At 43.1% G+C, this 576,716-nt stretch overlaps 4 protein-coding genes and 2 non-coding genes across 11 annotated transcripts; 2 read left to right on the forward strand and 4 right to left on the reverse strand.

The window, feature by feature from the left end:
- Window positions 1–40,620: 40,620 nt before the first annotated feature.
- On the reverse strand, window positions 40,621–56,485 carry LOC145347675 (uncharacterized). The gene is made up of 2 exons (XM_080195363.1): window positions 56,225–56,485; window positions 40,621–44,487 (listed from the first exon to the last, which is right to left on the reverse strand). Exons 1-2 carry the CDS (start codon window positions 56,250–56,252, stop codon window positions 43,247–43,249), a joined length of 1,269 nt encoding a protein of 422 aa, XP_080051489.1. The 5' UTR covers window positions 56,253–56,485; the 3' UTR covers window positions 40,621–43,246.
- A 23,634-nt stretch (window positions 56,486–80,119) lies between these two features.
- Window positions 80,120–93,592, forward strand: plk3 (polo-like kinase 3 (Drosophila)). The gene is made up of 15 exons (XM_080195364.1): window positions 80,120–80,376; window positions 83,352–83,459; window positions 84,293–84,409; window positions 85,015–85,144; window positions 85,558–85,645; window positions 86,225–86,320; window positions 86,633–86,831; window positions 87,283–87,409; window positions 87,960–88,069; window positions 89,248–89,350; window positions 89,806–89,889; window positions 90,258–90,426; window positions 90,725–90,854; window positions 91,381–91,497; window positions 91,853–93,592. Exons 1-15 carry the CDS (start codon window positions 80,239–80,241, stop codon window positions 92,048–92,050), a joined length of 1,914 nt encoding a protein of 637 aa, XP_080051490.1. The 5' UTR covers window positions 80,120–80,238; the 3' UTR covers window positions 92,051–93,592.
- A 7,259-nt stretch (window positions 93,593–100,851) lies between these two features.
- Window positions 100,852–364,446, reverse strand: dynlt4 (dynein light chain Tctex-type 4). The gene is made up of 2 exons (XM_080196543.1): window positions 364,364–364,446; window positions 100,852–102,347 (listed from the first exon to the last, which is right to left on the reverse strand). Exons 1-2 carry the CDS (start codon window positions 364,370–364,372, stop codon window positions 101,628–101,630), a joined length of 729 nt encoding a protein of 242 aa, XP_080052669.1. The 5' UTR covers window positions 364,373–364,446; the 3' UTR covers window positions 100,852–101,627.
- LOC145347677 (BTB/POZ domain-containing protein 19-like) lies at window positions 114,951–291,502 on the forward strand. 6 transcript variants are annotated; one of them, XM_080195368.1, is made up of 9 exons: window positions 114,951–115,173; window positions 129,092–129,317; window positions 134,776–134,829; window positions 200,267–200,326; window positions 255,186–255,254; window positions 263,128–263,259; window positions 268,811–268,936; window positions 272,998–273,043; window positions 285,160–285,233. In XM_080195368.1, the coding sequence occupies exons 1-8, from the start codon at window positions 115,082–115,084 to the stop codon at window positions 273,034–273,036; spliced, it is 798 nt and encodes a 265-aa protein (XP_080051494.1). In that variant the 5' UTR covers window positions 114,951–115,081; the 3' UTR covers window positions 273,037–273,043; window positions 285,160–285,233. The 6 variants fall into 6 exon arrangements, with proteins under 6 accessions (XP_080051494.1, XP_080051493.1, XP_080051495.1 ...); XM_080195367.1 differs by lacking the exon at window positions 285,160–285,233 and adding an exon at window positions 279,659–279,810; XM_080195369.1 differs by lacking the exons at window positions 272,998–273,043; window positions 285,160–285,233 and adding an exon at window positions 279,659–279,810.
- On the reverse strand, window positions 121,936–122,134 carry LOC145348724 (U2 spliceosomal RNA). Its single transcript, XR_013887972.1, has one exon. It is a non-coding gene; the product is annotated as a U2 spliceosomal RNA (small nuclear RNA).
- LOC145348803 (U2 spliceosomal RNA) lies at window positions 125,757–125,948 on the reverse strand. Its single transcript, XR_013888022.1, has one exon. It is a non-coding gene; the product is annotated as a U2 spliceosomal RNA (small nuclear RNA).
- Window positions 364,447–576,716: the final 212,270 nt, after the last annotated feature.

The following is a 576,716-nucleotide window of genomic DNA, read 5'->3' on the forward strand; positions in this document are numbered from 1 at the left end:
TTGAGAAAATATAAAATAAAGGGAAAAGATCTATTTTAAGTGCATTAAAGAGCAAATGAATGTGGTTGGAGGACTCAAAACTGTGAACGTAATGTGTTAAAAACTAAATAATTTCCCTTCTCTACAGCAATGTACTGAATCATAAATTATTGTAATATATTTCTTTTGGTAGCATTTATTGATTACTAAATGCATGAAGGAATAATTGCTGGGATTGAATCATAGAATTCCTACAGTGTAAAAGGAGGCCATTCGGCCTATCATGTTTATACTGTCTCTCTCAACAGACCCAGCCTCACCACCCTCCTGTCCTATCCCCATAATCTCACACATTTACCTCGTTAATCCCCCTAACAACATGTCTTTTGACACCAAGGGGCAAATTAGCATGGCTAATCCACCTAACCTGCATGTCTCTGAACTGTGGGAGGAAACCGGAGGAAACCCACGCAGACATGGGGAGGACATGCAGACTCCATATAGACAGTCACTCAAGGCTGCAGTCGAACGCAAGTCCCTGGTGCTGTGAGGCAGCAGTGCTAACCATTGTGCCACCGTGCCGCTCGACATTTTGCGAATGTTGGCTGAGCTCACAGACAGATTTCAGTTTTTTGCCATCTTCAAACTTGGGTTGGTATGGGAGGTGCAACATTCACCTGCTGTAAAAGCTGAATCTGAACCTGTTCTTGGAATTCTGATGGGTGTTCAGCAGAAACTCTGGAGACACAGCATTGTCTTATTGGAGTGGGTGAGTGAAGATTGAGAGATCCCAGATGAAATTCAGAGCGCAGATGTCCAAGGCAGTTTTAGTTTGTGGGTGATACTAGCAAGGCTCCATTAATCTGTTTTCTGGATACATCTGTGTTTTGCTAGGTCTCTTCAAAAAGCATTAAGAATCGCCCAGTGGAGCCACTCATCATTCATGTCAGGTAAAAGGAAGAGTTTCTTTTCAGTGAAGAACTGTGATGAACTAGTTGAAGTCTTGCGACTTTCACTGTCAAATCTATTGAATTCCACAGCTTCTATGAGCTCTGGATGTTTGTGCAGTAAAATAATCACTGTACAACCATACATAGAAATTAGAAGCAGGTCCTTCAAGCCTGTTCCACACTATTCATTATGATCATGGCTGATCATCAAATTCAATACCTGATCCCACCTACCCCCATATTTAAGTTTAAGTTTATTTATTAGCAAATAGGCTTACATGGACACTGCAATGTAGTTACTGTGAAAATGCTCTAGTTGTCACATTCTGGTGCCTGTTCGGGTACACTGAGGGAGAATTTAGCATGGCCAATGCATCTAACCAGCACGTCTTTGGGATAGGGGGAAAGGCAGGATCAGGGTATACCCACATTGAGGAGAGTTTGTACAGTTAGAAGCAAGGCGGAAGTGGATAGGTAAAGCTCATCAATGAGTTTAATCGGATTGCAATTGTTTCAAATATTCAGACTCAGCCTCAACATGGAGTCACTGGTAAGAGAGCAGAGTTTCTTGTCTGGGAGTGGAATTAGTTGCTTTGATCAGTCCAATGTTCAGTTGCTCTCTAGGTATTAGGTGGACAATCTGAGAGGTAGTCATGGGGTCCAGTGCTAAAGTAAAGCAGGGAACCCTCTGCGTATCACAAATGGGCATTATATAGATGAGCAAGAGGAGGATTTTGCAGGTGGGGTGGTAGGCGCAAGCCATTGCTGATAATGTGTGGCTGTGTTTCTACATGAAGTGGCCTCATTGAGATCAGAAATGGGAAAGTATGGTATCTGTAAGCATTGAGAAAGGTGTGGAAAACACTAGAAGCACAATGAAAGATAATGTGCCACAGTCACACAGAGTGATATTGGTGATGTTAGCAGAAGTGCTCTTGTGGCTATGTGCAGAGTGGACTGAAGGGATCCAAAGTGGGAGAGATAGGGACAGAGGTATGAGGTGAAGACAATTTTGAGAACCTTATAAAGAGAGGTAGGAATAAGTTAAAGAGAACCAATGGATCAAAATAGAATTTTTGAAAAAGATTGCGGAAGTGTATTTGAAAGGGACAGGACTGGTGAGTGGGCAAAAAGCATTTACATTGTTATCAAGCATGAAGTTAGCAAGTGGAGCTGGGTGGTCAGGAGTTCCATTAGGTGACATCAAGGGATAGGGAGATGAGTCTCAGGGGTAAGATGAGCTTTGAAGGAAAGGAAGAGAAAGCGTGTGTTATGGAGGAATCTGATACCTAATTGTTGGTAGCTGGGGAAAGATCAGGATAAGCGGAGAAAAGGAAGGTGATGAGATAACAGCAGTCTAAATCTTTCAGATTGTCTCATGATGATACAGTGCCTTTAAGAAATGTATTTGATTGATGTCTCTTGAGCAGGATCCATTCAATGCATTTGGAGCCATTTTGTTTGGGTCCAGCAGCACAGTATTGCTACTGCAGCAACATAATGGATCTTAATTAATGCAGTGTTGATCTAAATTAATGTAGGGTTCTTTTGTTTTGTATTTTCCCCTGGGATATTTCAGAGCAGGGCTTGATTAGGTAGGGTCATGTAACTGGGTACACTTAGGCTTTCACAGAGAACTCAAGACAGTCTGCTTTTGGGGATCTTTAAAGAGAGGTTGCTTCCTCTGTATCTGTCTAAATTGTTCTGTCTAAAGTGGAGACTAGAATCTGCCAAGAAATAAGCTTTTATTCCCTGAGATTCTACTGTTTGGGAGTGGAGCTGGATGTTGTTGGATAAGAATTAGAAGTGTCAGTCTGGATTACTCTCCAGAAGTGTCAAAAGGCTGAAAATCTAGTTCGCATATTTAGTTTCTGTGCTAACTGATTCTAAAGAAGTTATTTGTGTCTATGGGGATACTGCTAAATTGGAATAATAAAGAGAGATAGCGGTTATGATTACATAGAAATCTTGAAGCTAGTAGCAGGCAGGGGCCATTTGGCCCTTTGAGCCTGCTCCACCATTCATTACGATCATGGCTGATTGTCCAACTCAATAGCCTAATCCTGCTTTCTCCCCCTAACCTTTGATCCCATTCACTCCAAGTGTTATATCTAGTCACCTCTTGAATACATTCAGTGTTTTGGCATCAACTACTATCTGTGGTAATGAATTCTACAGGCTCACCACTCTCTGGGTGAAGAAAGTCTCCTTACCTTTGTCCTAAATGGTTTACCCTGAATCCTCAGGCTGTGAACCCTGGTTCTGGACATCCCCACCATCAGGAATATCCTCCCTACCCCTACCTTGTCTAGTCCTGTTAGAATTTTATATTTTAAACTTTGTTTTGTTTAAGTATTTTAATTGGTAAATGTTATGTTAATTATTTTTGTTACATTCTAACTGTGTTATTAAATATTTTGATAAAAGCTTCCTAGTGGACCACTTGAATCATACCTGGAGTGAAACACTTTATGTTCACCCCAATGCCAAAATCAAATGTAAAAGTTAGGGTCCAGGCTAACTTCATAACATACATTAGCATTTCTGATCTGGTCCTTAATAATCAACATCAATGTTTATTTATTTTGTTATTATTCACTGAACTGATAATGTTCCTGGTTGCTCAGTGCAGGTTTTCTGTCATTTCAATAAGCTTCTAAATGATAATTGCACACAGAAACAACTGTATCAAACGTTCTGAATTTCAGGCCAACTAGCCCCATAATTGCTGCTCTTTCAGCTCAGCCATAGACATCTTCTTGGGTTCAGTGTCATCAATCAGTCCCATCTGAGTATTTTACCCTAATGTCAGTTGACTCATGCTGCCCTCCATCTACTTGTAATGTGATAGCACAGAAAATGGATCAATGATGCTCTATTGGAAGCTGAACCATGTATTTATGTCTTTTGTGTGTGTACTTCAAACTCTCCGAAGGTGTGAGAGACAAAACCAGCTACTAATTACCAAGTTGCTAAACATACACAATAGTGGTTATGATCAAACTCACTTAATTCAATCAGAACAACTTTGTACAAAATAAAGAACATGCCACACTTCCCCGACATTAGTTGATTTACTCGACTTCTAACTGCCAAGCAGTATTTCTCTACAAGAAGCTTTACAGCTTTCAACTGAAAGCAACCTACATGTTTTACCTGTTCACAGCCAACCAGGGATCAAAGATTTTTTTGATGTAATGGGGTGAGGTATTTTCAATTTCCAAGATAGGCTATTGAATTGCTTATTATTTACAGATTGTAGAAATATTACACTCATCACATGAATTAAACTTAACTCACTTTTAAATTTACAATGTTTTAGGACTCCGACAGAGTAGCAGGGATTGTGCCCAGGACTTCCCACTTAATGAAAAGATCCATACGGATTAGAAGAGTGCCAAGAATAAATGAGGGAATGCAGTGCCACAGAGGGAAAGTAAATCTGTGTCAGCCTGTAATCTCACACCTCATAGCAACCAGTGAAATGAGAACATCATCAGAACTTTGAGTTAAGGCCAGCCACCTGTTTTCTAGGCTGGATACACAATACAACGTTAACTCAGCATAAGGAGATTTGAGGATAGGAGATTATAAAGCAAAGCAAAATAATGAGCAAAGGGAATTAGACAGTAATGGTTTCTCACCTGCTGAAGGGCACAGGAGACTGTCCACATCAGTTTGTTATGCAGGGGAAATTTGAGGATTTGGTCTCCCTTTTTAAGTGTAGGCTATTCATACACAATCTCCTCATCACTGATTTATTACTCCAGTATCACCATAGATAATTCCACAATCTCTTACACAATGTGTTACACTCCTCCATGTATTGCCACACACACATAGACAGACATGTCACTCAACAAGGACACATCTGAGAACCAGCACATTTGGTTGGTATTTTCACAGATTATTATTTACAGTCTGCTCTCCTTAAGGGTATAAGAGAATAGCAGTTGCTTCTGTAAGATCCCCTACTCCTGCACACGTGTATATATAGGATTAAGGTTTGGTATAATCTCACATGAATAAGATCTTTGTTTTCACTTTAACTAATGGATGGCTTGTGGATTTTAGATTGGACAATGGAGCGCTACATCATTAATAATCTTAAAAAGCAACATTCAGAACTTCTCATCATTTTTGATAAGGTGAGATTACTGTAAGCAATAAACACAGACAAATTCCTCATTTGTGCTTTGTACCAATATGGCACCACATTTTCCATGCCTCTTAGTTCAAATCAGTAAAAGACAGGAATGTCTCTTCCTCCACTCCATGTTCTAAGAAGGCTCCTTTATAATACACACCTGCTGGAGCCTAGACATAAGCAGAATAATTTATTGCACATATCAGTTGGTCCAGTCAACTCTTGTTCTCCATTCCACGCAGGCATTTGGAAATAATTAGGGCAGAATTTTCCCAGAGTTGGATGAATCAATAAATTTCAACTCTGCAGTCCAGTGGTGATTCATGAAATCTCTTATCAATGTTTCCCATGGAAAGCATTGCTTTTTTTCTACTGGATTTATGATCTATCAATAAATATTCTTTATTTACAGCCCTTTCACCTTTCAGAGATGGTTCTACAGCATAAATCATTGGTGTCAAAAGCACAGCTCTGAGTCCAATTCACCAGAACTTTATTTGCTTTTGATGGTAATAACATGTGAGAAATTTAAACCCATTTGTATTGATTTAAAGGTTCCAGTAATGTTGATATGAATGATGGTTTCATTATGGATACAGATATAGTTCTCAATCAAAAGTGTTGTGTGGCACTACTGCCATGCTAAAAGGGTAGATTTCAAACAGATCCAACAACCCCAGACTGAGCATCCATGAGGCACTGTGGGTCATCAGCAGCAGCAGAATTGTACTCAACCACAATCAATAACCTTAGGAAAAGGGTGTGTATATAGTTTGAGCCATGCTGAGATCAAAAAGAAGGAGGAATTGAGGTTCTTGAGAAGCATTAAGGTAGACAAGTCCCCAGAGCCCAATGGGATATTGAGAGATAAAATACTGAGCGAGTCAAGGGAGGAAATTGCTGGAGTCTTGAGGGAAATCTTTGGATCTTTACTGGCTACAGGGGAGGTTTCTGAGGACTGGAGAGTAACTAACGTTGTTCCTTTGTTTAAGAAGGGTAGCAAGAATATCCAGGTAATTACAAGCCAGTGAGCCTTACATCAGTGGCAGGAAATTATTGGAGAGGATTCTTCAAGACAGGATTTATTCCCACTTGGAAATAAGTGGACATATTAGTGAGACGCAATATGGTTTTGTGAAGGGGAGGTCGTGTCTCACTAACTTGATTGAGTCTTTCGAAGAAGTGACAAAGATGATTGATGAGTGTAGGGCAGTGAATGTTGTCTACATGGACTTAAATAAGGCCTTTGACAAGGTCCCTCATGGCAGACTGGTGCAAAAGTGGAGTCACATGGGATCAGAGGTGAGCTAGCGAGGTGGATACAAAACTGGCTAGGTCAAAGAAGACAGAGGGCAGCAGCGGAAGAGTGCGTTTCTGAATGGAGGGCTGTGATAAGTGGCATTCCTCCGGGATCAGTGCTGGGAATTTTGCTGCTTGCAATATGTATAAATGATTTGGAGGAAAATTTAACTGGTTTGATTAGTAAGTTTGCAGATGACAAAAGGCTGGTGGATTTGCAGATAGTGATGAGGACCATCAGAAGATACAGCAGAATGTAGATCGATTGGAGACTTGGGCAGAGAGATGGCCAGTGGAGTTTAATCTGGACAAATGTGAGGTGATCTATTTTGGAAGATCTAATACAGATAGGAAATATACAGTAAATGGCTGAACCCTGAAAAGTATTGATAGGCAGAGGGATCTCGGTGTACAGGTACGCAGGTCACTGAAACTGGCAACACAGGTAGAGAAGGTAGTAAAGAAGGCATACGGCATGCATACCTTCTTTGGCCAGGGCACTGAGTTTAAAAATTGGCAAGTCATGTTGCAGCTTTATAGAACCTTAGTTAGGCCACACTTGGAATATAGTATTCAATTCTGGTCGCCACATGATCAGAAGGACGTGGAGGCTTTGGAGAGGGTACAGAAAAGATTTACCAGGATGTTGCCTGGTATGGAGGGCATTGGCTATAAGGAAAGGTTGGAGAAACTTGGTTTGTTCTCACTGGAATGATAGAGATTGAGGGGCAATCTGATAAAAGTCTATAAGATTATGAGGGACATGGACAGAATGGATACTCAGAAGATTTTTCCCAGAGTGATGAGTCAATTACTAGGGGGCACAGATTTAAGGTGCAAGGGGCAAGGTTTAAAGATGTACAAGACAGATTTTTTTGCAGAGGGTGGTGGTTGCCTGGAACTTGCTGCTGGGGGAGTTAGTGGAAACGGATATGATAGGGACTTTTAAGTGGCGTCTTGACAAATACATGACTAGGATGGGAATAGAGGGATATGGTCCCCGGAAGAATGGGGAGTTTTAGTTCAGTCGAGCAGCATGGTCGGTGCAGGCTTGGAGTGCCGAAAGGCCTGTTCCTGCGCTGTAATTTTCTTTGTCTTTTTGTTCTTTATAGCCTGGCATATCCCCCGCTCAACCATTACTGCCAAGCTAGGGGATCAATACTGGTTCAATGAAGAGCCCAGGAGGGCATGGCAGGAGCAGAACCAGGCATACCTAAAAATGAGGTGACAATCTGGTGAAGCTACAACATAGGACTTGCATGCCAAACAGCATAAGCTGCGATAGTGTTGAATGTATGGAAAAACTGGAGTAAATCACGCTGGTTTTTCCAGCGGGACTTTCAAAATGAGTCTCCCACAGTCTGTGCACTGCAAAGGGCACTAGTGTGAAAGTTGCGTTCCCACTACTGCAGAGTACATACAGAATGAGTGCCCTTGCTTGGAGCTCCTGAAATGATGGGCCCTCAAGCAGCACATGGTGCACCCCTTCTTCCCCCCACCCCAACACCACCCTCCTTCACCCCCCCCAACACCAGCTAAGACTCCAGCACTCAGTCCAATCCCCCTGATAAAACCCCAGCACTCAGTCCAGTCTCCCTGATTAAAACCCCAGCACTCAGTCCAGTCCCCCTGATTAAAACCCCAGCACTCAGTCCAGTCCCCCGATAAAACCCCAGCACTCAGTCCAGTCCCCCTGATTAAAACCCCAGCACTCAGTCCAAGCCCCCTGATTAAAACCCCAGCACTCAGTCCAGTCCCCCTGATTAAAACCCCAGCACTCAGTCCAGTCCCCCTGATTAAAACCCCAGCACTCAGTCCAGTCTCCCTGATTAAAACCCCAGCACTCAGTCCAGTCTCTCTGATTAAAACCCCAGCACTCAGTCCAGTCCCCCTGATAAAACCCCAGCACTCAGTCCAAGCCCCCTGATTAAAACCCCAGCACTCAGTCCAGTCTCCCTGATTAAAACCCCAGCACTCAGTCCAGTCCCCCTGATAAAACCCCAGCACTCAGTCCAGTCTCCCTGATTAAACCCCAGCACTCAGTCCAGTCCCCCTGATAAAACCCCAGCACTCAGTCCAGTCTCCCTGATAAAACCCCAGCACTCAGTCCAGTCCCCCTGATAAAACCCCAGCACTCAGTCCAGTCCCCCTGATAAAACCCCAGCACTCAGTCCAAGCCCCCTGATTAAAACCCCAGCACTCAGTCCAGTCCCCCTGATTAAAACCCCAGCACTCAGTCCAGTCTCCCTGATTAAAACCCCAGCACTCAGTCCAGTCCCCCTGATAAAACCCCAGCACTCAGTCCAAGCCCCCTGATTAAAACCCCAGCACTCAGTCCAGTCCCCCTGATTAAAACCCCAGCACTCAGTCCAGTCCCCCTGATAAAACCCCAGCACTCAGTCCAGTCCCCCTGATTAAAACCCCAGCACTCAGTCCAAGCCCCCTGATTAAAACCCCAGCACTCAGTCCAGTCCCCCTGATTAAAACCCCAGCACTCAGTCCAGTCCCCCTGATTAAAACCCCAGCACTCAGTCCAGTCCCCCTGATTAAAACCCCAGCACTCAGTCCAGTCCCCCTGATTAAAACCCCAGCACTCAGTCCAGTCCCCCTGATTAAAACCCCAGCACTCAGTCCAAGCCCCCTGATTAAAACCCCAGCACTCAGTCCAGTCCCCCTGATTAAAACCCCAGCACTCAGTCCAGTCCCCCTGATTAAAACCCCAGCACTCAGTCCAGTCCCCCTGATTAAAACCCCAGCACTCAGTCCAGTCCCCCTGATTAAAACCCCAGCACTCAGTCCAGTCTCCCTGATAAAACCCCAGCACTCAGTCCAGTCCCCCTGATTAAAACCCCAGCACTCAGTCCAGTCCCCCTGATTAAAACCCCAGCACTCAGTCCAGTCCCCCTGATTAAAACCCCAGCACTCAGTCCAGTCCCCCTGATAAAACCCCAGCACTCAGTCCAAGCCCCCTGATTAAAACCCCAGCACTCAGTCCAGTCCCCCTGATAAAACCCCAGCACTCAGTCCAGTCTCCCTGATTAAACCCCAGCACTCAGTCCAGTCCCCCTGATAAAACCCCAGCACTCAGTCCAAGCCCCCTGATTAAAACCCCAGCACTCAGTCCAGTCCCCCTGATTAAAACCCCAGCACTCAGTCCAGTCCCCCTGATAAAACCCCAGCACTCAGTTCAGTCCCCACCACAGCCCAGAGCCAGAACATCCCAGTGGCTGCAAACAGCAGCCTGGACAGCACTCAGTAAATGTCCCCAGTCCATCCCACAAGTGAATATCCCTGTGATTGGGAACAGCATTTCCAGCTCTCCAGGAACTTTTGCACACCAAGCAGAAATTTTCCAGGCCCTGCCTCCAACCTCCCCTGCAATTTGGAGGCTGCAGCCCCGTTAAACATACCTCCTTACTCCTGTTCAATGCTGCCACGCCAGGTCCCAATTTTTATAGCGCCATTGTAAACCTCGCCAGCATGACATCACGCCAGAGAGGGGGGAGACGCTGGTGGTGTTGGAGATTCTAGTCACGGACCCACTAATGGCATGCTTGGGTATGTTAACGAATGCAAATCACCACAATTTTCAGCGTGGATCCATCACAGCGATAAAAATGTAGGCTGGGAGATGCCCGGAAGCCCAGCGTCAATCCTGCAAATTGGCCACCGCTGATGTGTCCTGGCCCACAAACATAAAGTGCTGGAAAAATTCAGCAGATCTAGCAACATCTGTGGAGAGAAAATAAAGTTAAATAGGACTCTTTGGAACTGAAGAAACTGATCCTTTGAACGATGATTTTCTTGAACCCCGATTTAACATGACCCCGCTTTTTTCACTATAACATTTTATGGATCCCAACCATCGCATTATAACGGAGCCACACTGTAATGGGATGAAGCAGATTTTCTCTGCCTCTCTTTCACTGCATACTCACTGTAAGGAAGAGATGGGATGGTTCATGGCTGAGATTCATCATTGAAACAGCAGGTCAGAAGGCTTTAGTTTGGCTCTATTCGAGAGCCATGTTCTATTTTTGGAGTAGAGAGAGGCCTCCCTGGAAAGCAGTTAAATTCCAGGGATAGTTTATTGATACAAGAGTAATGATGCTGTTTTTCATGATGTTAGACACTAGGGGGCACCTTCCAATAGGATAAACAAATCAGGCAGTGGAAAGTAAATATTAGGAACATAGGCCAGTATTTTTCCAGTCATCCATACCCCATAGCCACTGCAAGCAAGGACAGAGAATCTGACGCACAGCCAAATCTCCATTCACTTCAGCAGGACCAGAGAGTTCCCCTGGCATGAGCAGCCAGAAAATTCTGGCCAAGAAAATAGTTGATTAAAAAAAGACTGCGGTCTATCTAGTTCACCTTGTACCATCCTTGTGGACATATGACACAATGATAGCGGCAATGACAATCCATCAACATCAATTAATCTACAAAAGGTCCAGCCGTAGGATGAGGAAAACCTTAACAGTAGCAAGTATTAATGTTTAAATTTTGCATCTTTATTTTTCTCCTGTTTCCTCTATGTGATCACCCTGCACTATGGCACCTTCTTCAGGCTGGACACTAGTTTATGAGCCTTTCTGAATGCTGTGCTTTGTCTAACACTCCCAGGAGGGACACTTCCTCTCTGCTATTTCCTTTTTGCCTCCCCGGGGGAACCAAGTTCCCCTCATTAACCTATCCCCACAATGGCAGCTTTGATCAGAAAGTTACTGAGAATCTCTCTTCCGGATCAGGGATTGATCCAAAGGGAAGGGAGTTGTGATGCAGAGCAGCAAGGTCGCTGATTTGATCCCCTACCTATGTTCAGTTACCTGATCTTGCCTCACCATTATCTTCACTGTAAAATCTGGACCATTGTTGTAAATTCACAGGTCCCTGCTTTAGTCTTCAAAGGGGAACCGTAAATCAAGGGATCCAGGGAAAAATTGAGGCTGCTTAACTTTCCTAAATAGTCATGTTCATGGTCTTCCTTCATGAAGAGCCCTCCTTGAAAGAGGTGGTAGTGTAGTGGTATCATTGTTGGATTAGTAATCCAGAGACCATGGGCAATGCTCTGGAGACCAGGGTTCAAATCTCACCATAGCAGATTTTTGGGGCAGCATGGTGGCACAGTGGTTAGCACAGCTGCCTCACAGTGCCAGGGACCCAGGTTCGATTCCTAGCTTGGGTCACTGTCTGTGTGGCGTTTGCACATTCTCCCTGTGTCTGCATGGGTTTCATAGAGTCATAGAACCCTACGGTGCAGAAAGATGCCCTTTGGCCCATCGAGTTTGCACCAAACACAATCCCACCCAGGCCCTACCCCCATGTCCCTACTAATCCCTCTAACCTACGCATCCCTGGACACTAAGGGGCAATTTCTTAGCACGGCTAATCAACCTAACCCGCACATCTTTGGACTATGGGAGAAAACCAGAGCACCCGGAGGAAACCCATGCAGACACAAGGAAAATGTGCAAACTCCACACAGACAGTGACCCGAGCTGGGAATCGAACCCAGGACCCTGGAGCTGTGAAGCAGCAGTGCTAACCACGGTGCTACCGTACCACCTTAATCCTCTGGATGCTCCAGTTTCCATTCACAGTCCAAAGATGTGCAGGTTAGGTGGATTGGCCATGCTAATTTGCCCCTTAGTGTGTGGGGGACTAGCTAGGGTAAATACAATGGGGTTATGGGGATGAGGCCTGGGTGGGATTGTGGTCGGTGCAGACTCGATGAGCCGAATGGCCTCTTTCTGCACTGCAGGATTCTATAATTCTATCTATCTAATTCCTCGATCAGACTGAATCCATTAGTGTCAAACAGGACGGTCAGCCTTGGATCATAATGTTCCTATTTGTTACTGCCTTCCTTTGAGGGATCAGCTTGGTTTCAGACTAATCATGAGTTGTCATTTTCTCTTTGTTGGTCAGCAGCACATTTTTCCATCTGTTTAAGAAACTTGGTCAAAGTCAGGCATTAATAAAATATGAACCTGCCAATATAGTTTTTCCACTTGTTCAGCTATAACCTTGTCAGTGATATATGTCAACAATTACTCTGGTAATTTATTTTTTAAATTTTACATTTGAGGTTGCTGTGTAATAGATCAAGTAAGCCTTCAAATTCAACCTCAAGGTTCTGCTGACGGCGATAATCACTCCTGCTGTATCTTCACATTTTGACAGCATCAGAAACAGATTGATTTACAAGCCTTGTGATGCCCGCACCGTGGTCATTATCTCGAGTTGCTAACTTGTAGACACCGTAGTTCTGGGATTGCAACTGTGTTGGCTTGGAAGGCGAAAATTCCATTTTGGGGAATGTCATTTTACAATCATGTTATTGTGTGAAAACTGCTACAGAGTAATAAACTCGGAAAGATTATTTGTCTCGTTGGCACTGTCAGCTTTTCCGTGCTAGAGGGGAAGTAGAGGTCTCATTAAATAGGAGAGATGGATTTCATGTCTTCTATAAACCATCAGGCTCATGCATTCTTGACATTAAAAGGTGAAATTATTTTTTATTTGAAATGCTTTTGTTCTCTGCTCTGCTAAGTAAAATTAATTTAATCATAGCAGTTTTGAAGAGAAATGTGTGTAAAATTATCAATATCTGTGTCCTTTTGATGCCAATTTCACCAGTTCTCATTAAGGAGTGAAATTTATGATCAGTGGGAATGACAGACACAAGCTGCCAACCCATCTATCTATATAGCATTTTAGACAAAGTGGGATTTTCACAGTAACTTCATTGCGGTGTTAATGTAAGCTGACATGTGACAATAATAAATAAACTTAAAGTATATGGGAAAGAAATGGTAGCTAAAGTAAGAAAGAACAGGAGGAGTGGCTAATATACAAATAGAAAATACTGCAAAAACTCAGGGATGACTAAAATTTGATCAAAGAAATGATTTTGAGGAGGCTGCTGAAGTATGAGAGGCAAGGGGAATGAGTTTAAGTTTGGGATTAGAGGACAGGGTCTAAAAAACTGAGATTATGCCTGTCAGCCAAAGGATAAAGGGAAGGCCATGTCCAAGAGCCCACTATCAACACAACAGAGAGTTTGGGGTGGGGTGGTTGTAAGGGATGGAGAAGATTATAGAATTTGGGGAGCGTGTTAATGGAAGGATTTTCGTGCTCGAATAAAAGTTTTAAATTGCTGCTGACAGGGGACAGGAAGGTAATGTAAGTCAGCAAAGCACAGGGTGGATGTTCGGTGGGGAGGGGGGATGTGTTTGGGGAGCGGGGTGGTGACGGGCGAGTGATACCTATGCCGAGACTTTCCGGCCCTGCTGCAGCAGGTTTTCCTGCAGCAGATGCAGCGATCCAGTTAAATGCCTGTCGACTTTGCCAGGACCAGAAGATCCTAGCAGCAGATCCTGGCCTTGGAGTGGGAGAAGAGACGGGCACTAGAGATTTGGATGAGCCAAATGGAGGATAGGGGTACAGCCAGTAGAGATGTGGAAGGGTCAGGTCTACGGATTGAAGAAGGCATTGGCATACGAACTTAAATAGGGGCAGAATGGCACAGGTAGGTGGTTTTTGAATAGAGAGGATTTGAGGCCAGAAGACACAGCTTCGAGTCCCAATGGATGTAAAGTTATAGATGGTTTGGTTCAAGCCTGAGACAGTGGCCAGGGAGGGGGACAGAGTCAGTGACAAAGTGTTAGAATTTGTGGCTGAAGAGGATAGGTTTGGTATTGCTCATATTTAGCTGGAGTCATTTACAGTTCATCCAAAGACGGGATAACAAACCACAAAGGCAGTAAAGGTCTTGAGAAGGTGGTGGAAACTTGGATGTGATTATTGTACACATGGAAGTTGATGATTATGTCTGGATATTGCTGCTAAGGGGCACCATTAGAGGTGGAGGACAAAGAATAATCATCGAATCCTACAGTGTAGAAGGAGGCCATTCTGCCCATTGGGTCTGCACCGACCACAATCGCACCCAGGCCCTATCCCCATAACCCCATGTATTTACCCAATCTAGTACCCCGGCAGTAAGGAGCAACTTGGCATAGCCAATCCACCTAACCCACAGATCTTTGGATGGTGGAAGGAAACCCACGCAGACACGAGGAGAATGTGCAAACTCCACACAGCCAGTGACCCAAGCCGGGAATCAAACCCGGGTCCCTGGCACAGTGAGGCAGCAGTGCTAACCACTGTGCTGCCATGGAAACTCACAGTGAACCCTTCAAGGATTCCTAAACTGATGATAAGGGATAGAAATGAAAGCCACTGTTAGAGGTAGTTTGGCTACAATAGAATCGGTGTTACAAGTGGATCGGTAAAGGTGAAGCAAATGAGACACACCCACCAACTGGGCAGAGGAAATAAGGCTTTGGAGGAGGGAAGTATGGTTAACCATGTCAAAGGCTATACAAGGATGGATAATGCAGCATGATCATAATCAAAGAGAACATCATTCATGCATTGATATACTGGGAAGGGCTGGAAACTGCTTACTCAAGACGCTGTGGGAATCTCAGAGTATGTTAAAAATCTGTAATTTGATCTGAAGTTAAACCTGCAGAACGGATTGTGCTGATCTGCTAGTCCGTACCTGCAAGACCTTCAGCAGTGCTAACAAATGAGAGTCTGCTTATTTGCTGTAGTCTTGAATGACATTTTTGAACTTGATCCAAGCCATTGTTCTTGAGGAAGAGCTTTCAGCACAGCACAATGTTTTGATTGTTGGAAACGTCGTAGGTCATTTTTCCTTCAGCTTACTGCGTAGTTACAGACACTGGAAGAAGATTGGAGTTATATCTCATACACATCAACTAATGGAGAAGTTGGCACTTCACCAATCAACTCCTGAATTTGTTATTAGTAAAGCTTTTCTTTTTACATTTGATTCAAGACTGATTTTCCAACATCCTTTCAGTTCAGTGTTGATATGGCTGTTCAGGAGCACATTGTGACACAATAGTTAGTGCTGCTGCCTCACAGTGCCAGGAATCTGGGTTCGATTCCTGGCTTGGGTCCCTGTCTGTGTGGAGTCTGCACATTCTTCCCATGCCTGTGTGGGTTTCCTCCCGGTGCTCCAGTTTTCTCCCACAGCCCGAAAGATGTGCTGGTTAGGTGCATTGGCTTTGCTAAATTGTCCCTCAGTGTACCTGAACAGGCGCGGGAGTGTGGCAACTAGGGGATTTTCACAGTATCTTCATTGCAGTGTTAATGTAAACCTACTTGTGATGATAATAATAAATAAAAAGCAAATGAATAAAAAATAATAATTTTTCCCAGTTCCTCAGTCAGTAGGTTAGAATAAAAGGCCCACTGTAAAGAATGAGCATTCAGTTATCTCGTGGCTAATCCTTACACTGAGGGTTGTATTTGCTTTAACCACTGAGGTGTAACGTAACCTACTCAAGTCACAAACACTAAACCAGTGCTCGTGTACACTACAGCAACTGCAGAGATTGGTTTTATACTGGCCCTGATATGTCAATATTAGTTGACATTTTAAACTAACTCCAGCAGTGATACCAGATCTTCCCTCCTTCGGCTAGCTGTACCATTTCTTGTATCACACATGTCCCCTGCCCACCTGGCCTCACTTTTGAGGCTGGCAGGAGGTGATCATGGGTAGGTAGTGGGAACCCAGCAGGTCACCTGTCTCAGTCAGAAGGACAGAGGGTACGCCACTCTCACTGGCACCTTTCCACAACAGATGCCCCCAAGATCTCCCACCAACCACTGCTGACCCTGGCCCTATCATCCCCCAAATACTTCTTCCTCCCAGGGCCTTTCCACCAGTGCATTAACCTCCTTTACCACACCATTTCCCCCAACCTTGTGGGTCTCTCCTTCATCCCTGCTGGAAGAGCCTCCTGACTTGCACCTAACCTGGCTCCAGAGCACAGAATCCTGGGATAGCTTATACTCCCAACAGTAACCAGCACTCTCAGTGGCGCTGCTGAGACGTGTGTGGCAATTCTCTGAGGTGGGACATCCAGCTTGGCTGGGCTGCATTACTCACAGACTCCTTGAGTGGCAGGGCAGGAAATCCCACCACCTGTGTAATTCTGTCTATAGAGTCTGTTATAGAATCTAAGGAATTCTGAAAATTTAAAACCAAAGAACCCATTATCTCTCATAGTTGCCACTTTGGGGACTTAGCAACTTTATTCCATTAATTTTTCCAGCACTTTTTATAGAATTATAGAATCCCTACAGTGCAGATGGAAACAATTTGACCCATGAGCCTGCACCAACAACAATCCCACCCAGGTCCTATCCCTGTTACCCCATTTACTCTGCTAGTCCCTCTGACACTAAGGAGAAAGTTAGCATGGCCAATTCACCTAACCTGCACATCTTTGGACTGTGGGAGGAAACTGGAGCACCCAAAGGAAACCCACATAGATACAGGGAGGACGTGCAAACTCCACAGTCACCTGAGGCCGTATTAGAACCATGGTCCCTGGTGCTGTGAGGCAGCAGTGCTAACCACTGTGCCACCCTATGTTTACTAAAACTTCAAACCTCCTTTCTCGCAGCAGCATGGGTGTATCTACACCACGTAACTGTAGTGGTTCAGGGCAACTAGGGATGGGCATCGCCAACAATGCCCCAATGCCCACATCCCATGAACAAAATTTTTAAAACCCTAAGTTCCTCATTTCCGCTAGAACATTAGTGACCTGCAGGACTGTATGCACACAAATAGCTGCCACAACTCTTCACATTCTAGCAGACTCTTTTGTCTCTGTCTTATCTATGCTATACTCATTCCGGCAGTTTAATGCTGATACTGGCAGCTAAAAATGGAATGTCATCTACTATTCCTAGTTTTAATGGTGTGATATAATCATCATCCCCCTTGATAAACAACTGTTTTGAAATTCCTTCCACACATGTGACTGAAAACATTCACCTTTTGTGTTGCAAAGTGTATCGAGCATTAAACTACACATCTTGTATCTTGCACTAGTTATTTTCTCCTAGTTTTTTTATTAATCTTGTGAAAAAGCAGAATGAAAAGGAGAGGAGGACGAGAAGACCAATAGTGATTCATTAGTTAGGGGAACAGGCAGATGTTTCTGTGTTTGTAGATGTGATAAGTTGCCTCCCTGGTGCCAGGGTTGAGGATATCACAGAGTGGCTGCAGGACATTTTTCTGAGAGAGGGGAACAGTCCCCTGGGAGGGTGAGGGTGGTATGGTGGCACAGTGGTTAGCACTGCTGCCTCACAGCTCCAGGTTCGACTCCCGGCTTGGGTCGCTATCTGTCTGCGGATTCTCCCTGTGTCTGCCTAAGTTTCCCCTGGGTGCTCTGGTTTCCTGCCACAGTGCGAAAGACGGTTAAGTGCATTGGCTGTGCTGAATTCTCCCTCAGTGTACCCGAACAGGCGCCAGAGTGTGATGGCTAGGAGATTTTCACAGTAGCTTCATTGCATATTAATGTAAGCCTACTTGTGACACTAATAAATAAACTTTAAAAAGTAGACAGACGTTGTGGTCCACATTGGTACCAATGACTTAAGTAGGAAGAGGGATGAGGTTCTACAATCAGAATTTATGGAACTAGGTTGAAAATTAGCAGGCAGGACCACAAACGTAGTAATCTCTAGTTTACTCTCAGTGCCACATGCAAGTGAATACATAAATCTGAGGATAGTGCAGATAAATGAGTGGCTGGAAAGATAGTGCAGGAAGGAGGGCTTTAGATTCCTGGGATACTGGGGCTGGTTCTGGGAGAAATAGTACCTGTACAAAGTGTTTGGGTTGCACTTGACTAGAGCTGGGATTGAGTTCCTTACGGGACAATTTGCTGCTGTTGTTGAGAAGGCTTTAAGTTAACATGGTAGGAGTGTGGGAATCAAGAGAAAATGTTAGAGAAGAATACCAGGTGCACAATGTACTGGGAGAGGCAGAAAGCACTAGTTTAGAGAATAGTAAGTTAACATGCGAATTCAAGTAAGGGAAAAAGTAATGAATTGTGAGTCAGGGTTACTGTGCATGTATTTGAATGCACAAAATACTGTAACTAAGATTGGGGAGCTACAGGTGCAGATTGCATTGTAGAAGTATGATGCTGCTGCGACTACAGAAACCTGGCTTAATGAAGGGCAGGACTGGGCGTTAAATATTCCTGGGTGCAAGGTATTCAGAGAAGATAGGAAAGGAAGAAAAGGAGGAGCGATGACAGTGTTGGTTAGGGAAAGCATTTCAGTGCTGGAGAAAGAGGGTGTCCCAAAGAATTCAAAAACAAACCTAATTTGGCTTGAGTTAAGGCAAAAAAACAATTTAGACAGGGACAGTGGTTGTAGTGTTGAGGAGGCACCATGACGCAGTGGTTAGCACTTCTGCCTCAAGTGCCAGGGACCTGGGTTCGATTCTCAGATTGGATCACTGTGTGGAGTTTGCACAATCTCCTCGTGTCTGGTGGATTAGCCATGCTAAATTGCCCCTTAGTGTCAGAAGGACTAACTTGGGTGAATACGTGGGATTATGGGAATAGGGACTGGGTGGATTGTGGTCGATGCAGACTCGATGGGCCGAATGGCCTCCTTCTGCACTGTAGGGATTCTGTGATTCTAGTGTAAATGATGGAGAGGGGCAGATGTTCCTAGATGGTGTTCAGGAAGACTTTCTGCAGCATTATGTGTGCAGTCCAACAAGAAAGGATGAACTGTTGGACCTGATTCTTGGAAATGAGGTGTGCCAAGTAGACGAAGTGTCAACAGGGGCACACTTAGGAGACAGTGATCATTGTATCCTAAGATTTAGAATGATGTCAGGAAAGCACAATGAGCAAGCAGAGTAAGAACAATTAACTGGGGGACAGCCGACTTCAAGGGGCAATATTGAGCGGCATGGTGCACAGTAGTTAGCACTGCTGCTTCACAGCTCCAGGGACCTGGATTCGATTCCTGGCTTGGGTCACTGTCTGTGTGGAGTTTGCACATTCTCCTCGTGTCTGCGTGGGTTTCCTCTGGGTACTCCGGTTTCCTCCCACAGTCCAAAGATGTGCAGGTTAGATGATTGGCCATGCTAAAATTACCCTTAGTGCCCTGAGCTGCGTAGGTTAGAGGGGTTAGTGGGTAAATATTTAGGGATATGGGGGTATGCCCTGTGTGGGATTGTGGTCGGTGCAGACTCGATGGGCTGAATGGCTTCTTTCTGTACTGTAGGGTTTCTATGATTCTATGATGATTTAATGGAGCTGGGCCAGTTAGATTGAAATTCTGTTGCTAAACAATGGGCTACCTTCAAAAAAGAAATGGTCTGGACATAGTCAAGATATATTCCCTTAAAAGGGAAAGGTGGGACACACCAATCCAGAGCTCCCAGGATGAAAAATGAGACATAAATTAAGATAAATAAGAAAAAGTGATACCAGGTAGAAAATACAATTGAGAACCAAGAGAGTACAGAAGGTTCAGTGGGGAGGTGAAAAAGCACATTGGAGAAGTGAAGAGGGATTATAGGGAAAGACTGGCAGCCAACATAAAGGGGAATCTTGAAATCTTCTGTCAGCATATAAATAGTAGAAGTGTGGTAAAAAGAGGAATACAGCTGATTAGAGACCTAAGTGGGAATTTATACATGGACACAGGGAGCATGGCTGAGGTACAATATTAATATTTTGCAACTGTCTTTACTAATAAGGCAGATGCTATCCAGGACATAGTGAAAGACAAGGAAACACTGTTCCTAGAAGGCTTCAAACTTGATAAGGAGGAAGAGTTGAATAGACTGTTGGTTCTTAAAGTTGACAAGGAAACAGGACCAGATGAAATCCAAGGATGCATAATGGAGATGTGCAGGATACAATTTTCATGCAGAGAGGGGTGGGTGCCTGAAATACACTGCAAGAGGAAGTAGTGGAAGCAGGCACATCAGCAACATTTAAGAGGCATCACAACAGACTTGTGAGAAAAATTAAAGCTCATGGAATAAAAAGGACAGTAGCAACATGAATACAAAATTGGCTGAATAATAGGAAGCAGGGAGTAATGTGAATGGATATTTGTTGGGCTGGGGAAGGTTTATAGTGATGTTCCCCTAAGGTCAGTATTGGGACCCTTTCTTTTTCTGTCAGGGTTCTCTTCTCAATTGAGTTCAAATGCAAATAGCACTACTTTTGCCATCAGTTTGGTTGTAGGAGTTGCCAGAAAGTTGAATATTTAGACATCAGTCTGCCTTTGATTATTAATTCCAGATTATTTGACAGTGTTTACTCCCTTAGCTTTCAACTCTCCTGAGATATCCGCAAGGCAGTGAGCTATTTGCCCATAGCTGGGAGTTTAGTTCAATGCAAGGTGTGTTCACATGCTAGTGGGTCTGCATGGTGCATGTCTGGAGATCTAGCATCCTCAGAGTTCATCAGAAGATTTAGTTGGGGGCCAGAGGGACCCAGTTTCCATGTATTGGCTGTGTATTGGCAGGGAGAGACTTAACACATTTTGTTCTTTATTTTGCATTATAAGCTGAAAATTAGAAGCAAACTAGCACACAACAGCAGAAAGCACACTAACTTTCTTCAGCCACACACTGGACACACCACATCGACCTGTTGGACATACAACATGTTTACTCTGCATACACAGAACTGTTTCTCCCTAAACAGTTTACAGCACCAAGCTCAATACTCCAGTCTACTTGTGCCATCTCAAGGTCACTTGAGCTCTGTAATATTCCTGTTTATAGATTTATAAATTAGATGCCGGCGTGAAAACTATCAAGTTAATGCCGTAAGTGTGTCAGAACATAATCTCACACTGCTTGAGCCCTGATTATTATTTTGAAGGAATACCAAATATTGTTTCCCAATAGTCATTGTTGGCTCCTGTCCCACAATCCTCCATTACCATTAAATTTGGTTCATTCCCACAGAAGGAAAGTCTTGTATTTATTCAGCACTTCTCATGATTTCTGGATGTCCCAAAACACTTCACAGTTAATAACGCTCTTTAGAGATGTAGTCAACTGTTGTAATGTAAGGGAAACTTGGCTGCCAATTAATGCATAGCAGGATCCCACAAACAGCAAAGCAATAATGACAGATAGCTGTTATTTTGGTGATGTTATTTGAGGGATAACTTTTGTCTAAGACACTGGGAGAGCTAACCTATTCTCAATATTGCCAATTAAAATTTGACATTGAATTAATATCTTATCTGAAAAACTACTGAATGTGCAGCATGCCCTCCCTCAGTGTTGCATTGATGCATCAGCCTAGCTGATGTGCTCAAGTCCCTGGAGTGGGGCTTGACCCACATTCTTCTGACTTAAAGGTGAAAGCCCTATCACTGAGTCAGAGTTGATACCAACTTTGCTGCCCATTCTATAGTTTATTTATTATGTCACATGTAGGCTTATATTAACATTGCAATGAAGTTACTGTGAAAATCCCCTAGGTGCCACACTCTGGCACCTGTTCAGGTACAGTGAGAGAGAATTTAGCATGGCCAACGCACCTAACAAGCACATCTTTTGGACTGTGGGAGGAAACCGGAGCACCCGGAGGAAACCCACACAGGCACATGAAGAATATGCAAACTCCACACAGACAGTAACCCAAGCTGGGAACCGAACCCAGGTCCCTGGAGCTGTGAGGCAGCAGTGCTAACCACTTTGCCACCGTGCCACCCACTTCCTTAACTTGCATAAGTCCCAGCACACTTGTATTCGCTAAATTTGGATCCTGGCCCAAATTTGTCCTTCCTTATATGTGTAACCTCCTTGAATCATGCTACCCTTAGATGCCTCTGCACTCATATCCTGATTTCTTGCCCATCCCCAATTTTCATCACTCTGTCATTATTGATAGTGCTTTGCTACCTAGACCCTAAGCTCTGGAATTCCCTCCCTAAAATTCTTCTCCGTTCTACATCCCTCTTCTCTTTTGGACAATTTCTAAGTCCTATCATTATGAACAAGTATTTTTGGCACCTGTTCTGGAATTCCTTTATTTGACTCAGTGTCAGATTTTGTTTAAGAACACTCTCATACAGTGCCTGGGACATGTGACCATATTAAGAGGAATAAAAGAATGTTGTTGTTGAATGGTGCTGCTGAATCATCAGTGTTGACACAGCAATGAAAGTCAAAGGAAGAGTTTGGCTGAGGTTTATTGTGCCTCAAATGGAACTCTTGTTTCTTCAGACAAAAGTTATGAAGTAAAATCTGTTCCAGTTCTATGGCTGCATTTGAATAGATTAGTTGTGACTGTGTAAGTACAATCAAATTGCACAAATAAATCTCCCACTGTTTGGGTGGGCTGTGCTTTGTAATTTTTCTGATGAGGGTGGTTCTGTAATAGAGAGTTCTGTGCTGAATTCATCCCATTGGCTGATCTAGTAACGTCACTGGATTTGCTGTTACAGAATTCGTGTCTCTTATTATTGACAAATTGCATTTCCAACCTGCATCATTGTGGCCTAGGCCTTCTTTGATGTTCTCGGATGTTTCCAAAATCCAACATATTAAAAGCCAACATTGCTTATAGCATATGCTGGGGTGCTGCAGTGGGAACCGGGCAAGTAGATGCGTCCTGGCCCTTTATCTGCGTCCATCTGCCCACCCTGCCGAGGTTTGGGGACCAACATGACAAATTTTCTTTTTTCCCTCTCACTCTCTTTCTTCTCTCTTCTTCACTGTCTCCCTTTCTTTTCTCCGTTCGCTAGTTTATAGCCTGGGCTGCATGGGCACTCAGTTGGTTCTCCAACTACATTCCTCTGCCTCTTTGTTTTTTATATCATTACTGTCCTTTTCAGTGCAATTAGATGGGACTTGGGCAGCTTGAGTGCCAGGGGTATCAAAGGCTTGTTCCCTGGCCACGGGGAGCCCTGTTCCCAGTCGCATTGGAATGTACGTGCAAGTACTGTGTAGATCTGTATCTGTGTTTTTTTGCAATGTAAGATTTAAGAAAATTTTCAATAAATATAGAAACATAGAAAAACTACAGCACAATACAGGCCCTTTGGCCTACAAAGTTGCGCCAAACATGTCCCTACCTTAGAGATTACTAGGCTTACCAGTAACCCTCTATCTTATAAGTTCCATGTACTTATCTAAAAGTCTCTTAAAAGACCCTATCAAATCCGCCTCCAACGTCATTGCCGGCAGCCCATTCCAAGCGCCTACCACTTTCTGAGTGAAAAACTTACAAAGAACAAAGAACAAAGAACAAAATCAGCCTGGGAAACAGGCCCTTCGGCCCATCGAGCCCACGCTGCCATCTCAACACCACCTCTCTACCCATAACGCCTATCTAAAGTTTTATGGCCATCCAGATTGAGGGAAAACTGATTTAGGGACAATTTATTCCTGCCAATCAGCCTAACAGCACATCTTTGGGGTGTGGGAGGAAACCGGAGCACCCGGAGAAAACCCACACAAGCACAGGGAGAATGCGCAAACTCCCACAGACACCGGCCCAAATCCATGTGTCTGCACAGCAATCAGTGATAGTCACTGAGCTGTCGTCTTGCCCAGTATCTTGTCCAGTTTAGGCACACACTAACGACATGAAGCACTAGGCCAATCTCGAACAACCAAGAGCAGCCCCAGTACGACCCATCGCGTGTATGCCCCTCGTTGGACACGAGGTGGACCGACTTAAAACCTGTGAATGAAAGGAGAAAAACATTATTATCATACTATACCCATTTACATTTCTAGGGACACCCCAATGCTAATGACCCTTATTTAGAGGTTCTCCTATATCCACCCATCTCCAACTCAGTCATGTGCCTGTCTAAGTTACTCTTAAAGGACTCTAGTGTGTTTGCCTCCACCACCTTACTTGGCAGAGCATTCCATACCCCCACTACCTTCTGCGTGAAAAACCTCCCTCTAATATCTGTGTTATACCGCTCCCCCCTCACCTTAAGTCCTTGGCCCCTTGTCCTACGTGTCTCTATTATAGGAAATAGCTTACCTCTGTTTACTCTATCTATACCCTTCATAATCTTATATACCTCTATTAGATCCCCCCTCAGTCGGCGTCTTTCAAGGGAAAAGAGCCCCTGACATCTCCTCTGTACCTACTCCCCTGCACCTTAAATCTGTGTCCTCTTGTGGCAACCATTTCAGCCCTGGGAAAAAACCTCTGACTATCCACTCGATCAATACCTCTCAATATCTTACACACCTCTATCGGGTCACCTCTCATCCTTCGTCTCTCCAAAGAGAAAAGGCCGAGCTCGCTCAACCTATCCTCATAAGACATGCTCCCCAATCCAGGCAACATCCTTGTAAATCTCCTCTGCACCCTTTCTATGGCTTCCACATCCTTCCTGTAATGAGGTGACCAGAACTGAGCACAGCACTCCAAGTGGGGTTTGACCAGGGTCCTATACAGCTGCAACATTATCTCTCGACTCCTAAACTCAATTCCTCGATTGATGAAGGCCAGTACACCATACGCCTTCTCAAACACAGCTTCAACCTGTGCAGCCGCTTAAAGCGGCTCAAAATAATATATTAAAAAAAATCAAAAAAAGTATATTAAAAAAAGCCAACATTGCTGGCTTGTTTGAGTGGGTTGAGAGCTGCACACTTCCACAACCAGAAGACATCAGCTCTTGTTCGGTGGTAACATCCTAGGGAGCTCAGAAGACATCAGCTCTTGTTCGATGGTAACACCCTAGGGAGCTCAGAAACCTCCGAGCCTTACGAGTGTGAAGTTCAAGACCCTACTCCAGGAACCTGAACACAAAATCTAGCCTGGAATTTTAGTTCTGTTGGGAGGTACTGTCTTCCAGATACAACATTAAACTGAACCCCTGTCTGCTCGCTTGGGTGGGTCATGTCATGGTGCTATACCTAAATTGAATGGGGGATTTCATCCCAGTGTCCTGGATAATTTTTATCCCTTATACCAACACCTTAAAAAGAGATCTTCCGCTCATTTCCATAGTGCTGTCTGTGGGATTGTGCTGTATATAAATTGAGTGTTGCATTTCCTTTACAAGAACAAAAGCAATAACTTTCCTTCACATAATGCCTTCAATGTAATAGCACACCCCCAACATGCATACCAGTGCCATCAAACAAAACTTGATACCAAATTACACAAGAAGGCACTGGAACAGGTGACCAGAAGCTTGGTTAAATTTGCCTACTTCTGCTCTTCTTTGAACAGAAGTAGGCAAATTTAGCCCTTCAATAGATCATAGCTGATCTCCCCTGGTCTCAAATCCACCTCCGAAATGGTGGCACACTGCTTAGCACTGCTGCCTCACAGCACCAGGGACCTGGATTCGATTCCCATTTGAGTCAATGTCTGTGTGGAGTTTGCACATTCTCCCTGTATCTGCGTGGGTTTCCTCCGGGTGCTCCAGTTTCCTCCCACACTCCAAAGATGTGCGGATTAGGTGGACTGGCCATGCTAAATTGCCACTTAGTGTCAGGGGGACTAGCTAGGGTAAATGCATTGGGTTATGGGGATATGGCCTGGGTGGGACTGTGGTCGATGCTGACTCGATGGGCCGAATGGCCTTCTTCTGCACTGTCGGATTCTGTGATTCTATGAAGTCTCTGTCTTCAATCTTTAGTTACAAAAAATAAGCTGTCATTTGTGAATTTAGAGAGAACAACTTCATAACTAAGGAAGGATTTAAACATGAATTCCAGGAAAGAACAGCAAGGGCAACAAGTTCAAGTACTTTAAGGAAAGTTGGAGGTGGGTTTGTAATTTGCAGGAAATGTTCTCCAACCAATATTCCCTCTGAGCAGGGCTGCTTGCTGGGAGCATGGGATCAATTATTTTATCCTTGTCTTGGTGGAATAAAGTGGTTTGAAAAATATGTTTTGTGTTTCCTGGTCTGATAACTGCTTTAACTTTTCTCTCTCCTCTCTCTGCGTCAGTGAGGCCATGCTTCTTCCAGTGGATACTTCCGTCTTCTGATTCAAAGCTACATCACAGCTCAATCCCGTCTGCTGTTTATTTTCTAACCTGCTAGAATATAAAAGGATAAGGATTTCATCTCAAAGTCTATATTACATGAGGAGGCATCGAAGGGTGTTCCATAGAATGCACTTTATAGTCTATTCGGCCCAAATAGTCCATGCTGTTATTTTTGCTCCACACAAGTCTTTTCCCATCCTATTTCACTCTATTCTTAATATACAACATTTCCAAATTGTTCAGTAAATTAAGGGTTAAAGTTTGCAAAAATGATGTGTTCCTACTATTTAGCAAGGCCAATGTTTCAATGCTTTATACTTTAGTTTATATCTTACCGAATCATGTCGAGAATTAGACGTGTTTTGTTTATAAAACACACATAACCTTAGCAACATTCCACTCTACATTCTAGGTTGGTTAATAATTCTGCCAAGTAAATAGCATTCAGTGACAAACAAGTTAATAAATCAAAAGGTGCTGCTGTTTGAACAGAAGCAGGTGTGGAGAGAGCTGTTTTTGTCATATTTAACCCCCTAGAGCCTATACAGTGGTTTGCATGCAAAGAGGCGTCTGAGTGTAGATGGCCTTGTGTTCAAGGGTTCTGGTCTTGCTTTTGGAAACATGCACCACTCTTCATATAAAGAGTTGTGCTGGGATTAGAGGAGGGAGCTTAGGTGCATGCTGTCGGCTTTGCTTCCCACATCCTTCCTTGTGCGTACTGAAAACATGCTACTTGGAAAAGAGTCAGCCGGGGGAATGGATTAACAGACATATACACACCCCAAACCGGCTCATCGATTCAAGTCACTTAAGACAGTTTTATGAATCAGCTTTGAATTGCTGGCCTGCCTAAATTGAGTAAACAGGATTATTGGCACTAAATCATGGGTGACAGGGTCAATGTACATCTATATCGAGGGACATGTGGCCTTTCCTGTGAGTCAGGAGAGTTACTTTGTACTCTGTGGAAATGTGCTTTAAGGTCACACACAGCATCAGAAATGTGCCACAATTGTCTGGGTATTATATGGACACAATACAAGTGACACAGATCAATTAACTGGGAAAGCATTTTTTTTAAATGAACTATTAACAGTTGTTTCAGAGCATCTAATACTGTTTAACTTTACATATTGATGAGCAAGGGAAGCAATCAAAAAGACCCAGAAAAAGGCAAGCTATCTCTTTGGAACAGAAGTAGCTCTGACTCTCTTTCCATCTGTTAACATCTGTGGAACACAGACTTCTCGTGGATATGAGTTCATTGCGCTAGTTGCCCATAACAACAGGAATAACTTAATTTATATAGCAACTTCAATGCAACAGCATACTTCAAGGTGCATCTTGGGCTGAATTCAGGTAAAATTTGACAGCAAATCCAGATTAGAATAGGTGACCTCATGTTAAAGAGGTAAGGGCAAAGCAGAAAGAGAGAGAAAGATGGAGAGGTGTAGGGAGGAAATTTGGAGAAGTTTGGACCTAGACAACTGAAGATTTCGTTTGGGTGAATAAAATGCGGGTTGGATCTGAGGAGTGCAGAGTTCTCAGAGGATCGTAGAGCAGGAGAAGGTGCGGCAAGGTAGCTTAGTCATTGATTCAGATGAGATCATCTATTACATTCAGAGATGCCATAATGAGTGGGAAGCTAAAGTGCCAAGCCGATGCAGTAGAGGGTGCTCTTCTATGGCTGTTGTTAAGTACATTGTTGGGGACAGGATTAGTGCAGTTTCCCACACTTTTCCAGTCACAAAACACTTCTGACCTCCCAAGAAAACTGACGGAACCTCAAAGAAATATGCTTATCATGTTGAATAGTTAAATCACATCAAATGATTACTGTGCAACAGGTACAAATATTAAAAATATTATAAAAGTCTTTTCTATATCTTATATCTATACATTTATTATAATTAAAAAGTTATTTTATTCAATAATTATTTCCAAGTCTTAACTTCTCTTTCATGGGAGCAGTGATGCTGACCTTTTGCTCACAAATTCATTTAGGACAGAGAGTGCTGTGGGAGAGCTGGATTCTCATTTCAGAGATGTGCACACGCACACACAGAACCATACCAAGAAGAAGCTCAGCTCTCACTCACACACATTCACCTCTAATTCTCACACACACACACTAGCCTCTCTCACACACACACTCACCTCTCACTCTCACACACACTCACCTCTAATTCTCACACACACACACTAGCCTCTCTCACACAGGCTCACCTCTCTCACACACACTCACCTCTCTCACACACATACAGCTCTCTCACACATACCTCGCACACACCTCTCACACACACACTCATGTCTCTCATGCACGCTCACCTCTCAGTCTCACACACACACTCGCCTCTCTCTCACACGCACACATTCTCACACACTCGTTCACCTCACATGCACACACTCACCTCTCACTCTCACACACACACTCACCTCTCTCACGCACACCTCTCTCTAACACACACATTCATCTCATTCACACATAAACGTTCACCTCTCTCACACATACACACACATAAACCTCACTCACACATATGAACCTCACTTAAATACTCACTTCACTCACACACGAACTTCACTGAACACTCAGCTTTCTTTGACATACAGACACAGACCTCTGTCTCTCTCTCTCACAAACACACACACACACAAACACACTTTTTCTCACACAAGAGAGGTCACATGACACCAGGTTCTGTCCAACAGGTTTATCTGAAATCGCAAACATCCACTCCCTCCACCACTGATGCTCTGTAGCAACAATGTGTATTACCTACAAGATGCACTGCAACAACCAGTTCCACCTAGAAGGACAAGAGCAGCAGAAGTAATCACCCAATGACTACGAAGTAACAGAGATAGTTCGCACACCTCCTTGTGGAATGTGCCTTTGCAAAGAAGGTCTGGAGTGAGATGCAGTGGTATTTGTTGAGGTTCGTCCCGAGCAGCTCAGTGACACAGGACTCTGTGCTCTACGGGCTGTTTCCGGGGCCGCACACCAAGACAAATATCAACTGCTGCTGGAAGGTCATCAACTCGGTGAAGGACGCACTTTGGTCCGCCCGAAACTTGCTGATCTTCCAGCTGAATGAACTGTCCTTGGCTGAGTGTTGCAGACTGGCACACTCCAAGGTCCAGGACTATGTGCTGAAGGACGCGCTGAAGCTTGGAGCAGCTGCCGCAAAGGCACAATGGGTAGAGGCCACACTGTAAGAGATTTTTATGAGTAAAGTATATTTTCGGAAAAAAGGTGGTTTGGGAAAGGCCACACTGTAAGACCTATTAACGGAGGCAGACTGAGGGCCTGGGAACTTCAGAATACCCTCGACCTGCGCAACTGTGTGCCAATCTGAGAAATAGCGGCACACAGTAATTTTTGAGGCATGTATATAGTTTTAAGGTTTGAAATGTTATGACTGTAATTTGTATAGAACTGTAAAAAGGTTTAACTCTGCACTGCTTGCAATTCAAAGACATATACATTTGCAATGGTTTATTTGAGATTTTTATGAAGTATATTTTTGGAAAAAAAAGTAACTTTGTAGTCATTGGGTCAAAATCCTGGAATTCTCATCACAATGGCATTGTGGGTCAACCCACAGCCTGTGGACTGCAGCAATTCAGGGAGGCGGCTCACCACCACCTTCTCAAGGGCAACTAGGGATGGGCAATAAATGCTGGCCAGCCAGCGATGCCCATGTCCCATGAATGGGAATAAAATTCACCTCTCTCTCACATATACACACATATCCCTATCTCTCACATATACACACACACACACACACACCTCTCGCCCTCACACACTCTCACCTCTCACTCTCTCACACTTACACACTCACACGCTTCTCTCTGTCACATATACACACACTCTCACCTCTCTCTCACACACAAACACATACACACACATACATCTCTCTCTCTCTCACACATACACACACGCTTACACACAGACCCATCTCTCACTCTCTCACACACATTGACTTCTCTACCTCTCTGAGACACACATTCCCCTCTCTCTGTAACATACACCCTTCTCTCTCACAAATTCACCTCTCTCTTGCATGGATACACACACACACACACCCCTCTCTCTGTCGCATACCCCTCCCTCTCTGTCACACCACTATCCCCTTCACTGTAAAACCTTTCAATACTGTTTTCTGACAACTTGAGGCGTGTTAGTGTTTAAATGAGGGTGTATTGTCAACAGTTGGAACATCTGATGCAGTCAACTGCAAAAGAAACTACAGCTTGTGCTGAAATGGTGCAACCCTTTAGCCTATAAGCCAACCTAATGCTTTGATCAAATTTATTCTCTCCATTTTAAGGCCCAATATAAATAATTACTGAGCATTTCCTTTGTTTAGAAAATTTCCCATTAATATGTTGCTATTTGCACATCATTGCCACATGGGAGCGAGGCCACATGTTGATTTTAAATAAACGTACACTGAAATAATATTCTGAATGTGTTAATCATCAGCTGCAGAGGGAGGTTCACCGATAGTGTCTTAAGGGAAATTTGGAATGGGCAGTAAATGCTGACCTCTCCAGCTTTTCTCGACAATGAATTCAAACAAAGAACACAACACACATCATAATTAAGCTATGTTTTGCTTGTTTGATAATGTTTTATGTTTACTATTGTGGAATTTGCATTGGCAATGTTTATTAATGTATCTGTACTGAGCCAGCTAATGGGGAAATTGAAATGATCCCAATTTAGATGATAAGAATACGTTATCTGATCTCTTGATTGTAGATGGAAAGTTATGGGTTTTAATCTCTTGTCAAGGTTCACCTCGTCTTCTATTTGATGAGTGCCATTGAAATGAATACCATTGATTTTATCATGGAAGCAATGAATCAGAGAATGATACAGTGACCATTCAGCCCACCATGTCTATACTAGCTCTTTGAAAGAGCTACTCAATTGGTCACATAATGGGCGACACGGCTAGCACTGCTGCCTCACAGCACCAGGAGCCCAGGTTCAATTTCTGGAGTCTGCACATTCTCCCCCTGTTTCTGTGTGGGTTTCCTCCAGTTGCTTCAGTTTCCTTCCAAAGATGTGCTGGTTAGATGCATTTGCCATGCTAAATTCTCCCTCAATGTACCCGAACAGGTGTTGGAGTGTGGCAATTAGAGGGATTTTCACACTAACTTCATTGCAGTGTTAATGTAAGCCTATCTGTGACACTAATAACTAAATTTTCCCCAATTAGCCTGCGTTTCCTCCTTCCAAATATATATCCAATTTCCTTTTGAAAGTTACTCTGGGGCTAGCCAGATGAATCAAAAGGCCTTTTCTGCTCATGTACTTTGTAATAGTTTATGGATTCACCTCATGCAAAATGCCAAATTAAAAGTTACATTTCTGGAAAAGCTGCATTCTATACAATATATTGATCTGGATTTTGAGGTTAGAATAAAACTGAGCTGTCAGCGTTCAGTGTTATTAAGTGGTAAATCTGATAGCAACTTCTGTTATTTGCAGCGAAACCTGGGAAATAACAAGTTGCTGCCAAATTTGTTAACTCCTCCAGAAACTTTACTATCCTTACCTTGTGAAGGGATTCAGCATTTAAACACATGTAGTTGCTGTACTCACCCATTTGTTCCTGCTGAACAAAACCAAACTGGTCATGCTTTGTCCATTCAAGTGCTGGTGTATTTTTAACAGAGTAAGTTTTGACCTCTCTCGGGCATGGAAAATGTAGTTTTAGCAGTGTGAAATCTTAATCCTTCAGCTTTCAATTTACATTGGAAATCTTGTAAAAATAATTTCATTTTTACTTTGCTGTGTTTTTGGTCCTGATACCTTATGGGATCAAAAGGTACATAAGCACACACAGGAGGTGAATAATATTGCAACTGTTCTTTATTGCTGTCACAGTCAGACTAATAAGGAAGAAAGGATTTGTGATCGCACAATGCGGTGGCTTGCAAAGTACAGCAAGCCAGACAAAGCATACAATACATAACACATTTCCTCTCTCATCGTTCTTAGTTCCATTTTTTCTTCCCTCTCTTTCTTAGCTTTCTATACATGATTTTGCAATGAATTAACTAGTTTAGCTAACGTTTCCTGGCTCAGACTCTGTGGGCAGAGTTTTTTCTTTTGGGACTGAGTCCTGTGGCGGGGGCGAGAACAGGGGGAGTTTCTCACAGAATGCTATCCTGATGAATTATGCAGTCCAGGATTTCCTGATGTATCACGTGGCAGGGCAGGCTGGATGTACGTGATTTGCTGTCATATCCCGGCACCATATTTAAAAGTTGCTGGACAGTGACCGACCCAATGTTGAAGATTGAAGATGGATCTCCTGGAAGATCCTGAAGTCAGAAGACCCAGGTTGTAGTTGCTCATCTAATTTGGTGATCCTATGTCTGGTCGCTGAAGGCCTCCATCTTCTTGTCTGATCTCCACAAGCAGCATCAGGCATTCTTCAGGTAAGTGCTGACATGTTCATGCCATATTGAGCCAGATGTGTTCTGGTTCTGTGTCTTGCTGCCGTGTAGGGGGTGGAGCGAAATGATTTCAATCAGGCCTTCAGCTGCCTCTTATTAATAGGATGCAAATCGGTTGCATGCCAGGCTCTGGCAGGAATGGTGACCCACTATGGCAGGTGACAACTTGCTCCCACCACTTTGTTTCACCTGCATTAAATCCACTGTGGGGTATTGTGTGAGGGGGAAGGGGGGGAATGAAATTCTGCCTTGCATGTCTCAGTAAAGATTCTTTGTTTCGACTGGTGAAGAAAGACATGGTAGTTTGCCCTGTCCACAGAGGCTCCCTTCTAGAGCATGATGTGATGCACTGGACCCCTGATGATGGTGGGTTGCTTGACATGAACCCTTAGTTGGATAGCAGTAAACCTAATGACTGAAGACTACCATTCTGTCAATATTGAGTATGAAATCTGAATCATTATTCAAAGAGTAGACAGTCTGGGACAATGTCACGAGTTAATTCAGATCAGGGCATGTTATTTAACACATATTCAGAAAAGTCTGAAATCACCTCCCATTGCAGCATTCGGCTCTGAAGTGAATGCAGAATTTTCATCTCAATAACTATATTGGAAAATCCATTTTGTATGTTGATCAGTGTTCGTATGGTATCAGCTCTGAACTTGTCTTCCACACCTTGAACCCTCTCCTTTTGTTCAAATCATACAACGTGTGATGAGGTAATTTTCCACAATTACTTTTTCCATAACATTGCCATGCACTGGAGGTTTATATGGCACACCAGGTCTGCGGTACCTTCCGGCTTGCCATTCACTTTGGAGAAGCTTCATCAAGCTTGTATTGTTCCTTTTAGTAACCAGGAAGGCAGGCAAATAACAGAGGAAATGACCAGAAACAACCTCAGCCAGAATGGTTCAATTATTCTCCTGCAATCAAATGGCTCATCAGCAGTTAGAGATTATTGTACAAATAATTACACAATTGGATTTTAGACAAGATTCTGTGCACATGTTTGGAGAGCATAAGTCCTCATTTATAAACCAGACAGTGAGGCAGAACATTATCCATTTCATATACTGAACTGTCCCTTTTTATATTTTTGCAGAGTATTTCTCTGCCTGTTAGGTATGAGGGAAGGGAATAGAATATTTTCCAACCCAGTATTAGCACTGAAGTGCTTTCAGTTATGGGTATTTGCAAGACAAGACATGTTACGCTTTTCCCTCAGATGAGCCTTTGTCTCAGACTCAGAAGAGAATGCCTCCAGTTTGGGGATGTTTAGCATCCTATAGAAGTCAGGGAAATTCTTCAGCACTGGATGTTCAAGGCCACTGACTGGGAATCTACACAGACTTATCTGCATCTCTGAATTTGCATATGTCTGCACTGGAAACACAGAATGCTTTGTATGCAGTTGTCAGGGAGTCAGGGAAGGCTTTTTAAGCTATCCAGGCAGAGAGCTACGGTTGACAGCTCCCAAATTTTGATTGGTCAGACTCTTCTCCTATATTAAAAACAAAATGTGAGAAATCTGACATAATAACAGAAAATGCTGGATAAACTCAGCAGGTCTGGCAGCATTTGTTGAGAGAGAAACCGTATTGTCTGCAATTTTATGGCTGCATTGAGGGTTTGGGGCATTATTGTTCTGGTGATGGGGGTGAGCAGGGGCGAGGTTTGGGGTTAAGTGAGTGATGAGGCTAACAGTCCAGGATGTTGGTTAATGAGGGTCTCCATGGCTCTCACTGTTGGGATTGACTGGTGACCTGCAGGAAATCCTGATTACAGATGGGGAGATAAACTCCCTGTGGGAAACAGGTCAAAGACAGAGGAGTTGTGGCTTTGAGGTGCAATATTCTGTAATGGTGCACATTTACATTGACACTTATCCTATCCCTAACTATGGTGTCTGCTTTCACCCGTACCCACTCAGTGATGTTAAGTCTTCTTAAAATTTTGTGACCTAGCCCAAATGTCTAGGTGTTTCCCCAGCATGCACATCAGGGCTGCGATTCTCCCAATGTGATCCGCAACTTTTGTCAGGTCATGGTGGGAGACGCATGTCTGCGGCCTTGAACAAGGATTTGTACATGTGCCAGAACACGTGCATCTCCCAGAGCCGGTGAACAGTCACCGGTCAGACCATGCTGGAAACCAGCAGGAAGGCAGGTCAGTGATTTAAATCTGTTTTTAATCTGTTTTAAATATGCATATAAGTTAATTTCAGTTCCTGATTGAATCTCCCACCCCACCAGGAGTATTTCATATCAGCAGGGTTCAGACTAGCTCCCCACGTTTAGGGAACCAGCGGGAGACCCTGTTGTAATGAAAGGTGGCAATGGGGGCCCCCAGGAAGTTGGGGCAAGGGGCAAAGTGCCCATGCCTGGGGGCACCTTGGCACTGCCCACTGCACACTGTCAAGGGGATGGGGCCTATTGTGGGCAGGGCCTAACAGCAATCATTGGGGTGTGGGGTCCTGCTGCCACTCTGCATTGGGATTGGTCTGGCTTGGAGGGAGGGCAGCGACTGGGGCAGGCTGGGGTGGGGAGGGTCTGCCAGGGGGCGTCTGCCACGGAAGGGGGTCTGACCCCGGGGAGGAGGGAGAGGTGTCAGAGGTAGGGAGTGGTTTCTGCCAGGGTGAGGAGGTATGGGAGGATCGCCACTGCTGGAGCGTTGGGGCCTGGACATTGAAGCACTCCGAGGCTGGACCAGGAACTGTTGTTGGAGCCGCGATCGGGCTGTTGGGGGGGTGCTGGATGGGCAGCACTGCGGGGGTCCCAGGCTGGTCAGCGGTCGGGCTAGTCTGCAAATGGGAGGTTGGCAGTTTGGGACGACTGCGCATGTGCCGAGTTCCACAGCTGTCAATCTCCAGTGCGAAAAGGCCTCACCACTGCCTCCGCCCCCCCTCTCCCCCCGCCAGGTTTTTAATGAGATTTAAACTAGTGCCTCTTCAGTGCACAGACTGTGGCGATTCAGGTGACACCGGGACCTGGAGGGGATTTAGAACAATTTTCCTCCCAGTTCAGCACTTTTGGGAGAATTGCGGCCCTCAAGTGGAGGTGATCAACTGCTGTCTCCTGCACCCTATAGGCTGTGATGCCCTTAGGGGGTGGTCTCCTCTGGAGGGTCGGGACCTGGAGGGCCCTGCCTAACTTTCAGTGTCACTGACAGAACCATACCACCCTGCTCAGCCGGCTGCCCTAGAGATGCATCGGTGTCAGGAAGAGGGGATTCAGAAGGGCTGGAGGCCACCAGAATCTCCTGGGCGGATGACCCCAAGATGGGGTCCAGCGTTTCCTCCTCCCTAGGGTTGCTCGTGGGCCTTTGGTCACTCCCCGGGATGGAGGGGCAGCTGCCTCTGCGTCACTCGGTTTTCTTTGGCTAAGTAACCATTGAGACAGGAAAAGGTGGGTGTTTCCTGCCAGCTCAACTGTCGGCTATTCTCGCCAGATTTTCTTAAGTGAATATAAAGTAAGAAACAGGTCCCCTGGACACAGAATACATCCACAGAGACAGGCCTCATGGCACAGCCCCCTGGCAATGCTAACATGAAAGGACAGTCTAACTTAGGGGGACAATCCATACGTTATGAATTAAATATAAATGGCGTTTCTGATTTGTTGAAGGTTGGGCACAATTAAGCAAGAAAATCCCACCGGCACAGAAGCTGATCTTGTTTCCTCTTCCACCAATGTAAAGAAAATGACAGGAACCATTCATCTGGATTTTCACCTGGTCAGGGTGACCCAGGAGCCCTTTAGAAATGGCAGGCGGATACCGATTCTGGAATTCCCAATCCGATTCCCAGGCTGTCTGATTTTCAGGAAAGGTTGCGGGTTGGTTCCTGTCGAAAGCCCACATCCGGCACTCCTGACCTGGCTGGCTTCATCGCTGAGATCGGCATGTCTAACTCCTTCTCTGCAAGTTTTATGGTGCAGAATTAAAGAGACCCCCAGAGGAATCAGGCAAAAGATGAGTTTATCTTGAGAGATAAGTTATCAAGAGAGCTTGGCATAGGAGGCATGAGGTGGCATGGAGGAGGAATGTGGAGTGTTTGAGGGTGATGGGGTGGGAAGGTGAGAGCCTAAGGCCCTTTGTGTTTGTATTTTAACTGGGCTGAAGTCCCACAGTACTGAGGCAGGAATTTAAACAGCCTGAGTCCGCATCCGAGCATCTTCCTGAGTAGTCTGATCCGACTCCAGTCAAGAGCCACCCAATTTATTGGACACTTTCTCCTGAGAAGGACAGACAAACTGAGAATTTTCCTCCCTCCTGCTACCTGACTTGAGGAAGAAAATGCAGGCCTACATGTTTATATTCATGCACAGAGTAATTATTTCACTGTAAGGGTGTGCTTAGGGTGTTTACTTGTTACTTTAAGATGCATCATTTTTCCAATTCTTTTGTTTCCTGGGGTCTTTTGCAAGATTCCATAATATCAGATACATTCGCCTCATCATAGCGCTTATATCCAGCCAGTCCCTCACATCATCAAACTGTTCCTTAATGAACTTGCGATTGATGTCATCAACACAGCATCCAGCACTCCATTCCTTCGTGTTGATCGCACTTTGCATGACAACTTCGCCTGACATCAATCTTTTACTAAATATTTTACTAACATACTGTAGGTACTGGAAACCCAATCTAAAAATGGAAAATGCTGGAAATACTTCAGGTCAAAAGAAAGGCCTGATAAGCTGGCTAGGATTTTCCAATTGCATTCGCCTCGGCACTACTGCCAGCGAGAATGGAGAATTTGGCACTCAGCCAAAACTCCACTCACTGCAGCGGGACTGGCAAATCCCAGTCACAGGCGAGATCGGAGAACTCCGGCCGCTAACTCTGTTTCCCTGTTTGCAGATACTCCCTGTCCTGCTGAGTATTTCCAGCAGTTTCTGATTTTATCTCAGCCCAGTTTGAACCTGTGACCTCATCCTGTTGTCACAGTGCAGTTTAATTTCCAGCCCAACATTTCTGCATTGCTTACAATGTTACATAAGAACAAAATCAGCCCGGGAAACAGGCCCTTCGGCCCAACGAGCCCGCGCCGCCATCTCAACACCACCAGTCCACCTCTCTACCCATGACCCCTGTCTAATGTTTTATGGCCATCCAGATTGAGGGAAACTGATTTAGGGACAATTTATTCCTGCCAATCAGCCTAACAGCACATCTTTGGGGTGTGGGAGGAAACCGGAGCACCCGGAGAAAACCCACGCAAGCACGGGGAGAATGCGCAAACTCCCACAGACACCGGCCCAAATCCATGTGTCTGCACAGCAATCAGCGATAGTCACTGAGCTGTCGTCTTGCCCAGTATCTTGTCCAGTTTAGGCACACACTAACAACGTGAAGCACTAGGCCAATCTCGAACAACCAAGAGCAGCCCCAGTACGACCCATCACGTGTATGCCCCTCGTTGGACACGAGGTGGACCGACCTGTATATGGTCATTTCTCAGTGATGAATACCCCAAGTTGTCCTGCCTTTTCACTGATATTGGAGAACAACCATGTCGATCTGCACTGTACAGTATCAAAGCTTTCAGTATCCAAAATAACTGCAGGTTTTTATTGGCACGTATTCCTAACATTGACTAGGAGGGCATGGAGGACAGAAAATCACCCAGGATCCAGAAAGATTAAGTTGGCCAAAATCGTCCATCCTTGTTTGCAGTTGGAATTTTCTGGAGCTGCTGAAAGTTAATGGAGTTTTGGCTGGAACGCCAAATTATCCATTCTCGCTTACAATGGATCATGCCACAGACAAGACCGAAGAATCCTGCCCACAATGTGAGTGGGGGCGTTGCAGGATCTGTGTGCCCCGGGTACTGGAGGTGGTTAGGCTCAGATAACTACTCCCCACATCAGGAATCCCCTCAGCTACCGCCTTTCATCTGCTGAGCGAACAGTAGACTGGGATCAGCTAGGAGGTTGGAGCCATTCTTATCAACTAGGTATCAGAAGGGTAGTAAGGGCTATTTTCACCCAGTTACATGGTGTCTGTACAGTGAGATAAGGTATGGATTCCTCAAGAGGTGTTTGCAATCTTCTGAACATTGGCAGATCTCACAGGGAGTGCATTCTAATGTCTCTATTACTGTCCATGCTGATTTCAAATGAGCTAATGTGACTGCAGCCTCAAACATCTTTGAAGTTTTTCAAAAAGCAGCATACACGATAAGTAAACTCCATATCACTGTGGTGATGCCGGAGTTGAGGGGGTTGAGCTAAGAGGAGAGGCTGAATAGATTGGGCTTGTACTCGTTAGAGTTTAGAAGAATGAGGGGAGATCTCATTGAGACGTATAAGATGATGAATGGGACGGATAGGATAGAGGTGGAGAGACTCTTCCCGCTCAGAAAGGACAGTAGGACTAGGGGGCACAGCCTCAAGATAAAGGGGGGGCGGTTTAGAATGGAGTTGAGGGGGAACTTCTTCACTCAAAGGGTGGTGAATCTCTGGAATTCTCTGCCCGTTGAAGTGGTGGAGGCTACCTTGCTAAATATTTTTAAGACGCGGGTTGATGGGTTTTTGATAAGAGAGGGGATTAAGGGTTATGGGGAGAGGGCGGGAATGTGGAACTGAGCCACGACAGATCAGCCATGATCTTATTGAATGGCGGGGCAGGCTCGAAGGGCTAGATGGCCTACTCCAGCTCCTATTTCTTATGTTCTTATGTTAATTGCTGGGGGAGATGGTGGCACAGTAATGAATTTAAAAAAACTCTTTTCTTTCCTGGCACTAACGAATGACAAACCTGTTCATAAATTAAGAGAGTCTTGACAAAGTTATCATAAGCAGAGATTAAGTTTAAAAATTGGAATATATTGGCAGTGTTAAAAGCAACAGTCTAAATTTTGCAATTTTCCTCACATTATATTAATTTCCAGATCACAATATCAGGCAGCAGTGTTTAGAGAAATTTATAATATGGAAAGTCCATTTTTAATAACATTTACAATACTGAAAGCAGATCTGAAAATCACATAAGTATTTGTTGCTACTGAAACAATGCAGCAAAAGTAACAGTTTTACTCCAAGTATAAATCATAAATCTTATGAATAAAGAACAATATAGCTAATCAAGAACACAGATTACATATATTAATCTCATCTACCATTAAATTAAATGGTTTTATTAGGTGCTAATAATAGACCTTCTTTTCTTCATTTGGGCAGCTATGTCGTCCTGGTGTAACACATCAAAGTAGTCAGTCACATCATTGCCAGCATGGTAGAATTGATACAGTGAGCAGTTCCTGCCAGACAGAACATCAAATAAACAGCATAATCATAGAATCATACAGTGCAGAAGAGGCCCTAATGCCCCACTGAGTTTGCATTGACATGTGAGAACACCTGAACTCCCACCTAATCCCATTTACCAGCACTTAGTCCATAACCTTGAAATTTATGAGGTGCCAAGTGCTCATCGAGGTACTTTTTAAAGGATGTGAGGCAACTTGCCTCCACCACCCTCCCAGGCGTGTATTCCAGACCATCGACACCCTCTGGGTAAAAAGGTTTTTCCTCACATTCCCCCCTACATCTCCTTGTGCCTCACCTTGAATCTGTGTCCCCTCGTAATTGACCCTTCAGCTGAGAGGATCAACTGCTCCTTATCCACTCTGTTAATGCCTTTTACAATCTTGTACACAATAATGCTCACCCACAAAATCGTGCTCCTCTGTTCAAATGCACAATTCATTTTCTTATTTGTGAAAGGTAAGCAAAACATGAAGGGATTCAGACCAAATTGAAAGTACAATGATTAACATCTATTCTTCTGTATAGCTCTGAAATAATCTCAGTGTTGATACTCAGGTTATTGCTTGGATTAGACTGAGTTAACAATAAGGCACCATATTTTCTCTTCATAAAGTCAGGAAGCCATAAGCTCTTAGTTTTCCAACCTTGATTGTGGTCAGTTGCTCTGATATATTAAACAATGCTTTAAAATTCACAAAATAAGCAGGAAAGGCAAAATTTGTGCATTGTGTTTTACTACAGAAATACAGTGAAGTATTATTAATGCTAGTTATAGTATCATTATAATAAGTTTACTTTGAAAAGCACAAAACATACTTGGTTCATGAAAGCATCAAATGACACATTGTTCAAAAATAATAGTTACAGGTGAGTGCAGTGAAACCAATGCTCCCAGATCACAGTTCCACTCTTAATGACCTTTCCAACTGCTGTTTGGAGCAATTGCTTTTGCCCACATTCTCACAATTCTACACCATTCTATGGTGTAAATGTTGGTGTCTGAGAGTTGGCAATGTATATTTAATATACATTCCAAAGGGCCTCAATGGATCGCTGTGTAAATACATCAAGTAGTGTGCTGCTAGATACGCAGTAGAGGCAAGCAGTTCAAATCCTGAACAGTAATCCTGATCCCAGCAGGAAGGAATAGAAGAGCTACAATTTGGCATTGTTGTTACACCCTAGGCTAGAAATAGTAAAAAAAACAATAGAAAGGTTCCACACAACCTGACTATTCTAACAATAGACAATGGGATCAAGGTGGTTTTGGGCTCAATAATATTGACTGCGTAGTTGAATATTTTGTTTACCTTCAAGCCTGAATTTCAATTGGTGCTTTGACCCCACTATGACTCCAGGTGAGTATCCTGGTTTGGGATCATTCATTGTGTAGGGGCAGGATTTCCTGATGGAATTCCTCATTCATTATGTAGGTTAGGCTCTCAGCCAATGTTCCCTCTAAGCTGCATGGGTGGGCACCTATGCACCTATCTTATTGTTAATGCACATGTGTAGCATTGTAGTGAAACTATGCTTCAGTGCCCAAAGAAATGGAGTCCAAATGAAAGGGGATAGAGGGCTCTGAAATTCACAGGTCATCTTGAATGTTAAACCTCAAACTGAGTTAATTGCTTAAACAGGGAAGGTTTTGGGACTGAGAGTGACCACTCACTACCTGGTCATATCCTTCTATAGTGACCTTCTATCTCTGCCTCAGGGACTATTACCAACCTGTTATAGGATGCCCGGGAGTGGCAGTGGCCTGGGTGAAAGGCTGATGGCCTCACTTCCCTGTTACCATTTACACATTGTAGATAGTGGGGGGGATGCTTGGTAATCAGTTTGATAGGGAAAGATGGAAGCCGGCCTCACTGACCCATTTTCTTTCAAGTACCTGCCTGTCCAATATGACTTTAGTATGGCTGCATGGATGAACTTAAAGCTCTGTCAATACAACATATATTCATGATGCATGCAGACAGGAAGTTCACCCAAAAATCTTGCCAAACCTGCCAAGCAAGAGGTCACACTTGTCAGTCCAGTATTACGAGTAATGAGAGAAATGAGAAATAATGACACCAATCCTTTCTTTGTACTGATTGTTTGAATTTAACATTGAACTGCAAAAAGCTTGATTACAGAAGTCTGATAAAATTTGTGGGCTTCAATTTTCTCCAAAGTTGCCTACTGGGTTCCAGTTGGATGTATACCACACACCCAGTCCAATTTCTCCATTCATTTCAATCAGACAGACTATAAAACAGGCATCCAACCCAATCCCACCCAGTCTCTGCCAGGTTGATTGTTAATGCACATGTGTAGCATTGTAGTGAAACTATGCTTCAATGCCCAAAGAAATGGAGTCCAAATGAAAGGGGATAGAGGGCTCTGAAATTCAGAGGGCACCTTGAATGTTAAACCTCAAACTGAATAGAGATTAGATTAAGATGAGTTAAGTTAGATTCAAATTCCTACTGATCTCTGTCACAGGCAAAACAGACTTTTTTCCAATTGATGTATTTTTTAATACTGAATTGTATTTGGGAAATAAAAATTATCAAGAGAATGATAGCAGATGATACAAGTGGCACCATTTTGGGTCCTTTCTCTCCTCTATGACTCCTCTGAATTGTTTCTATACTTACTGTGATAACCCTGGGACTTGCATGGGGAATCACTGATTGACCTCCCTGTGGGACTTGTTGAATACAAGCTCCCTGGGAATTGGTAATTAACTCAGCAGGTGGAGATCGTAAACCAAGCACTGTATAAAGCAGGCCCCTGAGTGGGTCCATTATTGTTCAGTTCCAGTTGGGACTCGTTTGCGTTCACCACAGGCTTGTGGTTTTGTTTCACTTTATTTTGTGCAATAAAGCACTGTTCCTTTACAGCTGACTCCTGGAGTTATGATATTTACCTACTGCAGGTTTGCTTCTCATAAACAGAAACTGCAGATGGGAGAGCATTTGAACTTTGCATTGCACTGAGGTGGGAACACTACTTTGACATTGCATACATTAACATCAATGGTAATGTCAGGAGTAATATCCCAATAGTAAGCCTGCATTTTAAACTCAGTAATGTACCCTTTCTGCACCAATCATTCCATTTTTATTCTTCACATGAATGTGCTAAAAGAGCTAGTCCTCTGTCCATTTTCACCAGTGCAAGGCAGTTTTTTTATACTGTCAAATGTTTTGACATAGCTTTTGTGAAGTCTCCAATACAAATGACCCTGGGTCACTAGGATAGGTCAATGTTTTCATATTCACCATGGTCAGAGTCATCTAATTCAATGCCAGGAACTAGGTTGTAGTAGTTTGAGGACTTATTCATGTAGAGCCTTTGACGATCTTCCTCCTGTAACTCCTCTGTGACACTCACCAATTCTGGCTCAGCACGGACTGCCTCAACAGCATTTTCGTCCCCCACTTTATTATTGGGCATATCGAGATAAATCTTGTCAGTGCGTGCGACTGAGTCGACAGAGCTGCCGAGCTTTATCTCCACCTCTTCATACAAGTCACGGTTGCTCCCGAGCAATGCAGTTGAGGGACGTAACATGAGCTGATTTCTGGCTAGCATGCTGTTTTCATATCCTGTGGGAATGGGGGTTGTCTCCGGAGTCCTGCAAGTTATATAGTGATGGTCCCCTGCATTCGAAAAGCCAGACTTCTCGATGGTGCAAATTTGATTGTCTTGTCTCATCACTTTAAAATTTGACCTCTTACTTCTCCAGCAGTAACAGCACAACACCAGAACAAGAGCTGCAAACAATGGCAGGCAAATGAAGAGAGCTGTGAGACCATGGGACCTGCAGATATCTGAGCGATGAATGGCGATGATATTCAGACCTTGCGGATGCTTTGTTGTGTAGCACATTAGCGCATTTTCTGATCCGCTGATGCTTACATTTACAGTAATATATTTTGCCAAACCATCATACAAGGCACATGTACACTCCAAGGTGTTATTGAAAAGAGACAATATCACAAGGCTTGGTTTAAAGACACTATCAGGTATAGAAATTAAACTATTGGAGTCTAGGTACAACTCCTGAATCTGGTCTGAAGCCTCTAAGATGTTCTCTGGTAACTGTTGAAGCTGGTTTTTCTCCAGGTGAAGGACTTTTAAGCTGGGTGCGTTTGTGAGGAAGTTAGAAGGTAATTGTTCTAACTGATTGTGGTCCAGATACACGACCTCCAGAGAGTTTGGGGTTTCGTCCACTTCATAGATCTCAGATATGTTGCAATTTGAGAGGTCGAGGACCTTGATTTCTGATAAGTTTGTGAGGATGTTCCATTGAAGGGCACCAATGGAAGAACCAGAGAAGTTTAGGCAACATTCTTCTCTCACCTGGCTAAACCTAAAGGTCCTGAAATCAAGGTTGCCATCACATATGCAGACTCCATTCACAACTCCAGGACTCCAAACAAATGCTAGTAGTAGAATCCACTGGTGGAGCAATTTGCAGGACCTTGAACCTAAGAGAAACAGATCAGCACATAGTCAAATGACAGAAGTATGCCAGTGGAAAATAGAGCCATGAGTATAAGTGACATATTGTTATGTTCTCCAATGACTGGGTTAAATCTGGTCGATAAGTTAATACATTCTAACCCTGACCCTATTGCCAATTGGTCAGGTAGTGAAGCCACCACAACTCCTCTGCTTGGACCTCAGGTTCAATTCGCAGAACAAGCCTCACAGACATCACTGCAGTTGTATATTTAAAGAGAACCCCGCCGTCACCTGCAGTTTGAAATCTCAGCAATAATCTGCTCACGGATGTTCAGTTTGGGTTCTGCCAGGGTCACTCAACTCCTGACTTCATTACAACCTTAATTCAGACACGGACAAAAGAGCCTAAACCCAAAGGTGAGGTGAAAATGACTGTCCTTGACATCAAGGCAACATTTGACTAATATGTCATGAAGAAGCCTTAGCAAAACTGCTGTGACTGGGAATCAGGGGGAAAACTCTCCACTGGTTGGAGTCATATTCAGCACAAGGGTAAATGATGGTGGTTGATGGCATCTCAGTTTCAGGACATCACAGCAGGAGTTTCTCATCAGTGCCTGAGGGCCAACTATCTTCAGTTGCTTGCTTTATCAATGACCGTCCTTCCACCATTAGGTCAGAAGTGGGGATGTTCACTGATGACTCATTTGCGACTCATCAGATTCTGAAGCAGTCTATGTCCAAATGCTGCATGACTGGAACAATATCCAGACTTGGGCTGACAAGTGGCAAGTAACATTTACATCACACAAGTGCCAGGCAATGAACCATCTCCAACAAGAGAGGATCTAACCATCACCCCTTGACATTCAATGGCATTACCATTGCAGAATCCCCACTACCAATATCCTGGGGGTTACCATTGACCAGAAATTGAACTGGACCAGCCATTAGGTGTTGATGTGATCGGCGCAACTCGTGGGCCGAAGGGCCTGTTTGTGCTGTAGTGTTCTATGTTCTATGTTCTATATAATACTATGGCTACCTTAGCAGATCAAAGTCTAGGAATCCTGTGTTGAGCAACTCACCTCCTGGCTCCCTAAAAAGCTGTCTGCTATTTATGAGGCAGGAGTTTAATGGAATCCTCTCCAAATGCCTGGATGAATGTAGCTCCAACAACACTCAAAAAACTCAACACCATCCATGACAGAGCAGTCCACTTGATTGCTACCCCTTTCACAAATATTTAATCCCTCCACCACTGGCAAATAATGCTAGCCATGTGTACCATCTATGAGATGCACTGCAGGAACGCACCAAGGTTCTTCTGGCATGACCACCACCATACAGAAGGTTAAGAGCAGCAGACACATGGGAACACTGCCACTTTCAAGTTCCCCCTTAAGCCACTCACCATCCTGACTTGGAAATATAGCACCATTCCTTATTCATATACCACCATTCCATATTTTCCAGACGTCGCTGGATTCCGGGTAAGTGCCGGAGGATTGGAAAATGGCTAATGTTACGCCATTGTTTAAGAAGGGTGCCAGGCAAAAGGCGGGGAATTATAGGCCGGTTAGTTTAACGTCTGTGGTAGGTAAAATGTTAGAATCCGTCATTAAGGAGGAAATAGCGAGGCATCTTGAAGGGAATTGCTTGACAGAGCAGACGCAGCACGGTTTCATTAAAGGGAAGTCGTGTCTGACAAATTTACTGGAGTTCTATGAGGATGTGTCTAGGGCGGTGGATAGAGGAGAGCCGGTGGATGTCGTCTTTCTGGATTTTCAGAAGGCATTTGACAAAGTACCTCACAAGAGGTTATTGCAGAAGGTCGAGGGACATGGAGTTGGGGGTAGGGTGTTAGCGTGGATAGAGGATTGGTTGTCAAATAGGAGGCAGAGAGTGGGGGTCAACGGGTGCTATTCGGATTGGCGGATGGTGACTAGTGGAGTGCCCCAGGGGTCGGTGCTGGGGCCTCAGCTTTTTACCATTTATATAGATGATCTGGAGGAGGGAACCGAGTGTAGGGTGTCGAAATTTGCTGATGACACCAAGATTGGGGGAACGGCAAATTGTGCGGAGGGTGTGGAGAGTCTGCAGAAGGATCTAGATAGGCTGGGTGAATGGGCCAGGAAATGGCAAATGGAATTTAATGTTGGCAAGTGTGAGGTGGTCCACTTTGGTAGGAATAATGGTAGGAAGGACTATTACTTATGTGGCGAAAAACTGCAGCAGGCGACGGTGCAGAGGGACCTCGGGGTCCTTGTGCATGAGTCGCAAAAACCCAGCTTGCAGGTGCAGCATGTGGTCAGGAAGGCGAATGGGATGCTGGCCTTCATAGCGAGGGGGATTGAATATAAAAGTAGGGAGGTCTTGCTGCAGCTGTATAGGGCATTGGTGAGGCCGCAGCTGGAGTACTGTGTGCAGTTTTGGGCGCCGCACCTGTGCAAAGATATTTTGGCCTTGGAGAGAGTGCAGAGGAGGTTTACTAGGCTGATACCGGAGTTGAGGGGGTTGAGCTATGAGGAGAGGCTGAATAAACTAGGCTTGCACTCGTTAGAGTTTAGAAGAATGAGGGGAGATCTCATTGAGACGTATAAGATGATGAATGGGATGGATAGGATAGAGGTGGAGAGACTCTTCCCGCTCAAAAAAGACAGTAGGACTAGGGGGCACAGCCTCAAGATAAAGGGGGGGGCAGTTTAGAACGGAGTTGAGGAGGAACTTCTTCACTCAAAGGGTGGTGAATCTCTGGAATTCTCTGCCCGTTGAAGTGGTGGAGGCTGCCTCGCTAAATATTTTTAAGACGCGGGTTGATGGGTTTTTGATAAGAGAGGGGATTAAGGGTTATGGGGAGAGGGTGGGAAAGTGGAACTGAGCAGCGACAGATCAGCCATGATCTTATTGAATGGCGGGGCAGGCTCGAAGGGCTAGATGGCCTACTCCAGCTCCTATTTCTTATGTTCTTATGTTCCTTCACTGTCGCTGGGTCCAAATCCATAATCTCCCTTCCTCACAGTACTGTGGATGTACCTACATCACAGGGACTGTAGTGGTTCAAGAAGACAGCTCACCACCACCTTCTCAAGTGCAATTAGGGATGGGCAATAAACGTTGGCCTAGACAGCAATGCCCACATCCTGTAAATGAATAAATTTACAGGATGTAAATTGAATGACTTTTAAAAGTCAGCCAGTTTGCAGTAAGATAAGCATGGATATGAGTTCCCCATCCTATTTTAACTGTTTCTCTGTCCCCACCTCACCCTCCCCCACCTCCTCTACCCCACCAACCATCTCTGGACCAGATTTACACCTTCTCAGCTGGGATATGTTATGTGGCACAAGAATAATAATGAGGGAAGGGGAAATTACAAAAGTATAATTTTAATATAAAGACGTATAAAATTAAAGCTTCAAAGCTACTACAATCAACCTCGTCATTAGAAGGCATGGCAAACATTTCTGGCACCATCTCTTCTCTTACTATGTTAACATCATTGGCTAAGATCAAATGTAGTTTCTGATCCTGCGTTTGGTCAAAGCCAATGAGTTACACTGAGGCTTCACCTGAGGCAATTTTTTAAAAGTCATCTCAGCCTTTCGGTTAAGATGAAGCTCAGGTCAAGCCCAGGAGGGGGTGAAATGCCTCATGAGTCCAAGACAGGAGGTATTGTCAGTTTGGATCTCTCTCTTGCTGGGGACTGTGATTGGGCCAAATTGGATTTTTGATCAGGAATAATGATTTTTTTAAGAAACCATCACAGCTTAGGTTATTCTAAACTGTGAACATTATTCCACTGTCTTCCTTGCATTTCATGGTGTTTGCAACACTCTTAAAAATTCATTCATGGGTTATGGGCATGACTGCCCATCTCTAGATGCCTTTGAGATGCTGAACCACTTGCAATTCTTGAACCATCGCAGTCCGTGCCGTGTGGTCACATCCACAGTGTTGTTAGGGAAGAAGTTCCAGGACTTTGACCTAATAGAATGAAGGAACAGTAGCGACATGGTTCCATGTCAGTATAATGTGAGATGTCCTTCTAGTTGGTAGAGGTCATGGGCGGGACTTTAAGGCCTCGCTTGTCCCAAAACCGTAAAATCCCACCTGACATTAATGAACCTTTCCATTGTCAACCTCTCTGCCCGTTCTGATTCCTATGGCAGGCGGGATGGTAAAATTCCAGCGCATATGTTTGGGAGGTACAGTTGAAGAAACTGGCTTAAATGATAAGGTGCCATATAAATGAAAGTCTTTCTTTTCTTTACCCACCATTGCTTGCAGAACAGCACATTAATATAGAAATACCTTTGCTGTAGTCTATTATTTTGACTTCAAATTTTATTAATTCAAATGATTGGGGAAATGCATTTTTTCATGCATAGTTTGGCTAAGTTATTAGACAATAGATGGTGGAAATGTATCATTTCAGTCATGGTATTGTTCCAAAGGACATATATCTACAATGTCCAATGTTGGCAACCTTTTAAACTGCCCTCAGTCATACCAACACTTCTTATCATTATAATAATATTTTTATTATTGCAGTTTGCTTTAAAAATAATTGAAACATTGTACTTTTCTTCCTGCTGCTTTATCAATGCCTGGATGATCATTCAACATAGTGCAGCTCTATTACAGAGCACCAATAAATGATGGTAAGTCCCTAGAAAAATCATTATGATACCACTATGTCATAACAAGGATTATGTGTCTGATGTTTGTCTATATAACCCAAGCTTTGATCTGCAGTTGCCATGTGACTGGTTACGAGGGCCCAGTCAAATGCCAGTGCAACACTCACTCTACTGTGCCTTAATCCCTGAACACCTATGATTTACTTCTCTGCCTTGTTGTCTCCTTGTTGCAGGTCCTAACCTGCTTGGTTCTTTCCAAGTCTCAGTTTTTAGGGAACCCATTATCTCCTAGGCTGGTCTAATTCAGCTTCTAGTCAACGGAGACCCCAGGAAGTTGATCATGAGGGATGCTGCAATGATAGTACCATTCACAGTCAAAGGGAGATGACTGCAGTTTTGAGATCGTCTTTACCTGATACTTAAGCAACAACAGTGTTATCTGCCTGCTGAGATTTTCCAGCATTTTTTCTTTTGGTTACCTGCCATTTGCCTCCCTAATCCTGGATGTTTTCCACATCCTGTTGTAATCTGGTCTGGGCTGCTACATATTCAGAAAATTTGTAAATGGAGCTGAACACTGTCAATGCATAGTCCTAGTCATGACCTGAGTGGAGGTGTGTCATTGATGAAGCGACTGAAAATGGCTGGGTTGAGGCTGCTTCCCTTAGTTGAAGGGTCAGTCACATATGGGGACATAGGTTCAAGTTGAGGAGCAAGAGATTTAGGGGGAATGTGAGGAAAAACCACATGTGAGGGTAGTGACAGTCTGGAATGCGCTGCCTGGGAGGGTGGTGGAGGCAGGTTGCCTCACATCCTTCATAAAGTATGTAGATGAGCTCTTGACACATCATAACATTCAGGGTTATGGGCCAAGTGCTGGGACATGGGATTAGGTGGGAGTTCAAGTGTTTCTAATATGTTGGTGGAGACTCGATGGGCCTCATGCCCTCTTCTGCGCTCTATGACTCTATGATAACTCTTGCAGCCCTGTCCTCGGCATGTGATAATTGCCTTTTGATGTCACAAATAGGAATGACTCTCTTTAAACCCCCAATGACTTCAGATTCATTGGAAATCCTTGGTGCTGATGGCCTCCAGTGAAAAAAAAATCTAGTGGCAGCAGAAAGTATCAACCAGTATTCTTAAATTTAAACTTATGATTTAGCCAACATGATAAACCACACTGGCATTTCTCCACCAGATTATTCATTGTACATATTTGTTAGTGTGCATTTGGAGGGTAAATCAGCAATTTGTAGCCTCTATAGAAAGATAACTGTATTGTGTTGGTAAGGGGCTTGTGGTATGGGCAGGATAATGTTTCCACTAGGTCTGGTCCAGTCTCCATACATTGATTCAGTCTGTATAAAATGTATTGTTTTGCAATTTTATTGAAACCAGAAAAATGCGTTCTTTTAAAAAAAAACACAAATAATATTGTTTGAGTTTGTCAAATCCTTTGTGTGAGTCCAACTTAATAACAGTGTGATAAGGGCCCGATAATAATAGCACATTGAGTAAAACCTCCCTTATCTTAGCCCAACTCCCACTAAGAATTCCATCTGTACCCACACCCTTTCCTGAGGCCCACAGAGGCACTGACGTGCATATTTCCCATAATAAACTATTAGAAACAGTTTGAACAACTCAATAAAGAAAGAGACACTAAAAAAAAATCCTGTGAAACAGGAACTGGTAATATTTAATTATTTTGGTGATCTTCAAGTCAAAATATTCTGCTACCCTTAAAAGTATTTCAGAGGAGAGGGCAACTAGGCTAGTGAGTGGGTCACGTGAGTGGCCTTCCTTCACCTTCAGTGATAAAAACAAAAAAAGTATTTCCACTTTGGATGCAGAGGGACCTCATGGCTCCCGCAGCCAATGTTGTGTGCAATCAGCATGCACCTCACTTCACTTGCCCTTGCCTCACATGCATATCATGTCAGTCATACTGGTAGGAAAAAAAAGCACCTGGACAGAAGTCAGCGAAATGTGGCAACCCTGCACATGCGCAAAGGTCTGGACTGGACTCAGAATGCAGGTGGGTGGCATGTGGCCCCCAGGCCTCAGGTTGCCCACCACTTTACTAGGTGTACATAGAGAGCAGAATACAATGATATAGCACTGCTTCATTGATTGTCTGTGGGTCCCAAGGAAAACTTGTACCTCTCTAACCTTTTATTCTTTTAGCCACTTCTTGGTGTCTCAATCTCATTTCCTATACAATGGCTGAGAAGTCAGTTAGGTCACCTGTTTCTGCTAATCTGTGCCTGTAACATGCCTATGACCAGATCAATCTGATATTTTGTTCTCGCTAGCGAACCTTGGACTGTGCCCCACAACTGTCCACACACAAAACCTCTGGGTTCTTCTCATTAAAGTAATATATGCTCTTGGTCCATAACTCTCCAACTACTTAAGTGTTTGCATAAGACGGGGGGGGGGGGGGGGGGGGGGGGGGGGCGCTGAATTTGTAATTGATGCAACAAAGTAAGATGCTGATGCAATTTAATGGTAAGTGACCAAATATCAGGTGCAAAAGTAAATGAATGCAAAAAAATGCATCTTGATACAAAGTGAGTTGCATGGCAAAAATAATTCGATGGAAGCAAGTATCTGGTCAGACCAAAAATTACAGGAAACAAAGTGCTATAAACTGATTCTGAGTAAATGATAGACAACAAAATGGAGATACTGTTACACAGGGTGAATACATGGGGAGTTGCCATAATTATCACAACAGAATATCCAATCCAAACAAGCAGAGTGTGCCATGCCTGGCAGGAGGTGGGAGAAATATTGAGTATACCGCAAATTCTAAAAACAAATGCTACAGTTACAGTAGGTCTGAAAAAAGTTGTCAAAACTGAGACTGCAGAACAGTTCTATTTATTAAATTGATGACCTAAACACATACCACCAAATACCTGACAACCTACTGGACATTTACTGATGGCCCATGCAAAGTCCTCAGCTCTTTCATTGCTTATCAGGCAGATCCATATTCTAGTAGGTCTATCAATCAAACTGCCACTTCCAACTAAAACCTTAGCATTTTAAATGAGATTCACAGAGACAATGGATGTAACAATATCCATCTATATACTTTAAGGGCAGAACTTGCACAAACTCAAGATAATTCAGGATAAACCCAGGATAGGGTGGCACGGTGGCATGGTGGTTAGCACTGCTGCCTCACAGCCCCAGAGATCCAGGTTCGATTTCCAGCTTGGGTCACTGTGGGGAGTTTGCACATTCTCCCTGTGTATGCGTGGGTTTCATCCGGGTGCTCTGGTTTCCCCCCACAGTCTGAAAGACATGCTGTCTAGGTGCATTGGCTAAATTCTCCCACAGTGTCCCTGAACAGGCGATGGAGTGTGACGACCAGGGGATGTTCACAGTTCATTGCAGTGTTAGTGTTAGCCTACTTGTGACATTAATAAATAAACTTGTAAAAAAAACTAATTCAAACCACTTTACATCAGTTAAGAATGTCTGAAGTGTAATTAGTAATTAAATATAGTCTACAAAGGATTGTAGGCTATTATAATTTATCAGCCATTCAGGGATATGGGTATTTATTAAATTATTTCATGGGATGAGAGTGTTACTGGTTAAATTGTCCTTCAGAAGGTAATGGTGAGTCACTTTTCTGAACCATGCACTCCATGTTTTGTAGGAACAGCCACACTATTGTTACAAAGGGAGTTCCAGGATTTTGACCCAGTGATAGTGAAACAACAACAATTTAGTTCCAAGTCAAATCTGCACTGAAATATCAGGATGCACTATGCTCAAGTGTTTAGGGTGGGGCTTGAATCCACAACCTACTGACTCAGCGATGAAAGTGTACATGTTAAACAAGGCTGTGACTTGTACTCAAATGCAATGTGGTGAAATTAGGGCTGTTGTGGCATGTCTTTATGTTGTCAATACTATGATACATCAGTGAATAACAAATTGACATGCTTAATGATATGTCTGTGTATATATCAATTCCTTTATCTTTGACACCATGCAAATATTATCATTTAAGAAGCCAGGGGATTGTAGTTTCTCTTTCAACTACACAATGGCACAGTGGTTAGCACTGCTGCCTCACAGTGTCAAGGACCCGGGTTCAATTGTTACCTCAGGTCACTGTCTATGTGAAGTTTTCACATTCTCCCTGTGTCGGCATGGATTTCCTCTGGGTGCTCCGGTTTCCTCCCACAGTAAAAAGATTTGTGAGTTAGGTTGATTGGCCCTGCTAAATTGACCCTGGTGTCAAGGGATTTGCAGGGTAAATATGAGGGATTATGGGGATAGTGGTCAGTGCAGACTTGATAGACCGAATGGCCTCCTTCTGCACTGTAGGGATTCTGTGATTCTATGGTCAGTTGCAATTCATTTCCTGATCTATAGTTTATATGTAAATCGAGCACCTCCCAGACAGCCAGTTCCAGAGAGCAATGATTGTATTTTGGAGCACTGATGAATTTGTTGAAGTGGTGCTTGGGTTACAATGGGGGAACCTCATCAATGTGTTCATTTATCAGGAACTGCAGCTTTCAGCATGATTTAAGCGGAGTTAAATGTGAGATCCCAAACAGCTTCAAGCAGACAAAGTTGGTACAGTACTGAGGAGACAAGTTATTAGTGAAAGGTCTGAATATGCAACTGTCATTGTTGCTGTAAAGGTCATATTTGTTGGCCAGTGCTGACTTGTTCCTTGTGAGCTGATCTTCACTTTTCTGCCACAACTCTTGTTTTGTCGCCACGATTTGCATTGTAACCACACAAAGAGCACAAAAAAAACACCTACCAATGCATAAAGTGCACACATACTGGTCAGTAGTCAAAATACCTTCCACAGAGACTTGAAAAATGAAAGTGTTTTTTTTAATCGTCCCAGGGAGATGGTAGGATCAGTTAATTCTCATCTAATCTTGGCGACAAATTTAAAGAGGAAATTGCCTGTCTGTTCTGCGAGGGTCTGGGAACAAAGTCCCTTGGGCCATGGGACAATGCGTTTTCAAGTGAGGCTGTCTGAACCTCTTCCAACGCAGTTTGTACATAGTTACCGTAAAGGTGGTGAAAATAATGAACTTGTGGCAGTATCAATAGCAAGACCTGGATTAAAACAGTGACCACACTTCAAAAAGCTTCAGTTGTTGACATCCAGGGGTCATGAAAAGCACCATAGGGCAATGCAAGTCTTTCTTTCAAAATAATTTACAGTGATAGATTTGATTTGATTTATTATTGACCTGGAGATGCTGGTGTTGGACTGGGGTGGGCATAGTAAGAAGTCTCATAACTTGGTGTTGTGAGACTTCTTACTGATTTATTATTGTCACGTGTATTGGGATACACTGAAAAGTATTGTTTCTTGCAAGCTTGACACTCAAAACATGCATAAGGGAGAAGGAAAGGAGAGGGTGCAGAATATAATGTTGCAGTTACCGATAAGGTGAGGGAAAGATCAGCTTAATAAAGTTTAACATTTAATTACTAGTGTCACAAGTAGGCTTACATTGTAATGAAGTTACTGTGAAAATCCCCTAGTTGCCACACTCCAGCACCTGTTTGGGTACACTGAGGGAGAATTTAGCATGGCTAATGCACTTTTTTCAGACTGTGGGATGAAACCGGAGCACCTGGAGGAAAGCCACGCAGACATGGGGAGAACATGCAAACGCCGCACGGACTGTGATCCAAGCTGAGAATCGAACCTGGGTCCCTGGTGCTGTGAGGCAGCAATGCTAACCATAGAGTCACTCTAGTGAAGCCAAGTCAACTGGTGTTTCTCACTCAGTCCAATTTGCACGTTGTTTTCTGCTGTGAAAGGACTGCATCCTGGGAATAGTTAATACTGTCAATACACACACACACACACACACCACCCTCTTACTGAAACACTGACAATGGGGAAAGTGAAGAAAAACAAGCAGACTCTGCCCAGCCTGTTTCCCAGCATCACTCCCTCCCCCACCCCCACCCCCGTCTATCTCCCACCCAAGTTTCAAACCACACAATGGTTAGTACAAACCGGGGAGCACTATGTGTAGAGATGCCTTTCAGTACAGATTGTGGCACCATCCAGCCGAACTCAGTGTTCCTGACTGTCATTCTCTACAGTTCCATTCTCAGTCAATCCAGTTTTGACATGGATTGCAGCCCTTTGAATATATTACCATCCCAAAGGGGCCTATGTGGGCGGAGGGTTCACGCTGTCGTCCGTTTCCTGGACTACAGGGTAAACACTTCCATTACTGGCGTTAACTTCGAATTTTCCAACTAATGCTAATCTCAACTAAATAACGTTGTTTCAAAAAAATATATATACACATATATATCCAAAAATGAAATAAGCACCAAGCAGTGACCTAAAGTGAAACCACCTATCTGCCCTTTGATAATAAAACTGGTCTCCGCTTTTGTAACCTGTAGGTTTCCCAACATGACCACTGGTACATTCATTACTATTCATTGCAAGTTATTTAATTTGATAAGGCAAGTGAATAGGGAAGTCGACACTTGCGAGAAAAAGAGCAATCCTTCAGTCGAGTGAATTTCGAAGGCTTGTTAGATCTTCACTTTAATTCGAATTTTAATGTAGGTTTGATTCGGATCGAGAAACTAAGTGGAAATTGACACCCCGGTCCCTCCCAGAAGTCGTTACAGTGTTTGTCCCGATAGTAAACGTATTCAGAAAGGCCAAATGCTCCCCCCCGCCCCCGCCACCCCCAAACCCTGGGCTTGCCTGCAATTTTCTCAGTCTGGTCACTTCTCTGTTACAGTCTCAAACACCCCTCCCCAACCCTCAGATCTAAAACCTCCAGGTCGGAGTTTAAACTGACACCTGACCAAAGCAATGCAAGAAACATCTAATCTCGCAATGGGATGATTTACAATCCATCATTTCTGTTTATATAATAGCAGAGTTGGAGTGGCAGAAGTTCCTCCCACGAGAACCCGTAATCCATAAATATATTTATTTTACTGTCCTTAACATCGTTACTTTGTTTAAATAGTTGTAAATTTCGATATTTATTCTTGATGAGTTAAGATTAAAGTACAATACAATCGACTTGACGGGAAGATTTCGGTTTCTAAACTCACGGTCACTACTTACCTTTAGTGTCTGTGCCGGACTCTCCCATCCCCACTGTCAACAAGTTCAGGCAGGAGCGATCTCGTTAATATATGTATGTGTGTGTGATTAGTTCTTGGTCAATGTGGTTGTTACGGTTTCACAGCCTGATTTGAATATATTTTACGATGCATTTCCTGATTCAACTGATGTGGGTGTGCTGTTCCTGGTGGCTGAAGGATATTGAATGATCCAATTCAGTTGCTCTCCTCTGTGCAAGTCCCTTGGAAGTGAGCAGGTAAAGCAAATGGAACAAACATAGCCTTGCGCTCCCCTCCTCCTCCTCGCCAGCCCAGTACCTGCTGCTCCAGTGAGACACCTACAGCCAAACCTCGGTACATTCAAAGGACGCAGCACGCCAGAGGATATTGAATCCGGTCACCTCCGAGTGGTTTTATACCCGAAAGACCGCCGCCCCCCCCCCCCCCCCCCTAGTGGTTTTATCGGCAGACTGTTAATTCAGAAACTCAGCTCATGTACTGGTGATCCGGGTTCAAATCCCACCACGGCTGATGGTGGAATTTGAATCCAATAAAAAAAATTTGGAAGTAAGAAGCTACTGATGACCATGAAACCAATGTTGGAAAAGCCCATTTGGTTCACTAATGTCCTTTAGGAATTGAAATCTGCCGTCCTTACCCAATCTGGCTTACATGTGATTTCAGAGCCAGAATCACAGCAATGTGGTTAACTCTCAACTGCCTTCTAAGGGCAACTAGGGATGGGCAATAAGTGTTGGCCAGCCAGTGACACCCATGAATTTGATTTGAATTATTATTGTCACATGTATTAACACACCGTGAAAAGTATTAGTTCTTGTGTGCTAAACAGACAAAACATACTGTTCATAGAGAAGGAAATGAGAGAGTGCAGAAAGTAGTGTTACAGTCATAGCCAGGGCGCAGAGAAAGATTAATTTAATGCAAGATAAGTCCATTCAAAAGTCTGACAGCAGCAGGGAAGAAGCTGTTCTTGAGTCGGATTGGTACATGACCTCAAACTTTTGTATCTTTTCCCGAAGGAAGAAAATGGAAGAGAGAATGTCCTGGGTGCATGGGATCCTTAATTATGCTGGCTGCTTTGCTGAGGCAGCAAGAAGTGTAGACAGAGTCAATGGATGGGAGGCTGGTTTGCGTGATGGATTGGGCTACATTCATGACCTTTTGTAGTTGCTTGTTGCCTTAGGCAGAGCAGGAGCCATACCAAGCTGTGATACAACCAGAAAGAATGCTTTCTATGGTGCATCTGTAAAAGTTGGTGGGAGTCATAGCTGACATGCCAAATTTCCTTAGTCTTCTGAGAAAGTAGAGGTATTGATGGGCTTTCTTAACTATAGCACCAGAATGGGGAGATCACGACAGGTTGTTGGTGATCTGGACACCTAAAAAACGTCCAATGAATAAATAAAAAAAGTATTCATGCTGGGTTTGAAATAAGTGACATTTTTTAAAAACGCATTTCACCTCCCTAAAAGGAGTTACAACTTCTACATGGGATCCTCCCTTATTTACCCAGAGAGTGGTCAGCCTGTGTAATTCACTACCTCAAAAAGTAGTTGAAGCCAAAAAAATGAATGAATGTTTTCAAGCAGCAATTAGACACAGCAACAGAAACAGAAAATGCTGGAAAATCTCAGCAGGTCTGGCTCTATTCTCTCTCTACAGATGTGTCAGATCTGCTGAAATTTTCCAGCATTTTCTGCTTTTGTTTCAGGCTCCAGTATCCACAGTATTTTGCCTTTATCTGAGTGTCAGATATAGCACTTGAGGCAAAGCAGGTCAAAAGATATAGGGGAAGGTGGGATTGAGTTGGATGATCAGGTTCAAAAGGCTGAATGGCCTACTCCCATTCCTACTTTCTACGTTTCTAAATTAAGAACTACTGCTGTGAAATGCAGAGTCGCAGACAGTGTAGGGACAGGAGTAGGCCATTCTGCCCCTCAATTAGTTCCATCATTCAATCAGATTATTCTCGATCTGTATCTCAACTCCATTTTACTGTCATTAATTCTTATCCTCAGAAACTCTTACCAACCAAATATTTATCCTTCTCAGTTTGAAAAAAGACAATTAACCCAGTATTTCCAGCCTCTGAGGGGTGAGGATGTTCAAAATTGTGTAAGTGGCTCAGCGAGCTGTCATTTTTTGAATGGCGGGGCAGGCTCGAAGGGCTAGATGGCCTACTCCTGCTCCTATCTCTTATGTTCTTATGTACCTATGTTTTGGATTTCTCCACCAGTGGAAATAGTTTCTCTGTATCTATCCTATCCCATGAATGAAACCTAATCCATCACACAACCTCCAATCCATTGACCCCGTCTAACCTCCCACTGCTTTGGAAAAGCAGCCAACATAATCAAGGACCCCACGGACCCCTGACATTCTGTCTTGCACCTTCTTCCATCGAGAAAAAGATACAAAAGTCTTAAGTCACCAACTCAAGAACAGCTTCTTCCCTACTGCCACCAGACTTTTGAATGGACCTATTTTATATTAAGTTGATCTTTCTCTACACCCAAATTATGACTGTAACATTACACTTGCATCCTCTTCTTTCCTTCTCTATGTACAATATGCTTTGTCTGTATAGTGCAAGAAACAATACTTTTCACTGTACACTGATGCATGTGACAATAATAAATCAAATCAAAATAAAATCAAATCTCCATATAACTTTTACACCTGTGAGGAAACATCAATGCCTTCAGTGCCTAGCTGAAGGTTCACAATATCAAGGCATCCGAACCTGCTTCTGTGAAGGTTTCTCTCATCTGCCTCCACATCTTCACCTTGTGTCTTCATCAGACCCATTACTGGAGTCATTCTCACTGGCCTGCAGAATTGTTCACTTTCCCCAGCCTTCACTGGATTCCCCCTTGCCAGGGGTAGATTGTGCAGGATACAGTATGCCATGACTATGAGGGATGCACATTCTGATAGATGCGGATGATCCAGGCATCTGAAGCACATCTTGAGCAGCTCGATGGTCCTCTCCATCATCACCCTTGTGGAGGGATGACTCCTATTGTATCTCTCCTCCGCCTCTGTTCTTGAGTATTGGAGTGGGGTCATGAACCATCTTTTCAAGGGATAACCCTTGTCACCATTCAATTATGCAGAAGCCACGAATAGACTTTGTACTTGTGAGTTCAGCAAGATGTAAACGTCATGTGATGTCCCAGGATAACGGACGCAATCTTGGAGAATCTGTGTCCTATGGTCGTGGATGATCTGAACATTCATTGAGTGGCAGTCCTTTTTGATCACAAAGGCTCTTTGTTGACCTACTGGCACTCTGATAGCCTCATGAGTGCAATCGAAAACATCCTGGATGCGGGGGAACCCAACCATCACCGCGCAGCCCCTGGCTCTTTCCGCCTGGCTGCCCTTATCCTCACAGTAGTGGATAATGTGTGGACATGTCTGAAGATAGCATCAGTCATGAGCTTGATTGTGTGCAGTTGATTGGGTCACACCACACTGATCCCCCACTAACTCCTGGAAAAGACTGATGGAGTACAGGCTGAAGGCCTTCAAAGCCACTAGCATGGGGTATCCACCCGCACAGACAGAGGGGATTTCTGGCCCAATCATCTGGCATATTGCTGTCACTGTGTCCTCATAAATTGGGGCCTCCTGTGGCACTGGACCTCAGGGATTTGGAGGTAGTTGGAGCATTGCCTGAGAACTCTAGCCACTGGGTAATGGTGGTTGCAGCTTCCCTCCCCACCTTGACCTCTCTGTTGGACCTGCACCAACAGAGTCTTTGCCTCTTCTCTCACAGTCTCTCCCTGGGATGCTGCCCACGATCAACTGGCCTCCTCTCCCGCCTGCCCCTTTCCTCCTCTTCAGAAGATGTCTTGGCAGCTGCATATACTATCCCCATTGGATCAGATGCACAAGGAGTGCACTGTGCTGCAATCCTCAAGTAAATCTTCCAGGGAAGATGAGGCCCTCATATACAGCTAGGCAGGTTTAAATAGCTACAGCAATTAAAAGGAAATCTGGCAGAACTTTGAACTAAGACAGCAACAAATTTGCTAGGAAACTAGTTGATGACAAGTTGATAAAAATATGCTGGCCACCCACACCTTTTGCCCATGTGATGAGAGAAAACTCATTCAGGCAATGCAAAATCATGTTCAAGAGACTTGTTAATGACCTTAATTAACCCTTTAATTGTTGGCTAGCTTGAATCTGAGTTGTTTGTGTGCCTGCTGACCTCAATATTGTATGTATGTATGCACAATGACATTAGTCAAGACACATGTCCAAAGTCATTTTGCAGAATTTTACATTCATTCCTGTCGAGTGTATACTCACCCACAGATCAATAACTTCAGGCCCTGGTCTGACAAACATTGAGTTACTATCAGAAAAAGGGGCCTCTTTATTCTCTCTGGAGTCTGGTGGTCTTCAGCCGCCATCTTGAATTTTAAGATGGAGCTTTTAAAAATTGAGTTTTTTAAAGACTCACCATCATGCCAGTATGGCCATGACAACAGTATGTTCCTGCCGAATCCATCTTCTCAAATGCTACTTTTCATTCATCCTGCAATCTCTTCTCACAAGCTGCTGAAAGTCTAAGCACACACCCCTTGCTTGCCTCACTTCTCTTCACTCTAATCCTAACTTTGTATCTTTATTCTTCTGGTTCCAAGGGGTCAACAATTGGTGCAAGAGCCTGAAGGAACAAGTCACCGACTAAGAGGGAATACTCTCACCCTGTTTTATACTCAGCCAGTATACTCAAATACTAGCACTGTGTATACTTTAGAGGTGACACGGAGGCAAGGTCTGCCCACGGTTAGTTACTGGACACAAGTGGGTTTCAACCAGAGCAGCAGGAAAGGATGGCACAGACGCCAGCTCCTTGGAGGTCCAGGCTGCCGATGAATCCTGCTGCAGAGGAGACGACTGTATTGGGGCTGCTTATAGGCAGAGGCAAATAGGCATGCACACAGAAACGCCTGGTGCATTGGTAGGCATGCCTGAAAGTTGCTGTCATGGCAAAGACATATGGAGGAGTCCAATTCTAACTTTGCACAAGGTTTTGCAGAGAGCTTGGGGCCCACCTTCTCCAGCATGCCAGTGGTGGCCAACTCCAGGAGTAGAACATAGAACATAGAACACTACAACACAAACAGGCCCTTCGACCCACAAGTTGCACCGATCATATCCCTACCTACCAGGCCTATCTATAACCCTCAATCCCATTAAATCCCACGTACATCTGTGAAGCTGAACATGATGCAGCATCTGATGTCTGATCTCAGCTTCCGTTACAGCTCCAGCAGGAGTCACCCAGTCTGAGTGCTGCGGTGGCAATTCAGATTGAGGTTACGCAAGTTCAGACTGCTGCCACCTCAGCTGCAAATATCAGTGCTCAAAAAAGGCTTTTAGGGTGTTGCAATAGTCTAGCAATCTGTGTTTCAGCAGATACTCAGATTGCTGAGGCAGTGTTGAGGAAGAATGACAGTAAGTCTATGGAACCTAACCTCACGACAGCAACTACAAATCCACAACCACTACCACCTAGAAGAACAAGGGCAGCAGACACATGGGGACACCGCCATCTGCAAGTTCACCTCCAAGTCAGAACACTTGGGACTATACCACCACATTCCTTCACTGGGTCAAAGTCCTGGAACTCCCTTCCTAACAGCACTATGGGAGTATCTACACCTCATGATCTGCAGTAGTTCAAGAATGTGGCTCACTACCACCACCTTGAGGGCAACTAGGAATTTGCAAGTGCTGGTTTAGCCAGCCACCCTCACATCGCAAGTATAAATTAAACAACTATTGTACGAAAGGGATCTGGGGTTGGATTCGTTGGAGTCGAGAGCGTCACTCATGGATAGCCCAAATGGAATGCATTAGTGCCAGCTCAATCCTGCCTTCCTCCTCCTCCGCTTTTCGGGCTAAGCCATGTGTGTGCTCTGCCTGCTTCACTCTGTCATGATGTGGGTATGCCGGCGTTGGACTGGCGTAAACACAGTAAAAAGTCTGACAACACCAGGTTTTAGTCCAACCTATTTATTTGATAATATACTCACAAGCTTGTGAGTATATTATCAAATAAATAGGTTGGACTAAAACCTGGTGTTGTCAGACTTTTTACTGTGCTTCACTCTGCTCAGAGAGCATACAATGAAGTCCTCTCTCTGGGCAGTCTGTGATCTCTCTGATGGAGCAGTGAACTGGAGATGTTAGAAATGCCACCTCTTGCAGCCTGGAAGGATCCCGATGTGAAGAAACTCAGGAGGACTCACAGCGACTGGCAGTTTTACCTTGCTGCTGTTTTGAAACTGTAGGTCTGAATCCAAGAGGTGACAGAGACCAGTCACACCTCCTTTGTGACTCACAGATGATGCACAGACTGATTCTGGCTTAAGTTGAGGGAGGAAAAATGCTCCTGGAGGATTAGAGGTGAATAAATCCTCCTGGTGAGACCCTTTCCCCTCCTCTGTGAGCGGTTTGTCCCCTTCTTTGCTCTCTCCACACCATCTCCCTCTCATTCTTTGATTCAAGGAGAATTGCAACTTTAGCATCCAGGGACCCAGGTTCAATTCCCGGCTTGGGTCACTGTCTGTGCAGAGTCTGCATGTTCTCCCTGATCCCATTCTGCGTGGGTTTCCTTCGGGTGCTCCAGTTTCCTCCCGAAGACGTGCTGGTTAGGTGCATTGGCCATGCTAAATTCTCCCTCAGTGTACCCGAACAGGCGCCGGAGTGTGACGACTCGGGGATTTCCACAATAACTTTATTGCAATGTAATGTAAGCCTACTTGTGACACGAATAAATACACTTTAAACTTTATGATGGAAAGTGAGTGGTGTGCCCAGAGCCATTGCAGTCACTACAAGCACTACTCCTTGCAGACGTCATCAACAAGCATCCAACACATCCACAAACTGCCACTAGCAGCAGCTACCCAACTTACACTTTGTTGATGGTCCCTTCAGATAGTGCTAGTGGGGTGAGCAGAGGGAGATTTCCCTCTACTGCACACAATTCAACTCCGTGCTGTTAAGAAATGGCTTTAGCTGGAGAGACAAAGTCTAAAATGGTATCAAATCGGCATTACTCATTGTGCATTTTAATTTTGGACACTTGCTTTACAATTCAGTCATGGCTATTGGCATTAATGCTCTTTTTCACTTATAATCGTATAAACTCATCAGGTTATTCTACCTATTTCTATCATGTATGCACAGTACAAAACTGCCCGCAATCTACATCCTTCAGAGGGATGACAGGATAGCTGGAGTGGGAAGTGGAAATGTCACACTGGTGTAGTAGGAAGTTCTTTTTCTGAAGCTGAGACTAAGGCACTTGGTTTATGTGGCACAGAGAAAAGGTCTGCGTGTAGCTCTTTTCTTGTTATTTTGAATTTCATAACATGTGTTGCTGATCATAGGAATAAAGAAATGGGAGAATATTCAATTCCCCAAAACTAGCATCTCTTTGTTGGTCTGGCACAAAAACTCACTCAAAATTAACACAGACACACATATATATATGGCGAATGCTGAATGGAAGATCCAGAGGAGCAAGGACCTGAGCAGAAAAAAGCAGTAGGTCGAGATGCTGCTGAACAGGATCCACTGCAATAGTGAGGAATAGCCCAGCCATGGGTGTATCGCTGGCAGTGCTCTTATCTAGAAATGAGTGAAAGGCAATGTCGGACGTGTCCTCTTCTGTCCCAGAATGTGATTGCTCTCATCTGCCAACTTCCACAAGGACTCTGGAGGAGCAGTGTGGAGCTCCTGGCCTGCAGTGAGTCAACAGTTGCCTGCGTCTGTTTAAATATGGCACCGGGACTTTCGATCCAATGAGATAACAGAGGGGTGAGTCACTTCCTGCCCGCCCCACCACAAGATTTACTGTGATCCTCCTGATGTATAATGAATGAGTTAAATAGCGCATGTTCAGCCGTCCCAGTGGGAATCACTCCAACTTACCCATCCTCCACCGGAGTTAGATCCAGAATGGAAGATTCTACCCCCAGTGACTGAAAATTTCTTGGGAATGTGATGAGCCTTATTGATGTTATGGAATGGGAAAATACAGATTTGACACTGATGCATCTTTTCCACAGTGGTGATGGTCCTGAGGTTGTCATTTGCCTACGACACATTTGCTCTGTAGACTGTGCGTGTCCCCTGAGTTAGCTGGGAAAGCAAAACAATCATGAAATTCAACAGTGGTAGCCTTCACTTCTACAAGAAGAGTCATCTTGATTCATTTGTTGTTTGCAGGCCTCTGTGCAAGCAGATGATACAGTTCTTTTTAACAGTTTGTCTTGTGAAGTGAAGGTTACGTGTCTGGGTAGTGATAGAGATATCTTTAAATATAGGTCCTGAGATGGTGATGGATGTAGGGCTAAGAGGTAATTATACTTTGTGTTTGTTGGCTCTTAATCAACACTTGCGTTTTTTGCTAATTATGCAGCGCATTTGAACCCCAAAAGTAATGTTATTCTCTCTTTGTAGAGTGCAATGGCAAACCTAGCAGCAACTAAGAATAACGAGGCAAAATGTTGTCAGTTAAAAGCAAATATGTAAAATTTGAGCTTGACTCAACAGAAATTTTCCAGCGCATGGAGCTAAATACGATTAAATACAGAATGTGAACCAGGGTCAGCTAGATCTGTACAAGCTCTCCTCTGGACACACTGATCCTTATCCTTGTGACTTCCTGAAGACTCACTACTTGGATGAACAAGTGAAGATGATCAAAAAGCTTGGCGATCACATCACTAACCTGAAGAGACTGGGAGCCCGTGGGAATGGCATGGGAGAAACCTGTTCGACAGCCTCTGATTCAAGTGATGCCCTGGACAGATCTTTCAGGTTGTTCACTGGAGAGAGCAAGACGAAAATTGGGGGGTGGGCGGTTAGGTGGGGGGGGGGGGGGGGGTGCGTGGGGGGAATCTCTCTCATCCCGCCGCGTTAATTTTTTACTGCAGCGGGGGCTGGGATAATTGTGTATCGGTTGATTCACAGGATTAGCATATACGTTCCTGCCATCTGTGAATCTCCCAGTGCCACATATCCAGTGTTGCCTGATTCGTCCTAGAAAACAGCGGGAACACCAGTTAAGTTATTTTAATCTCATTTTAATATAATTCAAATGTGAATAGCAGGCCCGGGACTGAATTCTCCAGGCCTGCTAGCATTTCCCACCCCGCCAGGAGTATTTCACTCCAGTGGAGTTCAGACTAACTCCCCACTTTCGACCCAGCTGGAATGAAGGGAGGGCAATTGGAGGCTGCTGCCCCCTGGGCATGGGCACCCTGGCAATGCCAGCCTGCATTACCCGCCCAAGAGGCTAAGTGCCCATGCCCAGGGGACACCTTGGCACTGCCCATCAGGCATGAGCAATGCAAAGGGGGCAGGGCCTGTGGGCGCGATCGGCATGGATGGGGAGGATCTGGCTGTCATTCTGTCATTGTGATCGATGGGGGCTGGAGGGAGGCCACGATCAGGGTGGGCTGGAGAGAGGCCCTGAACTGTCTGCCTCTTGGGCGGGAATAGGCCCTGCCTCCTGAAGTTGAATGATAATCATGCTGGTGACTTCAGCATTGCACAGAGTGTGGGAGATTTGAGTGTGAACTCCCACTGAAAATAAAACAATGAGAATTACTCCAGTTTTCCTGTGAATTCAATACTTTGAACTTTTCTCGGAGAATCCCAGTCTAAGCTGCCATGTCAATATGATATTACGAAATGAAAACTACCTCCCATGCAAAGCAGACACCGCTGTACCGAAGCCAAGCCATTAAAGGTATCAGAACTGTTTTCTAAGTATTAAATTACACAAACTAATAAGGTAAGCTGCAGGGTAGAATACAACATATGTAGAAATAATATACATGAAGAGAGGTTGCATAGGCTTAGGTTGCTTTCGTTGGTGTGGAGATGCCGGCATCGGACTGGGGTAAACACAGTAAGAAGTCTCACAACACCAGGTTAAAGTCCACAAAGTCTTTATATGCCCTGTTTGAGACCAGGACTCTCCACTCACCTGACAAAGGGGCAAACCCCAAAAGCTTGTGGGTTTACTATCAAATAAACTTTTTGGACTTTAACCTGGTGTTGTGAGACTTCTTACTTGTTTTCATTGGAGCAGAGAAGACTGAGGGGCAACCTGATCGAGGTGTGCAAGATTATGAGAGACATGGACAGAGTGGATAAGGAGCAGCTGTTCCCCTTATTTGAAGGGTCAGTCGCGAGGGGACATAGGTTCAAGATAAGGGCCACGAGGTTAGGTGAGATGTGAAGAAAAACTCTTTTACCCAGAGGGTGGTGATGGTCTGGAATGCGCTGCCTTGGAGGGTGGTAGAGGTGGGTTGCCTCACATCCTTTAAAAGTTTTCTGGATGGCACATCATAACATCCAGGGCTATGGACCAAATGCTGGCAGATTGGATTAGGTAGGAGTTCAGGTATTTCTAATGTGTTGGTGAGGCCTCGATGGGCTGAAGGGCCTCTGCTGTATGACTCAATGATTCCATGACATTTATATAATGCCTTTAACCTTCTCAGGATGTTCCGAAATGATTACCGGCCAACAAACTTACTCTCCAAAGCAGTTTCGATCATTGTGAATGCAAACACAGCTTACACATTGTACACAGTAAATTGCCAAAAACCTCAATGGTTGCCTTTGGCAATGTTCATGGAGGAAGTAACCTTGGGGAAACACCTTACTGGTCGTACTATTGAATCTTGTAATCCATCAGAGCGGACAGGTTGAGTTTCGGTGTACTGTTTGTTTGGAAAGGTGCCACATTTGGCAATGCTTCAGGGATGCACAGGTGTTTAGCCTAGATTATGTGCGCAGGTCTATCGTAGAACCTGACTAAAAATCTTCTGCCTTTGATGCTGGAGTATTACCAACTGAGCCAAGCTGACAAAGGAGGGGATTTACTGGAAGTTCCATCAACTTCTATCACTATCCCAAGGACAATCAAGGTAAATCATTCCACAATAGTTTTCTCCCGTAGTGGTGGTACCATTTGCATCCCATATAACCCACCATGCCTTTCCACCGCTCCGGACAGTGACTAAAAGTAAGCTTTTACTTTTCTTCCTTTCTAGAGATGTCATATTGACAGGAAATGGTGACTGAGTGAGAGCTATCTGCAAGTTCACTGGTTGAGCACAGATGGCAAGAGGTCAGCGAGAGCATGCCCTCCACCCTGGAAGCCCTGGATGAACCTGTATCTGGGCTCATCATTGCAGATGTCAGAACAGCTTTCTTGAAAGTCAACCCATGAGAAACAACTGTCCCAGATGGCGTACCCGGACATGCATTCAGATCCTGCGCGGATCAGCTGGCGGGGGTGTTCACAGACATCTTCAACCTCTCTTTACAACAATCTGAAGTCCCTATCTGCTTCAAGTAAACAACCATCATCCAGGTACCTAAGAAACACCAAGCAACGTGCCTTAATGACTATCGGCTGGTGGCTCTGACATCCATCATTGTGAAGTGCTTTGAAAGGTTAGTCATAGTATGAATCAATTCCAGCCTCCTGGACTACTTGCATCCACTACAGTTTGCCTACTGCTGCAACAGATTCACAGCAGACACGATCTCCCTAGCCCTGCACTCAATCCTGGAATATCTAGATAACAAGGACACCTATGTCAGACTCCTATTTATTGACTACAGCTCAACTTTCAACACTATTATTCCCATGAAACACATCTCCAAACTCTGTGGCCTGGCCCTTGGCATCTCCCTCTGTGACTTCCTAACTCACAGACCACAATCAGTAAAGATAGGCAACAACACCTCCTCCACGACCATCCCCAATACCGGTGCCCCACAAGGCTGTGTTCTCAGCCCCCTACTATACTCCTTATACATCTATGATGTGCTGCCAAATTCTCCTCCAATTTGATGTTCAAGTTTACTGACGACACCACCTTAGTGGGTCAGATCTCAAACAATAATGAGACAGAGTACAGGAATGACAGAGAATCTGGTGAATTGGTGCGGCAACAATAATCTCTCCCTCAATGTCAACAAAACGAAGGAGAATGTCATTGACTTCAGGAAGTGTAAGGAGAACATGCCCCTGTTTACACCAACTGGGACAAAGTAGAAAGAGTCAAGAGCTTCAAGTTTTTAGATGACCAGATCACCAACACCTGTCCTAGTACCCCCATGCCGACACTGTTGTTAACAAAGCCCACCAATGCCTCTACTTTGTCAAAAGACTAAGGAAATTTGGCATGTCAGCTATGACTCTCACCAACTTTTACAGATGCACCATAGAAGACATTCTCTCTGATTGCATCATAGCTTGCTTTTGCTCCTGATCTGCCCAAGACCACAAGGAATTACAAAAGGTCGTGAAGATAGCCCAATCCATCACGCAAACCAGCCTCCCATCCACTGACTCTGTCTACACTTCTCGCTGCCTCGGCGAAGCAGCCTGCATAATTAAGGACACGATGGACATTGTCTCATCCACCTTCTTTCTTTGGGAAAAAGAGACAAAAGTCTGAGGTCACATACCAACCAACTCAAGGACAGCTCAAGAACAGCTTCTTCCCTGCTGCTGTCAGACTTCTAAATGGACTTATCTTGCATTATGTTGATCTTTCTCTACACCCTAGCTATGACTGTAACATTACATTCTGCACTCTCTTGTTTCCCTCTCTATATTTTGTCTGTATAGTGCACTAGAAACAATACTGTTCACTGTATGTTAATACATGTGACAATAATAAATCAAGTCAAATCAAAAAAAAACAGGAGGGGGAGAAAACATGGAGTCATCTAAAACACTGCTGAAAAAGAGCAGAAAGTATCTTTTTCTCTGTTTTCAACCAAACTGCAGACCTGAAGAAAGTCAACTCCAGAATTCTACAGGAAACTACCTCGCTTCAAGTGACCGCAATGTTCAATAATCTGTGCCTCAAAAACTGGCAAAGGGCTTAATCATATATTCTTTAACTGTTTATTGGACTCTTTCTTATACCTGATATCTGTGTGTGTGCATCATCACATCTTTATTATTTTTTCTTGTATTTACCAACTCACAAACTTATAGGCCAGGATTTTCAAGCTCACCATGCCATGTTTCTCAGCAAGAGGAGGTCCACTATTGGCCAGCAGGAGTCATAGATGTTTACAGTATGGAAACTTGTCCATGCTGTCCAGCTTTTACCATTAAGCTAATCTCAATTGTCTGCATTTGGCCCATATTCCTCAATACCCATCTTACCCATGTAACTGTCAACTGTCTAAATGCTTTTTAAAAGACAAAATTGTACCCACCTCTACTACTGCCCCTGGCAGCTCAATCCAGACACTCACCACCCTCTGTGTTGCCTGGTATGGTGGGAAGGTCTTATGAGGAAAGGCTGAGGGACTTGAGGTTATTTTCATTGGAGAGAAGAAGGTTACGAGGTGACTTGATTGAGGCATACAAGATGATCAAAGGATTGGATAGGGTGGACAGTGAGAGCCTTTTACCTCGGATGGTGATGGCTAACACAAGGGGACACAGCTTTAAATTAAGGGGTGATAATTATAGGACGGATGTCAGAGGCAGGTTCTTTACTCAGAGGGTAGTAAGGTCATGGAATGCCCTGCCTGCAGCAGTTGTGGACTCACCAACTTCAAGGGCGTTCAAATGGTCTGTGGATAGGCATATGGATAACATTGGAATAGTTTAGGTTAGAGGGTCATTAGATTCGTTCCACTGATCGGCGCAACATTGAGGGCTGAAGGGCCTGTACTGCACTGTAGTGTTCTATGTTCTAAGATATTGCTCCTCTGAACCCTGTTATATCTCCCCGCTCTCGCCTTAAATTTATGCCCTCTGGTTTTAGACTCCCCTACTTTTGGGAAAAAATATTGACTATCTAGCTGATCCATGCCCCTCATTATTTTATAGGCCTCTATAAGTTCACCCTCAGCCTTCTACACTCCAGTGAAAAAAGTCCCAGGGTATCCAACCTCTCCTTATAACTCAAACCATCAAGCATTCTAGTAAATCTTTTCTGCACTATTTCTAGTTTAATAATACCTTTGCTTTTAAACGGTGACCAGAACTGTACCCAGTAGTCCAAGTGTGGCCTTTCCAATGTTTTATATAACTTCAACAGGACGTCCCAACTCCTGTATTCAATGTTTTGACCAATGAAACCAAGCATGCTGAATGCTTTCTTCTCCACTCTGTTCACCGGTGGCTCCACTTTCCTTTCCCCCTTCCCCTCCCCTCCTTCCCCCCTCCCTCCTCCCCTTCCCTCCCTCTCCTCTCCCTCTCCCCTCCCGTCCCCCCTCCCCTCCCCTTCCCCATCCCCTCCTCCCTCCCCGTCCCCTCCCCTCCCCTCCCCCCTCACCCCCCCCAAAAAAAATAAAGTGGAACATTTTATCCACGTAGGCCCTCGTGGTATTGGCACATGTGTATAAAGTGCCTGAGCTGTTTTTGTGGTTCTGATCATATAACAATGTGGTAGTTGTTCCTTCCAATGTTCTTACGTATTCCTTGCATTGGTCAGGCTGATAGCCAATCTTAAATGCAACTGTGCAAAGCAAAAGCTATGCAGCTGTGAAAATGTCATCACTACAGACCCTCACAAAGCTGTGCAAAATGATTAATGTGCACCCTTCAACATGTTCTCAGTAAAGAAAATACACTGGACTGGATTTTGCCCAAAGAATAACAGTGAGTGAGGCTTGATCCTCACTGTAACAATTGGACAGCAAACCCTGCCTTCCCCAATCTGTGCCCATCCTTTTGAAATTCCATGGATGGGATTTGCCAGCCATGCTCGCTCCAAGGTTGAAAAATCCCATCTGAGGTCAGTAGACTTTTGTATGGTCCGTGTCCCGCCCGCTATGATTCCCAAGGTGGGCGGGGTGGGGAAAATTCTGTCTCATGTTTAAAATCTCTGCAATCAGATTTCTGCCCCTGCCACAGCGTTGAAACAGCTCTTACCAGACTCACCAATGACATCCTATGTGACTGTAGTACTGAGATAGAATTCCAGGCATTGAATTATCGGCTGTATATGGTCAAGTCAGGAAGGTGTGTAAAATCTATTATCATACACTGGATGTATATCATAACTGTGTTTGACTGTAAAAATTGCAGATAATGATCTGATAACGCAAATAAAAGCCACTGAGTAATCCATTTTCAGATTACTAGAGTTAATCAGAGACCTACAAGTCAGGCTACAATTCAAGCAATAAACGCCGTAAAATATAGAATCTAGAGAGGTATCATTTTAATTAGATTTTCAATTGCCACTGGGTTCATTATCAGAGAAACTCCTTACTGTTGTTTGCTGTGCTTTAACCATGTACTTGCTGGGCTACATTGGCTCCAGGTTAAACTGTGTTTTTAAAATTCACATCCTTATTTTCAAGGCTTTCTGAAGTCTTTCCCCACCCTATCAGTGCCAATTCCTTCAGCGACGCAACCCGCCAAGGTATCAGCATTCACCTAGTTTTGGGGATCCCATGATTTTAAACACTTTGCTTTGGCCTAAACTCGAAATTCCCTCCCTAACCCTCACCACCTCTCAGTCACTCTTTCCTTCTTCAAGACGCTCTTTAAAACCCATCTCTTTGTCAATGTTTTTGGCTATCTGCTCTAATATCTCCCTACGTGGCTGGGGTCAAATTCTGTTCCATAAGGCCCCTGTGACATGCTTATTGTGCTTTATTAGATGAAAGATGTTATATAAATGCAAGTTGTTGAGGTTGCCAGTCACTCCAGCGATGCTGCAGTAAAGGACTCATTCTCTTGACTTTACATTAACTTAACAGGTGATCAGTTATTGTTTCTGCTCTTGTTTCTCTTTCATATCAGTGGCCTTCCTCATTCATCGCTGAACCCTATCTGCTCTGTAGGTAATGATTATGCCAGATTCTGTGATTTCCCTGCATAATATCGCAGGCCTCTGAGTCTTTACATTGTACGATTCATCAGCCAAACCACTAGACTCTACATTAATCATTAATGGCTCCAAAAACAGGTCAGAGGCTGGGAATACTGTGGCAAGTAACTTACCTCCTGACTCCCCAAAGCCTATCCACCACCTAAAAGACACGAGTGGTCACACAATCATAGGTGTATAAGGAGTATAGTAAGGGGCTGAGATCACAGCCTTGTGGGGCACCGGTGTTGAGGATGATTGTGGAGGAGGTGTTGTTGCTTATCCTTACTGATTGTGGTCTGTGGGTTCAGGATCCAGTTGTTGAGAGAGGAGCTGAGCCCCAGGCCATGGACTTTGGAGATGAGTTTCATAGGAATAATGGTGTTGAAGGCTAAGCTGAAGTCGATAAATAGGAATCTGAAATAGATGTCTTTGTTAGCTAGGTGTTCCAGGATTGAGTGCAGGACCAAGGAGATGGCGTCAGGTGTGGACCTGTTGTGGCAGTAAGTGAACTGTAGTGAATCCCGACAATCTGGGAGGCCGGAATTGATTTGTGCCATGACTAACCTTTCGAAGCACTTCTTAATGATGGCTTCATAACCAGCTGGGTTTCTCCGATATTCAACAATGGTTTCAAAGTCATTCTTAATTCCAGATATTTTCTATTGAGTTCAAATTCCACCAGTTGCCATGGCAGGATTCGAACCTGGGTCCCCAGAACATTAGCCAAGTTTCTGGATTAATAGTCCAGCAATAATACCACTAAGCTATTGCCTCCTACTTTATGTATAGTCACTGAGAACAGGGGTGGAGGATGGGGTGTTCTATTCATTTCACAATGAAATTTCAAAAGTTTTGATTGTAGATCAACGTGAGGACAAAGGTAAATATACAGCTTCTTATGCTATTCTCTTTTAAGTAAAGAATTTCCATTAGTATATTGCTGCTCTTGACCTCGGGTAGCCCAAAGCAGTTCACAGCCAATGAATTACTTATTGAAGTGTACTCGCTATTGTATTGCTGACAAATGCAGTGACCAATTTGCATGCAAGATCTCATAAGCAGCATTGAGATAAACAACAGCATTATCTGTCCTTGGTGGGAAATAAGGAAATTGCAATAATAGGGTAACTTTCTTGACCTCAGGATTTTCCAAGGTGCTTTACAGTCAATGTGTTACTTCTTAAGTATAGTCACTGTCAAGGCAACAGGAGAAGTGCCCTCCTCTTCTTCCAGCCATGCAATGTTTCACATCCACCTGTAATTGCAAACATGGCCTTAACTTAATGTTTCTCATTTTATCTCATCCTATCTCAAATTTGTTTTGCTGCCTCAGTGGCCATATTGACAGTAAATAATATGAAGGTGTAATATGGTTTCTAATCAGCAGGTGGCAGTCAATGACAGTCAAAAGTCAATTGTAGGGCTATTTATTACCACCACTAGAGGGTGGGATGAATTTCAGGCGAATAAATGATGTTACAAATTTAATAAAGCTGTAAAATGTTCTCCTGAATGACGCTTGCAGTTTTAAATTTTTTTAATATTCTATTTCCCTTTTTAATTCTGCACCCTGCTCTCTGATATACTTCTTTAAAAAGAAAACAAGCATATTCACATCAGAGAACCGCAGAAGAATCCCTATAGTGCAGAAAGAGGCCATTTGGCCCATCAAGTCTGCACCAATGCAATCCCATCCAGACCTTATCCCCGTAACTCCACATATTTACCCCCCAATTCCTCTAACACAAGCTTCCTGGGCCACTAAGGGACAATTTAGCACGGCCAATGCACCTAACCTACACATCTTTGGACTGTGTAGGAAACTGGAGCATCCAGAGGAAACCCACGTAGACATGGGGAAAATGTGCAAACTCCACACAGACAGTTACCCAAGCCAGAATTGAACCCGGGTCCCTGGTGCTATGAGACAGTAGTGCTAACCACTGTACCACCGTAATGATGAGTTATCATTTGGCCCACCTGCATCGGCCACAATCCCACCCAGGCCCTATCCCCATAACCCCTTGCATTTACCCTAGCTAGCCCCCTGACACTAAGAAGCAATTCAGCATGGCCAATCCACCTAACTCGCACATCTTTGGACTGTGGGAGGAAACCGGAACACCCGGAGGAAACCTATGCAGACATGGGGAGAACGTGCAAACTTCACACAGACAGTGATCCGAGGCAGGGAATTGAACCCAGGTCCCTGGTACTGTGAGGCAGATATATATATATATTTTTTTGAAATTCCAAGATGCTTTGTAGCCTGTGAAGTACTCTTGGAGTACTCAATATGTTCTATTAGGTAGGCCTTATGTTCTATTAGGTAGGCCTAGTAGGGAGGGATATGATCAGCGCAACTTGTGGGCTGAAGGGCCTGTTTGTGCTGTAGTTTTTCTAAGTTTTTTCTATGTTCTTGATCTTGCAGTCGCAATAACAGCAGCTAATTTTTGCACAGCCAGGAATTCAAGAAATTAATTATGACCCGCAATGCGCTGCCTCATGGTAGCTTTCAATAGGCAATTAGATATACATTTGGAAAGGGAAGTGGGGAGTGGGAGAGCAGGGCAAGAGGAAAAGAACGCGGATGAGGGACAAATTGGACAGCTCTTTTCAAATGACAGGCGCATGCATATAGGGCTGAACAACCTGCTTCTGTGCTGTATGTTTCTACGATACGATGCAATAACCAGATTTTAGCTGATAAATAATGGGCAGGATTCTCCAGCCACGCCTGCCCTAAAACCGGAAAATCCCGCCCAAGGTCAACGGACCTTTGCATGGTACGGCCTCAGCCCTCTATGATTCCCCTGAAGGGTGGGATGGGAAAATTCCTCCCAATGTGTTTTCATTGTTGGTGGTTGAGTTATGAATGTTGGATACAACTCCCCCACTCTTCCTCAAGATGGGACTTGAGGACTGCACTGAAGTGTGAGCCGCAGGTTTTGTATGTAAGTCTGTGCTGGGATGGAACTTTGAACCTACACACTTGTAAGTCTAAGGCAAGCATCATAACACTAAGCCAATGACTTACTTAATTACATTAGAGAACGCTAGAGAGTGAACGGTCCTCTGAGAGTTTGACTGTCTCAGGCTAACAAAAACACTTCCTGCAAATCAGCATCGGATCAGAAACTTCTGGAAACGCATCACAATCTCTGTGCTGAGAGAAAACAGAGTTAACGTTTCAGAGTCTAATCCTGCACTCTCCCCTTATGGGGACAGGGATAGGGCCTGAGTGGGATTGTTGTCAGTGCAGGCTCAATGGGCTGAGTGATCTCCTTATGCACTGTAGGGATTCTATGATTTCTCCTAGTTTTGACTAGTGCTGGGATAAAAGGCAGCAGATACATGGGAACACCACCAACTGCAAGTTTCCTTCCAAGCCACTCACCATTCTGACTTGGAAATATATTGCTGTTCCTTCCCTGTCACTGGGCGAATACTCTGGAACTCCCTCCATAACAGTGCTGTGGGTATACCTGTACTACATGGACTGCAGTGGTTCAAGAAGGCAGCTCATCACCACCTTCTCAAGGGCAATTAGTGATAGACAATGCTGGCCTAGCCAGTGACACACACACCCCTTGAATTAATAAAACCATAGCCACAGAGTCCCTACAGTACACAAGGAGGCCATTCAGCCCATCAAGTCTCAATCACACACAGGCCCTGTTCCCATAATCCTACACATTTACCCTGCTATTCCCCCTGACACTAGGTTCACTTTGACATGGCCAATCAACCTAACCCACACATTTTTGGAGTGCGGGAGGAAACCGGAGCACCTGGAGGAAACCCACACCGACACAGGGAGAATGTGCAAACACCACGCAGAAAGTGACCCGAGGCCAGAATCGAACCTGGGTTCCTGGTGCTGTGAGGCAGTAGGGCTAACCACTGTGCCACCATGCCACCCATTGTTTAACAGGATAGCCATTCTACATGATTTTGACGTGGTAGTGTTACCTGTCCCAGCAGACCCTGATGCTGTCTTCAGTAAATGTCCTCACATGCTCATTGCCAGTGAACAATTGCATTTTCATCATAAACAGGAAATATGGTCACTTTTCACCAGTCCAATTCATGGGTACTTCGGTCGAGTGTAGTTCTCTAATTTCTTCTCTGGGTGACACCAGTGAACTCAGCGCAGGTCAAATAAAAGCTATGGTTTGTTTCACCATTTTAATCGAGTGTCAAATAGTGCATTTGCCCACTGCGTCGTTGTTGTGTGATTAGTCACTACAAAATGTGACTTTCTCATTGGGATCAGCCATGATTGCAAGCTGCTTTGACATAACCAGCTAATTTTCCACATGGAAAAAGAAATCTGACATTGACTTGAGACGTTTACCGGGATAACCAGAATGAATTTGCTTTGCAGAAAATCATGGGCGCTGGCTATGATCCATCAGCTCTACAGCACAGCATTTTGTGTCACCATTTGACCGCGTTCTTCTTTACTCTAACTTACATACCTTTTAATTTTATTCGCCACTGTTAATGTGCTTGACAGTAAAATGTTAACTTTATGGTTCAATTTCTGAAGGGAGAAAAGTAGCAACCAAAGGAGGGCGCTCCAGAGCTATCCACTGTCAAAAATGGTCTCCATTCGAGAACAGATCTTAAAGCCATCCACAGGAGAAAATAAATGATGCTGAGATTTTATGCCGGCTGGCAGAGGTCGCTGAAGATTTGGCCAAATTTAGGCACTTGAAAAGCTCTTAACAGCTGTGACTTAGGAGATCAAGTGGCAGAAGTGTTTATGGAGAGAATCCAGAATGTTCATCCAGGGAGGTTAAAGGCCTTTGATAGAGGATCTACATCAACCGGGGTGGCACAGTGGTCAGCACTGCTGCCTCACAACTCCTGGGACTGGGTTCAATTCCGGCCTCGGGTAACTGCACATTCTCCCCGTATTTGCGTGGATTTCCTCCGGCTGCTCCCGTTCCCTCCCACAGTCCAAAAGACATGCAGGTTAAGTGGATTGGCCATGCTAAATTGCCCCTTGGTGTCCCAAAAGATGGATTAGCCATGGAAAATGTGTGAGGTTACAGAGATAGAGGGCTTGTGTCAGAAAATCAGTGCAGACTCGATGGGCCGAATAGCCTCCTTCTGCACTATGGGGATTCTATGATCCATGAATTGGGAGAGAGGTTCTCGGGAGGATGGTATCAGAGTGCAGCAGGAAAGTAGCAATAATAAGATTGGAGGGAATATGTGGAAGGATCAGCTATTACTAAAAGGAAAAAATTGCACTTAAGTAGCACTTTGTCACGGAGCTCAAGAAATTTACCTTACTGTTAGATAGGAAAAAGCACTTTATCCATTTTGGACACAGATTGCATCAATTAGAAAATGACCATAAATCATTCCTTGGCGTTTGTTCAGGATAACAACTGTCCTTCAAATGGTACGTGTGCTTTTTACACCCACATTAAACTATTTAGTGCCTCATCTAAAGGATTGAAGGATTCTGACCATGCAAAACTCTCAGTGCAAATACAGTATTATCAGATTAGATCATTCAGTAAAATCCTGGACTGAGACTGAAGTTTAACACCATCTGACTCACAGACTGAAGTGGGCCAAGTTGATACATACTCCTGGCTCCGGTATCAAGCTGGCCCATTCATCATCTTAAAATGCAGCAGTGAATTTGCCCTAACAACTCGTTGGTCAGCGAGTGAGCCACAGCGACGTGGAGGGTCTCCGTTTCAATTTCCAGTCTGTGTTGGTTACTGTAGCTATGCCGTATGTCGTGCTGAGCCATTCAAAGTCAGCTGGTCTCAAATGTGGAAGCAAAATTGGCCTCAGTATCTTAGGCTAGCGAGAGTAAATCTGGCTGGGTTCCCACCCCAATCTTTCTGGTAGTGCGTGTGAGTGAACATCCGGTAAGGAAAGTGTCGGGTGTGACTCCTGCAGTTGAATAGTCACCTAATAACCACTGTCTAGTCCAACATATGAAGAAAGGTGGTGCGGGAAGGCTATTGCCATTTATGGAACTATACCCCGGCATTGTTCAGTGTTGTCAGCGGAGAGGAAAATGCGAGAAACTGGGAAAATTATGCAAAAAATATGAAATTGCAATTCCCTCCCCAGTGTATGGAAATGATTTTATAAACACCCCGGTCCGGTATCCCTGTAACAATCCTCCACAAATTCCAACTAATTCGAAGCAACCTATTTTTTGGGGGGTATTTCTTTAACGGCCTTCGATTAAATGATTTCCAGTTTAAGGTACCTTTTCTATCCAAGGACACGCTATTTGTGGACTCCTGTTCCACCAACTGTGTCCCCTCAATCCGCAACCAACTCCCTGTCTGCTTCGTCACTCCCTCTCTGCCTTTCAAAAGTCTCACAGTTTCTTCTTGAGGTTCAATCTCTAGTACACACTTGTCCCCTTTCCCATTTATTTCGTTATCTGCCTTGATGTGTAAAGGAAGGGCTTTCAGACGTCCTGCACATGATGACAGCTAAATAAATTAAAGGCAAAATACTGCGGATGCTGGAATCTGGAACAAAAACAGAAACTGCTGGAAAATTTCAGTTGGGTCTGACAGCATCTGTGCAGAGAGAATAGAGCCTACGTTTGGAGTCTGGATGACCCTTCGTCAGATCCTGGCTCCTAACGTTGGCTCTATTCTCTTTCCACAGACGCTGTAAGATCAGCTAAATAAATAGTCAGTTAACTCCTGCCAGTGCAATCTCTGAAAACGGTACACACGTGAAATAACATGTTGCATTTTTTTTACTCCTCTGGCCTTGATAATATTGCTGGAGTGTGATATGTTTCGTCCTTAGGACTAATCTGGCTGAGACATAGAAAGTATGGGGAAATTGAGGAGGAAAAATATGAGCCATCAATTATTGAAAGAATAATAATTTCGGCTGCTAAAGTCCCCCCCTCCCCCGCCCCGGAGCTGAAACTAAAGCCTAGTGGCAGAATGGGCTATCTGATTAGATTCGACTTAATGAATGTCACATGTATTGGGATACAGTGAAAAGCATTGTTTCTTGTGCGCTACACAGACAAAACATACTGTTCATAGAGTATACAGGGGAGCAGGAAAGGAGAGAGTGCGTTACAGTCATAGATAAGATGTAGAAATGAGATCTGTAAATGATCTGGCCAACACAACCCATATTCCTGAAGCCAAAAGAGAAAATGCTGAGAAGTCTCAGCAGGTCTGGCAGCATCTGTAAGGAGGGAAAAGAACTGACGAGTCCAGCTGACTTTTTGTCAAAGTTTTGTATAAGCTTTGTATAATTCAAAGCTTTGTCAAAGGATCATCTGGACTCGTCAGCTCTTTTCTCTCTTACAGATGCTGCCAGACCTGCTGAGATTTTCCAGCATTTTCTCTTTTGGTTTCAGATTCCAGCATCCGCAGTAATTTGCTTGTATCCATTTTCCTGAAGTCCTAGGCAGGAGAAGGATTTTTTTTTCAACATTTTTTTAACTGGATTTTTAAAGTCACAAAGCCAATGCTCGTAATAGACCGCGTAAAACCCAAATCCATTGCTTGCTGCAAAAACCAAATTCAAAATCCAACTGAAGTTCCCCACAAGGGAGACAAACAAGATCCAAGCTGGCAATACAAGGCATTGCACCCCCATCTTTGGGTTTGATCTGACGTTTGATTTTAATCGAAAGGCCGAGGAGCAAGAAAAGGAAATTTGCTGATGTTCCGTGTGATGAGCAGGCGGATGTTTGCCTTAGCGACCTGACGGCACTGACACAAAGCACATTGAACAGAGAGAGCGGCGCCGCCGGCAGCGCGACACGGGCAACAGGGCGGGGCTGGAAGGGGACGAGGGCCAATCAGAATGCCGTCTACAGTCTAACCCCGCCCCAAAGGGGGGGTATCCTGCCTCTGTGACGTCAGCCGGCGAAGTGTAACACTATAAAGTAGCGGCAGGGATTCCCTGCCCACGTGTCTGCTCTCATTCTCAACTCAGTCTGGTAGCGAGGGGCAGTGGAGTTATCGGGCGGTCAGAACTGGGATTGCTGTCTCTCTCTTTTCCCACCCCCCCCCCTCTCGTTTTCTTTTTGTATATTTGATAGTCATTCACAAGAATGAGTTCGGAAGTTCAGAAAGCTTCGGGCGGTGGCTGCCCGCACTCTAAAGTTACCCGGGAGAAGCCTGATTTGTGCCGGACGGTTACCGCTCCCAAGACCGGCAAATGTTACTGTCGAGGGCGGCTGCTCGGAAAGGTACAAGCTTTGTGCTGAAAAGCATTTTCCACAACAGCATAAAGAAGGTTGGGGCAGTGGCTGTAGTAGTGCAAGAGATTTTTTTTTCACTAAATTCTTTATTGCGCCCAGGGGCTGAAAGTTTATTGCTTCTGTTCGATTTGTGAGCGGTTTATTCAATCTTAAAATCTCGTGCTTGGAGTACAAATGGTGACATTACCTGTAAAGCAGGGGTTTAATGAGGACTGTTTCCACTTTACAAGTGACCTTGAGTCTACTAAATCACTTTTTAAAATGTATTTTTGAATAATTTTAAAGGAAATAAGGTTGATCTTGTTTCTAAAATGTAGCATAATTGGTTAAAACCCGCAGTGTCGTAAGGAACAAGCGGCTCGAATGTGCGTGTCTAAAATACTTTTCTTAATCTCTAAGTGACATTTCCCTTTGAGTAATTTAAAACCAACTGTAGCTAAGTAGCGGGGGGTCGTTTATCATTCATTGTACTTTAGGAAGTGGCTCAATTGCGTAAAGCCAGGTGTGAATGTGGGTTAATAGTGGGGCTTTTACATTCAAGCTGAATAAGTAACTCGGAACTTCTAAATTAATAGCCCCTGTTGTTAATTGTCTGGACTGTTCTCAATGGGCTGGTCCCAACCTATCACTGAGTCTTTAAGATGATGCGAATTTGGATGGGGCTGGTATTCCGAATCGTTGCTTAGGTTCTGCATGACCTCACTGATTTCTGCGCTTGCAGATTTTTGGGGTTGGGAATCTTTTAAACATCCCCGGAAGGAAAAAACGTTTGGCCTCTTTGTATTTTTCATTTTAAAAAAAAACCCTAGGAAGAATTTTCCAGTAAGTTCATAATGCCACGTGTGCCGAATTCCTACCACTGGAAGCGGAAACGTCTTTCCATCACTATTAAAGATTGAAGGGGGAAAACTCAAAATATTCCAGCTAGCGTCTTATTTGACTTTCCGCTTTAGCCAAAGAACAACATAACAGAGCTGGTTGGGGGAGTTCCTATTTATCTAATATCTGACAACTTGAATTTAGTAATTTTTTTAAAAGTCAAAGATAACTTGCACTTGTATAGCGCCTGTAAATCCATTTAACATCCCCTGGTGTGCTATCTGAACAAAAGCTACCCTATTCTGTGCTGCTCTTCAATTTGAGTTGCTGTCCTCACAGCTTGCTTTCACTAGCTCGTCCTTAACCATAAATGGGAAGACTTCGCCGCCTTTCTCCCGCCCTCCCGAATTTTATTTTGACAACTAAATACAAAGTGAGGAAGGAGTTGTCTAAGGACCTGTGAATCTTTTGCTCTAGTAACACTATATATCACTTTCCTATACAAATGAATACTGGTGAGCTTCATACTTTGAAGCTGTGCATGAACCAAAAGCAGGAAAAGAAATTAAAAATTGGAATGACAATAATTTGACATGGGTTGATGCCTGATGCTGATTGCTTGAAGGCTATCTGAGGCACTGAATATTGCCATGTTTCCCATCTAGCCATCCTTCGGGGCTATCAAAATAAGGGGAAGCAGATTTTGGACTGAGTTGAGGAGGAACTCCTTCTCACAAAGGGTTGAGAATCTGGAATTCCTGACCCAGTGAAGCAATTGAGGCTATCTCATTGAATGCTTCTAAGGCAAGATAGATAAATTTTTGAACAGTAAAAGATTTAAGGGTTATAGTGAGCAAGTGGAACTGAGTCCATGAAAAGATCAGCCATGATCTTATTGAATGGTGGAGCAGGTTCAAGGGGCCAGATTGTCTACTCTTGCTTCTAGTTCTGATTTCTTATAAATTTTGGAAGTGGCAAGTGTTTGCCAAGCCACAAGGCTGGAGGAGTGCTGTTAGCGGTGTACTGTTTTTCCCCAAACTTGGACAATATTAAGCCCAGCTGCTTGCAGAGGTTGTCTTGCTCTCTCAATCTAAGGAAAAAAACAACAATCCCCCTTGAAATTATAGCATGTTTCAAGTTGCATGACCCTAGTACCTTATCCAAGCTGTGTCTGCACTCAAAGAAAGGACCTTAAACTAGAAAGAGTGCAGGAAAGATTTACTAGGATGCAAGCAGTGCTTGGTTTTTTTAAGGAGAGGCTGGATAAACTAGGACTTTTTTCTCTGGCGCATGGGAGGCTTAGGGGTGATCTTGGGGACCTATAAAATGAGGGGCATAAATCAGCTTGATAGTGAATATCTTTTCCCAAAGGTAGGGGAGCCTAAAACTAGAGGGCATAAGTTTAAGGTGAGAGATACAAAATAGTCTGGGGGGGCAATTCTTTTCAGAGAGTGATGAGTGACTGGAATAAGCCACCAGAAGTAGTTGTAGAAGCAGCTACAGTTTTTTAAAAAGCACTTCCTTACATGGGTAAGGTGGATATAAAGATATGTGGGCAAATGGGATTAGCTTTGGGGCCTTTCAAAAAAAAGGCAGCATTGATATGTTGGGCCAAGGGCCTGTTTCCATGCTGTAAACCTGACTGAGACAGTTATAAAGATCAGTATGAACCATTGCAAGCACTTGTGTTGCATGTGGACAATCATCTTCACTGGGCATTCTGTATAGGTTGAGGGGAATGTCTTCTGCATAATCCCAGCTTTAGAATCTATTTGAAGAAATATCCAATAGCTTTGCACCTTTTCAATATTGATCCAACGATTTGTCCAATGTGAATAAGCTTTATACCTTCTGAAGCTGCTTCAATCTTCATGAAGAATTGATTTAAATTTTTGAATTTTAAGAGTTGATGGATTAAAGAATATACACCAAATAAAGCTACCATTATGACTAGCTTGCTGCATCATCTTGTAGAACCTTATTCTCCATTGTAGTTATCCATGATTTATTCAGATAGCACAATCATAGTAACAGTTCATTTTTACAGATCAGGTGGGCTCTACATCTCTTATTACAGATGAGGGTGGGCATGTTACTCAGTTGGGGTTGGATTTACAATCTTAACATCAAGTTTCTTTCCTTAGGGTGGATTTGCAAGGTGCTATGAAATGGTCGATCTCGCCAATAACAGGGTATATGCAGTTAAAGTTATTCCACATTCCCGAGTGTCAAAACCTCACCAGAAAGATAAGGTAAAAATTGCTTGTTCAACTGCCATAATCCATCATTCATAATGTACTATATCTTAGATGCTTCAGTGGTTTTAATAAAGCTCTACCTCTTCTCCTTGGAAGAGAATTGCACCTAGCGTGCAGCAGTTCTGCACAACTGTAGGATTCTCTGGTTCATAGGCTCTGAAGCTTGCCCCTCTATGGTCTTGTGGAGCATGTCTGTTTCGTGTCTTAGTTTGCACTCCCTTTGTTTTTCTGAAAATCTTTTATTGTTGTTTTGTTTGCACTTCAGTACCACACTCCTGATCTAAGGACACTTGGTGCAGAGAGGGGAGGGTCAGGATGCACCTTCTCACAAACCTGCTCCTGGGCCTGGCGAAACATGCCATTTACAGGTCCAGGCAGCAGGTGATCGAGGGGGCTGTCCATCCTGACTGTTTGCCCCTCTACCGTGGCTACATTTGTGGCCAGGTGTCCCTGGAGAGGGAGCATGCAGTGTCCATGGGTGCAGTTGACCTCTTTGGCATTTGTTGGGCACTGCAGGAATGGAGTGGATTATTGACCTGAATAATCACATTTTAATTTGATGTTTAAGGTTCCTTTGTACTTTGTCTTTGTTTGGGCTGCTCCCTTTCTTTTGGGGAGCTGCCCCTTTTTACTTGTCCTAATTTAGTTTGAGTTTGTTTATTCTCTTTGACCTTAAGAGGACCACCAGTCATGAACCTTAGCCAGTGCACATCTTAGGATGGTGTGGTTGTGGTCTGGCATTTGTGTCCCAAGATATTGGTGCTTGCTTCAAGCTGGAATTATACCTATGGCAACCTGGAATCACCTTTGTTTTTCCTCTTTTACAGATTGAAAAGGAAATTGAACTCCACAAATCCCTGTCTAACAAACATATAGTGAAATTCTACCATAACTTTGAAGATGATGAAAATATTTATATTTTTCTAGAGCATTGCAGTCACAAGGTGTGTAGAATTGTGTTGATGACTATATACCATGTTTGCCAGTTCCCCCAAAGTGTGGAATCCCAAATTGTTGCACAATTGAATTGCCCACTGTCTGAAGTCTCTCGAATGCACTCTTCAATAAAAAGGGCATTGAGAACCAAGGATAATATAACACAATTTCTCAGGATGTGGATGTCACTAGCAAGACAAGCATTTGTTGCCCAGCCCTAATTGCCCTTGAATGGAGTGTCTAACTCGGCCATTGCAGGGGGTTAATTGGGTTAACCATATTGTGGGTCTGGAGTCACATGTAGGCCATACTGGGTTAGGATGGTAGATTTTCTTCCCTTCAGGATATTGATGAACCAGATGGGCTTTTACAACAACTGATAGTAATGGGGACCACAAAATTACCAAAACTAGCTTTCAATTGCAGATTTTAGTAATTAAAGTTACCAGCTGCTGTGATGGAATTTCAACCCATGCCTCTAGAGTATTAGCCTAAGCCTCTGGACTATGAATCCATTAAACCATATCACTGTGTCACAACTTAGGCTAAACATGAGTGCATATTGGGCCTATCTTGCAAGTAGAAATCTCTTATCATTCTTTTTGTCTTTCAGTCATTAGCACATATATTAAAAGCAAGAAGAACTTTAACAGAGCCCGAAGTCCGGTATTACCTCAGACAGATTATCTTGGGCCTCAAGTACCTCCATGTTCGGGATATCCTTCACAGAGACCTCAAGCTAGGTTTGTATAATCAATAAATATTCTGAAATTGATTGGGCCAGTAACTCCAAGCTCTGAATGCTATACCTAGTTTTGGTGTCCCTGGGTTAGGGAAGGAAAAATTCTCCTGATAGAAGAATGCATCTATGAATATTGGGGTAAACTTGTATGATTAGACTATTGCTGTCCAGTTAAGATGATGGAATGCAACTAAATCTGTAGAACTGTATTTTAGTTGAGAATCACTTCTTCTGGAAGTGATTTCTCCGAACAGGCCCACTTCAAAGACTAGTCAATACATCTGCCTTCTGAAGAGGTATAAATTGTCATCCACTGGGTCAGGTCATTGACAGGCACTAAACCAGCTAAGTATGAATGCAATTTTGGTGGTGCCACATTTTTTTAAACCACTTTTTGTTTTGCATCTCCTATAGGTAATTTTTTTATTAATGCGAACATGGAAGTGAAAGTTGGAGACTTTGGTTTGGCAACAAAGCTTCTACCAGTTGACCAGAGGAAGAGGTGTGTGATTAGTTTTGTACAAGTTTGCCTTAATGTTACTGACATGATCTGACTTTGTGTCCAGTGGGCAGAGTAAGGAGTGTGAAAAACACAAGGAGGGAGTCTAAATTTCTAATTGTGGCAAGTTGTAAAACAACTGCACAATTCTGAATCGACTCATAGAATCTCTACAGTGTAGAAGGAGGCCATTCAGCTGAGTCTGCACGAATAGTGATCCCACATATTTACCCCTCTAATCTACACATCCCAAGTCACTAAGTGGTCATGATAAATTGCCTGTCAACCTATCCCACACATCCTTAGACTGTGGGAGGAAATCCACAGACTTTTGGACAGTGATCCAAGCTGAGAATTGAACCCAGCTTCCTGGAACTGGGAGGCAGCAGTGCTAACCACTGTGCCATACAACTATTGGAGTACAATGTGGATTGTGCACACCTTGAATATGACAGTCCTAGAAATATCAAGTGCTTTTTTTTAACAAAAGCTCCCAACTTGCAGAGAAGTTGTAATTTCAATTGGCTTTGCTTGGTTACTCCAACTGGTTGAACAAATTGTGACGTCTGAATTTTTTTTCAGGACTATCTGTGGTACTCCCAACTATCTGGCCCCTGAAGTGCTAAACAAACAAGGTCATGGTCCTGAGGCTGACATCTGGTCTTTGGGCTGTGTAATGTAAGTTCTTTTCTTTTCATTTTGTACAGCAACCTGAGGTTGTGGAATAGTAGTGAACCACCACAGAGAATTAAGACTATTTTTAACTAAGATGTTGATCAAGTTTGAGCAAACAAGGTTTATTTGCATTAACAGCCAAACCACTACTTCCTGCCTTGAATGCTGACATTAAATGTTGAGACTTAAAAATACATCTGAAGTGTGAATGTTCAACAAACCCTAGATCTGCTCATCCCATCCTGCAGCCAACTTTTACATGAATTTTCTGAGGATATGTGCTCTTGATTATAAATGGTATTCTCTTGTTTGTAGGTACACTATGTTGTTTGGTCGGCCACCCTTTGAGACCTCTGACCTCAAAGACACCTACAGATGTATTCGAGCGGTTGAGTACACCATGCCATCATCATTTTCAGTTGCTGCTAAGGATCTCGTTGGCAGTATTTTGAAGAAAAACCCAGAACAACGGCCTACTCTGGATCAAATTATGAACCATGATTTTTTTACAAAAGTAAGGAGGTTTCTGAAATTGGGATTATATACTGAGGTGGGGGTGTCTATTTGGGAATAGTTCCAGCACTAACTGCAAACAGTGGTGCTGGTTCCTAATTGTTCTAAAATGTAGATCTATTGTGAGCATAGACTGATGTAAACTAGTCAGTCTCTTTGAGTATTTCGATATCTTCCCTCCCACTCGGCTGTGATATGGGAGAATTTCCTTGTTCAAGATGCATGATCTTGGAGATGTGTTGGGTGGGGAGTATAAATGAAGTTGTCTGTCACTATTATCTGAAATCATCTATAGCTCAAATTGAATACCTAAATCAAGAGTTCATTCTAAAATAGGATCTTGGGCTGTTTGCATTGACTTTGCTCTGTTCTGATTTTTTGTTTTGGAACATAATGATGCACGTTCACCTGGAAGTGAGGATGTTTCAATTCTTTTTCTTCCTCTTGTTCAGGGCTTTATACCTGATGTGCTCCATCCTAGCAGCTGTCTGATGGTTCCTGAATTAAGTAGCCCAACACCCACTAAAAACTTCTTCAAAAAGTTTACAGAGGCTTTCTTTAGGAAAAAGAGCCCAAAAGGTTAGTGTGGGAGTGTTACCATGTTAAAGTATTAAGGTCTGGTCTTTAATAACTTGAAGTCAGAACAAAACCAGCTACAGCACATGAGAAATGTTTATTGACAATCTCTAGCAGTTCATCTGCTTAATGCTTCAATTGGCTTGGCTATATTGTTTTTAAAATAGAGTCTTTAAGTTTTTAGAAGTAAAATGATCCCTTCTGTCTTCCTGAACCACATGTTGATTTGCAGTGAATGCATGTGACCTGAATATCCAGTTACAAAGACTGGATTTCTTTATCTCTGCCAGTAAAGCTGTATATTTTACAGGTCTGATTCTTGAGGGCAGGATTATTTTAAGTGTCACAGTAATTGTTTCCAATGTGAAGATGTTTTAACAGTGGGGGAGGGAAACTTGGTTTCTGATGGTATCATGTGCACTTCCGTCTGCATTTTGGCTTGTTTCAGATTCTCCAATGCAGAATGCAAATATCTCTTTGCGATCTGTATTAAATTTGCTGGCATAGTTGGATTTTTAAAATTTTAATCAAGATTTGTATGCCTGAATTGCAGATACTAAAACCATCTGTGTGGAAAAGGATGATATTTCCAAGCTTGCTGCAGATCTTATGAAGACCTCCATCCACAGACAGATGAGCTATAAGACTGAAAATGCAACAGAGGTAGGAATAAGTGTTTAACTTTCAGTACTAACTTCAAAAGTGTAAACCCACAAAAATCAAATGCATGAGAAGCCTTAATTATCATGGATCTCCCAGTAAGTGACTCCAGTTATAACTGAGCCTTTAAATTTTCTTTTTTTTTCTCCCTGGTAGAAGCAAATCTATTTGTCTGTTCCTCAATTACTAGGTTTTCTGTAGCTGTAGGATGGCAGTGGTTAGCACCAGAGACAGTTTTGATACCAGTCTTGGATGACTGGAGTTTACTTGTTCTCCATGTCTAGGAGTACCAGTTTCCTCCCTTAGTTTAAAAGGTGCAGATTAAGTGACTTGGCCATGATAAATGCATGGGGTTACAGGCGTGAGTGTGGGTGGGATGCTCTTGAATTTGGTGCAGACTTGATGTGCCTAATGGCCCCTTTCTGATTCTGTTTCAGTTGAAGCACTTGCATTTAAACTAGGAAGATTCGGACTTCCTGACACACTTTTTAGTGGTGCTTTGCCCTTTTGATCATAGTAATTCCAGTCTTGTTGCATCACTCTGTGGTAGCAAATATTTGGTACACTTAACATTTTTCAAAAGCAAACAATCCAATTTTTGGGAGCAATTTTCATGGCTCTTACAAAGAACAAGATGTATTTCCTATGACATATCATCAAAACTTGAGTATTGAGGAATGCATTTCCTTATCTCATTTTGCATATAAAATTAGTCATTCTAATCGCAAAAGAATGATTAGCACTGTTTATGTTCATTACAGCATTTAACATTTGCCATTGCAACTGTGCAGCACTGTTTTTAAAACTTGAGTAAACTCAAGTAAATGTTAAATGCTGTAATGAACATAAACAGTGCTAATCATTCTTTTGAGATCAATGACTCAAATTAATTTTATATGCAAAATGAGATAAAAGGAGGAATGCATTTCCTTATGTTGGAATCTTCTGTGGCTTCCTGTATGTGCACTTAACCTACTTAACTGGTGTTGCAAACAATTTATTTCCTGTTCTTGCCCAAGCCTTTAATCAGTATATTGTAATTTCTGCAGGAATTTGTCACTTTTTTTCCAGCCTAGATGCTGGCCACAGCAACCTATTTCACAGATTGTATTAGTATCTTTGCTAAGTGAGTCACTATCTCAAAGATGAATTGATACCAATTATATTTGTCTCCTTTTTAGCGCACATTTCCAACTGGTCAAACAGCAAACTCCTTCCCTAAGGAAACAGCAGAGGAAGGGTCACAAAAATCTACCGTTGGGCCTGCTGGTGCTAACTGTGAAAGTGAGTTGGTCCTGAAGTAACTGAACATTCTTGCATATTGGAAGTTTAGGTTCAAATTGAGCATAAATATTAACATGGACCAGGTAGGCCAAATGGCCTGTTCCTGTATGTCCCATGTGAACCTGGTTAATTGTTAATCTCCCTAGATTAGCTTTCTTCCTTCCACATTAAGTGAGCAATAGTATAAATGGATAATTGGTTGGGACCTGCTCAACAGTGAGCCCCATAATTGGGATTGAAGCTGGACTGTGTTGAATTGTTAATACCAGTGAGCATAATTGGATGGTCCTCAGCTTGATAAACTTTTGAAGATTGAGTCAGCTGTCTAACTTTTCCAGTAAAATGTACCATTTCTATGAAGAATTATTAATAGTTTGCCAAATATGGCTACTGCCAGCTACACAATGGATGAAATATCAGCTTAGTGATTGAATGTTAATGTACTTGTTTTTCAGCTGCTGAAGAGGGGCCTGTAACTCAGCAAATAGCAGATGCTGCTACCCATGTTCTCAAAAGCTGTCTTTCATCCATGCCACCAGGTACATTTACATCTTCAACTTTGTATCCACTGAACAAAAACAGCAGGATTTAAAAATCTGAATCCTTTGGTTTCCAATGGTGTCTATTCAGCTTGCAGAGTGGCAAATAAAGCCTTGTAATGCAGCCTTCTAGAAATGAATGAATGCAAATTTTCCTGACCTTCCCTGTGAAGTAGATTGGACAGTAAGCACTAAAGCATGGCAACGACTTGTGCACAAGTACAAGTACTATAAAGTGTTGGAACCCTTGTCACTTTGTCAAATTTGGCTGAAACCTACCTGTATCTTCTAGGGTGAAACATTGTTCCTCTTAATTAGCTTGGATATTGTGAAGCCCTACTAAATTAGTGTACTTTGTTCTCTTGCAGTGAAAAAGAACCCAATAGGGCACAGTCTACATAGGTCCAAACCCTTCTTGTGGGTTACTAAATGGGTTGACTACTCCAATAAATATGGCTTTGGTTACCAGTTGTCTAATCGCAGTATTGGTGTCCTGTTCAATGATGGAACTCATATGAGCCTCTCTGCAGACCGAAGGTGAGTGTTAATATCTTGCCCAATTACATTGTTTTGATTCTAAAGATTTATCTCCCCTTCAGGAGATCGAAAGAAGCTATGTCCAGCCAACTCGTGTTTTGAACGCTGCCTAATGTATTAAGTGTTGGCTTTTGCACATGTTGAGATTAAACCTTCTTGCGTTGATCTTTTGTTGCACCAATTCTTGGTTTCTTTCACTTTTTAGATTTGCAAAGTAATTTGTCATGTCTGTGAAATTTCTGTTATCTTGAGCATGATTCCCAGTCACTGAACTTTTTTTTTCTGTTTCTCTTCACAGGAATGTGTATTATTACCTCAATAGCAACCAGCATTTTTCCTTCTCCGCCTCTGCAATTCCAGAACAGCTGGTGAAACAGATGACAATTGTCCAATACTTTGCCAACTACATGGAAGAAAATTTGATGGAGGTGAGTTGTGTAACATCATTGAGATATTTTGGTCCACAAAACCAGTATTTCATTTTTGTAATGTACATGCTTTTGGAGGTGAGGCTATTGGTTTAAATTGCAGTTACAATTAATTTGAATAGAAGTTCTGTATCTCCAACTCCAAAGGATGGAGTTTTCCCATGCCCCTGCCAACAGGTTCAAGGCAAGGCTGGAAAGAATTCAGCAGGAGGCTGGTGTAAATTTCCCACAATTTTCTGCTGGAGGCTGGCATGAAAGTGATTTTTCAACCTGCTGACAAAGACCTGACTGATCACACCTGATTCTCAGCAAAGCTAGTGTTCCACACTAGCAATGCCAAGAATCAGGAATGGCAGTCAGGCCTTCATCAGGTTGTGGAACGCTAGCATGCAGATGTCAGGACTTGCTGAGGCTGCCTGTTGCTGTACTTGCTCTCCCCATGGCTTTAGCAAGTGCTTGAATCAAATCTTGATGCAGTAACTACTTTAAATGTACATATCTTTAAGCCTTTCAATTGTTTCTGCAGGGAGGTGACTTGCCCAAGACATTCCTTGAGGAGTGCCATGATCCATCTTTGTTCCTGTTGCAGTGGGTTAAAACTGATTATTCCCTATTGATGTTGTTCAACAATGGCACTTTACAGGTAATTAATGGTTTTAAATATAGTTTATATAATTTAACTATTGGTGGCTGTTGCTTTGCCTACTTCTACCCCTCCTGGGCTATGGTTTAACCATCAGTCACTTAACACCACTTGATACAATGTACTAGTGTTTCATATAGCTTTGGTTAAATCATTGAAGCAAGAAGGCAAAAGGATCTGAAACTTGAGTGAACTTGGCAACTAAATTCTCATTGTATGAAATGAATCTGATGCTGGTATGGTGCCTTAAGTTCAATTTTAAAATAAGCACTAGAAATATTCTTTCCAGCTTTGGGATAGAATGCTCATATGCAATACGTACTATTGTACTAAACTGTCCCTTTTCTCTTATCAGGTTAACTTTTATCATGATCACACAAAGCTCATTCTATGCAAAGATGACCATTTGTACCTGCTTACATACATCAACAAGGATCGTATTGCCTGCACATACAAACTGAGCACCATAATGGAACTGGGCTGTTCACAAGAGCTCTACCATCGTCTGACATATACACTGACATTGTTACAGCAGCAGAAGACAGCCTCTTAAATATAATCAAAAACCTTGGGAGGGGAGACAAACATTGATATACTTCTGCAATGGAGTTTTTTTTACAGAATGCAAGATACTGAGCTATTATCAGGCCAGTGCCTGGCAACAATTAGCTGCTGTTATTTGCAGGGGGATGTAGAATCAAGTCTAACTATTGGTGCTTTATAATCTTGCATCTGTTTAAATGTCACTACTGTAATGAGAAGGATGTGTACGCACAACTGAGCTGTTATTGAAGTTATTTTTATTTGGTTTTCCACTCCCTCCCTTGTACTTAAGGGTTTGAAAGATTTTTCAGTGAGCAGTGATGAGATGAGGATGGTTTACTAATTACTACCCTGGAATAAGAATTATATTAAAGCTGCTACTCCAGTGTAGCTCAGTTAATGATCATCTGATCACTGGCATGGAAAGTGTCTAATGTGATGACTCCCACTTACTGTCAAAGGCAGACTTGTGTTTTTAAAACTTTAGACTAAAGGAAAAATCCTTTTCCCATCAGGATATCAGGCAAAATGACTGTCATCTCAACTGGAACAGTTTTCTGCTAACATGGAATCAAACTGTAAACCTGCCATGAGAAAACATGAACAGTGGGATCTACATTGGCTTAATTAGGGTAGGGTGCAAGACAGATCAACAGTCTACTTAATTCATTTAAGCCAGGGTTTGATATAGTTGAGAATGGATCAATGTTCCCCCATTTGTTTCTTCCTGGTTTCATTTGAAATATTTGAAATCAAAATCCTTGTTTGAAATTGTAAAGGCCAATGCTTAGTGGTTTTGCACAAGTGACCTTTTCACTGCCTCTTGTAAGTAATTGGAAACAGCAGTTTGGTATCCTCCAGAGGTTGAGATCCAAGTGCCTTTGTGGAGCAAGTTTGTTTTGCTACAGCACTGTCAGCTTGGTGTAGTGGTGATTGTGTCTAATATAAAATGCTCCATGTACAGTCTCATTTAAGGTAAACTTGTGGTACTAGATATTTCTCCACTCTGCAGACAATGTATGCAGTCTCTCTTGGTAGGAAAACTTGAGCCATGTTGTTCGTAGTATGGGATGTGGGTGGGCTGTCTAGTATCTTGTCTGCTTTGTTGCATGAGGAAGGGGAGAGGGTTGGTTGGGAGAAGCAAGACCACATTCTAATGTTTTTGTATAGATCAGCTGAATATAGCTTTTTCCTATGTAATAGAAAAAAAACTGTCATCAATAGGAAATGGTTAAATTGGAGTAATTGAAATATAAAAGATTGTCTTATTACCAAGTTCAGGGGAGAGTGACAAAGGAAAATGTGGTACAACTGAGACTTAATTGATCAGCTCACTCATTCCTATATTTATCTATGCCTCTAGTGAGGCTTCTCAATTTCCTCCAGTATTTAATAAATCTGGTCTTATTTATGTTTATGCAAGTATTAAATGAGCCTATTTATTTTTGTATTTATTTATTTTTCTTTTAAAAGGACAGAATGCAACTGATTCTGTAAAAGTGTTGTAAGACTTAAATTTTTTTATTGAAATAAAGTTTTTCCTAAAAGCAAACACCTGTCCTTTCATGCTATTGAGGTGAAAAGTTTCCAAGTGTCTGCAACTAATTTGAAGGATGTAATTTTGTTCTTGAAAATTTCTAATGGCTGAAGATGTGAAGAAGACCAGAATTTTGCTTCTGTGGCTTTCCATGAGTGGAAGAACCACTGCAGAGTAAACTGGCAAAACCATGTATACCTAGTCTATTCCTAGCTTGATTCTATGGATGAGGTCCATTTTCTTTTACTATGCCTGTGCAGGAGTTTTCCAAATCCCCTTAACTACAGATCTAGCTTCTATTTATCCCTTTTTTAACCATTACAAATTGCTGTTTTTATTTTGCATATTGTACTTCAGTTTTATCCATCTCTAAATCTGTAGCCTTTAGCTGAAGTCAATGGAAAGGGTACCTTTTAATTTGCTCAATTTTAGTTTCTGTCCCACTCTCATCATAAGTAGCAAGTTTTCTCACCTCTTCATACACCCATAGTTCTGTTCCAGTAGTCCTTCACTCCTAAACCATTGGCAATGTAGTTGACAAAATTGAACACTCCAACTGATGGCTTACTTAGTATGCTGAGATTCTAATGAATTGTTTTTTGAACATTCTGCTCCTACACAAGTCTGTACCAATTTTAGTAGTAGGGGTACAAGCAAGAGGATTGCAATTGTCTGTGAATTCAGACAATCTTGGAAATTTTTCTTGATGTTTGTTTGCCAATTAATTGCCTTAAAGCTTATTGGAAGATGGATACTTTACAAAAGCAGCATGGAATATTGGCACTGTGCCTTCACAATGGACCAGTGTCCATGCCTTTTGTAGTTTTTGCACAGAATTTCAAATATTTGACTAATCATAACTGGAATATTAAGATATATCATTTTTTTCCAATTCTGGCAACCTGTTGCATAGGCAAAGGAAAATGGTTCCAATATCATTTCTGATCAGACATATCAAAGTACTTCTAGTCCACAATGTCTATCCCGTAGGTTAGTTTGGGATAAGAGAACCATTTCTTATTCAGCATGGTGGGGGAGGGGGGTGGTGGGTGATCTGCCTCAAGATTCACCAGAGGTAGAGAATTGAAGTTTAATCACTTTACCATCCAGAGTATAGTTATAGGAGCTTGACCAACTTTGATTATAAAATCAGAAGCTTACAGTTACCAGAAACTTCTGCCCTGAATATTTGTGTATTGAGGAATCCCCTCAGCCTGCAACATTTCAACCACCATCTTGAATTAGTGACATGTTTCCCTATCCTTTAGCAATTTGAGTGCCTGTTGCATTTTTAAATGTTTTAAATTTATTTATTCTCAAGTAGGCTCACATTAACATTGCAATTAAGTTGCTGTGAAAGTCCCCTAGTTCCACACCCTATTCATGTACATTGGCTATGCTATGTTCCCTCAATGCCCCTGACCTGCACATCTCTTGGACTGTGGGAGGAAATCCAGACATGGGGAGACTACAGACTCTGTACAGACAGTGGCCCAAGATAGGAATCAAACCTGGGTCTCTGGCACTGAGACAGCAGTGTTTACTACTGTGCCACTAATGTGTATCTAGTATGTTGCAATTATACTTCAAAATCTCTTCCTTTTGAAGAGCCTGTTGTATCTTTTGTTTAACGTCATACATTTAAATGTTAAACACTCCAAAAATACATCCTATTGCAGTCAGCCAGGAGATGAGGAGGGGTAAAATTATCCCACATCTCTCCTGAATGTAATTGAAAACACATTTTTAAGAATACTAAATGGATGTATTTTTGCAAAGATCCATGTTTTCAAAAACCCTGACTAGTGACAATTTTCCAAGATGTCCTTAAGTGACTTTTTAAAATAAAACTCCCAAATAAGCATGCAGGCACCTGCTACAGGCTTCAAGTCTTACAGCCCAAAAGGAGGACCCTTGGCTAATTGTATGTATGCTGACCAAGCACCAATCTGCTCTAACCCCATTTTCCAGAGTTTCGTTTATAGCCTTGTCTGCAATGGTGTTTCAAGTGCTCATCTAAATGCTGTTTAAATCTCACTTTCAGGCCACTTTCGCCTGGGTGAAAATACTTTTCCTCTAAATCTCCTGCCCAATACCCAAATCCATGCCTGTTTACCAGCCCCTCCTAAGAGGAAAAGTTCCTTTCTATTTGCACTCACTATGTCCCTTGTAATTTTGTACCTGTTTCTTCTGCCCACCCGTCCACAATAATGCTTTTCATTTTGGTAGGGCTATAACAACAGCCAGAACCCTATTTTATGTATGACTGGGAATTAAATTGAGGAACAAACTCTCCCCTATTTTAATACTCAACAATGGTGTCATGTATTGGTAGCAGATAGCTGTCATGGAAGTTATACATACTTGGTAGCTTAAGCTCCTCATCCTAGTAGATAGGTGGCCTGACCCAACAGTCATTGATTAGAGGCCAGGTTTGTGTCTGCAATAAGTAACCAATACATAATGTTCAACTAATGTTTGCTTGTTTTGCTCTTTGCACCACTGCCCTTTTGATGGGAAGCCATGACCTTTTGCAAGTGCTTTACACAACTGAGTCACTTGCCAATAGTAAAGTATGGATTTCTTACCTCAGGATTCCTTGTATTGGCCAAGTATTTCATTATTACTAGATGATTTAGGGAATATTAATTTGGGTGCAACTTAAGGGAGTGTTGTCTTCATGGAAAAGCTTGTGCAGGGGGTTGAGCTATGAGGAGAGGCTGAATAAACTAGGCTTGTACTCGTTAGAGTTTAGAAGAATGAGGGGAGATCTCATTGAGACATATAAGATGATGAATGGGATGGATAGGATAGAGGTGGAGAGACTCTTCCCGCTCAGAAAGGATAATAGGACTAGGGGGCACAGCCTCAAGATAAAGGGGGGGCGGTTTAGAACGGAGTTGAGGAGGAACTTCTTCACTCAAAGGGTGGTGAATCTCTGGAATTCTCTGCCCGTTGAAGTGGTGGAGGCTACCTCGCTAAATATTTTTAAGACACGGGTTGATGGGTTTTTGATAAGAGAGGGGATTAAGGGTTATGGGGAGAGGGCGGGAATGTGGAACTGAGCCACGACAGATCAGCCATGATCTTATTGAACGGCGGGGCAGGCTCGAAGGGCTAGATGGCCTACTCCTGCTCCTATTTCTTGTTATGTTCTTATTGCTGGTTATAAGTAATACTATAATTGAATATTTTAATGTAACTCCAAATAAAATGTAATTAGGCAAGCTTTTGTGGTATTGCATAGAGTTACAAAAAATTTAGAAAGCAAAGTAATGTTAAATGATTTTGTTTAAGAACAGTTGCTTTGTACTTGCATACTAGAAACTTGTTTCATCTGGGATTTACTGCCAAAGTTTAATGTTTTATCTGTAGATCTGTTTCTATACCAGGGTTGCTTGGTCTGAGAGTTTGATAACACTTATCCTATCATGGGCTGAATCTAACACTTCACCTCAAAAAGGCTGAGATGGCTTTAAAAAAATTAGGTTGCAAACTGTAGTGGGATATGTAGGAACCCTAGTTGAGAAATCCCAATGTAATGTGTGACAATTATTTCTTATTTAAACTTCCTTTGAGTATCTCTGGGATATGGATCTTTTGATCAAATTGAAATGGAAAATTGATGGAAGAGAAAAGCTCAGAAAGATAAATTTTAAAAGCATTCCTCATTGTACATGAATTATTAATGGATTTCCACCCACTCCACTCTGGACGTTCTTTTCTTCATCTTTTTCATTATTGATTTATGCCCTCAATTCACTTATTCCAAATCCCAAAATGGCTAATAGTTTACTAATATGAGACATACTGCAAAATCTGCACAAAATACAGGCTGAATTGAAATAGATGTTTTGTGAATCATAGAATCCCTACAGTGTAGAATGAGGTCATTTGTTCCATTGAGCCTGCACCAACAATAATCCCACCCAGGCTGTAACCCCATATATTTACCCTGCTTTTTCCCTGACACTAATTTTACTGCCCCGCCTACCACAGGAATTGGAGCAGGTGAGGGGCGGACAATGGGAAGATCTGTTGACCTCCAGCAGGAATTTATTTTTTTGGGACAAGTGAGGCCATAAAACCCTGCCCTAAGGGTGAATTTAGTTTGGCCAATCAATGTAACATGCACATCTTTGGAGTGTGGGAAGAAACCAGAGCACCTGGAGGAAACTCACGAAGGTACAGGGAGAATGTGCAAACTTCATGCAGATGGGCACCTGAAGCTGGGATTGAACATCCCTGTGAGACAGAAATGCTAACCACTGTGCCACCGAATATAGAGGAATAATTTGTATAAAGAAACCTCTTGGGTTGTAATTATAGAATGGCGTGTGCTTGACCCTGACAGTCTTACTCCCATTTCACGCTCTAATGAGCGTTAATTGTACCTAATTAGAGGAGAGGAAATTTTGACATATCGGACAGACAGGAACTCTAATTATGTCACTTTCCCAATAAGTTGCTACAATGGTTTACTAGTGCAATACTAGGCTTTTTAATGAGGTGAACATCTTAGTGTTTCCAAGTCCTGGCCTGGAGTCAACAAAGTTCAGAAACACACAATAGATAGAAATACACAGGAAAGATCTTTAATAAAATGCCAACAGTAAAACAATGGAATGGATGTAAAGTACTATGCACAGGTGTAATATATGCACCAGACTCATGACATCAGAAAAGCTACCCTCTTACTCGTGAAGGTTATATTTTAGTATCAATGGTTTCCTCTATGTATTTGATATACAAACATGAGAACACATTAAAAGCAGAACACCTACCAGTCTCTGAGGTTATTTCTTGTTAGGTATGCAATATTTCACAATATCTCAATCAACATTTTAAAAATGATCGTTCAGCTTTCCCGATTCTTTGCAAATTTTCCATAACACGTTTTTGCAAATGCTTTGTGGTGAAAATGTTAACTGTACAGGGAAAATCTGCTTAATCATGCAGAAAATATTCTGTTCCCAACAATCAATTAAATCCAACCAGTGCCCTTTTCCCTCAGAATACTTTATCAGCTGTTGGCATTGTATCTGGTTGACACTCATTAGTGTGTTGGTAGAGTTCTAGAAAATTGTCCACTCTGTTCTCTGGAAATTATGTATTTGATCAAGTGAGAATCTGAAACAAGCAAAAACTGTAAACTTTTGACTCTTGTTGATATGCATACTTTTAACACCCCGCCCCTGCAAGCATTTCACTTCTCATCATACACACAACAAAACATTAGAATATATCCGTATGATACACAAGACACCCATATAGCAACTCGTTCAGCAAAGCTACAGTTGAGCAGTTTGAAGCAAAGCATTGTTCATAAAATCATAGAATTCCTGCAGAAGGAGGCCATTTGGCCCATTGAGTCTGTACTGACTTTCTGACAGATTATTTTACCCAGTCCCAACACCCCACCCTATCATTTACCATGGCTAGTCCATCTAAGCTACACATTTTAGGAAACTAAGGGACAATTTAGCATGGCCAATCTACCTAACCTGCACATTTTTGGAGTGTGGGAGGAAACTGGAGCACCCAGAGGGAACACAAGCAGATAAAGGGAGTACGTGCAAACTCCACACTGACAGTTATCCGAGGCCAGAATTGAACCTGGGTCCCTGGTGCTGTGAGGCAGCTGTGCTAACCACTGTGCCACCTGCCGCCCTGTTGTTCTGAGAATATTTTGTACACAAAAAAAACTGCTGACAGCAGTCTGATAGCCTGGGAAAATTGGGGTGCAAATGTGTGCTTTTCATTATTTCCAATTGTAATTGCTCTTTCTAAAGAAGATTTTGAGAAGGACAAACTATTCCAATGGATGAAAGATTGGAAACCAAAAGAGTAAATGCTGGAAAATTTCACCAGGTCTGGCAGCTTTGACAAAAGGTCATCTGGACGCGAAACGTCAGCTCTTTTCTCTCCTTACGTCTGCTGCCAGACCTACTGAGATTTTCCAGCATTTTCTCTTTTGGTTTCAGATTCAGCATCTAGTAATTTGCTTTTGTCTGATGGAAAATTGGAGACTGGGTTACTTTAGGCTAGTTTCTACTTCCTAGTGGTTGATTACAGTATGCCAGTGGCAAAACTCTAAGTAGGTTGCTTGTTTACTATTGTAAAAAATGTTTAGCAAAGCGTGATCGGGGAACAAAGAGCTACTGCCAGGAATTTGCTGCAAGTGGGATCTCTCTAGAAAGTATTTCCCAGGTGTAGTTCAGGTTAACATTTAGAATTTGACTTGAAACACTAAGACTGCAAAATAAACTACAGGCTAGTTAAGACACTTATAGTTAAAAAAATTCTGTCAGGGATGGTGGCAGTTAACTGTCAATCAGTTGAAAGTGGTCATCTGAATCAGCGTTAATTATTGTAGCAAGAATCTGCTTTAGGAGTTGTAACTTGCAAGTGAGTCATTAGCTCTCTCAAGTAGGGAGTGTTAGCTATTGCATAGAATTTGAAGCACAGAATGATTGAGGGACAGAGTACTTCATTACTGAATGCTAAAGTCAGGAATTTAGTGCAAGTGCTAATTTGGGGGAAGGAGGTGTGCTTTTCATCTTTTTGCCTCTCATAATTGGTGTCTCCAAGTTGGGAGACAGTAACTTGATATTACTAACTAATCAGTTAAAGCACTCCAAAAGCTTGTGCTACCGAATAAACCTGTTGGACTTTAACCTGGTGTTGTGAGACTTCTTACTGTAATCAGTTAAATGAATAAGGATAGACAGATACTTGGAAGCCCTCGCCAAGAGAATTTTGTGCAGTTTTATCCTTATAAGGGAAGATATATTTGCCTTGGAGGTAGTACAGCCAAGGTTGACTCAAATGGTTCCTTAGATGAGAGAATTGTTCTTGATGAGAGATTGGGCCAATGAGCTGAAAGGCATCTTTGTGAGTTGAAAAACTCCATAGCCAGAATTTTCCAGCCATTCATGCCAGCAGGATTCTCTGGTTCCCCTGCAGTAAGAAGTCTCATAACACCAGGTTAGAGTCCAACCAGATTATTTGATAGTAATCCCACAAGCTTTCGGAAATGGTGTTCCTTTGTCAGGTGTGTGTCTACATCATAACTCCCCTGCAGTGAACAGAGGTTTGGCTGAGTGCGTTTGACAGTAGTGGCGGGGTGTGAACGATTGGAAAATTCTCCCCATGACTCTATGCGGTTGAATAAATTGGGCCCATATTCTCTAGGGTTTAGACGAATGCGATGTGATCTCATTGAAGTAGCTTGTTCGAATAGACAATGAGAGATTGTTCATCCTGGCTGGGGAATCTAGAGCATGAGAGAAATTTCTTTGCTCAGAGGGCTGTGAATTATTGGACTCATACACTCCAGAGGATTGTGAGTACTCCATCATTGACAACTTAAGTTGATAGATTTTTGATGTCTTGGTGGTCAAAGAATATGGCGAGTGAGTAGGAAGGTAGAATTGAGGTAGAAAAATCAGGCATGATCATATTGAATGACAGAGAATGCTTGAAAGACTGTACAGCCTCCTCAATTTTTTATGTTTATCTTCTTGGTCTAAACATGGTATGAGGTAGGGACTTATAATGATGATTTCAACTAATCTACAGGTATAGCTTCCTAGAATTCAGAATTTGTCAGGTCCTTATGGTTACCTTCAATTAAGCACACATATTTATGCATTGGATAATCACTACTCCATCCAAAAAAACAATTTGCTTTTGGTCCTTTCTCCTTGCCACTCTTGAAATACTCAGGTTAGCCTTTCTTCCAACTTTTCCACTTTCTTTTCCCTAAGATCTATGCATGTCCATAACTGAGACATAATAATAGTTTTGCAAGGAATCTACCAACTTCAAGCAGCAATTTACTGTGCCATTTAACTATTCACATATATAACAAAGCATCAATCATAATGCAAAATTGTGGGTCACTTGAGCATTGTAATAATTGCAATATAATAATCTTACAATTAAATATAACTTCATTAATCAGCATCATATGTAGGGTTAGTCTTTAGGCAACTCAATAGATCATTAATCAAATAGTCTAATGTAGTTGGCTGTTTAAGTAAGTTAGTCACTCAAAATACACACCATACACAGTTGCAACAGCAAAAAGTGAAGAGTTCTTGAAAGTAGCTGTTGCAAAATTGTCGGTCATTGTATCCCACAGACACCGGCTGACGATTAGCATTCCCTGATTGTTGATCTGACCCAGCATCACATTGCAGACCAGCTTATATCTAGGGACATTGATATCTTTCACTTTCAGCCTGATATGGTCTGTCAAACTCTGCACTAGTTGTACACATGTTACAGGATTATATTTATTGTCAGCTAGGTAGCTCGAAAGAGTTTCCTCCAAGATCTTCTGGACCTTGTAGGGATCAAACTTGCAGCCTTCGTCTGGCTGGGCTTTATAAGTATTTTCACATCTCACTTCCCTGATAGGTTGATACAGAGGCAATCCAGAGAAACTGACTTGACCAGAAGTCATCCAGCTCATGGAATGCCTTTTGCCTTGCATCACCGAGCCTTTGTGAGAAAAAGGCACATTGACATTACTTAAAATAGAGTTCCTTCTGGATGGGATATGTGGCCTTCCATCCATGTTCTTCAGATTCAGATGGTGTTTGCCGGCATGAACATCTATGGACTGGGAACTTCTGCGAGTAGAAATGGAGGTTGCATGAGGACGCAATCCCAAAACATGTCCAGACAGAGCCTGATTGAACTGAGCTAAAGCCTCTTGAGATAAAGGAATCTGCTTGGCAGTCATGGTAAACTGTATATCGATCTGTTTAAAGGATAAAAGATAAATCAACTTTCATTAAGATCAATAGCTCTCATCTTTTATTCCTTACTTTAAATGCACTTTTAGCTCCTCTATTATTCCATCCCTGAAAGGATTGTGTTCCAAGATCTCTTCAGCCTGTTTTTTTATATAATGGTGACACAGTGTGAATCACTCCATTCTTTGTTCTCAGCCTTCACTCCGCACTTCCTTGTGTCACAGGGTCTAACTTTAGACATCTTATGCATTTCTGCTTTTCCCTCATTGGCTTTTAGACTTGAAACATTGGTTTTGACCTGTATCTAAATCACTTGGGTAGAGGTCATAAAAGAGGAACAATCACCCCTCTCAAGCAGAAAAGGAGAGAAAAGCAAACCAGATGGACAAAATGAACAGATGTCTAATAGGGAATGCATTTCTACACTCTCCATATAGGTTCATCTGCACAGCCTCTTTATACAGAGAACTGCTATTTCTCTGCCATAAAAATGGCTTGCTAGTAATACATGTAATGTTTTACAGATTTAAATTGTAAATCGCATGGTTGCGTACGAAGTAAATAAGCTGCCCTTGTGGTCGACACTTTCCATCCTGATTTTCCCACCTGCTGTGCCACTCTGAGAATAATGAGAAAATTCCACCCGATGAAATTATCTGAAGACATTTAGGAGAAACCTTCCAGGTTAGTATTTATCAACCATTCGGGAGAGAGATTAACTGCTCCTTATTTCCTTTCAATTTTGTGGGGCATTTTTTGCAGCCAAATTGATTTCTGTGCTTGCCTACAAATCAACAGTGACTCTACGTCAGAAACAATTCATTGGCTGTAACACACTTTGGGATGTTCCAAGGATGTTAACAGCTTTACATAACATAAGAAATAGGAGCAGGAGTAGGCCATCTAGCCCTTTGAGCCTGCCCCGCCATTCAATAAGATCATGGCTGATCTGTCGTGGCTCAGTTCCACATTCCCGCCCTCTCCCCATAATCCTTAATCCCCTCGCTTATCAAAAACCCATCAACCCGCGTCTTAAAAATATTTAGCGAGGTAGCCTCCACCACTTCAACGGGCAGAGAATTCCAGAGATTCACCACCCTTTGAGTGAAGAAGTTCCTCCTCAACTCCGTTCTAAACCGCCCCCCCTTTATCTTGAGACTGTGCCCCCTAGTCCTACTGTCCTTTCTGAGCGGGAAGAGTCTCTCCACACAATTTTTTATCTTCCTAGCAGTCGGCTGTTGGAACAAAGCAAGTACTGCTTTAAAGTGGTTGAGGTAGAAACAGTATCAGGTATCAAAATTCTTACCCCCCGCCCCCCTCCCTTCTGTACCTGGGAATCAGCACACTAAATTAAGTCCGTCAAGTGATGAAGGAGACAAACTGTGTCAGTCGTTTCAACGTGGATAATGAGGTATGCTGATGAAACATGATAAGCATTCTCACTATTCTGTGTTGTGTTGTGGTCAGTCTGGGTCAGCGTTATCTGATAGTACACTCACTAGCTTTCGGGTTAGTCCCTTCGTCAGGTGAATGGAGAGTTCTGGCCTAGTGAGTGTACTATCAAATAAATCAGTTGGACTTAAACCTGGTGTTGCCAGACTTTTTACTGTGTTTACCCCAGTCCAACGCCAGCACACCCACATCAGTGTTATCTCTCAGGTTTTGTCTCCCCGCCCCATCCCAATATTTCTTTTCATTTATTGTTCGGTAGTTAGTTTACACACACAAACACACACACAAAAGTCATCTCCCAGTTGTCTTGAATCATGTGGGCCTATGTTTTGGAGAGACCCTGACTATAAGATTGTATTTTGTCAAAACTAGGAGAATGTGTGTGCTTGGAAGAAGATAGGATGATAATTCCACAGGCAGCTTCCAGGAAATGTTGGCAAAATATATATAAGCAGCACTCTTTTGATCTGCCTAAAATTCTCAAGGAAGTTTAGCTTAGAAGAATAAATGTTGATATTGTAATGATTAAAGTAAATGTATTAAGCCACGTCGAATGTGTACGAACCAAGTAACGGAACATGTGAATTATGGGCCTAGAAACAGGACTGTGCAGTATCTATCTAATCTCCCAATGTGGAGGGAAGGAATCTCATGTACACTAATGAGTGGAAGTGCATTGACTCCCAAATTGATTGAAGAGGTCACATTGGAGTGAGAGTGCATGTTGGCAATTTTCTATAAGCCCTGTATAATGTATTCAGATTAGGTTCCTGCATCCATTGCACTAAGTTGTTGTAAGCATGCCAAAAGGAACATTTTGAACAAACAATTGGCATGCATAAACAATGCTGCTGCTAGACTATTCAAGGGGATCTTTGCAGTCCAGTGCTGAATGGATGTAGGATGTAGATTTGTTGTTTGCTGCATGCCACACAACTTCTTCACCATACTGCATCAGTTCTTACAACCACCTGAACACTAAGATGTGCGAGGGGGGACAGTGTAGTGACCACCAGATTCAGTATCTACCTGTGATCTAAGAGATAAGCTCATCGAGGTTAACACTTCAGCTTAACTAGCATTCACTGCACTTTCATATCCTTATTGGTCTGTTCAGAGTCATCATCCAATTGTCTTCCTTTCTTCAAACTTATGGATCTTGCCCTCATTTCAGTGTGAAAACACCAAGACAAAATTCAGGTCAAGAAACAAATTTTGATTTATTATTGTCACATGTATAGGGATAAAGTGAAAAGTATTGTTTCTTGCATGCTATATAGACAAAACATACTGATCATAGAGAAGGAAAGGAGAGGGTGCAGAATATAGTGTTACAGTCATAGCTAGGGCGTAGAGAAAGATCAACTTAATATAAGGTAGGTCCATTCAAAAATCTGAAGGCAGCAGGGCAGAAGCTGTTTTTGAGTCAGGTGGAATGTGGCCTCAAACTTTGGTATCTTTTCCCCAACGGAAGAAGATGGAAGAGAAGATGTTCAGGGTGCGTAGGGTCCTTGATTATGCTGGCTATTTTTCCGAAGCAGTGGGAAGTGTAGACAGAGTCAATGGCTTGGAGGCTGGTTTGCATGATGGACTGGGCTCAATTGTAGTTTCTTGTGGTCTTGAGCAGAGCAGGAGCCATATACCACATTTATAAAACAAATTACATCAGCATTCATGCAAGAAGGCTGATCTTCCTTTTGCAAGCACTTAGCACCTGTTTTGTGTGCTCATTTCCATATACTGGAGATTTTATGAGATGCTTCCACAAAGTTGAGTTGAGCGCTGCTAAGCTTCCGTTGAGAACACATCAGATGAGCTTGGAGGATGTCTTTGAGCAGCTGTGGACCTGGATGACCAAGCCATAGACTGCAGCATCTCAATGTAAGCTGCTGCAAGCTGGCAGTCCAATACGGCAAACTACCATGGAAGCTGTCAGATTTGTCATTAAATGTGCTATCATGGTGGATTCCACTGTGGTGCTAATGGATCTGACCACTGTTAGTCAGGATGGTTTCCATAGGGCTTCTCCATGCTGTGTGACATTATTCACAAACTCTTTGGCACCGAGTATTTGGCATATGTCCAGAAACCTTCAATAAGCCGAGGTCTGAAAGTCAGCACCTGAGTCCTCTGCAACAGAACTATTATGTAATCTTTCCTCTAGTGAGCTGGTGCCCTATGCTTCCGGCCAAACTACTGCACATTTGCACTTGTCATCACATGCAGATTCCAACTCATACTTAAACTCAAAGGTTCAAAAGCGTGTGCTGGCTGGCCAGCATTTAATTGCCTTTCACTAGTTCCCTTGGGAAAGTGGTGGTGAGCTGTCTCCTTGAAGTACAACTGAGTAGCTCGTGTGGCCATTTCAGAGAGTCAACTACATTTCTGTGGCTCTGGAGTCACATGTAGGCCAGACCAGGTGAGGACAGCAGATTTCTTACCCTAAAGAACATTAATGAATCAGATGGGTTTTCTTCATAAGAGTGCCTATGTTCACCTGAGAGGGCAGACAAGGCCTCGGTTTAATGTTTTATCTGAAAGACAGTGAAGCTCGATACTGCACCAGAGTGTCAGATAGGATTTTTGTGCTCAAGTCTCTGCAGTGGAACTTGAACCCACAACCTTCTGATTCCGAGGTGAGAAGGCCATGCCTGACACTTATAATAAATGATTACCACCTTGATAAAGAATTTTATGTTAGCCTTCAATCCTGTAAGGGGGAGACTGCTCAGAAAACTCTGATACATTTACATGCCAGCTGCATAAGTTTATGTTACAGTGGAGCCCAGAGAGATCACCTTCACTCAGATGTAAAACTAATATTGCGGATCAGCCATCCCATTGTAGAAACTAATCAATTTTTATGTAGTTTCTATAGCCGATCTGAGCCACCAGTGTTACTGAATAGCAGAATCAAAGAATATTCTGGTGCAGAAGCTCTTTGGCCCATCAAGTCCAGGCTGATATGTGAAAGGTGCTGACCTGCCCACTTAATCCCATTTGCTAGCACTTGGCCCATAGCCTTGAATGTTTTAGCATGTCAAGTACTCATCCAGGTGCTTTTTAAGGGATGTGAGGTAATATGCCTCCACCACCCTCCCAGGCAGTGCATTCCAGACTGTCACCACCGTCTGGGTAAAAAAGTTTTTCCTCAAATCCCTATCTAACCTCTCTTAATAATTTAAATGTTCCATCCCAGACAACATCCAGGTGAATCTCCTTACTCTTTACACTTCAGGTGAGCAGCTACTTTACTGATTTAAAGCTAATAAATATCCAAACTAGTGGTAAAAAATGAAAACCTCTCTGTTGTATGCTGCAGTGCAAACTTTTCAATGAGAAACAGCACCATAGGGATGACAGGAATTTCAATCAAAATGATCCCATGAAAGTTTCAAAAAATATTTTCTGGCTCTACATTTGAATTTACAAAAATTAGAAGTTGTAGAATAGCTAGCTAGAGATCTTCTCTATCTAGGTCCATATTGAATTTTCAAAAGCACTCATCCACCAGAATTAACAATAAGGGACACTGATCTGCACTCAACACATTGGGCAAAATCTGCCTACCTTTGAAAATATTCATCCATTGGGAACAAATGCAGGTTACAATCCTGAAGTTTGGATCGAGGTAAAAACTGATGAGATGAAGCTCAAAGCAGATGGGGATCGCCATGGCTGAATCATTTGGAACATGTATGTGGTCTTCCCTGCCTGCAGATCTTCACGGGATATGGAGCTTCCAACCAATGAAAGCTGACCAATGACAAATCTCTCTTCTTCAATCATGTCAGAATTCCTGAAAATTCCCCTACAGTTTTAAGATTAAATAGGTTTCCTGAGACGACAGATGTGGTCCAACTTGTCCTCGCCCACACATTTACACTTCTAAGATCAGATTTGAAAATCCTGGCCGATATTCTTTTCCATGTCCATAGGGTCCCAGCTTGCAGGTGGTCAGGAAGGCAAATGGGATGCTGGCCTTCATAGCGAGGGGGATTGAATATAAAGTAGGGAGGTCTTGCTGCGGCTGTATAGGGCATTGGTGAGGCCGCAGCTGGAGTACTGTGTGCAGTTTTGGGCACCGTACTTACGCAAGGATATTTTGGCCTTGGAGGGAGTGCAGAGGAGGTTTACTAGGCTGATGCCGGAGTTGAGGGGGCTGAGCTATGAGGAGAGGCTGAATAAACTAGGCTTGTACTTGTTAGAGTTTAGAAGAATGAGGGGAGATCTCATTGAAACGTATAAGATGATGAATGGGATGGATAGGATAGAGGTGGAGAGACTCTTCCCGCTCAGAAAGGACAGTAGGACTAGGGGGCACAGCCTCAAGATAAAGGGGGGGCGGTTTAGAATGGAGTTGAGGAAGAATTTCTTCACTGAAAGGGTGGTGAATCTCTGGAATTCTCTGCCCGTTGAAGTGGTGGAGGCTACCTCGCTAAATATTTTTAAGAAGCGGGTTGATGGGTTTTTGATAAGAGAGGGGATTAAGGGTTATGGGGAGAGGGCGGGAATGTGGAACTGAGCCACGACAGATCAGCCATGATCTTATTGAATGGCGGGGCAGGCTCGAAGGGCTAGATGGCCTACTCCTGCTCCTATTTCTTATGTTCTTATGTAACTGCAGCTGCCTCATTGCCTTGGTTAAACTCAATACACACCAAGGCTTGAACCCAAGATTGGTAGATCCATGTACACTTACTTCATTTAGTTAAAGTAATGAGCATTGCCAAGAATATCACAATCTTGTGTATGTCAAAGGAAACTAACATGTTCCAACAGGTGAATAAAATAATGTTTCAACTTGTTTATTTGTTCAGCAACCTTAATTTACTGATTACAATTGCACTGAAGAAAACATCTTGGCTTAATGATTCTTGCTGGATCTAACTGTGTCGGAATGTCTGGCTGCCAACTGACCCTGATGCTGATCCTAACATAAATCCCAAGATTAGTGCATTTGTGTACTGAGTAGGAGATAGGGAATATGAATATGTACATCCCTAAGTCTTTCTCCTCCCACGTCTCCTTTCAGACGACGTCAGTTAGCCCTGATGAGATACAGTTACTTGGTGAAGCACTAAGCATAAGGGAGCTGGGATGAGGAGTGAAAATACAAACCTTCTGAGTTCAGAGAAGGTTCAGGGGATGACAGCCCCTAATGTAGAGCCTTCTGATTCCAATCTCAGAGATTGTGTTTTGTGTAGAAGAATGTTGAACAAATCTCACAATCCTATGGAGGTATTGAGGTCAACCTCAGAATATGTAAGGCAGATGGCATGGGTCACAGTGGAGTTTGACACCATTCATTGCCATCAGAATATATAATTGGAAAGAGAAAAGCCAAGGTTACCCAGACAGTTGATAAAGCAGCTCAGCCTATTATAGAGTCATCTCCAAAATACGCTAATTCTGGCTTCTTGATCATTCTGATTTTAATTATTCCACAATTGGCCACATACCTTCAGCTGCTTTGCCTTAAACTATGGCGTTCACTTCCGAAACCTCTCCACCTCTCTATCACTCTTTCCTTCTTTAAGATGCTCCTTGAAACCTACCTCTTGACCAAGCTTATGGCCATCTCTGTATATGGCTCAGTGTCAAATTTTGCTTTCTAACTCTCCTATAAAGGTGTTATGTAAATACAAACTATTGTTATTACCTCAAGAGGGTAGCCACGTCAATATCACCAAACACTGCATTTTAGAAATGCATTGACTATTCAGGAAAATATGTCAGTCAATTTGCATACAAAGCAAATGAAATGTATGATCAGCAACTCTGCTTTCATGGTTTACTTGAAGCATGAATATTGGTCATGACACTGCGACCTTATTTAAACAGTGATATGGGATCTTTTGTATCTTTTGAACAGGCAAATGGAGAAATATCTCATCCAAAAGAAATGAATTAGCATCAATGTACAAATACGTCAACCTAAACTTTGTACTCAAATCCAGGACAGGGATTTGACCCTCAATCTCTAGTCTCAAAGGCTACTGATCATGCCGTTTTATCTACTATTCCCCGTACTAGCCAGTTTATCTATTCTTCAGGCTTTTGGCAATGATTACATTTGATCTAAAATGTTAACTTTAAAATGGTGCAATAATTTACCACCACCGAGATCGATATCATCCAATTTTTCCCAACCCTTTGTGTGGCAGGTATACCTGTACTCAGCCAATTGCCCTGACAATACAGGTGAAGTTTTGAACCTGGCTGAATTGTGGTGAGTAAGAAAGGACATTGCGTCTCCACTTTATCTTAAAAGTTACATATCAAAAATCATAAATTATTCATGCTCATTGTGAATGTCTGCATGAAGCTTGAAAGTTGTATTGTCTTCCTACAACAACCTGTGTTTCAACAAAATTAAATTGTAAAACGAAAAAAATACTATAAGTCATCAAAAGCAATTTATTTTTTTGAACTCTGTCCTATTGATAACACCTTTCAAAAATTTTTTTGAGGTCCACTCCTCACTTGAGATGAAATTTTTACTTTAAAAATAGCACTAATTGGGTAGGAATTATATACAATACAATATCCAACTAATTTTAGTAACTTGAAATAAATGTTTACCAGCAAGGGAGTCAAACTGTCTTACCCTAGAAAGAAAGTGAAGGCAACAAATTTCTGCTAATTTTCTGCAGTCCAAGTCAAAAGCATTAAGACTCTCCCAAAACCTTGCTTGCTTCTGTGACCAACCTAGAAGCTGTCCTGATAAAAACGTTGGTTTAATGTTTTACACTTCCATGGGGATGTTATCATCTCTCCTTGAGCCTCCCAAAATGAATGCAAGAAGAGAAAAAAAAGGCTTAATCATTCTCCCAGTGCCTTTCCCACCTGATAAAAGATTGACCATTGATTGAAAGGCTTATTGCACGACTGCACTGTATGAAGGAAAGCAGACTCAACTATTGAGGCAGCACAGATCTGGGCAGCTTGCCACCCGTACACGTCTCCAAGGTGACAACTTCAGCCCTGTGACAATTTTCTCAAACAACATTAACTTTTGTTCACGTCCAAGTCATTTTAGGTATAAGTTTTATCTCAATGTCTAACATGTTTGCCATCAGCCCCCTTACAGTTTTCAAGTCATTAGTATTTGTTAGTCCTTGGCATATTTAAGCAGTTCCAAAAACATCTCATTACTAGGCTGGCTCTGTTTCTTCATAACTATGTTTGTAGTCACTTCTTTAAACTAAACATTATAACATCTCTTAGCTGTAATTGAAGTTTTTCTTATTCTTCTTAAAGTGGTCATTGTGCCTTCCCTTACCAACAGGTTGGGCAGGAGAACTTTACATTAATAAACATTAATAAATGTAATGAACATTAATACCGGCAAGACAAATCAAATGTGATGTGGAGCACTTAAGCCTCTAATTTTGCTTTCTGCCATGCAGAGGTACCTAACCTCTGTCTCATATGTTCCAAAAGGTCAAGAACTCACTTCTCTGAGAATCATGCTTCATCTAAATGACCATCAGTGGGTTTTGGCAGGTTCTCCACTATATCAGTCAAGTCCAATCCTATCTTCAACCTGTCTCCACACAGTTTTACTTTCCAGTAGGAGTCATTAAACAACAATGCCTAGTAATATTAAGGCCAAATATAATACCACTGCTGATTCCTCAGCTGAAACATGTCAGTTCATTGATAAATAGCTTGTAGACTTATACCGTAGCTAAAAATAAAATGCTTCAACATGCTCTTTCTCAGAATGGTTCAGGGTAGGGATGATACTTGACAAGGTAAACACTGTCGGCAAGAGGGTGTCCATTGTTTGCAAGTATTGTGTAGTAAGGGATCGATAATCTCTCAACTAGATAACGTGGCCAAGTAGGTTGACTATCAACCTGCAAGTCCTTCCGATAAACATATGATAGGCAATAAGTTTGGGTCACTTTTCTGGTCAGTCAGAACCTGCAGAAAGCAATATCAAACAATTGCAATACCTTGCCAAGGACAACCATGAACCAACACATGGAAGTCCTTGTTGGCACTGTCCTCTTAGGGCATGGTACCTGATGAGGAGGAGGAGTCTCTCAGATAGAGATGCAGCTGACAATCACAAACAAACGACACATTGATCAAATGATCAGTTTAGAAAAACTAAGAAGGCACTTTATAAGGGATGGATGTGAGTGACTAAAGCCCATTAAGATCTTAAGCTTCCCTTTACAATTCATAGAGAGAATAAACAAATTGATGTTGGTTGTATCTCTACCCAGAGCAAAAAATAGCAATGTATTTATCTCTCTGCATATAAATACAAGTCGTTGTGATTGTCTGACTACTGTGAGATAAAGTCAATAAAGATTTATCTGCAGTCAAGCAACTGGTGTTACATTTAGGAATCTTATATCATGTTGAGACATCCCATGCTGTAAATATCAGAATGTGAAGAGAAGGTACTGGACATAAAAGTAGCAGAAAGACATACTCCATGCATTCATTAATACAGCCCAGGATTTTCTCTGCCTTATTGATGAATTTCACAACCAGCCTTGCCATCTGAATCACGTGTGTATTTCTGTCCACAGGTCACTTTGCTAAAATTGTATCCTTTATTTTCATATTTCCTTTCCATGTTCTTTCAATGCATCAGGAGGACTAGCTAGGGTAAATGCATGGGGTTATGGGGATAGGGCAGGGTGGAATTGTGGTCAGTGCAGATCAATGGGTCGAATGGCCTCCTTCTGGACTGTAGGATTCTATGATTCTATGAAAAATTTCATACTTCTTTGCGTTAAATTTCAGTTGCACATGTCAACCCTGTCTATGTTCTCTTAAAGTAACTATCTGCCTCACAATTCATAACACTTCCAACTCGGTGTCATCTGCAAATTTTGAAACTGTGCCTTGCACACCCAAGTTGAGGTCAGCAATATAAATCAAGTAAATCAAGTTGTTCCTAGCACCAACTGTAAGGGAACACTATTTAGCACTGCTGCCTCACAGCGCCAGGGACCTGGGTTCGATTCCCAGTTTGGGTCACTGTCTCTGGAGTCTGCATGTTTTCCCCGTGTCTGCGTGGGTTTTCTCCAGGTGCTCTGGTTTTATCCTACAATCCGAAAGATGTGTTGGTTAGGTGCATTAGCCATACTAAATTCTCCCTCAATGTACCCAGATAGGTGCCAGAGTGTGACGACTAGGGGATTTTCACAATAACTTCATTGCAGTGTTAATCTAAGCCTACTTGTGACACTAATAAAGAAACATAAAAAGAACAACCACACAGGAACATCATTATATTACTTCCTCCAGTCTGAAAAACAACAATTCACCATTATTTTCTGTTTCCTTTCACTCAACCAAACTTGTACTCATAAATAAAAGCAAATTACTGCAGATGCTGGAAGCTGAAATCAAAAGAGAAAATTCTGGTAAATCTCAGCAGGTCTGGCAGTATTTGTAAGGAGAGAAAAAGCTGATGTTTCGAGTCCAGATGACCTTTTGTCAAAGCTTTTACTTATGTTGTCATTGTCCTTTTTATTCCAAGGATTTTGATTTTGCTGATAAGCATGTAATGTGGCCCTGTATTACATGTCTCTTGGAAGTTGTCGCATGTTACAACAACCACGTTACCATCATCAAATCAACTCTATTGCCGCATCTAAAAATTCAATCAAGTTAGTCAAGCACAATTTTCCTTTGACTCCTCATTGCTGGCTTTCCTTAATGGACCTCCTATTTGTCCAAGTGACTGTTGATTTTTTTCTGTATTATTGTATCTAAAAGCTCTCCTACTAGGTCAAATGAGCATTTATCTAGGTCCGGTGGTCAGGTTTTTATGCCAGTTCTCCTGCTCTGCGCTGTCCTGAAACTCCAGGATGCTGGGAGTTGTAGTCTTCGCTGCCATCCTGAAAACAGACAAATCTGAAAAGATAGTTATTCAACTTGGTTCTCACTTTTATTATCAACCTGACAACTGTCAAACACACTAGTTTTCTGTTTCATTTTACTTTCTCTCTCTGTTGTCACACTGGAAACTCTTGTTTTTTTTCCTCTACCATCCTCCAAGTGGGAATGCACCTTCACTACATCTGAATCATCTTGTTAAGGCAGTCCATTATTCAGTTATGGTTTTGCCTGACAATATCAGGCTCCTATTTACCTGGATCAGATTTGTGCCCGCTGCGTGAAATGGGCCTTCTCTGATTTGATTTTTCTATATACTCTGGATTGCTTGTCTTTTTTACTATAGCTATCTTAAACAGTGATCATTGTCCCCTGTGGTAGCATGGCCCCTTTAAGGGGTGATTCTTCAGGGGCTTTATGACCAGGTCGAAGCCACTGATGCAGGAACCTGGGCCACAGGTGAGCATTCTGGGGCTGGAGGGCTTCAGTAAGAGTCAGGACATTGTTAGGAGTAGACTTGTATTCAAAGAATCCCTACAGTGCAGAAGAGATCATTCAGCCCATTGAGTCTGCATTGACTCAAAGACAGAGCATCTTTCTAAGGCCTATTCCTGCCCTATCCCTGTATCTCCATGTATTTATGCCACTAATCCCCCTAACCTCCAAATCTTGGGACACTAAGGGACAATTATGGCCAATCCACCTAACCTGCACATCTTTGGACTGTGGGAGGAAACGGGGGCACCTGGAAGAAAGCCATGCAGACACGAAGAAGACATGCAAACTCCACATAGGCAGTCACCCAAGGCCGGATGGAACCCAGATCCCTGGCGCTGTGAGGCAGCAGTGCTAGCCATTGAGCCACAGTGCCACCCAATTAGTTGTGCTGTATTAGTAGTGCTGTTAAAACCTTAGTTGTACATAGTTCTTATCAATAAATCCTTTGGTTAGTTGTTTGCCACGTCGAGTTACTACGTTCCCCAACTGAGGTGGTTTCGCTTGGCAAAGGAGCAGGGTTAACACATGTTTTGCCAGTATCCTGCAGCTGGGCACTTTTGGAAAGTTCAGCATTCCTTTTTGTCCTCCTAGGAAAAATCATCTTCCTGACCATGGGCTGACTCATCATCAATCACAGCAAATGAAAAACAAAACATAAGAAAGAGATGCAAAGTGCAATCTTGACCAAAAGATGAGAGAGTTTGATCCTAGTTTCCAGCAATGTTTAAATTTGGCTTTCCTCAAGTGAATGCACATCTTCCTCTTTTCTTCCCCTCCTGGTATTTTATGTGATGTGTTGGATTTCCTTCTCTTGCTGTTCTACCCCTCCCTCTCCCTCTCTCTTTCCCTCCCCTCTCTATCATTCCCTGTCAGGGTGCCGACCTCCAGCCTCCTCCCTTCCTCACCCCGGCTCGGAGACATGTCCGACCCGCCCCGCGCCGCCTATCTGCGGGGAAACCTCGGCTCCTTCGCCGCCGACATGAGGAGGATGATCAACGCGCCGGAGTTGAGGTGAGAGCGGCCGGCAGACGGTGAGCAGGAAAGCTCGGGGATTGGAAGAAGAGTGCTAGGCCTCACGTTGACTACCCACTCCTGTCAATGACACAGTTTGTGGATAACCTTGGGGGAATTATTTTTAAAAACATGAAAAGCTGCATCTCAGTAAGAATCAGTCACGGAAAAAAAAAGTTTGTCAAATTATCTAAAAAGCTTCATTAATACAACTTCAGGTGCATAAACTGTCCTCAATACAGAATAATATTACAATAAAAGCTTGTTTTCCTACATCACAACAATGACCACACTTCAAAAGTATTTCATTGGGCATGAAGTGCGTTGGAACATCCTGGGGGTTGTGAACAGTGCTACATAAATGCAGATTCTTGTTCAAAGTTTGTAACATAGACTGCACTTTTTGAATAAGCAATTGCTTAAGTTTATTTATTAGTGTCGCAAGTAGCCTTACATTAACACTGCAATGAAGTTACTGTGGAAATCCCCTTGTCGCCACACTCCGGCGCATGTTCGGATACACTGAGGGAGAATTTAGCATGGCCAGTGCACCCAACCAGCATGTCTTTCAGACTGTGGGAGGAAACAGCAGCACCCGTAGGAAACCCACACAGACACAGGAAGGATGTACAGACTCTGCACAGTGACTCCAGCCGAGAATCAAACCCGGGTCCCTGGTACTATGAGGCAGCAGTGCCACTGTGCCGCCTTGATATTCAGATTATATTCCTGCACTGGAGTTTATTCTAGCAACAGATCACTTTCCATTTAATTTCATTTTTTTGCAGTCACACACCACTGGAGGTTGCCACTATATGGTTTTTGATATTTCCAAAATGAAAACCAAAGGGGTTTCAGATGCACAATAAAACCAGAAGACCCAAACTTCAGCAGTCACTAAATGCTACATCCAGCACACTCTGAGCTGCAGCCAGTATATAAACGATTGGGGATGTGTTTTCATATCCTGCTGTTTGTAGTGTGATTTGTTGCTTGAGTATTGCAGTTTTGAATTTTAAAAATCCCAGAGGAAGTTCCCTGAGCAGATTGGAGAAATAACAAATTACTATCTCAACAAATCATATGTCCTAGCCTATTTTTATAAATAAGATAATAGCTCTCACATCCAAATTGTTAATGAATGATGAAGCTGCATTGAATGATTAAGAACTGTGATGCAATCACTATATGACTTAAGGTAACAATAGCTGATTAATGTAAAATAAAGGATAGTGCACACTACAATACATGCAGTATATTACAAATTATAAAACTCTAAGGTTATCAAAAAACATATGTTACAAAAGCAACATATGAATGCCATATGACTCTTAATAAAGTTGCAGGCAGGTATGCTTAGAACATTTAAAGAATGACATTTATCTTCCTGATGTCTCCCTAGATACTGAATTGGCGAAGGCTATTTTGCCAGGACTTTTCCAATTATGTATATTTATAAACCAACGTTTGTGATCACAGGGTGATCCAAAATGTTTTGTTGCCAGTGAAATACTTTTGACATGTTGCTTTGTAATGGAGGGAAATGCTGTCTTGTAATTGAGTGCTACCTATCATCTTGGGGTTTCTGTTGATTAGAATCTGAGCTGGACCAGTCATAGAAATACTGTGGCTCCAAGAGCAGGTCTGAGGCTAGGAATTCTGCACAGAGTAACTCACTTCCCAACTGCCCAAAGCTTGCCCTCTACAAGATAAAATTCAGGAATGTGATGTCCACTTCTTTGGATGAGTGCAGCTCCAGCAAAACTCAAGAAACTTGACACCACCCGAGACACAGCAGCCTACTTGAATGGCACTCCAACCACATCTTCAACGTTCATTCCCTCCACCGTTGAAGCAATATGTATTATCGATAAGGTACGCTGCAATGACTCGCTAAGGCTCCTTCGACAAGTGACTTCTAACATCTGTAAGGACGCAGACGTAAATGCAGCAGATGTATGGGAATACCATTACCTCAATGTTCCCCTCCAAGTCATGCATCATCCTAACTTGGAATTATATCAGCTTTGCTTCACTGGGTCAAAATCCTGAAACATTCTTCTGAGCAACACTGGGGGTACTGACACCACATGAACTCAAGACCGGTGTAGCCCTTGTAGACCTGTCATCAGCCTATGGCAAGATCTGGATTAAAGGCCTGATGCTGAAACTCCTGCCCCAAAACACTATGACTGCTTTTGGCAATGCTGAGTAATAGATGGCTATGTGTCCGTCAAGGCAGCTCAGCGCACCTCTATTGGTCAACAGCAAACTGCCACAAGGATCAGTACTAGCTATGAAGAAAACAGTATTTGGGGATTTATTGTGTTATGCTGTGAAGCAGACTTGTGTCTGTGTGTGAACATAACTAAATTAAGCTGGGGACTGGGTGTCTGCAGAGTTGAGAATGTTAACGGGTCTAGGTGTGAAAGGCAGTCTCTTGAAGTGAATATGGGCAAGTTGAATCATCTATAAGCTAATAAAACATGGGTAGAAATGTGCATTAGGAGATAAAGAAAGTTTGTTGTTTTCAGTTGTTAAATTTCAAAAGAAAGTAAAAGAGGGTTTACAACTTGGAAAAGATTATGAATAAATAAGGCATAAGAACATAAGAAATAGGAGCAGGAGTAGGCCATCTAGCCCTTCGAGCCTGCCCCGCCATTCAATAAGATCATGGCTGATCTGTCGTGGCTCAGTTCCACTTTCCCGCCCTCTCCCCATAACCCTTAATCCCCTCTCTTATCAAGAACCCATCAACCCACTTCTTAAAAATATTTAGCGAGGCAGCCTCCACCACTTCAACGGGCAGAGAATTCCAGAGATTCATCACCCTTTGAGTGAAGAAGTTCCTCCTCAACTCCGTTCTAAACCGCCTCCCCTTTATCTTGAGGCTGTGCCCCCTAGTCCTACTGTCTTTTTTGAGCGGGAAGAGTCTCTCCACCTCTATCCTACATTTTATTTTACCCAAATATAGTGGCAGTAGGGAAAATATAAATTACTTTTATATGCAAAGAGAGGTAAGTTTCAAAGAAGGGTAAGGGCAATGAGAAAAGATAAAAGAGGGAAAATATATTTAAGGAGAGGTTAGAGAGCTGTGTTTGAAAGCGACCATGTGAAACTGCTGAGAGTGTGCTCTGTGCTGGGAGAGAGAGCTGAGAAAAGAAGCAAAATGAAGCAGCTTTTCAGCCAGCCTGGAAAAACGCATGGTTTCTAAAGCATGCTTTTGGTTTAAAGATTGTAACTAAAAAAGAAATGAGCTGTGATAGCTTGCCAAGTTTCCCTTTGGAATTTGGATTGCACGGCACTGACCATAACCAGATCATAACCCTGGCATTGATCCCTTTCAATGTCCGCATGAGTGAAATTCCACTAACAAAGTCATGCAAACTTGCATATGCAGGTGATCTTGTCTTTGCAACACAAGCAGCCACTTTCAATTACATTGAGTGCACTTAATGCCCATAAAACAACAATCTCTGCATTTCATTTTATAATAGAAATAGCAGAAGGAGCTATTTGGCTCAACAAATCTGCACCGACCGCAATTCCACATAGCCCCTATCCCTATAGCCCCGCGTATTTACACTGCCAGTCCCTCTGACACACAGAGCCAGTTTACCATGGCCAATTAACTTAATCTTTGATGTGCGGGAGGAAACCAGAGCACCTGGAGAAAACCCACGCAGAGATGAGGAGAACATGCAAACTGCACACAGTCAGTGACCCAAGCCAGGAATCGAATCTGGGTCCCTGGTGTTGTGAGGCAGCAGTGCTAACCACTGTGCAACCGTGCCGCCCATGATAACAGATTGATAAATGCACCTCAAAATGACCTTCTGTAACAACCTTGTAACACATGATGCCTTGTGTATTCTGTAGCTGAATACTGTGCACTAGTGTAGACGAGAAGTAACCAACATTGGTTGATGTTCAACTGAACACTACAATGAGATGCACGATTGGAACCCCAAATAAATCCTAACGCCCTGGTTACACTTGCCTCCACGTATTCCCTCTGGTGTAGGTGCCCACAGTTCTGTTAGGGAGGGAGTTCCAGGATATTGACCTGACGATAGTCAAGGAATGGTGATATATTTGCAAGTCAAGGTGGTGTGTGTCTTAGAGGGGATCTTCCATGTGATGGTGTTCTCTGTATCTGCTACTCTTGTCCTTCTTTGTGGCAGTGATTGTGGATTTGGAAGATGCAGTCTCAAGAGCTTGGTGAATTCCTGCAGTGCGTCTTGGAGATGGTACAGACTGCTGCTACTGTGCATCAGTAGTGGAGGGAGTAAATGTTTGTGGATGGGGTACCAATCAAGTGGGCTGCCTTGTCTTGGATGGTGTCGAATTTTTTGAGTGTTGCACTAATCCGGACAAGAACAAAGAAAAATAAAAGAACAAAGAAAATTACAGCACAGGAACAGGCCCTTTGGTCCTCCATGCCTGCATCGACCATGCTGCCCAACATAACTAAAACCCTCTATCCTTCCGGGGATCATATTCCTCTGTTCCCATCCTATTCATGTATTTGTCAAGACACCCCTTAAAAGTTGCTACCGTATCTGCTTTCACTACCTCCCCTGGCAATGAGTTTGAGGCACCCACTACTCTCTGTGTAAAAAATCTGTCTTGTATATCTCCTGTAAACCTTGCCCCTTGCACCTTAAACCTGTGCCCCCCAATAATTGACTCTTCCACCCTGGGAAAAAGCTTCTGACTATCCACTCTGACCATACCTCTCATAATCTTGTAGACAAAGGGCATATGGGGGGAATTCACAATTCCATCACACTCTTGACTTGTGCCTTGTAGATGGTGAACAGCTTTGGGGAGTCAGGAGGTGAATTACTTGCTGCAAGATTCCTAGCCCCTGATCTGTTCTTGTAGCCACATGGACTGCTTCGATATCTGAGGAGTCACAAATGGTGCTGAATGTAGTGTAGTCATCAGCAAACATCCCCACTTCTGACATTATAAGGAAGATCATTTAACAGTTGAAGATAGTTGGGCCTCAGACACTCCTGTAGTCATGTCCTGGAACTGAGATGACTGACCTCCAGCAACTACGGCCATCTTCCCTTGTTCATGGTATTAGTCCAACTAGCAGAGAGTTTTCCCCCTGAAAACAGTTTGCGACTATAGTCACCCAGAACAGAAAATGGATTACATAACAACTCAATGCCCAACTCATAAATCTGAAGGATATATTAGAGTGATACACACCACCACACCTGACATAATGTCTTGACTTGACCACCTTGATGTATGTTGCTATCCAACCATATGAAAGAAGACGATGGACTGCAGTGGCTCAAGTAGGCGGCTCACTACCACTGGTTAGCATTGCTGTCTCACAGGGCCAGGGACCCGGGTTCAATTCATTATCTGTGTGAAGTTTGCACATTCTCCCCATGTCTGCATGGGTTTCCTCCTGGTGCTCTGGTTTCCTCCCACAATCCAAAGATGTGTGGGTTTGGTTGATTGGCCATGTTAAATTAACCCTAGTGCCAGGGGATTAGCAGGGTAAATGATGAGGGGGTTACAGAAATAGGGATTATGGTCAGTGCAGACTCAGTGGGACGAATGGCCTCCTTCTACACTGTAGGGATTCTATGATTCTGAAGGGCAATTGGGGTGAGCAATGAATGCTGGGCTAGCCAGTGATGCATACAAACCATGAACACGTTTTTAAAAATATGTTCTTCGTAAGTCTGACAAATGTGTTCTATATTGACAATTTCAGTAAGTGGCATGACAGTGATTGACAACTCACTGTATGGGTGCTAATTTGATTGTGTAACACACTGATGTTGCAAAGTGTGAACTATGATGCAGTCCTCAAGTTTCACATTTTTATCACTAAGCTTTCTAGTTTAAAGATAGGAATAGAATCACCTGGCAGTTGGGAAGTTCTTACTGGAAGATGATATACAGTACTTTCTTGGCTCATGGTGCTCTTAAAATATATTACAGTCTAATAATAGTCCAAAACTAAATGACAGAAGAAAAACATTTGGCAAGCATCATGTGAGACTTGGAAATTAAAATTTCCATGGGTCCATTTCGGAAATCATTTCCGATCAAGGACAGTTTTATGATAATTAACTATCTTTTTAAAAAGTAGCTGGAGTAGCTTCTGGCTAAGACAAGGCAGAAGGGTTAGGTATAAATATTGATGAGCGGATGCTCTATAAATATGCTGGTTTCAATCTGAGAAGCATGGAAAAATCATCAGCTAGAATTGAATGGTGCAGATTATAATGGTAGCCAAGAACAGGTTTTCTTGGGATTCCAAGTATACAGCTGGTCTAATGTGTGGCATTCAACTCAATCAACTGAGTTGGGCCATGGAGCGATAGGGAGGGTGAGCCACGAAGCAGGAATGGTCATTGGAGGAAGGATGAGAGTAGGCCATAGAGTAAGTGGCGTAGAGCAGGATGTGGAGTAAATGGAGAGCAGGGTTTGGTAGGAGAACAGTGTTCTTCAGTAGGTAGGAGGTCTGTGTATGCGCGGGTGGTGTATATGTGTGAGAGAGGAGTGGGTGTGTGAGAGAGAGAGGGGGGGCGATCACTTCTAATATTAAACAAATTTGTGAGCAAAAGAAGCACCATCATTAAAAATGACAAAAAGGAGGAAGCCTTAAATACTTTTTTTTTGTTTTTGTTCCAATTCAATCCAACCACGTCCAATTCAGAGTCTGAACAAGTTGAGACATTCCCGATCCAAGCTGACAAGACAGGACTCTCACCTCCTTTCTTGGGCTTGATCTACATGATCCAAGCTGATTGGAGTAGGCGTAGCTCCTCTTCCAAGGCTTGATCTCATTTGCATCTTAGCCAAAAGGCTGAGATGCCACTTTTAAAAATTGCTTCAAATGAAGCTGAAATGTAACCTAATGACTTCAACCAAGCACAGCATGTCGACACTACACTTGATCTTAGCCAAAAGGCCGAGAAGTTGACTAAGATAACTTTTTGATTATGATAGATTGTTACGATCCCAACCGATGTTACTGGATAAGTTACATCTCAAGGTGGAACCCAGCTGGATAAATCCTAAGTTTAATTTTTTGTTCAGAAATATGGATGGTAGCTACTGAACAAAATCACAGTGGTCCGCTGATGAACTTTAACAAAAGAATAAAACATTTAAACTAGAAAATCTCCTTCACCCTCAACTATACCTTTACAGATATATACAGAGTTCTAAGAATAACAACATTTGTAAAGCCACCTTATATTCTGCTGTTTACCATAGGTACACAGTCCATGTGAACCATTAGGTGACCTGTGGTCAGACACATTTTGATAACCAAATGACAGGTGCCACCCCAAAATTTCCTATGTAACTCTCATCAACTACCCCCAAGTGCTTGTCACATTGTGAGCCAACCAGTATCCCTTGACTCTGTCTTTCACATGAGTGTTTCCAATCTCTATTTGCCAAGAGCTCGCTTTGGAATCTTTCCCCAAGTGATACTTTCACTTGGACATCTTCAACAAGTATCCACCTCTCCTTCTAATGTTCCTTCACCCTGGATCTCCACACGCATTCAAGCTGCGCTTTTTATCCACTCTGTCAGGTATTTGGCTGAAGCAGAACACCACTCCTCCAAAGATCTCTAGCAGTAATTCGCCAATCTTTGGCAGTCTCTTCAGCTCTTCTTGCCCACTTTGCACTTATCTTTTAACTTGGAGCCTTTTCCTCTGCCCCTCACATTTTACTTCACTTAACAGGATCTTTTCAAGATTCCTGTTCTTTCCCTTGACTAAAAGATCTTCATGGACCTTTCTCCTGTTCCGCTCCCTGGTTTAAAAACTGCAGCAGGCGACGGTGCAGAGGGACCTCGGGGTCCTTGTGCATGAGTCGCAAAAACCCAGCTTGCAGGTGCAGCAGGTGGTCAGGAAGGCGAATGGGATGCTGGCCTTCATAGCGAGGGGGATTGAATATAAAAGTAGGGAGGTCTTGCTGCAGCTGTATAGGGCATTGGTGAGGCCGCAGCTGGAGTACTGTGTGCAGTTTTGGGCGCCGCACCTGCGCAAGGATATTTTGGCCCTGGAGGGAGTGCAGAGGAGGTTTACTAGGCTGATACCGGAGTTGAGGGGATTGAGCTATGAGGAGAGGCTGAATAAACTAGGCTTGTACTCGTTAGAGTTTAGAAGAATGAGGGGAGATCTCATTGAGACGTATAAGATAATGAATGGGATGGATAGGATAGAGGTGGAGAGACTCTTCCCGCTCAAAAAAGACAGTAGGACTAGGGGGCACAGCCTCAAGATAAAGGGGAGGCGGTTTAGAACGGAGTTGAGGAGGAACTTCTTCACTCAAAGGGTGGTGAATCTCTGGAATTCTCTGCCCGTTGAAGTGGTGGAGGCTGCCTAGCTAACTATTTTTAAGAAGCGGGTTGATGGGTTCTTGATAAGAGAGGGGATTAAGGGTTATGGGGAGAGGGCGGGAAAGTGGAACTGAGCCACAACAGATCAGCCATGATCTTATTGAATGGCGGGGCAGGCTCGAAGGGCTAGATGGCCTACTCCTGCTCCTATTTCTTATGTTCTTATGTTCTTATTCTTTGGAACATGCTTTCTGCTGTTCTCTCTCCTGTCCAGCTTCTCCTGGCACCTGCTTCCAACTGAACTAAAACCGCTTTTCTGTTTCTCCTTGTCTGTGTGAGGCAACACCACAGTTTTGGTACTTTGTTTTAACTTCCCTAAACTACTCACCTCTTGATTACACAGCTCCTCACTTTAAGGTCATAGGACCTCATTTGAAATGCAGATTTTTAACGTCCACAAATCCACTTTACTTAAAACTATTTGCAATTCCTAACAAAGCATACACATTATCAGAAATAGAAATGACTTTTGTAAATTTGTTTTATTATGTTTGTACCCATTGCATAAATTTTTTTTTGTGGTTTATCTCAACAACATAATAAGAATGTTTCTTAAGGGTTCAACCAACGCCTTTGGGAGGTCAAGGGGCCAGAAAGGTTCAGGGAAACACTGGCCTATGGTTTAAGTTGATTTCCAGCAGTGACGGATAAGTGGAGGGAGTGGTGTGGGTTGGGGAGTGGGCAGTGCAGAGAAGGGGGTGGGGGGGGCGGATGATTTTATTTTGATAACCTGCGATTATTAGCTGCCAACATGAAATTAAATAAATTGTTGAACGTTCTGCATAGTAGAGATTGCATCCTTCTTCTAGAAGGAAAAGCCGTGATGACTGAATCATCTTTACTCATTTGGCAGTTATTTTCTGACTTGTTTTTCCTGGTAGTCAACTGCAGATTGTTTCTCAATATGTTGCTGGTGACATTGTTAATCATTTTAATGTGATGCTGTCATCATCATCCAGAACAACTGGGCATTTATATAAAATTCCCTCCTTGCTGCAAGATATTTGGATGTATTTTACAGCCAGGAGGAAAGCGATTTGATGGACAGAGAAAGGTGAGGGAATGGAGACCAATTGAAGAGGATTTCTGGAAAGTTGGACGAGAGGCAAGGTGGTGAGAACTGGGAAGGTAATTCAAGAAACAGCACTGCAGCGACTGTGTGAGTGGACATTTATAATGGCCACTTCATCCAAAATTGATTCATAATTCTATTTGCTTCACAGCTGAGTCTGTAACAATGATATTAAAAGCAAAATGCTGGAAATAAAAACAGAAAATGCTGAAAAAGTTCAACAAGTCCAGCAGCATCTGTGGAGGGGGAAGCAGTGGGCAGGATCTTGAGCCCGCATTCTCTGTGCCTGAGATTATCTCAGGGGGCTCGAAATAGGTGAAAATTGGAAATCACAAATTTCGCTGGTGATATCACAACGTCAAATTTTCACTGCACCTCACTGGTGACATAATCAGGTTCATGCTCATAATGAACTCAATTTTAATATATTTCAGTGAATTTAAAAATAATTATACAGCACTCTTGCCAAAGTTTCACACCTCACCGACGAGGTTCTTGCCAGGTTTATCTACATGTATACATGTTGAGGGGATCCTTCTGGGAGTGCAAAGGTTGGTATAGCCCCTGGGCGAGAGAGACATGGCAAGTCAGTTCCCCGGAAATGCCCCCGACCTTGCCCCCGGCACAGTGCTGACCTGGCAGTGCCAGGGATGGGCCCTAGGGGGAGCCTTGTGTGGGAACTCATCTGTTTGTGATGAGGGAGGGGACAGAGAGTGGAGTGGACACCGAGAACAATGTGGATGGCGGGGATGATCGGAAGTGTCTAGAAGGTTGGGTGAGGATGCTGGGGATGATCGGAGCGGGGTTGGACCTGGATACCAATGTAGTGTGAGGGACAGGCTCCAGATACCTCGATGGAGGTGGGGGGAATAAATTCTTATTTGTGATTAGAACACCATTTGAAAATAGTGCCCTAATTTCCGTGGAGCAGGTTGTTGGCTCTAAGAGTCCCTGCCCCACCAGAGTGGGACCCACTGTTGTTTTAACTGTTTTTTTTAAACTTTATTCCAATCCAATCAAGTCAAATTAAACCCAATCCAGAGTCCCAACAAGTTGGGACATTCCCGATCCAAGCTGACAAGACAGGGCTCTCACCTCCTGTCTTGGGCTTGATCTACATGATCCAAGCTGACTGGAGTAGGTGTAGCTCCTCCTCCAGGGCTTGATCTTATTTGCATCTTAGCCAAATGGCCGAGATGCCGCTTTAAAAAATTGCTTCAAATGAAGCTGAAAAGTAACCTAATGACTTCAACCAAGTGCAGCATGTCGATACTACACTTGATCTTAGCCAAAAGGCCGAGAAGCGAAAGTGCCAAGATCTGGCAAGAAAACCAACCAGTGAAGCTGAAGAGTTTCACACTAGTTTTCTCACTGACACTTTGCCACATTCTGCTAAGATTGCCCCCAGTGTTAATGTTTGGGGTTTGTAGAGCTGGACAGGGTAGAAGTGTGGTGGATTACGCGGTAGAGGGAGGGGAGTGGCGATTGTGGTGCAGAATGGCAGGTCAAGGATGATTGCCAAAAATGTCATGGACAGACAAGAAAAGGGAGAGATAATGGTCATGTTAAAAAATAAAGAAAGTGCCAATAATGGCCTCAAGATAAGGTAGGAAAATGTATTAAGAGCAGAAGGATCATCACTCTATGAATGGCCTCGAAGGGGAGGGGATGGAGATGTGGGAATATTAAGGTGAGAGTTCATGGTCTGAAGTTATTGAACTCAGTGTTATGTCCACAAGGCTGTAATGTGTAATAACCATGTCAGCTGAGTTCTTCGGTGTCATAAGCAAAGTATCCTTGCAACATTTCTAGTTTCTCTTCCTGATAGCTGATGTGCTGCACCACATTTGGCATGCCCACAGCTACATTCTGCAAGGAGTCTGTCCTACTTTTCAGCGATCTCAGTTTTATTTTGTTCAACTTCAGGTTATAGGTAGCCAAAAGAATACTGGAACCAACTTTAACTAGAATCACAGTGGAAAGTTATGTGGCAATCTACGTGCATTAACTAGACTTAATTCCGCATACATTTACATTTTCAAATCTTTCCTAAATCTGACCATGATGTAATACCACACCTAATAAGATGTATCAAATGAACTTTTGGAGTTTGGCCACAGCAACTTGTATTTATATAGCACCCATATCGTAGTAAAATGTATCAAAGCATTTCTCAACTTGCTATAATCAGACAAAAATTAACATTAAGCCAAAGGAGACATTAGGAGTGGTGACCACAAATTTGTTTAAAGAAATTTTAGGCTGCCTTTTGTGTCCTTTTAAAGTTTATTTATTAGTGTCACAAGTAAGCTTACATTAACATTTCCCTAGTTGCCACACTCCGGTGCCTGTTCGGATACACTGAGGGAGAGTTTAGCATGGCCAATGTACGTCTTTCAGACTGCGGGAGCACCCGGAGGAAACCCACACAGACACAAGGAGAATGTGCAGACTCCACACAGACAGTGACCCAAGTTGGGAATCAAACCAGGGTCCCTGGCACTATGAGGCAGCAGTGCTAATCACTGTGCCACCTTGTGACAAAGGGCAATCTTTATTGTTACATTTCAGTCTTCACCATTAAAATCACTGCCAACCTGCAGAGCTGGAGGATGAGTAGATGAGTAGAACACTTGTTCAAAGCTGAAATGAAGGTTGGAATGTCATAGTTCAACAGAGTCAAGGGACATACAGCAATAATTGGTCAGAGAGGTGGGACAACAGCTGGCCAGCATGGCAAGGCAGCTGGTATGTTATAAGGTTTTTGTTCTTTAAAATAATTTTTGTTTAATTCTCAGCCAGAGTGACTATATGCTTCAGTATTTAGCTCTATGCTAAGTTTAGGGAGGGGGAAAAGATCCCTCCTGAAGTATGTGGACTGGATTTTCATCTCCGAGGTGGCCAACAGGAACATGGAAATTTCCCAGCTCAGTGTACTCACTTTGGGAGGAAGTGGCTGAAAAGATGGGATTTTCATTGCAAAGGGGCAACTGTGAGCTGCATTTGAACAGGAAAATAGCAGAAAAGAGTTTGGAGGCAGCCACAGCCGCTGGGTCTGTCGGGTGTGGCAGTGGGATGTTTAAAAGGCTGCCTTGATGCTGTTGGACTTTGTCCCAGTGACAGTAAAAAGCAGTAAGGCTCTGAAGTGCTCACCACTCATTCCCTCCACATCCTCCCCATGTCCCATCCATGCCACTTTATGCCCCTCCAACCAACTCCCCCCATGGTCCCTATCACACACATTGCAGGCTATGCATCTCCACCCACTCCTACTGCCCCTCATATCCGCCATTCCAAATCACGCCCCTCAACTCACCCCCAGTGGCTCCTCATACCTCCCATGCCATCCTATGGCACTTGCATACTCATTCTCCACTTTATGGAACCAATTAACCCTACAGTGACAAGAGGACATGTTAAAAAAAAGCTTTTTAAAAGAAACAATCATTCAGTCATAATTTTCCACCTTCTTAAAAAAGAACTCAGGTGAGGATATTAGTGAACCGGATGGATTTTTACCCATCTATCAATAGTGTTGTGCCATCATTACTAAGACTAGCTGTCAATTTCATATTTATCAATTGAATTGAAATTCCACCAGCTACCATGGTAGGATTTGAAGACATGTTCCAAAAGCATTAGTCTAGTGACATTACCCTTATGACACAGTCTTCTCGTGTTTTACCAGCTGAAATTGTAAGCGCTTGAAACCTCTTTATTTTGTGTAAATAAACAGTGATAAACAGTGTGCAATTGACAGAAAAGATCAGAGAACGAGAGCTGTGAATCAAGCAATGCTTTCTCTGGGATTTGACAGTATAATGGATGCCTGGGTTCTCAGCCAAACCTCATTAGACAGCAATGTTAGAAATCAGAAATCTAGGGATTGGAGTCAGGAATCCCAGAACTGGGTCCTGGTCACGTTTTTCACCTGTCCACAGAGTCTCCCCAGCTCCATGAAGATCTAGTCCTGTTTGCCAACTTGCACGTACACTTCAGATGGGGTCAGCTTTGATTTTGGAAGTTGATAGTTTGTGGGAAGAATGAGTACTTCAGCATCTTATATTAACTGATGACTGTGGAACTAAATCCCAACAAGGAATCAACACTTAGAATACGAGAAGGGAGAAAATCATTTTTGCTCATATCATGAGAGCACTTTTTCTGTTGCATGCTGTGATTCATAGTCCTTGTATGGTTCTGATTTTTTGCTGAATTGCCTTTATGAACTTCATAAACTTTGCAATATAAAGCATCGTAACCATGATTTGGCACAGTCTTTTGAGGCTTTCTATCTATGTAGCAATTGAGTGTTTTAAATGGGCAGTTATATTATGCCAATTATATGGATTTTCCATTTGTTTTGCAGGGTAAGCATTTAAAAAGTTTAATTTTTGCGTGTGTGCTGTGAATAGTTTGTTTTAATTTGTGTGTGTTTTTTTTTAAACTAGTGATGTGAAATTCATTGTTGGAGAGGAGAAGAAAGTGGTGTATGCCCATCGGTGCATCTTAGCTTATCGCTGTGAGGCATTTAGTGCGATGTTCGCCAAGCAACATCTGTCGTGTGATGCAAAAGAAGCTGAAATACCATTTGATCTCTCAGATGTGCAGCCAGAGGTCTTTCTGGCTGTAGTTGAATTTCTCTACACAAACTGTGTGATGCTGAGCAGCAAGATAGTAAGTACATGACTCCTTGGGCCTGATGGATAGATTTTTACTTGGGTGGTCGCCTGGCTGAGAGAACCAGCCGTCTGCATCTTGCATAGCATGGCCCAGGCCTCGTGAAGTTACAATCAATGTGCTGTGAATATCTAAACGGTATCCAGTGCAGTTTATTAATTTTGGAAAAGGAGGAGGAGGGCACAGTTGCAATCACAGTTTTAGAGGAGCTGCGGCAAGGGGTGGTCTTGATTGTATTAGGGAGTTGAGGGAGAACAAAGGGAGGGAACTGCCCAGGTTATCTTCATGGGGTCCTAACTCCTGGCTCCAAGAAAATAATTTAGAAGTTTCCCTTTTGGGACATCCTTGCTGAACACCAGTAAATAGGCCAGAGTGTGCATTGAGTGTGCAATGGTCTGTCTTTATATGGCAGTTGAAACCCTATTCTTGTGGGATCTTAATTTTCATATGAAAAGGAGCTTATTGCCTCAAACAAACGAATACCTTGGCATTCTACAAACATTCAATCCCTCTATTACCAACGCTCAGTAGCAAGAGTATGTACTATATACAAAATGCACTGCAGCAATTCACCAAAGATCCTTAGACAGCACCTTCCAAACCCACGACCACTTCCATCTCGAAGGATAAGGGCAGCAGATACACAGGAACACCACCACTTGCGAGTTCCCCTCCAAACCACTCACCATCCTGACTTGGAAATATATCGCCATTCTTTTGCAGTGGCTGGGTCAAAATCCTGGAATTCACTCCCTAATGACATTGTAGATCAGCCCACAGAACATGGACTGCAGCAGTTCAAGAAGGCAGCTCACCACCACCTTCTCAAGGGCCGCAAGGAATGGGCGCTAAATACTGGCCAGCCAGCAACATCATGTCCCACGAATGAATTAAAAAGTACACCAGTAGGCCCCTATTATGGTGGCATGGGGATGTTGGTGTTAACAGGATAGCAAGTCTGTTGATCCCCAATGTGAGGCCAATTATTGTCCTTGCACTGCCGACTTTGGCAGATTAAAGTTAGCCATTAAGTATCATTTGCACTGGTTGGTTTTGTGCAGTGAAACAATCCAAAACAGCTGCTGAGAATGGTTCTGTTTTTGGCAATTGTTTGCAACAATGGAAATTTGGCCTTTGTAATGTATTCATGATTAGAATCATAGAATCCCTACAGTGCAGAAGGAGGCCATTTGACCCATCCAGTCTGCATCGACTTCCCGAGAGCATCATAGCCAGGGCCAACCCACCTTCCTGCCCCATCCTGTAACGCCTTGCATTTACTGCACTAATCCCTCTAATCTACATTTCTTGGGACACTAAGGGGCTGTTTAGCATGGTCAGTCCACCTGCACAGCTTTGGGGTGTGGGAGGAAACTGGAACACTCAGAGGAAACCCTCACAGACATGGGGAGAATGTGCAAACTCCACACACAATCTTCCGATATAAACTTGTTATGTTGTAAGTACATCTTCCTCTTGACAAGAAGTACATGCAGTTGTGAGTTTTTTTACATCTGTTAAGTGGACAGTTAACCTATTAAATTTGGGGAGCATTGAAGTAGAATTGGTTGGAACTGAGAAGGTTTCCCTGCAGCCTGATGCATGGGAATACCACCACCTGTAAGTTCCCCTCCTAAACCACACACTATCCTGACTTGAATGGCGCTATTCCTTCACTTTCACCAGTCAAAGTCCTGTATCTCCCTTCCAAACAGCGCAGTGCATGTACCTACACCATATAGACTAGCAGTTCGAGAAGGCAGATCACCACCACCTTCTCAAGGTCATTTCAGGATGGGCAGCAAATGCTTGTCTCAGCTTGGTGGAAGAATAAAACAATGTTGAAGAGCTGAGAAACACAAAACTAAGAAATTACAGCATCAGCACTCCTGGCAGGGCTGAATCACAGACCAGTTTGCATAGACAGGTTTGTTATAGATGTGGCCATGAGAATTTATGATGAAAAAAATTGGAAGAAAATGCCAATAGATTAAAATTTCCTTTATGTTTTATAGACGTGCTTGTGTGGAACATTGTAGACAAAGTTGATAAATGAAGCAAAGCTTTTGTTCTTTTGGAAATTATCATGTCTGGATCTGATGTTTGTGAGGTGTTTTCACATCCTCTCCATGTCCATGTGGGTTTCCTCTGGGTGCTCCAGTTTCCTTTCATAGTTTAAAGATGTGCGGGTTAGGTTGATTGGCCATGCTACATTGATCCTAGTGGCAGGGTAAATATGTGGGGTCATGGTCGGTGCAGACTTGATGGGCCAAATGGCCTCCTTCTGCACTGTGGGGATTCTATGATTCTGGGTCAAAATAATTCTAGTGACTACTTTCCAGATTTTGTTTAATGCTGCAATTTCACTCCAAGTGTTTTGTTCGTAACTGAAAATTAAATATTTGTAACGAAGAGAAGGATACCAGTAACAAAAACATTTTGTTGATAACATTTGGCTAATTTCTGCATTGACTGAGAGAAGTGGACTGCTTTCAGACTGCCCAAGAGAAGTTGCGTTTTCAGCCTTTGTAACCTGTGCAGAACAACTTATTGCAATATAATCAATATCTTTCTTCAATTTATATGACATTGGAATTTTTAGTTTAGGTGAATCTGGATGCTGCATATAACAGTAAAATCATTAACTCAGGGCATTTGGTTTGGCACATACTACCCAAAAATCTACAGGTCTGCTTATTCAGTAGTACTTGTACTGAGGTGGAATTTGAATCACCATCCATCAATTGAAAAATATAACGTTCTTCTTCTTTGGAATAAGTGAAGGGGTGATACTCAACGTGAGACAACTTGATTCGTCTCTCACCTGCCACTGGATGTCTGTAGGATTCAAAAACTGTTCTGAAGGACAGCCTGAAGCTTAGTTTTCACTAAATTGAGCAACACCTTCCAAACCAGAGATTCGAAGTCAAAAACTTATTGGGCATAATTTACCCAAAGAATTTCTAAGTGTTATGACAGTGAGAAAAATGGGATGGCCCGGATCAGTCTCTCAGGTGGCTCTGGATCGCAATTGTCCCACATTCAGCCACTGTTTTGGAGTGTAGTGGGTTGTATGCTGCTACTGAGGGAGCAGGACCTAAACATGCTAATGATCCTGCTGCAGAGAGCTTGGGCGCCACATTGCAAGGGTGCACCGAACTCACAGTGCTCTGGGAGACCCCCTCACACCCTTCCCACAGACACTGGGACCCACCTCTCAATGACAGCATGTTTCCCCCATTCCTCCCCCTCCCTCCAACATAGGTCACCCACATTGGGGCATCAGAGCCCTACATTGGGTGCCCCTGCCAGAACCCCAGCATGCCTCCGATTTATGATCCCGATATGCCTCGTCATCATGACCACCTGATATGCCCCCCATCATGACCCCCTCCACAACGCAACCCTGTACGACCTACCTCCCCCATCATGCCCCCGCCTGGGCCCCACCTTCCCGCCCTGCTCCTGTCACACTGGCAGTGCCCAACAGACAATGATGGGGTGCCCGATGGCGACTGCCTGCCCTGATCATCTGGGGGGGCTTCAAGGTCCCCTAACATGACCATTGTATCACGTCTGTGCTAGTGGAGACCTGTACTGATTCTGGCCGTTATGGCAGTGTGTCCAAAGGCCAGAGGATTTTGTGCATGGTTTTGAATGGGCTATGCACATTTAAATACTACTTTAAATATGCTAATTAGTTTTGTGTCCTTTCTGGGCCTGAAGCAATTTGTGCAGCTGGAGAAGGGCCGGGCACATGGCAAACTGTTTGGTACTGGGCGCCAATCGAATTTTTAGCTTTCTGGCTCGCCACACTGTTTGCCAGGCATGGCATGGGGGTAAAATCGCACTCGTTGTTTTGCTCCACTAAAGAAATTTTTTTTTGGCCATAGTATTTTTTGCACACATTTCCCAGTTGAATTTGAGATCAAAATATCTTCTCACACAAAGCATTGAACATGACCTATTCTGAGAAATCTGGAATCCTTAGGCATTTACAGTGGAAAAGGGGTGCCTTGATGTGCTATAAGCTGAACAGATTGTGCCCCAGAATTAAGAAAATCAGTGTACAGATGTTTTTTGGATGTGATTTATATCCATGATTAAACTATTTTGTTTATTTTTTCCCCTCTTCTGAAGATGCGGATTCATGTTGGGGTATGATTTTGTAAACACTGCAATCCCCTGAAACCTTGCTTATATGGCCATTCTTATTTATATGTTTAAGTATTGAGGCTCTTTGACTGTAGGAGCATCACAATTAAGCTTCAAACCACCCACAACCAATATCTGATCCAGTGGAATTTAGAACAGGGAGAGGCATGTGGATTAAGGAGTAGCATTACGGAGTAGCATTTTATTGCCTCCTCTACACTCATTTTCCTAATGGTTAAATTTACACAGATCAGGAATTGGGTCTTGGATTTCTGTGGTTGAACTGCATGCTGATTTTACTGATTTGAGTTACTTGGGAGCAAGGAATAAATGCTCTTATACTCGCTAAGATTTCAAAAAGTAATTATACCAACAAACAGAGAGCATTAGTGAGTCTGATATGTAAGAACATGATTGAAGTTATCAATGCACTAACCTTAATATAAAAAGTCAACATAGCAATGGAAGATGAAAGCAATAAATGAACATTAGTCTGCTGCCATATGCAAAATCAGCAATCAAATTTGCATCAGATCATGGAAATAAAACGATATTAAACTTTGAGTGATCATAAATGGACCAATGCATTAGACCAATGCATTCAAAATTTGACATTGTTCTAAGAAGTCCTAAAACAGTTTAAAAAATCATTTCCATAATGTTTTAAATATGTTCCTCTTCTCCACCCCCACACCGTATACTGTCCTCAGCTGAATGGTTTGTAAGTCAATCACTTCTAAACCTTTTCTTAAGCTTTTTCTTAAGCAATTGCAAAGAGAGATATTCTAGTGTAGTGCCTTGCCTTTTGATATTTTTCATTTTTACAGTTTTTTCCCTTTTGTCTTTGTGATAATATATATCAAAATAGCAATTGAATAGAGGCCATTGCAAAAGCATTATAGCCAAGGGGAGCAAAGGAGTTATCAATATATATTTTCAGAAGGAATTCTTTTCATTCCCAATGGAGTATTTTTTACCCTTTAGCAGCAGAACTGAAAAAAACACAAAGAGACCATGACTGGTCTGTAACCACACAGCTGATGCCATTCTTCCCAATAATGTAGAGTGAATATTCTCCTAGGGAATCTGTTTCGCTACTTCATTATACGCAGTGGAGCACAAATGGAAACTGGCAGCATCTTGCTGAAAGTGATTAACACTGACATAAGTACACATCATTTCTTGCTTCAAGATTCAAGCATCCATTAAAGTAAATAGGTCAATGCGAATCCATGGTCATGGTGATCTTTGTTAATTTGTTTGCTTCAATCTTCTGATAACTTTTTTTCCTTTTCTTCAGGCTCTGGATGTACTTACATCAGCGGTGGAATATGGGCTGGATGAACTTCAAAAGGTAAGACTTTCTGATAAATAATATTTGGTTAACAAGATCAAAAGGACAAAGTTGCCTGTTGCAGTGGGTATGTAAAAATCTAAGTACACAGTTTAGTTCAGTTGCAGTCATGGGGATGGGCAGTGATTCATAAATTCTTTCACATACAACTTCCTAATTTCATAATCCTCGCCCATATTGTGACTCATGCTTGTTTGTGGAATTTGCACAGAGGCTTGAGGAAGGCACTACACAATGCATTTATATTTTGACGATTTTGGCATCCAGTGATGATGTATTTTATAAATCAAGTTACTATTTTGTGCATACTTTTAGGTGTTTCATTTTAAATATAAATTTCCCTTACTTCAGTGAATAGCTCTTTGTCCCCTTCCTGTTCGTGCCACTCTGATTCAATGTATTAAAGTATGAGAGGGAGGGGGAGGGGAGCACTGAGGGGTGACCCAATTTATTTTGTTGTAAACTTTTCAAATAGATGAATTTAAGATTTGAAAATTACCAAGAAAGTGCTGTAATTATTTGTGAGTATGTTGTATTCCTTCTAATGAGGTGAGTTCCTTACACAAAGGGAAGGAAATGTCTTTCGTTTTGCCTTTACCGCAATGTGAATTTGGATGTAGATTTTAATAGAAATTGTCAAGGTGACAGCCACTGTGCATTTCTGTCATGTGTAATGGCAATGTTGATATAACTTCTGAAATGTTTCTTCAGTTAACTTTTCCTTTAGAATGCCGAGAGCCCTACATTAACTAGTCTGTTCTTTTTGAATTGATGAATTATTTTGGATAGTTTCTCTGCTGTCAGTGCAATTTAACCCCACTACAATTGGGTGGATTTGAAGGTGGAATGTTTTAGCACAAATAGCTATTGTCATAAACACAATTTAAAAGGGAACTGGATCAATATTTGCAAAAGAGAAACATTAAATGTTTACGTAGATAGGGCAGGGAGTTTCTCAAATAACCTTGCATATTAAAGTGATTTATCTTTGTCCCTAATTAGTGTGAATCATGGTACAAAATTCACTGCTTGTAAGCCAAAATGTTATCTTCATGATATGATTCAGGCTAGTTTTCAACCTCAGAGGAAATATATTTCATGTGTAAACACAGTAATACATCCTGGATATGCCCTTTATCAGCGTTTGAGAAAGATGCAAAGGAAGTATCAAACTTTGACAGTTTATCACATGGGTTTATCATCAAAAGAAGCATCACCATAGTTACAGTGGGTATTAAAACTCTTGCAGTACACAAGCATGGCAAAAATGAGCAACAAGTACCATTTATTTAAAGATACTGATAACCTATGAGTCTTATACACGCGTTGGAGGTGCTATCTGCCTGTCTTTAGCTTTTGAACTCTCACTACAACATATATTTATAAAATTTAATTTATTTCCTTAAATTTTCATTATAGTTATATATCTACTGCCAGACTAACTCATGTCAGCTAACTCAGCATATCTTGTGGCGTGAGCCTGGAAGCTCCCTGGTTAATGACTTACTGACTTGGCCAGTTTAACTAAGTTATTTCTATCCAGTTTTAGGACCCTTTCCTCACATCTCATTTTTTTCCTGACTGAGAAGGCAAGATGTATGGAAAAAATTTAATATCTTCTTCCAGAGCTGTTTTACAACCGACCAATAAGAAAGAAAGACTCGCAATTATACAGTGCTTTTCATGACCTCTGGATGTCTCAAAGTGCTTTGTGGCCAAAACAATACTTTTGAAGTGTAATCAATGTTGTAATGTAAGAAATGCAGCAACTAAATTACGCACAGCAACTCCCACAAACAAAGTGATAATGACCAGATATCCATTTTTGTGATGGTACTTGAGGGATGAATATAAATCAGGGGTCGGTTTAGCTCGGTTGGCTGGATGGTTTGCTTGTGATGCAGAGCGATGTCAACAGTGCGGGTTCAGTTCCTGTACTGGCTGAGGTTATTCGTGAAGGCTCACTTTCTTTACCTTGTCCCCTGCCTGAGGTGTGGTGATCCTCAGGTTAAATCACCACCAGTCTGCTCTTCCCCTCAAAGGGGATAACAGCCTGTGGTCATCTGAGACTATGGTGACTTTGTAGACCAGAATACCCAGGATAATTCCCCTGTTCTGCTTCAAAATAGTGCTATGGAATCTCTTACGTTCATTTAGAGCAGATGTAATCTCTCATCCGAAAGATGGAACTTCTGAAAATGTAGCACGATCTTGATACTGCACCAGATTGTTAACCTTAGTTTATTTGTGCTGAATGTAGGAGACTGTGATTTATTCTTCTTAGAACCATTACACCCATCCTTTCAATCAGATCAAGTTGGGAACCATGGGTTGTGTGGAACAATCACTGTCAGGAAGTTAAAACCATACATAATGTGCATAGGTAGTGGAGAAAAATGTGAAGTTCTTGATATCAAGATTCTAAAATAAGGCACAAAATAATGGATTGTAAATTCTCTCCAAGAAAAAAAGCATTATTTGCTGGGAAAGCAGTTATAGTTTGATATCAAGCTTAACAATCCATTCAGTGGTTTCAGCTGACACAGTGAGAATGTTTGTGATGCCACCAGGAATGGATCTCGGAACAGAAGTTCAGGATATGGGTGATGATCTCACTTGGATGGCCACAGTCGCCCTTTGAACTCTTCCTCATGTTCTACTTGTGGAGCAAGTGGTCACATCTTTCCTGGCCTGTCCTTAAGTTGTCTGCAGGTGTCCAGATTTTCTGTGGCAAGTTGAAACCTGGAACTTCACTACTTGGATCAATCGTCAAATTGCAGTCAGTGACGCTTGCAATCAACCAGGAGATGTGCCATCGGAAGATGGGACTGTCTTCAGATTGTAGGTGTGAAGTGTGTTGTAGTAAAGACTATGGGAATTTCAGGCGACCTTTGTGGGATTTTTTCTTTGAGGATCTGTGTCAGTGGGAGTGTTGTGTTAGCACAGGGAGCCACGGATGTGAGGACTGATCCCTGCGGGAGCCCGTTATTGGTTATGCATGGGTGTCTGCTTTGATCCCCCAAGGTGCATGTGGAACTGTCAGTTACTGATCACAAAGTTGATTAGTTGTAGGGTTTTCGCACAGCAGATGATTTTGGAGTGTTTCAGCAGCATGCCTGTGAACCCCATTGTACAATTGGCACAGGATAATTCAATAAAGGTACCTTCTGCCTTCAAGATTTCCTGGAAGTTGGCCTGAAAAGGTGAGGTTGGTATCAGGACTTGCTCAGAGCGGTTGCAGCCTGTGTGAAAGCCTGTCTGTTGGGACCAAAAGGAAACAACAATAAAACTTGGAAATGAAATGTACCTGTAAAACTTGTGCAAACTGCTCTTGTGCACCTTAAAATGGAACTCCAGTATTATGCGTGCTAGTGTTACTGGTTTTTATGGGGAGTTGACCGTGTTTTACTGTTTTCTTTTTCCGTTGCTGCTGCTCCCAGAAAGGGGAAACAATCAGTACTTATTGCCATGTTGGTTAAGAGGTTAAGCCTGAATATTATGCACAACCAAACCCTTGAGAAGAAAACTTAACATCTGTTAACATCTGAGTTAAAATTTTCAAAACCCAGTTTGAATAAGCTTTGGTTCCAGAATATAGAATTCCTAGTTCAATCTAAAACTAAAGTCACAAGCTGACTAACCATTGAATATTTCATTTGCATTTGTAAATGTGTCTTACTGGCTATGATCACAAATGATTAAGTTTCCCAGTGAAATGTCTGTTAATATTATTTACCCTTTGCTGAGACCTGGTGCCTTGTGATACAAAGCTTGACCGTGCTGTGGGCTCCCTGCAGGCCTGGACCTGTCTTTTGAACCCATTCCAGCAGTTCACCTGAGTCTAGGTTGCCACAACCTGAAGCTTTTAGGAAAAGATCACATCTTGCATTCCTTCCCTGATATCAGTCAGGATGTTTAACTCATTTCTTTACAAAATCAAATCGCATTAGTCTGGAGATCTGAGATTCGAGGAGAAGCTATACACTACACACATGTTTGTGTGGTTTATTTGTTCAGAAGAGAGTAACTACTTGGCAGAGGCGAGTGTTTTGAGTAAAGGTCATGATATGTTGAGCTGTGCTGTTTTGAGGAGTGTGGAGTGCATTGGAGAGATTCCAAATTTCAACTGAGGGATTAGAAGACTTCAGCGCAGTGTAGAAAGTGTTGTGTTTGATGAGAGTTCTTCCTCCCCACCAAGTAGTCAGTGTCTGGAACAAAAGGCAGGATTTTCTGGCCCTTCCTGCTAGGGGAGTCTTCCGGTCCCACTCTGGCAGCAGGATGGGCGAGCCATGCAAAGTGCTGCGGATATTGGTAAACATAATAAGAACATAAGAACATAAGAAGTAGGAGCAGGAGTGGGCCATCTAGCCCTTTGAGCCTGCCCCACCATTCAATAAGATCATGGCTGATCTGAAGTGGCTCAGTTCCACTTCCCTGCTTTCTCCCCATAACCCTTAATTCCCTTGCCTACCAAAAACCTATCTACCCGTGACTTAAATATATTTAGCGAGGTAGCCTCCACCACTTCAACGGGCAGAGAATTCCAGAGATTCACCACCCTTTGAGTGAAGAAGTTCCTCCTCAACTCCGTTCTAAACTGCCCCCCCTTATCTTGAGGCTGTGCCCTCTAGTCCTGCTGTCCTTTCTGAGTGGGAAGAATCTCTCTACCTCTACCCTATCCATCCCCTTCATTATCTTATATGTCTCAATAAGATCCCCCCTCATCCTTCTAAACTCCAGTGAGTACAGACCCATGGTGGGTTGAAAAGAGGAGGGGGAGTGGCGCTGTTAGTTAGGGAGCACATCACAGCAGTGCAGAGAGAGGATAATATAGAGGGGTTAGGAATTGAGTCTCTGTGGGTGGAGTTGAGGAATAGGAAGGGAGCAATTACTATGCTAGGGGTGTACTACAGACCGCCCGACAGCCCGCGGGCAGTGGGAGAGGGTATATGTAGAGACATTTTGGATAAGTGTAGGAAGAACGGGGTTGTTGTAGTGGGAGATTTTAATCTCCCTGGGGTGGATTGGAAGGTGCCTAGAGCTGGGGGTTCGGACGGGGAGGAATTCGTAAGATATGTATTGGAAGGATCCTTGGAGCAGTATGTAGATAGCCTGACTAGAGAGGGGGCTATACTGGATTTAGTTCTGGGCAATGAGCCGGGTCAGGTGGTTGAGGTTGTAGTAGGTGAACATGCGGCTAATAGTGACCACAACTCTGTCTACTTCAGGATAATAATGGAAAAAGATGAGTGCCGTCCTAAGGGGAGGGTGCTAAATTGGGGGGAGGCTAGATACAGCCGGATTAGGCAGGAGCTTAGGGATAGAGACTGGGATAGGCTGTTGGAGGGCCATGTTAGGCATGTGGGAGTCTTTCAAGGGAAAACTGAAATGGGTGCAGGAAAGGCATGTGCCGATTAAGAGGAAGGATGGGAAAGGTAGGATTAGAGAGCTGTGGATTACTAGAGATATTGAGGACTTGGTCAGGAAGAAATGAGAGGCGTACGTTAGGTCTAAGCAACTGGGAACGGAGAGAGCGGTGGAGGAATACAGAGAGAGTAGGAGGGATCTCGAAAGGGGAGTTAGGAGGGCAAAAAGGGGGCATGAAATGGCTTTGGCAGGTAGGATTAAGGAAAATCCAAAGGCGTTTTACTCCTATGTTAGGAACAAAAGGGTGGCTGGGGAAAAATCGGTCCCCTCAGGGACAGAGGAGGGGAATTGTGCTTAGAGTCCGAGGGAATGGGGGAGATCCTGAATGAATACTTTGCGTTGGTATTCATGAAGGAGAGGGCCTTGATGTCTGGTACAGTCCTCGAGGGAGCTGTAGACCAATTGAAGGAACTATCCATTACGAGGGAAGAAGTGTTAGGGCTTTTAGGTAGCATTAAAACTGATAAATCTCCAGGGCCCGATGGCATTTATCCCAGGCTGCTTAGGGAGGCGAGAGATGAAATTGCTGGGCCTCTGATGCAAATCTTTGTCTCTTCTGTGGACACAGGTGAGGTCCCAGGAGACTGGAGGATAGCGAACGTGATACCGTTGTTTAAAAAGGGTAGGAGGGATAGCCCTAGTAACTATAGGCCGGTGAGTTTGACATCAGTGGTAGGCAAGTCGATAGAGAGGATTCTAATGGATAGGATGTATGAGCACCTAGAGCGTTGCGATCTGATTAGGGATACACAGCATGGCTTTGTAAAGGGGAAGTCTTGCCTTACAATCTGGTAGAATTTTTTGAGGAGGTGACAAAAACGGTCGATGAAGGACGAGCTGTTGATGTCGTCTATATGGATTTCAGTAAGGCGTTTGACAAAGTCCCTCATGGTAGGCCGGTTGCAAAGATTAAGGCTCATGGGATACAAAGCCAGGTATCTAGATGGGAGGAGAATTGGCTTGCTAAGAGGAGACATAGAGTAGTAGTGGAAGGGTCCTTTTCTAGCTGGAGGTCTGTCACTATTGGTGTGCCGCAGGGCTCAGTACTAGGATCTCTTTTTGTAGTATGTATAAATGACTTGGAAGAGGGAGTAAGTGGTGTAATCAGCAAATTTTCTGATGACACCAAGATGGCTGAATTGGCGGGCAGTGTCTGTCAATACAACGGGATATAGATAGGCTGGTATATTGGGCAGATATATGGCAAATGGAGTTTAATCCTGATAAATGTGAGGTGATGCATTTTGGCGGGAATAATGTAGGGGGGAGTTATATGATAAAGGGTAAGCCTATAAAGAGTATAGAAACCCAGTGGGACCTGGGGGTGCAAGTGCACAAGTCTTTGAAGGTGGCAGTACAAGTGGAGAAGGTTGTGAAGAAAGCTATGTCAGCCTTTATAGGAAGGGGTATAGAGTGTAAGAGCTGGAGTCTAATGTTGTAGTTGTATAGAACGTTGGTTAGGCCGCATTTGGGGTACTGCGTCCAGTTCTGGTCACCTTACTAACAGAAGGATGTGGAGACTCTGGAGGGAGTGCAGAGGAGGTTTACCAGGATGTTGCCTGGTATGGAAGGACTGGGTTATGAGGAAAGATTGAGCAAATTGGGGCTGTTTTCCCTTGAAAGACGGCGACTGAGGGGGGATCTAATAGAGGTAAGATTATGAAGGGTATAGATAGAGTAAACAGTGGTAAGCTTTTTCCTATGTTAAGGACACACAGTACAAGGGGCCACGGGCTTAGGGTGAGGGGGGAGAGGTATAACAGGGATATTAGAGAGAGGTTTTTCACACAGAGGGTAGTGGGGCTATGGAATGCTCTGCCAAGCAAGGTGGTGGAGGCAGGCACGCTGGACTTGTTTAAGAGTTACTTAGACAGGCACATGAGTGGGTTGGAGATAGGAGGATATAGGAGATTGTTTTAAATAAGGTTCATTAGCATTGGGACGTCCCTGGTAATCTATAAGGATGAGGAATGATACTAATGTTTTTCTCTTTTAATTCACAGGTTTTAAGTCGGTCCGTCTTGTTGTCCAACGAGGGGCATACACGCGATGGGTCGTACTAGGGCTGCTCTTGGATGTTCGAGAGTAGCCTAGTGCTTCATGTCGTTAGTGTGCGCTTAAACTGGATCAGATGCTGGGCAACACGACAGCTCAGTGACTATCACTGTTTGCTGTGCAGACACATGGATTTGGGCCAGTGTCTGTGGGAGTTTGCGCATTCTCCCCGTGCTTGCGAGGGTTTTCTCCGGGTGCTCCGGTTTCCTCCCACACCCCAAAGGTGTGCTATTAGGCTGATTGGAGGTAATAAATTGTCCCTAAATTAGTTTCCCTCAATGTGGAATCATAGATAAGGGTCATGGGTGGAGGGGGGACTGGTAATGTTAAGATGGTGGCGCGGGCTCATTGGGCCGAAGGGCCTGTTTCCCGGGCTGTTTTTGTTCTTTGTTATCCCGTGAGTGGCCTGTGCTGCCTGAAAGCACACTGCAGAAGACTGAAAATTGTGCCCAGAGTTCCATCAGTATTAAGCAGGGAATTGGGAAAATAGTTAAGTATAGGGATGGCTATAAATACGGATAAATAAATACACACCAGTTGGCTGGATGAATAGACTGAATGATCCATAACTTCTGGCTCAAATGCTGGCTTATGCAGATTGTGCTCCGCACATGTATGCCGGGACATGTTCTTATGACAACATAGATGTCCTGTTGCATGCATATGTGTGCTGAACTTCCTATTTGAACTTCCAAGTTTGAACTTCCTATTCATGTTTGGAAAGCTGCCGGTATTGAAATGCTGAGTTGACCTAACTTTGATCACTTGCGCTGATGATACCTGAGTTTTTGCCTTTATTCATTTGCGCATTTATTTTTTGGTCTGTCTGCAGTGATTTTTTTGGATGGGTTAATTATTTTTGTGAATGTTTTAAAAAGATGTTTAACATGTATGTAACACACCTAAAGTGAAAGAAAGTTTTTAAAAAATATACAACTTTGTCATGACAATTGATTCCAGTAAAACAGTGTGTTCATATATAACAAGGTGGATGTTAGTGTCTGGAATAAAATTCAGCTAAAGTCCATTTGGATTTTGCGATGTATTTTAAGCAGTGTTTAACCCAGTTTTAGGAGTCTTCTTGACGCAATGTTGATCCTTATGCAAATTGGCTAGTTCAAATGCTTTAGGAAATTATATTCCTTCAGTTGATATATGTAAGCCTCCTGTAAGCTGATGTGAACTATCTCTCTGATAGGTTTGCAGAACCCATTGCGGATTGAAAATCTGGAGTCATGTACCACTGCCGCTGGTGCATCATGCATTTAGCTTGGCTTCTTAACTGAATTTCTTCTTGAGGCTTCGACATAAGTGCAAAAGAGTTAGGCTACATGTAAAATGTATAGTTTTTATGTCCAAACCCTTCCCCTCTGCCCCTTCTGTTCCCTCCTTCCTCCCCCACCCTCCTTCCTCCTCCCCCACCCCCTTCCATCCTTCCTCTCCCCCTCGACCCTTCCCCGTCCCCCCTCCTCCCTTTTTTCCCTCCTCCCCTCCACCCCCTCCTTCCCCTTTCCCCTTCCCAGCTTGGGCCACTGTCTGTGTGGAGTTTTCAAATTCTCCCCATGTCTGTGTGGGTCTCCTCCGGGTCCTCCAATTTCCTCCCGCAGTCCAAATTTGCACAGATTAGGTTGATTGGCCGTGCCAAATTGCCCATGGTGTCCCGGGATGTGTAGGTTAGAGGGATTAGCGGGATAAATGTGTGGAGTTGTAAGGATGGGGCCTGGGTGGGATTGTGGTTGGTGCGGAATCGATGGGCCGAAAGGCCTCCTTCTGCACTGTGGGGCTTCTGTGATACTGATTTCACCTCTTAAAACCATAAGACTTGGTATTTGTTTAAAAACTATTTTAGAGGTTGTTGAGTTTATCTAGTGCAACCGAGTGGCTAATTGGACTAGATTAATATGTCCAGAAACCATCCAGTTCACATATTTATAGTAAAGTTTATTTATTAGCCACAAAAAAGGCTTACATTAACACTGCAATGAAGTTGCTGTGAAACTCCCCTGGTTGACATAGTCCATTGTCTGTTTGGGTCAGTGCACCTAACTAGCATGTCTTTCATATGAGAGGAAACCGGAGCACTTGGAGGAAACCCACTCAGACATGGGGAGAACGTGCAAGTTCTACACAGATAATGATCCAAGCTGGGAATAGAAGTTGGGAATTGAACCCAGGTCCCTGGTGCTGTGAAGCAGCAGTGCCAACCACTGTGCTACTGTGCCGCCCTATTCCAGACTCCAAAGATCTGCTGGTTAGGTACATATTCTGGGCCGAGAGACCAGTTACTCCAGAGCGGAAACAAATGAGCAGGAATTTATAGTGTTAATTGTCCTGGTGATGCCTTGGGGCAAAAATGATCTAATGGGAAACATTTTCATGAGAAGTATTCTTTTTGAGTACATTTTCTCACAAAGATGAGAGGTTTTCTGCAGTAATTGTTATGCCCTTTTAACCATTGGCAACAGCCGAGTTTCTGGGGATACTGGAAAATTAGTCACCATTAGACATTTTGCTGATGCGCCTAAGATTAAAATAAGGAGTCAAAAGGTCAAACTTTCATCTTTACAGGATGGCTAATGTGTCTGTGTGGATGTGTGGGTGTATGGTACTGTGGGTGTGTGTGATGTACTTCACTGCAGACATGCATCTCTTATCTCAGATTTTTTACTTTCCCTTCATCAATACATTTCCCTTCTTAAATCATTTATACTTTGCCCTTGACAAGTTGGAGGGAACTGTCTACAGCAATATCATCACTGGTGTTGCTCACAGCTGCTCACAGAATGAATGGAAAAAGAAAGACATGCATTGACATAATACCTTCCCTGACATCAGGTACTCCCAAAGCCAACAAAGTACCTTTGATGTGTAGCTGCTGTTCTAGTATGATAAAATACAGCAGCCAAGATGCATACATCAAGGCTGCCCAAAAAGAAATGGGATGAATGACTGTGTAATCTGTGTTTGGTGGTTTAGAGTTTATTTATTGGTATAACAAGTAGGCTTACATTAACACTGCAATGAAGTTACTGTGAAAATCCCCTTGTCGCCACATTCCGGCTCCTGTTCGGATACACTCAGGGAGAATTTAGTGTGGCCAATGCATCTAACCAGCATGTCTTTCGGACTGTGGGAAGAAGCAGGAGCACCCAGAGGAAACCCATGCAGTCACGTGCAGAACGTGCAGACTCCATACAGACAGTGACCCAAGCTGGGAATCGAACCCGCGTCCTTTGCTATCCACCATGCCATTGGACAGAACATTTGAGAATTCCCTGCTCTTTGAATAGTGCCGTGGGATCTTTAATGTTCATCGAATTTAATGTTGGTAAGTGCGAGGTGGTCCACTTTGGTAGGAATAATGGTAGGAAGGACTATTACTTACGTGGCGAAAAACTGCAGCAGGCGACGGTGCAGAGGGACCTTAGGGTCCTTGTGCATGAGTTGCAAAAATCCAGCCTGCAGGTGCAGCAGGTGGTCAGGAAGGCTAATGGGATGCTGGCCTTCATAGCGAGGGGGATTGAATATAAAAGTAGGGAGGTCTTGCTGCGGCTGTATAGGGCATTGGTGAGGCCGCAGCTGGAGTACTGCGTGCAGTTTTGGTCGCCGCACTAACGCAAGGATATTTTGGCCTTGGAGGGAGTGCAGAGGAGGTTTGCTAGGCTGATACCGGAGTTGAGGGGGTTGAGCTATGAGGAGAATAAACTAGGCTTGTACTCATTAGAGTTTAGAAGAATGAGGGGAGATCTCATTGAGACATATAAGATGATGAATGGGATGGATAGGATAGAGGTGGAGAGACTCTTCCCGCTCAGAAAGGACAGTAGGACTAGGGGGCACAGCCTCAAGATAAAGGGGGGGCGGTTTAGAACAGAGTTGAGGAGGAACTTCTTCACTCAAAGGGTGGTGAATCTCTGGAATTCTCTGCCCGTTGAGGTGGTGGAGGCTGCCTCACTAAATATTTTTAAGACGCGGGTTGATGGGTTTTTGATAAGAGAGGGGATTAAGGGTTATGGGGAGAGGGCGGGAATGTGGAACTGAGCCACGACAGATCAGCCATGATCTTATTGAATGGCGGGGCAGGCTTGAAGGGCTAGATGGCCTACTCCTGCTCCTATTTCTTATGTTCTTATGTTCTTATCTCAGAGGCCGGATGGAACTCTCTTTATTGTTGTCCCGTCTGACTGATGGCACCTCCAATAGGGCAGTACTTTAGTCTGAGCAGGAGTGAGGCTTGAACTTACCACCTGCTGACTCAGAGACATTAGCGCTACCACCGAGTCAAGACTGACATGAACAGGTTGATCAGAACGTCACTTCATCTGTTTGTATTACTCATTCAGAACATGCCTGGGGCTCTGTTTTATATCTGCCTGCACTCACTGTGTGCCTGAGTTTGGATACTCAGCAGATCGGGGCTTCTGTCCATATTTCGCTGTGACATTGTGCTGCGCTCCAGTATTCCACCACAAGAATTTCTGATCTTTACAGAAACTTACTGCTAACAGAATTTATGTTGTAAAGAAGCTGCAGTCAAATTCTAAGATTCCACACAGATCCAGCAGTAGTAATACTTTTTCTGTTCCTATTATATTCCCCCTTTTACTTTCCTGAAATAGTTTTCCTTTCAGGGTATTTATTGAGTTAATTTTGGGAAGACTTTATTTGTTTCATTTACAATTTTTTATGTTATCTGTGTTTGCCCTTTTTGCTCTCCTGAGGGTGGCATGGTGGCACAGTAGTTAGCACTGCTGCCTCACATTGTCAGGGATCCGGGTGTGATTCCCAGCTTGGATCACTGTCTGTGTGGAGTCTGCATGTTCTCCCTGTGTCTGGATGGGTTTCCTCTGGGTGCTCCAGATTCCTCCCACAGTCCGAAAGACATGCCGGTTAGATGCATTGGCCATGCTAAATGCTCCCTCAATGTACCTGAACAGGCGCTGGAGTGTAGCGACTAGGGGATTTTCACAGTACCTTCATTGCAGTGTTATTGTAAGCCTATTTGTGACACTGATAAATGAACTTAAAAAAAACCTGAAGATACTTTTAGTCCATATTGGAAATAGTTCCATGGCTGCAACTTTTCTTACCTAAGTGGCAATTGTGAATGTGTGAAACTAAATGGTGGTCATTAGTAGGCTGGTAGACTGTTGTGTGATCATCATAGCTGAACCTGTCATACATGCACACTATTAGGGAGTTATTGAACTGTGACCTGGAGTGGGAATCCTTGGTTACGCCTTCAGTGTTCTTGCTCAGTAGCTTTTGTGACTAGTTGTAGAATGTTTGTCAATGTTCTGGTTCAGATCAGATAAATTGACTGGCGATCAAATTTGGAATTTTCTGGTCTGTACGGTATAGCTAGATGTACAGCAAGTAATTGAACAATTGGAGGAATTTGTAGCTGGTCTTCTGTATTTTTCCTCGTCACATTTTTGGAGGATTAGTGCTGCAAGTGTTCTTGATCCACACTGACCATGCATTGAGGGATTAGGTGTTACTTAAACATTAGGTTTCTGTGCGTATTTTCATAGCCAGTTACTGGGAAACAATATTGAATCAATTTTATTTTCAACTACCACATTTTATCATCAATTAAACTTGCATCCAGATACAGTGAAGCCTCATTACAGTTCACAGAATTGTTACGGCACAGTGGGAGGCCATTTGGCCCATTATGTCTGCAGTGACTCTCCAAATGAGCACTATGACTTAGTGTCATTCTCTTACCTTTTCTGTTCAAGTATTGTTTCTATCCAAGTAATTATCTAATGTCCTCTTGAATGCTTCAATTGAGCCTGCTTCCACCACACTTTCAGGCAGAGCATTCCAGACCCAAACCACTCGTTGTGCAAAAATGTTTTTTCTCAAATCGCGTTGTCTTCTTTTGCAAATTATTTTAAATGTGCGCTCTCTCATTCTTGATTCTTCTATAGAAAGGAACAATTTTTCCTTATCTACCCTCTGCAGCCCCGTCATGATTTTGAACATCTCTATCAAATTTCCTGTCAGTCATCTTCTTTCCAAGGAGAACAGTCCAACTCAAGATGGAAATGAGGAGCAACTTCCTCTCAGTAGGGATTTGGTCCTTGGAACTCTCTCCCACATCCAAAGCCATTCAAGAATTTATTGTAACAGGAAATTTAAACATTTTTTCCACAATCTCAGTGCTTCAAAAGGAAGATGCAGGAGTTTAGTTTTAGAAACCTGTAGCAGAGGAAATGTCTACTTCAGAGGTGGAAGCATCAGGTAAAACAGGGAACATAGTAAATGGCTTGCTATTTCCCCCTTCCTGCTCCAGTGGGAAACATTTCAGAGTGTTGGAATTTTTTGCAATTAGTTATAGAACACAAATGCAGCATTTTGAATTAGTCATTGACAATTTTAATAAATTGTTCCTGGGTCTAAGTTAAAATAAGTCTATGAACAGGAGCATTTTCCTTCAAAAGTTACGTATTTATAATAAGAACATAAGAACATAAGAAATAGGGGCAGGAGTAGGCCATCTAGCCCTTCGAGCCTGCCCTGCCATTCAATAAGATCATGGCTGATCTGTCGTGGCTCAGTTCCACAATATTGGCATTCATATGTTTTAATAAGATTATTTATTTTTAAAATTGTATTCATTTTCCTTCAAATACCCAAAATGATTTAAAAAAGGGTTACATTCCCTACACTGAGATAGGTCATCAAGACAACCATTTACCTCAGAAGAAAGCTTTAGAAGATTTTGGGTTACATTTAACACCTTCCAGTGCTTTTTAAACCTCATCATATGGAACAGTGATAATGTTCAAGATCCCGTGATGGAACAGAACATAACATTATGTTTTTATAAAAACATATCCTCATTTCAATTTCTTAGTTTTAAATTGACCTTTTGGCTGAACAAAGACCATTAAGATAGCTGAAACTGTGTCTGTGAGTCACCAGAACAAATGAAGCCACTTTACAGTTTCAGAGATATCACACCTCGTGGCATCTCTACTGTGGGGTGTCGGGGGGAGGATGCACGTAGCAGGGGTAACATACGGGAACAATGCCAGGACAGGATGGATGCTCTTGCTGCCTGAATGAGGTCATTCATCTTGCTGCACTGGTGGCTGCTCCTCCGTGCTGTGCACCGCCACTGCTACCCAGACCACTCTGCCTTGCCTACCTCTGGCTTGATGCCCGTCTGGGGTGGGGGAAGTATCCCTCCTCTCCTTCACCGGGTTTGGGAGAAGTCCCAGCTCTCCCTCTGTAAATCTTGAAGCAGTCCTTCTAGCAGCCATCTCCCTGCCGCGCCTGCCTGTGTGTCCATTGTTGGAGGTCTCCCATGTTAAGGGCACTCAGCTATAGGCAGTTTGGGTGACTCACATGCAGGCTGCTTAATTATAATGAGGGGGAAGCCAAGGGGAACTTTGCAGGGGTGCAAAAGGGGGAAGGGGAAATGTACTACTGTGGTGATCGGGGGAGGGGGTAGAGAGAGTTCATTATGTGTGGGGGGTGCGGGTTGCTGAATGATGTCTGTGAGGGGTGCTGTTGGCTGAGGAGGGAAGGGAGTCCTATGTCTGCGCAGGTGTGGGAGGGGTTGGAATGCTGACAGGAGGGCTCCCATTTCGCTGGTTTCAGCGCGCATACGTAATAGTGCCTTCTGGGGTGGGGTGATATGCTACTGTGGTGATCAGGGGGAGAGGGGGATCTCTGCAATCAGCGAGGGGGAAGAGGGGGAAATCTCTGCAATTGGGGGAGGGGGTAGAGGGAGAACTTTGCAATCAGGAAGGGCAGGAGAGGGTGTAGTGGGAGAACTCTACAATCAGGGAAGGAGAAGGGGAAGGGGGAGAGTGGGATCTCTGCAATCGGGGGAAGGTGTGAAGAGTGAGGACTCTGCAATTGGGGAAGGTGGGTGAAAGGAGAACTGCGCAAGGGTGACGTGGCAGGGTGATGGGTTGCGTCCTTGTGGAGGTAGTTGTGTGTGAGATGGGCAGTGTCCATGAAGTTTGCCGATGCCTGTTGAAAGGGGGAGGCCTATGTCCCTGGCAGAGGCGGTCCCGACAGGAGAGCTCCAATTCCTCTGGTTTTGAGGCCCATGCTCCAAAGTGGGCAGGCGGCTCGAGGGCGGGCTTGCCCAACTCCCTCTCCCTATTGGTGGGAATAAGATTGTGCATCATTTTTTGCATTAAGTGGTGTAAGATTTCATTTGTTGCCTCGCCAGAAAAATGGGCCTGAAACTCCCATTTTCACGGTCAGTCGGCGCTTAGAATTTTTTGGTAAGAGAGCCCCAAAATCTCAGTTGCCCTTGGCGACAGCTCTGTTGCAGATATAGAAAATCAACTGAGCCTTTTAAATCTACCGCGTTCCCCTGAAAAGTAGGGAAATAGGTTTAGTCCACCCATGTAGAGAAATATGCTGCTAGCATGGACTTAATTTGACGTCTGCAGTGCTCCATTTGTTATTGTCCTTTCTTATTGTTCAGTTTTATTTATTTATGAAGGCAAAACAAATTATTGTCACGTGATGAAATGTTTTCCCGTTCTTGCATCCAGCCTCAGCACCAAGAACTCTCAAGCCAGCTGTAGGATGGAATTTAGTTGCAGAGTTAATCTTTACTCCAACAATGAGTCTTAACGACAAACTTGACACAGCATTCGCCATTATTCTAGCGTAACGTTTGAATTTCCTACACAACCCATGACAACATTGTGATGTGACTAGAAGATGTCACGTGTGTAAAGGTGTGTCTCACATAATCCAAGGTATAATGCAATATTTTTACTATGTATTTAAACTAAAAATGTTTCTTAAAATTTACTACAACTTGCTGCATCTTAAAAAATAATTATTTTGATTTGATTTATCATTGTCACATATATTGGGATACAGGAAAAAGTAATGTTTCTTGCGTACGATACAGACAAAGCATACTGTTCATAGAGTACATGGGGGAGACGGAAAGGAGAGGGTGCAGAATGGAGTGTTACAGTAACAGCAAGGGTGTGGAAAAAGATCAGCTTAATATTAAGTAGATCCATTCAAAAGTCTGATGGCAGCAGGGAAAAAGCTGTCTTTGAGTTGACTGGTACTTCAGACTTTCGTATCTTTTTCCTGATGGAAGAAGGTGGAAGAGAGTATGACTGCGATGCGTGGGATCCTTGATTATGTTGGCTGCTTTTCCGAGGCAGTGGGAAGTGTAGATGGAATCAGTGGATAGGAGGCTGGTTTGCCTGATGGACTGGGCTTCGTTCACGATCCAATTCAGTTTCTTGCGGTCTTGTCTGATGAAGTAATATACAAATCTGCATGCAGTGGCTGTTCTTGGCAGTCTGGGGAAATGAAGAACTGAGCGTCCCCCTTTCCAGCACACAATATATTTCTGTAGCATTTCATTCCAATTCACTTCAGCATAGGAACTTCAAGTCTACTCCTGGAGAATACCTTTTGCTGTCAGTGAAAATTAAGGGATTTCAGAAACAGCCTAAATTATAACTTTAAATTGCGGATGAATTGTGGGTTCTGTGCCCTGAAGCATATTTGGCACTGGCTGAGATTGCCCTAATTTACTTCTTGAATACAACTGTGCAGGGGCAGAGATTCCACCTTATCAGCCTGAGAAGGGTTGGAACCTAACTCCCAAAGCTGAAACCGATGGGGCTACATGGTTTCTACCACCATCCCCATGCCCCCACCCTCCATCCACCTTTGATGTCCTGCTTTTTGAGCTATTTGTAATACATTAAAGGTGAGTGCTTTAGGGATACATTAAGTGGATTACTGCTTTGGCAGTGATTTTAAATATTTGTGTAATTGAATGCACATAGCTACGAGATATGTGAGGCATTTCCTATTGACTGGCCAAAGTTGTTTAATACTTGAAATAGCTATCACTGTTTGAGAGTGCAGACTTTCATTTGATCTTATCTTGACTGAGTTTGAAACCAGGTCTTGGATGCTAATAGCATTCCAAAACATTCTGTGCCCTGCAATTTAATCTTTGCTCTTTAATTAAAATTGCCCATTAACTTACTCTACCCCTGTCTGTCAGAATCAATCTATCTTCTTTTCTGAAGTATGGTTCTCTCAACGTTACAATTTGGAAGACAAATGAGAAACGTAGGATTTGACATGAAGCTGTTTTTGTGTGTTGATGCCTCAGTATTTAAAATACACTGACCTCAGGTTTGGGTGTGGTACTTCACCGTCTGGCGTTTAAATTCTGCTCTCTTTGTTCCTTTTGTCTTGCTGCCAAGTTTCGGTGATACTGGCCAGCAGTGTGATTTCTGCTTCGTCGATCTGGGTGAAGCTTTCTTTAACATAAATAAGGGATGGCCCACAGAGAATTAAACCCATAGCTGCTGCAACCTGGCAATTGCACACAAGGTCGTGCCTGCAAAGCTTTCTTTTCGGTGGACCCGCTGGAAAAGCTTAGCTCTCTGCAAAACTTTCATTTGTGAGTTAGTGGATGGAATTTTCCAAAATAATAGCCAAGTGTCAGGCTCTGACTAAAAACTGCTGTATTTCTCCCCAGAAACAGCCAGGTTTTCACTCCAGGTCTTCTGACACTTCGTGAAAAAGAAGTATGGGGGGGTTGCTGTTTTATGTCTCGCAGGTTGGGACCTGATAGAGCCAGCAAGGCCAGCTCCACAGAGACTGTTGTGCCGTTTTTAAAGGTCGTTCCAATCAAAATGTCAAGTTAAAATTTCCCCATGGACGTGGCGGTACCGACACAGGCGGCACAGTGGTTAGCACTGATGCCTCACAGTGGCAGGGACCCGGGTTGAATTCCAGGCTTGGAACACTTCATGTTCTCCCTATGAGCTTTCTTCCAGGTGCTCCCACAGTCCGAAAGACATACTGGTTAGAAGTATTGGCCATGCCAAATACTCCTTCAGTGTACCAAACAGGAGCCGGAGTGTGGCGACTAGGGGATTTTCATAGTAACCTCATAGCAGTGTTGATGTAAGCCTACTTGTGATGCTAATAAATAAAAAGAAATGCAGGCATAGCACCCCCCCTCCTCCCCACAATACAATGGAAAGACCTCCATGGGGTACTCTAGAGGCCCTGACTCCTCCATGGCAGTGCCAACCAGGTTAAGTGTGCCAGAACAGCCATGTCACTTACCACCCGGGGGCTAAACTCATCTCTGTGCCCCCCATGGTCATCACGACTGCTTTCCATTTTTGTCACGCATGTGGCAGCGGGTTGGGGGGGGTGGGGTGCGGGGGGCCACAGAGGGAGAACCTGACTTAACCCAAAACAATGATGTAAAGCCATTTAATCATATTGAAATGCATTTTAAGGGCATGAACCTGGAAAGGAAGTGAACCTGATCACATCACCAAGGAGGGCCCGCTTAGAAATCTCGCCAACGCAAATCCTGGTATGGCTCTTATGCACTTTAGTGGCCACAATGGTAATTGCGTGCGTGCAAACAGGCTCAGAGAGTCGTGCTGACTGAATCAGAAGCGAATAACCAAAATCGTGGACATTTGTTTGTGATTACAAGTTACAACTTTTGTGCTAATTGCATCTTTATGTTGCAGGGCTCATTTCTTGGAAGTCTGTAATCTGACAGTGGCTCAGTGTTTGATCTTTAGAGGCAGACGCAATAAGAGGGTGCTTACTGGCTGTAATGTAAAAACAGCTAATGTGAAACACCACATGAAAGAAACTCCATAATTAATATTTGAAGTATTAAAAAAAAGCCAGTGCAGAAGTGTATTATTTTTGTATTAGTTTTGCTTATTGCTTTGATTCAGCTTTTGGTGTCTTCTTTTTCAGCACGTTTTTATTTTCTCTGCTCATTCTTTCCCTGTCTCCCCCTGCCCCATTTATCTATCTCTCATTACCCCTGTGCCTCGCTCACGTTTCCTTTATTTCCCACCTTACCCGCTGCCATTTCCTTTTCACTTATTAACTTTGCTCTCTGCTGCTTTGACTATCAGGGTTTCATGCGCCACTATATTATGTGATTGTTTTCATGATTGTGCAATATTTCTGTTGGCAATTCTCCCGTTATCCTCAATCTCTGCTCCTATCAGTAAACTAATTTACATAAAATCAGCATAAAGCGTTTCACATCTGGTCTGAGATTACTTGACAAACTGCTGGCACAAAATGTGGGAAAATAATACTGCCTCCCAGTTTCAGCAGCTCAATAAATCATTCTGGAAGTGATATTTATTATAGCTTATTCCTGTGAATCTGTTTTTAAGATAAATTGAATCCATATTAGGAAGATTGCTATAACAGTTGAAGAAAGTGAATCTGACTCAATGCATGGTATTGTCTCGCTGAAAGGTCAAAGATGTTGAATGAAGGAGCAGCTCCTGGGGGGATCTGTCCGAGCATTATAAGCTTTGATGAGAAGTGCCATTCTTTGATCTCGAATCATTTATCAGAGGTTTCAAAATTTTTGGTAATTTTTCTTGTCATGAATTGTGACCTTCAGTGGGTCACAGTCTTCAGGAATTTTCACAGGTTTGAATTGAATTTTTAATAAAATGTGCAGTCACGTACCAAGTGACTCAAGGACAGCTTCTTCCATCAGACTTGCTGCTGCCGTCAGACTTTTGAATGAATCTACCTCATATTAAGTTGATCTTTCTCTACACGCTATGACTGTAACACAATGTTCTGCACCCTCTCCTGTCCTACTCCCCAATTATTCTATGAACAGTATGCTTTGCCTGTATAGCATGCGAGAAAGAATACTTTTCACTGTATAGAATCATAGAATCCTATAGCAAAAGGAAGCCATTTGGCCCATCAAATCTGCACAATCCCACCCACGCCCTATCGTCATAATCCCACCAGTTACCCTAGCTAGTCCCTCTGTTACTAAGGGTAAATTTAGCATGGCCAATCCACCTAACCCACACATCTTTGGACTGTGGGAAGAAACCGGAGCGCCTGGAGGAAACCCACACAGACACAGAGAGAACGTGCAGACTCCACACAGACAATGACCCTAGCCAGGAATCAAACCCGGGTCCCTGGTGCTGTGAGGCAGCAGTGCTAACCACAATGTTACCGTGCCATCCCAATGTATTATTATCCCAATACATGTGATAATAATAAATCAAATAAATCAAGGTGCATTGGCTCAAGAACCCAAGAGCCCTGCTGCTGGAAGCTGCTTGACACCATAACCAATTTCATTTCAATTTTTTTGTTAAAAATGATGTGGAGTTTCTCTTCCAAACTTAAAGGCTTTCTATATTTCTGCATTTTTTTAAAAAAGAAAATATTTTTTCCTTTTCTGCTCTCCCTATGTCATGCCTATATAAAACAAGCACTTACTCTCAGGTTCCTAACGATGACCTGTTTTGAACAGACACTAAAAGTGCATGGTTCACTCCCTTTTTATTCAATTAGATAAGCCATTTTGCTGAAAAGACTGATGTCCACTTGAAGGGTAAACAGTTGCTGAGGTATTGTCGCTGCTTTCCTCCCTGAACCTCTGCACAGAGCCATTTCTCAACCTCAGTGATCTCAAACTCCATCGCAACTCATGTTCACTACCCTCTAATAGTCTTTCAATCTTCCCCTCGATCAAAGCTCCCCAGTTCATTATCACAGCCACCCAATGATCTAAGCGTCTCATGTGACCTCACTACGTCCATCATATCAATCATGTTAAGGCCATCTCTGACCAGCCCCTTGTATTACACTTCACCAACACCACCATTCCACGTCCTGTTCCTACTTCTCTGTGTCCATCCCTGGGGAAAAAAATCTTTAAAAATTAATCTACAGCTGCACTTTCAAAATTCTAATAGGCTAACCGATGGTCCTCAGCTCAGATTTCTGCAGCTGCTAATTTGCTCAACTGCACCCTCATTTCCAGTATGACTGTACACCATTCCAGAATGATTCTAGAGGGCAAAAAGTAGCCTGCAGACACATATCTCCCCCTTACCTCTACCAATAAGTCAAGGAGCTCATTGACTTACTGGAATCTAAAAGAATCCAGAACCCTACAGTGCAGAGGGAGGCCATTTGGCCCATCGAGTCTGCACTGACTATAATCCCTCCCCAGCCCTATCCCCATGCATTTACCCTAGCTATTCCCCCTGACACTATGAGGCAATTTAGAATGGCCAATCCACCTAATCTGCACATCTTTGGACTGTGGGAGGAAACCGGAGCGTCCAGAGGAAACCCAAGCAGACACAGGGGGAACAATCACCAAGCCGGGAATCAAACCCAGGTCCCTGGCACTGTGAGGCAGCAGTGCTAGCCACTGTACCACCATGCCGCCCCTACTCAGAAAACATTTGATAAATCAATTCCCCCTGGCACCTTCCTCCCTTCCTCCTGAAGTTGAATGTTTCTCTTGTTTCCCTCTTGTCTCTCCCCTGCATCCCCCCTCCCCAAAATGCCCTTCTAAGCTCATCTTATCCTTGAGACCCATCTCCTGCTGCCTCAGCCATATTCGCACTAAACTGTTGACTCCCTCACCTGTCCCTGCATGAACTGATATTGTTGATGCTCCTATCTCTTCAGGTACTGTCCTTTTCTCCTTTACTTCTATCTTCTCTTAAAGATATGCCCTTCATATTCAACTCAGGTACTGTCCTTCACTCCTGTATCTTTACCTTCTCTTAAAGATATGCTCTTGACATTCATGATAGCAAGATCACACTTTAGCTTTCTGTAGAATGTAGGTGTCAAGACACAAACTGATTTCAGGAGCTTCATTGTGATGTGTGAAAATGGTTTACCAGAAGTAAACAGAAGAGTTACTTGCAGATACTGTAACCAGTTTGACAGCTGCAGTTGTGGGTGTAAGGAATTGTGAAGCATTGCAGTGTATTCTGCTACACTAATAACTGTTTTAGTTCAGTCTACGGATTGCTTTTTGATCATTGATAACATAGTTGAAGTTAATGAATTGTGCCTATGGAAATTACTTCTCTGTCAAGTAAGAACTCACCTGATGGAGGGACTAACCCGAAAGCTTGTGAGTTTACTATCAAATAAATCGGTTGGACTAAAACCTGGTGTTGTCAGACTTTTTATTGTGTTTACCCCAGTCCAATGCCGGCATATCCACATCAAGTAAGAATATCTCAGGTTGGACTTTTTTCCCCATTTGCTGGTTACATGTTGATACTGTGGTTAGATCAGAGAAAGGTCTTCCAGAACAATACTACACAATTTACAGTGTCAGTTTGAAAACAGCTAGACATTATTTTGTTTTATTCTTGTCTGTTCTATTATATAATGGTTCCACATCAGTGCACAAAATATTGGAAAAGTGAAATTAAACCTGCAATACATGTTGCAGTGTTCACCTTGTCACCTTGTTGTTTACAGTGCACAGTGTACAATTTATACCCTGCAATGCAGAAGGAGGCCATTGGCCCATCAAGCCTGCACTGACAACAATCCCACCCAGGCTCTGTCCCTGCAACCTCACCTATTTACCCTGCTAATCCCCCTAATACTAAGGGAAAATTTAGCATGGCCAATCAACCTAACCGGCACATCTTTGGGGTGTGGGAGGAAACCCATGCAGACTTGGGAAGAATGTGCAACCTCCACACAAACAGTGACCCAAGGCCAGAACTGAACCCGGGTCCTTGGTGCTGTGAGGCAACAGTGCTAACAAGCATTAATTTAGGAAATATATGCCTCTGAGCATTGTATGTGAAACCTGAGAAGCGCAAGTAAATGCATTTTCCTCTATTTTTGCAAAACTACACATCTACCACTTGAATCCTCTTCAAGTATCTGATCAGATTGCCTTCTGATGGTTGTAGGAGCTACAGACCTATTCTGGGAGTTGTTGGACATGTAACTTAGAGCTAGTGTGAAGCTTTGTCAAATGAACATCAAGAAATTCTCCTCTGGTTGTTAAATGTATTGCACTGCAATTCTGTATTTATAAAATGCAGTAATGTTGCTTTAACAGACCAAACTGTTGTAGCATCAGCACATGTGATTTATCGCACTTTCTGTTAAACCATTTACTGGAGTCATGCTCACTGCACAGCATCGTTAGGAAAGTTTTGCTGATTTCAGCACTTTTAAAAATCCTCTGCAGCAGCATTTTTGCAGGTGTGTTTTGAATGGCCCACAAAGAGATGTGTGTCCCAACCAAACACATCTCACAGGCCTGTAGAGAGCAACATCTGATGACAAACAAGAGAGGGGAGCGTAGTCTGTGGAGCTTTATTCTGCTCAGAGCATTCAGGAAGGGATGATGGAATCATAAAATCCCTACAGTGCATAAGGAGGCCATTCAGTTCATCGAATTAGCACTGATTCTCTGACAGAGCATCTTACCCAGGCCCATACCTTGCCCTATTCCTTGAACCCCATGCATTTACCCTGTAAATCCCCCTAACCTACACATCTAGGGACATTAAGGGGCAATTAAGCATGGCCAATCCACTTCACCTGCACATCTTTGGACCATGGGAGGAAACTGGAGCACTCGGAGGAAACCCATGCAGACATGGAGAGAATGTGCAAACTCCACACAGATGGAAAAGACTGGAAAAAATTGGAAGATTATAAAGCAAAAATAAAAAAAACTCATTGATTAAGTTTCCTTTCTTATTGAAAATGCATCAGAATTTCCATAAATAGAATCTGTTAAAGCTCTTCCCAATACCTTCATACTGTTTGTAGAAATCAGCTTCAGTAGGCGAGCCTGTGCTGCTTATAAATGGAGACTTGACTTGTAATCTGAAATATGCATAAGCAAAAAAATGCATCAGAGCTAATGCAACCTAAACATCATGTGTTTTAAATCTCTAAACTGGTGGAGGTGCCATTCTGTCAGATCAAACAGCTCAGGCTAAAAAATAAATTCATAGAAGCAAGAATAAGTAACAAGTGCTTTTTCCATAAGTTCCTAATACGGGTAGCGTTACAGCAAAATAAAAAGTGTGGTATCAGCCTGGTTCAATGAGGGTAATTTCCACAATGGTTGTACAGCCTGTCCACTATCTACAAGGCACAAGTCAGGAGTGTGATGGAATACTTCCTCACTTGCCTGGATGGGCGCAACTCCAACAACACTCAAGAAACTTGACAGCATCCAGAACAAAGCAGCTCGCTTGATTGGCACCACATCCACAAACATCCACTCCCTCCACCACTGATGCTCAGCAGCAGCAGTGTGTACTATCTATATAATACATTGCAGCAATTCACCAAAAATCCTTAGACAGTATCTTCCAAACCCATGGCCACTTCTATCTAGAAGGACAAGCACAGCAGATACACGAGAACACCATCATCTGCAAATTCTCCCCAAGCCACTCACCATTCTTCACAGTAACTGGGTCAAAATCCTGGAATTCCCTCCCTAATAGCATTGTGGGGCAATCCACGCATGTGGACTGCAGTGATTCAAGAAGGCAGCTCACCACCCACCGCCTTCTCAAGGGCAACTAGGGATGGTCAATAACTGCTGGCCAGCAAGAGGTGCCCATGTCCCAAAAATGAATAAGAAAAAGTCCTCTTTTGTAATTCAGCTGAAGAGCTTAGGAAACTCTAGAAAATGCTTAAACACTGTTTTACTGGGCTCTCGATTGCACACTGCTTTAATTAAAGCTGGAGACAGATAAACCCTGTGGAAATTTACCCCCAAGTCACTTGCTATTCCAAGCAATAGAAAATGTGATAAAAACTTTTCCCATTTAATCAGGCTTTGTTCACTCTGAACTATTTATTGCAATGGCAGACCACTGGAGAAGATGCAATCTTTGGCTGACTAGGACTAAATCTTCTAAAATAAAATTTGACTTAATTAGATTGGATCTGCAACAGTTTGTGATTCAGAGATCAATTAAATTTTAGTTAATAGTGCTCCATTAAATCTGTGATTTAATATACATGAAGGAGTTGCATTATACTTTGTTTACTGGCGATCAAACTAAAATGAACGCACGGTGGCACAGTGGTTAGCACTGCTGCCTCACAGTGCGGGGGACCCGGGGTCTATTCCAGCTTTGGGTGATTGTGTGGAGTTTGCATATTCTTCCCGTGTCTGTAGGGTAAACATGTGGGATTGGAATTAAGGGGTTAGGATGGGTCGGGATTCTATGATTCCATGAATTTTTAACAATCATAATAGCAGCACCTTTCACTTCTAAATTTTCCTGTACCTTAACCAAACTGCAAATTTGTATATGAATTTTATAGCTTCTTAAGAATTGGAATTGAAATGGTCTCAAGATCCCTTGCTCTGATTAAAATGCTCCTCATAACTTACTGTTATATGATTTGAGTTAGCCTCACAAATAGAGGGATATATATTTTATTTCTACAGCTGCTGTGACATGTTTCTGATTTAGCTGGTGAACACAGTTTTATTGAGTAAGTAAGTGAATTTATTAGTCACAAGTAAGGCTTACATTAACACCGCAATGAAGTTATTGTGAAATTCCCCTAGTTGCCACACTCTGGCGCCTGTTCTGGTCAATGCACCTAACCAGCACGTCATTCAGACTGTGGGAGGAAACCGGAGCACCCGGAGGAAACCCACACAGACACGGGGAGAATGTGCAAACTCCACACAGACAATGACCAAGTCGGGAATTGAACCCGGGTCCCTAGCGCTGTGAGGCAGTAGTGCTAACCACTGTGTCCAAATCAGTGCAAGTAACCTCAAGTTCCAACTCAGGCATTTTCTTTGAATATTAATGAGGTGGGTTTTAATTAAGGTTTCAAAGGAAAGAGGTTGAGGGAGGGAATTTGTGAGGTATAGGTGGCTGAAGACAAGCTTCTCATTGGTGAGCGAGTGGGCAAGGACCTGGCAGATGGAGTACAATGTTAGCAAGTGTGAGGTTATCCACTTTGGCAGAAATAATAGTAGGAGGGATTACTATTTAAAGGGCGAAAAGCTGCAGCATGCTACGGTGCAGAGGGACCTGGGGGTCCTTGTGCGTGAGTCGCAAAAACCCAGTCTGCAGGTGCAGTAGGTGATCAAGAAGGTGAATGGTATGCTGGTCTCTATAGCGAGGGGGATAGAATATAAAAGCAGGGCGGTCTTGCTGCAACTGTACAGGGTACTGGTGAGGCCGCAGCTGGAGTACTGCGTGCAGTTTTGGTTGCCGCACTTGCGCAAGGATATTTTGGCCTTGGAGGGAGTGCAGAGGAGGTTCGCTAGGCTGATACCGGAGATGAGGGGGTTGGACTATGAAGAGAGATTAAATAGACTGGGTCTGTACTCGTTGGAGTTTAGAAGGATGAGGGGGGATCTTATAGAGACGTACAAGATAATAAAAGGGATGGATAGGCTAGAGGTAGAAAGATTCTTCCCGCTTAGAAAGGATAGCAGAACTAGAGGGTATAGCCTCAAGATAAGGGGAGGGCAGTTTAGATCGGAGTTGAGGAGGAACTTCTTCACTCAAAGGGTTGCGAATCTCTGGAATTCCCTGCCTGTTGAAGTGGTGGAGGCTACCTCGCTAAGTATATTTAAGTCACAGGTAGATAGGTTTTTGACAGACAAGGGAATTAAGGGTTATGGGGAGAGAACGGGAAAGTGGAACTGATCCTCTTCAGATCAGCCATGATCTTATTGAATGGCGGGGCAGGCTTGAAGGGCTAGATGGCCTACTCCTGCTCCTATTTCTTATGTTCTTATGTTCTGAAGTTAGGCTGCTGAAAAGCATCAAAAAGAGCTATATTTGAGGGCATCACAAATACATAGATATGTGTCATGGGAACAAAATTGAGAGAATGGCCCAATTTATTTAAAAATAAACCATGATAGTGACATGGCCTACATTAAAATCTGGGGGTATAATCTGTTAGCCTTAACACATTATACAATCAATCATTTTTTATATTCAGGCCTTGCTTTGTTGGATGAAGTAGATTGTAATCAATAGAGTAAAAATAAAATCAATATTTTGTTCGTTTAAGTGTTGTGATATTTGTTACTTGAAGCGCATCAATCTTGTGCAACATATTGGTCTTTATTTTGTTCCTTAGTTTTATAAAAAGTCTCCTATCCCACCACCAAAACAAGTTCCACTGTGCTGTATTCCAACCCTTAAACTTCCTAGTCTATGCTGCTTCGTGATCAGTTGTAAAAAGTAATACAAGAGTGACCCTGGACAACTTGCCCTCTCTCCCAGCGACATGCATTTATGCATTTTTTGCATGTGGACATTGCTGATAAGGCTGGTACTTATTGCCTATGTCTGGCTTTGCCCTGAGAAGGCGATGGAGGTGTTGGAGCAGGTACGATAATGGCATTTAAGGGGCAACAAGACGAATACATGAATAGGATGGAAATGGAAGGATATTGACTCTGTAAGTGCATATGGTTTTAGTTTAGGCAGGCAGGCATCATGATCAGCATAGGTTTGAAGGGCCAAAGGGCCTATTCCTGTGCTGTATTTTTCTTTGTTTTACTGGTGTGGGATGGGTGCCACATATAAGCTAGATTGGCCAAAGGCAGCAAGTTTCTTTCCTTGAAGGCTAACAGTGAACTGGTTGGGATTTTTAGGAATCCAGTAGCTCTGTTGCCACTTTTCACACTCGCAACTTTTTATTTCCAGATTTTCAAAATAAAATTCAAATTTTCAAAGTGCCATTGGGGGATTTCACTCAGTGTGTGACACTGTGAACTAACCTCTCACCAGGCTGACAACTGATAGGCTAACTGTGTGTTATGGATACAGGGTATTTTATACTGACTTTTCTCTATTGTTGGAAATTAGTAACCATCTGTGATTTATTAAACTTCTTGTGTGCATGCACTTTCACCCAACATCATGTTATGATTTTTGGCCATTCTTATGCTAATGTTAACATTTTGAGTGCAAATCTTTAATATTAACAGATGTCTATGGCAAAGTAGGTGAAGGGTCTCAGTAGCTGGCAGCAAGCCTCTGAAGCCTCTTCTTGCATCCATAAAATCAACTTCTGTCCATCAATTTACTATATGCAATGTCATGGATAGTTTATTAGTGAGTAGAGTGTGCTCCAGAAGATGTATTTTTCCTCTATTTTGTTCTAGCAAAGTTACATAGTTAAGGGAGAAAAGTTTACAGTAATTTAGTGACTTCAGATGCAAGCATATATCTTTGTTTAAATGCCAAATTTTCCTTACAGATAAATGATATGAATCAGAAAATACTTCTGATACCTGGGAACTTGAACACATTGAGCCCTTAACGGAGCAACATCTGACTTTCAATTGAGCTAAATAATGATCAAATTTGTTCCAACAAATGTCAGTCTTATGCGCAAATCTTAATTGTCACTCAGGCATCGCTGATTTTACTGAGAATTCTGGTTCAAACCACAGCTTTCCAACCAACCTGAGTGTAGTTTCTAATATGTGGCTTTGAGCCCCATCAACATCAAACCAACAATTCAGCTCATTCTTTTATGTTGAGATTCTGACATAAAAGATACCATAAACGCAGTGATAAATGTCTCAGTTTATTTTGCAGGTTGGTGTCAAATTTTCAAATCATCACAATAGCAATAACTAACCCGTTCTTCTAGAGTCCATAATAATAATTCAAGAGAGCCAACTAATCTGAACCTTAAATGTAAATTAAACAAGCACTTCAAATGTAGCTACACTATGCCAAAGTACTGAAGTTGTTTTATTTGGTAAAGCAAACAAAAAGTATTAGTTTGATATACAGGCAGCACAGTGGCACTGTGGTTAGCACTGCTGCCTCTCAGCGCAGGGACCTTGATTTGATTCCTGGCTTGGGTCGCTGTCTGTGCAGAGTCTTCACGTTCTCCCCGTTTCTGCCTGGGTTTCCTCCCACAGTCTGAAAAACATGTTGGTTAGGTGCATTGACCATGCTAAATTCTCCCTCGGGTGCCAGAGTGTAGTGACTAGGGGATTTTCACAATAACTTCAAAGCCTAATAAATAAACAAACATTGAAACTATACTCGGTCAGTGTCCTCTTCTACTCATCACCGTATCACAGGAGAAAACCAGTATTACTGTGAGTATGGTATGTAAACTTGATATTGATGCAAAGGGAGCTGGAAATGGTCAAAGTCGGTCCTGTATTTGGACCAGAAAGAGTGAGGAAGAAGGGCTGATTAGTCTTTTGTTGGTATAACCTTGTTAGGTTTCCAAGCAATTTCTTACATTTTTATGTATCAGTCTTTCATTGGATTGTCAACTAGATGTAACATACAGACAGGCAAATATTAGGACTTCTTGTGAGCGTGGCACAGAAACCTGACAGAGGCAAGTTGGGGCATGTTGTGGTTGTTCGCTGTACTGGCTCTGTTTAATAGAAGGGCTCTCGGAGCATGCAAAAAAGCCTATGACCTGGGAACCACCATTACAAAAGGAGGACCCTGAGCTCAGAGAAGAACAACCTTTGATTTGATTTATTGTTGTCACATGTATTGGTGTACAGTGAAAAGTATTGTTTCTTGTGCGCTATACAAACAAAGCATACTATTTGTAGAGTACATAGTGGAAAAGGAAAGGAGAGTTTGCAGAATATAGTGTTACAGTCATAGCTAGAATATAGAGAAAAATAAACTTAACGTAGGGTAGGTCCACTCAAAAGCATGATGGCAGCAGGGAAGAAGCTGTTCTTGAGTTGGTTGGTACGTGAACTCAGACTTTTGTATCTTTTTCCTGAAGAGGTAGGTAAAAGAGAATATGTCAAGGGTGCATGGGGTCCTTGATTATGCTGGCTACTTTTTTGAGGCTGCGGAAAGTGTAGATGGTGCAGTGGATGGCAGGCTGGCTTGTGTGATGGACTGGGCTACGTTCACAGTCAATGGATAAGAGGCTGGTTTGCATTATAGGCTGGGTTACATTCACAAATTAATGGATGGGAGGCTGATTTTCGAGATGGACTGGGCTACATTCACATTGGAAAAGGAGGACTCTGAGCTCGGAGCTCAGAGAAGAGGAACGGCCATTGCAAAAGGTGGACTGTAAGCTCAGAGCTCAGACAGAATGATCAACCATTGTGAAAGGAGGGCCCTGAGCTCAGAGAAGAAGAAGATATCTGTATTGAGTTACTGAAGCCTGGTTGGTTCCCTCATCAGTGCGGGTAATACTGAGTCATCTCCGTACTATAGTCTCAGAAATCACAATTTTTTTATATCCAATTCAATCCAATCAAAGTCCAATTCAAAGTCTCAGCAAGTGAGACATTCTAGATCCAAGCTGACAAGACAAGCATCCCACTTCCTGTGTGGGCCTTGATCTCCATGATCCAAGGTGATTGGAGCAGGCATTGCTCCTTCTCCACGGCTTGATCTCATTTGCATCTTAGCCAAATGACCAAAATTATGATTAAGCTAGCTTTTCTGAATAAAATAGAGTTGGACTAAATTTAGGTGTCTTTACTGTGTCTCCCTTACCCTATCGAATAAGGTCTTGGTCAACATAGGTCCAATGAGTTGCATCTAAAGTGTTTGTTGATGTTATTGATGGTGTTGCTCTTCAAACAAATGTATTCACCATTGTAGAACCTGCTGTAGTGTTAAATTGCCTTGGGGGCTGATGGTTGTCATTGTCGAATCAAGGGTGACGTCTGTTAGGCATGATGATTTGTGTGTCCTCCTGTGACAATCCAATCCAGGAACTACTGGTCTTTGGGCAAAGAGGACAAGAGTTACCCTGAGGAAGGTGTGTTTTCGAGCCGGGTTCTGCCTTCTCCTACTTTTGTCACTTCTCCTCAGCAAAGTTTCCGCATTCAGTTTTTGACTGTGTTCTGGCTTGTTGGATATGGCGCTGCCAGATGGCCAGTTCCTTCTATGCACCATGTTCCTTTCTCATTGAGACTTTTGGAGCATTCTGGACCATTTCCTCCGTCCTCCTTGGGATTGTCCTCAAGTTGCAAAAAGATGACCTGCTTCGGAGGTTAATATATTGCCTACTGATGCAGTGTCCAGACCAGCAGAGCTGATTTCACACGATCATGACAATTTGCAATGCATTGGCAAGACATTGCGTTTGGTAAGGATGTGCTGGCTGTGAGGTGAAACTTGTGGAACAGGCATTTCAGGAATTAAATCTGCACAAAAGCCCTGGGAAAGCAATGACACTTGATCTTGTAAAAATATTTTTGAAATTAATCAGTTTTCAAAAGAAAGTAGACAGCAACTTAATCCAATAGTCAAATACTTAAGAGACTATCCTTTGTTAATTCAACTTGTGTACCCTGCTTGAAGAATGCCAGCCCTCACGACCAGTCAATCAAAATGTTTGTGATTGGATTATTTGGGAACTCATGAAAATTATTGTCACCCATAACTGTTGCATCAAGACACCATCCTACAGCTCAGTACACATTCACACAATGGTACAATGGTTCTCACACCCACGCTCATAGTAATGACAATGATGTCAATCTTGCCTGCAGGGAAACTGGTGCATCTATTATTCAAAGCTAAAGGTGATATCTCAGGTTTTCTATCACTTACCCTGAACTGACATCACGCAATCATTTATCACAAAATGCAAAGATTTCCAGCATCTGCAGGTTTTTTAAAAAACTAACAAGAAAGGGGCTATGAAGAACAGCAGATTGTTTCAAGTTTTAATGTCAATAAATGTTACTGTTTTAGTAGCGTCATCTGATGCAGACCACTACAAATAACCACTGTTTATAGAGGGTTGAACTGATCCATAAGCTAGATGCACGGCTCAGTGAGTCCCGGCTTGGGTCACTGTCTGTGTGGAGTCAGCATGTTTTCCCTGGGTCTGTGTGATTTTCTTCAAGTGCTTCAGTTTCCTCCCAGTCTGAAACACATGCTGATTAGATGCATTGGCCACACTAAATTCTCCCTGAACGTACCCGAACAGGCGCTGGAGTGTGGCAACTGGGGGATTTTCACAGTAACTTAATTGCGATGTTAATGTAAGCCTACTTGTGGCTAATAAATAAACTTTAAACTTTAACTTTAAACTAAGCTATACACATCAGGAGGCTTGTTTCCTGGACATAGCTCAGTTATAGCATCACTGTGCTACACTGAGGGAGATTGAGCCTGAGTTTGTGTTCCTGATCTCTATCAAGTGATCCTGTTGATAAGTGCACTTCGGGTGAAAACAAGCGCCGGGCATTAATATTCTAATTACCTTTTTTTTATTCATACCTGGAACATGGGTGTCACTAGTTAGTCAGCATTTATTGCCGATCACTTGTTGCCCTTGCAGGGCTTTGGAGTCACACATAGGCCAGACCAGGTAAGGACGACAGATTTCCTTCCCTAAAGGTCATTAGTGAGCCAGATGGGTTTTTCTGACAATCGGCATGGTTTCATGGTCATCAGTAGATTCTTAATTCTAGATTTTTTTTATTGAGTTCAAATTCCACCATCTGCCATGGCGCAATTCAAACTCAGGCCCTCAGGAAATTAGTTGAGTTTCTGGATTAACTGTCAAATGGTCACTAGCCCATCACCTCCCTCCTATTTACAAATTATAATGTGCCATTAAACACTGGCTGGAGACAATTCACACTTCTTTAACCTGTGCTTAACCCTCTCTCCACTCACATTGTCTGCATCTGTAAAGACCTGGCTACCCGTTAAGACTCACGTTCCAACCATTGTCTTGTAATTGAGTTTGTGTCCATATATGCCCTGTTTGAGAACTGAATTCTTCAGTCACCCGAAGAAGGGGCAGTGCTCCGAAAACTCGTGCTACCAAATAAACCATAAGAACATAAGAAATAGGAGCAGGAGTAGGCCATCTAGCCCTTCAAGCCTGCCCCGCCATTCAATAAGATCATGGCTGATCTGTCATGGCTCAGTTCCACATTCCCGCCCTCTCCCCATAACCCTTTATCCCCTCGCTTATCAAAAACCCATCAACCCGCGACTTAAAAATATTCAGCGAGGCAGCCTCCACCACTTCAACGGGCAGAGAATTCCAGAGATTCACCACCCTTTGAGTGAAGAAGTTCCTCCTCAACTCCGTTCTAAACTGCCCCCCCTTATCTTGAGGCTGTGCCCCCTAGTCCTACTGTCTTTTCTGAGCGGGAAGAGTCTCTCCACCTCTATCCTATCCATCCCATTCATCATCTTATATGTCTCGATGAGATCTCCCCTCATTCTTCTAAACTCTAACAAGTACAAGCCTAGTTTATTCAGCCTCTCCTCATAGCTCAACCCCCTCAACTCCAGTATCAGCCTAGTAAACCTCCTCTGCACCCCCTCCAAGGCCAAAATATCCTTGCGTAAGTGCGGCGACCAAAACTGCACACAGTACTCCAGCTGCGGCCTCACCAATGCCCTATACAGTTGCAGCAAGACCTCCCTACTTTTATACTCAATCCCCCTTGCTATGAAGGCCAGCATCCCATTAGCCTTCCTGACCTGCAGGCTGGATTTTTGCGACTCATGCACAAGGACCCCGAGGTCCCTCTGCACCGTCGCCTGCTGCAGTTTTTCGCCACGTAAGTAATAGTCCTTCCTACCATTATTCCTACCAAAGTGGACCACCTCGCACTTGCCAACATTAAATTCCATTTGCCATTTCCTGGCCCATTCGCCCAGCCTATCTAGATCCTTCTGCAGACTCTCCACACCCTCCGCGCAATTTGCCGTTCCACCAATCTTGGTGTCATCAGCAAATTTCGACACCATACACTCGGTTCCCTCCTCCAGATCATCTATATAAGTGGTAAATAGCTGAGGCCCCAGCACCGACCCCTGGGGCACTCCACTAGTCACCAACCGCCAATCCAAATAGCACCCATTAACCCCCACTCTCTGCCTCCTATTTGACAACCAATCCTCTATCCACGCAAACACCCTACCCCCAACTCCATGTCCCCTGACCTTCTGCTATAACCTCTTGTGAGGTACCTTGTCAAATGCCTTCTGAAAATCAAGAAAGACCACATCCACCGGCTCTCCTCTATCCACCGCCCTAGACACATCCTCATAGAACTCCAATAAATTTGTCAGACACGACTTCCCCTTAACGAAACCGTGCTGCGTCTGCTCTATCAAGCAATTCCCCTCAAGTTGCCTCGCTATTTCCTCCTTGATTACGGATTCTAACATTTTACCAACAACAGACGTTAAACTAACCGGCCTATAATTCCCTGCCTTTTGCCTGCCACCCTTCTTAAACAACAGCGTAACATTAGCCGTTTTCCAATCTTCCAGCACTTCCCCGGAATCCAGCGACGTTTGGAAAATAACCACCAAGGCATCCACTATCACCTCCGCCATTTCTTTCAGAAACCTCGGATGCATTCCATCCGGTCCTGGGGACTTGTCCACAATCAGTCCCTCCAGTCTGTCGAGCACCGCCTCTCTAGTAACAATAATGTCATTGAGACCCTCCAGTCCTACCACCTTTCCATCACTAACACCCCGCAAATTATTCACGTCCTCCTCCGTGAAGACCGAAACAAAAAAGTTATTCAAGACCTCAGCCATTTCCCCATCCCCCACCACTAAGTCCCCCCTCTCATCCTCTAAGGGTCCAACGTTCACCCTAGCCAGCCTCTTCCTTTTTATATATTTATAAAAACTCTTGCTATCCTTTTTTATATTAAGCGCTAGCCCAGCTTCATAGTTTCTCCTACCCTTCTTTATCATCTTCTTTGTCAATCTTTGTTGACATTTAAACCTCTTCCAATCCTCTTCTCGCCCACTACTCTTAGCTACTCTAAACGTCTCCGCTTTTAATTTAACACTTTCCTTCACCTCCTTTGTTATCCACGGCTTATTACCTCTCCTCCTACGGTCCGTTTTAACCATCGGAATAAATTTCTGCTGAGCACCAAGAAAGATCTCCTTAAAGATCCTCCACTGCTCCTCAGCAGACCTACCTTCCAACGCGCTCCCCCAGTCCACATTCGCCAATTCTTCTCTCATCCTACCGTACTCCCCTCTGTTCAAACAAAGGACGCGTGTCCGGGAACCCGCTTTCTCCTCCTCCATCTGCACCAGAAACTCCACCATACAATGATCACTCTCCCCAAGAGGATCCTTCACCGCAAGGTCCCTAATTCTACCCGCCTCATTACACAACACCAGATCCAAGATAGCTCGCTCCCTTGTCGGCTCCAACACACACTGTTCAAGGAAACTATCCCGGCAGCATTCCAAGAACTCCTCCTCAAGCCCACCGTGTCCAACATGGGTCGACCAATCAATATGTAGATTGAAATCCCCCATAATTATCGCCGTTCCATTCCTGCACGCCGCATTTATTTGCGCGTTAACAGCCCGCCCCACCTCCAGATCATTATTCGGGGGCCTATAGACGACACCCACCAGCGTCTTCCTCTCTTTGCTGTTCCTAATCTCCACCCACAACAATTCCACTTTCTGCTCTTTGGTTCCTATATCATCCCTTGCTACCACCCTGATGCTATCCTTAATCAGCAGAGCTACGCCCCCCCCTTTTTCCTCCCGCCTATCCTTCCTAAACACTTGATACCCCTGGACATTCAGCTCCCAGTCCCTGTCACCCTGCAGCCACGTCTCTGTAATGGCCACCAGATCATATCCATTTGTGCTGATCTGCGCCACCAGCTCATCCACTTTATTCCGAATGCTTCGTGCATTCAGATAAAGTGCCTTCATCCGAGCCTTCACCTGGACCCTATTTGCCAGAACGCCACCAACCATACTCACGCCCCCTACTCCCTTTATTATTGGGACATCCTCGGCCTCTTCCCTTACCTGTGCCCTCTGCTTAACTTTAGACCCTGTAATGTCACCTACCCTCGCACCCTACCCTCCCCCTAATTAGTTTAAAGCCCTGTCTACAGTCCTATTTACACGATTCGCCAGGACTCTGGTCCCAGCACGGTTCAGACCAACCCCATCCCACCTGAACAGGTCCCACCTACCCCAGTACTGATGCCAATGCCCCATAAATTCAAACTCATTCCTCCCACACCAATCCCTGAACCACCCATTCACTTCCTTAATCTTATCAACCTTACGCCCATCTGCACTCGGTTCAGGCAGTAGCCCAGAGATAACCACCTTGTCGGTTCTACTTTTTAATTCCATTCCCAGCTTTTCATACTCCCTCCCCAGATCCTCAGTTCGCATTTTGCCTACGTCGTTGGCACCCACATGTACCACAACGACCGGATTCTCACCCTCTCACTCCAGGTTCCTCTGCAGCCCAGATGTGACGTCCTGGACCTGAGCACCAGGCAGACAACACACCCTTCTGTGCACTTTGTCATTGTGACAAAGGACAGTGTCAATACCCTTAACCCCACTATCCCCAATTACTACTATGTTCCTTTTCACCTTCTCTTTGCCTATGTCCTGCGTCTGCATCACTGTACTGTGTGCAGTTTGCTCACCAACCTCACCTCCCTCGTTCTCGTCCAGACTGGAAGCAAGAACCTCAAACCTGTTGTGCAGATTGAGAGGCTGAGGCATCCGCTCCCCACCCTCCTTCCTCTGCTCCCCACCCTCCTTCCTCCGCTCCCCACCCTCCTTCCTCCGCTCCCCACCCTCCTTCCTCCTCTCAGCAGCCCCCTCTTGTTCCTGACCCTTAGAGTTAGCCAGTCCAGGGGGGGTGGATGTCACTTGCACCCCATTGACAATGGCACCCTCTCTCCCCCTGATGAGCCTCAGTGTCTGTAGCTCAGAGGCCAGCTCATCTACCTTGAACATAGAACATTACAGCGCAGAACAGGCCCTTCGGCCCACGATGTTGCGCTGACCAGTTAAAAAACAATGACCCTCTAACCTAAACCAAACCCTTTCCATCCATAAACCTATCCACGGATCTCTTAAACGCCCCCAAACTAGGCGCATTTACAACAGCAGCAGGCAGGGCATTCCAATCCCTCACCACCCTCTGGGTAAAGAACCTACCCCTGACATCCGTCCTATAACTACCACCCCTTAATTTAAAGCTATGCCCCCTCGTGCTAGCTTTCTCCATCCGAGGAAAAAGGCTATCACTGTCCACCCTATCCAAACCTCTAATCATCTTATATGTTTCAATAAGCTCCTCCAGCAACCTGCACTTACTGCAGACATGGTCACTGGGAAGGACCCTGGGGTCCACCAGCTCCCACATCATACAGAAACAACACATCACATGCCCCTCTATTATTCACTGTAGCAGTATTGAAAATTTCAACACGAACTTACCTGGCCCTTTTTCTCCCCAGCCCTTTTGCTCCTAAGCCCTAATAGCTCACTCTGCTTCCTCTTCACTCCGCTGCCCACTCCGATGTTGCCCGCTGTCTACACCAGGCCTCCTTTTAAACCTGGCGCTGTTTTAAAGCCTGCTCCCCCACAACTCCCTGCTATCCACTCCCTTAGAATTCTTAAAGCGGTAGATACAAAAAGCCCGCAAAAATGCTTTTAAATGATTTAAACAGTTCTACAAGGTAAGTTCTAGTTGGACTTTAACTTGGTGTTGTGAGACTACTTAACCCAACGCTGGCAACTCCACATCATTAAATGCAAGCAGTGCTTTGAGTTAAGTAAAGTTGCTTCCTCACGAGGGCCACCATTTTGAGTTCTGGTTGGATGGGTCTACTCTAACTGTGCATTCCCATCCATCCACCAGCAGCCTGTTCCAGTGTCCCGGAGAGAGGCATCTGTTCCTCACATTAACCAGGGGTGGTGGAGGTAGGCAGGTCAAAGGGACCGAATCCTTGCTTTACAAAAATATTTACATGTGGATAGAGGCCACACAAAAAGCTCATGCTGATCATTTATTGAAGTAAAGAACTCTTTTCATTGCCACTGGACATCTTAGTGCATTTCGTAGTCAGTGAGTTGCAATGTGTTCTCTGTGACAGGGTGTTAGCTGAGCTGAGAAAAGCTGCACATTTGAGTTTCTTCTGCAATTCTCTGGCACTCCAAGCTCAAAAAATCTGGGGCTGTGGTTTTTGCTGACCTGCTGGAGGGGCGGAGCCTCTTAGCGATCACAAAAGATCTGCGTTAAAACAGTTGTCCCCTCCCCTGCACTCCTCCCCAACAGATGAGGGGGAACCCCCTCTTCCCACCCACCCACCCCCTCCATTAGGCAGTGGGGCATCCCCACCGCAGGCACAAGAACAACACCCACAAGCAGCACGGAGGCAATCCCCCACCATCCCACACATGAGGGAACCCCCCCTCCACTCCCACCCCCAAGTGGAGCCCCCCCAGAGGGCCTGCTCATGGCACTGTTCCTTGCCAGAGTGACATTGCCAGGATGGCTGCCTGGCCATGTCCCTCTCCTCCTGGGGCCATACTTCTTTTCATGCCCTGGCAGGTTCGTAAGAACGTAAGAAATAGGAGCAGGAGTAGGCCATCTAGCCCTTCGAGCCTGCCCCGCCATTCAATAAGATCATGGCTGATCTGTCGTGGCTCAGTTCCACTTTCCCGCCCTCTCCCCATAACCCTTAATCCCCTCTCTTATCAAAAACCCATCAACCCGCGTCTTAAAAATATTTAGCGAGGCAGCCTCCACCACTTCAACGGGCAGAGAATTCCAGAGATTCACCACCCTTTGAGTGAAGAAGTTCCTCCTCAACTCCGTTCTAAACCGCCCCCCCCTTTATCTTGAGGCTGTGCCCCCTAGTCCTACTGTCCTTTCTGAGGTTCCCCTCAACTGTTTCATGTTTTTAAATACCTGTTGTAGGGGAGATTTCTTTATATGGGGGAAGCATCTTGTAGGGAAGCCCTTTAAGCGTATGTCAATTTATGAAAATAGATTTAAATGAAAGGGTGGGAGCCTCATTACATCACCGGCGAGGGGTGGGGGCGATCAGAGAATGAAATCTTTCCATCACTGCGATCCTGTGAAATTTTTCACCAGCTTTGCCATTTTTGTCTTGGTGACCGCTGGCAGGAAATTCCCACCAATGAAGGACACCCACAAACAGCAACGTGATATTGATCAGATAATAATTTTTGTGATATTGACTTAATGGGTAAATATTAGCCAGGACAGCAGGGGCAACTTTCATGCTGTTTTTCAAAATCATGCTATGGGATCTTCTACAGCCGCCTGAACTGGCAAGTGGGGCCTTCGTTTCATGTCTCATCAGAAATACAGCACCTCCAACACATAGCATTTTTAAAAAACTTTTTAAATCCATCTTTAAAGTTACAAAGCCAATGCTTAGAATGGGCCAGGCAAATCGAAATCAATCTCCTTGCTTGCTCCAAAAACCAATTGAATCCAATTCAAGGTCCCCTTGAGAGAGACAAACAAGATCCAAGCTGGCAAGATAGAATGGAATCATAGAGTCTCTACAGTGTGGAAGGAGGCCCATCGAGCCTGCACCAACAACAGTCCCACCCATGTCCCGTCTCAGTGAGCCCCGTGTATTTACCCTGCCAATCCCCTGACACTAAGGGTTAATTTAGTACGGCCAATCAACCTAACCCACACATCTTTAGGCTATGGGAGGAAACTGGAGCACAAGGAGGAAATCCACACAGACACGAGGAGAATGTGCAAACTCCACACAGACAGCCATTGAGACCGGAATTGAGCCCAGGCCCGTAGCGCTTTGTAGCAGCAGCGCTAACCACTGTGCCAGCTCCAAAGATGAGGCTTTGCACTACATCTTGGGCTTGACCTGAGTTTGACCTTAGCCTAAAGGCCAGGAAGCACAGCACTTCCTCAGTGAGCACAGCACTGGAGCGGCAGCCTTGATTTTTGAACTGAAGCCCAGGATTGGGACTGTTATTGGTGCAGGCTCGATGGGCCTCCTTCCACACTGTAGAGACTCTATGATTCTATTCTATCTTGCCAGATTGGGTCTTGTTTGTCTCTCTCAAGGGGACCTTGAATTGGATTCAACTGGTTTTTGAATTTGGTTTTTGGAGCAAGCAAGGAGATTGATTTCGATTTGCCTGGCCCATTCTAAGCATTGGCTTTGTAACTTTAAAGATGGATTTAAAAAGTTTTTAAAAAATGCTATGTGTTGGAGGTGCTGTATTTCTAGTTGAGTGTGCTATAAAATGACCCATGGCTGCCACTGGTAAGCAATCATTGTAGCAACAGTGTTCGATTGAGTACAGGCTCTGTTTGTTCCTCATCACAACATTTGTGTTTCTTTTAAAAAAAATTGTTTACAGTTGATTTTTTTTAGTATATGTATAAGTGATTTCTCTTTGTGTTCAAGATGACAATTGTTAATTCTGGGGAATGGGACTCTTTCTATGTAGGCATCTATTCTTAGCACTAAGCACTCCCAACCACAGATAGCACAATTATATGCAAAGTAAAGCTCTCTTGTGTTCTGTCACAATATGCCTTTATATTTTGACATTTGAATTCTGAGGAATGGGGTCACATACTGAGCTGAGACTTAATTGACTAATACTTTTGTTATAAAGCCTTGTACATCTCAAGAAAAAATATAAAAAAGAGAAATTAGTGGGGTTGATATGTTTCAGGAAAAAACTTAATTTTGCAGGGTTGATCACAAAATATCGCTCAAGTTATTTTGTTCCCTTGCATGGTTTATAGGACAGCCTTCCAATCATAACTCAGACCCTTAAGAAAAGTTAGTTTTATGTTTACTGGGGGATTATTGTTTATAATGTGTGTTAAATAGTGGACTTGTGGGATCGATGGATAGATCTGGAGCTTTGGAGATGTTTGAGGATTAGAGAGTGTTCCTACCGAAAATCTCATAGGAGATCAAGTAAGATACATTCAGCTCACCTATATGACTCAGATTTGCAGTAGGAATGCCACAGAATAGAATCCTACAGTGCAGAAGAAGGAGGCCATTCAGCCCATCAAGCCTGCACCGATAACTGCCCCACCCAGGCCCTATCTCCGTAACACCATGTATTTTTACCGTGCTAATCCCCCTGACACTAAGGGACAACTTGACATGGTTAATCCACCTAACCCGCACATCTTTGGACTGTGGGAGAAAACCAGAGCGTGTGGAGGAAACCCATGCAGACATGGGGAGAACGTGTCCAGTGAAGCTATCACCAGCGCTCACTGTTACTGGGGAGAAAATTGGACAGTACTTCTGGTGTCTGCGCATGTTCAGTTAAACGCAGAAATCATGAAGCTGCTGTCCGATTTGCTCTACTCTTCCAGTGGCTTCATTACAAAAATACCTCCTGCACGGCCAAAGCACTCAGGCCCAGATCTCCAAATGTTAAATGTGTGGCAGATTTTAGGCAGGGAAAGAAACAGTGGAAGAATATGTGCAGGTTAGGTTGATTGACCATGGGAAGTTGCCCCTTAGTGTCAAGAGGACTAGCAGCATAATATGTGGGGTTACAAGGATTGGGTCTGGGTGGACTTTGCAGACTCAATGGGCCAAATGGCCTCCTTCTGCATTGTAGGGATTCTATGATAATAAAACAGAAGGTCTCTTTCTGGAAGTTTGGAAGGATAGATTTAGAGGGAAGATGGTGCAAGCCAGAAGGAGATGGTAATGCATGAATTGTAGAAACAAGAGATGGGTCCAGTGGAGGTGTAAATGAGAATTGCAGAATCATCAACAGCAGCTGAAACGTATAGCCTGGTGAGGAAAACTAATTTAGGAAGAAGGTGCGCTGTCCTGTGGGCAGGTTTCTGTCAAGGCCATTATGTGGCACAGTAACCCACAGTAAGTTCAAAGATAGCAGAGACCTTGTTCACAAGTGTAAGGATATCCTGGAGGAAGCTCTGGAGAATAGCAATGATAGCTGATCTGACATCAGGCATCAGGAGGGTTTTAAAAAAAATCCTTCATGGAATATGGATGTCATTGACATGGCTAGCATTTGTTTTCCTTCCCTAATTGCTCATGAACTGAGTGGCTTGTCACACCAATTCAGAGAAAAGTTAAGAGTCAACCACATTGCTGTGGATCTAGAGTTACATGTGGGCCAGGCAGATGAGAAGGTAGGATGTGGCAGTTGTTTTGATAGTCAAAAGGAGGATGCTTTGGGGGATGATTGGAGGTACAGAGGGAAGCTGTAGGCCTATTTAAGAGGGAATTGAACCTGGGATAGCAGCAGAAAAGTAGGAAAGAAGAAGAGTGTTAAGAGTTACATAGGAATTTATGAGGAGAGAATTGAAAGGAGGCATGTCCACAGGAGAGAGGAATCTGGGAGGGATGTGGAGAAAGTAACTAAAACAGTAGAAATGGAAGTGAAGGGCTTGGGTCCGTAGTTGTAGCCAGGACTCACATGTGAATGATCCTGGGGAAAACACGAGTTCCAGATACCTGGTTATATAGCAATTATTAAGATACAAATACCCTATGGTAAGTAAGAAACAGTGAGGAGCCAACAGTGGAGAGTCTAGAGTTAAAGTCAAGAGGTTGCATGGGGGGATAAAGTTGATGTGGAGTTGGCATGGAGTTTTGATGAACTGTTGCAAACATCCAGAAGCATCTACGGCAAGTGAATGGAGTGGCAAAGGTACTTAAGGGGTAGAGTACTGGAGGATGCATAGAAAATTTCCAGGAGAATGATGACCCAGAAGATGGAGCATGAGAATTGTTGTTTCTGATATTTCACTCAGATAAGTTCTTCTTGGACTGCTTGGTGCTTCACCACCTCCTCTTTCTGGCCCTGAGCTGCTAGCTGTATAGCTGGTGATTGTCTTCTCATGAGGGTGAGATTGTGCAGCAGACCATGAGGAGTCTTGACATCTGCTCTATCGAATACTCCTCTAGAACGTTCCAGGCAGCAGAAAGATGGAATTCTCCTATCTGAGACAAGATTCTGTGGTGGGAATTCGGAGCATTTCCTAGTGTGGAGGCCAGTGGGAAAACCATGCCATATCTTCTGCCTCCAGAGTAATTACGCATCTTGGAATTTTGCACCACTTTCCATGGTGGGGTGGGCTTGATGGTGTGTATTTTGCGTCATACATGGGTTCCCGACATCGCGGGTCCACCATTGAAGATAGAAGGTGGACCTCCTAAAGAAAGAGAATGGATCTCCAGGAACCCTGAGGTTGGAAGATGGACCACCTCAAATTTACTGAAACTGGTGAATCCACCAGACAGATGCTCCTCCTGCCCACTGCTGTGGCAGTCCAGGGTTGCTGGTGGCCTCACCCCGAACTTTTGAGGCAGCCCGAGACCTTCTTCAGGTAAGTGCTGACTTTGGCACGCCACATTAATCTAGATGTGTCCTGGATCAGAATGCTTTCCCACTGTCATTACGGAAAATCGGGGGAAGATTCTGATTTGGTGTTAACCTGCATTCCAGTAACAGGATGCACATCAGTTTGACGCCAGCCTCCAGGGGGATTTCCGATCTGTTATGGTGGGCAGCATCAGAAAATCCTGCTGACTTTGATTCTGCCGATGGATTGCAAGGGAGAATTCTGCCCATTACTTCAGCAAGCTATTGGCCTTCTTTGTGTGTTATCGTGACTTTAATCGTATACATCTGTTGTGCTTGTCAGCCAGTAGCTGCCTTTTGATGAGCTCAGATGCAGCCAGCACAATGGACCCCCTCAGAACGAATGCTTTATAACTGCTGCCGGGATAAGGGTAATGGTGAGCAGGTGGATAAGTGGAGCTAAGTCCACGGAAAGATCAGCCATGGTCTTACTGAATGGTGGAGCAGGCTCGAGGAGCCAGATGGTCTACTCCTGCGCCTAGTTCTTATGTTCTTATTATACTGGACATAAATCTCTGCAAAAAGTTACTGTTTAGCTGGACGGTAAATCCTTTCGCTCCCAGTATAGGGCAAAGTTGACATGTGGTGCTAATGAATCAATGTGCGCACAATCCGTGACACTCTACGTCATGGGGAAGCCTGCAATCCTAGTAAGCTGCGTGCTCACTCCAACTACCTTTCTTTGACACAGAAAGAATAAAACGTAGTTCACCGTGAGTGAATAGGAGGGTCCAGTGATCTCTGCCTCACACACTGGTAAATGGCAAACTGCACAATTTTGCGAATATTTTACCTCCAGCCTAATAGGATCTGGACACATAAATGTTTATTACTGCTGTCCAAATATTGTTCCACACTGAAGATCTGGTAGGAGGATAGACCCTGACAGAAAGCAGAAAAGGCTGGGAATATCCAGTAGAATTTATAGCAGCTGTGGAGAGAGAAACAGAGTTGTCATTTCAGGCCTGTCACTTTTCATCGGATCTTTAGATTGTTCTGATCTGGAAGGTCTGAGACATTCTGTGGGATATTTCCACTGCACGTGTCCCAAGGTCAGAAACTCCCACCCAAAGTCAATGGACTTTTAACCAGTCCGCCAAACTTTCTATCTGCCTGCTATGATTCCCACGGCAGATGAGACAGGAAAATTCTGCCCGAAAACTTTGTTTCTCTCAGCATAGGTATTGCCAGTCCCGCTGAGTATTTCCAGCATTTACTGTATTCATTTCAGGGCGACATGTTGGCACTGTGGTCAGCCTCATGGCGCCAGAGTCCCAGATTCAATTCCGGCCTCAGGTCACTGTTAGTTTAGAGTCTGCACATCCTCCTCATGTCTGCGACGGGTTTCCTCCAGATGCTCCGGTTTCCTCCCACAGTCCAAAGATGTACAGGTAGGTGCATTGGCCATGCTAAATTGACCCTAATGTCAGGGGGATCAGCAGGGTAAATGTTTGGGATTGCGGTAAAAGGGCCTGGGTGGGTGGGATTGTGGTTGGTACAGACTTGATGGCTGAATGGCCTCTTCTTGTACCGTATGGATTCTGTGATTTCAGATTTCCAGTGCCTGCAGTATTTTGTTTTTGCTCCCAGAACATCCACAGTGGATATGGCCTTCAACTGAGAGGCCTTTTCCCTCATCTTCTCCCTCTTCCAGTCGCTTGTCCTACGCTGCATGGTGTTTGATCATTCTCCACACTGCGGTATATTCCAAAGGGAATGTCTACCAATACACCCGTGTCTGGGAGCAACTGGTTCTGTAGAAGCCTTGCAGTCAACAAAGGTTGCATGATCACCTGCCACCCACTCCCTGTAGATTTTTCCAACTTTAAACAACATAAAGCTCCAAACAGGTGAGGAATTGAAGCAATAGCCAGAAAAAAAGGTCAACGATCAACTAACCTGTAAGTTGATGATCCTGTTAAATAGAGCTGGTGGCAGTAGGCAAGGGGTTGGGAGGTGTGTTGGGGGGCATCCTTAATGCTTCTGAATGCATGTGCGTGAGGCTAAGAGAGGCTGTCAAGTGGAGTGTTGAGCTCCAAAATGCCACCGCTAGCATTAAATCAGCAGTGTATGCTACTGGTCACCTTGACCTGCTTGCCCTGCAAACTGTGGACATCTTTACACAGCACATGTCCAACCTGTTCGCCAACATGGCACCCAGCATGACTCTGCACTGAAAGCTGCCAAGCAAATGCTCACTGAAAGCTTGCTTGCTTTGGTTCACTTTCTCTACTTTAAAATTGATTTTGATTTCTTTTTCAATTTATTCTTGCACTGCAAAAAATTCTCATCATCTGCTTCACTAATATCCATTAGGGAAGAAATCTGCCGTCCTTACCTGATATGGCCTACATGTCATTCTAGAGCCACAGCAATGTGCTTGATTCTCAACTGCCCTCTGAAATGGACCAGCAAGTCACTCAGCTGTCAAGAAGGCAGCTCACCACCATCTTCTCAAGGGCAATTAGGGATGGGTAAGAAATGCTGGTCAGCCAGCAATGCCCGTGAGCCAAGAATGAATAAAAAAAAGTGCAGGCTGTATTCTATTTGCTGTTTAACTGGTCATTTATAAGTTTGCATAAGAAGATTTAGAGCAATTTGACATTTCTTTTATTCCCTATGTCTCCAGTGACAATTGCCCATGATGCTTGGGAAGTATTTGACGTAACCATGTTCCTACAGCTCTGTACCGTTTACAGGTTAATGTTACATACCACTCGAGTTGGGATTTTCAAACTAACCATCTTGCAGTCAGCATTTATTAAGTTGGCATTTAGTTGTCAAGATGGTGCACGCACATGGAGCGTGTGAGGAAGGGTTAAAGAGCATGTCCTAAAAATGATCCATTTTTAGGTGAATTCTTTTGGGAAGAGATTTTTAAAACATGAGCTAAGGGAACATTGTTAATCTGCCAAAAACAGAAGACACTGTAAGGCTTAGGAATCTAACGTATATTCCAATCGCTTCATGAAGTACTATTTTGTACCTGATGGACAGAAGCCAGTATACATTGGGAGGTTGGGGGAGGATGGGGGAACATTCTAATGAAGCAGAAAGTACAGTACTTGGAAAGAGCAATTAGATTTCAATTGCATTGGCACAACCACTTTATTTTAAACTCGGAATTATTTGGGGTCAAGATAAAACAAAATACGATGATTGTACCTCCATGATTGAAGGTCAACTTGCCTGTCATGCTGTTATTGCAGATGTCTTGCAGCTGTTTTATTTTCTTCATTTTGGTACTTTGTGACTTTCCTATTCACGTCATTATTCTATTGAGGGCAGCCTTTAGTTTCCTGTTTACAACCTTGCCATTCTGTTGAACGTAACTCTCCATTGCGAAGGCTTTCAACTTCCACTTCTGTAACATCACCCATTGGTGACTCTGTCTCAGCCACTCTGCTGATAAAACGCTCATTCTGGTCTTTGTCACCTCCAGACTAGACAATTCCAGTGTTTTCTTGGTTAGCCTCCCTCCCTGATCTTAATCAAAATTTTGCTGCATGTATTCTATCCTGCGCCAAATCCCACTTACTCATCAGCCCTGTCCTCACTCACCTACATTGGCCCCTGTCCCCCCATGTCTCAAATTCTTGTCCCTGTGTCCCACGTTCATGTCCTCTGTAAATCTAAATTTTAGAGAATGCTCAAAGGGGCAAATGGCCTGCTCCTCCTATTTCTGTGCTGTTATGTAATATCATCTGAGCCCAGAACCCATACTCTCTGAATTCTATCCTCTTATGCATCCTCCCCCTCTCTTCACAATGGCAACTTGTACTTATATATAATGTAACTTCGTAAATTGTCATTAAGCGCTTCGCAAGAGTGCTATCAAACAAAATTTGACACTGAGCCACATTGGAGGTAAATTTTGCCACACAAGGGGAAGTGGGTTTGGGTTATGAGGAATTAATTCCTCTAAAGGTGACATTGGTTTGAAATAAAGGCAAAATACTGCGGAAACTGAAACAAAACAATCTCAGCAGGTCTGACAGCATCTGTTATTGCTCATGCCAAATCATTGTTGATATGGCCATTTGGGAGGATACGGGGGTACTGTGTTAATGGGGTGCCCTGCATGGGGGCAGACACCCCTATCATAGTAACTTCCCTTTCTTCTCCTGGCATGAGGTGTGCCGCAGGGCTCAGTACTAGGACCTCTTCCATTCGTAATATATATAAATGACTTGGAAGAGGGCGTACATGCTGTGATCAGCAAGTTTGCAGATGACACAAAGATGGCAGGATTGGCGGATAGCGAGGAGGAGTGTCGGGTGACACAGCAGGATATTGATAGGCTGGTATATTGGGCAGATAAATGGCAGATGGAATTTAATCCTGATAAGTGCGAGGTGATGCATTTTGGAAGGAATAATGCAGGGAGGAGTTACATGATAAAGGGTAGACCAATTAAGAGTATAGAAATGCAGAGGGACCTGGGAGTGCAAGTGCGCAAGTCTCTGAAGGTGGCAACTCAGGTGGAGAAGGTTGCGAAGAAAGCTTACGGAATGCTAGCCTTTATAGGAAGGGGTATAGCGTATAAGAGCTGGCGTCTAATGCTACAGTTGTACAGAACGTTGGTTAGACCGCATTTGGAGTACTGCGACCAGTTCTGGTCAACTTACTACCGGAGGGACGTGGATACCCTGGAGAGAGTGCAGAGGAGGTTTACCAGGATGCTGCCTGGTATGGAAGGACTGGGTTATGAAGAAAGATTAGGTAAACTGGGGCTCTTTTCCTTAGAAAGACAGAGATTAAGGGGAGATCTGATAGAGGTGTATAAAATAATGAAGGGTATAGATAGAGTAAGCAGTGGCAGGCTTTTTCCTAGATTGGAGACAAATATCACGAGGGGCCACGAGCTTAGGGTGAGGGGGGAGAAGTAAAATTTGAATGCTAGAGGGAGGTTTTTCACACAGAGGGTCGTGGGGGTATGGAATGCACTACCAAGTAAGGTGGTGGAGGCAGGCATGCTGGACTTGTTTAAGGTTTAGTTAGATAGGCACATGAGCGAAACAGGGATGGAGGGTTATAGGAGACGGTTTTAAATAAGGGTCAGAGCCTCGGGACGTTACTGGAAATCTAATGCTACATGTGTTGATGTTTTGTCTCTTTTACTCCACAGGTGCGTTGGCCCACCTTGTTGTCTAACGAGTGACATGCACACGGTGGGTCGTGCGTGGGCTGCTCTTGGATGTTTTGAGAGTGGCCTAGTACTTTGCGTCGTTTGTGTATGCTTAAAGCTGCACCAGCAGATAGGTACCACAAGATCTCAATGACTATCACTGCTAGCTGTGCAGATACATGGATTTGGGCCAGTGTCTGTGGGAGTTTGCGCATTCTCCCTGTGGTTGTGTGGGTTTCCTCTGGGTGCTCCGGTTTCCTCCCACACCCCAAAGACGTGCTCTTAGGCTGATTGGTGTAACAAATTGTCCCTAAATTATTCTCCCCTGAATCTGGTTTCCAATGGGGGTACCATAAGCATAGACACGGGTCAAGGGAGGTGTAGGAAAAATGCATTGTTAAGATGGCGGCGCGGGCTCATTGGGCCGAAGGGCCTGTTTCCCATGCTGTGTTGTTCTTTGTTCTTTATTTATAGGTGTCGATTGGCTTGTTAACAAGCACAGTTGGGCTGTAATTATTTATTTACATATGAGAGGCATGCTTCCAATTTCAGCAACTGCCCACCACTTATCACACCACAGGGGTCAGCTCAGGGGTTAAGTGATGGGAATATGATAGATGGGACATCCATCCTATTTTATTTGCCATCACATTTCGAAGTCCGCGCCCACCCACCCTCTGCTCCGCTCTGCAAAACCTAGTACTCCCAACCCTGACACACCTCGATAAGCTGGCCTATCCCTCCCTGCTCAATACCCTGAATTACCTCACTCTGGAATCCATTGTGCTTTCTTCTTGGGACTGCTTGGCTGGTAGCTCCTACTGGTGGATCTTCCTCCTCAGTGAGGGGCAGAAAGTCTCATCTTTTCATTCCTTCTCATAGTCATATGCCGGTAATTTTCTGGTAAATCTGGGATGGACAAGGTTTGCAGGACGGCATTCTCCGTTGGCCTTGGGCAGGATCTTGCGAACCTCAGGCGGGCGAGGTGGCAAAATACCGGCCATAGAATTTTACAGCACAGAAAGAGGCTCTTAAGCCCATTGTGTCCGTACTGGCTTTCAAGCACCCATCTGTTCTAACTCTGATTGAAATCGAAATAGTGTATTATATCTGTGGGATGGATTAAGAAGAGCAAGTTGGCTGCTGGGAGGAATGGAGGGGACAGCCTTCAGCTCCCCCAAACGCTCTGAAGATGCTGTCCCATGTGATCATCGAGTTGCCTTCCTAACGATAAATTGTAAAGCTTATATTGTCCAGCGTATCGACTTTATCTGAACCCCACCCTTCAAAGCCTGTTCTTCGGAGTAATTATGAGTACAAGAAAAGAGATTTCATGTTTTAGCGATTGGTCTTATTTTGCTTTGTAACATGAGGCCAAATTACACTCACGTAATTCATATAAAGACTTTACTTATATTCTTCCAAAAAGCATTTCATTTCCAGCTGAGAAGAATTCAAAGAATAATTGATGAGCAGTTTGCTTGATTAACCACTTGTAAACTGCTTCCAGACTTCTAGCATTTTGCTGGGCTGCACAATAGCTTAGCTATTAGACTTGCTTGAATAAATGATTTTCTTTGGTATTCAATACTTGTGACCCACTGTGAAAAATGTTTGACATGGTTAATATGGTTGCTTTCCTACGGTGATGTGAAAGGTGATGAGTCATCCAGTAGTAGTTTACAGGTAAAGGATGCATCGTTTCCCCTTGAGAGCATTGTAAGCATGTGGTATACACGTAAGGTTTATGTTTCAGTTCATTTTTGTGGAATTGTTTATGGGACATGGGCGTTGCTGGCTGGCCAGCATTTATTGCCCATCCCTATTTGCCTGGGGGCAGTTGAGAGTCAACCACATTATTTTGGCTTTGGAGTCACAGGTAGGCCAGACCAGGTAAGGGCAGCAGATTTCCTTCCCAAAGGACAGTGGGTGGTTTCATGGTCATTAATAGACTCTTAATTCTAGATTTGCTTTTATTGAATTCAAATTCTACCATCTGCTGTGGCGGGATTTGATCCCGGGTCCCCAGAATACTAGCTGAGTTTCTGGATTAATAGTCTAGTGAGAATACCACTAGGCCATGACGTTCCCTTGAAGATAGATGGCATTGGTTTGTCAATGAAAAAGTCATTTTACCGTGAGACTGAATTAAAAGAAAATACAGTGAGGCAGCTTCTCGCAAGCTGTGCCCAGCGTACCTCCCAATGCTATCTTTTACTCTTGTTCTATTCTTCTAAAACTTCATTCTAATTCTTTTAAACTCTTTAACAATGCTACCTATCTCGCACTAAGTTGATCTTCCTCTACACCCTAGCCATGACTATAACGCTACATTCTGCATTCTCTTGTTTCCTTCTCTATGAATGGTATGCTTTGTCTGTACAGCGCGCAAGAAACAATACTTTTCACTGTATGCTAATACATGTGACAATAATAAATCAAATCCATTCAAAAGTTCAGTTCATCACAATTTTTATCAATTTAATGTCAATTGATTTGATATCATTTATAAGTCTTGGCGCATCAGAGTGGAAATTTACAAGTGGGATGCATGTTTGCCCCTTGCTGCCGAATCTCTAATCCCTGCTGCAGAACTCCAGGCCCTTCACCTCCATTGCCTCCACTCCCTTCTCCACCACACCTTAGAGTACCTGTGAACATTGGGAAGAGAGGATGTTATGTGTGGAGGCCAGGGTGCAGGCTTTCTGTTCAGTTTGCTAGTCATAATTCGCATGTGACCTGGGCCAAGTTATCATCAGTTAACAAATAATTATCAGGAAGATCGCTCCTAATATTCCCAGCCGCGCTCATTTGGGTGGCGCAATGGTTGACATTGCTGCCTCACAGCACCAGAGACCCAGATTTGATTCCTGGCTTGGGTCACTGATTTGATTTGATTTATTATTGTCACATGTATTAGCATTTGGTGAAAAGTATAAATTCTTGCATGCTATACAGACAAAGCATACCATTCATAGAGAAGGAAAGAGAGATTGGAGAATGTAGTATTACAGTCATAACTAGGGTGTAGGGAAAGATCAACTTAATGCCAGTTAGGTCCATTCAAAAGTCTGACAGCAGCAGGGAAGAAGCTGTTCTTGAGTCGGTTGGTACGTGACCTCAGACTTTTGTGAGTGTATGTTTGGGGGGCATGGGGTCCTCAATTATGCTGGCTGCTTTGCCGAGGCAACAAGAAGTGTAGACAGAGACAGTGGATTGGAGGCTGGTTTGCATCATGGATTGGGCTACACTTTGTAGGAGCCATACCAAGCTGTGATACAACCAGAAAAGTTGCTTTCTGTGGTGCATCTGTAAAGGTTGGTGAGAGTCATAGCTGACATGTAAATTTCCTTAGTCTTCTGAGAAAGTAGAGGTATTGGTTGGCTTTCTTATCTATAGTGTCGGCATGGGGGACCAGGACAGGTTGTTGGTGATCTGGATACCTAAAAACCTGAAGCTCTCAACCCTTTCTACTTTGTTCCCATTGATGTAGACAGGGGCATGTTCTCCTTTGCGCTTTCTGAAGTCAGTGACAATCTCCTTTGTTTTGTTGACATTGAGGGAGAGATTATTGTTACTGCACCAGTTCACCAGATTCTCTGTTATTCCTGTACTCTGTCTCATTATTGTTCCAGATCCGACCCACTACGGTGGTGTTGTCAGCAAACTTGAAAATTGAATTGGAGGGGAATTTGGTCCCACAGTCATTAGTGTAGAAGGAGTACAGTAGAGGGCTGAGAACTCAGCCTTATGGGGCACCGGTGTTGAGGATGATTGTGGAGGAGGTGTTGTTGCCTATCTTTACTGATTGTGGTCTGTGAGTTAGGAAGTTCAGGATCCAGTCACAGAGAGCGGTGCCGAGTCCAAAGCCACAGAGTTTGGGGAAGAGAATCGTGGGAATAATGATATTGAACACTGAGCTATAGTCAATAAGTAGAGTCTGACATAGATGTCTGTGTTATCTAGGTGTTCTAAGGTTGAGTGAAGGGCCAGGAAGATGGTGTCTGCTGTGGACCTGTTGCGGTGGTAGGCAAATAGTAGTGGATCCAGGTAGTCTGAGAGGCTGGAATTGATTCGTGCCACGACTAGCCTTTCAAAGCACCTCATAATGATGGATGTCAGAGCCACTGGCCGATTGTCATTAAAAAGTCTGACAACACCAGGTTTTAGTCCAACCGATTTATTTGATAGTAAACGCACAAGCTTTCGGGTTAGTCCCTTCGTCAGGTGAATGGAGAGTTCTGGCCTCAGACAGAGCATATAAAGCACAGACAGTTTACAGATTGCTGATTAGAATGCGAATCTTTACACCTAACCTGCTGTTCATGTCTTGAAGTGGCCGACAATGTGAGTGGAAGGAGCACTGATCACAGGTTAAAGAGATGTGTATTGTCTCCAGACAGTACAGTGAGTGAGGTTTTGCAAACCCAGGCAAGTGTTGGGGGTTACAGATAGTGCGACATGAACCCAAGATCCTTGTTGAGACCGTCCTCATGTGTGTGGAACTTGGCTATCAGTCTCTGCTCAGCGACTCTGCGCTGTCGTGTGTCGTGAAGGCCGCCTTGGAGAATGCTTACCCGAAGGTCAGAGGCTGAATGCCCGTGACCACTGAAGTGTTCACCAACAGGAAGGGAACAGTCTTGCCTGGTGATTGTCGATCTTGGGTTCATGTTGCACTATCTGTAACCCCCAACACTTGCCTGGGTTTGCAAAACCTCACTCACAGTACTGTCTGGAGACAATACACATCTCTTTAACCTGTGATCAGTGCTCCTTCCACTCACATTGTTGGCCACTTCAAGACTTGAACAGCAGGTTAGGTGTAAAGATTCGCATTCTAATCAGCAATCTGTAAACTGTCTGTGCTTTATATGCTCTGTCTGAGGCCAGAACTCTCCATTCACCTGACGAAGGGACTAACCTGAAAGCTTGTGCGTTTACTATCAAATAAATCGGTTGGACTAAAACCTGGTGTTGTCAGGCTTTTTACTGTGTTTACCCCAGTCCAACGCCAGCACATCCACATCACGATTGTCATTAAGGCATGGTGCTTGGTTTTTCTTAGTACTGGGATGATGGTCATCTTCTTGAAGCAGATAGATCCACAGACTGTCTGTATGGAATCTGCACATTCTCCCCGTGTCTGCATAGGCTTCCTCTGGTGTCTGATTTGCTGCCACAGTCTGAAAGACATGCTGGTTAGGTGCATTGACCATACTCAGTGTTTCAAAACAGGCACCAGCGTGCGGTGACTAGGGGATTTTCACAGTAACTTCATTGCAGTGTTAATGTAAGCCTACTTGTAACACTAGTAAATAAACTAAACTAAACTGAAAGTGACTCTTAGCCACCTAGGAGCCCTTGCTGGAAGTGTTATGTGTGGACATCAGGTGACAACAGCACCAGTTATGACACGTCCAGCCTATGCCATGTGTGAAATATGGTTTATTGGGACAAAAATATAAGAAGGTGCCGGACACTAGTGGAATTGTGCTTAAGCAATGGTCAGCGCTTTCAAGAAGACAGGTAGGCAGGAGAGAAAATGTCTTGAGGAGGGTCCTAAGTTTTCAGTCATTTAAAAAAGAATCATGTTGGCTCAATGGGCTACCTGTGATGCTGCCGTGCAAAGCCTGGCCGTGGTGGCAGAGAGGAGACAGCTCTGGAGAAAGGCCTATTAGTGGCTGATGAAGTAACCATGTGGTAAGAAGACACATGAGCAGGCGGTGGAAGGCCCGGAAGTGGGCATGGAGGGAAGGTAGTGACAATAGTAGGCATGTAAATTGCAGAAGGGTGAAAAAATGGAATTGAAAGGCCTACAAATGTATAAAAGTGGAAACTGAAAGCAATAGTTAGTTTGTGGAGGGACTTCAGTGGGAGGAAGGCTTGAGAACACACAGCTACACGTCAAAGTGAGTGACATGTGAGATTACCTGGAGTAACTGGCTCAGGATAATCTCCAAGGGACAAAATAAAATGAAAGTTTCAAAAATGAGAAAATACTAACAAATTATTAGTTTGAATAAATGGACATGGGAAAATCACAATGCCCTGACAGGTTTTCTATTGAGAATCAAAGAGATTGCTCCACTGTGCTACCTGATGGTCAAAATCTGCCACTACAGTGATCATGTGTCTAATACACTGGCAAATCCTAATAATAGGGCTTTAGCCAAAGAGTTCCACACAGAGCTTTTGAGTGAGAAGGTGACATAACATAATTATATAAATAGTACAGGTATTACTTAAAGGCTAACATCTAGCAAGGATATTTATTTGCAAGCCTGTGATTTGGCTTTATTAGAACAGTACGCCCAGGAACAGGCCCTTCAGCCCACGATGTTGTGCCAAACATGACAGCAAACTAAACTAATCCCTTCTGCAAGCCCTCAGTCCACATAATTTATTATATTTTATTGTACACTCAAAACAATCAGTGGTCATGGGATTCCCAAGATACTGAGCTTGTGATTGTTGCTCAGTATGTAATGGTTTGTGACTAATTGAGAACAATAAGGCAATAAGTAAAGTCTTTGTGGCACAGAGGCACAGTGCTTAGCATGTTACCTCTCAAAGGCAAGGACCTAGATTTGATTCCGTCCATGGGTGAATGTGTGGAGTGTGCATGTCCTTCTATGTCTGTGTGGGTTTCCTCCGGGTGCTCCGATTTGTTTATTTATTATCAGTGTTGCATGTAGCTTACACTAACACTGCAATGAAATTACTGTGAAAGTCCCCTAGTTTCCTCTCACAGTCTAAGAATGTGCAGGTTAGATGGATTGGCCATGCTAAATTGCTCCTCAGTGTCCAAAGATATGTGGGTTAGGTGCATTAGCCAAGGTAAATGTGGGAGTTATGTGGATAGTGTAGCTGGAAGACATGGGTCGGATGCTCTTTTGAAGAGTCAGTGCAGACTGGATGGACTGAATGGCCTCTTTTTGCACTGTAGGGATTCTGTGGTACATGACAGCTGCAAACTGCAGCGTCATTTACGTCTTGTAACTCAGACCTCCAAAGATTTATGATTGTTGCAGAAACCAACAAATCCAACAGAGAATATATCAGGAAACAGAGGTAGTTTTAAATAATCTATACATGTATTTATGGGTACTAGAAATAATTAGTAGCGTTAAAAAAAATAATTTTGTTCTTCTGTATTTGAAAGGGTATGACTTCAATATGGTCTTGATGTAAGCATGGTAAAGAGCGTTTATGACGTGAAAACATAGTTTAGAGGAAAAATAGGTTGTTGCTTAGCAACCAGGGACTACCCAATGATAAAAATAGCTGGATAAGACAGGAGAGCTGCATAAAACAGGCTTTCCAAAGGAAGAACTGAAAGTCCAGAAAGTAGGGAGTTTCTCAGGAAAATAGTTAAGTTAAAGGAATAAGGACCAAGAAGTCAAACAAGGTCTTGTTTGGGTGAAATTAAACTAAAAAGCAGCAGAAGTGCTCTGAGGTAAATAGACTAAGAAGGTTAGGTGATTTAAAGGTTAGGTGATCAGATTTAAAGTTGGCTAGCTGAGAAGCTGAACATCCAAGGCAAATCAGAAGTTTGGTGACATCTTAATACAGCCTATGAAACAGTAATGTTCTGTTTCATAGCTGAGTACCTGGCAGATTGTGTGGAAGCTTGAATATACAGGACAATCCAAGACGGAGGGATACTGAAAGGAGTGGTTGAAAACTTGGAAGTGGATTCTTGATGAAGGCATCCAAGTGAAGGTGTTGTTTGGGGGCAGATTCCAAGTATGTTCTTTGAGAGTGGAATTTGGAAACACTCATGAGGAGATCTGAGTTCTAGTGAAACTAATTGACTCTCAGTGTGATAAGCATCTGTGGGATTTGATGAGAAATCCACAGATGTTGTGTTGGGTGATATCTGTCACTTGGTTTCAGAGTGTGATGTGTACAACTACAGTTGACCGACTGGATTACATGTATATATGTAAATATATATAACTAAATATATAGATAAATAAATACTTATATGTACATACTGAGAACTTTAAGTATAAGTTAAAGTTTTTAACTTGTGTTATCCTTACAAATCTGTATAAAGCTGTAAAAGATGTAGCTGTGTTAAAGGCAAATTATATTACAGATAATCTTTTCTTAATGAAGGTTTTATTCTATCAAAGTTTAATCGGCAGCCCTGTAATTCTGTTCATCTACGTCTTAAAACAAAAAAAATAAAAGTTATGGGGTGGGATTTTCAGGTCCTGCCTTCCCCAGAACTGGAAATTTCCGCCCGAGGTCAACGGACCTTTAGCTTGCCTGTCACACCTACCACCCACTTGCAATGATTCCTGTGGCGGGTGGGAGCAGAAGATTTAGGCCATGATCTTTTGAGCTGCAGTTTTGCTCTGGGACTTGACTGCCCAGTAGTAACATGATGTAGAGGTGCTTGTGTTGGACTGGGGTAAGTACAGTAAGAAGTCTCACAACACCAGGTTAAAGTGCAACAGGTTTAATTTGGTAGCACGAGCTTTCGGAGCACTGCTCCTTCATCAGGTGAGTGAAGGGGCAGTGCTCTGAAAGCTTGTGCTACCAAATAAACCCGTTGGTCTTTAACCTGGTGTTGTGTGACTTCTTGCAGTAGTAGCATCAACAATATCAGGGACTATAATAGTACTCAAAATGAGCGTTGCAATCTAATTTGCCATATGTTACTTCAGAGTGAAATACAAGTTGCCAACAGAAATGTATCATTTAGAAAATATGTCTGTAAATTTTATCAAGCCAACCTGCAAAAAATAGTAGACAGGATTAACGTCTGCTAAAAATGTAACTTGTGACTCACATGGAATGGAAACATGAAGTAAATGAGCTTGAAGTCGGCCTGAAGTGAAGACATGTCTGTTGAACGGTGGTAAGCATTTTGAGATGGAGAAGAACCAATTGGCTCCTGAACTGGAGAAAGTGATTAGGTGGAAAGTTTTTCTTTATTCGTACGTGGGATGTTGGAATCACTGGCTGGGCCAACATTTATTGCTCATCCCTGAGGGCATTTAAGATCAACCCCATTTTTTTAATTCATTCAGGGGACTTGGGATGTCACTGACTGCACAGTATTTATTACCCATCCCTAATTGCTCTTCTTCAGAGGGCAGTTGCGAGTCAACCACATTGCTGTGGCTCTGGTGTCACATGTAGGTCAGACCAGGTAGGGACAACAGATTTCCTTCCCTAAAGGGCATTAGTGAACCAGATGGGTTTTTCTGACAACCAATATAGGTTTCACGGTCGTCAGTTGATGCTTAATTCAGATACTTCTCTATTGAAATCAAATTCCACTGTCTGCCATGGCGGGATTCGAACCCAGGGCCCTCAGAGCATTACTATGGGTTTCTGGATTACCAGTCCAGTGGCAATACCAGTACACCACAGCCTCTCTTGTCATACTTACCCCCCTGCAACAATAAGAAAACAAGGAACCTTCCAAGTGGGAACATGTGAGGCTGACAATGAACTGAAAATTCCAGCTAAAAACCAAGTTAGTTGAATACAATCTCCTTTCATCTAAAGAGCAGCACTTGAAGGCCCTGGCCAAGTCACAGAATCATAGAAACCCTATAGTACAGAAAGAGGCCATTCAGCCCATTGAGTCTGCACCAATCACAATCCCACCCAGGCCCTACCCCCATATCCCTACATATTTTATCCATTAATCCCGCTAAACCCAGCATCTCAGGACCCTAAGGGGCAATTTTAGCATGGCCAATCAACCTAACCCACACATCTTTGGATTGCGGCTGGAAATTGGAGCACCCGGAGAAATCCCACGCAGACACGAGGAGAATGTGCAAACTCCACACAGACAGTGACCCAAGCTGGGGATAGAACCCAGGTCCCTGGAGCTGTGAAGCAGCAGTGCTACTGCTGTGCTACCGTGCCACCCATAATCAAGCCAAAAAAACCCAACTGCATTCTTTGCTTAAATCAGCAAATCTATCATTTCTTTCAGAAACCACCAACTTTGAATTGACAGGCAGCAGAAAGCCCGTCGCTCAGTGACAGAAGGGACAGCAGTCAACCACCCTGAATACCATTTCTCCACCTACGAGTAGACACTAGAGCACACAAGCAAAGATATAAAAATCCTAAACAACCACCCCATCACTGAGCAACAATCAGCGGCTTGTGCAACCAAAAAGGATGATCTCCCTCTCCTCCCAGCAATCATTAGTTACTTTGTAATCTAATAAACAGCCAGTCCCAAAGATAGGAGCATTAATACATGAACCGCATAGAAAGTCATTGCGATGACCCATAATCCCTATCCCTTTGAGTAATCCTTTGCAGCAAGCACAATAAGGTAGTCTTTATCTTTGACCCACACCCTCAACTGCTGAGCAATAATCCTTAGGGTATCCGCCAATCTTTCATTTAATCTCTCCACTGTTTACAGAATTATCCACATTCATCCTTAACCTCCATTCCTCCCGCTGAAGAGGAAAAATTCAACAAATGAGGGAACATAGCCCTACGCTGCCCCCCCCCCCAAAGAGATATCTACCCCAACTTCACATTGCATTTTCCCTACTATTATCCACTTTCTATGGCTGAGGGTATCAGAGACACAATGTGGCTTTAACTCACTCTAAGAACCATTGACGTGATCTTTGTTGCCAATAAATCCAAGAAAAATATTGAGAACTAATCTGGAACTATTCATTGCATTCACCAACCTGATCATAACATTTGACTTGATGAATTGCAAGCTTTGTAGATTGTTCTCTAAATGTTTACGTTTCAAGAAACGTCATCGTGATCTTGCAGTTGGCTCCATGATATATGGGGTAGTGATAATGTCAGCAGACTCGTAATCCTGAGGCCCTGATTAATGGGTTCAAATTCCACTATGACAGCTGGTGAAATTTAAATTCAATTAATAAATTTGAAATATAAAGCTAGTCTCAGTAATGGTAACCAAGAAAATCTCAATGATTGTTGTAAAAATACATCTGGTTCACTAATGTCCTTTAAGGAAAAAATTGGACCTACGCATGGCACCAGACTGACAGCAATTTGGTTGACTCTAAATGGCCTAGCAAAGGCAATTAGGAATGGACAACAAATGCTGGAACCCAAGAAAGAATAGAAAACATGACAACTGTCTGACAGATCTGAAACAGACATCTACAAAATCTGGGCCGCTGTCAGTAAAGCTGTAATAGCCCTCATGTTGTGTACAATCTATCTGATGGTGCCTATTCACCTCATCAAAGATCAACTTCCCTCTGGTTTGCACATACTGCATAGATGGAAATCTCAATGGCCTCCATCCCAAAACTAAACTGACCACCAAACAGATACTTGATCTACAGTTGGTGGATGACTGCAGTGTCGTTCCCACGCTGCACAAGATTTGCACACAATTCATAATTTCTTCAACCCTGTCAACAAGGAACTTGGTCTGTCTTTGAATGCTGCCAAAACAAAACTTATTAAACCTGGTCAGCTGAATATTCCCGCCTGCTATATTTTGGCAGCCTCCTTTCTCAAAAGGCCACCGTTGAAGAGGAAATCTAACACTGGATCAGTCACTCCAGCTCAGCCTTCTACAAACTACAGTAGCAAACGTAAGAGAACAAATGCCACCACAAGTTAACAAAAGTCCTATTGTACAGGGTGTTGTCATCACACTCTTGGACAGTGGTGAGACCTGAACTGTGCACCAGTAGCATGTAAGAGTGTTAGAAAAATTCCATCAGCAATGCCTCAGTCGCATCCATTAGATTCAAAGGGAGGATCATCAAACAGATGCTAGTGTCTTTTTTGAAGCCAGATCCACAAGTATTAAAGGCAAAACTCCTGCAAAATCAACCTTGATAGACTGGACACTGTGTCTGGATGGTTGCCAAGCTTCTCCCCTGTCAGGAGAAGAGCATTCCAGAGAAAACACTTCAAAGACACTCTGAAGCTCTCTTTAACACACGGCAGTATTGATATTTGTGACTGAGAGAAGTTAGAGTCATAGAGTCTTGGACTCTTGACAGAAGCCAGAGGGAGGTTGTAGAGAGTTTTTTTTCAAACTGGAGGCCTGTGACCAGTGGTGTGCCTCAGGGATCAGTGCTGGGCCCACTGTTATTTGTCATTTATACTAATGATTTGGATGAGAATATAGGGGGCGTGGTTAATGAGTTTGCAGATGACACCAAGATTGGTGGCATAGCGGACAGTGAAGAAAGTTATCTCCAATTGCAACGGGATCTTGATCAATTGGGTCAGTGGGCGGACGAATGGCAGATGGAATTTAATTTAGACAAATACGAAGTGATGCATTTTGGTAGATTGAACCAGGGCAGGACTTACTCAGTTAATGGTAGAGTGTTGGGGAGAGTTACAGAACAAAGAGATCTAGGGGTATATGTTCATAGCCCCTTGAAAGTGGAGTCACAGGTGGACAGAGTGGTGAAGAAGGCATTCGGCATGCTTGGTTTCATCAGTCAAAACATTGAATACAGGAGCTGGGACATCTTGTTGAAGTTGTACAAGATATTGGTAAGGCCACACTTGGTATACTGTGTGCAATTCTGGTCACTCTATTATAGAAAGGATATTATTAGACTAGAAAGAGTGCAGAAAAGATTTACTAGGATGCTACTGGGACTTGATGGATTGAGTTATAAGGAGATACTGGATAGACTGGGACTTTTTTCTCTGGAGCATAGGAGGTTGAGGGGTGAGCTTTTGGAGAGGTTTATAAAATAATGAGGGGCATAGAGAAGGTATATAGTCAATATCTTTTCCCAAAGGTAGGGGAGTCTAAAACTAGAGAGCATAGATTTAAGGTGAGAGGGGAGAGATACAAAAGTGTCCAGAGGGGCAATTTTTTCTCACAGAGGGTGGTGAGTGTCTGGAACAAGCTGCCAGAGGTAATAGTAGAGGTGGATACAATTTTATCTTTTAAAAAGTATTTAGATAGTTACATGGGTACGATAGGCATGGGGGATACGGGCCAAATGCAGGCAATTGGGATTAACATAGGGGTTTTTAAAAAAAAGGTGGCATTGGACAAGTTGGGCTGAAGGGCCTGTTTCCATGCTGTAAACCTGAATGATTCTATGACTCTATGACTGAGGGGAGTTGTTGACAGTTGTTCAGAAAGCTGATAACTTGTCCACAAAGCTGCATCATGTTTTGAGTCATGACTTCTTAATGATGAGGCAGAGAGGCAGCCAGAATAGAAAGAAAGAAAAGCAAATCTTAGCACTACCTCAAGGGACACCCTATCCCATATGACCAAAGATCTGAGAATTGACCAGTTCAGTCATGTGAAGACCTTTGGCAGAAACTTGCAACCCTGAGTCGACATCATCCTCAAATCAACTAAGCGGTGTTTCTGATGCTCTCTCGAGCTATTTTTGTGTATTTAAGATAAACATGATATATATTATTTACTTCTTAATGTGTTGTTCAGTAAATTAACTCGATGGATTAAAAAGTTGAAATGAGGACTGATGTGATGCTCGAGAACTCTTTGAATGGTAAAGGAAATGTGCTGAACTTAATTTAGATCCAGTTAGCCTTGGGAATTTTAAAGTAAGGGTTTCTCTTGTTATATTGGAAAGGTTACTAGAACTTCCATAAAAACTTGTAGTAGTGAAGAAGGTTCTTTGAAGCCAGGAGGATCTTAAAACCTTACCTGTGAGAATAATCAGACCCGAAGGGCAGAAAGGGCCTAAAATGTAACAGAGCTGCATTAATGGTAGGAATGGTAGGAAGGACTATTACTTACGTGGCGAAAAACTGCAGCAGGCGACGGTGCAGAGGGACCTCGGGGTCCTTGTGCATGAGTCGCAAAAACCCAGCTTGCAGGTGCAGCAGGTGGTCAGGAAGGCGAATGGGATGCTGGCCTTCATAGCGAGGGGGATTGAATATAAAAGTAGGGAGGTCTTGCTGCAGCTGTATAGGGCATTGGTGAGGCCGCAGCTGGAGTACTGTGTGCAGTTTTGGGCGCCGCACCTGCGCAAGGATATTTTGGCCCTGGAGGGAGTGCAGAGGAGGTTTACTAGGCTGATACCGGAGTTGAGGGGATTGAGCTATGAGGAGAGGCTGAATAAACTAGGCTTGTACTCGTTAGAGTTTAGAAGAATGAGGGGAGATCTCATTGAGACGTATAAGATGATGAATGGGATGGATAGGATAGAGGTGGAGAGACTCTTCCCGCTCAAAAAAGACAGTAGGACTAGGGGGCACAGCCTCAAGATAAAGGGGAGGCGGTTTAGAACGGAGTTGAGGAGGAACTTCTTCACTCAAAGGGTGGTGAATCTCTGGAATTCTCTGCCCGTTGAAGTGGTGGAGGCTGCCTCGCTAAATATTTTTAAGAAGCGGGTTGATGGGTTCTTGATAAGAGAGGGGATTAAGGGTTATGGGGAGAGGGCGGGAAAGTGGAACTGAGCCACAACAGATCAGCCATGATCTTATTGAATGGCGGGGCAGGCTCGAAGGGCTAGATGGCCTACTCCTGCTCCTATTTCTTATGTTCTTATGTTCTTAATGCTTCTTTTTGCCTTTCCTTTTTTTCCCTCATTTGCAGAAGTTCTGAACATAACAATCTGTTCATGTAAGCAGTATAAGCTAACGTTTTAAAAAAAACTGTTGGTGGGATTGCTTGCCAACCCACTATTTTGTGGCAGCCCACCATTATTTGGGGGGCAAGGGGGCACAGTAGTTAGCACTGCTGCCTCACAGTTCCAGGACTTGGGTTCAATTCCACCCTCATGTCACTGTCTGTGTGGAGTTTGCACATTCTCCCCCTGTCTACAAGGGTTTTCTCTGAGTGCTCTGGTTTCCTCCCACAGTCCAAAGATGTGCGGGTTAGGTTGATTGGTCATGCTAAATTGCCCCTGAATGCGTAGATTGGAGGGATTAGCAGGTAAATATGTGGGTTATAAGGATAGGGCCTGGCTGGGATCGTTTTCGGTGCAGACTCGATGGGCAGAATGGCCTCCTTCTGCTCTGTAGGGAATCTATGATTTGTCAGCGGTGGGATCTTCTGGTCCCCCATTGTCAACATGATTATCCATTGAATACACCCTTTGTTGCTATGAAACCTACAGGACCGGAAGATCCTGCTGGCATGAACGGCCAGAAAGTTCCAGCTTATTCTTTTGTTTTTGGGAATTTATGAATGGTACATTTTCAATTAAGCATTTTTTAAAAATTTGCTCATGGGATGTGGTTGTCCATCCCTGAGGGCGTTTAAGAGTCAACCACACTTCTGTGGGTTTGGAGTCACATGTAGATCAGACCAGGTAAGGACAGCAGATTTCCTTCCCTAAAGGTCATTGGTAAACTGGATGGAGTTTTTAAAAAAATGATAATCGACAATGATTTTGTGGTCATGATTAGACTTTTAATTCCAGATTTTTATTGAATTTGAATATCGCCATCTGTCTTGGTGGAATTTGAACCTTGATCCCCAGAGTATTACCCTGGGTCCCTGGATTATTAATCCAGTGACAATACCACTGTGCCACTGCCTCCTTTACCACTGTTTTTTTTATATGTAGAGGCCTCCTCTCTCATTGCACTCTGACTTTGATGATGTTTTGCTTCAGTTATACAATGTTTTTAAATGCAGTTGTTTGAAAGTTGCAGTTGATTCAGGATCTTTTCTAATGGTAGAGAATGATTTGGATACACCAATGATTGCCCAGCTCATTCAGGGTTAAACACTATGACATGCTCTGCTGGGTACATGTCACTTCCCAAGGTGCCTGTAAAAATGAGATGTAAAAATAAGAGAATTATTGGAAGTACTTAGCTGGGCAGACAGCATCTGTGAAGAAAAACGGAGTTAATGTTTCAGGTGGACAATATTTTATCTAAAGCGAAGTAGATAGAAATGTAAGAGTTTTTCGGCCAGTGGAAGAGTTGGGGGTTGAGTTCAGGAAGAACAGAAGAGAGGATCTGCGATAAAGTGGAGCACAGGAGAGATTAACGAATGAAAGATTTCACGATGCAAAAGCCAAAAGGGATGGACATAATAAAAGGACAAAGGTTAGGGTTACGAATGTTATGAATGGCCACATAGCAACTATCAAAATGCAACATGTAGGGATACAGAAACAAATAAGCCAGTGGAAAAGAAAACAGAAAAATACAATGAACAAGATGAAAGCAAGGTTATGATCTTTTTATCTTGAAGGCTATATGTGTGCTTATGACAAAAGATTAGATACAGTTTCTTGAGCTTGCATTGAATTTCATTGGGACATTGGAGCTGGCCATGGACAGAAGTGTCAGAGTGAGATTGAGTTGGAGAATTAAAGTGACAAGTAACAGGAAGCTTAGAGTGATACTGCGGACTGAATGGAGGTTTTCTGTAAAGCAATCTCCCTGTCTATGTGTAGAGGCGAGTACATCATGAACGGTGAATACAATACAGTAAATTGAAAGAAGTGCAAGGAAATTGCTGTTTCTGCCTGGAAGGAGTGTTTGAGGGCTTTGGATGGTGTCAAGGAAGCAGGTCAAAGGACAGGCTTTGCATAATATAATTCTTGGGGCCTTTGTTGCTCAAAGCATCCAAATTTGGAAGAGTTATGCAATGAAAACAGAAGTGGGGATGAATTGGAAAAAGTTGTAGTGAAGCAGTTATAACATTCTTTTCAATACAGATGTGCCTAAATAGGTTAAGATGGCTGTCTTGCAACAGAGTTTATAGCTTGGGCAAGATAGCACCTGGACTAATATCCGTCCACCCATGAAGAAATTAGTTTGCCAAAAGTTTACTGTTCTTATCTTTTACTAAAGTCTTACTTTATATGGTTGCCTAACTTGTGGTATATTTTGTCTAATCAGTGATGGGTCTGTTTTTCAGCTGTGTGTGGACTATATCAACAGCACTCTGACAGTCGAATCTGCCTGTGAAGCATTGCAGGTAAGTCCTGAGCAGTCCAGCTTATGTTGATATATATTTTTTTTATTGGTCATTGGTGACTGAGGTTAAACTTGTATTTTTATTAACCCAGTGTCTGATTGTAACTGTAGAAGGTTGCAACTCCCCTGTTATCATGGGTACTGCAATGTTTAGAGATTGGAATACATTTTAATGGTTTTATTTATTTTTATTCAATGGTGGACATGGGTGTCGCTGGCTGGCCAACATTTATTATCCATCCCTAGTTGCCCTTGTTCAGAGGGTAGTTGAGAGTGGACCACATTTCTATGGCTCTGGAGTCACATATAGGCCAGACAGGTAAGGGTGGCAGGTTTCCTTCCCTAAAGGGCATTAGTGAATCAGATGGGGTTTACTGACAATTGACAATGGTTTCATAGCCATCAGTGCATTCTGAATTCCAACTTTTTTTTCAGTCATCCCTTTTTCAGGGAGAATGTGCAAACTCCACACAGACAGTCAGTTGAAACCTGTGTCCCTAGTGCTGTAAGGCAGCAATGCTAACCAGTATGCCACTGTACCATTCCAAATTCCGTTGAGAGTCAACCAACTCTGGAGTCACATGTAGGCCGGACCAGGTATGGATGGCAGATTTCCTTTCCCAAAGGACGTTAATGAACTGGATGGGTGATCTCTAGATTTGTAATTCCAGATTTTTTTTATTGAATTCAAATTCCACCATCTGCCGTGGTGGGATTTGAACCTGGGTCCCCAGAACATTGGCTGAGTTTCTGGATTAATAGTCGCTAAGTCATTGCCTTCCTGTTGGGCCTATTCTACTTTAACTGTGCTATCTCAGCTTAACCACGGGAAGCCACTCACACAATAGCCCAGGAAATAGCTACTATTTTGATTTGTGTCCACATATTCAAGAATGTTCTTCTGGGACCTCAAAAAAATCTCTGGGCTGCTACTGGCCCATCCGAGGTGCTCCCAGATCTCTGCTGGCTCAGTGTAGACGTTGGTTGATTTTCTGTCCTTCCAGTACACAAAATGGCCAGAACTTTTGCTAGTCTTCACTGGGCATTCAATCGGATTTGTTTTTTTTGTCTTTTTTATAAAGCTTTCCATTTTTTTAAAGTATTAATTTCTTTTTGATTTTTGGCATTTTTGCTCAGGTCCAAATATTTGCTCCCATTCCTCCTGTGGCTTTCTTGCAGTTTCAAATATTTTTCTTAAAAGAAACACATCAATTTATGTCTTCAGACATTGTTTTGATCTGCTAAATAGTATAGAAATAGAATAGTTACAGCTGGTTGAAACTGAAGTTTATACATTGCGAGTTACCAGCTGGTATTACCTCGTGACTTTCCCATGGAACTTCTGTCTATATTTGGTATTTAAAAATGTGGGGTTGTCCAAATAGTTAAATGTATCTATTAAAGTGTTTGGACGGGCTTGAGTGGCTGAAAAACCTATTCCTTTTCATATGTCCTGAAATATTCTCCTTGGCTGAGGCACCAAAAAGCTGACGGCATTGTTGGAACGGTTCCCCAGTAAGAAGTTGAAGGGGAGGGCTCGAGAAATATTTCTCTAATACTAGACCTAAAAATAGTCAGCTTCAACCACAAACAGGAAGCACTTTTTCCTTTGTATAGTGTTTCTTTCGTTGTTTGTTGAGATGTATGTAATTCTTACATAAACTGCCCTAGTGGGGTTCCATGTTTTGAGGAATTAACAGTTGCAGTAAAAGCTTAAGTAGGGTCATAGTCCAGAATTTTCCCAACCCTCCCACCATGGGCATCGTAGCGGGGTGGGGGGGAGGACGGTGATGGAGGGAGGGTGCGGACCATGCAAAGGTCTGTTGACCTTGGGAGAGACTTCCTGGCCCAGGGCGAGCGTGGCTGGGAACTCCCACCCATAGAATCATAGAGATATGCAGCATGGACAAAGGCCCTTCGGCCCAACTCATACATATTGAATAGGTTTCCTAAACTGAACTGGTCCCATTTGTATGCGTTTGGCCCATGGCCCTCTAAACCTTTCCTTTCCAAGTATCTGTCCAAATGTCCCTACCACCTCCTATGGCAGCTCATATACACCTATGTGCGAAATATATTCTTCTGCTTCAGTATCACACCTTAGAATAAGAGATATTAAATTCTAGAGAGACAGATTTCAGTGACAGATATATTTACAGTTATATCGAGATGTGAAAAACAGATCAGCGATTTGGAGCAGTGTTGGGTAACGGGATTTAGGTGTCCTTGTGCATTGAACTCTAAAAGCTGGTGAGTAGGTACAAAATGTAATCAAAAAAGGTAATAGGTTAAATTATTAGGTTAAATTACAAAGGCGGGTCACATAATCTTTCTGTTCGTGGAATCCCATAAAATCCCAATAGTGCAGAAGAAGGCCATTTGGCCCATTGAGCCTGCACAGACAACAATCTCACTCAAACCTTATCCCTGTAACCCCAAATATTTACCCTGCTAGGCCCCCTGACACCAAGAGTCAATTTAACATGGCCAGTCAACCTAACCTGAACATAAGAACTAGGAGCAGGAGTCGGCCATCTGGCCTCTCGAGCCTGCTGCACCATTCAATAAGATCATGGCTGACCTTTTTGTGGACTCGGCTCCACTTACCCGCCCGCTCACCATAATCCTTAATTCCTTTACTGTTCAAAAATTTATCTATCCTTGCCTTAAAAACATTCAATGAGATAGCCTCAACTGTTTCGCTGGGCAGATTCACAATCCTTTGTGTGAAGAAATTCCTCCTCAACTCAGTCCTCAATCTGCTTCCCTTTATTTTGAGGCTATGCCCCCTAGTTCTAGTTTCACCTCAATTAGATCATTTTGGACTGTGATCTTTGGACCGTGGGAGGAAACTGGAGCACCCGAAGGAAACCCACGTAGACACGGGGAGAATGTGACCTGAGGCTGGGAGTCAAACCTGGATCCCTGGCGCTGTGAGGCAGCAGTGCTAACCACTGTGCCACCGTGCTGCCTGTGGGTTTATGAGATTGATGAGTGATCTAATTGAGGCGTTTAAAACGATAAAGGGATTCAGTAGGGTAAATACAGAGAAGCTATTTTCTCTGGTGGGAGATTCCAGAACAAGTTTCATTATTGTAAAAGTAGAGTTAAACCAACTGAAAGTGAAATAAAAACAGAAAATGCTGGTAATATTCAGCAGGCGAGGCAGCACCTGTGGAGTGAGAAACAGAGTTAACATTTCGGGTCAGCTGAGGGTGGGCTTGGGTAAGGTGTTCTTTCTCAGAATCAGTGTAGATTCGATGGGCCAAATGGTCTCCTTCTGCACTGTAGGGATTCTGTGGTAATTGAGTAAACTATTTGTCCCCTGAAATAACAGTATCACTGGACAGTTGCTGAGCAGCCCAAAGTGAATGTCAAGATGTTTGCCCTTTGCTGCATGCTTCACAATCCTGCCAAACAAAGGAAAGTTGATGTGGACCTGCTTTATCAGGAAGAAGTAGAGCAGGATGATAAAGAAGAGGACAAGGCACAGTGCTCTAACCAGCTGCCAGAACTGTCAGGCATCAAATCATCGAGGGATCATTATTTTAATTAATAACAGGCAAGAATTTGCATTCTTTGAAAGCCAAACGAGATGCTGGTTCACAGGGCCAAGGTGGCAGCTGTCTGTGCTTCCATCTAATCTGTCATGGCTGTCACTCGAGGCTCCATTCTTCTGGGTTCTCCTGCAGTGCTCACAAAACTGACCATTGTTCCATCGTTGAGTGCATGTTCTTGATGACATGTACAAAGGTAGCACACAAGTTGAATCTGACAATCGAATTCCACCATGGCAGATGGTGGAATTTTAATTCAATAATAAAATAAACCTGGAATTAAGTATCTACTGATGACCATGAAACCATTGTGGATTGTTAGAAAAACCCATCTGGTTCTCTAATGGGAAGGAAATCTGCCGCTCTTACCTGGTCTGGCCTGCTTATGACTCCAGAGCTACAGCAATGTGGTTGACTCTCAACTACCCTTGGGCAACAACGGATTGGCAATAAATGCTGGCCAGCCAGTGATGCCTATGAACCACAAATGAATTAAAAAAAACACAAATTGTATCTGATATTGTGCACAAGCTCACTGGCAGTCGATGGTCATTGTGGATTGGCATTAGTTACACGTATGGCAGACCTTTGACTTTGTCATCAGGGCCAGAATGCAAGCTTTCCTCAGTCGAGTTCCTCCTGCGCCATTCTATCACACTGCTACGGATCCTGCACAGTCCTGCTGAGTGAATCTCTACGAGCAGGAACCACTAGCCAAACTTTCAAATTAGGTACGACAGCAGTCTGAGCTGCCATCTGCAAGATGGAAGGTGAGGCAATGGCTGCTGCCATGCACTGCTGCCCTCTTTGCCTTCTTCCATGTGAGGGCTAACTGGAGCTTCTGGAGTTGAAATAGCAAGAGAAGGTAAAAGAGTTGGTATTTAGTGGCATGAGATAGCAGAAACAGATGGCTGGCTTCTGAAGGCAGCAACAATTTGTCATGTATTATGTGTAAGGATGACATTTAAGTGAGAAGGGAAGGAAAGGTGGTTTAAAATTTCTGAGAACCTTGACAACAGCCATGCTGCTGAGGCCTGTTCCCTCCACCTACTTGTCCATCACTTATTCTTCAAGTAGAAACATGGAAAATAGGGGCTGGATAAAGCCATTCAGCCCTTTCAGTATAATCATGTTAATCCTTGATCTCACTGCCATACTCCATGTTCTCCCCATATTCCTTATTATTTTTAGAGTCTAGAACTCTATCCATTTCCTTCTCAGATAAATTCAGTGACCTGGCCTTCACAGCCTCCTGTGGTAGAGAATTCTAAAGGTTCACCACCCTCGAGGTGATTTCTCTCTATTTCAGTTCTAAATGGCCTACCCCGTATCCTAAGGCTGTGACTCCTGATTCTAGATCCTGCCCCCCCCATCCCCAGCCAGAGGAAACAGTCTCTTCAGCCTTGTCAGAATTTTATATGTTCCAATTAGATCCTCTCTCAGTCTTGTAAAAGACAATGAATACAGGCATAGTCCATCTCATTTCTCCCAAACAACAATCCTGCTCTTCCAGGAATCAGTCTAGTGAACTTTCTGTGCACACCCTTGATGGCAAAGACGTCCTTTCTTTGATAAGGAGACCAAAACTGCACACAATACTCCGGGTATGTTCTCACCAAGGCTCGATATGTCAACATTTCTCAATCTATCACCGTTCAAATGATACTCCATCATTCTGTTTCTTTGTCCGAATTGGATAACATCATGTTTCTTCACATTGGCTCGACTTACGGATAAATTATGGTCCTTTGGCCCTTTCCCTTGGGGAAGCATGGTGGCACAGTGGTCAGCATTGCTGCCTCACAGCGCCAGGGACTTGGGTTCGATTCCCGGCTTAGGTCATTGTCTATGTGGAGTCTGCAATTCTCCAATCTCTGTGTGGGTTTCCTTCGGGTACTCCAGTTGCCTCCCACAGTCTGAAAGACGTGCTGGTTAGGTGCATTGGCCATGCTAAATTTTCCCTCAGTGTAATCGAACAGGCACTGGAGTGTGGTGACTAGGGGATTTTCACACTAACTTGATTGCAATGTTAATGTAAACCTACTTGTGACTAATAGATTAACATGAAACTTGTTCTTGTGCGCAACGTTGCAAAAAAAGAAGAAAGTAAGTATGTCAGTGTGGGAGCAGTTTTGAAGACAAAAATGTCACAGTAGAATAATATTGGTTGTGTGGGCAAGCTGGCAGAGGTGTGAGGAAGTGAAGCAAATAATAGCGAAGAGAGCAGCAATAGGAGCAGAAGTTGAAATGTGCTGCAGTGAGTGGAGGAGAGTGCTAGTAATCAGATGCAGAAGGATATAAAAACTGCAGCAACAGATCATGTGAGGCTAAACAATAACTAGTAAAGTGAATAATGTTTTACGGAATCAGACAATGCTACAGTGCAGAAGAGGCCCTTCAGCCCATCAAGTCTGCACCAATGCATGAAAGGCTCTGATCTGCCCACATAATCCCACTAGCCAGCACTTGGCCCATAGCCCTGAATGTTATGGCGTGCCAAGTACACATCCAGGTACTTTTTAAAGGATGTGAGGCAACCTGCCTCCACCACCCTCCGAGGCAGCGCATTTCAGAACATCACTACCCTCTGGGTAAAAAGGTTCTTCCTCAAATCCCCCCTAAACCTCCCACCCCTCATTTTCAACTTGTGTCCCCTCATAACTGACCCTTCAACTAAGAGGAACAGCTGCTCCCTATCAACCCTGCCCCTCATAAGTCTGCCTGAGTGCAGATGCATCAGCACCAAGACTTGACTATAATGCAGTAAAAAATGTAATGAACTGACATTAGTTTAAAAGGCAGGTTAATAGAGTGCCCATGCCCGTCATAATCTTGAACACCTCAATCAGGTTGCCTCTCTGTCTTCTCTGCTCCTCTGTTATAACTTAAATGTTCCATCCCAAGCAACATCCTGGTGAATCTCTTCTGTACCCCTTCTAGTGCATTCACATCCTTCCTATAATGTGGTGACCAGAACTCACATAGTACTCCAGCTGTGGCCTCACCGAAGTTCTATTTAACTCCATCATGACCTCTCCCTGCTTTTGTAATCTATAGCCCGATTGATAAAGGCGAGTGTGCCATATGTGCCTCTATCACCACCCTATTAACCTGCCTTTTGGTGCTGATGTGTCTGGCACTCAGGCAGACCGCTACCCCTGCCCACTCTTACAGCTTGCCTGGTGGATAGAATGTCTCCCTCATCCTGTTCACCTTTCCCACCCAAATCTCCAATCTGACAATCCTTGTGATGTTTGCTGTGTCTGTCATTCACTGGCAGTTGTTCCTGGTAAAATGCATTTTCCCTTCAATGGGATGACAATGTGCAGGCAGTTGAAGAATTATCAATAACACCAGGAGCTCTCATATAATTTGACTCTTCCTTTGTGGCCAGGTGATTAGTGCCTTACCTGAGTGTGTGATGGGAATTCACACGCACTTCATTTCTTATACCTACTCATAAAAAGGGGTTTCTTATTCACGGACCGAGTAGGTTACCTGGATTACGTGGTCCTATTTTTCCTGCTGGCATTTAAAACAATTGGCTTTGATTAAAAAAAACTGAGAGGATCGCACAGACTTTCTACTTCACCTGACAGCAAAGGACATTTGGACAGGTAGATGAATGGCAAAGGTTTAGAGAGATGTGAGCCAAATGCAGGCAAATGGGACTAGTTCAGTTTGGGAAATCTGGTCGGCATGGACGAGTTGGGCCGAAAGGCCTGTATGTCTCTATGACTCTCTACCTATACCCTCCTGCTGCACTCGCTTAAACTCCTGGAATTGGAGCCTAGTGAAGCTATGCTGATAGCAAGGCTTACAACCTTGTTGCAATGGACCACTGCAGTCTCACCCAGAAGCATTTGGTATTGCTAAAATTGGGATGGGAAGAGCTTGAGTACTAGGGCATGTGTTAATGTCTTGTCAGTAACATTGTTAATATTTGTTAATGTCAATTACATTATTAGGGTTAAGAGAAACAGGTGATAGATTTTAATTGCCTTTGAGCATATGAATTGGGGATAGCTGGGGCACTGGGTGTGAGGGAGGAGAGCTGTGAGACTGAACAAAGTCAATAAACTCTCACTCAAGAAAGAAAAGCTCTGTATCCTGGTTTCAGTTTCATCTTGTTAATAATAAGGCATTGTAAGGCTAAGCAGAGAGAAATAAGAGATATGAATTGGGATACTCCTGTAGCATTTGGAGTGAGAGCATAATTAAGGACCCCACGCACCTTGGACATACTCTCTTCCACCTTCTTCTGTCGTGCTAAAGATACAAAAGTCTGAGGTCACGTACCAACCGACTCAAGAACAGCTTCTTCCCTGCTACCATCAGACTTTTGAGTGGACTATCTTATGTTAAGTTGATCTTTCTCTACACCCTAGCTATGCCTGTAACACTACATTCGTAGGAACGGTATGCTTTGTCTGTGTAGTGTGCAAGAAACAGTACTTTTCACTGTATATTAATACATTAGACAATAATAATTCAAATCAAATCAAAAAAATCAAATCAAACCAGATCAAAAGAGAGATTTATATGGGTAATCCCAGGAAGTGAGATTTCATTAAGGTGTCCCCTTGAAAAACTACTGGTAATGCGCTCAGATGATATAGAAAGAAAACAGTCATGAGTTATAAGCTGAATAATAACATGTCAGCATGGAATCCAGTATTTACTTAACTGGCTTATTATAGATGGCAATTAATTAAAAAGAAGTTTTCATCATAACTACATGCCAGAGATCTTCCCTGCGCCCTTCATATTAAAAATTTAAGCATTAAAGGTGAATTTCAGTATTTTAGTCGAGGCATGATTGAATAGTGACTGATCGAGATTATGCCTTAATTGCACTGAACTAATTTATTTTAAAATAATAAGTATGGTGACTTGAGTCTGCTACTTTAACAAATTTGATGATGAGAAGATCTGAACGGGATGGATTCCTAATTAACTGTGAGTTCTGGAATTACTGCAGATCTTGTGATGGTGGTTCATCATTCGTGTTATGTAGAAATTCCAGGATTTTGACACACCAACGATGAAGGAATGCTAGTGACTAATGTGAAAGGGAACTACAAGGTGGCATTGTTCTAATGATTGTGCTTGTTCTTGGCCATCTCTCTGGCAGAGATTGCAGAGCTGGGAGATAACAAGTAAGTCTAACAAATTGTTGTACAAATCCTATTGATACAGAGTTTAGCAATGCAGAGGTGGATAGTGAGTCTGAAGGCAGGGGCACTGATCACTTGACTGTTTTTATTTGTATTTGGTGTTGATATTCTTAAGCACTATTGTAGTTAGATCCATGCAGGTGTGGTGAGTTTCATTTATTTCTCTTATTCAGTTGTGGGATATGGGCATCGCTGGCTGGTCAGCATTTCTTGTCCATCCCTAGTTGTACTTGAAACTGAGTGGCTTGTTAGGCCATTTCAGAGGCAGTTGGGAGTCAACACACTGCTGTGGATCTGGCGTTACATGTAGGACATTAGTGAACCAGATGGGTTTTTACAATTTTACAACAATTGACAATGGTTGCATGGTCATCATTAGACTTTTAATTCCAGTTTTTAATTGGATTCAAATTTCCTCATGTGCTGTGGTGGGACTTGAACCCAAGTGCCCAGGGCATTATTAGTCCAGTGACAATACCACTCCGTCACTGTTCCCCAAAATTCCTTTTATGACCATCGGACATTTTAAAGTCCTTTACATCCAATGTAATATCCTTGAAATGCAGTCACTGTTGTAGTGTAGGAAGAAAAGTAGCCAATTTGCGCACAGCAACCTCCCATGCACAACAATGTGCTGATGACATCTTGACGAGCCTTGTAAGCATTGGAGAAGCTTTGAGGAGTCAGGAGATAAGCAATCCTCTTACAGAGTACCCAGCTGTGCCATGTTTATGTAACTGCATTGTTAATATGGCTGTTTTCGTTAAGTTTTTGGGCAGTATTTGTCTGCAATTTATTGATGTGGGCTCAATAATTGTGTTGGTGTTCAAGGTCAGAGTGAGACCTTTTGGCTCTTTCTTGTTGGGAGTTGGTTATTGCTTAGCGCTTACATGGTGTTAATCTGCCATTTGTCATCTCAAGTGTGGATGTTGTCCAGGTCCCAACTGAAGGTTGGAATATGCTGTTCTATCATCAGACAAGCTGTGAATGCAGTAATCCAAAGTGGTTCTGTAGTTGTGTATTTTGTTATGTTGAGATAGGAACTAGGAGCAGGAGTAGGCCATTTAGCCCTTCGAGTCTGCTCCCTCATTCAGCATGATCACGGCTGATCATCCAACTCAATAACCTGGATTGCACCTTCCAACCCATATCCTTTGATCCCTGTTTCTTGAAGAGCTATATCCAACTCCTTCTTGAAAACATAGAATGTTTTGGCCTCAGCTGCTTTCTATTCAGTGAATTCCACAGGCTTACCACTCTGGGTGAAGAAATTTCTCCTCATCTCAGTTCTAAAATGTTTACTGCTTCTCCTTAGACTATGACCCCTGGTTCAGGATTTCTGCACCATTGGGAACATCCTTACTGCATCTACCCTGTCTAGTCCTTTTGAATTTTATAGTCTTCTATAAGATCCCCCTTCATCATAGGAACAAAAGTATTCAATTCCTGGTTTGGGTGCCTGTGTGGAGTTTGCACGTTTTCCCTGTGTCAGTGTGGGTTTCCTCCCACACTCCAAAGATGTGCAGGTTAGGTTGATTGGCCATGATAAATTGCCCCTTAGTGTCAGAGGGATTAGCAGGGTAAATACGTGGGGATATGGGGATAGAGCCTGGGTAGGATTGTTGTCGGTGCAGGTTTGATGGGCCAAATGGCCTCCTTCTGCACTGTAGGGATTCTATGATTCTAAATCCAGTAGCAGATTGCAATCTGCAGATTGGCCATAACCTTAAGTGTTAACCCAGTTTCTCTCTCCACAGATACTGTCAGACTTGCTGAAGGTTCCCAACCTCTCTGTTTTCTTCTTGTAGCCAAGCTTAGTCACTAATTATAGAGCGGTGTTGACATTATGTGCTTATTACAGGTTGGCATTTGGGTGCAAATTATTCTGTGTGCCTTCACACTTGGGATGTGACGTATCGTCAGAATAAAGAATGGAAATTATATAAAACAATAAAGGCACTTAGACAAAATGACACAGAAAGAAAAGGTGAACGAGTTCACATGTGCCACAATTTAAAAAAAATAACTTTTTGCTGGTTGAAGTCGGAGGTATTTTAATCTTTCCAGGGCGAATGGGGAAACAGATGGGTGGTGAGTTTAAAATTTTCAAGAAGATTATTCACCATTGTTATTTCTTTTAGTATACTAGGGAAAAATAAGCAATTTTTTCAAGAAGGGAAATAGGAATGACCCTGGTAATTATAGGCCAGTTAGTCATACTTCGGTGGTCAGTAAGTTAATGGAAAGGGTCTTGAGAGATAGGATTTATGACCATTTGGAAAGATTCAGTTTAATTTGGGATAGTCAGCATGGTTTTGTGAGAGGTAGGTCCTGCCTCACAAACTTGATTGAATTCTTTGAGGAGGTAACTAAGTGTGTGGATGAAGGTAGAGCAGTTGATGTCATATACATGGATTTTAGTAAGGCGTTTGATAAGGTTCCCCATGGTAGACTCATGAAGAAGATAAGGAGGTGTGGGATAGAAGAAAATTTGACCAATTGGATAAGTAACTGGATGTATCATAGAAAACGGAGGGTGGTGGTGTAGGGAAAATTTTCAGACTGGACACCAGTTATCAGCGGTGTACCACAGGGGTCAGTGCTGGGTCCTCTGCTTTTTGTGATTTTTATCAATGACTTGGAAAAAGGGGCTGAAGGGTGCATTAGTAAATTTGCTGACAACACCAAGATCGTACTTACGCAAGGATATTTTAGCCTTGGAGGGAGTGCAGAGGAGGTTTACTAGGCTGATGCCGGAGTTGAGGGGGTTGAGCTATGAGGAGAGGCTGAATAGATTAGGCTTGTACTCGTTAGAGTTTAGAAGAATGAGGGGAGATCTCATTGAGACGTATAAGATGATGAATGGAATGGATAGGATAGAGGTGGGGAGACTCTTCCCACTCAGAAAGGATAGTAGGACTAGGGGGCATAGCCTCAAGATAAAGGGGGGGCAGTTTAGAACAGAGTTGAGGAGGAACTTCTTCACTCAAAGGGTGGTGAATCTCTGGAATTCTCTGCCCATTGAAGTGGTGGAGGCTGCCTCGCTAAATATTTTTAAGACGCGGGTTGATGGGTTTTTGATGAGAGAGGGGATTAAGGGTTATGGGGAGAGGGCGGGAATGTGGAACTGAGCCACGACAGATCAGCCATGATCTTATTGAATGGCGGGGCAGGCTCAAAGGGCTAGTTGGCCTACTCCTGCTCCTATTTCTTATGTTCTTATGTTCTTATGTTAGGGTAGTGGATGAGGTGGAGGGCTCTTGCAGGCTGCAAAGAGATATTGATAGGATGCAGAGCTGGGCCGAAAAGTGGCAGATGGAGTTTAACCCTGATAAGTGTGAGGTAGTTCATTTTGGTAGGACAAACTTGAATGCAGATTACAGGGTCAACGGCAGGGTTCTAAGGAATGTGGAGGAACAGAGAGAGCTTGGGGTTCATGTCCACAGATCTCTGAAGGTTGCCACTCAAGTGGATAGAGCTGTGAAGAAAGCTTATAGTGTGTTAGCGTTTATTAACAGGGGGTTTGAGTTTAAGAGCTGTGGGGTTATGCTGCAACTATACCAGACGTTGTTGAGACCACATTTGGAATATTGTGTTCAGTTCTGATCACCTCATTATAAGAAGGATGTGGAAGCATTGAAGACAGTGCAGAGGAGATTTACCAGGATGCTGCCTGGTTTGGAGGGTAGGTCTTATGAGGAAAGGTTGAGGGAGCTGGGGCTTTTCTCTTTGGAGCAGAGGAGGATGACAGGCGACTTAAGATGATTTATAAGATGATGAGAGGGATTGATAGAGTGGACATGCAGAGACTATTTCCTTAGGTGGATGTAGCTGTTTCGAGGGGGCATAACTATAAGGTTCATGGTGGGAGATATAGGAGGGATGTCTGAGGTAGATTCTTTACTCAGAGAATGGTTGGGGTGTGGAATAGACTGCCTGCTGTGATAGTGGAGTTGGACACTTTAGGAACTTTCAAGCGGTTATTGGATAGGCACATGGAGCACTCCAGAATTATAGGGAGGGGATAGCTTGATCTTGAGATTGAACATAGCTTGGCACAACATTGAGAGCTAAAGGGCCTGTGCTGTGCTGTAATGTTCTATCTATTTCTAAATTTGGTAAGAATTGTATGGAAAGATTACCATACATGGAAAATGTGTCTGTTTAAAGTTTATTTATTAATGTCACAAGTGGGCTTACATTAACACTGCAATGAAGTTACTGTGAAAATCTCCTAGTCGCCACACTCTGGTGCCTGTTCGGGTACACTGAGAGAGAACTTAGCATGTCCAGTGCACCTAACAAGTACTCCTTTTGGACAGAGAGGAACTGGGGCCCACCCAGAGGAAACCCACGCAGACACGGGGAGAATGTGCTCTGCATAGACAACGACACAAGCTGGGAATTGAATCCGGGTCTCCGGCGTTATGAGGCAGCAGTGCTGAGCGCAGTGCCACCTTGCCGCACATCCCTTCCTCCAACATTTATTCCCGTTCAAGAAAACTAACCATAACACTTTAGAGAACCAATCTGTTAAACATACAAAATTATTGGCATTGAGGTGAATATTAATAGATTCAATTTGTGCAATTGCTGCCCTTTGCATATCTTGAGTACATCATTTATATAGGTACTACGGAATTTGGTATCGGTAGGTTTTCACATTGAGTGATTCTCACATTCAACTTCTTACTGGGCTATAGGTGGTATAGCGAGAGAAGGTCTTTTAAAAGTGTCATCATGAGTCACCTTTCTAACAACAAAATGGATTTGGGTATTTTAATCTTGGCTGCACTGCTGTGAGGAAGTGATGAATAACATAACAGCAAAATACTACAGATGCTGGAATCTGAAACAAAGGCAGAAAATGCTGGAAAATCTCAGCAGATCTGATAGCAACTGTGGAGTGAGAATAGAGCTGACGTTTCTAGTCAGGATGATGCTTTGTCACTTTGACGTAATGTTGGCTTTATTCTCTCTCCACGGATGCTGTCAGACCTGCTGAGATTCTCCAGCACTTCCTGTTTTTCTTGTGGCCAGTAACGTAAACTGCTACCTCTGAGGGAGGGAGATTAATCCACGGGCTGTATTCTAGCTTTTCCTGTGTGCAGTTTAGTATTGTCATTGGCTGAGACTTGGGAGTAGGCCATTTGTTGCTCTCTAAGCTTGCCCTTGTGTACTGTTTTGGAAAATCTAAAAAAGAGCAAGAGGGAAAGTGCCCAGGAAGAATATTAATGGGTGGATTTCCCTTAGTTGAGCTAGCTTTTTTTGGCCTAATTTGCCTGAAATCATTGTAATTGGTACCAAAGATCATGGAATTTTAAGTGCAAACTAGTTACGTTACCAGTTGAATTTTTTTGATCTTTTGAACTAGTTTAAAGACTTTCACACTGATAAACAACTGTCTGCAAAACTGGCCATGACTCCAGGATTAACTAATTTCCATTGGGAATTTCTGCTAATTCTCATTTTTAGAACTTCCAGGAGGCTGTAAAAATTACGCTGGTTCTTTGGGTTAAAAGATTTTAAAATTGACATTTTGAAAAACTTAATAAGAAATCGATACTGTACTCCAGTTAGGGTCTCTGCTAATGGAACTCCAGTGTACCAGGATACTTAGAAGATTGAGAGGTGGTCTTATTGAAACATGCAAGATCATGAGGGTAGATACTGAAAGGATGTTTCCCCTTGTGAGAGAGACTGGAACTAGGGACACTGTTTAAAAATAAGGGGTCGCCCATTTAAGGCAGAGATGAGGAGAATTGGGGCAGCACGGTGCCACAGTGGTTAGTACGGCTGCCTCACAGCACCAGGGACTCAGGTTCGATTCCTGGCTTGTGTCACTATCTGTGTGGAGTTTGCACATTCTCCCCCTGTCAGTGTGGATTTCCTCTGGGTGTTCCGGTTTCGTCTCACAGTCCAAAGACGCGTGGCTTGGGTGGATTGGCCGTGTTAAATTGCCCTTTAGTGTCCAGGGGACTGGCTAGGGTAAGTGCATGGGGTTATGGGGATAGAGTCTGTGTGGGATTGTGGTCAGTACAGACTTGGTGGGCTGAATGGCCTCCTTCTCACTGTAGGATTCTCTGATTCGATGAAATGTTTTCTCTGAGAGTCATGAGTCTTTGAAGCCCTCTTGCCCAGAGAGACTGGTGGTGGTGGGATCATTGAATATTTTTAAGGTTAAGTGGATAAATTCTTGACTAACAAGGAGCCCCCAATATTTGGGGGTAGATAGGAATGTGGAGTTGAGGCCACCATCAAATCAGCTATGATCTTACTAAATGGCAGAGCAGGGTTGAAAGGGCTTAATGACAGATCCTGTTCCTAATTCATATATTCAAATGTACTCGAGACGAATTGTAAATGGGGTTTTAAGGAGATAGGTCACACGATAGGTGCAAGCCAAGTTTAACCTTAAAAAAAATTCCAACCACTATTAATCAGAAATAAATGGTCACTTTAAAGTTTCCAAAGGTTGAATGTTGGGGTATAGATTAGTCGGTGATTTTCTACATTTATCTTGTTTAATGAGGGCTCGAGGGAACTGGACGTCCCAAGGGAGGTATTGCATGCTCAAATGCTGCAAACCTGAAACAGGGGACTTTATTAGTACCATCAAACTTCTTAAAATATCCTATGGGTTACTGGAGCACGCTTCAAGGCGATTAAGTTAGTTGCAAAACAATACAAAAGATCATTTTTCTTTAAATCTGGGGAAGAAAGGAATGCATTTGTTTAGTGGGGAAGCTGAGTGATCCGGTTGTTTGATTTGATCATTCACAGATCCAGCTGGCACTAGCAGCCGTAATCGCAGGAATTAACTCTATTATTGTTGCCTTGTCGGGGTACAGGACTTCCGGAAACCATCTCAAGGGACGGGGGGACTGAACAATTCTTTCACAGAATTATTACAGTATAGGCGGAAGCCATTTGGCCCATTGAACCTGCACCGACAACAATCCCACCCACACTCTATTTCCATAACCCCACATATTTAACCTGCTAATCCCCCTTACACTAAGGGGCAATTTGGCATGGCCAATTTATCTAACCTACACACCTATGGACTTTGGGAGGAAACTTGAGTACCCGGCGGAAATCACACAGGCATGAGGAGAACATGCAAACTCCACACAGTGACCCGAGGCTGGAACTGAGGGAGCAGTGCTAACCACTGTGCCACTGTGCCGCCCCTGAATTGTACTGTTCTGCTTAATGTGGATTTGTGATCAATTCATCTATGGGGGTAGTGTGATGCACAGACATGATTCTGTTCAGGGCAGCGACCCTTGTATTTTTAGTGACCCTGAAATTAAAAATACTGGATATAACATGCCAGGACAGGAAAGTAGAAAGGTCAGCTGGAAACAGATATAAAATTGGACGAATGGCTACCCTAATCCAAATTTAAGTAGCAATTGCTTCTGCATATTTTTAAAAAGTTATTTTCAGTAATTTAAGGTCAGATTACATGTGGCACAGTGGTTAGCATTGCTACCTTATAGCGCCAGGGACCTGGATTCGACTTCTGGTTTGGGTCACTGTCCGTGCAGAATCTACATGTTCTCCCTGTGTCTGCGAGGGATTTCCTCCGGATGCTCTGGTTTCCTTCCACAGTCTGAAAGACGTGCTGGTTAGGTGCATTGGCTAACTTCTCCATCAGCATACCTGAACAGGTGCCGGAATGTGGTGACTCGGGGATTTTCACAATAACTTATTTGCAGTCTTAATATAAGTCTACTTGTGACACTAATAAATAAACAAACTTAAACATAAGAGGTGGAGAATTGATGTTGGATTTACAATGACTATTTTTATGATTAAAACCATATTCAATTATATTAAGCAAATTGTCCAAGTTACCATTCATTTATTTTAAAAATAATTAAGTTTTAAAATGCTGTCTGCTTGCACTGGTTCACAACAGATTTCAAATCTGGTGATGTGCAAATAAATATGAGGGGAAACCAGGGAAAATCACTTAGAACAGGGACAATTGTGGCACAATTTGCATCTGGATTGACGTTTGCACCCACAATGGAAACTCTTGACCTAATGTTTAATTTGTGACTGTTGATAATAGCTTTGTGCAAGTGACTGGAAAAAGAGTCTGACTGTGTCAGTGACAGGCTTCTATTTTAACATCATGCATTAGACCAAGTGCTTCAGGGGTTGTGTCATCTTAGCTGTGCATGCACATTCATACATATCCTTTTCACTGTCAAGGTTAATTACTTCTTCTCAGCCACCTCTTGGCATCAGTGCTTACTGTTTGGAAAAATGTCAACAGAAGTAAACTGGAAAAAAAAATCAAAATGAATATTAGTTCTTGCTAGCTTTCTTCTCCCGGTAGGGGAATGATATTGTGTACCCCATAAATGAAGGAGTGAAGACAAGCGAAGAGAACTACGTAAATACAATCCCAGCCACAGACAGTAGATGGAAAATAAATGTGGTTAAAGTGGGTTGCTGATGCAAAGATTATTTTTGTATGTGTGAGCCTTGTTTTGCGGTGACGATAATGTAATTACAAAATAAACAGCAAAGTAACAACTGGCAATAATCATGTCAGGAAGTGTTATCGTTTGACTTGTGGGTCTAAATTTTACTCTCTGGTACAGTAGTATAGGAGTACTGTCTGCTTGAGCAACCATTGCTGTTTGGGGGGATTTTCCAGGGTCATATTACTTTGAATATTTTGGGTGATTGACTTGTGGCATTATTGCTGTCTATTCTTGCCTTGAATTGCTGGGGGATAGAAACTGCTGCAAGAATTGATACCTACAGTGGCATAAAGATTGAGGCAGAAAGAAAAAAGAAAGACTTGCATTTGTACAGCACCTTGCACAACCATTGGATGTTCAGAGCACTTTACAGTTCAAAAATAATTTTATTGACCATAGTCACTGCTGCAATGCAGGAAAAGACAGCAACTAATTTGTGCAAGATCAAGGGTCCACAAATAGTAATGAAGTAACATAAACAGAAATTGCTGGAACATCTCAGCAGGTCCAGCAGCATCTGCGGAGAGAGAATAAAGCCAACATTTTGAGTCTGGATAACCCTTTGTCGGGGCTTTTATGAAATAATGTTCAAATAGTTTGTTTTAGTGGCTACTGGTGTTAGGAAACAGGAAAACAGGCTATTTTCTTTATTCTTTCATGGGATGCTGACATCGCTGACAAGGCCAGAATCTGTTGCCCATCTCTTACGTCCCTTGAACTAAGTGGCTTGATAGGCCAGTTCAGAGAGAGTTAAGAATCAACCACATTGCTGCTGGTCTGAAGTCACATACAGGCCAGATGGCAGATTTCCTTCCCTAAAGGACATTGTGAACCAGATTGATTGAGCAAGTGTGAGAATAAGTCAATTAATTTTGCCGAAAAGAGAGATGTATTGCTGAATCTTCTCATCAAGACAAATGTAAGACTGCCAAACAATCATAACAATTTATAGTGCAAGAGAAAAGGATGCTGATTGGTCACCAAGTTGACTCTACTTGTCTGAGATGTTGCCATGGAGAGAACAATAGAGAACTGTAGGCTTCCTAAGCTCCCGAGTATTTCAAAAAAGACTCAAGGCTTGAATATATTCCTTTAATTTGAAGAGAATTGATTCCTGTATGTAAATACACGCTGTTTCTAGCAAGTGTAAACAGGACTGATTATCTTGAATTGGCACACTCAGGATTGTTCGACAAGTGCTGTCAATTGCAGAATCACATCTAAAAGGGCTCCTGCTTTGACCAAGACCACAAGAAACTACAGAGCATTGTGAACATAGCCCAGTCCATCTCACAAACTAGCCTCCTATGCATTGACTCCGTCTATACTTTCCACTGCCTCAGAAAAGCATTCAGCGTAATCAAGGACCTCACGTACCCCAACAATCTCTCTTTCACCTTCTTCCGCCGGGAGAAAGATGTAAAAGTCTGAGATCTCATATCAACCGATCAAGAACAGCTTCTTCCCTGCTGCCATCAGACTTTGGAATGAATCTATATATATGGGCCGTATTATTAAGTTGATCTTTCTCTGCACCATAGCTATGACTATAACGTTATAGTCTGCACCCTGTCCTTTCCTTCTCCCCTATGTACTTCAGGAATGGTATGTTTCATCTGTATAGCCCGCAAGAAACGACACTTTTCACTGTATCCCAATAAATGGAACAATAATAAATCAAATCAAAATCAAATCAAAATGTTTTGCAAGCACAGGCTGGTTGAGTACCACCCCAACACTTTGCCTTTTATGATCAACCAGTGGAACATGCTATTTAATTTGATCACTCATTCATAGGGATGTAGGCCAATGTACCTGTCGCCAATGGCTTGCCTCCCTATTTGATAAAGGAAGAGGCGGTGGAGACAGTGGAAGGGCTTGCCATAATCTACCAGTCTTCCCTTATCACACGATTGGTGAGAGATACCAGAGGGTTGAACAGTAGCAAATTATTCAAGAAAAGTTTCTAGTAACTACAGGCTGATCTGGTTAATCTCAGTAGTGGTCAAGGAGTTTTAGAAACAATGACCGAGGAAAAGATTTACAGGAGCTTGGAATGTATAACTTCATTGATAGGTTTTTGAACAGTAAAGGAATTAAGGATTATGGGTGAGCAGGTGGGTGAGTGGAGCTGAGTCCATGGAAAGATCAGCCATGATCTTTTTTTAATGGAGGAGCAGGCTTAAGGGGCCAGATGGCCTACTCCTGCTCCTATTTCTTATTAAGGAGAGCCAGCGTGGATTCGTGAAAAACGAATGTTTGACAAATCTAATTGAATATTTTGAAGAAGTACGGGGCCTACTCCTGCTCCTATTTCTTATGTTCTTATGTTCTTATGAAAGTTGGTGAGGGAAATGTTGGGATGTTGTCAAAGAAAACATTTGACGAGGTATTGCATAAAAGCCTGATTAACAAAATTGAGAATCATGGAATAAGAGAGCCAGTGTCAGCAGCTTGTAAAAAAGATTGGCTTAAGGTCAGAAAGCAGTGAGTTGTGATTGTTTTTCAGACTAACGCTTTGTAGACAGTGATATTCTCAAAGGTCAATATGAATGTGGTGAACAGTGAGGAAAATGCCTGTCAACTGCAACGGGACATTGATAGGTAAGCAGAATGAGCAGGCAAATGGAATTTGATACAAAGAAGTGTGGAGTGATACATTTTGATAGCAGGAATAGGGACAGGCAATATTGGCTCAATGACATAGATCTTGTAGAGTGTGGAGAGACAGAGGGACTTGGGGGTTCATGTGCAATGATCTATGAAAGTGCTAAGACATATTGAGAGTGCAGTTAGCAAAGCAATATGGGATCTTGGGCTTCATAAAGGTCTGGTTAAGAGTGAGAATATTACATCCGGTTTTAGTCAGCACTCTTTGGGGAGGATATGAGACTCCTTGAGAGGTTGCAGATTTCCTGGAAAAGTTCCAGGGATGAGGGATTTTAGCTGCAAGAATAGGTTGGAGAAGCCAGAGTTATTCTCCTTGGAGCAAAGGATATTGAGGGAAGATTTGATAGAGGTGTACAAAATTATGACAGGTTTAGATAAAATAGACAATGCTCCATTTTCCCATCTCGTAAGAAGTAAAATCATCCAAAAGAATAAATTACACAACTTATTTTTTTTCCCCCAACAATCTGTTGCCTGGTATGTGGTAGAAAAGATATTTTGTGAGCAATTGGCCCTGATTTTTTTCAGTGAAACATCGAGGAGCTAAATCAAACCATAATCTCTCTTCCATTCCCCCTATGGAATTGCAATATCCCTTTTCACAAAAGCATCATTTCAACTCCACCCCAGACCACACACTCATTGGGCGGAAATTTCCTGCTGCGTTTGCCCCATGACAGAGATCAACAGACCTTTGCATGGCCCACCAAATTTTCTGCCCCGCCCACAATGATTCCTGTGGCGGGCGGGACGGGAAAATTCCGCCCATAATTCCTCTAAACCAAAAGGGTGGCTTGTTACCATCATAAACCTGTTAAGCATTCTGGAAGATAAAACACGAGTTTCTATAGTTCTACAATCCCCTTTTTACTTCATTGCTATAATGGAAATTGTGATGTTAGCTGGGGAATGAAAATTTCAATATAATGGGAGACGTGCTGGTTGTTATGGTCAAGTCAGTCAATCAAATTGGATAGAACAGAATTTTCGTTTCCTTGCATGAAAGCACCACGTAGAATAATGCGATTTGACCTTTAATTTATGTTACTCGCTCAGCAATGTAGTTGCTCCATCAGTACTACAGTTAAGTTTCAGGTGGGTAAAAAGAACTGCGATTACATTTAAAAATGTGATTTTTTTTTTCCTTCCCCCTGCTGACTTGACATGAGCTGAAATGGTGAAACTGTTCGTAACAGCAGTTTTCCAAATCATGGGTTCTTGCGATTACAAAATGGCTTTCTCCATCTGCTTTCAACCGATGAGCAACCGAACAAATGTCCCTTCAAGCATGGGAGGGGGAAGAAAATGACTATTTTATTCATTCTTGTATTTTTAAAATTTGTTTTGCGGGGGCGGGGAAACCAGCGCAGCAAAATTTCTCAGTTGTTTGTACTTTTCACTTGTTCATTCTTCCTTTCTCTTTCCTACGTACAGTAATGTTGCTTTTTTCATTGCGCTGATCATTCAATAGACAGCTGTGGTTTAGTTGGAGTTTGTAGTAATCAATTTCCCTCCTGCCTGCCTGAGTCAGAAAATCTGCATTTACCCATCTTTCACTTTTGACTTTTATTATTCAACACCCTGAAAGTGAGTCATGGGGCTGGGTTTTTGTCCACAAATGGAGGTGAGGGGTCAGGTGTAAAATGCTGCAGTTCCCTGTTTTTAAAAACAAAATCGTATTCTGCCTTCCTGACCCTGCGCTATTTCTGTGTGGCTTATTTGCAGGTCAGGAAAGCCTGGGGTGCAAAACACACACACATATCACATCCAGTGGTAGGAGCGGCACAGTAGTTAGCTTTGCTGCCTCATCGTGCCAGAGACCCAGGTTTGATTCTCGTCTCAGGTCACTGTCTGTGTGTAGTACGTTCTCCCCATGCCTGCATGGGTTACCTCAGGGTGCTCCAGTTTCTTTCCACAGTCCAAAAGATAGATTAGGCGCATTGGCCAAGCTAAATTCTCCCACACCCGAATAGGAGTGTGGCGACTAGGAGATTTTCACAGTAACTTCATTGCAAAGTTAATATAAGCCTACTTGTGACACTAATAAATAAACTTTAAAATGTCAGGTCCATGTTTTGAAGACCACAAAAAAATTATATTTCCCTCCACATATAATTTTCATATGGTAGTGCAGGTCTTGGAAGGCCCTGATTTTGAATTAGTTTAATTTCCCGGCGATTTTGAATTAGTTCCCATTGCTATTCCATGACTCACAAGGGCTGTACATTGTGGACCAAGTGTCTATGTAGGATATATGTAATGGAGGTGGCATGGATTAGCAAGGGAGATCCAAGGGAGCATGGGCTAGAATGGGGACAGGTGAGGTTTAGGGAACCTTTAAACAATGTTGGGAGATGAGTTCCTGTGTTGGAGAACTGAGTCTGCCTTGGCACCCACAATCCTCAAACACAAACTATTGAGGCTTGCAGATAGTATTGCGAACCCAACCCCTGCACAAAAAGACAGAAATTCCAGGTAAAGCCACAATTGGGTTGGGTGTGTATTTCCGAAGGCACAAAGTGCACAGGTCGGGTTTTCCCAAATCCATATGTAAATCCAACCCATGGTATTAAAATGCAAACAAAATATTCAAAATTAGGCTAAGGAAGTAAATTAAATTAGGTTCCAGTGGGTGTTGACAATAACATGAATGTACAAATATAGGAATTAGGAGCAGGAGTAGGCCACTCGGTCCGTCAAGTGTGCCTCGCCATTCAATAAGATCATGGCTGATCTTTGGCTGATCCAAAAATGTGAGGATAGGTGGATTAGTTCTGGTAAATTGCCCGTTAATGTCCCAAGATGTGTAGATTAGATGGATTGGCCATGTGAAATGTGAGGGGTTATGGTAATAGGGTGGTGGAAAGAGGTTGGGTGGGTTGCTGTGTTGGAGAGAACATAGAAATATTTTAGGAGAATTCTACCTATGGTCTCACTAATGTCCTGGACAACTGACGTATAACCTCCCTACTTTTATAATCAATTCCCCTCAGAACAAATGATAACATCCTGTTAGTTTTCCTTATGATCTGGCAGGGTGACATAAATTTTAGGCGGAGCTTAGGCAGAATTTAGGCAGATGGGCTGTGGATGTTGTCTATATGGATTTTAGTAAAGCTTTTGATAAAGTCCCTCATGGCAGGTTGGTACAGAAGGTTAAATCTCACAGGATAAAAGGAGAGCTAGCTAGATGGGCAGAGAACAGGCTTGGCCACAGAAAACAGAGAGTAGAAGTGGAAGGGTCTTTTTCTGACTGGAGTTCTGTGACTAGTGGTGTTCTGCAGGGCTCTGTACTGAGACCTCTGCTGTTTGTGATATATATAAATGATTCGGAAGAAGGTATAACTGGTGTGATCAGTAAGTTTGCGGACGACACAAAGATGGCTGGACTTGCGGATAGCGATGAACATTGTCAGAGAATACAGCAGGATATAGATAGGCTGGAAAATTGGGCAGAGAAACGGCAGATGGAATTTAATCCAGATAAATGCGAAGTGATGCATTTTGGTAGAACTAATGCAGGGGGGAGCTACACAATAAATGGCAGAACTATCAGGAGTATAGGTGCGCAGAGGGACCTGGGTGTGCAGGTCCAAAGAACCTTAAAGGTGGCAACGCACATGGAGAAGGTAGTGAAGAAGGCATATGGCATGCTTGCCTTTGTAGGACAGGGCATAGAGTATAAAAGTTGGCATATGATGTTGCAGCTATATAGAACGTTGGTTAGGCCACATTTGGAATAGTGCGTCCATTTCTGGTCGCCACACTACCAGAAGGACGTGGAGGCTTTGGAGAGAGTACAGAAAAGGTTTACCAGGATGTTGCCTGGTATGGAGGGTCTTAGCTATGAGGAGAGATTGGGTAAACCGGAGTTGTTCTCCCTGGAAAGACGGAGGATGAGGGGCGACCTAATAGAAGTGTATAAAATTATGAAGGGCATAGATAGGGTGAACAATGGGAAACTTTTTCCAAGGTCAGAGGTGATGAACACAAGGGGTCACAGGTTCAAGGTGAGGGGGGCAGGGTTTAACACAGATGTCAGAGGGATGTATTTTACACAGAGGGTGGTGGGGGCCTGGAATGCACTGCCAAGCAAGGTGGTAGAGGCGGACACGCTGGGATCGTTTAAGAGTTATTTGGATAGCCGTATGAACAGACTGGGAATGGAGGGATACAAACAAATAGTCTAGCTGGAAGCATGAGCGGCACAGGCTTGGAGGGCTGAAGGGCCTGTTTCCTGTGCTGCATTGTTCTTTGTTCTTTGTAACTAGAATAAGTTGTAGATTTATTGTATTCAAAGAAGAGTCATTATGAATACCAGAAGAGCTTAAATGCTATTAAATTTTTTTATTAACTTATAGAGCAACTCTATGTGTTTGATTTTGTTGGTAAAAAATGGAGACTGGTGCATTTTCTTCTTCATTTTATGCGATGAAGTAGGTACAGCAATATGATGCCAGAGAAAGGGCTTTGCAAAGTGGAAGAAGCTGAGAGTAATGATTAAAGGATGTTTATGGTTAGAGAAAGGTTTGAGGTGGAATTCCCCAGGGCTGGTGTTGGGACCATTGCTTTTCCTGATCTACATTAAATGACGTAAACGTCAGCATCTTCTCTTGGGTACTTTGTCTTAAGGCAGGTCTGACCCACAGTGCCACATTTTTATCTGAAAAAGAAGAATGTGCAGGGTTTTGAGGAGAAGGGGGGAATAGCACACGGTGCATCACTCATTCGGAGAGCTGGTGCAAACATGGTTGGCCAAATGGCCTCCTTCTGTGTTATAATTGTACAGCAACTCTGTGAAATGACCCATTGATTGTTATTGGTGTCACAGGAATTGGTTTTTGGAATAATTCCAAACCAACTTTTTTTTTGGTTCCCCCAATCTGTGCTGAGCAAAAAACTAAAAATGAAAATGATAAACGAAGGTGGACTTGGGCAACTCCCAGGTGTCACATAGGCCCAGGATAAAAAGTGACATGTTTCAGCAAACTCCCTTGTCCTGGACCTCTCATTCCACTGTGTGTAAAACAAAATAGGGGGCTATATTGAGTTACATGAAAGAGAGAAATAAAGGGGTGATTTTGAGCCCACACTCTCCATCAGCAGGAGTGACATGAGCTCCAAATCCATAAAGCGAGATTCACATTTTGGACCTTCCCCACCCCTCGCCGGTCAACAGTTTCACACCCATAATGGGGAGGCGATGGCCTAGTCGTACTATCACTAAACTAGTAATCTAGGAACTCAGCTAATGTTCTATTTCAAACCTGGGTTCGAATCCCGCCGTAGCAGATGATGGAATACAAATTCAATAAAAAGAAAAATCTGGAATTGAAAGTCTACTGATGACCATAAAACCAATGTCGATTGTTGGATAAACCTGCCTGGTTCACTAATGTCCTTTAGGAAAGGAAACCTGCCATCGTTACCTGGTCTGGCCTGTATGTGACTCCAGACCCATAGCAATGTGGTTGATTCTCAACTGCCCTTTGAACAAGGGCAACTAGGGCTGGGCAACAAATGCTGGCCAGCCAACAACGCCCATGTCCCAAGAATGAATAAAAGATATACATTTCAATAAATTTTCCTATCATTAACCAGCCCCCTCACCAGATTTTGACCTCCTCACCAGATATTGACACCAGGCTGACGAGATGTCATGTCAGCCATGGTTCACCTAGGCATGGGGACCTCCTGGGGGATAGGGACGTGGCCAGGCAGTAGCATTTCTTAGGAGCTTGTGGCCCCATTAGGTGGTCCTGTCTCCTTTCTGATGCAACATAATCAGTCCCATTGGACCACTGTCTTTTTATTCTCTTAGACGCTGTTGATGGACTTCCAACTGCTGGCAGGAATTCTGACTGCAACTCACCACTAATATTGAATAATGAATCACGCCGGGCTCCAGAAACCAGGCTCTTGTCATGGGGAAGGCTAGGCTGCTGCCCCTACATGTGCGACCTAAAGGGAATCCAGCCCTATGGCTCTGAATTTCTGGTCTAGGAATAAGCCAGTTTTGGAGATTTCCACACTAAAGTATTAGGTTACTTGTAGAGTGTATTTCAATATCGTATTTAATGAGTTCTTCTTTTTATCAAATCTATTGTTTATGACCTATCCCTAAAGACATGCTCTATGGCAAATTTGCTATTGGTGTGAAACTAACAGTTTGCCCATGTCTGCGATACAAGGTTGTTCGCAAATGAGACTTCAATTTGATCAGGATTAGAGTTCTTGCTTGGGAAGTCCTCACTATTGACCAGAGCTTCTGAAGACAAGCAGCCAGGGAAGGATGTGGAAAAAGCAGAAGAGAAATGAGAGGACCAAATGGCAGAAAGAGAGTTTACTGGAAGGGGGAAAAATTAAATCAGTTAACCTCAGATCAATACTATTCAACTGTGCCAGTTGCGGAAGGGCCTGCCACTCAATAATTGGCCCCGAGAGGGGCAACGAAGGATGTTCATTAGAAAAGTTACATACACCTCATCTCCTGAGATGGAAGGATGCCATCTATCTAACTCGAGCAGTGTGTCTTATGATAACAATGGTGGCAGCCAAAAGGATACCCACTTCATTACTGTAGGATTAATGCATTGAATCATGGAGAATCTCATGGACTCATTGGAAGAAACTGCTGTGAAGTGGCAGTAGCTGAGATTGAATTGGTATAATCTTTGTTTTTCAACAAAATTGCTTCATGTACTGCATTTTGTAGGGAAAATCGTGCATTGACTGATAATGTTTGTGTAACAACTATACGTAACTTTCCGTACACAATTCAGAGGCAGCAGGGTGGCACTGTGGCTAGCACTGCTGCCTCACCGTGCCAGGGACCCGGGTTCAATTCCAGCCTCGGGTCACTGTCTGTGTGGAGTTTGCACGTTCTTCCCGTGTCTGCATGGGTTTCCTCTAGGTGCTCTGGTTTCCTCCCACAGTCCAAAGATATGTGGGTTAGATTGATTGGCCATGCTAAATTGCCACTTAGTGTTAAGGGGAATATCAGGAGGATTAGTAGGGTAAATATGTGTGGTCACATTATAGGGGCTGGGTGTGATTGTCGTCAGTGTAGGCTTGATGGGCTGAATGGTCTCCTTCTACACTGTAGGTATTCTGACTTCTTCTAAATACAGTTTGATGTTTACTGAATGTACATAAGCAGTACTGTACCTCCATTAAATACAAACTATTATTTTAGACTTTATTAATGTAGTAACACCAAATTCTAGCACTATTTTGTTAAAACAGCTTCTGTAAATGTCTACCATCTTGTTAAAATTTTGCAGTTACGTTTTACTTCGGATTAACTGAGGTTGATTATCGGAATTGTTATATGTGTGGAGTGCAGTATGATTACTGAAATGTTTTAATCTTTCAATTCATTCTGGTTTTTGGTTAGCTCACTCCTAAAGAAATGCAGTGGACTGTGAGTAAGCCCCCTTTCGACTTACAGTAAGCCATTACACTTGGGATGTCTTTTTTTTTCTGCTTTCCCCCTCACTTTGGTCATAAGTTGAGCAAAACGATAGTTGAGGGAGAAACCCTTCAGCCTCACTGATCACTAATCTTCCAGTGAATCAGTTGAGCAAACTGAAGAGTGTTGCTGTTGACAACATTTCGTTGTTTCATGACCCAACGAGGAAAAATCAGTTTGATGCTTGGAACATCCTTGAGTAACAAGTGGGTGGACAGACACATGCAACCCTGGGGATTTTACAAGCTGCTTCATCAAGCCTGAAGGTGATGTATTTACTCACATAGTAAAATGAAATGAACTTTCTGATACGTACCATGGAAGGAGGGGTGAGTCATTCTTTAACAAAACCTATGCTTCAGGATCATTTCTTGTAATGGGATAGTGTTGATGACTGACACTAGACATATCTTTGTTCACTATGTTGTCTACAGCCAAGATCCAATGGAATGTACGGTTGCCAAGTCTGACTAAATGTATTCCTAGAGGTTTCTTCACGTGCTTCCCCCCCCACGCTCCAGCCATTAGTCAGCCAATATAACCATCCTTGTGATGTAATGCGTTCTTACGCTAACTGGAAAGCACAAGGACCCATTAGCCAATTGAATGATGCTTAATTATCAGCCAGGTAGCCTTTTTTCCCCATTTTAATTTTTTTTTAACTTCTGGTACAGAAATGTCAAAGAAAATGATGAAAAGAACAATCTTTTTTAATGTCCTGGGTTGCACATGGCAGTGTCCTGGAGTTCAGTCTTCAATCCCTGAAGCCTCCAGACCAGTCCTGAATGGTTGGCAACCCTAAGAATGGTGGAATGAGCTCGCGAGGCTGAGCGGCCTATTCCTGTTCTCATGTTTCTAACGTTGAGATTGTAGCAGTTCAGATCAGGCGTTACTTTATTTTTTAAAGTATGACAGAATAATTTTGATTGCAGTTAGTGGTAATATTATTTCTTAAAAGTAAATTATTTTGTGCTTGTGTGGAGAAGAACAATACACGTTGAGGCAAAACTATTAGTTTTGTGGTGAGACAGCCAACTGTAAATAAACAGTACTGTATTGGTGTTGATGTTAGTACCTGATCAGAAAGTAGGTCAAATGTGTTTGGCTAAATGTTTTAAGCTTTTGAAATGTCCAGGTAGATGTCAGCCATGGCCATTCTTACTACTAAGTCAGAAGCTTGTAGGATCAGATTCCTCTCCAAGGACAACATTTAGGTGGACTCCAGTGCAGTACTGTAGGGATATTGCACTGTTGGAGGTGATGTCTTTCAGAATAGATGTTAAAATCAAGGCCCCATCCACTCTCTTAGGTGGATGTAAAAGAACTCTCATGACAATATTTAGCACAAGACTGATGTGAAGCACCAACAACAGGCGACAACCTTGTCACTATCCAGGACAAAATGCCTTCATTGAGTGGCACCCCTTCTGCAAACATTCACTCCTACCACCACCAGTGCCCATTGACAGCAGTATGTACCATCTACAAAATGTGCTGCAAAATTCACCAAGGCTCCTTAGCCACCAGCTTCCATATCCATGGCCGTTAACATCTAGAAAGACAAGGGCAGAATACACATGGGAACATGCATTTCCCCTCCAAGTCACTCACCATTCTGACTTGGAAATATGTCGCCATTCCTTCACTGTCTCACTGGGCCAAAATCCTGGAACACCCTCCCTACACCTCATGGAATGCAGTGGTTCAAGAAGACAGCTCACCACCACCTTCTCAAGGACAATTGGGGATCTCACAGTTGGCTTTCAGTTGTTAAGAAGCATGGGTCTGCTCATGAAGCAGAGTTAAGACTACTGGGGGAAAACGTAAATTGTTAGAATATCTGCAAGTTGGAGGAGGATGAGAGAGGGGGTTCCACTCCAATGTTTCAACAATGTATTCAGCTGCCAATACTCAAACAGATGAATGATGGATACCCTGTAAGGGAGCTAAGACCTCATTTATAATTTTTATTTTCAATATATATATACACACATCATGGCTAATAACCAAAATTTTAAAATTGAACAATTACCTTCTAAGATAGATGAAGTGATTTCTGGCTCTAATCCTTGAACAATATGAGCCATTTGGCACTATCACAGAAACTTGTGCCTGATTATCTCTCAAGAGATGTCAACAACTCCTACTGGCTGCAGAGACCAGAATCAAAGGGGACTATGACATCAGAATTTTTGAACCCAGTCCTGTCAGCCAAACTTGAGTATTCTGCTAGGACAAAGAGCTGTAAAATCTTCCTTTCACATTCTTAATGGCTGAATCACTGACAACCTCTGAAACCCAGGCAAAGGGATATACAGGGGGCAATCTTGAGCCCATGCATGCCGTCCATGCAAATGCAGGCAGGGGCTCAAGATCCAGAAGTCGCAGATCTTGCCGGCAAGGTTGCAATCTCGGTTCTTCCCCACCCCTCCCCTCTGATGTCATCAGGTTCACATCCATAATACATGAATTTGGAAATATTTCAATGTCGTTAACCTGCCGGATATTGAGCCCCTGCCATATATTGATGCTGGCCTAGTTTACAACAGGTTCACCTAGATGTAAAGCTGTCATGGGGATCTTCTCAGGGGTGTAAAGGTCAGTATCATCCCTGGGGGAGAGGGACATGGCCAGGCAGTGGCTTGGGACTGCCCATTGGCATAGATTGACATTGCCAGGTTGGCACTATGCCCATGCCAACCTGGGCCAAGGTGTGGGTTCCAGTGGGAGCCTCATGTGAGAGGATTCATTGAAATTGCTGGTGGTTGGGAGTGGACGGAGGAGCAGGGGATGCTGGCAATAGCCATTCGATGGAGGGAAGGTTGCGGCACTCCAATCAGGAGTGGGGAGGGGAGCTCCTCGGATGTCTGTGGTGGGCTTGGAGGGAGATTTGTACATGCTCTGATTGGGGCACTCTTAAAGATGATGCCCTAAGCCCTGATCTCCTCGCAGCCAGATGTTACTGGGGTGTTGAGTCATCGCCCTCTTGCATGATGACATGAAACATGCCTCCTTGATTTTTTTTTTGGCAGAGGGTCATAAGATCTAGAGAGAAAGGCGGCATATTTCTTGCCGGAAACAACAGTCTGCCATTTTTTGGTAAGATTCCTCCCACAGCAAGCCAAAGTGGAGAAGTGGGAATCACATGGCGTGACCTTCCTAGATGGTGGAACCTGTAATATTACCTTGTGGAGCTGCAATCTCAATCTGTGGCCTTCCATCTTCCAAGCAGCAGACCAGAAAAAAGACTCTGGCTGGAATTTTACCAGCACATCCACCCCAATTCTGAGAGCAGGCGAGGCTTGGAGAACGGCATTCTCTGTTGGCCTCAGGTGGGATTGTACGACCCTCAGGCGGACGTGCCAGTAAAATTCCGCCCTCTGTCTGGCTCCATTTACGTTTATGAACTTCTGAGCCATTGCCTGCAAAACTAAATTAATCTATCTCATCGTACAAGGCATCTCTACTGGAAAAGTGAGTTATCGAGCAGTCTTCAGCCTGCTGACCTTTGTAAAGGAATACACCACTGGGCTTTGATTCTGGACTCTGGGCACACATGAATCAATAATTCTTTAATTTGAGGTCTTTGCCTTGTAAATCTTTCTCTTTTTATCCCCCTCTTTTATTCTGCTAACGAAAAGGACGTTAGGTCGCGACTCTTCTGCCTTTGAGTGTTTGCAAATAAGTTAACCCCAGATCGGGTTATTAATAGAAATTGGATCACACCAAAACCAAGTGATTGGGAAATATATCACCTCTTATAAAGGTGAAAATCAAATTCAATTGGGTAATGATAGGAGAAATCAGGTTTGTTTAAACTAAACCCCAGCTCCTGTTCATAACACCCATGTGGGTGTGGACGAACATAGAATAAAGGTTTCTTTTTTTTTAAACATAATGCATTGCATATTTTGCATGTGTTAATTTCACAGAAAACAGCAGTGCTTGTGAGGTACACTGTGGACAGAGATATTAGAGGAAATGGGTTGATGTGACAGACCATGGAGAAGCCAAAAAGGTTGATAGACATATAGAATGTTGTTAGCAACTCTGACCTGTTCGATTGTGTTGCTATGGATAGGATAGAAACTGACTGGAGGTGCTTAAAATGGACAAAAGATGCAAGCGTAGTTACCAGCTAACAATGTGTTTCAGGTCTTTAGTAAGAAGAAAAGGCTGGGGATGGGGCAGTAGTTCTGAGGGGATAAAAGTACTTTTTTTGAGTTTGGCAAAGACGGCAGTTTTGAAATATGCAGGGACCTGGTCAGTAACCTGTGATGAATAATTCATAGAATCATAAAAACCCTACAGTGCAGAAAGAGGCCATTCAGCCCATCGAGTCTGCACCGACCACAATCCCACCCAGGCCCTACTCCCATATCCCTACATATATTATCCACTAATCTCTCTAACTATACGTCCCAGGACACTAAGGGGCAATTTTAGCATGGCCAATCAACCTAACCTGCACATCTTTGGACTGTGGGAGGAAACCGGAGAACCCGGAGGAAACCCACACAGCACAAGGAGAATATGCAAACTCCACACAGACAGTGACCCAAGCTGGGAATCAAACCCAGGTCCCTGGAGCTGTGAAGCAGCAGTGTTAACCACTGTGTTAAAGGGGGTGACAGAGACTTGGAGAGTTCGGAGGAGGCAGAGGCAGCAGAATGCCTACCCCTAATTTTGGAGCCAAAAACATATGAATATGGAAGTTATTTTTATTCTTTCGTGAATGTGAGTGTTGCATTGCTGACAAAGCCAATGTTTGTTGCCCATTCTAATTACTCTTCAGAAGTGGTGTTGAAGTGGAATGAGATGATTTGTTCTGTAGAAGTGGAGATTAACCCTGAAAAAACTTTTGGTAAATGTGGGAAAGCAAGAACATTGTGCAAACACAACATAACCATTTTCATAATGTTTATGGAAAGATATAGCTCTAATCAGATATCACATTTACGGGGATAGGAACAAGGGAGTGGAGGAGGTTTGTAAACTTCTAGTGAAATGGGTAAGCAGGTGTCAGAAGAAACTAAATAATGAAAGAAATCACAAAATATTGCAATGGAATTAATTACAAAATACCACCTACTGATTGCCTAATTTAAATATTTCATATAAAATTGTCATCCTGAGTCCTAAATGGCATTATCCATCAACTGTAGCCTTTGGGCTTGACTGTAGAATGTTTAACTCAAATGCAGTGCTGACATTTTCCTTTTGTTACCCTACAAGGGAAAATAAGGGATGCTTACACAAGAATTAGGAGCAGGAACATGCACTGCCATTCGTTAAGATCATGGCTGATCGGATTTTGGCCTCATCCCAATCTTAAATGGAAGGCCTGTAATTTTCACTTTGTGTCCCCTAGTTCTACACTCCCCAAAGAGGGAAACACTCTCAGTATCCACTTTGTTAAGTATCTTACATGTTTCAGTGAAATCACCTGTCATTCTTGTAAATTCCAAAGGGTATAGGCCCAACCTGCTCCATCTTATAATATGACCCCATCATTCCAGGAATCAGTTGAGTGAACCTTCTATGAACTGCTTTGAATGCAATTATGTCCTTAACTAAAGAGATCAAACTGTATAAAGTAATCCAGATGCAGACTCTTAAGGTCTGGTACTGCTGCAATAAAAATCCCTACTTTTATAATCTATTTCCCTTGCAATGAATGTCAACATTCCATCTGCCTTCCTAATCATTTGCTGTACCTGAATACAAACTTAGTGATTCATGTTCCCCTAGCACTTTGTTGGGCAGGATTTTCCGGTCGTGTTCAAAATGCACCCCCCCCCCCCCCCCACACAATGCGCCCCCCCCACCACCTCCCGAGGTCAACGGACCTTTGCATGGTCCCACCCCTCCCCCCACCTGCTACTATTCCCATGACTGGCGGGATGGGAAAATTACCCTACCCCATTGACTCTGCCTGATTTTATTATGATCTTACAAGATCAGGCTGTCCAAGCATCCATAAAATAAAAGGGCTATGTAAAAATTGTAGTGCTCCTGTTCAAAGTTATCAATTTGACATTTTGCCATCACTTTGCAAATTCCTACCCCCCTCGGTAATAGTGAAGTATGTTGGAGCGTCATTGGCTGCCACATTACAGAATATTAATGTGATAATACTGACCTACATCAGCATGACAACCTAATTCTGAACCATTTCTATATATATTTCATTTATAAAAAGTAATCTTTCAAAAATAGTTTCCACTGAAACAGAAGGGTACAATCCAAAGAATCATCTTGAAAATCTCAGAATTATTGTTGTAAGATTCTGACTTTTAGAATTTTGTCTAAAGAGGAGACTTGAGTAATGTAAGTATTGAGAAAGTCCCAGGGTGCAGTTTTTGTTCTGGAACGTAGGTGTCGATGCTTTTAATTGCTTGTGATCTTGGGAATTCCAGGCAGCTTAAGAGGAGGCAGCTGGTTACTCTGACAAACTTGGCTGGAGAATTACAAGTGGTTTTATTTCCATAAACAGTCCAAATATGAATTTGCTTAAAAGTACGTTTTTCTTAAAGACATGGCTCTACATCATTACTAGAATTTTAATAAGGTGCAAGGCTGGGTGTGTGCAGTATTTATGTTACGTACATTTAAACTGTGAAAAGCATGCATTTTAATAAAAGTTGATTTTGTTCTTTGAAACTTAGATTTGGACAATATACTTATATAGGGTGTTCGTCACTGGCAGTATCAGTGCCAGTGAAAAAGAGCATTTTCAGTTAATGAATTAAGAATAGAAACAAGAAAAATACTCATGTGTTTAATTATTTTCCTTTACCCTAATGCGCAAAATGCGGTAAGGAAACTTGGTCACACTAGTGTATTTTTGTCACCCGCCCATTGTTTTGTATCTGCCACAGAACTGGGTCTGCAAGAGTGCTGCCGTTTGGCAGGTCAGTTTTGGTTTAATGTTGGGGAATATTTGTTGGTTTAAGGGTGAGGTTTATTTGGAGCACAGTGAATCGAAGCATGTGACGCATATGTGGTTACCAACAGTTGGTGGCAACATTGGCAGTGTGGGACTAAAGTTAGTGGTGAACCAAAGCGTCTCAAGGTAAAGGGAGCCCAACAACAAAGCTACCCTGGCTTGAAGGATTATTTCTTTGATGGAATGAATGATGAGAGAGATGGGAATGGCAAGATCAGGATGGGGGGTGGGATAGATTGGAGGGAACGAAATGGGAAGGGTAGTTAAGATTATGGGATTGGTTAACTGTGGCAAAATAGTGGGGACAATTATAGAAACATAGAAACACTACAGTGTAGAAGGAGGCTATTTGGCCCATCGAGTCTCGATCGACCAAAATCTCAACCAGACCCCAACCCCATCCATTTACTCTGCTAACCCCCTGACACTAAGGGGCAATTTAACATGGCCAATCAACCTAACCCGCATGTCTTTGGAGTGTGGGAGGAACCAGAGCACCTGGAGGAAATCCACACAGACACAGAACATGCAAACCCCACATCAGACAGTGGCTGGAGGCTGGAATTGAACCCGGATCCCCGATGCTGTGAGGCAACAGTGCTAACCAATTATTCAATGCGCCTTATAATTTGAAAACCACTCTGCTAAAAATAAGGATTGACTATATTTGAATGAAAAGAATTTTTGAAAGACTGTACAGATTTGAACAAATAGGAGTTTTGTCAGGTGCTTCAAGACAATATATCAGTGTTAATTCTACATTTGGAGGGTCTATAGAATTTTTGAATCTAATGGGCAGGCCATTGCACAAACTTAGACTCAAGGAAGTGCTTATTTTGTTGTTACGAAACTCAAATCCTAAAGAAGGACTTTATCAGGGAAAAAGACTGATACTGAAACTATAACAGGGAGATTTCAAGGAAATAAGAATATTTATTCCTCAAATAATACTGCCTTTTCAACTCAGTTTTCAATTTGACTTTCATATTTGTTTACTAACAAATGGCAAAGTGCCACAGAAACAGGCCAGTTTTCTCTCCAGCTTTGATGACACACTTGTCACAATTAAACAGGTGGGTGTGTTTTACATCGAAAAGGAGCAGGGCCTAAACACACCGGCAAAGTCTAGAGAGTACCCCAATCAGAGGAGAAAAAAAAATGAACTTCCCCACTCTCCCCACATCAATGAGAGGTCTCAGGGATTCCCCACTCCCCCACGATCAGAACCAACATGCTCCTCACCTCATGATCAGAGCCAGCACTATCCTCCCCGCTGCGTATCCCCCCCACTGAACAGTCAATGCCGGCAGCCCCTCAAACCCCACCTCACGCTTCCCCCTGAACATCACAGGCCCTTTCCCCCCACCCAAACAGCCATTGCTGGCATCCCCAGTTTCCATTTCCTCTCCCCCCCCACTGCCACCACAAATAAATGATTGTCCATTCCCTCCCCCTCCCCCATCTCCGCCCATGGCTCCCCCTAGGGTCCACCCCTGGCACTGCCTGGCCATTGTCCTTTTCACACCCAGTGGCGATGTTCACCTTTATACCCTGGGGGATCCCCAGGACAGATTCTTTCTGGGTAGACCTGTTGTAAACACATCGGTGTGGTTTGAAACATGGCGGGGAGGGGGGTGACTATATGGCAAGGGGGTTGGTTAATAATATTCAAATATATTTAAATGTATAAAAACACAAGTGTGAACCTGATTACATCACTGGTGAGAGATGGCGAAAATCAGATATTGCGATCTCACCAGCGAGATTCAAGACTTCTGGATTTTGCCGAATCTTGAACTGCTATTACCGTGGAGGGAGAGCACGGGCTCAAGTTCATCCCTTAAGACTCTCAACAAGTTATGATGCCAGTCTCTTGCCAAAATTGGTATTTTTTTCTTTGGCCTGTTTTTACACACAAACAGGTTTCTGTAGCTTTTTCCAGGGTGAGAAATTTTGCGTCTATTAAGTCTTTGGCAGATAAATAATGAGAAATCCTGTATTTACACTTGGAATACTGTGTACAGTCCTGGTCACTGTATTATAGAAAGGATATTGTTAAATCAGAAAGAGTGCAGAAAAGATTTACTAGGATGCTACTGGGACTTAATGGTATGTGTTATAAGGAGAGGTTGGATAGACTGGGAATTTTTTTCCCTGGAGCGTAGAAGCTTAGGGGTAATCCTAAATAGGTCTATAAAATAATGAGAGGCATTTAGATAAGGTAGATAGTCAACATCTTTTCTCAAAGGAAGGGGAGTCTAAAACTAGAGTGCATGGGTTTAAGGTGAGAGGGGAGAAATACAAAAGGGTCCAGAGGGGCAATTTTTTCCACACAGCGGGTGGTGAATGTCTGGAACAAGCTGCCTGAGGTAGTAGTATAGGTGGGTGCAGTTTTGTCTTTTAAAAAGCATTTAGACAATTACATGGGTAAAATGGGTATAGAGAGATATGGGCCAAATGTAGGCAATTGGGACTAACTTAGTGCTATTAAAAAAAGGCAGTATGAACAAGTTGGGATGAAGGGCCTGTTTCCATGCTGTAAACCTCTTTGACTATGACGCTATAAAGACATTTTGTTGCAATAGAAATAGTAATTTGATCACAAGTGTTTTGTGGGTCTCTGCCAGTGAAGACTAATTTGAAAAGGTCATAAATATTACTGACGAGTAATAATCACATGTTTGTGTGGCCATCCATGACAATGAAATTCACTGTGTCCTTCAAATGTGTCATTTCTCAAGTGCAAATCGGAATCTATATACCCATGCAGGGAACCCAGGGCTCCACAATAGACCATCAGAAATTCAGTGCTGTCTGCTCTCAGTCGACATTCTCCAGTCACCACAGGTGACTGTCCTGTTGATCCTAGATATACATGTTTGACGTGCAGAATGAGATGGGATAAATTTCATTATCCACACATGACTGGCTGTTCCAATCCCCCAGCCAGAATACCCACGGGTTGCTTCATTTCTCCTCAGCTGTGTCCTGCATTAACTCATCAGATTCAAGTCAGCTCAGATCCAGGACTTGGCTACAAGTCCTGATCTTTCTTCAGTTTTTCCAAAGTTTTCATCACATCACTCTCTTTTTGGGAACAGGAAAAGGAGAAAATAGAAGCAACACTGCAGGTTTTATAAAGATTGATGATCAGGAAAACTTTATGGTATAGGGATTTATCAAATCCGAATATTAGGTTCACTTATAGGCGGAAATGTTGCAGTCCATTCCCAGTTCATAGAATCCCCACAGTGCAGGAGGAGGCCATTCAGCCTGTCGAGTCTCTGACAGAGCATTTTACTCAGGCCTTATCCCCATAGCCCTACATATTTAGCTTGCTGATCCTTCTGACACTGAGGGGCAATTTAGCATGGCCAATTCCCCTAACTTACACATCTTTGAACAGTAAGGGGGCAATTTAGCATGGCCAACCCACCTAACCTGCACATCTTTGGACATGAAGGGCCCAATTTTACCATCAAGTTGCACCCATTTTCAGGTGTGAAAACTTGGTAATCTGGGGAGAAGAACTTGGCAAAAGAAGAAGCTAGAATTGTTCTCCTTATATAGGATACAGTTAAGGGGAGATTTATTATGAGCTTATAATACTTGTGAGTAGTTTTGATAGAGTAAAGAAGGAAAAACAGTTCCCCCTGGTGACATTTGACAATTTAATCTGTGGGGCTATGAATCTGCGACCGCCTCCACAGCCGTTCCCCTTTTACCAATGGCGGCAATCAGGACCATGCCCGGAATGGGTGCGACAGCAGTTTAAATGCATTTGACTGCATTTAAATTGAATTAATGGGCTGGATGCCCAATTTTATCAGCAGTTCCCCATTCACCACCGCATTCGCCCGTCTAGATTTGGCACAAATCCTACATGGTCCGCAAAGGTTCGGGCGCTCCACCTTCTGAGGAGGTAAATTCAGAGCTTCCAGCAGCTCTCTGACTCAGATCAGTGTGGGAGGGGGTGGGGGAGACGACAGGTCACCTGGCTGTCTAGTGAGTGGAGGGGGCAGTGATGTGGCAGGGGAGCGTTCCACTATTTTTTTTACTGTGCGTGCGCAGTTGAAGGCTCTGATTGGAGCTGCAGTTTTTTGGGTGCGATAAGCCCTGCCCACCGGCTTCTACAGTGTGATTCGAATTTTTTTTCAGGCAGAGTGCAAAAGGGGCGCCAGAGAACGGGTCTAAAACTCGGATCTGAAACACTCCCAGATTCAAGTCCGCCCGACACTTAGAATTAAAATGGTAAAATACAGCCCTAAGATGCAAAAGTTAGGGAGATGCAGGATCCATACGTGAAATAAAAGCAAAATACTGTGGACGCTGGAATCTGAAACAAAAACAGAAAATGCTGGAAAATCTCAGCACACCTGACAGCATCTGTGGAGAGAGAATAGAATCAACGTTTTGAGTCTGGATGACCCTTCATCAGGTTCTAGTTCTATGCAAGAAATGTCTGCTTCTAGCAGTATACTCCCGGTTTTGCTTAAAAAAAATGAAATTATCTGATAGTTTACAAACCACACCTGTAAGAAATGGAGCTCGATAGCCTTCTGACTGCCAAAAGAGCCATGACAATGTTTAAAACTATGGAAAAAGCACCCAATTAAATAAACAAAACACATAAGTTATCAGTTGCCAAGTCCCTGCCCCTAAATAATCTCTTCAATCTATTTTTCGTTAGGTCAGAGGCATCCATTCATTCCTTATCAGTTTTTCAACTCACATAGTTAATTCCATTACTCTCAACCATCCTATCCTTTGACATACAGTTCCCACCCAAATTCCTTCTGCCCTGCAGTATCTTGACACTTTGTTGTCACTGCACCACACCTATATTAAACATTGTGATAGAATCATAAAATCTTGCAGCATAGTAAGTAGCCATTTGAGTCAATTGTGCCTGAGTCAGCTCTTTGCGAGACCTTCCCTATTCTCTCCTCATAGCTCTGCAAATTTAAGTAATTTCAAGTAGCTATCAAGTAGCTATATTTATCGATATGCCACCAGTATGGGTGGCACAGTGGTTAGCACTACTGCCTCACAGCACCAGGGACCTGGCTTGGGTCACTGTCTGTGTGGAGTCTGCTCTAGGTGCTCTGGTTTCCTCCCACAGTCAGAAAGACATGCTGGTTAGATGCATTGGCCATGCTAAATTTTCCCTCAGTGTACCCGAACAGCTGCCTGAGTGTGGTGACTAAGGGATTTTCACAGTAACTTCATTGCAGTGTTAATTGAAGCCTACTTGTGACACTAATAAATTAACTTTATAAACTTTTAATTCTATTTTGCAAGTTGCTATTGAATCAGCTTCCATCCTTTCGGGTAGTTCATTCCAGATCAAAATAGTTCACCGCTCATCTCTTCATAGCCCCACAGATTAAATTGTCAAATGTCACCAGGAGGAACTGTTTTTCCTTCTTTACTCTATCAAAACTACTCACAAGTATTATAAGCTCGTAATAAATCTCCCCTTAACTGTATCCTATATAAGGAGAACAATTCTAGCTTCTTCTTTTGCCGAGGTCTTCTCCCCAGAGTAGGGCAGTCCAAAACTAAAGGCCAGAGGTTTAAGGTAAGCTGGGAAAGATTTAAAAGGGATCCAGAGGGCAACTTTTTCACACAGAGGGTGGTGCGTATATGGAATGAGCTCGCAGAGGAGGTAGTAGAGGCAGGTACAATTAAAACATTTAAGAGACATTTGGACAGGTACATGGGTAGGAAAGGTTTAGAGGGATAGGGGCCAAATGCAAGCAAAAAGGATTCATTCAGGTTAGGAAACGTGGTCGGCATGAACGATTTGGGCTGAAGGGCCTGTTTCCCTGCTGTATATCTCTATGACTCTGTTTCTTATACTAAGTATACTGCCATTTCTATTTCACACACTAATCAATCCTGTGCTTTTAGAGGTTGGTGCTAATTATATCACCTCATAGGAGCTTTCTGCTATGAACTTGTAGACTAATAGAAACTAAATTGAAAATCTCACAAATCCATTTCATATTGGACTCTTTATACTCAGAGCATAATGATTTACTCCCTAAATAACAGCCACCTTAAACTGTCCAATCAAAACAGTCTGGGTAGACTAAAATGGACTTTTAGATTGTCATAGTAGAAATTAGCTGATAAAACGATAAAAATTATTGTACTATCATTCTTTGATGACAAACTGTGACAGGGAAGGAGATAAGGTAGGTAGCATTCAGACATAACCTCACCGAGATGTATAGATCACTGACTAACTTTTACTCAGCATTCTGATGTCAAACATTCCTCGAACTTGCTTGGTAAGTTGCTCTGGGATTTGTACGTGGTTCAGGATTTTTTTATTTGGCTTGCACAGTATGTGTCACAGCAATAGGTGGTAGCTGGAGCTGAATGTAACAAAAGATGCTTGTCTCATAGAAACTAATCTTAGTAGTATCTAAGAATACAAAATACCTGATTAACATATGGCAAGATTTTAATGAGCAGGTACGAGAACTCCCCATGGCTTAATGCTTGTTTCAGCAACTGATTTTTAATGGTTTCAACTGCAGCGTACAGGGGACTGAGTTCCTGACAGTAACATTGAGAAAGATTGCTGAAGGCAGCAGAAGTGGTTTATGAAGCTTTTGGAATGATATAAAATATTGAGATGTAGTCACAGTGTCCGAGAGTAGAAATACATTACCTCCCACACCGATCTCAACTGATTCAAGAACATCTTCTTCTCTGTTGCGATCAGACTTTTGAATGGATCATTAAGTTGATTTTTCTTTACACCGAAGGTATGACTGTAACGTTACATTCTGCACCCTCTCCTTTCCTTTTCTATGAATGGTATGCTTTATCTGTATAGTGTGCAAGACACAATACTTTTCACTGTATGTATGTATATGACAATAATAAATCAAATCAAAAAAAAATCAAACCCATTGAAGAGGGGAAACCGAGGGCAGGGGAGGGATTTGTTGAGGAGAAGCCAGAGGTGGGAGGAACCTAGATTCTATCAGTAACTAATAGTAACTCAATAAAGGAAAACTCTCACAGAATGATCAAAAATACAGCAAATAAAGCTTTTTGATGCCTTGCTGATACAGACATTTGCTCTTCTAATCCCATTCCCCCTCTCCAATCCTTTTATATTCCTTTCCTTCATTTATCCCATTCCCTTTCAAATGATGATCTAATCTCTGCCTTGATAGGGGCAGCACAGTGGCACAGTGGTTAGCCTTGCTGCCTCACAGCAGGGTTTGATTCCCAGCTTGGGTCACTGTGCAGAGTCTGCACATTCTCCCTGCATCTGTGTGGTTTCCTTCAGGTGTTCTGGTTTCCTCCCACAGTCTGGTTAGATGCATTGGCTATGCTAAATCCTCCCTCAGTGTACCCGATCAGTTGCTGGAGTGTGCGACTAGGAGATTTTCACAGTAACTTCATTGTAATGTTTATGTAAGCCTACTTGTGACTAATAAATAAACTTTAGATAAGCACTTGTGATGAAGCATCACTTAATAGCTCTCAATTTAAAAATCTTCAATCCCATTGGCTCTTCCAGGGAGAATCCTTCTACTCCATTCTCTTGTTCCTCATTCACCAACCAGTGAAAATATTCTTTGACTACTGACTCACAGCAAAGTCCCACAATCTTGCTGCCTCTTGTTCTGCTGGAAATTTAACGTCAGTGGTAGGCAAGTTGATGGAGAGGATTCTTAGGGATAGGATGTACGAGCACTTAGAGCGTTGCGATCTGATTAAGGATACACAGCATGGCTTTGTAAAGGGGAAGTCTTGCCTTACGAATCTGGTAGAATTGTTTGAGGAGGTGACAAAAACAGTCGACGAAGGACGAGCCACTGATGTCGTCTATATGGATTTCAGTAAGGCGTTTGACAAAGTCCCTCATGGTAGGTTGGTACAGAAGATTATGGGATATGTGGTCAGGTATCTAATGGGTAGAGAACTGGCTTGCAAAGAGGAGTCAGAGAGTCGTAGTGGAGGGGTCTTTTTCTAGCTGGAGGTCTGTCACTAGTGGTGTACCGCAGGGCTCAGTACTGGGACCTCTTCTCTTTGTAGTGTATATAAATGATTTGGAAGAGGGAGTAGGTGGTGTGATCAGCAAATTTGCTGATGACACCAAGATGGCTGGATTGGCGGGCAGTGAGGAGCAGTGTCTGGCAATACAGCGAGATATTGATAGGCTGGTTGATTGGGCAGATACATGGCAAATGGAGTTTAATCTGGATAAATGTGAGGTGATGCATTTTGGCAGGAATAATGTAGGGGGGAGTTATATGATAAAGGTTAAGCCCATAACGAGTATAGAATCACAGTGAAACCTGGGGGTGCAAGTGCACAAGTCTTTGAAGGTGGCAGTGCACGTGGAGAGTGTGGTGAAGAAAGCCTATGGTATGTTAGCCTTTATAGGAAGGGGGATAGAATATAAGAGCTGGAGTCTAATGTTGCAGTTGTACAGAACGTTGGTTAGGCTGCAGTTAGAGTACTGCGTCCAGTTCTGGTCACCTTACTACCGGAAGGACGTAGAGACTCTGGAGAGAGTGCAGAGGAGGTTTACCAGGATGTTGCCTGGTATGGAAGGACTGAGAAGAGATTGAAGAAATTGGGGCTCTTTTCCCTTGAAAGATGCCGACTGAGGGGGGGATCTAATAGAGGTATATAAGATTATGAAGGGTTTAGATAGAGTAAACAGAGGTAAGCTATTTCCTATAATAGAGACACGTAGGACAAGGGGCCATGGACTTAAGGTGAGGAGGGAGAAGTACAACACAGATATTAGAGGGAGGTTTTTCACACAGAGGGTAGTGGAATGCTCTGCCAAGTAAGGTGGTGGAGGCAAACACGCTAGTGTCATTTAAGAGTAACTTAGACAGGCACATGAGTGGGTTGGAGATGGGTGGATATAGGAGATTGTTTTAAATAAGGGTCATTAGCACTGGGATGTCCCTGGTAAGGTAAATGGATATGGTACAATAATAATGTTTTTTTTCCCTTTTCATTTACAGGTTTTAAGTCAGTCCGCCTTGTGTCCGATGAGGGGCATACGTGCGATGGGTCGTACTTGGGCTGCTCTTGGTTGTTCGAGATTGGCCTAGTGCTTCATGTCGTTAGTGTGTGCCTAAACTGGACAGATACTGGGCAAGACGACAGCTCAGTGACTGTCACTGATTGCTGTGCAGACACATGGATTTGGGCCGGTGTCTGTGGGAGTTTGCGCATTCTCCCCGTGCTTGTGTGGGTTTTCTCCGGGTGCTCCGGTTTCCTCCCACACCCCAAAGATGTGCTGTTAGGCTGATTGGCAGTAATAAATTGTCCCTAAATCAGTTTCCCTCAATCTGGATGGCCATAAAACATTAGACAAAGGTCGTGGGTGGAGAGGGGGACTGGTGGTGTTGAGATGGTGGCGCGGGCTCGTTGGGCCGAAGGGCCTGTTTCCCGGGCTGTTTTTGTTCTTTGTTCTTAAATGCTGAGCCCCACACCCAACCCATTGCTAGTTTCCCTTTCTTTCTCTGCTCAATCTCCCAATTTTCATTCCCCAGCTGCCTCTTTTTCCTCAACTTCCCAATGGTGACCTCCATTTCGATCAGACTTCTAGCATCTAAGTAACCACAATATTTCCATATCCATCAGGATGCAGTATTTCTGTATCCACGGGAATCGGGCCCTGGTGGGATTGTGGTTAGTGCAGACTCAATAGGCCGAATGGCTTGTCGGGATTCTATAATTCTATCTGGTTCACTAATGTCCTTTTGGAAAGGAAATCTACCAACCTTACCCAGTCTGGCCTACATGTGACTCCAGACCCACAACAATGTAGTTGACTCTTAAATGCCCTCAGAATGGGCAATAAATGCTGGCGCAGCCTGCAACGCCCACATCCCATGAATGAATTAGAAGTTTTAAAAAATTAACAGGTGGGGTATGGAGACAAATGGTTCAGTAACACCATTTGCTTAGCTGAATGTATCTCCTCAATTAGAAAATGGGTGCATTGCAGTGGGGGCAGGGTAGTATGGGGAGAGATTACTAAGTAACATTGAGCATGGGGAGATAACTATTTTGTTAGGGGGGTGAACTATGGTGAATACATTACTGAGACTGCATTTACACAGAATTGTACTACTGAGAAAAGCAACAACTAGTTAAATGCATTGTACAGATTTTGCCTCTGCGTTCGCACGCTCCTATCAACAGACAGAATGGAGATGTGTTGCATGGGAATGACTTAACATGTTCTACGCCTTTTGTTTCAACAACACCCTGTAAGCACAAAAACAAACACCAGGTTCTCGGCTAGCACTCTAGGCAAGCTGTAACCTGTCTGTGGGGACTGTCCCTTTTGTGGAGTCTACTGTAAACAGATTGTGAATTACTGGTTTATGAACCATTTTAACATAGAAACATACATTTTTGAATAGATGAATAATCCTCAGTATTAGAGAGGAAGATATTTGCATGTTAACCACTGTCTCACTTTCCCTTTGTCATCAGGTTTTATATTGTAGCAGATGTTTTGGGTAGAAATGCCTCCTGATGTGTAGGCGTAAGGTTCCACTGCTGTGATAAAATGGTGAGGATGACTGAGCAATGGGCAGCACTTTCCAATTTATATTTTGTAATGTTTAATCTCAATCATTTGCCAGTCTAAGTCATCTCTCACCCACTCTGGCTTCTCTTCTTCTTTCTTCTAGTGATAACCAAGCTAGGCAGTATTTGCTCAGAGATGATGTGTGCTGTGAATGTCAATCGTCAGTCTTGCTTACCATCCAATAAGTCATAGAATCATAGAAGTCATAGAAACCGTACAGTACAGAAAGAGGCCATTCGGCCCATCGAGACTGCACAAATCACAATCCCACCCAGGCCCTACACCTATATCCCTACATATTTACCGACTAATCCCTCTAACCTACACATCTCAGGGCACTAAGGGCAATTTTTAGCACAGCCAACCAACCTAACCTGCACATCTTTGGACTGTGGGAGGAAACCGCAGCACTCGGAGGAAACCCATGCAGACACGAGGAGAATGTGCAAACTCCACACAGACGGTGATCCAAGCCGGAAATCGAACCCAGGTCCCTGGAGCTGTGAAGCAGCAGTGCTAACTACTGTAGTCTGTGCCGCCCAGGTGCATTTAGATGCTAACTGACTTTAGATATGGTGGGCAGGATAGGGAGAGGAGCTAGGGAAGGGGGTGGGATGGTGGGCTTAAGGAAGGGAGTGGGTGAGAAAGAAGTGGAAGTTCAACTGTGGGGGTTCCACTCTATTATTGGCAAATAGCAGCCCCCAAAGTGAGCCCCTCCTTTGCCTTCTTTCAAACAGCTAAGTGAAAAAAATCAGATTGCCCGTGCCAGATGTATTATGATGTGGGCAGCGTATTATCAGGATCAATTGTCTTGATAAGAAGCCGAATTGACCTTTGTTTATTTATTTAAATATGGCAGGAGGGCTGTTGATTTTTTAAATGTTTTTTATTAGTGTCACAAGTAAGCTTCCATTAACACTGTAATGAAGTTACTTGAAAATCCCCTAGTCAGCACACTCCGTCACCTGCTTGCATTCACTGAGGGAGAATATAATGGCCAGTGCACCTAACCGGCATGTATTTCAGACTGTGGGAGGAAACTGGAGCACCTGGAGGAAACCCACGCAGACACGAGGAGAACGTGCAGATTCTGCACTGACGGTTCTAATCAAAAAAGCCAATTCAAATTATGTCCAATCATGGTCCCCACATGAGGGGCAAACAAGATCCAAGCTGAGAAGGCATTGCATCCCATCTTGGACTCAATCAAACAAGATCCACGCAACAGGATGAGGTATTGCACCCCCTCCTAGGCTTAATCTAACACTTCACCTTTGCCAAAAGGCCAAGATGGCTTTGAAAAATTGTATTAGATAAAGCCTCAACGTAAAGTCATTAACTATACTTATTCCTTGCTCTACCTTAGCTTGAGCAAGGTGGTACAGGTGGTTAGCGCTGCTGCCTCACAGTGCTAGGGATTCCGGTTTTATTCCTGGTCTGAGGCACTGTCTGTGCGAAGTCTGCGCGTTCTCCCCTTGTCTGCATTGGTTTCCTCCGCGTGCTCTGGTTTCCTCCCACAGTTTAAAAGACATGCTGGTTAGGTATGTGGGCCATTTTAAATTTTCCCTCGGTGCACCCAAACAGGCGCCAGAGTGTGGCAAGTAGGGGATTTTTAAAGGAACTCCATTGCAGTGTTAATGTAAGCCTACATGTGAAACTAATAAATAAACTTAAACTTATACCACGATTGCAGGTGTCAGCACACTCCAAGTGCAATGGGCTAGCCTCGTCCCCTGTCCGATCACCGTTTCACCCCGAGTCTCATTCGGGACAACTTTTCTGAAAACCCTTCCCGGTGTCAGGCTCAGATGATGAGTTCCATCCGGGTAGGTCATTGCCTGTTACCAAGGGAACTCGTATTCAACGAGCCCCACTGTGATTCCCATGGAACTCATGGGGATTATCACAAAATGGAAACTTTTTTGTATAAATTGTATGATTAGAGATCATTTTCAGTGTGATAATGTGATTATGCCAAAAGCCACTAGTCATACCAAACGGTCTTACAAACCTAAGTGTAGATCAACATACTTTCTCATCAAATGAAATAAATATTCAGACAAAAATACTGGTACCATAAACTAAAGGGGCACTGCCTGCATTATAAAGTGTTTAACAACCCTTTGCATGCCTTTTCAATAAAAACAATGCAGTGATATAAATTATTGTGTTATTTGATATATAATGACACGAAAATAATGCTTGACTTTAGCTGTTTTAGCTGAAGCTTCTGTCAGTAAAGTAAAAATTATAGATTTGCTGGGAAATGGTAATGCCCCATACTTCTAGCTCCTGTCTGGGGCATGTTAATACATTTTATGAAGATATGTCCCAGGATCTCACGTGTGAAGTAATGTACCATAACACATTTACTATTGACAATTATTCATATTCAATGGTAGAAACCTGCAGTACATTAATTTTGGGAAGGGTCATTAAAGAGGGTGGCATATTTCATAATGCTCTCAGGAGATGTACTGTTAAAAAGATTGAGCACCCAGTTACAAATGTAAACTGTTCTCAAACCTTTGACTCGCATACCCACTGTTGATTGTATTGTCCACTTGTCTCCTCATTAGAAACGGTGCTGTCACTGCTATGAACGTAAAAAATTATAATGGCATGCAGTGAGGCAGCACTTGTCTCATTCTGCAAACTTACCATGGAAACCGGGGCTGTAGCCAACTAAAATAAAATCATTCTAAGTATGGAGCATCTGCTGATATGGCGCCGCGAAGCTCTGACAGCTACGAGACACTTCTGTTCTTCACAAAAAATATGAATTAGCTCCTCAGTACATTTTTTTGAAAAATGTTTTGAAAAAAAAAGACCCCTTTTGTCTGATATGCTATTAACTGAGCCAAAAACACAGACATCCAGGCTTCCCTCAAGGCTGCTATGTAACTAGTCACCAGGAGCTTATTATCTTACTCATTCCAGGGATTATGGCTATTGTATTGTACAACCTGCATCTATGGCACGTCGCCAGTTGCCTTTGGGAATGTGGTTATAATCTGCCTTCTTGAACTGCTGTAGCTTATCTGGCTAGTGTGCTCCCAGAATGCTATTAGGTCGACAGTTCTAGCGATTTGACTCAGTGACGAACAAACATGAGCTGAAACTTGGATTTAAGGTTTTCTTGGCTATGGAGAATTGGAATCTAGAAATATATGTTCTGTCAGGTGCAAGTTGCAAGAACAAAGGTCACAGTGAAAGGGACATCTAATTAGAGGGTATTCATCCTTTGGAACAGATTACTTGTAGGGGTGACGGAACTGGAAGACATGACAAGTCTTAAAGGATGTTCGGAAAGATCCCTGTTAGCAAATGTAGGAGAGTTAATTCTAGAAGTTACTAGGAAGTTTCAAAAGATAAGCTAAATGGACTAATGGCATTTATTTGCTCAAAGCAGTCTTGTATTACTATTGCTCTGCCCCACGTTAAAGAAATGTGCCCTAACCCATTGATTGACGTTTGACATTTTACTAAAGAACATACACTTTTAAAAAGATACTCAATTTCCAAGTGTTCATTTTCAGTTACATATCATATTAACACACATATCTAATGCCTCAAATTTTATTGTTCATCAGAGGAAAGGACTTTAAAGAATGACCTATACGCTTTTTACCATCATCAGATGCCTCAAAAGGCTTTATAATCAGCAAAGTACTGTGGAAGTGTAGCCACTGATGTAATTTAGGAAACAACACAGCCAATTTATATGTAGAAAGCTGATAATGACCAGATAATCTATTTACATTCCGTAAAGGCTGCTTGACCAATCTACTGTGTTTCTCTGCTTAAAAACAGCCCAGCCTATAAGTGAGTTGATACAGCCATGATGTTTGCTTTGGTCTTGCAACTTACCAACCAATCTTACGACCGAGAGGTTTGCTCATTAAGGAAGGTGTAGATCAGAGAACATAAGAACATAAGAAATAGGAGCAGGAGTAGGCCATCTAGCCCTTCGAGCCTGCCCCGCCATTCAATAAGATCATGGCTGATCTGTCGTGGCTCAGTTCCACATTCCCGCCCTCTCCCCATAACCCTTAATCCCCTCTCTTATCAAAAACCCATCAACCCACGTCTTAAAAATATTTAGCGAGGTAGCCTCCACCACTTCAACAGGCAGAGAATTCCAGAGATTCACCACCCTTTGAGTGAAGAAGTTCCTCCTCAACTCCGTTCTAAACCGCCCCCCCTTTATCTTGAGGCTGTGCCCCCTAGTCCTACTATCCTTTCTGAGCGGGAAGAGTCTCTCCACCTCTATCCTATCCATCCCATTCATCATCTTATACGTCTCAATGAGATCTCCCCTCATTCTTCTAAACTCTAACGAGTACAAGCCTAGTTTATTCAGCCTCTCCTCATAGCTCAACCCCCTCAACTCCGGTATCAGCCTAGTAAACCTCCTCTGCACTCCCTCCAAGGCCAAAATATCCTTGCGTAAGTACGGCGCCCAAAACTGCACACAGTACTCCAGCTGCGGCCTCACCAATGCCCTATACAGCCGCAGCAAGACCTCCCTACTTTTATATTCAATCCCCCTTGCTATGAAGGCCAGCATCCCATTCGCCTTCCTGACTACCTGCTGCACCTGCAAGCTGGGGTTTTGCGACTCATGCACAAGGACTCCAAGGTCCCTCTGCACTGTCGCTTGCTGCAGTTTTTCTCCACGTAAGTAATAATCCTTCCTACCATTATTCCTACCAAAGTGGACCACCTCGCACTTGCCAACATTAAATTCCATTTGCCAGTTCCTGGCCCATTCGCCCAGCCTATCTAGATCCTTCTGTAGACTCTCCACACCCTCCGCACAATTTGCCGTTCCACCAATCTTGGTGTCATCAGCAAATTTCGACACCCTACACTCAGTTCCCTCCTCCAGATCATCTATATAAATGGTAAATAGCTGAGGCCCCAGCACCGACCCCTGGGGCACTCCACTAGTCACCATCCGCCAATCCGAATAGCACCCATTGACCCCCACTCTCTGCCTCCTATTTGACAACCAATCCTCTATCCACGCTAACACCCTACCCCCAACTCCATGTCCCCTGACCTTCTGCTATAACCTCTTGTGAGGTACCTTGTCAAATGCCTTCTGAAAATCAAGAAAGACCACATCCACCGGCTCTCCTCTATCCACCACCCTAGACACATCCTCATAGAACTCCAATAAATTTGTCAGACACGACTTCCCTTTAACGAGACCATGCTGCGTCTGCTCTATCAAGCAATTCCTCTCAAGATGCCTCGCTATTTCCTCCTTGATGACGGATTCTAACATTTTACCTACAACAGACGTTAAACTAACCGGCCTATAATTCCCTGCCTTTTGCCTGGCACCCTTCTTAAACAACGGCATAACATTAGCCGCTTTCCAATCTTCCGGCACTTCCCCGGAATCCAGCGACGTCTGGAAAATAACCACCAAGGCATCCACTATCACCTCCGCCATTTCTTTCAGAACCCTCGGATGCATTCCATCCGGTCCTGGCGACTTGTCCACAATCAGCCCCTCCAGTCTGTCGAGCACCGCCTCTCTCGTAACAGTAATGTCATTAAGACCCTCCAGTCCTACCACCTTTCCATCTCTAACACCCGGCAAATTATTCACGTCCTCCTCCGTGAAGACAGAAACAAAAAAGTTATTCAGGACCTCAGCCATATCCCCATCCCCTACCACTAAGTCCCCCTTCTCATCCTCTAAGGGACCAACGTTCACCCTAGCCAGCCTCTTTCTTTTTATATATTTATAAAAACTCTTGCTATCCTTTTTTATATTAAGCGCTAGCCCAGCTTCGTAGTTTCTCCTGCCCTTCTTTATCAACTTCTTTGTCAATCTTTGTTGACATTTAAACCTCTCCCAATCCTCTTCTTGACCACTACTCTTAGCTACTCTAAACTCCTCCGCTTTTAATTTAACACTTTCCTTCACCTCCTTCGTTATCCACGGCTTATTACCTCTCCTCCTACTGTCCTTTTTGACCATTGGAATAGCGTGGAGGTGGAAGGTCTGCCGCCTTGAAGGACTTAGTGAACCAGTGGGTTCTCACAGCAAACCACGTATATTTTGTACCTATGCAAGTAACTTTAGTGGGTAAAGGTGACAGTTCTCTGATAACTACATAATCCTCACCTTTCTTGCATGCATATCATGTTAGCTATATGTTATTCATTTCTAAGTATGTCTATATTGTATATCCACTTGTCAATATCTATATTGTTTAATGTTTCTATTTGTGTCTGTCTTTATGTTTATCTATTTCTATACACCTTTTTCCATTCAGGTCTTGAATTTACTATTCATTTTGCTGTATGCATTTTTAATAAGTAAACTTAAGTTTTTTTTATTAGCATCACAAGTAGACTTACATTAATATTACAATGAAGTTACTGTGAAAGTCCCTGAGTTGCCACACTCTGGTACTTGTTCAGGTACACTGAGGAAGAATTTAGCATGGCCAGTGCACTTAACCAGCACGTCTTTCAGACTGTGTGAGGAAATTGAAGCAGCAAGAAGTCTGACAACACCAGGTTTAAGTCCAACCAATGTATTTGATAGTAAACTCGCAAGCTTTCGGGGTTTGCCCCTTCATCAGGCGAATGGACTGTCGTGTGAAACTTGCTGTGTTTACCCCAGTCCAACGCCGGCATCTCCAGATCATGACTACTATGGAAATTGGAGCACCCAGGGGAAACTCACACAGACACAGGGAGAATGTGCAGACTCCGCTCAGTGACCAAAGGCTGTAATTGGACCCAGGTCCCAGGCATGGTGAGGCAGCAGTGCTAACCACTGTCCCTAACTTGGGACTTTAAGACATTGGATTCTTGGTAAATTAGGTACGTAAGACCTCTGAAAGGTAGCACTTGAGGCTGCAGTATTACACCCGTCTTTATCTCTTATTCTTGATTTGCACTTCTGGAAAAGAATTTGACTGAACTAGTTTTTGACCTTCAGGATTGCATATGCGTGGTTTGTAGCACTCCTCCAGGACTTTTCATCTCGGTCAAATGAGGTAGTCATCAAAACCAGAGTGGATCACCCACGCCATCCTAGGTCACCCACAACTGCAGGGGAATTCAACTGACCATTGAGCTATTTAATAGTAATGATCAGATCACACTCTTGGTATTGATCTTGAAAGGTTGAGAAGCAAGACTCTGAGGTTTAAGCACAGTGAGGACAATGAGCAAGTATTTATCGAAGTGAAGCAGGTGCATATATTATTTGATGAAACTTGTTTCCATAAATGTAAATTTAATGTTGCTTAATCTTGCTTACAGGTTTATTTTTTGTGAATGTGTTACTCTTTGAGGAAAAGACTGTATTCTCTTAGGGCTATTTTCCAGGGCATCATGTTACTGACTGGAAACAGGATGCTACTGGGAACAGTGGTAGTTGCACCCAGATTTAACTGGTTGTTAACGGGCCCAGGTTTACTCGCTTCAAGCTGATGCTGAAGTGCAACATTGACATCAGCTCCTGGGGAGGTGACGGCCTAGTAATATTATCGCTAGATTATTATTTCAAAAGCTTGGTTACTGTTCTGGGGACTCAGGTTCGAATCCTGCTACTGCAGATGGTGGAATTTGAATTCAATGAAATAAATCTGGAATTAAGAATCTACTGATGACCATGAAACCATTGTTGATTGTCAGGAAAATCCATTTGGTTCACTAATGTCCTTTAGGGAAGGAAATCCTTACCTGGTCTGTGGCCATGTGACTCCAGGACCACAGCAATGTGACTGACTCTCAACTGCCCTATGAAATGGCTAGCAAGTTACTCAGTTTAAGTCAGCTAGGAATGGGCAATAAATGCTGGTAACCAGTGACGTCTATGTCCCAAGAATGACTAAAAGGAAACCATTGCCTTAGATTGAACTTATGGCGCAAGTGAGTGGGCAAAGGGTCACAGTATTTCAGACCCAACAATGACAAAGTTTACAGGAAAAGTGAGAATGGCAAAAATAATGCTCCATGACCTGAACGGATAATACATGACCAGATGTTCTATATGACCAGACATTCCACAGGATCAGATATCCCACATGACTAGACCCACATGACCTGATATTCCAACAATAAGAAATGCAAAGTGCCACAAAGTTTGTGCATCCTGAGAAGACTCATGGAAGATAAATATCCTCGCTAGCAGGAGATAATCAATATTAATAGTATAGTATGCATTATTCTGTAAGACACTTTAAGCTCTTCTGAAATATGCTCACTATTGTAATATAGGAAAAACTGTGGCAGCCATTTTGCCTTAGGTAAGGTGCCATAAACCAAAAGAGATAAGTAATCAATTATGCACCAGTTGAGGGACAAATGTTACTCAGGACATTCCCTGGCTCTTCCTGCATCTTTTGCGTCTAACTGAGAAGGCATCAAAAAATCTTTAGAGTCATAGAGCTTTACAGCATGGAAACAGGCACTTCAGCCCAACTTGTTCATGCTGCCTTTTTTTTTAAAACCCCCAAACTAATACCAATTGCCCATATTTGGCCCATATCCCTCTATACCCATGCAACTATCTAAATGCTTTTTAAAAGATAAGATCATACCCACTTCTGCTACTACCTCTCGCAGTTTGTTCCAGACACTCACCACCTTCTGTAAGAAAAAATTGCCCCTGTGGACACTTTTGTGTCTGTCCCCTCTCACCTTAAACCTATGCCCTCTAGTTTTAGACTCCCCTACTTTTGGGAAAAGATATTGACTATCTAGCTTGACCCTCATTATTTTGTAGACCTCTATAAGGTCACCCCTCAGCCTCCTGCACTCCAGAGGAAAAAGTCCCAGTCTTTTCAGCCTGTCCTTATAACTCAATCCATCAAGTCCTGGTAGCACCTTAATAAATCTTTTCTGCACTCTTTCTAGTTTAATAATATCCTTTCTTTAATAGGGTGACCAGAATTGCACACAGAATTCCAAGTGTGGCCTTACCAATGTCTTGTACAACTTCAACAAAACGTCCCAGCTCTGTATTCGGTATTCTGACTGATGAAACCAAGCATGCCGAACGCCTTCTTCACCGTTCTGTCCACCTTTGACTCCACTTTCAAGGAGCTATGAACATGTACCCTTAGATCTCTTTGTTCTGTAACTCTCCCCAACGCCCTACCATTAACTGAGTAAGTCTTGTCCTGGTTCAATCTACCAAAATGCATTCCTCGCATTTGCCTAAATTAAACTCCATCTGCCATTCGTCAGCCCACTGGCCCAATTGATCAAGATACTGTTGCAATTGGAGATAACCTTCCTCATTGTCCACCATGTCACCAATCTTGGTGTCATCTGCAAATTTACTAACCATGCCCCCTACATTCTCATCCAAATCATTAATATAAATGACAAATAACAGTGGGTCATAAGAACATAAGGTCCAGCACTGATCCCTGAGGCATACCGCTGGTCACAGGCCTCCAGTTTGAAAAACAACTTTCTACAACAATATCTATTTAGATATCTCACACTGGATCCCGTGAGATTTAACTTTACGCAACAATCTACCATGTGGTACCTTGTCAGAAGTCTTGCTAAAGTCCATGTAGACTGCCCTCATTTGCCTTCTTGGTTACCCCTTCAAAAAACTCAATCAAATTTGTGATTTGTGTTTAACATCTTAGCCATAAGATATTGCCTCCAATGGTTCAATACTCCCTCTTCATTCTGTAGGAATGTCAGTCAAAATTATGTACTGAAGTCCTGGGATGGAGATCGCAATGCATTATTTTCTGACCTGGAGGCAAACTTATCAAAGCGTGACATCTTAAGTTTTGCAGAGATACACAAGTAGACTACAGGACAAAGAAGGGGATACGTGGGGCAGGTTGTGTACTTGAGAGCTGTACCTGTGTGAATGGACAATTAGTTCAAAACACAAAACGCTGTAAAATATTCATGACCTTGTATCTCCCCAGGCTGCAGTGACATACAGACAGACTGGTATGAAAGACAAATGCCTGGCTTTCATCGAGGGCCACACCAAAGTGAGTACTGGAAAAGGTCAAAGTACATACCAATTGGATGGCTTCTTTTTCAGAGGGATTTTGTTTTCTTTTTGAATTAATTATTGATCTTGCTGCTGGATGGAATCAATTGAAAGCAAACTCGGGTCACACCTGAACCCACTCATGCAGATTGAAGTATTGCTAAAGCATGGAGTTCATTGAGCTTGAGAATTTGGTGTATCAATTGGAAATGAATTTGATGCGGGTCGGGTTACAGCAACAGGCTATGTATCAGCAAAGTATTTAACAAAGAAATTACAGCCTAATTTACAATTGACAATCGTGAATCCTGGCTGCTGCTTTTTCCAGGATGAGGGAACAATGAAATGCTGTTTTAGCAGCAGGTATGTGGTAGATTGTGTGGAGATTAATCAGTTCTAATGATCCACATAAATATGGGAGAATTCTGCTGCCTCAGTTCCATTTTTGAAACATCTTATTCATTTGATAGAGAAAAGTTTTAGGGGAATTGCAGCACAGTGGATGGCACTGCTGCCTCACAGTACCAGAGACCCAGGTTCAATTTCTGGCTTAGGTCACTGCCTATGTAGAGTCTGCATGGTCTTCCCCTGTGTCTGCATGGGTTTCCTCTGGGTGCTCTGGTTTTCTCCCACACTCCAAAGATGTGCAGGTTAGGTAGATTGGCTGTGCTAAATTGCCCCTTAGTATCAGGATTAACAGAGTAAATACATGGGGATACAGGGAAATGACCTGGATGGGTTTGTTATTGGTGCTGGCTCAATGGGCCAGATGGCCTCCTTTTGCACTGTAGGGCTTCTATGATTCTATCATCAGTTTGGAGTAAGTATGCAGGTGCAATTGAGTTCATTTGCAAATGCTATACTTAACCCTCCCCCTCCAGAAGCATCACAGGCAGTATGTGTTTCTGATTGCTATTGGCTCCATGTTACATATTTAAATCCTCATCTTTGTATTTGAATTTCTTCTTGACGCTCCTCCATTTACTCGAACCATATTCCACAATGTTATATCACTGTATGCACCCTCCAATCCTGAAACTCTGTGTGACTGTACATCTCTTCCTTCTTTCCTTGTATCACCACTGGCAAAGTATTCAACCACCTAACACTCAATTTGGAATTCTCTTCTTAAATCTTACTGCTGCTTTCATTCATCAAAAGCCTCTTTAAACTTGCTTCCTCTACTGATTTGGACACTTGATGTCGATCACTCTGCTCACCCTCTGTCTATCCTGAGACAATCTGGTATGGGAAAGCTGCTATAATGTGTAGGTTTTGACAACACTATGTGCTCTATTATTCAGCAACAATCGTGTGTAAGAGTTTTGGTTCAACAGACGCGTTTTCCCAATTTTCTTCTCTTGTTTTCTGTGTGTTGACTGACTGCTGAATTTTAGTGTCCCACAGAAACATAGAATCCCTACAGAAGGAGGCCATTCAACCCACCAATTTGGCACTGACTCTCCGAAAGAACATCTTACCAAGGCTCAGCTCCCCCACCCCCCCCAACCCCCCGGCTCCCTGCCCTATCCCGTAACCCCACACATTTACCATGGCTAATCCACCTAACCTACACTTGTTTGGATACCAAAAGGCAATTTAGCATGACCAAACCACCTAACCTATACACCTTTGGAATGTGAAAGGAGGAAACCCATGCAGACATGGAAAGAATGTGCAAACTCCACCCAGTCAGTGACCTAAGGCCGGAATCAAACCCAGGTCCCTGGCATTGAAAGGCAGCAGTGTTAACCACCGTGCCATCCATTCCTACCTGATAGCTTTTTTGCTGTGAGTCTTGAATTTAAAGGGCTTATTCTGATCCTGTTCGTGTGGTGAAAACTGGACAAGCAGAAAGTCAAAATTACTCACCCTTACCGATCCAGCTGCCTTTTAAAAAAATAGTGGGATCCTCCTTTAAATATGCAGATTGGGCTCCAGCGATGGCAGTAGAGCTGATGTACTTTCAACCTGAGGGTGTCACAGAAGTCACGGGGTCTTGCCTGCAATATCTACCTTGTGGCAAAAGGAACTGGGGCAAAAAAACTCAGATAGGTGAGCTAATGTTAATTTTTCTCCTATGGGTAAGGAGAAGAAGGAGTTCAGGTTTTCTCCTGAATGTCCTCTTGCCCCATCCTCTTTAGATCTTCAGATGGCAGTGTCAAGCAAGAGACTTTTGGGCCTTTTGCAGATGGGGTCATGGAGCCAAGATCACCATGGCCTCAGGTTTGCTAAGGGCTGGGTCCTGCCCCCTGAATTGACGCTGGAGGTTAAAGTTGACCTTGAACTTTCAGCAAACTATTTACCAGTACTTCATAGCTGCACCATGTAGTACTGTCACCCGGTTAGCCATATATACGTGTAGATGAAGGTAGAGCAGTTGATGTCGTATACATGGATTTTAGTAAGGCATTTGATAAGGTTCCCCATGGTAGGCTCATGAAGAAGATAAGGAGGTGAGGGATAGAAGGAAATTTGGCCAATTGGATAAGTAACTGGCTGTCTCATTGAAGACAGAGGGTGGTGGTGGAGGGAAAATTTTCAGATTGGAGGCCAGTTACCAGCGGTGTACCACAGGGATCAGTGCTGGGTCCTCTGCTATTTGTGATTTTTATCAATGACTTGGAAGAGGGGGTTGAAGAGTGGGTTAGTAAATTTGCTGATGACACAAAGATTGGTGGAATAGTGGATGAGGTGGAGGACTCTTGTAGGCTGCAAAGAGACAGTGATAGAATGCGGAGCTGGGCAGAAAAGTGGCAAATGGAATTTAACCCTGATAAGCGCAAGGTGATTCATTTTGGTAGGACAAATTTGAATGCGGATTACAGGGTCAACGGCAGGGTTCTGAGGAATGTGGAGGAACAGAGAGATCTTGGGGTTCATATCCACAGATCTCTGAAGATTGCCACTCAAGTGGATAGAGCCGTGAAGAAGGGTTGTAGTGTGTTAGCGTTTATTAACAGGGGGTTTGAGTTTAAGAGCCGTGGGATTATGCTGCACCTATACCAGACCTTGGTGAGGTCACATTTGGAATATTGTGTGCAGATCTGGTCACTTCACTATAAGAAGGATGTGGAAGCATTGGAGAAAGTGCAGAGGAGATTTACCAGGACACTGCGTGGTTTGGAGGATAGGTCTTATGAGGAAAGGTTGAGGGAGCTAGGGCTTTTCTCTTTGGAGCAGAGGAGGATGAGAGATGACATAATAGAGGTTTATAAGATGATGAGGGGGATAGATAGAGTGGATGTGCAGTGACTGTTTCCTTGGGTGGATGTAGCTGTTACTGGAGGTCATAACTATAAGGTTCATGGTGGGAGATATAGGAGGGATGTCTGAGGTAGATTCTTTACTCAGAGAGTGGTTGGGGTGTGGAATGCACTGCCTGCTGTGATTGTGGAGTTAGACACTTTAGGAACTTTCAAGCAGTTATTGATAGGCACATGGAGCACACCAGAATGATGGGGAGTGGGATAGCTTGATCTTGGGTTTGGACATAGCTCGGCACAACATCGAGGACCGAAGAACCTGTACTGTGCTGTACTGTTATACGTTCTAGATACACAATCCAGAAGGAAGCAGCAGACTGGAATTCCTAGTTGATTTTCTGCCTAATCCAGAACCAACTGCAATACTCCTGAAATAGAATCATAGAATTCCTACAGTGCAGATGGAGGCCAGTCAGCCCATCAAGCTTGCAACAACAACAGTTCCACCCAGGTCCTATCCCCATAACCTCATGTATTTACCCTGCAAATCCCCCTGGCACCAAGGAGCAATTTAGCACGGCCAATCAACCTAACCTACACACATTTGGACCATCGGAAGAAACCAGAGCATCCAGAAGAAATCTATGCAGACACGGGGAGAATGCGCAAACTCCACACAGACAGTGACCCGAGGCTGGAATTGAAACCGGGGCACTGGTGTTGTGAGGCAGCTGTGTCAACCACTGTGCCACCATGCCACCCTATAGACCAAGGCTTGAAATGTCACATTCTGCAAGTGTCAGTGAATAAACTCTGAACCATCCCAAAAGAGACAGATTTTAATGCTGTTTTTGGTTTTAGCACATCTTTCTTGGCCTGTATGAATGTTCCGTAGATTTTTGTGGTTTTAGCGAATTCTCTGTTCAGAGAATTCAATGAAATGAGTATGTTGGTCTTTTTAGTTTTGGTATCATTTGACGAATGTTATTTATGCAGACCAAGTAGGAAAATACCACCTAGTTCATCAAGCCTGACCCATGTGCATGTGGGCTGGAGCCTCAAGACTAGATATTTCCTAACCACTGTCCCACATAAATGCAAGTAAATTATGATGAGTGCATATTTGAGCATGGAGGGACAGAAGACATTTTTGCATGAACCGGTTGTTTAGCAAATCTCACTGGGAAGTGGCAGTTGAGCACCAGGTCCACGTTTACACTGTTAATAACGGCTTCCTTATCCCTGCAGCAAAATCATAACCCACAAAAATGTAAATCTACAGTCCTGCTGCTGGGAGAAGGGGTGTGACTCTGCCAGACACAAATGAAACAAATGTGAGCTTAAAAATCCCTAGAGGGAGTATGAAAGTGAGAGGCCTTCAGCTGTTACACTAATCCTGATCCATGGAACGCAAAGAATGGGATCATTGTATCAGCAAGTCATCCTGTTAAACTTGTGTTATTTCCGTCTGCACGCTTGAGCTACTGGATGTGACTAATTGCTTCCTCCTGCCTGATTATTGCACTAAGAATAACTTATTCAGACTGATCTTTTGTGACCTTTGTCACACGACAGTATGAAGTAAAACAAAAGCTTGAATGAGGGAAGTTGCCAGACATAGGGGGCTTGGTTAGCATTTCCCTGTCCATCTCATTTGTCTTCCTGTCAATTTTTCAATTTGAAATGTCTTTTAAAAGTGTTTTTAGAAGTAGCATTTTTGATTACAGCACATTGGTCTTGGATTGAGGTCATCACCCATTATGAAAGTGAACAGCAAGACTGTAATGTGTCAACAAGCTTTTGAAAACCCTCAAATATTTCTGCTCTCCTCTAATTTTGGCCTCTTGTGCATCCTCAACTTTAATTGTTCTTCTGGTGGTAGCTGTGCCTTCCATTGCCTAGGCTCCAGGCTCTAGAATTCCCTATGTACACTTCGCCCCCTCTCTTTCTTCTTTTAAGACACTTATTAAAACCTACCTCTGTGATCAAACATTTAGTCATCAGGCCTAGTATGTGGCTTGGTGTCAAATTTTGTTTTATAATGTGGCAGTGAAGCACTGTGGAATGTTTCAAACTGTTAAAGTTGCTATAAATACACGTTGTTGATGATGTTGTTAAACATGGGTCTATAAATTCGAGCACTCTGTTCTGACTTTGGGTGGATAGCAGTCCAGTATGGAGGGGTGGTGCGCATGAAGCCCACTGCCCACCAAATTGACATGTGGATATCCTACATGTGTGTAAAAACTTCACTGTCTGTGCGTTCTCCCTGTGCGTGTGTGGGTTTCCTCCGGGTGCTCTGGTTTTCTCCCACAGTCTGAAACCATACTGGTTAGGTGTATTGACCGTGCTAAATTCTCTTTCAGTGTACTCAAAGAGCCACTGGAGTGTGGCGACTAGGAGATTTTCACAATAACTGCATTGCAGTGTTAATGTCAGCCCACTTGTGACACTAACAAATAAAATAAATTATAATATTTAAATGTATCCTAAGCTAGTTTTAGGACCATTTATGAAATTAGTCTGTCCCATCATCATAAGGTAAACCTTTCCAGAATATCATGGCACTACCCTGCACTAGTACGTATCCTCAGTAAGTAGCCTCACAACACCAGGTTAAAGTCCAACAGGTTTATTTGGTAGCATGAGCTTTCGGAGCACTGCTCCTTCATCAGGTGAGTGAGATGAAGGAGTGGCTCTCCGAAAGCTCGTGCTACCAAATAAACCAGTTGAACTTTGTTGTGATACAACTTACCATGCCCACCCTAGTCCAACGCCAGCAACTCCATAGCATAGTACATATTCTAGTTGCTGGTTTGATCTGTTAAGTTGCTGGCCAACTTCTGGGCTTTTTGATTCTGTTATCTACTGAATTATGAGTTCTGGGAAATATGTTTCTCAGGTATCGGACTAGTTGACTACCTTGCAAATATTTTGTTTTCTCCGTGTGTGTTAGGTTAAGCCTGTCTTTGGCCATTGCAGTGGGAGAAGGCAGGTTGCCGCCCTGAGAGAGAATCGCAGGAGCCTATTCCATGGTGTCATTGCCATTCTCCTGACATTGCAGTTTATCACTCTTACTGCCTTGGGCGGCATGGTGGCACACTGGTTAGTACTGCTGCTTCACAGCGCCAAAGACTTGGTTTCATTTCTGGCCTCGGGTCACTGCCTGTGTGGAGTTTACATAAGAACATAAGAAATAGCAGGAGTAGGCCATCTAGCCCTTCGAGCCTGTCCCGCCATTCAATAAGATCATGGCTGATCTGAAGTGGATCAGTCCCACTTACCCGCCTGCTCCCCATAACCCTTAATTCCCTTGTCTGTCAGAAACCTATCTACCCGTGACTTAAACATACTCAATGAGGCAGAGAATTCCAAAGATTTACCACCCTCTGAGAAAACAAGTTCCTCCTCAACTCTGTTCTAAACTGCAACCCCCCCCACCCCCACCTCCCGTGTTCTCCCCGTGTTTGCGTGGGTTTCTCCCGGGTGCTCCAGTTTCCTCCCACAGTCCAAAGATATGAGGATTAGGTTGATTGGCCATGCTAAATTGCTCCTTAGTGTCAGGAGGATTAGTAGGGTAAATACATGGGGTTAAGGGGATAGGGTCTGGGTGGGGCTGTTGTCGGTGCAGGCTCGATGGGCCAAATGGCTTTCTTCTGCACGGTAGCGATTCTCTGACTCTATGCTGTGCGCAGGAGTGAAGTGATAGCTTTGAGGTCCATATTCACACACATTGTCTTTTCTACTTAACAGACATATGCTTGGAGCTATACAACAGGCATTGACCTCAGAGACATACCTCTTTTAGATCTCAATGTATTGGTTGTTGAAGGGCTTTATAGTGTTCTGTATGCCAAGCTCAATCTGCCTTAATACTGAGTTAATTTTAGTGCTGTTTTTTAGAGTTTAATAACTGGCCCGACTGTTCACAAAGTAGGGAGTGAGAAAGCAGTCAGGACTGTTACTCCAGATTGCCATCTAGAGATCTAGTCAGAAAAGTGCACATGCTGGTGATGGTGAGAACAAATTTGGCTTTGGCTTAATGGCCTCTGTAGTTGAATATCCAATCCCCTAGATATTCTCTAGAATAGAAGAGAGAGGACAAAGAGGAAAGAATGAACTTGCATTAAAATAATGCCTTTCATGACCTTCAGACATCTCAAAACACTTCACAGCCAATAAAGCACTTTTGAATAATCAGCATTCATGCAATTTAGGGAAGCAAGGCCATGCTTATAGCCCCAGGCTCCCCACATTGTGAGTTCAGTCATGGGCATATTGTTTGGGAATATGTGGACTGAAAGAAATAATTCATCTACCCCTTTGACCAAGACCACCTTGCCTAGCTTTGACTCATGTGATGTCTATAGTAGCTTGGGGGCAAGTGGGATTGCAGGAGAAGATGAGGACAGTCTAAGTAGATGCGGATAAAGCAAATTACTTTTTTCAATAAAACCATACCCCAGGCAGAAGAAAATTGAAGCGAATAAAGTGTTCAATGTCTCAATAAAGTTGAAGAAAATGTGAATTCTTTTGTATGTTGACAGTCTTTCTGGATATACAGAATGTTTATATATTTAAAACACTAGTTGCTTGATTTATTTTGTGCTATTATTTTGAAACCATACAGTCAATTTTAATAAGATGATCTGGTTTGTCCTCAAGAGTATTGTGAAGACCCGAGGCTTCCATGAACTTTCTGACCCTGCCCTGCTTGCTATTCTGCAGAGTGACTTGCTCACCATTGATGAACCAGATTTAATTAACTTTGTCAGAGAATGGGCTCATGTTAACTCAGTAAGTATTGATATGTGAACCATGGATAAGATCCTCTGATGCCATCTGTGAGTTGTGTCCTGCAGAAACAAATATTTCTGTGTCTTGCAGATTCAGTATGACAAAATCCAAATTTCCAGAACACTTAAATGTGTATATATTTACAATGTAGAAACCAAACAGTAGCTAGCACCACTGCCTCACAGCTTCAGGGACTCAGGTTCAATTCCGGCCTCAGTCATTTCATAAAATCATAGAATCCCTACAATGCTGAAGGAGGTCAGAAGGAGCTAAAGGTTGATAGGTTCCCTGGACCTGATGGGTTATAATCTAGAATGTTAAAGGAAGCAACTACAAAGATATTGGATGCACTATTTATGTGGAATTTGCACATTCTCCCTGTGTCTGCGTGGGTTTCCTCTGGGTGCTCTGGTTTCCTCCCATAGTCCAAAGAGATGTGTGTTAGGTTGATAGGCCATGCTAAATTGGTCTTAGTGTCAGGGGGATTAGCAGGGTAAATGTACAGGACTAGGGCCTGGGTGGGATTGTGATCAGTACAGACTCGATGGGCCGAATGGCCTCCTTCTGTACTGTAGGGATGCTATGATTTTATGAAATGAGTGCAAGGGGTGCACAGATTAAAGTGTTTATATCAGATTGCATTTGTAGTGAACTCTTCATGGAGAGAATTAAATCTCCAAGGCCTTTGAGCTCTGTTAAACTTGTGGCCCACATTGGGGAGTTTGGAGACAAGATGGAGAGTGAGATTTCAGGAGTGGAAAAAGAAGCATAAAAATGGATGGATGAGATGAAAAGAAAAAATGAACTAAAATAAATGGAAATGGGATGAAGATGGAGGGGCGAGTTCATGTTCTGAATATGTTGAACTCACTGTTCAGTCCAGAAGGCAGTGAAGTGTCCAGTCAGAAGGTGAGGTGCTGTTCCTCCAGTGGATAAAATATGAGAACAAATTAGCAAGTAATATAAAAATGAACTGTAAGGGTTTCTTTAAGTATATAAAAAGGAAGAGAGAGGCCAGAGTGAACATAGGCACCTTAAAGAATGAGATTGGGAAAATAATAATGGAAACCAGGAAATGGCAGAAGAATTAAAGAGTTAATACTTTGTCTCAATCTTTACAGGAGAAGACACTAATAACATTCCAAAAGTACTAAATAATCAAGAGTCAAAAGGGGGGGAAGAAATAAACACAATAACATGAGAGAAAAAATGTAGGGAAATGAATGGAGCTAAAAATCGATAAGTTCACTGGACCTGATGGATTGTAACCTAGGAAGTTAAAAGGAAGCAGCCACAGAGATATTGGATGTACTGGTAGTAATCTTCCAAGAATGATTAAACTCTGGAAAAGTCCCAGAGGACTGAAAAACTGCAAATGTAACACCCTTATTCAAAAAGGGAGGGAGACAAAATAACAGGTAACTATAGGCCAGTTAGCTTGACATCTGTTATTTGGAAAACGTTAGTGTCCTTTATAAAGGATATAAAAGCAGAGTATTTAGAAATACTTAATAGAATTAAGCAGAGTCAGCATGTTGTCATGAGTTGGTGATGAACAGAAGGGGAACGAGTAGATATAATATATTTGGATTTCCAAAAAGCGTTTGATAGGGTATCACACAAAAGTTTACTCAATATGCTAAAAACTCTTAGTGTTGGAGGTAGTTTGTTAGCAAGGACAGAGGACTGGATAACATGTAGAAGACAGAGTTGGGTCAAGAAGGGCATTTTCAGGATGTCAACCTGTAAGTAATGAAGCACCATGGGGATCAGTGCTAGGGCCACAATTATTTACTATATGAATGACTTGGACTAGGGGCATAATGTACTATTACCAGTTTTGCAGCTGACACAAAAATAGATGGGAAGGCTGGTGCTGAGGATGAGATAAAGAGCCTACAGAGGATGGAGACAGGTTAAGTGAGCGGGCAAAAACTTGGCAGATGGTTTGGTTAGAGATGATTTATTTATTAGTGGCACAAGTAGGCTTACATTAACACTGCAATGAAGTTACTATGAAAATCCCCTCATTGCCACACTCCGGTGCCTGTTTGGGTACACTAAGGGAGAGTTTAACAGGACCAATGTATCTAACCACCACATCTTTCAGACTGTGGGAGGAAACCAGAGCACCTGGAGGAAGTCCACGCAGGCGTGGGGAGAACGTGCAGACTCTGCACAGTGCCCCAAGCCAGGAATTGAACCCGAGTCCTTGGCACTGTGAGCAGCAGTGCTAACCATTGTGCCACCGTGCTGCCCTCACTGCCACCCTAACTGTGCCACCGTGCCTCCCTTGTATATAATGTAGTAAAATATGAAGTTATGCACATTGGCAGGAAGAATAAAGAAGCGGAGTAATTATTTAAATGGAGAAAGACTGCAGAAAGTTGCAGCACAGAGATTTGGGCTCCTCGTCCATATGTCACATAAAGCTAGCACACAAGTTCAGTAGGTCATTGTGAAAGTAAATGGAATATTGGCCTTTATTTCAAAGGGAATAAAAATAGCGAAGTCTTTCTAAAACTATGCAAGGCCATACCTGGAATACTGTGAAAAGTTTTGGTCCCCTTGTCTAAGGAAATTTATACTGGCATTGGAGGCAGTCAAAAGAAGATTCACTACATTGATCCTGATATGGAGAATAGATTGGGCCTTTATTGAAGGGGAGTCTCAGGAGGCTTGACAGGGTATATGCTGAGAGGTTGTTTCCCCTTGTGGGAGATTCTAGAGCAGAGTAAGGACACTTAAGACAGAGATGAAGAGGAATTTCTTCTCTCAGTAGATAGTGCATCTGTGAAATTCTTTACCACAGAAGGCTCATGAGGCTGTGTCATTAAGTATGTTCAAGGGCGTGATGGACAGATTTTTAATCAGTAAGGGATTCCGAGGTTTTGGGGATAAGGCGGGAAAGTGGAGTTGAAGATTATTAGATCGGTCATGATCTTTTTGAATGGTGGAGTAGACTTGATGGGCTGAATGCCATACTTCTCCCCTCCATCTTATGGGCACTGCTTTTATTAGGCAGGAAGATCTGTGCCTTTTAACTATCACATGTAATTTTGGAATAGCTCCTCACCTGGCTTCATAATGTTGCCATGTTTGTCATCCCAACTGGCATAGAACCAACACTCAGTTAGGTATGATTAGAGCCAGAACTGAGATGTGGTGGGGACAGGGAGAATAAAACAAAGTGCAAGTGATTGGAATTCAAAGGGGGGAATTTGGAGGGGTTGGGGGGTGGGTGGTGGGTGGTAGCGTTGTTGCCAGAGTTTGGGGCTCAGTGCAAGAGAAGCTAAAGTTGGAAGTGACGGTTCTGTTGTTGTACAAGACCAACAGGCGAGTAGGTAGTAGGGAATATAGCATGATGGAGAATAGGTCAGGGATCAGAGAGTGGATATTGCAGCTAGGAAATGGTGGATAAGCAGAAAGAGGGAGAATAGGAAACGGGATTCAGGAAACTGGGGCATGAGTGGGGCCGAGTCTGGAGAATGGGATGGGTGGTGTGAGGATTGTGTGATGCGAGTGAGGGGCCTCTCATTTCCTGGAGAGTGCAGGCAGCAGCATTATGGTGAGTGGCAGTGGGTGCCCCACTGCATGCTGGTGGTTGATCACCCGATATTAAATTGCAAGCTCCAATGTATGGAGTAGTGAGGTGCAGAAGAATTGAGTACAAGCCAGCAGCAGCCTACAGAAATGATCTAATGTTGAGGGAAGCACACCTGTTCCTTCATACGCTAAAGAAGGGGAGTAAAATAACCCTACGTGGTGGCACAATGCCTTAGAGCACCAGAAACAAAGGTGCAATTCTGCCCTTGGATGACTGCCAGTTTGGAGTTTGCACCTTCTCCCCGTGTCTGTGTGGGTTTCCTCCAGGTGCTCTGGTTTCCTCCTGCACACCAAAGATGTGCGGGTTAGGTTGACTGGCTATGCTAAATTGCCCCTTAGTGACAGGGGACTAGAAGATTAAATGCATGAGGTTGCAGGGATAGGTCCTTTGTGGGATTGTTATTGGTGCAGCTTGGTGGGCTGAATGGCTTCCTTCTGCACTTTCTGGACTCTATGATTCAGTGGTCTGCAGTGGCCTTTTGAAGAACTATTGCATAGACTGCTGGAAAACTAGAAAGATTCGTTGGAACTTGTAGGGCTCACTTAGTTTTTCACACATATTGAAATAAAAACAGGCCCTTCTCTGCATGTTTAAATTGATTCAGTATTGATTTCAGGCTGCTGCCAGGTACACCTAGAAATACTGAGGACCAATACGGTGGCAGCAAAGCCGTCAGCACAGATTAGATGTGTCCAGAAATTGGCATGTATTTTACCCACTTTATGCGATAAAACTGGGCAAAACACAAACCAGTTTCAATCCTAGTGCAGGTCGAGTGTCAGGGTGCCAAATCAGACCCATCATGCAAATTCAGTTTGCCATCTATGTATTAGGGTGTTAGGACCAGGATAAATAACCTGTCTGGGAAAAAGAAAATTGGCAGCATAATGTGGGAAATTGTAAATTTGTCTCCTTTAGCAGGAAGAATGGAAAAGCGGCGTATTATCTGAATGGAGAGAGATTGCGGAACTCTGTGGTACAGAGGGATCTGGCTGTCTTGGTACATAATCACGAAGTGTTAGTATGTGGGCTACAGAAAGTGACTAGGAAGGTAAATGGAATATTGAAACAAAAAATTCTGGAAAAACTCATTGGCTGGAATTTTACCACACCGCCTGCCATGGGAATCAGAGCAGGCGAGGGGTGGACAATGTGAAGGTCCGTTGACCTCGGGTGGGATTTTACGGTTTCAGGACAAGCAAGGCCACAAAATCCTGCCTAGCAGATTTGGCAGCATCTGTAGAGAGAGAAACAGATTCTTTTTTTTTGGAACTCAAATGGAATGATATCATTCATTGCAAGGGGAATAGAATAAAGTAATGCTTTATTACAGTTGTAAAAGCCATTGGTGAGACCATGTCTGAGCAGTGTACAGCTTTAGTCTCCTCACTTAAGAAAGGACATAATTGCATTAGAAGCAATTCAGAGGAAGTTCACTCGACTGGTTCTTGGGATGAGGGCTTATCTTATGAGGAAAGGCTGGACAGGTTGGGCCGGTATCCATTGGCTTCTAGAAGAATGAGAGGCAATCTTATTGAAACATACAAGATACTGAGGGAAGTAGAAACGGCAGATGCCAAGAGGATCTTTCCTGTTGTGGGAGAGACCAGAATTAGGGGACAGTTTGAAAATAAGATGAAGATGAGGAGAATTCAGGATTGTAAGTCTGTGGAACACTTCTGCAGAAAGGCAGCATCATTGAATGTTTTTAAGGCAGAAGTAGATAAACTCTTGACTAACAAGGAATTCAAAGGGTATAGAGAATAAGTGGCATTGAGGCCACTATCAGATCAGCCAAAATCATATTGAATGGTGGAGCAGCCTTGAAGGTCTGACTCCTGCTCCTAATTTCACATGTTTCTGGGGATCAAATTAAAAGAATTCTGTTTTGCCTCGGACCTAACTGACCAATATCCTCTCTTATCATCTTAACCCTCAACATAGGTAGTTCTGGACAAACCAGTACCAGAAATAGCAAAGGAAGTTGTCTGTGAATTGCGTCTTTTTCTGTTGACCCCCGAAGAGCTGACGTTCCTAGAAGCTGAAAACAAGAAAGATAACTTCATTGCCGTAAGTTTGTCCAGTATGTTTGTCAAAATAAACCTTTTTTCACTTACAGATGTGAATATAATGACGTTAAAAAAGTTCAAATGCGTTGCTTTGTTACATGTAAATCACAATGTAAGTATAATGTGGATAAATGTGAGGTTATATACTTTGGTAACAATAAGTTTGGAAGACATGTTACTTAAATTAGTGTAAATTGAGAGAGGGGGGTACTCAGCAAGACCTGAGTGTCCTCGTACATCAGTGGCTGAAAGTAAGTGCGCAAGTACAGCAGGGAGTAAAGAAGGCAAATGGTATGTTGGCCTTCATAGTGAGATGATTCGAATATAGGAATAGGGATGTTGTGCTGCAATTCTAGAGCATTGGTGAGGCCACATCTGGAGTATTGTGTGCAGTTTTGGTGTCCTTATCTGAGGAAAGAGGTCCTTGCTAAAGAGAGAGTACAGTGACATAACCCTTCTCAAAGAACGCTGAGAATTTTATGTCCAGCGAACGAGCTGGTGTTGTGAGTGGATGCAGAAATAGGCGTGCCTTCTGCCCAATCCTGTGGCATTGCATCAATTTAATATCTGTGACATTAACTACCTTGAAGCAAAACTTGCATCTCCATTTGGAGAGGAAACTCTGCCCCTAAGAGCTGGATGGATGGCTGGCAGCCCTCTGGTCCTTACAGTGCTACTAGGAGGGGTGGTCACTACCGGGACTGCGTCCAGTCCCCAGCAACATTTGTTGCTGGAGCCAGATGCAAAGTGAGTGGGGGGAGGGGGTTATGGGTATGAAATAACTCCTCAGAGGCCGATGTCCTTTCACCAGACTCCCTTTATTTATAAACTTATCTCCATTCCTAAGAGTGCTTCAAGTACAAAGTCAGAATCCAGAGTGTCAGTGGATCTGACTCTCCCATATTTATGCACAGGTAAGAATCCATGATTGGGCAGGCAATCATTACAGACTACCACTTAAAGTTAAAGCACGTGGGATTGCAGGTAATGTCTTGCGATGGATAGAAAGCTGGTTAGCAGATAGGAAGCAAACCGTTGGCATAAATGGGTCTTTTTCTGATTGGCAGTCAGTGGGGGCTAGTGGGGTTCCACAGGGATCTCTACTAGGACCCCAACTGTTCACATTATATATTAATGATTTGGAAGAGGGAACCCAATGTGTTGTCTCCAAATTTGCAGATGATACAAAGTTGGGTGGGAATGTGAGCTGTGAGGAGGATGCAGAGGTGCTTCAGCATGATTTGGACAGGCTAAGTGTGTGGACAGCTGCATGACAGATACAGTATAATGTGGATAAATGTGAGGTTATATACTTTGGTAACAATAAGTTTGGAAGACATGTTACTTAAATTAGTGTAAATTGAGAGAGGGGGGTACTCAGCAAGACCTGAGTGTCCTCATACATCAGTGGCTGAAAGTAAGTGCGCAACTACAGCAGGGAGTAAAAAAGGCAATTGGTATGTTGGCCTTCATAGTGAGACGATTTGAATATAGGAATAGGGATGTTTTGCTGCAATTCTATAGAGCATTGGTGAGGCCACATCTGGAGCATTGTGTGCCATTTTGGTGTCCTTATCTGAGAAAGGATGTCCTTGCTAAAGAGAGAGTACAGTGAAGGTTTAGCAGGCTGATTGCTGGGATGGCAGGTCTGTCATGTGAGGGGAGACTGAGTCGATTAGGATTGTATTGGCTGGAGTTTAGAGAGTATAGAAACTTATAACTCTAACAGGTTTAGTCATGGTAGATTCAGAAAGAATGTTCCCACGGTTGGGGGAGTCCAGAACTAGGGGTCATAGTTTGAGGATAAGGGGTAAAACTTTTAGAACTGAGGCGAGGAGAAATTCCTTCACCCAAAGGGTCGTGAATGTGTGGAATTCACTACCACAAAATGTAATTGAGGCCAAATCATTGTCTGATTTCAAAAATAAATTAGATATAGCACGAGAGGCTAAAGGGATCAGGGGATATGGAGGAATGGGGGATCAGGACATTAAATTCGATGATCAGCCATGATCAAAATGAGTGGCAGAATAGACACGAAGGGCCGAAAGGCCTATTTCTGCTTCTATTTTCTATGTTTCTATTATCTCAGCCAGTAAGCTCATACTCCAAGAGGCCAACCTCATGGGCCTCATTGAGGTCATTACAAGGTAGGGTCAGGCCCTAGCGATGAAGATCCGGGACTGAGGTACACAAATCAGATAGGAAATGTGGGGATAGCTGCAGCTTGGGAGCTCCTGCTGCCTTGTGTTTTGCTCCAGTGTGCCTGGATCTCGCGCACTGGCATCTGTGCTCCCTGACACCTCAGCTCCCTGGGACCTGCTGTTTTGTTCCCCGGCTTTCAGCTCCTACTTAGCTCTGGGCCCTCAGTGCCCTGGATCCTCTCTTTGGCACTCCAGGCCCCGTACTCACCACGTGGGTGTTTGCTGCTCCTTTAATCAGACTGTTTCTCTCCCACATTTTCTGTTAATGGGCTCAGTAGTAAGCCTATCAGCAGCAAACATGGGAAAGAAATGGCCTATGATTGGAGGAGCAGCTCCGGCAAATTCCTCCATTTGAACTTACCCGTTTGACTGGTATTTTGAAAACTCATTTGAAATGATTTTGTTATTTATTGTTATTATTTTGTTGCTTATTATTGTCACAAGTAGGCTTACATTAACACTGCAATGAAGTTACTATGAAAATCCCTAGCTGTTGTTATCCCCAGTTATAGAGAGGATATTATTAAACTAGAAAGAATGCAGAAAAGATTTACTAGGATGCTACTGGAACTTGATGGTTTGAGTCAAAAGGAGAGGTTGGATAAACTGGGACTTTTTTCCCTGGAACACAGGAAACTTAGGGGGTGATCTTATAGAGGTCTATAAAATAATGAGGGGCATAGATAAGGTAGATAGTCAACATCTTTTCCCAAAAGTAGGTTCGTCTAAAACTAGAGGGCAGAGGTTTAAGGTGAGATGGAAAAGATACAAGGGGGTTCAGAGGGGCAATTTTTTCATACAGAGCGTGGAGTGTCTGGAACAAGCTACCAGAGGTAGTAGTAGAGGCAGGTACAATTTTGTCTTTTAAAAAGCATTTAAAAGTTACAACGGGTAAGAGGTATAGAGGGATATGAGCCAAATGTGGGCAATTGGGACTAGCTTGGTGAAAAAAAAGGGGTGGCATGGGCAAGTTGGGCCGAAGGGCCTGTTTCCATGCTGTAAACCTCTGTGACTGTAGTCCAAGGGCCACATTTGGTGCTTGGGCTGCGCGTTAGACAAGGCTGATCTAAACTATGAGTGCTTTGTTTGTGTAGCAAATACTTGCAGAGACTGAAAACAGAAGCCAGCCTGATCAGACAGACAGCATTGTAAAGAAGCAGGCTAAGCCCTAAGAGACACCCATGCTCTGAAACCGCTTTGCTATATCTGACAACTGTTGTACTACTGAATTAGATATTAAGTAAAGCCCACAGAGGTGCCTATAAGTGGAAGGATTTTTTTAAAATTCTCAAATGATCTAAGAAAACAGAATTATCTGGGGAGATAGTACAGACCTTTCTCATCGCTAAAGGTCTATGAATAAATTCTTGTATAAAATCAAGTAAGTGTTGAGTTCTCCTTGAATCAGTTTTAATAGAATTTTAGATTTATCTCTTCTAGAACTGAGAGAAGTAAATCTTTACAGAGCAGGGAAGATGATTTCTCATGTCATCAGGGACTGCAGTAGAATGACTCACAATGCAGTGTTTGGTAGCTTGTGAGTTCCAGCCAGTATCAGTCTCCTGTCAAATCTTTATTTCAGTTCACAACCTCTTCATAAATTGAAGCAAATAGGGAGTAGCTGTTTTCATTTTGTTTCATTAAATAATTATAGCCTAGCAATGATCTCATTTCTAGTCCCAGAATGCAGCATTTAAAAAAATTATTTTTGTCCTTAATTCTGTGCTTGATTCCTTTTCACCAAACAGAACTGTAATCCTCTGTTACTTTTTCCTCCATTGAGCAGTTGGCTTTGCTCCTTCTCCTCAGTTCCAAAATGAGTTTCTCACTAAGATATTATCTTGCTTTCTCTCCTCAGCCTTTGCAGTGTGTGATTCATCATTCTTCATCATTTTGATCTCCAAGTAAGTTGGCTTCTCCTCTTTGACTCTGCCATCCTGCCCTCTTTGAACTCTTTTTTTCCCCTCAAATAAATTCTCTTATCATGGACACCCACTTGGAACTTGTAGCTCAAGTAGTCTCTCTTCTTAAGTATATGTTGATTACAGACAAGATTATCTCTGAATAGTTCCTTAAAACCCACAGTTTCCAACCCTACTTCCTTTTGCCTCCGTCCTTGGAAAATTGGCTAAATCACTCACAAATGCACTATCAAGCTGCCAACCGACTAGTCTTTGGCCCTATATTTGTCACAACTGCAACTGGTGATCTGCTCAACCCTTTTCTAACCTTCACCGTTGCTGCTCTTGTCTCCGATAAAACCTTCACTCTCTCCCGCCATCATCATTTCCTAGTGTGACCCCCATTTTCACCCTTGTCAAAATCAGGGGGTGCAGACTTGAACATATCAGATGCATAGCTGGTTAGTCGTTCAATAACAGTTGTAGCCTGATTGCATCATAGAACCATTGGAAGAGGTGAAGCTTATTCAATTCCCAAGCTTGTTCTCCCGTTGAGTTGGGTAATGGTGGATTTGCATCTCAATTTCAGGTGCCAACCTTTGCTCCATTTCCCTTCTTACCCTTATCAATAAAATTTATCCATCTAGTATCAAAAATTCAATTGTAAATGTCTGGAGTCAGTCTAAGATCTATCGATCACAGCTGGAAAATAAAAAAGTCAAACTCAGGAGGCATTGTAAGCCAACAATACAGAATAGAGAGCAAGTGCTTTAATTAACATAATTAAAAACAGTTTCTTGGACATGATTACAGATTCATGTCTGCTGAAAGTATTTACTCAGGTTTAGTGGTGTTTGGTGTTTCTTTAAGCATCCTGCGGCATGGTGGCACAGTGGTTAGCATTGCTGCCTCACAGCGCCAGGGACCTGGGTTCAATTCCTGGCTTGGGTCACTCTCTGTGTGGAGTTTGCACATTCTCCCCGTGTCTGCATGGGTTTCCTCTGGGTGTTCCGATTTCCTCCACAATCCAAAGATGTGCACGTTAGGTTGATTGGCTATGCTAAATTGCCCCATAATGTCCCAAGATGTATAGATTAGGGGAATAAGTGGGGTGAATATGTAGGGTTACGGGGATAAGGCCTGGGTAAGATGCCCAATGGAAAGTTGGTGCAGACTTGATGGGCCGAACAACCTCCATTTGCACTGCAGGGATTCCATGAATGCCTGCTTTTTTATATGTAGAAGTTGACTCCCGCTATTCTGAATCTGCAACAAGGCCTGGGAATGTAACGGTAGAACACCCTTTTATTCTTGATCAGGGCCAGGGTTTTGTGGCCCCCAGCCTGCTGATTTGATGACTAACATGAAGTCCAACATCCACAAACTCTTCTTCTTTGGGACTATCTGTAGTACTCGCAGTGGCCACTGCTTGAACCTGGCACAGCTGGGAACACTGCTGGCCATTTGGATTGGCTGGCAGCTCTCTCAGACAGAAATTCCTCCTCAGTTGTGGGTGGAAGCCTCAATCAACCTTAAGCAATTAGTAACCCATGGAATGTTACATGTCTGCTGGGCAGCCTGGATTGGCAAAAATGCATTTCCCATTGACTCTATGGGTTGATTGAGTGGAAAATGCAGCCATCTGAAAAATCCTGCACCAGGTTTCTGAATCTTTAAAATGTGTAGATCTGTAATCTTTCTGAAGATAGACCGTATTGACATTTGGTAAGTTGAACATTCATTTATATGGAACCTTTCATATCTTAGAATTTCACAGCCAGCAAGTTATTTTTGGAGTGTATTTGCTGCTATATTATAGATAGACCGAGTAGCCAAATTGAATAATTACCAGGTCCCACAACAATAATGAGGTAAACAACAATATCATCTTAAGCTGTGGTATTAGTTGAGGGTTCACTGTGGACCTGGACAAATTAATTTTCTAAAAAGGCAAAATGCTGCAATGCTAGAATCTAACACAAAAATAGCAAATGCTGGAGAAACTCAGCACGTCTGACAGCATCTGTGGAGAGAGAATAGAGCTAACTCTGCATCAGAGTTCTGTTTTCCTTCACAGAGTGCCAATGGGTTTTTGACATCTACTTGAGGGTGCCAAATAAAGATACCTATGTTTAACTCCCATTTATTGACTATAACTCAGCCTTCAACATCATTATCCCTACGAAACTCATCTCCAAACTTTGTGGCCTGGGGTTCAGCTCCTTCCTCTGTGACTGGATCCTAGACTTCCAAACCCAGATACCACAATCAGTAAGGATAGGCAACAACCCCTGCTCCACTATCATCCTCAACACCGGTGTCCCACAAGGCTGTGTTCTCAGCCCCTTACCAAACTCTTTATATGCCTATGACTATGTGGCCAAATTCCCCTCCAACTCAATTTTCAAGTTTGCTAATAACACCACTGTAGTGGATCAGATCTCAAACAATGATGAGACAGAGTACAGGAATGAGATGGAGGATCTGGTGAACTGGTATGAAGACAAGAACCTCGCCCTCAATATCAACAAAATGAAGGAGATTATCATCGACTTCAGGAAGTGCAGTGGAGGACATGCTCCTGCCTACATCGATGGGGACGAAGTGGAAATGACCGTGAGCTTCAAGTTTCTAGATGTCCAGATCACCAACAACCTGTCTCTCCATACTGACGCTATAGTTAAGAAAACCCACCAACACCTTTACTTTCTCAGAAGACTAAGGGAATTTAGCATGTTCACTATGTCTCTCACCAGTCTTTACAGATGCACCATAGAAAACATTCTTTCTAGTTGTATCACAGCTTGGTATGGCTCCTGCTCTATCCAAGACAGAGGGTTGTGAATGCAAGCCAGCCTCCCATCCACTGACTCTATCTACACTTCTTGCTGCCTTAGCAAAGCAGCCAGCATAATTAAGGACCCCATGCAGCCTGGACATTCTGTCTTCCACCTTCCTCTGTCAGGAAAAAGATACAAATGTCTGAGGTCACGTACCAACTGATTCAAGAACAGCTCCTTCCCTGCTGCTGTCAGACTTTTGAATGGCTCTGCCTCTTATTAAGTTGACCTTTCTCTACACCCTAGCCATGACTGTCACACTACATTCTGTATTCTTTCCTTTCCTTCGGTATGCTTTGTCTATATACCATGTAAGAAACAATACTTTTCACTGTATATTAATACAGGTGACAATAATAAATCAAAAAACAGGGCCTTGCTTAACAATATGTTCTGTTACCTAACGTGATGATAGTGGAGAGTTTATTTCTCCCTTTTGCTGCCTTTCTCGTGCTTCCCCCTCTGGATTTGAACATCCAGGTTGATTTTTTTAAAAGTCTCCCTTCAAAACACAGTCAAGGATCAAAAACATTGTGAAAGTATCATGCTGGGTGTCTTCTGAACAATGAAACATTGCTCATGATTGGGACACTGTTGAGGAGCTGCAAAAAAACTGCACTTTTCACATTTGAATCATCTCTCAAATGCCTGTTGATAGCCAGCCCAGCATTTGGGTGAGTGGGAAAGCTCCTCAGTTTCAGACATGTTTTATTTATTTATGAGTCACAAGTCGGCTTACATTAACAGCGCAATGAAGTTTCTGTGAAAATCCCACACTCCGGCGCCTGTTCTGGTACACTGAGGGAGCATTTAGCATGGTCAGTGCACCTAACCAGCACCTCTTTTGGACTGTTGGAGGAAGCTGGAGCACTTGGAGGAAACCCATGCAAACACGGGGAGACTGTACAAACTCCACACAGACAGTGACCCAAGCCCAGAATCAAACCCAGGTCCCTGGTGCTGTGAGGCAGCAGTGCTAATCACTATGCCGCCCAAAATCCTGCAGTCCTATTTGAGAAAAAATAGCCACTAAATGGTAAGCCATTGGAGAGCAAATGGATAAAGGAGGGAATTGAATAGGGGATGTCGGGGAAAAGTTAAAGGGAGCAGTAAGAACTTTATTTTACCCAGAGAGAGGCTATGTAAGTTGAATCCATGGATGGGCACAATTATGAACTTTATCTAACTTGTTTATTAAGAGAGTGACAGCAAAACAAATTTGATGGAAGTTATAGTGACAGGGCACTGTGTTGACTGGCCGTATTCCCAATGTTAATGTTAGCAAACCTGGTGTTTATGTGAGATAAAGAGTGCACTATAGATGCAAAAGTAGAGAGGAAAAACAACTTAATAATGCTACATTCACAGATTTACACAGATTTTTGTACTTTACAGCAAAAACATCCGCCATTTCAAAGAGGACTGAATCATTGTTGATTGTCTTATGTTGCCTTTTGTCTAGTTGTCAAAATGTTTGCTATGTTCCAGGAGTGTAACTTAGTGCAATGGTGAGAACATTGTCCTTACATCTCTTGGACCATGTTTAACGCCAGCACAGACTGATTATCTACTCAGGGCCCTATGTGAAATGAGCTTTGTGAGTACATCAGCTCAATTCCTAAAATGTCAATGGAACATTTATTGAAAATCCCCCAAATCCATAAGAATGATTAGTGCAGCAGTTGGAAAAAAACTGCTTTTCTGAGGCCAATCAGTGAGGAATGTTGCTCTGTACACGGCTACACCTAATCAGGAAATATATCATTAGTGCATATCTCCACAAAGAGACAAAGGCACCGTTTTTGTCGTTAAGCAAACATGGTCAACCAGTGAGGCACCAGACAGTATCAAGCCAAAAGGAAAGGCTTACACAACTGCAAGGAGAAGTGGAAATCCTGCAGGGAAAGCTATAAAAAGCAGAAAACAAATACTCAAAAATGTAATAGGTGCAAAAAGAGATTATCAAAGAACTTGCAAGAGATATTAAAGTTAACAACTAGAATTCTAATAAATACATTAAAAGAAAGCACATTTCATTGCTGTTACAGTGGTTAGCGCTGCTGCCTCACAACACCAGGGACCTGGGTTCGATTCCCGGCTTGGGTCACTGCCTTTGCGCAATCTGCACATTCTCCCCATGTCTGCGTGGGTTTCTTCCAGGCGCTCCAGTTTCCTCCCACAGTGCAAGTTATGTTGATTGGCCATGCTAAATTGCCCCTTAGTATTGGGGGAACCAGTTAGGGTAAATGTATCGGATTATAGGGATAGGACCTGGGTGTGATTGTGGTCGGTGCAGACTCGATGGGCCGAATGGCCTCCTTCTGCATTGTATGGCTGTAAAGAGCATGGCAATGCTGAGCTATTAAAAGTGGATGCAGATGAGACTATAAAGGGCTGGATGAATCCGGCAGGTTAGTTTTTTCATATTGAAAAAAGATAAATCAGAGTATTTTCATATTGGAGAGGGAGGAGATGTGAAGAATCAAAAAGAACCAGTTGTTCATTTTCACAACTTGGAGTCTCCACGGTCTCCCCATGTTTCCGTGGCTTTCCTCCGGGTGCTCTGGTTTCCCCCTACATTCCAAAGATGTGCGGGTTAGGTTGATTGCCCATGGTAAATTCCCCTTTAGTGTCAGGGGGATTAGCATGGTAAATATGTAGGGTTAGAGGTATAGGGCCTGGATGGGATTCTTGTTGGTGCAGGCCTAATGGACTGCAAGACTTCCTTCTGTACTGTAGAGATTCTATAACTTACTGAAAGCTAATGCCCAGACACAAAAGTGATCTAAAAGATAAGGTTTTTAAAATAATAGTCTATTTAAGAGTGAACCATAGAATATATTTTTCATGCAAGGGAGTGAGAATCTGGAACCACCTCCACCAAATGGCCATGGATGCTAGGACAGTGATTGATAGAGCAAGGTCAGGTAAGTGGATTTGAGTTGCTGATCTGCCTGATCTAATTGAACAGGCTTAAGAAGCTGAATGGATTAGTCCAGTTCCCAGGTCACTATCAATGTGCCACTCATCCCTCTGCATCCCATGCTTGATACTCCAAATGGATATGCAAAATGGGCAAGTGTTACATTATGTAAATGGTACTGATGAGCATTCAGTGATGAAGAAATCTTTCACAACCCGCGGCATCTCATACAGTTTAGGTGTATGAATTGTTCTGCATTATATAGTAGATATTCAGGGTACTTTCACTGTACCCACGCTTTTCGTTTTTCACTTGTAAACACGTGCAGGAATACATGAAAGATAATTGACAAGACAGTAGAAAAACTGCCGACAAAAATAATACAAACATAGCTTGATCATGACTTGGGAGCAATTGGACATTAGATGTTTTGTTTATAAGCAATGAATGCATCACAACCACCTCCTCTCCGCCCCAATACACTTATATACACACACGTGTGTGCATGTAAACTGTGGATCAGCGCACACACAGAGGTAAACTGTGGGCATAATTACTCTGCTGCTGGCAGCATGTAATTTTGATAATTCTGGAAACGTTAATCGCCATCAAAATGATGGCATGCTAATTGCAGTCTCTGCATAACACAGAGCTGTGTTTAATGTGACTTAATGTTGGACTCTGATGAGTGCACTTGATCTAAAGGGTCATCACAGTGTCTTGATAAAATATCACAGTTGGGCGGCACGGTGGCACAATGGTTAGCACTGCTGCCTCTGGGTTCAATTCTCGGCTTGAGTCACTGTCTGTGTGGAGTTTGCTCATTCTCCCTGTGTCTGCGTGCGTTTCCTCCAGGTGCTCCAGTTTCCTCCCAAAGTCTGAAAGACATGCTGATTAGGTGCATTGACCCGAACAGGCACTAGTGTGTTGACTAGGGGAATTTCACAGTAACATTCAGTGTTAATGTAAGCCCTACTTGTGACGAATAAATAAATTTTAAATTTTAAGTTGTGTTTCGGTATTTTTGTACTAGGGTGAAAGTGTATTTATATGCTTGATCTATATCTAGCGGCAACACGGTGGCACAGTGGTTAGCTCTGCTGCTTCACAGCGTCAGGGACCCAGATTCGATTCCCGGCTTGGTCACTATCTCTGAAGAGTCTGCATGTTCTTCTTGTGTTTGTATGGGTTTCCTCCCAGTGCTCCGGTTTCCTCCACAATCTGATAGATGTGCTGATTAGATACATTGGTCATGCTAAATTCTCCCTCAATGTACCCAAACAGGCACCAGTGTATGGCGACTAGGGGATTTTCATAGCAACTTCATTGCAGTGTTAATGTAAGACTACTTGTGACACCAACTTATCTATACCATACTGTTGGCTGTGTAATAAATTCTGAGTTTGCAGTAGATATATTTCTGGGTTCAGCATCAGTGGACTTTAATACACATGGACTCAGTTCCCTTACAATCAGGAGTTCATCTATACTGCCTAATATCTAGTTATTAATACGTACTGTTGTGATGAAAACAATGGAACAAATCTTGCTGTGAAGTTTAGTCTATAACATAAAATGACACAGGACAACATACTACCCACATTGGCAGGCTAAATGCAATTGTTGCAACTCTTATAGAGATGGATAACTTTAGAAGAAAAATCTGAATTCCCAGTGACCTACTTAAAAGAATTGCACTGGGTTCAAATTTTAAAAACTTTACTGTAACAAACAAACTGAAATCAGCATCTTCTAAACATTACTTCATAGGCAACTAACACTCTAAACTATGGAAAGACATCCCTTATTAGCATTGCAATACACTTGCAAACCCCAAACACCACTTTACAGCACACTCTCCATAGTATTTCTGTCCTTTCAAGAAACAGTCCAAAATAACTCTCAGCTTCCAACAGGCTCACTTCTTTGGTTTCTCTGAGTCACAACGTCAAACCATCATCAAAGGTCATGTCCTTCAGTCTTCCAAAAAATCATAAACCGACTTCCAGAGGCATGGCTCATTTGAGTCATTCCTTCTGTAAGCCTCACTGGGATGAATCTTCCAGTGTCCTTAACCGTTCATTGGTTCTGTGCCTTTCACCAGAGAACATCTTACCACCCACCTTCTTTCTAGAAACTAAAAGGGAAAAATGACCTTTTCCTTCTGCTGACCACAGCAGCTGCTATTCCTGTCTTCCCCTCGGGGGATCTCTCTCTCTCTCTTTCTCTCCCTCTCACACACATATACTCTTTCTCTCTCTCGCTCTCTGTCACATATGTGGCACTTAGATTTCACTCAGTCTTGATTTGGGTGCCCCATCTCCATCGTAATGATCACTCTGGAGCTTTGACAAAGGTACTTGAAACGTCATCTGTTTTTTCATCTCACAGATGCTGCCAGACCAGCTGAGATTTTCCAGCGTTTTCTCTTTTGGTAACCATCACCAGGCTTGTTATGGGGTAGAGTCCCATACAACTTCACAGCCCCCTTTTCCAGGGCATTCTGTTTTATAATAAATTAAACGAGACAGTTTCAAACTTAACCATCTTATAAAACCGCACAATTGTAATACACTTCTCTGACTAGATGTGTCTCTTAAGAAGAGTAATAAACTGAAGCAAGGAGTTTTCATTTTTTTTCTGACAAAATTTTTGTCTTTTTAGTTGACAGGAAGTCAAAGACTGATGTCTGAGCATGCCCTCCCCCCCTCTCTCCTTGCCAAAAGACTAGCCACAGAAGTGCTCTGCCCTTCTAGATTTGGACCCTAATTCTTCTACCAAACCCCATAACTAATCATGAATGAAGTAACTTCATTACACCATGTGTGAATAGTCACTGGAGAGTCTTTGATCAACTTCCTTTGCCTCAGGCTGACGTGTTACCACCATTCTGGGCAGCAGTTTCACATGGATTTAAATCCGTATTACTGAGTGCTGCAAGCTGTGATCCTCTGTGAACTAAATTTGAACAAATTTGAACCAAACAGAGCAGATCATGAAACTGAAGATAATAAATTGAACTTTAAAGCAAAGAGGAACAAATAAATAAACAGAGACAGGAAAGCGTTCAGCTTATTCTGGAAGTCCTTATGTAGGAGGTTCTCATACCATTTCTGTTTCCTTTTTGTAATACCAAGTTTGTTTGCTTCCCACTGAATTTGGAACTTTTGCATTTCCTTTTGGAACGCATCAACCAAATTTGCATTTGCTTCTTTTGGTAAGAATCTGTTCCATATGTTTACTGCTCTAGAATGTGAAATAATTGTATTTAGCTCAAGGTTTAAAGTTTCTTCTTTCAGTACCAAAGATTTTCACTGTTCCATGATTTATAATGCATGGATTGTGGGGGTCAGATTTGATATCTTCCAAAAACGGATGCAGGGATTGTGATTAATCTGCTCTCACTGGCGAGAACTTTTACCACTTCGCTTGCCATGGAATTGGTGCGGGCAAGAGTCTGACAACGGAAATCTCTGTTGACCTTGGGTGGGAATTTCCAGTCTTGCCCGAGCGAGGCCGTAAAATCCTGGCCACTGAGTGGAATGCAGGCAGCATGTCAACTTGTCTGCTTAGTATAATGAATTTTGTATTCAGCTTGTCTTCCCTATGCTGTCCATTGGTTGGGCACATAGCAGGGGGGACCCAAAGTTGTTACTAACTTGTGCTGTAGCTAGCCTGTGTCCCATGCAGGGGAGCTGAGTTGTGTCTGGAGCGGTTGCTGGGACCTGAGAAAGAACAAGGAGTCGCTAACGAAGGGAGAAAATGGTCATCCAGGATTTCAGAAGTTGCACTGGAGGAAGTGGGAACTAGGGGAGATAAGCTGTATACTCAAGGGGGCAGGATGCACTCCAAGCTGTGGGAACAGATGTCCATGCAGGTCAGGAGTATAGTCCCAAGGACCTGGATGCAATGTCGGAAAAAATCAGACATTTTTGCACAAGGTGTCCAAGTCGGCGAATGCATTTTCAAATGTTATATCCTACCAGCTGCACCATTAGCTTCAGACATTGTTCAATTCACCATACATCCATCACTCAATTACCAAAACCTCCGATAAATCAGGACTCATACATAGCATTCATATATCTTGTCTTACCTTCTATACTTAACACTGATGCAAGCAGCCTCACACTTGTATCTTACACACTGCATGACAGCCACATCAACCCAACAGATTGCGGAGCACACTATGAGACACATCTTTCTCAGTGGAGAAGGCGTTGCACAACAACAGGCTGCAGGATCTACCTGGAGGTGGGCAGGCATGTCTCCACATTGTCACAAATAATATTCTGTGACTGTAAAAAAGGTACACTTTTCATCTTCATCCTTCTCCACCTGTTCACTGTTGTGTAGCTGGGTGGGACTGCTGTCACCTGGTTTCCTTCTTAACTATCATCAGGCTTCCCTTCCATTTCCCACAGCGTTAGCTCTGGTGTCTCTCAAGGACAAACACTTACCCTCACCCCCATTCCTTATCTTTATGCTGCCCCCGGTGACATTATCAAAAATCACAGCGTTAGTTTTTGCATGCTCCGAGACCACACCTAGTTAGTTCTATTTCACCACCATCTCTCTTGACTCCTCCATTGATGCTAATTATTCACTGCTTATCTTACGTTCAATACTGGATGAGTAGGAATTTCCTTAAATTACATATGGGGAAGACCAAAGGCATTGGGCTATATTTAATGGTCCTGTCCACTTGCCACTGGCAGTCCAGCTGTGGCCATTTCCAGGAGCTTTAATGGGATTAAATCCCATTTAGACACTCACTTGCCAGGATCCCAGGCTATTTGGAAGCAAGAATTCCACCTCCAAGAGCTGCCAGTTGATCAGATGACCAGTAGCTCTTCAGTGCCAAGAGTTCCCCAGTGAAGTCAGGGAGGTGCCATATTTTGTTTTATAATGCTCCTACAAAGTACTTAGGGACATTTTATAATGCTAGAGGTGCTATATACATTGCAGATCTTTTGCTGTTGCTGCAGCTCTCTCTTGCCATGAAAGAGACAGTGCAGGCCATTATGGGATAGGCTGTTGTGGAGGTCGTGGCCTTGAGCTGTGCTGAAGCCACTGAAGATGAGTGTCCACTTAGTAAATCTTCTTCCTTGTTCTCACTTTTCCCTTTCCTCACAATCTGTCCTGACTGAGAAGCTGCAGATGATGTAAATATTCATTTCTTCCTTTTCCCTCTCCCCTCACCACAACCCTATTCTGGTCTCTTTTTCCAAAAACTGCAACTTGTCTGAGCAATGGAGGAAGAGCAAGATGACAGTGAAGATGAAGACATGTTGTCACTCGATTTCACAGTCGTAGCCACTAGGGGATAACATAAAAATGATATATGCATGTGGTGAGACATGGGTTGCACGGTGGCACAGTGATTAACACTGCTGCCTCACAGCACCAGGAACCAGGGTGCAATTCTGGCCTCAGGTCACTGTCTGTGCGGTGTTTGCATGTTTTCCCCGTATCTGACAATGTTTCCTCTGGGCGCTCCAGTTTCCTCCCACACTCCAAAGATGTGCAGGTTAGGTGGATTGCCCATGCTGAATTGTCCCTCAGTGCCCCAGGTTAAATGGATTAGCCATGGTAAATGTGTGGAATTACAGGGACAGGGCAGGGGAAGCAGGGTGGAAAAGATACTCCTTCTGCACTGTAGGGATTCTATGAAACTTCTAACAAAGAGTCATATATGAAATGGTGATTTTTTTTCACAGATTCTGACTAGTATATTTTATATCTCTAATTCTTTAAGTCTTTTTTCATATATTAAAGAATAGGATTTTAATATGTAAAATGAAGGGTAGATACTTTGCGCGATCAAAAAATGAATTTGGCTTTTGCTACATTGCCCCTTAGTGTCAGCAGAACTAGCTAGGGTAAATGCATGGGGTTGTGGGGATAGGGCCTGGGTGGGATTGTGGTTGGTGCAGACTCGATAGGCCAAATGGCCTCCTTCTGCACTGTGTGATTCTATGAATCTATGATTCTAAGATCTGAGGTTAAATATTTCAAATTTAATATTGTCTCACCGTATATACAATTGGATGTTTGATCGCAAGACACTCTTGATAGATTGGTGGTCTTTTAATAGAGTAGGCTGATATACAAATATTCTGTGCTGCTGGTGGAAAAATGTGGGCTTCATGTCTCACACAATCTGAGGAAGAGCAATTGGACAAGGTACAGAGTGATGACAATAAGATGCCTTCAAAGGCAACCCTTGTGCATTTCTTGCATTGCAGAAATGGCACAAAACCTTTGCACAGAAGAGACCCCAAATAGGGGAGAAAATTACTTTTTTTTGAAAGACAGTCAGTTGAAAGTCTCCTGTTTTCTCTTTGACCTTCCAGGTGGACAAAATAGCTGAGGTATGGAAATTTCATGCATTAAAGAAACCAAGCGGGATTGCTTTCCATTTGCTTCGGAGACGGAAAGGCACTCGACCTCGAGACCATCACAAGTACCTCAACCTTTATCACAAATAGAAGTCAAAGTCGCACAATGGTACTTGAAGTCTGTATCTTAAACTTAAGTGAAGAAAATTCATCAGCAGGGTGATTGCTACTGAATTGTATCTCATGGTATGTAGACCAGGTCATACATGGGGTTGTATCCCATCTAGTTTCTACATACCAGATGAGATGTTTAAATGAAGCAGAAGGCAATTGTACAGTGCCATACATAAGTTAATTCCATATTCTGTATTCTGAGAACTAAGGAAAGCCACACTGCTGTTTTATTTCTGTGATAGGTATGACTGGGTGACTTTGCCTGGATACTGTTCATTGATCACTTGGTCTTGGGTTAAATATCTATAGGATTGTAAATAAAACTATCTCGTTGCAGTGTGAACAAGTCCGTGAATCCGTGGCACAAAATTGTCTGTAATTCAATTCTATTTGGCATATAAGTTAGTAGGTTCACTTGAGATAAGAGTGACTAGTGAGAAAATGTCAGGAGCAATCTTCTGATTTTAAACTTAAATTTCATTGTTGGGTGAAATACAAAGGTATTATCACCCAAAATCTGTCACTGCTGTTACCATGTAAAAGAAGTGACCTCAGTGCCTCGAAAGGTGTGTGGTATCCAACTTTATATGGCTTCAGAGAGCTGCCCATGAGATACCTTTATCCTGTTGGTCAGTAAGGACTGGTAGTGTACCAATAGGATAGAAATTCCCATTTCGAAGTTTACTAGCACATTGGCACCTGCCTCTGAAGACTATTCTGCCAGTATAAATCATGTATTTATATCTTAATGTTCCTAATTACTATTGATGTTGGTTGCAAACCGTGAAAAATAGCTAACTTTCCCAACGTGAACATTCATGGCCTTAATCAAAGTGAAGTTTTAATTGCAGTGAAAAGTAATTGAGATTAATTGAGAGTAAGAAATAGGAACAATGAAGCAGTACAAAGGGGCTGACTGATAAAACAGGGCATAAGGTACCGGAGTGCCTTCTTTTATTAGAAAGCATTTCATTTTGTTAAAGTCATGGCAAAAGCAAAGCAATATTTTATTTTCCAATTTTATGAATTCTAATTTGTTCTGGTATAACTTTCAGGGTTTTAAGGAAAGGTGTGCAATCAGAACCTGAATTAAAGTGTTAGAACTGAAACGTGCACCTAAAGGTTGTTTGACAGCACTTTGTCCAATTCTTTTGTATAATAATTGTAATCATTGGACTAACTTCATGGGCTTCTGGACCTCAGAGTGCGCATAGCACTGTGAATCAGAGAAAGACTAACAAACTCTGGGGTTATATTAACCAGAGAATGACCAGCACTTTTAAGTGTGGGAATGCAATAGATTTCCTAATTCTTTATGTTTGTTGCTTTGTATAGCAATTCAACAGCACCTCCTGATAAATGTATGTGTATGTGCATGTGTGAAAACCTAATGTGACTTAACCACTCCATACAAGTTGAATCATGTGATGGGTCTTAAAGAGAAAATAGTGCCTCTATGGCAATATGACCAGGGTAAACATGGCTACTATGACCAGGCGCACATTAGAAAAGTTCTCCAGGGAAGGGGAAAAGGGGAAGCAGAGATAAAACAAACCAAAGAGCATTCATTATGCTTGCATCAGACCCCTGAACAGATGAATTTGCAATGCAAACCAATGAAAAACAGTGGCTGACATTGTGACTCAAGGTTATATGGAGGGGGAACGGTTAACTGTATAAGGTTTACTTTAAACTGAAACTTTAAAAATTTAGAAAATGCTGCTTTATTCAACAGCTAGTTAGCTTCTGTGGATTCTGACAGAGGGCTAGATTTTTTGGAGGGTGCCGACTTCATTCTGCATTCTTCAGCTCAAAATTGTTCTTCACCTAACTTGCTGTAAATGCAAGCTGGTAACGGCATAGCGAGAGCAGCAGGACATCAAGACCCTCAATGAGAGTGTCTCTTTAAACAATGACATTTAAGGATTGAGAAAGAGATAGGAAGGGCAGAGAAAGAGAGTCACTTACAATGGATGATTTAATTAAATCAGGTACTAAAAAAAAGTAGAAAAGGGAGGGAGGAAAAAGAGACAAAGGAAAAGGGAAAGAAAGATAATCTCGAAGAACAATTTACCATCTGAAGGAGTGAAATGTCACAGCTTAAATTGTTCAAATCCTGGGCAGGAGGGATTGATTGACATTGCAATAACATTCAGTATGTCACTAAAAAGTTTCTTCTCTATCAGACTTAACATTTTGTGGTCAGTCTGATGGGCAATTAATGTACAAATCTTGCAATTCTTAAAAATAACAGGAGGACTCAGAGCATGTGGCATTCAGACAAGGTGCGCAGTAGGGAGATACAAATCAACTAGCAATTTTGAGAGATTTGTAACTTCTGACCTACTGTACTTCTCAATCCCCTGATTTGCTGGCCAGTTTTTACTTAATTGTAGCCAGTGAATTACTATTTTTTGAAATGCATTGTTAACTCCTTGTTATTTTTACCTCAAGGTCTGGATCAACACTGTCAAAACTAGATGCTATGTTGGATGAAGAGCATTTAAAGAGAAAATAAACAAAGGGAAGGGTAGAAATATAAAAGTCAACATGAGTAAAGTGTTGGAGAAAGGTATTCTCTGATGCCAATTTGTCTGTGTTTTACAAATGACTTCTAGACCTCAGAATGCACATAGCACTCTGAGTCAGAGAAAGACTAACAAACTCTGGGGTTTGGTTAGGGGGGATTTTGCATGTGAGCTAGCAGGCCACCCATTTATGTAGGTACATGTTCGGGTTTGGATCAATTGCCCTACTTAACAAACTGAAAACATAGAGTTAGCCTAAGTCTTGAATTTTCCCTGGTTTCCTCACCAATCGTCAATGAGTTCTCAGCTTTCAGCACATTGACTTCAAAATCTATATGAAAGTATTCAGATAACATACAAAAGAGTTACACACCAGTGTTCTATCAGATTAAATTAAATCCTAGTGTTTACTGGGAATTTAGTGGGATTTAACTGACTTCATCTGTTGATGATCAGTCATTAGCAATTTTCTGTTCACTCACAATCTTAATTTGCTATATTTCAACAAGTTGTTCACACTCCTGATATATGGTACGAATAGGGTTCAATGCTTTGTATTAACCTCACAATTGGAATTTAAATTATTTTGCACAACTTTATTGTAAGGATTTTTCATTTAATACATCAGAGAGCTTGGTGATGTTTTCAACTAGTCCCTGGTGTTATGAAAATCATCCTGAACTCATGGTTCAGACATGGTCAAAAGAACTGAATGCCAAAGATGATGTGAAAGTGACTGTCCTTGACATCAAGGCAGCATTTGAATGAGTGTGGCACCAAGGAGCCCTAGCAAAACTGAAGTAAATGGAAATCAAGGGGAAAATCCTCCACCGATTGTAGTCACACCAGCACCGAAGAAGATGATTATTGGAGATCTATCATCTCTGTCTCATAACATCACTGTAGTAGTCCCTCAGGTAGTGTCCTAGGCCTAACCATCTTCAGCTGTTTATCAATGACCCTCCCTCTATCATAAAGTCAGAAGTGGGGATGTTCACTGATGATTGCACAACGTTCAGCACCATTCGCGACTCTTCAGATACTGAAGCAGTCCATGTCCAAAAGCAGCAAGACTTAGATAATATCCAGGTTTGGGCTGACAAATAGCAAGTAACATTCACGCCACACAGGTGCCAGGCAATACCATCTCCAACAGGAGAGAATCTAATCATAGCCTCTTTGATATTCATTACCATCGCTGAACCTACCACTATCACAATCCAAGGGGTTACCATTGACTAGAAGCTGAACTAGATTGGGCATGTAAATACTGTGGCTACAAGGTCAGAGGCTTGAAATCTTGCAGTGAGTAACTCATTTCCTAGTACTGTAAAGCCTGTCCACCATCCTCAAGACACAAGTCAGGAGTGTGGTAGAATACTGTCTCCTTGCCTGACTGAGTGCAGCTCCAACAATACTCAAGAAGCTCAACACCATCCAGGACAAAATACCTGCTTGATTGGCATCCATCCACAAATATTCACTCCCTCCACTATCGCCGAACAGTGGGAGCAGTGTGTACCATCTGCAAGATGCACCACAGGAGCTCGCTTTGGTTCCTTAGGCAGCATCTTCCAAACCCATGACCGCTACCATTTAGAAGGGCAAGGGCAGCAGACACATGGGAACACCAGCACCAGAATCTGGAAGATCCCCTCCAAACCATTCACCAGCCTGACTTGAAAATATCACCATTCCTTCGTGGTAGCTGGGCCAAAAGCCAGAAATTCCCTCCCTAACAACATTATGGGTGTACCTACACCACAGGGACTGTAACAATTCAAGAAGGCAATTTGCAGCATCAAGGGCAGTTAGAGATGGGCAATAAATGCTGATCGAGCCAGCGACAGCCACATTTCTTAAAGACGTTTTAAAAATTTCAAATCATCTATGTGAAATGTTAAGAAAAAAGATAGCACTTTTCAGGTCCTTCAGCCATTCAGTATGATTGCAGAGCCAGTCAACTACGTTTGTTTGCAGTTCATGTTGATTAGGCAATAATAAATCATAAAAGTTTGAGGTGGGAGCCAATGGTGAAAGGGATTCGATGATGATAATATTAGCAGCTGGGGGGGAGGAAATTCAGAACACACCAACAACACTGGGAAATGACATGCTGCTATGTCTGGGAATAGCAACTTTATGACTTTCCTTTGAGTATCAAGATTATTTCTCATATTCCAGCACTCCTCAAACTGGTAATTATGTCCAGCGTTGTTGCATTGTGAAGTTGCAGCTTTAGGATCTCAAATCATGTAACACCACCAGTATTAATATACGTTAAAAATAACCCAAAGGCTCACAGGAGGAATTAGTGGGATGCTGGTTGAGTGAGCGGGCAGTCTGCCTGGAAGCCAGAGCAGCGGCCTGGCAAATGTTAACAAACAGACTTTGTTTGTATCTCGCTGGCTAACTGCCCACTCAAAATGGGTGGAGGGAGGCAGTTGGGCAAATGCTGCCAGTTGAAGCTTGAGATTCAAATGAGCTTTGCCGGGGAGGAAGGGAGAGGAGACTTCAAAGATGTATGGGTTAGGTGAATTGGCCAAGATAAATTGACCCTTAATGTCAGAGGGACTAGTTAGGGCAAATGCATGGGGTTATGGAGATAGGGCCTGGGTGGGATTTTGCAGACTCAATGGACCAAATAGCTACCTTCTGCACTGTATGATTCTATGAGATGTTGTGGAGATGCCGGCGTTGGACTGGGATAAACACAGTAAGAAATCTCACAACACTAGGTTAAAGTCCAGCAAGTTTATTTGGTAGCAAATGCCACAAGCTTTCGGAGTGCTGCTCCTTCATCAGGTGAGTGGGAGTTCATATCGTCTGTACCTTTAAGACTTTATTAGCTGTAAAGACTTGCATTCCAATCATTATTCTGTAAATTGAGTTTGAGTCTTTATATGCCCTGTTTGTGAACAGAGCTCCTACTCACCTGACGAAGGAGCAGCGCTCTGAAAGCAAATAAACCTGTTGAACTTTAACCTTGTGTTGTGAGACTTCTTTCTATGAGATGTTGGTAGGGTAACAGGTGGCATTTCTCTGGTCACCAAAATGACTTGGTTTACCATTTATCATAAATTGGTTAATGAGTTCCATGTTGGCTGTAAATTGGTTAATGACCTGTCATGTCGGCTGGCGGTTGCGCTTGGGCTTTAATAATTGTAGGCGGGCTTAATGCGCACTTAACATTGCAATTTGAAAATGAGACAGCAGAGACCCAATCACTCCCTGTGAGGCCCATAAGAGCACTCCTGCTTTTCCATATCCCCAAGGAATGTAGCTACTTACCTTAGCGGAACTCTCATAGCCCTGACTTCACTAAGTGAATCCATTCCCAATATTCAAGGTAGTCCAAGGTTGAAATACCGTTGGTGTTCTATACATATTGTGGGACCATAATTTGTATAATTGTATATTTGATCTTCTACTTGGCTGTGTATTTTTTTCTTAAACCCTTCAACCTTTCCTTTGCTCACAGATTTTGTCTTCTCAGTTCTTTTCCATCTGTTTATCTTACAGATGGTTTCAGAAACAACACTTCATTATAATTTATGCTGCTTGAGAGACTCAAGCTTCTGCAAAGTATTTAAAGTGTAAAAAGAATTGTACAGGGAGAGGCTTCATTGTGTGTTCTATCTTGTAGTAATGTGAAGTACCACTGAATTTTATACATTAAATAAATATTTTTTAACTGATTGACCTGGTCTGGTTTGCTTTATTTAGACAGAGGAGAGCTCTTATTTTCAGTGCTTAAACTTTCAGTCTGTGTGTGCTATGGATTCATCCATTAGTCACTTCAGAATCATATCCTTCGATTTGCAGGAAAAGAATCCTCTCAAAATGGAAGATTGTGTGAAGAAAGGGAGAGTTTATTTGTACAGCAGCTTTTGTGATCGCAGGATGTTTTACAGGCAATTATGTACTTTTTGAATGGCATTATAATGTGAGAGATGTGGCAAACAATTTGCACAGAGAAAGACCCCACAAACGGCAGTGTGATAACAATCAAGTCATATGATTGAGGGATAAATAATGCCAGAATACCAGGGAATCTTCAGAAGCGGACGAGGGGATCTTTTGTGTCCATCCTACATGCAAGTGCACACTGAGGCCTCAATTTAGCATTTCATTTGATAGTGCCGTGCTCCCTCAGTACTGCTCTGAGATGGCAGCCAAGACTTTTGTCTTCAATCATAGAATCCTACAGTACAGGAGGGAGCCATTTGGCCCATTCAGCCTGCACTGACAAAAGTCCCACCCAGGCTCTATCCCCGTAACCTCAGATATTTTACCCATTAACCCCTCCTGACGCTAAGGGGCAATTTAGCATGGCCAATCAACCTTACCAGCACGTCTTTGCACATCAAGTGGCGTAAGCTGAATAAATACCAACTGAAGGAGAAAATGGGGAAAAATGGAATTATGTTAATAAAATAATAATTCAAATGTGTGGTACAAATGCAACAAATGACTTCCGATTTGCTGGGTAAAAGAAACTGCATTTTTCTAACATTTATTTATTTAGTATCACAAGTAGGCTTGTGTTAACAATGCAATGAAGTAATTGTGAAAATCCTCTGGTCACCACACTCCAGCACCTGTTCGGATTCACCGAGGGAGAACTTGGCATGACCAAAGCACCTAATCATCACGTCTTTCAGACTGTGGGAGGAAACCGGAGTACCTAGAGGAAACCCACGCAGATACGGGGAGAATATGCAGACTCCGCACAGACAGTGACCCAAGCCAGGAATTGAACCTGACTCCCTGGCACTGTGAGGCAGCAGTGCTAAGCACTGTGCTGCCTTGTATGGTTTCTGTTCCCTCCTCAACTCATCCTAGAAACCAATGAATTTGTTTTGTTTTGAAGTTTAACCATTGTTGTTATTTAAGAGTTGTTTCCTTACAGCAAAGTCACAGAATCATCAGGCATGGTAAATGTCCAGTAAATCTACTCTAATGGTCTTGTTTGAAGAATACTATAGCTGGACCTTGGTTCATAGAGGCGGATTCTCTCCTGGAGCAGGATCTGAGCTGCAGTTTGGCACAATGTCACCCGGGGGACCCAGTCCATTTTGAAAGGGGAGGGCCTCATTGGAATCAGATATGGAGACTGCATTCTTGGGAAGCTGACCAGTGTTGTGCTGGCACAGTATCAGCCTCTGAGCCAAAAGATCCTGGTGGAACCTAATTTAAATAGTTGGGGTGTCTAAAACTGTCCATGTCATGGCATGTCCAGAAGTGGCAGTGAGACAGGCTGGGTTTCTGGAAGCCAGAGGAGTACTCCTGCTTCTCTAAATTAAAGAGGAACTTGCAAGCAGAAAGCTCATTGACTGGCATCGCCACATGTAACTGTCTCCCAACTGGCCAACTCTTGCAATTTGTCTTCAACCTACAACCTCCTGAATTAGACGCTATACTTGTAACCACATATTTTATCCTGCCATTCCCCCTGATACTACCGGGCAATTTAGCATGGTGAATCAACCTGATCCCCACATCATTGGACTGGGAGGAAACCGGAGCACCCAGAGGAAACCCGTGCAGACACAGGGAGAAACTCCACATAGACAGTCACCCAAGGCTGAACTGAGCACGGGTCCCTGCTGCTGAGAGGCAGTAGTGCTAACCACTGTGCCACCGTGTTGCCCAGAACATGGGCAAGAAACCTGCCCATGCAAAAATTTCCATTAAAAAACTGTCTATGCTGAAATCAGGTGTTTGATAATAAGCTCAATTTGCCTTCCTTTATAGACCTTCAAAAGTAATGAAACATAATTATTAAGTACCTGGGTGGGATTGTGGTAGGTGCAGATTCGATGGGCCAAATGGTCTTCTGCTCTGTAGAATTCTATGATTTTGGGAGATTAACCCCTGTGCAATGCTCTCTCTCCATTAGAACAATTAATGTAATTTAGCCAGAATTGGTACATGAATAGGTCAGAACTTGCTTAAACTATATCCTTATAGATTTTATCTTTTGATCACGTGATGCTCCAGCTTAAAATTATAGTTCAGGAAGAGATAGGAAAGGAAGCAAAGGTTGCTGAGGAAACATTGGCAAAGGATGATAATTTTAGGCCCTGGAACAGGATATTGATAAGGAAGAGGCCCCTATGGTTGTGTGCTCAGGAATCTGATGATGACCTAAGATTAGAAGATGCCTGACAAAGTTAAATTCAGCAGAAATTAAATAATGTACACTTGTATTTAAAATTGTATAAATAAAGAATATAAATCTAAATGCTGTTATGCCCTTTATTTACCTTCAAGAAGAAGTTCTGTGGAGAGCCTGAACAGGCAAATACTCAAAATTCCTGGGAGGTTCTTTTTACATGAGTTTTCTCAATATAGTGCTCTATATGTTATCAGAATGAATACTTTGAAAAAACTATGAAATTAATTAACAGACATCTTACTATCTATCTCTAACTTTCACAAATCTGACACTAGAAGGATATGGAATATCTTGATGTCACTCAGGAAAGAAAATCAATCTTTAAATCCACCATGTGGTTAAGGTCACTTATTCCAAGGGTGTAAATACACAGAGTGGTGACAACTGTTCCACTTTAATAGCAGAGCCAACTTTGCTAATCAGTGATGACAGTGGGCACTCAGCACTCTAATCCATGTTCCTTATTTTGTCCTCTATTCTCTTTATTGAAAGACTAGTGGGGTGAAGCTGGTCTTTGCTAATTGCGTGCAACAGGCTTGAATCATAGTATCTCTACAGTATGGAAGAGACTATTCGGCCCATTGAGTCTGCACCAAAACTCTCTGACAGAGTACCTTACCCAGGCCCTCTGCCCGCTCTATCTCTGCAACCCCCCACACATTTACCATGGCTAATCCCATCTAACCTAGATACTAAGGGGCAATTTAGCATGGCCAATCCGCCTAACCTTTCACCTCTTTGGACTGTGGGAAGAAACCGGAGGACCCGGAGGTAACCCACACAGACCTGGGGAGAATGTGCAAACTCCACACAGAAAGTAACCCAAGGCTAGAATTGAACACGGATCTCTGGAGCTGTGAGGCAGGAGTGCTAAATACCATGCCATTTAGTAGCAAACTGGCACACGATCCCTTTCCCACCATGTCCCATCTTGTTTGCACTTAAACTCATAGAATTTGAGTTCACATTCTTTTTGGAGACCCGTTTCCCAGTCTTACTGTTGCTTTTATGTGGTTTAAAAACATTGGCAATATTTCCAGATTAATGCTGATTTTCCCGCTGTCATGGCGCCAGGCTGAAGCAAATAAAATAATTCATGTAAAAGTGCATTTATATTCGACAGTTGTACTGGTCTCTGTAAGATTGCTGGGTTACACTGTTAGAGGGACACCCAGGCTGCAAGTGGGCAATCCAGATCCCTGTACTTATTCTGCTAGAAAAGGTGGCTATATATAATCCAATGTTTAACTCTTGGATACATTTTATGAGTTTGCACTGTGCTGATTCCCTACAAGTCCCACTGTTTATACTTTGCAAGTGCAGTTGATGATATATAACTTCACTTGCGCTAATTGCACTGTATATGTAAAAGTGACTTTTTATTTTATACAACTTCTTCATTTGGAAGCAATTGTGTACATGTCAGCTCCTGATCCTCTGAATTACATTGGCTTATATGGCAGTACAGATTTCGAAGCACTCACAGAAATGCAAAACAACTGCAACCATGGAACCTTGTATATTATCTAAAAATTGCACCCATTAATTTTCTCTTAGTATGGCAGAAGAGATCATTCAGGCCATAATCTGCATTACCAGCATTCAACATCCTGGGGTTTGCCATTAACTAGAAACTGAATTGGACCAGCCAAATATATACAGTGTCTACAAGAGCAGATCAAAGGCTTCAGTCAAAGGGTGGTGAATCTCTGGAATTCTCTGCCCGTTGAAGTGGTGGAGGCTACCTCACTAAATATATTTAAGATGCGGGTAGATAGGTTTTTGGTAGGCAAGGGGATCAAGGGTTATGGGGAGAAAGCGGGAAAGTGGAACTGAGCCACTTCAGATCAGCCATGATCTTATTGAATGGCGAGGCAGGCTCGAGGGGCTAGATGGCCTACTCCTGCTCCTATTTCTTATGTTCTTATGAATCCTGTAGTGGATAATTCTCCTCCCGACTCCCCAAAGAGTGTGATAGAATACTCCTCGTTTGCCTGGATGAGTGCAACTCCAACAATACTCAACAAACTCAACATCATCCAGGTCAAATGAACCCAATTGATTGGTAAAATCCCACCACCACCCATGCATAGTGGCAGCAATATGTGACATCTACAAGATGGCACTGGAGAAACTCACTGAAGGCTCCCGAGACAGTACCTTCCAAACCCACAACTGTTACCATTGAGAAGGACAAGAGCAGCAGACACATGTGAACACCATCAACTGGATGTTTCCCTCCAAGCTGAAGTGGGCAGCATGGTGACACAATGGTTAGCACTACTGCCTGACAGCGCCAGGGACCTGGGTTTGATTCTGGCCTTGGGTTACTGTCTTGTGTGGGATTTACCTGTTCTCCCCACGTCTGTGTGGGTTTCCTCTGGGTGCTCCAGTTTCCTCCCATAAGCCAAAGATGTGCAAGTTGGGTGGATTGGCCATGCCAGCCCCTTAGTATCCCAAGATGTGTGGGTTAAGGGGATTAGTGGGGTAAATATATGGGGTTACCAAGATAGGGCCTTGGTAAGATGCTCCGTCAGAGAATCAGTGTGGACTCAATAGGCCAATTGGTCTCCTACTACAGTGTGGGGATTCTGTGAAACAACTCTCCATCTTGACTTGCAATTATATCTCTGTTCCTTCACTGTCACTGAATCAAAATCTTGGAGTCTTTCCCTAATAGCACTGTAGGTGTATCTATATCACAGGAACTGCAGCAGTTCAAGAAGGCAGCTCACCTTCTTAAGGGCAATTAAGGATGGGCAATTAACTACAGGCCTAGCCAAAGATTCCTGTGTCCCATAAAATGAATTTGAAAAAAGATAGGTGGAACTCCGCCTGAGATGACTATTTACATAATGCTATCATGGATATTTGCAAAGAACATTTTTAGCTGATAATGAGTGCACTAGTGACTCTAATACCACAACATTCAAAATAGGTTACAATTAGGTCATTCACCAGTAAGCTAATGCTTTTTTAATGTATTGATTTTTAATGACTGTCCATTTTATTTAACATTATAGACACAACAGGGTATTTTATACATCAGTTCAATGCTTTATTTCGAAATAAGCTTCCATCCTGTTATTCCAGTGCAGTGGTTAAGATCAAAGCCAAGTGAAAAGTTACCACCCAGAAATATTAACTCTTTCTCTCTCCACAAATGTTGCCTGTTCTGCTGTGTATTTCCAGCATATCATGTGATAATATAGAAATGAAGGGGGGAATTCCCTCCCTATCGGCATTGTGGGTCAACCCACAGAACATGGACTGCAGAGATTCAAGAAGGCAGCTCACCACCACCTTCTCAAGAGCAACTAGGGATGGGCAATAAATGCTGGCCAGCCAGTGACACTCCTGTCCCATGAATGAATATAAAAAAATTAATTAACCTCTCACACCACACTGAGAATAAGCGTGCCTGTGGCATTTTTAAATTCCACTTGAACAAATAGATGATAAAAGCAAAATATTGTGGACGCTGGAATCTGAAACAAAAACAGAAAATGCAGGAAAATCTCAGCAGGTCTGACAGTATCTGAGGAGAGAGATTGGGTGAATCTGGGTGACCCTTTGTCAGAGCTGACAGGCAGGCAGATGAAGATGGCACCTCGGACAATGAAGGTCTCCCTCAGTACTGCACTGAGTCGTCATTGCCATAATGGCCCCTTAGGCTTGTAAAATGGGTGGAATGTGTTCCAATTTCTTCACCAATGATTTTTTTCCAAAGGGACAAAAGTAGGACTTTTAAAAAAAGGAACTTATTTTATAAGGTGCCTTTTTTATATTTATATTAAAGTTAAAAAGTTTAAATTTTTTTATTAATGTCACAAGTGAGCTTACATTAAGACTGCAATGAAGTTACTGTGAAAATTCCCTAGTTGTCACACTCTGGAGGCTATTCAGGTACACTGAGGGAGAATTTAGCATGGCCAATGCAGCAAACCAGCACAGCTTTTGGATTATGGGAGGAAGCTAGAGCACCCAGAGGAAACCCATGCAGACACAAGGAGAATGTGCAAACTCCATACAGATGGTGACCCAAGCTGGGAACTAAACCCAGATCCCTGGCATTGTGAGGTAGCAGTGCTAATCACTGTGCCATCATGCTGCCCCATCTACCTGTCCATGATGTTTATACCCTTCAATGACGTGAGAGAGTTTTTCGGGATTCTGTCAGGCCAATGGAGGGGGTTGCGCTCACTAGTTGAAAAACTAATGAGGAACCACTTCCCCCCTTCCTCCATTTCAATGGGGAAGCCCTATAGAATCAAATGCCCTTCAAGGACTTAACTGGCTACGTTGAGTCCGTTCCCGCTATTGACCAACTCCCTCTGTCACCATCGGGAATGGTGACTGCCGACAGCGGTGTACCCAGCAGATGTCCAAGATCATCCTGAGATCAGAGACCATCAGGGAGTGAAGGCGGGATGGGAATTGTAATGAGGGGTTGTGGAGGAGGGGGCAGGGGAACTCAGAGACAAGGGTGGGGAGTGTCTTTCAGTATTCATCCCCTGCCTGTTACCAGACCCCTCAATCGGGCATGAAGTCCCTGATAGCGAGGGACCAATCTCCCCTCCGCCGCTCCCCTGGAGGCCACAGGCAAGCCTGGCAGGGTCTGCGAGTTGACTTTCAGTGGGTCAGAAGGCACAGAGACGAGCGCGGCCTCCACTTAATCCCTCAGCCACCACTGGTTTGTGTTGGGTTTAGAGATAATGGGTTCACGGTGTACTAAGCTCATTAATGAACCGAGCGGACATCCCACCACTGGAGGCATTGTATCCTGATTCAACTCCTGCCTGTAATTGGGGGTTGTGGGGGGTTAGGCCAGTATTTAATTCCAGATTTATTCATCAAATTTAAATTCCACAAGCTGCCATGGTAGGATTTGAACTCATGTCCTCAGAGAATTAGCCTGGGTCTCTGGATTGCTAGTCCATTGACATAACCTCTACACCAGCACCTCCCTCTTTAATGCATTCCTCCTTTAATGTGTTCCCTACTGTGGAGCTGAGATCAGGGTCTCAGAATGGGATCAGCAGTGGAAAATCAATTCTGCATCCTCCCACTTTGCAATGTTTTCTATACATCGCCGATTACACCACGCTGCCATATGTTTTAACTTCTGGGAAGGTTATTTTGCTCTGCAATGTGCTTAATAAAGAGACAATATTGTTAGACACTTGCTGGTTAATTTTTTTAACGAGTGTATAGACTGGATTTGAATAAATTGGTGTCTTCAAAGAAGAACCCAGAATGTTATGAATGCAGACGGCCAGCATTCCATTCTCAGCTATGTTTGTGTCCTGACTCTGGTTCCTTTGTATCTCCCGGGTTTAAAAATACTTCCTCATGAAGTTTCCAAATAAACTTTCAAGTGAATTCCTAATTAACGCAAACAGCTGGCAAGCCTCTTAGTTGCCGACTTTAAAACCCCTGACCTTTTATCAGCTGTCAGATCATTGCACCATCACCACAATCCCATCTGTTGCGCTAACAACACAGGCAAAGGATCAGAACCGGCATACTTGAAACCGGCATTTGCATCATTTTACAGGAAGTCTGATTTAATTCCCAACGTGGTGGCACAGTGGTTAGCACTGCTGCCTCAGAGCATCAGGGATCTGAGATCGATTCCTGGCTTGGGTCACTCTCTGTGCAAAGTCTGCATGTTCTCCCCATGTCAGTGTGGGTTTCCCTCCAGGTGCTTCAGTTTCCTCCCACAGACCGAAAGATGTGCTGGTCAGGTGCATTGGCCATGCTAAATTCTCTCTCAGTGTAACTCGAACGGATGCCAGTGTGTGGTGATGGGGGGATTTTCACAGTGACTTCATTGCAGTGTTAATGTAAGCCTACTTATGACACTAATAAATAAACTTAAAACTTTAAACATTATGTTTCAATGCTCTGGGATGTATTACTGTTTAACGGTTCTATATAAATGCCAGTTGTTGTTTTGAGTGACCTGATGATGAGCTGCCACTAGCCTGTTAATCCTAAAATGAAAAGGCATCAGAACGATATTGGAAAACTCCTTGGGCGGTATCTTAGCCACTTTTCAGATGGGGAGGAGAAAACCCCAGTGGAACAGCACCCTGACATTGTCCTATTTGTAGGTGACTTCCCTGGGGAGGTGAGGGGGACGTAGCCTTGGGCATTGGCAGCCTGTTTTGGGTCAGAGGAGTAGGCAAACACTCTAGTTAAGGCCCAAACCAAGGGCCATTATTGCTGACTGGCTTAATGGGCGACACGGTGGCATAGTGGTTAGTACGGCTGCCTCACAGCACCAGAGACCCAGGTTCAACTCCAGCCTTGGGTCACTGTCTGTGTGGAGTTTGTACATTCTCCCCATGTCTGCCTGAGTTTCTCCAGGTGCTTTGATTTGCTCCCACAGTCCAAAGATGTGCAGGTGAGGTGGATTGGTCATGCTAAATTGCTCCTTAGTGTCAGGGGACTAGCTAGGATAAATAAGTGGAATTATGGGGATAGGGCCTGGGTGGGGATTGTGGTTGGTACAGATTTGATGGGCCAAAAGGCCTCCTTCTGCAGTAGAGATTCTATGGATTCTATTGGCTGACTGAATATTCCCACCATTATATGGGCCCCCATCTGAATTCTGAGCCTAGAATCTCCTTGGAGACAGCAGGCCAGACGACATTCGAAGCCTCTCGATACCCCTGGGGGCCTTCTGTATTTTGTTCAAAATGTTTTGCAGAAATCTAAAAGCACCTCCACTGGGAGGTGTCTCATGTCTTGCAGCATCCGCCACATCGGCGCCCACCTCTCACGATGGAGCTCTCAGCCGTTCAGTCCTGCAGCTCCTCTCATTGGGCCTCTCACATTGTGGACCTGCTTGGCATCCATTTTGGAGGATTGAGACAGCTGTTAATTGGCTGCATCCTCTATGATCATGACGCCATGCGGACAGAACTGGGTCGGGGCCTAAAGATGGTCCCAATTGTTAATTCTTCCCTGTATTGAGATGGTCAGGCCCATTGTTTGTGGAGCAGTGCAGAAAAACTACATCTGAATGGCTTGTTGGGCTGAAGGGCCTGTTTCCCGGGCTGTTTTTGTTCTTTGAACATGTTTAGTTACCCCCAGTAAAATCTCATGCTCATTATTCACAAAATGACAACCACAAGCATAGGGAGGAAACAGGTAATTTACATTCCAACTGCTGAATTTTGATTTAGGATCAGGATGACAGATAATTGCAGTTAGGTTTGAGGAATCCGATTATGGGGCTATTTTTCTGGAATTTTCTTTTAGACGCCTGGAGAGAACTTGGCATGTGTTGTACCTGTGTTGGGAAAGCAGGTGTCAAGCACACCAATTTATCAGTGAACTTCTGCACTTCTAATTTGAGGAGATTATTTTTAAGATTCCTGAGTGGATTCTTCAGCAGCGCCCACATATCTGCTGTTCTGGGCTTTGATGTCAGCCTTTTATTTGATCATAACTTCAAATAACCAGACCGTGTCACAGGGTTTTCTTACACAGCTGTTTTAATCAAACTATATAGCTGGGACCCTGGAAATCACAGGTCACAATTTAGAACTAGTCAGAGTGCAGAATTCAGACCTACACAAGCAATTACAGTTTCAAATTTGATTACAAGTAATAAGCATACGTCAATCATGGTGTAGAAGTTATCTCTATTACTCAGGGTTATTGATTAAGTTATATCATTCAGATTTTAAAACCAATTACAATCACCATATACTTGCTTACTTATACTATCCATTCAGTGTGAATACTTAATCCAACATTGCTACAAATTATCATTGTCCCAACTCGTGCCTGTGTCTGTGTATCTCTCCCTTTTTTCAGTTCCAGGTGTCTGATCAAATGTATTTTCTCAGACTAATAACCTTGGTGCTTATCTGTGAAGATTGTTAATCCTTTCGGCTACCAACCAGAGGGAGGTATCCAAAGAATTAAATATTTAGCCTCATGGCACCACAGCATCTACTGCTAGCCCCTTCTTGGCCCACTCCCAATTCTCTCCCCTCCCAATATCCTCCCCTGTGACTGGATGGCATTGCCAGTGTTACAGCAGCTTAAAGCTAATGGCTGGTGAGCTGCCTTGTGGGTGTACAGAGGTCCAATTTTGATCAGGCTTTGGGCCTACTTGCTCTGAGGCAAGTATCTATCTGCACCAGTTTGCACTGGCAGGCTAGCAATATGCAGCTTCCACCCCAATAATTCAGGTTATCATTCCCTCAATAAACAAAGATGTATTGCAGAAAGTGAAAAAGCATTTTTTGAAGTGTTTTTTCCCCTTAATCAGGCTTCATTATGAGTAAGTACAGCGCCTGCAATCTTCTGTCACTGAACTACACCTATGTACTTTTAGAAACAGGAGTAGGTGGACTTGCCCTTTGAGCAAAAGCAAAATATTGTTGATACTGGCAATCTAAAGTTTAAGTTTATTTCTTAGTCACAAGTAGGCTTACATTAACACTGCAATGAAGTTACTGTGAAAGTCCTCTTGTTGCCACACTCCAGCGCCTGCTCGGGTTACACTGAGGGAGAATTTAGCATGGCCAATGCACCTAACCAGCACGTCTTTCGGACTGTGGGAGGAAACCGCAGCACCCGGAGGAAACTCACGCAGACACAGGGAGAACGTGCAGGCTCCATACAGACAGTCATCCAAGCCGGGAATTGAACCTGTGCCCCTGCCGTTGTGAGGCTTAAAATTAAAATGCACTTAACCATGAATCTAAAATTAAAACAGAAAGTACTGGAGAAACCTAACCCTAACCCTAACCCTGTGGAGAGAGAAACTCAGTTCTGAGTCTCATATGACTTCTTTGGAACTGAAGCAAGATAGAAATATGGTAGATTTTATGTTCTTTCAATACTCTGCTAACTCTGCCTACCCTGAACAAGCAGCTCAGTTCTTCTCAAACTGGCACCAAGTTCAATTTGTGTGCTTAGCAAATTGAAAAGAATCACGTAATATATTTGGAAAGAGACCTTGGTAAGCTTAGCTCTAAATCTTGTAAATGCACTCTTTAAAACAAAGCATGACTTAACAAGAATGCAGTTTACTATTACTTTCCGGAGGGGCTTCTCTAGATTAACTTTGATGGAACTAGGGGAATTCTGAGAAGTGATGGAAATTCAACTCAGTGGGTGGGATTTTCCAGTCACACCTGTCCCAAGACCAGAAAATCCTGCCCAAGACTAACAGACCTTTGCACGATCTGTATCCCGTTCAATACCATTCCCACGGTGGGCAGGAAAATTCCACCCTATTTGTTTTAGTATCAATTGATTGGAGTAAGTAGATGGGATTTTACCATTCAATTAAATTATAAACTATAGTTTTAACATTTTCATTGATTATATTAGTAGATGAATGATTAATGTGTTTGAATGGTATTCCTTTAACCTTTAATGAACAATTCCCTTTAAACAGATCAATGCATCAAGTAAAATTCTTGTTTGGAGAACATTGTATGAACTTGTTGAATATTGGTCCACAAATATCGACAGTTAACTCTAGCTGAATGTTTGAATCTGGTTAAAATACCTTTGAGCAGAATTTTAAGTTATGTGACCCTCGAGCGTGGTGGCACGGAGTCACAGTGGTCAGCACCACTGCCTCACAGGGACCCGGATTCAATTCACAGCTTGAGTCACTGTCTGTGCGGAGTCTGCATGTTCTCCCCCTGTTTGTGTGGGTTTCCTCTGGGTGCTCCGGTTTCCTCCTGCAGTCTGAAAGACGTGCTGGTTAAGTGCATTGGCCATGCTAAATTCTCCCTCAGAATAACCCGAACAGGCGCTGGAGTGTGGCGACTAGGGGATTTTCACAGTAACTCCATTGCAGTGTTAACGTAAGCCTACTTGTGACACTAATAAATAAACTTAAACTTAATACAAGACTGAACTAATTCCATTGACCAATGAGTTGGTAACTTAGAGAGCATAAATTTAAAGTCATCATCAAAAGAATAAAAGAAAGTCAGGGTGCAGAAATGATAATCTAATGATTTTGGTAGTGGATGAATAAAAAATCCCACAATTTCTAAACTTGATTTCAATCAGTTTGGTAACTTGTGGAGTTGGATACAAAAATGCCCATGAAAGTTTATTTTAAAAGTGCAACTGGTTCATTAAGGTCTTACAGGGAAGAAATATCTCTACCTAGTTTGCATCCATCGTTAGATGGTTGAGGGTAACAGCGGATGAACAATAAATGTTGTTTTGCCACATCCCAAGAAAAATGGTGGAATCAGAACCCATAGTTTTAAAACTGGAAATCCAAATTAAATATCTGATCTGTTCCTGGGACCTTTCTGGTGGTGTGAGTGGGGAGGGTCATTGAATAGGTGAAAATTACCTCCAGAAGTCTACATATACCCACTGATCCAACTTTATAAACTGGGAAACATGGTCAAGTTCATTCATCGATTGTGCACTCCGCAAATTTTATTTACTTTCCAGTTCAGAGACAATATTTACTTCAACAAAGAAGCAAAGTACACAAAGGATTTGTTACAAACTCCATGACCCATAAATAACTCGTGGGAAACAAAGATATGACTGGAAACAGTTGCAGCAATGCCTGATTTCCTCTTGACATACTTATGCATATAAGATGTTCTAAAATAGAAATCAAAATAGGTCAGTTTTTAAAATCTCTGGGTCAAAATAGTTCTCAGCATTGTGTTCAGAAGGCTGCCTCCCGATTGCATTAGAATACTGAATGACGTGGTAGCGCAGAGTGTTGATGTCCTCCCACTAGGACGTGGGTTCATTTACAAAGCAGTTCAATCGTATAAGGGTACTTTTAGGCCAAAGGAAATATCAAGTGTTAACTGTGCAACTTGTTACTGTGTGATTGCAATTCTCTTAAGTTAGGTATCATTCTAGATATAAAGCTGCAAGTCTTCCACTGAATTTTAGTCGTGTAACCATTAATGTGAAAACAAAATACTGCAAATGCTGAAAAAAAGAGACAAATGCTGGACATACTCAGGAGATCTGGCAACATCTGTGAAAGAATAAAACAGATAATGGCCAGAAAGCTCTACCTGCCCACACTGGTGGGATACCCTGGTTCTGCTGCTGGTCGTCGTTGTCATCACCGCCACCGCCACCACCACGGGTTTCTCAGCAGCATGGGGTGGCTTCAATAGGAATTTGCATTGACAGCGGTGGGACCAGAAGATCCCATCACCAGCGGACGGTGCACTACCGCCACTGAGAAAATCACTGAGGGAGGCCAGAGAACCTCCCGCAATATTTCAGGTCAATAAGCTTCTAATGAAAAGCCATTGACCTGAAAGTTAACCTTGTTGCTATCTCCACAGACACAGCAAGACCTACTGAATATTTCCAGCATTTTACGTATTTATAATATGTATCGACTAGACACCGACAATAGATCTCATTACTTTAATCACTCTACTGTTCCTAATTCTTATATTCAAAGCAAACTTATTGCAACTACTGGTGGTTACCATAACAACCAGCTAAGAAATGCTGATGAACAATGTTCATTGCAGGGTGACATTAAAGATGACAACATCTTGTATTTACATAATGTCTTTTATGTAGTAACACATCCCAAAGTGCTCCACAGAAGAGTGTTCGAAAGCAAAATTTGACAGAGAACCACATAGAGAGATATTGGGCAGATAATCGAAAATTTGATCAAAGAGGATGTTTTATGGAGCATCTTAAAAGTGGGATAAAAAGTGGCAATAGGTGCAAGGTAGGATACAGGCAGCAGAGTTTGGAATAACTTCAAATTAGCGTAATGATTTCAATCAGCCCATTGAGGTTGACCTATTGCAATATGGATCCCTGATCAAGGAGTCAATTGAAGGGCCAATCAGGGAGTATTTTTCCTTGTATTTAACCAGGAGTGTCAGAGGAACTGACATTCCCGGAGGTAGACTGCTGACTGACAGCAGTCTGTGTATTACTGTTGAAAGTGTAAATCAAGGGATTTTGGTAAAGGCACTTCTGCCTCTGAAGACTTATTACAGTAGTTAGAGGGAAGATTGTGGGAGACTGGCCAGGAGTGTATTGGACTAGTCAAGTCCAGAGGTGACAAGTACATGGACAAGGATTTCAGCAGCAGTTGAACTTAGGGAAGGATGGAGAATGGGTGCTACAATATTGGAGATGAGTGATCCTCAAGATTGTGTAGATATACGATTAGAAGCTGATCTTTGAAACATAGAAAATAGGAGCAGGAGTAGGTGATTCAGCCCTCCAATCATTCAAAATGATCATGGCTGTTCCTTGATCTCAATGTCATAATCCCAAGCTCTCCCTAGACGCCTTTCGTGTCGAGAAATATATCTATTTCCTTCTTAAATATATTCAATGACCTGGCTTCCACAGCTTTCTGTGGTAGAGATTCCATATGTTCACCACCCTCTGAGTGAACACATTTCTTCTCATCTCAGTCCTAAATGGAGTCTAAATTGAGGAAATTCAAGAATAATTAAAAAAAAAATAACTGGGAGATAGTCAGTTTCTTCTGCAATGTCAGAGTATTATCAACCTGTGCTAGTAAAGGGAAAGATCTATCAGCTATTTTGCAGTAAACCTGCAGTATTGGAAAATGAAACCCATGCACTCTAGCATTTTGCAATATTCATCATGGTGTTTCCATCATTATAATGTCACATTGTACTCTAACTCAGTGTGATGTCACTGCTGAACACTCTGAACCCACATGCACTGTCTACAGTGTAAGCTGCAACCCACTCAGTGCTAAATAACGCAAGCCAAGACTAAACCTTCCCTCACCACCCTCCCCTTCAGTTCTTGAACAACAGGCTCCACAATGAACAATAAAATCTCTTCCTTTTCAGTCTGTTATCTTGTTTTTCTTTAGAATCTTTAATCAGAGGTTCATAGCAAAATATTCGGATGAGTTTTGTGTAACTTATTACACATTTAAAGGGGCAGTGATGAATTACTTACTCATGTTTCTGCCTTTTGTCTTGGTTTGGGGGCTGGCAGTTGATCAGCTCCCAGACCTTTGTTAATGCTACCCTATTACTATCTTCCAGTAGACGCGTGTGTTAAAGCAGCACTGCTCCGTGACTCACTCTCTGATGTCCAGCCCTTATTGTGGGGGAACTGACATAAGCAACTTTCCTTCAGGCAAATTGTGGGCATCAACCCACATTTAGTGACTTCACAAGAGGGTGTCGGAGACTTAACAAGCTGTATGGCTGTGCCACCCTGTCCTGTAAATGCTCCTAACCATCATTGTAATACTGTCTGAGATGAGACACGTCTTAGAACACTGCTATTTTTAGCATTCAAATAACATGTTCTGTGTTTCAGAAGGTGACAAGATTGAAATGCAAAATGCTCCTTTGTAACTTTACAACAATGGCCAAAGCCTTAATTTTACAATTTTAGAATTCAGAAGAATGAGGGGAGATCTTATAGAAATATATCAGATTATGAAAAGAATAGATAAGATAGAAGCAGCGAGGTTGTTTCCACTGGTGGGTAAAACTAGAACTAGAACATAGAACATTACAGCGCAGAACAGGCCCTTCGGCCCACAATGTTGCGCCGACCAATTAAGAAAAAAAGCAATGACCCTCTAACCTAAACCAATCCCTTTCCATCCATAAACCTATCCACGGACCTCTTAAACGCCCCCAAACTAGGCACATCTACAACTGCAGCAGGCAGGTCATTCCATTCCCCCACCACCCTCTGGGTAAAGAACCTACCTCTGACATCCGTCCTACATCTACCACCCCTTAATTTAAAGCTATGTCCCCTCGTGCTAGCTTTCTCCATCTGAGGAAAAAGGCTATCACTGTCCACCCTATCTAAACCTCAAAATAAAGGAGAGCAGATTTAGGACTGAGTTGAGAAGGAAGTTTTTACCCAAAGGGTTGTGAATCTGTGGAATTCCCTGTCCAGTAAAGCAGTTGAGGCTACCTCACTGAATGTTTTTAAGGCAAGGGTAGATAAATTTTTGAACAGTAAAGGAATTAAGAGTTAAGGTGAGCAGACGAGTAAGTGAAGCTGAGTCCACGGAAAGATCAGTCATGATCTTATTGATTGGTGGAGAAGGCTTGAGGGGTCTGATAGCCTACTCCTGTTCCTAGTTCTTATGCTCTTACGACGTGCAGTCCACAGATAGCAGCAACGCATAAAGGCATAAACGGGTTTCTAACAAAACCAAGTGCTGGCATAAAAATCATTTTAGAAATATTAGTAGTATTGATGTTTTCAGAACATCACCACCTAAGACCTGAGATTGATTTGTGAACTCCAAATCATATACAATATTTATGAATAAGACGTGGGAGCAGAGGTAGGTCATTTGGCCCATCGACTCTCCCCAACATGGATTACACAAAATTTAAACTACTAACATGTTGAGTTTATTAAAGTCATAGTTTTTTTTGATACGAAGGGGATCAAGGGACATGAGGACAGTGCGGGCAGCTGTAGCTAAAGTAGAAGATCGGCCAAGAGGGGAGGTGATGGCTTAGTGATATCATTGCTAGACTGTTAATCCAGAAACTCAGCTAATGCTCTGGGGAACTGCCATGGCAGATGGTGATATTGGAATTCAATCAAAAATATTTGGAATTAAGAATCTACTGATGGCCATAAAACCATTGTGGACTGTCAGAAAAACCCATCTGGTTCACTAATGTCTTTTAGGGAAGGAAATCAACCATCCTTACCTGGTCTGTGGCCATGTGGCCCCAGAGCCACAGCAATTGGTTCCCTCAACCAGGGAATGGCAATAAATTCCGGGCACAGATAGCAGCAATGCATAAAGGCATAAACAGGTTCCTAACAAAACCAAGTGCTGGCACAAAAATCATTCTAGAAATATCAGGTAGTATTGATGTTTTCAGGACATCCCCAGCTAAGACCGGAGTTTGGTTTGTGAACTCCAAATCATATACAGTATTTTTGACTAAGACATGGAATAAACCAGCCAGCGACACATGTATCCCACGAATGAATTAAAAAAATCTGATTATTCAGAAAGTAGACTTAAAGGCCCGAATGGCTTATCCCAACTCCTATTCCTTATGCTTCTTAAGTTATCAATTAAAGTGTTTAAATAATTCTGCAAATCATGGAGTAAGTTGCTAATGTTAGCAATGATCTGCAGTCTGGATTTAAGTTATGGCTTAATAATAAATGGCTTCTTTTAAGATTTTATCCACAGAACTGAAGTCACTCATTCCTAGTAAAATTCTAGTAACTCTGTTCTACACCTTCTTTAAAACCTAGAAATCCTTCCTAAAGGATTGAGCCCCGGCATCAAGGACGTAAACACAATCATGGGACTGATTACTTTACCAACGTCTATGGGATTGTAGGCTATTTGTTTTCATTTGTAGATGTGTCCACTTGAATTCACTTCACTGATAATCATATAGTTTGAATATAGGTAAGTCTCTCAATATTTTTTCATATACAAACTCTTAGCCCACAAATCTCACATCAAAAATCAATGATATTTTTATTTTGTATCAAAATTCTATTGCCATGTTCTCTTTGCCAGAGATTCCTTTGGCAGACCTGATGTAATTAAGGCTTGTGGCTTGTACGCGATGTTTATATCTATTCCATGCATTCAGGATCCATCCAAATTCGTTGCTACAGCAACTCAACCATTCTCAAACATGTTCATCAGAACTGAAGTAATAGGATCTCATTTGAAGTAACAGCTAAAAGAGAAAAATACAAGTGTCTGCAGGGTATTGCTGCGTGGGTTGGAGTCTCAGTGGAGAAATTCTAATGGGTGGGTTTAAGCTAGGTGAGATGTCAAAATGTAAAACTTCGCAAACCCAAGCCCAATCCACCCACTTCTGGTTTTAACGGAGGCAGGAGGTGGGTTTCAGGTGATTAACGTGCTTCTAGGAAGAACATTACTCATTTAAATATTTATTGTGAGTGTGAGGCTGGGATTTTAATAGCCTCGCTTGACCGAGACCAGAAATTCCCATCCAAGGTTAATGAACATTTCTGTTGCCCACCCGTCGCCCGCTCCGATTCTGTGTCGGGCGAGGCAGTAAAATTCCGACGGTCAGACCAGTTTCTTTCTCAACTCCAGCTTTACCACTGCTCTGCTGAGCATCCTGGACCTGTGGATGAAAAAGTTTAAGTTCTAAACTGAGGCAAGCCCAATTTCAATGGTATTAGACAGGAACTTTCAAAAACTGATTGGGGCAGTCTGTTGGCAGGCAAAGGGGATTTATTTACCTTGATGCATTTCTGATAAGTGGGAGGCTCTCAAAAGTGTGTAACCAGGGTTCAGGGTAAGAACATTCCTTTTAGAGTGAAGAGCAAGGCTGGTAGAAGTTGGGAACTCTGAATGACTTGGGATATTGAAGCCCTGGTAAAAAAGAAGAAGGAAGCATATGACATACAGAGGCAGCTGGGATCAAGTGGATCCTTTGAAGAGTTTAGAGGGTGTCAGAGTAGAGTTAAGAGAGAAATCAGGAGGGCAAACAGGGGACACAAGATTTCTTTGGCAGATAAGTCAAAGGAGAATCTAAATAGCTTCTACAAATCCAAGGGCAAAAGAGTAATTAGAGAGTGAATAGGGCCTCTCAACAAGGTCATCTATGCGCAGATCCACAAGTGATGGGTGCGATCCTAAATGAATATTTCTCGCCAGTATTTACTGTTGAGAAAGACATGGATGTCAGAGAACTTGGGGAAATAAATAGTGATATCTTGAGAAGTGTACATATTACAGAAAAGGAGATGCTGGAAGTGCATCAAGGTAAATAAATCCCCAGGAGCTGATAACGTGTATCTCAGGACATCATGAGAAGCTAGGGAGGAAATTGTGGTCCCCTAGCAGAGTTATTTGAATTATCGACAGCCACAGGTGAGGTGCCTGAAGATTGGAGAGTGGCAAATATCGTGCCTCTGTTCAAGAAGGGCTGCGGGGAAAAACCTGGGAACTATAGGCTGCTGAATCTAATGTCTGTAGTGGGTGAGTTGTTAGAAGGTGTTCTGAGAGACACGATCTACAAGCATTTAGAGAGGCAAGGACTGATTAGGGATAGTCAGCACGGCTTTGTGAATGGAAAATCATGTCTCATGAATTTGACTGAGTTTTTTGAAGGTATAACCAAGAAGGTGGATGAGGGCAGTGCAGTCGATGTTGTCTACATGGATTTTAGTAAGGCCGTTGACAAGGTACCACACAGTAGGTTGTTGCATCAGGTTAAATCTCACAGGATCCAGGGTGGGGTAACCAATTGGATACAAAATTGGCTTGATGACAGAAGACAGGGGGTGATTGTAAAGGGTTGTTTTTCAAACTGAAAGCCTGTGACCAGTAGTGTGCTTCAGGGATCAGTGCTGGGTCCATTGTTATTTGTCATTTATATTAATGATTTGGATGAAAATTTAGGAGGCATGGTTAGTAGGCTCGTAGTTGACACCAAGATTGGTGGCATAGTAGAGAGCGAAGAAAGTTATCTAGGATTGTATTGGGATCTTGATCAACTGGGCCAATGGGCTGATGAATGGCAGATGGAGTTTAATTTAGATAAATGTGAGGTGATGCATTTTGGTAGGTCAAACCAGGGCAGGAATTATGCAGTTTATGGTAGAGCATTGGAGGAAGTTATAGAACAAAGAGATCTAGGGGTACAGGTTCATAGTTCCTTGAAAGTGGAGTCACAGATGTACAGGGTGGTGAAGATGATGTACAGGGTGGTGAACAAGGCATAAAGCATGCTTGGTTTCATTGGTCAGAACATTGAATACAGGAGTTGGGACGTCTTGTTGAAGTTGTACAAGACATTGGTAAGGCCACACTTGGAATACCACATACGGTTCTGGTCACTCTACTATAAAGAAGATATTATTAAAGCAGAAAGTGTCCAGAAAAGATTTACTAGGACTTGATGGTTTGAGTTATAAAGAAAGGTTGGATAGACTGGGACATTTTCCTTGGAATGTAGGAGGCTAAGGGGTGATCTTATAGAGATCTACAAAGTTATGAGGAACATAGAAAAGGTACATAGTCAACATCTAAAACTAGAGGGCATAGGTTTAAGGTGAGAGGGGAGAGATACAAAAGGTTCCAGAGGGGCAATGTTTTCACAGAGAGGGTGGTGAGTGTCTGGAACGAGCTGCCAGAGGTAGTAGTAGAGGTGGGTACAATTTTGTCTTTTAAAAAACATTTAAACAGTTGCATGGGTAATATTGGTATAGAGGGATATGGACCAAACACGGTCAATTGGGACAAGCTTACTGGTAAAAACTGAATGGCATGGACAAGTTGGGCCGAAGGGCCTGTTTCCATGCCATAAACCTCTCTTACTCTATGACTCTATATGCAGCAGCTAAAGAGAGGCAAGGAGTACTGTATGGAAAAGGCAAGTGCTTTTGTAGCAATGCTTGTGGGCCAGGAGGAACAGAATGTTTTGCTCACTTTCTATTAAGCAGACCTCCATGGCAATCAGATGTCATCCTTCCAAGATCTGATGCCCCCTCAGTGTCTTCCGTGACCTGTGATCTCCTCCCAAAAGCCATCTTCCCTCCAACCACAGCCTGCACTGGCCTACAGAGATCTCCTCTCTTCCCTCGATCACTCTATTCACCCTCAAGAGTAGCCTCCCCAGATCCTCCTTCCCATCCATGAACCCTCTCCAGCCCCAATCTCTTGTTCCCACCTTTGATCCCAGCTGTGGCCAGGTGTCATAGGCCGTCCCACCTGACAGTCAGATAGCCACTCAATCTGTCTGGCCACCGACAGAAAACATACCACCTTAACTGGGAACCACATTCACTGCTACTGGATCAAAATCATGGAATTCTCTCTCTAACAGTGCAATGGGATGCACCTACAACAAAGTCTTGCAGGATTTGAAGAAGGCCGCTCACCATTATCCTCTCACGGGGAATTAGACCATAAGACCGAAAGATGTAGGAGCAGAAGTAGGCCATTCAGCCCATCACGTCTGCTCCGCCATTTAATGATAATGACTGATCTGATATGATAATCCTCAACTCCACTTTCCCTCCTAATCCCCAACTCCACTTTCCCTCCTAATCCCCAAAATACACGCTTCCCTTACTGATTAATCTTAGCCTTGAATATATTTAACAATCCAGCCTCTACAGCCTTCTGTGGTAACGAATTCCACAGATTCACTATCCTCTGAGGGAAGAAATCCCTCCTTATCTCTGTCTTTAAGGGTGATCCCTTACTCTGTGGTTATGACCCCTTTTCCTAGACAGTCCAAAAGGGGAAACAACTTCTCAGTATCTACCCTGTCAAGCACCTCGAGATTCCTATATATCTTAATAAGGTCATCTCTCATTCTTCTCAGCTCCAATGAGTACCGACCCAACCTATTCAATCTCTCCTCATAAGAAAATCCCTCCATACCTGGGATCAACCTAGTGAACCTGCTCTGAACTGCCTTCAATGCCAGTATATCTTTTCTTAGTTAAGGCGACCAAAATAGTTCACAGAATTACAGATGTGGTCTAACTTGTGCTTTATATAGTTTAGCAAGACTTCCCTATTGTTATACTCTATTCCCTTTGAAATAAAGACTTTCATTCCATTTGCCTTCCCTATTACCTGCTGAACTTGCATGCAAGCTTTTTGTGAATTATACACAAGAAACCCCAGTTCCCTCTGAGTTACAACTTTCTGTACTTAAGTGATATTCAATTCCTTTATTCTTCCTATCAAAGTGCATAACTTCACATTTTCCTACATTATATTCCATCTGCCAGGTTTTTGCCCACTCACCTATCTATATTCCTCTATAGGCGCTTTGTGTCATCCTCACCACTTGCCCTCCCACCTATCTTTGCGTCATTCGCAAACTTGGCAATAGTATATTCGCTGCCCTCATCCAAGTCATTAACATATATTGGCTGGAATTCTCCTACCTCGCCTATGGCTGGGATTATCCGGTCCCACTGCTATGAAAGGAGACTTGGCTGACCAGCAGTAGCGGCGCAAGACTGGAGAATTCTGGCCATTGTAAGTATTTGTGGCCCCAGCACTGATCTCTATGGTACTCCAATACTTGCATGATGCCATCCTGAGAATGCTCCTCTTATTCCATCTCTCAGTCTAGGCTTGTACTCGTTAGAGTTTAGAAGAATGAGGGGAGATCTCATTGAGACGTATAAGATGATGAATGGGATGGATAGGATAGAGGTGGAGAGACTCTTCCCGCTCAAAAAAGACAGTAGGACTAGGGGGCACAGCCTCAAGATAAAGGGGAGGCGGTTTAGAACGGAGTTGAGGAGGAACTTCTTCACTCAAAGGGTGGTGAATCTCTGGAATTCTCTGCCCGTTGAAGTGGTGGAGGCTGCCTCGCTAAATATTTTTAAGAAGCGGGTTGATGGGTTCTTGATAAGAGAGGGGATTAAGGGTTATAGGGAGAGGGCGGGAAAGTGGAACTGAGCCACAACAGATCAGCCATGATCTTATTGAATGGCGGGGCAGGCTCGAAGGGCTAGATGGCCTACTCCTGCTCCTATTTCTTATGTTCTTATGTTCTTATGTTAATTATCCAATCTTCTCTCCGTGCTAATAGAAGACCCCAACACCATGGGCTCTTATTTTGTTCAGTAAGAAGTCTCGCAACACCATTTTAAAGTCCAATAGGTTTATTTGGTAGCAAATGCCACTAGCTTTTGCCTGAAAGCTAGTGGTGTTTGCTACCAAATGAATCTGTTGGACTTTAACCTGGTGTTGTGAGACTTCTTACTGTGTTTACCCCAGTGCAACGCTGGCCTCTCCACATTTTATTTTATTCAGCAGTCTTTTGTGTGGTACCTTATCAAATGGAAGGGAAGGGAACAAATGCTGGCTTTGCATGGTTTGACAGCAACAGATATAGGCCACTGTCGGCGCAGAGTCTGCACGTTCTCCCTGTGGCTCCATGAGTTTTCTCCGGGGCTCCAGTTTCCTCCCACAGTCCAAAGACGTGCTGGTTAGGTGCAGTGTCTGTGCTAAATTCTCCCTCAGTGTACCTGAACAGGCACCAGAGTGCAGCGACTAGGGGATTTTCACAGTAACTTCATTGCAGTGTTAATGTAAGCCTACTTGTGACACGAATAAATAAACTTTAAACTCAAACTTTAAGAGGTTGTTTTCCCTTGAAGGAGAGTCTAGGACCAGACAGCATAACCTCAGAGTATGGATTCACCTTTTAAGACAGACAGAAGGAGGAATTTCTTCTCTCAGAGGGTAGTGAAACTGTGGTATTCTTTACTGCTGAGGGCTGCAGAGGCTGGATCATCAAGTATGATCAAGATTGCAAAAGATTTTTAATCAGTAAGAGAATCAAAGGTCATGGTGTAAGGTAGGAAAGTGGAGGATTATCATATCAGATCAGCCATGATCTCATTGAATGGCAGAGCAGACTCGATGGGCCAGTTAGCCTACCCCTGCTCCTACATCTTATGGTCTAAGAAGCTCATGAATAAGAATGCTCTGTTCTCATTCAGTTTTGTCTGAGTTCTATTTTCCGTTAATTGCTGGTATTTTTGGGGATCTTACATTATTTTAGGAATTATTTGCATGGAACCACAGAGAGATGTGAATTGTAAGCAATGTGTAATTGGCAATGGGTTTGGTTTGTGGTACGAGGAGTTGTCTCAGACATGCAGAGTGGGAGTTTTGTTTCCCACTGTTTTTCTGGGAGTGGTGGAATTTGACAGCCGGCTCACAATGTATAGACTGATTTTTTTAAAAGTAAGTGCAGATGTTTATTTCTGGATTCAGTTGCTATTTGCTTCTTGTTTCTCTTTCTTTATGGGCTGAAGATAAGGCCATCACATGTGACAGGAAAGAAGCTCCATGCAACGTTTGCAATATTTGTCTGGCTAAAAAGATTCTTTCATCAGTTATGGAAGTTGACAGTAGCAGCAAAAGGAATCTGAACCCGTAGCAAATAACAATCACATCACACAGGGCAAACCTCCTCAGGACAGCACTGAGTTTATGTTGGTGCAATTTTTTAAAAAAGTTTTAAAAGTTTATTTATCAGTGTCACATGTAGGCTTACATTAACGCTGCAATGAAGTTACCATAAAAATTCCTTAGTTGCCAAACTCCAGTGCCTGTTTGGGTACACCGAGGGAGAATTTAACATGGCCAATGCACCTAACCAGCACATGTTTTGCTCTGTGGGAGGAAACCAGAGCACCCGGAGACACAGGGAAAATGTGCAAACTCCACACAGACAGTGACCAAAGCTGGGAATTGAACCTGGGTTCCTGGTGCTGTGAGGCAGCAATGCTAACCACTGTGCTGCCATGACAGCCAAATGTTATTTAGGTCTGAGCAACATCATCATGATATCTTAATGAGCCTATTGCCTGACTGGAGTGGAAATCTCACACACTGCCTGAATCACACCTGAAGAGTGACATGGAGCAGATGTGCATTGCAGAATTAGTCTATTTTTTAACTCTTCTGTCTGCTTGTTCTCATCAGGTGAAGGGAGTTAAAAATGGGGGTTCAGTTTGTAAGGAATATCCAGCTGAGAAAGACCCAAGGGAAACCAAATTGGGGTTGGGGTCAGGGTACTGTTTTTTTCAGTTGTTCATGGGATGTGGGCATTACTGGCTGGGCCAGCATCTATTGTCCATCCCTGAGACATTTAAGAGCCAAACACATTGCTGTGGATCTGGAGTCACATGTAGGTCACACCAGGTAAGGATGGCAGATTTCCTTCCCTAAAGGATATCAGAGTACCAGATATTTTTTAACGACAATGGTTTCATGGTCGTCATTAGACTTATATCTGCAGATTTTTATTGAAATTAAATTTCATCATCTGCCATGATGGGATTCATAGAAACATAGAAAATAGAAGTAGGAGTAGGCCATTTAGCCCTTCGAGCTTGCTCCTCCATTTATTTTGATGATAGCTGATCATCAAATTCAATATCTAGACCTTGCCTTCTCCCCATCCCTTGATCACTTTAACCCCAAGAGCTATATCTAATTTCTTCTTGAAATCACACAATGTTTTGGCTTCATCTACTTTCTGTGGTAATGAACTCCACAGATTCACCTCTCTCTGGATGAAGAAATTTCTCCTCACTTCAGTCCTAAAAGGTATATCCCTTATCCTCAAACAACAATCCCTAGTTCTGGACTCCTCCACCATCGGGAACATTCTTTCTGAATCTACCCTGGCTAATCCTGTTAGAATTTTATAAGTTCCTGCAAGATTCCCTCTCACTCTTTTGAACTCCAATTAACACAATCCTAATCAACTTAGTCGCTCCTCATATATCAGACTTGTCATTCCAGGAATCAGCCTGGTAAACCTTTGTTGCACTCTGTCTACATCAAGGACATCTTTTCTCAGATAAGGACACCAAAACTGCACACAATACTCCAGGTGTGGCCTCACCAATACCCTATACAATTGCAGGAAAGCTTCCCTATTCAAGCACAGGTCCCCAGAGCATTCTCTGCATTACTTGTCCAGTGGCAATGCCACTATGCCACTGCCTCCGCTGCAGGCTCCCAACAGCGAGCTGAGCGCAACTATTCCTACTAGTCAGTGCCATGTCACAAATGCTGGGAGTCAGATCAAACTTATTCATATGAGGCCTGTGAGTTAAAATGGTTTGGGCCACACTGCGTTAGAACGGTTTGGGCCACACTGCGTTAGAACGGTTTGGGCCACACTGCGTTAGAACGGTTTGGGCCACACTGCGTTAGAACGGTTTGGGCCACACTGCGTTAGAACGGTTTGGGCCACACTGCGTTAGAACGGTTTGGGCCACACTGCGTTAGAACGGTTTGGGCCATACTGAAAGTTAAGATTAGAGCTCCAGAATCACCAGCGTTTCTATGGCGGCACGATTAACCCATTTTTACCCTGCTAAAATTTTCTGCTCCCTTGAAGATGTGGTAGATTCTGCATACAGCCTTGAGAACCATACAGGTTATGGGGCATCACGTATATGAAGATATCCACAGGAAGTATCAGCTGGCCAGAGAGAAAGCACATTCCCAACTTAGGGGTACTGAGGTCAATTACAATGTCCCTACAAAGGTTAACTTAGCACAGAACAGAAATCAAACTTGGGAGTTTGACGGTATGTTTGGTGCAGATACTCAGTGGGTATTGAAGTGAGTGCAGTGTGCCTTTAAAGTAGCAAGGAGCAGTCTCGGTTGCACCAAGTGCTCTTTATCTAGCAGACTGTGTGTGGGTTGAGAGGTTAAATGCTGTTTGCAGCCTTTAGTGACACTGTTCTAAAGGTTCATCTTGAAAATATTGTAACTTGACTGTGGTTACTGTACTGTGGAATTAGAATGTAAATGACATTCAGAATTACCACAGTATTGCTCTTCTATTCTTAGACATTTGCTTTGTTTGAAATGTGAAAGAACAACAGAAGGTTGTTGCAGTATTGCATATTCTATGCCTATTGACATGTTTGCATGATTATTACTCATTTTCCCTGGCTCTTTTTCATTTCATTTTCTGAGTTCTCGATTGCTTCAGCCAAGAGGACAAGTGCTGACCTGCCCGATTTGCCTCCCAAAGCTATATCATACCTGGAAGCAGGGAGGTGGGAGTGAAAGGGCCAAGAATGATTTATGATATTGTTTTTGTCTGCACAAAACGAGTGTCCTGTGCTGACTTGCTTTCATATTTTCTCCCCCCTTTCTCCATGAGTAAGTGCTTGTTAAAGGTAATTAGATGCAACTTGGGCTTGGCACACAAAGATATGCAATCTGACCAAAAAACATAACATGAGCTTTTGATTGAAATATTAAAGGGACCGTGTTATCTTACAAGCCAACAGGGCAATAAATGAAAAGTGTAATAATGTGACTGATATTAGCTTAAAGTCCTATCATAATATATAACTACTAAAGATGTTTATTTTTAAAAAAATGGTAGTTGCATAAAAATGCATAATTTGTTTGCATTGCGGAGAATGTAGGATCTACGAAAGCAGCATTTGTCCCTCAAAACATTGTCATAATGGAGGTTTCAGGACACGAGTCAGTGTCAAGGTAGAAAAAAAAAGCAAAATACTGTGGATGCTGGAATCTAAAACAAAAACAGAAAATGCTGGAAAATATCAGCACGTCTGACAGCTGTGGAGAGAGAATGGAGCCAACATTTCGAGTCTGGACGACACTTCGTCAGAAGAAGATTTCGTTCACACTCTTTTCACAGAGGGAAGGCCATACGGTTTATTGAACACTGTTTCATCCCTGTAACCTGCTGCCCACATAACGTAACCATACATGGCTGTAGTGCCCAGTGAAGAGTTTAAAATGCATTATATTCATTCTAGGTGTTCAAGTTCAGTAGAGATGATCTGAAAAAGACTCGAAACATCGGATGGGATTCGCTGGCCACGCTTGGCCCAAAACCGGAGAATCCCACCCGAGTTCAATGGACTTTTGCATGGTCCAGCCTCTCCCACCTCCCTGCCCGCTACGATTCCCGTGGCGGACAGGATGGGAGCACTCCCCCCATTAATTTTTGCTTCTCTCTCCACAGATGCTGCTAGACTTGCTGAGTATTTCTAGCATTTTCTGTTTTTTAATTTCAAACTTCCAGCGACCGTAATATTTTGGGTTATTTCAGAGGGCTCACTGAGAACTCATCTGTGGACTACACAGTGGTTTATGGTCTATGATGAGTTCTGTTAAGGGTGTTATTGGCTCACGACTGCTGTTTTAGGATTAATCAAAACCTCAGACGCTGCGACAAGCAATTTGTAAAAATGATGGCAATGATCCAGTTCCTGCCACTTTGGCCACGACTGTTCCTACAGGAATCAGTTTATACTCACCATTCTCCAGTGGAGTTGTGGGAAAGTTAAACATGATTTAAAGAGGTGACCTTTTGGAGAAGAAAGGGATATTGGAGATCGAGCCCTCTCAGCTCCTGTTGGTCTGGAACTCACAACCTCTTCTTTCCTAAGTACAAACAACCTGATATAAAATGTATACAAGCCTCTGCTTAAACTTATCCCTTAAATCAAGCACTTCTCATTACCTCTAGTAATTCCAATTGTGAGTCACATCCATTTATTTCTAATTGCGCCTCCGCTTTGATTTTGATTTGATTTATTATTGTTACATGTATTATTAGTATACAGTGAAAAATATTGTTCCTTGCGTGCTATACAGACACCATAAGCTGGTTTTCTATGTGCTATACAAATGCAGATTGTTGTTGTATAAGAGTAATATGCCTTATTTAATTGTTTTTCTCACTGTTTAAAAAATTATCTTCACTATCCCCATCTTTCTCTATTCGGTCCTGCCTTTCTGTATAATCACTTGGCATGAAGAATATGTTTCCAGCTTATTCCATGAGCACTGCTGAGGAGAAAGGATCCTATGAAGGCTACCAAAGATGGGGACAAAGAGATTGGCTTGCCACGCTTAAAATAGTGTTGATGGTCATACCAGGAAATGCACTTTACATTGTACCCCTGATCGTGAATGGGGCAAGTGTTGGCAGAGAGAACCTGGACATTTTCATACTCTCAGTTAATTGGTCTCAACCACAGCGCTTAAAAAGGAGCATAATACTTCTACTTTAGTAGACAGTAAATTCAGCCATGTTCCCACTCCTATAAAAAAGTGGTGGTGCGTGTAGATTGAATCGTGGTGATCCGACATATAGTTCACTCACACTTGATAATGAATATAGGGGTAGTGCTCTGGAATGCTGTGCAGGATGTCTGTGGCCTCAAGCGATCTGTGGTTTCCAGCTGACATTGAGAACAGCCTCTGCAGACCACACATTTGGTGGCACATGGGAACTTCAGGAGCAGCAGTATCACTGTATTTACTTTGTACTAATAGGGGAAAATGAATGGGAAGTTTGAATATTGGAGCAATAAAGAATGGAAAGTTGGATAAGCGTTTGCAACAACACAATCATTCACTTACGGTTTTTTTTACAGAAACAAAATACTCCAGATAGGCAAAGTTGAAGTTAAAATGGAAAATCCTGTAAATACACAACAGATCAGGCAGCATCTGTGATGAGAAACTACTCCAGTAGTAATTTTTTCTTGAATAATAACCACTATCTCTTGCTGGTTGAGTTGATAGAGATTTTATAATGACTCAGGAAGCCTGACTGGAAAGAAACACAGTTTATTACAGAATGCAAAGTAGCGTGGTGGCACAGCGGTTAGCACTGCTACCTCACAGCGTCAGGGACCCAGGTTCGATTCCTGGTTTGGGTCACTGCCTGTGAGAGTCTGTACATTCTACCTGTATCCATGTGAGTTTTCTCTGGGTGCTCTGGCTTCCTCCCACAGTCCAAAAGACATGCTGATTAGGTGCATTGGCCATGTTAAATTCTCCCTGAGTGTACCCAAACAGGCATTAGAGTGTGGTAACTAGGAGATTTTCACAGTAATTTCATTACAGTAATGTAAGCCTACTCATGATACTAATAAATAAATTTAAATTTATTGTGGTGTACACACACTAATCCCTACCTGGGAGTACAATTCAGCAGGCCCAGTCCTGGACCTGCTTTATAAAAGGCTCAGGTACTGAGTTCCAGCTGGGCAGACTATTGCCTGTTACCAGGGGCACTCATACTTAACAAACCCCACAGGGAGATCAATCAGTGATTCCCCATGGTGTTCATGGGTGTTATCAGAGCTATCTTGGATCTGAATTTTAGAAGGTAGAAGTTACTAGAATCAGTATCTGACTCTGTGCTAAACTGGGTAAAGACACTGCAATTAGCTTTAATGATCCCAAGCTGAGGAAGAAAATAAATCACCCAAGGTTCCTGCTCATGAGTGCTATGCAGTGATCTCTGCAGAGCAATACCCTGGCAAGGAGCCCATATGTTTATTTTAAAGGTTACTTATTCTTGACTTAAGTTGATTTAAAAAGTTTTAAACAACGAGCATTGATGTCATCGTCCATGAAATGTTTGGAAGGAGCGACTGAATCTGACAGTGTGAAGGAAGAGCATGAATTTAAATAGAAGAAGTCATTAACCATCAGGTTAGTGTTAAATCTGTTCCCTTGCACCATCTTTCCAGACATTTCCCAATTACGCACTCAGCAACTGCTTGTTTATCAATGGCAACATTTTGGAGCTGATTTCCTCATTGGACTCTCTTGATGAGGATTGACAAGGAATATGAGTTCTAAAGTTGCAAACTCAGGGGGCGGGATTTTCTGGCCAAGTTCGCCCCAAAACCGGAGAATTGAAACCAGTTGAGTTCAACAGACCTTTGCAGGGTCTACTCCCATCCACTATAATTCCCGTGGTGGATGGAATGGGAAAATTCCATCCGAGTCTCTGATTTCTTGTCCATTTAAGTTAATGAAGGGACTGAAATTTCCCAAGCAATGACGCTTGTAAGAGCCAATCTCCCGCAGCTTCTGGGGGCAGCCCTATTATTTCTACAGGTAAATTAGTGATGTGATCCACAGAAAATTGAAACCCTGCGTTAACTATTTTGTTCAGTGATGCAGAGTGATTTGAGTGCATTGAATGAATACAAAACATTATTACTGCCATTTTGCGCAACAGAGCAGGATTTTTAGGTGCCACTGAGTTTGGGAATGGACATAATAATATAGGAGGGATTACTATTTAAAGGGCGAAAAGCTGCAGCATGCTACGGTGCAGAGGGACCTGGGGGGTCCTTGTGCAAAAACCCAGCCTGCAGGTGCAGCAGGTGATCAGGAAGGCAAATGTGATGCTGGCCTTAATAGCGAGGGGGATTGAATATAAAAGCAGGGAGGTCTTGCTGCAACTGTACAGGGCACTGGTGAGGCCGCAGCTGGAGTACTGTGTGCAGTTTTGGTCGCCGCACTTGCGCAAGGATATTTTGGCCTTGGAGGGAGTGCAGAGGAGGTTCACTAGGCTGATACCAGGGATGAGGGGGTTGAACTATGAAGAGAGGCTGAATAGACTGGATTTGTACTTGTTGGAGTTTAGAAGGATGAGGGGGGGATCTTATAGAGATGTATAAGATAATGAAGGGGATGGATAGGGTAGAGGTAGAGAGATTCTTCCCGCTCAGAAAGGACAGCAGGACTAGAGGGCACAGCCTCAAGATAAGGTGGGGGGGGGGGGGGCAGTTTAGAACGGAGTTGAGGAGGAACTTCTTCACTCAAAGGGTGGTGAATCTCTGGAATTCTCTGCCCATTGATGTGGTGGAGGCTATCTCACTAAATATATTTAAGACACGGGTAGATAGGTTTTTGGTAGGCAAGGGGATTAAGGGTTATGGGGAGAAAGCGGGAAAGTGGAACTGAGCCACTTCAGGTCAGCCATGATCTTATTGAATGGCGGGGCAGGCTTGAAGGGCTAGATGGCCTACTCCTGCTCCTATTTCTTATGTTCTTACGTTCCTATAACCAGGACCCAAAAATATCGGCACTGGCCAGTGTACTGGTTTTCTGACCTCATTAAGGCATCGGCCATTTTGTCTGAGGTAGATTTGGAGTCAGCAGGGCTGCCGCCATTACGAACTAGAGGGCAACTAATTAGGCTGGGAATCTTGTTAAAGACTGGGTCTGAGATTCTCAGGTTAGCCTCCAGTTTGCCAAAGTAACAGAGAGCAGGAAAACTGTCTGGAAGAGGCAGCCAGTGACTGGCTGGGGGTGAGGGAGAAGTATGGGGGGGCGGGGTGCGTGTTCAGTTGGGGGATCCCGTGGTCCGTGAAACCCTGCAGGCCCTCCCTTCCTGTCCCTGGGTTTGTGCAGACAAAGGTGGCTCTATGAGGGTCTTAAAATGAAAGGAGAGAAATGAACTGCGTGTTCATTTAATTCACATGCTTGAGATGTGAGAACAAAATTAAATCTGGATGGTGCATTTGATGTGAGATCTCTCACTCTGGGTTTCCCCTTGGTATGCCCTCATCTCCACTATCTTAGATCTAAGGGACAGTGACCTGACAGATGTGACAGACAGGAAGGATTGTTTAACCATCCAGTTAGCTGGGTCACTTAATGCGCTGCGCAAGTCCTGCTTTCATCGGCTAAAATTGCTCACTATTCTAGGGTCAAAAATAACCTCAAGTTTCTTTTCCTTAATACCAAAACCATCTTCTTAAACCTCTCTACCTTGTCTCCTCCACTCTTACTTCCAACAACAAATGGAAGCAAGTCATGAATTGTCACTAGGATTGACTTTCTCCTGTTTCTTATCTACATGTTGCTCTTCACTGACATCATCCACAAACACAGCGACAGTTTCAGCACATATGCCTACACTGCCTCACATCTGCACTCTCTTCCATCCAACACAAATTTTCCTGTCCAGCCCGCCATGGGGATCATAACGAGTGGGACAGGTCTAAGCAACGGTTGGTTGACCTTGGGCGGGATTTTCTGGTCTTGGGGTGAGTGCACCCGGAAAAGTCCGCTGTAAAATTATTCGAGAGATTCGTGCTCCTCCAGCTCTGTCCTCTTGAACATTTGTGAGTTTAATCGTTCCGCCAGGGGTAACAATGCCTAACAAGATTGTAAACTCTCCTTTAATCTCTCCATCTCGCTACCAATGTACTTATTTGGAGTGTGTGGGTGATTTGTTTAATTGCATAGATGCTTTAGATTCTTTTGCATTGCTGCACACACAAGGTAACTTAAAGGGATCAACTTGCATGATACCTGCACAGAAATTTTCAGATTGTTGCATGCCCATACACCTGAGAGGGAACATTACTTACTAACTCTCTTTCCTTCTTTAAAACGCTCCTTAAAACCTATTTCTTTGACCAATTTTTATTCACCTGCCCTAATGGCTCCTTATGTAGTTCTGCTTTCTAATTTTCCTGTGATGTGCCTTGGGACATTTTACTGTGTTAAAATGTGCTATATAAATATTTGTTGATGTCACTACCAAATTGCACATAAGCTGATAAAATGTAACCTTTCAGATTTAAGAAGGTTTTTTTTATTTTCCTGTTGCTTTTTAAGGTGGTGGAAAATGTGGTGAAGGGTAAAAGTGTTTTCCACTCTCTGTAGCCAATGTCAGCAATAAGCCCTTCTGTAGCTGGCTTTATGTGGCTGTGCTTTAATTAAGGTACAATTTCTAATGTTTCTTTCTGCAAAATAACCTGAAAGCCCCAAAGCTGGTAGAGACTGTCCAGATGGCTGCAGTATGTAGTGGGATAGGAAAAGACAAGACACTCAACTGCTGGGGGAGTGTGTAGGACCAAACCCCCTGATGGCCTTACACTATCCTGATACTTTTCAAATGCTTCTGAGCTATAACAGTAAAAAGAAATTACCTGTTCTGTAACAATAATAGAAGTCCCTACATATTCTGCTGGCTGTGTATTCCAGAGAAATTCTATTAGTCCATGCCTCTGCACTTATTGCTTTAGGAAACATAATTGCATTTGGTGCCTCACCTCAAAAACATTTGATCAAGACAATGTTTTACTGAAACATTTACTGAATCAGAAAAGGAAACAGGCTGTGTGCTCCATAATAGAGCGGCAGAACACCAATATTCTGCACCCCCCCTCAGAAGTGTTGTGCCCAGATTTGCAAAGTAATCATCCTGAGAAGAGAAATCTGCTGCAAACTGAAATATTTTGGGAATAAAACATGGAAATCTGTTCAGTTACATCCTGGAAAACAAATAAACAGAATATCCACAGCCCCTTTGTTTTATCTGCTCATGAACTGTATAAAATGCTTATGCCAAGCCTCTTATTCTGTCATCCGTTGTGTTGTGTGCGCTTGGGCCCAAATTAATGTGTGTAACAATGGTGGTAACAGTCCACCTATATTTTTAATTTTGGAAACAGTTTCCATAGACTGTTATTATTCTTTGTTTAACCCAAGAAAACCTATTTGACTAATTCTTTATAATCTGAATGCATTAATAGTGGAACTCCTACAACATTGGAAAAGCACATTGTCATGACAAAACCCTATTACGAACAGACCTGGAGCGAGAGAATAGGGGAGTCGTTTCACTCCTCCTCAGGCGATCGTAACACTGGTTGGAAACTTAAGTTTCTCTGTTCTACCTCAATTCTGTGGGTGTTCTCCCCCGTGTCACCAGTACTTCACCCCGACGTGTTTCAGCTCCATCCTCAAAAGACCACATCCTACTGCAAGCATGTTGCACTTCGTTTTCCGCATGAACCTTCTCAAGCAAACATGACAAGCATTGAACTTTGTGCAAAGGGCTTCCATTCACAGCTGGGAAAACCATCTCACAGTAATATCTGTGCAGAACATTTAATGAGAGATGATGCTTGCATCTCATCAACTGGATCTGGATTTAAACCAGGTTCTGATGTTGAAATGCCAGCATTCTAAAACACTAACGCTTCCTCTTTGGAATAAAACCTGAGGATTGTTATCAGACTGTTGCTGTGCACATTTCTTCCTGTTTATCCATCTGTTTCCCCCTGGATTTCTTGCCTGTTTTTTGCAAATAGATAATGAAGCTGTTAGGTGTATAGCTAACTGAATGTTTATTCTGCACTATTTTATGATGAACTCTAATAATTTTAAGAATGAAATTAAGCCCAGTGATTAAATCCTGGAAAATAAATTCCAAAATCTGGGACAAACTGCTTAACTCCCAGAATATTGGCATTCTGCTACTCTATTATGGAGCACACAGCCTGTTTCCTTTCCTGATTCAGTCAGCATTTCAATTCTCTCAATATGGACAGGCTGCACTGACCTGGAGTGTATCATTACTTTTATAGAGAGCTGAATGAAGTTCCACAGGACAGAAGCTGAGGTGCTGAGCCTGCAGTACAGTGATGCATAACAGCTCCTTTTAGTGTTATACAATCTGCAGATGGTTTTCAGCCGTTGCATATATTTAGCCTAATAGGTACCGTAGACTGTGTTTGCTGTCAATTTACTAAACCCAACGTTTTCTGGTTAGAAATTTATTATATTTAGCAGGCTGGTCACAGCACCGGGGAGGATTGCACAGGCATTTAGGGAATGGGATCCTCCAAGCCTCAGGGTCAGTGGAGATCTGGTGCTAAATGGAGACCAGTCATTATAGCCCACTATGGGAGCTCAGAAGCCATTGGAGGTCTCAGATGGTTGGGTGCACAGGTGGGTAGTGTGCTGGCATTGCTCACAGGGCATCCTGGCAGTACCAACATGGTGGTGCCATATTAGCACTACCAGGGTGCCAGGGGGCAATGTCAAGGTGCCAGGGTGACACTGCAAGGAGTGGGGCCTGAAAGGTGTTGCCCAAAGAGGTGGGGCCTGTAGGAGTGCCTGAAGGGGGCGGGATCTGAAGGGAGTGTCCAAAGGTTCCTGAGGCAACCCTATAGTGGGGTTTCACTAACGTTTGAGGGGCGTTCTGGACATTTAGTGATGTGGGGGTGGGGTTGGGGTGTTTCCTCATGTCTGCAGGATGGTCACGATGGTGTGCGGAGGGGGACCTGCAACTTAACTTTGAGATTGGGACATCCAATCTCTGTGGAGCTGGACTTGCCAGCATCTTTAGATCCACATCCAAAAAAATTCTCAGCGTGGGAGAATTAAGGAGAATCTCTCCCAGCTCCAAACAAAATTCTTGTGAATTGAATCACACCACACCATCCATTGAGAATCTCACTGGTTTTCCCATGGGGGGGACAATGCAGAAATTAATTCAGAAAATTGTGCCCTATATATAAGAAGAACTGAGGTGATGTCCTGGCTAATATTTATCCTTTAACACATTATCACATTGTTATTTATGGGAACTTGCTGTGCATAAATTGACTATTGTGCTTCCTATGCTATACTGGTGAACCCCTGTAGCAGTGTAAAGGTAAAGATCACTTTGCAATAATATTCTAACACATAATCTACAATGATTACTCTTCAGCAGTACTCCACTGGCTATGAAGTGTTTTCGACACCCTAAGGTCATGAAAGGCCCAATATAGATGCAATTCTGTCCTTCTTTCTTTAAACTATTACCTGCATAAAGGAGCAATCTCTTCTCTTTAATTAGAGAATCCCTACAGTGCACAAGGAGGCCATTCAGCCCACATCAACAACAATTCCACCCAGGTCCTATCCCATCACCCCACATACTTACCTTGCTAATCCCACTGTCTCTAAGGGGCAATTTAGCATGGCCAATCCACCTAACCCGCAATCTTTCGAGTGTGGGAAGAAACCGGAGCATCCGGACAAAACCCATGTAGACGGGGAGAATGTACAAACTTCACACTGACTGTGACCCAAGGCTGGAGTTGAACCCGGGACCCTGGCGCTGTGAGACAGCAGTGCTAACCACACATAATCCTGTCGAAAGTAGGAATCTCACTGAGCGCTGTGGTTCTTTAACTTTATTTGTCAAACTGCTGTAAAATCATAACTTCTGAATTTTCTAGATTAATTTCTTCTGCCCTCGAGATCTGTAACCACAACCAGCTTACAGCAGTGTGAGTAGGGACAGTCCCTGCACGCATTTTCAGAAATTGTCCTGTGTATGTTTTAGCATACTATCACAAACTGACCTTCAGATTTACCCAGCCATACTTACTCACCCATTAGGGTCTATTGATAGGCAGGGCATTTGCCATTGAACTCTGTCTAGCCCACACTGTATCTGACTCAAGGAGCATTTGATTCTGCTACTGAATGCAAAAATTATTCTTTTGCACAAGATAATTCATCTTGATGGCCAGTGAACCCTACAACAAAATATAAATGCAGGTAGACGCACAGTTCCCAAAGCAGTTGTGGCATTATTCAGACTTTACTTGTTCCTGATTTCTTCCCTTTATTCCTGCTGGGATTTTTCCCAGTCATACTTCATGTACAAAGCTGAGTGTTAATAGCCTGTTCCATCATAGAGAGTCATTACACCAGGTCTGATCCTGTCTTGCACATCAATGCTTTGCAGAAAAGCTTGGCATTCAGGGACACCAAAGCAGACTGAATTTGATCATTTTACTCCTAACATGTGGTTGTAGAATCCAGCTCTATCCCTACTGCTGCCCTGTTGGAATTTCTACGCAGGAACTGAGGGCAGAATCTTCTGTTCTCACTGGTGACAAGCCTGGTAGTGGGGGTCAGGCAATTAGTATCTAACTGAGAAAATGGGCAGTGAAGGGTGGGGGCGGGATGCAGTGGAGGCCTTTGAAAGCTAAACTCCTACCCTTGCTTTCGACCGCATTGCACTCCTCTTCCTACACCTCCTACCTATGAAAGCGCCCGCCCACATTATTTTCCTGTAACCTGGGTCCTCCACACTTGTGTCACTCTGGGGCTATCCTTCTGACAACAGCCTCGAGTATAAGAGCCGCTTGGCCAGCAACTATTGCTCGGCAGGACCTCTGACCCCAGAGCATTTGAAGGGTGCCTGCCAGTGGTCTGGCCTGATTGGTATGTGGCTTGGTGGGCCTTTCCAAAAAGAGGCACCACAGGTCTGTCATCACGTCCCCAACTGACATGTGAGACCACCAACATCAGAACAGAATTCCAGCTCAGTTTTGGTATCACATACATATGAATCTATGAATTCGGAGCAGGAGTGGGCCGTTTAACCCTTACAATTTGCTCTGCCATTCAATAAGATCATGGCTGATTTGATTATGGCCTCACTTCACTTTCCTTCTGACCCCTATACCCTTCGAACATAAGAAATAGGAGCAGGAGTGGGCCATCTAGCCCTTCGAGCCTGCCCCGCCATTCAATAAGATCATGGCTGATCTGTCGTGGCTCAGTTCCACATTCCCGCCCTCCCCCCATAACCCTTAATCCCCTCTCTTATCAAAAACCCATCAACCCGCGTCTTAAAAATATTTAGCGAGGCAGCCTCCACCACTTCAACGGGCAGAGAATTCCAGAGATTCACCACCCTTTGAGTGAAGAAGTTCCTCCTCAACTCCGTTCTAAACTGCCCCCCCTTTATCTTGAGGCTGTGCCCCCTAGTCCTACTGTCTTTTTTGAGCGGGAAGAGTCTCTCCACCTCTATCCTATCCATCCCATTCATCATCTTATACGTCTCAATGAGATCTCCCCTCATTCTTCTAAACTCCAACGAGTACAAGCCTAGTTTATTCAGCCTCTCCTCATAGCTCAACCCCCTCAACTCCGGTATCAGCCTAGTAAACCTCCTCTGCACTCCCTCCAAGGCCAAAATATCTTTGCGCAGGTGCGGCGCCCAAAACTGCACACAGTACTCCAGCTGCGGCCTCACCAATGCCCTATACAGCTGCAGCAAGACCTCCCTACTTTTATATTCAATCCCCCTCGCTATGCATTCAAGGATCTATCAAATTCAGTCTTTAAAACATTCAATGACCCTGTGTCTACTGTTCTTGATGCACTGGCTCCCAACCTTTCATATGTCATAGCACCTTTATACAATAAAAAAACACTGGGACATATCTCCAATTTCCTCCAACTAAACCTTCCTCTAATGAAAACCTTTCATCTCCAAAACCTCCGAAAAAAAAGTGTCAAGCCATCACCTACTACAATTTTCATTTGTTTAAGAAGTTTACAATGAAAGCCTTATCACTAATTGCATGTCAAATAGAATATTTTATATTCTAAATGTACACAATTTAGAAGTGTTTCTCATTAAAGATTTCAATTGTTTCCTTTTTTGCTCAGTCTGCATTTCTCAATGTGAAAGTTCTTAAATGAAGAAAATACCATGCACAGCATTTTACCAACACCTGGGATTGCCTCAGGAATGTCTCTCGATCCAAGAGAAAACTGATGACTGGACAACTCACAGGCTTGCTCCACCAGCAGGTGCTCTCTCCTTTTGTTTCTCACATGAGTCAGTATTGAGAAGGCCAATTCACACAGAGAGGTTGTGGGAAAGAGTAAGAGCATTGCTGTAGCACGATCTGAAAGCAATGGATACTCTAGTCCCACAAGCAATCAACATATTTCCAGAGGCATCTCTGCAAACTTCAGTGTTTGATCCATCCTGAGCACTGCAAATTCCTTCTGTTCTTTTAATGATTGATTCAAAAGAAAGTGAGCTAAAAGGATCATGTACCCAGGCAAAGGGGGAAACGCTGGCCTAGTGGTATTATTGCTAGACTGTTAATCCAGAAACTCAGCTAATGCTTTGAATCCCACCACGACAAATGGTGGAATTTGAATTCAATAAAAAAACAACTGGAATTAAGAATCTACTGATGACCATGAAACCATTATTGATTGTCAGAAAAACCCGTCTGGTTCACTAATATCCATTAGGGAAGGAGATCTGCCATCCTTACCTGGTCTGGCTGACACATGACACCAGAGCCACAGCAATGTCTCACAAGCAATGGTCAACTATTACTCTCAACTGCCCTCGGGCAATTAGGGATGGACAATAAATGCTGGCCAGTCATCGATGCCCACGTCTCACAAATGAATTAAAGTCTCCCATACTTATGGAAGACAAGAAGCATGAAAACTTTTCTTGTAGTAGTTTAAAATGTGTGGAGGTGAAGTTGAGTATAGTTTTGCCAAGGGTTTGCTGATGCTAGCTTGAACATCTCAATTGACCCACTTGCCATCTCTTCTTGCCCCAGGGCCAATTTTGATCTGAAACCTTGAAGTTTGCGGGTGGCAGTTAGCATGTTCTTGTTTTTCTCCCTACATTTAACATTCAGCTCAGAGGGCTGAATATATCGGAAATGTATGCAAGCTTAGCACACCAAAAATCATCACATATTAAAGCTTTGTGTGGCAATTCATGCAGAGCCAAAAACTCTTTCAGTGTGTTACTGAGCTCATAAACACGAGAGACGTCTTTTCCTTGAGACAGCCATCGCAATTCTGTGTGCAGAAGTAAATCCTGTACTCAGCTCCCACCTTTTCAACAAGCGCGATTTTGAACAACTTGACTTCACATTATTCCCAGTGTTCACTGTTTGGTCTAACACAGCAGGTGCCTCGGATGGTACATTTTTGGCAGCAAGGGCTTAATGATGCAGCTGAGGTAGCTGTCAGGATTCTATTCATTCACCTTAATCACAAATCCATTGACTTTTCCCATCCTGAGAGATGCTATTGCGCTTCATCCAGTTATGTTTCTTTCCCTCCAGAGAAGCAGTTGAGAGACAAAAGATGTCCTCTCCGATCACATGACTGGGCAATTTTTTGCGAAAGAAGAGATACTCTTTGATAGAATCCCTGGGCCCAATTCTCAGGCTAAAAGCCAGCAATTCCCACCTGACTGTCAATGGCATTTCACATTCTCTGCAACCTCCCGCTAAAATTCCAGCGGCGGGCAGGATGGGAGAATTCCGATCCCCATCAACACACCTGATCCTGGCTAAGAGCTGGCAGTGTCCATTAATATCCGTGGAGTCATCAATTTTCAGGGCAAATTTTCCACTCATTTTTCATTTCTCCTGAAGCACCTGTTCAATATCAACTGGCATTTCGCCTGTACGCTGTTTGTTGGATCAGAAAGAGGAACTTTGTCGATTTATTTTGGCAATGTCAGTTCCCAACACTGTTCTCATTTTACATGCTGACAGAATTAGGGTTGCAGCAATGGGAGTGTGCAGTTTCTTTGATTTCAGCATGAACTCAGCCACCAGGTAACTCGCCCCCTGCACATCAGAAACCCACATATACTCCATCGCATGTTGATTTTTCTTTATGTTTTGTTTTCTCAGGCACTTGAAATACTGTACATCCTTGCTGGAGAGCGATTGGTTTTCTGTATTGACTTACTCTGTGCTATTGCAGCGTTCAAAAGCTTCTCCCTACAGATTAAGTACTCGGGGACAGGGCAAGCGGTGTCATCAGTCCACAAAAATCGAAAGGCTGTTTGCTGCCGCTGTAACGTATGGGTACGAGCCGTACCTTTTTTTCTCCAGAGGTCCCATTCTTTCAGCCACATCTGAAACAGAGCGAGATTCTTCTCTTCGAGAACTCATTCATTGCAAACTGTGGTCAAACACACCACACAACACAATAAATGCCCTCCAGCACCAACTTACAACCACAATTTCAGTTCTTAGGCCGTGCGAACAAAGATCAAAGAACAATACAGCACAGGAAACAGGCCCTTTGGCCCTCCAAGCATGCACCGCTCATGAGCCCAATTAGACCATTCGTTTGTTTCCCTCCATTCCCAGTCTGTTCATGTGGCTATCTAGATAAGGCTTAAATGGTCCCAATGTGTCTGCCTCAACCACCTTGCTTGGCAGTGCATTCCAGGCCCCCACCACACTCTGTGTAGAATACGTTCCCCTGACATCTGTGTTGAACCTTGAACTTGTGACCCCTTGTGTTCGTCACCTCCAACCTGGGAAAAAGCTTCCCATTGTTTACCCTATCTATGCCCTTCATAATTTTATACACCTCTATTAGGTCGCCCCTCATCCTCCTTCTTTCCAGAGAGAACAACCCCAGTTTACCCAAACTCTCCTCATAGCTAAGACCTTCATACCAGGCAACATTCTGGTAAACCTTTTCTGTATTCACTCCAAAGCCTCCATGTCCTTTGGTAGTATGGCAGGCAGAACTGGATGCAGTATTCCAAATGTGGTCTAACCAACGTTCTATATAGCTGCAACATCATATGCTAACTTTTATACTCTATGCCCCGTCCAATGAAGGCAAGCAAGCCATATGCCTTCTTTACCACCCTCTCCACCTGTGCTGCCGCCTTTAAGGATCTATGGACTTGCACACCCAGGTTCCTCCAAACGTGTATCCTTGCCCCAATTTCGGTTACAAGTGGTATGCCTCAGGGATCTGTTTTGGGGCCACTGCTGTTTGTAATTTTTATTAATGATCTGGATGAGGGTATAGTTGGGTGGATTAGTAAATTTGCTGATGACACCAAAGTCGGAGGTTTGGTAGATAGTGAGGAAGGGTGTCTTAGTTTACAGGGAGACTTGGACAAGTTGCAGAGCTGGGCCGAGAGGTGGCGGATGGAGTTTAATGTGGAAAAGTGTGAGGTAATTCACTTTGGCAGGAATAACAGATGTGTAGAGTATAGGGCTAACGGTAGGACTCTGAATAGTGTTGATGAACAGAGGGATCTAGGTGTATGTGTACATAGATCCCTGAAAGTTGGGAATCAAGTAGATAAGGTTGTTAGGAAGGCATACGGTGTCTTGGCATTTATTGGTAGGGGGATTGAATTTAGGAGTCGCAGCGTCATGTTGCAACTGTACAAAACTCTGGTGCGGCCGCACTTGGAGTATTGTGTGCAGTTCTGGTCCCCACATTATAGGAAGGATGTGGAGGCATTGGAGAGGGTGCAGAGGAGGTTTACCAGGATGTTGCCTGGTATGGAGGGGAGGTCCTATGAGGAGAGACTGAGGGATTTGAGGTTGTTTTCGTTAGAAAGAAGGCGGCTAAGAGGGGACCTTATTGAAACATATAAGATGATTAGAGGCTTAGATAGGGTGGACAGTGATAGCCTTTTTCCTCGGATGGAGAAAGCTAGCACGAGGGGGCATGGCTTTAAATTAAGGGGTGGTAGTTATAGGACGGATGTCAGAGGTAGGTTCTTTACCCAGAGGCTGGTGAGGGATTGGAATGCCCTGCCTGCTGCAGTTGTAAATGTGCCTAGTTTGGGGGCGTTTAAGAGATCCGTGGATAGGTTTATGGATGGAAAGGGTTTGGTTTAGGTTAGAGGGTCATTGCTTTTTAATTGGTCGGCGCAACATCATGGGCCGAAGGGCCTGTTCTGCGCTGTAATGTTCTATGTTCTAATACCCAGCAGGCCCATGTGCCTGACCAACGTAAAAAATCCAACTGTGCACATGCGGACCTGTCAAAGCTGGCGCTTGCAAGGGAGGCCACTGTTCCTCGGGACTTGGAGATGCCAACCATGGATTTGAAGATGGTAGTTAGTTTTGGATTATTTACATGAGTTTTGAATAATTTTGAATCTTATGTTGTGGGACCTTACCAACGCAACTGCTGCACCAAGGAAGAGAGCTCCACAGATTCACAAATGTCTGACAGAAAAAAATTCTTCTCATCTCCAACTTAAATGGGAGACCCCCTTAATGTTAAACTGCATCCCCTAGTCTTAGAGTTCCCCATAAGGAGAAACATTGATTCAGCACCACTACGTCAAATCCTCTCAGGATCTTAATTTTCAATAAGATTGCACTGTACAAATCTAGATGGTGTATGTAACGGGGTAAGACCAGGGGAACAACTTTGGAGATGTTTTTAAAAATTGTGCAATGGCAATTTTTTAAACTTGTTCTTTCCTGCATTCAGCTGACTATGGGGTTACTTTTATTCTGTTGTAGCCCCCAGGCCTTGTTTTTTTTTTTCTCGCTCTGTTAGGTATTGGAAGATTCTCTGACAGCTGTTTGTGTGTTAATTTTTATTATAAAGCTGCATATTTTTGGTTCAGGTTTCTTATTGTTGCTTAATTTTTTTCTGTATTGTTACGACCTCCACGGATAACTTTTAAAAAGATTAATCTCCCAATAACTGAGAGAAAGATCTGAAATACAAGATTTCACCTTTTAAGACTTTTGCTGTAACAACCAACTAAAAATCAATATAGATCAAACAGTAATTAGCTAAATTAATAAAGCATCAAACTAAAGAAAACCCATTGTTAGCTAACTAACAGCACCAAAATGTGGTTTATGAAATCCCTTTTGCTGTATGCCACGCTTTTGGCAGACATATAGCATCAAGGTGACCATCCCACAGTCACTCCCAGCTCTGCAACAGAGATTAATTCCTTCATGCCATGCCAAGTTGGAACTTAGTGTCCTCTGACAATTGTTCTACTCTCCCCAAATTCCCAGAAATGATTATTGCCAGCAAGACATACCTCAGTGATTCCCCAGTTTTTAAATCGAAAAGGGCCCAGTTGTTCTGCTCCCTTTCTTTTGAACAGAAATCAAGCTCTTACAAGCATCCTATTTGATTGGTAACACAAAATGGTCCCCCCTTCTCTTTCACAGCACAAGCTTCTTTGTTTTTGACAGCAGTTGTCTTTTTTTCCCATGAAGTACTGTGAAAGATGTTAAAACTGCCATTTTATCTCAATGGGTTCCTGTTTGAGTTTCTCTCCCCATGGCAACAAGATCACGTGGACATTTCTCCAAACTGAGGGGCTCATCAGGAACGCCAGTAATACATTCCTTGCGAGTATTACCACCTTTCCAAGGGGAAGGTGGTGGTGTAGCGTTTTTGTCACTGGACAAGTAATCCAGAGACACAGGGTGATGCTCTGGGGGCGCAGGTTTGGATCCCGCCATAAGTTCGAGGCCCATCACCTTGTGGAATTTGAATTCAATAATAAAGAAACTCTGGAATTAAGAATCTAATGATGACCATGAAAACGTTGTCGATTGTTGTAACAACCCACCTGCTCACTGATGTTATTTAAGAAAGGAAGCTGTCCTTACCTGGTCTGATCCAGGGCAATGTGATTGACTCTTAACTGACCTCTGAAGTAGCTTGGCAAGCCACTCGATTCAAGGACAATTAGGGATTGGCAACAAATGCTGGCCTTGCCAATGAAACCCACATCCCATGAAAAAAAAATAAATTCTCAATTTTACTTTAGGTTAAAGGGACATTTCTTGTAAAGTTCAGCATTCATGGCAGTATTTTATAATAAATTTTAATCCCTTTTTTCTCTTTGTTTCAATTTGTATTTGGTGGTGTTACCCAGTTCCAATACTCAGTGCAGACCTCCCACTGTTTGCCTAGTTAGGGTCACCTTTTACCTGTTAGGGTACTGACTTTCAGAATTATCAGGAGTCAAAGGAAAAAGAGTATGAATTCTAAGTGACAGATCAATGCCTGCTGGTTCCATTAGTGAGCCCTACTGGCTGGCCAACAGTAACACATTGCTATAAAGCTGTCTGCTTCATCTGCTGAATTATGCAGCTGTCAAGGACGGTGACTTGGTTTCAAGCTTCCACCATCAGAGTATCACCCTGGAACCAATTTGTCCTTGAAAATGTCATTCCCCCAGGAAGGAATGTCACCACATGGTTATTAGATAACTGATGAGTGTGCGTTTGAACCCTCAGTAAGTTGACAACAGGTGGTGGGAGCTCTTCATGAGTCACAGTATGAGCAACATAGCTCACTGCAAAACATGTGAATTTATAGTCACCATCCTCCTGATCACAGTGTGAATGCACTCCATTTATCACTCCAACAATGAATGCAGCAAAGCTGCCTCGTGAGGTTTTTGCCTAATAATGTAGTGAGCCCTGGATTTCTGAGCACATGTCCCCATATCTGGCCCAATATCACAAATGGTCCCACACTTTGGAATTTCCTCATCAAGAATACAACAAAAACCCTGTCTTCAGTGTGATGGCAACCGGTGCCACGCTATCCACCTTAAGGCTTTGGACATCAAAACACAGTTCTGTACACCCCACTTACTCTTTCATTCAAGTCTTCGGGCGCAATCTTACTGGCTCACCACATCAATCGACCAGCTTGGCAAGCTGGTACAATAGGCGAAAAATCAGGTTTGCGCCCAGTTTCTTGACTCTCGTGATCTTGCTGGCCCCATTCTACTGGAAAAATCGGCCTCATGCTCAGAAAGTGTGCAAGACTGATTTAAGTATTAATGATATGTTTTACATTGTCATTAATGAGCCCCAGATGCAACCTGGCTCACCTCCCAAGTCCCCTTGCCGGTTGAGGTTACAGAATCACAGAATCCTACAGTGCAGAAGGAGGCCACTCAGCCCATCGAATCTGCACCGACCACAATCCTACCCATACCCTCTCCCCATAACTCCTAGCTAGTCACCCTGACACTAAGGGGCAATTTAGCATGGCCAATCCACGTAACCTGCACATCTTTGGACTGAGAGGGGAAACCGGAGCACCAAAGGAAACCGACGAAGAAACAGGGAGAATGTGTAAACTCCACACAGTCAGTGACCCAAACCAGGAATTGAACCCAGGTCCCTGGCACTGTGAGGCAGCAGTGCTAATCACTATGCCACTATGCTTCACCGGCTACCATCATAGATGGTCCCCACCAGTGGGAGCCAGATGTGATGGCCTCGCTGGTGGGACCAGAGGCCATTCAAGCCCTCTGGGTGGTTGGGGACAGAGCTGGGCAGTGGCAATGGGACAGAGCTGGGCAGTGCCAGCCTGGCACCCTGGCTACCTACCATTTTTTCATAATTTGACACTTAGATTTTTTCTGAGAAAATCCTTTGTGTTAAAAGGATTTTAGTATAGATGCAGGTTTGCCATGGGGCTGACTCACCTTTAGGCTACTTGGTGACAGATTTTTGTAGGTTACAGCCTCTTCCCCTTGTCCTTGCTTTTCCTTTTTGCTATAACTCTACTTCATCTACAAATTACCAGACTGCTTCTCTGACATCCAGTACTAAATGAGCAGAAATTTCCTCCAATTAAATATTGGGAGACTGAAGCCCAACTCCATTCTCTAGCTGCCAACTCCCTCCATCTCACTGACAATTGTCGGAGACTGCACCAGATTGTTCACAAACTTGGTGTCATACTTGGACCTGAAATGAACCTCTAACCATGTATGTGCTCCATCACTGAGGCTGCCTATTCCCACCACTATAACATCATTCCATTCCACTCCTTCATTAGCTTATCTGATATAGAAATCCTCATCAATATCTTTGTTGCCTGTAGACTTAACTATCACAATACTCTCCTACAGGTTCTCTCTTATTCTGCTTTCCAGAAACTGGATATCATTGGCTATGTCCTAAGGTGCACCAAATTAGGTACAGCTATCAGACCTATGCTTGCAAACCCACTCTAACTCCAAGCTAACCAATACCTCAATTTTAAAATGTTCATCTTTGTTTTCAAGTCCCTCCATGGCCTTGCCCCTCCCTATCTCTATAATTTCCTCCAGCCTCACAGCCCTCTGAGATATCTTGTTTCTTCAGTCCCAATTTTAATCAGTGCACCATTGGTGACTGTGCCTTCAGGTTCCCTAACCTCTGGTATTCCTTCCCTCTCTATCTTACTTTACTCCATTAGGATATTGCTTGAAAATGTACCTCTTTGACTAAGCTTTTGATTATCTGCCCTAGACTCTCCAAGTATCACTCAGAGTCATTTTTTTTAAAAAAACTGTCCTGTGAGATGAATTGGGCTGTTTCACCACATTGGTTCCTCGACACATAAAAAAGCATCTCAAACACACTCTAGAAATTCATCCACGACATTATAATTGCTAATTTGGTTCGCCCATTCTAAATATGGCACAGTGGCTAGCATTGTTGCCTCATAGCGTCAGGGACCCGAGTTCAGTTCTCAGCTTGGGTCGCAATGTGTGTGGAGTTTGCACATTCTCCCTGTGTCTGTGTGGGTTTCCTCCGGGTGCACCGGTTTCCTCCCACAGTCCAGGGTTAGGCGGATTGGCTGTGCTGAATTGCCCCTTAATGTCAGGGGGCATAGCCAGGGTAAATGTTGGGGATAGGGCCTGGGTGGGATTGTGGTCGCTGCAGACTCGATGGGCCAAATGGCATCTTTCTGCACCATGGTTCTATGATTAAAGTCACTCATGATTACTGTGGAACCATTGTTATATGAATCTCTAACTTCCTGTTTAATGTCATCCCTACCTTACCACTACTGATTGGCAGCCTATAGATAACTACCACTAACGTTTTCACCCCTTGTTGCTACTTAGCTCCACCCAGATTGATTCACTGCAGAGATTTTCTGAGTCCATAATCCTCTCTCATAATTACACTGGTTTCATTCTTTACTGACAATGTCACCCCAATACCCTTCTCTTTTTGCCTGTTCTTTCTAAATATTGAGTACCCTTTGTAATTCAATTCCTAGCCTTGGTCACTCAGAAGCCATGTCCCCATAATCTCAATCATATCATGCCCGTTTATATCAATTTGTGCTTTAATTCATCTGCTTTATCGCGAATGCTCCATGCATTCACATGTAGCACCTTTAGACTTGTCATTTTTACATCTTTATCCTTTTTTGTACTAAGGCCCTATTTGCTGCTTTCCACTCTTGCTTGCCATTTTTCTATCTTTCATTTCTATTTTTGTTTCCTTCTTCTCTCAGGCTCCCATCCTTCTAGTTTAAATCCTCCCCCACAGCACAAGCAAATACTCCCGCGAGGAATATTGGTCACAGTTGCTGGGGTGCAACCTGTTCAGATTGTACACGTCCAATCTTCTCCAGAATCAGTCCCAATGCCTCACTGGCAAGGGTCATAGATGGTGCCCACCAACGGGGACCAGATGTGATGGCCTTGCCAGTGGGACCAGAGGCCATTTAAGCCCTCTGGGCCATTCAAGCCCTCCAGGGACAGGGTTGGACAGTGCCAATCAGGCAGTGCCAGCCTGGCACCCTGGCTCCCTGTCTCCCTATTGTTTTCTTATCATTCAACACTATTTTCTTACTTCTGTTCTCTCTAGCACATGGTGCTGGAAGTAATCCTAAAATTCTACTCTCGATGTCCTGCTTTTTAATTTATTTCCTAGCTGCCTTTATTTGGTTTTCAGGACCTCATCCTTCATTTTACCTACGTCACTGAACCAATATGGATAACTATCTCTTTGTTCACCCTCCCCCTTCACAATGTCCTGCAGCTCTTCAGCGATATCCTTGACCCTGGCACCAGGGAGGAAACTTATCTTCTTGGTGTCACTTTAGTACAATGAATACTGGTAGATTATTTGACCAGTGAGGCCATAGCAACTGTTATTCATACTCTGCTAATGTAAATGCACTGAGACACTCACTGTCTATGTTGGCAGATACTAAAGATAAATCTGGGACCTCTCCTGTGTTTGCCTGGAACTAGGTCTTTATTTAAGTTTTTTGCACAGAGGATGGTGGGTGCCTGGAACTCGCTGCTGGGGGAGGTCATGAAAGTAGATACAATAGTGACTTTTAAGGGGCTTCTTGACAAATACATATGTAGGATGGGAATAAAGGGATATGGCCCCGGGAAAGGTAAAGGGTTTAGTTCAGGCGGGCAGCATGGTCAGTGGAGGGCTAAAGGGCCTGTTCCTGTGCTGTAATTTTCTTTGTTCTTTTATAACTTATCCTCTGGGAAATTATATATCATGGTTGGTACAATCTTTGGAGGAAGTGGGGGGAGGGGGTGTGTGCATGCTGTCTGCATCTGTGCGTGTCTGTGAGTGTGTGCATGCATGCATGCAGACATGTGTGTGTCTTTGTGTATGCACGTGTGTGTGGATGGAATGACAAAAATACAAACAAAATTCAATTAAATCCAACATACCCATCTTCAGCTATTGAGCTTGATAGGTGAGATTATAATAGCTTTTCAAATTAGCAAACTCAAGACCTGGAAGCTAGACCATTAGACAAAAATAGGCCATTTGACCCAACAAATCTGCTCCACTATTCAATGAGGTTGTGATTGATTTGATATAGTAATCCTCAACTTCGCTTTCCTGCTTTATCCACATAACCCTTGTTTTCTTTACTGATTCACCTTTTCCTTAATTCTGGCAGGAGCCCAGAAGATCGTTGTCAGTTTCCTGTCAAATTTCAGGCCTCATATTTTGCCTATTTGCGATGTTCAAATTTATTGAGGCAACTTGGTGAAGACGAGAGAGTTTCTGGAGAGGGAGGAAACAAAGGCCCAGAACTTGGAGAAATTGGCACAGGATGTGTTCCAGGCGTAGATTTTGGTTGTTGTCGAGGTGTGGTGTTGCTAAGGTTGCTTTTTTTGGTATTGCAAAGCGTGGTTCTGTGGGCCAAACATGACTAACTTTCCTATGAGCTGACTGCGGAATGTAAGTCTTCTAGGAGCAGCCACATTCCAGGGGAGTGGTCATAAAAAGCTGACAATGATGACTCAAGCTTGAGTAATGAACTTGCCATCATGGCTGTTATTCATAAGGTGGGTGCTGTTTACCTCCAGTGATAGCTAATCTTATAGAAAGGAAGGGAAGATGTCTCTCTAACTAATTTCATAACATATCACTATACACAAATTGAAAGCTTATTGGGGGCGGGGCGTCAGTAAAATCTATCTTTTAAAGGCGTGTAAGATAAGTCTTGCTACATGATTTGTCTATTTGATAAGTAATCATAAGTAATGCTTATTATATTTGTATTAGAGTGTGGTCAGGTACATTTGAAAATATTTCAGCGTGCAAATGATTTCTGTCTGAATGAGGGAGGGACAAATTCTGTATCAGATCACAGATCATAATGGGTTTATTGGATTGTTTTGGAAATTGTTTCTGTTTGTAGTCCCTGTTTTGTCTGTAGTCTGGGTTACACTGTGTTAACCCATCTTGTTGTTAGCACTCATGACCAAAAGGTTAAGTCAAGAAATTTGAACAGGAAATCTAGGTCAGCAGTACAACGCTGAGGGAATTATGCATTGTCGGAGGTTTAGTCCTTTAACTAAGATTTTAAACTGAGACAACATCTGCTGTCTCAGAAGGTTATAAAAGTTCCCTTGTCACAATTCAAAGGAGAGCTGTGGAGTTCTCCCAGTGTCCTTGACAACACCTATCTCTGGACTACCAGGCCAGCTTAACTAGTTATTCATCTCATTGCGTAGCAAATGGTGGAGGAGGGGGGTCCCACTGCCACTCTGCTGGAGAATCACAGACAGAGGAAGCGGAGTTGGGGCTGGTCATTGGACGTGGAGAGGGGTGTCGGGACTGCTGGGGGGGCCGGGGGTTCAGAGCTATGGGGGGGGGGGGGGGGGGATAGATTCGTAGATCGGGGCTGGCCAGTTTGGGGGCTGGGGAGATTGGTGCATGCTGAGATGGGGGACATCAGGGCTGGCCTGGAGAGGTTCAGGAGGCCAGCGATGAAGGAGTGGGGAGGTCGATAGGCCAGTTTCGGTGCTGTCCAGTAATCGGGAGGCCAGCAGTGTGGACCATGCTTAGTGGCCTGCTCAGCGCTATGCTGCGGCCTCTCAGGTGTGAGTAGGCCCCATGCCCTGATTTTCAGAGGGAATCCACTAGGGCATTCTGCAGTGCTCAGTGTTAGAGATTCGCTCTGAAAATCACACTGAAAAAAACCAGTGGCAGTTCCTCCCATTTCCATGCGTGGGTTTTTTTGGGAGAATCTCAGCTTACATATTTAACCTCCCCAGTTCTCCTCACCCTGACTGTTGCAGCGTTACTTGCCATGTCTCCTCTAATTGTGTTAGCTGACAATTCAGCTGCTGTGAAAGAACCTAGGTTATTGGGGCCTCCATGTGAACGGAAAAAAACAATTGCATCTATAACTGGGTTTGCAGTGGTGAGAGTGGGATGCAAAAATGCCAACCTTTATAGTTTCTGGCCATTCTGGAGATGCGAATCTAGGCCAATAACCTGAGCTGCACTTCAGAGTGGAGGCACCCAAATGTTATTTCACGGAAATAGAAAAGTGCGCACAATCAGAGGTGTATTAGCAATAATGGTTTCTGAATGACTACGATTCAATGACAACACTATTTTAGTATTGGTGTTGACTGACCTAGATGCATATAAAATGTAATTATCTCTGGTTCTAGTACAATGCTGACTTGTGTGTCTCCTCAGTGTACTCATCAACACCCATGCATGAGACATAGATTTGACTGCAAGCCAGTGCCTCAGGCAATTATTACCTGGCATTATTGTGCAAGCCACAAAGAGCCACAGTTTGCTGTCAAAATAACGGTGAACTTAATGGCACTTGCCATTGTTTATGCACAAATAATACGGCAACTTCAAGGGAGGAGAAGATGCATAGTTAATTATCAATATCCAAAAGTTGCTTTCTGAGTTGCACTATCATTAGCTTTGTGAAAACAACATCTGGCTGTCTGTCTCACCATTGAATTAAGTGGCGGTATATGCAAATAAACTTACAGCAGAAAGGTAAGCCTTGTCAGTATAAGCTCACATATCCTTTTAATAACAAGGAGAAAAGTAAGGTAGTGATAACATTACAGGACTAACACCCTGGAACCAAAAAAACTAGGCCTGAATTTTCACATAGATACCTAGACATACATACTCTTTGTCTGCTCCAATAGACTGACAGAGGCCAGAAGTTCTACACTTAAATCCAGCCTCTGCCAAATTTCACAGGGGGCAATGGAGGTGGGTTATAAATTGCACATCCCTTGTTCATGGAGGCAGCTGCCTATAAAAATTCACATGTGTGATTTTGGTGAGGTTGGATTCTGAGATTTGAGCGTGCAGATGAGCCCTGGTAGGAGGAGTAAGTCTGAACCCTATGGATTCATTTGGATAGCCAAGATATCTTTTTGTAGATGTAAGGCACCCTTTTTTGGATGTGGTCACAGGACACTTTTGGAAGAGGTAAAACATTCTTTAGGAGAAATATGGCAACCTTTGAGGTAGGTCATGCCCTCTTTGGGATCACTTAAAGTAGACCATGATTGTGTGGAAAAAGTGGATGAAATCATTGGAATTCTCAAGCTGTAAAAGAACTGTCAAAGAGTTATTAAAAGTATCAAAGAACTATCAAGTTGCCAAGAACTGTCAAGCTGTCAAAGAGCTGTCAGAAAACTGTCAAAACCCATTGGAATTTTCAAAACTCATTTGACCTGTCAATACGAATTAGATCTATCAATGTTATTGAGGGATTTAACTCTATTTTTGTTTTAATAATTTTTTAGATAATTTCAACAAAATCCTGGAGCACAGAGGCAAACCTTCATTCCAGGGCCAGCCGGCCCACTTCTAATCCAGCCCCACCTCCGGAAGAAAATTCAAACTTCCAGAACGCAGGTCTGGTTGGCAGGGCTGGGAAATGTCCAGAAATTTACCATCCTTACTCAGTCTAGTCTATAGAACATAAGAACATAAGAAATAGGAGCAGGAGTAGGCCATCTAGCCCCTCGAGCCTGCCCCGCCATTCAATAAGATCATGGCTGATCTGTCGTGGCTCAGTTCCACATTCCCGCCCTCTCCCCATAACCCTTAATCCCCTTGCCTATCAAAAACCTATCAACCCGCGTCTTAAAAATATTTAGTGAGGGCAGCCTCCACCACTTCAACAGGCAGAGAATTCTAGAGATTCTAGAGATTTGAGTGAAGAAGTTCCTCCTCAACTCCGTTCTAAACCGCCCCCCGCTTTATCTTGAGGCTGTGCCCTCTAGTCCTACTGTCCTTTCTGAGCGGGAAGAGCCTCTCCACCTCAATCCTATCCATCCCATTTACTCCAGAACCATTGCAAATATGCGTGACTCTCAACTGCCCTTGAAAAAATTTAGCAAAGCATGCAGTTGAATCAAACTGTTATAGAAAAGTCAAGAACAAATAAAACCAGATATACCATGTAGCATCAATCTAATCGCTAGAAACTACAAAGCCATACGTTGTCCTTGAAAAGCCCTCCTCAGTAACATTTGGGGATTAGCAGCAAAATTGGGAGAGCTCGCCCAGAGACTACCCTAGCAAGAGTCTGACATTGCCATGTTCACTGAATCAAGCCTTATGTATAATGTCCTAAATTTATCCATCACCAGAGATGGCACCACAGTAGTTTGGGTGGAAGTGGCCTTGGGAGTCATAGAATCATAGAATCCTACAGTGCAGAAGAAACCATTCAGCCCATTGAGTGTGCACTGATTCTCTTACCCAGTCTGTCTTCCCTGACCTATCCCCGTAACCCCACACATTTACTGTGGCTAATCCATCTAACCTAGACATCTTGTGCCAAGAGCCCATTTAACATGACCAATCCCACCTAACCTGTACATCTTTGGACCGTGGGAGGAAACTGGAACACCCGGACGAAACTCACACAGACACAAAGAGAATTTGCAAACTCCACACAGACAGTGACCCAAGGCCGGAATTGAACCCGGGTCCCTGGAGCTGTGAGGCAGCAGTGCTAACCACTGTGCCATGATGTGGCCTTCAGCATTGACTGGATAACATGAAGCTTAATGATATCTGATCAAAAATGGACAAGGAAACATCCTGCTGATTACTACATTCTACCTAATCTCAACTGAAGAATTGGTACTCCTCGATGCTGAACAGCACTTGGGAAAAGCACCGAGGGTGGCAAGGGTTCAAAATGTAATTTGGGTGGGGAAATTCAATGTCCACCACAAAGAGTGATGCAATAGTACCACTGTTGATCGAGTTGGCTGAGCCTGGAAGGGCGCAGTTGCCACGCTTTCCTGTGGCAGGTGGAAAGAGACCAAGAAGACGCAGAGACATACTTGACCTAACTTCACCAAACCTACCTTTGCAGATGCATCTGTCCACGTATTAATAGAAATGAGTATCGCATAGCTGTTGTGGAAACCACTTCCTTTCTTCATACTGAGGGTGTTGTTTGGCACAACCAGCATGCTAAATAGGATTGATTCAGAACAAACCTGGCAGCTTAAACCCAGGCAATCACTATGGGCCATCAGCAGAATTGTATTCGACTGCAATCTGTAATTTGTGGCCTAGCATATCCCTGACTCTGCCATTGCTGGCAACCCAGGGGAGCAATGCTAGTTTAACAAGGAAGGTAGGAGAATGTATCATGAACAATACCAGGTATACCTAAAAAAAGAAGTGCCAACTTTGTGATGTTACAACATAGACATTGATGCATGATGGACAACGGAAGCAGCATGGTGTGGGCCAGCCTGTGCTAAATATTTTCCCACTGTGATGCCTTCTTGAAGTTTGAAAATTCCTGTGACCTCAGAGTGTGAGCCAGGTATGGGGGAAGCCAGGTATGAGTGGAGTGGGGAGAGACAGCTGTGTAAGCAGTGGGGGTGTGGCGGAGCGGTGAGGGGTGTATTCGTGGTTGTTCAAGTACGGTGGGAGGCTATGAGAGCAGGGGGCTGTTTAAACTCCAGGGATTTTAAATAAATGCACCTACCTTTCCACTGGCCTATTTTGGAACGGAACAGAACAAAGAACATGAGGATTTAAAGGGGCCTCACAGCTGTTAACACTTGGTCAGTGAGCCATTGCTACTTTGGAGCTCAGGACCCTAAAGTTTTGTCTTACAACCCCACTGGGGTCACGACCTACAATCTGGTAAACCCTACTATAATGTGGAGATGCTGATGTTGGACTGGGGTACCCCAGTCCAACACCAGCATCTCCACATCATGACTACCATTGACGCCACAAACTGCTGGCTCCAAGTGGACAGGATCTCCAAGAAGATCACGCATATTGACATTAATCCTACAGAGCTAAATGTTCCTGCAACCAAAGGATAAGGTTAGAGCTGTGCAGTTCTGCCAATGTGAAGGGTGGTGGACAATTAAACATGTGACTAGTAGAGGACGCTCCACAAATATTCCCATCCTCCATGATGGGAGAGCCCAGCAGTGCAAAATATAAAGCATTTGTAACTACCTCCAGCTATAAGTTCTGTGTGGATGATCCATCTCGGCTTCCTCTTGTGGACTCAGTCTCACACACCTAGTCTTCAGCCATTTTGATTCACTCCTCATGATATCAAGAAATAGCAAAAGGCACTGGGTACTGCAAAGGCTTAAGGATCCTGAAAACATCCCAGCTCCAGGACTGAAGATTTGTGCTCCAGAACGAGCTGTACCCTTAGCCAAGCTGTTCCACCACATTTACCTGACAATGTGGAAAATGAGGTATGCCCGGTCCACAAAAAGCAGGACAAATCCAATCTGCTCAATTACTGCCCTATCAGCCTATTCTCAATGATCAGAAAAGTGATGGAAGGTGTCAATGACTGTACTGTGAGGCAGCACATACTCAACAATATCTCATCAAAGACGATCAGTTTGTGTTCTGCTAGGCTCCAATCTCACCCCAGCTTTGGTGCAAGCATCTTACCACAGAGGACTGTAGAGGCTGGATTGTTAAATACGTTCAAAATTGAGATAGGTTTTTAATCAGTGATGAATATACTTTGTGCGACCACATACACCAAAAAAGGTTGCGTCCAAATTCCTGCCCTTTTGTCTAATCCCTTCATTATCTTATCAGCATCAATCAAATTAGGCCTAAACCTTCCCTTCTCTAATGCTTGAAGCAAGAATCCAGTCTGGATTTCCCAGACCCGTTGTGGTGGAATCCAAGCAGGGGATTGGGTGGGTCACCTGAAAATCCATTGACTTTTGGCTGGACAGACAATCCCAGCAGCAGGAGGGGTGAGAAAATCCTGTCTGAGAATTAAATTTGCAGTCCTCCACAGAACCTTTCTCAAAGTCTCAATAGCTCCCAACACATGAGGAGACCAAAACTTAGCATAGTATTCTGAAGCTTAACTGAGGCCTTGTATAAGGACGCAAAGTAACATGCTTTGTTAATCAGAGTTTCATGTCCTTTTCTCCCCTCTGCCTTGCTAATACAATGATTTGCTCTTTAGTTGTCAGCTCTTTGAGGTTTTGTCAGCTCATTTGAATTTGTTGGTTAGATTGTTTTTTATTTAGACAGGTATGATTGAAGAAATGGCTGGTGACAACTGGATATAGACCAGAAGTATTCCAGGGCTAGATGGACTGAATGGGCAGGATTTTACAGCCTCGCTCGACCTGAAACCATAAAGTCCCAGCTGAGGTGAACGGATCTTCCCATTGTTCAGTTATTGTGGAAAATGGATCTCCCTTTGACAATTTGTCCACCCTCGCTCTGATTCCTGTGGCGGGTGGGGCAGTAGAATTCTGATGAATGACTTATTAAAAAGGTTTTCAACACGGAGAAAGGTTCTGTAATAACTTGTGTTTTTAACATGCTGGCACGAATATTCTTGTATGAGTGATCTGGAACAGTGAAACAGTGGGTGGGATTTGCCTCCCCCTCAGTGTTGTGTTTCACGGTGGTAGTAGTTGCGATGGTGCTTGCTGACAATGGGATTTTACGGTCCTGTTGTTGTCAATAGGGTTTCCTGTTTAATACATCCACAGTCCATTATTTCCTGCATAATGATCATGGAATCCCTACAGTACAGACAGAGGCAATTGGCCCATCAAGCCTGCACTGATAGCAATCCCATCCAGGACCTATCCCTGGTAATCCCATTAATCTCTCCTAACCTACACATCTTTGGATACTAAGGGGCAATTCAGCATGTCAAATCAACCTAAACCACATATCTTTGGACTATGGGAGTAAACTGCAGCATCTGGAGGAAACCCACGCACTCACAGGGAGAATGTGCAAAGTCCACACAGATAGTGACCCGAGGCCAGAATTGAACCTGGATCCTTGGAGCTGTGAGGCAGCAGTGCTAACCAATATCTGCAGTATTTTGCTTTTATTAGTAATTAGATTTAAGAAGTCAAAGCGTAAAGCACTTTGGGGTGTCCTGAGGTTGTGAAAAGCAGAACATAGACACTGATCTTTCTTTCCTTATATAATCACTTTTTACTTTGCTAGTCAGCCAACCAAAGCTTTCCTTTCTTTATCCCCTTGAGCAGGCAACAGACATGGGCTACCTGGTGGTTGTTTGGTCATTCACGATATATTTAGCATGAACTAACAGTGTCAGGAGGCACAGCTTCCTCACTTCAGATGATACTGGAATATGTAGGGAAGGACGTGGTGTAGTGGTATTGTCATTAGACTAGTAATCCAGAGAGCCCGCATGCCAGCATCTCCACATCAAGATCTAGGTTCAAATCCCACCATGGCAGAAATATTAGGAATATACTGATGATCATGAAACCACTGTCAGTTATTATAAAAACCCATCTGGTTCACTAATGTCCTTTAGGGAAGGAAATCTGCCATCCTTACTTGGTCTGGTCTACATGTGACTCCAGATCCACAACAATGCGGTTGACTCTCAAATGTCCTCTGAAATGGAGGATAGTTAGGAAGAGTAATAAATGCTGACCCAGCCAGTGATTCCCAGATCCCGTAAATGAATTAAAAAAAAGTGTTATGGTGAATTGATATTGGGAAAATAGATGATTTGCACCTCTGCAATTTCTTGCACTTTGGTGTATTTGAAACTATTGAACTGTTAGTTCTAAGAGCTCAATAAATCTATTGTTGAACATTTGCTAGGTTTTTTTTAGGTTGTATATGCATGGTAATGACAGCTTTGCAAGTGATACTATATTTTTATTTTAAAACGTTTTATTAATCTAAAGTGGAAAGAAAATGTTATAACTCCAGCAAACTTGCTACAGCTATTAAAAGGGTGTTAAGAACCGTTAAAATGGCAGACTTTTCAAAATAGGCTGTACCCATTGATCATAAGTGAGAAAATTAATGAAAAATGGTCAACGTAATGTCACAAAACTGAACAAAGATCTCAAGGGTAGCAGTGAAAAATTCCATAGGTTTCCAATTGCCTGTCATCTTGATTGTAGATGAAGTCAGACAGGATGCGGATCGGATGAAAAAAAAAGCCTCGGGTAGTAGGGAATGAGGGAAAAAGGAAATGGAAATAGTTGCAGAACAAAGGGAAGGTTTAAAAAGATTGACAGTGGATTAAGCAGGGTGGAGCTGAAATTAGTTATCAGTTTGGATGTTAGATAAGTGATGTCCACCGTGATAGATGATTTGTACCTCAGCAAGGCATGACATGATAGAAAGTAAATCACTTTACTGTAAGTTGCCAAAGTAACATTTTTTGAAACCTATGAAGATTGAAAGAGCTTGTGAAGTCTCTGGTCCCATTGCTGTCTCTTTTGTGTACGCTAGACTATTATGTTGTGGTCTAAAATGGAAATTCCCCAAAAATCTAAAGCTCAAAGCTGGTGAAAATATTAACTTTGAGAATCAGACAGTAATAATTTGCAGGGACTTTCCAACAGGCTTTACAACTTTAATACTTCCACTGGTTTCAACTCGTGTGGAGGGACTGAATTCCACTTGGTTGGTGGAAAATGCAGTTGTGCGTATTAACCCTTTACATCAGCTCCAGCCTATTCGCCATTAACGTGTGGAAGCTTTGACATTTCAATCGCCTCCTTTGTTTGAAGATTCAGTTCTAAGTATAACAAAGGCTGTGTGTGTCATGGGTTGTACTTTTAACTTCAGGCCAGTTTTCAGTAAGTGCGTTTTGGTCTTGATTCAAAATTGACTCATTGCAATCAAGCACAGACCCAACCTATTGTAATTCATTGTTATTCCATCGGTGAGTTTCCAACCTGACTTTCTGACCCACCAGGAAATCATGTTCCAAGTGCAGTTTCTAGTGTGTCAGTTCCAGGCCTATTTGTAGTGGCAATGCACCTTTCCAAGAAGGTTGCTTTCCCTTCTACAAGGCATCTCTGCTGGCATATTGGAGGAAGAAACTGAATCAGCATAAGTCACAAACAAGATGCCAGGATCACTGAAACCTTCCTAGACCTATTACTGGAAAACTCAGAGTCAAGAGAAAGTTCTCTTCCCAGTCAAGAATCATAGAATAGAATTCTAGAACCCCTATAGTGCAGAAGGGGGCCTTTTGGCCCATCAAGTCTGCACCAACCACAATCCAACCGAGGCCCTATCCCCTTAACCCCATCTATTTACCCTGCTGGTCCCCCTAACATAAGGGGCAATTTAGTATGCCCAATCTGCACATTTTTGGAGTGTGGGAGGAAATCAGAGCACCCGGAGGAAACCCACACGGATATGGGGAGAACGTGCAAAATCCGCACACACAGTGACCCGAGGCTGGAATTGAACCCGGGTCCCTGGTGCTGTGAGGCAGCAGTGCTAACCATTGTGCCACCGTGCTGCCTGCATCAGTATCAGAAGGATCTTCAATAACCAAATCCAGCAGGCATGGATAGAGATTGTTGACATTGTGAGCTCCAGAGGGGTTATGCACAGGACATGCATTCAGTGCAGAGCAGAGAACAATTTAATGGCCTGAACAGTGTAGCAAGGGTGGTCAGCTCTCTGAAAAACACAACAGACAGCAACTATCTTTCCGTCTCCTCATACTATTCTCTAAGATTTCCTCTCCAATCCTTCCCTTTGATTGTATCCTTTGGGACCTATCAGCAGGCCACATAACTTCTACGCTAAGTACAAACTCGCCATCCCTGTGATCACTTTGTTCATTCTCATTCCACACAGCTTCCTTCAATTCAACCCCACTCCAATCTGATTGTTTCTTCTCACTCTCAGCAAGCTGAAGCCCCTTCCATCTGTAAACTCCTATGTACAAGATAGTCACTAACTTTCATTCTCCCTCTCTCAGAAGAATGAACATGATACATCAACTGGAAGAAGATTAAGACTGTGTGGGGGACCATTATATTTTATAGAGGGACTGGCGTGGAAGACCTTCCTATTCACATAAACTGTTAGATTGTCTTTTTGTTCCCTGATAGTTATGAGTATGGTCTATAATGAATTCCTTGGATACAAGGTAATGGGATTGGGGGCACAAATCCCAGCATTTTCTCATCATTTTACTGGAATCTCAGACAAGGAGTTCACTGGTGACACGTTTGATGCAGTTGTGCACTGCTGACTCGGATGTGGGCAATGTTCCCCTGTCAAGGCTGGCAAGGGGCCTGTGATTAAAAAAGTTAAGGATTTTGTTGGTTTTGAATGGCAAAGCATGGCCCTCGTTCAGCAGGCCCTGCTGCAACAGGCTGCATAGGTCAGCAACAGCCCATGGTGAAAGGCAACTTCTTCTACACTGCTGTTCATAAATACCTTCCAAAGTAAGCCCTGATCTAGACACTCCATGAGCCAGGCAAGGCTTTTGATGCAGGTCTCAACACTTCCACCCCCTCCCCCCAGTCTCTCAGCTGCTGTCTTTGAACAGGCCAAGTTGCTGTAAGCCCATGTTCTTCAGGCTATTGCTCCACTTCCTCTCACTGTTCATCCATTCACAGGAATGAAGTAGAAACATGATAACTAGTCCAGGTGGGTAAGGAAATTAGAAGGAAGTAAAGTGAAAGGGCAGAACCTGACTGGAAATGCAATGGTGTTTTCACAATAGTGGACAGTAAGATCCTCATGACACCTGGAGATATGTTCTCCTTTATGTGTAACTTCCAGTCAAACCAGTCCATTTGTGCAGATGCTGCTGCTGCTTGGGATGCCTGATGATCATATCGTTAAAATGACGTTGCGGACCTATCGTGCTATCAGTTTTCTGTTTACCTGGCTGTGTTTCTGACCTTAGCCGGCTGCAGAGTCAAGATGGAGATCAGCAGGTTTCTGTCCGAAACAGGGCAAGTCAATTTTCCTGTTTTTAATCACTAGCCCACTCCATATCTATCAAGCCAGTTCTTTTAAAATCAGGGCCATAGGAATTTAATCGCCCTACCATTGGAGCAATATACTGGTCCACCAGTTGGGAGAGGCAAATTTCCCTATGCTGGCTTTTATTTCAGCAAGAATTTGTTCATTTTAAACTCCATTTTAACTTTGACATGCAGGCATCATGATTGTAGAATTCAGGGAATTTTGCAGGCAGGACAAACAGACTATTCACTGGTAATGTTGTGTTTGGACATATTTGGATCAGTGCAAGCTTTTGCAGTGTAGCTGTGATACCTCTTGTTTGGTGTTTTTTTTATTCATGGGACATGGGCAGCGCTGGCTAGCCAGCATTTATTGCCCATTACTAATTGCCCTTGGAGGGCAGTTGCAACTCAACCACATTGCTTTGGCGCTGGGGTCACATGTAGGCCAGACCAGGTAAGGATGGCAGATTTCCTTCCCTGAAGGGCATTAGTGAACCAGATGGGTTTTTCCAGCAATGGTCATCAGCAGATTCTTAATTCCAGATATGTTTTATTGAATTCAAATTCCACCACCTGCCGTGGCAGGATTCGAACCCAGATCCTCAGAATGTTAGCTGAGTTTCTGGATTAACAGTCTTGTGATAATGCCACTATGCCATCTTTTCCCCAGTATTTTTGGTGCTGCATCTGGCATCAATTTGAACAGGCTCAACATGGAATCACAGAATGGTACAGCACAGAAGTAGGCCCTTCCACCTATTGGGTGGAATTTTCCAGCCCTTCCGGTCCCACCAAAATTAACCCCCCACCCTCATGGCATGTACCCGGTGGCACACTGGCGAGCAATACAGTTAGCCATTGACTTTGGTGGGACTGGACGATCTCACTGACAAGTAATGGCGAACCAACTCCACCACTGGAAAATACATAGTGGAGAATGCACTTAGTCCCATTTGCCCACTCATTGCCCATTATCTCTCCAGCTCTGGACCACACCGATCAAGTTTACTTCGAAATAAACTGAATACAGAGGAATTAACTGGCATTAACTGGAGAGAGGGCGGGAAAGTGGAACTGAGCCACGACAGATCAGCCATGATCTTATTGAATGGCGGGGCAGGCTCGAAGGGCTAGATGGCCTACTCCTGCTCCTATTTCTTATGTTCTTATGTTCTTATTTTTATTCTGAAATAATGAACACATGTTGCTGAGGATTTGATGTGTTGGAACTTACTTCTCAGCCGGATGCTAGATAACTGAACAAATGCAGAGCTTTAAGAGTCAGTTGAAGGTGGAAATATTCTACATGTATGTGGCCATACCCTTCCTAATGTCTGACAGTTCTGCAATGCTTCCTGGTTCAGTAATTTCTCCAAGCAAAGATCCCAGTTTCTTTGGTATGAGTAACATCAGCAGAAATATTTCAAACAAGTTCACAGATGACAACAGTGTCACATAGCTGCAATGAAGGTGTAAATTAGAGTTAAAGATTATTGCTGTGACAGATTAAATAGAGCTTTATTCTATTTCTAGAGAATATAGTGTCTGACCTCATGTTGTTTTAAAGAGGGAGGAAAGGCTTCACATTCATAAAGTGACTTTCATGACCTGAGAAGATCAGTGCTAACAAAATTCCTTTGAAATGTAGTTCCTGTTTTAATAGAGAGATATTTAATTTCCACCCAACAGTTGGAGCAATAGGACAAGTGGCCAGATAATCTTTTCTTTATTATGCTGAGCAGTTAATGCTGTTGAGGACACTGAGTACTCCCTACTTCTTCTTTGATTACTGGGATCTGTTAGGTCCACCCAAGAGCTTGACAAGGCCTGGGTTTAACATTGTGATACAAAGACAGCACCAGGACAGTGCAGCACTGCCACAGTACCACACTTGAGTGTCAGTCTGGATTATGTTTTTAAATCATTGCAGATTGGGCTTGGAGCCCATGACTGTTGGACTCAGATAAGAGTGTTAGCGCTGAACAAAGTTTGATGCCAAATATAGCAGGTTCCCTTTCCACCTGCAGAGACCTATGTCAATGTTACAAAACACTAGTTCATCCCCCTCCATCCCAGTTTGTTAATCCTGAGATGGTTAGCATGGTCTCATTTAGCATTCTCTGGAATTGCCCACATTTCCTTAATTAGCTCATGGCTTTGTAAAGGTTCAGATTTCTGAGGTTGCATTCTGTTGATGAACTTCAAAGCCAAGTTCTAAAGTTTCATTTTCTTGTAAAGCCAAATGCACCACTTTTGATCTATGGTGTTGATTACATACAAAAGTCACTTCCCCTGGAATGAGTAGAACCTATTTTCAACTGAAAACAAAGTGCATGTCTTTGAGCTAATTGATTCTTTATTTTACTTCATGTCGGAACCAACAAAGCATCTTTCAAATATAACGTGATCCGTACTGATAATGAAGATCAAACAAACAGAAAAAAATCTGCACTTCGGTCATTTTCTCCTCCCTGTAGGTTTATTTGTCATTTTCTGGGCCGTTGATGTCAAATCCCCCACTCCTGGCTATGAAACTGACTGATGACTTTTGTCACTCCTGAATCAGGTGTTGGGAAGATGAGCTGTTCTAATGGAATTTTCGATTTGATTCTCTCTCTTCAGGTGAGAAAATGGCTTGTGTGAACTTTACTCAGTGCCTACCCCAAAGAGATGATGATGATATTTAGGAAACCTGTCTTCCAACACTAATTGGTAAAATACACTTCATTATCAAACAGACTGATACACATCCAGCTTTCACTTTTAAGCATCATCTTAACATTTGCTTTGACCTTAGCTGTTCTTATAAAATTGTTTGGTTTATAAACCTTGCTGACAACGCCAGCATTATCTAGAATTAAGATAGCCTAATGGTTAGCACTGCTGTTTCACAGTGCCAGAGACCCTGGTTTGATTCTTGGTTTGGGTCAGCGTGTGTGGATGGGTTTCCTCCGGGTGCTCCGGTTTCCTCCCACAGTCTGAAAGACGAGCTGGTTGGGCGCATTGACCTGAACAGGCACCGGATTGTGGTGACTAGGGGAATTTCACAGTAACTTCATTGACTAATAAATTTACTTTAAAGATCTACTGATGAACGTGAAACCATTGTTGACTGTCGGGAAAAACACTCCTGGTTCACTAATGTCCTTTAAGGAAGGAAATCTGCAGTCCTTACCTGGTCTGGCCTACATGTGACTCCAGAGTCACAGCAATGTCATTGACTCTCAACTGCTCTCAGGCAACTAGAAATTGGCAATAAATGCTGGTCAGCCAGCAACACCCATGTCTCATGCATGAATTAAAAAAAAACAATTCATTGTCTGTTTCTTGTTGCACTTGAGAATGTAGTGTGCGGTTTTCCACTTGTCCATATGCTGAATCTTAGTAGATCCAGTGACAAGTTAGGTCCAAGGGGGAATGGTGTAAGGGTAACATGGAGATGGTGATGTTCCCATTCATCTGCTGCTCAGGAAATTGTGGACAGAATCTTCTGGTCTTGAATCGGAAAAGCATCAACCATGCTAAGTATACATGGGGACGTTGTAAATTGGATTAGACACTGGCTCAATGGAAGAAGCCAGTGAGTGGTCGTGGAGGATTGCTTCTCTGAGTGGAGGCCTGTGACTAGTGGAGTGCCTCAGGGATCAGTGTTGGGTCCATTGTTGTTTGTCATCGATATCAATGATCTGGATGATAATGTGGTAAATTGGATCAGCAAATTTGCTGATGACACAAAGATTGGAGGTGTAATGGACAGTAAGGAAGGTTTTCAAAGCTTGCAGAGGGACTTGGGCCAACTAGAAAAATGGGCTGAAAAATGGCAAATGGAATTTAACGCAGACAAGGTATTGCACTTTGGAAGGACAAACCAAAGTAGAATGTACAGGCTAAATGGTAGGACTCTGAAGAGTGCAGTTGAACAGAGGGATCTGGGAATACAGGTACAGAATCCATTAAAAGTGACGTCACAGATGGATAGGGTTGTAAAGAATGCTTTTGGTACATTGGCCTTTATAAATTGGAGTATTGAGTATAAAAGTTGGAGTGTTATGGTAAGGTTATATAAGTCATTGGTGAGGCCGAATTTAGAGTATTGTGTACAGTTTTGGTCACCTAGTTCCAGGAAGGATGTAAATAAGGTTGAAAGAGTGCAGAGAAGGTTCACAAGAATGTTGCTAGGACTTGAGAAGCTGAGTTACAGAGAGAGATTGAATAGGTTAGGACTTTATTCCCTGAAGCGTAGAAGAATGAGGGGAGATTTGATAGAGGTATATAAGATTTTGATGGGCATAGATAGAGTGAATGCAAGCTGGCTTTTTCCACTGAGGCTAGGCGAGAAAAAAACCCAGAGGGCATGGGTTAAGGGTGAAAGGGGAAAAGTTTAAAGGGAATATTGGGGGGGGGGCTTCTTCACAGAGTGGTGGGAGTGTTGAATGAGCTGCTGGATAAAGTGGTAAATGCGGGGTCACTTTTAACATTTAAGAAAAACTTGGATGGGTTCATGGATGAGAGGGGTGTGGAGGGATATGGTTCAAAGGGTGGCAAAAGGCGGGGAATTATAGGCCGGTTAGTTTAACGTCTGTGGTAGGTAAGATGTTAGAATCTGTCATTAAGGAGGAAATTGTGAGGCATCTTGAAGGGAATTGCTTGATAGAGCAGACGCAGCACGGTTTCATTAAAGGGAAGTCGTGTCTGACAAATTTACTGGAGTTCTATGAGGATGTGTCTAGGGCGGTGGATAGAGGAGAGCCGGTGGATGTGGTCTTTCTGGATTTTCAGAAGGCGTTTGACAAAGTACCTCACAAGAGGTTATTGCAGAAGGTCGAGGGACATGGAGTTGGGGGTAGGGTGTTAGCGTGGATAGAGGATTGGTTGTCAAATAGGAGGCAGAGAGTGGGGGTCAACAGGTGCTATTCGGATTGGCGGATGGTGACTAGTGGGGTGCCCCAGGGGTCGGTGCTGGGGCCTCAGCTTTTTACCATTTATATAGGTGATCTGGAGGAGGGAACCGAGTGTATGGTGTCAAAATTTGCTGATGACACCAAGATTGGGGGAATGGCAAATTGTGCAGAGGGTGTGGAGAGTCTGCAGAAGGATCTAAATAGGCTGGGTGAATGGGCCAGGAAATGGCAAATGGAATTTAATGTTGGCAAGTGTGAGGTGGTCCACTTTGGTAGGAAGAATGGTAGGAAGGACTATTACTTACGGGGCGAAAAACTGCAGCAGGCGACGGTGCAGAGGGACCTCGGGGTCCTTGTGCATGAGTCGCAAAAACCCAGCTTGCAGGTGGTCACGAAGGCGAATGGGATGCTGGCCTTCATAGCGAGGGGGATTGAATATAAAAGTAGGGATGTCTTGCTGCAGCTGTATAGGGCATTGGTGAGGCCACAGCTGGAGTACTGTGTGCAGTTTTGGGCGCCGCACCTGCGCAAAGATATTTTGGCCTTGGAGGGAGTGCAGAGGAGGTTTACGAGGCTGATACCGGAGTTGAGGGGGTTGAGCTATGAGGAGAGGCTGAATAAACTGGGCTTGTACTCGTTAGAGTTTAGAAGAATGAGGGGAGATCTCATTGAGACGTATAAGATGATGAATGGGATGGATAGGATAGAGGTGGGGAGACTCTTCCCGCTCAAAAAAGACAGTAGGACTAGGGGGCACAGCCTCAAGATAAAGGGGGGGGGGGCGGTTTAGAACGGAGTTGAGGAGGAACTTCTTCACTCAAAGGGTGGTGAATCTCTGGAATTCTCTGCCCGTTGAAGTGGTGGAGGCTGCCTCGCTAAATATTTTTAAGACGCGGATTGATGGGTTTTTGATAAGAGAGGGGATTAAGGGCTATGGGGAGAGGGCGGGAAAGTGGAACTGAGCAGCGACAGATCAGCCATGATCTTATTGAATGGCGGGGCAGGCTCGAAGGGCTAGATGGCCTACTCCTGCTCCTATTTCTTACGTTCGTATGTTCTTAAATGTAGGTCAGTGGGACTACGCAAAAAAATGGTTCAGCACAGACAAGGGGGGCCAAAAGGTCTGTTTCTGAGCTGTAATTTTCTATGGTTCTATGGAAAGAAATCTCCTCATCCCAAGCCCAATTATATATTTGTTCTACGTGCCCACAGGCAGCCAATTACGAGGCCACCTCTGCATTTCCTATCCAATTTGGGATGGCAGGCAGGTTCCTGAGACAGGAGATGCAATCAGAAGGCCCAAAGATGTAGCTGGATGAGGCTTTTCTTTTATTCTTTCATGAGATGTGGATGTTGCAGCCGAGGTCAGCAATGGGTGCACTTCTCTAATTGCTCTTGAACTGAATGGCTTGCTAAGCCTTTGCAGGGGACAGTCAAGAGTCTTGTTGTGGATCTGGAGTCACATAGGCCAGATAAGGATGCAGATTTCATTCCCTATAGGTCACGAGTGAGCCAAATGGATGTTTACAACAATTGATGATGGTTTCATGGTCACCATTACTGAGACTAACTTTCAATTCCAGATTCATAAATTAAATTTAAATTCCTCAAGATGTTTTGGTGGTATTTGAATACTAAAGTAGTAGCTTGGGCTTCTTGATTATTTGCCCAATGACATTACCATGACATCGCTGAGGTGTTCACTGAACCTGCATGGAAATTTAAAACTGAAGTATGGCCACAACTATCAGGCCATCCGAGTAAAAGGAGAAACCCTTCACAGGGAGGCTTGCGGCATGCGGCATGGCTGTGGCCCCGATCCCCATGTCTTTGGAAGGAGGTGTAGGAGAGACAATGTCAAGGACCCCGGCTCCGATCTGCCTCCAGAAGAGGAAATACCCCCTGGACTTAGCCTCAGTGGGAGAACTGTGTAATTGGAAAGATCCTGGCAGCAGCAGCAGCACCTTGCCCCACTTAGCCCCTCCAGCGTTCCTAAATCAGCTAATGTTCTGGGGACCCAAGTTCGAATCCCGCCACAACAGATGGTGGAATTTGAAATCAATGAAAAATATCTGGAATTAAGAATCTACTGATGACCATGAAACCATTGTTGATTGTCGGAAAAGCCCACCTGATGCACCAATGTCCTTTAGGGAAGGAAATCTGCCGTCCTTACCTGTTTTGATCTACATGTGATTCCAGCGCCACAGCAATGTTATTCACTCTTAACTGCCCTAGGTTAACCAGACATGACAATAAATGCTGGCCAGTGAGTGAACGAATGAAAAAAAGCTACCCTCCTCCTTCCAGATCGTTCCGAGTGGGAAATGCCGTCGTTAATTACAAAATTCCTCAGTAATGATTCCAAACTCCAGGTGCCAATTTGAAATCACCCACAAAGCAATTTGATTTGAAATAATCCTGTATGATGAGTTTGATTTGAACTCTAGCATTTTATGCCTCATCACCAACACCTACCATCCCCACCCCCACCTCCGCCTACCAGTTCCCCACGCTCCACCTCCATGGCCCCCTCTGACCACTTGCTTCCCTTGTCCCCACAAGCCCCTTAATGCTTTTCTTTCCGTTACCTGTGTGTGTGTTTCAGTTCAGCTGGACCATTGCTCCCAATCTGAGAGAATGAGTAATGGAACACTCACATTGCTGTAGGTGTAAGTAAGGTTCTTATTCAACTTTACTGAGTGAGGAGCAGAATCTGACAAATCAATTGCCTGCGGGGTTTTCTTTCAAGCTACATGGCATGTTCTGAGGTTGTGCGTCTCCAACTGGAGCATTGCAGCAGCGTAATTAAAATCTTCACTGGACTGCATTGACTCCTTGTGTCCCCTATTAGGCTTTACCCTGATCAGTTTATTGTCACTGATTCAGTTGGCCGGCTTGTGAAATGCTCAGACAGAGAAAAATCTATTAACCGGTTGCAAGAGTTATGTCTGCTGATAGACTGATCAGTAGATACATGTTCCTTTTATAATACCCAGAAACTCATATTGGAAAGATGGTTTTTCCCACTCCCACTCTTTCCCCTTATTTTATCCTCTCTTTCCTTACCTTTTCTCCCCCTTTGCTTCCCCTTTCTCCCTCTTCTCAATTTTACCTCTTACCCATTCTCCTCTCCCCCACATCTTCATCTGTCACAGTTTACCTTCTGATTTCAGCTTCTCTGGCGTTTGGCCAGTCACCCCTTTTATATAAGAACATAACATAAGAACATAAGAAATACTCTCTACATTAGCTACCTTTCCCCTTGTTTTTGTGGTTATGACTCATCTTTCAGTCCCTTACCCTACAGTCTAAATATTTCCCACTTTCTGTGCCTTTTAGCTTTGACAAAGGGTCATCTGGACTCGAAACGTCAGCTCTTTCCTCTCCTTAGATGTTGCCCGACCTATTGAGATTTTCCAGCATCCTCTCTTTTGGTTTTGGGATTTTTAACCAAAAATATATTTTTTTAAAACAAAACGTGATTACATCTTGAGAGTAACATCTCATTGCGTCAAACACTCTCACAGCTAAATGTTGAGGTAATAGTTATGTTAAATCATCTCCATCTTTTCCCCATTTTCAAAATAAGAGTTGGAGGATCAGTTGTTGGAAACTATACTCCAGATACCTTTGTGACGACTCTGCAAAACAATCCATACATTGCAATTGTTCTTGGCAGATATGGACAAAGCCCATAATGAAGCTGTTCCTTTAAGAATTGGGTAGTACAGTGGAACAGCAGACTGTGCTTTCGTCATTGTGAGCATAGTTCCAGTTCAGTCCAGTGCTACGCTTTGGATCATTCATGAAAAGTTTGGATATTTTGCCCTCATGATTTTGAATGCCTCTATCAAATCTCCTCTCAGCCTTCTCTTTGCTAAGGAGAACAGGCTTCTCCAATCTATGCACATAACTGAAACCTTTGATCCCCACAAACAGTCTCGTAACAGTTTGTCCCTTTATCTAAGGAAAGGTATACTGGCATTGGAAGCAATCCAGAGAAGCTTCATTAGGCAGATCCCAGGGATGGAGAGATTTTCTTATGACAAGAGGTTGAGTGGATTGGGCCTGTAGAATGAAAGGTGACCTTATTGAGACATAAGATTCTCAGGGGGCTTGACAGGATAGATGCTGAAAGGTTGTTTCCCCTTATGGGAGAGTCTTTCGAACCTTTTGGTATCTCATGAACAACACATCAATCATATTACCCTCATCAACCCGCTCTATTACATCATCAGAATATGCAACCTACTTAAACATAATAACATGATGTATCAAATCCAAGCTGATGTTCCTTAATTAATCTCAAGTACCAATAATTTTGTCCTGCGTTATCATTTTTTAAATCTTTGCAACCACCCAACTCAGACTGACTGGCCTGTAGTCACTGGGCTTATCCTTGCACCCTTTTTGGAACAAGGGCCTAGTATTTGCAATTCTCCTGTCCTCTGGCACCATCCCTATATCTAAGAAGGGTTGATGTGGAGATACCAGTGTTGGACTGGGGTGGGCAGAGTAAGGCATCTCACAACAATAGGTTAAAGTACAACAGGTTTATTTGGAATCACGAGCTCTTGGAGCACTGCCCTTCATCAGGTGAGTGGAGAGGTAGGTTTCACAAACACGACATATATAGACAAAGACAATTGCGAGATAATGGTTGGAACTATTATAAATTGAGGCTATATCAACTAAATGCAAAGAATCCTATGAAAATATTTGAAGAGCAGCATGAAGTTCTCTAAGTTGTTTGGTCAAAATTCCTTTTTCAACTAACACTGCCAGAAATCTGATTGTTTATGTTGCACATGAAATGAATATCGCTCTGAAACTGACCATTGAATTAATTATTAAACCTTTAAATTGTTATATTCAGGGACCATTTTAAATATCAGAAACAAACCCAATCCCCCTAAAACAGGATGTCAGCTTTGGCTCAGTGATAGCACTTACATTTGCCACTGAACCCCAAATCTAACGCTAAGTATGTAATCGAGAGTGACACCTCAGTGAAGTATTGAAGCTGTGTTGTCCCCGTCTCAGAGTGCCAGGGACTCAGGTTCGATTCCCAGCTTGGGTCACTGTCTATGTGGAATTTGCACATTCTTCCCATGTCTGTGTGGGTTTCCTCCAGGTGCTCCAGGTTCTTCCTACAGTCCAAAGGTATGCGATGGATTGGCCATGCTAAATTGCCTCTTAGTGTCAGTGGGAATAGCTAGGGTAAAGCATAGGGTAATGGAGATAGGGCCTGGGTGGGATTGTTGTTGGTGCAGACTCGATGGCTTCCTTCTGCACTGTTGAGATTCTATGCTTCTAGGTGCCATACTTTGGATGAAAGATAACATGAGGCCTTGTAATTGTCTTGGGATATTAAAGATCCCAGGACAGTTACAGGAGTTCTTGTGGCATAACAAACAGAGCCCTCGTCTCTGGAGCCAGAGGCTTGAAGTTCAAGTCCTACCCCAGGACCTGGTGGCCAAGGGAGGTGTGTTCATAAAGGAGCCAACACATTGAGTATCAATCTGCAAAATGCTTCCAACACACATCAGTGGCAGGTTGTAAGAACAGAACTGACTCCAGTGCAGCCATGCTTGATGCAGAGTGGCGCTCCTCAAGCTGTGAGCTTCTTATGACAGATTAGAGACTTGTTCCAGGAAAAACCTCACTATGGGTACAGATTTAATTTTGCCTTGTGCGCCATTAGGTATTGATAAAGAAACAATAACAGTTACAGTATTCAACAACTGGGAACTCTCCCTGAAACCTAGTCAATATTCACTAGTCAACTAGAACCATCAGTACCTCCAAAACCATTGACTTTGTTTGTGGAATTGTGTCATATCCAAATTGCCTGCTGTATTTTTTAAAAAGAGTACTAAAACGCCATGAAGTAATTCATAATTTGTGAATATTTTTGGGACATCCTGCCGCTGTAAAAAAGGCCCTCCATACAAGCTTTTTTTCCTATGTAACTCATCATTTAAAATGTACAATTAAGTGATCCATATGTTTTAGACTTGAATTCAGTACAATTAGTATTTCTTACACTTTAGTGAGCATATTAAATTATGTATGAGTGTTATCAGTATATGTAATTTATTGGACAGATGCACCTTCTATCATTGCGCACGTGCTATAATTGTTATCACTAAGCTGGTTGTATATACATCAACAAACTCAAAATATGTACACCTTTTTCAATCAGCAAATTCATTCCTAGTCAAACTTCATGCTCAATAAATTTAATTTACTTTCCACTTTTATTTCCCTCATTATCCTTGGATGCAACTGACCAGCCCTGGTGACTTATAAATTGTGAGTAAAACCAACATTTCTAATACGACCACATCAATTTTAAGCCTGTCCAATGCCTCAATTACCTTCTCCTTTGTCTTTGGCAGCATTTTGTTGGGTAAAGACAGATAAAAGCTATTAATTCAGTACCTCAGCCATATTCTCAGTATCCGCGTATAAAAGCCCTTTTTGGTTTTGACCCTCCTCATTTCCTGGAGCAAGATCCAGCAGTTTTATTTCTTCTTTAGCTGGAAGCATACCAACATAGAAAATTCTCCTGAAAGCATTTCAGAAATTCTTCCTCCTTTTGGCCTTTATACTTTTATTTTTCCAGTATATATTAGGTTAATTAATGTCTCAGTGGCACAGTGGTTAGCACTGCTGCCTCAGTGCCAGGGACCCAGGTTCAACTCCAGCCTCGTGTGTGTGTGTGTGTGTGTGTGTGTGTGTGTGTGTGTGTGTGTGTGTGTGTGTGTGTGTGTGTGTGTGTGTGTGTGTGTGTGTGTGTGTGTGTGTGTGTAGTTTACACATTCTGCTTGTGTTTGCGTGGGTTTCCTCTGGGTGCTCCACTTTCCTCCCATAGTGCAAACATGTGTAGATTAGGTGGATTGGCCATGCTAAATTGTCCTTTAGTGCCCAAAGATGTGTAGGTTAGGGGATTCAATAATACTCAATACTTTTTGCACGTGTGTAATTTCCTTGCACATATGTCCTGAATTACTTTTCTAAACAAGAGGTCTATAAAATACACTCAGCAGTGTAGTGGTATCTTTAATCTTTCTTAGTGCTAACCAAATAGATTCTGTCATGAACCATCTACCCTCTCCAGCATTGTAATATTCTTAATCAATGTTGCCAGTCCCCTTTCTTTCCTCCTGTATCTTTTCTGAGCACCTTGTAATGAAGAATATTTAATACCCAATTGTGTCCCTAGTTTTTGCCGGGTTTCCATTATAGTCACAACATCACATTCCCACGTTGCTAACCATGCCTGCAGCTCACCAACCTATTCAACACAATGAGCTTAATTTGGACCTTTCTGCATGTCCTCTAACTTTAACCCCTGATGATAACTCACTGTTTCTTACTCAAGTGCTTCTTTCCTGTTCTTTGTGCTTGTTGCTTTTCCTGTATAATGTTACCTCCTCTTTTCCATTAGCAAATCGTCCTGCAAGGTTATTGGTCCCAGCTCTGTTCAGGTGCAACCTGTCCAACCTGTAAAGCTCCCATCTTCCCAGAACTAGTTTTAATGCACTAGGAATATAAAGTCCTCCCTCCTGCACTGTCTCTCCAGCCATCATTCATCTGCTGTACCCTCCTGTTTCTATATTCACCAGTGTTAGGTCAGGAGTAAATTGGAGACTGCCACCTTTGATTTGATTTATTGTCATGTATAATAGTATACTGTGAAAAGTATTGTTTCTTGCACGCTATACAGACAAAGTATACTGTTCATAGAGAAGGAAACAAGAGAGTGCAGAATGTAGTGTTACAGGCATAGTTAGGGTGTAGAGAAATATCAATTTAATGCGAGATAGGTCCATTCAAAAGGCTGACAGCAGCAGGGAAGAAGCTGTTCTTGAGTCAGTTGGTACATGACTTTTGTATCATTTTCCCGATGGAAGAAGGTGGAAGAGAGTATGTCTGGGGTGCATAGAGTCCTTAATTATGCAGGCTGCTTGGCCGAGGCAGCAGGAAGAGTTAATGGATGGGAGGCTGGTTTGCATGATGGATTGTGCTACATTCACAATTTTTTGTAGTTCCTTGCGGTCTTGCGCAGAGCAGGAACCATACCAAGCTGTGATACAACCAGAAGGAATGCTTTCTATGGTGCATCTGTAAAAATTGGAGAGAGTCATAGCGGACATGCCAAATTTCCTTAGTCTTTGAGAAAGATGAGGTCCTGCTTATTATCTTTTTTAGCTTCCTAAAATTTACCTGCAGGACCTCTGCCATTGGCAGTTCACTTTCCCTCCTCGTAATGCACCACAGCTGCTCAGTGACATCCTTCACACTGGCATCAAGGAAACATGCCCTGGATTGATATCTGTGTCTGCAAGAACATTAGCCTGTTCCCCTAACGAGAGAATCCCCTATTACTAAAACCAAAGTAAAATACTGCCGAATACTGCTGGAAATCTGAGAGGGAAAACAAGGAGTGTTGGAAGTATTCATCAGGTCAGGCAGCACCAATGGAGAGAAACAGAGTTATGATTCAGGTCGATGATCTTTCATCAGAACACCTGAAAGGTCACAGGATCATCCTTGCCAGCAATTCCCACAACCAATGAAAGAATAAAAAATGCACTACCAACTTCATGGAAAAACTCAGACCCCTTTAATTCAGAACCCCTGATTTAAAACTATGAAGTATAGCATTTTGTCTATTTGAACCTAAAACAATCAGGATAAAGGAGAAGTTATTTGTTCTATCAAAATACATCTTGATGACATAAATTGTGAAAGGTTTGTCTGCGGCAATGTGTTCTGCTATATATAAATTGATTACCATGTTTCCTATAGATAAATTGCACCATAGTACCAGATGACCATAGGCTTCTCTGCTCTTTGTGGAGAGAAATTACACTCTGACTGGTGGTGATTTTAACCTGAGAACAACACAGCTCAGGTGAGGGGCAAGACTGAGAAGGCGAGCCTTCATGAAGGCCCATACCTTCAGGAACCATGGGAATTGAGTCTGGATTGTTGGCATCGCTCTGCATCATGAACTAGCTGTCCAGCCAACTGAGCTAACCTACTCTTAACACAGATAGAATTCCTACAGTACAGAAGGAGGCCTTTTGACCCATTGAGTCTGTACTGACCACAATCCCATCCAGGTCCTATACCTGTAAACCCACACATTTACCCTGCTAATCCCCCTGACACTAGGGTCAATTTAGCATGACCAATCAACCTAACCCACACATCTTTGGACTTTGGGAGAAAATCAGAGCACCCAGAGGAAACCCACGCAGTCACGAAGAGAAAGTGCAAACTCCACACAGATAGTGACCCAAGCCAGAATTGAACCTGGGTTCCTGGTGCTGTGAGGCAGCAATGCTAACCACTGTGCTACCATGATGGGGGTTACTATTTGCATATCACTAGGATTATTGCTGGGAATAATTTCAGTTATAATTTATGATTCAGAGCTTGGGCCAAAAATAAAGCTGTCTAATTTTGCAGATGACTGTAGGTTTGGTAAGGAACAATGGAAGTTGTACAGGTTGAAAGGGGGCTGTTGAACAGTGAGCAGGATTTAATGTGCAAAGTAATGAGACTAAGGAAAGGAGAGGAATACATACCCTAGCCTTGTGGTTATGTGGGATTTGGTACAGGAGTACAAGTTCATGGAGTGTGGAGGATGGGAATCTGATCAAGAGAAGACTGGAATAGTGGAGGCCATCGGAGGCAGGGGTGAGGGTTTCAGAGGCTGGCACTGTCACAGAGGTGGAAGTAGATGGTCATTGTGTTACAAAGAGAGGACATTAACTCAGAAGCTCTGCTTTCAGTCAAATAAGACACCAAAGTTGCAAAAGGGCTATTTCAAACAGACAGTGGCCAACAAGGAAATTGGGATTAGTGATGAGAGAATGGAGTTTCTAATGAGGCTGAAGAGGAAGGCTTGACTGATAAACCAACTTTCAAATTTCACTTCTGCAACCTGTAAAGTGAGTTTCTCAATTTATAACTTCGTCAGGCATTTAGAATTCTGAACATGCAATCCACCACACTGTAACTCAGCCTTCAGAAGCTCAACAACATTTTTATACATTATACAAAGAACAAAGAAAATTACAGCACAGGAATAGGCCCCTCAGCCCTCCAAGCCTGCAACAACCATGCTGCCCATCTGAATTAAAACCTATTTCTTCCAGGGACCATATCCCTCTATTCCCAACCTATTCACGTATTTGTCCAGATGCCCCTTAAAAGTCATTATTGTATCTGCTTCCACTATCTCCCCCAGCAGCGAGTTCCATACTAAGATACAAGATAAAACACATGTTCCGGTGGTTTACAAAGTAAATTTTGAACTCCCAAAGTGATTTTCTCCTTCTCAAGTCCTCCTCATATCTTATGAATAAAATTCATCAGAAGTATTTGTCACATTGGCTGATGATGGGTACAAAAATGAGATCATTGACTGCAGTTCTTAATAAGTTCTTAGGAGGAACTGAGTATCACTCGTGAAATGTCTTTAAAATAAAACTACATGAAAGATAGAAATGACAGTATGTTTGTGTGAGTCATGGCAGTGTGATGTTGATAACTAAGGAGCTAATATCCTTTAATGGCATGGATTCTGGTTTAGGAGTGTTGCTTTGTCTTTCTTCAGGGAAGCAATTGGGTTTGTTATGCATGAGGGGCAAATTATTTTGGACTAGTTACACCTCACCACCTAGATTGATCATAGGGTGGCACAGTGGCTAGCACTGCTGCCTCACAGCGCCAGGGACCCGGGTTCGATTCTGGCCTTGGGTCACTGTGTGGAGTTTGCACGTTTTCCCCTTGGCTGCGTGGGTTTCCTCTCGGAGCCCCAGTTTTCTCCCACACTCTAAAGGTGTGCAGGTTAGGTTGTTTGGCCATGCTAAATTGCCGCCTTGTGTCGGGGAATTAGCAGGGTAAATATGTGGAGTTATGGGGATTGGCCATGGGTGGGACTGTTGTTGATGGGCCAAATGACCACCTTCTGCACTGTAGGGAACCTATGAAATTCTATTAAAAAAATGATGTAACACATCAACTGTGTTCTCTACAGTGTGACAAATTGGCCAGCATGTTGCACTCTTTAGTAGATTTCAGACGCTCCACGGTATTTCACTGCAAATGAGATATGATTGTTGATATTGCAACTATATGTATGTGGGTTAATCATTTTCGATTAATGCTGAGCTAATCAGCTTGATAATATCATAATATTTCTGTAGCCCATCACATAAACTAGCCTCCCATCCATTGGTTCCATCTACACTTCCCCCTGCCTCAGAAAAGCAGCCAGCATAATCAAGGACCCCACGCATCCCGGATATTCTCTCTTCCACCTTTTTCCGTAAAAAGATGTACCGACCAACTCAAGAACAGCTTCTTCCCTGCTGCCATCAGACTTTTGAATGGGCCTACCTTGTGTTAAACTGATTTTTCTCTTCGCCCTTCACACTACATTCTGGACCCCCTCCTTTTCTTCTCTCCTACGTACTCTATGAATGGTATGCTCTGCCTGTATAGCACACAAAAAACAACACTTTTCACTATAACCCAATACATGACAAGAATAAATCAAATCAAATGAAATCTGTTAACTGAATAGAAGGCAATAGCCGTTGCATCAATCTGCCCAAGGGAGAAAAAAATTCTTAAATTTTGTACTATAAGGAGAAGTCTTTTATTAATGTCTTTTCAAAGAAGGCTTTTATCATTAGCAAGAGATTTTCTAAAGAGGTTATTTTGCATTTTTGTTCTTGTAGACTGCTGCCGACTAGCAAAGGGTAGAGCAGAGTTGTCTAATATATTGACTACTGGTGGCTAATTTGGGATCCAGATGTAGCTAATTGTATTTTTGATCATAAGTAAATAATGAGTAAAATTTGCAATTGTTTCAACTTGTGATTTCAATCCTCATGTTAGCTATTTATAAATGTACTTTAACATTTTGGTCTTATTGTCTTGTTTACCAAAGTGATGTAGATGTATGTAAGTAAAAGTTAAGTTTACATGCTAAAATGGTCAGTCTGTAGCCATACCTGCGGCCGGTCAAGGATTTCTATTGGGCAACATTTACATTGACTCAGCATTTACTATCTTCACTGAATTATTCACTTTTATGTCGTTTAGTTTGTTGCTAAGTCAGTAGAATACACTTGCCTGTTAATGTCACATGGACTGTACATAAACAAGTTTCATGCCGGCTTTGTTTTACTCCACCACTACAACAGCAGTCTTGACGCTTACAGTACCTGAGTGTAGGCAGCACTACTACCTCTGATGATTTTGCTTGTCATTCTGTTTGGCCACAAGCCTATTTCGACATTTTATGGAAGGAGGCTTTGGCAATGAACAATGAAGTCTCAAAGTTTGACTTTTAAAGGAATTAATTGCACACATGCCATCATTTGCTGCAACAATTGTTGCAGAGTCCTAAAGTATAAAAAGAGGTTGACTGCAGAGCAGCATGAATCAAAGCTATTACTGTGAAGAACTACTAATTACAACAATTTGGCACATTAATGTTGCTTTAAAGTCTCACCTACTTGACCCTGTTATTTTCTCTAGTTGGCGAAAGTTAAGTGCCACAAGCCCAGTTGCATTAATGTTGAGCAATTTTAACCAAATGAGAATGACGTCTAGCAGGGTAAAGTCTTCGTCACTGAGCACAGCTCCTGTTGGACTTTGTGTCCTATTTGCAGAAGCTTTGACTTAGTGGTTAACCAACACAGTGCATGATTAAAGTTTATTAATAACACTAGTTAATCAAACACAATCACATGATCTGAATTCCTGTTTACGTCTAGTGTGAGATCTTGTGTCTACTTAGAAATGAGACAACTGAAAAGCTGCTTCTAACTCTGTCTGTATAGTGTCTACAGTTGTTTGTACAGATGGTGAGTCTTGGTGATGTTAAACTTGTCCAGTTCCTAACACTAATAAGGTTTTTGGTAACCACCAGAGATCGTACAAGATACTTTCAGTGGAGTTACAATTCCAACGGTACAAATATTCAAATTACAAGGTGGCTCTGCAATTGCGCCCTTCCCGTGGAGAACAGAGGCTTTCAACATCAGGGATTAAAAAGGATGTTGCCCTTCCTCCAAACCTGGAATCATGCATTACCTTTACCTCTAATCAAGAAGAGGAGGGGCAACAGTGTTGAGTAATGCAATTAACACATCTGATTCATTAATGTCCTTTAGGGAAGGAAACCTGCCACCCCTACTCAGTCTGGTCTATTTTAGGCTGATTGGCCATGCTAAATTGCCCCTTTGTCTCAGGGGGATTAACAGGGTAAATTCATGGGGTTACGGGGATAGGGCCTGGGTGGGATTGTCGCTGGTACAGGCTTGAAGGGCTGAATGGATTCCTTCTGCACTAAAGGGATTTATGATTCTACATGTGATTCCAGACACACAACAATGTGGTTGACTATTGAGAGCCCTCTGAAATGGCCTGGCAAGCCAATCAGTTCAAAGGCAACTAGGAATGGGCAATAAATACTGGCCCAGCCAGTGATGCCCATATCCCACGAACCAATAAATAAATAACAAATACTTTGCAAACACTGCGAGGATGAACAGCATCAAATCCCTGTGTAGCATGTATTGGAAGCAGGGTGAAGCACTCTCCCCAGATAATCAGGTGAGAATTATCCTGCTGGCTGTGTATGTTGACATCATAATATATACAGGAAGTCTTCCTTTACTCAGCATTTTTAGATGACGGTGTGAGTAAAATGGTTTTCAACATTAATCCCCAGTAAGACTACCCCCAAGGACACCAAAAGATTTCTGACAGTGGGATTATGAACTCAGAGTGGCCAGGAATGTGTCTTTTTTTTTGCAAATAATACTCTTCCACAAAGCTTGGCAATCTCAGCCATGGCGCTGGTTAGCAATGTCCACTGAAAAGGAAAGATATTGCAGAAACAAATCCCATGCTGAAAAATGTGTCTCCACATCTATGATTCTTCATCAATGTTCTTGAACTTAATATGTAGGTATCCTGCTAGCATGGTGGCACAGTGGTTAGCATTGCTGCCTCACAGGACCAGGGACCTGGGTTTGATTCCCAGCTTGGGTGACTGTCTGTGACGAGTCTGCACGTTCTCCCCGTCTGTGTGGGTTTCTTCTGGGTGCTCCAGTTTCCTCCCACAGCCTGAAAGGTGTGCAGGTTAGGCACATTGGCCATGCTAAATTCTCCCTTAGTGTACCTGAAGAGGCACTGGAGTGTTTCGACTAAGGGGTTTTCACAGTAACTTCATTGCAGTGTTAATGTAAGCCTACTTGTGACTAATAAATTAACTTTAGCTTCTTTCCTCATGGAGAGATAAAAGAATCAATCCATTCTAATCCCTTCTGTATCTATAATTCCTTTGTAGAGGAAGATATATTCACAAGGGGAAAGAATAAAACTTTTTTCATAAAATTAAGGGTCCAGTGAAGATTTTTTAAAGACGAATATAATTCATTCTTAATTTTGCTGATCTCTGTTTTAGTCTGCTAAAAGAAAATGGGCTTGCAGCTGTGCGCTGCAAGTTCTGTGCGCAGTTCTGGTCGCCTCACTACAAGAAGGATGTGGAAGCTATTGAGAGGGTGCAGAGGAGATTTACAAGGATGTTGCCTGGATTGGGTGACATGCCTTATGAGGATAGGTTGAGGGAGCTAGGTCTTTTCTCCCTGGAGAGAAGGTGGTTGAGAGGCGACCTGATAGAGGTTTATAAAATGTTGAGAGGTAGGGATAGGGTGGATTCTCGGAGGCTATTTCCCAGGGCTGAAATGGTCGCTACGAGAAGACACAGGTTTAAGGTGCTGGGGAGCAAGTACAGAGGAGATGTCAGAGGAAAGTTTTTCACTCAGATGGTGGTGAGTGAGTGGAATCGGCTGCCGTCGGTGATGGTGGTAGAGGCAAACCCGCTGGGGTCTTTTGAGAGACTTTTGGATGAGTACATGGGATTTAATGGGATTGAGAGTTATAGATAGGCCTGGTAGGTATGGATATGATCGGTGCAACTTGTGGGCCGAAGGGCCTGTTTGTGCTGTAGTGTTCTATGTTCATATAAAGCCTGGGGATCAAGTCTGATTAAATGAAGAGTGCAAGAGGGTATGCCAGGAGCAGCACCACAAACAGCTAAAAATGAGATGCCATCCTGGTGAGGTTACAACACAGGGCTACTTGCATGCTAAACAGCTAATGCAGCAAGTGATAGACAGAACTAAGAGATTCCATACCCAACAATTCATATCGAAACTCTGCAGTCCTATCACATCTAGCCGTGAATGGTAGTGGGCAATTAAATAACTCACTGGAGGAAGAGGCTTCACAGATGTACTGGCGGGGCCTAGCACATCAATTCAAAAGATAAGGCTGAAGCATTTGCAACAATCTCCAGCCAGAAGTGCTGAGTAGATGAGATATCTTGGCCTCCTCTGGAGGTCTCCAGCATGATGCAGAGATGCTGGCGTTGGAGTGGGGTAAACACAGTAAAAAGTCTTACTGTTTTTACCACACTCACCTGACAAAGGAACAGCATTCTGAAAGCTAGTGGCGTTTACTACCAAATAAACCTGTTGGACTTCAACCCGGTGCTGTGAGACTTCTTACTGTGGTCCCCAGCCTCACAGGTGCTAGTCTTCAGCCTACTCGATTCACTCCATGTGATATCAAGAAACAGCTGGAGGTATTGGATGCTGCAAAGGCAAAGGGTCCTGACAATATTCCAGCCACAGTACTGGAGAACTTACCATGCTCCTACCCTCGCTGTTCTAATACAGCGACAAAATTAGTATCTGGCCATTTGGAACATTTCCAAGGTATGTTATGTATACAAAAATCAGGACAAACTCAACCCAGCTAATTACCACCCCACCAATCCACTCCTAATCATCAATAAAGTTTTAAAAGGGGTCAACAGTCTTATCAAGAGACACTTGATTAGTAATAACCCGCTCAGTGATGCTCAGTTTGGGTTCTGCCAAGGCTACTCAGCTCCTGATCGTATGACAGCCTTGTTCAAATCTTATTTATTTATTAATTTGTTTACTTGGTTAAGTGCATTGACCCCGAACAGGAGAGAGTGCGGTGACTAGGGGAATTTCATAGTAACTTAATTGCGGTGTTAACGTAAGCCTTACTTGTGACTAATAAACTTTACTTTAATTAATTAATGTCACACGTAGGCTTATGTTAATACTGCAATGAAGTTACTGTGAAAATCCCCTTGTCGCCACACTCCAGTGCCTGTTTGGGTACACTGAGGGAGAATTTAGCATGGGCAATACATCCAACCAGCATGGCTTTCAGACTGTGGGAGGAAACCAGAGCATCCAGAGGAAACCCATGCAGACATGGGGAGAATGCACAGGTGAAGAGGCAGTCCCCTCGAAAGCTTGTGAGTATTATCAAATAAATCAGTTGGACTAAAACCTGGTGTTGTCAAACTTTTTACAAGGTTCCACACAGACAGACAGTGGTCCAAGCTGAGAGTTCCCTGGTGCTATGAGGCAGCAGTGCTAACCACTATGGCAAGTAAATCACTTCCTGACTTCCTAAAGCCTGTCCACTATCTACAAGGCAGAAGTCAGGAGTTTTGTGGAATACTGTCTACTTACTTGGATGAGTGCAGCTCCAACAGTTTTCCTCAGAAAACTGCACACATCCAGGACAAAGCAGCCCATTTGATTGGCACCCCATTCACAAACTTTCACTCTCTCCACGAGCAATGCACTGTATCAGCAATGCCTACCATCTACACGATGCCATTTAGGAACTCTGAGGCTCCTTAGGCAGCACCTTCCAAACTCATGACCCAACCATCGAGAAAAACAAGGGCAGCTGACACATGGGAATAACACCAGCGGCTAGCTCTTCCCCAAGCCACTCACCATTGGAAACAGATCGCCGTTCCTTCACTGTCGCTGGACGAAACAAGCCACTCACCATTGGGAATAGATTGCCGTTCCTGTCACTGGATGAAAATGCTGGAACTTCCTCCCTAACAGCACTGTGGACATACCTACACCACATGAACTGCAGTCGTTCAAGAAAGCAGCTCAGCATCGCCATCTGAAGGGCAAATGGGGAATAGCAATAAATATTGCCTGAGCCAGCAATGCCAACAAACCATGAATAAATAGAACATTTTTAAAGTCAATTCATCAATGGAAGCCAAGAATGTAGTAATGCTTTGAATTTTAAAATTTGCCTTGAGTTTAAACTTTCGAAGTTAAGTTAAAAATAAGGAGATGTAGAATATTGCAACTTCAGCCAACACCCACGTACATTTATATAACTTCATTAATGTATTGAACCATGCCAAGGTACTTTACAGGAGTACTACACAGGTTAGTCAGGTTTCAGCAGCAGATAAGCTGAAATGGGGGTGAAGCTGGGCAACATTGCAAAAGTCACAGAGAAAATCCACAGTCTTGGTCATGCATTGATATGTGGTCAGCAGCTTATACTAAAGTTAAGTTTGTATGCAGTCTTGTTTTGTCCTTATACATTTGCCAGGGAGGAGGTTGGTATTGGTGGCAAGGCGATAGAGTTTGGAGTGAGATTTTGTCACCCCACACAGTTGTGCTCACATATTTATGGAAAAATGACACTTTACCTTTCAAAAACATGGATCACGGGTAACCTGTGCTGAAATACGATGGAGTGGAGAGACAGAAGGAGGTGACCTCCCTTCTTAGATAAAAGCAAAATACTGCAGGTGCTGGAATCTGAAACAAAAACAGAAAATGCTGGAAAATCTCAACAGGTCTGACAACATCTGTGGAGAGAGAATAGAGCCAATGTTTTGAGTCTGTGTGACCCTTCTTCAGAGCTGGACAAAGAGTCATCCAGACTTGAAATGTTGGCTCTATTCTCTCTCCACAGATGCTGTCAAACCTACCGAGATTTTCCAGCATTTTCTGCTTTTGTTGTTGGCCAACAAGAAGGGGGGTGGTCAATATGCCAAAAGCTGGCATGGTGCCACACAACACCAAGAACCTGGATTCGATTCCCAGCTTGGGTCACTGTCTGTGTAAAGTTTGCATGTTCTCCTTGTGTCTTCATGGGTTTCCCTTGAGTGGTCTGGTTTCCTCCCACAATCTGACAGTCGTGCTGGTTCGATGCATTGACCCGAACAGGTGCCGGAGCGTGGCAACAAGGGAAATTTCACAGTAACTTCATTGCAGTGTTAATGTAAGCCTTACTTGTGACTAATAAATAAACTTTAACTTTAATGCCTGAAACTGCGCAAGGCTAGAGGTCAGCCTACTTGTCTGGTAAAGACATTCAAAATGTAAATAATGTTTCTGGGATTTTCCATTGAGAAGACATTAAAATGGAGCAGATATTTGAGTGTCTAAATGAATCGTATTCTTGTGTAATTTATGTTGCTGCAGTGTTTACCTCTTGGCCAGGTCATTGTTGTAAATGAGAATTGATTTACCTGGCTAAAGATTAAATGAAATAAAATAAAATCCTTCCTGTGAATTAAACAACTGCTATTGTCCAAATACCTACAGAAACTAGGGTTGGAATTTTACCACCCTACCCACCAGCGGGATCAGAGCAGGCGCAGGGCAGAGCATGAGAAGGTCTGTTGAGCTCAGTTGGAATTATATCATTTCAGGATGAGCGAGGTTATAAAATCCCGCCCCAGGTATGCGACGGCGCCGCAGACTACTGACTGCTGAATAAATTCAAAACTGAAGTCATCAAGGACTGTTTATGTGGACAACGGGAAAACTGGTACTGTGGTCACCTGACAGAAACTAGATTGTGATAAGAAACATAAACACAGGGTTCTTAAAGCAACCTCGTGTCAGTAAGCTTGGGAGACAACTCAGATGGAAGCAATACTACCCAGCAAAGAAATAGCTCTCTCTAAAATGCAGGCAGAGAATTGAGTCTAACAATTTACCTACCAATTTGAACTCAGCCAGATTTTTGCTACTGGAGCTCGACTGCGTCTCAACTAGTGTAAAGCCAGAAACCTGCTGCTGCAGATCATCTATGGATTCATCACCAGATACTTCCAACCAAGAGCAGCCCAAGTATGACCCATCGCGTGTATGCCCCTCGTTGGACACGAGGCAGACCGACTTAAAACCTGTGAATGAAAAAGAGAAAAAAAATTATTATTGTATCATATCCATTTACTGTACCACAGACACCCCAATGCTTATTTAAACAATCTCCTATACCCACTCATCTCCAACCCATTCATGTGCCTAAGTTACTCTTAAACAACTCTAGCCTGTTTGCCTCCACCACCTTACTTGGCAGAGCATTCCATACGCCCACTACCCTGTGTGAGAAACCTCCCTCTAATATCTGTGTTATACCTCTCCCCCTCACCTTAAGCCCATGGCCCCTCATCCTGTGTGTCTCTATCGTAGGAAATAGCTTACCTCTCTATTTCTTCAGAAACCAAAAGGGAAACATTAAGCCTGCAACTTCAAGCTTCCATCTCTAACGATTCAAGTATAACAATGATTTTTGCACTCTTTAAAAACCTCAGTGCATGCAACTTCTTTTGTAACCCCATTTTCTTGTATGTGCATGCCTGTTTGAGTGCATGCATTAGTGGATGTTGATGTAAGTCCATTTGGGCATGGACAAACAAATATTTATTATTATTTTTTAAATTTACAAGAAAAATCTATATTTGGTCTGTTCTTAAGAGTCACAGCATTCAAAAGGTTAAACCAAAGCTTTCCAACCTGGCAGGATGAGATCTTGGATCACAAGCTCTAAAGCAGTAATGGCTGCCTTTAATTTCTGACCAAGTGTTAACAGCTGCTACACCCATTAAATACTCATTTTTTTTAAATGGTAGGTGTTGCTTAATTGACCAATCTTTGAGGCCTGATTGCTGTTCCAAAAACAGGTAGTGAAAAGACAGGTGTTTTTTATTTAAAAACTCAGCAGTTTAAATGTGGGACCCCTGCTGTCACATTTCTGCACAATTGCCCTCCATCCTTGCTCCACTAGTTGTCCACATAACCGCCCTTCTCTCTCACAGCTCTTCTTTCCACCTGGCTCTCATAGCTGTTCTCTAGCCTGCACCTCCTCCCACCCCCCAACCTGACCTAAGCTCAAACACTGGGATCAGTGAAATTTTTTACTCTCAACGTGGGGTCACAGCAAGAAAATTTTGGGAAGCACTGGCTTAAACACTTCATGAAAACAATCGATCTGCAGTCAGTCAGGAAGTGGAAAAGCAGGGGTAAAATATGTTCTCAATCTCTTCCCCTGTCTGGATAAGTTTGCCTCAGTCTTCTCAATGCCAACTTGGAGGGAATTACTACTCATCCAGTCCTTGGTACTGGTTAGGCAGTCCGACAATTTAGCAAAAGTTGAGGAATCAAGGGACGGGATGGTAAAGTAGAGCTAGATGTCATCAGCTTGAATGTGAAAATAAACATTGTGCTTCTCACAGAATCATAGAATCAATTGCAGAAGAAGTCATTCAGCCCATCGACTCTGTACCGACCACAATCCTCTCCAACTCCTCTGTATTTACCCTGCTCGTCCCCAACACCAAGTGGCAATTTAGCATGGCCAATCAATCTAACCAGGAAACCAGAGCACCTGGTGGAAACCCACGCAGAAACGGGGAGAATGTGCAAACTCCACTCAGACAGCTTGGGTGATGTTGCCAAGTGGCAGCATGTAAATAAGAAAGAGATGGGGCCAAGGATACGTCCTTGGGAGACACCAGTGGGAATGATTTGAAAGCAGGAAGAGAAGTCATTACAAATGATACAATTTGATAGATAAAAAAGGAATGAGCACAGTACCACCCTGCTGGAAGATGGTTTGTCAAAGGCTGCATACAGGTCAAGAGGATAAGGAAGGATAGTTTACCTTTGCCCCAGTCATTTGTGACTTTGATAAGAGCCATTTCAGCGCTGTTGCAGGCTGGATACCTAATTGGAGAGACTCAGGGAAAGATGGACATGGATTTGGGAGGTAACAGCACATTTAAGGACTTTGCAGAGGAAAGGCAAGTTGATAATGAGGTGATAGGTTTGCAAGGGTAGTGGGGTCAAGAGCTCTTTTTGAGGAGATGGGTGATAATGGCAGATTTAAAGGAGGGTGAACCATTAACAATATCAGCCAATGTGGGCATGCCGGATTTAGGCATAAGCTAAACAAGCTACAGCTTAGGGCCTCACAATCCACAGGGGCCTCACAAAATTTCAGAAGGTTTACAATGAAGAGAATATTTAAGAGCGGATACCAGAAAAGAAAAAGAAAGCACCAGCTTGAAGAGCAACTCAAAAAATGACCAAAAGTTGACAGTTACTTTACTCCAGAAACAGATAAGGATCCACAAACCCAAGGTGATCAGCAAAGTCCAAAAGAACCACAGCTTCTGCTACTGAGACGACAGAGTCTGGAATCTCAGCTGAGGAAAACACTGGAAGTGATGCAAATGTGAGCATTGCAGAGCCAAACATCCATAGCTGAAACAACAAAATTCACGAAACTCAATGATGTAGGTCAGTGGGATGTCTTAACTGAGGATGAACTCTCATACTGGATCCTTAACGGTTCTTCAGAGTGTCAACACTGGAGCGGCCCATTTAAAAACTCAAAGCGGTCATTCAAAAATCAAGGTAGATATTGTTCAAAAGGTCTTTTTCAGTCGAGAAAAGTTAATGGTGAAATATACGAATGGGAATGGCTAGTGTACGCTCCAACAACTGGCTGTGTTTACTGCTTCGGTTACGTTCACCTTAGTGATGGAAAGGGATAGGCATGAACCTCAGGCCAGTAGTTTTAGCTGGGGGAAGGGTAATTATGAGGCCATTAGGAGAGAATTAGGAAGCATAGGTTGGACTAGGAGATTACAGGGACTGGGAACGTCCGAAATGTGGAGTTTTTTCAAGGAGCAGCTACTGCGAGTCTGTGATAGGTATGTCCCTGTCAGGCAAGGAGGAATTGGTAGGGCTAGGGAACCGTGGTGCACTAAAAAAGTTGATTCGTTGGTTAAAAAGAAAAAGGAGGCTTATGTTCGGATGAGACTTGAGGGCTCGGGTAGTGCACTAGAAAACTTTAGATTGGCTAGGAGGGAGTTGAAGAGTGAGTTAAGAAGGGCTAAAAGACGACATGAGAAGACTTTGGCTGATAGGATCAAGGAGAATCCTAAGGCGTTCTATAGGTATGTCAAGAACAGAAGGTTGGTTAGGGCAAGATTAGGGCCAGTTATAGACAGCAGAGGGAAGTTATGTGTGGAACCGGAATAGATTGGAGAGGCATTGAACCAATATTTCTCTTCGGTGTTCACGCAGGGGGACAAGAATATATCTGAGGAGGACACTGGGTTGCAGGGGAGTAGAATAGACAGTATTACAGTTGATAAGGAGGATGTGCTGGATATTCTTGAGGGATTGAAGATAGATAAGTCCCCTGGTCCGGATGGGATTTACCCTAGGATTCTCTGGGAGGCAAGAGAAGTGATTGCAGAGCCTCTGGCTCTGATCTTCAGGTCGTCGTTGGCCTCTGGTATAGTACCGGAAGATTGGAGGTTAGCGAATGTTGTCCCATTGTTTAAGAAGGGGAACAGAGACTTCCCCGGGAGTTATAGACCGGTGAGTCTCACTTCTGTTGTGGGCAAGGTTTTAGAAAAAATTATTAGGGATAGGATTTATAGTTATTTGGAGAGTAATGAATTGATTGGAGATAGTCAGCATGGTTTTGTAGCAGGTAGGTCGTGCCTTACTAACCTTATTGAGTTTTTTGAAAAAGTGACCAAAAAGGTGGATGGGGGTAAGGCAGTTGACGTGGTATATATGGATTTTAGTAAGGCGTTTGATAAGGTTCACCATGGTAGGCTTCTGCAGAAAATGCAGATGTATGGGATTGAGGGTAATCTAGGAAATTGGATCAGGAATTGGCTAGCAGATACGAGGCAGAGGGTGGTGGTTGATGGTAAATATTCGTCATGGAGTTCGGTTACGAGTGGTGTGCCTCAGGGATCTGTTTTGGGGCCACTGCTGTTTGTAATTTTTATTAATGATCTGGATGAGGGTATAGTTGGGTGGATTAGTAAATTTGCTGATGACACCAAAGTCGGAGGTGTGGTAGATTGTGAGGAAGGGTGTCATAGTTTGCAGGAAGACTTGGACAGGTTGCAGAGCTGGGCCGAGAGGTGGTGGATGGAGTTTAATGCGGAGAAGTGTGAGGTAATTTACTTTGGTAGGAATAACAGATGTGTTGAGTATAGGGCTAACGGGAGGACTTTGAATAGTGTGGATGAACAGAGGGATCTAGGTGTATGTGTACATAGATCCCTGAAAGTTGGGAATCAAGTAGATAGGGTTGTTAAGAAGGCATACGGTGTCTTGGCGTTTATTGGTAGGGGGATTGCATTTAGGAGTCGCAGCGTCATGTTGCAACTGTACACAACTCTGGTGCGGCCGCACTTGGAGTACTGTGTGCAGTTCTGGTCCCCACATTACAGGAAGGATGTGGAGGCTTTGGAGAGGGTGCAGAGGAGGTTTACCAGGATGTTGCCTGGTATGGAGGGGAGGTCCTATGAGGAGAGACTGAGGGATTTGGGGTTGTTTTCGCTGGAAAGAAGGCGGCTAAGAGGGGATCTTATTGAAACATATAAGATGATTAGAGGTATAGATAGGGTGGATAGTAATAGCCTTTTTCCTCTGGAGAAATCTAGCACGAGGGGGCATGGCTTTAAATTAAGGGGGGGTAGTTATAGGACGGATGTCAGGGGTAGGTTGTTTACCCAGAGGGTGGTGAGGGATTGGAATGCCCTGCCTGCTGCAGTTGTAAATGCGCCTAGTTTGGGGGCGTTTAAGAGATCCGTGGATAGGTTTATGGACGAAAAGGGATTGGTTTAGGTTAGTGGGTCATTGTTTTTTAACTGGTCGGCACAACATCGTGGGCCGAAGGGCCTGTTCTGCGCTGTAATGTTCTATGTTCTATGTTATGTTCTATATCAGTTTTCTGATTTTGCAAACGATTTCATTATTACTTATATTAATAAAAGTGATCCTGATTACTTATTTTGTCAGCATGTTGTATATATATTAATGTATCTTAAAATTATTTTAAAAATTACATTTAAGTATTGTTTCCAGGATATACTATATTATAATCTATGAGAGAGACCAAGCCAGCCAAATGATAAATATGTAATCAGTAAATGCATTCATTTGAAAATAATTTGTATTTTTCACTTTAAATATCTTGCTATTAAATAATTAAAAGGCATAATTGTGTTTTCAATTTTTTTGTGGGGACCCAAGTCCTGTTTTGGTATGAACCTTTGTGAGATCCTTTAGGTGTAACTTTTTAACAAGGGGTCGCCAAGCTTTATATAACTTGGGGCCTCTCCAAGTCTAAATCTGGCACTGAATATGGGGATCAGGAAGGGAAGTTGGGTGGCTGGCAGTTTAGTGGGAATAGGATTGAGAGAGCAGGTGGTGGTTTTCATCACCAAAATGGGAATGGAGCAGGCATGAAGGGATTCAGCAGAGAAACCGGATAAAAATCTGAACTCAGGCCAGGATAAAAGAGAACTTTAGAGGATGTTTGGTCCAGTGGGCTAGTGCAAGGCAGGTAAATGGCAGGGGCAGCTGGATGGGTGGTCTTGGTATCATTGACACAAATTCCATGAACTCCTCACACTTATTGTACGAGGTAAGGGTGGAATATTCAAGGAGGGGGGGTTTAAGAAAATAGTTTTGTAGGAAAAGGAAGCTGGGGGTAGTCTTTACATTCCAGCACGACTCTGGAATAATGAGCAGTTTTAGCAGATGAGAACAGGGACTAATACATGTCCTAAGCGGACTTTGTGGTAAATGCCTAAACGAATTGTCCACCGCACCCTATCAATTCTGTGCCCTTTGGATGATGGAAAATGGAGATGAGCACCATACCACATGAACAGTGGGAGTGCGAGAGAATAATGCTTTCATTGGGGATTAGAACATCAAAGATGGTGGTGAAGATATGGCTGAACGTATAATTTGCTGCCAAAATGTTGTGAACAGTGGGCCAAAGGCTAGTGAGCTTGGATTTTGAAAGTGCAGTTTAAGCGAACTGGGGGAGATTTTTCCAAGGGTAGGTGCAGAAGTAAGTGTTGCATCACACGTCATGCATCATGTTCAGAATTGGGGGGAATACACATTGTCCTTCACAACAAGTGCTATTGACGTTATTCTCACGGTGAAAGATGTGAAGTCATGTTTCTGCAGCGTGTGGGTTCGATTGATGTTCGGATTCTTAAATGTTATCAAAGACGAATTTCCTGTTTGTAATTAATGGTCTTTCACCTAGGTGGGTTATCTTTTCAACCTCTCTTCACCCACCCCCGCAACTCAGAGCTGCGAGCAGAGGGTTTCCTGTTTACTTCAGCAGGGTAAATATAGAATTGCTTCACAAGCAATGAGACCAGCCCTATGGTTTTGTTTATCGGTCAGCTGTAAACAGTTCATCAAATAAAAAGGTCTTAATAGTTCAGATCAGCACAATGCAGGACACACCACAATTAGGAGAAGCAAAAATATGGGCAATATAATTCCTGAATGAAGATAATACAGCAGCTGAGGGCAAAAGTCCCAACCCATTTTGAATTTGAATTGGACCAGTCCAGTAGTATTGGTTGAGGGAAGAATGTTAGCCAGGACACCCTGCTCTTCCTCAGATTGCATCAGCCAATCTTTTTCATCCATTGTAATGATTGGAACAGATATTTGGGACTAAAAGAGAAAATGCTGGAAAAATCTCAGCAGGTCCAGCACCACCTGTAAGGAGAGAAAAGAGCTCACGTTTCGAGTCCAGATGACCCTTTGTCAAAGCTCATTTGCCAGCATTTTCTCTTTTTGGTTTCAGATCCCAGCATTTGCAGTAATTTGCTTTTAGTTTAGACATTTGGGATTGTAGGTTAGGTCCTTGACCAATCCGAACATTTCAGTTTAGCATTTTATTTTCCTTCCACACATTGTACCCTATTCCCCTATCCCCTCCACCCATCAACCCCTCACCTCTGGCCAAGCTTTCTCTCCCCCTTTCTCCTGCAGTTTTGAGTCTAGCTGAGTAAAGTTTCATTATTGGGAAGCCCTTTGGCACATTGCCTATTTGTCATTCTTCCTGCTTTGGCCCAGATAAAGTTTATTTATTGGTGTCACAAGTAGGCTTACATTAACATCAAAAACAGAAAATGCTGGAAAGTCTCAGCAGGTCTGACAGCATCTGTGGGAAGAGAATAGAGCTAACTTTTGAACTCAATGACTGCTCTGATGAAGGAAGAACCGCTCTGATGAAGGGTCATTCTGACTCAAAATGTTGACTCTATTCTCTCCTCAAGGTGCTTTCAGACCTGCTGAGATTTTCCAGCATTTTCAGTTTTTGTTTCAGATTCCAGCCACTGCAGAATTTTGCTTTTAGGCTTACATTAACACTGCAATGCAGTCACTGTGAAAACCGCCTAGTCACCACACTCTGATGCCCGTTTGGATACACTGAGGGAGAATTTAGCATGACCAATGCTCTTAACCAGTAGTCTTTTGGACTGTCGGGAGGAAGCCAGAACATCCGGAGGAAACCCACACAGGCACAGGGAGAACGTGCAGACTCTGCACAGCCAGTGATCCTAACTAGGAATCGAACCCAAGTCCCTGGCATTGTCAGGCAGCAATGCTAACCACTGTGCCACCAAGCCGCAATGCTTGTTTTAGGGGTACTTTATTTGGTGACTGTCACGTTCTCACAGCTGAGCTTGCTCCTGTTGTGACATACACAAATGAACATTTGCTGGCCTGAGTTACCGCAAAGAAGCCTGGCTGGAGATGGAGTGTGGGGTGCAAGGTGGGAGGATTGGAGGGAAAGGACAATGTTGAACTGAATTGGCAAGAGCTAAACTACAGTCCTAAATGTTTGTTCCAGTCATGCGATGGATGGATAATCTTGGATAGTGCTGTTCAAAGAAGATAGCTGTTAGAGAGTAATACACTGGATGGTTTTTCTCTATTCATCACCCACGTTCTTAGCACAATGTTGCTACAGCCAATTTTGACACACCCATCTCTTTTACTGCATCAGCCATGATTAATTATCTGGAGACTGTCCTTGTTAAAGAATACTGCGGGGGATGTTTCAACTTGCTAGGGTAGGCAGCTGTCGCTTTGTGTAGGAGGTTAAAATGTCGAAAACTGCTGGCGTGTCAGGATGCCAGACGCTGCCAACTTCCAGATTTAACCAGAGTGTGTCAGTGAGTGCGCAGAATCTCTCATGGGACATACAGCTCCATTACTAACATATGCTAAAAGCCTTGGATTCCATGGATTCTGGCTTTAGCTGCAAGTGCACAAGTTAGCTAGGCTTCCTAGAACTCATCAGGTTGAACAAGGCAAAAGGACAGCAGCGGGTAGCAGGAGCCAGAGACTGACAGGCTGGAAAACCTGTAAATTCTGAGCTATGATAACTGTATCACTGTATCTTTGATTAAGTGAAAGGCTTTTGTTCACAGAACTTATTCTGAGGGTGTGCTTTTACTGCTTGGAATTGATTTTCAAGACATTTTTGCTGCACACAGCTATTTTTGCCTTTGACCTGCACCCAGTTGGCAAATCTGGCAAATTGGACCCCTATTTGGCTGAGTGGCAGGAAGCAGAGGATGATGGGTGAAGATTGTTTTTCAGACTGAGAGACTGTCCAGTGGGCTCCAGCAGGAAACAATGTCGGGGCTCTTGCTATTTGTGGTTTCTCTAAATGTACACCGGTCCCATAAGGTAGCAGGACAGGTGGATAAAGTAGTTAAGCAGGAATATGTTATATTTGCCTTTATTAGCAGAATCATAGAGTTAGAGCGGGAAGATTATGCTGGAACTATATAAAACATTGTTTAGGCCACAGCTAAAGTAATGTATGTGGTTCTGGAAACCACATCATAGCAGGGTTGTGATAGCATTGGAAAGGGTGCAGAGGAGATTTACCAGGGTGTTGCCTGGGCTGGAGAATTTTAGTTATAAAGAGAGATTGGTTAGGTTTGGGTTGTTTTCCTTGAAGCAGAGTAGACTGAGGGGGAACATTATTGAGATGTATAAGATTGTGAGAGACGTAAACTACACAAGAAGCAACTTTTCCTCTTAGTGGAGGGATCAATGACCAGGGGGCACAGATTTAAGGTGATGGGCAGGAGGTTGGGAGGGGATGCGAAGGAAAACTTTTTCAGTTAGAAGGAGGTGGGAATCTGGAGCTCACTGCCTGAAAGGGTGGTGGAGGCAGAGACCCTACCATAACATCTGAGAAGTATTTAGATGTGCACATGCAATGCAAGAAACCCAGAGCAAGATTTGGGGACTTAAGTTCAAATCTTGCCACTACAGATGGCATGTGCCCCTTGCCTGAAAAAAAAATCTGTGTTTTATAGACTGTACCATCAGCTATTTATTGGGAACAGCTTTTCTTTCTATCTTGTCTCCATCCATACTCACCCATCCAGAAACTCTTTCATGCCTACAGGCACTCATGAGGCAGAGAAAGCACACACTCCTGTCCTCATATCCATTCCCAACGCTAGAATTTTCTGGGACAGATTGCTAGCCTGTTGCTACCTCAGCCATCAAACCCTGGGATAGGGCTCAAATGGTAATCATGATGTGGAGATGCCAGCGTTGGACTGGGGTAAACACAATAAAAAGTCTCACAACACCAGGTTAAAATTAAACACCAGGTTATGTTGTGAGACTTCTTACTTGGAGGGCTCAAATCCAGAGGTCGAGGCTAAGAGGCAGGGCGCTACCTACTGTGCCATTAGCAAAGAGATGTGGCTGCATCATAGGGGCTTGTAGTATTTGAGACTTCAAGAAAAAAGTTAGATATATCTCTAAGGTCTAAAGGGATCAAGGGATATGGGGGAAAGGGGGATTGGGATATTGAATTTGATGATCACGTACCATCAAAATGAGTGGCAGAGCAGGCTTGAAGGGCTGAACGGCTTACTCCTGCTTCAAGTTTCTATGTTTCTATCAGACCTCCTCTATCTTATCTAAATCTGTCATTTCTATCAAATCACCTCACTTTGCTCCAAGGAGAATAACTCCAGCTTCTCCCAACTAACCTTGTGGCTAAAATCCCTCATCCCTGGAACCATTCTGGTAAATCTCCTCCACAGCCTCTGGTCTAAAGGACCCTCGGATTCTTCCTAAAGCATAGTAACCAGAACTGCACCCCATATTCTGTTACCAAGAGCTTTACAAAGATTTAGCATAAATTCACTGCTTTTATATTCAATACCTCTATTTATGAAAACCAAGATCCCATCTGCTTTGTAAACTACTCTTTCAATCTGTCTTGCCACCTTCACAGATCCATGCAAGAATACCCTTGTTCCTCTGGTCCCTCTGTCCATGCACACTCTTTAGAACTGTGCCATAAATTCATTTTGTCACTCACTCACCCTTCTGCCAAAATGCACCACCTAACAATGCTCATCATTGAACTCCAATGGCCGCATGTCTGCTCATTCCGTTAGTTGACCTATCCATGTCCTGTTGTAGTCGATTGGTATCATCCTCACACTTTGCCATTCCTCCAAGTTTCATATCATTGACAAATTTTGCAGTTTTACTCTTTATTCCAATATCTAAGCCATTTCTACATTTATCAAAAAATGCTCTGGTCCCAACACTCACCCTTGAAGAACACCACTGACTACTGTTATAATTATGAGTTTTATAAGATTGCAATGTTTTGGGACTGATTTTAATTTAAGGTAAAACGAAAGGGGTCAAAAGGAAAGGAGGTGAAACAATAGTAGGTGCAGTGCAAGACATTATTGATGAGATATGAACAACAAGTGAACTGCAAGTGGACTATATCTGAGATGATCACAGTCCCAAGATAGCAGGGACATAGGACCTGCTAAGGTCAACAGATAGGCATCTAAAGTACTACTTGATGTTATCAGGCAGAGAATCACCCCTGTGTGAACAGAAAAGTAGAAAGAAATCTCACAACACCAGCTTAAAGTCCAACTGGTTTATTTGTAGCAAGCACCCCAAGCTTTTGGAACAAGCTGTTCCTTCGTTAGGTGGGTGGGAGTTCTGATCACAAACAGGGCACAAAGGCACAAATTCAATTTACATGCATAATGATTGGGATGTGAATCTTTACAGCTAATCAATTCTTAAAGGTACAGACAATGTGAGTGGAGAGAGCTTTAAGCACAGCTTAAAAGGATGTGTATTGTTTCCAGACAGGAAAGTTAGTGAGATTTTGCAAGTCCAGACAAGTTGTGGGGGTTACAGATAGTGTGACATGAACCCAAGATCCTGATTGGGTCCGCCCTCATGTGTGCGGAGCTTGACGATCAGTCTCTGCTCAGCGACTCTGCGTTGTCGTGTGTCGTGAAGGCTGCCTTGGAGAATGCTTACCCGAAGATCAGAGGCTGAATGCCCGTGACTGCTGAAGTGTTCCCCAACAGGAAGAGAACAGTCTTGCCTGGTGATTGTCGAGCGGTGTTCATTCATCCGTTGTTGTAACGTCTGCATGTTCTCCCCAGTGTACCATGCCTGGGGCATCCTTTCCTGCAGCGTATCAGGTAGACAATGTTGGCTGAGTTGAAAGACTGTGTATCGTGTACCTGGTGGATGGTATTCTCATGTGCGATGGTGGCATCTGTGTCGATGATCCAACACGTCTTGCAGACGTTGCTGTGGCAAGGTTGTGTGGTATCGTGTCACTATTCTCCTGAAGGCTGCGTAGTTTGCTGCGGACAATGGTCTGTTTGAGGTTGTGCGGTTGTTTGAAGGCAAGAAGTGGGAGTGTGGGGATGGCCTTGGCAAGATGTTCCTTCTCCCAAGTAAAACATTCTGGATCTCCCTCTATCACTTCTATTGTCACCCTGCCCCCCAGTGCCCTCAACACTCCACATAATCTCAACCAATCAAATAACCAAGGCTTTTTGTCAGACTAACTTCAGAATATGTCACATGATCCTCATCATTCATTTGTTGGCACCATAGCCTTATAGGGACCAATGGTATCGTATTGCTTCTTCTCTGAAATTTGCCAAGGCCATCCCCACATCCCCCCCCCCTTGCTTTCAAACAACCGCACAACCTCAAACAGACCATTGTCTGCAGCAAACTACCCAGCCTTCAGGAGAATAATGACCACAACACCACACAACCCTGCCACAGCAACCTCTGTAAGATGTGCTGGATCATCGACATGGATGCCATTATCTCACGTGAGAACATCATCCACCAGGTACACGATACATACTCTTGCAACTCGGACAACGCTGTCTACTTGATATGCTGCAGGAAAGGATGTCCCGAGGCTTGGGGAGACCATGCAGACATTACGGGAATGGGTGAATGAACACCACTCAACAATCACCAGGCAAGACTGTTCTCTTCCTTTTGGGGAACACTTTAGCAGTCAAGGGCATTCGGCCACTGATCTTCGGGTAAGCATTCTCCAAGGCGGCCTTCACGACAACACAGCGCAAAGTCGCTGAGCAGAGACTGATAGACAAGTTCAGCACACATGAGGATGGCCTCAACCGGGACCTTGGGTTCATGTCACACTATCTGTAACCCCCACAACTTGCCTGGATTTGCAAAATCTCACTAATGTTCCTGTCTGAAAACAATACACATCCTTTTAAGCTGTGCTTAAAGCTCTCTCCACTCACATTGTCTGTACCTTTAAGATTCTGTCTTAAGAGTCTTAAGAATCTGTAAAGACTCACATTCCAATCATTATGCATGTAAATTGAGTTTGTGTCTTTGTGCCCTGTTTGTGATCAGACCTCCCACCCACCTGACGAAGCAACAGTGTGTTCCGAAAGCTTGGGGTGTTTGCTACAAATAAACCAGTTGGACTTTAAGCTGGTGTTGTGAGATTCCTTTCTGTTTTACCCCAGTCCAACGCTGGCATCTCCACATCATGAACAGAAAAGTGGCAGGGGAACAGTTTGGATTCATTCCTGGAAAGGATACAACTGATGCTATGCTTGTGCATAAATATCCCCTGGAGAAATGTGAAAATAAACAGGAAACCCAGCTTTGGCTCATTCAGAGACTGTGGCAAAGCTTCCAACGCTGTGCGGCATGATACTTTATGAAAGACAAATAGACTGTGGTGCACCCAAATGTGACTAGTAGAAAACCTATATAGAGATGCTTCAAGGCTCATCAGAGTTGGTGACGGACATAAAATCCAATTTTGGCGTGAGAAGGGAGTAGGGCAGGAGTATCTTTTGCCACGCATACTGTTTAAGCCATAGGAGAGAAAATAATGATGCTTGTATAAGAAGGGATCTGGCTGTATCATCATGGGCTGGAGTATTTGGAACTTCAAGCATACATTGGTGGCCAATGAATATGCCAGGCCTAGTCTTGTGGAGTGAACATAATTGAGGTAAAATCCATTGATAAGGCCCTAAATGCTGATGGAAAAGTTAATATTGATAAGCAGTGAGATAAAGGCAGTGGACAAATTCAAGAACCTGATGATAAACTCCAAGTTACAACCAAGAATGAAATCCTGGTTAAATTAGTTACAAGCGTATGACCAATGACTTAAGTACTTTAGAAAGCCCAAAAAGTCCAAAAACATCAGCATGAGACAAAAAAAACAGTCACTAATGTAGAGTGTTGCGTTCCATGGATGCGAGAGACGGACTCTGAAGAAGGAAGATGAAAGGAGGATAACAGTTTTTGAAAAGTAGGCATGGTAGAGGGTGCTCAGAATCAGCTGGATGGACAGAAAGACAAGTGAGTGGGTCAGATCAAGAGAGAGAAATCGAGTAGGTTGCTAAGCCCAGTTAGACAGAGAAAGTTAGCCAGGTATGGACATTGAAAACCCAGACCTGGCAGCCTTGTCCTGGCACCAACTGAAGAAGAAATTGAGGGTAAAAATAGAAGAGAAATAAGAAAAGTGGAATGGATGGATAATATTTGGATGTGGACTGAGGAAGGCTGATAAATTTCAGAGAAGAAGCAATATGATACGAATGGTCCCTACAAGGCTATGGTGCCAACAAATGAATGATGAGGGTCATGTGACATATCCTGAAGTTAGTCTGACAAAAAGCCTTGATTATTTGATTGGTTGGGATTATGTGGAGTGTTGGGGGGAGTGGGGGGCAGGGTGACAGTGGGGATAATGGAGGGAGATCCAGAATGTTTTAAGAACATAAGAACATAAGAAATAGGAGCAGGAGTAGGCCATCCAGCCCTTCGAGCCTGCCCCACCATTCAATAAGATCATGGCTGATCTGTTCCACATTTTTGGGGAGAAAATGCAAGGTGTTTACACTTGGAGGCAATGGCAGCTGCCTGTGTGCTGATAGTAGATGGATTGTGAGTCTTCAAAGTTTCAGAAAAGTGTTGATAATGTCAGATTGTAAACAGTTCTGTTTTAAACTGTCCATTTATTTCCAAGATGAAAACATTGGGGTTTCAGGATAGTTAATCAGCATTTCTACCTGGATACAAGAACCATGTGATTCACATTGCCATGAAAATGGCTTTGAGAGGGGAGGGATTTCGAGAACAAAGAACTGTGCAGCACAGGAATAGGCTCTTTGGCCCACCAAGTCTGTGCCAACACAAATGCCTCTCCAATCTAATATTTTCTTGCCTCTACATGATCCTTATTCCTCTATTCCCTGCCTATGCATGTATCTATCCAGTTACCTCTTGGACGTTGTTATAGAATCTGTTTTCACCTCTCCCTCCGCAATGCATTCCAGGCATTCACCACCCTCTGTGTGAAAAACCTGCCTCTGACACCTCTTTTAAACTTTCCCATTCTCACTCTCAACCTATGCCCCCAAGTAATTGACCCTTTGACCCTGGGAAAAAGACTCTGACTATCCACTCTATCCAAATCTATCATAATTTTGTAAACCTCTATCAAGTTCCCTCCTCATCCTCCAATAAAGGCAATTTAAGTTTGTTCAACGTTTCTTCATAGTCCATATCATCTAAACCAGACAACATCCAGGTAGATCTCCTCTGCGCCCTTTCCAGTACACCAACACCCTTCAGGTAGAATGTCATCAAGAATTGTACACAATACTCCGAATGCGGCCTAATCAAAATCTTATAGAGCTGCAACATGATCTTCCAATTCCTATACTCAGTGCCCCGACTGATGAAGGCCAGCATGCCATATGAATTCTTGACTACCTTGCCAACCTGAGTTGCCACCTTCAGGGAACTGTGGATCTGCACACCTAGATTCCTCTGTATGCTAAAATTTCTAATGGCTCTGCCATTTACTGTGTACTTTCCTTTGGCAGTAAGCCTTCCAAATCACGTCACTTCACATTTGTCTGGTTTATATCTGCCTTCTTTCAGCCCAGGTCTCCAACCAATTATATCCTGCTGTATCCTTTGACAACCCTCCTCGCGATCAGTTATCTGCAGATAACATAAAACTCGCCCAGTTTTATGTTATCCGCAGATTTACTAATCATCCTACTTACATTTTCCTCCAAATTAGTTATGTGTGTTACAAACGACAGAAGCCCCAGCACTGATTCTGGTGAAACACCGCTTGTCACAGACCTCCAGTTAGAAATGTACTCTTTCACTGCTACTGTCTGCTTTCTATGCCCAAGCCAGCTTTGTATCCATTTTACCAGCTTATCACGGTTCCCATATGACTTTGCCTTGTGTATCAGCCTGTCACTTCCTCCAAGAACTCAATCAAGTTTGTGAGACGTGACCTCCCCTTCACTAAACCATGCTGCCTATCGCTAATAAACCTACTCTTTTCCACATGTGAGTACACCCTTTTTGTAAGAATCTTCTCCAATAATTTCCCCACCACTGATATAAGGCTCACAGGCTTGTAGTTTCCCTGATTATCACTTCTGCCCTTCTTAAACAGAAGAACAATGTTAGCTACTCTCCAGTCCTCTGGTACTTTGCCCACAGCTAAAAAGGATAGAAAGATTTTGGCCCAGGCCTCAGCAATTTCTTCCTTTGCCTCTCAGTATTCTAGGATAGACCCTATCTGGCCCTGGGTACATGTCCACCTTAATGTTTTTCAAAATCTCCAATACCGTCTCCCTTTTTATCTCAACATGTCCTAGAATGTTAACATCCTCCTTTCTACACTCATGATCCATCACAACCATTTTCTTTGTGAGTACTGATGCAAAGTGCTTGTTAAGGACCTTCACTCACCTCATCTGGTTCCATTGACAAATTTCCTCCACTGTCCTTTCCTTAGCTCTTCCCTTTTATTCCTTACATATGCATAAAAAATGGGATTCTCCTTAACCCTGCCTGCCAAGGACATTTCATGGCCCCTTTCTGCCCTCCTAAATCCCTGTGTAAGCTCTTTCCTGCTATCTTTGTACGCCTCAAGAGCCTTATCTGTTTTCAATTTCCTGAAATGGAATGTCTAAGACATCCCCAAAAATTCACAGCCACAAGCAGGCCACCAGGATCATGTGAACATACAAATTAGGAGCAGGAGTAGGCCATTCGGCCCCTTAAGTCTGCCCTGCCATTCAATAAGCTCATCTGATTGTGACCTCCACTCTACAATTCCACCTATCCCTTTGAATCCATTGTTAATCAGAAAGCTATCAAACTGCCTTAAAAATATTCAATGAACCTGCTCCCCGGGAAAGAAATTTCCAAAGATTAATGACCCTCTGACAGAAAGAAATTCTCCTAATCTCTGTCTTAAATAGGGGAAGACCCCTTATTTTTCAACTGTATTCCCTCATTCGAGTCTTTCCTACGAGGAGAAACATCCTATCAGGTCAAGTCTCTTCAGGATCTTATATGTTTTAACAAGGCCACCCTCTCATTCTTCCTTCTCCAATGGGTACAGACAAGACTGTCAAACCTTTCGTCATATGATATCACTGTATCCCAGCCCAGTCCATTGAATCTTCTCTGAAGTGATTCTAATGCATTTATATCCATTTATATATGGAAACCAAAACTGTGCAGTTCTCCAGGTTGTGGTGGGATTTTATGGCCTCGCTCATCCCAAAACTGCAAAATCCCGCCCAAGATCAACAGACATTCTCATTGTCCATCTCTCGCTCACTGTGATTCCCATGGTGGGTGGGATGGTAAAATTCCAGCAGTGGTCTCAGTAATATCTTGTAAAGCTGTAGCAAAACATCCCTATTTTTATAATCCATTCTCCTTGCAATAAATGGCAACAGTCATAAAGTCAAAGAGGTTTACAGCATGGAACAGGCCTTTTGACCTAATGTGTCTATGTCACCCAGTTTTTAACTATTAAGTTAGTCCCAATTGCTCACATTTGGCCCACATCCCTCAATACCAATCTTATCCATGTATCTGTCAAAATACTTTTTAAAAGACAAAATTGTACCCATCTCTACTACTACCTCTGGCAGCTCATTCCAGACATTCACCACCCTCTGTGTGAAAATGTTGTCCCTCTGGACCCTTTTGTATCTCTCCCCTCTCGCTTTAAGCCTATACCAGCTAGTTTTAGACTCCTCTACCTTTGGGAAATGATGTTGACTATCTAGCTGATCTATGCCCCTCATTATTTTATAGACCTCCATAAGATCACCCCTGAGCCTCCTATGCTCCAGGGAATAAAGTCCCAGTCTAACCAGCCTCTCCTTATAACTCAAAATATCAAGTCCAGTAGCATCCTAGTAAATCTTTTCCGTATTCTTTCTAGTTTAATAATATCCTTTCAATAATAGGGTGACCAGAACTGTAGAAAGTATTCCAAGTGTGGCCTTACCAATATCTTGTACAACTTCAACAACATGTCCCAACTCCTGTATTAAATGTTCTGACCAGTGAAACCAAACATGCTGAATGTCTTCTTAAAGACCCCTGTCCACCTATGACTCCCCTTTCAAGGAGTTATGAACCTGTACCCCTAGATCTCTTTGTGCTATAACTCTCCCCAATGCCCTACCATTAACTGAGTAAGTCTTGCCCAGGTTTGATCTACCAAAATGCATCACTCTGAATTTATCTAAATTAAACTCCATCTCCTATTCATCAGCCCACTGGCCTAATTGATTTTGATTCTGTTGCAGTCCGAGATAACCTTCTTCACTGTCTACTATGCCACCAATCTTGGTGTCATCTGCAAACTTACTGACCATGCCTTCTAAATTCTTGTCTAACTCATTAATATAAATGTCAATTTTCCTTCCTAATCACTTGCTGTACCTGCATACTAACTCTTTGTGATTCAAGCGGGGCCAAGTGTCTCCATGCTTCATGGCATAAAAATGTGGGTGGAAGCTTATGGTCAGATTGAAAAGAACAAATTCATGACGATATGAAACAAGGTTGGTAGATTCGCCTAGCTTGAGGTAGATTGGGATCCTCCAGGAAAATCCCTCATAATTCTGCTGTAAACATTATAAAGCTGGGAAAGAAATAGAATTGAAGGAAACTCTCAGGAATGGGACCAGGAAAGTCAAATAACCACTTAAGGGACATTGTAAAGTATATCTGTGAAGTGGGTTTTGGATAGTGTTAAAAATGAAAGGGGAAAAGTATGGTTCAGTAATTTAAATGTTTATTCAATTTTTTTTTGTTTTCATTCCAATTCAATCAAATCAAGTCCAATTCAGAGTCTCAACAAGTTGAGACATTCCCAATCCAAGCTGACAAGACAGGGCTGTCACCTCCTGTCTTGGGCTTGATCTACGTGATCCAAGCTGATTGGAGTAGGCATAGCTCCTCCTCCGAGGATTGATCTCATTTGCATCTTAACCGAAAGGCCGAAATGCCACTTCTAAAAATTGCTTCAAGTTAAGCCAAAATGTAACCTAACGACTTCAAGCAAGCACAGCATGTCAATACTACATTGATCTTAGCCAAAAGGCCGAGAAGACGTCTTAAAACCTGAAACCTTGTTTTGTCATCCTTTCAGTAATCATCAGGAGGATTGAATTTCTTTCTTAAAAAAGTTCTCAGTCTCTATGGGGATTGTAACACCACCATCCTCCAGTCAGAAAAAACAAGCAATTATCATGACCTGCCATTTTCCTTATGTTGACCAGAATAGGGAGAATAAATTCCAGCTCTCAAACACCTCCTAGTGACCATCATTGTCATCGTGCCTGCCTCTTTGAACTTTGGGGTGCTGGGTAGGAAAGCAAGGCGATGTGAAGAGTGACACTTCAATGCATTGATAATGTGCATTGACAGCTGGATCTGTTTGAACCTTGACACCCAGTGGTTTCCTGGGGGTTTCTGAGCTTCCTTTATTTGAACACTGCCACTGGTGTTGTTCTCACATTGTTCATGGCACCAAACAAAAATGATGGAGCTAAAAAAAGGAATTTTCTTAAGCTACTTCTCTTGATCCAGTTGCACTGGTGAATATAAGTAGGCCCCTATGTCCGTGTTAGCATCCGTGTATTTTCCAGGTGGGCTAAACATTCAATCTGCTGTGCTTGAAATGCTGAACCTTGTAGAGTCATCTAATGGTCAGAGAAAAGATCGATCATTAAACACATCAGTTTGGAATTCCTCCAGAGTCTTTCATGGAGTGGATTTGGTGCAAGATGGAAAATCCATCCGATCTATCCCATGGATGTGCACTTGGCCTGATTCCAAATTCCAGGATCTGTCATTTCCCATTTGGCTTCTGGCCACCCACATCATTGTTGGCACCTCAAGTGGCACCTTTCTGCAGCTTTAAATGGACCAATGGGACTGGAAATGCCTACACTGGAAATAGATGAATGCAGGTTTTGTATAGCAAGTAAAGAGTTAATATATTCACCAGTCAACTTGGCCTATCCATGGTGTGGGAACCTAAGGTTGGGGTGCAGCTGTGTTTTGCACCTTATGATAGTATCGTTGTAATCACAGGTATCCAAATCTGTATGTTTATACTACAGGCCTGATTTTACCAAAGATTTGCCCCCGTTTTCGGGTGTGAAATTGCGGTAAATTCAGGTGTTGGGCCTTTAACATGATCTGCATCCAAATCCAAGCAGATCGTGGCTTTACCGACACCTGATTTGGGCACGGTTTTGGTCTGCACCCAAATCGGGCAGCCCGACATGCATTAGCATGCATTTAAATTGATTTAATGATCCGCACCCAACTCTCCCACCAAATCCCACTTTACCGTCTTCTGGTCCGTTCTGGATCTGCGCTGTAAGCAACGTGCAAAATAAAAATCGGAAGCTGATTTTTATTTTGCAGAGGAACTTCCAGGGCAGCTTCAGATCCTGCGGCTTCAGATTTTTGTCTAACTGTGCACACGCAGTTCAGAACTCCAATCGTTCCGGCAGCACTAAGCCCCGCCCACAGCACGAATCGGACCGGAGCCAGCAAAAAGCGTATGGGCGCGCCGCAAAGAAGATTCCGGCATCAGATCTGTATTATGCCCGGATCCGATCCTTAGACTCCAAATGATAAAATCGGGCCCTATGTCTCACACAGAAATTGTTTGTGCCACATTGCCAAAGGAGGGCTTTGACCCCGGTATGCAGGACTTCACCTCGGACCGGGGTCATAAACGGTGCCATTGGGAAAAAAATACAAAAGTCTGAGGTCACGACTCAAGATCAGCTTCTTCCCCGCTGCCATCAGACTTTCGAATGGATCTACTTTGCATTAAGTTGATCTTTCTGTACACCCTAGTTTTCACTGTAACACCACATTCTACACTCTCTCATTTCCTTCTCTATGAACGGTAAGGTTTGTCCGTACAGTGCGCAAGAAACAATACTTTTCACTGTATGTTAAAGCATGTGACAATAATAAATCAAATCAAATCAAGTCAAACTCTGGATCTCCCGCCAGCCATCGTTATGAGGTCCCCGAATGGCAGAAGGCAGTGAGACTCATTGCTCATATTTCTTTTGTATTATTTACTCTTTTGTTATAAATCATTGTAATCCTTTAAAGATTATAATTCTGGTCAGTCTCTTATTTAACATTCTCCCAGATCATTAAAAGAACAGAGCAGAAGAGTTTTCACTTCAGGTTTTTTTTCATTTTCCATTAATTGAATGACGGAGGTCCACACTAAAATGTCAATATGAAAAAAAGAGCTGTGCTTTATTCAAACTGGGGAGACAGTTTGCAAAGGACTGAGCAACAGTTGATATTTGCAGAGCAGCTAAAGATAGCAACCTGCAAAAAACTGCTAACTGAGCAAATACATAGTTCAAACCACTTGTGAGACTCACCCACATTCTCAATGTTCCATAATGATCCCACGGGCCTCGAATGTAACCTTCTTATCTGAACAGACGAGAGGCACACTTACTGAGAACTGGCAGAGTTCCTTCATAAATGTGAAGATTGGGGCACGATGCCATCAACGCCCGGTTGTTATTTTAATCTGGGTTTTGAGTGGGGAAGTTATTTTAGATTGCACATTAGATCCATTTGCAGAATTGGGGTCAGTGGAGACCAAAAAATGTAGGTCATAAAAGTCTCATTTTGTTTTCCTTGTGGGAGCACTGGTGCCACACTGGTTAGCACTGCTGCCTCACAGCGCCACGGACTTGGGTTCAATTCCCAGCTTGGATCACTGTCTGTGTGGAGTTTTCACATTCTCCCTGTGTCTGCGTGGGTTTCCTCCGGTGCTCCACTTTCCTACTACAGCCCAAAGATGTGCAGGTTAAGTGGATTGGCCGTGCTAAATTGCCCCTTAGTGTCAAGGAGACTAGCTAGGGTAAATACATGGGGTTATGGGGAATAGGGCCTGGGTAGGATTGTGGTTGGTACAGACTCGATGGGCCGAATAGCCTCCTTCTGCACTGTTAGTTTCTATGACATTCTATGAAAAGAAGAGCTGTTCTGGGACCCTATAGGAAAGTTCATGCCACCCCTATCTTGGACAATCTCTACCTCATACAACTTACCTGAGTGCTGAGAACCATTCCTTCATGCTCCAACAAAGAACTGCTTTCTCCTTGTAATCCCCCAGCTGTTGTCCCCCGTCAGTGTTGGGAGAGAAATTGCCTGATGGCATGTGGGTGAGGCTCTGAGTTAAAATCTTGGCACAGTGGTTAGCACTGCTGCCTCTCAGTGCCAGGGACCCAGGTTTGATTCCCGGCCTTGGGTGACTGTCTGTGCGGAGTTTGCACGTTCTCCCCATGTCAGGGTGGGTTTCCTCCAGGTCTCCGGTTCCCTCCATTAGAATATAGAACAGTACAGCACAGTACAGGCCCTTTGGCCCTCGATGCTGTGCTGAACTACGTCCAAACCCAAGATCAAGCTATCCCACTCCCTATCATTCTGGTGTGCTCCATGTGCCTACCCAATAACCGCTTGAAAGTTCCTAAAGTGTCCGACTCCACTGATCATGCTTTTTCATTAATGCAGTGAAGCAAATGAGAAGAAACCATTAAAATGCAGCTTAACACATGGACGCTGTAAACAGAGCAAACTGTTTTGCTGAATTACGCTAAGCAAAGTTCTCCTCATCAGGCAAGCAAAATAAACTAAAGAAAGTTTATCGAGCGAAGGAACAGTCCGAAAGTGAGAGTGAAATTTTTATGCATGCGAATCAGCGGGAAAATAATGTTTGACGGACAATTGAGCCCAGGATGCCCATCATAACAGTTCATTTTAAGTTGAGGAATTCCCGTAATGTCATTCCAAAGCCAGCTTGAGAACAAACTGTGGTAGTTGGCTGCGGGTCAGTCATTTGCTGGTCTACCACAGTGAAGCAAGAGCTACTTATTTTAGCTGTAAAGTACTGGGATATGTGGCATGTATCCAACCAGCTGATGCTATTCCTCAATTCACATTCTCATTTGCAGTTTTACCAGAAGTGTCAACTCAGTGAAGTGTGACTTGCCTTAGCCGTGGGACGTTATGCTGTCAGCTGAGCTTTCACCATCTCTTCCACACAATGTTATCTATACAATGTTAATTGACTCAATGATTGTGAATCTACCATGGATTGTTGCTTTTCCCATTGTATTACTGGTAAAGTACATGCACTCTTCAATTTATGAATAATGGAATCCTATACTATATTGCTAGATGATGTATGGAATGTTATACAGTTATCAAAATGTAAATGATTTTTTCTATAAATTAATGGACAAAATACAGTTTTATTTCTTAATATGAATCATAGAAAATACCCTGAAGATTATAAGGTAATCTGAAAATATTCGAACATCCAGACCCAACATCATTATTGGTATTTGTCATTACACTGGACAGATGAGTTTGATTAAATTGCCATCTTTTAAGACACTTCCAGTTTTCTGTTCTCTTCTGTATTTACAGGATATATTTTGACTTCATTCTCACAGTTTATGATGGACTTTCTTACAGGAGGGATTAGCTCCTGTTTCTGATGACTTGTTTTATGTTTGTACCCGGCAGGCAGGATTTTACGATCCCATTTTCCATTCCTGTTTGGCAACGGGAATGAGAAGTCTCGTGGGAGGAGTCCAAATCGTATTTAATGCTGAGGTAAACACAACACGCGATTGTCCCCTCACTCTGACAGAGATGTAGCATGTTTCTCAATATTCAATGTTGGGAACATGATTTGAATGTATTATTGTCTCATTATCAGGCCTCTACACCTCAATCATTCCCCCCCCACCCCCCCAGGAAAGTCCATTCACGTCAGCGAGAGGGCAGAGCAGCATGAAGCCCGACTGGACTCTCAAGGCATTCACCTGGTGAACAGATTTATTAGCCTCCCAGAGGATTTCAGATGAATGCATCACATAGAACATAGAAGATAGGAGCATGCGGAGGCCATTTGGCCCTTTGAACCTGATCCGCCATTCATTACGATCATGGTTGATCGTCCAACTCAATCGCTTAATGCTGCTTTCTCCCCATAACCTTTGACCCCATTCACCCCAAGTGCTCTATCCAGCCACCCCTTGAATATATTCAATGTTTTGGCATCAACTACTTCCTGTGGTAATGAATTCCACAGGATCACCACTCTTTGGGTGAAGAAATGTCTCCTCACTTCCATCCTAAATGGTCTACCCTGAATCCTCAGACTGTGGCCCCTGGTTCTGAATGCTTCCACCATCCCTGTATCTATCCTGTCTACTCCTGTTAGAATTTTACAAGTCTCAATGAGATTCCCCCCTCATTCATCTGATATCCAGCGAAAACAATCCTAACCTAGTCAATCTCTCCTCATACATCCCTGAAATCAGCCTGGTAAACCTTTGCTGCACTTCCTCGAGAGCAAGAACGTCCTTTCTCAGAAAAGGAAACCAAAACTGCACACAATACTCTAGGTGTGGCCTCTCCAAGGCCCTCTATAATTGCAACAGCATATCTCTGCTCCTGTACTCAAAATCTCTTGCAATGGAGGCCAAAATGCCATTCGCCTACTTTACCGTCTGCTGCACTGCATGCTTACCTTCAGTGATTGATGCAGAAGGATATCCAGGTACTGCTACACATTCCCCTCTCAGCTTTCAGGTAGTAATCTGCCTTCATGTTTTTGCTTCCAAAGTGAATAACCTCACATTTATCCAAATTATACTGCACCTGTCATTGATTTGCCCACTCACCCAACTTGTCCAGATCATCCTGAAGGGTCTCTGCATCCTCGTCACATCTCACCTTCCCACCCAACTTAATATCAGTCGGGGGTGTGGGGGGAGGATGGTGAGGATCAGGCCTGGCTACTAACTGGCACTGCCCAGACACAGCTCCCTGGCATTGGCCCAAGCATTTTCCTGGCACTGCACAAGCACTGCTGGTGCCAGGGGGCAGTGCCTGGACAGTGCCAATTGGTGGGGGTGGGGGTGGGAGTGGGGGGGGTGGGTGGGTGGTGCTGAGGTGGTAGGGGTGGTTCCTGATGGACTCTCTTGCACTTGGGGCAGCCTTTAAAAACAGTGTCCCAATCTTCGAGGGACTAGGTTGCTGGTGGAATGGCTTCAATCGGAGCCAGTGTTTTGTTTTGGGACCTGCTTGTTTGTGTTTTCCTGATGAAATCTCAAATGATACAGCAAAGAAAGCTGCCATTGCTGTTGTTACCTTCAATCATGTTTTTCCAACTCAGTGCAATTCAGGGTGAATTTGCACTTTCTTAGTGTAGTTGCCCAGATCTTAGTTCCTGGAATTCCTTTCCAAGAATCTCAAATAGATCATCTAACCATAATCACAAGATTATTTGTAGAACTTTTCTGAGCATGAATATAGGGTTTCCTACGAATATTACAACAGTGAAAATAATTTAAAGTGCTTCATTGTTGTAGAATTTTGATTCGATTTGATTTATGTATTGTCACATGTTTTAGGATACAGTGAGAAGTATTGTTTCTTGCATGCTATACAGACAAAGCATAGAGTACACAGGAAAGGAGAGGATAGAATATAGTGTTGTAGTTACAGATGAGATGCAGAGAAAGATCAACTTAATATATGATAGGTCCATTCAGAAGTCTGCTGGCAACAGGGAAAAACCTGTTCTTGAGACGGTTGGTACGTGTTCTCAGACTTTTGTATCTTTTTCCCAATGGAGGAAGGTGAAAGAGAGTACGTCTGGGGTGCATGGGGTCCTTGATTATGCTGGCTGCTTTTCCAAGGCAGCAGGAAGACTAGATGGAGTCAATGGATGGGAGTCTGGTTTGCGTGATGGACTGGACTACCTTTTGTAGTTCACAACCCTTTGTAGTTTCTTGCCATCTTGGTCAGAGCAGGACCCATATCAAGAAGTGATAAATCCGGAAAGGATATTTTCTATAGTGCATCTGTTGGTGAGAATTGTAGCAGACATGGTGAATTTCCTTAGCCATCTAAGAAAGTAGAGGCATTGGTGGGCTTTCATTGCACTGATGTGGAGGGACCAGGACAGGTTGTTGGTAATCTGAACATCTAGGAACTTGAAGTTCTCGAACATCTCCATATCATCACCATTGATGTAGACAGGGACATGTCTTCCGTTACTTTCCTGAAGTCAATGGTTCTGAGGGTATGAAAGGCATTATATAAACCAAGTCTTTCTGCCTAAAGCCATCCATTTCTCTACCTCACAAGCATTCTTTTCACCACCTCTTTCATCAAGCATTAGGTCCCCCCTCTTGATCTCTTTTCCACAGGCTCAGTTTCTATTTTCTCTCCCATTTTTCTGAAAAGCCTTGGGATGTGGTTTTATGTTAAGGTCACTGTATAAGTTCTTGTTGACAGCGTTCAGGGGCTCCTCATGTAATGTTTGGTTTGGTGAAAGTTACTCCCTTCCCTCAGTTGATATTTGAAATGTTTTTGTTTGTCTAATGTATCTTATGTTTTGTCTGAAAAAGAGATAAACTTAAAAAGAAAACTTGCATCCTAAAGATTTGAAATAGAGAATGTTCAAAATACATAGCAGACCCATCAGCCTCTGTTAAGGAAGAAAATAGATTGATAGTTTGGATAACGATCCTTGCCTTCACTCTTCCAGTCTACGGTTTCTATGTGCCATGCACCACAGTCCTGCAGATCCGATGGCTGGAAGTCTATCATTCCAAGGGTCTGACAACAGAAATCTCCATTGACCTCGGGCTGGAACGAGTGAGGTCGTAAAATCCTGCCCTGTATTTTTTTAGACTATTGCATGTGCAATGAATACAATGCTGGAAAAACTGAGCAGGTCTGGCAGCATCCATGTGGAGAGAAACTGGGTTAACATTTCGAGGCCTTAAGACTCTTCTTCAGACTATAATGATATGTGATTGGGGTCAGATCCATTTGACTTACTAGTCCATTTTTAGGAAAGATGTAAAATAATAACTGCAACATTGCAGTCTTCACTTCCTCCACGTGTCCCCCATCTGTTTTGAGGGGCTGAATTGGCATGATAGTATATAATGATAGAGTGATACAGCACAGAAGGAGACCATTCAGTCCATCATGCCTTTGCTAATTCTTTGAATAAGATATCCAAATAGGCCTATTTCCATAAACCTACAATTATTTTTCTTTCCTACTATTTACCCAATTCCTTTTTGAAAATTATTATTGAAGCTATTTCCAACAGCCTTTCCAGTTCACAACTCACTGTGCAATTTTTAAATCTTCTTTTATGTCTGGTTCTTTTGACAATCACCTTAAATCTGTGCTGTCCATTTACCAATACTTCTGCCACTAGAAACAATTTCTCATTGTTAACTATATATAAAAAAAACAATTTCACACACTTCCTTCCTCAGTAATGACAAATGATGATGGGTTAACTCATAAGATGATTAATCCTTCCTTCCTCTAAAGCTTCCCTATTCTCAGGAGAACAATCCAACTTCTCCAACCTATAGATATCTCTCCAACACAAATCCCTCATCACTGGTAATGTCCTTCTGTCTGGTAAGACAATAATTTACGCTGTGGTGTTCAGCTGTTGTGCTAAGCATAGAGTAGGACGGTTCATGAACCCTACTCTGTCATGGCAAACTCTTTGCATTGGCAGCAAAGGAAGACTGTGGGCTGAGAAGATGCTTGATTTGCTGGCTTCTGTTTCCTCCCGGCCTTCCTCTCATTATTCCGGCGTTTACACTCTTAAAATGTGGCTTAGCTACATATGGGTCCTGTTACTGCGGCTGCCACTCCAACTTTATCTGTTGAATACAGTGAGCAATCTCATAACACCAGGTTAAAGTCTAACACGTTTATTTGAAATCACAAGCTTTCAGAGCACTGCTCCTTCATCAGGTGAGCTAAAGCGCTCCGAAAGCTCATGATTCCAAATAAACCTGTTGGACTTGAATCTGGTGTTGTGAGACTTCTTAGTGTCCCATCCCAGTCCAACACCAGCATCTCCACATCATTACCTGTTGAAGGTATTGATTTCCTGTTAGGGGAAATGATATTGCCACCTCCATAGTTTCAGGAAAGCCCATTAAGCTTGTTGAAACAGAAATTGTACTGTTTGTAAGTTGCTGCTAAAATTACCATTTTGATTAAAAATTTTCCTCCATATTAAGCCCCCTTTTTTCCCTTTTTGAAAATATTCCATAGATTTTCCAACCAGTGGAACCCTGTATCTACCCCAACTATGCTCCTTAACACCTTCAAAACTTTGACCAAATCACCCCTTAAGCTTCTAAATTGAAAGAAATAAATCTCTAGTTTGGGATATAATTTAACCCTTGCAGTCCAAATACTTCTGCCCTGTATTTTGGACTGACATGCTGGGCTCTGCCATCATTGAGGATGGGGATGTTAGTGAGGCCACAGCCTCTGGTCAGTTGTTTACCTGTCTGCTACCTTACTCAGCTGGATGTGACAGGACTGTGGAGCTTTGACCTGATACGTAGGTTATGGGATCACTTAGCTCTATCACATGCTGCTTTTGCTGTTTACCATAGATGTATTGCTCTGTTGTATCTCCACCAGCTTGGCACTGCATTCCCTCTAAGGCCTAGATATCCTTCCTAGGTGCAATAGGTAAAAATACTCACAGTATTCCAGGTATGGTACAACCAGGGCATTGGATAGCTGAAGCATGACTTTTAGCCCTTCATATTCCAGTCCTCTTGATTTCAAGTCCAGCTTTCCATTAGTATTTCTGATTATTTTCTGGACCTGTTCATGACCTTTTGATGACCTGTGTACTTGGACACTGCAAAGGTTTTGAGATCTCCACTGTTTGTTTCTGAAGTGTAAATACAATGCAGAAACTGTCTCTTACGTTCAGCAAGTTCTAGTTTTTTCCTTGCATTTTATCTCCATATCCTTCCATTCTTTATAGTGGTGAGACTGCTGAAAGTTAGATTCACAGGTGATGCTCACCTCTTAGTTGCTTACCAGAGGTTCTGTTCTTAATATATTTGCCTGGGGATTAAAGCTGATGGGGAAAAGATTACAGTCACACCTCATTCTGCCCTGATCCATACATCCTTTTGAGCAGGTTCTGCGAGATAATGATTTCTCCTCCTCTGGCTGATAGTAATGAGCGTGGCATTGACTTGAGTTTAAATTGGTCTTTTTAATGACCCAATAACTCATTGCAATGTATCTCCACAGCACCATCAAGGACTCTTTCCAAATCATTACTTTCAAAACTAAGTTGTAAACTATCCAAGACAAACTCAGCAGATACAGAAGTGGGAATGTTAACCCCTGAGGGTGCTTGGGGCTGATTGGGAAGAAAAAATGTAAAAATTGCAAGCACTTCCACGATCGCTGATGTTTGGATATGCGTAAGTAACCCACAATTAATCATTTATTATCATTATCACTGGCAGGGCACTGGAATTTTGATTATTAGGTTATTAAGGTGATTTTCAAATTATTTTTACAGGATGGCATGGGTTCCAGCCCCTCAATGAGGTGCAGGACTATTACATAACCATCAGGTGTGTCACTGAGTAAGACATTGAAATGTTGAAGATATGCTTCAAGTGCCTAGAGCTTTCCCTTCAAGTCTTGCTGCTGAGGATCTTCAAACTTATACGGTGGGATTTAACACCAGCGGAATTTTACAGTCCTGCCAAAGTCAATGGACTTTTGAATGGCTCTCTGCATTTTACAGTCCCTCCTCTGTACGACAGGGCTGTAAAATTCCACCCAGAGTGGTGTGCTGTAACCTTCATGGCATTGCAGTACAGAGGGGATTGCAGGTGGAGGCTGACCAATATGCTCAACAAGTATCTTCTGATGAGGATAAGATTGAAGAAACGGAGAATGATGCCCGGATTGAGGTCTCATCGCCTGTCCCTGTCCTGCAAGAGGGCAGGCCCTTCACCTCATCAATGCAAAGTGGCCGACCGCTGTGTGATCGCAGTTGGCCAGCTGGATTCTTCATGAGTGGTGATGTCACCCACTTCTAGTGCCACCACCAGGACTGGAGGCGAGCTGACAAAATTCAACCCTGCTTGTGGCAATTCTGTCAGCATCTTGCAAAGTTGCTGTTGAACATTCTCCACCTTAACAATAGTGCCTGACGATCAGCATCTGTGTCCGGCTGAACAGAGTTTGGAGGGGATTGTGCCCCTCAACTCGGCTTCCCCGTAGTTCCCTGCATTTAGAATCTATCTATGGTCACTGTGGAAATGATTGAGTTGTCTTGCATGCCTTTGATACACAGTCCATGTTTCACAGGCATACAGGAGGGTAGTGAGTACCACAGCGCTGTAGACCTTCAGTTTTTTTGCTGGGCTGATTCCTCGGTGCTCCCATATGGTGGAGCACAGTCTACCGAAAGTAAAACTTGCCTTTGCTATTCTGCAGTTAACTTCTGTATCAATAGTTACTGCTTGGGAGAGGGTGCTGCCAAGATTAGTGAACTGGTCCGCTGCCTGTAGTTTCTGCCCTTTGATTGTGATTATGGATCTGTGTACGGTACATGAGGAGCAGGCTGGTGCATGACTTTGGTCTTTTTAATGTTGATGGCTAGTCCGAAGTTGTCACAAGCCGTGAAAAAATTTGTCCATACTGACTTGCATCTCTGACGCCTTGGTACTCATTACCCTCCTGTATGCCTGTGAAACGTGGACTGTGTATTGAAGGCATGCAAAACAGCTCAATCATTTCCACATGACATGTCTTTGCAGAATATTATGCATCAGATGGCAAGACGAAGTACCAGACACTGAAGTTCTCTCCAGAGCAAGTCTATCATCAGTCCACACACTGCTGGTGAGAGCGCAGACCCAGAGGGCAGGTCATGTCATCCGTATGTCAGATGAGCGCATACCCAACCAGCTCCTTTTCGGGGAACTCTCTGCTGGAAGACGCTCGCTTGGAGGGCAGTAGAAACGTTACAAAGACACACTCAAGGCCTCCCCGAAGTCGCTTGACATAGACACGACCACTTGGGAAACACTGGCACAAAACTACCCGACCTGGCGCTGCCTCATCCACAAGGACTGTCAAGCGTACGAAGCAAGGTACATTGCTGAAGCACAACTTAAGCACGAGCTGCGGAAGTCCAGAGCCACCAGCGCAACAACTACAGTGCCTACACAAGTCTGTCCAATATGTGCCAGGACATTCCAAGCCCGAATTGGCCTGATCAGTCATCTTTGGACACATCACAACCAGCCTCAAAATGACTAATGGTGTCTTGGTCCTCATCGACGAAGATGGATGAACAACAACACGGTCACTGTAAATTATGAAAACCCAGCTAACTCTTGAAGTGGACACATTGAAATGTCAGTATCTCTTCTGGTGATTGTCATCTGTGAATTCCTAGTCACTCATCAAAGTTGCCACATTTCCCTGGCTGCCTTCTCTGCATCTGCACAGGTTGTGATGACCCTCCTCCTCCCTTGTGTTTTGTGCTTTCTAAAACCATCCTTACACGGGGTGGAAGAACATACGTGTGAATGAGTGAAGATCACTCAATGGACGCAGTGGCTTTTGGTAAGGATGACTAACAGGCAGGTGCATCACAATGTGTAAGGATTAGGGTGAATAGTAGCTGTGGATGGATAAGCGGGATGGTGACAAAGTGTATTAAGAAAGTTATGGATCGATGCTGCTGCAACATGAGGTGGTGCTATGGGAATGCACATGATAATGAAGGGAAGGGATGTTGTGCGCCACAGGATATTGGTGAATCAGGGCACTCACTTTTCCTGACCTGATAAAGTCATTGCACAATATTCTCCAACTGCTCTCAGTTCAACCATCTCAAACCATGCCTTCTTGGAACAGCAGCAACTTTCTTCCTCCTATTGCTGGGAGAATGTATGTTTTCCTCTACCCTCTCCTCCATGGGAAGTACCATGGGTATTGGTCTTCATGAATCCATCTGAAACACTTCCATATTCTGTTTTAACATTGACCATTAAACAGTTGACGTTTCGTCACATCAAGAGGGTTCATATCATCCTCATTGCAAAATGTGAAGATTCAAAACCTAGAAAGATTTCCAACCCCATCCCTCCTGGAACTGGGGCTAAAGAATTCCACTTCGGATCTAAAATTGGGCAACAAATATTTTGTGGTGATGCCACAAAGGAACATTTGTTACAAAAGTTGAAGAGGTCCTCCTACTATTGAACTGAAATTATTCCTTGGTATATTCCTGTTTCAGCTTGATGCATCGTGAACATTAAGGACCATCGCCTTTTTTCACTATGTGTGATCTTTAACTGCAGCTCACGTGCGTTTCACTTAGGGATTGAAAGGACATCAAGCCAGGTACCAGCTAATGATGGCCGCAGATAACCTGGGCGTCTGTCCACTGTTTCAACAAATAATTGTGTTTGGAAAAAGGAGTGAATAAGAGAAGAGTTAAAAAATTTTTGCTAACACTAATGATTCACCCATGCACCCTAATGTTGGCGAAGGTGTTTTATCAGTGCTTGTGATTCATGTTTGAAATACCAATATAGATTATCTTTGTGATTTGTGGGCACTAGAATTGTGGGACTTGAGAGTGAAACAGGAAGGTTTAAAGTTTATTTATTAGTGTCACAAGTAGGCTTACATTAACGCTGCAATGAGGTTACTGCAAAAATCCCTCAGTCACCATATTCTAATGTCTGTTCGGGTACGCTGGGGAAGAATTTGGCATGGCCAATTCACCTAATCTGCATGTCTTTCAGACAGTGGGAGGAAATCGGACCACCCAGAAGAAATCCACACAGACACGAGGAGAACGTGCTGACTCCACACAGACAGTGACCCAAGCAGGGAATTGCATCCAGATCCCTGGCACTGTGAGGCAGCAATGCTAATCACTGCACTGCCCACCACTGATCCCTATTCCAACTGCAAATACTGGCCCATGCTGAGTTAGCCGAGCTCTGTTGAGAGGGCAGTGCAGATGCTGACAGTGACTTCTGTGTCCTGGAGTTGGTGATGAGTGGGGGTTGGTAGGGAGAGGAAAAATATCAAGCAATCCTTGCTTTGACTTCAATTTCTCATCTAATGACTCCCATTCAGGGATACCTTTGTGGGCACATCCACTGAAGCCAAAATTGGGATCAGTTATGAACATAATCTGACTGCCTGCTGACGTTCACTCTCCAGTCTCCCGCATGAGAGCTAACTTGGTGAAGGTGGCAAAGGATTTCTGTTGTCCATGAGCGATTAGATTCTGCTGTGCTCAGAAGTTGGATTAAAGGTCAAAACCAAATGCAAGCAAAAGCCAGGGGAATCAGGAGCAGACAGCCAAAGCAGCTTGTGCTGTCACATTGCATCGTGCAGTAACTATTCTCTCATCATCTTCATGCCTGACAGGGTGCAGCACCTCAGCTTTAATTATTCATCGCTGCAGAAAACAAAGATGCAGAAGGATGCGAAAAGAGGAAAGGCATCAACGGAAAGCGAGCTGGTGACTCTTTCTTAATTTACACTGAATAAATTAGCTTTGTGTCTTTCAGTTTCCGTACCATGTGAAGATCATGCTGAACCTTTGCCGAGTGTGGGTAGAGGTGCAATGGAATATGATAGGGAGATCGGGCTGCTTTAAGGAAATGTCACTGTGCCAGTAATGAGGGATGTGTAACTGACAGCAATGATTCAGTTCTCCCCTTCACTTTTCATTCTGCTCATGCATTTTGTATGCAGTCAGTTTTGTTTCATGGTTGCCTGAGTAGAGAGTTGGCATGTCAAAGCTATGAGATTGCCAAGCTTCCTCAGTTGTCCTAGATTCTCCCAGAACAGAAGCTCAATCTCCTGTGAGCGACTGGTGAGGAAAACCTTGGGGGATATTTTTGCCTCACAGCTGCTCACAGCTCCAGGGACCTGGGTCCAATTCCGGCCTTGGGTGACAGTGTGTGTGGAATTCGCACATTCCCCCCATGTCTGCTTGAGTTTCCTCCGGATGTTCTGGTTTCCTCCCACAGTTCAAAGTTGTGCAGGTTAGATGGATTGGCTATGTTTAATTGCCCCTTGGTGTCCCAAGATGTGTGTGTTAGAACACACATGTTAACTGTGTGGGTCTGTGGGGTTAGGGCGTGGGGAAGGATCAGTGCTGACTCGATGGGCTGAATGTCCTCTTCTTCACTTTGGTGATTCTATTCTATATTTTTTTTCTTCAGTTGTGCTCCTGTGGGACTGTCCAGGATACACTGCTGGTAAAACCATGCGATGGAAAGAGCAGTTTCAAAAGTACAGAGGATTATGGGTTTGGAATGTCAACATTATTGACCCATTGCCAAGAGCATGGATGTTTCGTACAACTCACAGCTTGGGAACAGGGAGGTGGATGGTCATGTGATTGACCAACCACAGTTGACAAACTTACCAAGATATCATGGACAGCCAGTTCCACCAATCACAGAGAGTATTAAAATCAAATTATCAAATATAACAATGCATATTTTGTGAAGGTACAGGGGAGAATTTTAAGCTCAAACAAGTCACGGGTTACCATCAGGGCCTTTCCTTTAAGGTAAGAAAGTAATTAAGAGTCTTGAATAATAAGCAATTGCAATAACAGTAACAGATCAAGAAATTTATCTGGCATTATGAAGTTGGAATTAAACACAGCCACACTAATAACTTGCTATATCTAATTTTGTCCACCCCAAAGTCAGAAGTTCTGACTTTAAGCTCCTGATCTTTCTCTGTTATTTGATGAGGGACAATGCGGATTGATGGGTGGCACAGTAGCACAGTGGTTAGCACTGCTGCCTCACAGTGCCAGGGACCCAGGTTTGATCCTCTGCTTGGGTCGCTACGTGTGTGGAGCTTGCACATTTTCCCTGTGTCTGCATGGGTTTCCTCTGGGTATTTTGGTTTCTTCCCATAATCCAAAGATGTGAGGGTTAGATGGATTGGCCATGCTAAATTGTCCTTCAGTGTCAAGGGGACTAGCTAGGTTAAATGCATGTGGTGATGGGGATGGGGCCTGGGTGGGATTGTGGTCAGTGCAGACTCAATAGGCCGAATGGCTTTCTTCTGCATTGTAGGATTTTATGATTCTATAACCGTAATGTGGTTGATGTGATGTACATGAACTTCCAAAAGGCATTTGATAAAGTACCACACAACAGACTTGCGAACAAAATTACAGCTCACTGAGACAACATGAAAGCAATAATTCCTGAGTGATGGGAAACTGTGTCATGTGAACTGTGAATGATTTCTTTTCATGCTGGAGGACAGGTTATAGAACATAGAAAAACTACAGCACAAACAGGCCTTCCGGCCCACAAGTTGCACCGAACATATCCCTACCTACTAGGCTTATCTATAACCCTCTATCTTACTAAGTCCCATGTACTTATCCAAAAGTCTCTTAAAAGACCCTATAGAATCCGCCTCCACCACCACCACCACCGGCAGCCGATTCCACGCACCCACCACCCTCTGTGTGAAAAACCTACCCCTGACATCTCCTCTGTACCTACTCACCAGCACCCTAAACCTGTGTCCTCTTGTGGCAGCCATTTCAACCCTGAGAAAAAGCCTCTGAGAATCCACTCGATCGATACCTCTCAACATCTTATAGACCTCTATCAGGTCATCTCTCATCCTTCGTCTCTCTAAGGAGAAAAGACTGAGCTCTCTCAACCTATCCTCATAAGGCATGCCAACTAATCCAGGCAACATCCTTGTAAATCTCCTCTGCACCCTTTCTATGGCTTCCTCATCCTTTCTGTAATGAGGCAAACAGAACTGAGCGTAGTACTCCAAATGGGATCTGACCAGGGTCTTATACAGCTGCAGCATTATCTCCCGACTCCTAAACCCAATTCCTCGATTGATGAAGGCCAGTACACCATACGCTTTCTTAACCACATCCTCTACCTGCAAAACTGATTTGAGCGTCCTATGAACCTGGACCCCAAGATCCTTCTGATCTTCCACACTGCTAAGAGTCTTACCCTTAATATTATATTCTGTCATCCCGTTTGACCTGCCAAAATGAACTACCACACACTTGTCTGGGTTGAAGTCCATCTGCCACTTCCCCATCCAGTCTTGCATCCTGTCAATGTCTCAGTGTTATAATGGTGTTAGCCAAGGATCAGTGTTAGAATCCTTGTTTTTCTTGATATTTGTTAAAGACCTAGGCCGGGATCTTGCATTCTCTTTTGTATCGGGCAGGAATGGTGACAGGAGATCAAAATCTCATGAGACACCCAGATCACATTATACACCAGCAGGAAGTCCTGTTGTGATTGTTCCTGCCCACCCGTTGGTGATGTAACAGGATTCCCAATACTGAACATCGGAAACCCCATTAGAATAGGTAGCATGGTGGCACGGTTTTAAACTGCTGCCTCACAGGGCCAGGGATCCAGGTTCAATTCCCAGCTTGGGTCACTGTCTGTGTAGAGTTTGCACATTCTCTCCGTGTCTGCACGGGTTTCTTCCGGGTGCTCCAGTTTCCATTTTGATTCTAAGCGCTGAAGCTGGGTGGGATTCTGATCCAACTTGTAAACCCTGCCCTCAGGCGCCCCCATACACTCAGCTTGAAATAAAAATTGGAGTCTGAACTGCGCTGTGGGCGAGGCTTATCGCGCCCGAACCGCCGCTGCTCCAATTGGAACCTTTAACTGCACATGTGGAGTAAACAAAAATTGAAAAACACTCCCCTGCCATATTGCTCCCAGGCCTATAAAAAGTGGATAAAGCGGCCCGGGAGTGATTGTCCCCAGAGGCATCGCCCCACCCACTCCCACAACATAACTGTCCCGTTATCCAGAACCGCCCCACCCCCCGCTACTCAGACCAATCGTGACTGCCCTGCCCCCATTGCCCCCACCCACAGAATGGCAGCGGAGGCCCCCCCTGTACCCCTACCAGAGATCCATCTGGCCTCGCTCCTCTGCCCATCCCCATCCAACCAGAGAATGACCTGGCTCCACCCCCCCCCCCCCCCCCCACCACCACCACCACCAGGGATTCATCTGGCCCACCTCCTCCTCCCCGTCCCCCTCTCCTTCCCACCACCAGAGGTACATCTGGTCCTTCTCCTCCCCCCCCCCTTCCCCTCCCCCAACCGGAGATATATCTGGCCCTCCTCCTCTCCCCCCGCCCCCCAACACCAGAGAACGATTGGGCCTCCCTTGCTGCTCTCCCCTAGACCAGGGAACGATTTGGCTCGCCTCCTTCCTCCTCCCTCCCCCCCCATCACCAGAGGTACAACTGGCCCTCTTCCTCCCCTCCCCCCTCACCAGAGAACGATCTGACCCACCCTCCCTCCACACCAAAGGGCCATCTGACCCGCCTCCCTCCCTCCCCACCACTGATCTGAGTCAGAGGGTCGCCGGAAGCTCTGAACTTACCTCCTCAGAAGCTGGAGAGCTCAAACCAGGCTTTTGTCGAGCATGACTGTTTCGTTCCGAATCTGGACAGGCGAACGCGGTGGTAACGGGGGAAATGGCGGTAAGGTTGGGCGTGCAGCCCATTAAGCCAATTTAACTGTATTTAAATTGCTGTCACGCCTCTTTCAGGCGCAGTCCCGACCGTGTTTATTTTCGGGCCTTGGTAAAGGGAGAATCAGTGCGGACGCAGGCGCCGATTGTGCTATTCACCTCATGCCTGACTTTATCAAGTTTTCACGCCTGAAAACAGGCACAACGCATCGGTAAGATCGGGCCCCATGTCAAAGCGCTAGAGAGGACGCATAAAAAAATAATGAGAATGAATCCAGGGATGAGGAACTCCAGTTACTCGCTGGATTGGAGAAGCTGGGGCTGTTTGTTTTGGAGGAGAGAGGGTTAGAGAAGGTTTGGTAACGAATTCAAAATCATTAGCGGGTCTATACAGGGGAGATCGGGAGAAACTGACCGCATTGGTGGGATTACCGAGAACCAGAGAACAGATTTAAGACGATTGGCAAAAAAGAACAAGGGTGACATGAGGGAAAAACTTATTTTTTACACAGCAAGTGATTAGGATCTAGAACAGCGTTTATCGAGCATTTCTTCCGGCGACCCAATTTTATTAAATGGTGGTCCTTCAACACCCACAATTGGATGTGTGATGAAATATGAACTTTCAACTTTATACTAAAATTATGTATAGTATGATAAATATTAGAGGGTCAGTTTCAGATCCATTTTCCACTTTACTCGGCCCGTATTCTGTTACAAAGGAAATTAGTGTCAGCATTTTGCAAACTCCTCTCGTCAGCATACACGTTCAAGCTAAATGTCTGAACTCAGACAATACGTTCATTTACTGTGCGTCAACCATCCATAGTAAATCGACTGTCATTTATTTGTAACAGAGTTCTCATTTAAGACACACCTTTGGGGTGTGGAGCTCACCAGATCAAGTCCTACTTTTGGGTGGAAACTTAATATCTCTATCTGGTGCCATCCCATCAACAAAACTCCCGGGTCGGTGGGATATGTCACATCAGTAACTACATTTCACTGCCCCCATTGAGGTCTGTGGTTAATGTGTCAATTATTCTTTCTCACGTACAACTGATTTTTTAAAAAATAAAACTTTTCAAAAGCTTTTCCTGTGTTTCAGATGTCATCTCATTTTGAAATTGATTCAACAGCAAAATAATTTTACGCACACAGAGGAAAAATAACGGGCGGGATTTTATGGCTTGGCTCGTTCCGAAACCGTAAAATCCCACCCGAGGTCAATGCACCTTTCCACGTTCCGCCCCGCGCCCGCTCTGATTCCCCTAGTGGGTGGGGTGCTAAAATTCCGGCTGATGTGTTAGATTGTGAAAGAATAGCCATGATTTTACCAGCTTGCCTCACCCATAGGCAGAATGAGCCGGTAAAATTCCGTGAGAGCCGAGAAATCGCTGGATTTCCTGGCTATCGCGATCTTACCTGCACCAGGTTTCCAGCCTCTCACCCATTTCCGGCAAGAAGCTGAATATAGTATTTAAATTTATTTAAATCATCATTCACATCTGTTTATCAAGCCCAGCACTCAATTGTCCGGCCTCTCTTGCCTTTGCCGCTTTGCCAGGACAGGTTCTCTCCAGCGAGAAAAACACCGGCTCACCATGAATGGAGAACAGTCGTGTTGCCCTCCTTGGAAGAACCGGAGGCGATTGAGGCCCCCCCCTCCCCCACCCCGGGGAGGCTGAGGGAAGGGAGGTGCCTCTTGGGCAGTGCCAGCCTGACACCTTGGCACTGCCAGCCTGGCACCTTGTCAGTGCCCACTGGGCATCTTGGCACTGCTCACCAGGACTCACCAAGAGGTGGGGCCTATGGGGGGTGCGGCCAGAAGGGGTGGACCCTATAGGGTTTGGGCCTGAAGAGGGCAGGGTCTGTGGGGGCGGGGCCTATAGGGTTAGGGTGTATAGAGCAGGGCCATTCTGTGATGGCCTAATTGGCGGGGGGGGAAGTGCAGTTGCACACTCTGCAGCTGGGATTGGTTTGCCGGCGGTGGGAGGGGGTGCAGTTTGCAAGGAGGGGAGGGGGTGGGCGCCTGCTGCACACTCTGCACTGCGATTGGTATGGGGAGGGAAGGAGGGGCCCGTCACGATTGATAAGGTGGCACAATTGGTCTGGGCAGCGGTGGGGGTGGCTGGAGCTATTCTTACGGGTGGTATGGGGCTTGCAATTGGCCACAAGCTCCCGGGGTTGTGGTGGGAGGGCTGCATTGAGGTCGGCTACAATAGCAGAAGTCTGACAGATCTCTCTCTCCATGTCCACCCTCTGCTGTTGCTATTGCACATGTACAACCACAGAGGTCTGCACACGTGCAAGAGCTCCTTCTGCTGCCTGATCAGGCTGGTTGGTGAGTTAAGCCCCATCCACAGCCTCTAGTTGCTAGAAACATTCGAGCCCATTTTATCGTGCACTACGTGTGTAATCTTGGGAGTAAAAACTCACCCAAAAAAATGAACCTGCAACTCTCCTATTTTCATGCTAGTAGAACACTTGGAGCTTTTCTCGTGAAATTCTGCTGATGTCTATACTTGTCAAACTCTGGAGTTATAACCTGCCTTCACGGTGGGAAATTCAGGAATCACATATAATTGATTTGGAATAAAGTGTAAGTGGTTTGATTACTAAGTTTGTGGACGACACAAAGGTTGGTGGATTTGCGGATAGCGATGAGGACCATCAGAGGGTACAGCAGGATATAGATCAGTTGGAGACTTGGGCGGAGAGATGGCTGATGGAGTTTAATCCGGACAAATGTGAGATAATGCATTTTGGAAGGTCTAATACAGATAGGAAATATGCAGTAAATGCAGTACTGATAGGCAGAAGGGTCTGGATTAACAAGTACACAGGTCAGTGACAACGCAAGTGGAGAAATTAGTCAAGAAGGCATACTGCATGCTTGCCTTCATCGGCCAGGGCATTGAGTTTAAAAATTTGCAAGTAATGTTGCAGCTTTGTAGAACCTTGGTTAGGCCGCACTTGGAATATAGTGTTCAATTCTGGTCGCCACACTACCAGAAGGATGTGGAGGTTTTGGAGAGGGTACAGAAAAGATTTATCAGGATGTTGCCTGGTATGGGGGGCATTAGCTCTGAGGAGAGATTGGAGAAACTTGGTTTGTCCTCACTGGAATGATGGGGGTTGACCAGGCAAAGTCCACTGACCAGGTAAGCTGCAGTACTGCTGCTACAGTCACAATCTTTACTGTACATTTAAAGCTACACCTCCTAATTCTTACCTCTTCCGTTATTAAAGCCCTTGTAACTTGAATTGTATCAGGCAACGCTAAGCTTTTCCACCACATCAAAGGTTCTCATGCTGGCTATGTCATCATCTGAAAGGTCCTCATTGTCAAATTGCCTTCTACAGAATGTGTATTATAAACAGCATATCCTGCATTTTTTTAAACAGGATCACAGAAAATTCCATGTTTCTTTTAACAGGATCATAAAATATCCCATGTTTTTTTGAACAGATCTGTGAGAATTTATCTGGGTGACCTATTTTTAACATCCTGTGACCCACTTTCAGGTTACAACCCCCACTTTGAAAAAGCTTAATCTAGAATACACTGCCTGAGAGTTTTGTGGAGACAGATTCAATCAGGGCTTGCAAAAGAGATTTGGATCATTATCTGAACAGGAAATATTTACAGGGCTGTGGGAAAAAAACTGGAGTTACTCTAGATAAATTGCTCTTGTGAAGAGCCAGCACAAACACAACGGACCAAATGGCCTCCTTCTGTGTTTTTACCCTAATTCATAAAATCTATGATTCACCAAAAACATCTAGGCATCAATTCATGTATTATTAATAATATATAAATCAGCTTCTACACTACTTGTAGGCCCCCAATGCAACCTGATACACCAAAAGATGCACTATTTTCACAAAAACTCCAGAAATTACCTTTCTCCATTAAGGCAATTTGTTCTATCCTCTATGATGCCATTTGAATAACAATTCAAACAACATGGTAGAACTTATGAAAATCCCAATCACAAAAGTAGAGTATTAGAGAAACTCAAGGGGGCTAAAGGCGGACAAGTCATCAGGACCTGATGAACTGCAAGCTGGCGTTTTAATGGAAGTGGTTGCAAAGATAGTGGACCCATCGGTTGAAAATTTTCTTAACTCACCAAATTCCGGGAGGGTGCCAGAAGATTGGGAAGCACCCATGTGATGTCCTTCAAAAGGGGAGACAGGCAGAAGGCAGGGAACTATAGGCCAGTTAGTTTAACATCTATTATTGGCAAGACTCTGGAGCCAATAACCAAAGAGGAAATAGTTAATCATTTGGGAAAGCTGAATATAATCAAATCTAGTCAACATGGTTTTATGGAAGGTAAATCATGTTTGACAAATTTGCTCGAATTCATTGAGAATGTATCAGGGAGAATAGATTGCGGGCACCTGTCGATGTAGTGTACTCAGATTTCCAAAAGGCATTTGACAAGGTACCGCTTAAGAGGTCAGTGCATAAAATAAAAGCCCATGGAATTGGAGGAAGTGTGTTAGCATGGTTTGAAAACTAGCTGTCACATAGCAAACAGAGAGTTGGCATAAATGGGTCCTTTTCAGAGTGGAAGGATGTAACCACTGGAGTACAGCAGGAATCAGTTCTTGGCCTGCAATTGGCGACTCTACATTAATGAGCTGGAGGAAGAAACAGAATGTAAGTTTCCAGATTTACTAATGATATGAAGATAGGTGGAAGGGCAAGTTATGATATTATATTATCACCTAAATTGAGGGAGACTGCAGATGAGTGAAGTGAAGCGGGATCTAGGTGTTCTAGTGCATGAATCACAAAAAGCTAGCAAACAGGCCCAACATGTTGTTAAGAAGGCAAACAGTATTTTGGCCTTTATTGCAAAGAGATTGGAGATTAAAAAAAGGGAGGGTTTTTTGCAATTGTATAGGGTGTTGGTGAGGTCTCACCTGGAATATGTTCGGTCCCCTTACCTTAAAAAGGATATAGTAACATTGGAGGCAGTCCAAAGGAGATTCACCAGGTTAATTCCTGGTATTGTAGGGTTCTCCTACTAAGGGAGACTAAATAGTCTGGGTCTGTACTCTTTGGAGTTTTGAAGAGTGAGGGGTGACTTTATTCAAACATGTAAGATCCTGAGAGGGCTTGACAGGGTAGATGGTGAGATGTTTTCACTAGTGGAAGAGTCTCGAACAAGGGAACATTTCAATCTACATTTGACTTTGGCATTACACACTAATAAAGCAATATATACATTTGCTGAAACTAAACTGAATTGGCTGGGGGCAAATTTGTAACATCCCAACGTGTTAACACGTGTAAGACTCAAACATCGGTACTTTAATTTTTAAACATATTTGAACATTTTTGTACCTGAAGTTTGGAAGGTAAGTCCTTTTGCTTTAACTTGAAGGCAGAACAACACATCCCACGACAGATGGCCATGTTATTTTATGTCAACACTTTGTGTTACTGTATCATTCTGTCAAATTGGGGGGATGGGGTGCTGTTTTACTCACTCAGATTGTCTGTTGCTCTTTGCATGTCATTTTTAGTCATTTATCAGAAAGCCGACTTCCTCTTTTGTTCTTTTAAATAGCTTCTGTATTCAAAAAAGAAGATAATCTCAGCTGATTATCACATTTGTGTCACAGGACTTTGGAACAAACAAGATTTCCCCTGACATTGTTTCCTGCAGGTGCCATTGTGTAGTCGTACCTCACCACATTATTCAATGTCAAGCGGAATACTTCTTAGAAGTGTGTGAATTTGTTTCTTTGAATATATATGTATATAATAAGATCCCACTATGAACAATGCATTAAGGTGCGTTGAGGACTCCAAGGAACAAAGAAATTGTAGATTGATGAACCAGCACTACAGTGTTGTAAGTCTATCTCTGATTTATGCTCCCTTCAATCTCAGCCTTCCTCATTGGGAGAACAGGATTGCTGAATTTGCTCCAGTAAGAACAACCAATGACAGAAAAACTTATGAGTGGAATATTTTGTGTACCCTGCATTTCTAGTCAGTGTTAGTTTTTCTGCTGACAGATGCCAGTCAAATTTAAAACACTGGCCGACCGAATATAAAGAAACAGCTTGCATTTAACTACTGCCTCTCAGATCTTTAGGATGTCTTCACATCTGATTAATTATTGATGAAGTACAGTTATTGTCGGGAATTCGGTCAGCTCACCATTTTTGGAAAGGCAGAATACTGCGGAATCTGAAACAAAAGCAGAAAATGCTAGAGACACTTTGCAGGTCTCAGCAATGAGAATAGAGCCAACGTTTTGAGTCAGACGGATCCTTCGTCACAGCTCAGGATGATGAGACGGTCACCCAGACTGGAAATGTTGGCTGTATTCTCTCTCCACAGATGCTGTCGGATCTGCTGAGTTTCTCCAGCATTTTCTGTTTTTGTCAACCATTTTTTGTGGTGTTGGTTGGGGTGGGGGTTACGAGTACACTGAGAAACCTCCTCTGCTCTTTCTTGATGTGTCCCATGGGATGGTTTAAGCAGAGGGATGGCGTCTCGATTTAACATTTCCTCTGAAAGATTAGTCACAAGTAAGTGCAGCGCTCCCTCTGTACCACACTGAAATAACAACCTAGATTATGCGCTCAAGAACAAAGAAGAAAGAAAACTACACACAGGAACAGGCCCTTCGGCCCTCCAAGCCTGTGCTGATCATGATGTCTGCCTAAACTAAAACCATATGTGGAGTCCATAACCTTTCATTCCCATCTTATTCATGTATTCGTCTAGCTGCCCCTTAAATGCTGCAACCTTCCGATTCCACTACAGCGTCAAGCAGCCACATTTCAAAAACTCAACTACCTATTTAAATTATGACCCAGCCTCTCCTTCACCATTCCATGACCATGAAGCCAGGTGTCCAACCTGAATCATAGAATCATTCTATTCCCACCTTACACATTTACCATGGCTAATCCAACTAACCTGCATATCTTTGGTCTGTGGGAGGAAACCAGAGCACCCGGAGGAAACCCACGCAGACACAGGGAGAACATGCAAACTCCAGCAGCTGGATTTTCAGCACTGTCAGCTCTGTGCCAGACATCGTTCATTTCCACACGATTTTAATATCATTAATGGACCCAGGACTGAAATCTCCAGGCCCGCTAGCCTCCCCCCCACTCCCCATCCACCAGGAGTGATTCATTCCAACAGAGTTTAGTATAGCTCCCCTCTTGCAGGGAGTAGGCAACCCGATTCCCCTGAAGTGAAGGGGTGGTGCCCCTTTGGCAGTGCCAGCCTTGGCCCCCTGGCATTGTCTAAGGGAAAAAGTGCCAATGCCCAGGGGGCACTTTGACATTGCCCACCAGGCATCAGGCAGTGCCAAGGGGGCGGGGTAGGACCCGATGGTGGTGAGGGCTTGGAGGGGGCGATTGGTGGGGGTGGGGGATCCTGCTGCCAAAAGGGTGATGGATCGGGGCTGCCCTGGGGGTGGGGTTTGGGGCTGCCAGTAGAGTGGGGGGGAATGAGAACACTGGGGCTGCGAGGCCAGGGCAGCAGAGGGGACACATCGAGGCAGGCTAGGAGTGTGATGGGGGGGGGTCCAAGGCTGGCCCAGGCATGCTCTGGGGGCTAGCGAACAGGCCATGGGGGAATGGGAGGACCAGCAATGTGGTATCACAGGGCTGGCAGTGTGAGACTACTGCGCGTGCGCTGATCCTGGAGCTGACAGATCAGCATGTGCGCAGTGGCTCGCTCAGGTGCCGGCCTCTCCAGTGGGATTAAGCCCCGCCTCCTGATTTCCAGCGTGATTCACACTAGGGAATTCTGCAGTGCACAGAGTGTGGGAGATTCACTTTGAAACTCCCGCTGGAAAAACCAGGGGATTTACTCCAGTTTTTACCAAATTCAACACTTAAGGATTGTTTTGTGAGAATCGTTCCCGTTACGTTTAATTCCCCCAAGGAATTAATTTTCCTCAAAGAAAGGCAGTGTGAAGTGGTATTTTCACTGGGCTAGTAATCCAGGGACCCACGGAAATGCTTTGGGGCTGAATTCCACCATGGCAGATTGTGGGATTTGAATTAAAAGTCTAATGAGCATGAAGCCATTGTCGATTGTCATAAAAACTCTATCTGATTCACTAATGTCCTCCTTTTACCTGGGACTTGCCTACAAATGACTCTGAAATGGCCCAGCAAGCCATTCACTTGTACCAACTTACTAAAAAAGCTAAAAGGAATGACCCTGGCATTGGAAATGACAAACCCAGCCCTGGAAACTTTACAAAGTCCTCATTGCATTGACTAAAAACTGAACTGGACTAGCCATTTAAATGCTGTGGCTGCAATAGCAGCTCAGAGACAAGGAATCCTGCAGTGAGTAACTCATCTCCTGACTCCCCAAAGCCTGTCCACCATCAACAAGGTGCAAATCCAGAGTTTCATGGAATGTCCTCCACTTGCCTGGATGGGTGCAGCGCCATTCAAGAATCCAGGACAAAGAGGCCAGCTTGATTGGCATCCCATCCTCAAATATTCATGCCCACCACTGAAAGACAGTGGCAGCAGTGTGTGCCATCTACAAAATATACTGCAGCAACATACCAAGGCTACTGAAGCAACACCTTCCAAACTCATGTCCACTGCCATCTAAAAGGTCAAGGGCAGCACATGTATGTGAACACCACCGCCTGGAAGTTCTCCAAGCTACACCATTCTGTCTTGGAAATATATCGCTGTTCCTTCACTATGCCAGAGTCAGAGCCTTGCAGCTCCCTCCCTAACAGCACTGTATGTGTGTCTACACCATATGGACTGCAGCAATTTAAGAAGGCAGCACACTACCACCTTCCCCAATGTCAATTAGGGTTGGGCAATGAATGCAATGCCAAATTCCATTCAGTGAATTAAAATCAAAAACGATATGTAAGGACCAAGAGTGTCATTACTGTACTAAAGTCAGTGTACCAAAGCAATAAAGCATCATTCTACAGCATGTGGTGAAATCTGAGAAATATGTTTAATGTCAGCTCCAGTCCAGCAGTTGTGTCTAAAAGTGCAATTATTTTGACGTAACAGAATTTAAAAAAGCCAACGCTTAATCCATATTGGTTTGTGTTCGAAAAAAGTATCCGCTCATGATTTTTGCACCAATTCTCTTGATTTTTAAGTTTTTGTCCCCTCATTTATGAGACAATGGGGTTGACGCATTTGTCATTTATTTAAATATCAGGCTGCACTACTGACTTCCTACCAGAAGATGTCAGTGTCATACTTGCAGTTCTGCCCTTCTGTAACTTCCCATTGGGACATATGCAAATCCTCCCCACTCCTTCTCAGATGATCCTGTTGATTCCACACTGATCCTTCCCCCCTTTCAATCTGCGGGGAAAGAGAAAGGAAAGCTCTCTAACTCTGCTCTCTCTGATCATCTGACTGAATTATTGTCCTGCCTCTTGCCACTCCAATGGTGCGTACCCAATCAGAGTACCTCTGCCTCCAACCTCAGATAACAACTTGCCTAAGGTTGCCTTTACCTTAAAGAACATCTCAAGTTGTTTGAGAGGAGAAAAGGAGCTAACGCTAATACTTTACTTGGGTTAGTAAAGGTGGGCAAAAGGCTTAGTCACAAATGTAGGTTTTGAAGCTGGGAAAGTGGAGAGATTTGGAATCAGAGAATCCCTATAATACAGAAAGAGGCCATTCAGCCCACTGAGTCTGTCCTATCCCCGTATCCCTACATATTTACATAAGAACATAAGAAATAAGAACATAAGAAATAGGAGCAGGAGTAGGCCATCTGGCCCCTCAAGCCTGCCCCGCCATTCGGTACGATCATGGCTGATCTGAAGTGGCTCAGTTCCACTCTCCCGCTTTCTCCCCATAACCCTTAATCCTTGTACCTACCAAAAACCTACCTACCCGCGTCTTAAAAATATTTAGCGAGGTAGCCTCCACCACTTCAACGGGCAGAGAATTCCAGAGATTCACCACCCTTTGAGTGAAGAAGTTTCTCCTCAACTCCGTTCTAAACCGCCCCCCCTTTATCTTGAGGCTGTGCCCTCTAGTCCTGCTGTCCTTTCTGAGCGGGAAGAATCTCTCTACCTCTACCCTATCCATCCCCTTCATCATCTTATACGTCTCTATAAGATCCCCCCTCATCCTTCTAAACTCCAAGTACAAGCCCAGTCTATTCAGCCTCTCTTCATAGCTCAACCCCCTCAACTCCGGCATCAGCCTAGTAAACCTCCTCTGCACTCCCTCCAAGGCCAAAAATTCCTTGCGCAAGTGCTGCGACCAAAACTGCACACAGTACTCCAGCTGCGGCCTCACCAATGCCCTATACAGCTGCAGCAAGACCTCTCTACTTTTATATTCAATCCCCCTCGCTATGAAGGCCAGCATCCCATTTGCCTTCCTGATCACCTGCTGCACCTGCAGACTGGGTTTTTGCGACTCATGCACAAAGACCCCCAGGTCCCTCTGCACCGTAGCATGCTGCAGCTTTTCACCCTTTAAATAGTAATCCCTCCTACTATTATTCCTGCCAAAGTGGATAACCTCACACTTGCTAACATTGTATTCCATCTGCCAGGTCCTCGCCCACTCGCTCAGCCTATCTAGATCCCTCTGCAGACTTTCTACACCCTCCGCACAATTTGCTTTTCCACTTATCTTTGTGTCATCAGCAAATTTCGACACCCTACACTCAGCTCCCTCCTCCAGATCATCTATAAAAATGGTAAATAGCTGAGGCCCCAGCACCGATCCCTGGGGCACTCCACTCGTCACCAGCCGCCAATCCGAATAGCACCCATTGATACCAACTCTCTGCCTCCTATTAGACAACCAATCCTCTATCCATGCTAACACCTTGCCCCCAACTCCATGCCCCCTAACCTTCTGTAACAACCTTTTGTGCGGCACCTTATCAAACGCCTTCTGAAAATCGAGAAACACCACATCCACTGGTTCCCCTCCGTCCACCGCACTAAACACATCCTCATAGAATTCCAATAAATTTGTCAGACAGGACTTCCCCTTAACGAATCTGTGCTGCGTCTGCTCTATCAAACAATTCTTCTCAAGGTGCCTTGCTATTTCTTCTTTGATGACGGATTCTAGCATTTTTCCTACAACAGATGTTAAACTAACCGGCCTATAATTCCCTGCCTTTTGCCTGCTACCCTTTTCAAACAGCGGCGTAACATTAGCCGTTTTCCAATCTTCCGGCACTTACCCGGAATCCAGCGAGGTTTGGAAAATAATCACTAAGGCATCCACTATCACCTCTGCCATTTCCTTCAGAACACTGGGATGCATTCCATCCGGTCCGGGGGACTTGTCCACCATCGGTCCCGCTAGTCGATCAAGCACTACCTCTCTAGTGACAGTGATCACATTCAGGCCCTCAACTCCTACCATCCTTCTATCTTTAATACCCGGCAAACTATTCGCGTCCTCCTCCGTGAAGACCGAGGCAAAAAACTTATTTAAGGCCTCAGCCATTTCCTCATCCCCCACCACTAAATCCCCCCTCTCATCCTCTAAGGGTCCAACATTCACCCTAGCCAGCCTCCTCCTCTTTATATATTTATAAAAACTCTTACTGTCCTTTTTTATATTTAGTACTAGTTTAGCTTCATAGTCTATCCTTCCTTTCTTTATCAACTTCTTTGTTACTCTTTGTTGATTTTTAAACCTCTCCCAATCTTCTATTCGTCCACTACTTTTAGCCACTCTAAACACATCAGCTTTTAATTTAATACTCTCCTTTATTTCCTTCGATAACCATGGCTGATTATCCCTTCTCCTACGATCCTTCTTTACCATCGGAATATATTTCTGCTGAGCACCAAGAAAGATCTCCTTAAAGATCCTCCACTGTTCCTCAGTAGTCCTACCGACCAATCTGCACCCCCAATCTACATTTGCCAATTCCTCTCTCATCCTATCGTACTCCCCTCTGTTCAAACAGAGGACACAGGTCCGGGACCCTACTTTCTCATCCTCCATCTGCATCAAAAACTCAACCATACAATGATCGCTCTTCCCAAGAGGATCCCTCACAACAAGGTCCCGAGTTCTACCTGCCTCATTACATAACACCAGATCTAAGATAGCTCGCTCCCTCGTCGGCTCCAGCACACACTGTTCAAGGAAACTATCCCGGCAGCATTCCAAGAACTCTTCCTCAAGCCCACCACATCCAACATGGGTCGACCAATCAATATGTAGATTGAAATCCTCCATAATTATCGCCGTTCCATTTCTGCACGCCTCATTTATTTGCGAGTTTATAGCCCGCCCCACCTCCAAGTCATTATTTGGGGACCTATAGACCACACCCACCAGCGTCTTCCTCCCCTTGCTGTTCCTAATCTCCACCCACAACGATTCCACGTTCTGCTCTTTGGAGCTTATATCTTCCCTCACTACCGCCCTGATATTATCCTTAATCAACAGAGTTACCCCACCCCCTTTTTCCTCCCGTCTATCCTTCCTAAACACTTGATACCCCTGGACATTCAGCTCCCAGTCCCTGTCACCTTGCAACCACGTCTCTGTAATGGCCACCAGATCATATCCATTTGTGCTGATCTGCACCATCAGCTCATTCACTTTGTTCCGAGTGTTTCGTGCATTCAGATAAAGTGTCTTTATCCCAGCCTTTATCTGGACCCTATTTGAAGGAACGCTACCAACCTTACTCATGCCCCCTACTCCCTTTATTATTGGGACATCCTTGACCTCTTCCCGTACCTGTACCCTCTCCTTTACTTTAGACAGCGTAATTTCACCTACCCTTGCACCCTCCCCCCCCCCGATTAGTTTAAAGCCCTATCTACAGTCCTAGTTATACGATTCGCCAGGACTCTGGTCCCAGCACGGTTCAGACCAACACCATCCCACCTGAACAGGTCCCACCTGCCCCAATACTGGTGCCAATGCCCCATAAATTCAAACCCATTCCTCCCACACCAATCCCTGTGTCACACATTCAACTCTTTAATCCTAACTACCCTACACCCCTCTGCACGCGGTTCAGGAAGTAATCCAGAGATAACCAACTTGTCGGTTCTGCTTTTTAATTCCATTCCCAGCTTTTCATACTCCGTCTCCAGATCCTTAGTCCCCAATTTGCCTACTCTGCTAATTCTCCGAATCTAAGGGGCAATTTTGCATAGACAATCCACTAAAATACACATCTTTGAAGTGTGGGTAGAAACCAGAGCACCCGGAGGAAACCCATGCAGACACCAGGAGAATGTGCAAACTCCACATAGGCAGCGACCTGAGGCCAGAATTGAACCCAAGTCTCTGGTACCGTGAATTAGCAGTGCTAACCACTGTGCTGCTCGTAGCATTTGATGGTCACACTGTCAGGTAGACAATGTCTTTATTAATAATTGTACCCCAGTTCACAGGGATATTGTAAAAGTTTTAAGAATTGGAAGTGGGACCAAAGACCTGTAGAGGAATGAGTCTGACCTCAACAGAGAGTGTTTTGTCACCATCTTGTGGTGAGAGTCAGGTAGTACATCTATAACTCCAGCAATGACCTCCAGCAGGGACTGGCAGGGTGGATATTCTGAATTGTTAAACTCAATTAATGTGTGAAGTGAGGGGAACTAATTTAAAAAAAAGTAGAAATATGTTGTGTCAGGTTGCTGCCAATTTAGTGTCCCATCTTTCTGTTTACTTTGTTACGAGAAATGCTTTCCAGTTTGAGATTCATTGATTTAAAATTAATTCCTGGAGGAGGCCAAGATGGATAATCCACTTAACACTTTTGGCTGAAATGACGGCAATTGCTTCAGCTATAACACCAACGTCAACCTGGTGATGTGGAAGATTGTTCAGGTATGCCCTGTCCGCTGCATCTTTTGCACTGGTGTGCTGGGCTCCCTCCTCATTGAGGATGGGGATATTTGTGGAGCTTCCTCCTCAATAGTTGTTTAATTGTCCACCACCTTTCACACTCATTGTGGCAGAACTTAGATCTGATCCACCGGCTGTGGCATTGCTTAGCTTTGGATGGAGTTGGTGGCTAAAGAATAGAGTTTGTGCTATAGACAAAGACAATATTTTCAGTCTTTCAAATCGCAGGCTGGAGGAAATATCTGCTGATCCAGTACTGGGATGTAAGGCTGTAAGAATTTGTCCAGAGTTGGGTAGAGTGTGGCCATGAAGAGACTTGTAAATGTGGCCGGAAAATGTTAAATCTGATCCACTGAGGCACATTGAAGGTTAGTGAGGAGAGGGGTGTTGGGCCACAGGAACCTAATAAAGCACAGGAGGCTGGTGATTATTGGGAATTATGGAAGGCCAGCAACAGGAAGTTGGCAAGACGAGTGTTGGAAGGGTTGAGTCTTGATGAGTAAGGCGCAGATGGAGATTTCGTCAAGAACAGGGGTACTGTGACACAAATGCTGAGGTAGCATGATTCCTTTAAGGGGGCAATCGCTGAGGGCCACTTAATCGGGCCGGACCCTATGGAGTGTCAAGGTTGGAAACCAAGTTAATCAGGCACAAGAATAGGTGTCCCAGGTTGGGGAGGATCTTCAGCTGAATCTTGGGAGGAGTGGAGAATAGTCACATATTTAGTTGTGTTAACCCTTGTTTGTAAATAACTATTTACCATTGGTGAAAATCCTTTAATACTTTGCGCTCCAATGAGTCGCCTTCAGTGCATTAAGAGGTGATGAACAGGATATTGATTTGAAGCTCAGCTCTGGGTTCTGTGGAACCCTCAGGTTGTATCTAATCTAATATAGGCTGAGCGAGCAGCCAGGGAGAGGGATGAAAGGCTGGTGATGTAGATGTGCTCAAAATGGTGCCTTCACTTTCCCAATGTTCAATGCGCCAACAGCTGTGGGGGGAATGTGAATTTCCTGTATAGCTGGTTGTAAGACTGAATGTTGTCGGCATGCCTTTTGGAAGCTGCCCATCTGTCTATGAATGAGCTCACGAGTGACTGTGTGTCGATGGGTGAATCATTGAAGCGACCCATTGAAATCGATGAACATTAAGGGCTGCTTCCCTCCCCCTGTCCCACAACCTTCTTTTAGTAACAAGTTTCTACCCTCTCTGGCTTTAAAGCAACATTGGACAATTCACTAACCCAATCTCTTCTCTTCAACCAAGCTAAGTGGCATCTTGACTCTGTGGTAGAGCTCTTGCCTTTAGGTTTGTACTTTCAAACCTTACCACAGTATTCAAGCACACAGTACTGGGGAAGTGCTGCAATGTCAGAAGTGCCACATTTTGGATGCAATGCTGAACTGGTGATCTCCCTTAATCTGGCGGACGTATAATTCCCTAATTTGCACCCCCTTTATTGTGGAGTTCCACTAGAGGTAGACAAAAACGTTGACAATCGACGAAAGACTTGAATAAGGCACCCACTGAGTGTTAAAATGGGTGGCGTGGGCTTGTAGAGCCGAAGGGCCTGTTTCCTGTGCTGTTCTTTGATGACCTGTAGGTCTGCTCAGGTTCACGTTAAAAAGTCTTGTAACACTATTCAAGAAGGAGATGGAAACTCTTCTGGTATGCTGGCCAATATTTATCCTCAACACCGTCAAGACATATGACTTGTTTGTTTATCTCACTCCTGTTTGTGGGCAATGCCTGCACAAGCTGGCTGCTTTGTTTGCTTACAAAATAACATTAAAAGTACTCAATCAACTCTGGGACATCTTGAGATCAGGCAAACAACTTAGATAATTGCCAGTTAGTAATATTTCATAACCATTAGCCCATTGGAGCCAGAGTTTATTCCCTTAGTGTAAAATTGTGTGTCGGAGGTGTAGAGCTGGGGTTAATGGCGCAGGACAGCATCAAGGCTAAAAACAGCACAAAGACTGGGTGGCCCAGGATGTAGTGGTTCAGAGATAACACAATTTTATTTCAAATTCCTGAATATTGTATGGGGAATGAACAACTAAGAGGCAGTTCTACAGTCCAGAGAATGCATTAAAGTGAGAGGCAGCGTAATGGATTTCAATTTTAATGCATGTGGGATTGTGCCTGTGGCCAAGAGAGTGATTATAAGGTTAGGCAGCGGTATAACAGTGGTTAGCACTGGTGCCTCGGAGTGCCAGGGACCTGTGTTTGATTCCAGCCTTGGGTCACTGTGTGGAGTTTGCACATTTTCCCTGTGTCTGCATGGGGTTTCCTCTGGGTGCTCCAGTTTCCTCCCACAGTCTAAAGATGTGCAGGTTAAATTGATTGGCACTGCTAAATTGCCCCTTAGTGTCCAAAGATATACAGGTTTAGGGGATTAGTGGGGGAAATACATGGGGTGGGGATGTAAGCCTGGGTGTAGACTCAACGGACAAAATTGCCTCCTTCTGCACTGTAGGGATTCTATTCTATTCTATGATATGCAGGAAGAGGAGGTGAGCAAGGGTAATGAGATCTGGCCAGTACTCTAGAATGTTGATCCATTCTGTCATTGGAGGGATGGACAATTGACTCTTGGACCACATTTGTAAATGGCTTTAATTCTATGATGTCATCAACTGCTCCGTATGAGTTCTACCTATTTAAACAATGACAGTTGCTGTGATAATGGAATAGTAAGACATTAATTTATGCATTAAAAGGCTAGATAAACAAACGTGGGAGAAATAACTAGAAGGTTATGTTGATGGATAGGGGATCAAGTAGGCTCTTATGGAACATAAGTGCTAGATTGGTTCCATTTCTGTGCTGTGAATCCTGTGTAATTGGCCTGCAATTGAACAATCAGGACAATTTTTCTTCCAGCCTCCCAACTGACAGAACAGCCTGTAAGTTCCTGAGAGTGTTGTTTAATACAGTAATCAGTGAGTCGAAGAAGCCATTAACGTCACTTTCTTACTGTCACCATTGTTGACAGCTTTCAAAATATCTTCTCTTGTTGAGAGACAGCCTTCTACATGTTTCCCATACATTTTCTATCAGTAAATTAACTTACAAGAACAACTAAAAGAACTAGAACTAAATTAAGGGTTTAAAAAAGCCCAAGAGTTTTAATCTGGTGGGAACTGTGTAGGTGGCAGTGGAGTGATTCCACTGCTTTTGTGATGTGTTTCTATTCTCATACTCTAAACCCCTATCTTTGATGTACCATCTGAATTCATCTTAGATTGGACAGATGTATGGTCTATGGGTATATGAATAGGGAGGATATAGAGGGATATGGACCGAGTAAAGCAGAAGGTTTGTTTTTTAATTAGGGCATCATGATCGGGACAGGGTTGGAGGTGAAAGGGCCTGTTCTTGTGCTGTATTTTTTCTTATTTCATTGTTCTTAATAGGTAGCAGCTTGCTATAAAAACAGTGTCAATCCCATTTTAACTGGAAAATACTCAAGGGACACAGTCACCATCAAGCCCAACAGCAAGACCTAGTGTGGGGCCAGAAGAGGCCAAAGAAAGTATAAAAGTGATATTTTTCTAAGGAACCCTTCTAGTTGAGGGTAACAGGAGACCTTCTGTACCCCACGAGGAGTCCTTCCTAGCCCCAACACCTCCAGCAAAAACTCATTCCCTATAATGCAGTTTGTGTGAAACCATTCCCTTGTCCTCAAACGCCCAACACAATGTCTGCTCCTGGTCGCCGAACCTGAGTTGCTACTGTTGATTTTGAGCTATAAATGGTGCTACAGTATTCAAACAAGCCCTGGAAGCTAAAATAACCAGGCTACATGCTGAATTCTTCATAGGCGTTTCTTCCAGCCCAGGCCTCAGTCAGCCCCATGTACCCCTAGGTTATAACTGACTCTTCAGTGCTAAAAACAATTTATTATACATCCTAAATTTCTCCAGAAATCTGATGGAGTCTGGATTGAGGACTGCAAGGAACCATTTTAATTCTTGACCAATAGAATAGTACAGCACAGAAACAGGCCCTTTGGCTCACAACTTTGTGCTAAACATGACACCAAATTAAACTAATCTCTTCTGCCTGCTCTTGGTCCATGTTCCTTTATTCCTTGCATATTCATGTGCTTATCTAACAGCCCCTTAAACACCCCTATCGTATCTGCCTCCACCAGCACCCCTGTTGGAGGAGTTTAGCCCTTCATGCAGCCTTGGTAGTAGCCTTGATAAGAACCTGATGCCTAGAGATACAAAGGGCACTGGTTTACTTAAGAGCATCTAAGGTCAAATAAATGTCAGCACAGCACAACGCAGCCTTATCAGCCTGGCAAAGTCCTTCTTAATATTATCTGGGGCTTGTGCTAAAATTGGGAGAGCAGTCTCACAGATCAATCAAGCAAAAGCCTTGTGGAATCATACCTTACAGATAATGTCCCAGACACCACTACAGCCATCCCATTGACAGGACAGACCCACCAGAGGTGGCGAGCGATATACATTTGGTGGGGAACATTGTCCCTGGAGTCCTCAACATTGACCCCATAAAATCTCTTGACATCAGGTAAAACATGGACAGGATACCACCATCTGCTGATTACCATCTACTGTGCAGCCCCCTCCATCCATTGTCAGCTAATGAGCCAGTATCCCTTCGTGTTGAACAGCACTTGAAAGAACAACTGGAGGTGGCAATGGCACAGAATATCTGTGCGGGGAAGCTTCAATGTCCATCACCAAGGATACTTGGTAACACCACTACTGATCAAGCTGACCAAGTGTGAAAGGACATAGCTGCTAGACTGGGTCTGTGGCACAAGGTGAAGGAACCGACCAGAGAGAAAAATCTACTTGATTTCTCCATCAATCTACTTATCGAAGGTGCATCTTTCTGTGATACTATAGGTAGGGGTGACCACTGCACGGTCCATTGGGGATGCCCTCCACCATGTTAACTGAGATAGATTTCCATCACATTTAGCAGCTTAATGCTGGGAATCCATGAGGTGCTGTTGGACATCTACAGAAGTGGAGTTATATACGATCACAATCTGTAACCTCATCATCTGGCAAACCCTCATTCTACCATTACCGTTAAGCCGGGGGATAAACCTGGTTCAATGGAAAATGAAGGAGGGCATGCTAGGAGCTGCATCATGCATATCTAAAAAAATGTCAATCTCGTAAATCTACAACATAGGACTAACTTGCACGGCAAACAGCAGAAGTGGCATGAGATAGCTGGAACTAAGCGGTCCCACACCCAACAGATCAAATCTAAACTCTGAAGTCTGCCATAAACAGTCGTGAATGGTGGTGAACAATTAAACAACTAATGAGGGGGCTCCACAAATATCTCCATTCTCAATGATTGGGCAGTCTGGCACATTAGTGCAAACAATAAGATTGAAGTCAGTCTTAAGGCAATTCGGTTCATTCAAGAAAAGGCTGAAGGAAGTGAATACTAAAGACCCTGGACCTTTTGCTCCTAGTCAACCTATTTTAGTACAGCTACAACACCGACATCTACCTGGCAAAATGGAAAATTTCCCAGGAATATCCTGTCCACAAAAATGAGTCCACAAATTCAACCGAGCCAATTACTACCCCATTCTTCTACTCTCGATCATCAGTGAAGTGATGATTGGAAGGTATCATCAACAGCACAATCAGGTAGTCCGTACAGCACAATAACTTGGATTCCACCAGGGCCATTTGGCTCCTGATCTCATTACAGCCTTGGTTCAAACATGGACAAAAGAGCTGAACTCAAGGCGTGGGATAAGAGTGACTACCCTTGACATCAAGGCAGCATTTGACCAAGCGTGGCATTAAGGAACCCTAGAAAAATGGGGAATCTGGGAAAACTCTCCACTGGTTGGAGCAATATATATATATATACATATATATACACAAAGGAAGTTGGCTGTAGTTGTTGGAAATCAATCATCTCAGTTCTAGGGCATCACTGCAGGAGTTCCTCAGGATAGTGTCCTAGGCCCAACCATCTTCAGCTGCTTCATCAATAATCTTCCTTCCATTATGAAGGGATGTTCACTAATGATTGCATAACATTCAACGCCATTTGCAACTCCTCAAATACTGAAGCAGACCGTGTCCAAATATAGCACGACCTGGACAATATTTAGACCTGGACTCATAAATGGCATGTAACATACAAACCACACAAGTGCTGGGCAATGACCATCTCCAACAAGAGAGATTTTAATTATCTCACCTTGACTTTCAATGGCATTACCATTGCTGAACTCCCCACTATCAATATTCTAGAGATTATCATTAACCAGAACCTGAATTGGACCAGGCATATAATATTGTGGCTACAAGAGCAGGATGGAACTTGGAAATTCTGTGGAGCGTAACTCACTCCCTGACTCCCCAAAGTCTGTCCACCACCTACAAGGCACAAGCTAGGAGTCTGATGGAATATTCTCCACTTGCCTGGATGAGTGCTGCTCTATCAACACTTTAGAACCTCAACACCATCCAGGGCAAAGCAGCCTGCCTGTTTGGCACCCAATCCACCACCTTTAACATTCACTCCTTCCACCACCAGCACACAGTTGCAGCCGTGTCTATCATCTACAAGATGCACTGCAGCAGCTGACCAAGGCTTCTTCGACAGCATCTTCCAAACCATGACCTCTACCACAAGGAGGGTCAAGGAACACCACCATCTGCAAATTCCCCTCCAAGCCACACACCATCCTGACACCATCCTTCTTCTTCTTCTTCTTCTTATGTTCTTCTTATGACTCCTAACTTTATTGCCATTTCTTTACTATTGCTGGGTCAAAATCCTGGAACTCCTCTCTGAATAAAACTGTGGGTGTACCTGCACCACATGGATTACAACAGTTTAAGAATACATCTTAGCACCACCTTCTCAATTAGAGATGGACAATAAACACTGGCCGATCCAGTGATGCCCATATCCCATGAAATTATGAATAAAATAAAGGAAGGACATTTTCAAAGGCACCCTTAATTAGCCATCTATCAGCTACTGATTTTTGATTTACTTTCTATATAGAGTAAAGGATGTTTCCCTATATTAACCCTCAGTTTATTTAATATTAGTGATTTTCTTATCTTTTTGATGACAGATTCCGTTTGAGGACACATATAAGATAATTTGAAGGGCATTTCTCCTCTGCTACAAGTACATTATTGCTTGCTAATTCTGGTACCTGGAGAATATGCATTGGACATTGTGTTGATTTTTTTTGTTCCGACTTGCAATCACTTCCTCAGTATTTCTCCCATGGGAGAGATTTGTCATGTTTCTAGGAATCAGTGGGATAGAGACCTCACCAGGACAGTGACAGACATTCTGTATCTTCAACAACAAATTTGGCTGATCAATATGTGAAATGGAAAGATTAGATCCTTCCAGCTCTGTAATGTGAAGCAATCTGATCGAGTGTTTGCACTAGGCCTGGAACAGTAACCATACCATGAGGATTACAACTCGGGTGAGTTGAGGCTTAATATTTCTGTTTTTGTCCTGCTTTGTATAGACCATAAGACCATAAGGTATAGGAGCAGAATTAAGGCCATTTAGCCCATTGAGCCTGCTCCACCATTCGACCATGGCTGACATGTTTCTCCACCTCATTCTCCTGCCTTTTCCCCATAACCTTTGATCCCCTCACCAATCAAGATACAAAAGGGCATATGAACAACACTGAGAACTAGCTGCAATGAAGTTAGCTTTGAAATTAATATTTCTTAATTGATCTTTACTCAAATGATCTTGATTTAAAGAAAAAGGGAACATTTTCTTAATACCCTATTATACACCAAAACATTTGCTGCTCTCTTAGGATACAATTGCATGCCCCAATCTCCTACAAACTGAATCATATATCTTTGTTTATCATTGCTAAATTAGCATATCCTAGATTCAAATAACTGTGTTTTTATCATTCATTATTAGGATGTGGATGCTGCTGGCTATCCTTACTTGGCCTCAGTTACTGATGGTGTCAGCTGTGGCTGAGTTAGTAGCACTCTCACCTCTTGAGCCAAAAGACTGTGGGTTCATGTCCCACCCCAGAGACATGAACACCAAATCATTTATGTCGACACTCCAGTATAGTAGTGAGAAGGTGCTGCACTCTGTCTCTAAAGTAGCTGTAAAAATTATTGCCAAAGTCCTGGCCAATTTTTATCCCAAAATGGACATCACAAAAAACTGATTATGTGGACATTATCACATTGCGGCTTATGGGATTTTGCTGCGCACAAATTGACTATCGCATTTCCTACATTACAGCAGTGACCATGCTTCCTAATTATTGACCTCGGAAGGTGCTGTGATTATGAAAGACACTTTATAAATGCAAGTTGTTCTTTGCTTTCTGGTGGGCCACCATCTTGAATACAACTGAGTGGCGCATTGGACCAACTCAGAGAGCAGCGAGGAGTCAATCATAGAAACATTGAAAATTGGAGCAGGATGGGGCCATCCAGCCCTTTCAGCCTGTTCCGCCATCCATTAGGATCATAGCTGATCATCCAACTCAATTACCTGATCCCGCCTTCCCCCCATATCCTTTGATCCCCTTCACCTCAAGTACTGTATCTAACTGCCTCTTTAAAACATTCAATGTTTTGGCCTCAACTAATTTCTGTGGTACTGAATTCTGTAGGCTGACCACTCTCTGGGTGAAGAAATTTCTCCTCATCTCCGCTCCACATACTGCATCCTTAGACTGTGACCCATGGTTCTGAACACCCCCATCATTGGGAGCATCCTTCTTGCATCCACCCTGTCTAGTCCTGTTGGAATTTTTTAGGTTCCTATGAGATCCCCGTTTGTTCTTCTGAACTCCAGTCAATACAAACTGACCCAATCTATCCTCATACGTCAGTCGTGCCACCCCAAGAATCAGTCTGGTAAGCTTCCCTGTTGAGCAAGAACACCCTTCCTCAGACAAGAACAAAACTGCACGCGTCATCCCAATTTCATCCTTTTGTCTCCTGCATTTAGAATCACAGAATCCTACAGTGAAGGGGGAGGCCATTCAGCCCATCCAGCCTGCACCAACAACAATCACACCAAGCTCCTACCCTAGCTAGTCCCCCTAACAATTTACCACGGCCAATCAACCTAACCACACATCTTCGGACTGTGGGAGGAAACCAGAGTACCCGGAGGAAACCCACACTGACACGGAGGGAATGCACAAACTCCACATAGACAGTGACCTGAGGCCGGAATTGAACCCGGGTCCCTGGCGCTGTGAGGCAGCAGTGCTAACCATTGTGCCACCGTATTCGCATTTTAGAGTCGAAAGATCAAAAGTATTTGATGATTAATTTTCACAAGTTTTATGAGTTGCAATTTTGGTTGGGTTGACTATTATTTAAGATGAAATGATAGGCGGGTTTCTCCAGCCTTTTATGCCAATGGGACTCTGCCATCCCTCTGCAGTGAATGGAAATTTGGCTAAGTACCAAATTCTCCGTCCTCTCTGGTGGTGACGTGAGAACAACTGTCAAATGTTTGTTTTACACTGATTTTCATTTCCTATGTACACAATTTGACAGTGCGCTTGGACAGTTCACATGGCCATTCACAGTGGCTAAAAGCCACTGCTATGTACACATGTCACTTCTCCTTTGTTTTATAGCAGAGAACACAAGTAGTAAGCAGCACAAATGATGTACAAATATCTAGCAACATAATCAAATCACAACCCTCAGTGTCTTAAATTCTGCTTCTTTACTAAATATTTTAAGATCTTTAACTTTATTCTTAGCTCAGAAGTGGCTATTTACTCTCAAGCCTGTCACCATACATACGCAAAGACAAAATATCTTCCTGGTAATTCCTCATAAAGTTCCACACTCCGCCTTCTCTGGATCAATGACTCCTGTGGGAAGCTGAGAGGAAAGGCTCCAGGTCGCATTCCTGGTCTGTGTTTTGTGGTAATAAGCCTTTTTTCCTATTTTAGGTTTTACAAGTTTATTAACAACAAACCTCCATCCCACCTAAAAGGAGGAATTGCTATTAAATCATTTCACTCTGCTCTGATCCTACCTGATGGCTCAAGATGCTTAGGGGGCTTAATGATCACTGCTAATGCCAGCTCTGGCCTCAATGGGTGAGCAACTGCACTGAGAGCAAGAACCAGCATCCTTTCTGTTCCTGTTTCAGTCAGTAAGAAGTCTCACAACACTGGGTTCAACCTTCTTACTGTGTTTACCCCAGCCCAACATCTCCACGTCATGACTGGTTCAGTCAGCCATTCTGTAACCAAGCCTCGGCCTAGAATTGTGGCGCTACATTAGTTTAGAAATGCAACGTTAGCTTAGAAACACCCTGCAAGGTCTCAATGGATGATCAGCTGAAACAGAGACATTTTGATTTGCGCTGACTTACTATGTAAACCAATTTACTTCTTTTTCCCCCAAACAGTTATTGGAATCATCATCTCAAAAATCTCTGAATTCTGTGCAGTATCTTGATTTGTCTGGGAACCACATTAGTAAGTTCCACTTTTCTTTCCTGATGAGGTTTGCTTTGTGCCGTTAACACTTCACCAGAAATCTTGGGGATATTTTAAATGTGTTGACCTTTCGCCAATGTTTTCACTGACTGATTTTGGCTCAAAGCCAAATGATTTTTCGCCGTAATTACCAAGAGTCAATGCAACAGAATGGTATACAGTTGGGGAGACAATGGCTTAGTGGTATTATTGTTAGACTATTAATCCAGAAACTCAGCTAATCGTTTGGGGGCCTGGGTTTGAATCCCACCACAGCAAATGGTGGAATTTGAATTCAAGAAAAAATATCTGGAATTAGGAGTCAACTGATGATCATTAAACCATTATCAATTGTCAGAAAAATCCACCTAGTTCACTCAAATCTCTTAGGGAAGGAAATCTGCTGTCCTTACCTGATCTGGCCTACTTGTGACTCCAGATCCACAGCAATGTGGTTGACTCTCAACTGCCCTCAGGCACCTATGGACGGGCAATAAATACTGACCAACCAACGATGCCCATGTCCCACAAATGAATTTTTAAAAAGTTACTTTCCAGGACGTGGGCAACATCCTGCTTAGAAATTGGATTATGTTTTGAAATGTAGTGAATTGACCAAGTAAGTTTATGACTGAATTCTCCTGTCCTCTGAAGCTGCATGAAAGGGTTGTGAGAGTACATTGGATGACAGGTTAAATCCAAAAATAAATCAGGGATGTTAGACTTGGAATTCAAAAGCCAGACCAGAGAGTTTCACAATCAAAGTAAAAGTGCATGTGGTAAGATATTCCACATTTCTGAGGACAAAGTCATGTAGGAGATACTGGGGCGATTTTATCTTCCCGACCTGCGAGCTAATGGGCCGAGCCAGTAATATCGTGCGAGAGCTGAGAAATCAGGTTCGCGCCCGATTTCTCACCTCTCGTGATCTCACCGGCACCGAATATCCAGCGAGGTCAGCCTTGCGCCCATTTCCAGCATGAGGTTGAATAAATAATTTAAATCTAATTTTATTATATTTTGCAGGCGTTTAGTGAGTCTGGGACGCTATTGTCCAGGTTCACTCGTTTCTGTGGCTCTGCTGGAAAATGTTCTCTCCACGCAGAATCACAGATGGCTCACAGCAACGGGGACCAGATGTGATGGCCTTGCGTCTCGAACCACAGGCCATTGAGGCCTCCTCCTCGGAAGGTTGGGGGCAAGGGGGAAGCCCCTTGGGCCATCTCCAACCTTCTTCGCTCTCGACATGGACTGTGTCAAATCTGAACTTTTACTTCCAATTCCACTTAACTGTTGGAATCACAACATTGATTGATTTCTCTTAATCAAAGACCCTCAACTTACATTGCTCTACTAGTAAATTTTGTGGTAACCTTAGTGATTATACATGCTCTTGGGACAAGTTTTAGTTTGCTTAAGCTTCATGTCAATTGCAAAGTCAGGGAAAATCAAGACAAAGTGATGAGGAGCCATGATTCATGAGGGATGAAATGGAGAGAGTTCAGTGGAGTTCAAAAGATCATTGGAAAAACCCATAAAGATGATAATGAAAAGTAAGTTATCAGAGTTGTTGGAAAGAGACTCGTGCATTCACATATGTAGTGAAAATTGGACAGGGACTCCATTAGTTTCATGGAGATCATTTACTTGAAAGAGGAAAATGGACAAAGGAGGGCATACCATGGACAAGTTGGGCCGAAGAGCCTGTTTCCATGCTGTAAACCTCTATGACTCTATAAGAAACCCCCATAGTCCAAATTCTTCCTACAGACCAAAGCAAAAGTCAGAAGGAAAGTGAAATTCAGTAAAACAACTGTAAATCTTTCTGTTATTACAGAATTCACTGGTGGAGCTTAATAAGCTGGACATGGAAAAGGAACCCTTAGCACCCCAAGTCTAGGCACTGCCCTCCCAGTACTACCCCTTTTCACTGTTCCCTACGGGGTGCTGGAGAGTCAGTGTTAAGGGAATGGGTAGCTATAATGAGTGTGTTACCTTTGCTGCTGCTGGGGCCTCTGTGGGCTACAGGGTGCCTGATCAGGAGGGTTCCCCCATGAGCCAGTAAGGACACTGTCAGCTAGTATGGTGGCTTCTCCACCATACTTAGAGCTCCCTTGTCACTTTACAGGTCGTAACACTGGGATCAGATCTTTATGTGGTCCTTCATTAGCCTCTGGGCAGAAAGGCCACCTTAAATCTTCCTTGTCCATCATTGAGTCAGAGATGGGAAAGCGATGGGCACTCCATGCGTTTTCCCCCCCCCTCCTGCCCCCCCAACCTTCCATCCTAATTCTTCAGCAACCTACTCTGCCCTCCCACTCCCAGTCCACTCCCAATCTAAATTTTTCCCTTTGTGTATACGACAGAGTAGCACAGTGGCACAGTGGTTAGCATTGCTGCCTCATAGCAATAGGGACCTGGGTTTGATTCTGGACTTGGGTGACTGTCTGTGTGGAGTTGGGTGGATTAACCATGGTTAATGTGCAGGGCTACAGGCATAGGGAGGAGGGGAGGGCCTGGGTGGGATGCTCTTTCAGAGAGTCAGAGCAGACTCAGTGGACCGAATGGTCTCTTTCTGCACTGTAGGGATTCAGTGATTCTAAAAAGCTCCTTCTGTGAATGCATGTGAGTATGAAACAGAGGTGGAGGCTGTCACATATCCAAGAAACATCTAACAGCAATAGATCAATAATATTGGGTGATTTTTAACAACGCAAGAGAGACTCGAATAATGTTAATGAACATGATAATAGTGGAAAATACATCCAGATTCTAGATCACTCTGCATCTTGTCGAGCAAGAAGTGTTGTTTGATTTAGCTCAGGAAATGAATCTAGTGATTAAGGTGAAAAGGGGGTGAAAATAAATTAGATTCCATGGGTAAATAGAAATTAAAACTAAACTGATACTTAAAAGGGACAAATATGATAAAGTTAGGGCTAATAATGTAAAAGATAATCATGAGAAACATAGCAAGAAGTCTCACAACACCAGGTTACAATCCAACAGTTTTATGTGATATCATGCGCTTTCATCCTTGGAGCAGCGCTCCGAAAACTCATGATATCAAATGAACCAGTTGGACTTTAACCTGGTGTTGTGAGACTTCTTACAGTGCCCACCTCAGTCCAATGCCAGCATCTCCACACCATGAGAAATATATGTATGGAGTGGTCTTACTCTGCAGTTTTTAAGTTTATTCTTGGGCTATTGGCATTACGATCAAGGCCATCAGCTATTGCCTGTCCCTAGTCGGCCTTGAGAAGGCGGTGGTGAGATCTATTCTTAAAATGCTGTTGTCCATGGGCAGAAGATGCTCCCACAATGCAGCTAGGTAGGGAATTCCAGAATTTTGACCCAGTGGAGCGGAAGGAATGGTGATATATATCCACATTAGGATGATGCATTACTTTGAGGACAACATGAAGTTGATGAAAATCCCATGCAGCTGCTAACCTGGTCCTTTTATGAGGTGGAGGTTGGAGATACAGGGGATGCAGTCGAGCTGTGGTAGTGCATCTAGTTGATGGCATTTACTGCAGCCATGGTGCACTGTGCTGAGGGAAATGGGTGTTTAAGATGACAGATGAGTTGTCAATCAAGTAGACTACTCTGATGGTTGATGTCATGTTTCTTGAATGCGTATTGCCTCTGCACCTATCGAACCTGTATTACATCTGGTCTCAAGTTAATACAGGGTTCAAAATATGAAATCTTGTTCACTCCTGAGCATTTACTAAATGCTTATGTACAAAAGGGGCAAATAACATCTGTTCCCAATGAATACTGGTTTCCTTACCTTGCAACTATTCTTCTTCTTACATGGATTGAGCAAAAATTGCGTCACTCTGACTGAACACTGTTTTTTTTCAGATTTCATCGATGGGTTAAGTTGCTGTACCCATCTCCAGATACTGATACTAGCAGACAATGGGATTATAGAGGTGGAAAACCTGGAGTGTTGCCCCCAGCTTTGGAAAATTGATCTCAGCAATAATAAGGTGCGAGACAAGGGAGCATTTTACAGAGATGGTTCATGATTCAGACTTTAACACAGCCAGACACCTTCATTCGGAACGGTTAACAATCAAAATGGCTAGTGGTGATAAATGTGTGAAATCTTGGAGAGATGCATTTCCTCATACTTGTAATTATTTTCCTCCTCCTGAATCTCGTATCAGGCTGCACTTATTAAATGTGAATTTTTACAAGCCTCTGGCACTGCTGATTTCTAACCGGCTGCCAGGAGAACAATGATCAAGGGGTGACTACATCCCTTTGGAGCAGTGCATGGCCAGGAACTAACTTTAACCTCAGTCATTAGTGTGACAGCTATATATCCCCACTAAGAAAAAAGTTGTTTTGTGTTTGAAACAGGTCCACATATAGTGCTGTTTACAAACTCAAAAGTTTGTGCAAAATGAAAAATGGACCCAATGTCCTGCAATCCATCTTGTACTTGACTTTGGTTTCTGTTTTACTAATTGCTGATATGCATTCCCCAGAGTGTAAATCTCCTTCACATATATAATGTAACAGTATTGCAGATGAGTAAAGGCAACTACAGAAGCATAAGGGAGGAGATAGCCAGAACTGATTAGGAGAGATGAGCAGGAAAGATGGTGGAACAACAATGGCAGGAGTTTCTGGAAGTAATTCGGGACACACAGGAAAATTTCATCCCAATGAAGAAAAAGCATACTAAGGGGAGGGTGAGGTAGCCGTGGCTGATGAGAGAAGTCAATGACAGTGTAAAAGCACAAAAAAGAGCATACATTGTAGCAAAGATTATTGGGAAGCCAGGGGATTGGGAAGCCTTTAAAGACCAAAAGAGGAAAACTAAAAATGAAATAAGGAGGGAGAAGCTGAAATATGAGGGTAAGCTAGCTCAGGATATAAATGAAGATTGCAAGAGGTTTTTTTTTAGATATATAAAGGGTAAGAAAGAGGCAAGAGTGAACATTGGACCACTGGAAAATGATGCTGGAGAAGTAGTAATGGGGGGGGTGGGAGGCAAAGAAATGGCAGAGGAACTGAATAGATACTTTGCGTCAGTCTTCAGGTTGGAAGACTACTAACCTATCAACAATTCAAGAGAGTCAGGGGCAGAAGTGAGTATAGTGGCCATTATAAAGGAGAAGGTGCTAGGGAAACTGAAAGGTCTGAAGGTGGATAAGTCACCTGGACCAGATGGACTATACTCCAGAGTTCTGAAGGCGATAGCTAAAGAGATAGTGGAGGCAATGGTGGTGATCTTTTGAGAATCACTAGAGTGAGGGAGCGTCCCAGAGGACTGGAAAGTTGCTGATGTAACATCCCTGTTTAAGAAGGGAGGGAATCAAAAGATGGGAATTACAGGCCTGTTAGACTGACCTTGGTCATTGGTATCCAAACTGATACCGCTGTTTTTCAGGGGAATGGCCACAGGGCGTTTCTGCATTGTCTGCCTAGTCTTCTTACACTACCTGGTGGTCACCTATTCCTTTCGTGCCTGTGGAGTCTTAGCCTGCAATGTGACCACCTCTCTATATGTGCTATCCACGATAATCAAGTTCATGAATATTCCATTGTGTCCCCAGCTGCTGCTCCTGGGCTTCCAGGAGTTGAGGCTAGAGACACTTTCTGCTCACATGCTGGCCCAGGGCACTGGAAATGTTCTCGGTTTCCCACATGGAGCATGAGGAGCACACCATGACTTTGAGCTCTTTTGCCATAACTTACCCCTTTAAGTTAAATCTTTGAATGCAGACACCTAATCAAGACTATTGGCAGGCGTTGATAAATTCAATGTAAATATCTGTTTCAATGGCATCTGTCAATAACTTTATCTTTTCTGTTTATGGGTGTTGACTGATCTGTACAATTTTAGAATTTTCTGTTATGGAATAATTTGCAATTATCTTTCTTGATCATAAATTCAGATTAAGGGTTTGGATGGATTGAAACGATTTATTGCACTGGGAACATTAGACCTCTCCGGAAATCTTTTAACATGGAAGGAACTTCTGAAAATCCGACACATCCAGATATTGGACCTACGGCTGCATGGGAATCCTGAGCTGCACAATGATGCACACTGTACGTACAATTGCATTTGTGGATTACACAGCTTTTATATCTGTGAAAGAAAAATGATAACCTAACTTTGAGATATTTGTATGAACAGTGCACATGTACGGGCATGAAATTTCACCAGGTCACATTGAGGGGGAATCATACTTTGATGTGGAACCTGGATTGGAGTATTGAGAACAGTTTTAGGCCCCATATCTAAGGAAGGATGTGCTGGCCTTGGAAAGGGTCCAGAGGAGGTTCACAAGAATGATCCCTGGAATGAAAAACTTGTTGTATGAGGAACGGTTGAGGACTCTGGGTCTATACATGTTGGAGTTTAGAAGGATGAGGAGGGATCTTATTGAAACCTACAGGATACTGTGAGGCCTGGATAGAGTGGATGCGGAGAGGATGTTTTAGGAAAACTAGAACCAGAGGCCACAACCTCAGGCTAAAGGGGCGATCCTTGGAAACAGAGATGAAGAGAATTTCTTCTGCCAGAGAACAAAGAACAAAGAATAAAGAACAACCCAGCATGGGAAACAAGCCCTTCGGCCCAACGAGCCCACGCCGCTGCATCTTCCTACACCTACCCTGCCCTGTGTGTATGTGAGTAGAATGATGAATCTGTGGAACCCTTTGTCTCAGGAGGCTGTGGAGGCCAGGTCACTGAGTGTCTTTAAAACAGAGATAGATAGTTTTTTGATTAATAAGGCAATCAGGGGTTATGGGGAAAAAGCAGGAGAATGGGGACGAGAAAAATATTAGCCATGATTGAATGGTGGAGCACACTCGATGGGCCGAGTGGCCTAATTGTGCTCATGTGTCTTATGGTCTTATGGATTAACCAGTTTTTTTTTACCCAGGTTGTGAGTAGGGTAGTAGGCAAAATAAGACAGCTTCAGTTGCATGTCTAGGGAATGCCTGGGTTACCTTGGGAATTCCAACTTTGAGTATGGGGGTGAAGGGAGGGACGTTGTCAAAAAGGACTCAAGTGTGAAAACAAATCACACTTAAAAATATCATCTAACCTTCTCCATTCTGCTAATTTTATCCCTGTAATGGTGATTGACATTAGCTAGGGTTTTACTTCAACCTACATAAATATACAGAGTTGGTTATTGGTTTAGCGGGCATATGCTTGCAATACATGATTCTGTAAATAAATAAAGATTGGCTCCAGTTCTATCCTTCACCAACTAGCTTTCAGGAACAGAACACTATGTGACTGGCCGCAAGGTTTGATGTAAAACTTATTTCGGAATTATATTATTAACCAAAAACGATCTCGAAAATCATTGCAAAGTGATAAGATTTAAAGGTTAAAAACTAGGAGCGAGGGACAGTGAAATCAGAAGAGGTAGCTCAGAAATTGCTGAATATGTTGGATTGAATATGTTTGTGAACAGGAAAATATAATTTGATGGAGGTATATCTAATGTATTGCATACGAAAGGTGTGGATGTCAGTTGGGCTGGGGTGGACAAGGTGAGAGGTCAAACGACACCAGGTTATAGTCCAACAGGTTTATTTGGAATCACAAGCTTTCAGTGCATTGCTTCTTCATCAGATGAAGTGGCAAAGGAGCTGGGTTCTGAAAATTTGTGATTTCAAATAAACCTGTTGAACTATAACCTGGTGTCATGTGACCTTTCACCTTATACAAAAAAAGTGACATTTATACTCCGCTCAGAATGAAGACAAAACAGGTCTTGAATTTATGATAGGCTACGCACTCAACGGGCAGAATTCTCCCCAAAAAATTCTAAGTGTCAAATTCATGGGAACACTGGAGTAATTCATGTTTTTCTCAGTGGGAGTTTAGGCTAGAATCTTCCACATTCTGTGCAATGCAGAGACCACCAGCGTGAAGTTCATTGAATTTCAGAGGCCGGGGCTTATTCCTGCCCCCAAGGCTGAAACCAGCGGGATCATGTGCATGCGCAGTGGGTCAACCACCTTCTTTGCTGGCTTGCTCAATTGCTGGCCAGCCCAGGACACCCACAATGCTGCATCCCCAAATCCCCACAGCCTGATTGCGTCTCCCCCCCTCCGAACATTCCCTGGCTCACCCCGACCCCCCATCCCAGAGCACCCCAATCTCCAACCCAACACCTCCCTGTGATGATCCCCCATGCAGTGCAGAGTCCCGGGGAGGCAGACTACCCCCCCCCCCCCCGACAACAGGCACCCCCTCCACTGAACCCCTCCACCCCACCCCACTCGCTGGCCTCCTTCCTGCCCCAATTGATCCCAATGGCAGATTGGCAGCAGGACCTCTCCCCCACCCCCACCAAACTCCATAGGCCCCACCCCGCTGGTGGTGTGTGAAAGAATGGAAGAAGGAGCTTGGATGATTAGCTTTTTGAGTTTTGTAAGAAAGCTGAAGAAATGAAAAAGATAAACCTCAAATACTTAAGCTAAATAGAGTGAGTAGGCTCAGAAGGCATTGATGTAAATTAATAAAGGATAACTTTAGGACAAATGTTAGAAATTCATTAGACAAATTTCCATCAATGCATAGAACAGACTTGCAGAGATGTGTAATAAAGACAAGCACTGTGGAAATTTTTAACAAACAACTGGACGCTGGAATGAAGGCGTTTTAGTGCTTTTCTTATGGATGAGTGAAGATGGATGAATCTTCATTCTCATTTCTCACCAAGTTGTGTAAGAAACAGATTATTTTGTCTGTTGGCACAAATCAACAGAAATTTAATTTTCATTGACTCAGCTTAAGCATCACTGCAAAGCAGAATGTTTCACGTCATGCCAAAAAGGAGTACTTTTCTCAAACTGGTTAAAAATTTCTGCTTTTAATTTCTTGAAAATGAAAAACTGTCATGTTAAACTATTTATAAGAAATCACTATTTTTGGGGAATTTTATAATTAATACTTGGTCCTAAAATACTAGGAAGAGGAAATACAAATTTGCAAAGTTGCCATTTTTACCACATCTTTCTTTTCAGATCGTGTCCATGTGATAGATTGTCTGTCCAGTGCCTGGATGGTAGATGGACATTTTGTCACTTCCAAAGAGAGGCACTTGGTAGCCCAATTCTTTCTCAATTCTGCTCTATCAGGCCATCCAGTGGTATGTATTTTATAACATTTCTAGCCACCCTTTGTAGCGAAGTGATCCCTTGAATTTAAAAGAAACAAAATGAAATGGGTTCAGTCACGTTTTGCAGCACTTAGGTGAACGTGCTAATTGACCTCATTGCAATGAGCCTCAAAATCTCCACAAGGTCCTGAAAATAGGAACCTAGGATAAGAGCTTCATTAGAAAGCCATTGTAGTTTTGAATAGTTTTACCTGCAGCATTTACAAATTAGACAACATTCATGTCAATCATTATGGTACACGGTGGCACAGTGGTTCACACTGCTGCCTCACAGCACCAGGGACCCGGTTCAATTCCCGACTTGGGTCACTGTCTGTGCAGAGTCTCCATGTTTTCCTCGTGTCTGCATGGGTTGCCTCCGGGTTCTCTGGTTAGCTCACACAGTCTGAAAAATGTTAGGTGCATTGGCCACGCTAAATTCTCCCTCAGTCTAACGCAAATAGGCGACGGAGGCAGCTAGAGGATTTTCACAGTAACTTCAATACAGCACCCATAGGAGACGCAGCCATAGGAGCAGCACCCACAATGGTAGCACCCACAGAAGCAGCATCCCTCAGAGCAGAATCCGTAGGAGCAGCACCAAGAAGAGCAGCACCCACAGGAGCAGCACCCACAGGAATAGCACCCACAGAAGCAGCGCCAGCAGCATAATTTAATCTGCATTGTGACATTCCATCACTCCATTCGGCTTCCTGTGAAAGTTGTATTTGTTATGACTTAGGTTAAATAGAGTTCTGAAATTATTCTAATGTTACAATGCCAGTTGATACTACTGGACGGGAAGGTCCCAGAATAGAACTCTGGGTCATAAGACTGGGTGCGTTCTTAGCAGACAGCATCTCTACAGTCATTTCAGACCATGCTGTCAGCATATGCCATGTGTTACTTGCCCCATTTTGAAAGTTTTGATACTTTAATGTCATTGTTTTAGTCTTAATGATTTTTTTTTATCTGCAAATAGCGTAACAAAATGAGTGCGAAGCTATTTACTCCAACCACTCAGAAGAATCTTTTCCAAACTTGTCCTTATGGCGAAAGGGTAAATACAGTGTTACATATATGGTAAAATCAGAGTGTAATGAATGATGTTTAGAAAGGTGCCACATGTGGAATGCACTGTATGCTATAAGGTCTCAATGTAAATTTTTAATGTAAAAGCTTTTCCTTGTGGAGCTTTGTTGTTGCCCCAGATATTTTTATAATTGATTTAGAACATTATTTGACTTAATTTTAAGAAATGTTACAGAAAAACAACAGCTACCAAAAAAGTAATTGATGATTCAATCTAATTGTTCATTGTAAACTCTTGTTATATTCATATTTACTTCCATAACAGTCACTGAGTTCTCTTGACTCTCACCTTATGCTGTGTAAGTGGATTACCAGTTTCATTGATCTACTCCTGTTTGACTGGGGGATGGGGGGTTGGCGCTGGGTGGAGGAAGGCTATATTTCCTGGCAAATGAGTTCACTGCAGGGAAGGATTATTGCTGTGACTGATGGCTGTAAATTTCCGGTAAATGATAGGCAAGGTTTCTCCAGACTGAGGGTTCTGCAGAGTGGGCTAAGTTGCCAATTTTTTTGTTCCAGCAGATTCGTAAGAAAGTGACAAAGGCTGACATTGTATCTCGTTTTCATTTATGATGGGTACGTGTCAGGATGAAGGAGTATATGGTGAGGGAGGCACAGTGGTGTTGTGGTTAGCACTGCTGCCTCAGAGCCAGGAACCCAAGTTCAATTCCAGCCTTGGGTGACTGTCTGTGTGGAGTTTGACCGTTCCTCCCCATGTCTGCATGGGTTTTCTCCAAGTACTCCAGTTTCTCCCTCAGTCCAAAGATTTGCAGGTTAGATGGATTGGCCATGGTAGATTGCCCCTCAGTTTCCCAAGATGTGTAAGTTAGATGGATTAGCCATGGTGAATGTGGGGGGTTACAGGGATAGGGCAGGGTGCTGGGCCTGGGTAAGATACTCTATCAGGGAGTCGGTGAAGACTCGATGGGCTGAAAGGCCTACTTCTGCACTGTAGGAATTCTATGATTGATTATGATAATGAGGATAACGGCAATGCTTTAACAGACTGCTGAAATGATTATGAGGCTTTAGTTTCTGGCACTTCAGAATGTGGAGTTTTAAAAACTTTCACTATTGTTGTTACAGATAGAAAACAATGAGGGTGAAATAAAGCTTATGAGTTTACTATCAAATAAATCGGTTGGACTTAAACCTGGTGTTGTCAGACTTCTTACGGTGAAATTTAATGCAGGTGACAGGAGTAATGTACACCGACCAGAGAGCCGGCAAGATTTGCCCCTTTTCAGAAAAGCCCACTGTTTGATATGCAGTTTAAGGGTGGTTATCCGGGTAGTGGTGGGCCTTTTTCCAGAATCAAGAAACTGGTGGAGGTCTCGCGCATTGGCAGCGCCACTGGGGAGCTGGTGGCTACTCTCGGTAATGCACCCATCCTAGGCCCAGGATTTCCAAGGGATCCAGACCACAGGTGAATGATGCCTCGAGGGCCGGAGAGGCAGGGGTCATGGAGTAATGTCCTTAGCAATAAGGGATGTCCTCACAGTCCCCTCCCCTTTCCTGATGCCATGTACTTTATTCAGGTACTATGTACTTTAGAACATGGGACTCCCCCATAGATCCATAAACAATCCAACATTGTTTGCTTTTCATGGTGAGTCTGCCACTCGCCATTGGAGTGAATTCCAGCAGCAGTGGGACGAGACCCTTCAGTGGTCAATAATAGCCCACTTGTTGGCAGTGGAGCCCACCACAAACTTTCCCATCTGAGTATTAATTGAGGCAGAGGACAGAAGGTGGCAGGATCGCCATCCGCCATCCTCCAGCCCAATTAAATGTTGCGCCACCAAACTCATCACAGGAGAGGGCATTAAGTTCCACCCCAAGTCAGCAGCAGCATAGAATCCTCTAAAAATAAAGTGAGGGGAAAATTGGTTTGGTGCCAGCTTTACATCCCATCTGATTTTCTTTACCATTGAAAGTGATTGGCTGTCATCCATGCCAATTTCAGTGCCACAGTCTGGGTACTGAGCTGATCAGAGAGTCTCACTGTCACCACATTGTGTCACCAGAGGGCATTGCACTTAATATTATATGAAGGGCATTTGATAATGAAAATGCCAATCACAGCACCTATTGCAGTTAAAAAGTGGCATCTTTAGAATGGAACTTTCCATTGAGATAGTTGGTATAAGAAGATTTCAGGCCTCTGAAATGGAATGACATGATGCAATCAACAACTTTAACACAGATACAAAATTATTCTATATAGATATAGACTAAGGAGGCTGGGAGGGGATATGAAAAAATCCTCCCACAGTCTAAAGGTGTGCAGGTTAGGTGGATTGGACAGGGTAAATTGCCCCTTAGTGTCGGGGGACCAGTAGAGTAAATACATGGGGTTATGGTAGTAGGCCCTTATTGGGATTGTGGTCAGTAGAGACTCAATGGGCTGAATGGCCTTCTTCTGCTCTGTATGATTCTATGAATACCATGGACCAACACAAAGGGGAGTAGGAAAGGCTCTTTTCAGTGTATAAGAATTACAAGAGTTGACAAAGATACCTTTAAGTCCCTTTGGATATGAATGAAACAATCTGTTCTTGAGAGTGAGAGAATTTTCATCTTTTTTAAGATCCAAGATATTCTCCTTTTCCCACTGAAAAGATAAAATCATTCTTTGGGCGCACTGAATGCCTCCTTTCAGTAGTCTCCTTTTACCTGTTGGTAGGCCATCATATCTCTTGGGCACTTCTGGCTGTTTGTTCTCATGGTAATAATTACCCCATATTTCAGTCTCAGTATTCTGCTCCTTCTTATAATTTTGAAAGACATTACCTGATCTTTATGCCTCTTTTTGACAGACTCTCCACTTAATGAAACAATTTCCTTTGAATGAACCATTAAATTCAGGTATCGTACCTTTTTTAATTTTATATATTCATTGTTTTGAAGGTTAAAAATATTTTGTACCTTTGATCCATTTCTTTCCCCATGTTCTCCAACAAATGTCTTGTGCGAAGGGATGACTATCCAAAAGATGCACCCTTGCTTCCAAATGATCCTTTTTAAGAATAGAGAAAATACTTTTACCATATGATGTTATTTAGTTTCTTTTTCTTTCCGATTCCAGAGGTGTTGACCTCTGCAGCATCTCTGTCAATGCAGACTCTCCACTTGCTCAAAATATTCTCCTGTTGATTCTTTCATTCTAAACAATGTTCTGGCTCCTATGCTTTTCTCTTTGCCACCTCTTTCAGCCTAGAAAGTCACCAACTAATTTCTCCACCCCTATTTCCATTACTGACTGGCAGGATCATAGAATCATAGAATCCCTATAGTGCAGAAGGAGGCCATTTGGCCCATCAAGTCTGCACCAACTACAATCTCACCCAGGCCCTATCCCCATAACCCCGTGCATTTCCCTTCCTAATTCCCCTGACAGGGGCAATTTAGGCCAATGCACCTAACCAGCATATCTTTTGGACTGTGGGAGGAAACTGGAGCATCCGGGGAGAACGTGCAAACTTCACACAGTCGGTGACCCAAGCCGGGAATCGAACCTGGGTTCCTAGCGCTGTGAGGCCTTACTAATTCCCCTAACCCCAACAGGCAATTTAGCATGGCCAATCCACCTAACCCACACATTTTTGGTTTATGGGGGGAAACCGGAGAACCCAGAAGAAACCCACACAGATACAGGGAGAACATGCAAACTCCATACAATCGTGACCCAAGCTGGGAATTGAACCTGGATCCCTGGTGCTTGAGACAGCACTGCTAACCACTTGTGCCACCGTGTTGCCCTTCTGATTCCCATATAAGTTTTCAAAATTGGATCGTCTGCAAACTTAATGCCTCAGAGATCAGCCCCTTGACCTTTTGGCTAAGCTCAAGTGTCAGATCAAGCCTAAAATGGGGTGCAAAGCCTTATTTCATGAGTTTGGATCTTGTTTGTCCCTCTTGAGGGGACCATGAATTAGATTCAACTGAATTTTGAGTTTAGTTTTGGAGCAAGCAAGGAATGGATTTGGGTTTGTCCAGTCCATTCTAAGCATTGACTTTGTAACTTTAAGGATAGAGTAAAAAACTGTTCTGAAAAACTACAGGCATGATAATGATAAACATTTAATAATGGTTTCTACTAGAGAATTGAGGATAAATTTCTGAAAGAATTGTTCAGTTCAGAACTTGTCTGTCTTTCACAATGTTTCAAATTTTGTGACTGGTGTAAAAGATCCTCTGTTTTATTCAATCTTCTGAAGTGTTGTGCATTTGTTGAATTAACTGTATGCCCCACTGTCACTCAGTGCATGCTGGAAATTAGTTTGTGACATGTCATTATAACATGCCCTGAAACTTGTCAACAGTTGCATAAAGTATTTCCTGTCGTAAAATTGTGCGTGTTGCCAGACAGTATGGGGGTGGCACGGTGGTTAGCACTCTCAGTGCCAGGGACCTGAGTTCGATTCCATCCTTGGATGACTGTCTGTGTGGAGTCTGCACATTCTCCCTGTTTCTGCGTGGGTTTCCTCCAGGTGCTCTGGTTACCTCCCACAGTCTGAAAAGTGTGCAGGTTAGGTGGATTGGTGTTGCTAAATTGACCACTAGTATCAGAAGGATTAGCGGGGTAAATTCATGAGGTGATGAGAATATGGCCTGGGTGGGACTGTTGTCGGTGCAGTCTTGATGGGCCGAATAGCCATCTTCTGCACTGTAGGGATTCTATGATTCTAAATGATTCATGCATAGTAAATATGCAGCTCTTGCAATTTGTTATTTTTGACTACAAGATGTAATTTAAGGATCTACCATTTTAATCTGTACACAATGCAGACATGGAACTAGAGTTACTACTGGGTAATAAGGCATCGCAGCAAGAATTCAGGAAATAGATCAAATTTACTGCATTTATAAATCTCATTTCCCTTGCAAAAGACTTTCCATTTAGGCTCTGCATATTTGGAAGCTTATTCAGCAAATATGAGCTATCGGGTCTTTCAGCTAGTAGGAAACCAGAAATCAGGACATCCATCCAAGTTTTGTTTCATACATAGCAGTATCTGCATAGGAGAAAATTTAATGACTTAGCTGTCACCCAGTTGGTATCTAGAAAAGAACACAGAAATATACATAGAGCATTTGGGTGACAGGTGAAGCTAGCAGTGCACATTGTTACTACGCAGGAGCAACACAAGTGTTGTTCTACATTAACCGGTTGCTGCCATCAAGCCAAAAACACTCTCTGCAGATGAGTAATATGATATGTGAATTTCAGTGCCAGTGTAAGGCCAGGTATGTAGGCCGTAACATCCCAATGATTGGCAGATTTTATCAAATATCATGTCCCTTTAGCTGTTCGCAAAGACAGAGCACTGACACTACCCAGCCAGCTTGCTCTTACAAAATCATAAGGCAAGATTCTCTGGCCTCTCCGTAGTGTGCTTCTCGGTGGCGGAATGCAGCCCACTATTGTCTGATGGTGGGATCTTCTGCTCCTACCACAGGCAATGGGATTTTCCATTGAATCCACCTTACACTGCCTGGAAACCCGGGTGCATCATTAGTGGGAGTGGAAACTCCCATCAGCAGGAACTGCCAGAAGATCTCTCCTTAGTATCCAACATTAAATGTGATGTCACGATTGGACAACACCTACAATTTGTGCTTACAATTAAGGTGAAGATTTAAGATGATCAGTTGGCTCCAGGTGTGGCTGACTTCATGTGCTAGAAGCCACATGTATTCACAAACAGGGCCCTTTCCTTTGCAGACAGAAGGAGCATGTCTATGCATTATGTCTTTTCCAATTAAACAAATATTTGGGGGGAGGGAGTCAGCCATTCCCTGGTTCATTCCTCATGGCAATACCTCAACCAATCAGAGTTGACCTGCCTGGGTTGAAGTTGAAGCAAAATTATGGTCCTTAGCATTTAACTGTTCTCTTCTGCATTCTCCATGGCAACACCTCTATAAATCAGAGTCTAACCAATCAGCACTCTTTCTTATGCAGTATAAATTGGTGTTCCCTTTACTGTGGGTTTAGATTGCATAGCTGTTCTAATGAGTGCAAGATGAAAAGCTTTGATAGCATGTCTCTTTTTTCATCAATACTTAATTACTTCCAAAGGGACTACCTATAAGTTTGCTATAGCCCACTGGAGAATTCTCCTTTCCTCCATCTATTCACAGAGGTAAACCTTCATTTACCCTTTCTTGACAATGGATGTTTCTGGTCCTTATTTTGGTTCTTTTTCCAATGCTTCCAAACTAACCTACTCATTGTTTTCTTGGCACATTACTCTCTGAAGGACCACAGTAGATTTTTCCATTAGTTTCAAACAAGGAAATAATCTTCAAGCTACTATTTCCACATGCAACTTAAACGGACATTAAGCCCAGAATTTTGCCCCAAGAAAATCTCAAAATTGGCTGAAATTTCTAAGTGCCATACTCCTCCAAACCCAGCATTTCCTAGGGGAGGGATTGGAGATAGGCTGGGGTTTGTGTATGTGTGATTTACAGGGGCAGCTGGCCATTTAAATCACCAGCTGCCCCCATGAAAGTGAGATTTTGGAAGATTAGGAGTTTGAACCCAGTGGGATTAAAATAGGTAAGAGGAGATCCTAACTTGGTCGATTCTTTTGGTACCCTTTTGTATAGTGTCCTGGGGCACCTTTGCAGCAGTTAAGGCACTCTTTGGGAGGGGTCAGGTACCCTTTGAGATTGTTAAAAGTGAAGATGATTATGCACCCTTTACTCACAAACTTATTGGAATTGTCAAGCTTTCAAAGAACCATTCAGCCGGTCAACAAACAATTAAAGAGCTATCCAACTGACAAAACTGTCATATTTGTCCAGAAAATGGCACAGCCGTCCAGAGAATGTCTAAGCTGTTCAGGAAGTGTCAAAACTGACAAGAAACTGTCTGAGAATACGAGCTGAGTTGGCATGGAAGTGGAAAGGAAGAAGCGAGGTGACTGGCAGGCATGGCTTGGCATGAGTTAGATTTGGCCTTACAGGTATGGGATTGGGTAGAGGGACATGAAATTAACATAGGAGATGTGGGATAATGGGGATAGATGGAGGGGCATGGGTTGACATGGTGTGTGAGGGGCCATAGGAGTGGGTGGGGGACATTTGTTGGCATAAATGGGACACAGGGAGTGTGTGCAAGTTGAGGGGTGGAGCGATTTTTTAAAATATTGTATATTTACTTAAATAGTACACAGTGCCAGAACTTAGAGGCAGGTCCTGTGTGCAGTTCATTTCTACACCCAGCAGTCTCCACACTCATTCTGGGGTCACACATGCCAGCTCCTATGTCAGCCCCCAGCATTATATTGATCATTAAAATTAACCACCAGAACATTAGAAACATCACAGATCCTATGGAAGATGTGATGATAATATTCCTGCATATTCTCCACTTTCTTTGTAAAAATGGCTCAGGCTTGGCGCAAAAGGAGAATAATATCACGTGATAAATTTATGTACATTAACCTGAGGGACAGCACAGCTAAGAGCACTGAACGACTATCTCATATTCCTACTTTCTTAAGTGCTAACAATACATTCTATTTATTAAAAATGACCATTAACACAGCTGCCAAATGCCTTCACTACAAGGGTAGACCTTCCAAGGTCTGGGCCTCAGTAGGAAATGCATCCAATTGAAAGGTCAGAAAATTGCTTACATTTCCAATGATTTTTAATCTGCAGTATAAACTAAGAACTTCTTGGAATTTTCAGTATCCTTTTGAATAAAGAACAAAAAAGAACAAAGAATTATACAGCATAGGAATAGGCCCTTCGGCCCACCAAGCCTGCACTGATACTCGGTTTCTATCCCTCTGTTCACCTCCCATATTGTGTGGGATACACATTGAATGTTGCTAATGTGTCTGCTTCCACCACTTCCACTGGCAGTGCGTTCTGGGCACCTACCACCCTCTGTTGGACATGTGGCTGGTTCTAATACTGCTATCAGAAGTAAAATAATAAGATATTCCTGTGACAAAACTTTAGAGGAATGAATATGTCGGGTAGAAAATAGACACATGGAAAATAGAAGCAGAGGTAGGCTATTCAGCCCATCGAGCCTATTTTGCCATTCATTATGATCATGGCTGATCATCAAAATCAATATTCTGATCCTGCCTTCCCCTCATATCCCTTGATCCCTTTAGCCCCAAGAGCTATATCGAATTTCTTCTTGAAATTACACAATGTTTTGTCCTCAACTACTTTCTATGGTTAGGTGCATTCCACAAATTCACCATTCTCTGGGCAAAGAAATTTCTTCTCACCTCAGTCCTAAAAGTCTTATCCCTTATCCTCAAACTATGACCCCTAGTTCTGAATTCTCCCACCATTGGGAACATTCTTTCTGAATCTGCTCCGTGCAATCCTGTTAGAATTTTGTATGTTTCTATGTGATCCCTTCTCACTCTTCTAAACTCCAACGAATATAATCCTAACCGATTTAGTCTCTCCTCATATGACAGATCTGCCATCCCAGGAATCAGCCTGCTAAAACTTTGCTGTACTCCCTCTATAACAAGGATATCCTTCCTCAGATAGAACTTCACACAATACTCCAGGCGTGGCCTCACTAACACTCTGTATAATTGCAGTAAAAGATACTATTGCTTTAGATAAGAGCAAATTACTGTGGATGCTGGAATCTGAATCTGAATCAAAGCTTTGACAAAGGGTCATCTGGAATTGAAACATCAGCTCGTTTCTCTCCTTACAGATTTTGCCAGACCTGTTGAGATTTTTGAGCATTTTCTCTTTTGGTTATACTATTGCTTTGGCTCTTTTGGATTCAAATACTCACTATTTAACTTTTGGCTCATCAAATATTGAAGGAATTCTTAAAGGAAACCTTGAGGAATTCCAGACTGACAACAATACTTTATCAAAGATAAAGAAATGTTTCCATCATGTTTCCTATATTTGGGCAAATCTAGCCAAATTAACTAATTTTATTCTCTTTATAGATTCTGACCAGCGACGAATAAAGTACTTGGCCTACAACCTACAGACAGATCTTACAGTAGGAATGAAGTATACTGGCAGGTCACGTATTGTTAAAAGTAGATATTTGCACTGGGATGACGTGGCCTATTTGGATAGAACATCAAACCTTACTGCTGGGACCTGAATTTAATTACAGTGAAGGTGGTTGGTGGAAAATCTCCATCATGAAAGTGCCAGATGTGAAATGAGTTTGAGGTGATCCCATCCCTATTTCTGGAGGCCTGCTAGAGGTTTACAAGATTGTGACAGGCTTGGATAGAGTGGCTAGTTAAAGTCTTTTTCCCAGGGTTGAAGGGTCAATTACTTTGGGGGCATTGGTTGAGAGTGAGCGGGGTAAAGTTTAAATGAGATGTAAGGGGCAAGTTTTTCACATACAGAGTGGTGAATGCCTGGAACGCGCTGCCGGAGGAGGTGGTGAAAGCAGATTCTATAACAATGTTCAAGAGACATCTGGATAGATACATGAATTGACAGGGAATTGGGGGATATTGACTATGAAGAGGCAAGAGAATATGAGATTAGAGAGGCATATATATCGGCACAGACTTGGTGGGCCAAAGGGCCTGTTCCTGTGCTGTACTGTTCTTTGTTCTTTGTCTTAGAATAAATTGGCCCTATGTTTAACTTGATGGTGTTGCTCAGAGAGGCCATTCTGTTATATTGGTGCAGTAGATGCATTCTGCTAAAATTTGAAGGTTTTCAAACTTCATGGGACACTATACAGAAAGCTAATTTCTAAAGCTGGTTTTTGAAGTGATCCAATCTGTTTTAAGATTGAAAAATAGGGCAATATTTTGTTCATTACCAATGACTGTTTAACCTTAATAAACATAAAATCATACCGACAGTTTTTCCATTTTACTGCCCAGCTGGGGCTCGTCTGATGTAAATATTTACCATTCACAATGTAAATCTTTAATATTGGAGAGAGGTCAGGTTTCTTAGAGTCATAGAATCCCTACAGTGCAGGAGGAGGCCATTCAGCCCATTGAGTCTGCACCGACTCTCCAATAGACCATTTTACTCAGGCCTATCCCTGTAATCCCACGTATTTACCCTGCTAATCTCCCTAATCTACAAATCCTGGGACACTAAGGGGCAACTTAGCATGGCCAATCCACCTAACCCACACATCTTTGAACTGTGGGAGGGAACTGGAGCATCTGGAGGAAACCCACGCAGACATGGGCAGATTGTGCAAACTGCACACAGACAGTGACCTAAGGCTGGAATTGAACTTGGCTCCCTGGCGCTGTGAGGTGGCAGTGTTAACCACTGTGCCACCATGCTGCACCTTTAAAAGACTGACAAAAATAAGGAAGAAAAGTTGAGCATCTATTTATGCATCAGCAAAGTGAGACTGGGCAATCTGTCCAAGCACATAATTAATGTTTGACATTCCAATTAAATGCTGTCACAGAAAAATTCTTGGGTACCCAGGTTAGTTTGGTATTGGGGTATTCAGAGTAAAAATGGATGCAGTACTTATATTGTGCCACTAGACGTCACCTGCCCACTTAGTAAGTACAGTACACAGTCCTGTTACATCTACAAAGCATTTTAAATATGTAGAGGGAAAACATCATTAGTGAACTTGTTTGATTCCCTGAGCACAAAATTGCACCCTTGAATATGACTTAAATGGAATCATAAATCATGAATCTCAAACCCACCCAGTTCCATCACAAATTTATGTTTCAGTATTGAGTACAACCAAGTAAATTTGCGGGTGGCATGGTAGCACAGTGGTTAGCACTGCTGCCTCACAGCAGCAGGGACCTGGCTTTGATTCCTAGCTTGGGTTGTTGTCTGTGCAGAGTCCGTACATTCTCCCCATGTCTGCATGGGCTCCGGGTGCTCCAGTTTCCTCCTACCAAAAGGATGTGCTGGTTAGGTGCATTGGCCGTGCTAAATTCTCCCTTAGTGTACCCAAACAGGTGCTGGAATGTGGCAACTATGGGATTTTCATAGTAACTTCATTGCAGTGTTAATATAAGCCTACTTGTGACACTAATAAATAAACTTTAACCTCAAATTGATACGAGACGAGCACTGTGTGCTCTAACACATGAAAAGGCAGGACTACCCTTCCTCAAATGTATGCTGCAACTTCATATAAAATGTGACTGAATTCTGTCAAAGTTTAGTAACAAAATAAGGAATCAATCGTCATTGTTATTTATTGAAGTAAAATATGAATATAATGTTTGGTTTTCAGTGTTTGTTTACGCGCCTAGTGTGAGAACAAACAATGTTAAAATACAAATCTAGGAAGAAGACCAAGAACACCCTGTGCGGTCTGAGATTGTGAATAAATAGCACTAACAAAAAAAGTGCTTTGGTCAAAACCAGTGCAAAGTCATAATTTTGATTCTTAACTTCTAAATTTACACGTTGCTATGCGTGGCCATCTCCGCTGCAGCACTCAAACATTGTTGAGCCTTTAAAGTCTGGGGAAAATCTCTGCTTCTGACTGTGGCTAAAGTTTCACTCGTGGCCCAGAGTTCTGTCACAGCAGCAACAAAAGCAGGCCTTGGCCCTTTGTCAAGGACATGATTTATTTCTGGAGCCAGGAGCGTGTTTTGTAAAGCCTTCTATTCTGCGCCAACAATGCACAGCCACTGAATTTTAATAGTTTGGCTTGAAGACAGACATGTTTTCAAAAGGAGTGAGGCTTTGGGTCCCTCTGAATCCCAGCCTAGATGACTGACAGAGTTTATACAGGGGGATGACTAGCACACGGTCTGGTAGACCTTTTATTCTGCCTGAAAGAATATTTACAGAAAGTTTTGCAAGCTTGTTGAATTTTTTCTCTTTCTCCCCTCCCCACCCTGTGTTTAAGCCCTCTCCATAAATGGCTTTATTTTCTTTCATTGTCAATGTTTTCTTGACTGAAATTCAGACAGAAGGAAGATTACAGGTTTTTTTTTGGGATCCCGGTAGCAACTTAAACTAAATGTGTGTTGTTAAGGGGAGGACAGCAGTTTCCTGGAGACTCTTACCTAAAGCCTCTAAAATTTGAACTTCCCATTTGCAACCCCTTTGAGCTGTGGTGCGCTCTATCCCAAAGAATACATGGGGAGTTATTGCCATCAATACCCATTTTCTAAATTAAGTAATTAAGGGAAGCTGGGTGGTATAGTGTGTCAGCACACCATTCTTTCAGCCCCAATATTTGAATTTTCATTCAACCCTGTCTATAGGATGAAAGTCTCTCCTTTCTTTGGCTGTTTTATATATTATGTAAAATGTTTTTGGGTAGTTCTCAACCAAGTTCTTGTGAGATGTAGATCCAATGCATATTTATGTATCACTTGGTACTAATTTGCACTAAAAGTCTCACCTGGAGAGGCACCGTGAATGCCAAACATGGGAACGGAAAACATCAGATTGATGCAGCATGCATGTTTTTCTGAGGGTGAAGTTAGTACCGGTTGAAGCCAGAGAAAATGTCACTCTGTATCTAACTCCTGTTATATGGATTTGGAAGAGGTGGAAAACTGTTACTTTCTTCAATAATGATGGCCTTCACCTTAAAACACATGAATGTCACCAAACAAAGCTCAAGCACCTGAAATTCCCCACCAGATTCCCCTGGCCTTCTGCTGTAACTTGTCCAGAGACTGCAAGGCACCCAAATTAATTGTGTAAACAGCCGAACATGGTCACCCCTGCTGGTTTTTGGGGCGGATTTTGCCAGTCTGACGTTGAAGATATGGTGGAATGTCCAGCAGAGACCTCCTGTAGAATTTCAGGCTCCAAATGAGTAAAAATATCATGTCCATTTTAATTTCATGATATTTATTCTCTAGCCCAAATCTGTTCATTGCTTAGGTACTGTTGGTGAACTTGGAAATGCTCAAAATAAAAGAATCTTATAATCCCTACAATGCAGAATGAGGCCTTTTGGCCCATCCAGTCTGCATGACCAACAATCCCACCCAAGCCCTATCCCCATAACCCCACATATTTACCCCATTAATCCCCCTAATCTACACATCTTTGGACACTAAGGGACAATTTACCACGGTCAATCCACAACCAGAACACCTGGAGGAAACCCACACAGACACGGGGAAAATGTGCAAACTCCACACAAACAGGCTGGAAATGAACCTGGGTCCCTGGCGCTGTGAGGCAGCAACACTTGCCACTGTGCCGCCCACTGTTCCATTTGCACACCTGTGATCTTAGGAGCTTTTTCAGGTGAGATTTGCAATTTACTACAACTATTGTGTGCTGTTTCCTGCTAAGGATTTTAGACCACTCAGGACCAGAAATGCCCAAAATCCACCTCAATTCAGACCATTGTAGCTAATAAAAATAGAGGTTATGAAAACATATGATAAGCTCATTTGTAACTTGAAGTATACTATCAGCATCTGGATCCTTACCTAAAAAACCAATGAGCAGCAAAAATCACTAACTTTAACAAATCTGTGTTTAATTTAGTTTAAAACAAAATAATTCTTATATAAGTAAATGCTGATGAGAACTGAAGCCAGTTGTAAAGTCAATACCAAAAGGACTCGTGGCAATCTCTTTAAAAATAAGACAACCTGACATTTCACTTCTGGAAGTTGGATTTGATATCAGTCCAGAGCAATGCATTGAAAAGCTTCAATCTTTATTAGCTACAATGGTCTGAATTGAGGTGGGTTTCAGATATTTCCAGTCCCGAGTGGTCAAAAAGCCATAGTAGAAAACAGCACACGATAGTTTAATAAATTGGAACTCTCACCTGAAAAAGCTCCTAAGATGACAGGTGTGCAAATGGAAGTAAGTTTTGCTATTAACGTAATGGTGAGGTGAATGATACTTGCCCTTAATTTTGCAAAAATGGTACATCAACTTTTGATGAGAAGCAGCGTGGTGGCACAATGGTTAGCACTGCTGCCTCACAGCGCCAAGGACCTGGGTTCAATTCCAGGCTTGGGTCACTGTCTTGTGGACTTTGCACATTCTCCCCGTATCTGCATGGGTTTTGTCTGGTGCCCCAGTTTCCTCCCCAGTGCAGGTTAGGTTGATTGACCATGCTAAATTGCCACTTAGTATCAGGGGGCCTAGCTAGGGTAAGTATGTGGGGCTATGGGTATAGGATCTGGGTGGGATTGTGGTCAGTGCAGACTTGATGGCCTGAATGGCCTCCTTCTGCACTGTAGGGATTTTATGTATTCTATGACTATGCAGTTAAATTCAAAGATCCAAAAGTTGTTGGCCTAGTTGTATTGCTGTGCCAATGGCTTTGCAAAAACAGTATCTCATGGTCTTCTTTACCATTAACATGCACTGAATGTCATGAAGTTGTGTATTCCATTGTAGATGCAGAGTAAACCTGTTGCAAACATTTAAGGCTACTACATGTAAATATCCATTCAGTGAGATGATAAGGGATAGCAACTGCCAATCTACCTCTTTACACTGAAGATTAACTTTGATAATTATCAACTCTCATTCTTTCAACTTGTCAATTGCTTTAGGAGATTTTGCAAATGCCAATTTACTTTCTTACTTTTCCTTTCTATCCACTTCTTTCTAACCTCGTAGTGCAATTATCCTTTCCTTTTCTTCATTTCTCTTTCAATATTGAAATAGATTTTTTCCCATTTAATTCACCATCCTTCTCTGTCCTTTTGCTGTTTATTTCCCAATCCCAAAATCTGATCAGTTAAGAAAATGTCCTGTTGATTGTCCTGTTTCCTTTGCTGTGCGTTATCAGTTTGCACTTTAAGCAGCTTGGCGAGCAAAAATTGATTGAGCTTAAGGATGTAAGAGTGAATGTAATGAATTCCAGACGCCATTAGACCACCTGCTGCAGCAAAATATGGTCCAGTGTTGTAATAGGGAGTGCTCTTCTATGTTTGCGACTAAGTCATGTGTAGAAAACATTATTCTGCTCTTTACTGATCTGAGAGTGTTACTGAGACAATGCGGTGAGTATCACAAGGGGAATAATGTGTCATACCCCCAGCACTGCGGTTCTTATCACAAAACTTCCTATTATTGTGCTCAAAATTGGTGGTCATCCTGTTTGGACATAAGGACAGTTAAATTTGCATTGGCTATTCTCTGAAGAAGGGAGTTAATGTGTATTGATGCAGATTAGAAATCTTAAATAGCATCAGACCTTAAAAAGAAAGAAAGACTTGCTCTTATATAGCACCATTTACAACCTACTGCAGTATTTAAAGCCAATGCAATAATTTTGAAGCATTGTCAAACTACGGCAGCCAATTTGCACGAAATTTGTTTAAAGTGATGTTGATTGTGTGATAAATATTAATCAGGACATGGGATATAATGCCTCTGCTCCTTTTCAAAGTAGTGCAGTGCATACTTTTACACATAATAGAGAGGGCAGGTAGGAATGCAGTTTAAAGTCAAAAAGACAGCACCACCTCTCAGTACTGCATTGAAGTATCAGTTTGATTTTTGTGCACAGATTTCTAGAATGGGACCTAACCAACAACCTACTGACTCAGAGGTGAGAACCTAAGCTACAGCTGACACTTAAAGTTAATTTATTTGTGTCACTAGTAGGCTTATGTTAACACTGCAATGATGCTACTGTAAAAATCCCCTAGTTGCCACAATCCAGTGCCTGTTCGGGTACACTGAGGGAGAATTTAGCATGGCCAATGCACCTAACCAGCATATCCTTCACACTGTGCGAAGAAACTGGCGCATCTGGAGGAAATCCATACAGACATGGGGAGAACATACAGATTCCACCCAAATGGAGTTACCCAAGCTGGGAATTGGACCCAGGTCCCTGGCACTTGAGGCAGCAGTGCTAACCACTGTCACTGTGCCAGAGGATGAAGAGTTTTTAATTGATCACCACAAATTACTGACCAATTTAGGTGAATTGCGCAGATCCAGATGTAGCAAGGCGCCAGCATGGAGTCATTCCCCACCTGATGAGTTCTGACACAATTTATGAATACGTGAAGAAGGCTTTCTGAAAGAAAGAGTACTTTGAATTTGCTATGGCTGCTTGTAAAGTGCAAAGGATAAGTAGTAGGTTTCTGTCTCAACCAGGGAAACTGTGATACAGGGAAACATAATGGGGAACAAAGAAAATTTTAAACAAAGCATATAAAACAAACGTAAGAGAATTTAAGGTACATCTTATACACGGTGTTTAATGTACACATTATGATCACTTCACATGCTGAGCATCCTCAATTTTATGTTTGTAATTGGTGGTCGTGCCTTTAGCTGCCGAGGGCCTCAGCAGTGTAATACTCCCACTGAACCTCTTCCCCTCCGTACGGCTCGCCCTCTTTAAAATCCTCTTTGACTTTTGATCACCCTTCCTAATTTCGCCTCGTGTGATTTGGTCTCAAGTTTTGTCCAATCGCATCCCCGTAAAGAACCCTGCGACAGTTTACTCGGTGAGAAATGCTATATAAATGCAAGTTCTTCACGTAGTATCTGATGTCCCCCTGCAATGTTTCACAGGCATTCCTGTACTGCAGCGCGGTTCATACCAAGACAGGGTCAAATATAATCCTATCAGTTGTTATTTTGATGTACACTTGCATTGAGAGGTGAAGTATTATTGCCAGTGAAAACAGTAAACATAGAAAAGCCAATATATTTACTGTATTCATTACTGAAAAAAAGGCAGCCAGCAGGGAGCAAAACAGCTTCTTTGCACTCGCGGCTTGTAACGTTGATTATCTTGCCACGTCCCCACACCAACCCCCTGTGGAGAATGGAAATTGATGGACAATTGAGAGTCTTCAAATCTCCTTTCAACAAGTATTAAATGAACTTTGTGAACTTCTATGTTTTATTTCAAACTGAAAGTTTTTTTAAAAAAAAATCTTGCTTGCCCAGACCTCCACTGCTTTTCTAACACGATTCCCAAACTCTGATGAAAGTCCCGCCAGTCCCAACTTCGACTGAAAACTAGCGGATAATTGAGTGCGGATAATGGGATCGAGGTTCCCCTGTAATCTGAAGCCCTTTAATTGGATTATAGTTGTATGCGATGTTGCATGACACTGTACCACTTCCTTATCCAAACGCAAAATGAAATTGTGTTATCCCCAGTGCAAATCGGGGGATGGATGGCGTGTTAGGAGGTCACAGTACAGAAATTTGCAATCTGTTACTGTGCTCAGGCTGTGTGCATCCTCTTAGCAGCCAGCCCTTTGGTCAGACTTCACACCCAGAATAACCTGAAGGGAAAAGGAGGATAAAAAATTGGGCGATTCCTCTATTTATAAAGTGAATTTTAAGAATGTTTCACATGTGTGCAACTACATTTTAGAATGCTGATAACATTAACAAATCCCTCTTGGAGTCAATTAGGACAAAAAGCAGTGATAAAAACCTGAAGTTTAAAGCCGTGCAATTTGTTGGAACTTTTCTGGTGAAATTTGTTTGTCATTAAATAGGCATGGGATTTGTTAAAAATCATTCTAGTGAAGGATTCTGTCATAATGCGAGATTTGCAGCAATGGGGATTGCAATAATGAGGCTGGTTGGAAGAGAAAATAACCTATTTCCATGCCGTGTGAGATTGTGAGACCACTTACAACAGTTACTAGAAGCTGATTGTTTGGTGGGGGTGCGCTGTGTTCCAGCCTCACTGAAGTTCAAATGCACATTTACATGCACACAGTTTTGTTTTTGTAATATAAAGTAAAGCAGGCAGTCGTGGACATTACACCATCAATCAGGAGCCTTTTCTGGGGTCCCCTGATCTCCCCATTCCCTAGGCAACCAGCAAACAAAGCCATCATTTTCCCAATTTTCACAGACACAGGTGCTAACACAATAACCGCTTCCTTCTCCAGTGAAAGGGAGGTTAGGAAGGGGTTCATGGGAACCCACGCTGACACGCTCGTGTAGTTGAGCTGTCGGCCATCCGCTCTCCCATGAAAGGAGGCTAATTTGTTGTAACTGTGTTCCCAGGAGATTTGACATATCCTCAAGCAAAAGAAGGGAATTAATCTAAACTTCTGATAGGTTCTACTTGGGTAATCGTGCGTTAAAATAAAATCTGCCACTGCTGCCACTTATTTCAGAATCCTCTGCCGCCTTCTATTTCCACAGTGAATTAAAAAAAAAGGTTGCTTACAGAATTATGGATGCCTGGGACAGCTATTAAGGCTGGACATTAAGGGATTTAGATGGTATTAGAAGCCACAGAGCAGGGCTGCAGCAGTTAATAAATGTCATCTGAAACCTCGCGATTAAATCACTGACTTGTGATCACCGCGGGAATATATTTACCACAAGATGTACTGTGCGCCAAACAAGTTTTATAAACATATTTGTTGGTTCCTTTTTTTCCCCCCTGCTGAGAGTCGCAACCAATGCAGATGACAGGTGCCCATGTAATCCTTGTGGTGGGGATGGTTATTCGAATGAAAATGCTGCAAGTTAACCCGCAAATAATTGTAAATGCTGGGAGTTTTTTTTAACTGTGAAGCAAAATGTAGGAAAGTTAAAGATTCTCTATACGTTAGGTGCAAAAGTCAGATCTAAATATTGTCATTTAGTGTAATACACGGTGTAGTTAGTATTTGGACAGTGAGATTGGTATATTGCTCTTTCTAGCAGTAATAGAAATATTAATTTAGCCCCAGAATGAAGAGCAGTATTGATCAAGTTGCCAGTTGGGAGGGGCGGTTTTTGATTATATATTGGAGGACACCCTCTTGTACCAACTCAGCTGCATCAGTTGGCCAAGATTCCTGACCTTGACCTTTTAAAAACTTCTGGAACAAGCAATATATTTGTTTTGGGAATCTGTTTATGCCTCAAAAGATCTGAAGTGGAGGGATAAAATTTGAATAGATTATCTTCTATTTGGACATTTATCTTCTAGTTTCCTCAGAATGGATTTTTTGGTCAGCGAGTCTGTATGGTGGAACCTTAAATGCAGAAAGTGGCCATTTTGTTGTTGTTGTTCTCCAGACGTGTCCTTCCCTTTTACTCTCAGGGCTTTGAAGATCTGAAGGGATTGCTGGCAGGTCCTTTTGGGTCTTTGAATCTGAGGAACAATCTCTTAACCCCAGTTGCTGTGGACAGTTTATTCCAGAAGCTTCCACCAGGCTGGAGCCCAGTTAATTGATGGGAAGGATGTCCACAATCTTAAATATGTGAATTCTGTCTCACCCTTTCAACCTTCCCTCACTGGGCATGGAGACTGATGTGCCCTATGCTTCTTTGTTCCTAATCTCTTGCCTCCTCTGGTACCCACTGCTTTCATCACTTTCCTGTTGGGAGCCTCTTATTTTTTAAAAATTCACCAAGGCAGGTGTAAATTTGTATGTGCTGTGTCATCCTGTTCACAGTTTCCATAAAACCAAACATCCGAAACAAAACAAAGTGCCATTGAGAAGAGGAGGCCAGTGAGAATCATTTATTGCCTCAAAGTGGAGGCTGCCTCGCTAAATATTTTAAAGACACGGGTTGATGGGTTTTTGATAAGAGAGGGGATTAAGGGTTATGGGGAGAGGGCGGGAAAGTGGAACTGAGCAGCGACAGATCAGCCATGATCTTATTGAATGGCGGGGCAGGCTCGAAGGGCTGGATGGCCTACTCCTGCTCCTATTTCTTATGTTCTTATGTTCTTATGTTCTTAAGTGGAATTGAAAATTGACTCCAAAAGTAATACTAATATTCATTTGTGGGAAGAAAGCAAACCATGTGTTTTTAATTGTTTTCTAATACTCTATGAAAATGCTTTCAATATAATTCCATTCCTGCCCCCATTTCGTACTGTGCAGTAAGCTAAGTGAGAATTAAAACTAAATCTTTTTTCTGTGTATGCAGGATATCCCTTGCTGATAAGATGTCAAATCGGCTGGTTGAGCTGTTCTCTGTCAGAGATAAGGAACCAGAAAAGTGTAACATAATGCTACTGATTCTAACGGTAGAGTAACTGCTGTTTTGTCAATTTATAGCACAACGTCTCATCAGTTAGTTAAACTCATAGCGAGGAAAGAAAACTGCCCAGAAATTCTAATGACTCTTGGGCTAATGACTTGGGTGGCATGGTGGCACAGTGGTTAGCACTGTTGCCTCAGAGCTCCAGGGACCTGGGTTCGATTCCTGGCTTGGGTCACAGTGTGTGTGGAGTTTGCACATTCTCCCTGTGTCTGCGTGGGTTTCCTCCCATAGTCCAAACATGGGTGGGTAAGATTGATTGGCCATGACAAATTGTCCATAGTGTTCTGGAATGTGTAGGCTTGAGGGATTAGTGGAGTAAATGTGTGGGGTTATCATTGTAGACCTGATGGGCCAAATGGCCTTTATCTGCACTTGGGGTTTCTGTGATTTCTATGACTCTGATTTGTTGCAATACAAACTTTCCCAATATGCATTTTACTCCTCTAATTTTAAGAAAACCATCCCTATTGATGGAGAGAGAATAGAGCCAGTGTTTCAAGTCTGGATTACCCTTCATCAGAACTCTAACAAAGGGTCATCCAGACTCAAAACATTGGCTCTATTCTCTCTCCACAGACGCTGCCAGACCTGCTGAGGTTTTCCAGAATTTCATGTTTTGTTTCAGATTCCAGCATGTGAAATATTTTGCCATGTTGTTCTGTCCTGGAACTTAAACTGATATGCTGCAGGGATCCTTTTGGATCAGTAGCTGATTCCAAATGAATAATGTAGAGTAGCCAGCAGTCCACTAAGATGTTGGATCTTTCTTAAAATGTTTTCTATTTACTTGTGTACATTCCTAACATCTTTAAGAGATGTGATGGATAGAAGGTTATGAAATATTAATGCAGCAGGTTAGTGTTGGATGGGATTAATCTTCGAGTAATTGGAGGCAAATGTTTCCCCTTTCAACTCCGTAAACAAATCTCATCACTAGATGACATGCTCCCTCTAGGTGCTATTCTGCTGTCAGCGGACACATGGATGACCAGAAAAACAAATAAGCCAATGCAAACAATCCATATAGTCAGGAGAGCAAATAATGCAGTGCCCATTTTTAAAATTTGCTCCATTTCATTATCCAGGTGAGAGCTACAGATTAGTGTTAGCATAGACTTGGGAGTAGGACAACTCCCTGCCTTAGCAGTTGTGGATTCTGATTAGTGTAAGGAGTTAACATGAAGGAAAGAAAAGACCTCTGGAATAAGGGACTCTGTTCCCCAAAGCACTTATCATTGATACACGGGCCATGTTGCAATGATCATGAGCAGAAATTATATTCCAAAAAGGGCACAATTTTTAAAAAATGAGTTGCATGTATTGTCTTCCTTTAAGTGCAGGAGGAGATCAGATTGCTATCTTTGCTTATAGAGCTAGAATGGTGCCCAGTCAAGTGACACTTCTATTTGAAAATCCTCATCTTGGTTTTCAAATCTTCCTCCTTGGCCTGGTCCCTCTTTATTTCTGTAATCCAGCTCCACAACTCCACATAATATCTGAACCCTGCTAATTCTGGCCTCCTGAGCATTCCTAATTTTAATCTCTCCAACATCGGTAGCTGTGTTTCTTAGGCCCGAAATTCTGCAATTCCTTCCCTATGTGGGTTTCCTCCAGGTGCTCCGGTTTCCTCCCACAGTCAAAAGATGTGTGGGTTACGTGCATTGGCCATGCTAAATTGCCCACTGGTGTCCCAAGATGTGTAGGTTAGGGGGATTAGCAGGGTAAATATGTGGGGATACGGGGATAGGGCCTGGGTAAGATGGTCTGCTGGAGAGTAGGTGCAGACTCGATGGGCCAAGTGACCTCCTTCTGTACTGTAGGGATTCTATGATTCTAAACCTCTCCACCTCTGCACTTCTCTTTTCTTCTTTAAGAAGCTCTTTAAAACTTATCTCATTGAACCAAGCTGTTGGCTATCTGATGTAATATTGCCTTATGTGGCACAGTCTTAAATTGGTTTTTGGATCACAACTTGGGACATTTTACTACGTAAATACAAGTTAATACTGTTATTACACTCATAAGGATTGTTTTGCATTTATATGGTCTTCTAATCATTTGCACATGGCACTGTGTAACTCGGGTGATCCACTGCACTGAGTGGTTTATTTTCTGAAGTATGCAGATGAGAGGAAACATCTGCCTCCAGTTAAATCCAGCACATTTCAGGTGCGCAGATGTGGAATAAAAATTGTTCCTGCTGGTTGTTTAGATCATTGGATAAACTATGCAGCCCCTGGTTAATAACTCCAGTAATCAAAGCAGGATTTCTCTCAGAATTAGATTGCTTCTGATGAGTTTCCCAGGTGGCAGTGAATGAAACTCTGATTTTCCTCAGTTAATACATGTGAATTTTATTTTTATAAATTCAGGCTTTTTTGGAATTCTGCCTCCCTCTGCAGTTGATTATCAAGACGCTGCAATGTGTCAACCTTACCACAATCGGGTAATGTTGAAATCTTTGTTTAATGGTAGTGTACGCCTGTGATTCTTATTATGGGGAGGGGCCAACTTCTCTGAGGTAAATTTGGCTTTGCGAGAAAACTTGTTCAATTTGGGTCACTGTTTTTTGGGGTGGTGTCAATGGATTGCAGTTCCCTCATAGTTTTGCAGGACAGCTGCTCTCCGTTTCTCTCCTTTGGTTGGTTATGAGCAAGGGGCTAATTCCTACTCAATTCCTCTTTGTTCAGAGCCACAATGGAGGCCAAGGGATGGAATTTCACCATCAAGGCATGAAGCTCGAGACATGAAATCTCCCTACTCCATAAGACCCATCGCCATAAGATCATAAGATGAGGAGCAGAAGTAGGCCATTTGGCCCATCAAGTCTGCTCCACCATTCAATGGGTTATGAGTGATTTGATATGATAATCCAATTTTCCACCTTATCCCCATAACCCCTGATTCCCTTACTGATTAAAAATCTGTCTCTCTTGGTCTTTAATATAATTAATAACTCAGCCTCTACAATCTTCTGCGCTAAAGAATTTCACAGATTCATGACCCTCAGAGAGAAGAAATTCCTCCTCATCTCTGTTTTAAATGGGTGACCCCTTACTCCGAGATTATGTCCTCTGGTCCTAGACTCTTCATGATGTGGGTATGCCGGCGTTGGACTGGCGTAAACACAGTAAAAAGTCTGACAACACCAGGTTTTAGTCCAACCTATTTATTTGATAATATTCTCACTAGCTTTCGAGGGGACAGCCTCTTCGTCAGGTGAATGGAGAGTTCTGGCCAGAACTCTCCATTCACCTGACGAAGAGGCTGTCCCCTCGAAAGCTAGTGAGAATATTATCAAATAAATAGGTTGGACTAAAACCTGGTGTTGTCAGACTTTTTACCTAGACTCTTCCACAGGGGAAGCAATCTCTCAGCTTCTATCCTGTCAAGCCCCCTAAGAATCCTATATGTCTCAATAAGGGTCCCTCTCATTTTCCTAAATTCCAATAAGTACAGGCCTAACCTACTCAACTTCTCCTCATAAGAAAACCCCTCTACACCTGAGATCAACCGAGTGATCCTTCTCTGGACTACCTCCAATGCCAGTATATCTGGCAAAACTGATCATAGTATTCCAGGTGTAGTCTAACTAGTACCTTGTAGAGTTTTAGCAAGACTTCCCTATTTTTATATTCCATTCCCTTTGAAATATAGGCCAACATTCTATTTGACTTCCATATTACCTGCTGAATTTGCATGCAAGTTTTTTTGATTTATGTGTGTGGAGCCCCAAATTCCTCTACGTTGCAACTTTCTGCAGTCTTTCTCCATTTAAATAATATTCAGCCCCTTTATTCTTTCTACCAAAGTGCATAACTTCACATTTTCTTATATTTTCCAGTTGCCAAGTTTTTGCCCACTCACCTAACCTGTCTCCATCTCTCTATAGAATTGTTGTGTCATCCCCACCACTTGCTTTTCTATCTTTGTGTCATCTGCAAACTTGGCAATAGTACATTCACTTCCCTCATCTAAGTCGTTAGTATATATTGTAAATAACTGTGGCCCCCAGCACTGATCACTGTGATATTCTATTAGTTGCAGGTTGCCATCTTGAAAATGCCCTCCTTATCCCAACTTTCTGGCCGGAATCTATGGCTATTCACCGTAAGATTTTCCCATCCTACTGCAGTGAACAGAGATTTGGCTAGGCGCCAAATTCTCCATCCTCACAGCAGCAGGAACGTGGCGTGAACAGCTGGTAAAATTGCTCCTTCTTAGACATCACACCATTTGTATAAAACACTGTTAGGCACTCTAGCCCTCATCCCTCAACCCCCACTAAGTCCCCATTTCCCTATGCATCCTCCATACCAACATGCCACCCTCATATCACCTTATATCCCTATGCCCCCTCATGCCACCACACTTCATCACCCCTCACCTTGTCTTCACTGGGGACAGCTGTCAGGAATCATGTGGAGATGAAAAAGAAATGAACTTCATAGAGAGCTCTCACTCATACATGCTTGATACTGGAAAAATTCTCATTCGGGAAGCCCATTCAAAGAATTTAAATACTCACAGGTGATTAGTATGTTGTAAAAACAAACTTCTATTTAGTAACCACATCAAAGACAGCTAATCTTTTACAGCCTCTTGAAAATGTGGATAAAAATGTGAACTGAGATGAGTGGTTTTTGAGATTAAATACTCAGCCCAGCATTCATACTGTGCTCAGCTATAATAATAGCTCTCTGGAAACATCAACAGTAATGTCAATTGAAACTGGAGAAACAGATGGCCAACTGCTTTTTCAAAGTGGCACTAGATGGCCTGTCAATCAATTCCAGCAGCAGCTTGTGTTTTTCCACTATAATTGATAATTGTGGTCATGTTTTCGTTTTCATTTTTAGAGGGCTTGGAATTTTCTTAAAACCTCTGATAATGACGCATAAAAAGACCTTATCCATCCTCCAAGTGATTACGCCTTCTCGATAAAGTTGTGACACTCACTATGCAGGTTAAGGCCCATGGAACAATGAAAAGGGGTCTGTCCGAACTCAGCACTAATTCCAAATGGTTTGCTGAGTCTTTCCCTGGTGATTCATGCCCCTCCCCTTCCTCTTACCTACATAAATGAGACCTTTTGAAAATGGGACCAGGACTTCCAAATTTGGGACCCACCCAGTGTTTTGGAGGGCCATTGGAGTCAGCCCAACACCATGAAAAATTAGTCCAATGAGTTCATTATTGACAAAAGACTATAATCTGAAACTCTTCCTCGAATGGCCAGTTCTAGACGGAATTGGGAAAAGTGTGGAAATTAGGACCTTTTCACAATCTTGCTTAAATAACATGCCTGGGCCAGTGTAAAAGTTTAAGTTAGGTTTAAGTTTATGTATCAGCATCAGAATTAGGCTTACAGTAGTACTGCAATAAATTTGAATGATGGAAAAACATGATCAAATCTATAAAATTAAAAAATATATAATTTATAAACATGCAGAAAAGATGAACAATATAGGAAATAAAAAAAGTCCCATTTTTCCATAAGGCTAATAGTATTTTTCAGTCAAATTCCTGGAGAAATTGGAAACATTATTACCATATTGTCCCAGCAAATATTTTTCAACGAGGGAAATAATTTTCTTATTTCCTTGTTAGTTGACAAATAACTGCTCGTTTCATTGTCATGTTTGGGAAATTGCAATTTTATTTACTTTTGAGTGCTTGACACCAGGGAACAAATGATCCAAGAAAGCTTATCGTGACCTGTGGCAATAGAAAAGTATGTCACCATTGCACCACTCTCAGTATTCCCATTATCCCAAACACTATTGGAGAGCCTCAGTATTAGCTCTAATGATCTTGTTAATAGGAACTTGGGATCTCAAATATATAAATTTGAGCCCATTAAAAAGTGGATTTTAAATAATCCTTTAAAACAGAGATGAGGAGGAATTTCTTTAACCAGAGAGTGGTGAATCAGTGGAACTCTTTGCTGCAGGAGGCTGTGGAGTCCAAGTCATTGAGTGTCTTTAAGACAGAGATCGAAATGGTTCTTGATAAGTAAGGGAATCAGGGGGTATGGGGAAAAGGGAGGAGAATGGGGATGAGAAAAAAATTAGCTACGATTGAATGGGAGAGCAGACTTGATGGGCCAAGTGGCCTAATTCTGCTCTTATGTGTTATGGTCTTATGGTTTAATGCTGAAAAGAAAGACATGTTTCTGAAGCTTCTCATCTTGTACTCATCGGGATAAATGCAAGAATGCCAAACTTCAAATGATCGCGACTGTTTCTACTATAGGAAAATTGGGTGCTTATTGGCTGGCAGGTTAACTCTGATTGGCCAAGGTTTTGCCGTGGGGAAAGCAACAGGGAGCTATTGGCTCTCCAAGCTCCAGGGTAATTCAAAAACAGCTTGAATATATTCTTTTCATTTGCGGCACAGAGACCCCTGTGTATGAAAAAGTGTTTTTTATTTCACAGCCTCTTCTCATACAATCCTAAGAATTTACAGTCGAGTGTCTTATAAAGTTTGCAGTGTTCTTCCCATGAGCCACTTAGGCTAACCACACTCTACTGCTTTCTCTGCACACTCCTTCATCGTGAGACTGGCTTCTTGGAATATAAGCCTAGATATGGGCTGGACTTTTTTCCACTGATGTAGGTAACCTCCTCCGTTTAGTGAACTGAAGGTAACTCTGTAAATGCCTGCCCAATCAGGGAGCTCATACTCCAAGAGACCAACCTCATATGCCTCATTGAAGTCATGACAGTATCCAAATCTTAATCATAACACTTAATGAACTCTATCTCAACAATAGTCTGTGGCAGCGAATCCCAATTCTAATCACTGTGAAGACATTTCACAGTATCTCACCATTATTTTTTATACAAGATTATATCGGCAGCGATAAGTTGGGCCAAAGCTTCCATGCTGTAAATCTCTATGACTCTACAAGATTACAAGGGTGGGTCTTTCATCCTTCAGGGACCTTCACAATGTGTGAGGCCTGACACTGGCCACTGGCCACCCACCGGCACTCAACGTCAGGCCTCACTCTCAGAAGTGACACAGAGTTACCTTCAGTTCACTAAATGGAGTGGGTTAACTGCATCACTGGAATGAAGCCCAACCCATATCTATTCTGTAAGGTGTGTTTTGGCTACACTGTAGAGGTAAGGGAATGCTGAACACATTGATTAGTCTCTATCCTAATGACACTTAGACTTACAAGATAATTGGATGCCAGGATCCCAAATTTGGACTACACAGGACCAAACAATGTTTCCTCTTGAGAAAAGAAGCATGAGGCAACTACATAGACTCTGGGGTAATGTTATTTAAAGGCTCGTACAGGCACCCTGAGTGTAGTTAAGTTAGATTTTCAGACATTTTTCTTTTGAAAAGTATCTCAAAACATTCTGGAGATTTTCTTTTCGAGGTGTTTCAATAAGCCCCAGGATTTTCCAGCAAGTTGTGTCACCTCCTGGCAGGGTTGGAGAAAGTAGATGATGTACCCACACAAAGACTACAGCAAGTATGGTGGTTGCTGTGCCAGTGACTCTGGGCGATAGGATGGTGGGTAGATGAAGCAGAGGCTGGGGAGAAAGCGAGTTCTGTGACAATCCGCCTGTCAATCAAGAGAAGGACTCCCTGCTCCTTGTTAATGACAGGAGGTGCCCAGCAGATCAGCAAATGCACCCAGCAGCTCGGTGAATATGCCCATTTAGCACTCTTCCGTACAACACCCTATCAAGGTTCTCCTCTGAGTCCTCAGCTGCAATACCTGTCTGCCACCTCATGCTCCAGTTAGCTAGCAAAAGAACACCCTTTCACCCTTGTATGGCTGCACACTGCCTGTGCCCAGTGACTCGCCGTGTGCTCATTCGAACTCTAAACTGACCTCCAGTTTTAATACAATGCCAATGTCTGAGCTGGCAGCTATAATGGGCTGAATGGTATGTTCCTGTGCAAATGTCAGGCCAAGGCCTCAATCCATGGCCACACCATTTGTAGTTGCTCCTCTTGTCAGATAATTAGATAAGGATGAGCTGGGATTTGAGAAGGACCATAAGGCAGGGACAGATCAGCAGCATCAATGTTCTCAGCAATGTCAGATGCTAGGGGCCCTGTCTCTCTCGCACCATTGTGCTGAGAACAAGGGAACTACTTCCTCTGTAGGGTAAGTGAACTGCAGGTATTTTCCCCCCTCCCCTCCCTGTTCCCCTCCCCCTCCCCAATCCCACCCCCACTCCACCCCTCCATTTGGCAGTTCTACTGTGCTTCCTCCTGCTGTTTACAACTTTATTCTGCAAGGGGGAGGTCAGAATGTTAGTGATTGTGCCTGTGGGAATGGCTGGAGGAAGCGAGTTGGGTATGAGGCCGGCAGCATTGCTAGGGGCATGAGGATGAGATAGTGTGTTAGAACGACAGGTGTAAGACCTGAGTCCAGGGAGTGCTGCTGGGTGAATGATCAGTCTGTGATGCATTGAGCAACTAATGGTTTGGTGGTAAGAGCAGGAGGTGAATATATCACCGGAAGATGTATTCATTGACATTGACCCACTAGACCTCGTGTCAGTGTTGGAAGGTCCCCGAGTCCTGTCTCTGGGAGTTGACATTCCTGGATACCTGCTCTCACTCACTTCTAAGTGTAATCACCCAGGCCTCTCGTGAGACTTCAATATCTCTCGTCCTGCTCAACTGGGTGAGTAATGTCTGCACTGTCACATCCTACTCTCTGGATCGCTTTGTCAGTCCTAATGTGCAATTTCTAACAATTTTCATTACAACAATCTGATTTTTCTGGCTCTGCTTTAAATTTGGACCTCACTTTGCAGAGCAAACAATGCAGCTGGGGCCTCGTACTGTGTGCAGAGCCTAACAGCAGTATTAAGTGGCAGAGATCAGGCTGGAGCTGCATCAACCGTGGCACAGTGGTTAGCACTGCTGCCTCACAGAGCCTGAGCCCCAGGTTCAGTTCTGGTCTGGGGTCACTGTCTGCGTGGAGTTTGCATGTTCTCCCCGTATTTGTGTGGGTTTCCTCCAGTGCTCCAGTTTTCACCCATAGTCCAAAGGTGTGCAGACTGGGTGAATTGGCCATGTTAAATTGTCCCTTAGTGTCCCAATATGTGTAGAGGGGTTGGTGGGGGGAGGATTAGACAGGTAAATACTTGGGGTTATGGAGATAGGGCCTGGGTAAGATAAGTTGATGCAGACTTGATGGACTGAATGGCCTCCTCTGCGCTGTAGGGCCACAATCATTCAGACGAGGTGGGTACACAAACTTTGCGATCTGAATGGGTGCATCATGGAAATTCTGACCCCAGTGTCTGAAATTTGAGGCCAGCCAGATTTTCGCTCATTGTCTTCCCTTTTGACAGTGATAAAGATCCAAAATGAAATAAATCTTGATTGATTGGTTTGAAATGTACTCGCGACTTTTTGTGTAGTCATTTATCATCTTGATTTATTGGATCTTGCTGTGCACAAATTGGAAGGCTTAGATATTTAAGGCCTAGGTTACAACAGTCACTGCAGTTCCCAAATGATTGTGAAACGCCTTGGATCATCCTGAAGCGATGTAAACACAAGTTCACTGTCCTTTTTCTTACTCACCACTGATAATTAAGGGTGGCAGTTTTTGGAAAATGCAACAGGGGATACTGTTCAGAGATTGGCATTAAACTGAATTATTTTGGCAGGCAGAAATTAATTTCACACCAAATTTACCCTTTTCTGTTCAAGCTTACGCAGGCAGATGAGAAATGTGACAGTGATTTCAAAAAGTGGAAATATCTTCCATTCTCCTGCCTGATTTTATTACATGTGTAAGCAAATGATGAGAATCATGCTCACAAAAAAAATGTTGTATGTTTTTTCCTGTTTTAGAAAGGTTCCAACATGTGACCTTTTCCTGTTGAACACCAAGGAGCTGGTGAATATTTGCTGTCTCTTACTGGGTGCAACGAAAGTGGATAAAGACACTAAACAGGTAAGAACATAAGAACATAAGAAATAGGAGCAGGAGTAGGCCATCTAGCCCTTCGAGCCTGCCCCGCCATTCAATAAGATCATGGCTGATCTGTCGTGGCTCAGTTCCACTTTCCCGCCCTCTCCCCATAACCCTTAATCCCCTCTCTTATCAAAAACCCATCAACCCGCTTCTTAAAAATATTTAGCGAGGCAGCCTCCACCACTTCAACGGGCAGAGAATTCCAGAGATTCACCACCCTTTGAGTGAAGAAGTTCCTCCTCAACTCTGTTCTAAACCGCCTCCCCTTTATCTTGAGGCTGTGCCCCCTAGTCCTACTGTTTTTTGAGCGGGAAGAGTCTCTCCACCTCTATCCTATCCATCCCATTCATCATCTTATACGTCTCAATGAGATCTCCCCTCATTCTTCTAAACTCTAACGAGTACAAGCCTAGTTTTTTCAGCCTCTCCTCATAGCTCAACCCCTTCAACTCCGGTATCAGCCTAGTAAACCTCCTCTGCACTCCCTCCAAGGCCAAAATATCCTTGCGCAGGTGCAGCGCCCAAAACTGCACACAGTACTCCAGCTGCGGCCTCACCAATGCCCTATACAGCTGCAGCAAGACCTCCCTACTTTTATATTCAATCCCCCTCGCTATGAAGGCCAGCATCCCATTCGCCTTCCTGACCACCTGCTGCACCTGCAAGCTGGGTTTTTGCGACTCATGCACAAGGACCCCGAGGTCCCTCTGCACCGTCGCCTGCTGCAGTTTTTCGCCACGTAAGTAATAGTCCTTCCTACCATTCTTCCTACCAAAGTGGACCACCTCACACTTGCCAACATTAAATTCCATTTGCCATTTCCTGGCCCATTCGCCCAGCCTATCTAGATCCTTCTGCAGACTCTCCACACCCTCCGCACAATTTGCCTTTCCCCCAATCTTGGTGTCATCAGCAAATTTCGACACCCTACACTCGGTTCCCTCCTCCAGATCATCTGTATAAATGGTAAATAGCTGAGGCCCCAACTATGTGTGCTAAATTAAACAACAAGAATACTGAAGTCGACTTTTAGTCATTTGTGGGAAATGGGTGTCCCACAAATGGGGTGAGTGTGGCCAGAAAGTCCCATGATGTGGAGATGCCGGCATTGGACTGGGGTAACCACAGTAAGAAGGCTCACAACACCAGGTTTAAGTCCAACCAGTTTATTTGATAGTAATCCCACAAGCTTTCGGAAACAAGGTTCCGTCATCAGGTGGGTGGAAGGTGTGGAACCGTTTCCGAAAGCTTGTGGGATTACTATCAAATAAACTGGTTGGACTTAAACCTGGTGTTGTGAGCCTTCTTCCCTAGTCAGGAAGAAAAGGAAGGTGTACAAGAGGTTCAGGGAATTAGGAGATGTTAAAGATCTTGAGGAGTATAAGGACTGTAGGAGGGAACTTAAAAGGGAAATTAGGAGAGCCAGAAGGGGTCATGAGAAGACCTTGGCGGGTAAGATTAAGGAGAATCCCAAGGCCTTCTATAAATATGTGAAAGGTAAAAGGATAAGAAGAGAAGGGATAGGACCTTTAAAAGGTGAGGGGGGAAAGGTTTGTGTGGAACCAGAAGAAATGGCGGAGGTGCTTAACGAGTACTTCGCCTCAGTATTCACGGTGGAAGCCGATCTGGGAGATTTTGTTATGGATTTGCAGCAGATGGAAAGGATTGAGTACGTGAATATTAAGGAGGAGGATGTGTTGGAACTTTTGAATTCTATCAAGGTAGATAAGTCGCCGGGACCAGATGGGATGTACCCCAGGATACTGTGGGAGGCGAGGGAAGAGATTGCAGAGCCCCTGGCGATGATCTTTGCGTCGTCAATGGAGACGGGAGAGGTTCCAGAGGATTGGAGGATTGCGGATGTAGTTCCTATTTTTAAGAAAGGGAACAGAGATAGCCCGGGAAATTACCGACCGGTGAGTCTGACCTCAGTGGTTGGTAAGCTGATGGAGAGGCTTCTGAGGGACAAGATTTACGAACATTTGGAGAGGTTTGACGTGATCAGGAATAGTCAGCATGGATTTGTCAAGGGCAGGTCGTGCCTTACAAGCCTAGTTGAGTTCTTCGATAATGTGACTGAACACATTGACGAAGGAAGTGCCATGGACGTAGTGTACATGGACTTCAGCAAGGCGTTTGATAAGGTCCCCCATGCAAGACTTCTTGAGAAGGTGAGAGGGCATGGGATCCAAGGGCCTTTGGCCTTGTGGATCCAGAACTGGCTTGCCTGCAGAAGGCAGAGAGTGGTTGTGGATGGGGCTTTTTCTGAATGGAGGTCAGTCACCAGCGGAGTGCCTCAAGGATCTGTTCTGGGACCCTTGTTGTTTGTCATTTTCATAAATGACCTGGATGAGGAAGTGGAGGGATGGGTAAGTAAGTTCGCTGATGACACGAAGGTCGGTGGTGTTGTGGATGATCTGGAAGGATGGCAAAAGTTGCAGCAGGACATAGATAGGATGCAGGACTGGGCGGAGAAGTGGCAGATGGACTTCAACGCGGATAAATGTGTAGTCGTCCATTTTGGCAGAACCAACGGGATGAACGAGTACACTATCAAGGGCAGAAGTCTGAGTAGTGTTGAGGAGCAGAAGGATCTTGGAGTCCGGGTCCACAGGACTCTTAAATCGGCCTCGCAGGTGGAGGAGGTGGTCAAGAAGGCGTATGGTGTACTGGCCTTCATTAATCGAGGGATTGAGTTTAGGAGTCGGGAGGTAATGCTGGAACTTTATAAGACCCTTGTCAGGCCTCATTTGGAGTATTGTGCGCAGTTCTGGTCGCCTCACTATAGGAAGGATGTAGAAGCTATTGAAAGGGTGCAGAGGAGATTTACAAGGATGTTGCCTGGACTGGGAGGCATGCCTTATGAAGTTAGGTTGAGGGAGCTGGGACTCTTTTCCCTGGAGAGACGAAGGTTGAGAGGCGACCTGATAGAAGTTTACAAAATGTTGAGAGGAATAGATAGGGTGGACTCTCAGAGGCTATTTCCCCGGTTTGAAATGGTCGCTACGAGAGGACACAGATTTAAGGTGCGGGGAGGGAGGTTCAGAAGTGATGTTAGGGGTAAGTTTTTCACTCAGAGGGTGGTGAGTGAATGGAATCGGCTGCCGTCAGTGGTGGTGGAGGCGAACTCGCTGGGGTCTTTTAAAAGACTTCTGGATGAGTATATGGGGTTTAATGAGATTGAGGGTTATAGATAGGTCTGTAGGTTGGTAGGTGATGATGTGATCGGCGCAACTTGTGGGCCGAAGGGCCTGTTTGTGCTGTAGTGTTCTATGTTCTATGTTCTATGTTCTAAAATCCCACCCATTGAGTAAAACCAAGTCTTCATTTCTTGACTGGGAATCAAACCCAGGCTACATTCATGAAAACGCTGAATCCTAACCACTAGACCACCAAAATTGGATCTTCCTTTTGAAAAGTGCTTAAGACTCCTTTAGTCGAGGATCCCACGGCAGAATTGTATTTACGCTGTATGCATTATTTTAACATTTGTGTGGCTTAGAGCTTGCAAAGTACATATTGAACACATTATATACTTGTAGCTAAGTTTAAAGATGAATTTGTGAAGGTATTGATGGAAGATATGTTCATTAGTTTGGTTTGGAATCATAGAATCATTGCAATGCAGAAGGAGGCCATTTAGCCCATCGTGTGTGCACAGACCCTCCAAAGAGCATCCCACGCAGGCTCACACCTGCCCCCCTCTCCCATCCCCACAACCTAGTACATCCATCATAGTCACTCCACTTAACCTGCACACTAGGGGCAATTTAGCGTGGCCAATGCACCTAATCCGCACATCTTTGGACTGTGGAGGAAACACACACAGACACGGAGATAACGTGCAAACTCCACACCGACAGTTACCCAAGCTGGAATTGAACCCGGGTCCCTGTGAGACAGCAGTACTAACCACTGTGCCAACATGTCACCCGAAGAGACTTGATCCTAGCATTCAGTAAGATACACACAGATTCTTGATTACAGGGTGTTAATCTTTTTCCTCAAAGGCTAACAACTCAACTGTTCTGTTCCTCAATGAAAACTCCCACTAATGCTGCAACTCAAGCTGCTGGGTCACAGCTCTGACCCAATGATTCACATTAAGGTGGACTCTTGGTTCAATTGGCCAAGAAAGAAAAGAAGATTATGGGAACAGTGGTTCTATTTTAAAAGACCCTTGTCTTCTGCATGCAAAGCTCTGCCTCTTAATAGCAAGAGTTCTACTTCTGTACAGCAAGAAAAGGAGGAGCTTCTCGGAGCTTATCAGACTGTGATTAGAGACCGGGTAACACAGAGAAACAAGTTTGCTGAGGGTGCACGTGAAGGAGAAGCAGCCCACAACATGGCCGCTGGTTTGCATAGGAATGAAGAGAAACGTGAGGATGTCCCATGGGTGGGTGGCTAATGCAAAGGCTCTGAGCAGGAATTCTATGACATGGGGCAGTACAGTGCCACAGTGGTTAGCACTGCTGCCTCACAGCGCCAGGGACCTGGGTTCAATTCCAGCCTCAGGCAACTGTGTGGAGTTTTCATGTTCTCCCTGTGTCTGTGTAGGTTTCCTCCGGGTGCTCCAGTTTCCTCCCACTGTCCAAAGATGTGCAGGTTAGGTTGATTGGCCATGCTAAGTGTCAGGATGAACTAGCAGGGTAAATACGTGTAGTTACAGCGATAGGGCCCGGGTGGGATTGTTGTTGGTGCAGGTTTGATAGGGTGAACGGTCTCTTTCTGCACTCCAGGGATTCTATAATTTGATGATTCCTCTTGAAAAAAAAATGTTAGTTGGTTGAACAGCCATTTCTTTCCTCATAGATTGTTAATTTGACTGTTCAAGTGAACACCCTTTCTGTTTGATACAGAATGGATGTACTCTATATAATGAGCTGTACTTGACTCTGCACCACCTACTACTGGAGGTTTTACAGAGGGGATGCACACAAGACCTTCCCATGGGATTGGTGTCAAAACTGAACTTACGGTATGTCTCTTCTTTGTACCAACACAACAGCGATCAGAAATGGTAGAGGGTTTAGGCAATGCATTGATGTTGCTGTCCTGAGGTTTGAATTGTAACTTGTTGCTAATTCGCATTGATTCCCACACTTTTGAGGCAGATTGCACTCTCAGAGATGAGGGATTACAGAATTGGATGGTGCAGTGTCCTCAATGAAAGTAACTGTCTCATTACTCTGAGATAACTGTTTGGAGAGATTGTTCCCAAAAACATCAATGAGCTGCGATGATAGTATTGACAGGGTGACAAACTTCAGGAAGAAACCCAGCACTGATACTTTTCATTTTGATGAACATAAAATTTACCCTCAAAGAATGTTTTCCTGAGCTCTTTTAAAATAGTGATAAAGGCAGGTGATAAATTTATCAGTTCAGCAGTGAAATAGTTCCTAAAGAATCTTAAAAAAAACATAAGAACATAAGAATTAGGAGCAGGAGTCGGCCATCTGGCCCCTCAAACTTGCTGTGCCATTCAACAAGATCATGGCTGATCTTTCTGTGGACTCAACTCCACTTACCCACCCACTCACCATAACCCTTAATTCCTTGAGTGTTCAAAAATTTATTTATCCTTGCCTTAAAAACATTCAATGAGGTAGCCTCAACTGTTTCACTAGGCAGGGAATTCTACAGATTCACAACATTTTGAGTGAAGAAGTTCCTTCTCAACTCAGTCCTAAATTTGCTCCCCCTTATTTTGAGACCATGCCCCCTAGTTCTAGTTTCACCTGCCAGTGGAAACAACCCCCCTCTTCTATCTTATCTATTCCCTTCATAATGTTATATGTTGCTTTGAGAACTCCCCTCATTCTTCTGAATTCCAATGAGTATGGTCTCAGTCTACTCAGTCTCACCTCATAAGCCAATCCTCTCAATTCCAGAATCAACCTAGTGAATCTCTCTACACCCCATCCAGTGCTAGTATATCCTTTCTCAAGTAAGGGAACCAAAACTGTACACAGTATTCCAGGTGCAGCCTCACCAGCACTTTGTACAGCCACAACACAACATTCCTGTTTTTAAATTCTATCCCTCTAGCAATGAAGGACAAAATTTCATTTGCCCTAAATTAGTTCAGTTGAGGATGTAACGTGCATTGAAGATGGCATTTCCAGGGTATATTTTAATTTGTGTTTTCTTAATGATTGACAAGTTTACACCAGAAATATTTAGAAGCTTGGAATTTCTTGCTTTATTATTTTCTCACTATCAAGTGCACTATTGTTTCCAACCATCTTGCATTGAGGTGATGTACAGGTCTGGAACATTAAGAATCTCTGACACATTATTGAGCAGTAGGGCATGAGGCTGTGCTAGTGACCTAGCATATTAGAAGTTCTCAATTTCAAGTGTGTCGTTAATGGAAAAATGGCAAGTAATTGTTTTTGTTTCTGTCTTCACGGAGGAGGACGTGAATAATTTGCCGGGTGTTAGCGATGGAAAGGTGGTAGGACTGGAGGGTCTTAATGACATTACTGTTACTAGAGAGGTGGTGCTCGACAGACTGGAGGGGCTGATTGTGGACAAGTCCCCAGGACCGGATGGAATGCATCCGAGGGTTCTGAAAGAAATGGCGGAGGTTATAGTGGATGCCTTGGTGGTTATTTTCCAGACGTCGCTGGATTCCGGGGAAGTGCCGGAAGATTGGAAAACGGCTAATGTTACGCCGTTGTTTAAGAAGGGTGCCAGGCAAAAGGCGGGGAATTATAGGCCGGTTAGTTTAACGTCTGTGGTAGGTAAAATGTTGGAATCCGTCATTAAGGAGGAAATTGCGAGGCATCTTGAAGGGAATTGCTTGATAGGGCAGACGCAACACGGTTTCATTAAAGGGAAGTCGTGTCTGACAAATTTACTGGAGTTCTATGAGGATGTGTCTAGGGCAGTGGATAGAGGAGAGCCGGTGGATGTGGTCTTTCTGGATTTTCAGAAGGCGTTTGACAAGGTACCTCACAAGAGGTTATTGCAGAAGGTCAGGGGACATGGAGTTGGGGGTAGGGTGTTAGCGTGGATAGAGGATTGGTTGTCAAATAGGAGGCAGAGAGTGGGGGTCAATGGGTGCTATTCGGATTGGCGGTTGGTGACTAGTGGGGTGCCCCAGGGGTCGGTGCTGGGGCCTCAGCTATTTACCATTTATATCGATGATCTGGAGGAGGGAACCGAGTGCAGGGTGTCGAAATTTGCTGATGACACCAAGATTGGGGGAAAGGCAAATTGTGCGGAGGGTGTGGAGAGTCTGCAGAAGGATCTAGATAGGCTGGGCGAATGGGCCAGGAAATGGCAAATGGAATTTAATGTTGGCAAGTGTGAGGTGGTCCACTTTGGTAGGAAGAATGGTAGGAAGGACTATTACTTACGTGGCGAAAAACTGCAGCAGGCGACGGTGCAGAGGGACCTCGGGGTCCTTGTGCATGAGTCGCAAAAACCCAGCTTGCAGGTGCAGCAGGTGGTCAGGAAGGCGAATGGGATGCTGGCCTTCATAGCGAGGGGGATTGAATATAAAAGTAGGGAGGTCTTGCTGCAGCTGTATAGGGCATTGGTGAGGCCGCAGCTGGAGTACTGTGTGCAGTTTTGGGCGCCGCACCTGCGCAAGGATATTTTGGCCCTGGAGGGAGTGCAGAGGAGGTTTACTAGGCTGATACCGGAGTTGAGGGGATTGAGCTATGAGGAGAGGCTGAATAAACTAGGCTTGTACTCGTTAGAGTTTAGAAGAATGAGGGGAGATCTCATTGAGACGTATAAGATGATGAATGGGATGGATAGGATAGAGGTGGAGAGACTCTTCCCGCTCAAAAAAGACAGTAGGACTAGGGGGCACAGCCTCAAGATAAAGGGGAGGCGGTTTAGAACGGAGTTGAGGAGGAACTTCTTCACTCAAAGGATGGTGAATCTCTGGAATTCTCTGCCCGTTGAAGTGGTGGAGGCTGCCTCGCTAAATATTTTTAAAAAGCGGGTTGATGGGTTCTTGATAAGAGAGGGGATTAAGGGTTATGGGGAGAGGGCGGGAAAGTGGAACTGAGCCACGACAGATCAGCCATGATCTTATTGAATGGCGGGGCAGGCTCGAAGGGCTAGATGGCCTACTCCTGCTCCTATTTCTTATGTTCTTATGTTCTTATGATCATGTGTTTCAACCAAAGAGGGGCGAAGTAATTAGTTGGATTTTTCCAGCACACATTCGAGTGTCTGGTATCACATCTTTACCAATGACATTTAATTGGCCGTGCTGGTTAGCTCCTGAAAAAGTGCTATCTGACCTTCATCCTCCAGGTCAGGTGATCCTGTTTGTGGTGAAGTGTGTATCTTGCAGTATATAATCTGAGTACTGTCTAGTATCTCATACACAATTCACACACATAATCAACTTTCACCATGACATCCCTCTCTTTTTCAACCAAAAACATGTCCATGATTTTTCTGTTTCGTGTATATAGCTTAGATTGCATCCCTTACTCAACGTACTGAAATAAATTCTGCAAATAAACTTAACAAATCGTTATTCCCCAACTCACTGAGTAGATTAACTTCTTAATGACGAATGTCAGGTAAATGCAGTAAATCACAGTCCAATATAGGCTGGAGGTTTACATGTCCGATTAGAGTGGGCATATTCAACGGCAAGGTCTAGTGTTTCCTGGCAACGTAAATCCAGGACACGATAGTACACCCCCGCTACTGCCCCCAACACCCCCGTCCCACATGGCCCCCCGACAATGGCTGGCTGTGTTTTTTGCTGATGAGGCTTAATTTTAATAAATTTGCCACACAACGGAATCACCCTCCAGAATGTTCTACCTTGTTTTAGGTTTTAAACAAAAAGAAAAAAATGTGGTTTGGACACATAGATTCAAAATAACAACAAGAAGTTTACTGAAGGAGCTATTGCCTGTACTGCATAGAAAATGAAGCTAAACAGGAGCCTGTGAAACATCCTAATGATATTACCATCAAGCCATATGACTGGTTCTTAAAGCAATCTTGCAATGATATAACGCTGCCTCCCCCACCCCCGAATCCCTACATCAAATTTAAATTCTTTGTCAACATGACTTTAGACTGGCATGATTGGTTTCAAAAGGCAAGCAATTGGCAACCTGAACTTCATAAGACCATAAGACATAGAGCAGAATTAGGCCACTTGGCCCATCAAGTCTGCTCCACCATTCAGTCATGGCTGGTTTTTTATCTCGTCCCCATTCTCCTGCCCTTTCCCCATAACCCCTTATCCCGTTATTGATCAAGGACCTATCTGTCTCTGTCTTAAAGACATTCAATGACCTGGCCTCCACAGCCTTCTGCAGCAAAGAGTTCCGCAGATTTACCACTCTCTGGCTGAAGAAATTCCTCATCATCTCTGTCTTAAAGGATCATCCCTTTAGCCTGAGGTTGTGCCCTCTAGTTCTTGTTTTTCCTACTACTGGAAACATCTTCTCCATAGAACATAGAACATTACAGCGCAGTACAGGCCCTTCAGCCCTCGATATTGCGCCGACCAGTGGAACCAATCCAATGACCCTCTAACCTAAACTATTCCAATATTATCCATATGCCTATCCAATGACCACGTCCACTCTATCCAGGTCTCGCCTCATCCTTCTAAACTCCAACGATTACTGAACCATTCTTCAACCATTCTTCATATAACAAGCTCTTCATTCCAGGGATCATTCTTGTGAACCTCCTCAGGACCCTTTCCAAGGCCAGCACATCCTTCCTTAGATACGGGGCCCAAACCTGCTCACAGTACTCCAAATGGGGTCTGACCAGAACTTTATACAATCTCAGAAGTACATCCCTGCTCTTGTATTCTAGCCCTCTCAACATGAATGCTAACACTGCATTTGCCTTCCTAACTGCTGACTGAACCTGAACGTTAATCTTAAGAGAATCCTGAACATTGACTTCCAAGTCTCTTTGTGTTTATGATTTCCTCAGCATTTTCCCATTTAAAAAATAGCCTATGCCTCCGTTTCTCCTTCCAAAGTGCATAACCTCACACTTTTCCACATTGTATTCCATCTGCCACTTCTTTGTCCACTCTCCAACCTGTCCAAATCCTTCTGCAGCAGCCCCTGCTTCCTCAATACTACCTGTCCCTCTACATATCTCTGGATCATCTGCAAACTTAGCAACAGTGCCTTCAGTTCCTTCCCCCAAATTGTTAATGTATATTGTGAAAAATTGTGGTCCCAGCACTGACCCTGAGCCTACCACTAGTCACCTGCTGCCATCCTGAGAAAGACCCCTTTATCGCTACTCTCTGCCATCTGCCAGTCAGCTAATCCTCTATCCATGCCAGGATCTTACCCTTAACACCATTCAAGGAAAACCTGGAGGTGATTGCACACAACTTAGCACAGTTCTCATGAAGATCCTAACGAAAGGACGTGGCTCCGCAGATTCGGGGTTGAGGGTAGGCGTCGAGACAAGTCTCCACAGTGGCTCTTTGTGACTGAATTGTGGTGCCGGGGCAAGGGCAGCAGTGCTGGAGGGAAGAGAGAGAAGGGAATCTCAGGGCAAGGGTAGCAGTACAGAGGCTGGGGGGAATGGAACACAATTGGGCCATGCAATTGGCAAAGCATTTCAAGATTGGGTATTCTTCAAATTGATCATTTGGCATCCGTGTGGTAGCCAGGACTCTTTGGGAGCTTTCTGTTCCTTGCAGAATGCTATCTCTATACAGGAGCACCCTTTAACTATGGCACCTGGATTACAGAAGGCCTGATGTCATTGTGTGGAGGACGAATCAATGATCCAATGTGAAACGCCTGCTCTCCTGACCAGAGAGTGTGCAAAATGTGCAAAAGGCAGCACGGTGACGCAGTGATTAGCACTGCTGACTCACAGTACCAGGATCCTGGGTTCAAATCCCAGCTTGGGTCATTCTGTGGAGTTTGCACGTTCTCCCCTTGTCTGCATGGATTTCCTCCGGATGCTCTGGTTTCCTCCCACAATCCAAAGATGTGCGGTTTAGATGGATTGGCCATGTCCCTTAATGTCAGGAGGGGCTAGCTAGGATGAATGTGTGGGGTTATGGGGATGGGGCCTGGGTGGGACTGTATTTGGTGCAGACTTGATGGGCTGAATGACCTCCTTCTGCACTGTAGGATTTTGTGAAAGTGTGGGTAATTATATCTGGTATTACAAAATTTTCAACAGTTTATTTAAATCAAACTTTTTAAAAAATCCAATGAAAAAATGCTGCAAAGTTTCTTCTGCATATTGTTCAGTGTGTGTGTATCTTTCAACTTTATCTTAAAATGGTGCACTTTTGAGTTGCATTTACAGGCTATTGTTATTTGTTTCACAGCATTCTTCAAAGCACCTTCAGCATAGAAGCCATGTCCAACTAAGTCCTGATAGCTCGAAGGTATCTTTAATTGCTGACTCCCATACAAGGCTATTAGCAATTAATATGTTTTATTTTTCTTAATGCCTTCAGCCGTAAGTGGTATTGCAGTTTCCTGGCCTTGGAGACTGTCTTGCTGTTTGCAGTAGTGCCTGACTTCTATGATTACGTGGGAAAGAATCCGAGAGTGGATAATATTCTCACTCTGGCCACAGGAGACAGTGATATTGTCATTAAGATTTTGGAAATGCTTCAGGGTAGAAACAGTCAAGAGGTAGGTGCTTGGTTTAAGTAGCACACGTACTGTGTACATCACTTATAAGATCATTTTTGAAACCTGTAAATTTGTGGTAACATGAAGGTTTTCCCAACCAATTTCTTCTGACTTGCATTAATTTAATTTTTAACTCATTTTTTCCCTTTCTTTTCTTTTCCTAATTTTACACCTGTGTTGAATTTTTTTCTCAAATTATTTTTCTTTTAGTCCAATGTTTATGCAAGATTAGTGTCTGATGTAAAAAGAAAAGAAGATGGACAGAAATTAGAGGGTAAACATATATTTGAGGCAATCTCACCTGCCTCCTAACAGTCAGTTGACATAGGTTTGGAAACAGGTTGCAATTTGTGACATCTCCAGCCTTGTTCCTCTTTGCAGAGTCAGACTAAGCAAAGTGTTGCCACATTTGGAACTTGGTCCTATTCCCTAAATAATACATAGAACTGTGTTTATACAATTGATTTACCGTTGCCTCCTGATTCTCAAAGTCATCTTGAGGGAGGCAAGGGCTGGAATTCTCTGGCTGTTCACACCCCACAGACACTGTAAGCGAGAATGGAGAATTTGACACTCAGCCGAATCTTCATCCATTGCCGCGGGACTGGAAAATCCCAGCCGGGGATGAAATCAGAGAATCCGGCCTAAGGCGCTTGAAGGAATTGCAAAAGATCATTTCAGATGCAACATTAACTTAACAAAAAGAAATAAAGTGTTCTCATTTAAAGAAATGGGTCGCAATGCTTTTTAATACACCATAACCTTACTGATTTTTAATGTTGGGGGAACTTTGGTTAGATGTTGCCATTTCAACAATGTATTGTTTACCAGTGTGGATGCTGCTTGATTCCTGCTTTCAGTAGCAGTTAACTAATTTTCTTGAAACCTTAACCATTTGGGTACCTTAGTTTGTTTTAATTTCCAGACAGGAGTGGAAAAATTCTTAGAGCGGGCATCACAGCTTGTCACACAGAAAGCTCACAAATTCTACCATCACAAGAGGACCCACAGTTGCAAATACAAAAGGGAATACCCATTTTCTTCAGTGCTGAAGGTAAGTCAGACAGTGTGGTGTGTGTGCCAGGTATGCAGTTATAACATAGAAATCCTACAGTGCAGAAGTGGACCATTCAGCCCGCACCGGCCACAATCCCACCCAGGCTCTGTCACAATGCATTTGTCCTAGCTAGTCCCCCTAACACCAAGGATCAATTTAGTATAGCCAATTCACCTAACCCACATATCTTTGGATTGCGGGAGGAAACCCACACAGACACAAAGGGAATGTGCAAACTCCACACAGAGACCCAAACCAGGAATCGAACCCAGGTCCCTAGGGCTGTGAGGTAACAATGCTAACCATTGTGCCAACGTGCCATTGGACAGCACAGAGCTTTAATGTTCTGGTGGGAATGCTTTCTTCAGTCTTTGTGCAACTTTTGTTAAGCCTTGAAATAAAAAAAGGATAACAAATGGCAACATCAACTGGTATAATTTACTGAAATAAGAAAAACCGTTTGGAATATGTTTAAAATACTGCTCAAAAGAAAAACAAGGGTCAGAATTTTCCATGCTTCCACACCAGCAGGATTTACCCTTCCCGCTGCAGTGACCAAAGATTTGGCTTGTTGCCAAAATCTCTGTCTTCACACTGCAACGGGAGCATGGCATGAACAGGCAGTATGATTGCATCCAAAATATAGATTCATATTTATGAAAAGATTACTGTTTCTTGAATTCAGTATTGCCTCCTTGCTTTTGTGTTAAATATTTATGAAATACAAATATGCGTTTTGTTATTTAATGGATTTCCATCTACAGAGTGGCTTTTAAAAATCAATGAATTACAGGGTGGAATCTTACCATAATTTTTCAAAGAGTCAGGCTCAGGCTGAAAACTGGGCCGCGGCGCTCCCACCGTGACCCACAACTTTTCTGGCGGGTCGTGGTGAGAGATGCGCGCCGCCGGCCTTGAACCAGGAATTTGCGCATGTGCCGGGAACACATGTGCATCTCCCGGAGCCGGCGAACAGTCGCCGGTCAGACCACACTGGAAAACCGGTAGGAAGGCAGGGAATTCATTTGAATCTTTTTTTAATATGTTTTAAATGTCATTTAAATCTAATTATCGGGAACTTGTCAGTCCCAATTCAATCTCCCACCCCGCCAGGAGTACTTCATTTTGGCGGGGGTTTAGACTAGTTCCCCCCGTTCAGGCAACTAAAGGGAGACCCTGGAACCCTGGAATTAAGGGGTCGGGCAGTGGGTGGTGGGGGTGGGGGGGGGGGGGTGGGGGGGGGTGCCCCCTGGGTCTGTGCCTCCTGGCACTGTCCAAGGGACAAAGTGCCTATGCCCAGGGGGCACCTTGGCACTGCCCACCAGGCACAGGGCAGTGCCAAGGGAGCAGGGCCTATTGTGGGTGGGGTCTAGGGGCGATTGGTGGGAATGGGGTGGGGGGGGATGTCCAGCTGACGCTTTGCATTGGAATCAGTCAGGGATGGAGGGAAGGCAGCAGTTGGGGTGGGCTGGGGTGGGGGGGTGGGGGAGGAGGGGAGGTGGTCTTCCAGGGTGGAATTCTGCCTCCTGGGGGTATGATCAGTGGGGACGGGGGGGGGGGGGTGTCTGCGGGATGAGAGGAGTGGGGGGGTATTGCTAATGCTGGGGGGTTGGGCTGGACTTTGGGGCGCTCTGGGAAAGAGTGGGGCTAGAGTCAGGGTTGGCCTGGGAATTGTTGTGGGGGTCACAATTGAGTCATGGTGTGGGGGGGGGGGGGGGTGCGGGGGCGCGGCTGGAGGGGCAGCACTGCAGGGGTCCTGGGCAAACAGGGAGTCTGACAGATTGGGGCCACTGTGCATGTGCAGAGCTCCAGAACTGTCAGATTCTGGTGTGAATAGGCCCCACCCCCTGTGGGTTTTTAATGATATTCATGACTGGGACCTCTACAGTGCACAGAGTGCGGACATTCAGATGAGAAGCTGAACTGAGAATACAGTCGGGATCTAGAACAGTTTTTCTGGCAATTCAGCTCTTTTGGGAGAAACATGGCCCTGATGTGTGACTCCCCGGTTGCACAGAGCAGTTTTCCTTGCAGATGCTGAGACTCCCTGAATAAAAAGATGAACGAGCGGGGTCACTCTGCCATCACCCTGGTGGGTCAGGGCCTGATTGAACCGGCTACCCGGCTCCACAGAGATTGGGCGCCATCTTTCAAGGGAGCCCTGATCAGAAGTCAACTCCTTCCCGCAACCCCCCCCCTTAACCTTCCCCCCCCCCCCGCCCCGGACAATCATCAGGGACTCCCTTCCGCACCCCTGGACAATCATTGGAGGTTCTCCCACCATTGGAGAATCATGTGGGGGCTCGCCAAGCAAACATAAGGGGAGCACCCCTGGCAGTGCCAACCTGGCAATGCCAAATCTGGCAGGGGACAGTGTCAGGGTGCCAGGGACAGTGACAAGGCCCTGCCTGGCTAAGTCCCTCACCACCCACAGATTATACTTATTTCCTTCCCCCCAGCATGGATATCACGACTGGTTTTCTTATTTGAAATCCAGTTGTGATTCGGACTGATGTGATGTCACGCTGATTGGTGGGAGGTTAAGGGGTGGGCAGACATTATGGCACCAAGGCTGGTAAGTACATGTTAATTTCTTAACATATATGAAAATCGGGTTCACGCCTTTTCTGTGAACCTGGGCACGGGGAAGAACTCAAACTGCGATCTTGCCATCGCAAAATCCTGCTTCTGGCCACTCATGAGATTTAGCAGCCTTTGCCAGCTCTGCAGTCGCAACTAAATCGCAGCCACTGTCTTTCAGACTTGAGCTGTGTCTGCCTGCCTGGGTGGATGCAGAGGATTCTGTGGCACTATTTTGAAGAAGAGCGGGGAAGTTATTTCCACTCAGGATTTATCCTTCAATCAACATCACAAGAGAAAGGATTATCAGATCATTACCATGTTACTGTTTGTGGGAGTTTGCTGTGTGCAATTTGACTTGCTGTGTTTCCTACATTAATCACACTTCAAACATAACACATTGGCTGTAAAGCACATTGAGACATCCAGTGGTCATGACAAGTACTATTGTTACGGTCCCCATGGAAAACAATAACGTGAAAGAACCAAAGTTCTCAAATGACTACAACGGAATAAACCAATGGTCAAGATTTCACTTTTTAAAACTTGTATTGCAACTCCCAATCAAACTAAAAATCAGCACAGATTTAACATAAACTAACGGGCGAACTGGATTCCATGGAAACTGTGAATCACACTTGAAATTGCTGTTGCAACAAAAATAAACCTCTCGTATTTCTTGAACAATTTCCTCAGCCATATGGAATTAATGCCACCAGAGTCCCAACAAAACCCTGTTCTTCACACTTTGAGAATAACTACTTTTCCTCATGCAAGATTTGATCATGAGGTAGCCTCTGACACCAGCTTTGCCACCCCATCCTCCGGGTTTCATGTATACAGTGTCTACCAAAAAGCTGGACCTTTATGGATCCTATACATCTCTGCTCCTGGAATCAGCCTTTTTGATATTCTCCTCCAGCCGTTTCATGCGTTTTCATCATTCAGCCATCTTACAGTCAAGCAAACTTTACAGCCACCATCATGTTTTTTCTTGGCTGAAAAATAAAGCTGAACCATTAGTCCCACTTGCCTTGACCACAGGCAGAAATCCAATCACCTAGCCTGTTTGTTTTTCCCAATTAGTTTCTGTTTCCTTAGCAACTGAAGGTACAAGTTCCTTTTTTAGAAGTCTGATGTCACAGCCAGGAAGGTCAATTAAGAAATTCCTTTCCTGAGGAACCTGGACCTTGTCTCTGTTCCAGCTGGGATAGTCCCAAACAATAAAGGGCACGATCTTAGCAGTTTTTCATGCCACACTCCCACTGCAGTGAAGTCAGAGAGCTTGGTGCCCAAACAAATCTCTGTGCACTGCAGCAGGATGGGAAAATCCCGCCAACGTGAATAGTGGTAACATACAACCATAGGCTTTGAAACCATTTCACTGAAGTCGATAAATGCAATTATTTAAGCAACTCCATCCCTACTGGAGAGGGAGAGATAATCATGTATTGTCCTGAAGATGGCGTTATTGTCATATTGACCTCTTCGATATATTCATCTCACAATGTGAATGGAAATTCGTGTAATGAAAAAATAATGGGCTCAACAGAACCTTTCCTGTTCAATTTCAAGGATCTTTTCATTTTCTTTAAACTCAATTTGATAAGGGTCAGTGTAGACCTTTTGTAGTTTCTTCCGTCTTGGGCAGAGCAGGAGCCATACCAAGCTGTGATAAAGCCAGAAAGAATGCTTCCTGTGTTGCGTCTGTAAAGGTTGGTGAGATTCGTAATGGACAAACCAAATTTCCTTAGTCTTCTGAGAAAGTAGAGGTGTTGGTGGGCTTTCTTAACTATAGTGACGGCATAGCTCAGTCCATCACTCAAACCAGTCTCCCACTCATTGACACTGACTACACTTGCTGCTGCCTTGGAAAAGCAGCCAGCATAATCAAGGACCTCATGCACTCCAGACATATTTTCTTCTGCCTTCTTCCATCAAGAAAAAGTTACAAAAGTCTGAGGACGCATACCAGCTAACTCAAGAACAGCTTCTTCCCTGCTGCCATCAGACTTCTAAATGGACCTACCTCGCATTCAGTTGCTCTTTCTTTGCATCTTACCTATGACTGTAGTACTACATTCTGCACTCTCCTTTTTCTCTCTATGAATGATATGCTTTGTCTGTATAAGGCGCAAGAAACAATACTTTTCACTGTATACTGATATATGTGACGATAACAAATCAAATTAAATCAAATCAAATCAAAGTATATTTATGAAGGTGCACACAGATTGGCCAGGGTTGATCCTCCTATTTAAGAAGGTAATGAAGATAAAGGAGGGGAACTTGCAAAATAAATTTGACTCTATCATGATATTTTCCTGCAGAATGTAGTGGTAAAGAAGAATAAAGATATGGTGGGTTTTTGTATAATTCAGTTTTCAAAGACACAAAAACATAATTCTCTCCTCTAACATAGGCTAGCAAAACCTTGCCCCCTACGTCAGCTGCAGAACTTTTTCAGGCATGTGAAAATCTACATAAAGGGTGAGTAGCATAATTAATATTTATCGCTGGAAAAATTGTGCCCATGTGTTTGTACATGCTCTTGCAATGGTCATACAGTTGAGGGTTGTGAATGTTTGGAATTCTCTGCACCAGAGATGTGGGGGTTCTTAGTCATTGGGTGACTAAGAATACTCAAGGGTGATGTTGAGAGACATTTGAACTGTGAGGGAATCAAGGGAATATGGGGATTGGGTGGAAAAATGGAACTGAGATCAAATATCCATCATGATCTTATTGAATGTTAGAATAGAGGGTATTACTGTTGCTGTTTCTTAAGATGTGACAATACCGTGCTGGTGATATATTTTATATTTAAGGGGGGCTGTTTTAAGATTCAGTGTTTTTTGTTTACAAGCAGTTGGTGTGTTTGGAGAAACATACAGCTCAGATGCTGGTGAGCAGGATAATTACTCATTTCAGCCATGTAGTGTTTATTTAAGATAGAACCGATTGTTTTTCGTTTTGGAGTACAGGGTTATATGATCATGAGATTGATGAGAGGATGTAGTTTTGTCACAGGGAAATAGTTTTCTGAGTTTTTTTGCTGACTGGAGCTGTTTAAAGAAAAGGTCTGCTTTCTCTCTCTCTCTCTCTCTGCAAAGCCTCTCTGCAGCCTCAGGTCTTTCTACACTAATTTAAAGCATGTATGTCTGGGTTTGCTAACTATATTTAAAGTGAGTTGAAATTTACTGGAAAGACTGCGGCTTATTTGGAACTGAAATAGACCTTGGAGTTGTTTCTTGTCATGTTTAAAGATTGTACAACTGTTAAGAATTAAACTGCTTTATTTTGTTAGAGTTATGCTTAAAATGTGTTGTGAATAAAGTGACCTGTTCCAGAAACAACTAGCTTTGGAAACAGAGGAAAGTCTGCCTACCATTAGGCACGGGAAGAGAATTGGAATGGAATCACTAAAACAACACACTTTAAATGGCCTGTGATGTTTTGAAGTGCATGGCAGCCAAGCAGTTACAGTGCTGTCTCAGCCAGCTAGATGGTGGTAGTTGCAAGGCTGTGAATTTTCTGTAAAAATGTTTTAAAGAAAACATTATTCATTGTGAATTTCAGCCACATGGTAAAACAATACACTAACTGCCAGTTAAGGTACCTCCCCAAAACCTGGGGATGGGAGGGATTCAGAAAATGCATCCTGACATATTCACCTATTGGTGGCTGAGTGAAAAATAGAGAGCTCTAGGCCGGTTGGCCACAAGTCATCGATGTCCCTGGGAGAAAATAATTAATTAAATAGCACTTCAAAAAATGATATAATAGTTATGCCATTGTTAATGTGCTGACTATTTTGTACTGCTCATGCACACTTTTCTTTACCTTCCCTGCAGTATTCGGAGTTTACCACGCAAAAAATCAATACCATGTCCTGATGAATCTGAAATGACTTGTAAGATCCCAGGTATGCAAGAGTGAACTTGGAGTCAGTTTGGCATAAGCTTGTAATTTGTGGAATTTCACGAAGCCGGGCAATCTTGTCATAAGGGTTAACGTTAGTGTGTTTGAAATCACACAGACCATTTGCACACTTGGGAGTTCTTGGGCACATGACTACACTTCCAATAGAACATCATTACAGCAGTGAAAGATCCTTGAGTACATTTTGACAAAGAGCATACCTGTGATAAGCACTACACAAGACTGGGTTTTCTTTCTTGGAATTGCCCCCATTGAAAAGAGAAAAAGTAATGCCATGTCCTACTGATGCAATCTTGCACCAGCAAATGGCCATCGAAAGTTCACATCCAGCAAACTTCCCTTCATTATTACCCTCTGACTTGAACCAACATACTACATGTAAAAGGAGAATAAATGGGCATGGTCAAAATGTCTCTTCAGTTTTCCCAACTAGGACATTAACTGGTATTGGGCAACACCACTTTAATTCTGGTGATCGAAGTATCAATGTAGCATCCCCAATCCAGATACTTGATAAAGTAACCCATTGGTGAGGAACTTTGAGATGCTTCTGGAGACTTTCTCTGACACTGTTTTTGGATTGTTTGGGGTCAGGAGATTCACTGAAGGGCTCTCCTCCAATTGCTGTCAGGGAAATTTAAATTTTGGAGTGGGTGGTTAACTCACAGTATAGAGTCCTTAGCTCGCTATGTTACAAAAATCATGAGGACAAGGAAATGGAAGAGGCTAGCTGAGAAAATGTAGCATCACTGAAGACAATTGATGCAATTGGATTAAAACCACTCCAAGTGGACTCGTAAGTCTTATCTGTGTTATTTGATGAGGTTGTGCAATAGAAAACTATGCCCCCCAACTTGCCCATCACCACAAAAAACTATTGAAGAGTTATACCTCCCTGTGTCCGCAGATTTGCAGCCCATCTCAGAAAGGAACACATCCTTGTTGGTCGCTGTTAAAGTATTTACAGCACTGAAACGTTATACCACTGGGTGATTTCAGGCAGCTTTGTGGTAACCACAGTCACATAAATCAATCAACAGTGCACCGGCGAGTCAAAGTGATAGATGTTTCATACAGGTGGACCTCACACTTTTTCCTTCTCCGTGGACCCCTCCAAGCATCAAAGACAAAAATAACCTTTCTTCAAGTGTTCCACCGAATTCCCCAAAGACGTGATGCAAGTTCTGGAATTTATATTGCATTGAACGCCTGAAAGGGAACTCGCCAAATCTTACCTTGTGAAAATGACATCATTCTACTTGTAACTGGTGACTGCTACCGAACATATTATTTTGCCCGTGAATACTTGTTAACCAGGAGGCTGCCGTGATATATTGTTATTTAATCGTCTACTGAACCTACCACGCTGAACCAGAACATTCTTTTTAATGTGCTGATTGAGTAGTGGGGATACCCATTGCACCCCAGCTGGGTGCCACCTGCTTTGGAGTTGTCAATCATTTTGCTTCACAGTTTCTAAAGTTATAAAAACATTCACAGACATTCTATAACATATTACAAGCACTTTTACTGCATAACTTTTTGGTCCACAATGTAATATTCTTTATTTCTTTTTTACTCAATATGGATCTTGTTGCTGGAGCTGCACATTTCTGTCAAGGCATGAAGGGTAACTTTAACAAGCGCACATATCACACTCAGTGTTCACCTAGGCTCCATTCTGCTTAAGCTCGTGGACTGTCACCTTGCAATCATAGGTGGTCACAGAGGTTGGTAGACTGTCACTGTGATGTTGATAAAGTGTCAGTGGAGCTGATCAAACGCTGATGAAATCTGTTGTATTGATGACCACGTCAGCTTTTGCTTCTCCTCTTGTCCATTATCAATGAGACAAGCTAACTGCTGCCACTGAGACGGGACATTGCCTCCTCAACAACATAATATGGATCGCTGACAATAGAGCTTCGTGGGCCAAGCAGCAGATCCCTATTTCTCACATGTTGTGTGGGGCTGGAGTCCACTCTGGAGCTGAGCATCACCCTGGGGTTTACAATTCGGCAATCAGAATTAAACTTATTTCCAATCATCTGCATAATGGAGACAAGGCAATCTGCTTGAGATATTTGTAGGGATTCCTGGTTAAGAGTCTCAACCTATGGACCTTCAGTCTCCACAGAATGAGATCTCAGATTCACTAGAATAACTTTAGAAAAAGTGATTAAAATGTTGAAACCCTATTTTGGGTGCTTTGATGGAGAATTATCGCTGCACAGCCCAGCAAGGGTTTCAGGAACACTCATTACCTGCTGTGTAACTATACACCTCCTAAGCAATGATTAGAATGAGAATAAGGAGGACTGTGAAGAGAAAGACTCTTCTTCACCAGATCATGCAAAGTTGACCAGGAGGGTGAAGCAGAGGTTCTAAGAAATCTGTTGCCAGTTACTCAGGGAAAGAATGCAAGAAATAACCGACAAGGGTTCCTAACAAAGAACAATCATGGCTTTCATATTGGACCATGATATATTGAAAGAGCCCCATGCAATAAATCTTTGACCCTTTCAGATATAAGTGTGTTGCTCACTGTATTAAGGACAAGAAGTCACTTTATTCATCAGCATAATGCACAATCACACACATTGACTATTTCCAACTTCATTTATTACAGTAAGTCGCCCAATGCAATTGTTGCTTCTGAATAATATGGCTATCCCCAGTGCCTAATTTCTTGCTAACATCTATTCTTAACCTCTGAATTCTACATGGTTCACTTTCCATATTGGGCGGGTGACTGGTGGTGTTTCCGGTGACTGAGATGACACTTGTCCCAGTGATATCGCTGTCCCTGAATGAACATTGTCCAGTTTTAAATATTTTGCCTTGCAAGGAGCATTAGGCCCTTGTTCAAAGCTTTGTTGAATTGAAATTGTTAAATTTAACCTTATACCTCCACCCCTTCAACAACCCTATCCAGATTTCTCTTCATGAGAAAGAATCTTTAGAGTTCACAAAACATTTCTCCTAATCAGCCAAGTAATTGAATGGAACCAAAGGGAAATTTTATTTGAGATTTGTTTTAGTTAAAAATTGTTGTATTGGATTGACCACAGTTTGTGGTGGAATAGCATTAATTTATTCTCTTTTTATCGCATTCAAAGCTGTTGGAGATTATATTCTTACAGCGCACCAGGTTATGGGACGTATTGTCAGTCTTTCAGGCCCAACAGTTGCAGAGATCAAATTGGATGTTGGAGGTAAGCAACTAATTAAACCTGATTGAGATCCTGACAGGAGGCTCTGTATGTGGAATTGAGTTGCATTATATTGATGTTCTTTCACCTCTGGGTTTCCAGCCTGACTCAGCCCAGGGATAAAGGTTTTCTGTCTCTGCCGGCTGCGAGGAAATGACTTTGGACTGTCTTGACATAATGTGCATTAGTTCACAACATTAAACTGCTTCATTTAGATCTATGCCAGGAAATTTTAAATCATCAACACCGATGGAAAGAAAAATCATTCCTGTTTCCATAAATTAAGATAATTTAGTTTGAGATAATCAGCAAAAGAACCAGAGGTTTTTTTACACGGCGAGTTGTTATGACCTAGAAATTACTGCAGTAATTTCAACAGTAATTTTCATTGTATGAGGGTGGCCTGGTGGCACAGTGATTAGCACCACTGCCCCACAACGCCAAGGATCTGGGTTTGACTCCTGGCTTGGGTCACTGTGCAAAATCTGCACATTCTCCCCATATCTGCATGGGTTTCCTTTGGGCAGTGGTGCTAATCACTGTGCCACTATGCCACCCTCATACAATGAAAATTACTGTTGAATCTACTGCCAGCATGCTTGTAGGCAGTAATTTTTAGATCATAACAACTCACCGTGTAAAAAAACCCATTCTCTTCTGTTCTCTAGTTCTTTTGCTGATTATCTCAAACTAAATTATCTTAATTTATGGAAACAGGAATGATTTTTTTTTCCATTGGTGTTGATGATTTAAAATTTCCTGGCATGGATTTAAATGAGGCAGTTTAATGTTGTGAACTAATGCACATTATGTCAAGACAGTCCAAAGTCATTTCCTCGCAGCCGGCAGAGACAGAAAACCTTTATCCCTTTGGGTGCTCCAGTTTCCACCCACAGCTCGAAAGACGTGCTGGTTAGGTGCATTGGCCATGCTAAATTCTCCCTCAGTGTAACCTGAACAGGCATCAGAATGTGGTGACTAGGGGATTTTCACAGTTTTCAATTTCACAGGATTTTCAACTTCATTGCAGCATCAATGTAAGCCCACTTGTGACACTAATACTTAAACTATATATATATATGCTGCCCCACAGCGCCAGGGACCTGGGTTCAATTCTGGCCACAGGTCACTGTTTGTGTGGAGTTTGCATGTTCTCCCCGTGTCTGTGCGGGTTTCCTCCGGGTACTCCGGTTTCCTCCCATAGTCCAAAAATGTGCGGGTTAGGTTGATTGGCCATGCTAAATTGTCCATTAGTGTCAGGGGGATTAGCAGGGTAAATATGAAGGGTTAGGGGAATAAGGTCTGGGTGGGATTGTGTTCGGTGCAGACTCGACGGGCCGAATGGCCTTCTTCTGTAGTGTACGGACTCTATGAAAAGAAAAAGATTTGCAGGACTGTGGGGAGAGTTGGAGGGGAGTTGGTGTGAGTTAATTGGATAGAACATTCAAGAGCCCAGATAGGCATGATGGGCTGAATGGCCAATGGCGTCCTTCTGCACTGTAAGATTCTACAAAATAGGTTCCCACAGGAACAACTGATCCCAACAAAATTTGATACAGCTCACTTTGTGCAATATTCTTGTTGAAAATTTCAAGGCATGGTGCAAGCTTAAAGATAGCTAACGTTTGTCAACAAATTTATTTATCTATAAAACTGAAGTGAACAGGCTCGCCAGTATGCACAAATATGTCAGGAGAGTGCAAGATCTGCCCATTATTCAGGACAAAGAACAGAACTTTCATGTATCATAGTTTTGCATGTTATTGTGATGACATTCACAATCCATTCTGAATTGCTTTTCAAGTGAAATCACTAATGCTATGTTGGCAAATGTGACAGTAATGCCCACAGATAGCGGTGAGATAGTGACCATTGAATTTACTTTGATCATGTTGATTGAGGAATTAACATTGGTTATGATACCAGGAGACTTCCCCTGCTGGTGCACAAATGCACCCATGCGATGTTTAATTCCAAATGTACTGCTCTGAATTCCCTGTTTAGTATCTCATCTAAATGAAAGAAAACCGGCAATACAGCACTCCATCATAACTTTTCTCTCATTCTTTCATATGATATGGGGCGGCACAGTGGTACAGTGGTTAGCACTGCTGACTCACAGTGCCAAGGACCCGGGTTCAGTTCCCAGCTTGGGTTCACAGTCTGTGTATAGTTTGCACATTCTCCCCGTGTCTGTGTGGGTGTCCATTGGATGCTCCGGTTTCCTCCTACAGTCCAAAGATGTGCGGGTTAGGTGGATCGGCCATGCTAAATTGCCCCTTAGTGTCAGGGGGACTAGCTAGGGTAAATGCATGAGGTTATGGGGATAGGGCCAGGGTGGGATTATGGTTGGTGCAGACTTGATGGACCGAATGGCCTTCTTCTGCACTGTAAGAATTTTATGATGTGGGATTGCTGGCAAGGCCAGCATTCGTCGCCCATCCCCAATTGCCCCCAAGAGCCATTGAGATTCAATCACACGCCTGTGGGTCTGAAGCCATACCAGGTTAGGATGGTAGCTTTCCTTCTTTAATGGACATTAGTGTACTAGTTGGATCTTTACAACAAAATCAATTATTGTTTCATTGCTGAGATCAGCTTTCAATTCCAGATTTTTTAAAAATCAAATTGAATTTAAATTTCAGCAGTTGCTATAGTGGGATTTGAAGCTATATGCCCAGAACATTTGCTTAGCCTCAGGTTTATCAGCCTGTGCCACCAGCACCTCCACTGATTGACTTGATAACAGGAGTTCTAACACTGACATATTTGCCAGGATTTTATCAACAGCTGTTCCCAATATCTGTAACTAGAACAATGAACTCTTTTTCCTGTTCCCCATAAGACCATAAGATATAGGAGCAGAATTAGGCCATTCGGCCCATCAAGTCTGCTCCACCATTCAATCATGGCTGATATGATTCTCATCCCCAAGCTCCTGCCATCTCCCCGTGACCCTTATTGATCAAGAACCTATCTGTCTGTCTTAAAAACTCTCAATTGGCCTCCACAGCCTTCTGTGGCAATGAGTTCCACAGATTCACCACCCTCTGGCTGACGAAATTCCTCCTCATTTCAGTCTTAAAGGAGTATCCCTCCACTCCGAGGTTGTGCCCTCAGAACTCGAGTTCCTACATGGTTACAACTAGAATTCGAAGTGCTGGCGGTGTGTCTGCAAAACACATGTAATTCAGCAGCAGAAAAAGCTTCTCAGCTGTGGAATATGCCATCAGCTAACAATGGAACAGTGGGCCATGAAATAGCCTTCTAGTCAAAGAGAACTCCGCATCTTGGCCTCAACTTTCCTGCCCATCTACATTGTCATTGACATAAGATTTAGTAACACAAAGATGGCATGGGTATTTTTCAAATTTCAATTTCACTTGTAACTATATCTGCATTGTTTTCACTTTACTCGTGTTATTTGCTCAGGATATCTTAGTCAGAAAGGTATATGTACTGACATGCCACATGATTGGCACACACTGATGGTTACAAGAGAGCTAGGAACATTTCCTTTATTGTGGAAGGAACAATAAAGTTTTTTTCCTTTGTTCACTCTTCATTAAATGTTCATGTTTGTGTCCAGTGCTGACCAGTCTGTGGGACATGGCTGCACTTGCAGCTGGCTAACTCTCCTATACATGGTAAACAACATTGTCCAAGATCACTCTCAGTGGGGATAATTTTGTGGGTGAAGTCAAAGCCCTGTAAAGATTCTCCTGCCAGCCGATACCCTGAAATGAACCCACATCTGGACAGCACTGATATCACCCTTTAGACATTCCATTTTCTTATTCTGACTGACTGTTCCCACCGCACCCAGGACTTCATGTCCTTCCCACTTCAATCCCATGCTCCTGATCCCACCCTCTGTTCTCCCCTGGATCCCTCTGGCATTCCCCCACGTCTCTGACCCCTCTTAGCACTGATTCACCTTTGCCAGTCCCGAGTCTCCATTCAATCTGCCATTCTCCTGCTACCCTGTCTTGCACCGCAGAGATCAACAAGGAATGGCACAGTGGCACAGTGGTTAGCATTGCTGCTTCACAGCTCCAGGGATCTGGGTTTGATTCCTGGCTTCGGTCACTGTCTGTGTGGAGTTTGCACATTCTCCTCATGTCTGCATGGGTTTCCTCCAGGTGTTCCAGTTTCCTCTCACAGTTCAAAGATGTGCAGGTTAGGTGCATTGACCATGCTAAATTGCCTTTTAGTATCCCAGATGCATAGGTTAGAGGGATTTGTGGGATAAATCTGTGGAATTACGGGAATAAGGCCTGGATGGGGTTGTTATTGGTGCAGACTCAATGGGCCAAATGGCCTCCTTCTGGACTGTAGGGTTTCTATGTTTCTATGAGACCCACTAATCTCAGACACAACTGCAAATGCCTATTGCTGCATGCCACCTTTAAATGATCATGAACTTAGATTCTCATGCGCCATTGACTTTATCTTGAAGGGGGGACATAATCTTTAAAAAATTAATGCTAATAAATATTCATGACATGCAAAGCTACAAACCTGCCACAAAGCAGCATAATGTCCCACATGCCATAAGCATATTATTGACTTTACCTCTGTGTCTCAACTCGCTGCTGGGAAATCAAAAATTTGCATCTCGCCCATTAAGTCGCACCACACACCATGTTTCCCATTCTTGTGGGCTTCACAAAACCTCCTCTTTGAGTATATCTAATTTCTAGCCCTCTTCAATAACACTGGAACTTTAAGTATTGTTACTGCTCCCAAGGTAAAGTCAGAGATTTACAGCATTAGAACCACAGGGCAGGATTTTCTGGACCTATTCTGGGGGGCAGGACTCATGGCCTTATATTTCGTGGAGCTAGCCTGGAGATGGGTTTGATGGGCATTTAGCAGAGGCAGGGCTGCCCTTGAGCGCGGCCAATTTAAACAGGCCATGCAGACATTATAGTGGCTGTCGTTTCGCTGCTGCGCTGTCTCTTTGCAAATTTATAGATTCAGAGAAAATCGGAACATCTCAGGAGAGCCAAAGGGCTGAAACCCAGTGCAGGGTAGCCCCATGATGTGCTGCTGTGGACCTGGAGGTCCTCCTGGAGACCGCAAGAGAGAAGAAGGAGATCCTTTTACCAAAAGGTGGCAGGAGGAAGTCACCCACCTAGATTAAGCAAGTCTGGATGGAGACAGCAGAAGGAGCATGGTGCGCAGAAATTGGATATAATAATGGAAGATGTTTAATGACCTGAGGTGCTCTGGCAAAATAAGTGCGACCCCCCCAAACCTCTGCTGGTTGCAATCCCCCAAAGATCACTGGTTATTCATCCTCCAGCACGCCCACCAGCTGAGGGGTGCATGAGGTTCCTGAACATAGGAGGAGTACTTGGTGCACTTAATGACCCGTTGGAGCTATCAGGCTGCTGACACCCTGCCAGCACTGAAAGATGCAGCTCCTGGTGAAGGGGAGCAGCTGGCAATGACCATAGGAGCCAGCAGTGCCTTACTTTGTCCTTTAAGGAAAAATGAGTGCATAAAGCCCAGGAGTGGGGCCAGATTGATAAAGGCTCCCCCTACCTTCACATTCACAGAGCAAAAGAGGAAGAAATAATGGACGTCACCAGGGCCAGTGGACATTATCAAGGTCACCAAAATCAGGAATGGCAAGATGGTCTTCCAAGAAGGAGATGGTGATCTGTGAGTGCAATTAAGGAATTCAACATCATGTCAAACACTGAGAACCCTCTGCCATGCAGAGTCCTCTGCTTTCCAAGGCCATCGCTTCTTGTCCTTCCATCCCAAAGTGTCAAGGTGCAAATATCTGCACCATCACTGGTCCAAGTGCAGGCACATCAGAGTTCAGAGCAACACCATCATGACTGGTCACACCCTCCAGCAGCACAGATATACTCAGTGGCGCCAATGGTACAAAGAGAGCTGATGCTCCCCTCCAGCCCTCCAGCATCCCAGCCAAGGTCTGATTTTGTGTCACCAAGGAGGATAAAGTTGCCACCTCTCATGTGGTGTCATCATCATCATCCTTGGTCTCCTTGACCCCTGTGCAGCAGGACCCAGTGATGAATTCAGCCCCCACATTGATGCAGGTGCCGCAATCTGGAGAATGTCCACACAGGCACCACCACATCATCTTGGTTCCAGGCGGAGAAGAATAAGTAAACTGTCTGTACTTCCTCTGAGGCCTCGGGGGGAAGCACTTCAGTGAAGTTGGTGAATGTGGAGGCCATTGCTTCAGGCAGAACGCTGAGTGAATCACTGGGGTGATTCTACTCATAGCCGTGCACTTCCTTTTCACTTTGTAAATATTTGAAACCACAGGTTTCTTTATTTAATGGCAGGGACAAGGAAAGAGATGCAAAGTGGTACAGTCGAGCCAGGCTATGTCAGCAGTGTTGGTGAAGTCATTCTTTATTGGTAGTGAGAATGTTCCAGGTTGCACCTTCACTGGAAATGTTAGCACAGGCATCTCAGGGTGAGAGCTGTCCCATTTGTTCCTCCTGGGACTGATGGGCTCACTTAAAGCACACATGAATCAGATGATTCATGATGTTAATGGCACCCTGGCAACATGCTCAAGCCTCGCGAGGTGCTCTACCACATCACAGTCATGGCACCTCTGTGATCTGCGTCATCTTCCTCCTCTCACTCCTCTTCTGCCACTTTCCACTTATCTTCCTCTGATGAGTTGTGTTGCTCCGGAGCTTCATTCTCTTCCAGCTCCAGACCTGTCTGAAAGGTCACGTTATGAAGAATGCAGCAGACCACAAAAAATGAATGGACACTCAAAAGATTGTACTGCAAGACAATTCAAAATCCATCCCCTTTCTTTCCCTCACATTATACCTTAGGTTAATTTGTTCCCAGAGTATTCACATCCTCCTTCAATAATGTTACAATTGCAACAGTGGAAAATGGGTGACCTAGATCCTTCTGTGCAATGAACCCACCCAACTTTTTATATCATTCAGGAAATAATTGGAAGTAAGTGTCTCATAAATCTACTAACATGATAGAGGAATGGGGTCATTTGAAGGATTTATTTCAGTTCCATATTTGTGTACGATTCAGCAGTTTAGCCAGTGGGTCACTGAACCATGCAGACTGTGAACATTCCAGGATTGCATTGGAGTCTGTACTCATGTTGCTGAATTGAGTCAGAGAAGCACTTGAGCTGCCACAGTACCCTCCGTATGACTTGGATTAGAAGTGGGAAAATCTGCCACCAAATACTATCACAGGTGCTAATGTAAACAGTAGGTGAACATTAAATCTATTGAGGCTATAATGTCTCATTCTCATTTAGTCCAGCAGCACTCATCAACAAAGTTTATCAATGAATAATGTGAATAAGGTAGTAGAGGAACATTCATGCCCTTAGAATTACCCCTTCAACTGTATGTTAATACATGTGACAATAATAAATCAAATCAAAAGGAGGCAATGTTTTCACAAGAGAGAGGAGAAAATTGTCACAGAAAAGAAGGCTAATTTTTCAGGATGTAGAAATTATTAACGCTGATTGGCAAGTTAGATAGCTGGAATTAAAACTAATTTCACATTAGGAAATGTTATGTGATACTAAATGAATGTGAAGTACATAGTAGTTTGATCTATTCTTCTGCCCCTTACACTGCTCAGGAATAGCATGGAGAAGGGAAAAAGAGGAGAGGCCATTTATGGAATTTTATCTGAGATTTGGTATTTGTCTCACTTACAAAAACCTGGAACTACAAGCCATGTAAAAACATATAATAATGAACATGTTCAATCAATACCTTGTTGTGGGAATCTGGAATGCTCTGCCTGGGAAAATAGTGGAGGCTGGAAACCTTACAACCTGTAACAAATATTTGAATGAGCCCTTGAAATATCATAACATTCAATGATATGGGACAATTGTAGGAAGATGAGATTTGCGTGTCTTTAGTGGTAGCTATTGTTGGCACAGGCTCAATGGGCCGAAGGGCCTTTTCTGCACTGTATGACTTTTTGGGGGGGAGTTTTCATGGTTGGTCCACCAGTGGAATTGTAACGGGTAGGGGAGATCGACCATGCAAAACTCCTTTGATCTTGGGCGGGGTTTTTCAGTTTTGGAACAAGCGTAGCAGGAAAATCCCACCCATGACTCTATTGTGTCTTTATGATCACTGGGCAAGTGCTTACCCTGGTTCTTGCATCTTTCATCATCAACTTTACAACTCTCCACTTCTCCCTAGCTCCAATGGAGGATCTTCCCCACCTCTGACGCACACTCTTGTACCTAATTGTCTTGGCTTTCTCTGCTGCCACTCCATATTGTCTGGCCTAATCAAATGGCCCTCAGGGGTGGCCCCCTTAAAGGGGCCACGCTACCACAAATACTTTGTTAAATATTACTGCAAACCACCAAATTGGTTATTTTTTGCATTGATAATCATAAGGCCTCACCTGAAAGTTGAAAGTTGACCTGAAAGTTAACCTGAAAGTTGCTAACATATTTGCCCAAAAATACAAGATTGACTAGACTTCAAGAGTATCATTCACTGTGAAGCAATTCAGAATAGCTTAAGATGTGATAAATAGATGCAAAGTATTTTTTTCTGTGCATTTGACAAAAGTTTTAATTATGGAATCTTTTGCTAAAACAGCTGATAACACCCATCAAGAAGTTAACACTGACAAACATTATGTCTACATGGATCTGCAACACCTAGAGTGGGATGAAATGCGTGGCTACTGGAAACTTCAACTTGCAATAGGAAACCGGTAAATTGAATCAATACTTAGTAATGTTTTGCAGTGTAAGAAATTGTCAACTTCTTCTTTATCTCTCATAGAACATAAAATCCCTACTGTGCAGAAGGAGGCCATTTGACTCATTGAGGCTGCACTAACAACAATCCCATCCAGACACTACCCTCGTAATCCCACATATTTACCGCTGACACTAAGGCCGGAATTTTACCAGCACGCCTGCCCCGATTCTGGAGCCGGGCGAGCCTCAGAGAATGGCACTCTCTGTTGGCCTTGGGCGGAATCTTCCAAACTCGGGTGGACGTGCTGATAAAATTCCACCTTAAGGGTCAATTTAACATGGCCAATCCACCTAACCTGCACATTGTTGGAGTGTGGGAGGAAACCGGAGCACTCAGAGGAAACCCATGCAGACACAGGGAGGACATGCAAACCCCACGCAGACAGCCATTCACAGCCAGAATTGAACCTGGTCCCTGGGCGCTATGAGGCAGCAGTGCTAACCTATGCCACCTATTCTACTGCTGTTTTATTTCTTTCTATTTCTTTCCTTTTAGATGAACAGAAAAGAGAAAAAAAGATGCCAGGAGATGGAGACTGCATTCTCCACAGTTCCTTCCAAACCTCTACTCCCCCTCCCTTTGGCCTTATCATGAACCCCTCATCTCCCCTTCCTACCATACACTCATTGCCATCACTAACCCTACTTACTATCACTTACTTTGGTCCACATAGTGAATACTCCATCCTCCATTCCTCTCACTCTGCTGTCAGTCATCTCCCATTCTCTCCATTCCTCATTCATGCAGCTTCCTCACTATGACTGCCAACATCTTGACTTTATCCTCCAAGAGAAATTACTTGCTTTAACAATTTAAATCTCCCTCTGTCCCTCACTATACATTTCTCTTTGTCTTTTTTTCCTTCTGAAATAACAAAACACTGAAGATAAATCTTGTCTGAAGGAAGTTTAGCCAAATTTGATCTCTAGCTTTTCTTCAAATAATTCTGAGAAACAAATGAGCACAAATATGAAAATATCAGACTTTGACTCCAGCATCTTCCTGCGTACATGCTGACCTGAGGTGACCTCTGCATGTTCTCAGCTTCCACATTGGCAGAGATGATGCCCAAGAGTATCTCAGCGCCACCTACCGTAACCCTGCATTGACTCTGTGCCACGTGATATTTAGTATTAGATAAGCCACAATTTCCTCCAGCTAAATATTGCAAACATCAAGATAGAAACATAAGAACATAGCAGCAGGTGTAGGCCATTCGGCCCGTCAAGGCCGCTCCACCAATCATTATGATCATGGCTAATTCAGCAACCTGTTTCCTCCATATCCTTTGATACTTTTAGACCCAAGCGCTATATTTGATTGGATTTGCTTATACAGACAAAGCATACCATGCATAGAGAAGGAAACGAGAGAGCGCAGAATAAAGTGTTAGTTATAGTTAGGGTGTAGAGAAAGATCAACTTGGTGCAAGGTAGGTCCATTCAAAAGCCTGATGTCAGCAGGAAAGATGTTATTCTTGAATGGGTTGGTACTTGTTTACAGACTTTTGTATCTTTTTCCCAATGGAAGAAGGTGGAAGAGAATGTTTCAAAGGTGCGTGAGGTCCTTAATTATGCTGGCTGCTATCCTGAGGCAACGGGAAGTGTAGACGAAGTCAACAGACAGCAGGCTGGTCTGCATGATGGATTGGGCTATGTTCATAACCCTTTGTAGTTTCTTGTGGTTTTGGTCGGAGCAGGAACCATACTGAGATGTGATAATTCTGATAAGATGCTTTCTATGGTGCATCTGTAAAACTTCGTGAGCATCATAATGGATGTGTCAATTTCCTTAGCCTTCTGAGAAAGTAGAGGTGGACTTTCTTAACTATAGCATCAGTGTGGAGGGACCAGAACAGATTGTTGGTGATCTGAACACTTAGAAACTTGAAGCTCTCGACCATCTCTACTTTATCATCATTGTTCTTATGTTCTTATGTAGACAGGGCATATCCTCCACAACATTTTCTGGAACTGATTTTATTAACATTGAAGGTGACATTATTGTCATCGCACCATTTCATCAAGTTCTTTATCTCTTTCATATACTTCATCTCGTCGTTGTTTAAGATCTGACCCACTTCAGTGAAAATCGACTTGGAGGGCAATTTGGTCGTATATGTATAAGGAGAATAGTAAAGGGCTGAGGACACAACACCAGTGTTGAGGATAATCGTGGAGGAGATGTCATCACCTACCCCTACTGATTGCAGCCTATGGGTTAGGAAGTCAAGGATCCAGTCATAGAAGGAGGAGCTGAGCTCTAGGCCATGGAGTTTGGAGATGGGTTTTGTTGGAATAGTGGTTTTGAAGGCTAAGCTGAAGTCAACAAATAGGAGTCTGGCATAGGTGTCTTTGTTATCCAGGTCTTTTAGGGTTGCGTGTAGAACCAGAGAGATGGTGCCTGCTGTGGACCTGTTGTGGCAACAGGTGAAATGTAGTGGGATCCAAGCAAACTGGGAGACCAGAGTTGATGCATGCCATGACTGACCTTTTAAGCATTTCTTATTTCACTTCTTATTTTTTGTGCATTTCCTTGTTTCCCCCTCCTCTGATTTCTTGCATAGGTCCCCAGCCCCCTGCCATTTTTGTTTAATCCCCCCAGCCACTCTAGAAAATGTTCCCTGTAGGATGTCAGTCCCAGTCCAACCAAGTGCAACCCACCCAGTTTGTATTGGTTCCACCTCCCAAGAACTGGTTCCAAGCTCCCAGGAAACTAAAGACCTTCCCCTCACGGCACCTTTACAGACACACATCCATCTGATATATCTTTCCACTTCAACTCTGAAAAGCACGTGGCAGTGATAGTGATCAGGAGATCACCACCTTTGAGGTCTACTTTTCAACTTACTTCCTAACTCCCGATACTGTGCTTTTAGAACCTTATCTCTTTTTTACCAGTGCCTACCACAACTACTGGCTGTTCAGTCTTCCCATCCAGAATGTCATGTAATCACTCTGAGACAGCCTTTACCCTTGCACCAGGGAGACAACGTAACATCCTGGAGTCTTATCTGTGGCCACAGAAATGTCTATCTATTCACTTATAATTGAATCCCCCATGATGATTGCATTCCCACACTTTTTATCTTCCCCTGTGCAGCAAAGCTAATCATGGTACAGCGGATTTATCTACTGCTGCTTTCGACTGAGATGCCATTTCCCCCAAAGCAGTATAGCTGTTTTACAAGGAAATGATCGCAGGGGGTTCCTCCACTGGCTGCCTCGTCCTTTTATTCTGCCTGGTAATCACCCATTCCATTCCTGCCTGCAGAGTCTGAACCTGCAGTGTGACCACCTCTCTAAAGGTGCTATTCATGATACTCTCAGCTTTGCTGATGCTCCACAGTGTCCCCAACTGCTGCTCCAGCTCTGGAACCTGGCCTTCCAGGAGCTGTAGCTGGAGACACTTCCTGCACACAAACTGGCCCCGGGCTGCGGAAATGTTCTCAGTTTCCCACATAGAGCAGGAGGAGCATGTTGTTTTGAGCTTTCCTGCCATGACTTCCCCCTTTAAATTAAACTTTTTCAAAAAAACTTAAAATCAAATGATATCAGTTACTCTGGCCCTTGTTACTACAGAATATAATTCTTACAAACAATAAACCACAAAATAAAGACCTTACAAACCATAAACAATGAAAGTAGTAAATATTTACCTGACTGTACTCACCTTGTCAGCTACTTCCTGTGTCACTTTTGAATCCTGTTATCACATCAGAAAGTCCACTTTGATTTCTCCCTGCACCCTTGCGCTGCATTCAGACACCTCTTGCCCTCTCCCCTAGGAGCTGGTTGGACTTCCTCTTGTTTAAGATGGCCATTACCTGACCATTATGTATTTTACCTGTCATCTGTTAACTGAAGCCCAGATGTTTCAGCACCTGCTGTAGGTTGGCATGCATTGTGTCAAGTACCTCCGTTTTGGTCAGGTTCCTTGGTGTCATACTGCTTTGAATGCAGTTTCTTGGAAGTGATAATTCAGATTGTTTCACGCACGCACACATTATATGGGTTGAAATGTTGAGTTCCAATGACAATAATGGTACTTCTTTCTGCAGATTCACTTCATGGCTAACTCGGGGAGAAGTTGTTGATGATCCAAACTCCAGTTATGACGGTACAACTGATAAAAACCGTGTTAAAATTCAGTAACATTTCTGCGTCAATGACAAAAATAGAACAAGGTTACTTTGTTTACATTATTCAGACACTATGGGAAGGAACAGTCTTGGACAGTTAACTGGCTCTGCTTGAATATTTACCATTACTAATTTCAGTTAATGATATGCACAGGGCTTAATAGCAAAGTTGCCACGATTGAAAATGCAGCCAGTCAACTTTCTGTGAGGCTCCTTGCACCAAGTGCTTGAATCTTAAATGTTCCAGTAGCAATATGATGTCCTGTTAAAGTACCCAACACGCACTACCTTGTATCTGGCAATGGAGTTCCTGATTCTTAATGAGTAATATGAACGGCAACAAGCAAAGGACAGAAAAATGGGAATCGATGATTAATTCCTGTTGATAGAAATTGTGGTTTTGAAGGTCTGAATAAATTCTTTCTGTGCTGTAGTGTCTATGATTAGCCTTCACTTACTGTACAGTAAAAATAATATATTTAGAAATTAATCACAATTTGCAATGATCTTGACATTGCAACAAATGTGCTTTTGATGGGAAGAACACATGTGGATTAGATTTGCTGTAGTTTCTTAAATCCTGAAGAATGTAAATAGTCTCAGGCTAAATTGAATTGCATTGTTCCAACTCTCTCTCAACGCGCTCACAGTAGTTTCTATAAGTGGACTTGTCCCTTTTGATCTGGAGCTATATTTTTGATGATAATCTCCCTTTCAGCAGGTTTCATGGCCTGAAGGATTAAAAGCAGTTTAGTTCTAGTAATCGGTTTACTGAATTGGATAGAGTCTCCACCATGTTTATATGGTGCCTTGAATTGGTGGATATTAAACTGACCATAATAATTAATACATTTAGTTATGAATATATAAGGATAAAAATTATGAAACATTTCAGAAATACTAGATTATGCAATATAAATCATAAAATGAATAAGGAGAGACTTAACAAATATATTAATTCATCACAATAAATACATTTAGTTAAACTGAAAATCTTTTCAATTTTTACCAAGTTAATATTATTGTGAAGCCAGTTGATCTTTGATTTGATTTGATTAATTATTATCACATATATTGGGGTACAGTGAAAAATATTGTTTCTTGCGAGCAATACAGGCAAAACATCTTTTCATAGAGTACATAGGGGAGAAGGAAAGGAGAGGATGCAGAATATGATGTTGCAGTTACAAGTAGGATGAAGAGAAAGATCAATTTAATATATGGAAGTTCATTCAAAAGTCTGATGGGGGAGGGAAGAAGCTGTTCTTCAGTCAGTTGGTGCATGTTCTCAGACTTTTGTATCTTTTTCCCGATGGAAGAAGGTGGAAGAGCATGTGTACAGGGTGCATGGGTCCTTGATTATCCTGGATGCTTTTCCAAGGCAGCGGGAAGTGTAGATGGAGCATATCGATGGGAGGCTGGTTTGCATGTTGGACTGGGCTACGTTCACAATCCTTTGTAGTTTCTTGCAGTCATGGGCAGAGCAGAAGCCATATCAAGCTGTGATAAATCCAGAGAGGATGCTTCCTATGATATATCTGCAAAAAATTGGTGAGAGTCATGGTGAACATGTCTACATGCCTAATTTCCTTAGCCTTCTGAGAAAGTAGAGGCGTTGTTGGGCTTTTTTAACTATAGTGGCAGCGTGGAGGATAGATTGGTGGTGATCATGGTCAGTGGATAGGCATATGGATAACATTGGAATAGTTTAGGTTAGAGGGTCATTAGATTGGTTCCACTGGTCGGCGCAACATCGCGGGCCGAAGGGCCTGTACTGCGCTGTAATGTTCTATGAACACAGAGAAACTTGAAGCTGTCAACTTCAAGCACAGTCCAACATAATATCTTCAGGTGAGGTGTAGTATGGTCCATTGGCATTCAGTGCAGTAGACCTTACTTCTTCTTTCTTTGATTAGAGTGATTGTTAGCACTATCTTTAGATGGGATTTTTTAATAGATTTTCATCATCAACATATGAATTAGGAGCAGGAGTAGGCCACGCAGCCCCCTCAAGCCTGCTTCACCACTCAATAAGCTGAAGGCTGATCCGATTGTAACCTCAACCCTACATTCCTGTCTACCCCAAATAATCTTTCACCCTCTTGTTAATCTAAACTCTATTTCACTTAATCTTAAAAATAGTCAAAGGCTCTGCTCCCATTGCCTTATGAGTAAGAAAGATCCAGAGACTCTCAAATCACTGAGAGAAAAAAAAATCTCCTCATCTCTGCCTTAAATGAATGACTCCTTATTTTTAAACAGTGACCTCTGGTTCTAAATTCTTTGACACAATGAAAACCCTCTTCATATCTATCCTGTCAATATCCCTCCGGGTCATAAAGGTTTCTGTAAAGATATTCAAACTCCATGAATGAACTAGAATTTGCTTCATTAAATGTACAACATTGCAGCTTCTACTCAAGCTGATTGCATCCAAAAGCCCTATTGCTCACCAGACTTTGTGAGCAGCATGTTCTGCACATTAATATCCCATGGAATGATGATCGTTTCACTATATTTAATTTTTGCCATTTCAGTACTTTGTTAGCTTGCTGCTTCGGAGTATTATTCAATCTGTAAATAAACCTAAATACATTGATTTAGCCCGTAAGCAATGGTTTGACATTCATTATTTTCTGCCTAGCAGAAGGGATAAGAAAGTGTACCTTGCAGCCTCCTAAATGATAGCCAGTACTATTGACATGAATTATTATCCCACACATGGAATGCATGATGGTGTAGGTTTTTGATTTGGTTTCTGATCCTGGTGCAGGACAGTCAGTTTTTGACAGCTGTCCTTTTACCATAAACATAAACAAGAATCTTTGCTGAATAAAATGTCATGAAACACATAGCATCCGCTGGATGCTTCTGAAGGTTTTTAGGCTTTCCTTTCAGCAATTATCAATAGACAGCCAAAGCAATGGTGTTCCAAAGAGTTGTGTGTTCTCAGGTTAAAAAACAAAGAGAGCAGAAGGCTTGGACAACTTAATATTAGCAGAGACACCAAGATCAGCAAACAAAACTTTGAGCAGACTCCAGTCTTCTCTAAAAAATAAGCACCAGGCATTGGAAGCAGAGCCTTAATGAGAAGAACCCCATTTAAAATAGAATTCTACAGTGCAGAAGGAGGCCTTTCAGCTCATCGAGTCTGCACTGACTATCCCACCCAGGTCCTATCCCTGTAACCCTATGCACTTACCCTAGCTAGTCCACCTGACACTAAGGCACAGTTTAGTATGGCCAATCTACCTAACCCTCACATCTTTGGATTGTGGGAGGAAACTGGAGCATCCAGAGGAAACCCATGTGAACACAGGGAGAATGTGCAAACTCCACACTATCAGTGACCCAAGCTGGGAATCGAACCTGGGTGCCTGGCGCTGTGAGGCAGCAGTACTAACCACTATGCCACCGTGCCGCTCCAAAATGTTGTCCTAATAGTTTTAAAGTAAGATGTTTTCTCCTACTAACAACTGCATTGGATCCCCTTGGCATTACAACACTAGGAAAATCAGACAGAGAGGAGCAAACCCCTGTAAAACGAGACTATCCAATTATCCATTGACTCTATCTCCAGGTCTTGCAATCATTCTTCCTCCTTTATTTGTTTTGATACTCTTCTTTGTCCAAATACGTGGCACTACTTCTGTCAAATGGCGAATGCATGTCAATCAACTTCAATGTTTATTTTTCAGGTGCAGAAGAAACACATGCTCAGTCCAAGGTTAAAAAGCTCAACAAGCAGTCAGCACCTCTCAAATCTGGGATAAAGGTGGGAAATAAAACAAAAACCAAACAAAGCTATTGAGTGAGGTTGGAGGGTGGTGGAATCTGAGCTGCTTCAATTCTACCATCATAATTTGATCCAACCACTGTGGTTTTCAACATAATCCAATTTAATGTAATGCACTAGACCAGAAGTATACTTTTAAAGTAGGAAAGCTGTCACATTCCTTCGTTGTTTAATCAAGAGTGAAAATGCTGGAAAACCTCAGCAGGTCTGACAAAGCTTTGACAAAAGGTCATCTGGACTCGAAACATTAGATCTTTTCTCTCCTTATAGATGCTGCCAGATCTGCTGAGACTTTTCAGCATTTTCTCTTTTGCTTTCAGATTCCAGCACCCACAATAATTTGCTTTCATCCTTAGTTGTTCAAGATTGAACGTTTTCTCCCTCCTTATCGAGTCACAGAGTCATAGAGGTTTACAGCATGGAAACAGGCCCTTTGGCCCAACTTGTCCATGCTGCCCTTTCTTAATTTAAAACCCCTAAGCTAATCCCAATTGCCCGCATTTGGCCCATATCTCTATACCCATCATATCCATGTAATTATCTAAATGCTTTTTAGAAGACAAAATTGTACCCGCCTCTACTACTTTCTCTGGCAGCTTGTTCCAGACATTCACTACCTTTTGTGTGAAAAAGTTGTCCCTTTGGACACTTTTATATTTCTCCCCTCTCACCTTAAACCTTTAATTACAAAATGAACATTTTTGATCATATTTGATTATATTGTATTTAAGTCTTATTCTTGCACTGTAGGTAGCAGTAAGATGCGATGATCAGTGTTCTCAGCTATTTACAGTCTAGACCAATGACTTAGATGAGGGAGCAGAGCAAAACATATCTGGATTTTCTAACAAGACAAAGTTAATTGGGAATGCAAAGCTCTCACGGTGATGCATAGAGCTTGGAAAAGGATTTAGGCAGATTAAATAAATGCAAATGAAATATAATGTGGACAAATATGTTATCTATTTTGACAAGAAGAGTAGAAAGGCAGAATAATTTTTTTAAATGGTGAGAAACTGGGAAATATTGGTTTTCAGAGGAATCTGGCAGTTCCGTTACATGAATCACCAGAAGTTAGCATACAGGTGCAGCAAGCAATTCAGAAACTAACTCACAGAGGCAGCAGTGTGCACCATCCCGAATGTGCCCTGCAGCAACTCACCAAGGCCCCTTCAACAGCACCTTCCAAATCCACAAATCTACCACCTAATAGAACTACTGCAGTAGATGGATCAGAAGACATTCCCTCTCAAGTCACACACCATCCTGATTTGTAAATATATCGCTGTTCCTTCATTGTTGCTGGGTCAATAACCTGGGACTCCCACCCTAACAGCACTGTGGGTGTACCTACACCATATAGCCTGCAGCAGTTCAAGAAGGCAGCACATCACCACTTGCTCAAGGGCAAATAGGGATGGGCAATAAAAACAGCTGGCCTAGACTGTGACACTTGTCCATGAAAGAATTTTTTGAGAAGCAAACAACATGACAACTATTATCATGAAAGAATTGGTGTGAATGATGGGTGGGGTGAGTCGATAAGATTGCGTGAAAGCCATGAAATCAAGTTTGTGCCCAATTTCTCACCTCTTGCGATTTTACCGGCACGAGATATTCGGTGTGATCAGCCTCCCGCCCATTTCCGGTGAGAAGCTGAATAATATATTCAAATATATTTAAATCTGTCTTTTGCATTGAACTAATTATGATGAAATCATCCGGGCTCACTTGCCTCTGTGGCTTCGCTGGGAGAGATTCTCTCCAGTGAGGATGGCGTATGGTCTCCAGCAGCGGAGACCAGCCATGAAGGCCCTGCCTATTGAACTGGGGGCCCTTGAGGATCCCCAGGGAGGTCGAGAGCAAGCAAGGGGGGAGGGCCCTTGGGCAATGCCAGCCCTCCAGGTCTCTCTTTCAAACCTGTCAGGGCTCTACTGATTGTCATTGCGCATGTGCAGCCACAGAGGTCTGCACATGCGCAATGGCACTCTCTGCTGCTACAACAGGCTTGCTGGCAATTTAAGCCCCATCCCTTCCCCTACAGGTAAGGAATTGTTTAGCCCATTTTTGCTTGCACTGAGTGGATAAGATACTGGATTTCAATTTGCCCAAAAGCGGGTGAGAAATTCTCCTGTTTTCACACCCATCCTGGAGTTAGAATTTTTTTGGTAAGTTTGAGCCTTAAATGTCTTCCAACCAATTGGTGAAAGAGAGAAACAGGGGTCAATTTTTGCTTGGTTTTAGATGTATTCACATATTCAGATGTATAGTTCCTAACGCTGCAATCTACCATCAGTATCAACCTGCCACTTGATACAAATAATTACTCAAATAGTACCTCCTCCCTCCCCCCCCATCACTTTGTGCTCTTGGCTTTAATTGATACAGTTGAAAAATAGGTCTTACTGCAATTTAATAGAGTCTTGATGAGATCACAGCCAAAATGTCTATGATTTTGGTTTCCTCACCAAAGGATTTATTTACCTTAAAGGGAGTGTAGAAATGATTCACTGGACTGATCCCTGGTATGAGGGAAGTGACCTGTGAAGACAGATTGAATAGACTGCCAATATTTTCTGGTATTTAGAAGAACGAGAGGTGATCTCTTTAAAATGTATACAATTCTTAAAGGGCTTGAAGGAGTAGATGCTGGGAGAATGTTTCATCTGGTGTGGAGACTAAACCTAAGGGCCAGAGCCTCAGAATAAGGGGTTGGCCATTTGGGACTCAGATAATGAAAGTGGGGTGACATAGTGGTACAGTGGTTAGCACAGCTGCCTCACAGCACCAGGAACCTGTGTTCAAATCTGGCCTTGGTTGACTGTGTGGAGTTTGCACGTTCTCCCCGTGTCTGAGTGGGTTTCTCCGGGTTCTTCAGTTTCCTCCCACGTGTGTTAGGTAGTGCAGGTTACATTGATTGGCCATGCTAAATTGCCCCGTGACAGGGTTATGAGATAAGGCCTGGGTGGGATTGTTGTCGGTGCAGGCTCAATGGATCGAATAACCTCCTTCTGCACAGTAGGAATTCTAATATCGTTGTGAACCTTGGGAATCCTCTACCCGGAGAGCTGTGGATACTCAGTCATTGAACATACTCAAATCAGAAAGTAACAGAATTTTGGGCACTAAGATTGAGAGTTATGGGGTTAATGTGGAAGTTTGTAGCTAATTTACACAGTGAGTCATGATCTTATAGCAGACCAGGCTGGGGCTAAATAGGCTACTCCAGCTCTTGGTTCTTCAGTCCATTTGTCCTTTGAAACTGGTCTAGATTATATAGAATCATGGAACCATAGAACCCTATAGTGCAGAAGGAAGCCAGTCGGCCCATCAAGTCTACACCGACCACAATCCCACCCAGGCCATATCTCCATAGCCCCACTTATCCCCCTACGAATACCCCTGACACTATGGGACAATTTAGCATGGCCAATCAACCTAACCTGCACAACTTTGGAGTGTGGGAGAAAACCGGAGTGCCCGGAGGAAACCCACAAAGACAGGAGGAGAACATGCAAACTCCACAGCGACAGTCACCCAAGGCCAGAATTGAACCGAATGAATATGCACAATTTCTGGATCTCAGCTTGAATCCACGATCTTGTGGCTCAGAAGGAGGATTGGAACCAACTCAACCAAGTTCAGATATTAATTTTAATACGATCAGAATTGGAAACTTTATTAATCATTTGTTTCACAAGGTCTTTCTTTTAACTTTCAACAATACAATATATTTTACATTTTCTAAGCTATTTAAACGTTTATAGTAGCTTTAATTGTTGCTGCTATATTGGAGTTTGCTCTTCATGGCTCTTATTTTTCTAACCAGTCTTTCTTTCCTCCCATCCTTGTATTCTGGTGGTGAAAACCCCTTGCGGGTGGTGCTTCATAACACATATACCCTTTGTTCAAGTAATGCTTATTCATTTTTGAGTCAGGACAGTGATGGGCTTCTCAGCAGCTAAATCTGGCTACTAGTAATTGCAGCTACCTCAGGAATGTCTTCACGTCATTGCTAATTTGAATTTTGGATCAGTTGCTGCTTAACAGTCCTGACTTTTGCATCTACCAGCTGTCAGGAAGCAGAGGCAGTTTTGTGATCCATGTTTTCTTGGATATTAGAAATAAGGTAAAGATTTAATTGAGTTTAATTTAGTTTCACTTAGATTTTTTATTAGTGTCACAAGTAGGCTTACATTAACACTGAAATGAAGTTATTATGAAAACCCCTAGTTGCCACACCCTATTCAGGTACATTGAGGGAGAATTTAGCATGGCCAATGATTTGATTTGACTTGATTTATTATTGTTACTTGTATTAGCATACAGTGAAAAGTATTGTCTCTTGTGCGCTATACAGAGAAGGAAACGAGAGAGTACAAATTGTAGTATTGCAGTCATAGTTAGGGTGTAGAGAAAGATCAACTTAATGCAAGATAGGTCCATTCAAAAGTCTGACGACAGCAGGGAAGAAACGGTTCTTGAGTCGGTTGGTACATGACCTCAGACTTTTGTATCTTTTTCCTGATGGAAGAAGGTGAAAGAGGGAATGTCTGGGAGGCGTGGGGTCCTTAATTATGCTGGCTGCTTTGCCAAGGCAGTGGGAAGTGTAGACAGAATCAATGGAGGAAGGCTGGGATACACCTAACCAGCACGTCTTTTGGACTGTGGGAGGAAACCAGAGCACTCAGAGGAAACCCACGCAGACATGGAGAGAACATGCAGACTCTGCACAGACAGTGACCAAAACCAGGAATTGAACCTGGGTCCCTAGAGCTATGAGGCAGTAGTGCAATCAATGTGCCACCATGCCACATTTAGTGTATCTGTGTAAGTATGTGTAAATGGAGTTAGAATGGAGAGTTCCACACATGTTTTCTCACCAGAACTGATACTCACCAAATTCTTCTAAGATTCCGGCCAAAGTCAGAGCTGAGCAGGGCAGACCTAGTGAAGTTGGCTAGGGAGAAGCCAGATATATCTGAAGCAATCCTAAGGTTGGTGATCTCTTACTGCAAAGTGTGAAGTAAAAATTGAAGTGATTGTGAATCCGTTGACGATTGGATCCCTGAGCGATTGTGTGAAAAACTTGAACATTTGTCACTCTTCAAGGCAAAGTAATAGTTATAGGAGAGTTGGAAATCCTGGAGGTGGATCCTTGCTGAAAATAGCCGAGGGAAAGCATAATGAGTAAAAAGATTTTGAGGTGTATCTTTTGAGAGTGGAGATTGAAAACAATCATGTAAAAGCCAAAGTCCGATGAGGTCAGTTGACTCATTGTAATAATCACCTGGGGAGGATTGAAGAGAAATCTACAGAAGGTTGATTGGGTGGCATCTGTCACTTCGTTTCAGAGTGGGTTTCATCTGACCGCAGTTAGCCTCGTGGTTTACAGGGACTGAGTATTTACTGAGAACATAATAGCATAAGATGTATTTTGTACCCTGTGTTATCTTTAAAATCTGTGTACATTTGTAAAGATAAGTTGGAATGAAAGAGTATTGTACCATAGTCACATTTTTCGTGTTTAATATTTTTTGTTGCTTAAAACTAATTGACAATCTTGTGACTCTGCTCAGCCATGTTTTCGTAAAAACAATTGGTAAAAGTTTGAGCCAGGGTGCCATGTTGGGACCTTCCCGCCCAGTAGTAACACAAACTGAGATTGTAACATAGCTCATCTCAGTAATATTATCATTTTGAAAGACAGAACACACAAAAATAGTGAGCTTTTGAGAGTTAGACTTGTGGTGATGGCAATCCATTTATTTCAGTAACACTAATCAGAAATGCCCATCTCAATGATGTGCATACTTTCTGGAAAGGAGAGTAGAAAAGTGGATGTTTCTAAAAAATCATTATAGTTTTAATCAGAGGTTTGATCATACCAGACAATGAACGTAAAATCTGCCAAATTAATCTCAGTGGAAAGTTGATTACTAATGCACACTTCATTATACTGCATGTACTAGATCAACAGTTACATCCATCCATGGTGAGTCAACCCTGGGTATTGTTCATTTTAGCAGTACATTGATAAAGGTGGGTTTATGGAAGACTTCATATAAATTTGCGAGTTTAATAAATGTGCTTAATTGCCACAACATTCATTATTTATGAACATTTTTGCTTTCAACAGTGTTCCCAGCCATATCGACAGCCCTTCACAGCAACATATAAGCAATCTTTAGTGGACGAATGGGTTTTCATTGAAGGGAGAGAAGTGGAGATGAAAATGTGGACCACCATGATGCCACCTGATGCTGCAGAATTAAATATGGTGAGATGCTTTAACTTGTTGCCCTGTAACTTGTTTATATGTGAAGTGTATTTCACCCTTTTGGACTAGGGGAATACGGAGCAGCAACTGAGCCCATCTAAAGCTTCCTCAGCTTAGAACTATCAACCTTTAGAAGTGCAATATTCTTATTCTGCCTTGAAGAATATCAGTTGGCCAAGTAGAATGAAGTGACATCTGCCATCATAATATTATGCCTGCTGTGTTTTAGAACTGTCTTTGTCAAGCTGAAAATGTACAGATAAGGTCACCTTGGGTCAACATGTACGCAGGAAGAGGAGGGGTTCAAAGTCCGACATTTTCATATTTGTGCTTATTCGTTTCCCAGAATTATTTGAAGAAAAGCTGGAGATCAAATTTGGCTAAACTTTCTTCAGATAAGATTTATCATAAATGTTTTGTTATTTCAGCGAGAGAAAAGACAAAGAGAAATATATAGTGAGGGGCGGAGAGAGGTTTTCAGACATCTGAATTTGAATATTCCTTAAATCTGCAAATTGAATTGTTAAAACAAGTAATTCCTCTTGGAGGATAAAGTTAATATGTTGGTAGTAATAGTGAGGAAGCTGCATGAATGAGGAGTGGAGAGAATGGGAGGTGACTTACAGCAGAGTGAGGGGGATGGAGGATGGAGTGTTCACTATGTGGATCAAAGTAAGTGGCAGTAAGTAGGATTAGCGATGGCAATGAGAGTACGGTGGGATGGGGAGAGGAGGGGGTCATGGTGAGACCAAAGAGAAGGTGAGTAAAGGTTTGGAAGGAATTATGGAATGGGGAATGCAGTCTGCAGCTCCTGGCATCTTTTTTCCCTTTTCTGTTCACCAGAAAGAAAGAAATAGAGATTTTTTTAAAAAGCCATAGAGTAGGTGGCACGGTGACACAGTGGTTAGCATTGCTGCCTCACAGCAGCAGGGACCCAGGTTCGATTCTGGCCTTTGGTGACCTGGGTGGAGTTTACACATTCTCCCCGTGTCTGTGTGAGTTTCCTCCGAGTGCTCCAGTTTCCCTCCGCGGTTCAAAGATGAGTGATATGACCCTCGGAAGAGTAGGGAGTTTTAGTTCAGTTGGACAGCATGGTCAGTGCAGGCTTGGAGGGCCAAAGAGCCTGTTCCTGTGCTGTAATTTTTTTATTCTTTGTTCTTTGAGTGGGTTAGGTGTATTGACCAAGGTAAATTGACCCTTAATGTCAAGGGAATTGAAAGGGTAAATATCTAGCGTTACAGGAATAGGATCTGGATGATGTTGGTGGTGTGAACAATTGGCTTCCTTCTGCACTGTAGATTCTATAATTCTATGACACATGTGCTCCAAAACAACTTTTAGAGCTACCAATAGAACATATCTGAAGCTAGCTGAGCTCTTTCAGAAACTATCTTAAATTATAACACCGTTCCTAGGGATGTTCATTTATGCAGGATCCTTGGTTCTGCTGCAACTGACTTCATTCTGTCTCACTATTAGTTTCACGATAGAGAAACAATTGTTATTGTATTTTGTATTTGTGTTCAGCTTCTACTATTTACTTCTCTGCACCAATTACATTCCTTTGCCCGCACATAATAGCACTTATTTCAACGAAGACTCAGGAAGAGGGTTAAGCTGATGCTGACTTGCATGCTGGCCACTGATCTGAGTGTCAGTTACCATTCTAGGCATGGAGTCTAGGGCACATTGCTCCAGGGCACATTGCTCGCAGAGCGTCAGTAGCTGCAGATCAGGAATACTGCTACCAGTCTTTGCCCTCTCACGGTGGTTGTGCCTGTTTTTCTCCTGTGAGGACATAAGGGGACATAAGGACATGGTTGAAAGCATGGATGTATGGAAGGGCACAGGGTTCAATGAGTGTCAGTTGGGGAGCTCATGTTGGCCAATTCGGAGAAATGGGTCACTACTGGGGGTGGGGGGGTTGGGGGGGGAGGTGCAATTGGGTGAGGTGGGGTGGAGGGGAGTTGCACAGGGTTTGATGCAGTTCTTGTGGGGGTATTTCCATTTCCAAGCTTTGGGGGCAGAAGGAAAAAGAGAGAGGAAAAGAGGAACAGTTGGTGTGGCCAGCAGAGGGAGAGGCTGCAGGTTCTGGGGAGATGCTTGTGTGTCAAAGAGACACATTCTATAGTCATCTAAGGAATTCAGAAAATTTGTCTTGGCAAGGCCAGGGGTGGCGAAAAGAACCATCGGAGTGCAGTTTACTGCTGGTTTGGGAAATTTTCCAAAAATTGAGGGAAAATCCTGGAGATAGCCAAAATTACTGGTGAAATGAGAAAACATTATTGGAAGCAGGAAGTCAGTGTGGACTGCTATGAGAACTGCAATTCTATGGAGAGTATGATGCATAAGTAATAATAATAAATGTAAAAGAGGGGCATTACTCTCTGTGGTTTAAAGTTCAAGTTCTCTATAGAAATGCTGTTTAGATAATAGTGTTTGGGGGAGATGGTAGTATTGTGATAATATCACCTACAGCTAAACCCCAAAGCCATGTTTGGCTGTGTTCTCATCTGGTTAATTACAATTTATAAATAGGTATAAGCAGACATTGGTGTGGAGAACATGGGGCATAGCTGGGAGACTGGAATGGCAATCCTTTCCAATCACTGCTCAACAACGATGCTGAACCCAGGGGACTAAATTGTGGCCACATGAGATGGGATAAAAATTACCCCTCTATCATGATATTCCAAATCTGATCAGAGGCCAGATTTTTTTTGTAATTTGTTAGGCTGTCAAAGGAGACTATTTGGCCCATTGAGTCAGCACCTACTCACCAACAGAGCATTCTTCCCAGGCCTTATCCCTGTAACCCTACAAAATTATCCTGCTATTTCCCTTAACCTATTCATCTTGGGGCACTAAGGGACAATTTAGCATGGCCAATCAACTTAAACCCGCACATCTTTGGAGTGTGGGAGGAAATCAGAACACCTGGAAGAAACCCACACACATACCCAGGGAGAGTGTGCAAACTCCACACAGTCACACAAGACCAGAATCAAGCATGGGATCCTGATGCTGAGTCATAGAATCAGAGAGCAATACAGCATGGAAGCAGGCCCTTCGGCCCAACCGGTCCATGCCAACCATGATACCCTCTCAGCTAGTCCCAATTGCTCGCATTTGGTTCACATCCCTCTAATCCTTTCCCATCCATGTACTTATGGAGTCATAGAGGCTTACAGCATGGAAACTGGCCTTTCGGCCCACCTTGACCATGTCACACAGTTTTTATCACTAAACTAGTCCCAATTGCCCGCATTTGGCTGTGAGGCAGCAGTGCTAACCACCATGCCACCGTGCTGCCATTTACATGCTGATTTCAAAGAAAATGGTCTGGCAGGCTTTCTTGAGTTTAAAAAGAGGAGTTAGTTTTTACTGAGTTAAAAACCCACCTAGAAAAATATTTAAAAAGGTAAACCTGTGTCTCAAGCTTCACAACCCATACTGATATACACTCAAGCATGCAAAATTTATGAGTAATACTTTACATGGTTACTTTCTTAGCTAAGTTAAAGTTCAGTGCTGAAAGGTAAAAAAAGTGTTTGCTGTATATGAGTCCTTTGCTAGCATCTGTGCATTATGTGCTGTTGGATGTGCCTACATGCCATTGTAATAAAAAAAGCAAGAATTAATGTGGGACTGGTGAATAGCACCCTCCACTTTATGATATACAGTCACATGGTAATAGACTCAAAGAACATTCTGAAGGAGCCTGTAAGGGGATGTAGCACCATACGTCGACTTGTACATAGTTAGATAAGAACAATAAAGTATTCATCTTTAACCATACAAGATCTCATCATTAAGACACTAAACAATCTCATAACACAGCACTGTGGCTGCAGCAGAAATTTTACACAGGGACCTTGAAGTTCCAGAGTTGAGTTGAAGCCCAAGTAAGTTGCCAAAGATAATTGATTTTTAAAACAGAGTTGAATTTTTCCAAAGGGTCGATGATTTTTGCACCTGAGGTTCCTTCCAATGAAAATTTCTCTATCACTCTGCTGGATTTTTAACTTTAATTGAGATGGGGCCTTGACTTGAGGGAGAAGGGAAGGCAGGGAATATTACTGCCCCACTAGCAGGTTTTACCAGCTGTCATTACGGACACACAGCCAGTCATGCCAGGAAGATGGCCGCAAAGAAACCTGCCCCGAGATTTCCCGAGGCTGTCCGAGCCTGCCTGCTGGATGTAGTGGAGGAGAGGCACCAGCTGCTGTTTCCCACTCATGGCCATCAACCAAGGGGTCCTGCAGCAAACATATTGTGGAAGCCAGTGGCATTGCAGTTTATGCCAGGACCCTGATACTTTGGTCTGGACAGCAGTGCCACATGAAACTGAATGAGCTTCTTCAGGCAGCAAGGGTGATTTGGCATCCCATTCTGAAACCTGCACATGTGCTGTACTAACAATGTCAAACCATCTCCAGGCACCTCAAGGGCATCCAATAACCACCCCTTCCAGGGCTGTTTTCACTGATTGTAATTTCACTGGACCCTCCTTCCACTATTACTAAACATCTTCTTGGAATGCTGTGTCGCTCTGTATCAAAGTCACCCCCTTGTTGTATATTATGCAGAAGCCTTTCATAGCTATATTCATTAACTTGGAGCATTGCCCTTCTCTTGATCTAATGCATGTTTTGTCAAATAAACTTTGGTATTCTACTCCCAATAAGTAAGCTGCTATTTACTGATGGCCCAAATAAAAGTTTACAGTTTATTAATTACAAAGAACAACCCAGCACGGGAAACAGGCCCTTCGGCCCAACGAGCCCGCGCCGCTGCATCACCCTACACCTATTCTACCCTGCGTGTCTACGAATGGAACCCCTAACTTAGCCAGATTCAGGGGAGAATAGTGTCAATTTGGTAAAAGATTAGTCGCAAGTAGGCTTGCATTAACATCACAATGAAGTTACTGTGAAAATCTCCTAGTCACCACACTCTGGCATCTGTTCAGGTACACCGAGGATGAATTTAGCATGGCCAGTGCATCCAATCAACACGTCTTTCGGACTGTGGAAAGAAACCGGAGGATGCAGAGGAAACCCACGCAGACTCCACTTAGACAGTCACCCAAGCCGGGAATCGAACCCATGTCCTTGGCGTTGTGAGGCAGCAGTGCTGCCTCACAACACCATGCCATCCACAATGACTTATTCAAATGAAGCTACCTACAGCAAGATTTCTCACCTTATCTTTAATGGCTATCAATCACGCACCATCCTAATTCTACTCTGTATTGTTCATAATCGATATTAGGCTAATCGAACCTATTTTCCATATGACTACCACTGATATTCAGGGAATCTTGAGGTAATACTTTTCTTTGGGAGATTCAATAAGTAGAATAGAATCCACAATATCTGGATTGTACTGCAGTTTGTAAAAGGGAAAGACTGATGATCTCATTTTATTATTTGTTTATTTGTACAGTGTAATACAAAATGCAGTTTTTGTTGAAATGTGATAACAGGTGCAAACGTGAGAACTGTTTGAGCATTTTTGTATCTCCTGTAGGCAGGGTCTGTATCCAAATATCTTCTATCAGCATTTCACAGTGAGACATTCTTTTAAAGTTTATTTATTATCACAAGTAGGCTTATGTTAACATTGCAATGAAGTTACAGTGAAAATCCCCTGGGCGCCACGCTCCAGCGCCTGTTCGGGTACACTGAGAGAAAATTTAACACAGCCAATTCACCTAACTAGCATGTCTTTTGGATTGTGGGAGAAAACCAGACCCCACCCAAAGGAAGTACATACAGCCATGGGGAGAATATGCAGACTCTGCATAGAGAGTGACCCAAGCCAGGAATCAAACTCATGTCCCTGGTGCTGTGAGGCAGCAGTGCTAACCACTGTGCTGCCATGCCACTCCTTTAGAGTAATGTATTCACTGTCTGTTAACAGTGAGAGAATGACTCCACCAAGCATGTGATGTCTATTCTTGTAATGAGAGAAGCCATTTTGGAATATCAGTAAGGGGGAGAATGTGTGCATTTATAATCAGCTTAAATTTCTCATTTAGATTATGCCTGCTGCAACTACTGACTCAGAAAAATCCGTAACTTTGCAAAAACAGAATAAGCAGGCAACAAATAAAGAAAGGTAATGTAATAATGAACTCTTATGGTAGGCTGAGTTTTATGAATAAAAACTCAAAATTGCGAAGTTCTTTTCCAAGCTCTGAATTACGAGAATTGAGAATGGAAATATTAATTTGTCAACTTAACAAGGATGTGACACTTTTAATGTATAATTCTTAAACTCCAGGACCTGTTTTTCTGTTTCATTGCCAATGTACTCTCACCCCTTCTGCTGTCTCCCTCCTCTCTTGGCTCTGGTTCCACAGACAACGATGAATAGTTCACTCAATGGGTGAGTGAGTGGGTCTTAATAGTGAATCTTAGATTCACCATAGCTGGCCACCTGTTGTGGAGTTATTAATAAGATGGAGGATAGTGGAATATCAGTTTAGTTTTGTCTTTTTGGATCTTCCCTGACCTTGTTTGACAGCTATGTTGCTATTGAGCAGCACCAGCCAACTGAACATTTTGTTAACACATGCACATCTTGCGTATTATTTCTAATGGACACCCCATTCACCGCCCTCAATATCCACTCCAGTCACCACTGATGCGCAGTGTGTACCAGTGAAAAGAAAGGATTGTAGGAAATAGGATAATCAGCCATGGATATCTAAGGATATAAAGGAGAGTATTAAATTGAAAGATAATGCATACAAAGTGGCAAATATTAGTGGGAAAGTAGAGGATTGGGAAACCTTTAAAGCTCAACAGAAAAGCATGATTAAAGCTATAAAGAAAATTAAGATAGATTGTGAAAGTAACTAGCTCAGAAAATAAAAACAGCAAAAGTTTCTACAAATATATAAAAAGAAAAAGAGTTGCTCAGATGAACATTGTTCCCTTAGAGAATGAGAAAGGGGATTTAATAATGGGAAATGAGGAAATGGCTGAGGCATTGAACAGGTATTTTGTGTCGGTCTTCATAGTGGAAGACACAAATAACACGCTAAAAATTGATGACAAGGAAGTTATGGCAGATGAGGGCATTGAAATGATCATTATCGCTGAAGAGGTAGCATTGGGCAAGTTAATGAGGCTAAAGGTAGACAAGTCTCCTGACCCTGATGGGAATGCATCACAGGGTATTAAAAGAGATGGCGGTGGAAATAGCAAATGCATTCATGGTAATTTACCAAAATTCCCTGGTCTCTGGGGTGGTTTCCATAGATTGGAAAAAAGCAAATGTAACATCACTATTTAAAAAAAGGAGATAGACAAAAGGCGGGTAACTATAGGCCAGTTAGCTTAACTTCTGTATTTGGGGAAAATGCTTGAATCTATCATCAAGGAAGAAATAGTGAGTCACTTGGATAGAAGTTGTCCCGTTGGGGAGACGCAGCATGGGTTCGTGAAAGACAGGTTGTGTTTAACAAATTTACTGGAATTCTTTGAGGACATTATGAGCACGATGGACAATAGGGAGCGGGTGGATGTGGTGTATCTGGGTTTCTGGAACGCATTTGACAAGGTTCCACGCAAAAGGCTGCTGCATAAAGGTGCACAGTGTTACGGATAGGGAATTGGCTAACTAACAGAAAGTAAAGAGTGGGGATAAATGGGTGTTTTTCTGGTTTTCACAGGTTTATTTGGAATCACAAGCTTTAGGAGCACTGCCTCTTCATCAGGTGGATGATTGGCGATCAGTGACTACTGGTGTGCCTCAGGGATCAGTGTTGGGATCACAACTGTTTACAATTTACATGGATGATTTGGAATTGGGGACAAAGTGTAGTGTGTTAAAGTTCATAGATGACACTAAGATGAGTGGCAGACCAAAGTGTGCATAGGACACTGAAAGCCTGCAGAGGGACATACATATCTAAATGAGCGCTGAAGAGTCTGGCAGATGGAGTACAATGTTGGTAAATGTGGGATCATCCACTTTGATAGGAATAACAGCAAAATGGACTATTATTTAAATGGTAAAAAAGTTGCAGCATGCTGCTGTGCAGACGGACCTTAGTGTTCTTGTGCATGAATTGCAAAATGTTAGTTTATAGATGCAGCAGGTACTTAAGAAGGCAAATGGAATTTTGTTCTTCATTGCTAGAGGGATGGGGTTTAAAAACAGGGAAGTTATGTTGCAGCTATATCAGGTGCTGGAGGCCACACCTGGAGTACTGTGTAAATTTTGATCTCCTTACTTGAGAAAGGATACACTGGCACTGGAGGAGGTGCAGAGGAGATTCACTAGGTTGGTTTATGAGGAGAGACTGAGACTATATTCCTTGGAATTTAGAAGAATGGGGGGGGATCTTATAAAAACATTTAAAATTATGAAGGGAATAGATAAGGTAGAAGCAGGGAGGTTGTTTCCACTGGCGGGTTAAACTGAAATAGACATCGTAACCTCAAAATAAGGGGGAGCAGATTTAGGACTGAGTTGAGGAGGAATTTCTTCACCCAAAGGGTTGTGAATCTGTGGAATTTCTTGCCAAGTGAAGCAGTTGAAGATACCTCGTTGAATGTTTTTAAGGCAAAGGTAGATAGATTTTTGGACAGTAAAGGAATTAAGGATTATGGTGAGCAGACAGATAAATGGAGCTGAGTCCATCAAAAGATCAGCCATGATCTTATTGAATGGAGGAGCAGGCTCGAGGGGCCAGATAGCCTATTCCTGTTTCTAGTTCTTATGTTCTTGAGTATACCATCGACAAGACGCACTGCAGCAACTCACCTTTGGTGGCACCTTACAATCCTGCAACTTCTACCACTTAGAAGGATAAGGGCATTAGATCCATGGGAACACCTGCAAGTTCCCCTCAAAGCCAAACATCATCCTGACTTGAAACTCTTATCGCCATTCCTTCACAGTCAAAATCCTGGAACTCCCTCCCCAGTAGCATCATGGGTGTACTTATACCACTGCAGCTGTTCAAGAAGGCAGTTCATCCAACCTTCTCAAGGGCAAAGAAGGATGGGCAATAAATGCTGACCGAGCCAGCAATCCCTTGAAATAATTTTTAAGAAACACTAGGTGGCACATAGAACATTTCCAGCCCACAATATTTACAACGAAAATCCAAGCAGCGCAAGAAAAATCATGATGAAGGTGAATCACCATTGGCTGGTTGGCTCCCTTGGTGACATGGCTGGCAAACAACACAAATGGGCATGTACTTGGCATTTCCTTTGGCAGGACTTGAGGATCCCGCTGCTGGCCCTATTTTTCGGTCAAACCAAGTAAACAAACTCAAATTACGTTAGGACAAAGAAAAAGGGGGCAGCTCCCCAAAAGGAGGGGGACGGCCCGAACAGAAACAAAAAAGTACAAAGGAAACTTGAGGCACGTCAAATCAGGTCCCGTCACCACCGTGGGGTGAGGTGGGTGGGGGGGAAGGGAGAGAATCCTCGCCCATGACTCTTACTAAGATTGTCAACAATAGGGCAGTTATTTTGGAACTGAAATTGAATTTATTTTTAAAAGTGGTAGGAATGGGGTAGGTGGGAGAATGCGTAATTTTTAATCACAGGTTAAAGATGATACAATAGGGATAATGTTACGTTTCTTTTGCATGGTTCTATGTGTTATGAACAGGTACATTTTGATGGATCTCACAGGGAACTGATGCATTAATTACTGTAATTTTCCCTCTGACAGACAGCCAGACTGTGCATTGGCTTCTCAGGAGAACTGTTTTGAAGACAGGAAAACCCAGGCCCCAAAGATATTCAGGAACAGAAGAGCAGCAGTAAAAAGTACGAAGAGAAGTTTAAGATACATAAAATTTTGGTGTTGCCTCCTGCCTAAAACTTTGCACTTTTGCCCTCACTCCCATTCCCCTTCCCAACTATTTGCTTAGATTAAACATGAGATGCACATTCTGGATCTTAAATTGAATTTTAATCTCCATTGTCTAATCTATCATCAAGATGACCTAGTTGTATTTTTCATCCAGCCTCATTCTCCCATCTATGCCTCATCACTGCCAAAACCCTCATCTCCATCCAAGTACCCTTTGGGTTTGACTTCTTCATATCGTCCTTTCCTTAGACGCAACATTCATAAACTCAAGCTCGTCAGAACTTTAAAAAAAAACTTTAGGCGCAGCATTCACAAACTTTAAACTTGTCAGAACCCAACTGTCTACAGCTCTTCCTCCTTGTACTTGTTAGTATGCTTCTGGATCACATGCTGCATTTAAATTTCAAAATGCTCATTTTCATCTTCACCTGCAAATCCTCTATGATCTCCAATGTCTTCCAGTCCTCCCTACATCTCATTTGGTCTTTGATTCTGGCCAGAAATCCCACAACACATTCCATTTATGATAGTGAAGCATTTCACCTTGATGTAATCTGTAGTTCTGTTGCTCAGCCTGTGTGCCTTTCCAATTCCTTTGCACCTTCAGAAGTCATCTCAGAGCCCACCTCTCTGACCACGCTCTCAGCCAGTTGCACTAGTACATCTTCCAGCTACCACCTGATTCGAACCATCTCTAATAACTCCCAACATACATGGGTAATTTTACATTATAAACTCTTGTGTTCATCAAACTGAGAGAAATTGCTACTGGAGAAATGTATTAAGAGGTCAGATCTGTGCTTAATGAGAATGAAGGAACATTTCCCAAACTTGAATAACATTCTCCAAGCCAATTTCAGCAACTTATCAGAAATCCCTGGAAAAGGAACTCAGGATTTTCAACACAATTCCTTGTGAGCATCACCTCCAAACACAACAAGCCAATAAATTGGCATAGGTTCCTGTTCTTATTTTGGTGTCGAGAGGATGGTCTTCACGCCATAAATTGACTCCATATCACAATCTGACAGTGCAGAAGGAGGCCATTTGGCCCACCAAAAGTGCATCAATCACAATCCCACCCAGGCCCCAGCCCCATGTGTTTATGCTAGCTAGCCCGCCTGACACAAAGGGGTAATTTAGCATAGCCAATTCACCTAACCCGCATGTCTTTGCACTCTGGGAGGAAACCGGAACACTCGGAGGAAACCCAAGCAAACATGGGGAGAACGTGCAAACTCCACACAGTCACCGAAACTGGGAATCGACCCCAAGTCCCCGGCAGCAGTGCTAATTACTGTGCCACCATGCTGCCATATATTACAGAAAAAAATAAATGTTCAGGTGGATCATAAAAACCTAATGAGGAGAAAAATGAAGAGGTGCAGCAGGAGAAAAATGGAGAAAGGTACTACCTTGCACCTTATGTATTTCAATTCTTGCTTCCAGGTGTTAATGGCTCCCATAATAATCTTCCACTGAAAAAACAACCAAGAGGAGAAACGGGCAATTCAGTTTCCAGCATGCCTGTTCACCGTCACTTCAGAGGATCTTGCAATGGTGATTCACAGAGCTCTTCATCATGCAAGCCAAGCTTCATTTATGTTCCTCACAATTTTCCACAGTACAGAATAAGCATGAAGAGGTTTTCTAACATACACGGCAACCAAAGTCAGGTGAAATGAACTCATATCTCCACAATGGTTTGAAAGAAATTTTACACTTTCATACGTGAAAATCACTGATGATGTAATTGCATTTCCTCTTTTAAACTTGATATTGTGCTGTTCTCAAAGTTCACCAATGCAGCCATTTCAATAAGATCAGAGCTTAGCAGATAATGACTGTACCGTTGACATGATATAGAGATACTACCTGTCATTAGACTGTCATAGGCAATGTCTTAAAAATTGCTCTTTAATAACCTTGATTCCTGCTGTTATGTTGTTAAAGGTACAACATGAGGAATATGTGAAATATTAATGCCGCTATCTTACCCTTTCGCCCTGCTGGCCAGTGGGTTTGACAAGCCAGTAAGATCGCAAGAGGCCTGAGAAATCAGGTTCCACCCCCCCGCCATTTCTCAATTCTCGTGATCTTGCTGGTATCGGATATCCACCGAAATAGGGTGCCAGGCTGATTTTAATATTTAAATTCCATGAAATTTGAATTTAAGTATTACATGTGCGCCTGGCATGCAATCATCCGTGCTCACTTGCCTTTGTGGCCTTGCCAGTGAAGGTCCTCATCAGTGAAGATCACATAAGATCCCGCTCAGCCAGGACGTGTGGAGATGACCTTACCAGTAGGACTGGAGACCATTGAGGCTCCACCCCCCCCCCCCCCCCCCCCCCCCCCCCCCCCCCCGGAATGTTGGGGGAATAGGAGGTTGCCCTTGGGCAGTGACAACCTGCCAACCTAATACTGCCAGCCTGGCACATTGGTGGTGCCCACCAGGCACTGGGCAAAGCCAAGGGGGCAAGGCCTAAGGAGAACTAGATCAACTGCAGGGGGCACAACAGGGAGGACTGATGGGGGCGGGTGTAACTGCAACCATTTTAAAACAGTGATCGGGGGATGAGTAGGAGGTTAACACTCTGCAATAGCAATTGGGAGGAAACTATTGTCACTCTTGAATACTGCACGTGGAGAGGGTGAACTGCCACCACTTTGCAATTGCAGTCCGCTGGTCCATGCATTGGTTGCGGGCAGGGTGGGAGGGGAGGAGCATGGGGAGGGGGGGAGTGGGGATGAGGGGGGATTCAGCCATGGAGTCCCAAGATAGCGATGCGGTAGTTGGTTCATGCGGGGTTGGGAGGGATGGATCCAGGTGGTGGTGGGGGGGGAGGGGGGGTGCGCAGTTGGTCTGGGCGATGGGAGAGGGATCACCCATGGAGGCTTTTGGTAGCTGGGAGAATGTAAGAAGCCACAGAGGCCAGCTTTATCTGGGGAAAGCAGTCGCTGACAGATCCCTGTGTTCACAGTACACAGAGATCTGCACATGCGCAATGGTATCTTCTACTGCTATCTGCTGGCTTTCTGTGCGCTTAAGCCCTGCCCCCTCCACTTGCAGGCAAGAACCAGGTTTGGGTTCATTTTTGACAGGGTTAGGTCAGATTTCATTTTTAAAATGCCCAAAAAAAGTGTGATTCTCTCCGTTTGGCATTTAGAATTCTTTTGGTAAGATGCCCCCCACCTCCCCCCCAACCGGATGCCCATTCCATTGCATATCTCTACCACTGGAATTAATTATCTCAGCGTAGGTTAAGAATCCACCTGCAGTTTTTAATTGTTCAACTTCACCGCAGTATCTTAACCAGCTGAGCTATAAGAAATCCCCAAATGAGTTGTTTGAATGGAACAGACCAGAATTTGGATAACCCTGGTTTTGGGCAAAAGGATTCACAATTTGCCATCTGCCTGCAACCATTCAGATCGAGGTGGGTAGCAAGCAAAGTTATTCCACCCTCCTGAACTGGATTGTTGCTGTTCTCTGCACCTGAATGCTGTCATCATGCAAGTGGCCCTGGCAGCATTGTTTGAATGTCACATGGGACAGGCAGCCTACTTTTCTTAAAGACAGGCTGTATCTGAAAGTGAATGTGCACAAGAAAGCTTGCTACAGTATATGTTCTGGCAAAGTAAATTCCAGAGCAGAGGGAAAGATCCATAGTGATGGATGCAGAGGGGAGGTATATAGAACATAGAACATTACAGCGCAGAAGTGGTGCAAAAGGGGCAGGAGGAGGAATGCTGTGGTCCCTGAGGCAGGTGGGAGGAGAGTGGCAGAAAACACTTAAAGATTACTGTTAAAAGGGATGATGAGCATCCTACGTATGGTGTGACCATTGGTCTCTTGTATCTCACTCCACATCCATCCCTCACCCAAATCTTCGAGCTGCTGTTTACAGACACCTATAAATTGTCATCTGCACATTCCCAGGGCCCCTTATTGAAGGAAAGAGAGTGACTATACAGTACTGCTGTAAAGATTCCATCACTTGATCTGTCAATTGCAACAGCTCTGAAACTGCATGTACCTTGGAGGCTATTATCAAGTTTGGATCAGCTTGTGATGAGTCACTGGTGGGCTGCAACCAGGCGTGAGTGAAAGAATGGCATGTTTGCCAGCTGATTGAAGAGCAAGGTAGCACAGATGGTGACTACTACAGAGGACCCAGGTGCAGACCTCGATTATATGGCACACTGGAAATTACTGAGTGAGCATGCACACCAAGATGCTGGGTGCATTGGTTGGCATTGCCAAGGCAACTTCTTGTCACTGTCAAGGAGCAAGGAGAGGTCTGCTTCCAGCATGCCAGAGGGGATGATAAAGAGCTTATCCTCTGTGCAACCAGTCTCTACCCTGTCTCCATCATGTTGCTGACCCAAAAGCAATGCTACTGCTCCCCTCACCACCTTCCACCCCCACCCCCACCCCACCCCAGGAGCTCACCAGAGCACACCCAAAAACACACCAGAATGTTTTCATTAGCAGAAAATATTCCACAAAATTGCCTTGCTTGCAATCAGGGTGTCTGACTCTTTAAATTTCATTACAAATAAAACAGGAAAAAACAATGAGTAATAAAGCAATGGGCAACACAGTTGTATTATTATGTTAGAGGAATGTGCAGGAATCTTTTATATTTTAATCATGCATTTAATTTAAAAACCTCAAAATGTACAAAAAGAATGTTGCAGTAGATTGTAGTGAATGGTATGTTCACTATCTTTATGAGCAGAGACTGAATCAACCTGAAGTTTCCTCAGTTTGGAGGTATCATCCTTTTTATATGTAGTCTTTATCAGTCACTAACAGCTGCAGAATTCTCTAAGTGACCAGGGTCCTTCTAATTGTCTTCACTCTATTTGTTCCATTCTCTGTTTGTGCTCAACAGGAACAAACAGACCTGGAGGTCCAGTCGATGAATTACAATGCTGAACAAACAGATAAAGTAGATAAAGCAGCAATATGGTAAAGCACCCTTTTCTCCTCTCTTGTTCTTGATCACATATTGGTGTGAATCGCTCTTTCTCCCACCTCCCTCATTGTCCTGAAAAATGGTGCACTATAGTGGCAGATCATTTTCACCTCACACCCCCTACAATCCTACAGCCATTCCTGGCTAAACAGTAACAATGATAGAATCCTGGCCATTGTCTTGTCAACACCAGCTCGTTGGAACACACCAGCTGAGTCACCTTATTTTCCATAATACAGTTTAATTTATTTATTAGTGTCACAAGTAGGCTTATATTAACACTGCAATGAAGTTACTGTGAAAATCCCCTAGTCACCACACTCCAGCACTGTTTGGTTACACTGTGGGAGAATTTAACGTTTATTTATTAGTCACAAACAAGGCTTACATTCAGCCATGATCTTATTGAATGGCGGGGCAGGCTCGAGGGGCTAGATGGCCTACTCCTGCTCCTATTTCTTATGTTCTTATGTTCATTAACACCACAATGAAGATACTGTCAAATTCTCCTAGTCGCCACAGTCTGGCGCCTATTCGGGTCAATGCAGCTAACCAGCACGTCTTTCAGAATGTGGGAATTTAGCACAGCCAGTGCACCTAACCAGCACGTCTTCTAGACTGTGAGAGGAAACCAGAGCACCCGGAGGAAACCCACACAGACACAGGGAGAACATGCAGACTCTGCACAGACAGTGACCCAAGCTGGTAATCGAATCTGGGTATCGTTCTCCCTGATAATCTTTGGTGCCATTTCCTCCCAGGTCCAGCTGTCACCCATCAACTGGCTCCCAGATATCTTGGGTCTTTAAGAGGTGGTGGATGGCCTGCTTATTGCAGTACCATTCTTCTTAACCATAAGGACACCCATTCTTAAAAGAGAGAGGCTTTCCCACGACCACTCATTTCACACATCTCAGAACATGTAGCCTCAGCTGCTGCCTTACTTAATTCCATATCTGGGAAAGCAGCAACCCTTCCCAAATATGTTGTTTGTTTTTGACCTGCAGCCAACCAACTTCCAAATCTGACTCCAATGTTTGTTTTTCAGGAAATCCATTTGGATTAGGGGGAAAGGTATCATGTCCGCACTTGATCAGGACAGCCACTCTGCTCAGTTAGGGAAATCAAGGTTAGTGAACAGACATATCAATGTGTACTGGACTCCATACCCTGCAATGTTACTTGTGTATAATGTTGGGAAAACAATAGGCAGGGAACAAAACAAGGCTGATCTGATGTGACATGCCACCATACGGGGCAGCACAGTGATTAGTACTGCTGCCTCCTAGCGCTAGGGACCCGGGTTCAATCCTTGCTTGGGTCACTATCTGTGTGGAGTCTGCACATTCTCCCTGTGTCTGCGTGGGTTTCCTCTGGGGGTTCTGGTTTCTTCCCACTGTCCAAAGATGTGCTAGTTAGGTGCATTGGCCATGCTAAACTCTCCCTCAGTGTACCCAAACAGATGCCAGAGTATGGTGATTAGGGGATTTTCACAGTAACTTCATTGGCATGTGAATGTGAGCCTACTTGGGACTAATAGATAATTATTGATTAGGACTGATTAGGGACAGTCAGCATGGTTTTGTGAGTGGAAAATCATGTCTCACAAATTTAATTGAGTTTTTTGAAGGGGTAACCAAGAAGACAGACGAGGGGCAGTGCAGTTAATGTTGTCTACATAGACTTTAGCAAAGCGTTTGACAAGGTACCACATGGTAGGTTGTTGCATAAAGTTAAATCTCACAGGATCCAGGGTGAGGTATATAAATGGATACAAAATTGGCTTCTTGACAGGAGCCAGAGGGTGGTTGCAGAGGGTTGTTTTTCAAACTGGAGGCCTGTGCCCAGCGGTGTGTCTCAGGGATCAGTGCTGGGCCCACCGTTATTTGTCATTTATATTAATGATTTGGATGAGAATATAGGGGGGGCATGGTTAGTAAGTTTGCAGATGACACCAAGATTGGTGACATGGTGGACAGTGAGGAAGGTTATCTCCACTTGAGCGGGATCTTGATCAATTGGGCCAGTGGGCTGACAAATGGTAGATGGAGTTTAATTTAGACAAATACGAGGTGATGCATTTTAGTAGTTTTTAAAAAAAAGGGCGGCATGAACAAGTTGGGCCGAAGGGCCTGTTTTCATGCCGTAAACCTCTATGACTCTCTGATTGGTTACAGACTGGTATCAGAAGAGACCTAAGAGCTGGTTTTGTTTCTTTGTTGTCCAACAAATATAGATAGATAGAGATGGGGAAACTATGAGGGTATTAGAACATATTTAAACATGATGAAAATTGAATTTTAACTTTCGGTGAGAATGAAAACACCAAAAGTACTTGAACAGCTAAAATTGATGGCTTTCGCAAACTAACCTTTGCACTTTCTCTGCCTTCCTATGTTCAGTTCCTTATTGTTGCAACGTGAGGACAAAGAACAAATTCCATTTGACAATGAAGTAATAAACGAGAATCAAAAGGCCCTTTCGGAAACTCAAGATGATTGCAACCCTGAGGTAGGGATTAATGGTAACTAGGCCTGGCGCTATATAGAAGCCTTTTAAATGAATCTATGTGGCATGTTACTCAGTTCTTTTAAATCTTTTATGGATTTTGAAATTTTGAGGGGGATAGCATTTGTACATTGGAAAGACACTTGCTTTATTTCCTTTTGCACTTTATATTTGTTCTCGCACTTAAAAATTCCCTCTGCTGTGCCCAATTTTCTAAGAGAGCAGGTGGCTGAGTCCTTTTCCGGCCCCTGTTAACAATCTGGATCAGGGTTGTTCAACCTACAGCCTATGTGGCCCATGGAGCTTTCGTTAAAAATGTTAGTCAGATGGGTCAGTGAGTTTGAAGATTTCTGCAGGACGGTGCTTCACTAACCACAGCCTGCTTCCCTCCCACATTTGTTGCTGATTGACTCACTGTTGAGCTTGTTAGCAATAAACATGGGAGGGAAACAGGCTGTGATTGGAGGAGCAGCGAGTTTGCAAGCATGTGAAGATAGATACATAGGAGCAGGAGTAGGCCATCTAGCCCTTGAAGCCTGCCCCGCCAATCAATAAGATCATGGCTGATCTGAAGTGGATCAGTTCCATTTTCCCGCTTTCTCCCCATAACCCTTCATGCTCCGTCCCCTTAACTCTGGAACGTGGGGCCTCCAGTCATCATGCCTTCCTGTGGTTCCAGCTGCTCTCCTCCCACATGCAGTGCTTTGGCCCTGCTCTGTGTGCTTTCCCCTCACTCTTGGTGCTCCAGACACATTCCCACAGTCTCCCTGCATTCCCCCAGTTCTTGGCCATCCCATTAGCGGGCATTCGCATTCAGGGGCACGAAACCTCAGGCCTTGCTACAGGCTTCTCTTCCGTTTCTCCCTCACCCCAGTTGAGTTAGTGAGGGTGAGTGAATGAATGTGAAGGTGGTTTTTGAAATCCAAGTTGAATGTTGTGTCAAACCTTGTCTCTCCAAAATTTCCTCAAACGCCACCCGACCGTGAGGAAAATTGAAATTATTTCAAGGTTGGACAAGCCTAGATTATCTGAAATGTAAATTCAGCGTAGGAACCTTCACAATGGAGCTTTGTACCACACAGTGGAGTTCTGCATCATACTGCCCTGTGAAGTAAACCATTTACTGTGGGGGATTTTGAACATTCACTATGAGTGCAAATGGCAATATGGGCGCAAAATCCTGAAAATGAGAATCTCGCCAGCAAAATCTGGTTTTCTGATTTCCCCCACCCCTCCCGCAGTGATGTAACAGGGTTCCACCCCAGGAACCTCATTTCAATACATTAACATTCAATTAACCAGGGGGCAGTGCCAGGGGCAGTGCTAGGGTGAGGGGCTTCAACTGGGGAGGTCCGTATGGTGGGAGGAGGGGCTCTCCGTGTGTAGGTTCCCATGTCCTGGGGCTGGGTCTCCTAATAGGGGGATGGTACGCTGGAAGAGAGGAGGACATATATTGGGGGGGGTGGTCTCCATCTCCCTGATTTCTTTCTGTTTGAATTTTTTTAACATTCAGACTCCCCTTAAAAAGACTGCCCCAATCTCTGGAGAGCCAACATTGCTGGATCTCTCAAACCCTGCCCTGTCAGCATGACTGCGTGAGACATGCCTCCAGCACTATTTTCATTAGACGCTGGAAAATATGAAGACAGAAGACGGTGTGCAGCCTCTGAGCTCAAAAAAGTCCTTTCAGTGACCAGTGCAGATTTGATGGGCTGAATGGCCTTCAACTGCACTGTAGAGATTTGATGATATGAGAGAAACCATATGGGAATATTTGTAAGCGGGAGAATGTGTGTATTTAATCGGCATTTATTCCGCATTTAGGTTTTGTCTGCTGCAAGCACTGAGTCAACAGAAAATGTCGAAACATGTGAGCAACAGAATGAAGAAGCAAACATTGAAGAAGGGTAATATGACAGTGAATTGGCCATGTGAATGAAAACTGTCCTCAGCTCAATCCTGTGTGAAGTTCAGCCCTGAGCTCTGAATCAATCAAAATTGAGAATTAAAATATTGGCCCAGAACTTGTTGGTAAAGTAGTAGCCAATTAAATACTGTGCATGTCATTATTCGTGTACAGATAAATGGAAAAGTGGAAAAGGTTCATCCCGTGCATTGTAAATTGGCACAAATTGCTGAATAATTTGTGCAGCTTTCCTCTCGGCCTTTCTAAAAGCTTAGCTCACCGTCAACCTCCACATGAACTCCAAGATGTTTGTTGTTCAAACAAATGTGATGCACCACAGAAATGTAGGACTGGTAGTTAAGAATGTACTGGTATTTAGTAACTCTTCAAATGATGATATTTATCTCCAGAGTTTTCCCGTCCCATCAGCCACAGGAATTATAGCGGGTGGAGGGAGGGGTGGACCACGCAAAAGTCCGTTGATCTCAGATGGGATTTTCCAGTTTTGGGACGAAAATCCCACCCCATATTCCTGCAGTGGCACCCAATCACTTTGCATAAAAATGGAACAGTTGAAATTGTAGAATCTCATTCTTGCATGTAGTAAATTATTCTTTGAGACCTTTAAAGATCAAAAATAATTCTTTCAAAAAATAATTCTTCATTTTCCCGTCCGTCTCTTTTCTTCTCTTTCTTAATCTGATCTTTCTTTCCCTCTTTTCCTTCCTCTTCCTGTGCCTATTTTTGACTCAAGTTCATCTCTCTCCTATCCTACTGTTCTTCTGTTTTTCTTTCTATCCTTAAATCTCATTGTTTAAGGCATAGACCAATGGTCCCTCCAAGGTGCCAGACCCTTGCTTGCTTTGCTGTTGTCAGCTCACACTTCCTCAACTTCTGAGCTGTAGGCTGATGGAAGAATGTCTAAAACTGAATCATACAAGCCCCACAGTGCAGAAAGAGGCCATTTGCCCCATCAACTCTGCACCGACTCTCCAAACAAGCATCCCATTCAGGCCCTTCCCTTTGCCCTACCCCCATAACTCCACACATTTATCTTGGTTTATCTATCCAGCCAACACAACTTTGGACACTAAGGGATAATTTAGCATGAACAATCTACCTAACTTGCACATCTTTGGATGTGGGAGAAAACTGGAGCACCCAGAAGAAACCCATGCAAGCACAGGCAGAACATGCAAACTCCACATAGACAGTTGCCCAAAAGTGGAATTGAACCCGGACCCCTGGCACTATGAGGCCCACCCTAACCCTATTATCCAAGCCACTTCGCACACCCACCATAAGCAAGAACATTCACAAACCAGTCTCACTCTGTACCTGTCACCTTACAGCATCCCACTTCCCAGGCTGACTATGGGCGTTTTCTTCTATCACCAATACTCTGAGTTCACCCCCAGGTCCTGCCCGCTAAGACACTCTCTCCACTGTACCCCCGCACCAGACTTCACCACACCCTCTTCCACGCTCCACCCCTCCCTCCTTCACCAGACTTCCTTCATCCACTACCCTTCCCCATTAGCCTGCCTGCTGTGTCCAGCCTTGCTGCAACTTTTGCAATGTGTGAAGCTATGGGAGGTCCCCAAGAAGGTGAAAGCAGCATCCACTGACCACCAAGTCATGGAAGAGGCAGAGCTTGCCATTTATACACATTGTAAATTCTTGCTGGTGGGCAACTTAGTTTGGAGGCCGAACTTAATTCTGGCAAGGTGACCTTTTAATGAGCATGCATAACATGCTAATACATGCAAATTGAGTAGCTGACTGTATTTGCTGGGAAACTGGACCTCTTGAAAATCAGGAGAACAAAATTCCAACAGTTTATCCTGCCAATTGCCCGTCAAATTGATTGTGGGGGAAAACAGAATTTTTAATCCTGGGCTATAGTTCAACGAAGGCAAATTGATATTTCTCCCATGTGGTACCGAGTGTTGTGAACAAGAATATTTTGAAGTATGCTACTGGTGCAATGAATGTTGTGCTTTGCCCTCTCACAATAGGCATGAACGGCTAGACAGTGTATCATCCTATCAGGAACAGTGTATAGAAGCATGGAAAAACATCGCAGAGACACTGGGACACAGCGAAGGAGCAGAAAAAAGTACAAAGAGAGGCGTTTAAAAAAATAACTTTATTTCGCTTTTGCCAAAATTTGTGCACCCTTTCCCACAATCTCATTTCCCTTCCCACCAGCCTCGTTAGACTAAACATGACAAAGCACATCCTTATTTTTGAATCTACATTATCTGGTCAAACAACCTGACTTACTAATTTCCACTTTTGTTGTCGCAATCCATCAATCCCTACATCTTACCAAGCGGCCCACCACCCCTGTGTTTGTTGACCTTAGAACCTATAGCATATTCATAGAATCACAGAATCCCTACAGTGCAGAGGAGGTCACTTGGCCCATCGAATCCACACCGACCATCTGATAGAACATCACACCCAAGATCACCTCCACAACCCCATGCAATCTCCCTAACCTACACAGCTTGGGACACCACGTGGCAATCCAGCATGGCCAATCCACCTAATCTGCACATCTTTGGACTGTGGGAGGAAACTGGAATTCTCTGCCCGTTGAAGTGGTGGAGGCTACCTCGCTAAATATATTTACGTCACGGGTAGATAGGTTTTTGACAGACAAGGGAATTAAGGGTTATGGGGAGAAAGCGAGAAAGTGGAACTGATCCACTTCAGATCAGCCATGATCTATTGAATGGCAGAGCAGGCTCGAAGGGCTAGATGGCCTACTCCTGCTCCTATTTCTTATGTTCTTATGGAGCATCTGGAGGAAACCCATGCAGACACAGGGAGAACATGCAAACTCCACACAGACAGTGACCCAAGGCCAGAATTGAACCCAGGTCCCTGGCGCTGTGAGGCAGCAGCGCTAACCACTGTGCCACCATACCGCACCCACATCTGAAAACCCCTCCATGACTATACACAAGTATATCTCCATGATCTGTTCCTAGGTCTCCCTACATCTCAACATCAACAAAAGGTTGTGAATGTAGCCCAATCCATCACACAAACCATCCTCCCATTCATTGACTCTGTCTACACTTGCTGCTGCCTTGGCAAAGCAGCCAGCATAATTAAGAACCCCACGCACCCCGAACAATCTCTCTTCCATCTTCTTCCGTCGGGAAAAAGGTACAAAAGACTGAGGTCCATTCCAACCAACTCAAGAACAGCTTCTTCCCTGCTGCTGCCAGACTTTTGAATGGACTTACCTTGCATGAAGTTGATCTTTCTCTACACCCTAGTTATGATTATAAGACCACGTTCTGCACTGTCTCTTTGCCTTCTCCATGAACAGTATGTTTTGTCTGTATAGCGTGCAAGAAATTATACTTTTCACTGTATATTAATTCATGTGACAATAATAAATCAAATCAAAGTCTCTTCCCATCTGACGAAGCGAGCACAGTCCAGAGATTTAATTGGATGATCCACCACTTCTGTGTCACCAGAGGACTCAACATTGCTCAAATAGAGAGTTCCCTAACTCAGTTAGACTGTTGGAAGATTAAATGTTTCTAGCAAGGGAGCGAAAGACAAAACCATTGCATGAGTCAACCTTATCTTGGCGTACCAATCTCCTTCAGTTATAAAGCGGGACAGGTTGAACCCTGGGTGCAGTTTGCTTATCTGAGCGCATAGTTGAGAATGTGTGTAGTCTGTGGGGGAGCCACTGGAAGATACATTAGAAGTGCATTGGAGTTTAGAGTTTAGAAGGCTGGAGTTGGAGTTTAGAAGGCTGAGGGGAGATCTCATAGAGACATATAAGATACTGAAGGGGCTAGACAGGGTAGAAGCAGAGAGATTATTTCCACTTAGAAAGGAAACAAGAACTAGAGGGCACAGCTTCAAAATAAGGGGGAGTCAATTTAGAGTTGAGGAGGAACTTCTTCTCCCAGAGGGTAGTGAATCTTTGGAATTCTCTGCCCATTGAAGCAGTGGAGGCTACCTCATTAAATGTGTTTAAGTCACAGATAGACAGATTTTTGACGAATAAGGGAATTAAGGGTTATGGGGAACAGGCAGGTAAGTGGGACTGAACCACTACCAGATCAGCCATGATCTTATTGAATGGTGGGGCAGGCTCGGGGGCTAGATGGCCTCCTGCTGCTCCTATTTCTTATGTTCTTATGCATTGGAGGTTTAGATTCTCAGGAAAATAATGGTGGCTTGATAAATGTAGCAATGGATCTTTAATTGTTTTGTAAGGAAGGTAAGGAGTTGAGAAAGTGCAGTGTGGGGAAAAGTAAAATGAAAGAAAAACACTCACACATTATTTGTTTCAATCCTTGCTTTCAGGTGCTAATGACTCACACAAGAAGCCTCTATGGAAAGACCAACCAAAAACGGAGACCCACAAAGTTCTTTCCATCATATCACTGGACGGTGGTTTCACAGAATCATGTACACCTGAAGCAAAGAGGTCTTCACCAGATAAGTCAAACCCCATTTATGCTTCTCAAAATCTTCAAAAGCAAAGAATAGGCAGAAAGAAGATTTCTACTGACCATTCACTCAGCAAGCAAACAAAGGTGAAAATAACTTATATCTCTAAAGTAATTTTGAGCAATTTTACACTTCCACATTAGCAATAAGATGATCACTGACAATGATATTCTACAACAAGTAGTCTATCAATTAAACATTTTGGAAATAAATATTCTATGATTAATTAAGATCCACAAATACAATCCTCCACTATATCCAACACCTCTCCCATCATCCATGGCACCTTCTCATGCAATGGCACAAAGTGTAACACCTGCCCCTTTACCTCTTCCATGCTTACCATGCAAGGTTCAAAACACTCATTCCAGGTTAAGCAGAGTTTCACTTGCACCTCTTTCAATTTGGTCTACTGCATTTGCTGCTCCTCTATATCGAAGAGACCAAACATAGACTGGGTGATCACTTTGCTGAGCACCTTTAGTCTGTGCGCAATCAGAAACAACATCTCATCTTCCAGCTAGGCACATTACAGCCTTCTGGTCTCAACACTGAATTCAACAACTTCAGATAATTACCTCTATCCCACCTTGACCCCCTTTGTTTTCACTTCATTTAATTTTTCACTGTTATCTACCTTTTATTTCTTTATTATCTTTCTTTACTTTTCTCCCCCAGCTCTTCCCTAATTTTATCCCCCTTTCCTTCCCTTTTCTCCCCCTTTGCTTCTCCCTTCCCTTTTTTTCTCACTTTCAACTTTCTCCCACCCATCTCCCCCCTCCCTCCCACAACTTCATCTGTCACACCCTCTGATTTCAGCTTCTCTGCCATTTGGCCATTCACATCTTCTGTTCTCTCTGTGGACTGCCATTAGCAGCCTTTCCCTTTGTTTCTGTGGCTATGGCTCATCTTTCATTTTCTCATCCTACAGTATAAATATCCCCCACTTTCTATGCCTTTTAAGTTTGACAAAGGGTCATCTGGACTCGAAATGTCAGCTGTTTTCTCTCCTGCTGCCAGACCTGCTGAGATTTTCCAGCATTTTCTCTTTTGATGAGAGAATAGATGTAGGTTGAATGTTTCCCAAACTGATAAGTCCAGAACCAGGAGATAGAGGCTCAGAATAAGGGGCGGGCCATTTAACACTGAAATGAGGAAAAACCTCTTCACGCAAAGGGTGGTGAATCTTTGGAATTATCTCTACCTCACAGCAGTGTGAAAGTTCAACCATTGTGTATATTCAAGACACAATCAATAAATTTCTGAATACTAATGGCATTCGGGGATATCAGGATAGCACAAGAATGTGGCAGTCAGGTAGATGATCAGCCATAATTTAGTTGAATGGTGGAGCGGGGTAGATAGAACAAGTGATCTACTCCTGCTCCTATGTTCCTGTTATGTCAGATTTTAGGATAAGGGTGAGCTGGGAGTTCAGAAGGAGCATAAGTCAGTTTCATATTATCAAACACAATGTCCTCAGTGAAGCAGGATAATACAGGCTCTGTTGCAGCCAGCCCCACGTGCCATCTCTTCCACAGGGCTCAAGATATGCGAGTGTCCTTGTCCCCCACTGGTCCTGCTCTGTTTTCTTGTGTTGCATACCACCTTGTCCTGCTGAAGAGAAAGAGAGAGGAATGTCAGTGTTTGTGTTGGCTAGCTGTAACTGAATAGTTAGAGGTATGCAGAGGCAGAGGGAGGTGGGTATGAGGATGGCAGAATTGGCTGGTGATGCGGTGAGCAGGAAATGTCATACAAAGGTACATTACTGAACATGAATTAGGTGAGATCATTAGAATTCTTGTGGCACTGCTGCCAGGTCGTCAGGTCCAGACTCTGGCAATTGACTTCCCTAGAACTTGATCGCTGTCTGTTCTGAAAGTGGCCTTTGAGCGTCTGGGCCCCCACAGAACCCCATTGACTCTTCTCCTGCCTATTCCACCATTAATGCATTCAGCACCAGATACATCACTCTGTAACCTCTGCTGTAGTATTCAATTGTCCCTCATTGAAATTCCACCAATAGTTATCACTGCAACTTCCCTTTAAGAGAAACAGCCTACACCGCTTGATGTCCGCACAACACCAAACAGCCCCCTGTCGAGCAGCCAACAGCACAAAGAAGAAGGAAGCAGTGCAGGAGCTGCTTGATTAGAAACTGCAATCATGCAGAAGTGGGTGCACAAAATTAAGTCTGCCCACTTTGCTCAGAAGCTTGGAGCAAGTTGCAAGTTGTGACCCCTGCATCCAAAAGATGGGGCAAACAAAGTTCTAACCCCTCTTATTATTAATCTGAGGATAGAACTAAACAACTCTGCTTGCAATTTTTTACTGAACCCATGACAAATGATGAAAACCATAACTGGATTCCCCTTTCATTCTTACCTACATCTTCCAGGTGAGATTATAACCTAGAGTGCCATCTATCCACAGAGCTGGATGTAGAAGATCCCATGGCACTATCTCAAGGAACAGAAGAGTTCTCAGTGGTGGCCTAACCAATATTCACCCCTCAACCAGCAATAGTGAAACAGATTATATGGACACATATTCCACTGCTGTTCGTGGGGCTTTACTGTATGTAAATTGCAGCTGTGTTTCTTACATTACACAGTGGTTACATTTCAGGAAGTATTTAATTGTCTGTACAGTGCTTTGAGGCATCCTTCAGTTATGAAAAGGCAGTATATAAAAATGCAAGTCCTTTCGTTCTTTTTACTGACCATTCCCTGAACTTTTTTGTATCTTTTCCCAGTTTATGCACAGAAGACAGCAAAAGACTTTTGCCTGTCAGAAAGGAATTGCTTTGATTCACCTCAAAGTTGATCCAACTTCAGCTAAGTGAAAGACATCTGGAATGCTGCAAATGACATTTTATAGTATAGGGTGAACAACTTGCAATGAACTTAATTAAGTTTGATCCAATCCCATTTTCTGTTATATTTAATTATTTGCATTCACTTTTACAATGTTTTTAATTCAGTAAATAACTTTCTTTCCATTGCATATTCTTCACTTGGTCTCAACTCACATAATGAAATGTTTAGAATTTTACACGACACAAAACATTGTTGTTTTAGAATGTTATCCAAAAATGTGAAGTGTTTTTATCCTGCAATTATTAGTCAGGGTCATGATCAGGATTGTATAAAAAGATTTGTGTTCTGTGTGGCTTAAATTTCATTAATATTTGTCTGTATATTGTCAAAGCAAAATGAAAACACAAAGAATATCCAGAAACATTTGCATTGTGTTATTTTGTTCAATATATATAATTTTGTGAAACTACTAATTTACATTACTGAATACTGCTACAACACAGGGATGGACAAATATGTGCTTATTGTCATATTTGTCTCTCTCACTGACCTGTAAGAAGGAGGGTACTGGGTGAAGTATTAGGCTGGAATAAGGCAGAAAATTAATTGATATGTATGATTGGTGATAATTGCAAATCTTTGCATACTCTCTGCATACCATTCTGAGACATGTCTTTTTATATATGATGACTGCTATAAACATTTAAATTGTTGAAGACAAATGCAAAACTTTGTTTGATTTGATTTATTATTGTCACATGTATTGGGATATAGTGAAAGGTATTGTTTCTTGCACACTATACAGACAAAGCCTATTGGTCATAGAGTACATAGGGGAGAAGGAAAGGAGAGGATGCAGAATACAGGGGACGATTCTCCCATCCTGCTGCACTAATTTTTTCATGCAGCAGGCTGAGAGATTCCAGTGGAGCCTGATACATAGGATCCATGCTGGGCATCCCATCCCACGAGCGTCTCCCAGCGTCGGATTTCCGCTGGCATCACATCTGCGCCAGAAATTGGTGGAGAGGTGCATAAATTATGGGAAGGTTCGTTACCATATATTTTTAATACAATTAGCGGGCCCAGGACTGAAGTCTCCAGGCCTGCTAGCATCTCCCCCATTGCCAGTGGAGGTTACTATAGCCCCCCACTTTGAAGGAAGTAGTGGCCTGACCCTGCTAGAGTAAAGAAGGGGCAGTCTAGGCCAAACAGGGGGGTTGGGAAGCGCATCTTGGCAGTGCCAGCCTAGGCCCCTGGCATTGCCAATTAAATACTATAGCAGAGGGGGCGAGGCATGATGGGGCAGGGCATGGTGGCGCAATCGATAGAGGTAGGGGGGAGTCCCGCTGCATAGGAATAGGTGGGGGAGGGAGGGAGGCCAGTGATTGGGGTGGGCCATCAGGGTGGGGGTAGATCAGTCTGTTGGGGGTGTCGGGACTGCAGTGGGTGGGGGGTCAGGGCTGCAGGTCGTGATGGGGGATTGGATAGGGGAGGAGGGCATGGGAGATGGGGGACTGCGGGGGCGGGAGGAGGGGAGAGCATTTGGGGGGGGGTGTGGCGTAGGTTGGACATGGTAGGGCGGGCCAGTGATTGGTTCGTGGGGGAGTGAGAAGGCCGATGATGCCAGCATTGCGGGGCTGACCAGTGATGAAACTGGCCAGTAATCAGGAGGCTGGCAGTGCGGGGCTACGGCACATAGGCTGATCTCTGTTGCCAACAGATCGGCACATGCGCAATGGTCTGCTCAGTGTGGGGGGAGATAAGACTTCTGGAGGGACTCAGCTAGTGCACTCTGCAGTGCACAGAGTGTAGGAGATTCATTTTGAAACTCCCACTGAACAAAAGTGCGATTTACTTTTTACAGTTTTAATGTGAATTCGACACTTAGAATCTTTTTGGGAGAATTCTGGCCATAGTGTTACACTCATAGCTAGGGTATAAAGATCAACTTAATATAAGGTAGGTCTGTTCAAAAGTCTGATGGCAGCAGGGAAAAAGCTGTTCTCGAGTCGGTTGGCATGTGACCTCAGACTTTTGTATCTTTTTCCTGACAGAAGAAGGTGGAAGAGAGAATGTCCGAGATGCGTGGGGTTCTTAATTATGCTGGCTGCTTTTCTGAGGCAGCAGGAAGTGTAGGCCACCTCAATGGATGGGAGGCTCATGCAAAAGAGAGGTCAATGCAAAAACGATGAAGCAAAAATATTTATCATGTTGTTTGAATGAATGATGCCCCTTGCCATCTGCCCCACAACAGCTCTTTAACTGGGGATCTTGAAGCCATCCGATAGGAGTGCGACAGATTGTGTGGGCTAGCTAGTTATTTCCTTGCTGGTTTGCTTTTTAATATGAAAGGTCTGAGCTTAAGCTCAAAATTGCTGCTTTTTTGTGCATTGTACCCTGTACAACAATGTCATATCCATGTCTATGAAATGAACCTTTCATATGCTGTTTGTCAGCACATTTGGATTTTTGCACAGGCCATTTCTGAAAGAGGTGAAGAAACTCATTCTGACACTTCTTTCCTTAGATATCTGTAGCTGATTATTATTTTTCCTTCCTTTTCACTGGTATATATTTTTGCTGATCGTTGTGAAAAATTGTTTTGAAAGTCTTCCACTGATGCTCAATTGTCCCACCATAAAGTCTTTACTCTTGGTCTAACTTAACCAACTCCTTCCTCACCCATTGTAGTCTCCTTTGCTTAAGCACAAGACATTGGATTTTACCTTCTCACCCTCCTTCTGTGTTTTAAAGTCAACCATACTGGGATCGCTCATTTCGAGAGGATCCCTAATTATGAGATCATTCATTATTCCTGTCTTATTACACAAGATGTGGATGTGCCGGCGTTGGACTGGGGTAAACACAGTAAAAAGTCTGACAACACCAGGTTTTAGTCCAACCGATTTATTTGATAGTAAACTCACAAGCTTTCGAGGGGACTCCCTCTTCGTCAGGTGAATGGAGAGGCCAGAACTCTCCATTCACCTGACGAAGAGGGAGTCCCCTCGAAAGCTTGTGAGTTTACTATCAAATAAATTGGTTGGACTAAAACCTGGTGTTGTCAGACTTTTTACTGTTATTACACAAGACCAGATCGAGGATAGCTTGCTCCCTCTTAGGTTCCATTACGTAGTGTTCAAGGAACCTATCGCAGATACATTCTATGAACTCCTCCTCAAGGCTGCCTTGACCTACCTAGTTTGACCAATCGACATGTAGATTAAAATCCCCCATGATAATTGCCATACCATTTTTACAGGGCTACTTAGCCCAATTGAGCCCAACTTAAGGCCATCTCCCTTTAAACCACCCCTGAGCCTCTTGAACATAGTGATCCACTCCCCCATCTTACTAAGACCCGTGATACTGGACTTCCTTGGGCTTCTGCACTGGGGGACTGCTTGTAGTCCCAGCAGTCACCACCATTCCTCAATGGCGCTGCTGAGACAACAGAGCTGCCAGCCATTCATAAGAACATAAGAAATAGGAGCAGGAGTAGGCCATCTAGCCCTTCGAGCCTGCCCCGCCATTCAATAAGATCATGGCTGATCTGTCATGGCTCAGTTCCACATTCCCGCCCTCTCCCCATAACCCTTAACCCCCTCTCTTATCAAGAACCCATCAACCCGCGTCTTAAAAATATTTAGCGAGGCAGCCTCCACCACTTCAACGGGCAGAGAATTCCATAGATTCACCACCCTTTGAGTGAAGAAGTTCCTCCTCAACTCCAATTGGCTGGCATGTTTTTAAGGCTGGGCTTCCTCCCAAGAAAGGGGCCAAAGTCATAGATTAAAGCGATTAATTCTGTTCCCAGGATTAAACTCTGTGAGACAACTGTTGGGGTTGTAGACTGGCTCCCCTTGCCTTTTCAGCTGGCGGAGCATGGAATGTGGCCTCCAACAAAATGCAACCCATTGAATCAGTTTCTTTCTCTACAGATGCTGCCAGAACTGCTGAGTACTTCCAACATTTTCTGTTTTTATTTATTACTGAAGGAACTCATTTCCAGCTTTTAAAGTATTTAACTTTGATTAATGCGGTTGATCCTGATTCAGTGGTGTACATTCCTGAATGGTGAGCGTCATGGTGCTGTTGCTGCAAGTTCATACATTGCAGGGCTTTCGTGAACAATTCCACTATTGAGACACTTCATGGACAACACCCAGAAGGACTGTATCTGAATACTGAGCGAGTGATATTGATAGTGATGCCTTGGTCCAGCCTCAGAGACAATTTCAGGAAAACCGCAAAGGGAAGGAAATAAGTACCTCGGTTCCAAACCTACATTGCTTTTTAAACTCCAGATATTCCAAATCACAGATCAGTTATTCTGTTTGCAGGCTCCAATTGCCTTGTGCTAACAAACTTTATAAATGTGCATCCTTTGCAACTAATTTTATTTAGCACTTTATTTGACGAACATGTTAATGCAGGCTGCCCCAACATTCCTGTGATCCAGAAGGAATACACCCTTCAGACAGAATACCTCACAGATTCACTCATGCCCACACAGATCCTCCTGAACTGCAATTATGTTCCACCCCATGTCATAGGGCCAAACACAAATAACGAGTTGAACTAAGCTTTGGAAAGTGCATGAGAAAAGAGGCAGACAGGGCAAATTACTGTACTTTTAACATTCAAAACACTCAGAAGAATTTCTTTGGAATACAATGGTGTTGAATCTATTAGTCAGGGGTTATTGATTCACGATTAAAAATTTGTCAAAAATTAAACCAGTTTTGCAAATTCCACAACTTTGTTTAAATAAAAATATTGTAGAACTTTCAAGTCAATTTGTCCTTGTAGACCGTCCCCCCACCCAGAGAGTTTTCTGCAGAAAGCAAATGTTACATGTATAGCTTAACCACTGCCAGAGGAAGTCATGTATCAAAATGTCAGGTACCGGCCACTATAGGCTGGATTAATAACAATGCCCATTTTATTCAGTTGACACCGGATAGACAATAGAAGCAGGAAACTAAAGAAATAAAACCCCAAAATGCCAAATAATTTCTCATTTAATCCTATTACATTAAAATCTTGATTGATGAATAATAGATTTGTCAAGGCATGTTATATTTGAATTACCCTTGGATCAAGATTTCTATTAAAACAGGAATAAGCTGAGCCAATTGGCACCTCTTTGGTTTATAATACAGTGAACCATTCATTCAGCAATTCAATCCAAAATAATTGAAATGCTAAACAATACAGACTATATACAAACCTGACTAGACTTTTAAAACATGCTCTGCTTCCTGCTGTGATTTGGTAGCAAATACTTGATATTCTACAATAATTTGCATTTATATGGATCTCTTAATGTGGCCAAACAGCCCCAAGGCATTTTACACACCAGTGACAGAAGAGTTTTAGAGGTGACCAAACCGTGTTTGAAGATGGAGGACATTTGAAGGGGAGATGCTTGAGAAGTAGCTTGAAGGAATGTTTTTTGTTTCTGTCTTTTAATCTTTCACTTTTGCAGTTAAATGACTAAGTCACTAATAGAGTCACCCCCCTGTCAGTTGTAGTATTAGACACAGTGGACACCATCATGTTTTCAACTTCCTGGATTCTTTTTTCCCTTTATTCTTTCATGGGATGCAGGCATCACTAACAAGGCCATCATTTGTTGTCCATCCCTCATTGCCCTTGGATGCTCGGCTATTTCAGAGCTAACCACATTGCTGTGGGTCTGGAGTTGCATGTAGACCAGACTGGGTAAGGTTGGCAGATATCTTTCCTTAAAGGACATTAGTGAATAAGATGACCATTAGATGCAAATTGATGTCATAAACTACCAATCCTGAATGCTGACAGTAGTCAATAGGTGTGCACAACAATGATAAAATATGGACAAAGTCTCAGATCTATTGTTAATGAATAAAATATGATAACACACAGAGCATAAGGAACACATTAAATGAATTGCAGGAGTAAATTCAGTTTAGAGCCAAAAATGGGAGGCATCACTGAGACATGACAGTAAAAACAGGGAACTGGTTACAAAGTCCATGCAAGGGATGGAGAAATCACTTTAATGGCTTGAAAGAATATAATGAGAAGTAAGCAGGTTTTATGGACAGAATCATGAAGTAGAAAAGGATTTAAGACTGTAATGGGAGTTGTGTAGTGATCCCTTGGTAGCAGCCATGAAGTGGTGGAATGTATAAATCAAGAGATTAGGCATGTCTTTAGCCAAGGTACTGTGGTTTTAATGGGAAAATGTGTAATTTTCATGTAGATTGAGATAAGCAGACTAGCTCATGTCACAAAGAATTTCCTGAGTGTGTTCAGGATTTTTTTGTACAGTGACATAAAACCAACAGGATATTACAATATTAGATTTAGTAATGACTAAAGAGCTGAATGGTGCATGAAGTTTTACCTAATAGGGTTCATAACATGACCAATGTAATGTTTGCAAGATGAAACAGAAAAGAACTACCACATTTGTACATTTAGGTAAGGCTGACTTCAATATCATGTGATTGAAACTATCCATAATAAACTGGGCAAATCTGTTCATGGATAAAACAACAACAGATCAACATGAGGTGTTCAGAAAGCAACTTAATGTGATACAGAGCCAGTTTATACCGCAGAGTTATACTTGTCAAAAAATGTGCGTGAATGACTGATGTGATAGTCATGAAACTAAAGTCAAAGAAAAATGAAAACAGATGCACTGAACATCAAAGAACAACAAAAGGTGCTAACACAGATAGTAAGACCAGAATAGGCTTTAAAAATTGGTTAATGGACAGTAAGCAAGTTGGGATAAAGGGAACATTCTCAGGTTGACAGGCTGTAACTAGTACAGTGCTGCAAGGATCCAGTGCTGGGACATTAGCTATTTATAAGCTACATTAATGGCTTAGATGAGGAGACAGTAATATATCTACATTTGCTGATGACACAAAGCTAGGTGGGAATGTAAACTGTGAGGGGGACACAAAGAGGCTGAAAAGCGATATGGGCAGGTTAAGTGAGTGGGCAACAAGATGGAGAATAATCTGGTGAAGTGTGAGTTTATACACTTTGGTAGTAAGAATAAAAAAGCAGATTTTTAAAAAGTTGTAAATGTTAATATTCAGGGGACTTGGGTATACTTGTACCAGAAACACAAAGGGCAGGATTTTACAACCTCGCTTAAGTGAGACTGGGAAAACCCTGCTCGAGGTCAATGGACATTTCCGTTATCCATCCCTTGCCTGCTCTGATTCCATGGTGGGCAGGGTGGTAGAATTCCAGCGAATAAATTAGCATGCAGTTACAACAAGCAATTTAGAAAGGCAAACGGCATGTTGGCCTTTATTTTTGAGAGGGTGGGATGTCTTGCTAAACTGTGCAGGCCACTGGTAAGACACATCTGGATTTGCGTAAGTCAGGGGTTGGCTTTTAATGTTTGCAAACTGGAATTTCTGCCGTCCCACACATGCATAAAGTCCAACGTGATGACGCTGAGTCAGAAACCCAAAATCAACATCCTGGTTTCCCATAATGTAGTAGACAATTGCCAAAATTAACAGCTTGCTCACCATTTAAAAAAAAATTAACAGGCAATTGAACTTGTTAACAAGTCTGTTGCCCCAAATAATACACGGCTCACATTTCATCTGATGTGAAAAGCAGGAAAGGGGGACATGTGCATCTTCTGGGGAGATGCTCTGTGCTTATCATCCTCTGCCCCCCATCCCCAACCCACTTTATGACTCCCTGGCTGCCCTCCAAAACCCAATTATTCCACCCCACTTTGTCCCCATTTCTACTGCACCTGAATCCTCCTACCCAAAGAGCCAGAAGTTACCGAGTCCAGGATCCATTGTTCTTCTTCATAGGCCTGCTTGCAATCCCAGCAGCACATGTCACCATTGCAGGGCTGCTTTTTTATAAGTCAGTCAGCTCATGACTGACATTTCCAACAGGGTAGAAAGCAATGCATCCCAGCCATAGATTCCAACTCCTAGTTTCCATATTTGAAGAGGGATACACTTGCTCTGGATCCAGTCCAGCAAAGGTTCCTTATATGGTCCCTGGGATGAAAGATTTGTCCTGTGGTGAGTGGTTAAGTAAATTAGGCCTATACTCTCTGGAGTTTAGAAGAATTAAACACTGAAGGGGGCCTGACAGAATGGAAACTGAAAAGTTGTTTCCCCTGGCTGAGGAATCTAAAACACAAGGACACAATCTCAGAATAAGGACTGGTGACTTAAGAATTAAATGATAAGAAATCTCTTCACTCAAAGAGTTATGAACCTTTGGAATTCTCTACCCCAGAATATTGTGGATTCTCCATTGCTGCAAATATATAAGACTGAGATGCAAATGTCTTAGTGAATCAAGAGATGTAGGGAGCAGGTGGGAAAGTGCAATTGAGGCTAAAAATCAGCCATGATCATGTGGTAGTGCATGCTCAATTCTACTGCTACTTCTTTTTCTATGTCCTTCAAATGGAAGAATTAATACCACGTGCAAGGATTCTAAAATCAGCATAATAAACTTCTAAAGCTTTATTAGGGAAAAGCCTGTTCAGGAACAACATAGGCCTTTTGACAATATCACCATCTTAGGAAGGCTCTATTGACCTGGAAAGATGACAGTGCTGATTGATTAGAATGATACCTGGATTCCAAGGGTTAAATTACCAGTGACTATTCAAAATAGATTTGCATTCCCTGCAAGTTAAAATGGTAAGCAGTGACTTGATTAAAGTTTTCAAGTATTAAGGAGAACTGATAGGATGGACGGAAACTGCGTGGTTGGTGCATTAAAGGCTACAGTTAAAACGGAGCCTGGCCTTTCAGAAGTAAAGTTAGGAAATAATTCTACATTCAATAGCAAATGACAATTGATGCTCGATCGAATGTTAATTTCCAATCTGAGATCAATACGTTTTGGTAACCAATGATATTAAATATGTGGGGCAAAGGGAGTTATACGGAGTCAACTCACAGAGCAGCCGTGATCTCACTGAAGGGCGGAACAGGCTCAAGAGGTTAAATCGCCTATTCCTTTGTTCCTGCATTCCTGAAGGAATGGAGTTGAGATGCTAATCCTGCACATTTATTGCCTTTCATGAAAGCCAAAAGAAATCCTGATCCAAAAGTAATTCCCATTCAAGGATTACATTTCTTGGCAAATCGATATTGCTTGGAAAAGATTTGAAGTCTTTACCCTCAATTCATTTCCTTGATCATAAAGTGCAAAGTTCATTCCTTTTGCGTCAAAATATTCACCATAGCTGCAAAGGAATAGCGAACCATTCCTCTGCAGTCCAACAGGTTTATTTCAGCATTTTTATTATTAGAATTTCGAAGCTCGATATCCTAGAAGTTTTTAAATTATTAATCAGCTGGATGTTTTCATTCCCTGAACAGGATTACCTCACCATGTGCAGGAAAGTGTGGTTGAATTTTGATATATGTGCACAGCTGGGCTGCAAAGAAATGTTATGCTTGGAACTTGATTGTGTTTAGATCAGGACCTCTGTGCACAGAGTGACTGGGATAATTTGGAATGTACAAGTATGGTCACTGCTCTCCTTCATCAAGTGTGTGTTTTAACCTGACCATTCCCATTATTCCATCTTTCATCCCTCCTCCACATCTATATACAGTCCCTACCTTAGACAATGCAACTGAGGGCATGGTCAACTCCCTAGGCAAGATTGATGCCATCTCCAAATTAACCCATAATGACATAGGTTTGAATAGTCAATTAATGGATCCTTTCTTGCTCCCTGAGTACCCATTTACCTAGTCAAGATTGGCAAAACAGAGAAGTACAACTGAATATTATTTGAGGTATGCAGTGTAAGTGCAGATCCCTTAACGTTGTAACTTTGAGACAATTTCAATGTGACCTTTCTTTGAAAACAATAGAAATCAATGTAACTGAGATGGATTTCCTTGATGTTTGGATTCCACATGGAAAAGATTGCATGAAAATAATCCAATTAAACATTAATTGAAAGTCTTTGTTTAGATAACTAAACACATCTCTATTCTTCTAAATGTATCAGCAGAGACTGAGGAATGCACATTTACAGACTAAACCATCAGATAGCGGCAAAAGACCAGCAATCCATGCCTTTAGCCACTAAACCGATAGAGAGAAACTCATTTTAAAAAGGACATCACTTGAACTTATGAACCTTGCTCCTACATATTTAAAAGGTTGCACGATTACTTTAAGAACCAGCCACATGATTTGATGTCATTAGTGTGCTACATGGGCTGCTGTTTAACTGTCAGTTTGTACTTTGTGCAGTGCAGAGAACAGCTCTTTCAATAAACCTGTTGTGTGTTACTTTGAATCTAAGGCTGTGATTTTCCTATTGCGGTCCACAACTTTTCTGGTGGGTCACTGTGGAAGACGCGCATCTGCGGCCTCAAACAGGGATTTGCGCATGCGCTAGGAACACATATGCTTCTTCAAGAACCGGTGAACAGTCACCAGCCAGACCACACTGGAAACCAGCAGGGAAGCAAGTAAATCATTTAAATCTTTTCTGCATGTATTTTAAATATGTATATTTATTAATTGTGGGATCTGAAATGTCCCAATTGAATCTCCCAGCCCACCAGGAGTGCTTCATTCCAACGGGGTTCACTAGCTCCCCACACTTGGGGATACAGTAAGACTGATCCTTCACAAGCATATTTACAGATGAATATAGCCACTGAATCTCAACCATTGCTTAACATCATTACTTGTAAAGGTCTTTTCCATTATAAAAGAATACCTCTTGGAATAACATCCCCACCAGTCCTATTCCAAAGATCGATGGTTTTGATTTTAAGTGGTCTCTCTGGTGTAGAGTGTTATCTGGATGATATTCTAATTCCAATGTCCAGTGAAGAAGAACATTTGAATAATTTAGAAACAGCACTAAAATGTCTTCAAGCACATGGTCTGTGAATCAACAAAAAAAAGACTTTTTCTAGATATTAGCTAGAATTTGGATAACATTATTGATAGTAAAGGCCTACATAAAGCACCTAACAAGATGGACATTAATTTAGGAGCACCACACCCAACGAATGTGATGCAATTGAGGTCCTTTCTAGGATTAATAAATTATCATGGCAAATTTGTTCCTAACTTAGCTACAATATTAAAGCCGCTGCATAATTTACAGTCAAGGGATTGGGCAACAGAATGTGCAAAAGCATACAAGGGTGTCAAAGATGCTTTCCCAAAATCTGAAGTATTGGTTCATTTTAATCCGAAGTTACTATTATTGCTTGCTTATGATGCTTCAGTGTATGGAGTAGGGGCAGTGGTTTCACACATTAGGCTTTCGGGAGAAGAATGACCAATAACTTTTGCTTCACTTATTCTGACAAATGCTGAATCTAACAATGGTCAGCTGGAAAAATAAATGTTGAGAATAAGTTTTGGCGTACTAAGGTTTCATGACTTTATGGTTGTCATTTCACATTATTGACTGATCATCAGCCCTTAACTATTATTTTTGGACCATATAAAGGCATACCATTGTTAACTAGCAAAGATGACCACTGATTCTATCTGCACACTCCTATGATATAAAATATCATCAATCAAAGTGCCATGTTAATGCTGGTGCATTGTCATGCTTACCTTTAGCTACTGAGCAGATGCCACCAATTAGTTTTTCTTCATTTTTTGTGAGTAGATCTTTTTCCTTTGACAGCTTTTCAAGTTCAGAGACATACCAAAAATGATCCTTTGATGAGGAAGGTGATGGATATGGTATTGAAAGGAATGATAGTAGGAATGTGTCATATGCATTCTGATTTGAAACCATATGCCAATAAAGCTTGAGTTGATCATCCAAGCTTGGTGTCCTTTGTAAGGAATCCAAGCAAATATTCCTTCTAGTCGACATGGAAAGGTTCCTGAACAACTACATAAAGAACACCCTGGATTAGTCCAGGTGAAGGAATTAGCATATAGTTATTTTTGGTGGTCGGATTTAGATGCTCAGATTGAAGAAAAAGTGTCAATACTATGCACAATTAAGAAATACACCAGTTTTGTCTCCTTTACACCCTTGGGAGTGGCCTAAAGTGCCAAGATAGTGATTGCATTTTGATTTTGTTGGTCTGTTTGAGGGTTACATATTCTTGGTCATAATTAATGCACACTCAAAGCGGCCAGAAGTTGTTATCATGAGATCTACTGCAACAGAACAAACCATTGAAAAACCTGATGACATTTTTCAAGATTTGGTTAAACCAGAACGGATTTAATCATAATGATTCACAGTATATTTCACAGGAGTTTCGATAAACCTGTTGTGTGTTGCTTTGATTAAACCCCACAATCCCTAACATGGTTAGGACATTACACTTGCTTTTTAGAGTGCTTCAGTTTTAGATGAGGTTTTGGTCCAGTGAACCTGCACTCAGAGTTAATTAGTCAGCAATTAATTTTTATTATTAAAGTAAAGTGCTGATTTTTATCAATCATTACAAGCAGCTTGAATAAAGGAGGGAGGTCTCCTTGTTTACAATTCAGATGTGCCTCTTCTAATCTATGACATGGCTACATACTCCAATGCATGTACATTATAGAATCATACATTGCAGAATATCTTTCTCAGTGTTTGCTCTTGGTTTCTCTCAGCCCCTTTCTCCCACCAGCCCCCCTCCTCTCCACCCTGTACTCTGTTCAAGATGGTAATTTGCAAGGACCAAGGGCACGGGGGAGTGTTGTTGAGAATGGTGAGTTTGAAAGAGTAGAGTTATATTTGAGGAAAAGGAAATGTTTATAATAAGATGGGTGGGCAACAGGAAGGGAAGTTGACTGGTCAGCAATTTAATGGGAACAACTAGTGCTGTCACCCATCTTAGAACATAGAACATTACAGCGCAGTACAGGCCCTTCGGCCCTCAATATTGCGCCGACCAGTGGAACGAATCTATTGACCCTCTAACCTAAACTATTCCAATGTTATCCATATGCCTAGCCACTGACTATTTGAACGCCCTTAAAGTTGGCGAGTCCACAACTGCTGCAGGCAGGGCATTCCACGCCTTTACTACCCTCTGAGTAAAGAACCTACCTCTGACATCCATCCTATTATTATCACCCCTCAATTTAAAGCTATGACCCCTCATGTTAGCCATCACCATCCAAGGAAAAAGACTCTCACTGTCTACCCTATCTAACCCTCTGATCATCTTGTATGTCTCAATTAGGTCACCTCTTAACCTTCTTCTGTCTAATGAAAATAACCTCAAGTCCCTCAGCCTTTCCTCATAAGACCTTCCCACCATACCAGGCAACATCCTGGTAAATCTCCTCTGCACCCTTTCCAATGCCTCCACATCCTTCTTATAATGCGGCGACCAGAACTATACGCAATACTCCAAGTGCAGCTGCACCAGAGTTTTGTACATGACTCTCCAATCAGGTTTCCACTCCTGCCACAGCACTGAAGTGGCCCTAACAAATGTCAGAATTGGCATTCACTGTAACCAGAGTGCATCTCATCACCCTTGACCTCTGAATAGTCTTTGACATTGAATACACGATGTTCCACCAATTCCCTCCATTGCCCAGTTTGTGAATTGCCCTCATTTAGTTCCACACTTTCCTATTTGACTACAGGCAAAGCATCTTGACCCATAACTCTGAACTATCAATGACCCTATCCATTTCTTCATTTACATGGTGCCCCTTAGTGATAGATACTATTTCTAGGCACAAGAACTGTCTTCACATTATGTGTTTGACACCCATCTGTCCAGCACTTTTGTCAACCTCGCCATTGTCTTTGTAATGTAAGCACTGCCTGACATCCTCTTGAATGAGCCTCAGTGTGTCCCGGCTAAGTAACGTTATCACTGAAGACATTGGGCCTGATTTTAGCATCATGTTGTGCCCATTTTCAGGTGTGAAAACTTTGTAAAGTTGGGCATGAGGCGATTAGTGTGGTCTGTGCCCACCTGTGCACTGGTTCCCCCTTTATCAAGGCCCCAAAATGGCAGCCATCGGAACCATGCCCAAAACGGGCGCCACACTCATTTAAATGCATTTGCATGCAATTAAATTGATTTAATGGGCTGCACGTCCAACCTTACCGGTACTTCCCCCTCTACCACCACGGTCACCCGTCCAGAATTGGCACAAAACCGACATGCCCAACAAAAGTCTGATTTGGGTGCTCCAGTTAGTGAGGAGGTAAAGTGCTGAGCATCTGACAGCTCTCTGACTGAGGCTGGTGGGAGGGGGGGCGGTCCACTGCATTCTTCCTGTGGTCAGTGAGGGGGAAGGGGTGTTTGCTGCCACTCTGCCTGAGATCAGAGAGGGGAAGGTGATGTCCGTTGCCACTCTGCCTGAGATTGGTAGGGAGGAAGGGGGGGAGGGGCCCGTGATCAGTCTTGGTGGTGGAGGGGGGTGGGTGGATAAGGGGGTCAGTGATGTTGTGGGGGGGTGGGGCAATGCCTGTGGGGGGTCAGGGGAGGCATTATCCAGCCCAGGAGGGATGTGGCAGGGAAGCTGCATTTTATCATCTTTTTCTGCACATGCGCAGTTGGAGGCGCCGATCGGAGTTGCAGGGTTTCGGGTGCGTTAAGCCCTGCTCATGAGCTTGTGCAGTGTGATTTGGAATCACTGATATTTTTTCAGGCAGAGTGTGTAAGGGGGTGCCTGAGAACAGGTCTAAAAGTCAGATCTGAAACATTCCCAGTTGTCTCCAGTCTTGGCTATAAATGCTGCACACTTGACTTCATCTCCCTCTACAAGCAACATCTCAGGCAGAGATCCTAATCTCAGGTTCCTAATAATCGCAGCACCTCGTTCAATCTAAAACTGAATATATTCTCTATCTCATGACTATTTACTTCTATCACCCTGGTGTCATCTACCTCCAATGTTGCTAAATCCATTCCTTAGTCACCTCCAGTTTGGATTATTCCAGGATGCTTCTGCCCAGCATCCCACCTTTCACTCTGTAAACTTTAGCCTACCGAAAATTGTCCTGCCTGATTCCCAACCTGACCACATTTCATTCACAATCACCCTCTTCTCATTGAACTACACTGGCTCCCAGACTTCAGATTTATAATTCACATCCTCCTTTCAAATCCTGCCTGACTTATCTCTGTTACCTCCCTCAGCCTCACCCCCACAAACTCCCTATATTCCAAATTACTTCGACTCGCCCCCTTCAGTCCATCCTTGAGGTTTCTCCCACCTGAGTTCCATACTCTGTGCATAAATTCCTCTGCCTCTCCAACTCACTCTCGTTCTTCAAGATACCCCTTCAAATCCACATTTTTAATTAAACCTTTCGGTCACCCCCTCCTAATATTTCCCTGCTTGGCTCAGTGCTTGTTTATTTGATTAGATCTCTGTGAAGCATAGGAAAACAACAATGAAGGCAACTACACATGTGGCGTGGTAGCACAATGGATAGCATTACAGTCTCACAGCGCCAGAGACCCAGGTTCAATCCCTGGCTTGGGTCACTGTCTGTGTTGGGTTTGCACATTCTCCCTGTTTCTGTCTGAGTTTTCTCTGGGCGCTCTGGTTTCCTCACACAATTCAAAAGACATGCTAGTTAGGTGTATTGGCCATGCTAAATTCTCTCTCAGTGTACCTGAACAGGTGCCAGAGTGTGGTGACTAGGGGATTTTCACAGTAACTTCATTGCAATGTTAATGTAAGCCTACTTGCGACGCAAATAAATTTTGAATTAAATGCAAATTGTTGTTGCTATATATAACTTAAAGAGCTACTTTGAACTTGATTTTATTTATACAGTCACTCTGAATTGTGTTCATGAAGTTGTTGAAGATAACTAATTTGTTTTGTCAATTAGCAGGAATTAGCTTTCTCACTAACTAGCATGCTTTTCTATACCAACAAAATCTTCCTGGTTTTTGTAATTAAGGGGTCAGTTTTCCTTTCCCTCCCGCCTCGGAAATTGGAGTGGGTGAGGGGCAGACCATGGATAGGTCCATTGACCTGGGGCGGGATTTCCAGTTTTGGGGCAAGTGTGGCCAGAAAATCCTGCTCATGGACTTACCTTGAGTTACAGTTTAATTGGTGTCAATTTTACTCATAATTTAACTGTAGATCATAACTGTAGATTTGTTTGGAAATAATTTGTAGTTGATTTTCAAGCAATTCTATACTGATGGAACTATGATGATTAAAACTGAAATATTTTATTCTAGGAGAAAGACCAATATATTACAATGTGCAGGGTGATGCCACACTTGGACCATTCATTTCTTTATGATTTTATCGGATTGATTTTTCTCACATGATGCACCAGAGAGGGCCTGCAGAGGGAGTAGTGCCGCCAAGTTTCTTGGATGGGGCATGTTCAGAGACCAGGTGCTCTCCTCAGTACAGACCTAACTTTGAGCAGGAGCTGGAGTTGGGACAGGAAATGGAAACGGGATGCAGATGCCTCCCTAGAAGCAGAATTTCAAATGTTCCATCAGGAAATTCAAAGAGTAGTTGTGTTCTGGTTCCTCACACAGTCCGAAAGACGCACTGGTTGTGCATTGGCCGTGCTAAGTTCTCCCTCAGTGTACCCAAACAGGCGCTGCAGTGTGCGACTAGGGGATATTCACAGTAACTTCATTGCAGTATTAATGTTAGGCTATTTGTGACGCTAATAAGTAAACTTGAGGGAGCAACATGGCAAAAGGTACTGCTGGGTTCAATTCTGGGACCATCATTATTTCCAATATACATTTGGAGGAAGGAAAAGTCAACAAATCTCTTGAAGTTTGCTAAAAACTATCAAATTCAGAGAAATTATAAATAATAGGGAACAATGATGACATGGTGACAAAAAGGTTAGCATTGCTGCCTCACAGTGCCAGGGACCAGGGTTCAATTCCTAGCTTGGGTCACTGTCTATGTAGAGTCTGTACATTCTCCCAGTGTCTGCATGTGTTTCCTCTGGGTGCTCTGGTTTTGTCCCACAGTTTAAAAGACGTGCTGGTTAGTTGCATTGGCCATGTTAATTTCTCCTTCAGTGTTCCCGAACAGGTACTGGAGTGTGGCGACTAGGGGATTTTCACAGTAGTTTCATTGCAGTGTTAATGTAAGCCTATCTGTGCCACTAATAAATAAATCTAAAAACTTTAAAACTTTAAAAACAATAGGGACAAGAGAATGGGGTAATAGATGAGTAATTTAGAGGCGTGGGCGAATGTTTCAGAGACATGAGCTAACATCCCACCGCAGCAGCTGAAAGAATTTAATTTCAATTAATAAAAATCGGGAATAAAAAGGCTAATCTCATTAATGCTGATCATGAAATCATCACATTGCCATAAAATCCCAACTGCTTCACTGCTGTCCTTTAAGGAAGACAATCTACTGTTTTTATCTGGTCTGGCCTACATGTGACTCCAGACCTACAGCAATGTGGGCGAGTCTTAAATGCCCTCTGACAAAGCAAACCCCTCAGTAATAGCTGGTTCAGCACTCCCTGCTCAAGGGGAATTAAAGATGGGCAATAAGTGTTGGTCTAGCTAGTGATGTACATATCCCAAGAATAAAAGTCTTTTAAAAAAATGGACCAATTACAGAACAATCCGGACAGATTGAAACAAAAAATAGACAAGAATGAATAATGTAGCAATAGGAATGGAAAGAAATGACTGAGGTAGGGAAATTGCAAAGTGTATGTAGAAACTGCCGGAAATGACGCAAGCTCACGACTAAATCTTCCAACCTGGTAAATTGTGCAATCAACACCATGATATGGAGTTGCCGGTGTTGGACTGGGGTAGGGACAGAAAGTAGTCTTACAATATCAGGTTAAAGTCCAACAGGTTTATTTGGTAGCAGAAGCACTCACCTGATGAAGGAGCAGCACTCCGAAAGCTTGTGCTACCAAATAAACCTGTTGGACTTTAACCTGGTGTTGTGAGACTATTTGCTGTGTCATCAGCAGTAGGAATATCCAGACTGGTGTCTGCCTGCTGTTGCCCAGGAGGCTGGCCAAGCATGCTGTATTAGAATAGGCAAAGGTGATGACTAAGCACACGAGTTCCAAATAAATCTTCACAGTGCACAGGAAAGCACTGGAGAGACATTTCAATGTTTAAATGGAACATTCCCTTAATTTACAAGAAGTTGTATTGCAGAATTTAAGAATCAGAGCATCAGTTTCAGGGAGACATAATTAACTTATGAAAAAGCACTCCCACTTTCAGCATTATATACAGTTCTGGGCACTACGGTACAGGATGAACATTTTCATTAGCGGACAACTTGTTGATTCATAGGATTTGGCATCAGTGCTGCAATGAAAGGTTATAAAGGTACGTTTACATTGAAGGGGAAAAGGTGGCTTACAAATCAGATTATTGAGTTATTTAAGATCCTAAATATAATAGATAAACCAGATTCTGGAGCAACGGTGAGGTACAAATAAAAGATTGTTCAAACAGAGTGCAGAGAATCAGCATTTCAGTTCTATAGACAACCTCATTCTCTTCAAGTGCAATAGGGATTGTGAAATAATCTCTAAGGTCTTTAAAAAGGTGATGAGCGCACAGGGTGGTAACAGGAATAAAGGATGTTATTAATAACGAGAAACAGTAATACATTTTTTTGGCAGACAGGGCTATTGAAGAGTATGCGTGCACTCCTTATGGCTGGGAATGATCTTTTCTAGCCTTGCTCAGCCCTATGTTCCAAAGGATTAGACATATCAGGGAAAGAGAATGCTTTTGTGTGTCAGGTGATGCATCATAGACATCTACACCGGGATTTTCCGGCTGCACTTGTCCCAAAACTGGAAAATCCCACCCCAAGATCAACAGACCTTTGCATGGTCCCTGTCCCACCTGCTATATTTCCCATGGTAGGCTGGGTGGGAAAATTCCACCCATTTAGTCTCCAAGAAGGGGAGGAATTTCCCATTCTTTTGTGAAAATGGCAACAATCTATATTTTGGTTCCATTCAATCCAATGGATCAGAGATGTTCCTCTCAATAGTCTCCTCCTGCATAGTCAAAAGAAAAGATTATCCCACCTCAGTCAAATTTTCTGCAACTGCAGTGTTGCAACTGTATCAGGGTAACTGTGTACAGCATGCCCATTTCCTGCTCCTTCTGGCACCTTGCTTTGAATTCACTGCTCAATTCTGTTCATGTCTTCTAAATTGGATCCGGCAAAGTAGCCTCCTCCCCCCACCCCCACCCCCACATCTGCTGGAGTCAATCAATCCATGATTGTTTTTTAGCTTGGAGCATGCCACAAAATATTCACATTAAATGATTCCAAGGCAACAAGAAATCCCACCAAAGCTTTAGCCCGAGGCGAAGTTTCCATCTTTTGTATCCAGCAGGAACTATATGTGGAGATTGATTGAAGTAATTTTGTTTCATACCCTTACAGCAAACGGCAGGAGGAAGCTCTGTCTATCTTGGAGTTGAATTGGATAGTTCAGCGTGCCACACTATAAGAAACACATTGGAGAGAGTGCAGAAGTCGTTCAAAGGAATGACTCCAGGGATGAGAAGCTTCAGTTCTGAGGATAGATTGGAGAGGTTGGGACTGTTCTCCTTGGAGAGAGGAAGGCTGAGAGTGGTTTTGATAGAGATATTCAAAGTCATGAAGGAGTTGGACAGAATAGTTAGAGAGTAACTATTTGCCTTGTAAAAGGATTATAGAATCATAGCATCCCTACAGTGCAGAAGGAGGCCATTTGGCCCATCAAGTCTGCATTGACTTTCTGACAGATGATTTTACACAGGCCCTGTTCTCTGTCTTATCCCCATAATCCTACACATTCCCCATGGCTAATCCATCTAACCTACACATCTTGGGACACTAAGGGGAAATTTACCATGGCCAATTTGCTTAACCTGCACATCTTTGGACTGTGGGAGGAAACAGGAGCACCTGGAGGAAACCCACGCAGACACAAGGAGAACATGCAAAATCCAAACTGACAGTGACCCAAGGCTGGAGTTGAACTTGGGAACTTATTTGATAGCTGGTGCTACTAATTAGAACTGCATTGAATTCATTGCTTAGAATTTTACTGATTATTTTGAAAGATTGGATGTGGTTTATGAAGCAGCTTTGAGGTCTAGGTTGGTGTGTATCAGCATTAATCCACAAGCAGATTGAAAAAACAGGGGAGGGAATTTTCCCTTCCCACCCACCGCAGGAATCGTAGCAGGTAGGGAGTGGACCATGGGTGGGATTTTCCGGTTTTAGGATGAGCGTGGCTGGAAGACCTCACCTAGGATCTTTGCAGGTGGAAATGTATGTTATTAAATATGCTGTCTAAAGAGAATGGCACTATAGTGAGTCATTTCAGGCTTTTTGGTCAGTTTCATGTCTCTTGCCTCCATGGTTGTGTCTCTAATCTATCAAAATTTCAACCACAAAGCCAAGCTCAGTTGAACAGACACAAAGCCTGAATATCTTGGGTGGCAATACTTAAACATTAGAAGTACACCAAAGGAACATATAGAACAACATTGGAAATTGGCCAAACAAAGAGAATATCTTGGCGCGCCTTGTGCCTTAAAGGAATCATCACTGTTACAGCCGTAGACATTACAGGGGCTCTGTGAAACAGCCAAGTATTGTTTTTAAAAAACGGATAGGATTATCATGACACCACCTGATGAAGAATTATAAGTATTTTAAACTAAAGTGTGTTTGTCAGAAACTGCAAGTTGTATATCAGTTGGGCTTCAGGTTTATCCAAAGGCTTTAACTTCTCTGAATTGATATGTAAGAACCTAAGAACCAGGAGCAGGAGTGGGCAATTCAACCCCTCGAGCCTGCTCCGCCATTCAATACGATCATTGTTGATCTTGTCAAGATCTCAACTCCACTTTCCTGCCCATTCTCCATAACCCTTTAACCCATTAATAATTAAAAATCTATCTATCTCCTTAAATTTACTCAATGTCCCCGCACCACCACACTCTGAGGTAGTGAATTCCGTAGACTCACGACCCTTTGAGAGAAGTAATTTCTCCTCACCTCCATTTAAATCTGCCACCCCTTATCCTAAAACTATGACCTCTCATTCTAGATTGTCCCATAAGTGAAAACATCATCTCTATGTCTACCCTGTCAATCCCCTTTAGCATCTTACCTCGATTAGATTGCTCCTCATTCACCTAAATTCTAGAGCGTATAGGCCTAAACTGCTCAATCTCTCCTCATAAAACAAACCCCTCATCTCTGGAATCAATCTAATGAACCTCCTCTGAACCGCCTCTAATGCCACTATATCCCTCTTCAGGTAAGAGGACCAGAACTATGAACAATATGCTAGTTGCGGGCAGTGAGGAGCAGTGTCTGGCAATACAACAGGATATAGATAGGCTGGTTGATTGGGCAGATATATGGCAAATGGAGTTTAATCCTGATAAATGTGAGGTGATGCATTTTGGCGGGAATAATGTAGGAGGGAGTTATATGATAAAGGGTAAGCCTATAAAGAGTATAGAAACCCGGCGGGACCTGGGGGTGCAAGTGCACAAGTCTTTGAAGGTGGCAGTACAAGTGGAGAAGGTTGTGAAGAAAGCTTACGGTATGTTAGCCTTTATAGGAAGGGGTATAGAGTATAAGAGCTGGAGTCTAATGTTGCGGTTGTATAGAACGTTGGTTAGGCCGCATTTGGAGTACTGCGTCCAGTTCTGGTCACCTTACTACCGGAAGGATGTGGAGACTCTGGAGAGAGTGCAGAGGAGGTTTACCAGGATGTTGCCTGGTATGGAAGGACTGGGTTATGAGGAAAGATTGAGCAAATTGGGGCTGTTTTCCCTTGAAAGACGGCGATTGAGGGGGGATCTAATAGAGGTATGTAGATTATGAAGGGTATAGATAGAGTAAACAGTGGTAAGCTATTTCCTATGTTAAGGACACACAGTACGAGGGGCCACGGGCTTAGGGTGAGGGGGGAGAGGTATAACACGGATATTAGAGGAAGGTTTTTCACACAGAGGGTAGTGGGGGTATGGAATGCTCTGCCAAGTAAGGTGGTGGAGGCAGGCACGCTGGATTTGTTTAAGAGTTACTTAGACAGGCACATGAGTGGGTTGGAGATAGGAGGATATAGGACATTGTTTTAAATAAGGTTCATTAGCATTGGGACGTCCCTGGTAATCTATAAGGATGAGGAATGATACTAATGTTTTTCTCTTTTAATTCACAGGTTTTAAGTCGGTCCGCCTTGTTGTCCAACGAGGGGCATACACGCGATGGGTCGTACTAGGGCTGCTCTTGGATGTTCGAGAGTAGCCTAGTGCTTCATGTCGTTAGTGTGCACTTAAACTGGACCAGATACTGGGCAAGACGACAGCTCAGTGACTATCACTGTTTGCTGTGCAGACACATGGATTTGGGCCAGTGTCTGTGGGAGTTTGCGCATTCTCCCCGTGCTTGCGTGGGTTTTCTCCGGGTGCTCCGGTTTCCTCCCACACCCCAAAGATGTGCTATTAGGCTGATTGGAGGTAATAAATTGTCCCTAAATTAGTTTCCCTCAATGTGTAATTCCATAATCATAGATAAGAGTCATGGGTGGAGGGGGGACTGGTAATGTTAAAATGGCGGCGCGGGATCGTTGGGCCGAAGGGCCTGTTTCCCGGGCTGTTTTTTGTTCTAATGCCTTGTACAGTTGCAGCAACACTCCGCCTCTTTTATACTCTATTCTTGTAGAGATTAATTCCAAAATTCCACTTGCCATGGTGCTGTTCATGTGGAATGCTGGCAGCACCTCAAACAACAGTCTGATTGTCCTGGTTGTTTGGCTTGGAGGGAACCGGTATGAGGTTGGCAATATTGTTGCCAGAAGTAAATAGAAGCACAGGGGTGAGGGTGAGTTTGGAAAATTATACTGTATGAATAGGAGGAGGGAGCTGGATTAACTTTTTATTTCAGATACCACAGAACAGTTGCAAGGTCAAGGAGAAAGAATTCCTTACCCTGTGGTAGGGAAAGAGGTATTTGAGTTTCAGGTGAATAACCTTTGCAGTGTCAAAGGAGGATTTTGGAATGATAGCTTTCTTATCTGACCCCCAAATAAGTCATATTGCGACATGGTCTTGCCTTTCTCACTGTAAAACACTGACAACGTTCTGCAACAAGTGCAAAAGCAGCACAAAACTGTTTTGTATTTGAAAAATAGAGACCTTTCTTGGCAATACCAGTCTGTCCCTTAAGAGAGAGAGAGAGACGGAGTGCCTCAATGGCACTATATTTTTCTTAGCCTCTGAACTGCAACCAGTTTGTTTCTGCCTCTGTCAAGCTTACCACGAGTTAAAATCACAAGGGTTCAAATTTCAAAATTCAGAAACTAACAAGGTTAAAGGCCAGAATTATAATGTTGACAAAGGATCCGAAGATCAGTTAGTTTTCAAAGCTGTAACTCCAGACTTGGGAGTCATCTCTGTAATGGAAACCATACTTAAAGCAGGTGTAAATCTTAGAGAAAAATATTTGCCTCATTACAACACCACTTTGACCTCTTACATTTTGCCTATTACCTACCCTATTTCTCATTGAGTGACTACTTACACAACAAGCTAAGCGTATAGCAATGGGTATCCAGCTTCCTCCACTGGAGTAGTCATATATCTCCATTACTTTAGAATCACCGGGGAAATCATTGCTATAAACCCCAAAAACCTGATGGGAGATGTAAGTAAGCCATACTCAACCCCATTTATCACAATGATTTAGAACTTTTCCACAGACTCATTAATAACTTCAAACTCCAAATTCAAAGCGCAATTAATAACTTCAGACCTCAATCCAACTCACAGAGGAGGAAAGAAAAGTCTTTCATCCCTCCTTCCTTGCTCGCTGACAAAGAATGTGCCATATGGTTCCATGGAATCTCGGTATTCCTTAAAAAAACAGGTAGGAAGCCAAATTCAGAAATAACATATAATGTTCCAGAGCGGAAACTTTCCCTGAATGAATCTATTGGCATGTGTTCAAAACTTAGATGAGATGAATTGTCCAAAACACTCAAAAGAATAGCTCATCTGAAAGTGAACCACTAGATTCTGGTACAGCAGCCAAGTCTGTACCAAGTCCAGGGGCTGAAACTAATCAGCAAACATGTGCTACTGAGAGAGTTTTAGTTAGTCATCATATGGGTTGACGAAAGCTCAGAAAAAGAATGATTATGAGATCTGGTAGTACCAACTGTGAAGTATCTTGAGTGGTCAATAGGAAAATGGGAATCAGAATAGCTCGTTGAACCCCTTGAGCCTGAAACACCATTCAGTGATTGATCTGTGACCTAACTCCATATTATCTTTATCCCATCTCCCTTAATACCTTTGGCAAACAAAAGTCTATCAATCATAGTTTTAAAATTAACAATTGATTCAGCATCAATTTGCTGTTTGTGGAAGAGAGCTTCAAACTTCTATCCGTCCTTTACATAAAGAAACGATTTCTAATTTCACTCCTGAAGGGTCCAGCGCTATTTTTTAATCAATACTCTTTAGATCTACACTCAATTGCACTTCATTAAGTGGTTGGGGATTTGTCACTTACATGTAAAATACTCAAAATTATCATGATACCACTTACACCTCTGTCACCCACTCTTGGCTGGTTGTTGCACCACTACTTTGTACAAAACTAATTAAACTAAATCAAATTAGTTTACTAGGATGCTACTGAGTCTTAATGGGTTGAGTTATAAGGAGAGGCTGGATAGACTGGTTTCCTCCCACACCCCAAAGATATGCTCTTAGGCTAATTGATGTACCAAATTGTCCCTACACTATTCTCCCCTGAATCCGGTTACAATAGGGGTACCATTCGCATACACACGGGGCAAGGTAGGTGTAGGAAAATGCTTTGTAAAGATGGTGGCGCGGGCTCGTTGGGCCGAAGGGCCTGTTTCCCGTGCTGGGTTGTTCTTTGTTCTTTCTCTGGGACATAGAAGGCTTATAGAAATTTATAAAATAATGAGGGACACAGATAAGGTTGATAGTCAACTACTGTTCCCAAATGTAGGGGAGTTTAAAACTAGAGGGCATAGGTTTAAGGTGAGGGGAGAAATACAAAAGGGTCCAGAGGGACAATTTTTTTCACTCAGAGGGTCGTGAGTGTCTGGAACGAGTTGCAAGAGGCAGTAATTGAGACGGGTACAATTTTGACTTTTACAATGCATTTAGACAGTTATATGGTAAGATGGGTATAGAGTGTTATAGGCCAAATGGGGGCAATTGAGACTACCTTGGTGGTTAAAAACTGGGCAGCATGAACAAGTTGGGCCGAAGGGCCTGCTTCCATGCTACAAACCTCTGTGACTCTAAATGAACTGCGGGACAAAGTAAAAGGGACAGTCCCTTAAACAAAAACAAATCACAAATGAAATTTAAAACATCAAACTAAAATGTGGTTAAGGGGCCTACTTTCTCAGCTCACCCATCGCTGCCGCGGAATGATTTACCAATGACTATGGTGGGATTCAAGCCTTGCACCCCAGCGCATTGCTCTAGGTTTTTCGTTGTCTACCAGCTCTGAAACCTATACCACTAGGCCACAAGAGAAACCTAAAGTAATATATGCATATTTTCCTCAATGCTGTTGCTTCCTTGACTAACAGCAAGGTTTTCTGGTCTCCCCTCAATGTTTTTCTTGGCTGAGGGAGGCGGCATGCCGTTTGCTGGTAGCGGGTATTTCTGGTTGCTATCACTATCAATCGGAATTCCCATTGAAGCCACCTCATGCCACTGGGAAACCCATGGAATGGTGTGCTGCCACTGGAGGGGAAGGTTGAGGGGAACCAGAGAATTCTGGTCTAAAGCCATTCAAAGTCAACCAAATTGGTAGAAACACCACTGAGACTCAAACTCTGGATCATTAGACAGGCATTTTAACCAACTAAACCAGAGCACTACCACGTGATTAGATTCCAAAATGCTCCCTTTGTAATTTGCAAGCTAAAATTGGTCCATCAATCACAACACTGAGGCTGTTTGAAAAAAAATGTATTTTATCTTTCTGCCTGTGTCAGGTTCATTGATTCAATGATTAATGCCTGCCTTTAGTTTAGTCTGGATTTTGAAATTTCTGGGCGTTGGGGAAGAAAGCGGGTGTGCTATTCTTTTTGTAAATAAATAATTTCAGTGTTGATTTATATGCAG

This window comes from Carcharhinus amblyrhynchos, chromosome 9, assembly GCF_965287045.1.
Source record: "Carcharhinus amblyrhynchos chromosome 9, sCarAmb.v2.hapA, whole genome shotgun sequence".
Taxonomy (NCBI): domain Eukaryota; kingdom Metazoa; phylum Chordata; class Chondrichthyes; order Carcharhiniformes; family Carcharhinidae; genus Carcharhinus; species Carcharhinus amblyrhynchos.

What these genes read in the sequence shown, in the direction of transcription:
- LOC145347675 (XM_080195363.1), bottom strand. Translation starts at nt 56,252, where the DNA reads ATGGGAGAGTCCGGCACAGACACTAAAG. An exon ending in GTCCGGCACAGACACTAAAG is followed by an intron (nt 44,488 to 56,224) that starts GTAAGTAGTGAC and finishes TGTTTCTCTTAG; the next exon opens with GTTCAAGGTCCTGCAAATTG.
- plk3 (XM_080195364.1), top strand. Translation starts at nt 80,239, where the DNA reads ATGAGTTCGGAAGTTCAGAAAGCTTCGGGCGGTGGCTGCCCGCACTCT. An exon ending in ACCATGATTTTTTTACAAAA is followed by an intron (nt 86,832 to 87,282) that starts GTAAGGAGGTTT and finishes CCTCTTGTTCAG; the next exon opens with GGCTTTATACCTGATGTGCT. An exon ending in AGCCTCTCTGCAGACCGAAG is followed by an intron (nt 90,427 to 90,724) that starts GTGAGTGTTAAT and finishes TTCTCTTCACAG; the next exon opens with GAATGTGTATTATTACCTCA.
- LOC145347677 (XM_080195371.1), top strand. Translation starts at nt 115,082, where the DNA reads ATGTCCGACCCGCCCCGCGCCGCCTATCTGCGGGGAAACCTCGGCTCC. An exon ending in ATCAACGCGCCGGAGTTGAG is followed by an intron (nt 115,174 to 129,091) that starts GTGAGAGCGGCC and finishes TTTTTAAACTAG; the next exon opens with TGATGTGAAATTCATTGTTG. An exon ending in AGAAAGATAACTTCATTGCC is followed by an intron (nt 268,937 to 285,159) that starts GTAAGTTTGTCC and finishes TTGACCTTCCAG; the next exon opens with GTGGACAAAATAGCTGAGGT.